General features: G+C 43.8%; 1 protein-coding gene across 2 annotated transcripts; it reads right to left on the bottom strand.

The window, feature by feature from the left end:
• Positions 1 to 31,948: 31,948 nt before the first annotated feature.
• Positions 31,949 to 480,966, bottom strand: ELAPOR2 (endosome-lysosome associated apoptosis and autophagy regulator family member 2). 2 transcript variants are annotated; one of them, XM_085652909.1, is made up of 22 exons: positions 480,608 to 480,966; positions 348,134 to 348,254; positions 293,525 to 293,720; positions 282,730 to 282,877; positions 278,240 to 278,326; positions 274,195 to 274,300; positions 252,990 to 253,142; positions 236,224 to 236,312; positions 233,237 to 233,417; positions 224,049 to 224,177; positions 223,194 to 223,284; positions 216,868 to 216,970; positions 202,274 to 202,411; positions 196,093 to 196,353; positions 188,437 to 188,610; positions 161,128 to 161,317; positions 159,925 to 160,018; positions 154,008 to 154,109; positions 140,388 to 140,514; positions 134,507 to 134,685; positions 60,701 to 60,866; positions 31,949 to 34,416 (listed from the first exon to the last, which is right to left on the bottom strand). In XM_085652909.1, exons 1-22 carry the CDS (start codon positions 480,746 to 480,748, stop codon positions 34,357 to 34,359), a joined length of 3,036 nt encoding a protein of 1,011 aa, XP_085509035.1. In that variant the 5' UTR covers positions 480,749 to 480,966; the 3' UTR covers positions 31,949 to 34,356. The 2 variants fall into 2 exon arrangements, with proteins under 2 accessions (XP_085509035.1, XP_085509036.1); XM_085652910.1 differs by lacking the exons at positions 31,949 to 34,416; positions 60,701 to 60,866; positions 134,507 to 134,685; positions 140,388 to 140,514 and having other exon boundaries at positions 154,004 to 154,109; positions 480,608 to 480,957.
• Positions 480,967 to 576,716: the final 95,750 nt, after the last annotated feature.

Here is a 576,716-nt window from a genome sequence, read left to right on the forward strand (position 1 = left end):
CCCCCGCTGCAGTACATGTTGATCTCCCCCCCTCCCCTTGACCCCACCTGTATTTACAACCCTAACCCCTACTCCCCCTACTGCCGCACAAGCGTAGGGAACAGTTTGTTTACTGGTCAAGTTCCCTGGCCGGACTCCTATCTTATCTCGGATAACGGACGATGGGCGCATCGTCTGGACTCCCCGAAGCGATACCCTGTTACACACACACTGCTCTCTGGCAGCAGAGATGCCATGACAAATGCGCCCTACTAGGGATGGGTGCGTCCAGTGCTCTCGGTGGGATCTCGGCGAGGGCGCATTGAGACGAATGCTGGACATATTCCCGATAACCAGCGGCTTCAGGGGTGTAGCGATGGGGGGACAGATGCGCGCCGCGCAGCCCGCACTTGGCCCCTCACTGTAAAGCTGTGGACTAGACTCGCCGAACTTCAGCGTTAGCTTCTATGCCTCAGTGAGCTGTACCGAAACACTACTGCCATGCTCCGGCAAGCATTGCGAACACGGCGCAGACACTCTACCGCCCGGGGGCCCCTATGCTGACGATTGACCGCGATGATTTGCGCAACACACCATAAGGGCCTGGGTGGCGACGGCAATGGCCACAATGCTAGCTGGAATACTGCGTTTTCTGTTTTCGACACTAAGATAAAGGAAAAGCGTAGACCTGTCGTTCTTAAGATAGTTACCTAATGTCTGTAACAATATCATCATGTGCAATGCCGCCGGACCCCCGGGTTACCGGCTGAATGGCTGTGTCATGCTCTCTGGAAATGTTAACTTCATGTCTACTCGATTAGGCACCATGGATGGCAATTGTATACTGTATGATGACACAGCTGTGCACAATAAAGGTCTTCAAAAAAAATATTTTAAAAAAAAAAAATGACCGCCATTGAGAAAGTCGCGCCCTTACAGACCTTCACCTCCCGCAGATCAAAACCGTCGGCCCCCTGGTTTACCCTGGAACTAAGGGAAAACAGAAGCAGATGTAAAAACCTGGAGCGCCTATGGCGTCGGACCTATGACCCTGCTTCTAAATCTCTTTACAGACAGGCCCTTAAAAAATTTCATAAACTTAAACGCAATACTATGAGCGTATACTTTGCAGAAACTATTGCTAACGCAAAAAACTCCTCTAAGGCCCTCTTTAACATTGTTAAAGATTTTACTAATCCCACTGCTCTGTCCGTCCCCGTCACCCCCTCTCAAACACTTAGTGAAGGCTTATCTGATTTTTTTGCGGAAAAAATTGCCAGTATTACGGCCACTATCCTTCAGAATCGTACAGAAATCATCTTAGATTTTGACTCCACTTGCCCCAAGACATTTACTACCTATAATCCACTCACCAAGGAGTACGCCCTGAATCTATTTTTAAAATGTAGATCAGGCTCACCACTGGACCCAGCCCCGGCTCTGATCCTGAATGAGATTGCCCCGCTAGTTATTAACCCTCTGCTTGAAATCTGGAATTCCTCCCTATACTCAGGAATTGTCCCTTCTGAATGGAAACACGCGTTGCTAATCCCCATTAAAAAAAAAGCCGGTGTCGATCCAACATGCCTGAGCAACTACCGACCGATTTCACTCTTACCCAAGCCAGCCAAAGTGCTTGAGAAGGCGGTACAGGAACAGCTGTCCAACTACCTTGAGTTAAATTCGCTGTTTCACGATTCTCAGTCAGGATTCAGGCCGAACTTCAGCACCGAATCAGCTCTACTAGAAGTGTCAGAGTCGATTCGTGAGTGTACGGATAGAGGAGAGGAGGCCATGCTGGTCCTCCTCGACCTATCCGCAGCATTCGACACCATCTCCCATGAAATACTACTCACTCATTTGCAAGAGGTGGGAGTTGGCGGGACCCCTCTTGCTTGGGTCAAATCATCTCTCACGGACAGATTCCAACAAGTGATGTTGGGCTCCTTTCTCTCCTCCAAGAAACCATTAACATGGGGGGTACCACAGGGATCTGCCCTTAGCCCGCTCCTGTTTAATGTATACTTGAAGCCTCTCGCAAAGGTGGTTGAATCATGGGGCGTCAGGGTGATCTTTTATGCTGATGACACTCAGCTGGTGTTCTCTTTCAAAGATCACTCTGAAAGCTCCTTGCTTAACTTCCGACATTGCATGGTGAATATCGCCACCTGGATGTCCTCTAACAATCTAAAACTGAATACAGATAAGACGGAAGTCTTATTCTTCAACCAGAAATCACCCATCTCTCCCAGCCTCTGGTGGCTGGCTAAATTAGATCCCCCCCCTGTACCTGTTCAAGCTGCCCGTAATCTGGGTTTCCAATTTGACACCGCCCTCTCCTGTAAAACCCAAATTAACAAAGTCACTGTGTCTTGTTTTGGAAAGCTACGTATGATTAAAAAAATCATCCCTTTCCTGCCTTTACACTCACGCAAGACAGTAGTCCACTCCCTTATAACCTCTCATTTGGACTACGCAAACAGTTTGTACGTTGGAGCTACGGCGTACCTCATAAATCGATTACAGACAGTACAGAATTCTGCGGCCAGACTGATCTGTAATGTCCCCTACCGCCATTCTATCTCACCTCATCTGATCAAACTCCATTGGCTCCCAGTGAGATTACGTATTCAGTTTAAATCCCTGACCCTTGCTTTTAGAGCTCTTAATGGCCGAGGCCCCACTTATCTGAGACACAGACTGAAGATCTCACAAGCATCCCGAAATCTCAGATCTAACCATCTTCGTTTTATGATCTGCCCCCGTTTTCATCTTCAGCGAACGGGAGGAAGAGCCTTCGCTGTAGTCACTTCCAGACTGTGGAATCTCCTTCCAACAGAACTGAGATTCCTGACTTCTGAGCCTCTGTTTCGGAAGAAACTCAAGACCTGGCTCTTTTCTTTTATCTAGCCCTTCTTTTCTTCCTGAACTCCTCTGAACCTCATGAGATATGGTCTTCAGCGCCGGGACACCTCCGTCGGAGGTAGCTGCGCGCTCTACAAACCTCTAAATAATAAATGAACCTATGCCCAGTAAATTAAATACTACTGGTGGGCCTCCAGCACTTATTGCGCCATGCACTGAAGCAGCCTTTTAAATCATGCCTCAGGCCTGCCACTGCAGCATGTGGTGCAGTTTTAAACTGTCATTTTGATCTGGCAAGACAAACCTTTTGCCAGTCCTAAACCTTTCCATGTAATACCTGTAAGGCAGTCCTAAGAAAGGCCCTAAAGTCTTATAGGGACAGTGCATTATATTCAACAGTATTACTTGTGTTTAATTTTTACATGTCCTGGCAGTGAAAAACTACTAAAGTCATTTTTCACTGTTGCAAGGCCTAGCTCTCCCATTGAATATTACTGGGTTATCTCATTACACTTAATACGTGATGACTTGGGTTTTGGAGGAGGAAGAAATATATTGTTTATGCTCAAATGAATTGTAATTTTAAATCCTGTTCAATGATGAAGCCAGATTGTAAATTACAGCTCTGAAAATGACACTGTTAGAAAGTTGCTATTTTCTTGTCCTAATAATTTGTGCTTTCTGCTAATGTACTGGGTTACATGTCTGGGAATAGCTCTGCTGTTGGGTTTTGCTTCCATATGGTAAAACAAAGGGGGATTAGGTGTGGGCAAAATGGGTCATCCAAGCACGATGACTGGGGAGGGGCTGTACCCAGCCACATTTACACTTCAAATACCTTTGCCTCTTGCACACACAAAGGAAACTGCCACAAGGCCTGCTCTGCCTTTTTTCACCACCAGATAGTTTTGGGCCTTGACAGGGGTAGGAGAAGAACTTTCCAGAACCAGAGATGTGTGTAGGACAGGGAGTTCTCCCACTCAAGCTGGCACCAGATGTACATTTTGGACCTCCAGAGCCACTGTTTAGAATACTCCCCAACCTGTGGAAGTTACAGAAGAAGGACTGCCCAGCTGCCAGTGAAATGCCTTATTGCTTGAAGGACTGCCTTGCTGTCTGAGAAGGAAGACTGGTCCTGCTTGCTTTCATCCAGGCTACCCAGAGTGACTTTATTCTAAACTTCATGGGCACAGCAAGCTTCAGAGGCCTCCCTTCAATGGCCCAGCTGGCCTGCTACAACTGGACCTGCCTGAGCCATGCTGGCCTCTGCTGGAGTGAGTCCCTCAAGTGAACACCTGACTTCATAGCAGCTCATTTTATTTAAGGCTGACATCTCTCGACATTCCATTAGTAACATCAGTATGTAATTCCATAGTTAGTACTAGGTAACGCCATCAGTTTTTAAGTAATTCCAAAATAGTGGCTATTTTCAATTAGAGAGCCATGGTGAGTCTAATATGTTGTTGCTGTAACTCCCTTCTGCTGAAGTAAGTGACGGAAAATACCTCCTGGCTTGTTCGAAAGAATTGCCTACTGATCGACCTGGCATCTTTTGGCGTCTTTCCCGTCTTTTTTGGTTTCTGACCTCCCGGTTATAACTTTGTTTTTGCTGGTTTAGTGTCTCTGCGCACTTTCTCACTGCTGTTCAGTGTTAAAGTGCAAGTACTCCTGTTGTAAATTGTGTTATGCATTGGTGTTATCATGATTAGCATATTTGATTTACTAGTAAGTCCCTAGTAAAGTGCATTGAGGGAGCCAGGGCCTGTAGATCAAATGCTGCTAGTGGACCTGCAGCACCAGTTGTGCCACCCACACAACCAGCCCTGTAAAGGGTTCTCAGACCTGCCACTGCAGTGTCTGCGTGCAGTTTCCAACTGCCATGTGGACCTGGCAAGTGCGCCCACTTGTTAGTCCCTAATTTTCCCTTTTCTTACATGTGAGTCACCCCTATGGTAGGCCCAAGGTACCCGTGAGGGCAAGATGCTGTGTATGTTAAAGGTAGGACATGTAAGATGATTTTTATGTTCTGTGTTTGAAAATAGCATTTTCTTACTTAGCCATCCTGTGTGTCTCTACTGGTTTGTGGATCAACTGTCTGGCTTTGGAAGTGACAGGGGCTGGGGGTGTGCATTCTCTTCAGACAGCCACTGGTGGGGTTGAGGTCCTTCGAGGTGTGTCCTGCCTTTCCTGGATGAGACAAGGCTGGGCTGAATAGACATTGGCTGCATTTAGAGTAGTGGAAGGAGATTTTCTTGCACCTGAATGGGCCAGGTCTGCTTTAGACAATGCTGTCTCTACCTAATGCCAGGAAGCTGGGCCAGAGAGGACCAAACTGGTTTGGTCTAGGTACAGACACTCTCTGCCTAAAAGAATAAAGAGAAACTGAGTATAAAGATGGGAGCCCAAACCCTAGAACTTGCTGGAATCAAGGAACCTGCCAAAAAGAAAGCTGGAAGAGCTGCCAGGAGGAGTACTGCCTCTTTGCTGTGTTGTTGCGTTGTTGGGTAGGACTGGACTGAACTTTCTTTACTTGTGCTGAGTATCTCCAAGGGCTTGTAGAGCTTGTCTCCTTTTCAGAAGTCTCAGGGACCGCAAAGACTTCACCAACCTCTGGGTACCGCCTCTGGAACCGTGGTTTAGGTTTCCACAGAGGGGGGAAAGCTGCTGACGGTCACTGACTTAGTCACTGGCTCCTTGTCCTGAAGGCACCGCAGAGGGCACCCGCACATCTTGCACCGCAAATCTGGTCTCACCAATGACGACGACCGACATCACTGCCACCCAGCCGCTGCCTGCACCATGAGCCATGGACACTGCACTTCACACCGCCTCACTTCACCACCCTGGGTTTTCCGACTCGGTCACTGCCTGCTGACTTCACCACCCGTAACTGCATTGTGGCTTGGGGGCACCCCTCGTACGTCTAACAATGCACTGCCCTTCCCACACTGTAGTCTGGACCAACCAACATCAGCTTCCCGCAATAGGCTCTGTCACCTGCACCGTGATCTGTCTGCACCGCATCGAGCACCGCCTTTACTCCACAAAACAGCCCTGGTCTCATTGACACCACTGGACGACCGTCACCGAGCCACTGCCTGCACCACGACTTGAGGGTACCTCACGCTGCACCATGCGGTTTGTATCGCAACCTCAACGGTTGCTATTACTGGCTTGCACCTATGTGTTGACCGCAACAAAAAGATACTGTTTATGAGTTTGTGGACACCCCAACCGACGTAGTCAAACTAAACTGTTGGGTTCTGTTCTCAGTATCACGGTAGCACCGGGCAGATCTACTGGCTCCAAGGAACTGCATGTTCAATGTTATTCTTGCAAAGTGCATATTTTTAAGTACTGTATGTTGGATTTTATTGTTCTGGTCTTGTTTTAAATATATAAAGTATTGGATATTTTTCTAAACTGGTGTGATGTCTGTTTGTAGCGCTTTCACTGGGTTACTGTTGGTCATGTGCAAATGCTTTACATACTGCCACGGAGATAAGCCTGCCTGATTGTGCCAAGCTACCAAGGGGTTGAGCAGGGGTTATTTTAGAAGTGTAACTCCCTTACCCTGACTAGGAAGAAGGGTCCGTACTTGGACAAAGGTGCAAACCATTGCCAATTAGAGACACCCATTTCTAACACCTACATTATGGGCACCATTGGCCAGAGTTGTACTTTATTTGTTCAATTTTCAAGACAAGTTTTTTTTTTTTGAATTAACATTTTGTGCAGGTACAAAACAGTACAACAAAATAACAGGCCAGTTTGTTGGTACATGAAATTCGAGTGTGGCTTAGTTACAGTGCATTCATTGTCTCATTATTATAATCATGGAATTCGTCTCGCTTTCACCGTAGATGCAAGAAAACACTAAGTACATGCATTAATCTACAGGCATTGGCATGGAAGAAAACTAAATTCCAAATTTTTAAAGAACCTCACACTATTCCGTGGTCTGCAGGTTCCCAGATCGCTCCCCATCAGCAGCTTTAGCCTGTCCCCTAACCCATGTCAGGAAGGGTTCCCAGATATCCTGAGGACGGGAAGAAGGGGGGGGCCAGCTCCCAGAAAACAGACAGCTGTGTGTGCCCGTAGGTCACGTCCGCTATCCAACCCTTGAGGGATGGTGTTCTCTTCCTACCCCAATGCACCGCAACCTGGCGTTTAGCATACAATAAAAGCAAAGCATGCAACTTACGCAATTTGGGCGGAGTGTCTTTAACATACCCCAATAACCCAAGGATCGGAGATGGAACCCCCGATCCTCCAACCATCTGGCTCACTGTGGCAAATACGTTGGTCCAATAATACGCTATCCCTGGACAATCCCATGCTACATGTAAGAAGGAAGCAGGTGAATAGTTACAACGCCAACAGCTGTCATCTTCCCTAAGCCTCATGCGGTGCAGGCTAATGAGCCTTCTATAGAACCTGTGTAAAAATTTGAAATGGATCAGTCTAAGTTTGTAATTGGGAGAAAGTTCTCTTAGCTGACTACAACAATATTCCCATTGTGCCTCAGTAAGAGGGGTGGACAGTTGTTCATTCCAATATTGAAGGGATTTAGGTCGTACCGCAAGGGCAGTGTCCTGCATGCGCGTGTATAGGCACGTAACAAGCTTGCGGGGAGAAGGAGACTTCAGCAGGTTTTCCAGCACAGGTAGGGTCGGAGGGGCAGCAGGGAAGTTCTCACAGAGGGCTCTGCAGGCCGTTCACAACTTATGGTATAGGAACAGCTCAGAGAAGGGCACCTCCCGGCCCTCGTCCGCAGTCGGAGCTGGTCTGAATTGGTCATCAGGGAACAAATCAGCAAAAGTGCGGAGTTGCATCTTCAGTGCTAACGTCTTACCAATTCCATCACCTACACAGGGCATCATTGGATTCTGAGCCAGCGGGATAGAGGGAGCATACAACCTGCGGATTTCCGCCCACCTACGCAGTTCCTCCCAAGCCAGCGCAGTGCTCCAGCAGAGTCTATATCACCACGTGGGCATCGCGCTGGGGCGTAGACAGCTACCTTGAGCGGTAGCGGTGCAACCGCATCAAGTTCCATGGCTACATGAGGCTGGAAGGGCGTCAGGTGCACCCAAAAATGCAAAAATTGAGCCGGAGCGCATTAAGGCACTTATCCAAAGCCCCCAGTCCCCCCTGTCTTAACGGAAGTGTTAGCATGTCCCAGGATTTTCTGGCTTGTCCACCCGCCCATGCTAGGGAGATAAGTTGCGCCTTGAGAGAGTTGAGAAAGTGCATTGTGAGTGGGATCGGGATATTTACAAACAGATACAAAAATTTGAGCAAGATGACCATTTTTATCAATGCGATCCTCCCAGCCAGCGACAGCGGCAATTTTGACCATATCTGAACCTTTTCTTCTAGTTTTCAAGACAGTTAACCAGTTTTGCTGTTGGCTGTCTTGGATGTCATGCATGCATGCAGACACTGTCTAGATGGTTGTAATTCAAGATATTTAGTAATACAAATCATGTTCATTACCAAATCTTCCCAGTTCCAGCTTTACCAAGTTAATTTTGCTAAAACAGAACATGATAATACCTACATCGTATGTATGAATTGTATCTACGAGTATTTCTGTCTGTACTGTCTTTTAGGTTTTCAAAGTTATAGAGAAAATTAGCAACTATTACTCTAAAACAAAGAAGAGCGAATGAGGTTGATGAAGATTGGTGAGTAATGTACTTACCTACAGTAGGCTATTTTTGATAATAGCCAACTTTGTTCTGGTCCTGAAGAAGGCTCACAGACCCGTGAGGGCTACCAAGGGCCGAAACATGTCAACCTTCCATGAACTATCACCAGGTGCCGTGAAAAGTAGCACTTTCACCATAGCAGCACACTACACTTTTTAATCTTGCCCCATTTTCAATAATTAAACATTCAAACTGAGGACAGGAGGTATTTTTAACTCACAATAGGCTAGAACACTCTGACACTTTTTATCAGAACTGTCAAAAAAACAGACGGTCTAACTCCAGGTTGGAAAAGGAGAACCCAGTGTTCAAGTGATAAAAGACCCAATGATAAGTCTATTCACATAGCCGACAAGGCGGAAAACCAAGCTATACCACACCACTTGCCACATGTGAATGAGTGTCTTCAATATACCAGAACCCTAGACCCTGGTAATAACAGATTTTGTGATTCATTGTCCTCTAATTTCTTCTATACCTAACGGAAGCCAAATGAATCTCTGCTTCTCCCTCCCTCCTTTGATTAAACGTGTAATTCAAGATCAGCATAAGGACAAGGATGTGATCCAAGGGGAGCTTACCCACTCAAAAGGGGTTACACCAGGTCTCTGTCCATGGCCCCACTTTTAGTTTAGTATCTGCTTGAACTCCTAGAGGTGGCAACTGATATATCTTTTTAAAAACACACACACTCATTCTAATGTTAACAGATGATAATCTTTGCACACAGCAGCTGGAAGTGAAATCAATTTGCTAGTTGACTGATTTTAATTTACCTTTGTCCTAATCAAAATTTGTCATTGAAAATCTAAAATCATGATCCAAGGTCATGGCTATACAATTTCATACATTTGTCTACAACATTGTCTTTGAGATTCCCTGTTTTGAATATCTGGAAAATAAGTTTACTATCCACATACAATCCCAAACAAGTATCAAAGGCTTCAATTGCTCTTTCCATGCAATGAAAGTATGTTGAATAAAAACAGCTAGTCTGTCCAAATTAGAACGGAACTATGAGGAATTTATAGTACAAACTATATAAAATGTGTTCCTGAAATATTTGTGGAATGTAGCCAACTTTATACAGAGGTAGTGTTGTCTTTTTATTATTGGGCCCTGCACAATTCAGTGACATTTGGATCAGTTCATGCTCCTGCATTAGATTAAACCTTAGTCCGTTCATATGATTGCTTATCCCACATCTGTGGCAAACAATGCTAATCTAGGGATGTCTTTTAAATGAGAAACTATGCCTCTAATTGTCTATGACATTTGTTGATCAACAGTTTGCAAAGAACAACTGTATTGTGCTGTCCCAACACCATAATGCCAATTCCCAACTAACACCACACAGAGAGCAATGCAAATACAATGGCACAAAAAGACAACAGAGGAGCCAGAAATCAGAAAGTAGCGATGGGAATAAAAAAAGAAAGCAGGAATCACCTATAAAGAAAATAAGATGCTCTTGTATTGCACTGACCATCCTAGTGGAAATCAGATTCAGGGCACAACTTTACCAATGGGTGAAAAGGATGTTGCTTTTGAACTGGGTCCTAAGCCAAGGGAGTATTTGATCATTCTGAAATGTAGTGATAGTCTCCAAGAGTAGTATCACAGCATGTTCATATCCTATAAATCTCTGAACTGCATATTGGAAGCAGGAGCAAGTTATGTAAGAATATTAGAGTATTATTTTGGGGGGGGGGGGGGAGAGAACTCACCCCAAATAATAATCACATGCCTTATCAGGTGAGTCATGAACTAAATCAACCTGTACTTAACCCTCTAGTAGTTTGGCCCAAAGCAGTCAGGCTTATCTTAGAGGGAATCTGTTAAACATTTATGCAGCACTCAAACAGTAAACACACCCCAAGAAAAACCTTTTAAGAAGGAACAGAGAAAAGATAAGAACATAGCTTTATCATCAGAACATTTTTGGGAAAACCTCAACTGAGAACCTATGTTTGAGCTTCATCTGCCAGTGACAAGGCAGGCATCATTTGAATCTCAGGAAGGGTCTGAGCAAAGCCTCCAGGCCATCCTGTTGAGGAAAGACTTCCTCTCCCTACAGCCAAGGCCTCTGTCCACTGCCTGGGAGCAATACACATCTCGCCAAAAGGGGTCAGGTGACACTGGGGCTCTAGCAGAAAAAGCCCTTTAGTTTTAGCCAGGAAAATTACAACTTTCTAAAAGTGTCACTTTCAATTAGTGATATAAATTCCTACCAAATCTGAGAACATTTATTAACTTTTTATGAGCGTCACACAGAGGTGCTTGATATGAGAAGGAGACACAACATACAACATTATCTATATAAATAATGTGCCTATAAAAGTATGTAAATATACCCAGTGATTCCTGCCAAACTAACTTTCACATTTTGTATTTTCAGACCATCCAGTCATAAAACCAACGTGGTGCTGTATGTATATATGTTATATTCTGTAGCATGCAGATTGAGTGCAGCTAAATGGTTTAGCAGGAGTGGTATCAGGGAGTAGATATCCTTGGTCCTGATGAAAAGCCATAGGGTATGGCTTGAAACATGCAGTCCCTTGGAAACTCAGGAACATCATTTCCTTGAGTCTTGTTTCTTCCCCGGTTTTAACCATGCTGACTAGAGGTCCGAATAAAGAATATTTTACGTACTAGGTAGGAATTTAAAATTCGCACAACCCCCCCGTACCCTCACTAATTTAGTGCACCTAGTATTCAGCTATCTATTTTTACACCTATAAGTGCTCCCATGTATCTCGTAGTTCGCAGCACACCCCGTTCCGTAGTGCAACGGGATGGACCCAATGATGAAGCATGAAACCAAGGGGAAACACTGGTGGGTGAGGGTTATCTAAAGAAAACATTTTATTTTCCAAATAGATGTGGAGGTCTTATCCATGATCAACAGACGGGCTCTTTTTGGTTCTTTGATAAATATTGACAGGAGGTCACTTATTAAAGGCAATAGTGTACATAAGTGTTAACTAATGGGAAAGCCAACCTTTCCACAGTGAAAAAAATAGCTACAGCAAGAGAGTGGTACTTCAAAAAGTCTTGAATATTTAATAACATGGTTACTTCCACATTATTATCAGTAATTTCCAGTAAAAGCATAGTACATTTTGTATATATTCACTGAAAAAACCAAAGGTTACAGAGACGTTATAGTTAGGGTCAAATTTCGCTCGTACAAAACCAGAGAAATTCAGCAGTTATAGTTACCTGAGCTAACTAGAACTTACGCACCCGCAATGCACTGCTTATGACCTCACATATGACATCACTGATTACATCACGGATGACATCTCAAATGACATCACTGATGACATCATCCAGAGAACCACACACACAGCTACTCACACCCCCATACAACCTCTCCTACACCCACTCACACACCTGTATAATCACTGACATACCCATTCACAGACCAATACCAGTACTCACACACCCACTCACTCCTCCATAGCACCACTCACACAGCCACTCACTCACTCATACAGCCACTCACAGTCCCACACAAAGGGATTGCTGAGACCTGGTACGAGGCCACACCCCATTTTTCCACCACTCTGCAAGCATACCTCCTGGTACACCACTAGTAGCGGGATGAGGTCCCCTTGGCTATTGAGGGTCCTTGGGTGCCACATACCCCTCCTGTTACCTCCCGCGGCCCTCCTCCAAAGGTCAATTTTGGCCCTGGGACCCCACCCCCCAGGCCTGGCCACTTCGTTGAGGACCGCCGGGTAACCTGAAGGACCCGCTGCCCCTGCTGGTTCCCCACTTCCTGCGGGAGCCGGCATTGCTTTGAGACCCAGGGAGCTGCTGACATGCAGCTCCCCGGAACTCAAAGCAATGTCTGTTTCCCTGTCGTTTGACAGCGGGCAAAGAAACAGACATGCTCTGCTTTCAGCAAGTGAGTGCATTTTCTGCTCTCATTTGCTGAAAGCAGTACACTTGTTTGTTGTGGCTTGGCAGGAGCGGTGCTCCTGCCTAGTCATAGCAAACTGCAATGTCCTGGGGGTGGGCACCCTGAGACATTGTTGGAGCTGGCCCTGGGGGGTGGCGGTCCCCAGAGCCATGTAGGGCTCCTAGAGGGAGCCGCGCAGCCCTGCTCCTTTGCTCCAATTTGCCGTGGGGAGGTAGTGGTCCCCAGAGCCAGGGGTCTGCAACAGACCCCCTTAATTATTGTATTTGTGCCCTGGGGAGGTGGCAATCTCTAGGGCAAGAGGGTTCGCGGGGCCCCCCCCCCATATTATTGAAATTAGACATGGGGAGGTGGCGGTCCCCAGGACAGGGTGGGTCCACGAGGACCCCCATATTATTTTAATTAGCCCTGGGGAGGTGGTGGTCCCCGGGGAAGGGGTGTCCATGAGGCCCCCCTACGTAATTGGAATTAGTCCCAGGGAGGTGGCGGTCTCCAAGGCTGTGCCTGCCCACATTTATAATTAAAAATGCGGGATGGTGGTCCCCGGGGATTTGAAAAGCCTTAGGAGGGGAGCCCTTGTGCCCCCCTCCTATATTTATCATACGCCCACGGGACTTGGCACACCCGGGGGTTATTCTAAAGCAAGCGTGGGAGGTAGTGGTTCCTGGAACTGGGGTTCCACAACGGACCCCCATATAATATTGATGCCCTGGGGATGCGGCAGTCCCCGGAGCATTGGAAGCAACCCTACGGCCTCCTCTGCATTACTTTTCTTGTCCCGGGGAGGTGGTGGTCCCCCGGGCAGGGGGGGGGGTTCGCGAGGCCCCTCCAAAATATTTGAATTAGCCCAGGGAACGTGGTGGTCCCCGGGGCAGGAGGGTCCTCGAGGCCCCACACACATTGGAATGAGTCCCAGGAGGTGGCAGTCCCCAAGGTTGCCAGCAGGCCCAGTGGACCCGCCACAATACATAATTCCAAATGCTGAGGGGATGTGGCAGTCCCCGGGGCTATGATAAGCCCTAGATGCAGGGCTCCATGTGTCCCCTCCTATATTTACCATATGCCCCCGAGACCTGGCCCACCTGGGGATTATTCTAAAGCAAGAGTGGGAGGTAGTGGTTCCCTGAGCCGGGGGTACGCAACGGACCCCCTTAATTAATGTATATGTGCCCTGGGGAGGCGATGGTCCCCAGGGTAGTCGAGATGGCCCTACGGCCTCCCCCAAATTACTTTTTAAAACAATAGTGCACCCCGAGAATGTGGTGGTCCCTGGGGCAGGGGGGTTCGCGAGACCCCCAATATTATTAATATTAGCCCCTGGGAGGTGGAGGTCTCCAGGGCAGGGGGGTCCGCAAGGCCCCCCATATTATTTGAATTCACCCTGGCAAGGTTGTGGTCCCCAAGGCAGGGGAGTCGATGAGCCCACCCACATAATTAGTCCCGGGAATTTAGTGGTCTCCGAGGCTGCGGGTGGGCCCAGTGGGACTGCCCGCATTCATATTTGCCATATGGTCCTGGGACCTTGCCCACTCAGGGGGTATTCTAAAGCAATCGCGGGAGACCACACTTTTCTAAAGAATATTGCCACGGATTTCTGGACCCACCTGCGAGTCCATGTCAAAATGTAAAAATAAAAAGCTTTTTACCCCGGGTGAGGTCCTTGAGTGACCCCCCCACCATATCTGGGAGTCAGGGTATTCCTACACTGCCCCCTTTTCTTTGTTTATAACTTTTTTCTGGGACTCGACTTTAAGTTCATGGTTCAGCCAATCAACTTTTAGTAGGATCCGCAAATCCACTGCAGGGACTTGTGTCCCCAGATACCTATATTTTTAGATCTCGCCTTGGCAGCGCGCTATTTCAGCGAGACATAAAGTAATCTGTATATTGGCTTCAACTCCGTGTAATTTCTCCTGCCCCTTGCGGTTTAAGTCTGGCATTGCTGTTGTTATCTTGCTTTCTGTTGGCTGTTGATCCCATACGTAACTTCTGTGTAGTCCGGAAGCAGCAGCGCCTGACAGTTTTCGTCCACAGTGCCGCTCTGCAGGACGCACAGGGGAACTTTCTTTTTAAGGCACCATCTGGCTTGTAAGGCGGGCGCGCTCTTCCTCCTCCAGGAGCGCGTGGAGATCAATCTGCTGCCCTTTACTTTTGCTTCCCCCGCCCCCTACTTAGTGCGAAGAGAATCACCCTGGGGGGAGTCCGAGGTGCCCATGGAGACCGCAGGTTCCCGAGGATCTATCAGCCGCCTGCACCGACATGCCGAAGGAAGGTGCACAGGTGAGTGTTGCATGTCCCTATGTGCAGTCTGGTGCCACACTAGACTGTCTGTGTGCCTTTTTATTTTATTCTCAGCACACGCGCACCACTTGGAGGGCACTGCATTAGCAGTGGCAGCCGCTTCCTTATAATATTTTCAGCCTTTTGCTCACCCCTCTGACATAAACATAGCATTTCCCAGCGTTTGCAATGGAAACGCCTCGATGATGGACACCAGATTTTTTTTACAAATCCGGGACATGTCCATCTAATGTATGCAGATTTATTTTTCTGCCCCCTCACATTTCATGGCAGAGAGCAAGCAAGGCAAGTCGTTTTCGATGTTGGCAACTAGATGAGCAGTGTTGTGTTTCCGCTGCTCTCCTTTGGGGTGACTTCTCTGTTTGGCTCCACTCCCCCCACCCGCAACGCCAGAGGCAGCCCTGCTGCTTTACTCGGCCAACAGGAGAGCAAGATAGCAGGCATTCCAACACAAGCATACAGCGGTATCTAGTTACGCTCCTAACTGCGAGGGCAAACAGGCTGCTTGGGTTTACTGCATAAATAAAAGGTACCTTTAATACATTTTCTTTGTGGCAATTTTGAAAAGCGTTAATATGAACGGCTGATGGTCTGTGTTATTTGCACTGTGTAAGTGTGCTTTCTGGCTGTTGTCACTGACGAGCTTTCACATTCGCACAAGTAAAATTATACTGGATATAGTTTAACATAAAAAATTGTGCTTTCAGACCCAAAGCCCTCTGAATCCTTCACCATTTGCCCTTAACAAACGTAGCGAAGGAAATCTCTTGGGGTGTTTTGCAGCTTCCGATACGGATGCAGCTGCATTTAACTTTTACAAAATCACAGTGAAAAAGGCCAGACAGTTATCATGGCTTCATCTGTGGTTAGCGGTTCCATTTCATATACAAACTTTTTGCTGCTTCATTACTCGGTGTATTCAGTGTGGCATTTTCTTTTCTGTAACTTAAAAATGTCGACATTAGTAGAAAGTACAGTAAAATAGCATCAAATCAAGAAAATGCAAAGAGGTTTGAAATGATGGATTGTGCTGGGATCCGTAGTAATTTGCGATTCATATGTGTAGGACACCTCAACTGTCAGTCATGCCTAAGTAAGGGGATCTGACAGCCTATCGAGTAATTTCGCTGCCCACTAATCCATTTAATTTGGCAGCTTAATTTATCAGACACTCACAATTGCCATCTTGTAGCTTCCAGGTTACACAAAAAGGGGTTCTAAAGCGTGCTCAGTAATGCCAAGTGTAACACGCTCCCTTAGTACTCTCCGTGCGGTTAGAAAACAAATGGTATTAAATCTTTGGAGTACTAGGCACCTAAAAAATGCATGCTAATGGTGCCCCATTTAATCCTTGCAATAAACCTTTGCATTTAATGTAAGAACGAACGTGCACATGACAATCTACACGTGCTGCTGCTCAAATATTTCTGTCAGTAACCCACAACATTTATTTAATACATTGGTTATCACTCTCTTGTTACATACTTTGGGGCCAATTAGGATGGCGGGCGAACTTTAGTCTGCCCGCCACCCTACCAGTGCAGGGACCGGCTGCCAGTGGTGCGGCGGTCCCGCACCTGCAATTAGAATGCCACCACCACTGTGGCGGTGGCATCCTCTATTCCCAGAATTGTGGCGGGCGGTGCCCACAGCACCGCCCGCCACAATACTGGGAATTCACTGTGTGCATTGTCATGCACAAGGTGACAGGCACCGTGAGGTGTCTGCCACCATGTCCATGACAATGCGAGGGGGTACCATAGGTACCCCCATGTGCACCCCCCACCCCTCCAATACCCTGGGGGCTCGCAACAGGTCCCCAAAAGCAGACTCCGCATGGCTGTCCATGCCCATGTTAATATGATGGTGGTGTCTAGCAGACACCGCCACCATATATAGCCCCTTTTCCACCCGGTCACCTGTGTGGGGTCCCCCACCATACTAATATGGCGGGGGGGAAATGGGTGGCAGGTGGGAAAGGATGTAGGATGGATCGCCACCACCATGGGGGCGCTGGCGATCCGCCCTACATCCTAATCGACCCCTTTGTATTGATGACCCACTATAATAATATATCAAAATTAATCACAGTTTATTCCCATGAAGGCTCCCCTTGTACATACATCATGGAAAATTTCTTGTTAAAACTAGTCCGCCCGTGGTGTAACTTTTCAGTCTAATTACATTTTTAAACAGCTTCGTTCATAAAGGTCTATTTCTGCTAAAATATGGCTCAGTCTGTTGAGCACAGTAATCCATTCCACAAGTGACTTTTAACCAAGGCCACTGGATTTATGCAATTCTGCGGCTGTGTCTTTTTCTGCATGATTATGGATTTGCCACATTTGTCACATAACCCATCATCTGCTGCATAATATGCAGTTTAAAAAAAAAAAATTTCAAACTCAAGTGGATCAAAAGTTTTTAAAAAATGCTGTCACAGATGTTTGCTGAAAGGTGGCAGGCAGGGCCGAACTCAATACCATCTAATTACTATTAACATAATTACTATTAACATAATTCCACTCCACAAATCCACTCCACACAAGCATTTGCAATGCAATAGGTCTCGCATTTACGCGAGTTCGAGCTATTGACATTGCAAATAACAATGCCTTTTATTTTTCTTTTCCATTTTAAAACATAAATAAAAGGCATTGTCAATTACAATGCCAATAGCTTGAACTTGCGTAAATGCGAGACCTATTGCATTGCAAATGCTTGTTTCAAGTTAGATATCTCAAAAACTACTGAATAGATTTACATAAAATCAAAAAAGCACACTTTCTGGACTAACATCTAGCTTTCTGCCAAATTTTGGGTAATTCTGCTCAGTATGTTGGGCTGCCGTCGTGTTAAAAAAATAACAAATTCCCATAGACTTAACATGGGGAAAATGTGTTTTGGGGCCCCCCTACATTTTTCTCTGCCCCCGCTTGACGGATCACCCCCAAAACTTTCAACACACCAGCTGAAAAAAGGGAAGTTTTGTAAACATTTCGTGGCAATTCGTCAAGCGGTGCCAAAGTTACTGGAAAAACAAAAAATGCTTTTCCTACTGAAAACTTTGGTACTAACTAGAACTAACTACTGGCAATTCCAATACATTATATATATGGGCAAGGATTATTGGGATGAATGCCTCTCACAATGGTAGAAATATATTTCACATCAACAAGAAAGCAGGGCCAAAATAGAGAGGTAGCTTGGTTTTTCACATAAATGGACTGGATGTCATTTCTCAGGTCTTTCCTCTTAAAGACATAAATTAAAGGGACTAAGGGGCTCATTACGATGGCGGAACTCGGTGGCGATCATTCCGCCATCGTCATGAGAGTTACACCCCACCATATTATGATGGCGGTGGGTATCGCGGCGGACGGAAAGTCCTTCCGCCGCTTTTCCACCGGTGGCAATCGTCACGATTGCCTGTTGGGCAGAGCAGGGGCACTATGATGGTGGCGGTGCCTAGCAGGCACCGTCCACCATATTAGGATGTAGAGTTTGAAAGGCCTTTCCATGGCGGCAACGCCACCATAGAAAGGCTGGTGGGGATTGGTTTTGGGGGCCCATTCCGATTTGGGGGAGGTGGGGTACACTTGGGGGGGTACCTATGGTACCCCCTACATTTCATTGCACCAAGTGGCAGGCACCACATGCGATTTTAATGTCGCAGCAGGTGCTGCTGTGAGCAGCACCCGCAGCAATGTTAAACTGCAGAATGCAACCGCTATGGTGGCGGTTGCATCCTAATTTGCATCCTAATTCATGGTGCGGGACCACCGCAAGTCTGGTGGCCGGACCCAACACCGCGGGGATGGCAGGCGGACTTAGGTCCGCCCGCCATCCTAATGAGCCCCTATGTTACATTGGACATACAGAACAAATCCTAATTAAATTAAGGACATGTGAACAAATATCATCTCATCCTGTGTTTCCATCCTTTTATTTAGCTTTTTTTAAGTCTATTGCTTGTTGGGAGCCAAACAGCGACAGGAAGCCGACATCGGGTGAAGCCCTTGCCTTTGCCGACACCGCCAAGAGTCAGCACAGCACATTACCGCGTCAGTGGGAGCCCCTGCCTAACACCGGCGCCGCCGCTACGGGACCACAAATCCCGAGGTCCTTTGCGGCGGCGCGACCGGCTGACGTCACGCCTGCGCCCGGAGGAGCGTTCAAGAAGCGCTGAGGCCGGCGGAGCGGGGGGAGCCAAACAGCGACAGGAAGCAGACATCGGGTGAAGCCCTTGCCTTTGCCGACACTGCCAAGAGTCAGCACAGCACATTACCGCGTCAGTGGGAGCCCCTGCCTAACACCGGCGCCGCCGCTACGGGACCACAAATCCCGAGGTCCTTTGCGGCGGCGCGACCGGCTGACGTCACGCCTGCGCCCGGAGGAGCGTTCAAGAAGCGCTGAGGCCGGCGGAGCGGGGGGAGCCAAACAGCGACAGGAAGCCGACATCGGGTGAAGCCCTTGCCTTTGCCGACACCCCCAAGAGTCAGCACAGCACATTACCGCGTCAGTGGGAGCCCCTGCCTAACACCGGCGCCGCCGCTACGAGACCACAAATCCCAAGGTCCTTTGCGGCGGCGCGACCGGCTGACGTCACGCCTGCGCCCGGAGGAGCGTTCAAGAAGCGCTGAGGCCCGCCTCGCGGGACGCACCGGGCTAAGCCCGGGCAAAGGGTGGGCCCTCTGTGGCCCTCAGTGGTCTACAGTGGTCGGGCGGGCCACTCCTCTTTCGACCCCAGGCTGCAAAGGTAATGATTCAAAACATGGGGATACGGACGACTAAGACTGCATCTGTAGACTCTGCTGTTCCCGTTGAGTTGCCCACATCGTTCGATACATTGTTGGCCAATGCCCTTACCATGGTCACTAACGAGATTGCCGATACCGAACGAAGATTGTCCTTTGGATTACCCACCATCACTTCGCTATGTTCCCAATCCCCAAAGGCTTCATCTAATCTGGGTCTCCCCCTCTCCCCTACAGTAACGGTTATTAAACCAACAGTTCAAGTTGACATTTTAACCCCTATTATTGAAGCCACTAGTTTGGCGACTATTCCTGTCACTGACTGTTTAGTGGAGCCTGAGTTAGATAAAATGCCACGTACCAACAAAACAACAAGGGAGAAACGTAAGAGAGGCCCAGTGAAATGTACTATAAATAAAAGGAAACAACCAAGTCGCTGTAGAAACCAACCTACCCCACAGAGCATGTGGAATAAAGATAAAGACTGCGAAATAGTTACATCAAGTGCCACCGAGGATTTACCATCTCCACTATTACTATTGGATGATGGGTCCGAGAGACACCCTGCTTCTACCTGTAGACCTCAGTTTCCAACCCTGGACAAAGGCATTTGTGGGGTCTCTATGTTGCACAATGAGAGTACTGATAATTCAGTCAGTACTCAGACTGAGTTTCCCGATCGAAATACCCAATCTAAACTCAATGGCAATTTGATTGAAACTATCGTAGACACTATTTTTAAACAAGTTGAAATTCAAATAGCTAAACAATTTAATACTATTTTTAAGACACTAGATAAAATTGAAAACCTTGTCAAAAAAGAGGAAACTAAAAGGAAAGGCATTATCAGCTTAGATGCCCTCCGGGGCGAGAAAATTATGAACAAACTAGAATCACTATGTAATGGTCTGAGGGAGGGGGGTTCGGCTGCTACCGCTGACCTTGGGCATAGTAACACCAAAGGCCCAACTATTGTTAAAATTGTTTCATCTAGCAGCAGCCTAGCCAATACCCCACCTGTACAGACCACGGGCCCAATTTATGATCCTTCTGGAGTAGCAGGAATAGCAACGACCAGAACTGTAAGTTCAGATGCTAAGGCTACTACTACCCCACTAGCTGCCTCAACAGATAGGACAGGTAACGCTTTGGATAGCGTAAGCATTAGTGGAGGTGTACTAGTAAGAAACAGACCCACTAATAATTTAGGGCCGTCACTCCACTTACCCCCAGAAGCCTGCCCATATGTTTTAGTATTAGCAGGCGTGCCTGCCCTTAAAGAAGGCCAAAGCGAGTCATGGGTACAATTACATAATAAATGTATCGATTGGCTGACTAAACACAAAGGGGCAAGATGGGACATCTCAAATGAGATTATATCAACTCGTCGGGTAAGTTGGGTGGGCCCACAACATAAAAACATTAGTGGGGACTGTATAGTGATTAATTTTAGACATCCGAACTCTGTAAGATTTTTCATGGATACACATAACACCCATGCCAGTCTGTCCACTGCAATAACCCTTCTCCCACTGGGTTATTTTTATAGGCCCCCTCATAGACTATTTCAAACGGTTTCTACCACCTTTCCTTTATCTAATAGATTTTCCGCCCTATCCGATTTAGGAAGCCTAGACTGACCACTATTAATATCTCCTATTACATCGGATAAGGACATCAGTATAGCGCCTCTGGAAATGGCAAATCCTATATGTATCCACAAACCATGTCCAGATAGATTAGTACCTCCACATGTAGTATGCCCTGACCCTCCCATTGCCCTCCCTTTTTCCCCCACTATCCCACCGACTGATACTCTAAGTATCATTAGCTGGAATATTGCTGGGCTTCCAGGTAAGATGAAAATCAAAGAATGGGTCACTTGGATAAGCAATTTTGATGTGGTAATGTTGCAAGAAACATGGTGTACATGCGCCCAACTATTGGAGGGTTTTTTCTGTCATAATCTTATTGTACCATCTCCTGTTATGGGGCGACCAAGTGGCGGTCTATCTATCTGGGCAAAAATTTCTAAGGACGTGAAAATTGAACCACTACATGTGGTCAGCAAACATCTGATAGCCGTGAAATATGCTGCAAGGTTAAAGATTTGTTTTATAAACTTTTTCAATAATGATTTCGTTAACCATCCCAATCCTACTTTTTTAGAACTGTTTAATTTTATTGACGAAGTTGCGAATGGAGAAAAGTTTGGCCAATTCGATGGTATTTGTGTTGGCGGAGACTTTAATGCCCATATTCATTCTATATCTCCGCCCTGTAGACGAGGATCTGAATTATTGGACCTATTATATAGTAGGGATCTAGACGATGTTATGGGCTATAGTGGAACCACTGAGGAAAAGGTACCGGCCCCCACTTATATTGGCCGCGGTAGTTCAACAACGATCGACTATATGTTTACCTCCTCTCTCCTTAGCGAAGTGTTACTTAAATCTGAGGTCGTCAGCAGTTCATATAGTGATCATCTGCCAATAGTAATCCACCTTAAATCCACTAAAAAATCTGTAGGCCCACATGAGGTTGGAGCCCAAAATATTACTGTATCTACAGATAGGCTCAGGATTGTATGGAGAGGGATTGACAATCAAGAGATCCTAGCTAATGTGATTAGGAATAACCCTTTATTGATTTCTAACTGCTTAACACTCGGTGGCCCTGATATAATTAAGTCCTTCTGTGACTTATGTACAGTTATAAAAAGGGCAATCTCCAGACCCTCAAAAGAACATAGTATAAACAATCATAGATGGTTTGATACCAATTGTTCGAGGGCTAATAGAGAACTTAGAAAGGCCTTGGAAGCCAAACCCCGAGACGTGTCCCTTGTCAGATTACTACGCTCCAAATATAAACATGCATTAAAAGTTAGAACTGAGGAGCTTTTAATAACCATTGGGACAATCTCACCAAAACTGCTGCCCTAAAAGACCCGACTGGGTTTTGGAGAGAAGTAAAGAACCTGAGAGCCCTGGGTAGTAATATTACCCCGATAAACTGCAATATCACAGGTGATTCATGGGTCACCCATTTTTCAAAGCTTTACGCTGCAGTTGGAGACCCAACTGAGGATATTTTCCCCGACAGTACCATAGTCATAACATTAGAGGAGGTGGAGGAAGCTATTGCCAACAGTGCTGGCAACAAGGCCCCTGGCCCGGATGGCCTGTCCATCGACCAGATAAAATCGAACACATGTTTTTGGGCCCCCCTACTCTGTAATCTTTTTAACAATTTGAGTAAGAAATCCATCCCCTCGACGTGGTCCAGTAGTACTATTGTACCCATTTTTAAAAAGGGAAATAGGATGGACCCGGGGTGTTATCGACCAATATCTTTGATCGATAACACCCTGAAGGTCCTTGGTAGGGTTTTGTTTGATAAAATTAGCACCTGGGCAGATGAAAACTATTATCCACCGTTGCCAGCTGGGCTTTAGGAGCAAACTTGGTACGGTGGAACAATGTTTGAACCTTAATCTCATAATGGCCAAATACACAAGAGCCAAACAATCCCCCCTGTATTTTGGTTTTATGGACTTAAGCTCGGCATTTGATTTTGTAAACCGTTCCCGCTTATGGTCCATTCTTTTAAATTATGGTTTAGATGAACCCTTAGTCCACTTTCTGGCCAATCTCCATCGCAATTTGAAAGCCCGAGTTCGAATAAATAACGAAGGCGAGGTTTCAAACGAGATTTTAATTGGCAAGGGGGTGAGACAGGGCTGCGTCTTGGCCCCCTTGCTTTTTATATTATACATCAATGAATTAACTAATTCTCTACGCAACCTGACAAAGGACGTTCCTATTATCAACAAGAAACCTATCCCGGCGTTACTCTACGCGGATGATGCGGTCCTTATGGGCCGCACTCCGAATGCTCTGCGTATTTTAATATCGGGATTCGTCAACTATATGTCTGATTTGGGTTTGTGCACTAATTTTAGTAAATCTTTTATAATGACTTGCGGCCCTAAAAATTATAAAATCTCAAAGATTGCGATAGGTCAAAACATCCTAAAAAGCACTTGCACTTTCCCTTATCTGGGTCTGCTATTTTCTAATAGCGGTTCGTGGCAACCCCACGTTGCAATGGGGAGAAATAAACTCTCTAAATCGATTAACTCTGTTACCTCTCTCCATCAACCACGTCAGGCTGATGTGGTTTCCAGCTTACTACAAATCTACCGGACTCAATGTCTTCCAACTGGAACATACGGTGCAGAAGTTTGGGGGTTCTCGAACTGTTTAGAACTACAGAGAGAAGAGAATAGGTTCTGTCGGAAGATCCTGGGGGGAGTTATTAGTGCATCGACCTTTGTATGTCACAATGAATTAAAATTGCATTATGTCGAGGACTTTATAAGAGCCAGACCTGCATTATTTTGGTTAAGGATTTGGCAAAACCCAGCAGCTTCCCTGTCCCGCGAGATTATTATGGATTGTTTGAAAAGTGAGAACGCCGGTTTAATCCCATGGATAAATGCGGTAGAAAGGAGCCTTGTGAGTGTCAATTATGGTCATCTTTTTACAGACCCCGACCAGATTGACGGCTCCCATAAAAACCTGGTGAGAAAGGCACTATCAATATTTTCATAATGAGAGGGAAAGAGTGGACTCTCTAAAACAATCTACAATAAGCTACTTAATAATCCGGGAACCATATATTGAATTTCCGATGCTACCCCAGCCCTATTTATGTAAAAAATTGGGCAGGTGGAATAGGATTCTATTATTTAGATTCAGGGATAGGAGCATCGTAAATCTTATCTGCTTTCCACTGGGTTACATTAAAAACTTGGAAAAATTACATTGCCCTTGTGACCATGGTGGAACCCAGAGTATGCTCCATTTTATTTTCGGCTGTGGTTTCTACAGGAAATATACAAAGCATTACCTAATCCCCTACTGCAGGAAATATGACTTGACTGACCACAACTATGCTTTTAGACACTTTTTAATGTTGGGATCAGATGAATTAATTTTCAGAGTTAGTGGCTTTCTTAACGCAATTGTACGCTCACGCAGGTCCTTGAAAATTGATTAATTTTGTTTAGACACGCATTCTGCACTTTAAAGCATGATTTGCACAAACTTAATGTATTGCATTTGTTTTGCCTTCATAAAATTAATAGTTATCTTTTTTGCACACCTTTATATATTGTATGTATGATGGTTTTATGCATAGCCTAGCAAGAAGGTATAACTGTGTTTTCATTGTTGTTCTTGTAAATTATATTTTATATGTTATAAATTGTGGCCCAAAATTGTAGTATCAAATGTGTATTTTAAATTGTTTTTGTGCTTTTATGGATGGTTTTTTGAAATCCGAATAAAGTCTATTTGAATTGAATTGAATTGCTTGTTGTACCCAACTGCTAAATAAAAGTACACTTTAGAAATCATTAATACTTACTGGTGCAACAATGGATTCATGTTACAAAAGTCTTCATTTTGGACCCAATTCACAAAGGTATGATTGCATTTTTAGACCCTGCTCTTACACCAAAGTGGAACTCCGAACTCTTTGCTGTTCTTCATTGCCAAGTGGTGCTTTACAGCAAGATGAATTTACAAGTGTAAAGGTACTATTTGTAATTTTCCACCTGTTTGTGGTGCCCACTAGGGCAAAGAACTCCCTTTACGAAAATATAGGGACATTGTAATTTTTTTTAATGAAAATAATAATAAAATGAATGTAATGTAAAATAAATATGTACATAAATATTAACCTAAACTACGTAAGGGAAATCAAAATACTACCTGTAAAAATGAACTTTGTATTGACCTGTAAACTAATTTAAATATATTATTTTTTAAACAATAATTTACAATTAAAATCACACACCCTTGCTTATTTTGCTAATTTGTAACAAAAGTGTTTATAAGTTATATTTTTAATTAATTATAATATGTTGTAGACTTTTTAAAATGGTTAATTTAAGGAGGCTTCTTAACTTAACACAAAGAGTGCTTACATTTGCAGAAAAAAGGAGATGATGAGAAATAGATGTGCACGTTGGACTGCGGTCTTGATCTAATATAGACTAGCCATTCAATGGTGTGCTCCAGGATGTGATAACAAGCACCTTGGTTAAGTATATGGGGGAATGGGCAATAGCTGAAGAAATTATAAATTGGTTAGGAAAGACAAGAACCTTCCAGATGACCTGGCTGAATGGGCAGAAAATCTACAGGCGCTTAACTATCCCCCAAATGCCAGACCTCAGCTAACACTAGTGTGAGTGATACAGAATAGCTCTACATGTCAATAAATGATAAACACACATAGCACTGGAAAGAAGACAGAAAGAGGGCACAGCATAGTAATGAACACAAACAAATATATGTGGGATCCAGCATTCAACAGATCTACTGATTTTGTTTGTGAGATTGTTCCTGTGAAATTATTTCGTAGTCAATGGCCTGAAGCTTGTCATGAGGATGAGGTCCTTCAAGGTGTTATGAAGCTTATCTGTGCTGGTTGGCGACATAAGGAACAAGGAGGTGCATGCTATAAGGAGTTTTGGGGTGTGAAGGACCAGTTATCCTCTAGTGAGGGCTTGCTGTGGAGAGGTCATATGTTAGTTTCTCCAGTTGCGTTAAGCAAGGAGATGCTGGACCTGGCACACAATTCCCATTTAGGTATTTCTAAAACTAAGGGGAGATTATGCTCCACTTACTGGTGGCCTGGAATGGATCTCCAGGTTGAGCGTTTGGTGAGAGAATGTGTACAATACTCGCTGAGTGAAAAGAGCATAAAAACTAGGACTCCGCCTATGGCAACTAGGACATGCCTGAGTGGTCCCTGGAAAGACATTGTTTTGGACATTCTGGGTCCTGTACATGGTGATGGCCAGGACACTTATGTCATTGTTGTGATGGATCTTCTCTACAGGGGGCCTGAAATTAGTTTTTCTAGGGGTGTGGACACAAAAACAGTAATTAACTTCTTTAAAGTGTTATTTAAAAGAGAAGGGTTGCCAGAAACTCTGTTGACTGACAATGGCGTACAGTTTGTCTAAGGAGATGGGGGATTTTCTCATGGGATGTGGGATTCTTCATAAAAAATGTGCCCTATATCATCCTGAGTCCAATGGAACCGTGGAAAGGTTCAACGGGGTCCTAAAAGAAACTATCTCATTGGCATAGAGCAACTGTCTCAATTGGAAGGAGGAGATTTCCAAGAGGGTCGGGGTGTACAGATTCTCTCCTCACACGACTACAGGAAAATCACAGTTTTTTCTGTGACATGGAAGGCATCCTTATACATTCTTGGAACCTCCGTAGATAATAAAAATCCTCTCTGATGAACATGTTGACACTGACATGCAAGATTGGAAAAAAAGGGAAGAAGAGAAGTTTAAGAATCGTAAAATGCATTATGACTTGAGGCATGCCGTCAAAAACATGAAGGTTGTTGTTGGGGAACTCTGTGGTGATTAAAAAACCTGGATGGTGAGTTACTGGATCTAAGTTTTCTAAACCCTTAAAGGTTATAAAAAATGTCACAGTGTCATCAAAACATCCGACCATATGGTGTGGAATCTCAGCAGAGATGTGTGCAGGGGGAGAAAGTTGGGGAGCCACCAGAGTGTTGATGGGAGTAGTGATGATGATGGAAACGAGCGCGATGTTGGTTTTCCTGAGGAAATTGAGAGAAACCCGCAATCCCCTTTACTTGGATGATTATGTTGTGTAAACCTGCACTCTCTTTTATTTTGGTCTTATTTACATTTACTGTCTTACACGCAATTTTTCCATGTTTTCATTTAGTTTTGTTCATAAATACTGTACTTATGTTTTGTATTAGTGAGGGAGATGTGTTGTAATGTGCTTCTGCGATGTCTCATCATTACATCATATGTGCAAGTTCTAGAATTGTTTACCATTCTTGGCTGGCTGAAGAATGTTCTTAGGGACTTGAACTAGAACTGTAGACAGAGCCAGTTGCGTGGCTGAGCTATCTTTCCTATCTACCATCAAATAAACTCCTCTCTTATGCCTACAAGGGCTCTTTTCATCTTTAAGGAAGAAACCACTTTTCAACACAGAGTCAAGGCAACAATCTGGGAAAACATCATACAAAAGATGGTCATTTCCAACATTCACTCACTGTGTAATTCAATGATGTAGGCCTTGAGATCGAAGTCTTCAATTTATTCCACTTTATATTCCACTCCAGTTACCCAATCCTACTTAGGATTTGAAGCACACTTTTCCCTGAATTCTGCTTCACTATCCCTCAATAAACTTGTGGTTAAGGCCTAAAGCAGCTGACTGTGTAAATTGGTATATCTTTTGGTAAAGGTTTAAGTCCTGCGGTGCAACTCAAATCTGGTAGTGGGTGTTCACTCAGAAAAGTATGCTAGAGTGCAGCAAGGAGACATACATTCTTTCATGGAAATATTTTGTGTCTTGAATGATTCATAACAAGGATGTCTTTTAGTTCATGCCCTTTTTCCTTTACACATTGCTGACATACAAAATAGTTTTGCTAATTATTCCCCTAGCCTTGGTAATTCAAAAGGTAAGGTTTTAATGTATGCAGATGACTCAATCATCCTGGACTTGGATCAGATAGGCTTATATTGTTAACTAGAGGTGATGAAAGACTACGCAACTTTGAATGAACTGAGTAAACATCACTAAAAGTAAAATAATGCTGTTTTGGATGCAGCATATCAGGATCTTTTGGAATCTTTACCAGAAATTTCAATATCTTGAATGGGTAAACAATTACAAGTATTTAGGTCTTAATTTTCTGTCTTTGCAAAAACATAGGTCAACAGCACTTCTCTTGAAGGCCTTGGTGTCTTTCATTATGCAACCAACCCCTATGATTACCATGTGAACCTAAAATCATTTCTATGGTCTTCTATGGTTGCCGCAAATTACTTTTACAAAAGCAAACAAAATTGAATCAAATATTTCTAAGAGGGTCTGCTAGTCCCACACAACCGAATTTCTGCAAATGATAAATTTGTACAATGATTTTTTCCAAAGCTCAACTATGCTCAATAAGGTATGACATTCTAAGAGAAATGGATAAGTTTGAAGGGTATCCTCTTTCCACTTCAGGTCACTCTTGAAGGATCCAGTAACGTTTGTAGATTGAAACAAAGAGGATTTGATAAAAGTAGCAACAAAAGGGCTCAAAAGGATAATTGAAAAATATTGATTATATAAAATCATTTAATGCGGACTTGAGGAATTTTTAACATTCGGGCTGAATCTACCCAATAACTTTGTTTCTGAATTAAGATGGGTGGTTTTCAATTTTACTGAACACCTCGTTTAGACGCCCAGGGGGGTAGACACATCAATTTTAAAACAGGTGATTTACTAATACATGGGGATAAAGGAGATTTGCATAAGGTACCTCAAAAGAAAAGACTTTGCACCTTTTTTTCATTAAAAAAAAGTTTGGACATGTTTTATGAGTGTGTCCAATTTTAAAGCAACTTTGTTGTTTTTTTATTAGCCCTCGATTTCAGAAAGGTTGCTTTTGAACAGTGGATGAAAAAGACCATGTTGTTTTTATATAAGGTAAAATCAGTGAATATTTCCTTTCATCTTGTTATGTGTTAAGGTATTACATTTAAAGGAATGAGTATTACAAAGGTTATGTAATTTAATTGTGATGCTTCTCTATGGAGACTTTAATGTATTCTTCTTTTTCAATAAATAGAAAAATAAACCTTACTGCTGCACCTTGCATTCTTTCAAACATCCCTGGACTGTTTTTAGGACTATCAAACGTGGTCATTTGTATTCAATACTGTATCCCATAGAACTCTCATCCTCTGCCCCTACAATGTAACTTACACTTCTCTGACTGCTGTTAGAAGGCATCTGCACAATAAAAGCAATGGCAAGTCTTGCTTGATTTCCTCTATAGCCCCATAGCACAGGTTTACTACAGCCAGAGCCACTGGTATTTTGTGATGGCTGCATTTTCCACATAATTTGCTGCACTTGCCATGTAATGGATTACCCACCTCATAATTTCCAAATTATAATAAAAAGTTACTAAAAATGCCACCATGTATGTTTCACTATACTGTAACAAGTTAACTGGTTGCCTTTCGATCACTGATTGCTGCAGTTCGATAGTAAACCAATAATAGCAAAGTGAAGCACTTGCCTAGACACTGTTCACATGTGTAAAAATGACCAACAATTGAGTAATACTGCCAAAAAATGATGCTCATTACACTGCACAATTTTCTCTTTCATTATATGGTCCTCTACTGCCGCATACATTCAGTGTCCCAGACTATAACTCTTGCTAACCTTGACTAGCAACGTCTGGAAATAACAATGACCGTGACAGTAGATTTAGTTTGCTAATTTAGTTCGGTAAACTTTCTGTAATCAGAAGTGTATAAATCTGTTTCTTCTGCTACTTCCTATTCACCACTGTTGAGCCCTAACTGAGCTGTCAGAATAAAGATTCTCTGTTGACACAGATAGCTCTCTCTCTCAAACATTCTAACAAATTCTCCAAATAACTGAAGCATTGCACAAATATTTTAGAAATTGTTTTTTCTCCGTTCACTTCTGGATAACCCTGGGCAATGAAGCTACAGGAGTTTGTGGAGATTTGTTAACTACACATTCCATGGAAATCAGGCAAACACTCTGTTCCTCCATGTAGGGGTGTCAGCTACTAAACTGCACCCACAAATGCTTTGATAAGGCAACTTTACATGCTAAAAAGCATATAACCAATTCACAAAAGTGAACTTTGAAAATGAAAAATATCAGGCAATAAGAGAGGTGATGATTTTGGGGTCCCCCCTAACCTAGGGGGAGTACCAAGCATATGCCTTTAACACAAAAAGCATATCATGATGAACAATTCAGTGGTGGTCCCATCCTCTTGGGACCACCCCAAGCACAGTTATGGGCAAAAATACAATCCCAACCAAAGGCCCTACAAAGCATTATGGGACGAGATTAGCAGTGGGCAGTAAATATTTTAGTATGCAATATCAAAACATTCCTCAAGGGGCAGCAGCTCTCTGGCCGAGCTGAGAGCTAATAATACTATAAATGCTATAAAGATCTGAAATTCAACTAGTCGTTGCTAGGTGTCCCTCAAGTCAAATGCTGCATTTGACTCATGAGGGACACCTAGCAACGACTAGTGGAACTGAAGCTTCATGAAAGGGTTTCAATGCTTTTGCATTTGACTCGTGAGGGACACCTAGTAACAACTAGTTGAACTGCAGCTCTTTGTAGAATTATTTTGATATTGGATACTAGAATATTCACTGCCCACTGCTAATCTCATCCCATAATGCTTTGCAGGGCCTTTGGTTGGGATTGTATTTTTGCCCATAAATGTGCTTGTGGTGGTCCTAAGAGGATGGGACCACCAATGAATCTTTCCACAAGATGTGCTCTTTGTTTTCATAGCATCTGCTTGGTTCTCTCCCTAGGTTAGGGAGGATCCCAAAATTATCACCTGTCTCACTGCTTGCTAAATTTTCATTTTCACCTTTGTGAAATGACTATATGCATTTTAGCATGTAAAGACAGAGATACTTGTTATTTTACCAAAATTATATGAGGTCTCTGTTTTATTAATTGGGAGTCAGATGGAGCGCAGTTGCGGAATTCACGGAATTTTTGTGCAAACGCCCACCCTACCTTCTGGATACCTTTGATGCCAAATTCATGCATAGCAAAACCTGTAAATTCAAACAAAGTAAAATATGGTTTCCAAACCTGCAACTAAATTGTGGGTCATGTGTCAATTTACAGATATGACATGAGCCTTTGAAAAGATAATAACCAGAGAAACAGTATCATGGTACTGATAGTAACTCATGCAATTCTTAATGAACAGCCTTGATAAATAGGCATACCATGAAACAGGTGTTCACAGGGTTGAAGCAGTTTGGGTGGCTGAATGAAATCATAAAGAAGGCTATTGGTCTTTAAGGGCAACATCCAAAGAGATGTTTTCTGACTGAAGAAAGATGAATTTGGAACAATACTGACAGTTTTGTGTTGGAACCAAAAAGGAGATTGTTTTACAATGAACTGTTGAAAGAAAGGCAAACACACTTTACTGACCATAAACAGAAGGGTTAATAAAGGGGAAGTGTTGGAAGACCATGTGTCTCGGGAGTGTTACATAACATGGTTTTGGTTTGGAAATTCCTTTTAGGAGTGCCTCCTGCTGTAAGAATATGTACTAAATGTTTAATACTAGAAACTAAAAACTAGTACTGTGTGCACATTCTTTTATAGTGGGCCAGGCTTTCTCTCCAAGAGCCTCAAATATAAAGCTATTACACTATTATTTGTCTACTCTGATCAAGGTACATTCCAAATATACTAAATGTTTTAATAAGTAAATAAGCCCAGAGCTTTAGGATGTTGGATTTATTTAAAACCACTTCATAAAATAACATCAATTTTTCAAAACTTTTTAACGTACTAAATATCACCAAAAAGAAGACCCTGTACCAAGGATAAGACTATGAAAAAGTCAATAAAGTGCAAAAACAAATGTGTAACGCAGTATATAAAATTGAAACACAACTAATGGTTTAAGAACACATTCGGTAATACCAAAAGACCCAGTCAACATCAATAATATTTTAACAACATGAGAAGTCATATTTTTGTACTTAGCTATAAATAACTTCCAACACAAATTACATTCTGAGCTTTAAAGTGAAAAACAAAGAATACAACATAAAACAAGGAAATATGTTTTAGCCTTGTTGAAATTGAATGAAATCTGAAGAAAAGAAAGCATTTGTAATGAAACAAATTAAATGACAGAAAACAGGGACTTGTGGGTTAATTGATTCCAGTTTTATAAAAATAACATTTCGCCAGGAATAAAAACGTGTCTTGATAAGTACGAATGACAGTTTTTTTTCAGTTTAAAACCAGGAAATCAAACTGTATTATATTAATCTTTTCATTAAGCAGCCAAAGGCTATTCAAATGCAGGAAAATATAACAGCAAAAGGTCACAATGTTCACATACATTAAAGGAATAGCAAGAATAGTAATAGGAAAATGGCAACTCTTGCTTAAAGAAGACACAACTTTGAAAGTAAACCAACAGCATATCAATTCAAAAACCAATCGGGTTAAATACAAATTAAAATTAAAATAATGACTTTTTTATACTGTGAACATGGCAAACCATGAACAAAGAGGTTTAACTCAAATGTCCATTGCATAAATTAAATAGAGAGACATGGAAACTGATTTTCTGAATTACATATTCTAAAGAGCTATTCAGTCTTGCTGCTCAATTAAGCTTAGGCATCGTTACAAAGTTTACCAACCATCATATCAATGAAGAACTATAGTGATGGTGCTTATGTGTGTTGCATGAGCCAATCAATAATTGGCCTGACTTGCCAATTCATTTTACTTGAGTCCTAAAACAAAAATTATCTTACCATGACTCAATATACTGAGCCATCTCTTCAGAATTCCAAAAACTAAGTAGTGGTTTTGTTCACCATATATAGCCCAACTATAGTTTCCAGGCACTTGTAAGCAAACATATGGAGTATATCAGTGGAATATAGAAATACAAATTATACACCAAGAGTGATCTATGAATCCACAAAACCATGTCTCTGAAGATTAATGTGCTGAGTATGAAAAGTAATAAAATAGTCATTAGATGGGAAGGAATTATAGAAAAATTATTTAAGAAATGTGGTCCCATCAAAACCCACTTGAAGGGCACATCCACACATTTGGAAAATGTTTAATAAACAAGATGGCAATTCTAAATTTAACAGATGACTGAGAAATTTATGAAAGTTGAACAAACAATGGTACAAGAAACACATGGCATAAACAGTGAAACCCTGTATCTGCAAAAATGGAGCAAATTATAGTAAAAAGCAAAAGAGTAATAAGTGTGAAAGGAAAACAAAATAAAACACTACCAAACAGATAAAATCAGATAAGAAAAGAAAAAACCATGAATAGAAAAATGAGACTTTAGTGAATAATGCAAAGTTTATCTTTAGAATGAAATCTCAACTTAATTTTCAAGAATTTCACACAGAATTGTGATGTAGTAGAACCTTTACTAGGAGAAAAATAACCCTCTTTCTGCCATTTCCATCAAACAAGGGTGATCATTTTATTTCATGCATGTTCACAGTTAAATTACTCTCAATGATAACTCCATTTCAGTACAACATAATTTTAATAGACGTTGAAAGTTCAAAGCTCTGAAATACGCTACATTTATTTTAAGCTAAAATTCAGTCCCTTCATAAGCAAAGGTTCAAAAAATCAGTTTTTCAAAATACAAAATATAATTTTACTTGATTTGATTGTGAACTCAAAATGTATTTTGCTGTACTTCAAGTAGTTTGAACAGGTTGTCTTTGGAAGAGAATGTTATACAAAGAGTTGAGTTCCTTGCAGAAACTACATTTTCTTATAAAACATCAGGTTTGCTCATGTGGAAGATGTGATGAAAACTTTAAGAGTACAATAGATATTATAACATGCATTAGCATTGCACAGTTGAACAAAACATTTGATTGTAATTGTACATCTCTTCCTGAGTTAAACACCATCACCAGCTGCAAATCCAGTACTTTTTGGCAAAAGACTCCATTCAAATAAGGCAACTTAAATTTTGCTTCATTTTGAAGGTGATCCTTGTTCTCCATCATTTGTCCTGCCATGTTATTGTAAGATGGTGTGTGCCAGGATATGTTTTAAAATATGTTCCTGAAAAAATAGACAATGTGTTTCTATTCTTTGAAAACCGTATCAAATCATCATATATTGTGGGATCTGGAAGATTTCAGTTGAACAGACTCAAAATTGTTCCCTTTTTCCTATAAAAACAAAACAAAAACAAAGAATTATCAGTTGTTCTGCAAATCTGATCATTTTTTTCATACAGTCTTTACCACCAATGCTAATGAGATTTCGTAACTTTTTCTAGCTGAACATGTGCAATGATGTTCTAGACTGGAGGAGAACACAAAATGTTCCCAAGTAGGTGGCGAGCACAGTGAATACCATCCCATTTATTAAACTGCGGCAAGATTGTTGCTTGGTATCAGCTAGCTGATAAGTAGACAATATATTCTAACAGTGGGTTCTGTTGAGGAATGTACAATTGCTTCAAAGAGTTTACATTCATCCTGCTCACCTAGGAGAACCAATCAATGGTACAAAATCAACATTGATTCCCACAAAGACAATTAGGAATTAGACTGACACTGAGAGCTCAAACTGTGAATGATATATTAGAATTCATATGTAGTGTAAAACAATATTTCTACTAATATCTTAAAGTCACAGGACTGTTCCACAACATATAAGATTACATACATAAGTGCCATATACAAGGTACATTACAAAAAACACAATTCAAATGATAAAACACTCAACATTATCAACAAACATAGAAAAAATGACTTCATTGGGCATCTGTATGTCCTTAGTTTATATATTGAAACATATGTCCTTATTCTTTGGACGTATATATGTCAGATACTGGAACGGAACACCTATTCTTTATGTTGATGTTTCAACCCTCAATGAAAAGTGTGTATCTACAAGACTTCACATTGGGTCTTCTTCAGGACTAAGAATTTATTTCAAGAACATCCTTCTTTAAAGGCTCTCATTTGCTACAGAAAAGTAGTGATCACAAAATCTCAGAAGTCTTAACTGTGGGCCTTAATAATCTGTTATCTTGTGCGCATCGTGGAGAAAGCCACGCATCTAAATCCTTTGTGCGTGCTGAAGTTAAACATAGGAACCGTATAACGCTTCCTGAACGTCAAAAACCAAGTTATTTCTTAATTATATGATATCTTGTGCAAATAAAGAAGAAAGCCACACATCCTAATCCTTAATGTGTGCTGGGGTTAGACACAGGAGCCGAATAATGCTTTCTGGACTTCAAAAAACAAGTAATTTCTTCAGTGACAGTGGACAGGGAATCAATCGCCCTTTCTCTGTGGTATGTCCTGGGTCTACTGATAAGTAGAGGGAGATCCCAGTTTACTTTATCACAAGGTGCAGATTGCCTGAAAAAGATTAGACTCTTGAGGCTGTAGTAATGTTGTCACTTCATACAGGCGTCACCAGAATTATTTTCTTACCTTAAGCAGTGGGCCACGTTTAATGATAGCTCTATCAACTTTTTCTATTTCGATTGGAGCAATGTGTTAGTCTGCTGTAGAATATAAATGTGATTTGTATGTAACTGGTGACGTACATTATGAATGACTTGGAACCGTTTGTAACACAAGATTGTGTTTGTAAAGGTGCTCTTGCAAACATATGCTTTCGTTAATACCTAGGGATTTAAGCACATTCTTCTTTCTAGACCTTCCCTGTAAATGTAGAGATAATCAACTCGAACACAGATTTTACTCTGTCTGGAGAATGTGGCACTTATGTTTCGGCAAAACGAAGAAATGTCATTAATGCATGTCGTTTTTTTAAATTAAAGAGTTTAGGGGCTTCAATGTCCCATATTTCTGTAGGAACCCGGGTGGGAGGCTCTTTCCTGAACAAATAACTCTGATCCCAAAAATATTACATTAAAAAGCATAGTTTGGATTTACTGAAATTCCGTTTATAGTCTGCCTCGGCAAGTGTTATAACTATCTTGTCTACATGTTGAAGGCATTTGCCTAGTTCATCCTCTGTGATGTATATATTATTGGCATAAGAGATCACATTCTTTCTGACCGAAAAACCCCTCGCCTATTTGCCCTTGAGGCAATTTCATAAAGTAGTACTGAGTTCTTCCAAATGAGAATTAGATTAAATAAAATGCTTCAGGGCCTGGACTCTCAAAAATTGATTCTCTATATCTATTGTGGTTTCTATTTTTTGTGTGTGAAATGCTTAATTTATTCAGAACTATGTGCATTTGAATAGCATAGTTTTACAATGTTGGTTCAAACTGTTATAGACCAATACTCATCTCTAAGATTTATTTGGCTTCAATAACAGGAAAATCAGGGTATACATATGTTATGAGAAGGGGATGAGGATTCGCGGATATTGCAACACATCCAAAATTAGTGTGTGGTCCCATTTGGCCTTTGGTTTCGTTAGATAGTGGTTTTGGATTTGCAGCTCATCTCGCAATGGGGGTACACACAACTGCATTTCTGTTCAAGCCAGCTTTACTTTTGTATAGCGCTGGAGCCATTTGTAATGCCTGTTTTGTAGTGTTATGAACCCCAATGTGCCCCAGTATAGGCCTAAGCAGTTCCACGACCTTTTACCTACATTTGTCCTACCTTGCTCTACATAACGGTTTTGGCACTGACCTTTTACCTAGTTAGGTGCCGAATAAATGTTGTGTGGGTTTTCTCCAAAAACTAGCCTAATTTATTATGCATGAGGATTCTTAGTATAACAGCAGGATTACCATCTTCTGCATGATAACTCTGTTCAAAAATCCCCGTTATCATCATCCTTGGCCAACATGCCACAGTACCATGGCAAATCTAGGTAGAACCCCTGAGGGTACCTTTCAGGTATATAAGTACCACATCTTCGCTGGGCACACCAGAGGAGAAACTTCCATGCTGACATGAGACGTTGAAGTCCCTGCACGCAGACACTCCAGCACGCAGTGATTCGACATCCCTCCTAGGGTGTCCGACTAGAGATCAAAACAGGGTCCTTCATTCTCTCCCATCAAGTACTGGGGTTGGCTCTTTCCTAGGGGGATTCTTAGCCTACATACATGCTAGGTACACTTAGCTAGTGTTAGCATCTTAGGAATAGGCATGATAACTGCCATATATCTATATACCTCCATATATTCACTGTTTTAGTACCATGGAAGAATTCTACCTTTCATTTACTCTGTTGGTGCTCGTAATAGTATATATCTGTTTCTGTCTAATGGTTGTTGCTGCACACATATTTGATACTATGATGATTCTGGTTCAATAATTATGTATTGAAAATGTTCCCACCATTTATTCTGTGTATCTCTCTGAGATAAAGTGAGCATGACTGACTAAGCGAAAAGTACTATACTATTTCCATGATCCCGGAGGGGTCAAGGTTGTCGTGTTCGAAGATTGCTAAAAACTATTTGCTTCTTGGTAAGGTTGTGGGGCTTAAAGTGGCACTGTGAGCTACCTGGTCTACAGACTAACATATCTGGTGGGGGTGTCTGGAATCAGTCTGGACACCAGTCCTTTAGTTTATGTTGTCTAAATGCGCAGATCCTATTTAGATTTATTGGAGCTACATGACAGTAGCATGTTGGTCCTTAACTAAATGGGGCACTAAAGAATAAAAGCTTCCATTACTAACTTCCTTCCCTAAAAGGAACACTGATTCCAGTTGGTAGGGTTTCATGGGCACCCAAAATGGGGTTTTATTTAGTTTAGTTGAGCAATGCCCCACAGTTTTATTTACAGTATGTGGAATACTGGTAATTGCTTTTGCGTGTGTAGGTATCTTAAGACAACCTGTGACCAATGTTTTTATAGGCCATATCCTTGATGACATATACTGCATTCATTTTGTGTGTTTGTTTCTTATTTATTTTTAATTTCAAATCGTGTTTATTGAATTTTCAAGAAATGAACAAATGAAGATAAACACGAAGTTAAAATGATGATAATGGGCACAAGAATGCTGACAAATAATAATGAGCAAAAATAAGCCACAAGAAATATAAAAGAAGTAGAAAGCAGTAAGTTACTCAAGTGCATTACCGTGGAGGTCACAGTGAAGCTCGGAGAGATACATGTGGTCTATTGAACACAGTTTTCGCATGTGTCATAATAAAGATACAAGACAATACAGGTGTACCAAGAGGACATAGCACTCTATAAGTAATACAATATAGGAGGTTGAGGTATTTTCACAGTGAGTCGTATGTGAAAGAAAAGGCATCAAGGGATCTCCATAATTTCCTGTTTGTTTTACGCCAGGGAGAGGCGTGGAGTGAGATGTTGTCAGCCCCTCTGAGGAAGGACAACCATTCTTGCCACATCCTAAAGGAGACTTCTTTGGATTTTTTCCACTTAGTGAGTACAATTTTGCAGGCCAAAGTGAGCATAAGATCTAACAAAAAACGATCATGCTAATCTGTGATCTTTGGGTCAAGAAAACCTAACAAGATATAGGAAAATTCACTTGGGGGTCTATATTGAATGTGGTGCTTATACAATCGTAAATTTTATCCTAGTATGTTTGAAGGATAGGGCAGTGGAAGAGCATGTGGGCAAGGTTGCCAACATGAGTATTACAATTCCAGCATGTAGGGCTCTGGCTGAGGTTAAGTTTAAAGATCCTCTCGGGGGTCCAGTATGTCCTGTTCATTAGCATAAGTTTTGTTTGGGATATTATTGGTGACATTTTGTTAGAGAAGGGAGTTACATGTATCTTGTCCCAGTTAAAAGGGATTTCACTTGAGTTAGGTTGGATCAGCATTTTACTTCACACTTCGTTTGGCATTTGCGAGGCTTAGGGGATAAGAGTTTGTATATCTTATTTTTTTTTAAAAGTTTTATTTACGATTTTCACAATGCATCACAAAATACATACCGACGATAATGCAATATAAGGACAATGTGGACAAATAAAGACTAATAAAAGGAATAATACCATCAAACATAACAACAAAAAGAAGAAAAAGGGCTGTATTAAATATGCATAGCTGGGTAGATTCCACTTGTTTCAGCATAGCTACCATAATAGTACATCATAGTCATTGACAACATCAGTAGTTATACAGTTTCCGTATCAGAGGCATCGTGTGCAGCAATGGAACGTAAATAAATCAATAGGGGTTCCCAAATAGCATTTAGCTGAGAGGCTATGGGTAGCTCTTCTGCATATAATACCAAATTCTCCCTACAGTATGCCAAGTCCTTAAGCCATTGCGCCTCTGTGGGGCTTTGTTTACTGTCCCATACCATTGCCACTCGCCTTTTTGAAATTAGCAATGCCACTATGCTAGTTTGCCTATAGCACCTTTCAAAAGGGGGAGCAGGCCCAATAAGCACACCTGGGGTGAACAAAACAAAGTAACAACAATGATTTTCGATAATGTAGTGGTCACTGTGGTCCAGTACTTCCTCACCTTGTTACAGGACCAGGCCAGGTGCCAAAAATCCACCCCAGAAGTACCGCATCGGGTACACCTATCAGACTCTGAGACCATATCTAAAAAGCCGGTGCGGTGTGTGATAGAAATGGTGGAGGAACTTGAAATGTATAATGCGGAGGTTCCCATTAGATGTGAGGGCCCCGGTTAATGCACAGCAATGTTCCCAATCTTCGTTAGAGAGTGGCAGGTCTAAGTTCTCATTCCATTTATTCAGACTCTTATCCTCAGGAAGTGTCCTATCCGCTCTGGCGGACCGATACAATTTAGTGACAAGCTTGTGCCTAATGGGGCTAATTAGCAAGGCTGTAAAGCCAAGGACGATGGAGGTTCTGCAGGAAATGTAGGAAAGAGAACCTGCGATGCCCCTCTCAATCTATGCAAAGAAAAAGTAAACAGTAGGGGTTTATGTTGGATATATTCCATATCCGCAGAGGTCAGAAACGAGCCGTTAGGATATAGATCCTGCATCTTTTCAATACCCGCCCAAGCCAAAACACGCTTGGGTCCCTCCTTATGCGTCACCGAGATGTCTGCATGATAAGCTATGGGGAGCAGTGGTGAATATAAGGATAATTTCCCGGCTAGGGGGCTCAGTGCCTGCTACGCTGCAATCATCGAGTTGACAGTATGTATTCGTCACGGGGGTGAGGCGGCGGCTATGTATAAGGATAGAGTTCAGAGGAATGGGATGTGCATCCCAGTGCTCCACCGCCACATGAGGAATGAAGTAACGAAGCAGCAGCAACCGCTATGTTTTAAAAAAAATGTTGAGAGAGGGGACTAGGCAAGTTATTGAAAAAGATATAAGAATTTGGATGGTACCACCATTTTTATAAGTGCAAGAGAGAGTGGAAGGCAAATCCATTTATTTATCTGGCACTCCAGCCATGTTATAGCCGGACCATAATTTTCCCGAAAGACTATATCAGGATCACGGTGCACCCAAATTCCTAGATACTTGACCGACTCCGACGCCCATACAAGGGGGAAGTCCAACTCATGCGGCTCTGTGCACATGGTCAGAGGCATTACCACAGATTTGGCCCAGTTTATAGACAGCCCGGAGAAACGCGCAAATCGGATATATTCGTGCAGTACCGGTGCTAGATGAATGTGTGGCTCACGGATGAAAAGCAGCATGTCGTCTGCATAGAGCAAAATAAGGGGCTGATGATGCAGATTTATGGTCGCTTGTTTTTGACATTGCCGAATAAGACAGGCCAGAGGCTCTAGTGTCAGGGCAAACAGCAGTGGGGAGAGCGGGCACTCTTGCCGAGTGCCTCTAGTGATGGTAATTGGGCTCGAGGTGTGACCCCCCACCCAAACCCGTGCCGTCGGTCGCATATACAGTAGCTTAACCCAATTGATAAAAAAGGGGGAGAAGCCCATTCGTTGCAGTATAAAGAATAAATAGCCCCATTCAATTGAATCAAATGCCTTGGCGGCGTCCAGCATAACAGCCACAGCTGGCAATTCAGGATAGAGTGTGCAAATAAAGTACGGAGGTTGTAAGATGTAGAACGCGTGGGACCTGATTGGTCTAGGAGGACCAAATTCTGCATCAGCGGTTGGAGGTGTGTGGCCACAATTTTTGCTATAATTTTTACATCAGTATTAATTAGTGATAGCGGCCTATAAGAGTCGCAGTGTTCAGGAGTTTTGTCTTTTTTTAATAGAGTGATAATTAAGGCCTCGCGAAGGGACGGAGGATACCCGAATCATAGGCTTCCGCATAAAGCTCCAGCAAAAATGGGCGAGCTCTTCTTCGTAAGCTTTGTAGAATTCAGAGGTGAAGCCGTCCGGGCCCGGGCCATTTTGTTAGGGAGAGAAACAATGGCCGTTCGGATATCCTCCACTGTGATAGGAAGACCCAAATAATCCCTCTGCCCCTTCTGACAGCCAGGCAATGGCCACCTGTGACAAATATGTATATAATTCCACCCGGTCAGTCTCGCCCTGAGATGTGTACAGTGTCTCATAGGTCTACCTAAACTGCTCCACAATGTCAGGAATGCTATAGTGATCCTGCCCCGATGCATCTGTTATCTTAGTAATGATGTCGTGGCTCAGGCGGTGTTTGATTTTTTGGGCTAGGTGATGGCCAGGGATTTGCCCTCACCATAAGAGCGAGCCACATAGCGCTTGGATATATATCGCATTTCTTCTTCTGCCAATTTCGCATGTTCGTGTATGGCTTCTTTAAGAGACGCCAGAGTCGATTCAGCAGGCGCACATTCGTAGTCGTGCTCAAGTCGAGTGAGCGTAGCTTCTACCTTGGCAATCTGACCCCAAATATCTTTTAATATACCAGCTGTTGTACTGATGCACGTGCCCTGAATGGTAGCCTTAAAACCCTACCATAATACTCCGGCACTATCTCCCCGCATTTTCAGCAAAGTAGTGTGTGATAGCTTCACGGATGGTTTCTAAATAGAGAGGATCTAACAGTGACTCAGAGCGGAAGCACCAAGTGAAGGGCCTTGCGGTTATCGTAGGAATGCATAGAGTGAGTTGGACAGGTCAGTGATCAGAAAGCATGCGCGGCAGATTTTCTACCTCCATTACCCAGACTGCCACCCTGTCCCCTACCAGCCAGTAGTCGACAAAAAAACAAGCTGGATGTGGCAAGGCACTGTGCGCAAAAATTCCTAATAATCCCTCCAATCAAAAATATCAATATCTACTCGTGTGCTCCAAGGAAGAGGGTAGCCACTCATACCCCCAAATATAAAACCAGAGAACTCAGGTCCAATAATGCAATTACAAATAATCCTGAGCTCTACAAGAAGTGTACTATGTAATTAAAGTCCAATCAGTTTTCTTTCATCTCCGTAGTTTTATTCTTGGAAACTTCTCAAACTGGTCATTATACTTCCATAAATTGCAATCTTCTCCAGGTAGCAACAATAGCCAACACGTGTTTCGTCAGATGCGATGCGTCCGCATCTCTGACTTCATCAGGGCTTACTAAATATCTCTTTGTTTCCAGTTGTATGTACTGTTAAACAATAATTCATATGTAACCATTTACATTCTAAAATCTTCCATCCAGGGTGTTCAGATGGTCATACAATCATCAGTCCAGAGCAGTGGAGAGTATTTCTTGCTCGGTATCTTGGCGTCTCGTTCGCCGAGATACCGAGTAAGGAGTAAGGAGTAGGAGGTGGCCGAGCTATCGCGATCTACCGGTCTCAAGTGCTGCAATTACATAACAACCTAGAACATGTAGAATAGCCATCCCAACACAATATAAACATAAAGGCCACTAGCCATCAAAAGATTTGCTGTCCCCAATTCCGGAGCCACCACCGCCCCCCAGAAGTCCCAGCAATCCGTACATAAAGCAACAACAAAGAGGAGAGGTCAGAAACAATGCACCCTTGCAGATCAGTTGTGTCAGAGTCCGCCTTGTTCAGCAGCTGCATCAACAGAATCCCCAGGGTCTGCACCTCCCGTGGATCTGGGGGATCGCTTGCGACGGGATACAGTCTTTGCAAAGTCTAGGGCCGATTTCGGGCAGGTGAAGATCTTGTATTTACCGTTGTCCTCCACACGTAACCTGGCAGGGTACAGCATAGCATACGGGATATGCGCAGCCAGGAGTAGTTTCTTTGCAGGCTGGTACTCCCGAGGGGCCTCCTGTACCGCCACTGTAAAATCGGAATAGAAAGCAAGGGTGTTTCCTTCATGCATGATGGTGCCCCTCTCCCTGGCAAGGCAAAGAATCACACCCCGATCTCTATAATTTAATAGGCGGGCAATTATGGGACGAGGCGGGGCACCTGGTGGGGGTTTTGCAGCCAACGAGCGATGGGCACGCTCGACGATGAAGACCTGCGATAACTGTTCCGGGCCAAAGATACCATGTATGAGCTTCTCCATGTAGGTCTCTAGGCACCCCGTGTTTGTGGACTCTGGCAGGCCCGTAATGTGTACGTTATTACGGCACGGTCTAGCTTCCAAATCCTCATTACGGGCCTGGATGACGGCAAGGACCTTCTCCGTAGAAGTCGTCTTCTGAGTAACCTGTTGCAGCCCATCTTCTGCATCTGAGATCTGCATCAGATGTTGCGCATGTTTGTCCAGCAGGGATGACATGTGATCCATATGGAGGTTAAGGTGGTCGATCTTGCCATCGACAGATTGAAGGCTGGCCTGTACCGCAATGAGTGTCTTGTCTATATTTGTCAAATGATCGGTGGGTGTGTCTGCCTCCAAGGCCGCATGCTGAGCTGCTCTTCCGGTCTTCCGGAGCTTGAATGTGAGGGGTGGTTGGCTTTTCCCCATAGTGCCCACCCAGAGTAGCGCACCCCGCAGGTTGGAGTGGCTAGACAGCCCAGGCCATCACAGTATCCAAAGTGTACTGTTGCCCCAGTAAGCGTTCGTGTTATAGCTACCGTAGTACCAAAGCATTGCAAGGAACCAGGGAGGTCGTATATGTAGCAGCGTAAGTGAAGCGTCTTATCCTCAACAGTCTAATTCACAGTGGTCCCCAAGTAACCCCAAGTGCCCAGCCAGCAGAGTAGCCATGCCGCAGCAGCGTGCAGGTGAGAAAGACATGAACCAATGATGATGGCAATATCGGAGCAAACGGTAAGCACTTCAGGCCAGTGCCATGCCTGAGGAAATGATAGAATACCAGGCAGCAAAATACAGCAGCGCCGGTCTGTATCCTTGAGCTGACGCCTCTATCCGTTGTGCAGGGGTGGGAGGCGGGCCCAGGCATGGAAGGATGTACACAGGCCGATATCGCGCCGTCCGGACAGCGCCGAGGAGGCAGACACAAAGTATTGAGCCGCAGGCAGGCACCACAGGATGACGTAGCTCGGTGGTGGTCTTCAGGGGGCGCACCGCGACCGGAGCTGACTCAGTGTGGCCGCCTGCTCAAGACAGCATGATATCCTCCACCGTTGCAGAATGCTCGGGGGCCAATGGCAGCAAGGAGGCCCACCAGCAGACTATAGGGCCGTGCGCAGTCCAAACTCAAGTGGCCCGGGGCACGAACCGGCTCACCGAGCTGCCCGCGGCAGGCCCCCGACACCATGCCGGTGGGCTGCGAAGTCCAGAGACGCGGCACAGATCAACGCTAGTCCTGTCACCAGCTGGCCGCGCAGTCAAGGCCCCCAAGGCAGCACAGTTCACCAGCACACAAGATGCAGGCAGCTGAGTGTCACTGCCCCCTCCGGAGTCGCCACACGGCACACCACAAGCCAGGCCAGAAATCCGCGCACAGCTCCGGCACTCCCAGCCCCCCCCCCCAGTGCCAGCCACGACCTACCTTAAGCGCCCAGCCCGAGCGCGCCCGGAGCCGCCATGCTATCCGCGCGGAGGTAGATGCCTCACTCGCCGATAAGTCTGCAAGGACGCCGCAATCTCTCCCAAAAGTCAGCCACAATAATCCGCCGCTGTCTAGGAGGCTGATACAGCAGGTTGAGGCAGATAACGGGCCAGGATTTCGAGGATTATTGCCGGATGTTGAGCTCGGCCGGCAGAGCAGCTCTACAGAGCGGCCATTTCGCAATGCGCCCTCTAGCGCCCCCAGAGTTTGTATATCTTAGAAACGGTGTGTCCCGACTTTAATATCTGAAGCATCCTTGAAAGGATTGAAGGCTCGGAAGGTTTTATAGAGCGTAGCATGAAGAGTGATTTTAGTTTTAGGAATTTATAAAAATCTATGGAGTTTAGTGTGTGTCGGATCTGGAACTCGGAGAAAGCCAAGGGGAGATTCCCTGTAAAAAGGTGTTTGACTATTTATGCCATTTTTTGACCATTGTTCCCAAAAGAGCGTCCTTCCGTTGGTCTTCAGACTCAGGTTGCGCCAGAGAGAGGTCAAGTTGGATTCGTTCATTTTTACCGCAGACATATGATCCAGTCGTAACAGGGCTCTTTTAGTGTTTAGAATAATATATTTTGAGTAGGGAATAGAAGATATATCCATAGTGAGAAGAGCAGGTAAAGGGATGTCGTTGATGATTGATCTTTCTATATCCAACCAGACCGGGACATAGTCGGCGTGGGGAAGTAGCCAGTTGGATCCTTGTTTACAAAGATGCGCAGTTTGATAGTTCCTAAAGTTCGGGAGGCCCAGACCACCTTTTTCTTTGGTTCTTTGGTTAATTGAAGCTTTTTTATGGATATTCTGGGTCTCTTTCCTTTCCAGAGGAACATATTAAAAAGTTTGTAGATCATGTTCAGGAAGTCATTTGAGAGCGTCATTGGTAGCATGCTGGCTAGATAGTTAACAAGTGGAGTAATCATCATTTTTAATGTCTCAGCTCTTCCCCACCAGGATAAAAATTTAGGGGACCAACCATCTAATAATGAAGAGATTTTCTTGATGAGATCATTTTCATTGGTCTGTAGGGTAATCAGATCTCTCGTGAAGTCTAAACCTAGTTATTTGAAGCTATTAGGTTGCCATAAAAGACCAGAGTTACCGATTATTTCCTTACCACCAAGGTTATTCAGGAGTTTTACTTCAGTCTTGTCCTTATTCAACTTATAACCAGATACTGCAGTGAATTCTTCTATTGAGTTCATGAGTTTTAATAACTGCATGGTCAAAGTAACAGCTTACGCTGACAAAGTGTTAGTTGTTTGTTCATTATTTCTGTCAGCATTGACCTACCCTTTGCTATGGAAAGTTGGCCCTGAATCAGATGTGCTATAGACATAGACATAGCTACTATTGTCCTTCTGCATCAGATTTGGTAGTCTCCCTTACAAAAGGATTATGTGTTCTATATAGGTTAAATGCACCTCAACAAACACATTTGGATCTTAGGATTGTGGAATGGAGGCTGTGGATGCGGAATGCCAATCTATGAATAGAATACTTCAGTAGCATAAATATGGTCTGCCATGACCACCAATGTAATATTGCCCCAATTTATTGGGAAGCCCTCTCCGTCAAAGGGAGGTAATTGCAGAGTGGATGTTTTCTGCTATTTCTACTGGTGCAAGCTCTACCTCCCTAACTCTCCTGCTACTGCTCATGGAGACTCAAATTGGTACTTATGATTTGGGCAGATCCTTTTATGGGCTCAACAAACCTCAGTTGGACAATTCTGCTTACTGTGGACAATTGTACAATACCTGCGAGTGTCTCATTAGGCTTGTGTATGTGACTTATTTCCGAGAATCTTAGACCCCTGGGCCCATGTCACAATTTTAGACATATACACGTTGTGATTCACATCGTGTGAAGTGAAGCGGTTTTTGTACTTTCCACACCATAGGGTATCCACGTGATCAGAGGTGTCTCCTATTTCTACACCCCTTCATGTTTGTTTTTGTTTTATGCGCCACAGAGTGGCTTTTTTTTGTTTTATATTTATTTTATGCTTTGTGTCCTTCCCAGCCCTGAAGAGTCACAATTGTACCACGTTGTGACGAAACACGTGTCGGCTGGTTTTTCTTTCTGTATTGATCTGGATTGATATAAAAATCCCCATTAAGATACTCCTGATGTCGACATTCATGATTTCTGCAAGAAAAGTTGTTTAATTTTGGTTTTCACACTAAAACCATCAACCTTATACGTGTGCACAGGACTTGGTTCCATCATACCTGTGCAACAGGTTTCCTGATGCATCACCCACAGACCAGAACTGTCTTGGATTTTGACGCATCACTTTCCCCTATAGTCCAAATTTGATGCAACACTTCTCCTTCGTGCAGCAGAACAGACGCATCGCCTCCCCAAGGAGTTGAGAACCGACACACCACTGTGTTTTCCAACGCTTCCCTCCTCCACAGCTGTTTTGCCTAGGCGATTATGATGCAGCTGAGATACTTTGAGTAAAATCACTGCATCCATCGAGTTCTATTGACAGAATTGCTTGAAACATTTTGAAAGTCATATTTTGACTTGTGTATGCTGGAATTTGGTTGTTTAGGTCTGGTTTAGTTTAGATAAAGGTACTAAACTGGTGTAGTGTCCCTTTGTAGTGTTGTAATTGTGTTACTGGGTGTTATGTATAAATACTTCACACATAGCCTCTGAGATAAGCCTGATTGCTCATGCCAAGCTACCAAGGGGTGAGCAGGGGTTGTATGGGTGTATAACTCCCTTCTCCTGACCGGAAGGAAGGGTCACTAATTGGACAGGGTGCATGCCACTGGCAACTAGAGACCTCATTTCTAACATTGCCCGTTATGAAAGAGTGAGCAGTGCTATGTGGTCACTTCTTAAAATGGCAGTTCGCACAACTGAGATCCTCTACCGACGGCAAGCTGCAGGAAATTTGTCACAGCATACAAACCAATAACTGTTTGAGTCACACTTGTCTACAGTCATAAAAAAAAATCCTCATTTGCATAGATGGCCCAATTCACAAAATATGTGCAAGGATTTATGAACATACAATTGCTTTTTTTCAATTCACAAACACCCAGGATTAATTACACCTGGAAAGCTATACGAGGAACAGCTACTGGGTATATTATGTGAAATGTCCCACAGACTCCTTGTGCTCCCTGTGTGGAAATATACATTGCACTACATTGCAGACTTATGCACAGGCTGAAGAAAGCCCACTGGACAAATGCATGCTTTCATTTATGTTCCTCTCCTGCAGGAAGGACCTTTTTCCCAATAAAGCATGCCTGCCCCTAGACCACACTTCGGTGTCTATTATCATGGTGGGCGGATCTTCACCAGCACACCTTAATACGTGAACCTGGACAACCAGTGTAATTTTAAGAATGCCTTCTTAAAATTACACTAGTTTCGTCTAGTTCCATGTTTTGTTCAAGTTTTATTTAAATATGAATCTATTCTCGTCAATTTCTGAACTCCTATCAACAGATCAAACAATCACAAAATCATCTAAAGCAAAGATAAGACAATTTTTGAAACAAAGGTTATACAAAATAAAGGGACCTAACCAAGAAGCAGAGGGAATGAGCAAGTCAAGATTTAATACAATTAAAATTAAAATGTATTTTGGATAGATAGTTGTGCAAGTGGAAAAGAGTTCCAGAATAGTGATTTGTCAATTGTATTCATGAAGTTAAGGTGTGTTTTTGGGCTATCAAACAGACTGTATATAGGTTGCATAGGTATATGTTCTCTGTAGAATACCATTAATAGGTTGATTTATACAGGTGCAGGCACCTGCCTGCGTGTTGTGTATTCACTGATTTTTATTTTGTACCACTGGAATCGCAACCTTGGATGCGTAATGAATGGTGCACCTTAGTTCTCCAGTAAAGCCCTTGCTATTGTGGGTTTGACCCGAGTAGCTATTATATTTTAAAGTAACAGTTCTTAATATTATTTAACACATTATTTCTATGGTCCTGAATGGTATAAAAAAAAGTGCATGAAAGTGGAATTTTAGTCGTTTTTTCTTTACAATAGCCAATGATTCTAAAGTTATGTAAGTACTGGGAGTTCATTCCACAAATTAGGTGCTAAGAACAACAAAGTATAAAAGCAAGAAAATGCACAAGAAGTGTAACATGCAAAGCACACAGTGAAGCTAAGCGAAGAGAAGTAGATAGAGTAAATATGGCAAGGTAGCATCAGAAATGCTAACAAATTAATACATTTAAATACAAAACACAATCATTAAAACCACAGAGTTGATACCAATAGGGGCAGGTATTTGACTGATACATTATAACCAACTGCAATCATATGCAGGAATTTTGAATGCCCACGAATGGGGCAATTACGTTTTTGAACAACAGTTAAGTAAGCGAGTCTCCAAGGTTCAATGAAATAACAATAGCATATTTATAATCTTGAAAATATAAATATTCATTGCAGAATTGAACAGAAAGCTATGAATATAGACAGAGGAGAGGAAAACAAATCAGATAAGAAATATAACAGGAGGAAGGGGAACATCAAATGAAGCAGAATCAAAAAGAACATCAGTTCAGTAAAAGCTCAAAGTGTAGTCCGTCATGCCTGTTGCATTTGGGTCACGCAGATAATTGCAATCTATATTTTTCTCTCCACAATTTAAATTATTGCGCCTTAAAACATTTTCCTACTGGATGTATTTCAATGCCTGCTCATATTGTTCAAATAGGTTCATCCATTCTATTAAGACTTGTGCTTCCTATAGACATCAAATTACACGTTTCATTTAGGAACACGGTCAAAGGGAGACACGGTAATGAATATAATGGTGAACTATGTATTGCTTACTGTTTTGAAAGATAATGGTGTTATTTGCATCCGAGGAACTCATGTGAAACTTTATACATATTAAGCATTTTCTTTTTTCTTTCATCCGAGTTCTTCGACTCTATGATTTTAAATTAAATAACTAAGATAGAAGATGTTAGATCGGTCAGCCTTAGGGTGGTCTTCCTCCTACATTTTGCCTTTACTCCTTCAGTTTTTGTTGGCCTTAGGATTCTGAGCATTTTACCACTGCTAACCAGTGCTATAGTACTTCCGTTCTCTCCTTTAAACATGGTAGATTTATCTTACAGGCAATTAGTATTATTTAATTTACTTTTGAATCTCTAGTAAAGTAGTACCACATGTACCATGGGGCTGTAACTTAGATTATATTAGTGGGCCTGCAGCACTGATTGTGCAACCTACCTAAGGAGTCCTTTAAACATGTCTCAGGCTACTGCCATTGCCTCCTGTGTGTGGATTTTAAACTGGAATTTCAACCGGGCAAAATAAACCTTTTGCCAGGCCGAAACCTCCTTTTTATTAATACAGATAAGTCTCCCTTAAGGTAGGCCCTACACCACCCAAAGGGCAGGATGCAGTGTATTTAAAAGGTTGGGCAAATACGTTTAAGTTTTACATGTATTGTAGTAAAAAACAACAAATACCTCTTAAATTCGTTTTTCACTACAGCAAGCACTACTTCTCGCATAGGATAACAGTGGGTTACCTTACTGCCTATAATAAGTAATAATTTTCAATTAGGAGCTGGTAAAATGGAAAAGTAGGATTTTAAGTCACAGTTCTGAGAGGTCTACTTTTAGAAAGTTGTGTCTATCCTGACAGGGAGTGATCCCGTTAAGGAGGTAGTGGGCAGGGTCCGTAAACATTCAATCTACAAAGTAAGACCCCCTATATCATCGACACGTTAATTAATTATAAAGGCTTCGTGATTATTTTGCGCCTATTCTTACCAACAAAAATCAAGATTCAAGCAGTTGTTTACAAGTGTCCTGACAGGTCTGTACCTGCAACCTTACATAGCATACATATGAACCAAAATGTACTATTAAGCATTGACTTGATTTACACACAAAACATTGAAAACATGAAGTGTTCTTTCTTGTAGGCATTTGATTTGGCCACAACATGTATTAACATTGATATATAATACGAAGTGACACTGATAATAGTTTTTGACTGAACAAATGACATGACTGTCCGACAAATACAGTTATATATTCACATAGTGCTTTTGTATTTGTATCAACAAAGATAAGTGTCCAACACGCATATTCACATATTTTTCTAAAAAAATTTTTTAAAAAAACTAAGTGCCCAACGTAAATTTACCATTACAGGGGATACATTATTATCTCCATAGTGTCTGCTCATGAGTATAACATGAGGCCCTACGGGCTTGGAGCAAAGAATTCCATCCACATTCATTTATCTGGGAGGTATGAATCCCCTTAGGGGCATATGTATGAAAAATACTGGTAGGCGTTCACCCAGTGGTCATATGGTAAATCTATTTTTATCTTAAGGAAAATAAAGGGGGTTAGGTTGAATTTGGACCCATTTTAATGTTTTTATATTTGTTTGTTCCACTCCTTGTTGCTTGTCCACTTCTCTTTTTGCAGGTCCGTTGATTATTGGTTCTCATACCCTGATGAATTTGCCTGCAAGTTTTTGTTTGTCAATTAAACATTCCAGCTGTTCACAACAAAATGGTCTAAACCAGTGGTTCCCAAACTGTGGTCCGCGGACCCCCAGGGGTCAGTGACACATTCCCAACGGATCCACATGCAGAAGTTGTAAAAGCACTGCAAAGTTCATTGTATAATCAACAGTTTTATGGCAACAATAAAAGTGTCAAGATAACTCCGGTGATTAATGTACTTTCTAGAGAGATGGGAGTTTTGTCCTGTGGCAGTTTTGAGTCATCTAACAAAGCACAGAGGGTGAATATGCCTGCTGCAAAGAACGTGTAACATGCATTTCCAAAACATTATTTTATGTGCATAGCTCAGTGGTTAACTGCTTTTGTCATTGAGATTCTGTTGGCACTGTGAAGGTAATAAGTTACAATCGTAATCTAGCATAGTGTGCTATGAAATGGCATCAAAGAGCTGCATGCAAACTGTATGGTACAGATTAGCAAGTTATGTTTTTTCCCAGTCCTTCATTATCATGATGCTGCTAAAAAAAGGTTTGTTTGGACATAAATACATTCTTATTATTAAAGTCAATGCTAAACACTGTTATGTTCTGAATACTGAGTTTGTGCTTCTCCAGACCAAGCACTCTTAAGGAAAGCCTACCAGTATGGGTGACATGTGAATCCTACACCTTGAAGCCCTCTTTATCTTATGTAACATTCTCTATACACGGATTTACACATGTATGATTCATTGTTTCTTTATGTATGTGGTGAAAAGTGCTAGGACACCCTACACTGGTGTGAGAGGTGCTAAGAAACAAAAGAAATACATTTGATAGAGTGGTTATGAAGAGATAAGAGGCACAGTTGGGGGGTGATAGTGAATGAATCATTGAAGAGCCCCAACAAAGATTGCCATATCCTGGTGCACAGTCAGTAATACAATTCAATATATAATGACAAATGCGTTGTAGAATGCACCTTTTTCCCTAATGTTCTTGGGGGAGAGGCCTCCGAAGCCCCCTTTGTAATGGTCCGTCTCACTCACTGCACTTGGTGTGCACCGTACGGGGACTCGTTTGACAACATTTACCAGGCCTGCTATGGGTTTCCAGTCCAGCCATGGCAGGAGTAGGAGCCTTATACATCATTAGTGTTGTTCATAGTCCACGGTCCTCCTATTAATTTAGGAAAGTTGCTGATGATGATACAGAGTCCAGTTGGTGAGCAACAGCCAACCGGCTCATGGTGGTTGCTCACGTGAGGCACTTCTTATACATTTTGATGTGTAGTCAGTGTAGGTCCCTAAGAACCGGTTTTTGAAAAGGAGCATACCTGGACACATGGTCTGATACTGAGTCGTTATTGGAGCATGAGTGGGTCAGCATTACCACTTTGTCCATGGCTACCCAAGAGGAGAGTCAAGAGAGCCTGGAGCCTGCAAGAATGGCCCAGGCTGCTGCAAAGAAGGGGAGGGGAAGGGCAGGGGATGTGCAAAACCACTGATAAAACTCAAGAGCCCCAGAGCAGACTAGAGAGGACATTGCCTCCCTAGGGGACCTACCTGTGCTTGTTAGATGGCAAGCTGAGGGTGGGCCATCCAGAGACGTCTTCTGCAAGGCACAGAGAGAGTGTCCAACCCTAGAGGGGCTAAGATGGCAGGCTAAGCCAAGGCAGCTGATGACACCTCTGGAGATCACTTTATCTACTGGGAGAAAAATCTCCTTTAAAGTGAGCCCAAGGTGCCTGTGCTTCAGCAGCAATTGTGCTGGCAGTCTCTAAATGTTGCAGGACCCTCCTACTGGGTTGGCTGATGAGATTCCCCGGACAGGACAAGATCTTTGCCAGGCCTGTCACCCACTTGTATTGTCCCTGGATGAAGACAACCGCAGCATTCTGTAGGACCCGTCTCACCTGGCAGGCCAGTGGGAAGACAAGGAAAAATAATTATGGTCCACTGACTAATGCCTGTTGTAGGCACCCCGTTTGAGAGAGTGGGCATCAACATTGTTGGGCCCTTGGAGCCCAAACCTCCCTGTGGCAACATGTTTGTCCTGGTTTTCATGGATCATGCCACAAGCGCCCAGAGGCCATCTGTAGGAAGCAGGCTCTTTATGTGATACATCAATAACTTGATATACCATGTGAAGAGTCCAGGGATTACCTTACTAGAGGACAGGGGCTTGCTATGCAATCCCAAAGTGCTCTATTAGGGGGTAGTGTGGTCGATCAGCCTTAGGCATAACACAGAGGAGTGCAAGACATTAAAAAAATACACACAATGGTCGATAAATCATAACACTACTCAAGAATTAGATCCTCACCATTTTTAATAATTGCAAGTATCTTTATATATGTTTAGGCCTCAGAGAAAACTCAGTCAGGTAAGTATGTTTTTAAATATAAATTTGTTTCACTTTAAAAAGTGGACACTGCAATTTCTGAGTTCTGCTATGTTATCCTATGGAAGGAAACAAAAGTTCTACAAACAGGTATAGTACATCAACTTAAAGGACCAATCTCCAGGAAGAGATAAGGTGTGTGGTGGGAAAGGTCCAAAGCAGTACCAACAGTATCCCACCAGCAGCATGAGGGTGGCTGGTGCAAAACAGTGTCGAGTGCCCAATGCGTTTCAATGGGGATCAGTCTCTGTAAAAAGAAGCTGCCTGCTCTGGCTAGGGAGCCAATCGGGCTGAACCAGTGAGTGGGCTTAGGTCTTGCGATGATCATGGAGAGGGGGACAACTTTGGTCCTCTTCTCCAAGGTCCAGGGGCATTGGGTGCAGAAGTGTCTTTAGGCGTCTGGTTTTTCCTTACAGGAGCAGTCGTGATAGAGAGGGCCTGCATGCAGAGGCAGCAGTCGACACTGGGGAGTCCAGGAGGGGTGACGCCACAATGGAATAGAGCTCTAGAGGGCTGGGTAACCTTGTTGGCACTGTTGGCCCACTTCAACTTGGGCCAGATGCTACGGGTGTAGTGGTAGTTTCAGGTATCGGATTTCAGTGATTCCGGAGGCTTCAGAATCTTCATTTTGGAGTTTTTGCTGAACAGGTCTGCTGTTCACAGGAGGTCTTGAGTCTGTTTCAAAGGCAGGCAGTCCTTCCTAGTTTCTGGAGTCACATCTGCAGGACAAGTTGACTTTGGCTCAGTTTTTGACGAGGGCTTCAGACAGGCGAGCGGGAATAGGGCCAAGTCAGGTGCTCTCTTCAGTGACCTCTCTTTTCTTAGGTCATCAAGATCTGGATATCTGTTGCCAGGAACTCACCTAAATACTGAATTAAGGGGCGTTAGAGGGAGTGCAAGGTAGCAGCCAATGGGCTAATTACCTTTAGGGTGACTGCACCCTCATACGACTACTTCCATTGAGAAGTGGGCATAACCCTGACCCTGGTTGGTTAATTCTCTCCAAGACAAGATGGAGGAATCTGAAGAGAGGGGTCCACATCACCTGCCCCATCCTCAGGGTGCTTCTGGCTGAATGTGGGCAGCCCTCCTAATCTAACTTATCCGCAGGTCATCCCATGGGAGGGGGTGGAAGACATCCCCTGCCAGAGATGGCTTGGTTTCTGGCCACCTGAGTGTGATGGCCCTCACCCTTGGGGGTGAAGAATTCATCTCTGGTGATAGGCTGGCTCCAACGAGTCAGTCAGCCCACCAGCAGTTGGTGCGGTTCAAAGGGCACTTCTGAGGTGTCCTTTGGGTGCATGTATTGATAGATTTAACAATGGAATCATGTGGGTTCATCAATACGAGATGTTTGATACCAAACATCCCTATTTTCAGTGAAGCCATAATGTAGCTCATGTTCAAAAGTGCTCAGCACATGTTATAAAAATGGTTTCTCTGTTCACTTGCACTGGCATTAATCAAACTCACCAGCACAGGGGCATATCTGCTCATGCAGGTTAGCCCTCACATATAATATTAAGCACCCTGCGCTAGGGCTGTCAGACCTGCTGACTTACAAATTTCATATGCAGTGGTAGGGAACATGGCACACAGGTATGGGTGACATGCCGTGTTTTCACTTTTGTCTGCACCAAGACATGCAGCCTGTAATGGCAGTCATGCACGTGCTTGGTGAGGAGTCCTTTAGGGTTGCGCAATTTGTGCTGCGGCCCTTAGGGACCCTCTTTAGCATCTCCGGCCCTAAGTACCAGGGTACCATTTAAAGGTTTTGACAATTGGGGGAACAATTGTACAGTTTTGGGGAACAGCTCAGGCTCTGGGGAGCTAGTTAGCAGGAACCCAGTGCTCTTTCAGTCAAAATCAAATCATGTTCCAGGCAAAAAGTGGAGGTGATCATGTCAAAAAGGACACTTTTCTACACCATCCCTCTGAAGACCCTAACTATAACTGCAGTAGCTAGGGCCCTGATGGGAATTTTTACATGAGTGGGCTTCCCCAAGGAAGTGGTGTGAGACAGGGACATCAAATTAATGTACAGGTTTTCACAACTTCCCATCTCCAGACCAATGGGCTTGTTGAAAGGTCTGACAAGACACTCAGGGGCATGATAATGGGCCTACCTGGAAGTGAGACGTCGTCCTGCCCTGCTTACTCTTTGCGTACTGGGAGGTACCGCAGAAAGGAGTGGGGTTCAGCCTTTTTGAGCTCATCTACAATCACCCTGTGAGGGGATTTCTCAGTTTGGTGAAGGAAGGGTGAGAGCAAGCTCCAGAGGAGGCCCCTTAGGATGTGGTTAGCCATATGCTAGCCCTCAGCAACCAAATGCAGAAGTTCTGTAAGAAGACTTCAGAGAACTTAGAACCCAGCCAGGAGGTAATGAAGTAATAGCATGACCAGAAGGCCACTCTGGTTGCATTTCAGCCTGGCCAGATGATGTGGGTAATAAAGCCAACTGAGCCCAGCACCCTCCAAGATTGTTGAATAGGGCCCTATGAGGTGATTGAGAGGAAGGGGGGGCACCTACCTGATGCACCTCAAGACCCCAGGAATCCCTTGCAGATCCACCTCAATTGCTGGTAGCCCCACTATGAGAGGTCTGAATTCGCCATATTGTTGATGACGGATGAATGATTAGAGGAGGTGATCTTCTTTCATCCAAGGAGAAAGATGGTTCAGTCAGTGGAGGATGTGAACCTCTTTCCTACTATGACCCCAAAGCAGCAGAGTGCCTGTTGCTAGATGTTGGGACAGTTTGCCTCTGTTCCACCTCACCACTGGGCTTACACACTTGTATATCCATTATATTGACACTGGTGATCGTCCCCCTATCAAAAACTGAATTTACAGACTGTCAGACAAGGTTAGGGCCAGTATCTAGGAGGAGGTCTCCAAGATGCTGTAGTTGGGATTGATTGAGCACTCCAGTAGTCCCTGGTCCAGCCCAGTGATGCTGGTTCCAAAGACTGCCCAACCGGGCACCACACCAGAACTCTGGTTCTGTGTGGACTACAGGGGGCTCAATTTAGTCACAAAGACTAATTCTCACCCCATCCCCCTAACTGATGAGCTCTTTAAACAGTTGGGGGCTGCCAAGTTCCCGAGTACCTTTGCCATGTCGTCAGGGTACTGACAGATTGCCCTAACTGTGGGGGCTAAGAAAGGTCAGACAGTTCCATGTAAGAGGGCCACTTCAAAATCAAGGTAATGCCCTTTAGCTTGAAAAATGGCCTTGCCACCTTCCGTGGCTAGAGAACTAGGCTTTGGCTGAAATGGGGTGCTGCTTACCTGGATGACATAGTGTTCTTCAGTAGTAGCTGGAAGGGCCACCTCTTTCACCTGCAGGAAGTGCCTTAAGTTCTTCAAAAGACAGGTGTTACTATCAATGCCAGTAGTTGTCAGATAGGGCAGGGGTCTGCGGAGTACTTGGGACATCTGGTGCATGGGGATAAGGTGCAGCCCCTCCATGCCAAGATAGAAATCATCATGGCCTGGTAATCCTTCAAGACTCATACAAAGTGGAGCCTTCCTAGGCCTCACAGGTTACTATAGGAGATTTGTCAAGGGGTATGGCCCCACTGTTACCCCCACTGTTACCCCCTTGATTGAGATGACTTCGAAGAAGAAGCCAAGGAAGGTGATCTGGACAGAGGCCTATCAGAAAGCCTTTGACTCTCTTAACAGGCCATGTGTACATCCCATGTACTCAAAGCCCCTGAATATTCCAAAGAATGTATCTAGCAAACAGATGCCTCCGAGTACAGCATATGGGGAATATTGTCACAGTTAAAAGAGAAGGGCATGAACCAACTTGTAGCCTTCATTAGAAGGAGGTTACTTTCTCGGGAAGAGAGGTGAAGCTCTTGCTGTGGTCTTGGCACTGAAGACGTTGAGACAATACCTGTTTGGCACTCACTTCTGGGTTCAGACAGACCACAGGCCGGTCAGATGGTTGATACAGGTGAGGGGTGAGCATCTCAAATTGTTGGTGGTCCATCTCCCTAATGGGAATGGACTTTATGGGGGAACATTGTCCAGGGTCAGCCCACACCACTGCTGATTGTCTCTTCAGGTTTCTCCACCTAAGTGATGATAACTCCTAGGAGGCTGGGTAGCGCTTCACACTTTCAGCTGGGGGAGGGGAGGTGCATGTGTTACACCTGCCAGCCCTATGGTGGTGTTCCCCAAACCTTCTGCCTTCATACCTCCTATTTTTGCTGGATTGCTTGTTGTTGGTCTTAGGACTGTACAAATTACCACTGCTAACCAGTGCTAAAGTGCTTGAACTCTTTCCTTTAAACATTGTAGAACTGGATTACATCCAACTGGCATATTTTATGTATTTACATGTAAGTTCGTAGTACAGTGTTACCACTTGAACCCAGGGTCTATAAATTAAATGCTACTACTGGGCCTGCAGCACAGACTGTGTCACCCACTTAAGAATCCCTTTAAACATGTCTCAGGCCTGTCACTGTTGCCCGTGTAAACCTTTTGCCAGACCTAAACCTTCCTTTTTAATACATGTAAGTCACCTCTAAGGTAGGCCTTACACAGCACAGATGGCAGGGTGCGGTGCATTTAAAAGGTTTCACATGTAGTTTTGAGTTTTACATGTCCTGGTTGTGAAAAACTATTAAATTTGTTTTTCACGACTGCAAGTGCTACCTCTCCCATAGGATAACACAGAGTTACCTTATTACAATTAATAAGTGATAACTTTCAAATGGGAGCAGGAAGACAGGTTGGGTTTGGTGTCTACAGAATTGGGAATTGAAGCGCTCTTTAATGGTAAAGTAAGATTTTAAATCACAATTCTGAGAGTGACCCGTTTAAAAAGTTGTCATTTTCTTGTTCTAACTGTTAGGTGTCTGCTGCCTGCATTCGGGTCACAGGACTAGGTTTAATTGGCTGTTGGTCTTCGTGTATTGCTCCCAGATAGTGAGACAAAGAGAAGCCAGGTGTTAGGAGGCTGGGCCACTCTGAGTTAGTGAGGTGGAGGAGCTGTCCCCTGCCACATTTTCACATCACAAAAGCTCTGCCACAACACTTTCAGGAAGGGGCTTGACACTAGTCTATAGGTATCCCAGACAATCTGGGGCCAGGGCAGGGAGGCAGGACATTCCAAGCTCAACTGAGGGGTGGAAACCTCTGGAGGCTTCCCCTACTTCAAAGTGGACACCAGGTATAAATATTGGAACTCAGACCCAAACTCTTCACTACAGACCTAGAACTGGGGAAGACTCAGAAGAAGGACTGTTGTACTGCTTGCTGCAAGAAGGACTGCCACTCTGCTGTCCTGCTGTGCTGCCCTCCCACCCTCTTGCCTGAGTGAGAAGGGCTGAACTGCAACTTAAATCCAGGACCACGAGCGCGACTCCATGGGCTAGTTGGCTGGCCTCTGATCAAAAGCCTCAGGGACATATCAGGCTTCCTCTACATTGGACTCAGCACCTGTGAGTACTACCATCACAGGTGGTGCCACCCCAATCCTGGATCCCTAGAGGTGGGCCAGAAGGTGTTCTGCCAGCCCCAACTGTGGTCCCAGCAGAACTGATACATCAGAGCCACTGTGCGATGCATCACCTCTCCAAACTCCAAATCGGAGTCACTGTGTGAACCATCTCTTTGCAGGACTTCACCTTGCAGCACGCAGCCTTCTACAAACCACCACTGTGTGACAGTATTCTTCACAATGCAGGACCTCGCATCGCAGCTCCTAGAAAATCCTTGACACAGGACTCCACATCTTTCCATAACCAGCTTTTAAGGTACTTTTGTTCAGATGGCCTAACTGGGCCCCTGAAGCTAGCCAGTGCTCTATTGTAATTGGCATGAACATGTGACTTTGTCCCGGTCCGGCATGGCCAGATATCCACAGGTGGCGCTGGGTGCTTTTTGGCTTTCGTTGTCTTTAAGTCTTTAAAATTGCTTATCTCTAGTTCTAGTGATTGGATTTTTGTCATTATGGTCTTAAATTACTTATTACATCCTATAGTATCTGTCTAGAATGGTGTGGGAGTTTTCTTGTGCTGTGTGTCACTTTATTTCTGTTTGAGGTGCTGCATAAATACTTTACACCTTGCCTCCATGTTGAGCCAGAGTGCAAGCTACCAGAGGGTGAAGCACAGCTTAATTAGGTGTTTGCTTGTGATTTCACCTGGACAAGGATTGTGGTTGATGCTTGAATAGGATTACAAACCTCTCAACCAGTAACCTAATTTCTCACCGAAAAAATGTCCAAATAGTTTAGATACAGCTCAGTTTCAATAATTTTCTCAATGTAGAGAACACAATTTGAGTCATATGGTAGAACTGATTTGAAGTAGCTTAAATTATACAAATAATTAAAAGAATTATCCTCTTCTGAAAAATATGTATTTCCTTTATTTGGAAGATTTAATGTGCTAAACAAAAAAAGAAAAAATCAGATTAAATTCAAATCGCATTTGTTCTGATTACAACCTTAAACACAAACATTTGGAACTCAATTGCACATAAACGGTGTGCCCCCACCAATTCTTGCTGTAATTAAAGATTAATCTCAAATGCTGCAGAGAGATCCTGAATAATCACTCAGCTGGAATCTCAAAGCTCTCCAAAGCCTCTCACCCACAAAAAAAGTATTACTTTGATAAGTCATTCAAAGTAAATCTTTTACTTGAATATTTGAAAAAACAGAAGGGGAATGTAACAAGAAATATGTTATCTACAAACACTGTATTTAGAACTTCTGCATTAAGAAGAGCAGGATACAACCATGTATTGCTGAGTGCAAAATAAGCTTTAAAACACTTACCTTTTTTGCGAGAGACTTTAGCTTTTCAAGTATTGACTGTTTATTAGAATATATAATCTCCTCTTCATTGTCCTCGCCTTCCATTATAGCACAGCTATCTGCAGCAGGTAACTCACATTCTTTTGTGTTGGCAGTCATTACTAATTTAGAATATTTGTATTCCAATCTAAAAGGTATAAAAATGCAAGTGTTAATGTCTAGTACTTAATCAGAATATATTTATGCATAGATGTTGCAATTCTAAGTGCTATGGGTACAATATGCACTTTCTAGAATGTTTTTCTTGTTTGAGAAAATACATAAATTCTGACAGGATCTAGTTCTGGTAGCTTATACACTGTAGTTTTCACTATGATGTTCTTATGGTTTTACAATACTTTTCAAGTTATATCTTTTTCAGATACTTTGATATTCACTGCGTTTCTATCATATATATATATATATATATATATATATATATATATATATATATATATATATATATATATATATATATATATATATTTTTTTTTTTTTTCACTGAAAAAAACATAGGTTTCAGGGGTGTTCTAGTTAGCTGGACTTTTCACTTGTACAAAACCATTGAAATTCCCCCGTTATAGTTAGTTCAGCTAACTATAACTCGGGCGCCCGCAATGCACTGCTGATGACGTCACATATTACATCACTCATGACATGGTCAGTGACATCACTCATGACATCACTGATGACATCTCAAATGACATCACTGATGACATCATCCAGTGAATGTGTGTTTTTCTGAAAATTAAATATGTTTTGTATATGTATATCTCAAGGTCGATGGAAGAATAAATGGGTATATAAGTGTCTAAATGGATGATTTGTTTTTGAAAAATTGATTGTGTAACTGACTGATTAACCCCTTCCCTGCTCATGACGGAACCGTTCCGTCATGAGCCACGGTTGGCGTGTGCTCATGACGGAACGGTTCCGTCATGACAATCCTGTTGGCGGCCGCTCCGCCTGCGCGGCGCTGTTTCCCCGCCTGTGCGAGGGGACAACGCAAATGGGCGGAGTCATGACGGAACCGTTCCGTCATGAGCACAGCTCAACTGTGGCTCATGACGGAGCGGCTCCGTCATGAGCACAGGCCCGCCGCGCTGCCCCCCTGCCCCCCCCAGCGCTGCAGCGGAATGTCCGCAGCAGCGAAGGGGTTAAGTGTATCATAGTGAATACATGGCTTAGTGAGTAATGTTTAAATATGTAAATATCTGTATCAGTCTCTCACTTTGTGTATAAGTGGCTGCATGGGTTGGTGAGTAGCTACATGGGTGTCTATATAGGTTATTAGTTGGTTTTTTGAGTATCAGTCTGAGTGTCTGCATGGTTCGGTGGGGGGTAGTGCATAGGTGCATGAATGAGTGACTCACTCTTTGTATGTGTTGAAGACAGCATGTGTGCAGGACTGTATGGGTGGATGAGTGTGTGTATGGGTGTGTTAGTGAGTGAATGACTGTCTCAATAGTGTCTTTGAGTAACTACATATGTTTTAAACTAGTATATGTGACTATTGGTGTATATAAGTGATTATATGTGAGAGTGAGAGATTTAAAGAGTTCCTGTATGAATAAGTATGTGTTTCTATAAGTGATTGTTTAAAAGACTAAGTATGTGTAAGTTTCCGTAGAAGTAAGTGTGGTGGTGTGTGTATAACTGTATATGCAAATAAATGTATGTTTGATTCTTTATTAGCATGAGTGACTATGTGTGTGAGTAACTCTATGGATGAGTGGCATTGTGTAACAGGATGTATAGGTGTATGAGTACATATGATGAGTGAATACATGTATGAGTGACTGTATAGGACTGTTGGTGAATGAGTGGATGTGTATGTGGATCTTAGAATTACTGAATAGGTTGTTGTAACTGGTATTGGTATGTCCATTGTTTTGAAAAGTTTAGTCTCTTTTTTTGAATGTGTGTATCAAAGGTTATATTAGGGTGAGAGGAGGTCTGCCACTCTATCACAAGGATGATGTCATCAGTGATGTCATCAGTGATGTCATTTGAGATGTCATCAGTGATGTCATCAGAGATGTCATTTGAGATGTCATCAGTGATGTCATGAGTGATGTCACTGACCATGTCATGAGTGATGTAATATGTGACGTCATCAGCAGTGCATTGCGGGCGCGCGAGTTATAGTTAGCTGAACTAACTATAACGGGGGAATTTCAATGGTTTTGTACAAGTGAAAAGTCCAGCTAACTATAACACCCCTGAAACCTATGGTTTTTTCAGTACATTTCTGAGGTTTTTTAAATGCTAATTCCTAACTATAACGTGCCTGAAACCTATGGTTTTTTCTGTGAATTTCAAAGGTTTTTTAAATGCTAATTTCTAACTATGCCTACAGAGATAGGACATGTGAAGAAAGAAGAAAAAATGCACAGAAAGAAAAAAAAGAAGTGCAGAAAGAAGCAACAGAAGTCCTCAAAGACGAAGAAAAGTGCAGGAAGAAGGATAACGTGCAGAAAGAACAAAAAGAAGAGCAGAAAGAAGCCTTGTTGCAAAATCATCCTGTACCCTCAACTTTTTCAGACGGATACTGGTGGTAACTGAGTCTGACTAATCAGCTGCTATCTCGGCCTGGAGGCCCACTCGGGCAGTTTATTGAATTTTTTGTGTCCCAGAGTAAATGGAACCCACGGAGGTAAAATAGTGCCTATTATCATAAACTACAAGCGCCAGCATGCTTTTCAAGAAGCCCACCTGGGAATAATTTAGCAGCGCATGCGTATAAGTGCTTGGGGCAGTGTTTCCATATTTACCTGTGACTTTCCTCCGAAGAAGGAGCTTTTTTGCTTTGAAACGCGTCAGGAATGTGAACTTTGACTCTGGACTGTGCAAGCAGTTGAAATAAACTCGTGGTGTAAACCAACCTGCAGCAGGCTCGTTCTCGCCTCAGGGCAACTTTTGGTTTGGATTTAAATGCGGCAGCCTGGCCGCAGAGAACTTGCTACTACTGGTGTGTGGGGCCTGTCGACTGAATGTATTTTCACGTTGGATTCAAGGCGCTGCAGGGCAGAAAGATGTAATCAGCTGCTATCTCGGCCTGGAGGCCCACTCGGGCAGTTTATTGAATTTTATGTGTCCCAGAGTAAATGGAACCCACGGAGGTAAAATAGTGCCTATTATCATAAACTACAAGCGCCAGCATGCTTTTCAAGAAGCCCACCTGGGAATAATTTAGCAGCGCATGCGTATAAGTGCTTGGGGCAGTGTTTCCATATTTACCTGTGACTTTCCTCCGAAGAAGGAGCTTTTATGCTTTGAAACGCGTCAGGAATGTGAACTTTGACTCTGGACTGTGCAAGCAGTTGAAATAAACTCGTGGTGTAAACCAACCTGCAGCAGGCTCGTTCTCGCCTCAGGGCAACTTTTGGTTTGGATTTAAATGCGGCAGCCTGGCCGCAGAGAACTTGCTACTACTGGTGTGTGGGGCCTGTCGACTGAATGTATTTTCACGTTGGATTCAAGGCGCTGCAGGGCAGAAAGATGTAATCAGCTGCTATCTCGGCCTGGAGGCCCACTCGGGCAGTTTATTGAATTTTATGTGTCCCAGAGTAAATGGAACCCACGGAGGTAAAATAGTGCCTATTATCATAAACTACAAGCGCCAGCATGCTTTTCAAGAAGCCCACCTGGGAATAATTTAGCAGCGCATGCGTATAAGTGCTTGGGGCAGTGTTTCCATATTTACCTGTGACTTTCCTCCGAAGAAGGAGCTTTTATGCTTTGAAACGCGTCAGGAATGTGAACTTTGACTCTGGACTGTGCAAGCAGTTGAAATAAACTCGTGGTGTAAACCAACCTGCAGCAGGCTCGTTCTCGCCTCAGGGCAACTTTTGGTTTGGATATATATATATATATATATATTTTCACTGAAAAAAACATAGGTTTCAGGGGTGTTCTAGTTAGCTGGACTTTTCACTTGTACAAAACCATTGAAATTCCCCCGTTATAGTTAGTTCAGCTAACTATAACTCGGGCGCCCGCAATGCACTGCTGATGACGTCACATATTACATCACTCATGACATGGTCAGTGACATCACTCATGACATCACTGATGACATCTCAAATGACATCACTGATGACATCATCCAGTGAATGTGTGTTTTTCTGAAAATTAAATATGTTTTGTATATGTATATCTCAAGGTCGATGGAAGAATAAATGGGTATATAAGTGTCTAAATGGATGATTTGTTTTTGAAAAATTGATTGTGTAACTGACTGATTAACCCCTTCCCTGCTCATGACGGAACCGTTCCGTCATGAGCCACGGTTGGCGTGTGCTCATGACGGAACGGTTCCGTCATGACAATCCTGTTGGCGGCCGCTCCGCCTGCGCGGCGCTGTTTCCCCGCCTGTGCGAGGGGACAACGCAAATGGGCGGAGTCATGACGGAACCGTTCCGTCATGAGCACAGCTCAACTGTGGCTCATGACGGAGCGGCTCCGTCATGAGCACAGGCCCGCCGCGCTGCCCCCCTGCCCCCCCCAGCGCTGCAGCGGAATGTCCGCAGCAGCGAAGGGGTTAAGTGTATCATAGTGAATACATGGCTTAGTGAGTAATGTTTAAATATGTAAATATCTGTATCAGTCTCTCACTTTGTGTATAAGTGGCTGCATGGGTTGGTGAGTAGCTACATGGGTGTCTATATAGGTTATTAGTTGGTTTTTTGAGTATCAGTCTGAGTGTCTGCATGGTTCGGTGGGGGGTAGTGCATAGGTGCATGAATGAGTGACTCACTCTTTGTATGTGTTGAAGACAGCATGTGTGCAGGACTGTATGGGTGGATGAGTGTGTGTATGGGTGTGTTAGTGAGTGAATGACTGTCTCAATAGTGTCTTTGAGTAACTACATATGTTTTAAACTAGTATATGTGACTATTGGTGTATATAAGTGATTATATGTGAGAGTGAGAGATTTAAAGAGTTCCTGTATGAATAAGTATGTGTTTCTATAAGTGATTGTTTAAAAGACTAAGTATGTGTAAGTTTCCGTAGAAGTAAGTGTGGTGGTGTGTGTATAACTGTATATGCAAATAAATGTATGTTTGATTCTTTATTAGCATGAGTGACTATGTGTGTGAGTAACTCTATGGATGAGTGGCATTGTGTAACAGGATGTATAGGTGTATGAGTACATATGATGAGTGAATACATGTATGAGTGACTGTATAGGACTGTTGGTGAATGAGTGGATGTGTATGTGGATCTTAGAATTACTGAATAGGTTGTTGTAACTGGTATTGGTATGTCCATTGTTTTGAAAAGTTTAGTCTCTTTTTTTGAATGTGTGTATCAAAGGTTATATTAGGGTGAGAGGAGGTCTGCCACTATCACAAGGATGATGTCATCAGTGATGTCATCAGTGATGTCATTTGAGATGTCATCAGTGATGTCATCAGAGATGTCATTTGAGATGTCATCAGTGATGTCATGAGTGATGTCACTGACCATGTCATGAGTGATGTAATATGTGACGTCATCAGCAGTGCATTGCGGGCGCGCGAGTTATAGTTAGCTGAACTAACTATAACGGGGGAATTTCAATGGTTTTGTACAAGTGAAAAGTCCAGCTAACTATAACACCCCTGAAACCTATGGTTTTTTCAGTACATTTCTGAGGTTTTTTAAATGCTAATTCCTAACTATAACGTGCCTGAAACCTATGGTTTTTTCTGTGAATTTCAAAGGTTTTTTAAATGCTAATTTCTAACTATGCCTACAGAGATAGGACATGTGAAGAAAGAAGAAAAAATGCACAGAAAGAAAAAAAAGAAGTGCAGAAAGAAGCAACAGAAGTCCTCAAAGACGAAGAAAAGTGCAGGAAGAAGGATAACGTGCAGAAAGAACAAAAAGAAGAGCAGAAAGAAGCCTTGTTGCAAAATCATCCTGTACCCTCAACTTTTTCAGACGGATACTGGTGGTAACTGAGTCTGACTAACCAGTCCTAGAGCCAGTGCTATGTTAAAAGACACTTAGAATACAGTGAAAACACCTACATACACTAGGGAACATTATGCGTTGGGGTGCCCCTGTGATTAGCATGACCTCCTCTGTAAGCCCCTAGTACATAATAGGGCAGGGGGATTAAAACTACCTCTTAAAACAGGCCACAGGGCGTTTTTGCACACGTTAACTCAGGCCCCGTCCCCTCCCTTCACCACTGTGTAAACACGCCCTGTGTCCATTTTTAGTTGGGAGATTAAGTGCATTTGAATCCTGAGGGTCCCTAGGGTCCAACTAGCCCACTAGGTACCTCCAGTAAGTGCCACAGAGCTGCGTTGCAGAGAGGTGTAAAAAGTGGCACGGCCTGGACCACCTCTCTGCAATGCAGCTCAGCACTTGGTGGGCTAGTTAGCCCCCAGGGGCCCTCAGTATTGAAGGAAAATTATATCCCCAATTTAAAACGTGCCATAGTGCGTGTTTGCACACGTCACCTCAGGCCCCGTCCCCTCCCTTCACCACTGTGTAAACGCGCCCTGTGGCTGTTCTAAGTTGAGAGATTAAGTCCCCTTGAATCCTAAGGGTTCCTAGAGTCAAACTAGACCACTAGGTACCTCCAGTAAGCGCCACAGAGCTGCGTTGCACAGAGGTGTAAAAAGGGGCTTGGCCTCAGAACACCTGTCTGCAGCGCAGCTCCCTGGTGCATACTGGAGATGCCTGTTGGGCTAGTTGGCCCTCAGGGACCCTCAGTATTGAAGAGGAATTAATTCCCCAACTTACAACTCGCCAGGGGGCGCGTTTGCAGAGTGCTGCAAGGAGGGGGCGTGGCCTCCGGCACGATGCCAGTCTTTTATTTATTTAAATTTTTTAAGAAGGGGGGCTGTGTGGTTCCCCTTCTTATTCTAATTTATTGGCCCTGATGACCCCATCCCCCAGGGCCTGTCTCCTAATTATATTTTTTAGACCCCAATCCCCAGGGCCGGCCACTGTTTTTCATTATTTTAAAAAAAAATATATTTATAGACACACCTAGGACATGCTGGACAAACCGTACATACCTATCACCATGACGATTTGCGTGATATTCATTAAAAGGCGACTATGCATACAATGAATCCACATGGAATGCATTTACACCACTAGTGAAGCCCTGACATGTCTGATGCCCTACCGTGCCTAATCCCGGTAGACACCCTTGTCGTTTATTTATACAAACATGGGTAGCTATTGACGGGCACATTTAATACACATGCACACCAAGCCATTCAAAGGGGATTCGACAAAAATTCGACAAAAACTATGCAAGAAACCCCCCTCACGGTTAATAAAACACACATCCACTGCCGGATGTGTAATACTTTATATTTTACTCTCTGGAAAGGGGACGAACATCACTTGAGACTCACAGCGCGCTCCTGGCAGAGCCCAATGCTGTGTTACACCCACCATTGCCTGCCGAGTGCCACACACCTCTGTGTTGTATTCCACTAGCTAGTGCATATGCTATGACACTCTCTAGCCCATGTGCACTGTAACACCACCCCGTGAATATGTCATGCCACACTTGCCTTCGCACGGGTTATATTGGCCCATCTAACGTGCCTTCCTCGATGCCTATGTTATAACGCACAGTGCTATGCCATACATATTACAATCTGGGATCCATATCTTTGTCACAGTGCATATGCAACGTTACACTCCCCAGCACATATTTTATATTACAACTTTAGAGACTAGTTAGGTTACACAACACTGCCCTGTGCATATTACACTCCAAGGCGCATATCGCATAGCACGCGGTAGTGCCTGTGCTATCTCGCGCTCTCCAATGAATCTGTCATTGCGCACAATGTATTGCATATTATATTTCACACCCTGTTCATCTTATATCACACTTTTTGGTGCATAGTTTATACCATCCACTATATCTAGTTTTCATTTTCAATCGTGCTCTCCGGACTATGTTCTATATAACACTGTGTTCACCTACCCTTTTCACGGGCATTACATTTTGCGATAGGGGGTGGAGGGTCAGGGGGTGTTTCTGCCAAGTGAGCCCGGAGTCATAGTCACAAACGTCCTCTTATAAAATAAAAGTGAGATTATGCTGCATACTTGTTCATATTTTAAGTAGTTCGCACAGACACACGTTTTAAAAACAATAAAGCTCCTAATACCCGCCTTCTCTGAACAGTTAGCTTGCTGCCCCATCCCCCTCCTCCCTATCCTCTATTGTGTGAATCCATGGACTAGCCTCCTCCCTCCTGCCATGCATGGTCTGATGTGCTGCCACTGCCCTCAATTTAGTATGATGTACCAGTCCACTCCTCCTGCCCTCCATTGCCCAATTCTATGCACCATCATTGACCTCCTGCTTAAACTCTGTGCTTAGCTTGCTGCCCCTATTCTCCTTCCCCCTGCCCTCCGATGTCTTTGTGTATGCCCCTGCTCCATCCTTTTTGCCCACCATGTTCCATGGACCTGCCACTCCTATCTACTCTGAGTGTTCTATTGAGCTGCCACTCCCCTCCCACCTGCCTAGCATTGTCAGATGACTGTAACCTGTCCCTGCCACCTCCACCCTGCCTGTCCACATGCCATGCCCCTATCCTCTTCCTCCTGTCCTACATGGTCCATTGTACTGCCACACCCTTCTGCCCTCCCTGGTCTGTTGTGCTGCAACTGCTCCTCCTGCCTGCCCCGTGTGGTCTGTTGTGAGGCCCCTTCCCCTCAACTTTCTTGTCTGTGCACAGGTCCTGACCCTCCCTTCTATCCTCCATCGTCCTTTGTGCATGCCCCTGCACCCTCCTTCTTGCCCATCATAGCCATTGTGCTACCACTAACCCTCCCACTTGAAATGCATGGTCTTCTGTGCTGCCATGGCCCCTCCCACCTTCCCTGTGTGGTCAGTTAGCTGCCCCTGAACCCCTCCCACCTTCCCTCCATGGTCTGTGTGTATGCCATCACAGTCTCACTGTTGCTCTTCATGGTGTGTCTTGCTTCTAGTGCCCATCCTGCCTGACCTCCATGGCTATCTTGCTGCTCCTGCCCTGCCCCCTTGCCCCCATCCCTCTGTTTACATGTGCAGACCCCTACTCCCTCCCTCCTGGCTTGTCTGTTCCATTGTAATGCCCCTGATCCATCCCTCCTGCCCTTTATGGTCTGTTATGCTGCAGCTTTCTCTCCTGTCTGTCCATTATGGTCCTGCCTCTTGCCCCTCTGTTCTCTGTTGTCCATGTGCATGGTCCTGTCCCCTCCCTCTTGCTTTATATGGATTGTTGTGCTGCACTCCCGTCCCGCATGCCCTGTGTGGTGTATTGTGCTGCTGCAAACCCTGATGCCTGCCCTGCAGGGTCAGTTTGGTGCACCTCTCCATGTCCCTCCTGTCCTCTGTAATCCAAGTCCATGTCCCTACCCCATTTCCTTCCATGATCCAATGTACCATACTTGCGCACATTTTGAACTTGATAAGAGGGAGATTTTGAAAAAAACTGGGGTATTGATTTTCCCCTTTGAGTTACATTGAAAAAGAGGAGATTGTAGACAGGAGACAGATAAAATAAAGCCCATTTGAGCTTAAAAACACTGGACGTTTCCTGGCTGAATCGGGTCTGTTGGCATGTATGGTTGTACTACCATTGCCTCTTCCTTCAGCCCACAATGGTCTATTACATTGCCACAGCCTCTCTTGCAAGTCCTGTATTGTTGGTTTGTTGCCCCTGCCCCCCTTTCCACTGCCCTCCATAGTCTGTTGTGCTGCCACGGCCCTTCCTGCCTGCTCAGTGTGGTTAAATTGTTGCCTTTGCACCCTCCTACCTGCCTTCAATTTTCAGAGTCCGTGCCCCTGGCCTCTGCCTCTCAACAGTATCCTAATGAACAACTAGATTGCTAACATTCTATATTTATTACAAAAGTGTGGAACGCCTGATGTCATCTTGATGTAATCAAAACTGTAATACCTAGAGCATTTCCTTTAGAAATTACATATATGAGAGGGTCTTATTGGCATCAAAATTATGGTTAGTGCTCTAAAAGACTAAAATAAGGACATATTTTCTGAGTTTTCAAATAGCGACAAAGCACTTTTAAATTATTTGTTACCTTTATGTTTTTTTATCCAGTTGACCACTTGATTAAATGTTGCACTTAGGGGAGAGGATGTGGTGTTACTTCCAGAACTGCAGACTTTGCAACTGGGGAACCAGGTTGGAGTTTCTGCTTCAGCTCGACATTCTGCGATTCTGGTCAAATCACTTAAGTCTCCCCATGTCTACAACCAAAATGAATTTGTTCTTGTGTGATGTAACCAATGCTCATGTAAAGCACTCAAATACCTGACAAGTCTGCACTATATAACACTGCAAAAACACAAAATAATAAGTGTTTTGCACACTTCTGTCATCGGGCTATATTTGGGCTACATCTGGGTGATTTTGGGCTACATTTGGGCTCTTTTGTCTCCGGTGGCCATCTTGGGAGATTTATTTGTTATGAAGTTTCCTAATTTCCTCATGTACTGCAGTCTCCTCAGTAGGAAATGCTTTCAGTTTTTTACTTTGATTCCATCATGAAGGTATTCAGATATGTCACACATTTGCCATAAATTCTGAATGTTAGCACTCTAGTTGCTCATTAGATCACTGTAGTAAAACTACTGTTCACCATGGAAGTCTGCTCCTGGTATTAAAAGTGCATGTTTCAGTCTGCATGTCAGAATTTTTTAATGAAATAGAAGAGGATTTGAGAAGTCACTCAAAATGTGCCCTCATTTTCTTTCTTCAGCATTAATCATAATTTCTATGGCAAAATGAACCCCCTCATTGTGTTCCTTTTTAAATTAAATGTTTTAAGTGTTACCAGTTTATTCCAATCAAGATGCCTTCAGGTGTGCCATACTTTTGTCATAATGAAGACAGTAAGCGCTCTAGTTGTTTTTAAGAACACTCTGGGACATTCTGTCATTGGGCTATACTTGGGCTACATCTGGGTGATATTTAGGCTACATTTGGGCTCTTTTGTCTCTGGTGGCCATCTTGGCAGACTTATTTGTTATGAAGTTTCCTAATTTCCTCATTTACTGCAGTCTCCTCAGTAGGAAATACTTTCAGTTTTCTACTTTGATTCCAAAGGCATTCAGATGTGTCACACATTTACCATAAATTCAGAATGTTAGCACTCTTTTCGCTCATTAGATCACTGTAGTAAAGCTACTGCTCACCAGGGAAAACTGCTGCTGGTATTGAAAGTGCATGTTTCAGTCTGCATGTCAGAATTTTTTAATGAAATAGAAGAGGATTTGAGAAGTCACTCAAAATGTGCCCTAATTTTTCTTTCTGCAGCACTAATCATACTTTTTATGGAAAAATGAACCCCTCATTTTGTTCCTTTTTAAATTAAATGTTTTAAGAGTTACCACTTTAATCCAAGCAAGATGGCTTCAGGTGTGCCATACGTTTATCATAAGTAGGACTGTTAGCGCTCTAGTTGTTCTTTGGAACACTCTGGGAAGCTGCAGTAGAACACAAAGGAATCAACTGACAGTCTCTGCCCTTGTTGGATGTACATGTTTTACTGAGAATGTCAGACTTCATTCTCACATGACTGAGAAAGATAATGTGAATTTACAGAAAATAAGCTCTCAGTTTAGCTTATAGATCACCTTCCAAACCTCTGTGGGAAAATCATGAGAAAATATTTTCCTCCTCAATCATGATATCCCAGCAGAAGGCTTTTTCACATGGTGAAATCGCCTTAGAACATACCACAATTCCTAAAATGAGTATGGTACCATCAGCAAATGATTTATAATGTAACTAAAGTCTTAAAACCTTCTATTAACTGCAATGCTTTTTAATGAGGTGCTATCATGTATATTGGTCCCAAGATGGCTGCCAACACTTCTTGGATGAAGTGCTGACAGCCAATCAGATCTCAGGATGAGATGTGTGGTTAGGCTCCGCCCACATATATATATGATTTTACTTTTGATTTTCTTAGGAACTACTGAACAGATTGACACCAGACATGCAAAAGGCACATCCCTGACCTGAGGACTACCTCTCTGCCAGATTTCAAGTAATTCTGTTCAGCGTTCGGGCTGTACCTTGGACTAAAGGTCCCTATGGAAAATTGCATGGGGAAAACGCGTTTTGGGACCCCCCTTTTTTCTCAGCCCCCGCTTGACGAATCCCCCCCCGAGACTTTCAGGGTAGGAGCGGAGCGGAGCGCCCCACTTATTTTGAAAATTTCGCGAGGATTCGTCAACCGGCGCCAAAATTATTCCAAATAGAATGTTGCGGATTTCCTATGGAAACACGTTCCTAACTATAACTATCTACTGGCGACCGCCAGTAGATTATATATATATATATGGATATATTGCACCTTAATCTGGTTTGTGTGCTACTTCGCAAGCGGCAGAAGGAGTGTGAAGCTGGTGGAGTTGGTTACCTTTGATATATATATATATATATTATCTACTGGCGGTCGCCAGTAGATAGTTATAGTTAGGACCGTGTTTCCATAGGAAATCCGCAACATTCTATTTGGAATAACTTTGGCGTCGGTTGACGAATCCTCGCAAATTTTTCAAAACTAATGGGGCGCTACGCTCCGCTCCTACCCTGAAAGTTTTGGGGGGATTCGTCAAGCGGGGGCTGAGAAAAAAGGGGGGTCCCAAAACGTGTTTTCCCAATGCATTTTTCCATAGGACCTTTAGTCCGAGCTACAGCCCGAACGGCTGAACAGAATTATGTGAAATTTGGCAGAGAGGTAGCCCTCAGGTCAGGGATGTGCCTTTTGCAGGTCTTGTGTAAATCTGTTCAGTATTTCCTGAGAAAATAGCATTTAAATCAATATATATATCTGTGGGCGCGCTCCGTGCGCTTACGGTAAGCTTACCGTACGCGCACGGTGCCGTGCGCGAGCGCGATTCTGATTGGTTGTTAGATCAAAGTAAACATTCGAATCGGTCGAAATCAGGAAGTGTCGGCCGCCATTTTGTCTCTCGCAGTCTGAGGGGGTGAAAAACAAAGGTGGATAACGTGAAAAGGGGGCAGGCTGGACAGTTCCTGACCCCCTAGCCTTTGTCAGGGGGTCTCAGAAGGACCCCCAAGGGCAAAAAATTAATTTAAATTTTTTTTTTTTAAAAATACAAAAAAATACAAAAAAAAAAAAAAAATCGCCGAATGCGCGCAGCGTACGCGCACGGCGTAAACAGAGAAATTCCGCGAGGAAAAATTCCGCGAAATTCGCGGAATTACGCGTACCGTGCGCGCACGGCAAAAAAAAAATTTCAAAAAGGAAAGCTTAAAAAAAAATAAAAAAATTGTGAGGTAAGGTTGGCTCTTAAAAGAGACGTTGGGTTCATAGAGGGATGGAGGAAAGAAAGAATGGGAATATTTTGAGCGTCTACAAACGTGCTGGTCTATCTTATTGTTAATAAGGGGAACACTGGTCTCCCCAAAAACAATAAGACCAGAACACGTTATACACCTCATTACAACCCTCCCAAATCGAGGGTTAACGTCCAGAGGAGCAGAAGAAGGTGATGCTCCCACCTCAGAGGAAGGGCTCAGCTGAGCTGCCGATGATGTACTCGGCTGAGCTTCTGAGGTTGGGCTCTGGTGACTTACTGAAGAGTTTTCTCCAGTATGTCGAGCAAAGGTCCTGGAATGTCTATCCCTAAGGTGTCTCATCATAGAGTGATTTCCAAAGGAATACTTTTTCCTTGGATTTCCTCTAGATAAAACACGGTCACAAAGTGTGCAAGTGACCAATGGAGCATTGACCTTTTTCTCCCCCTCTGGAAAAGTAAAATACTCCCATACAAAAGAATTCTTCTGTTTCCTCCTTCTCTGGATGATGGTGATGCTGCTAGCCTCACTCTCAGAAGAGGTCTGCTGTTCTGCCATTGTATCTCAATGTCAATTCAGCTCCTTCTCCTAAGGGATCTCAAGCAGTAATGAGGGGAATGGGTGTGGTGTGGGAAGTTTCTGGAACTGAAAGTAGTTTCAACCAATGAAAAGTGTTCTTTCAAGCAGTAATGAGGGGAATGGGTGTGGTGTGGGAAGTTTCTGGAACTGAAAGTAGTTTCAACCAATGAAAAGTGTTCTTTGTGGATCACATGACCTACCGTGCGCGCTCCGTAAGCTTACGGTACGCGCTCGTAAACAAGTACGCATGCGCAAACGTGACGCTTACGGAGCGCTTACGGAGCGCGTACGTAAGACGCACTCGCGCATGCGCATTACACGCCCCTGCGTAACCGCGACGTTGCTTCTGCGTGTACGCGTACGTCACGTACGTATCACGTAAGTGCGCTGTACTTATGACGTGCGGAGCGCGTAGCGTCAGCTTACCATACGCGCATCCTATCACGTACGCGCACCGTACTTATGACGTACGGAGCGCGTAGCATCAGCTTACCGTACGCGCACGGAAAAAAATGCATAAAAAAACCTTTCCATAATGCAGGATATAGTACATATATTATTTTATACATAGGTTTACAAAAAATCTCCAAAAAAAATTTGCATTTAAAAAACCGTACAAATTCACTGAAAAAACCATAGGTTTCACACATGTTATAGTTAGCTGTACATTTCACTCGTAAAAAACCAATGAAATTCCACGTTATAGTTAGATCAGGTAACTATAACTTGCGCGACCGCAATCCACAATGTGTCATTTCAGATGTCATCATTGATGTGATGAGTGATGTCACTGACCATGTCATGAGTGATGTAATATGTGACGTCATCAGCAGTTTATTGTGGGCGCGCAAGTTATAGTTACCTGATCTAACTATAACGTGGAATTTCATTGGTTTTTTACGAGCGAAATGTACAGCTAACTAAAACATGTGTGAAACCTATGGTTTTTTCAGTGAATATATATATATATATTCACTTAAAAAACCATAGGTTTCACACATGTTATAGTTAGCTGGGCATTTCCCTCGTAAAAAACCAATGAAATTCCCCGTTATAGTTAGTGCAGGCAACTATAACTCACGCGACCGCAATCCGCTGCTGATGACGTCAGATATTACATCACTGATGACATATGTGTCTTTCTGAAAAAAAAAAAAATTAAATATATGTATAGCTAAAGATGAATGGAAGAAGACATGGGTAAATAAGTGTCTAAATACAGTGATGTAATATCTGACGTCATCAGCAGCGGATTGCGGTCGCGTGAGTTATAGTTGCCTGCACCAACCATAACGGGGAATTTCATTGGTTTTTTACGAGGGAAATGTCCAGCTAACTATAACATGTGTGAAACCTATGGTTTTTTAAGTGAATTTGCAAGGTTTTTTAAATGCTAATTCCTAGCTATAACGTGTGTGAAACCTATGGTTTTTTCAGTGAATTTGTACGTTTTTTTAAATGCTAAGTTATGTATTTATTAATATATTTTTTTAAACAAAACTTTTTCTCGGGGCGCGCAGTGCGCTTCGCGCACCGTGCGCGCGCGGTGGGCACACGGTGCGCTTCGCACGCCGTGCGCACACTTTACGCAGTTCGTGCCGTGACGAATCACCCAGAGACTTTCAGGGTAGGAGCGGAGCGGAGCGCCCCATTAGTTTTGAAAATTTCGCGAGGATTCGTCAATCGGCGCCAAAGTTATTCAAAATAGAATTTTCAGATTTCCTATGGAAACTCGGTCCTAACTATAACTATCTACTGGCGACCGCCAGTAGATAATATATATAGATATATGAGTGAATTTGGAATTTTTTTATAATTCCATTTCCTGTAACCTTTGTTTTTTCAGTGATTATATATATATATATATATATATATATATATAAATATTACCTACTGGCGGTCGCCAGTAGGTAGTTATAGTTAGGACCCTGTTTCCATAGGAAATCCGCAACATTCTATTTTGAATAACTTTGGCGCCGGTCGACGAATCCTCGCGAATTTTTCAAAATAGGTGGGGCGCTACGCTCCGCTCCTTCCCTGAAAGTCTCGGGGGGATTCGTCAAGCGGGGGCTGAGATAAAAGGGGGGTCCCAAAACGCGTTTTTCCCATGCATTTTTCCATAGGACCTTTAGACAGGGCTACAGCCCGAACGGCTGAACAGAATTATTAGAAATTTGGCAGAGAGGTAGTCCTCAGGTCAAGGAAGTGCCTTTTGTAGGTTTGGTGTAAATCTGTTCAGTAGATTCTGAGAAAATAGCCTTTAAATCAATATATATATCTGAGCCAGCTTACGGTGCGCTTACGGTACGCTTACCGTACGCGTACGGTGGCGTGCGCGAGCGCGATTCGGATTGGTTGTTAGATCTTAGTAAACATTCGAATCGGTCGAAACCAGGAAGCGGCGGCCGCCATTTCGTGTGTTTCACTCAGAAAAAAAAGAGTGATAACAAGAGGGGCAAGGAGGAGAGTTACAGACCCCCTAACATTTGTAAGGGGGTCAAAGAAGGACAGAAAAGTACAAAGAAAACATTTATTGATTTTAAAAAAAATCACGGGGTACGCGTACGGTAAGCGTACGGTAAAAAAAAAAGAAAAAAAAGTAATGAAAATCAGATTTAAGTGTTTAGATATTAGGGGGCTCTAAAAAGAGCCGTTGTGTTTATGAAGTGATTTTTTTGTGGTACCTACAAGTAAGTACCGATGCAGAGTCTAAGGTTCAAGAGGAAGACTCTGTTCCCTTCATCATTGAAGTGTACACCATCTCCTCTATAAATGTCTTGCATGTCATAACGCAAGTTGTTGTGGTAAATGGAACCCATACCATAGTCACGGAGGTAAGCAGAAACAGATTTGTTGACGTGCTTTCTTGCTTTGTCAATCTGCGGACAGAAATGATTGGACCAGTTCCATTTTTGCCTTTGGCATATGTTAGAAAACACAAAGGCAGTTTTAGGGAAAAGTGAAAACAGTTGTGCAAAGGTCTCCTTCATAAGCATTTCCAGACCTACCCCAGTCAAAGTGCCTAGGTCATTGCCACCACAGTGCACTATTATGAGGTCAGGGTGTTGGATGTGCATGAAGGATTTCACCAATGGCATCAATTGGTGCCACTTTAACCCTCTCTGACCAATCCATTTAATGTCTACATTTGGCAAAGCAAGGTCTCTCACCATATCTGTTTTCTCTGCATACTTTTCACTCCAGAAGACATAGCTGTGCCCTACAATCCACACTGTGAACATCTTCAAAGGAGAACTGGATGCACTCAGGAGGTGTCTTTCAGTAGAATGGCAATATGAAAAGAAAGACAGTTTGGAAATGGAGGCATACATATTTTTTTTTTTTTAAAAGAACTGATTGGCTGTTTCATACCATTCTAGAATAAAAACTAGGCTGTATGTGTAAATTAATAGAAGCATGTTTTGTATTGGTACAGAAAAATGTGTTACCAAAGAACAGTACTATGGATTTGCTGTTAGGTTTGAAAAGTCAAGCACTCTTGCTCTGTGGAATTGAAACATTGTTTGGCGAACTTCTGACCTGACTCCACACAGCAGTGTTCCATGAGCTGTTGCTATGGTAGCAGGCAGAAGTCAAGTTGGGGGAAGGGTACTAGGCAGAAGTCAAGTTGGGGGCAGGGTACTTTTGGAAAAGGGTTGGTTTTCAACCAATAGAAATGTGTGATTACATTTGAAAAAAAGGGGCAAGCACTGAGATTTGAAACTAACATGTATATGTGTGGAAAAAGAGAGGGAAAGTTTGCCATTATCTGGTTCTGCTGAGAGGAGAGAGGTGTAGAGAACAGAGATCCTGGCTCTGATAATCTGCTGTTTGAGTGCCACATTTCTTTCACAACTAACTAATTTTAAAGGTGAGTTTAGAGTCTGAGAGGGGATGTATATGGTAAATTAAGAAATGAATAATAGAAATGCAATTCTTTTTGTTGAAGTTGTGTTTATTATTTTCTGTTTTGGGAGAAATTTAAATGTGAGGAACATGTAAAATAATATGGACTATGTTTTCACAATAAATTAAGGTGTACTGGTATAATAAAAGAATAGTTTAAGGGTTTGAGGTTGGACTCAGTAATGCAAATACATTCAGCATCACTAAGGCTGGTTGCCCTGGCTGGAGTGTAGGCAGACACCCAGGTTACAAATGATGCTGGTCTGAAAAAGCAGTTTGGACATGTGCTTTGTAAAAAATCTGAAAAGTGGATTCATAATGTGTCAGTCTGTAAAAGTGTTTATCACTTGCCAAAAAAAAGAGCAGTAAGTGTGCTTTCAAATTGGCAAAGAAATTTCGTTTTGTGACTAATGTGAAAACATGACTCTGTGTGCAAATAGGAATTACAGGCAGAGATTTATTGCGTATTGCTCTGGTGATTTCACAGTTGCATTAGATGGAAAGGGGGAGACATTTTTTGGTGCAGAAGCAGACTCTTAGCACACAGGTAGCTGCTTACCATGTGGAATCATGCACAGTATTCACAAGCGAGTGGGGTTTGAGGTTTCAGTCAGTAATGCAAATACATTCAGCATCACTAAGGCTGGTTGCCCTTGCTGGAGTGTAGGCAGACACCCAGGTTACAAATGATGCTGGTCTGAAAAAGCAGTTTGGACATGTGCTTTGTAAAAAATCTGAAAAGTGGATTCATAATGTGTCAGTCTGTAAAAGTGTTTATTACTTGCCAAAAAAAGAGCAGTAAGTGTGCTTTCAAATTGGCAAAGAAATTTCGTTTTGTGACTAATGTGAAAACATGACTCTGTGTGCAAATAGGAATTACAGGCAGAGATTTATTGCGTATTGCTCTGGTGATTTCACAGTTGCATTAGATGGAAAGGGGGAGACATTTTTTGGTGCAGAAGCAGACTCTTAGCACACAGGTAGCTGCTTACCATGTGGAATCATGCACAGTATTCACAAGCGAGTGGGGTTTGAGGTTTCAGTCAGTAATGCAAATACATTCAGCATCACTAAGGCTGGTTGCCCTTGCTGGAGTGTAGGCAGACACCCAGGTTACAAATGATGCTGGTCTGAAAAAGCAGTTTGGACATGTGCTTTGTAAAAAATCTGAAAAGTGGATTCATAATGTGTCAGTCTGTAAAAGTGTTTATTACTTGCCAAAAAAAGAGCAGTAAGTGTGCTTTCAAATTGGCAAAGAAATTTCGTTTTGTGACTAATGTGAAAACATGACTCTCTGTGCAAATAGGAATTACAGGCAGAGATTTATTGCGTATTGCTCTGGTGATTTCACAGTTGCATTAGAAGGAAAGGGGGAGCCTTTTTTTGGTGCAGAAGCTGACTCTTAGCACACAGGTAGCTGCTTACCATGTGGAATCATGCACAGTTTTCACAAGCGAGTGGGGTTTGAGGTTTTAGTCAGTAATGCAAATACATTCAGCATCACTAAGGCTGGTTGCCCTTGCGGGAGTGTAGGCAGACACCCAGGTTACAAATGATGCTGGTCTGAAAAAGCAGTTTGGACATGTGCTTTGTAAAAAATCTGAAAAGTGGATTCATAATGTGTCAGTCTGTAAAAGTGTTTATTACTTGCCAAAAAAAAGAGCAGTAAGTGTGCTTTCAAATTGGCAAAGAAATTTCGTTTTGTGACTAATGTGAAAACATGACTCTGTGTGCAAATAGGAATTACAGGCAGAGATTTATTGCGTATTGCTCTGGTGATTTCACAGTTGCATTAGATGGAAAGGGGGAGCCTTTTTTTGGTGCAGAAGCTGACTCTTAGCACACAGGTAGCTGCTTACCATGTGGAATCATGCACAGTATTCACAAGCGAGTGGGGTTTGAGGTTTCAGTCAGTAATGCAAATACATTCAGCATCACTACGGCTGGGTGCCCTTGCTGGAGTGTAGGCAGACACCCAGGTTACAAATGGTGCTGATCTGAAAAAGCAGCTTGGACATGTGCTTTGTAAAAAATCTGAAAAGTGGATTCATAATGTGTCAGTCTGTAAAAGTGTTTATTACTTGCCAAAAAAAAGAGCAGTAAGTGTGCTTTCAAATTGGCAACGAAATTTCGTTTTGTGACTAATGTGAAAACAAATGTAGTAATATATTTAAATAAAATAAAGGAATTTTTTTTTAGTTTTTTTCAGGTATTGCTGAAGAGCAGTGAACAAAATTTAAGATGCCTACAAAATCCAGAGTAAAAAAGAGCAGAAAAAACCTATATTTGAAGACAACTGGAGGACCTAAGTTAGTTGAAGATGCTCATGTTGGGAAGAAGAAAAAATCTTCTGGTAAGCAAACAAAAGATTTTCTAAGGAACATATTCAAAAAAAGGAAAAATGTACAAAATGTCTGTACTGGAAAGAATGATTTCAATCGAAAAGGACAGGAAAAAATTGAGAATTTAGTTAATGCAAATATACCTTCTGCAACTAAAAAGATAAACTTAAACAGAAAAACAGCGTTTAAAGAGATACGTAGAAAAATGTTTCAGAGGAGAGTTATGTCCAATTTGATAAAGGATGTGAAGAAATATAAGCAAAAGGCAAAGTTTTATAAGAGAAAAAAAGAAATTGAAGCCATTGCAGCAAAGGCATTAGAATTAAAAAGGAAACTATTCATTTTAATTTTGAATAGGATGCGTACATTAGATAAAATGGTTAATGTACTGAAATCACATAGCAAAAGGAAAAGAGTAGTGAACAGAACAAACTTTTGTAAAGTGTTTTTAGGAAAATGGATGCATAGTTCAAGTAGTGAACCGTTTTTTAATGAAGAGAGTTATTTTCAAAGTAATAGTTTGCTGCATGCAGTTGACACCAGAGGTCGTGCTTATGAAGTGAAAAATGGTTGCATAATGGAGAAGGAGATAATGGTTCCAAGAGATGAGGTACAAGTGATGGCGGATGAGGCTATGGGGAGACGTCCTAAAGCCCCAGTGTACACTTGGAATTGTAGTAGTATTTGCACTGTGCGTCAGGAATCTATTGATAAATTTCGTGAGTTTCTAAGAGAATATAGCAAAAAAAGTGTGAAACAGAAGATTAAGGTGCTTCAAAGTCTAGATCCATGCAGAGTGAGAGAGAATACTGGTTTGCAGGGTCATTCTCTGGCTTGTCTATCTAGAAAAGTGTGTAATAGTGTTTTCCATCATTTTAGGATGCTGGCCGTTCATCATACTGAAATGAGAAAGTTTGTGAGACAGTTGTATTTTGCTAAAAGTCCAGCAATAAAGTTAGATGAATTGAATAGGGCTCTGTTCCGTGGAACGGTATCAGATGTAGAGAAGGTTGTTGATGAAATTCAGTTTTGTTACTTTGGTCCTGAACAAAACAGTGCAGAGAAGGACACAGTAAATGAGGAAGAAGTGGAAGAGAATGTAGAACCCTCTGTAAGTAAGACATTTAATGATCACATAACAAAATTTGCAATAATCTCTAATGAAAGACCAAATATTACTTGTATTTGTTGCCGCAGAACTCATTATAGAAAACAAACCAGGTATGTTGATCTCTACAGAAAGAGTGAAAATGAAGATAATTATAAGTGGAAGGATTTTGCCACCTATATATTTCTTGAAAATTGTTTTGAATTGGGTGAAGTTCAGCGTATTTGTAAATACTGTTACAACAAGTTAGAGGAAAATAGAATGCCGACCAGAGCTGTACATAATAATTTAGAATTGGATGCTATTCCTGCAGAACTTTCTGAATTAAATACATATGAGTCTATACTCATTCAATGTGTTCATCCGTTCCAGACCATAGTACGTATGGAGCCCAAAACTGGTAAATTACCTCCTTCAGATTTACTGAGAGGTTTAAAAGGTAGAGTGGTGTATTTGCCCTTGGATTTGAAAAAAAATATGGAAACTATTGATGCGGATACTTTGGAAACTGAACCATTAATTATTCTGGTTAATGGTGTACCTACAAAGAATAAGAAGATTTGGCAGGAGCTGGTAGATGTACGGAAAGTACAAAGAGCAAATTTGTATTTGAAAAGGAATAACAAATGGTATGAATCAATTTATATAGAAGAAGAAGATTTACAAGAAGTCACAGAAACACCAACTGGACAAATTGAAAAAGTGGACAAGTCAAAGGAAGAAGAAATTTATGAACATTTTAGCATACATCCTCTTCATTCAAAAGAAGTTATGGGAGACAATATTGATCTATTTCAGATGAAGAAAGCAAAAGGAACTCCCGTGAGTGTATGGGAGGAGAGCTTGGAAGCTCGATGTTTTCCCCAGCTGTTTCCTAAAGGAAAAGGAGGACGATACGATGAACGTTCGGAACAGATTCCAGCTTCTGAGTATCGGACTACAAGACTATATGCTGAAGATCCCAGATTTCGACAAAGTATTCCTTATTTGTTCCATCTTTTATTTGAAAGCGACTTGTCTGCACTGTCTTATGCAGTAAATCACATTTTAAAAAGTGGAGTACATTTACAAAATGTGTCTGCTAAGGATTTTATGGAGAAAGTGCAGCACCGAGATGATCATTTGGAAACACAACTGATCAATCTGATGGCTTGTCAGCGTGGGACAAATGAATATTGGTACCGACGCCATGGTGAATTAAAATGCATGTTACGGAATTTAGGAACTCCAACATGGTTCCTTACCCTAAGCTGTGCCGAGTACGCTTGGGATGATTTACTGGATTTTCTACGAGAGGCAAATTCAAACATTAAAAACATCGAATACAAGACAGCAGGAGAACTGTGCTCATTGGATCCGGTTAATGTTTGCAGATATTTCAATCATAGATTTGAGGCTATGATGTCCTTCATCTGCAATAAAAAAAATCCACCTCTAGGAGAAGTAGTGGATTTCTTTTGGAGAAAAGAGTACCAGGCAAGAGGTGCTCCTCATATTCATATGCTGTTGTGGATCAAGGATGCCCCAAAGTTTGGAACAGATACTGATGAAGCAGTGTTATCTTACATTGAAGAATATGCAACATGTGCTATACCAAAAAGCACAGAAGAGAAAAAGTTAAAAGAGCAAGTTTTACGTTTCCAAAGTCATCGGTGTGGAAAATACTGTTGACGGAAATACAAGAGCAAAGATAAATACTACACTAAATGTCGATTTGGATTTCCTAGACCTGTTCTTTCAAATGGAAGAGTTAACAGTTTTATGTCAGCTGTGAGACATACTATCACAAGAAAATCACCTAAGAATACCTACAACCTTAAAAGAAAAGAAGAATCAAAAAATATAAATGACTACAACCCAGTGATTTTATCCATGTGGAACGCTAACATGGATATACAGTATGTAGCTGACAATTCAATTGCTGTTGCTCGATATGTAACGTCTTACATTACGAAATCAGAAAAAACAGAATTGAACGAAATGTGGGAAGAGATTTCTCACGAGAAAACTGTCAGTAAGAAGCTGTACAGTTTCAGTTTGAAGATGTTATCGCATCGAGAAATTGGATCCTACGAATGTTCAGATACGTTATCTTCTGCAAGTCTCTACTCGAAATCAAGAAGAATAATTTGGGCAAGTTTAGGCCTTGCAGCAATGAGAAATCGGGTACTGAAATCTGTTGGAGAAATTGAATATTTGGCCGAGAATGACCCAGAAAGTACAGATATTTTGAAATCAAACATGTTGGATACATATTACCCAAAGAGAAGTCATCATCTGGAGAACATGTGTCTCTATGAAGTGCTGCAGAACTCCATTTATTCACGGAAAGCCGCAGAAGACATCAACAATGGAAAATATAAAGTCATTGGTGAGGAAGGCTGTTTGGTGAAGCAAACAAAAGGAAGTTTGATAAATCACCGGAAGCTGAGTTGCGACACTACTGACAAAAAGGAATTTTACTACTTGGCTCTTTTACAGCTGTTTAAACCATGGCGTGCAGAGAATGAACTACTGGGAGAATTTCAAAGCTATGAAGATTCATTTAATGCTTGCAAAGACAGCATACAATGCAGAACATTCACAACTTATCTGCAAATGTTAAATGAAGAAATTGAACAGGAAACTACAATTGCAGCAGAAATAGCTAGAGACAGTTCTCAGGACAGCCAAAGTTCAGGAACACTCAGTCAAGATCCCCTAGGACAACCAATCGTTGAAAATGAAGTATCAATAGCCATGAATGAAGTGGAAACAGCTATGAATCAAGCTCAAGAAGAATTTATAGACTTACAAAATTTGGAAAGACAACTGAATCAAGAGCAGCAACAAATTTATGAAGAGATCAGAAACAAAATTGATCACGGATTTCTACATGAAAAAAAAGAGTGCTCATGCACATCATTTCATCCAATCAGGATGTATGTAAGCGGACAAGCTGGAACTGGAAAAAGTTTCCTAATAAAAGTCATCAGAAGCTACCTACAACAAAAAACGGATTCTACTTTGTCTTGTGTGGTTACTGCTCCAACTGGGTTAGCAGCATATAACATAAAAGGAATCACTTTACATCGTTTGCTAATGTTACCAGTGGAGCATGAGAACAAAATACAATACAACAAGCTAACTGGAGAAGCATGCTTGGAAGTTTCAAGAGTATTGAAGAAGATGCAAGTTCTCATTATTGATGAGGTGAGCATGGTATCGAACTTAATGCTTGCCTTTGTGCATTTAAGAATGCAGCAAATTCTGAAGTCAGACTATGACGTGTTATTTGGAGGAAAACACGTCATAGTTTTTGGAGATCTTTTGCAACTTACTCCAGTTAAAGGACAACCAGTGTTTAATACTGTGACACATGAAGACACGAAGAAGTCATTGGGAAGCATAGGTAATACAAATATTTGGTCCTTCTTTGAGTACAAGGAACTTACAACTAATATGAGGCAAGCAAACGATGAAGAATATGGAAGTATTCTGAAAGATATCAGGATTGGACTACTCACAGAAGCTGGCAAAAAAGCATTACAGACTCGGCTGCTACATAATTTATTTCCAAAGGAAGAAATAGTTGCAGAGAAGATATACAAGAACATTGCAGAAAACAAAAGTGTCATCTGCTTAATGCCAACTCTACGTGAATGCTCAATATTCAATGAGGAGCTTTTGAAATTGGAAAAGGAAGATATCAGGAAATTGGAAGCAGTGGACAAAATTGAGGATGGAAGAATTACTGTCACATTAACAGGCACACTGAAAAATAAATTGGATTCACTAGAGAAGAAGATTTCCAAAACAGCTGGATTAGAAAAAAATCTATATGTTTGCATGAACTGTAGAGTATTTTTAAGGAGAAATTTGGATGTTGAAAAAGGTTTAGTTAATGGAGCTATGGGAAGAGTTGTGGGTTTTATTAATTATCAGAAAAAAGATGGAATTGAATGTTTAAAAATAAAATTTGATCAGATAGAAGAAGTTAAAGATATTTGTCGTTGTACAGTTCGTTTCATGCTTGTGAAAGACTTATATGTACGTAGGAAGCAGTTTCCGTTTTCTCTAGCATATGCTGTAACTATTCACAAGTCTCAAGGATTGACTGTAGATTGTGCATTTGTGAACATTGGTTCAACTGTGTTCAAAGAAGGTATGGCATATGTTGCTTTGTCACGAGTGAAAACATTATCAGGTTTATTCATGATAGACTTTGATGATTCAAAAGTTAGTGCTGATACAAACTGTGTAAAGGAGTATAATAGATTAAGAAGAAGCTATGCTCCTCATTTAGGTCAGTATCCTGTGTTGGAGAAACGTGTAGTTTCTCGTAAAAGGAGAAATGAGAATATCTGTAATGAAGATGTAGAGAGGAGGAAAAAAAAGAGGAGTGATGTAATTGCAAGCAAAAAGAATAAGGAAAATGAAGAACAGGTTGTAGGATGTTATTTTAAAAATAGCTCTGGTGTCAACTGCTACGCTAATGTAGTGCTGAATGTTGCATTTTATCTGGAAAGTTTGCAAGAGCAGATAATAGTAAATCAGGGAAAAAGATTCTGTACTGTGCTGAGTCTCCTTTTTGAAAAGCTGAGTAATGATAAAACTCAAATAGAAAGTGCTACTGAAATTAGAAAAGTTTTAGATGTATGTTCAGGACGAACACAGTTTTCTCAAAATGTACAGCAAGACGCACAGGAATTCTTGATTTATTTTCTTCAGGTACTGGAAGAAGAAGGGGTCAATATTGAAAATGTATTTTGTCTCTCTTATAAATGGGAACATAGTTGTGAAAACTGTTATAATATATGTGGCTCTAATGTTGATTCTGAAAGGTTTATTTATTTAACATTGCCAGAGAGTAAAACAGTCACTTTTGCTAAATTAGTTAAAGATGCTAATCATAGCATGCAATGCAGTGAGTGTAAATCTGACATGTTTTCAACATTAATTTTAAAGGAATACAGACAGTATGTAATTTTAATGATGCAACGATGTAGAGCTGATGGTTCAAAATTGGATACTTTAATAAAGAAGTTTACAGGACAGCAATTATCAATTTCAGGAAAAACTTTTGTAACAGTTGCAATAATTTTCCATGATGGACCTACTGTAACTTCTGGTCATTACACAGTTTATCTTAAATGTGAAAAAGGCTGGACACTGTGTAATGCTTCCCAATTGATTTTTAAGCAACGTTTGCCTTTTGATTTAGCAAATTCCTATCTAATCTTCCTGAAACCTAAATTTTAGAGAGATTTGACAAAATCCGGAGAAAACAATTTTACCATTTTATTGGATTACCATTTGGAATTTACAAATAAAAAGATTTAACAAATTATCATTTGGCCTAATGGAAAGGTAACCAATTGTAATGTGGAATTTTTCCATTTTTTAAGGAAACTTTGGAAAACCAAAAATTTAGAAAAAAATTGGTAACATCTGCACAATTTAAATTTTGGAATGTTATTGGATTGCCATTGGAATTTTTTTCAAAAAAGATTTTTAAAATTACTATTTGGCCATGCGGAAAAGTAAACAATTCTATTGTGGACTTATTTAATTATTAATTAATCTTTCGGAAACCAAAATGTTACAGAGAAACGGTGACATCTGTACAATTTAAACTTTTGTTTTTTATTGGATTACCATTGGAAATTAAACAAAAAAAGAATTTTAAAATTACTATTTGGCCTAAAGGAAATGGAACCAGATGTATTGTGGAGTTATTTGACATATATTATTGTGATTATACTTCTGAAACAAAAATATCAGACGGTATTTTAAAGAAATAAGTATAGATATTAGATGATATTTTTTTAGAATATTATGCATTTCTTTAAAGTTATGTTTATGAAAAAAGAGATTCTGGGCTTTTTAAAAAACAATCTTTGAGATTGTTAATTTTTTTTTGCCTGCTGTTAAATGATGAATGCAATTGCTTTCACAATTTATAGTGAAATGCAATATTTTCTGAAAACAGCAAAAAAAAGGCAAAAATATTTTTGGAAAAATATGTAAATATGTGTACTGTATTATTAAATGTTTTATTAAATATTAATACTTTTTTCTTTTTTTTCAGATTGAGATAGAAAATTTTCGAAAACTATAACCATTTTAAAAGCAATTAAAAATAAATTAAATGAATAAATCTTTTTTTGAGTGGGTATGGTAAGTCAATAATGTCATGGTCCCTTTTTTCCACTTCTATACAATCACATTTTCAGTTTTTAATTGTAGTCTCTCAAGGACCTTGTAATGTGATAATTGATTTTTAGTGTTTTAAAAATAAAAAAATAAAAAAATTACGCGTACCGTACGGTAAAAAAAAAAAAAAAAGTTTTTAAAAAAATATATAAAAAATAGATGAAAGGTAAGGTTGGCTCTTAAAAGAGCCGTTGTGTTCATGCAGGGACAGAGGAAAGAAAGATTGGGAATATTAGACGGTACGACAAGTGTGCTGATCTATTTTACTGTTCACTAGGGAAACACTGGTCTCCCTATAAGTAATTAGATCGTGACAATGGGCGCACCGTACTTCAACCCTCGCAAACCGAGGGTTAATTTCCAGAGGACCAGAAAAAGGAGATGCTCCCCCCACAGATGAAGGGCTCACCTGACCTGCAGAAGAAGGATTCGGCTCTGCAGATGATGGTCCAGGCTGAGCTGCTGTGGATGTGCTTGGTTGATTTACTGAAGGGTTACCTTCAGTAAGTCGAGCATGTGTCCTTCTGTGTACATCCTTAAGGTGTCTCATCATGGTGTGATTCCCAAAGGAATACTTCCTGTCAGGATTACCTCTTGAAAGTACACGCTTACACAGCTTGCAAGTCACTAAGGGTGCATTTACCTTTTGCTGGCCTTCTGGAAAAGTAAAATAATCCCATACGTAAGAGGTCTTTTGTTTCCTCGCTCTCTGCCTCAAGGTAGTGCTGCTAGCCTCACTCTCAGAAGAGCTCTGCTGTTCTGCCATCGTATCACAAAGACAACCCAGCTCCTTCTCCTAAGGGATCACAAGCAGAAATGAGGGGAATGGGTGTGGTGTAGGAGAGTTCTACAACTGAAAGTAGTTTCAACCAATCAAAAGTTGTGTTTCTTGATCACATGACCTACCGTACGCTTACGGTACGCTTACGGCAAAAGTACGCATGCGCGTAAAAAAGACACGCGCTTGCGCGCATGCGCATAACAGTCACTCCCCGACACTTCCGCGTAACGTGCGCGTGTAGCGTACACGCGTACGCGCACCACGCGGAGTACGCGCGGCTACGCAAATTGCGTAACTATAGGCAAACAGCGTAGATAAATTACGGACATTGCGTAAACCGTACGCTTACCGTAAGCTTACGGTACGCGTACTAAAAAAAAATAAAAAAAAAAGGAAAAAATGTATTGCTAATAAATTTTACCTGTTTATTTTATAAAATATATTAAAAAAAACATATTATAGAATTTTAAAAATTTAACCATAGTCTTTAAAAAAGGATAGAAAATTAAAATAAAAATATGTAAAAAAAAATAGAAGAAAAAAAAAAATTAGCATTTAAAAAACCTTGCAAATTCACTGAAAAAACCATGGGTTTCACACACGTTATAGTTAGGAATTAGCATTTAAAAAACCTTTGAAATTCACTGAAAAAACCATGGGTTTCACACACGTTATAGTTAGGAATTAGCATTTAAAAAACCTTAGAAATTCAATAAAAAAACCAAAGGTTTCACACATGTTATAGTTAGCTGGACATTTCACTCGTAAAAAACCAAAGAAATTCCCCCGTTATAGTTAGTTCAGCTAACTATAACTCGCGCGCCCGCAATGCACTACTGATGACGTCACATATTACATCACTCATGACATGGTCAGTGACATCACTCATGACATCACTGATGACATCTCAAATGACATCACTGATGACATTATCCTTGTGACAGAGTGGTAGACCTCCTCTCACCCTAATATAACCTTTGATACAAACATTCAAAAATAGACACTAAAATGTTCAAAACAATGGACATACCAATAACAGTTACAACAACCTATTCAGTAATTCTAAGATCCACATACACATCCACTCATCCACCAACAATCCTATACAGTCACTCATACATGTACTCACACATCATATGTACTCATACACCTTAACATCCTGTAACACAATCCCACTCATCCATAGAGTTACTCACACACATAGTCACTCATGCTAATAAAGAAACAAACATCTATTTACTTGCATATACAGTTATACACACACCAGCACACTTACTTTTACAGAAACTTACACATACTTAGTCTTTTTAACAATCACTTATAGAAACACATACTTATTCATACAGGAACTCTTCCAATCTCTCACTCTCACATATACTCACTTATAAACAACAATAGTCACATATACTAGTTTAAAACATATGTAGTTACTCATAAAGACACTATTGAGACAGTCTATCACTCACTAACACACCCATGCACACACTCATCCACCCATACAGTCCTGCACACATGCTGTCTTCAACACATACAAACAGTGAGTCACTCATTCATGCATCTATGCACTACGTAATACCCCCCACCGCACCATGAAGACACTCAGACACTCATACTGATACTCAAAAAACCAACTATTAACCTATATAGACACTCATGTAGCTACTCACCAACCCATGCAGCCACTTATATACAAAGTGAGAGACTGATACAGGTATTTACACATTTAAACATTACTCACTAAGCCATGTATTCAAAAAGATACACTTAATCAGTCAGTTATACAATCAATTTTTCAGAAACAAATCATCAATTTAGACACTTATATACTCATGTATTCTTCCATCGACCTTGAGATATACATATATAAAACATATTTAATTTTCAGAAAAACACACATTCACTGGATGATGTCATCAGTGATGTCATTTGAGATGTCATCAGTGATGTCATGAGTGATGTCACTGACCATGTCATGAGTGATGTAATATGTGACGTCATCAGTAGTGCATTGCGGGCGCGCGAGTTATAGTTAGCTGAACTAACTATAACGGGGGAATTTCATTGGTTTTTTACGAGTGAAATGTCCAGCTAACTATAACATGTGTGAAACCTTTGTTTTTTTTATTGAATTTCTAAGGTTTTTTAAATGCTAATTCCTAACTATAACGTGTGTGAAACCCATGGTTTTTTCAGTGAATATATATATATATAGATATATATATATATATAGAGAGAGAGAGAGAGAGAGCGAGAGAGAGAGAGAGAGAGAGATATTCAGCAGTTATAGTTATAGCTGAGCTAAGTATAACTCGCACCCCCACAATGCACTGCTTATGACCTCACATATTACATCAGTCATGACATGATCAGTGACATCACTTGTGACATCATCTAGGGACTGTGACTGTTGTTAAAATGTTTATGAGTGTCAACTATATATACCAAGGTGTATTGCTGAATCAATAGGTGTATGAGTGCCAGTATGGATGATTCAGTGGGTGCATGACTGACTGTATAAGTGAGTGATTAGGTGTCTCAGTGAATGTATGGGTGAGTGAGTGGGTATGTGATTGGTTGTATGGGTGATTGGTTGTCTGAGTAGCTGTATGGGTATCTGGGTGTCTGTGTGGGTGGGTGAGCGTGTGTGTGACTGCTTGTATGGATGAGTGAATGGGTGAGTCAGTGGCTGTATGGCCTTAGTAAGTATGTGTGCCTGAGGTGCTAAATGGGTGAGTGAGTGTGTATGGCTCTGTGAGTGAGTAGATGTGTCAGTGGTATATGGGTGAGTAGCTGGGTATGTGAAAGACAGTCTAGGTGAGTGATAGGGTATATGAGTGACTGTATGTGTGAGTAAGTGGCTGTGTGATTGACTGTATGGGTGAGTGACTGGTTGTGTGAGTTGCACTATGGGTGACTGACTCAGTGTGTGAGTGTCTGTATGGGTGTAGGAGTGGATATGTCTGTGGCTGTATTAGTGAGTGAGTGGGTATACGAGTAGCTGTATGGGTGCATGAGTGGATGTGTGTGTGGATCTATGAATCAGTGAGTAGGTGTACAAGTACTGGTATGGGTCTGTGAATGGGTTTGTGAATGTTTGTGTGGGAGTGGGTGTATGAATGTTTCTACGAGGGTGTGAGTAGGTGGTGTGTCAGGGATTCTGTGGATGATGTCTTCAGTGATGTCATCAATAATATCATTTGAGATGTCATTACTGATGTCACTGACCAGGTAATGAGTGATGTAATATGTGAGGCCATAATTAGTGCATTGCAGGGGCACAAGTTATAGTTAGCTCAGCTAACAATAACTGCTGATTCATCTGTTTTGTACAAGTGAAATATCAGCCTAACTATAGCGTCCTTGTAACCTTCGCTTTTTCTAATTAATGTTTTAAGGTTTTTTTAATTCCATTTCTAACGATAACATCCCGGTAACCTTTGTTTTTTTTTTTTAGTATATTTCTATGGTTTTTCAAAATCCATTTCCTAACTATAATGTCCCTGGAACCTTTGTTTTTTTCAGTGAATTCCCAAGGTTTTTCAAAATTTATTTCCTAACTAAAACATCCCTGTAACCTTTGGCTTTTTCAGTGAACTTCTAAGTTTCTTAAAATTCCATTTCATAACAATAACGTCCTTTTATTTTTGTCTATAATTAGATATTGAACATTACATATGCACGGTGCACCACTTATTGTAGTAATTGTCATCTATTAATTTAAAAAGTACATTAATCATCTTATTTCAAGATATTTTTGGTTTCCGTGACAGTGTCACGATTGCTGAGGACACACATCGAATAAAGCATGTTTTTGACAAAGTGCAAAACACATATATAGACATATTTTACATAACGTTTGAGTCTAGCTGTTTAGTAAGATATTCATTTAAATTTCCCTTTTGTATTCTTTTTTTTAAAAACTGACATCAAAAATGCATATTCTTTGTTCGCTGCAACACTGGAGGTCACGCTGTTGTCAGTAGTCGCAAAAACCGCATGTTTCTGACAAAGTGTAAAACACATATATAGACATATTTACATAAAGTTTGACTTTGACTCAACCTAGAATATAACCAACACGCTAAAACATTACTATCTAAAAGAATCTATAATAGCATGCATACCTCCCTTAATCCCTCTATAACATAGTGTATAACTCTTTCAATGGAACCCGTGACTGCATACATCCCTGTATCAGTAAGCCTTTCATTCAATGTATAAGTATTTCAGTGGATCTGTGAGATGGTGCATCAGTCTATCAATGGTTCTGTAACAAACTGCTTGACTGTCTTAATGCATCTACGAGTAGGTGCATCAGTGTCTCAATGGGTCTGGGATTGGTTGTATGACTCTCTCAGTCCATCTGTGAGAAGGTGTACGAGTGCCTTTGTAAGTAAGTAAGTATATGACTGTCTGACTGGCTCTGTGAGTGGAAACAGGAGTGCCTAAGTGGGTGTTTTAGTGGGGGACTGAGTGCATGTCTGTGAGTAGGTCTGGGAGCGAGTGCATGACTGAGTAGGTCTGGGAGTGAGAACATGAGTCTCTGAGTGGGTCAATGACTAGGAGCGTGAGTATCTGAGTGGTTCTGTGAGTGGGTGCATGGGTCTCTGAGTGGGTCTGTGAGTGGGTGTATGAGTGACTGTATGGGTGTGTGAGTATCTAAGTGGATCTGTGAGTGAGTATATGAGTGCCTTAATGGGTCTGTGAGTGTGAGCATAAGTCTGAGTGGGTGAGTGAATGGGTGCATGGATGAGTGTCTGAGTGGGTCTGTGACTGGGAGGGCAAGTGTTTGGGTGGATCTGTGAGTGGATATGTGAGCCTTTGAGTAGGTGAGTGAGTTGGTGCATGTATATCTGAGTGAATCTGTGAGTCTCTAGGTATACAAGTGAGTGGCAGAGTGCATACGTCCCTAAGAGGATCTGTGACTGAGTGTGTGAGTGGGTGTATGAGTGTCAGAGTGGATCTAGGAGTGGGTGTTTGAGTATCTCAGTGGGTGTGTCAGTGGGTGTGTGAATGTCTTAGTGGGTCTGTGAGTGCATACATGGGTGGGTCTGTAAGTGGGTGTGTGAGTCTGAGTTGATCTGTGCATGAGTGCATGACTTTCCAAGTGAGTCTCTAAGTGGGTGCATGAGTATCTGAGTGGGTCTGTGATTGGGTGCATGTGTGCCCAGTGGGGTCTGTGAGTGGGTGTACGAGTCTCTAAGTGGGTATGAGACTGTGCGCATAAGTCTATGAGTGGGTTTCTTAGTAGGTGCCCGAGTCTCAATTTTGGACACATAACTTGTGTCACTAACACCCCCATTTCTGAAACATGGGATCAGAGTACCTCCACCCTGACACATTATGGTTGCTTTCACAGAAATTTTCGGCCCTTGGAACCGTTCCCAACCGATAAAATGGCGGCCAAAACTTTCTGTTCAGGTTGCGTCCAGCAAATCAGAGCATTCCCGCTGGTGCGGGCATTCGTGATTTCCCACAGAATCAATGCGGAATATCCTCAACCACCGCATTCGGTTTTAGTTGCTCACAAACTACTGAATAGATTTCCACCAAATAACAAAAAGCACAATCTGTGTAACATCTACCTTTTTGCCAAATTTGGTGTAATTCTGTCCAGCAGTTCGGTCTGTAGGTTCGACAACACCTTTCTATGGGAAGTAACATTGCAAAGGCACCCTTATTTTCCATCACTATTTCTCGGTCCTCACAGTACGGATCACCTCCAAACTTTCCATGATGCACAGAACTTACTTTGACACTTTTTTGGGAATATTTCATGCAGATTGATCAAATGACACCAAAGTTATAGGCCAGTCAAAAAATGCTTTTCCTGTGGAAACTAGGTCCTAACTATAACCACCTACTGCTAGTCGGTCTCTCTCTCTATATATTTTTTTCATATATATATATATATATATATATATATATATATATATATATATATATATATATATATATATATATATAAACAAAGGTTAAAGGGACACTATAGTTAGGCTCAGATTTCACTCATACAAACCCATAGAAATTCAGCAGTTATAGTTACCAGAGCTAACTATAACTTATGCCCCCACAAAACACTGCTTATTATCTCACATCGCTCATGACATAGCCAGTGATATCACCGATTACAATATTGGCGACCTCTCTAATGGTATCCCTGATGACATAATCCAGTGATTGTGAGTGTTTTCTAAAAGAGTGTTAAACATATATACTAAGGTACCACAAAAGTTACATTAGTATCCTCTCTGTACCAGTAATGAGTGATTTAATTGTTTAACATAGATTATGTGAGTGGCTGTGTGACTGTGTATCTGTATGTTAGTGGGTGTCTGAGTACCTGTATGGGTGTGTGAGTGGGTGCATACATGGATGTGTGAGTAGCTGTGTGGGTAACTTAGTGTGAGTGCCTGTATGAGTGAGTGACTGTATGAGTGAGTGACTGGGTGTGTACGTGGCTGTATGAGTGAGTGAGTGACTGTTTTAGTGGGTGTTTGGTTAAGTCAGTTAGCATGTGAGTGTCTGTGTGAGTGAGTGAATGAATGTGTCAGTGCTTGTTTGGATGTCTAAATTGGTATCTGGAATCCCGTAAAGTAAAGAGGCATAGAGTGAAGTGGTGTAGAATCATGGTAAAATGTATAATGGACTGGCGTACAGTGGCGTGGTATAGCAGCAAGGCAGATTATGGTGTGCAGAGTAACGCAAAACAGCAAACTGCTCTGCCTTGTGTTCTCTAGATTTACCAGTGAACGCAGTGCCATGCATAGTGGCCTTGTGTTGCTTTGTAAATCTGACTTAAGTATTGTGTTGCCTATGTGACACCACGTGTGATGCAAGGGTACTGCAATCCAGTAATACAGCTAGGTCTTAGCTATACCCTGGCCCAGGGTATACTGCTGTTATGTTATGTTATGTTAATTAAATTTATAAAAGCGCGCGATTACCCTGGGGTGTCCTGGCGCTGAGCTCTGCTTAGCCGATAATTAGAGAGGTTCAATGAGAAAAGAGCCAGGTTTTCAAACCCTTTCTAAAAGAAAGAAGGTCTACGGCATTTCTCAGATAGAACGGAAGCTCGTTCCATGCCTTGGACATACAGGTAATGAAGCTCCCGCCTCCCCAGCTGTTTTTTTTTAAAGGTGTGGGTTTGCACATGTTTTGCTCCTTTGGACAGCAGGGTCCAAGCGGGGGCATACCATTTGAACCTTTGCCTCAAATGGTCAGGGCCAATGTCATTGAGAGCCTTAAAGGCTATGCACAAAGCCTTAAAGCGAACCCTTTGTTTCACCGGGAGCCAATGTAGCCGAATCAACTCTCTTTTTACCGAGACAAATTTCGGTGCACCTGTTAACAGCCTGGCGGCTGCATTCTGAGCAATCTGAAGCCTATTGACATGTTGATTTTGGGCATTCAGATAAATGCTATTACAGTAGTCCAGGCGTGACAGAACGAGGACTAACTACCGTACTAAAATCAATTTCTGAGAGGTAGGGTTTATAATTTCCTCAAAAATCGCAAAATCACGAACATACTACTGAACTTATGTGGTCATTGAAGGTCAATCTATTGTCCACTATGACCCCTAAATTTTTTACTTTCAAAGTTGGGATAGGATGGTTTCACCAGTCCGGGGTCCAGATATGAGGATTGTTTCTGAATACAATCACCTCGGTCTTACTTGAGTTCAGTTTTAGACAGTTTATTGACATCCATCCTGCTATGGCTAGCATACAGTCATGAAAGTGAGCTCCGGTTTCTTTTTCCTGACCGTTTTTAAGGGAAAGAACAATTTGTGTATTGTCAGCATACGAGGTTAGCTGGAAACCGAAGGATCTAATCAGTACTGCCAACGATATCACAAACATTAAAAAGGGTGGGGCTCAGCGAGGACCCCTGGGGAACCCCGCAAGGAAGGCTAAAAGATTTTGATTTATGGTTATCCAGGTCGACAGTTTGGGTTCTATCGGATAGGAAGGATTGAAGGAGTTTCCAAGCAACCCCTCGAACCCCAACTCCCGACAACCGATCCATCAACACCTTGTGATGGACAGTGTCGAAGGCTGCCGACAAACCCAACCTTATCAACACAGCCTTCCCGCCACAGTCCAGAGCCTCCCTTATCTCTTTGCAAGATTTGATTAGGGCCAGTTCCGTACTGTGATCAGCTCTACAGCCATATTGAGTCTTATCAAAGACATTATTGTTATTGCAAAAGGTGCTAAGTTGAAAGTTCATGGCTTTTTCTATAATTTTTGCGGCCAGCAGAAGACGAGAAATTGGCCGATAGCTGCCGGGATCTAAAGGGCCTAGGGAAGGTTTTTTTAGAAGGGGAAGAATGGATACCTTTTTCCAATCTGTTGGAAAGATCCCGGTGGCAAAAATGTTGTTAATCAGTGGGTTTAAAACAGAGTATATGGTTTCCAGAATGGATTTAAGTATTGAGACTGGGCAGGGGTCAATGGGGGAACCTGAGCGAGCAGAGCTAAGACGCTTAACAGTTTCTTCTAGCCCAAGAGGTAAAACATTATCAAAGACTTGTCCGGACTCGGGGTATTCTTGGATTGTGCTCCCTGGAAGTAGACCTACTTCATCCGATTCCAGGAAAAAGTGGAGAAAATACCTTCCACTTTTTGAAGAAAAAAGGTAGCCAGAGTTTAACACAGTTCTAGACTGCTATCCTTTTTAATGATAATAGACAAGGCTAATTTTTTCACAGTTTTAAAAAGCTCTTTAGAATTTGATCTCGCAGGGAGGATTTTACTGGAGAAAAAACTCTTTTTTGTTTCCGTCAACATCTCTTTATAATATTTAAGGCTATGCTTGTAGATCACTTTGTCAGACATGTTGTATCCGCTTCTCCAGATTCGTTCTAGTTTTTTGCAGGCCAGTTTCTGAAGTTTGAGCTTGTCGGAGTACCACAGGGTCGAAGGATGAGCTCAGCTCACTTAGGAATCCATTTTATAATTGGAACCAATTTTTTGCAAGCTATATCAATCCAATCGGTATAGGCATTAGCAGCATTAGCAATCTCAAAAGAGGGAGGCGGTAAGGTACTCTTCAGCTCCTCCTCTAGTTGTGTTCCCTCTAAGTCTTTCCATGCCCTTTTTCCAACCTCATCAATGGAGCCCTGTTGGAAATTGGATCTAATGGCTTCTTCAGCTCACAAATTATAGCGCTGTTGTCACTCCAGGCCAGGGGGAATACCTCCGAGCAGGATATATGAGGGTTATTAGAGAATATCCCATCTAAGGTATGACCTTTGAGATGCGTGGGACCCACAACCAGCTGCTTGAGCTCCCCAGCGTCCATTATTCGATTCAGGCAGGAGGTATCTGGATCATTGAGGTCCTCAAGATAGAAATTAAAATCGCCAAGTTCCGTGAAAGAATTTACGCTCATACCTACTTCAAGAAGGGTACCTATCGATTCCAGGAACCCCGTTCTAGGGCCAGGCGGACGATAGAGAAGAACTCCTTTGAGGATACTATGACACTGAGCATTGATGTTAAAGGAAAGTGCTTCACAGAATGTACTGGATGCGGAATGGAATACTGCGTTCAAAGAATTGTGATAAATAACAGCTAGACCCCCCTTTCCTTAGGGGTCTATCTAAGGAGTAGCAGGAAAAACCAGGGGGAGTGATGTTCAAAAGGTCAGGCCCGGAGGCTTGGTCTGTCCAGGCTTCCGTGATAAATGCTAATTTGATATTGTGATCTTCTAAGAGAAGTGCACATTCTGTACTGTGTTTAACTAAGGACCTAGTGTTAAAAAGAACACACTTAATGGTGGATCTAGTATATTTAGCGAGGTTTAGCGGGGGCATATTATGAGGGCCACAGGCTGGTTGATTAATAAGAGTTGGCATCTGCAGACCACAGGTATCACACACCCCAACTGGCCACTTGACTTCTGAATCACCGGCGAGCCTGGGACAACTCAGTATACTCCCTCCTGGCATAAGCCCCAGGAGCTCCTGTTTGCTATATCTCCTTGTATCTGGGGACCCTCGGACAGGGGGACTGGCCCTGAGCCTGGTCCAAGCACGGACGGGCGCAGATGGGCTTGCCTTAGGCACGCCTTCGGCAGCATGTGTCTTTTATAGGCAGTATTCAACGACTGGACCGCAACCCTCCGCCTTCCCAAAATGGCCACCCCAGATGAAAGGTAAAGTGCAAAGTACCGAAATATTCCCCGTGCTACCAGAGCATATACAGATTTAAAACAACAGTTTTAGCTGTAACTTTGCAGTATACCGTGGTACATGGCAATTAAAAGGCAGTATATAATTGGGTAACTGTTTTTAAAGAATGAAAAGGCAGCCATATTTGTTTTCCTATACTTTGGCTGTGTTCAGTTTTAGGGCCTTAGAAGATATATGTAAGTAGTAGGTTCCTACCTATTACCACTTTAATAAATTGGTAATAGGTAGGGAAACGTATTTATATTTTATTTAACATATTTTTAAACAGGTTTACCACCATGTATCACTGCAGTTTCACAAAATGTTGTGAAATTCTGAGAAAGTACTGCCCTGACATATATCACGAAGTTTAAATTTTTTATAACTTAAAAAATACTTACCCTGCTTAACTGCAGTACCCAAAAAGCAGCATCTGTGCTCCATAATGCATAATCCTGCCCAATTTCATGTAAATCCATTTAGCCGTTTTTACGCAACATCAAGTACAATAGTCTATGGAAAATGCATTGGTGGAAAAACGTGCTGTAGGAGCCCCCCATTTATCCTTGCACTCCCTTAACAATTCACCACAAAAATAATTTACATCATCTCACAATGTAGAAAATGCTATAGGTCTGGAAAGTTTTGTGCTCATTGGTCAACCCGGTGTAAAGTTGTAAGGGAGCTAAAATTCAAGCAATTCCTCTCTCTGGGAATATTAACTATAACTATAGAGTGGCAATCCGATTTGATGCGATTTCTTTATTCTTATCAATTGTATTTGTTATGTATTTGTTTATTGGTTTACATAATCGTGATCATTAATGTGTCTTTAAGCTGTTCATGTAGTAATTCTGAAACTTTACATAAGCAGTCTAGTTTATTTTTTGTTTTCTAGCTACTTTTAGTAGCATTGTGCTACATATCAAGCCCAAGTGAATAAAAGGCAATCCTTGTTGTTGTTAGAAAAATTTAAATTATAATTTTTTCCTAGTAGCCAATTATCATGTCCTCCAAATAGTAGCTTGCGCAGCTCACTGCTAGGTCAGGGGTGCATAGGGAAGATGATTTTTTTTAGCTTGTTGGACACAGTTTTATTTTGTGAGTCAGAGTGCATGCAAAGAAAAATTATGTAGATTAATATCTTTTCTACTTGTTATGTATTTGTTTAAAGGTTTCCGCTAGCATGTGACCATAACTGAATCTTTCAGTTCATGTAGTTAATCTGAAACTTTAGGTAGGCAGTCTAGTTTATTTTTTGGGCTTCTTTGGTATATATATATATATATATATATATATATATATATATATATATATAAATACAAATTCACTTAAAAAACCATAGGTTTCACACATGTTATAGTTAGCTGTACATTTCACTCGTAAAAAACAATGAAATTCCACGTTATAGTTAGATCAGGTAACTATAACTTGCGCGCCCACAATAAACTGCTGATGACGTCACATATTACATCACTCATGACATGGTCAGTGACATCACTCTTCACATCAATGATGACATCTGAAATGACACATTGTGGATTGCGGTCGCGCAAGTTATAGTTACCTGATCTAACTATAACGTGGAATTTCATTGGTTTTTTACGAGTGAAATGTACAGCTAACTATAACATGTGTGAAACCTATGGTTTTTTAAGTGAATTTGCAAGGTTTTTTAAATGCTAATTCCTAACTATAACGTGTGTGAAACCTATGGTTTTTTCAGTGAATTTGTACGTTTTTTTAAATGCTAAGTTATGTATTTATTTTTTATTTTTTTTTCTGGTTTTTCACCCTGCGCACACCCTGCGCGCGCGCGCTTACAGATATATATATTGATTTAAATGCTATTTTCTCAGGACCTACTGAACAGATTTACACCAGACCTGCAAAAGGCACATCTCTGACCTGAGGACTACCTCTCTGCCAAATTTCAAGTAATTCTGTTCAGCCGTTCGGGCTGTAGCTCGGACTAAAGGTCCTATGGGAAAATGCATGGGGAAAATGCGTTTTGGGACCCCCTTTTTTCTCAGCCCCCGCTTGACGAATCCCCCTGAGACTTTCAGGGTAGGAGCGGAGCGGAGCGCCCCACCTATTTTGAAAATTTCGCGAGGATTCATCAACCGGCGCCAAAGTTATTCCAAATAGAATGTTGCGGATTTCCTATGGAAACACGGTCCTAACTATAACTATCTACTGGCGACCGCCAGTAGATAATATCCTTCAGGCAGCAATCGGAACTCCTTTTCCAGCATCCGCAGGCACAGAAAGATACAGCACCACCAAGGAGGTAGTTTTCAGAAAAGCTATAATTTGTTTATTTAGACATGCCAGCACCAAGGTGAAAATGGCCAAAAATATAAATATTTCCAACCTTCCTACTGGTGGCTGGCAGTAGGTAGTTATAGGATATAGTTTCCATAGGAAGAAAGTTTTTTCATTTGTCAATAACAGGCGTCATTTGCCGAATCTTCCTGAAGTTTTCAAAACTATCGGGGCAGTCATTTTAGCTGCTGCCCTGAAAGTTTGGGGTGATCCGTCAAGTGGGGGCCGGGAAAAAGAGTAGGTCCCAAAAACGCTTTTTCCCTATGTTAATTTCCATAGGCAACTTTAGACATGACTACAGCCCAAACTGCTGAACGGAATTACACAAAATTTGGCAGAAAGGGAGCTCTTGGTCCAGGAAGTGAACTTTTTGTTAAATGGTGCAACTCTATTCAGCAGTTGGTGAGAAATTTTAAGATTTCTCGGATATACAACTGAAGTAAAAGTGGATCTGTGAACCCTCCCAATCTAGTACCCGAGATCTGATTGGCTCCCAAAACTTCAAAGCAGGAAGTGTTAGCAGACATCTTATGACTCCCACCAAAAATGAAAAAAATGAAGCACGGGCTCCTGTGTTTCGTTTAATTAGGCCCCAAGGTGGGTCAGGTCCCAGTGGCCTTATGAAAATTATGATGGGGGCCCATATGGTCCCCCCATAGCCCCAGGGACCACCACCTTCCCAGGGCTTAATACAAAATAAATGTGGAGGCCAGGCAGCCACCTGGAGCCCCGAGGACCGCCACCTCCCCTGGGCTATATGAAATAATGCATGGGGGGCTCAAGCCCCCCACTCAGCACCAGGCACTGTCACCTCCCCGGGGCTAATTCAGAGAAATGTGGGGACCACACGGCCCCTGCAGACCCGGGTTCCACCACCTCCCCAGGGCTATATAAAATAATAATGTATTGGGGGTACGGCATCCCCAAGCAGCCCCAGGCCCGTCACCACACCGGGGCAAAAATACCATATTAAAAGGGGTCCGTTGGGGATCCCCGGCCGCGGGGACCACCACCTACCCGGGCCTTAATTCACAAAGGAGATGGGCTGTGTGGCCCACTCCAGGAGCCCTAGATGGCCCTAGGGACCGCAATGGCCGGCTCCAGCAATGCCCTAGGGTTCCCACCCCTGGGACATTGCAGTTTGCTATGGCTTGGCAGGAGCACCGTACTCGCCAAGCCATAGCAAACACAGCTATGCATCGTGGAAGCGAGCGCATTAAAAATGCTCTCGCTTCCACAAAGAGGAGCAGAATTGCTTTTGGACAGAGGGAGCTGCATGTTACCAGCATCCTCTGTCCAAAAGCAATGTCAGCTCCCACAGGAGGTAAGGAGCCCACGAGTTGGTCAAGCCCTGGGGGCTAGGGCCCCTGGGGCTGAAATAGGCCTGGAGAGAGGGTCCGCACAGCCCTCTCCCCTTTTTTGAAAACATAAATAAAGGCCTGACCCCTGGGGTTGGTGTACCCGGGGCCAAAATTGGCCTCATGAGCTGAGCCACACTGTCCCCCATCCTATGTAGAATTTCTTTTTAAAATAAAGGGCAGGCCCATGGAGATGGAGTCCCCGGGTACAAAATTGTCCCAGGGAAGGGGGGCCTCGGGCCACTCTTCCTTTTTTTCATAAAATTAAAAAATAGGAGTAGGCCAGGCCCCGGGGGATGGGGTCCTTCTGGAAGTAATCGGCCTGGATAGGAAGGCATGCGGCACCCCATCCCCATTTCATAATAGACTGGTCCCAGGAGATGAGGTCCCAGGGGCCGAAATTGGCCAAGGGGAAGGAGGTTATGCAGCCCTTTCCCTAAAAAAAATTTAATAAAAAGAAAAACTCGATCAAGTTGCCAGAGGCCGGGGGAGGAGCCTAGCGCGCAACCAAGATGGCCGCGTAGGTGCGAGGCTCCCGAGGACCACCACGACCTCCTGAATTAATCCTGGCTATATCATGTCCTTGTTGAGGGGACTGCATCGGTGAACCCGAGCTGAGGCGCCATCCGTTTTTCGTTTTCGAATCGGACCCCGGACACCGGTGGGAGCACCGATTGAAGGTTGCGGCCTTCTCCGCGCTGGCCCCCCGGATTGGAGTAGTGGGGCGATCCGGGGACAAAGCGAACAACAGCGGCGGGCAGGGCTGGGCGACTCGCGTATCCCGTGCTTTCACTTTCGCTTTTGCGCTCTCCTTGCCCTCAAGCGAGGTAGGGTTGCGGAGCGGGGTGCGGTGGTGTGGCCTTGTCCAGGTGCCCGGCTGACCCGCCGGCCGTGAGTCGTCCTGCGGCCCAGTGGTCGCCCTCCCCCCCCCGGAACCCGTGAACTGGTTTATCGGCCCTTTCGAGGAGATTGGCACGACGGTGGGAGAGCAGGCATGTCCACCAAACAAGATGGCGACCGGGCGAAGGTGAAGACGACCCGCCGCGGCCCGGCGCCTCAATCCAACAGTATGGACCGCTACACCCTCCAGAAGGGATCTCCGGAGACATCGCGCACATCCCCGGCGGGCCCGACGGAGGCATCTGCTCAACCGGTGGATCTGACCCTCCGGGACGTCATGGGCGCCATCGCAGAGATGAAGGCCTCGGTGGACCAGCGCTTCGACACCCTAGCGCAAAAGATAGACTCGGTCCTGGTGGATGTTAGCCTTGTGAGGGCTGACTTGTCCAAAACCAACGACCGGGTCGATTCCCTGGCCCACACCACAACGAGCCTCACGACGGACGTGGTGGCCCTCCAAAAGGAGGTGCGCCGGCTTGGCCAGGCGAGCGCCCTGATGGACCGGCGACTGGAGGATTCCGAGGGTCGGGCCCGGAGGAATAACGTTCGCATTGTGGGGGTGCCGGAGGGACGAGAGGCGGAGGCGGCAGATCTTTTTGTGGAAGAATTGATCCTTACCCATCTCCAGCCCCGGGGGCTGAGTAAGCTTTTTGCGGTGGAACGTGCTCACCGGGTCCCTGGGGGCAGACCTAAGGCCGGTGCCCCGCCGCGGCCTCTCATTGCCCGGATTTTTAATTTTCGGGACAGAGACGCTATCCTGCAGACCTCCAGGCAACAGGGACCGGTCAAGCTTGATAACATGGATGTGCATTTCTACCCGGACTTTACTCCGGCGGTCCAAAAACAGAGATTGAGTTTTCTCGGAGTTAAACGTCGCCTACGGGACCTGAACCTTAAGTACTCAATGCTTTTTCCAGCTAAGCTAAGGGTGGAGGTGGATGGGCGCACGCACTTTTTTGACCGACCCGAGGCGGCTGGGGACTGGTTGGACACTCTGCCTGGAGATCGGGGCCGAGGGGGTGGGGGGGTGCGGTTGGCGGGGAGGGCCCGCCGGATCAGAACTGAGGGGTGAAGAATAGGCCTTGCTCTGGACAACATTCCTTTACCATTTACGGATCGTTCATGTTCCCCTCCTATGGAGGTCGTGTGGGGTCTGTTGGGGGCTTCCCTCCTCCTCTGGGGGACTAGTTAGTTTTTCATCTATGGGGCGACGGGCACACTGCACTTTGGGGGGGCTGTCTGGGCTCATGCAGGGGTGCAGGGAGGGGGGAGTTCTGTTGGGATGGGGGGGTGGGGGGGATGTGTTGTTTGTTTGCACCGCAAGGCAAGCCCTTTACTGTATTGTTGCTCTCGAGATGCTCTGTGGGGGACGACTGATTGCTTCTACGTATGATGGGGGGTAGGGATTTGACTGTGTTGTCATGGAATGTTAACGGCCTGGGGGACAGGATTAAGCGTGGTGTGGTCCTGCAGTACCTGAAACGTATCTCACCAGATGTTATCTTCCTGCAGGAGACACACCTTATAGGTAACTCCTTTCATGCCATGAATCGGCGAGGCTATCGTTTGGTGGCCCACTCGGGCTTCACCTCGGGCTCGCGGGGGGTGGGTATCATGACTAAGAACTCGCTCCCGTTGGAGATTGATGAGGTGCGCCATGATGAGAGGGGACGCTACACTGTTCTGGTGGGTAGAATGGAGGGTAGAGTGTTTGTTTTTATATCAGTGTACGTCCCGCCTGGGTTACAATCTACTACATTTGCGGACTTGGGGCGCCTCCTCCTGGACCTCCCGGGTGGCCTGCTGGTGGTTGGGGGGGACTTTAATGCGGTAGTTTCTGGGTCTATGGATCGCCATCCCCCTAGGGACCTCCCCCGGGCACAGGCTTGGCTGTCCGGCCTTTTAGATACACTGGGCCTGGTGGATTGCTGGCGACTAAAGCATCCCGCACAGCGGCAATACACCTTCCACTCGGGTGCCCATGGTAGCCTCTCGCGGCTTGATTACATCCTTGTCCCGGCGGCCTATGCTGGGAGGGTGGGAGAGGTGTGCCATCTGGCGCGGGGCATTTTAGATCACTCCCCATTACTGTTACATTTCGATGTCTTCCCTAGGGGGGAGGGCAGGGTGGCTCCAATCAATGCTTGGTACTTGCGTGACCCCACTATTCGTGCCGACTTGATCAAATCCTTACAGCGATACTTTGATGAGAATGTGGGGTCTGTCCCTTCGGCCATCTCCCTGTGGGAGGCTTTTAAGGTAGTTCTCAGAGGGGAGGCCCTCTCCTTTATCTCCCATGCCCGGAGGCGCGAGCGGGAGGAGGTAACCCGGGTGGAGGCCGAAATTGCGGAACTAGAGGGGGACCTGGGGAGCGGGGTCACAGACGCCAAGTTGCATGTTCTGCACCTCAAGCAGGCGGCCTATAGGGCCCTCGTCACGGAGGCGGCCAGGGGCCTCAGTAGAGAGCAACAGGGGCGACTGTATGATGTGGGTGACAAGGCTGGTAAACTGATTGCGTGGTTGGACAAGAGGGAGAGAGCGAGTCGTGTGGTTCCTTTGATTGAGGGGATGGATGGTGTGCCTGTCACCGAGCCGGAAGCCATTGTCTCCTGCTTCGCGGATTACTTCCGCGAGGTGTACTCCCCGGTCTCTCCCTGCTCGGAGGAAGATTCCCATGCCCTGCTTCGGGATATCGCGCTGCCCTCCCTTACGGTGGAGGACAGGGATTTGCTGGACGCTCCTCCCACCTCGGACGAAATTGCCCTGGCTATTCGCTCGGTCGCATCCGGCAAGGCCATGGGCCCCAATGGTATCCCCATCGAGCTTTACAAGCTGCGACCGGATGTACTGGCGCCCCACCTGCGCGCGATGTTCCTGGCAGCCCACTCGCAGGGTTCCCTCCCGCCGGACCAGCGTCTGGCCACAATCGTGGTGATCCACAAGGAGGGGAGACCCCGTGAGCGGGTTACATCCTATAGGCCTATCTCGCTCTTGAACGCGGAGCCCAAAATCCTCGCCAAGGTACTGGCCAACCGGCTGGTTGGCGTGGTGGGCGATTTGGTCCACCAAGACCAATCTGGCTTTATACCCCATCGCAACACGGCTCTTAATCTGCGACGCTTGCACGGGGTGCTCGCGCGTGTCCCGTTTGTGCGGGAGCCGGCCATCTTGGCGTCCTTAGACGCCACCATGGCGTTTGACACGCTTGAATGGCCATACATCTGGGCGATGCTGGCGAAATTTGGATTTGGACCGGGATTCATTAGCTGGGTCAAATTGTTGTATTCGGGCCCATTGGCGCAGGTGGTGGTGAATGGGCGAGTCTCGGCCCCCTTCGCGCTGGGGCGGGGCACGCGTCAGGGTTGCCCCTTGTCACCGCTCCTGTTTGCATTGGCCTTGGAGCCCTTGGCGGAGTGGCTGCGGTGGCACCCCTCTATCCGTGGTCTCCGCTGGACCCCCGAGCATGAGGACCGCGTGTCCCTCTACGCCGATGATATCCTTTTGTATCTCGCCTCCCCGCGTAACTCGCTGATTGTCCTGGTTGATGTTTTGCGCTCCTTCGGTCGTAACTCAGGCCTTGTCATCAACTGGGCGAAATCCTGCGTGTATGTGCTTTCCGGGGAGGCTCCGGCCCTCCCACGGGACTGCCCGATCCAGATTGCCTCCCAGGGGTTCCGGTACCTGGGTATATATATTACTCTAGACCCGGAGGCCCGCTACGAGCGGAACTTGCTGCCCCCCCTCCAGCGCTTGCGGGAGGACGTTGCGCGTTGGCGGCGTCTTCCGCTTTCGCCGCTTGGCTGAGCGGCCTTGTTTAAGATGATGTCCTTGCCGCGCTTTCTGTATGCGCTTCAGAACACTATGGACTTGGTTCCGGCGCGCTACTTCCGTGAGGTGGAGAGCCTGCAGCGGCGCCTGTTCTGGGACGGGAGGCCGCGTATTGCTCTGGCTAAATTGACGCTCCCGTGGTACGATGGGGGAGTTGCCCTCCCGGACATTAAACGGTATTACTGGGCCTCCCAGCTAGCTGCGATTAATCATGGCCTTTACGGGCCCGCCCTGAACCCGGCATTTGAAATGGACAAGATGCTCCTGCCCGGTGGCGACTACAATCGAGCGCTCTACTCTGGCGTGCCCGACTTCCGTCTGACGGGACCGACGCGTGTCATGGTGCGTGTCTGGCACGCGGCTAATGCAGCTATGGGATGGAAGGACCGTTTGACCCGGGCGACACCGCTATATGCGTCTGAGAGGTTGGGCTCCCTGTGGACATCGAAGGGCTTCGAGAAGTGGGACACGATCGGAATCAGCACAGTGGGAGACCTCTGGACGAGGGGTGGATTCAAAACTTTTGAGACGCTGCAGACGGAATTTCAGCTGCAAGGCAGTGAGTACTTTCGGTACTTACAAGTCCGCCACGCGCTGGGCTCCGTCTTCCCTGATGTCGCGTCCATTCCGGAGTTTTCCCCCCTGGAGGACAGAGTGCTGGATGGCCATGTCCCAGACAGCACGATCTCCCTTATATATAAAAAACTGATCAACGACAGATCGTGCCTGCTGACTAGTCTCCGCGAGGCCTGGGTTGCCGACGGGCTGGAACTGGACGACGAGGACTGGATTTCCGCGGTGGCCTCTCCGAAGGAGGTGGCCATCCCGGTTCGCCTTCGCTTCGTCCAGCTTAAGATCCTCCACCGGGTTTACGTGACGGGGCCAAGGCTTCTACGTATGGGTTTTGTTGGTGACGGATTGTGTAAGCGTGGCTGTGGTGCCTTGGCAACTTTCATGCATATTCTGTGGGAATGCCCGCAGGTGGAGCGATTCTGGCGTGATGTGCATGAGGTCCTGCGTGTGGTGACGCGTGTTGCGCTTTTGCCTGAAGCGAGGAGATGCTTGCTGAATGTGTGGGAACCAAATGACTATTCGGTCCCGCAGACGCGGTGGGTGACTCTGGGATATATGATAGCTAAGCGTGACATTGCTCAATTGTGGGGATCCCAGAGGCCCCCAGCGGTGTTGGCCTGGAAAGAACATATGGATTGGTGTATGTTTCGTGAAAAGGTAGTGTATGTGGCGAGGGGTAAGCCTGGGGCGTGGGTGAAAATCTGGGGCCCCTGGAACGCCTATCGCGGGGGTATTTGTGAGCCGCCACTGCTACCGGCCGCCTCACCAGCTCCGTCCCCCTAGCCGACCCCCTCCCTCAGCCACGGGCATGTGGTTCCCCAGTCCCTGATCTATTCCCATTCCCCTCTTCAGAGTTTGGCTGCTGGTTGGGATCCCCCACTTAAGGAGCACGTGCCGTCACTTTGGATGGCGGGTTGCCTTGCGGGTGTGGTTTTTTGTGTTGTTTTGTTTTGAAAAAAGGAAACCGTATTGTGGGCTTGGAGTTATGTGGCCTGCGCTATTGATATCTCCTGATTTACCGATCTGCACCGCCAAGAGACTCTTACTGTAGGTATGTCATATGCTTCTGCCACTCTAGCGGCCGGCCGGATGGTTGTAGGCCCATACTTGTAACCTTTTTAAAATGTAATAAACGGTTTCAAAAAAAAAACAAAAAAAAGTTGCCAGAGGCCATGCCCCCTTCACCACCACTCTTCAAATATGCCTCCTAGCGTAGTGGTGGTTGAGGAATGAAATCCCTTTGAATGCTGAGGGTCTTTGGGGGTCAACAAGCCCTCTTGTCATCTCCAGTAAGTCCCAAACAGTGAGATTGCTGAGAAGACTTGAGGCCATGCCCCTTTTCTCCACCACTTTGCAAACATGCCTCCCGGCGCGCTCTGGTTGGGGAATAAATTCCACTTTACTTCTGAGGGGCTCAGGACTAAAGTTGACTACTTCCCCCAACCAGTAGTGCACCAGGAGGCACATTTGCAAGTTGTGGAGAAAGGGGGCATGGCCACTGTACACCTCTCAGCAGTCGTACTGTGTGGGACTTACTGGAGGTAACAGTAGGGGTAGTTGGCCCCCAAGGACTCTCTGGAGCCAAGGGGAGTTCATCCTCCTACTAGTAGTACACCAAGAGGGGCACAGTGGTAAAGAAAAGAGACATGGCCTCCAACAACCTCTCAGCAATCCTGCTGTGTGGGACTTACTGGATGTAACAGGTGGGTTAGTTGGACCCCAAGGACGTTAATTACCCCCTCCTGTTACCTCCAGTAAGTCCCACACAGTGGGATTACTAAACGGTCTTCGGAGGCCATGCCCCCTTTCTCCACTACTCTACAAACATGTCTCGTGGTGCACCACTGGTTGGGGGATAAAGTCCACTTTATTCCAAGAAGCCCTCCTGGTACCACCTGTAAGTCCTACTTAGCATATTTCTGAGAGCAAGTTCAAGGCCCAGCCCCCTTTCCCAACCACTCTGCAAATGTGTTTACTAGTTTAAAAAAAACACCAGTGTGGGTGTGTGGCTATATGGGTAAGTGTGCGCCTGTGTACATAGCTCTGTGGATGGGTGAGTAGGTGTGTAAGTGGCTTTGTGGGTCTGTGAGTGGCTGTGTGAGTGGCTCTGTAAGCGACTGTGTGGGCCTGTGAGTGGTTGTGTGGATGTGCAAGTGGTTTTCTGGGTCTGTGAGGGGCATGGGACTGGCTATATGGTTAAGTGGTTGTGAGAGTGGAAGTGTGAGCAACTGTGTGGGTCTGCAGATTCAGGTGGATCCATGTGTGCTAAATGTTTTTGGGCTATTGCTTGCCCACGAGAGGTCCCTAACAGATCCCTGCATCAGTCCTGTGGGTTCAGGGTATTGATACCCAGACCCTTGCTAGCACATTTACATTTTATTTTCTCCTCCGAGAACTGTGTCCAGATGCACAAAATGGTGGCCGCAACTTTCCAACCAGGTTGCGGCCAGCCAATCATGGCATTGCTGTTATTGCGTGGATCCACGGACCCACCACCGTGGATCCTTATCTTTAGATATACAGAAATCTTTTTATTTTAATATCTACAGAGCTACTGAACAGATTTACACCAAATTACAAAAAGTACTCTTTTGGGAACAAAATCTAGCTTTCTGATAAATTTGGTGTAATCCCATTCAGCGGTTTGGGCTGTAGTCGTGTCTAAAATCCCTATGGGAAAATGTATAGTGAAAATCTGTTTTGCGAGCCCCCCGTTTTCTCAGACCCCAATACACAGATGACCCAGAAAGTTTTCAGACAGCAACTGAAGTTACTGGCAAACTTGTTTGGAAAATGTCATGAAGATTCGTCAAACGGTACCAAAGTTATCAGCAAAACAAAAAATACTTTTCCTATGGAAACTAGGTCCTAACTATAACTACCTACTTGCAACCGGTTCCTAGAAGCTCTTTGTGGGCATGCATGGTTGAAAGGGTTTTGGCTGTCATTTCAACAAGATGGGAGCAGGTGTTTGCAATACAGTTTGCTAGAGCAGTGGGATGCATAAACTAGGAGCTTTGCAAAGATTGTAAGTATAGGCGTGGCCACAGCAGCAAGTAGTTGCTATCATTGACGAACAAAGGGGATCATTCAGGCCCTTGGAATAACATAACAGAGTAGTACCACGTGGTCTGTGCCCAAATGTGGAAAATGAACTCCTCGCCCCAATAATATACACTTGACTGTGACAGTGGGAGATTTGAAGCGGAAAAGGCCAGTAAGTGACACTTTACTGAGTCTCATAAGAGACTGACACCATTGGAGGCTAGATGCTCTAGAGGTGACAGCTGGGTATAAAAGAGGGGTGGATAATCTGTGGTGTTTCTCCATTCTCTCATTTACCTCATGCTTACTTCACCTTGTATCCACTAACTTTGCTTTATAATCACAGATGGTAGCAATAAAAATGTATGATATGCATCAGGCACAGTGCATACTGATGTGAGGTCACTGGCCACAAGCCACACTGCAGTGAAGTCATGAGGTACAAAGCACGCTGCAAGGCCTTGAATGCATAATATGCTATTCCCACAGTATATTTCAAAATGAATGTCCGTATTCACTACTAAGCATCTTTTTTATATTTTTTCCTCAAGATTTCTTAGTGAATAATCAAACTAGCCTAGTTTTGGGTTACCACAGATTAGATTTATTTCTACAGTTATAACACACAGGATTCTGCAATCCCTGTATAACAATCTGTCTCTAATGTCTTTAAAAAAAAAGGCTACTTGGGATGCACTCAGTCACAAATTATAAAACAAAAAAGCATTGGCAAAGCCAATAGGTCTGGGATACTTAGGATGTATGAGTTATTGTTGTAACAGAAGTCTGATCATTTAAATTAGCCTGGCAAAGCAGTATTAGTGATTAACATAACTTAGATGTAATGTATTCCCTTTTCAGTATTCGATATGCTATTGAAGAATACCACACAATTTAATGGTGTTCATTTGGGACCATTCAAATACTTTGCTTTCTCTTAACACCACCAGCACTTTCTTCAGGTCTTGAAAATGATTAAATAAATAGCTAACTATGGGATGTTGTCATCGGAGGGAAACTGCTCTGTCCAGAACTCAAATATTTAAAAGCAGCACTCTGTGGGCCCTGCTACCCCCAGCGATACACCCCTGGTGCTCTAATTACCCTACACCAGACCGCAGTAACCACCCAAACACCTGCATGACTGGATGACAACATGGTTGGCACACTGACATGCAGAGCATGTCTTAACAGATGAAGGTTTTTTCTACCCCGTCAGAATGATGGTCAGAACTGATGTGTTTGTGTCCAGATAAGACTCATTCCATGACCCCGACATCTAAAAGTTTAAGCAAACCATTCTCCTATGAATAGGGCTAAAGACTGAGAAGTGGGTTGACCAGCACATGGAGGTGATGGGAAATTAGGTAAGAACCTTGGTGCAGAATACATATTCAGAATGAAAAGGAAATGTCTCCTCCATGACCAGCATTTTCAAGGAATAACACTTCATCTGGACCTCAATTAACTAAAAGGGATGACCTGAAGAACCTGTCCACTGCCATCAATAAAAAGTGCAAAGTCAATGACCTGTAACTAAAGTCATCAATCGCGTCTCCAAAATGCTCAATTCAGAAAGCTTTTTTGTGCCTAAGTGCTATTGTTGAGTTCATAAGTAGCAAAAGCAAGAGTTGCTGTAAGCATTTTATAGAAGTATTAGGAGGCCAAGAAAATGATATGCAAATGACATGAATGTTCACACATTTATAACTTCATGGGTAGTCACAAATATTTGCAGTGCATTTGCAACACGTATCAACTCATATCAGCACTTCGAAGCTTATACACTAATGAATGAGAAAGAATTGACCGTACAGAGAACACTCACTTTTTCCATAGTGTATGTCAAGAAATATACGAGGGGATATGCATATGTTTTTTGATCCTGCACTCATCGCTTTCCTTACAGCAAACGGAGATTTGATATCATTGTGTTTTGGCCACATTTAATTATGTTGTTTTGCACCATGCTGAACATTACTAAACTGATACCCCAAAATTCTTGGCCCCCTCCATTTGATCACCAAGTACTAGGGTTAATTCTGATGTTATCACCTGTCTTTCTTTCTTTCCTATGCTTGAAGGACCTTGACTGCATTACATTTTGCATTGTATTTTAGTTGCATTTATATAGTGCTTCATAGCCCTGATAACTAAAACACCAGACCTTATTTTCAGAAGTGTAACACCTCTCTCGTCATGGATGAAATTGTGAGTGTCTGTTGAACTGCCTCTATTAGTAATGATTTGATGATGTGTGTGGCGACCTTAGCTCTGCTTTTAAGCTTGGTCACTGCAACTCGAAATGAAATGAAGCAAAGAATAGTGACAAACAGTTTAGTTTTCCACATGAATAGATACAAAGTGTGTCAGTGCAATGTGGGCTGTGGGGGAAAAAGCTTTTTTATTTTGTTTATATAGCAGGCACTGCTCAAACCGTGTTTCCCAGTGAGTCTAGCTGCACATAGGATACATAGTTATTTATTGTGTAGGAGAAAAGTGTGCGAATAGACCTGGTCATGCCAACAGGCACCTGACATCTTCAAGTCATTTGTTTCACACAATTTACACCACATTGAGTAAGGACCATAGGAAGTGAACAGAGGTGAAGGATGCTACCCACAGGGGGTGCCACCTTCATCTGATTAAAGTATGTGGAGTGGAGCTGAAACAGAAATGACAGCGAAGCAACTCTTAGGAAAGGGCATTATATAGCCATCCATAATATATTGTCTGAAGAGTCCACCTAGAACGGTAGGGAGGAACACATCATAATGGGCGTTGTACAGCCAGCCATAGTATATGTTCTGATGGGTTCACCATTGAATGACTGAGAAGCAATCAACAGTGTATGGCTAAGGAGGGCACCAATTGGCTGACAAGGAGCAACCCATAAGAATGGGCATCATATTACCAGCCAAGGTGTATGCCTGAGGTATCCGCCCAGGAGTGGTAAAGGCGCAACAAAATACAGGTTGGCCAACTGGGGTAAATTATATAGATTAAAATGAAAGGTGATTGTAGGAAGCTTTCTAAAACATCATACCGTTTCTCTGTAACCTCAGGGGAATCGAAACCAGTCAAAGACATTTTACAAAATTGTTAAAAATAAACACAGCAAATCACCTTTGTCTACAATCCTAGATAAGTAATTATTTCTGATGTTAAATGAGAAGGACCCTTGAAATGAAATTCTGTTTATATGTGCAAGGTTTAAATGTGGTGGTGCTTTGCGGTGTATTTCACCTTGTGGAACACATGGGAACCTCATTCACTATACTTACATACTGTCCCAGCAACACTGCTTATTGAGTGAGACAGTGAGTGAGTGGACATTAAGTGCCTCTGTTCTGGCAATGCTGCATTTCTTTTGTTGCAGCTCTTGAACTTTTCAGCTCTTTTCCAGTGCTTTTTAATCTGCCTTTGTTCTTTTCAAAATAGAACTATTTTCGCCTTTTTCCACCCACTAGGTAGAATCTCGGGTGCTTGGAATGCACTGCTTATGTGCATTGTGCATAGGATCACAAAGTGCATCAGAGTACAGTCAGACTGTGCCTAGGTGCCTATAAACTTGTATTTAGCTCAGGTAATAAACCTTAAAGTAAGGACTGAAGTGCCAGCTTGAAAGGAGATGATGAAAAACCTTATGATGAGTTATGCACTCAGGCTCATCCGGTGGAAGACCTGTGAATGTGTGACTGACCTTTAATAATGTTTGCCAATGGAGGTCTGTTTGTTTTGGTATGACATCACAGGAAGATCTGTTTATTTTAAGCATTGCATCTCATTTCAGACCTACCACTTGTAAAGTTCTGCATGGCACAGCATTGAGAAGTAATTACTGGAATGATAGCCAACATTTCCTTGCATTTACAGCGTGTTTTACTAGAACACTTTCAAATCAGAGTTTTTACAGATATGACCACATGCATTTGTGGGAGTTGTTTTCTTTTTCTCACTTTAAATGCATTCACACAGTTTACACAGTCCTCCATCTTGAATTACTGTCGTAGTATACCATGCGATGACTAGCAGTACTGTTTCTTGTTCTATATCAAGAAGTGCGAGTGTGCTGTAACAATTAAAAAACATTCTCAGAGACGTCTCCCATACCTAATCAAGGACATTTCAACTTTATCTGGACTACACCACTCCCGGTCCTAGCCATTGGCGTGCTTTCAGCATGATCATTAAAGACAGGTTAGCGTGCCGACAGTTGTGGTAGCAGAGGTGATATTTTCAATTGGATCCGACCAGTAATTGACAAACTAATTAGCTATAGAACTGCTTCTTCACGGTCCAGACGGTCCATGGGAGCAATAGTTATTGATGGTATTCTTTTTTTTTTTAATTTGACAAATGTATGAGCTGTTATACACATGGTACAGAGCTAAAGAGAGGTACCTCAAGTTACAGTTCTTAACTATTGAACTTGCCTGCTAAGGTGAGGTGTACTGTGGGGCACTGTCAGCTACACTAAGATAGCGATTTAATCTTTTCTTGCATGATTGTCGTCATTTAACCCTGTGTTTGTTCATTCCTTAGTGAAAGGGAACAAACGTGTTCAGTACATTGACTTTTGCAGGTTGAGGGTCTACAGTTGAGAGAAAGTTGGTAATATTCTCGCTATTGTAGAGATTTTGGTCTAGTGAAAGCAAGCAAATGGGGCGAATCACTGTGAAAAGTGGTTCTGGAAAATCTGGCAGTATTCAGGCATTGCATCATCAAAGTACAGCACAGGGATTGGCTGGCAGGTGCCGTAGTCATGCTGTGATAGGGTGACCTTTGATAGAGGCACACTGGTATTGGTGGACAGAATGTACCCCTTAGCAAAGAGTTAAGAGAGCAGTTGAAATGGAGAGTGACAGAGAGTTTGTCAGAATGGGAAATCCCATGTCAAAGAACGAAAAATACCTAAATAAGGAGGAGTAGGTTCCCCCAGAATACACATGCGCAAGGGAAATGGTGGCCAAGAAAGGATTACACAAGTGCATATAGCTTAGCCAATGGCACAAATACACATCCAAAGATGGAGAATTATGATTCCACTGAGCTGAACCTTCCAAATCCCTCAAATAGAGAATCTGAGCAGACAAATGTATGACTTAAAGCCGCAGCCTAGAACTACACAATTCGAAGCTTAAATTCTTGGAGAGCAAATTGCAAGTGAAAAGAGAAGAAAGAAATTTTAATTAAAAATCCACAATAGGGCTTACTCATGTAGAAACGTTCAGGGCGAGGATAGGTAGAGAAGGTGGAGGGAAGAAATCATTGAAACTGTTGGGACCTATCTCCTGATAGGTAGCAAAGTGGGGGAAAAGGAAAAACCCAAAAGGGAAACAAACACAGAGTGAGGAGGACGTCATCATAGATGAGCTCCTAACCATTTGACAACCTCCATACAATGCCGCAGCCATTCACCGAGTGTCACAGTCCCAGCAGTAACTGAGACTTGGACAGTCACAGGATCCCCTTCAGAAGCTTGCGCACCTCCATGCTATAAAGAAACTGCCACCTCATCCCCTGTTCAGATCCCTGAGCCTGTAGCAATAAGGGCACTACCCTTGTCAAGTACCGCAATTGCTTCCCCAGTTGAGGCACTTGTTAGTACTTGTGAGAAGTTGGCCTGGCATATGCTGGTCACTAGTTATAGTGGCCACCTTGCACCAGTCCAATTCGACTCTTATGGTAGATAGGTTTAAAACAACCTTTTAAAGAAAGCTATCCTAGTGGTAGCTGTGGAGAGCAGCCTTCAGGCTAAGTCTCAGAGGAATGTAAAGCAGCTTGTTTTACCTTATAATCTCTTGAATTACCAAATGAAAGGACATCACACAGGTATATATATCAAATATATATGTATTTATTTCTAGACACACTCTACCAATCTCTTTATGAGATTAGAAGCCAGGAACACATTCAAATATCAACGTTTCACAATAAGTTGAGCACAAATATGTCTGGGGCCCTAGGGGAGTACCAGACCATATACTAAAAAAGGGGTTTAGGAAAGTCGACTTGCAGAATGACAAGGCCTAGAGCCTGTAGAATCGCTGGGTCTTCACGAATGCAGCAAAAGCAGGTAAGTAAAAGACCCACGGGAGACGCATGCAGTGTGAGAACACAGCCGCGGGTTCCGTATTGATATCAATGGAGCAAGTCATGGTTTGATTTTTAAAGTTTAAGGGTACTTCGAGTAAGTCTACAAGCAAGCCACTTACAAGGTAAGTAGTTCGAGGGCCAACACACACTGGGGCACTGGAGTGCACGAGTTCCCTCACCCAGGGAAGCCGGGTGCATAGGTGTCTTTTGGTGTCGGGTCGTGTCGCTGTTTTCTATGGAGACCAAAGAAGATTTGCTGCTTGCGGAACCTGGAGAAATGTCAGGTGGAATCCAAGCCTGGATTCAAGATGCCGATGACCTGAAAATTGAAGGGACAGTGTTCACAGTCACTTGCCAGTGACCCGGGGCCAGGAAGATGGATGCCCACGGAAGTCGGGTGATTTCAGGTGATTAAGGGTGTTTTGACTCTTCACTCACGAGGACCAGGAGGCATCGACGATAGCCAGCAGCTGGATTCGGAGAGTCCCACAACGTCTGCAGCTTACTGAGGTGTCGGCAACCGGATTGGAGCCAACCGGCCTTGGCAACAGCAAGTCTTGTGGAAAGTGAATAAAGTCAGCGGTGCAGACTAGCAAGGTCTGAGGGACTCACCCAGTGAGGGTAAGTGAGGGCAGACCTGGAGCAACCAGGGGGGCCCTTTGGTTTGATCAGAAAGTCTTCGGGGGACCCACAAGCCAATGGGCAAGGGATCGCAAAGACGCCTTGTGAGGAAATGCTTCAGAGGAGCCCACGGTCACTCGAGATAGGGTAGGCCTCTGATTTTCTGTGCACAACCTGCTGGAGGCTTGGGCCACAAATGGTCCAAAGCACAAGTTTGTAGAATGTCGTGAAGGGGTTGCACTTGACAATAGTGCATGGTTCCCAGGTATTGCAGTTCCTTGTCACTCGTGGGGTCCACTCGCCTCAGCTCTGCTGGGGACTCACAATGGTCATTGAGAACTCAGGAAATCCACTTCTGGGGCTGCAGGGACTTCGGACTCCGGTGGGAGCAGGAAATTTTGCGACCATTGATTAGAGTTTTTGGTGCCTGCCAAGCAGGGGAGTCACTCCTTGACTCCAAGGGAGATTCTTCTGTCTTCCAAAGGTAGTGGAACGTCGAAGGGCCAGGATTCTTCTTGTAAAGCGTCGTCCAGGGATATCTAAGTTTCAATGGCAAGGTTTCCCGATCTTATACTGAAGGTAGGGGAGGGACTAGCTTTATGACCACTCCTCTAGGAGGGTCAGGGTAGTGGGTGGTTACACCCACTTCCCTTTGTCCAGTTTCGCGCCAGAGCAGGGGCAGGTAGCCCCTGAACCGGTTTGAGCTGGCATATGCAGAGAGGAGCCTACTGCTCCCCCAATTGCAGAACTTCAAAGCACTCTAGAAGTGCACCCACCCAGCCCCTATACACTAAATCCTGTCTGGAAGGTGGTGACACCTCCCTGTGACAGGATGCCTATTGTTGGGCCTCCTCCACTGCGAGTTTCAGTCAGCAGCAGGAGGGCAGTCCAGTGTCTGTACTGGTGGCATCCATTTTGTGATACAAGGGCTCTTTCAGATTTGTACCGTGTTACCACAGTAGGCACATGTCATCCCCTCTAGAAGGGTGGGATCATACTCCCACATCATGGACTGATGTGGGGGTATGATTCCAAGTTGTTTGACACCAAACACGACATGTTTTGATGCAGTCATTCCAAAGTTTGCACTTAAGAGTATATGGTTTAACCACATCCACAAACACAGAGAATAGACTCTGCCAGCTGCAGAGGGGTCCTGCTCATGCAGAGGCACCCCCTTACATTGTAAACCAAGCACCCTGCCCTCAGGATTGATAGGGCCTGCCATAGGGGTGGCTGATAGGTTTATATGTGTGTGTATGGTGAGATATAGGAACCTTTACCTCAGTGAGGAGTTCTAACACTACCTCACCCCGGCTGCAGTAGCAGGCCTGTGGTGTCAGATTGAGTCTGCTTCCCAGGCGTGGCATAATACATGCTTCAGCCCCATGTAGGCCTGTGAAGTAACTATGCCCTAGGTACCTAAAGTACCATATACTAGGGGCTCATAAGGTACCACAGTATCCAATCACTAGTGCATCTAATATGCACACCAAGTCGTTTAGAGAGAACAGAGAGACTGGGGCCCTGATTAGCAGGGACCCAGCCAGACTATAGCCAGTAACCAGTGTATACATCAGAAAAAAAGTGGGGGCAACATAAGTGCAGATCCTACTCTCCTACAGTACTCTACCGAGTCTACCTATCCCAAGTGTACCTCAGGACCCTCCATCAAGACCCAGTGTGATGCCATTAGGACCCCCGCAAGGAGAGAGTTTGGCCAGCAGTGAGATGGGAGGACAGACAACTTTTACAGCTTTGCCCGTTAACCTGACAGGTGCAGTAAAAACCCCACCCTGGCTTAACGTCGCCAAGCTGAAACCTGAATTTGTAACAATTAAAAGTGGAAATGTGGGCAATGGATTTCCTAGGGCATTACCATGAGAGTGAGTTGCTCTACATGAGCAAGGAAGCAGTGTGACTGGCAAGAGAGGTGTATGCGAGGATAGAAAAGGTGGTGGATGGGTGCAGAATTGAAATAACTCAGTTGCAGAAGAATGCTAGGATGCCAATGGGTGAAAAAGAGTTAAAACTGCTGAAGATGAGAGGGTTAGGAATCATGTAAGGGAATTGATCTAACATATTAGAGTGGAGTGAAACAAAACAATTTGAGGAGCTGTGGTCCAGGCAGGAGGAGGTCAAGGTAAAGCAAAAGAAAGAGTGCAAAGGAAAACAGGGAAGGAGCTATGGGGGAATGGTAAAGGAGTATCCTTTGAGAGAAGTGCAGAGAGGAGCATAGGTACATGTCCCATTGTCACAAAATCAGATCTTTTCTATTTTACAATTTCACTCCCAACACTTAGAGAGACTCCGGACAATTGGTACACACAGATGGATTAGATTGTGACCATTTCCAAAGTCTTGTGTGAAGATCTGAATGTGTTATTTGAGGTGGCATTCCCAAAGGACCTGTGGGCAGAATGTAAGAGAGAAGTTGTTTGGTCAACACAAGAGCCCCCTAGCTTGGTAGGGACAAATGCACCTTAACCCATAGTCAAAACTAAGAGACTAAAGATTTGGTGCATGCCTACTTTGAAAAATTGATGCAGGTGTATAGGAAGCACAGGGGAAGAACGATCTGCTGAGGGATAACATGGAAAGGTTGCTTGCCTCCTTTGTGCAGGGCCCAAGATAAGCAACCAGATTATCCAAATTGTCCTCTGCTGGCAGAGCAAATCAGTTGATGAGATCCTGCAATATGCAAGATACTATAGTGACATGTTGGAAGCCATGCGAAAAAGGCTTTAAGGAAAAGTATATGATAGCCCAACCCAGTTAGCACAAAGTGGAGGGACAAAGGGATTTAAAGTTCCACTTCAAGGAACTGAAGTAGATACCAGTTACAGGACGGCAATGCAAGGAGTTTACCTGATATATGGTGGAATGGGAAGAGAACAAGATAATATACCATGGACCAGAATAAATGCCCTAAAGAAGTTTACCCCTTGTCATATTTGCAAAAAGGCAGTTCATTGGAAGTGGGAGTTTCATTACAACCCAGATCAGATCATGGCTGACACCCAAGCCGCAAGCCTTGCGGAGCAGAGAGAGCTTCCCCAAGACCCCCTATGTCAGCCCCAAAGATCCCAAAGTCTGGAATGCTGCCAAATTACCTTAGAACACTGCAGATGCAGGTGGGGATTCCACATTCCCAACTGAGCTACCGGATAGCCAACAACCTGATAATGTCTCAAAATGGCCTAGCCCCTATGATATTGAAGACTTCAACAGATTTTAATAAGGAACAATAATCATGCCTGGGGGGGGGGGGGGGGAGGGGGGAGTGTGTAATTGGGGAAGTCCTGGAAGTGGAACAGGGACCGTATGTGAACGGAGCGGTTAACGGGCACCCCATATCTTTCTTAATAGACACAGGACCCACACATTCCACGGTTAAAACATTTGAGGTCCCTTACCTACCCGTCTTGGGAAAAGAAGTCCAAGTTGTAGGCATTACCAATCAGCAGTGTACTAACCTGATCACTGCCCCATTCCACTAAAACTAGGAGAGATCATAGAGCAACAGCAGTTGTGATTTGTGAGTCTAGTCCTGTAAACCAGTTAGGAAGATACCTTTGTTGTAAACTCAACTGCATCATTTATTGCACTCAGGACAGAGTTGGAATTTAGAACTCAAGCAGCTGATGCCCAGTTTCATTTACAATTGCTGGAATGTGTTGTTAAGTTGTATCCAGTCATTACAAAAAAGGACCTATGGTGGATCTGAGAGAGACAGTCAGACAGGATGTCTGGGATTTCACAGGGTGAGAAAATGGACTGATCAAAGGTGCCAGACCCCTAATGATCACTGCCGTTCTCCCTTAGACGCATCCTTACAAAATGACTCCAGACGCCATTGAGAGCATGATAAAACAGGGCATATTAAAAAGTTAGCAGGGGTCCATGTAACTTATCGATTATAGCCTTACAAAAAGCAAAATCATAGGGGAGGATAATTCAGGATCTCAGATAAATTACCCAAATTGTTGTTCCATTCTATCCTGTGGTGCCGAACCCTGCTGTTATTTTTCTCTAAATTCCCCCTGAGGCCGAGTGATTCACAGTCATTGACCTCTGCCAAGCCTTCTTCTCGGTTCCCTTACACAAAGAGAGACAGTTTCTCCTCAGGTTCCGGTTCCAAGAGAAATCCCTTGTGTGGTTGGCGCCCCAGAAAGGCATACTGAAAGCCATTCTTATGTCAACCAAATAAATAAAACGAATCTAGAGTATCTGCAGCTACTATGTAGTTCATCCCTAATGGAGTACATTGATGATCGATGAACAAGGAAGATTGTAAGCAAGACACGATTGCCCGGCTCAACCATTTGGCTGAGAAAGGGCACAAGGTTAAGCTCCCTGAATGTATTCTGTAGTAAAATGTTTCCTCTTTCTTGTTCCTTATTTGTGCACATCCTGAAAACCATGTACTTGTGTAAGAGATGCATTGAAGTCTTTGTCTAAAGTCCATTAAAAGGACGAGCATTTCTCTTTACCTCAAAACCCCCTCTTTCCCACCTCTAGGCAAATCAATGCTGGAATTCATGCAGAACTTTACTGGGTTCTTTATACTTATGAATTGTACGCTTTGCAGCTTTGATGGCATATTTCATATACTTTGAATAATAATTGTGTATATGACATTTTCAAACCATATCAGATGTCTGTCATTCTTATTAGAATACCTCAATACTGATTATTAAATTTGGTCTCAGATGTGTTTTTGACGGGTCTAATTGGGGAGCACCAAAGTCCATATCGGGACTACACTGCTCCCAGTCCTTGATGTGAGCGTGCTTTTGGAATTATCTTTTCAGATAGGCTAGTGCACCAACACACCACAGCTTTACAAAGTTAAGGTTCTTGGAAGATGTCTTTGGACATGACTGCTAATTTAAAAACTATTAAACCCTTCGCCGCGGCACGAATTTTGCCGCGGCGCTGGGGGGGTTTGGGGGCAGCGCGGCGCCCCCATGCTCGTGACGGAACCACTCTGTCATGAGCCACGGGCGCGCTGTGCTCATGACGGAGTGGTTCCGTCACGACTCCGCCCACTCGTGCTAATCGCCCGCACAGGCGGGGAATCAGCGCCGCGTGGGCGGAGCGGCTGCCAACGGCCGCAGCATGACGGAATCACTCCGTCATGAGCACACGGCGCCCGTGGCTCATGACGGAGTGGTTCCGTCATGAGCAGGGAAGGGGTTAAGAATCGTACTTGTTTGTCAATTTACATTGACTTCCAACATTTCATAACAAATGTGGCACCGTGCTATGAAACAGCAGCAATCATTCTTAAAAAGTATTAAATTAAAGCACGCAAAGCAAAACAAACTTAATTATACCTGTAATCAATTGAGCATTACAAGATACCCTATGCAAATACTCAGTGTATCTTGCAGGCTGAATTGCTATCAAGCAATCATCATTCAGTGTATCATAGAATGCGGTATGGCAGCTGTGTAACGACAGATGTATGCAAAGCTTTGATGATATGGCCCATGGTTTCCAGCAGAACTACCCCGGCATTACCAAGACCGAAAAACAAAAGAATGACTCTAAACTAAGTTGACTTGGTTCGTGGAGGTAAAATACGGAAGAGCTACTAGAACACCTTACATACACCAGCCGAACCCTTTGGGGACAATGTAATTACCATTTCGGTTTGGTATTAAACTCTGATCAATATTAGACGCTAAGCTTTAGAGAGGACTGTTTTTCCGTACTCTAACATTACTTGAAAAATCTTTAAAAAACAATTCACCTAACATTTACTGTCCCCTTTTAGAACCGGGCACAAAATCTTGGCAAAATTATTTACATTGTGATGCACAAACTATGGCTAGGCATCGTATGCCTTCGGGGCAACGAGTTCACATGCAACAGCATTAACGGTGTGACTCATTGCCCACAGAGTGCACAACAATATGTAAGTACCTTCTTGTGACCCTTGCATTGGGTTCAGTTAATAGAGTGTGCTATGAAGAAAGCTGTTGTGCCTGTAGAAGAAGTCCTTTATTGCCTCTCTTGCTATTTGTGTGGACGCGAGTGTGAAGGGACCAAATGGCACCAGTTTTCCTGATACTCTGATCGTCAAATGACCATCCTATGGGTTGATCCAAAAATGCGACTGACACACTCGATAAAGCAATAGCTAAAATGGGTTGACCCAGGCCCCACTCTCTATATACTACTTGTGGGAGGGCTCAATCTGTGAATGCCATTTCAAAATGAGCAATGGCTGAAAGGGGCTGAACAAACGGCCCTCTGTATGTATAAAATGTATAGTGTAAATTATTCATTTCATAAGCCTGGAGAGGCAGCTAACGCAGTCTCTACCCCAAACCTAAAAAACTGACATCTGTACACAACTTTAATAACTTATTACAGTTGAGTTCTGAGTCACAGATCAGGAGACGGAGCATAAGTATAACTAAAGCAACCATTTTTAGAAAAATGAAACGTTACTTTTCTTGCTTCTGATCTGTGAAAAGCAGAAAGGAGATATTTATGGCAACATGCTTATATTTCCACTCCTTCTGTAATTATAGAAAAGTTAGAATCTTTCTGCATGTTTCTGAACATTCTGAACTACCGAAGTTTTTTTCTTTAAAGAGACTTGTATTAAACAGATTCTAATACATTTTTGCAACAAATATTTTAGCAACAGCTTTTTGGATGTGTGTAACTCTGCACTAGAGTATACATTTTTATTCTTCATATTTGCAAACATGCCCTCTCTCTCACATGAAGGAGCTACGCAGCAAGGATCTAAGTGGTTTGTGGTAAAGGTGATGATGTGGGATAAAGTGCCCCTGCCGTGCATGAGAATGCTGCAAGTTGCCTTGAAATTCTGTAACCTTATACAACAAAAATCTGCCTTAGGACTCGTTTCTCTATATGGACATCTATTACGTCTGTGCATTGCAAATATCCTTATAATCTACTGAAGAGGGAACTTTCTCTCATATATATATATATCACTGAAAAAACCATAGGTTTCAGGGGTGTTATAGTTAGCTGGACTTTTCACTTGTACAAAACCATTGAAATTCCCCCGTTATAGTTAGTTCAGCTAACTATAACTCGCGCGCCCGCAATGCACTGCTGATGACGTCACATATTACATCACTCATGACATGGTCAGTGACATCACTCATGACATCACTGATGACATCTCAAATGACATCACTGATGACATCACTGATGACATCATCCAGTGAATGTGTGTTTTTCTGAAAATTAAATATGTTTTATATATGTATATCTCAAGGTCGATGGAAGAATAAATGGGTATATAAGTGTCTAAATGGATGATTTGTTTTTGAAAAATGGATTGTGTAACTGACTGATTAAGTGTATCATAGTGAATACATGGCTTAGTGAGTAATGTTTAAATATGTAAATATCTGTATCAGTCTCTCACTTTGTGTATAAGTGGCTGCATGGGTTGGTGAGTAGCTACATGGGTGTCTATATAGGTTATTAGTTGGTTTTTTGAGTATCAGTCTGAGTGTCTGCATGGTTCGGTGGGGGGTATTACGTAGTGCATAGGTGCATGAATGAGTGACTCACTGTTTGTATGTGTTGAACACAGCATGTGTGCAGGACTGTATGGGTGGATGAGTGTGTGTATGGGTGTGTTAGTGAGTGAATGACTGTCTCAATAGTGTCTTTATGAGTAACTACATATGTTTTAAACTAGTATATGTGACTATTGGTGTATATATGTGAGTATATGTGAGAGTGAGAGATTGAAAGAGTTCCTGTATGAATAAGTATGTGTTTCTATAAGTGATTGTTTAAAAGACTAAGTATGTGTAAGTTTCCGTAGAAGTAAGTGTGGTGGTGTGTGTATAACTGTATATGCAAGTAAATGTATGTTTGATTCTTTATTAGCATGAGTGACTATGTGTGTAAGTAACTCTATGGATGAGTGGCATTGTGTAACAGGATGTATAGGTGTATGAGTACATATGATGAGTGAGTACATGTATGAGTGACTGTATAGGACTGTTGGTGAATGAGTGGATGTGTATGTGGATCTTAGAATTACTGAAGAGGTTGTTGTAACTGGTATTGGTATGTCCATTGTTTTGAAAATTTTAGTCTCTATTTCTGAATGTGTGTATCAAAGGTTATATTAGGGTGAGAGGAGGTCTGCCACTCTATCACAAGGATGATGTCATCAGTGATGTCATCAGTGATGTCATTTGAGATGTCATCAGTGATGTCATGAGTGATGTCACTGACCATGTCATGAGTGATGTAATATGTGACGTCATCAGCAGTGCATTGCGGGCGCGCGAGTTATAGTTAGCTGAACTAACTATAACGGGGGAATTTCAATGGTTTTGTACAAGTGAAAAGTCCAGCTAACTATAACACCCCTGAAACCTATGGTTTTTTCAGTGAATTTCTGAGGTTTTTTAAATGCTAATTCCTAACTATGACGTGCCTGAAACCTATGGTTTTTTCTGTGAATTTCAAAGGTTTTTTAAATGCTAATTTCTAACTATGCCTACAGAGATAGGACATGTGAAGAAAGAAGAAAAAATGCACAGAAAGAAACAAAAGAAGTGCAGAAAGAAGCAACAGAAGTCCTCAAATACGAAGATAAGTGCAGGAAGAAGGATAACGTGCAGAAAGAACAAAAAGAAGAGCAGAAAGAAGCCTTGTTGCAAAATCATCCTGTACCCTCAACTTTTTCAGACGGATACTGGTGGTAACTGAGTCTGACTAACCAGTCCTAGAGCCAGTGCTATGTTAAAAGACACTTCGAATACAGTGAAAACACCTACATACACTAGGGAACATTATGCGTTGGGGTCCCCCTGTGATTAGCATGACCTCCTCTGTAAGCCCCTAGTATATAATAGGGCATGGGGATTAAAACTACCTCTTAAAACAGGCCACAGGGCGTTTTTGTACACGTTAACTCAGGCCCCGTCCCCTCCCTTCACCACTGTGTAAACACGCCCTGTGTCCAATTTTAGTTGGGAGATTAAGTTCATTTGAATCCTGAGGGTCCCTAGGGTCCAACTAGCCCACTAGGTACCTCCAGTAAGTGCCACAGAGCTGCGTTGCAGAGAGGTGTAAAAAGTGGCACGGCCTAGACCACCTCTCTGCAATGCAGCTCAGTGGCGCTTACTGGAAGCACTTGGTGGGCTAGTTAGCCCCCAGGGGCCCTCAGTATTGAAGGGAAATTATATCCCCAATTTAAAACGTGCCATAGTGCGTGTTTGCACACGTCACCTCAGGCCCCGTCCCCTCCCTTCACCACTGTGTAAACGCGCCCTGTGGCTGTTCTAAGTTGAGAGATTAAGTCCCCTTGAATCCTAAGGGTCCCTAGGGTCAAACTAGACCACTAGGTACCTCCAGTAAGCGCCACAGAGCTGCGTTGCAGAGAGGTGTAAATAGGGGCTTGGCCTCAGAACACCTGTCTGCAGCGCAGCTCCCTGGCGCATACTGGAGATGCCTATTGGGGGCGCGTTTGCAGAGTGCTGCACGGAGGGGGTATGGCCTCCGGCACAACGCCAGTCTTTTATTTATTTTAATTTTTTAAGAAGGGGGCCGTGTGGTTCCCCTTCTTATTCTAATTTATAGGCCCTGATGACCCCATCCCCCAGGGCCTGTCTCCTAATTATATTTTTTTGACCCCAATCCCCAGGGCCGGCCACTGTTTTTTATTATTTTTAAAAAATATATATTTATAGACACACCTAGGACATGCTGGACAAACCGTACGTACCGATCACCATGACGATTTGCGTGATATTCATTAAAAGGCGACTATGCATGCAATGAATCCCCGTGGAATGTATTTACACCACTAGTAAAGCTCTGACATGTCTGATGCCCTACCATGCCTAATGCCGGTAGACACCCTTGTCGTTTATTTATACAAACATGGGTAGCTATTGACGGGCACATTTAATACACATGCACACCAAGCCATTCAAAGAGGATTCGACAAAAATTCGACTAAAACTATGTAAGAAACCCCCCTCACGGTTAATAAAACACACATCCACTGCCGGATGTGTAATACTTTTTATTTTACTCTCTGGAAAGGGGATGAACATCACTTGAGAGTCACAGCGCGCTCCTGACAGAGCCCAATGCTGTGTTACACCCACCATTGCCTGCCGAGTGCCACACACCTCTGTGTTGTATTCCACTAGCTAGTGCATATGCTATGACACTCTCTAGCCCATGTGCACTGTAACACCACCCCGTGAATATGTCATGCCACACTTGTCTTCGCACGGGTTATATTGCCCCATCTAACGTGCCTTCCTCGATGCCTATGTTATAACGCACAGTGCTATGTCATACATATTATAATCTGGGATCCATATCTTTGTCACAGTGCATATGCAACGTTACACTCCCCAGCACATATTTTATATTACAACTTTAGAGACTAGTTAGGTTACACAACACTGCCCTGTGCATATTACGCTCCAAGGCGCATATCGCATAGCACGCGCTAGTGCCTGTGCTATCTCGCGCTCTCCAATGAATCTGTCATTGCGCACAATGTATTGCATATTATATTTCACGCCCGGTTCATCTTATATCACACTTTTTGGTGCATAGTTTATACCATACACTATATCTAGTTTTCATTTTCAATCGTGCTCTCAGGACTATGTTCTATATAACACTGTGTTCACCTACCCTTTTCACGGGCATTACATTTTGCGATAGGGGGTGGAGGGTCAGGGGGTGTTTCTGCCAAGTGAGCCCGGAGTCACAGTCACAAACGTCCTCTTCTTCCTGAATAAAAGTGAGATTATGCTGCATACTTGTTCATATTTTAAGTAGTTCGCACAGACACAATGTTTTAAAACCAATAAAGTTCCTAATACCCGCCTTCTCTGAACAGTTAGCTTGCTGCCCCATCCCCCTCCTCCCTATCCTCTGTTGTGTGAATCCATGAACTAGCCTCCTCCCTCCTGCCATGCATGGTCTGATGTGCTGCCACTGCCCTCAATTTAGTATGATGTACCAGTCCACTCCTCCTGCCCTCCATTGCCCAATTCTATGCCCCATCATTGACCTCCTGCTTAAACTCTGTGCTTAGCTTGCTGCCCCTATTCTCCTTCCCCCTGCCCTCCGATGTCTTTGTGCATGCCCCTGCTCCATCCTTTTTGCCCACCATGTTCCATGGACCTGCCACTCCTATCTACTCTGAGTGTTCTGTTGAGCTGCCACTCCCCTCCCACCTGCCTAGCATTGTCAGATGACTGTAACCTGTCCCTGCCACCTCCACCCTGCCTGTCCACATGCCATGCCCCTATCCTCTTCCTCCTGTCCTACATGGTCCATTGCACTGCCACACCCTTCTGCCCTCCCTGGTCTGTTGTGCTGCAACTGCTCCTCCTGCCTGCCCCGTGTGGTCTGTTGTGAGGTCCCTTCCCCTGAACTTTGTCTGTGCACAGGTCCTGACCCTCCCTTCTATCCTCCATCGTCCTTTGTGCATGCCCCTGCACCCTCCTTCTTGCCCATCATAGCCATTGTGCTGCCACTAACCCTCCCACTTGCCATGCATGGTCTTCTGTGCTGCCATGGCCCCTTCCACCTTCCCTGGGTGGTCAGTTAGCTGCCCCTGACCCCCTCCCACCTTCCCTCCATGGTCTGTGTGAATGCCATCACAGTCTCACTGTTGCTCTTCATGGTGTGTCTTGCTTCTAGTGCCCATCCTGCCTGACCTCCATGGCTATCTTGCTGCTCCTGCCCTGCCCCCTTGCCCCCAGCCCTCTGTTTACATGTGCAGACCCCTACTCCCTCCCTCCTGGCTTGTCTGTTCCATTGTAATGCCCCTGATCCGTCCCTCCTGCCCTTTATGTTCTGTTATGCTGCAGCTTTCTCTCCTGTCTGTCCATTATGGTCAGCTAGCTACCATTGCCTCTTGCCCCTCTGTTCTCTGTTGTCCATGTGCATGGTCCTGTCCCCTCCCTCTTGCTTTCTATGGATTGTTGTGCTGCACTCCCGTCCTGCATGCCCTGTGTGGTGTATTGTGCTGCTGCAAACCCTGATGCCTGCCCTGCAGGATCAGTATGGTGCACCTCTCCATGTCCCTCCTGTCCTCTGTTATCCAAGTCCATGTCCCTATCCCATTTCCTTCCATGATCCAATGTACCATACTTGCAAACATTTTGAACTTGGTAAGAGGGAGATTTTGAAAAAAATCTGGGGTATTGATTTTCCCCTTTGAGTTACATTGAAAAAGAGGATATTGTAGACAGGAGACAGTCAAATAAAGCCCATTTGAGCTTAAAAACATTGGACGTTTCCTGGCTGAATCGGGTCTGTTGGCATGTATGGTTGTACTACCATTGCCTCTTCCTTCTGCCCACAATGGTCTATTACATTGCCACAGCCTTGAAGGAGGGTAGATTTTGTATCACAGGGGGCCCCTGGCCCGTTCTGTCCACACCTGAAGTATGAGACCCTTGTCCTTGCCCTGCCAGCCGCATTTGTAGGCCGTATTAAATTGACCAGCGGGTCCTGTGTTGCTATATAATTATCCTGAGACATCCTTACCACTCAGCCAGCATAAAACCCCTGTGTAGGCCCTTCTGTTCAATATGTAGGCCTCTTTGTTAAATTGACCATAGCTCTGCAATTTTAGTGTATAGCAGTCTGAAGGCAGGTCAGCGAGGCCTTCTGCTCCAAACTAGTAGCCCCCACCCTACCCGAGTGCTCCGTGCTCGGTATCAAAGTTCAACATCCCCCTGAAGCTGTCGATATACAGTAGGCTGCATCCTGGACTGGTACTTGCTTCCTGGGCAGGTTTCCCGCTTTTAAGGAAGTGGCAACCGCAGAGCGTCAAGTTAGGAGAACTGAGAAGATTTTATACATGAATATATTGAATTCCCGTACAATACCCATTATTTTCTGCTTGCTCTATGGAACTTACGATAAGCGATTGGCCTGAGAGACTGACCTTTTCACCCAGTCCATTGTCAGCATTAAGTGGGTAAATGACGAAATGTCTGGTAAAATCTGCAGACGAAGCTTTTGGGAAGCATACGTAGGTAGATGTAGCGTGCAAAGGAGCCCACAAAATGATATAAAAAGGGAGCACCCACAGATATCGAGGGACTACCTCGCCGTCTGTATGTAGGTTAACAGGCTGTGCAGGTTTTCCCCAAGAGCTGGGAGCTCTTGTCTTCCTCTGCTTAAAATGTCTTGCTCCGCTTTGCTTGAAGTATCTTATTCTATTTTACCTATATGAAATGTCATGTTATGTTTAACCATTGTTCTCTTTACTTTTGCATTTAAAAGATTTTGTATTGTAATTGCAGGAATGCTTGCTCTAAGAGTAAACGTGAGTGTTCCTAGGTAACATTTTCCTTGGTGTAACTTGTTTCTCATGATGCATTTATAGATGTGTTTTCTCTCTCTCTCTGTCAGTACATTAATTGAGATACAGAGAATATCATGACAGCTGTATGATTATCTGGATTCTGTATTTTGTACTTTATGTCTCTATTCTGCGGTTTCTTTGAAGTTGCATCTTCTCATTAAACTGCCATTGTATTCTGCCTCTAATTCCATGTCTCATATGTCTGTTTTCTTCATTTTTGGAGCAAGCGTTCCTAGGCACCCCGGCTCAAATTAAGGTGCCCCTTTTGTCCCTGACTCACTCTCCTGCTCAGTTCTGTGGTGGCTCCCGGGGCTCTGGGGACTGCCCCTAGCTTCCTTGACCCGTAATAGATCTTCCCTCCAACAGCCTCTCTTGCAAGTCCTGTATTGTTGGTTTGTTGCCCCTGCCCCCCTTTCCACTGCCCTCCATAGTCTGTTGTGCTTCCACGGCCCTTCCTGCCTGCTCAGTGTGGTTAAATTGTTGCCTTTGCACCCTCCTACCTGCCTTCAATTTTCAGAGTCCGTGCCCCTGGCCTCTGCCTCTCAACAGTATCCTAATGAACAACTGGATTGCTAACATTCTATATTTATTACAAAAGTGTGGAACGCCTGACATCATCTTGATGTAATCAAAACTGTAATACCTAGAGCATTTCCTTTAGAAATTACATATATGAGAAGGTCTTATTGGCATCAAAATAATGGTTAGTGCTCTAAAAGACTAAAATAAGGACATATTTTCTGAGTTTTCAAATAGCGACAAAGCACTTTTAAATTATTTGTTATCTTTATGTTTTTTTATCCAGTTGACCACTTGATTAAATGTTGCACTTAGGGGAGGGGATGTGGTGTTACTTCCAGAACTGCAGACTTTGCAACTGGGGAACCAGGTTGATGTTTCTGCTTCAGCTCGACATTCTGTGATTCTGGTCAAATCACTTAGTTTCCCCATGTCTACAACCAAAATGAATTTGTTCTTGTGTGATGTAACCAATGCTCATGTAAAGCACTCCAATACCTGACAAGTCTGCACTATATAACACTGCAAAAACACAAAATAATAAGTGTTTTGCACACTTCTGTCATTGGGCTATATTTGGGCTACATCTGGTTGATTTTGGGCTACATTTGGGCTCTTTTGTCTCCGGTGGCCATCTTGGGAGATTTATTTGTTATGAAGTTTCCTAATTTCCTCATGTACTGCAGTCTCCTCAGTAGGAAATGCTTTCAGTTTTTTACTTTGAATCCATCATGAAGGTATTCAGATATGTCATACATTTGCCATACATTCTGAATGTTAGCACTCTAGTTGCTCATTAGATCACTGTAGTAAAACTACTGTTCACCATGGAAGACTGCTCCTGGTATTAAATGTGCATGTTTCAGTCTGCATGTCAGAACTTTTTAGTGAAATAGAAGAGGATTTGAGAAGTCACTCAAAATGTGCCCTCATTTTCTTTCTTCAGCATTAATCATAATTTCTATGGCAAAATGAACCCCCTCATTGTGTTCCTTTTTAAATTAAATGTTTTAAGTGTTACCAGTTTATTCCAATCAAGATGGCTTCAGGTGTGCCATACTTTTGTCATAATGAAGACAGTAAGCACTCTAGTTGTTTTTAAGAACATTCTGGGACATTCTGTCATTGGGCTATACTTGGGCTACATCTGGGTGATATTTGGGCTACATTTGGGCTCTTTTGTCTCTGGTGGCCATCTTGGGAGACTTCTTTGTTATGAAGTTTCCTAATTTCCTCATTTACTGCAGTCTCCTCAGTAGGAAATACTTTCAGTTTTTTACTTTGATTCCATCAAGAAGGCATTCAGATGTGTCACACATTTGCCATAAATTCAGAATGTTAGCACTCTTTTTGCTCATTAGATCACTGTAGTAAAGCTACTGCTCACCAGGGAAAACTGCTGCTGGTATTGAAAATGCATGTTTCAGTCTGCATGTCAGAATTTTTTAATGAAATAGAAGAGGATTTGAGAAGTCACTCAAAATGTGCCCTAATTTTTCTTTCTGCAGCACTAATCATACTTTTTATGGAAAAATGAACCCCCTCATTTTGTTCCTTTTTAAATTAAATGTTTTAAGAGTTACCACTTTAATCCAAGCAAGATGGCTTCAGGTGTGCCATACGTTTATCATAAGTAGGGCTGTTAGCGCTCTAGTAGTTCTTTGGAACACTCTGGGAAGCTGCAGTAGAACACAAAGGAATCAACTGACAGTCTCTGCCCTTGTTGGATGTACATGTTTTACTGAGAATGTCAGACTTCATTCTCACATGGCTGAGAAAGATAATGTGAATTTACAGAAAATAAGCTCTCAGTTTAGCTTATAGATCACCTTCCAAACCTCTGTGGTAAAAGCATGAGTAAATATTTTTCTCTCAATCATGATATCCCAGCAGAAGGCTTTTTCACATGGTGAAATCACCTTAGAACATACCACAATTCCTAAAATGAGTATGGTACCATCAACAAATGATTTATAATGTAACTAAAGTCTTAAAACCTTCTATTAACTGCAATGCTTTTTAATGAGGTGCTATCATGTATATTGGTCCCAAGATGGCTGCCAACACTTCTTGGATGAAGTGCTGACAGCCAATCAGATCTCAGGACGAGATGTGTGGTTAGGCTCCGGCCACATATATATATGCTTTTAAATGCTATTTTCTCAGGAAATACTGAACAGATTTACACCAGAAAGGCACTTCCTTGACCTTATGGCTACCTCTCTGCCAAATTTCAAGGAATTCTGTTCAGCCGTTCGGGCTGTAGCTGTGTCTAAAGGTCCTATGGAAAAATGCATGGGAAAAACGCGTTTTGGGACCCCCCTTTTATCTCAGCCCCCGCTTGACGAATCACCCCGAGACTTTCAGGGTAGGAGCGCAGCGCCCCACCTATTTTGAAAATTTTGCGAGGATTCGTCGACCGGCGCCAAAGTTATTCAAAATAGAATGTTGCGGTTTTCCTATGGAAACAGGGTCCTAACTATAACTACCTACTGGCGACCGCCAGTAGGTAATATATATATATATATCTCAGAGGACCTCACACCAATATAATCAGGGTAACTATGATTGTCAATTAATTATTCATATTAACACCTATGGAATTTGGAAATGAAAATATGCCAATAAACCGTTCTTTCTATTATTTTCAATGCAAGTGATTCTGTCAAAATATAGAAAGCCTACAAAATAAAGACCATACTAGCCTTACAAAATAATGTGAAATTAACTAGAAGTCTTACTTCTTATTTTTCTTCCAGAAGTAGCAGGTCAGGGCTACAAGCAAAAGCGCTATAAACGAACCAATGCCAGCTCCAGCTTTGAACCAAAAATCAATTGAGTCGCAGGTGGCAGTTGTTATTTTCGGTAAAGAGACACCTTTGATGCACTGTTTTGGGTCCTTCCACATGTACACTGTTTCCTGTTAAACAAAAACATCAGTAATCATTACTCGTTCACTCAACTATAAAAGAAAAATACATGCTCTGATGATAGAAGAAATGCAATTTTGGGATCCGATTAACAATGATATGCAAACTTCCAAAATACTGAATTATAATGATATAGTTATCATGTTCAATATTGAACTTGAACGGTTGTCTCAAAATGACTGACTAGTGCAAAATCCCGTACAAATGGAAACACAAAAGATTAAACAAAATGCGAGGAAGGAACTGGGAGGAAGAGGCTGTTGAAAATTGAATATCTGTATTGCAAGACCTATATGACTCTGTGATTATCATGATATATTCACAGAACAACAATGCTCATAGGGATTATCCACCTATGTGCCTGCAAAGTGTGTAAAGAATATCACACTGACAAGCGCCAAACAGCACAAACCACACTTGTGATCTTTGACCATCACAGATATCTTTAAGTTTACTATTAAGAATCAGGCGTCAGAGTCCTGGCTGCTGACTGTCATGGTTGCCTCCGCGTAAACCTTCTGAGGTCCACGGGGTGAACTATGGCCTATCTAGTGTTATCAGTGCACTTACTGAACCTTGATGTGGGATGTGGAATGCCCACAATGAGAGGAACACAGCGACACCTCAACGACCACTGTAGACCCACAGGTGGCACGCCGATAGATGATTGGGCCCACAGAGTAGGGCCAGATACACGAGTGATCTGAGGGACAATTTTGCACAGCAGGCCCGACTAATGCACAGGTGGCAGAAAACATGTGGTGAATGCCCCTGGCCACCAGGAGATCCCCCCCCCCCACATCCGCTCATGGCACATAAGATGACAGGGGTACCTGCCGGGCCCAACCTGATCCACAGATACCAAATTAGCAAGGCGACCGAGGCCGTAAGAGTCACTCTAAGTAGGCCAGACGAGACATCCTACTGTGAGTGATCTCTATGGGCCCCATTCCGTCCCACTGGCTGCTGCGAGCTGATAAAGGCTGTGTCAGTAACCACTGTAGCCCACTTAGCTCCTATTGACTTCAGGTATGTGATACTGAAGGATCCCTTTCCCCCCCTCTACATGTCAGGGCATTGCATCTCTTACTGGGAGTATGAGTATAGAAGATGGACAGACAGGCTGGCTTTCCCACTTAGATGCCCCTCCCTTGCTTGCCGCCTTCTTAGTAATCAATGGTGCACCACTAAGAACTTGGTACTTCCTCAACTAGTATGAGTTTCAAGGGGAGTAGGAAGAAGTTGTTTACGCCCCTCCTTTTCTGTTATTATAGGTGCTTGAGCAGGACCCTTACCGGCTAATGGATTAAATTGTCTGGTATTTGGCAACAGAAATCGCTACCACCTGAGGAGTGGATCCTTTTCCGCACAACCTAGAGCATTTTCTGCAACATCTGAGAGGGGTGCCCCGCTCCAGTCCCTCTGGGACTACCATAGACTGAGATCTGCTGCGGTAACATTCTGTGCCTACGGACCACGACGAGGGGACAGATAAGGGATACCCGCAAAATACCAGCTGAACATTTTTCCCTGTGCTCCACCTGAGAGGGTGAACTTCTTCCTCTCTCCTGGATACTTGCACCACGCTCCAAATGACAAACGTGGCCTGCAACAAATCTACACTGCAACCCCTTTTACCTAAAGAAGTAGTTTTGGGGGGTGCAAAATCACCAGACACCACAAGTAAGACCCAGTAGGAAGCCTTCATGGAGTTATCAGCAGTAGGAACACAATTAGGGGCCATGGATGAAAAAATGAAACAGAACAATGATGTGTGAAGCTTGCTGACAGACCTGATGCCACAACTACTTGGCCTGTCTTTCTCCCATCCTCCAACATTTTACTAAATGAATAGGCCTGCTTGGTCTTATCAGCTGTCCAGATCATGGCCTTTACAGCTTGGGTGGCCACAAAACCCAGATAGCGGCGGATTTCTCCATTGAAGCCAATGACAAATAGAAAGCCTTTCTGCAACTTAGGCTACAGCTCTGTAGGTGGAATATTAAGTAAGGCCTTTTCTTAAACAGCCACTATGCGGATCACAATTGATGGGAAATCGAGCCGGTGAGATCTGAGCCATTTTCTTGACAGTCTAGAAGAACAATGAATGTACTTTTCCCCACCATTGCCCCAGACCAGGGAACCCTCGACCAATTGATCCCCACAACACAAAAGCTTGCCAATTTACCATACCAGCAGCCTACACAATAGTCTTCCCAAGCTGAAAGGGACAGGGTCGTTCGTTGTGTGGAGGAGCTATCACGGGATACTACCTGGGACAAGTCGAGATCCCCTTTAAAGCTATCTCAATCAACTGACAGAGTCTGCATGGACTCCTTTCTATTAGTACTTGGCAGCGTTTGTACCTTGAGCAAATGTGATTTCCCTTTTTCCATAGGTATGCCAGTACCAAATTGTACGTTTCTGCCTCCACTAGTAATCTGCCACAAAAAGAATACCTACCCAATATGTCGCCCATTCCTGTCTCACTGCCACCTCTCCCAATGATGACGCTCTAGTCTTTTCGAACTGTCAACATGACGTGCCACAGCTTCTGCGCGCCTATTCTGACTCTGTATATACAGAGGTCTGCATCGACTACTCCTCACTCCCGACACGTCGAAGGAAGGGGTAGGTGCCGACCGTCTCAGCAAATGCTGTTAACTGTAAGTACTTTTTAGACTAGACTACTCGACTAGACATTTGTCCGCGGGGTCTCCTTTTATGGATCCAACCACTGCGCGAGTAGCCTTGCCATTATTTTAACTCTGTTGTACGTATTGCATTCCTTCACTTTTGTTATTCTTACAGGACGCCTTAATTTAGCGTCATCCCTCCACCGTTGACTCGAGGGAGCAAGCCATTTGCCTGTAATGGGTGAGTGTCATTGAGTCAGACTGATGAAATTTGGTAGTTTATATTCACCGCCTACATAATCTTGTTGGTTCTCCTCCACAAGTGTCACTGCGCCACATCACTCACTACTAGGCACTAGTGTGTTTCTTGCACATCACCACAGAATCAAGAAGAGGCTTCCCCAACATTGAATTATTGATGCCATTTTAATAATTTCTTTGCATTTTCATTTTTCTTCTTGGTTGGTATAATTTCTATTAGGGTACCTCACTGTTAGGTCATTAGATGTTGTTGGAACAACAACGTGATTTTACTAGTGGTCTAACTTTAGTGTAGATAGAACACTTCCTATTGGTCCTGAAGAACTGATGTGTGATCAGCCTGACACATACAGGCAAGAAACATGTTGACTGCATAGCCACTATTTAACATTATTTCTTATGTGGCCCTCATTATCTGTTTTTCTAAAAGGGACCAGTGGGCTCATCTGATTAAAAATGTTACTCTGGAGCACCACAGGCTACCATTTTTAATCCCCACAACTCTACCACATCTTATCTACACCACCTGGCCCCTCACCCACACTGCACCAAACGGCTTGGGACAAAAGATCTCCGACAAAGAGCCACTCATAGGGTGCCCGTCAGGCATTGCAGCGCTGGCCTGACGAGGAGCATGCCCTATGATGAAGCATGACACCCAGCCTGGGTGTGTGAGGGCCCCACTACCCAAACTGGGAGACACCCTGTCTCCACCTCTGGAACAAGGCATGACCTTCCTAGCTTCTACATTATACTATCTTCTCTGTTCAGGAACAGCACACTCCTTTTGATAAGACTGTCTCACAGGGGGCACATGTGCTGGACCTCTAACAAACACCCTCAGTCCCTCCTTTTGTTTATATAGAGTCTGTGGGATAACATGTTGTGGCTAATGGCTAAAGACAGATGAGTATACTTAGAGACTGCTGTTACTGCCATTGTTGCCCGTATTGCCTTTAGTAGTTTTAGCTTAACTTTCCACTCACACCTCAACAGTATAGTCACATTGAACACTTGAGACACATTACACTGTACTTGGGCCCCACTAACTATCTCTCACGACCATCCCCTTCTCATTACTGATTCACTTACCACCCATTATCAGCTTCAGTTGCAACATGGTCAGTGAGACCTGGTTATAGACTCTCTCTGGGGCTCCACCCCACCTCCCTCTCTTCCCCATGTCATCCTTAAATTGCAATTGCACTCTCTCCAAATCCTAGCCCTGATCTGGGGATTGAGACACCCCAATGAAAGACACACTCGCAAACTTTGGCATTTTATTGCCTTTAACAAACTCTCACACCTCTTTAGGTCATAGGTGTGATTGCACAGCTCGTTGATTAGAGCCGATTAACTCCAGCGACTGTTTTGCACCATACCACATCCAGTTCTACTCCTCTCCCCTACCTCTTTTCTCATAGCCCCACCTCCCCTGCGTGGTCCCCTGACACTCCATTCATTATTCCTTATTCTATGCATCTCTTCGCTTGGAAAAGCATGTAACCAACTATCTGACAAACAACAATCCCCCAAATCCTGTGGGTGGCTGCAAAAGCCACAATCATAACAGATTAGGAGAGGCTTGGCAATAGCCAATATGTGCAGGGCAGACCATCAGGAAACCTAGGAAAAAGATATCTAATGCCTGACATGATCCAACACGCACATCCAATTGAGCATTCTGGACGTAGACTCGAAAAGGCCAAAGTGGATCTCAATACCTTATATAGCACGAAGATCGCGTTCATGTTATACTGACTTAAGATTCACCATTATGAACAAGATGGAAAGCCATGCCATTTACTGGTGACACAATAAAAGAACGAAAGGGGCTAATGGTCATTTATGAGATCCGTTGTCCTAGAGGGCAACTTCTCACTAACCCACAGGTGATTGCTAAGGCATTTGCGGATAACTACAAGGAGCTATACAGCTCAGAGGTAGGGCATGATTACACGTTCTGCGACTGACTGACACTCCCTAGCTTCAATGAGAAAGGACAAACCGTACTAGCAGTGGATATTATGATCGAGGAAATAGGTCAAGCGATCTGCAGTCTCCTGTTTAATAAGACCCCGAGACAGATGGCTTTCTGGATGAATTCTTCCAGTGGGTAACATCTGAACCGGTTGATTTCCTCTATGAGCCTTATAAAGAAGCGGGGGAGATGGGCAGTTTATCCTCCCTCTCAAATACAGCTCTTATAATAGTCCTTCCAAAACATGGGAGGGACCGGCTTCAGTGCAGTAGCTACCAGCCAATCTCCCTCCTGAACCTGGATCCAAAAATTCTAGCATCAACCCTAGCTAAACACCTAAATCATTGGTACCCACAGTTGTGCATAATTCACAGGTATGATTCGTACCAGGCAGAACCTCCCATAATAATCTAGGTACCCTGGGCCACATAGTGTGGCTCTACAAATTAAGCACTGAATACAAAATACCTTTTAATGACAAAATGTTTGCCAATCCTTGTCAAACAGAACATCAACAAATTCATACAACTGGGAAAATATTGTTTTTTGTCTTCCATACCCTTTCATGGGAGTTCGCTTGAGAGGGGAACTTTTTCCCATGCTGTCTCTTAGTTTATTATAGATGTACGGACATTCTTAGAAACTACAATGACTATATAACTTACAATAATTCCTAGTTACAGACCACATTTCACAGCCTACTGCTTCAGGTTGTTTCAGTTTTTTGTAGGTAGCTATTCCCATTTCTTTAATTTTACAATAGATGGAAACCACTGTCCTCCAAAAACATTAGCAGCAGCCACAACCATGATACCTGAATCCCATCTTTGCAGGCCTTCTCAATCTCATGGTAGTCGCTGTGTGTGCACAAGGGACAGGCATCTGCATGTTCCCATAGGAAGAAGAAGGTGCAGCCATCACATGTTCCAGCTGGGCAGTTTCTGAAGAATAAAAACACACTTAGCACATGTGACACTGACATGGCAAACAAACTTTTGTATCTGTTGCTGAACAGCACATTTAACAAGTATTTACAAATATTTGAAACTCGGAGCCAAGATGCACTCCATTTTAATTAGTCAAATCCCCAACATGAGTTTGGTACTTCAACAAATGTTAGACCCGACAAACTTGGCGTTGTTTTATCAAAAACATTTTGCCTTTACTCCTTTACTTGCTGAATTCGTTTTTGTTTGCTCTAGGACTCTGTACACTTCACCTGTGCTAACCAATGCTTACTCCCCTAAACATGGTAAAATTGGCTTACACCTAATTAACATATTTAATTTACTGGTAAGTCCCTAGCAAAATGGTATACAATATACCCAGTGCTGGTAAATTAAAAGCTACTAGTGGGCCTGCAGAACTTATTGCTCTCTCCCATTTAAGTAGCCTTTTAAGACCTGTCTCTCGCCTGCCACCATAGCCTGCATGTGCAATTTTAAACTGCCATTATGACCTGACAAAATAAAACTTTTGCAAGGCGTAAACTTTCCCTTTTAATACATATAAGTCACCCCTACGGTAGGCCCTAAACAGCCCATATCGCACAGTGCAATCAGTGAATTTATTCAATTGGACATGTACTTTTAAGTTTTACGTCTTGGCAGTGAAAAATATTCACATTCGTTATTCACTATTGCAAAGCCTACCTCTCCCACTGGATAACATTGGGTTACCTTATTGCATTTAATTAGTGCTAACATTTGTATGGGAGTAGGTGGGAGGTCATGTTTGTTGTCTGTGGGATTGTGATTTAAAATCCTCTATAATGGTAAAGTTAAATTTTAAGTCACAATTCCGTAAATGGCACTTTTAGAAAGTTGTCACTTTATTGCCTCAACAATTTAGTGCTTTCACATGACAAGGTGTAGTTAGCAGTTTGTCTTTGTTTATTCTTACCAGACAGACACACAACAGAGGATCTGGGTGTTAGCAAGATGGGCCATCCTGACTTGAGGTAGGGCTGGGAGCGGGCTGTCACCTGTCACACTTGCACTGCAAAGACCCTGCCTCAGCTTACACACAAAGGACTTCACACTAGCCTATTGTGCCTACAAACAGACACAGATCAGGAGAGGGAGACCGGAAATTCCAGACACATATGCAGGGGAGGACTCCAGAAATGTCTTATTTTTCCTGTTACATTGACATCCATTTGCGATGCTCCTTGTGCTCCTTGCGGCCTCCTCCACTGTGAATGAGCATTTTCACACACAACTTAAGAAGGTAACTTTTTAAGCAAGACTAATTTTGTCCCTGCAATCGGGCCGCACTCTTTTGTGGTCGGCCTGAACTTGTGACTTTACCTGGTCTTGCACAACGGATAACCACGAGTGGCTCTTTGTGCTTTTAAGTGCCATACTTACCTTTAACCTTTGAAATTGCATTTCTCCAGTTCTACGGATTGGATTTTTGTCATTTTAGTGTAAAAAAACGATTACTTTTTTCCCGATTTTTCTAAATCCATGTGGGATTTTTCTTGTGTTGTGTTTTTGCTTGGTTACAGTTTGTGGGCTGCATAAATATTTTACAAAATAAGTTAAGCATAACTGCTTTGTGATGAGCGGAAAAAAAAGGTTTGAGCATAGGTGAATTTATGGACTTTTTGTAGTTCTCTCTGACAGGGATTGTGGTTGTTACTCGAGTATGGTTTCACCTCCCTCAAGCAACAATCCAGTTCCTCACAGTGTAGTATAGATTGTGGGTCCCTTGTCGACATCTGCTAAGTTAGCATGAGCTTTACTGCCATGAGGCTGCTCTTGCGCACGACACCACGTATTTATTTAGCAAGACTTTATTTGTGCTCTTTTCACATGAGAACTGTCTGCTTTTCGTGTTCTTTGCTGAGCTCTGAGGTTTAGTCTGCACACGATGTACAAGGTCGATAAACAATGCCCCTTGTTATTCTGTTCTGGTCAGTCCCTCGCACCTAGACATAACATGCAACACACAGCTGCACTACTGAAAATTGTATGCTTTAATATTGCAAGTTAAGCATGTTGGTCACACACTTGGAGAGACACCTTTCCAGAGAGAAGAGCTGTGCTTGTCCTGAGATGTAAACCTTTCATCTAGGCCTTGAGGTATGGGGTCTCCTGACAAAGCCCAGAGGTCTTCTTTTTTATAATAAACTATTTCTTACCACGGGGAGGGTGGTTAAATATTGTAGCCCTTTTCCACTGTCTTTATAAAATGATATCCCTATTTGTATTCTATGGAATTGTGACAATGCTGACTATATTGTGTTTATGCATTTTGCTGCTAGTAATGGCACGTGTACTGTACCATAAAGCGCATTAGTTAAAATAAACATTTTAAACTATACTGCAATTCTGATTACTCGCATTGTGGACAGGTATGAGTGAGTGAGCGAAAGAGTTGTCTTGCTCCCGCGATTCCTTAGAGAGTTTATAGTGTCGTGTTCTGGGTTGTCTAATCATTGGTAGCTTCGCTGTTAGTCAGAGAACGAATGAGACACTATTGCTAGTCGGTTTGGGATTTTGGTTATTAATGTGGTAGGTTGGTACACCCCTATTCACTGAGGTCATGTCTTCCTGCGGATAGTTCTGTATATGTGCAGATTACCTGCAACAACAGTAAGACACTGAAGTGCAAAATCTATCTGAAGTAGAAAGGGAGAACATGGCCCATGAGAGCAACATAAAGCACGAGAGCTATCAGTCCTTTGAAGTTGCTGGCATTACTGTGAAAACCCCTTCAAAATAGCTACGTATTGCATACCCCGTTGAATTCAATAAAGTTAGTCAAAAAACAACCGACCACCACTACACAGTGAATGTAGAGAAACTACATGTCCCACAATTCTCTACAGGGTTTTGTAGTCCTAGGCGCCCCCGTTGAGTCTTTATGGATGTGACGTAAAGAACATGCGCCACGTATTCCATATTTGAATCACGTGTGGACGCATTTTCTCCCCTTGAAATAGACTGCAATCTTACAAGACCGGCACGCCGGGAGTCGCAGTTAATGCCTCAAGGCCAGGATCCTTGATAACGTAAGTCAGGGGCTTGATACAGATTGCGGGAGAAGGGTCATGCTTTACGGGTTTTCCAGTAGGCTCACATGGTATACTCTGAATTTTCGCCCCTCTAGTGCGGGACTACAGGACTTCCCTTTGCCTGCACTAGTGAGAGGTGTGTGGTACGCCATAATTTGGTAAGAAACGAAGTAAAAGTGGCATGACTATCATATATTTTACACTATACACCTAGAGATAGGCCACATGGTAGGGTATGAAAATACGATCTGTATTTGTAATTTGGGTGGATAACCAAGTCAACTTTTAAATCTGGTTTTAAATTCATATACCCCGTGTTACGGGGGCCGCTTTTGCTTGTTGGGCAATATAGGATATGGTATGCAAGGGACTGGTTGATGGGGCCCGATATCCCTTGATAGAGGGGGTTTCACAAAAGATAGGGAATGTTGAATTTTACACTCCTCACAGTAAATGCGCTGGGCATTCACTCTTAGAAATTTAAAGAAGAGTAATGTGCTGCATACGAGAGGCAGAATGACACTGTCATACTGGTGATCAAGTACACAATTATTTTGTCTTCTTACAGGTTGGACATATGCTTGATTAAACGCCAAACTGAGGATAAGTATATCCATACAGCGTATTCTTGGATTAATTGATTTTAATGATTTGATTTCATTGTGTTTATTTTTCAAGGGAGGGAATTTGCACATTTGGTTTGCTCTGAAGAAAGCCATGGACCCATAGGGCCGCTCATTGGCTGAAACATGTTGGCAAGTACGTTAGGGATATAGGACCATTGTATCCTGGTAACATCCTTCTTTTGTTTTAAATAGCCACCCCCCCTCCGTATTAAAGGGATACCGGGAGTGTCTGGTGGTTTTTTAATCTTTAGCCCCCCTGGCCTGTTCCCATAAGCTCTCCCTGAAATACGGTTGAGCCCACCCTGGCCTTTAGGAGCCAGGGTGAACCAGATAATGAAGCATGACACTACTAGAGTGTGTGAGGGTTACTATACAAAGAGGTGCTGCTCCCAACAGTGGTAGTAGCAGTTAAGTTAGATCACCTTCTGATAGAGAAATGTGCCTACACCTTACTTATAAGTCTCTACTGAGCTGGATACGTTTACGCTACTGTATTACTGTGAAAATCCCACAAAGCGGCACAGCTAGGGCCGTAGGGAGCATCAGCCTAGGACATGCAAATATTGCGATCTGCCACTGTATATTTTGCTGCAGTCAGAAGCTGATCATCAGTGCCAGTAATCCTACCAGGTATTGGGCTTTGGAACAAACATGGACAGATGCCAACGTTCCAGAATTAATCTGACTTTCCTCAACATAGCAACAGTTTTACAATGCGCCTTCTGAAAAGTGGACCATTTCTCCACTTTGTAGGTAACATCATCGCCAGTAAAAATGTAGATATGGAACCTTGCAGACCCCTTTGCCTACAATGCCATAAGAGAGGATTAAACAATTATTTACATATCTCAAGAAAGATAATATCTATTGGAACGATAAGAACTTATGCAAGAAACGGTGTTTGTGTGCTTTGTAGTGTTCATAAATCTGCTGTTGTCTGCAACTTTATCACAAAGTAGACAGAAGTTCCCAATTCTGAATGTGGTTACTGCTTTTTATGCAAGTACTGTGCTTGAACTAATTCGTGCAACAGTGTATTTTCACTAGTTGAATAACTACAATGAGCACTCAAGGACTGTACCACTGCAATGAATCATGCAGCCACCCCCTCATGCCACAGTCGCAAGTAACTTTCATTAAATGCAGAATGGAATGTACTGGTCCCTCGCAGAAAGGATCACCTGTTAAGGTATGTGTTAGTAATCAGATTTCCTTCAGTGACTGAATCTATTATTTGTTATAGTTCGATAATTGGCACAGAGGTGAAGCATTTGCTTAACTACTCCTCTGCTCTGTCCATGCTTATGCCCGCCCACAGCCAGCAGCAGTCTACCATCAGTTCCATCTTCCATCTGTGCGTAGCATGTGCTGATGCCAAGCACTGCCCTCTGGCTTGGTGGCTCAGCTACTATCAGGGATTCCATGATACTCGGCAGGCTCTTGCTGCTCCCACTGCCAACTCAGCGCACCGGCGTTCTACATTTATCCCTCTTAGTACCTATGGACACCCTTTCCACTCCTCTCCCCTTGGGGAATCAAGAGCAAGGGGCGTGGGAAGGGGAATAGGGGAGCGGACAGCATCTGGAGGTTTGCGGAGGATCATGTGGGAGGAAGCTGGAGTAACGCTACGAGGGGTTGCTGCATGAAAGAATGCTCTCATACTTGAACAACTTAGTTTGTTCAATTGGCTGCGGGTGGAGATGGTGCTGTTGCAGAGAGGTAAGCTTGGTTCTGAAGGCCAGACTTTTGGTTACTCAGGGACTTCTGAATAACTTTGTCATTTTTATGCCTTTTATCCTTGCCCTTTTTGAGAAATGAGTCTTTGAAAGGTCCATTTAAGACCCATCTGGAGTAAGGAGGGAGTGACTGCCACCTTGTACCAGCTTGCATTATGAATGTCTACAACTTCTATAATTGTGAACTAACTTTTACAACGCACATAATGCTATCAGAGGTTACTGAGCTGGGAAGCCACAAGCGCATTGATCAGAAAGCACAGTATGAAAACAAGAGCCCAGTTGATGGCACAAACAGCTGTCACTATGGATAAGAATACACAAGAGTTATCACCAGATTGAACAGGCTACCTAAAGCTATACATTCCTCTAAGCCTCGGGGGTTGAAGGGTCTGAAATGCAAACAGTCAATTATGTCTTGCTTTGCAGCCATGCAGAAACTAGAAGCTTCGACAGATGCACAACCTGTTATATCCATAAACAATCTAACTGATAAAGCAGGTGTAAAACAAAACACATGATCTGTGAAAGTGCATATAAACCCTCTTACGAATACTCTGCTCCCAGACCATCCTGCATTAGCCTCGGCCATGGCAATGACTTAATATTGCAAACACAAGGAGATGATGGTCGGAGCACTGATACTTTTCGGACACTCTCCCCCAGTTACAGAGCTGGGTTGAATCCATAATTGTTTTTTAGCTCAATAGGCCACCCCAGTTCAGACGCAGCTATATGCAAATCAGTCTTGACCCTATATCTCATGGGAACAGTACAGCCTGAACTGCCAAGCCAGCTCTTCTCTGGACCGGAAACAAGCATCCTGGGACCGGCTTTGGGGTAACACCCCTCATCAGCCAGGCTATCTTGAATCCAGTGGCAAAGTGAGCAAGGGACCCACGTCCGGGCATTCCCTGCCAACTTAGGGTTGAACAAAGCAAACACAAAGGGATGATGGAGGGCACGCTGAAACGTTGCAGACACTCACCCCCAGTCACAGATCTGGGTTGAATCCATCATCGTTCTCTAGAAAATTAATTAATATTCCTCTGGCCAGTACTTAAATTCAACTTGTTTAAAGAGTAATCAGGTGGACACAGACAATTCCTTAGGTAACTCTTGGGATGATCAAGAGTTTACCTCTAAGAGAGGTTGCACAAGAGTCACTCTATGTGTCACCAAAATGGGATATTGTAAAACAAGCAGATCTAGGCCTTTATAAGGATGTGCCACATGTGTATCCAGTCCTTATGGCTATGAACTGAATGCAATAACAAACACTTTAGCCAAAAATTTCAGACTAGCTGATCTATCAAACGGCTGTTATGGATAGCCATGTTACAAGACTTTGCAAAAACTCTAGCAAATCTCAATGGGTTCAAATCTGGAATGACAAGTCAAGAAGCGCTGATGGACATATAAGCTCCCAGACTTAAACAGCTATTTATTATTCATGATATTGTAGACTTACTTCATCTGCTACCTCATAAATTGAAGGATCTTTCAGTGGCAAAAGGCCAGATACAGGATCTTATTTCCTGGAGAATGCAGTTCTGATACAACCCTCATGGAGGGAGGCAAATCAACTTCTCAGTCATGAACAAGCTCAAAGACGCTTGGCCTCTCTGGAAAAGCAAAATGCTTGTGGAAGCATTATAGAAATCATCGCCAACAAACCCTCAAGCATACCTTCTGGTCTGAATATGAGCAAAAGGACAAATACTGTTGTGGCCCCATCGCAAAAAACAGAGGCTCAGCTGAATAACTTCCATCAAAATATTAGTAAGAGGCATTTAAAAAAAACTGTGCAAGTTAGACAAAAAAGCTCCTAAATGTGGATCAGAGCTAGCTCGTTATTCACAGGTCTCCAACCAGAAGAATTATGTCATTTTTGATTCCAATATGCCTGCTACAACTAAATGTAAAAAACATCAGGAGCATGTTGGTGTACTTTTGTCAGAAACCCCACAGGAATGACCTGGAGTCACACAAGTTTCAAAACCACTGTCAGCTGTCGAGGATTGCAACCATAACTCTCAGACGTCAGAGAAGGGGACAGCTAAAAAAGGTCAAACCAACACCTCCAAACAACTAACAGGCTGGATCTTCACCTGTGGATGCTCAAAAGGCCTCCAGGAAACAAAATCGGCATATCACTATCCTCAGAAGAGAGGCTTTAGAGGATTATAAAGAAGAAATGAATCTCCTCATAAAAGCATCTGATAGTATATCTGAACTTGTGAAATCCTTGCTACATCGACCACAAAGGACTGATCTGGAATATGAGGGGCACAGCTACAATCAGATACTCCCTGCCGAGTTCAACAGGAGGTTAAACACCATTGCTTCCAAAAGAGGAGTGTTACATCCCCCCTAGATGATAAAAGAGCCAAGGTCAGGGCCAGTTCAACTTTTCTGATTGATTTTTGCCCTTCATCCATGTCAGAAGACCCATTTTACACCCTTAACCGAAATAACATAATGCAAACTTTGCACCAGTGCCATGAATTGGAACACATACATTCCAGCAACTTACTAAGTGTTAGCTTCATGATGGATAACCTTGCGCAGAGGAAAAACACTAGGACTAGCTGGGATAATGTATACAAAAATCCTAAGTAACTATCCCAGGTTGGAAGAATGGGGATAAATATGAAAGAAAAGGTGTCCGCACTAATGCACTTGTTGATATTTAAGGGCCTTGACCTGGATTTATTGAAGTCAATAATTTCTTCATTGCTGTTTCTAACCCTCACCATGGTATGAGGGAGGTTAACCAGGAGCTTAAGATAACATCACCAGAAAAAGGACGTTCTCCTGACAGAGGTAATGGTCTTCGTGATATGAACTGAGTAATGTTGAAAGTTTGCTCATGGAACATAGCAGGGCTGGGCTGACTGTCACATACATTAATAAAGGACTGAGATAGTAGTTTGGGGTTCTTTAACTCATAGCATATAGTTTGTTTGCAGGAGGCATGGAAAGTGTCAGACATCGTTTTTCTAAATGTTATGAATGTGGATGCCCCAGCAATGAAAGGGCAAAAAGGAAGACCAAGTAGCGGTCTGTCTGTACTGCTGAACTCTGCAATGGGAATTCATAGCTATGGCATTTTGTTGAAAACAAGACATCTTATTGCAGTTCAGGTAAAGTTTGACTTGACTCTGAATATCTAGATTAGTAAAATCTTCATTCCTCCGCCATTGACAAAGGATAGTAAAGAACTTCTATCATTACTGAATCATACTGAATTTGTAACCAGTTCAGTCAAACATATGATAATAGTAGTCACCGGCGATTTTAACAACGTTATTTCACACGCATAGCCCTAGAAGATGATGATGGTACAATTGATTTACTTTTGAGTTTCCTAAAGCTGTTTAAAAAAAAAAACACAGCAATTGGTCAGGACACCTGATCAGCTCGACTTTTTAACTTATTATGATCTCCGCTTGAGACACCTGAATGTGAGATACCCCATAAATCCACCAGCTCAAGCTACCTATAGGACGAGAGGCCAACAATCAAAAATTGACTACAACTTTGTTTATGTTGCAGACTTCAATATCATTAAGGGTTACTGCTCAATAGTAAGACCAGATAGAATTGTGACTCATCTAGCAAAGCCCACACAGAGCGTGTCTAGGTGAAAAGCCAAAAAAGGATTGTATGAAATTCTAATTTGACCACCAAGTTACAGCAGGTCTGGGTACAACCCTTCGTCACTAAAGGTACTGAAGCTGCTAGGAATGTGGAATGATTTCAGGTTATGGCCACTCTTAATTTCATCCTTATATAACTTAGTGGTACTAGCCCTTTTGGCCCAGAAAGCTTGCAAAAATAAGACCTAAAATCTTTTTGCATGCTTTAATTTTTCCATTGCCTTGGCAGTGTCAACAGATTGAACTTTGGTTTAAATTGAACATTTGGGGGATGGAGCAAGGCTTGCTAATGATACTTATTGCATTACATAGTCACACATTAATTAGTGTTCCACTATCAGAGGGGAAAGGGATGTACCCAAAATCCACACCTTTAATGGCCTAAAACAGGGATGCTTCTTGGACTCTTTATTATTCACTTTGCACATCTCTGATTTAACTGGGGTCTTATTGCAAGGTAAGGATGGTTTACCCACATTGGCAAACACATATGTTCCGTACTTAGCGTACGGAGACAACCTAGTATTTCTATTCACGACACTGATTGGCCTACAAACCCAAATAACTATGGTGCATTCCTTTATTACAGAAAATAACCTTCAGATTAATATTAACAAGACAGAGATCATGGCATTTGGCAGTCTCAATTTCAAAAATACAACTGGCCCATCAGTCCTAGTAAAATTGAGCTGGTGGCTAAATGCACATACACTTATCTAGGACTGATATTAGACAATAAATTAAGTTGGAAGGTCCATTTAAAGCACTTGCATAATAGAGCAGCAGTAATAACACAAGCAATAAAAAGGTTTTCTATAAAATGCAGAGGGAGAGAGATAGCTCCACATTCACGGTTGCCAATTCAAAAATACTTCCAGTACTCACGTATGGGTCTGTTTGTTGGACTTCAAAGCCAGAAAGGTGGCATTAAAAACTGCTCGACCTACTGCATGCAACTTCACAAAGCCAACTGAGACAAATTTGGTATTGCACCCCTGCATGCATGGGCAGTTTTCAACTGCATTAACTATTTTATGGATTGCCATTTAGCAGAAGACAGCACCCTAAAGAATTACATAATGAAAGAATTGTCTAAGACTGCCACTGATGCACGCTTGCAGGAAATTCTATCAAGGCTGAATTGGTTAACCTCCATCTACTGGCCTTAGTGGTCATTTGTAAAATGACCAATGCTGTCCAGAAGGCAATTTTAGTGGAGAAAATAAAATTAGCTAGTTGCATACTGGATATAGAGATGATAAGCAAATATAAGAACACAATGTACACATTTGTATCATACTCTCCACAGCAACAATCATATAAGAATTTGAATATGGGTATTAAAGAAAATAAACGTTACCTACACTCCAGGCTCTTTTATTTATCCTTTTATCAATTTAATGGGCAATGGGATAATACACAGTGAAGAGCTTACTGCTTGTGCGCGTTATAGAACATTAGATTGGAATCCTTGGAGCGTACTTTCTGTCTTTGTCCTGAACTTCCTAATCCCCACACAAGATATTTGCAATCTAATTTTTTCACAGCAAGGGAATTAGAACAATCAAGGTTGCAAATCTATTTTGCTTTAGGTGCTCTACACCAAATGTAGTCGGTCACTTATCTAAATTCTAGAAGGGAGCCTTTAAATGTTATAATATGCCTGTTTCTTGTGTAGTTTTTGAAGGAATGGTTTTAGTTTTAGGTTGTATGTTTTGTATGTATTTTACAAATCGAGTTTTTATGGTTAGGAATATAAGATATGGTTTTTTTTCTAAATCGAAACAGTAAAGTACTACTATTATTATTTGTTACAGTATGTAAGGTTAAAATGAATCCAGACAGGAAGAAGTCAATGGAACGACACAGGTTGCTGTGAAGAAATTACAAAGCAGCTAATGCAAACTAGCAACAGCATATCCTAGCCTGTTGCCACTATTGTTAAAGGGTGCACATCACTAGCAGCAAGAAGTGTTCCTGCTAGTGCAGAAGGAACAATAGAACATTAATCAGGAAGCACTCCGTATAATTTCAATGTTCAGAAGCATCACACAAAACAAACCAGTTGATTGGTTCTTTCTGTCTCCTTTAATAGTAAATCTCCATAAAAGATGTTACAGTCACAACCGAAAGGAACTTCTTCAGGTAATAAATATGTTTGTACATCCCAAGAGATGTCACCAGAACCGGTCAAAGACACTGAGAGAATATTTTGAACACATCGTCAGCCACAGATTCTAGTGGTGACATCTGAAATTGTGAAATATGGCTGTATGAAAAGACTCAACAGTGGATGATTTATATACATATGTACAATTAATCATGACCATGGATTGAATACGTTGGGGTATATAAACATATTGGTGCTGATCACACCTTATCAAGTAGCTCATCTGTGATGGCCGTAGCCAGACAAAAGTTGACTTTTTAAAAGTAGCTTTTATAAAATATTCATTACAAACCTGAAAAATTGGTCTGTGTACGTAATACCTATTTTAAGAAAATCATTAAGGAACTTTTTAGCTGGTTCGTAGGTGGAGATACACTATTTATTCGAATAAAAATTCATAGCTTCTGTGGCCTAGTCACAGTAGGACATGTTTTTTATTAAATGTTTACATGTCCTACTTTTAAATATCATGCACCTTGCATTATTGGGAATTAAGACTTACTTAGGGGGTAGCTTATTAATATTTAAAAGGAGGTGTTAGGCCTGCCACAAGGGTTCATTTTGATGGGTCAAATTGCAGTGTTTAAAATGCTACATTTAGGCTACAATGGTAGGCCTGAATCCATGTTAACTGTCACTGCAGTATTATTATTATTATTAATTAATGGCATTTATTAAGCGCATGGTTGCACAAGGAACAGTGCGTCCCCGCGCTGACAATCCCACTAACATCTCACGAGCATCGCTCACGGAGGTGGAGTACTTGGGCAGGAGAAACTATACTGAATTATGTCTTGGGGAAAAGATGGGTTTTCAGCCCTTGTCTAAACCTAATTTCGGACGGTTCCATCCTCAATTCGATGGGTAGGTCATTCCAGCCTTTACTGGCAAGGTGTCTGAAGGACCGTCCTCCCATCCTTGCTCTGTGAATCCGTGGAACTACTAATAACATGTTGCCCATCGATCTAAGAGGGCGTGAAGGTCGATAAACAGGAAGCAATTTCTGGAGATAAGAAGGTGCTTTTAAATGAGCAATGCGATGGGTAATGCACATCGTTTTGAATGTAATTTGTTCCATTATTGGGAGCCAATGCAGGGAACGCAAAGCATTTTTCCCAGAGGCCCTCCTAGGGAGGTTCAGGACGAGCCTAGCAGCTGCATTTTGGACGCGTTGCATCTGCATTAGACCTTTTTTACTGAGTCCGCATAGGAGGGAATTCCCATAGTCTAAATGGGAGGTAACCAAGGCATGTACCATTGTTTTTCTGGTGCTAGGCGGCAGTAGGTCCAGGACCTTCCTCAGGACCTTCAAAATGCCATAGCATTTACCAGCAACATTACCCACATGATTAGTGTAGGCTAGATTAGAATCGAGGAGTATGCCGAGGTTTTTGACTGTGTCTACCGGGACAGGGACAGAGCCCAGTTCTATGGGCCACCAGGCAGATGTCCAGATGGAAGGACAGGGGCCAACAATAAGAACTTCCGTCTTATTACCATTAAATGAAGTAGATGGCACAATAGGCGCTACAGTCCATCAGTAATATTTAACTTGCATGTTGTGGGTTTACTTTGTAGCATATGATAGGGGGTTATAGGCAAGTTAAATATAAATAAATGAAGTAATATATAGAGTGCACAGCTGTCCACAGATTGACCCTTCTGCAGTGAAACTGTAAAAGGCCACATACTGCTCACCATCGGCTCAAACAAAAAGGATATTTTGTTTTGTTCTGCACTAAATTGTAATTCTAAGTTTGAATAAAATGATATTGGAAACTTATTCCATGCTTAGCTAGCCAATACAGAGGACAGCCATCCAATTCTAGACAGGCGAAACCTCAGTAGATATGCCAATTAGGAGTACACCAATTTCATCATACTGAAAGGATGAGCACAGGCAATTTGCTACTAGTTAGCAGGGGTAAAGTGTACAAAGATCTACAACAAGCCATAACAGATAGGGCACACATCTAGGGATACAGCATGGAAAGGATGGTAATTTCCTACTGTAACATTTTAAACAAGCTAATAAATGATTCGATAACCTTGATCAAAGGAACAGATTCTAAATGTTATAGTTTAAAATACAAGTTTAGGTGTTTGTAAATTTCCAGATTGAATTGGATATGGTGGTATAAAACATTTTAGTCATTACAATAAAAGTGACTCTGGCCATTAAACTGTAGTACTAGTAATACAAATTCAAAATACATTACCTGGGCACAGAAAGCTCTCCTTCTCCAGTTTTCATAGGGTTGCACCTCATAGATATAACAGTGGCTCGCCCGTTGTCGCAGGAAGATGTAATTTCAGATGCCCTGTGACAGAGAAGACAAATTGCTTGACATTTATCTATACCTATGTATGGTACCACCTTCCAATGACATTCATTATGGCTTGTCACGATGCACCTGGATCATAAATAAAGCACTTCAAAACATTCCAATGGAAAAAATTCCAATTTCTTCCATGAAACTATGTAGTGACTGAATGTTAACTTTGTGCTTTTCAATAAAGTCTTTTCACGACCCTGGCTAAACCATAAAACATTTCACTGTCAATTATTTCATAGTCAATAAAACATTACTAACTCAGTTAAATGTGTGCATGAGTCTTTTTCCACTTTTAGTATGCTGTAATTGCAGCTTTAGGATCAATGAACAAGGGCCCACACTGCTAAGACTCGGTGCAAAAGCACTAACTCCAGAAGTGATTTAAACTACACTAAACCTTTCCCGGGGTTATCCATATATACCTCTAGGAGGCTTATGGCAACATTGCAGAAAAAGCTTTGGAGACACACTTCTGGGGGCTTCTGCACCTCTGGCAGCCCCCACGGCAGTTGATGACACATTGGTAGTGCCTCTGCCCTCTTCAAGATGCCACTAAAGCATTATGGAAAATATTTAACCTGTCACTTGGGCTAATAGGGCACTCATTACCGAGCGAAGCTTAAACACGTTTATAAGCGGCTTTGCCTTTAGTCCTCTTTATTTTTTTTAATGGTAGGTTTACGCAGTTTTGCTTTTTTTTGTTTTGTTTTTAAAGGGTATCCTGGTGCCACTGCGAGGTTATGGACCCCATTTGGAGAGTCAAAACCAGAGTGGCCTGGCCGCCCCTTCACCCGGCCAATCCTTCTCTGTGCAAGCATGGGAACTGACATTTGGATTCTCCTGACCATGTCTTTACACACAAGCGGTCATTGCGATGTGCACCTCGCTCCCAACAGATATGGGCACAGGGAGATGGGGAAGGCACACTACAGTACTTCTGGGGTCTAGCCTCCGTGGAAGCAAAACGCTGCAGGAGCGCATCAGTGCTCCGTTTTTTTTGTGCCAGGGAGATGGGGGCTCTCATACATTGTTGTTTGTGTTGGTCACTAATGAATGAGGTCCTTGGAGCCAAAAAGCTTTACTGTTGAGGGGGCTACTAGCATGCTCCAATCTTTTGGCTCTCCCTGGGAGTGATGAAGGAAATTGTCAATGAGTTCCATGTGTCCCCTGTGCAACTGCACCTCTCTGGTCCATTTCCCTGGCCCCATTTGATACATTCCTATGATCTTAGTGTCGTTTTACTCCTGGTGAAAAGCCCTAACTACTAGGAGCATTTGTTATTTTAGTGTTGGAGCTTGATTTTCCTTGACTGCGCTTCTGGCAGCTGACTTTGATGATGGGCTTACCATCCCGGCTGCATTCTCTAGGCTCCATTGCTTTGGCCATCTTGTAGGGCATTTGTGAGTCAGCAGTTGGTTAAGTGGCCCACTCCTGAGGAAGGTCACCCATCTGCAAAACCAGTCCACAGAAGATACAAGGGAACCCTCCAGGAGGGCAGAGTCTTCTCTCTACCGTCCCTTAGAGGGTTTAGGGAGTCATTGCCACTGTTCCTTGAGAAACACTCCTAGAGCCTGGATTTCAGTTAAAGTCTTAAAGTCTAACCTTGAAGTGGAATCAGGTGGCTTGTCCATCTGTGTAATCCTTTGGCATCATTGCTCCCAGGTCCAGAAAGTTATCAATAATCTCTCCCTTATGGAGGGGTTTTTAAGTAAGGGCAGAAAGTTCCATAAGGTAAGCACCTCTGTCCAATCTTAGGATGAGACATCATCATTTCACTCCTGTTTGAACCCTTTCTGGGATATTTCAACAAGGCAACTTGAAATGATCTTCTGAAAGACTTTGTCCGACCTTGACCACCAACTGCCACAGCTGCCTGACCCTTCCTTCTAAAACATCATATGAGAGACACACCTGTGGCTTGAGAAGTATGGCTGTCCACCTTTGTTTCTGTGAGAGTGAGCCTTCTCAGGGTCTGTGCATTGTGAAAGGTAACCAGCATTTGCCAATTCTGGCCCCACCCATTCCTTTTTGAAGAACAGTACCAAGCACTGCCACATGGCTCATCTGTGTGGGATGGCCTTTAATCCTCCTGCTGGCCAACCGAGTAATTAACATGGCCCAGTAAGCGGGACAAAGGCTTGGGAACTCATTATGAGCAGAGTCAGACAATTATGACAAATCCTCAAGTGCCAAAAGATATCTCAAAAGTGACATTGAATCTACACACTGGCTACATTTTAACTCTACAATTGGGACCTCATTTGAATCTCTAGAGTTAATGAGGTCGAAACTGTACTACAGGTGTACACTATGATTGCCCACTCAAATTCATAATCGTTGAAAGCCTACACCAGGTCAGCATCAAACCCTAAAGGGTCCCTTCCGTGACAAGCTACCTGTGCACAGATAATAGGCTGAGCTGAAGGGTAATCTCAAATGCACAGTTCGCACATGTGTGCACGTGTTCACATCACATGCGCATGTGCAGTGAACCCAGAGCCTCCACGCTAGCTGTGCAGCAGCAAGTCTTATTTCAAAAGGCAAAGCCTAGTGGTTAGCACTACCAATTTATTATAACAGAGTTTACATTGAGTGACAATCATTCACAGTGAAATTTACAAACAAGGTAGTCCAAAAGCAAACAATCCAGGGGGATTAAAGGGGTGGAACCCATTTGCTAAAGCTCTCATATATTCCACTAGCACTCATGGGTATGTAGCTGCTAAAGACCTAAGACCATCACTTACAATAGAATGAATATGTGCAATAAGCATGAGTAGAACAGGCACAGCCATAAGGTTGAGTTATTTAAGAGGACAGTTGAGTATGGTAAACGGAATATAAAGTCAAGCATTAGAAGTATAAAGAAGAGGGACCACCATGTCTTTAGTTGTTTCCTTAAATGGGCTGGGTTCTAATGCTAAATGGAAAAGAGCTCTAATTTGAGATCACCTCCCAAAGACCAAGTGATTCTAAGTCGATATCAGAACAGAAAGGTAGATTGAGTTGGACGTTCTTCTGCTTTGCTGAGAAGGCAATGGAGCAGAGTTTGAAGGACATCCTTGCATTTAAAAGGTAGCCGTGGAGTTCCCTGATAATGAGGCAAGAACTAGTCTCATTTTTTTATACGAGGTACTCTATATAACCGTAGAATGTAGAACGGCTTTGAGCAGCACCATGGATGACGGACAGCCTTTGCTAGAATCAATGTTACTGATGTTGTGTCTAGAGATCACAGGGCATGGACAATTTTCAAGTGCTCTTAACAAACAAGGTGCTTCAGTTTATTTTTATAGAGTAGTGCAGAAGGTGACTGATTTGAACACATTGTTGCATGGTGAGTTTAGTGTCAGGGAATGGTCCATGGTGAAAGAACCCTGAAAGTATGGGGGAGACCATCACGTTTCAGATGTTAGGAATTGTTTGTTTTGCTTGCATTTGTGTAAGGAAGACAAGTGAAGGAACTCTATTTTATCTGAGTTGAAAGTCTTTGAGCATATACATGTTTATGTTGAAACATGATCATAGCAACAAGATGTTCATGATAGTCTCTTTTTAAGGCAAATTTGAGTGTCATTGAGGAAGGGCACGTCCACATTTGCAAAGGCTAGACATAGGGGCTGTAAGCACAAGTTGTATTTTGCAGGTGGAAGGATCAAACCCTGGAGCACTTCACATGCATCTCTGCTTCCTAAGAGATATGGTTCACCAGTCCCATCATTTGGTTCCTGTTAGTGAGGAAGAATGAAAAACAACTCAACATTATGCACTAGGCCTTTGATTTCCATACAGTGTCCCAAGTTGTGATTTAGGCTTCTGTGGTCAATTGCACTGAAGCCTGACATTTGGTACAAAAGGATGAACAAACAGAAGTAAAATGTAGCCAATATGCGAAGAACATGATTAGGACCTTAAAACTTGCTGTTTTGATGCTGTGATCTGGACATAAACTTGATTGGTAGACAGATAGTCATTGCCATGTGATGATTAAATCAGTCAGTTGGCTTACAACACATCAATCTATTGCTTTTCCCAGGTAAAGAATATTTGCCACAGGGCAGTGTTATGAAGGTATTACTGAGTTAATGGACTATAGTATTCAAAAGAATGTTAGTTGGTATGTATTTAAAAAGTCTGGGAATGAGGCATTGTAAGGGCAGAGTATTGAATTTAATTAAAGATTGTGAAATTGTCATTAGGTAGAATATGGTGCACAGAGTATTTTTTGGGTTTGAACCATATTCACAATGGAAGCAACAGGGGGAACAAGAGCAGCAAGGACAAATCAGTTAATGGATTGTTAGTTGAACCACTTGGTAACCAGAGAGATATATCTTCAGCTTGGATTGGCGTGATGCCTTCCCACAAGTCAGAGTTTTTAGAGGTCATAGGGATTGTGTGAGAATACTATTTTATCTTTCTCTGATTTTATAAGGTCAGACAAACTGTGAAAATTCTAAAGAATTTTAACAAGTCAATGCAACAGTGTTGTATGGCTTATACTTTCCCGGGTAAAACTGTGCGTTTGTTGGATAATATAACCATCAGAACTGTGTGATACTAATTCCGCAACTACCATCCGGAAATATTAGCCGAAGGCCTGCTAGCTCACAGTGCACCATTTGTGCCTCTAAGCTTACAGGGTAGCAAATGGATGTACAACAGGACAAACCTGACTCCCCAAGGAAATTGTGGTAACAGATCTAGAACCCTTTCGGTTAGTTACCTATGCATACCAAAATAGATAAACAAGATATACACAGTAAAGCTTTTCAATATTTATTGAAGCATTATGATTCTTGAGTAAAATACCTGTGCTGCAATAATCAATAGGATTATGAAAACGCAGGCAAATCATCATTGATTATACAATGAACAATTCCTGAGATGATGGTTACAATGAAAATGGGTTAAATTGTCAGTGTTTCAGTCTTTGCTGTGATGACATCTATAAGACCATCTTCAGGACGGATCGTTCTTATGTGGACTAAAGATCCTAGAGAACTGGGAACGATTCAATGCAGGAATGAAGAATCAAATGTAGCATGGTCGCAGCCTTCTTATTGCAAGCGCACACTGCAAGACTATAAACATCTGTTTTTTATAGATACAGCAACGAGTAATGTTGCTCAAGGGCAGCTCTTATATTATTCAAGAGCTGCCATGGTCTGCCTGGCTTCTGAATACTCCACAAGACCACCTTGACAATTTAAACCATTTTTATTGTAACCATCATCTCAGGAATTGTTCATTGTATAATCAATAATGAAAGGTACATCAAAAGTGTACAGAAAGCTTGACATGTTACACAGTAACCAAATACTATTGGCTATATCAAATTTATATTTAAAAAAACTACTTTAAAAGTTCCAATTATAATGAAATTATGTACAACATAGAAGACACAATACAAACTAGAAAGACTGCTTTGAGTTCTACAGACATTTATACCGACTCAGGTACAAAGAAAGTCATTTTTCTATCTTCAGCAAAATAAATGACTTTCATGTTATAAATCTTCTGTGGCCTCATCTTACTTTAAAAGTATGTAGAAGATTGCAAAAAGCGATAAACTCTAGTACAAAGATGGTGGCAAGAAGGACAGTTGTTTGCTTGTCAATTAATTCACGTCCATGGAAGCGCTCGTATTCAAGTACTTTATGAATGACTATAAACAAGGTCAGAGTGCTTTAACAAGCGAATTCACAAAGACTTCTTGCTGCAGATATTTGATGGTTTTCATTGGTTATTAAAAAAAGATCATATAACATGTGTCGGTCAAATACAAATGTTCACTTACTTGTAAAAGAAATGCACATCAGGTATGGTCCCTCGACCTGGAAACAGATCATCTTTGACAGTGATATTGTTAAGAGTTGTATTAATGGTGACCCCTAAATAAAAAATAAAAATTCACATACAATTAAGATACATAATGAATGTACATTATGTTAAATAAGCACATAATGATCCATCAGGGAACAAGCAATTAAGAGTGGCTTTGAAGCCATCCAATGGTAAGTAATGTCTAGCCGATACCTAAAAAGGGATCTCAAATACTTTTGTTGCCATTGATTTTTGCTAATGGATTATTACACCCCATTAAGTTCTCTACTCATCTGTCAAAGCAATTACCAGCTTTCGGATGTATAAGTGATTATCATTAACATTTTAATTGTTGGTCAGAGCAAACGCATTTTAATTTTCCCTGCTTTTTTTCAAATAATATAATTTCGGTCATACCCCTTGTGGTTTTAGACTGCATTCTCATACAGTGGAGGTGCCAAGTTCCAAGTGACTGTAAAACTATTTACACTCAGTAAAATGATTAAGACCCAGAAATGTATGTTACCAATTACCAACAATACAACCACACACCGAACTGGAGCTGTGGCCTGCTGTTTATTTCATTTATCAATTTTTCAGCCTGGAAAGATATGGCTTGGTTACAATTTGGCTGACTGATTTTATGTTCACATTTTCTTGGAATTTACCTCTTTAGTCTAGGGAATCTGAGGTATACCAAAGGGCTCTATCAGGTGTCAGAGTAGACCACTGAATGAGAAATCTCTGAAAGAAATCCACCAGTGACTATTTCTGCAAGTACTTGTAGGTAATGTAACTCTATTCCCTAGTTGGTCTGGTTTTCCCATCATGTTTAGGGTGATACAAAACATTTTGTGGAAATTATACTTCTCTATCCCTGAAATTCCACTGGTCTTATATTGGGTTATTTCACATAGAGAGGGAGAGGGGTTGGTATACCTCCATTTCTGGCAGAGTTACCATTGTGATGTAGAATGTCGATGGCGGAAGGACGGTCTACAGTGGAATTTCTACCATTATCAGCACAATAGAAGTTATTTCAGTGGCAAAGTGTAACAATAAATGCGTTTCTTCTAGAATTACTCTGACCAACTTATTCTAGAAATGAAAGGATTTTATTTCTGTGAAACAGTGAATGGGCCTGAAGCAGTCACAAAACATTGCATGCAGTAAATACCTAGGAAAGTGTCCGCAAGGCTAATAGACTGGGATGAAAGCGCCATTCTGAAGCCTTTTCTGTCTGAGGGAATTATAGTAGATTGGCAAACAAAGGATTTCACAAAATGTGATGCGTCTTCGGGTACGTAATCCACAACTTTTGAGGTAACATCTGTAACGTTGTCCGTACAAACAGCATTTTTGTCCCCCTTAAAAAAAATGAAAATCAAGATGATATGTTAGTATTCTGCATTTCCAGATCTGTAACATATTATGTATGGTTACAGGAAGTTCATTCCAGACGTGTGAACACTTTTAAAACAAGCATTTGCAATGCAATAGGACTCGCATTTACGCAAGACCTATTGCATTGCAAACGGGAGTGCGGGTGGGCGGGTGGAAGGGGTACAAGAAAGCATGAACAATGGGAGTGGGAGGCAGGAGAGAAGGCACTCTCAGGCTCATGAAACACAAAGTAAAGGGGCCAGTAGCCATGGAAGGATACAAATGACGACATGGCCTTCATCAGGAGGGACTAGCAGCCTATAAACCAATCGGAAGACAGCATTTAGAAAAGATAAAGACACAAGCCAATGAAAAAGAGGATGGGGGAGTGGGCAGGGCTTCCCTCACGTAGTCAACTACCACACTGCGCACTGGCTCAGGGCTCAACCTAAAAAGAACCAATTCCCCCCAAAAATTGAAATATGCCATGCAGAGCTGCACTAGTGGCAGGTTTCCAGAACTACTCAAAGAAACCTTTTGTCAAATCCTACTTCACCAATGAATTTACATTTTTGCTTTCATTATTCTACAAATACTTCAATTAGGTCTGTTGGAATGTGAATGTCTTCATGCAATGGCACATTTTTAGGTCACAGCCTACCAGATAGGGCAGCTGTCTGGTTGTGAAAATACTTCTTGTGGGCATTCTGAAAGCTTCCCTGTGAATGCATTCTGTCCATTGCTTACCATTGGCTTTGTGGTTTGCAACTCACATTTTCTAGATTTCTATTTGCTGACTTTATATTGTTTTAGTCTGTCCAGCATGTCTTCATCTCTCTCATGAAGCATCGCCTGTTTACTGTACAAATCCGCTCTATTTTATGACACTTCACTCTACTCCACTCTATGCCAATCCACTCTACAACTCTACTACACGCTATGCCCGTCCACTCTATGCTAATTAACTTTACTCCCCGCCACTCAATGTACAATCATTCCACAAACACTCTACTCTTCACCCACACTACTCAATTATTTGCCACTCCACTCTAAGCAGCTAATTCTTAGCCATACTGATCATCAGACACGCTGGTGTACAACATGGCTACAACACATTGGTAAAAAGCCAAAAAGACTTGCATAGGTGTGACCCATTGGCTTTGCCAAGGCTTGTTACTTTATTTGTTTTTCATCCCTACAAGGAAAACAGCTTTCTGTATAGAGAAACCTCTCTGTAGCCCCATCAAGCAACCAGGTGCCAGGATGCCCCCCTATAATTAATACAGATGACCCAATTTCTCTATGAGGCAGTCAGCTAAATCTTGGTTGGCTAACAGTCAACAAAATCATTGCACCACCTCCAATTACAGTGTTCAGTTCCACACCAGTCAGACCTCTCGAGCAAGATTCAAATTTGGTTTGTCTAATTTTAAGAGCAAAATACTTCAACAATCTTTTGAAGTACTAATTCATATTTAAAAGCATTAGTTATCAACATCAGGTGAATATATAGATACTTAAACTGAGATGTGATTATCCACCTACCTTTAGAAGTTCTTCTCTTTTACACCTTTCATTCCAAGAACCAATCTATGGAATTAGTCCGTAATGATTTTGACAAGTACCTTTTTATATTGTTATTTTTACTATCTTTTCTTTCCCATCTTGAAGTCTGATCGGATTACTCTGTTAAGCTTTATATCCATATCATTCTTTTTTTTTTTTAGCATTTATTGCATCTAACCCCAAAATGCAGGCGTCACTATTTGGACTGACCCCACTCCCATATTTCCCTCAAAACCATTTTTTCCTGAGTTCCCAGTACTTTGCCATTTCATACAGCTGTCCTGACACTTTACATTTCAAAATTAATACAGACTTCTACAATCCCATAACCTTCAGGCACATGGATACCTCCTGCCACATTACCGTGCAGCAAGGAAAAATGGCTGCAGTTATTTGAGGGAATCAACATCACATTCAGTTTGTGGTCCATCTTTTCACCATCTTTGTGAGCTATGGTCTTCCCAAAATGTTGCTAATAATCAGTGATTTGCTTCATTAACTGCTTCTATTTATTCAATGGAGTAAAATCGTTGTTCAGCCGCATCAGGACTCGTTCGTTGGAGCCAGGTTCAAGAATGACCAAAGGTGTTGATTTTGTGTGGACAGAATCAACTCCTTTCAGAAGGCATACAGTAGCCATCCAGGGGAATCAGAAACCAGACAAGTTAATCATAGCACCACCACAACAACAGTAGCCCTGCTTGTTCATCTTCACACCTAACAGTTGATGGGCCACCTTCTAAGATAATGGAACATGTGGGTCTGCATTATGAGTCTTTCTGGGCACACTGAAGTGTGAGGGTTGCTATTTGCAGCTCACCTTGCGGGCAAGGCGCCTCAGTCTTCACTACTTCTGGCTGTTGCCTGGACAGACACCAGACACTGATTAAAAAGGACAGCCCTGGAAGATGTTATGTTCCAAACCATTGGACAAAGAGTAAGGTACATCAGTCCTAAGTATGGTGGCAGCTGGCAAGCGTTTACTGTCCTCTTTAGTCTTTCAAACCAGGTTTCTATTGTACATATGGGCAACCACATGTCCAATATGTTTACAAATCCCAAAAGGGCTACAAGGTTTCCAAGGCTGGTGGTGGTTTTACTTGTCATAGGCAGTTCTGAAGAGGCAAACATGATGGCCTTCACAGGGGCACACCTATTGGGAAAGAGAAGATGTCACTACATGCAGGCTAAACCGGGTTTCCTTGTTTTGTCGTCATATAATCAGCATCCTCAGGTTTTACAGGCATGGGTTAAGTGATTTGACCCTCTGCAAATGCTTTCCAATTGCCATATTTGGCAGAGATTCCATCTCTTTGGACAGAAACGGTGTTCCCTCTGCTCCCCATAGCTGAAGAAGAATTTATACTATTTACCTTCATTGTCACTTCTCTGAAAGGTGATGAGGGAGATTAAGGAAGTTTCATGGACAGAGATCATAGTAGACCCATACTGACCACTCGGTCATAGTTTCCTTTTTTTTTGTTAGAAGATAGCAGAGAAGCCTGCATGCCACCTCCCAAGTTTCAGCTCCCCTCTAATTTTATGTAGTTTCCTTTTACACCCTGAAATCACATTTACTTGATGGCATGAAGAGTGAACGTTGTGCAGCCAGCCCCTGGGTATCCCGACACAAATCAAAAAATGCTAAAGAATAACATGGGCATTGCACAAACAGTTTTTTGTGAATTATGTTGAATTCTGTAAATTAGCGTTGTTCACACTTTTGTAATACAACCTACGTTGTCACTGAACATATGTGCCTCTTGTCTTCTATCCCTGCAGGCATAGGTATCACCATAGACTTTGCGTTGCGCAGCCTCTGCATAAGGTCTGGGATAAGAAAGTTGGACTGACTAGGTGGCAAATGCCTCGGTTACATATCGGTGATCTTCATTGCTCTGAGTCAATGTCTTTCATATCACACCCGTGTTATTGTGTCAGTGGGGGGACATAGATTTATTTTAATATGTTCGGCATAAAAAAAAATTATATTTCTCTCAAATGGACATCAGAGTGCATGTCTCCAAAGTGAGAATTTAGCATCCAAGATGCTAAAGTGAGAATTTAGCATCCAAGAAAAAGAACTGCAATGTGATAAACTCTGGGTAACAAAGGTGATCATCAATTAATTGGTTCAATAACTACAGTGAACATTCTAGGCGAATACATAATTGGTCGGGGATGGGATTCCAGTCAAGAAGGTCCTAAAATGATCCTTAAAAAACCTGATGTGCTGTGTTTTTGACACTGAGCAAGTTCCTTTCAAGTAGGGAAGCTATGCACAGTTGTTAGTAACTAAAGGCATTCCAGAAAAACATAAGAGTCGCCTGACAAGGTTTACTGTATTCATTTTAAACAGATTTCATGTAGCCTTAAACGTCATAAATATAAGAAAGCCCACTATGAATTCTATTCGTTATTTTGACAATATTTTGAGTATTGTTGCATGTCCATCTGCTTGACAGGAGGAAAAATCAAGAAAAGCTTTCAAATCTCATGAGTAGGCAAGCTTAATATGTTATCTACTTTATATGTCTGGCCATTGTGTCCGCTTTAGCTATCTCACCAGACTACTGTTTAAAAAAGAATTGTGCATAATGTACATACATAGAGGGCTTTTTGTTGTGAAATCTGTTTTGTTTCTCGTGCTTAAATGTACTAGAAATCGAGCTTATGCTGACATAACCACTATTTTACTTCTTCCATTTTGAAATAACGTTGCAATGCACCACATGATCATTGCTATTGACTTGCTGTACTAAAGTTTGTGCTTTGCTCTAAGAGATTGAGGCTTTCCCAGCCACACTGAGTGACGTACTGATTCAAGGACAACCTGGCTGTCCCATGTTGCATTTCTTAATGTGTACCACCCCTTGTTACCTTAATAGACTCTGAGAACCTCTGAATCTAACATACCAATAATATGAGAGATTCTGGTGCAAAAACAAAATAAAAAAATAAAAAATATCAAATAACAAACTGCCCACGCTTTGAGGTGCACTCTCAATGAGGTTTACTGCCAAATGGACTTCTTTATTGCATGACAGTGAGCGGCAGACCACAATTGCCAACGCGTTTTGGTTCCTCAGAAGTCCATTTGGCAGTAAACCTCGTCGAGAGTGCACCTCAAAGCGTGGGCAGTTGATATATAGATATATATATATATATATATTCACTGAAAAAACCATAGGTTTCAGGGGCGTTATAGTTAGCTGGACATTTCCCTCATACAAAACCCTAGAAATTCCCCCGTTATAGTTAGTTCAGCTAACCATAACTCACGCCCCTGCAATGCACTGCTGATGACATCACAAATTACATCACTCATGACATGGTCAGTGACATCACTGATGACATCTCAAATGACATCACTGATGACATCACTGATGACGTCATCCAGCGAGTGTGTGTTTCTGTAAATTTAAAATATGTTTAATATATATATATATATAGAGAAAACCTATGGAAGAATGAGTGGGTATATAAGTGTGTGAATGGATGATTTAGTAGGTGCGTGACTGACTCTATAAGTGAGTCATTAAACGTATCTTACTGCGGACTAGTGACTAAACTGTGTGAATGTCTGTATCTGTCTGTATCTGTCTGTCTGTTGGTGTATAAGCGGCTGCAGGGTTTTTTGAATAGCTATACGAGTGTCTCTATGGGTTATTGATTGGTTGTCTGAGTATCTGTATGGGTGCCTGAGTGTTTGTGTGGGTGGGGTGTGTGTGACTCTGTGCCTACATATGAGAGTGGGTGATTCTATGGGTGCATGGTTGTAAGAGTGCATCTGTGATGGACTGTATGGTTGGGTGAGTGTATGTATGGGTGTGTTACGGATTGAATGTATATCTCAGTGGTACATGTGTGACTAACTACATATGAGAAAGGCAGTATATATGTGTGTAAGAGTATATAAGTGGGTATATGTGAGAGTGGCTGTATGGATGAGTGTGTGCGTGTATCAGTGATTGTATAAGAGCATAAGAATGTGGTACTATTTTTGTGAGTATGTGAACTTGTGTGTGTATAACTGCACAGGTGAGTAAATGGAAGTGTGATTAATTATTTGCATGACTGACTAGGTGTGAGAGTACCTCTATGGATGATTGGCGGTGTGTGAGTGTCTATGTAGGTATATAAAGGCATATGATAGTCCTGTACTGAGTGACTGTAAGTATGAGTGACTGTACAGGTGAGTGAGTGGATGTGTGTGTAGATCTAAGAGTCAATAAGTGGGTATGTAGTTATTGGTATTGGAGTATCTATGGTTTTGAGAATGGTCATCTGAAATTTTGATTGAGTATATCAAAGGGTGTGAGAAGATGCACTAATTTATCACATGGATGACGTCATCAGTGATGTCATCAGTGATGTCACTGACCTTGTCATGAGTGATGTAATATGCGATGTCATCAGCAGTGCATTGCGGGGGCGCGAGTTATAGTTAGGTGAACTAACTATAACGGGGAAATTTCTAGGGTTTTGTATGAGGGAAATGTCCAGCTAACTATAACGCCCCTGAAACCTATGGTTTTTTCAGTGAATTTCTAAGGTTTTTTAAATGCCAATTCCTAACTATAACGTGCATGAAACCTATGGTTTTTTCAGTGAATTTCAAAGGTTTTTAAATGCTAATTCCTATCTATAACTTATCTCTAAAGATATCATGTTTAATGATTTTCATTGGATTTCTATATTTTTCAATTTCAGTGTGTCAATTTCATTAATTATGTTTTTTTGAAATTCTTTTTTACCACTATTTTTTTTACCTATTTTTTCATTTAAATGTTTTCAAAATTAAAAAATGTTATTTGTTTTTATTGGGTTTTTCAAACATTTTTTTATATTTTTTGAAATATTTTTTAACTATATGTTCAAAACTTTATTTTATATATATTTTTTTCCATGTTTTTTGGATCCACTCACCCTATGCGCACCGTTCTCGATCCCTAGGCGATAGCATCTGCGCATGGTATCCGGTGGGTATGTGTTTAGTGCGCGATCGCAATGCGACCGGTACGCGACTCCCAGAATATACGCGACACGTTCGATATACATAACGCGAAGTTTATGCGCTTCCGCGATGCGTCATGTGCGTCTATGACGCGGTAGGTGCGCGGATCCAGCGAAATATTTAACATTTAAAAAAATATATATATGTATTTCATGTGAATATTAATTGAAGATAAACTCTAAACTAGTCTTAAAAGTAATATATTTTTACATCTAATCCTATAATTCTTTTTAATTCAATTTCGCGGATGCGCGCTGGGTGCATGCTGCGTAAGCGCAGGGTGGGCGGATCCCATGTGACCTGCAAAAAAAGAGATTTGATTGGTTCATTACACTTCCTGTTCTAACTATTGAAAGACCCCACCCATTTCAATCATTCTTCTTTCATCTTCTTTGGAGGAGCATCTCTTTGCAGAGAAGAAGATTTTTTAGACTAAGTTTACACTTAGCTCTAACTTTTTTCTCCTAAAAATGGCTTCAGGGCAGCAGGCATCACCTGCATCTCCTCATACATCTGAGGATGAATTTTTGGAGGAGCCAGCATGCACACCACGTTTTTCTTCAGTGGTGTGGAATTTTTTTACTTTTCCCAAGGGGCAAACGAAGACCAATGCCACCTTGGTCACGTGCAAGATTTGCAAAAGAGTGCTGTCTCGAGGGGATCCTAACAAGAAATACTCGAGCGGGATGGCTAGTATGATGAAGCACCTGAGGACCCTTCATCCTAACAATCTTGCACGAGAAGAATGCCGACGGATGAGAGACACTCTTGCTCCTGCGCCTTCCACCTCATCGCAGCTGAGCACTTCAAGAGTGCATCCGTCAGTCCAAAACATGGACATCCGTCCTCAATTTCAATTTTTAAAAGTGCTCTGCACTAAGTGCAATGCGACTTTGTGCTATGGAGAGCAGTCGATCGATCTGATTTGCCGGCGGCAAGAAAGTCACCATTGCTAGTTTTGGGGGTTTTTTTGTTCCCTGAAGTTCATTGTTTTGTTCCTCCTGTTTTGTTTTTTTTCCAGAAAAAAAAAAAAAAAATCACAAAATTCTTCTAAGAACTAACTTTTCTGGTTTAAAAAAAGAGCTAAATTTCTTTGTTAGTGTGTGAAAGTTTAGATGAATGTATGTGAAGTACGTAATTGACTGAATTAATGCATTAGTAGCGTATGGTGAATGTATAAGTGCAGAACTATGAGGAAGTGCTGCAGCATAACACAGTAACCTCTTTATCTGCAGTGTGCTGTAGTACTTCCGAAGCACAGGGATGCAACATATGTACATAACTATGTTGCAAATCTATGCTTCTCTCTGCACGGCTGCTTAAACTGCAGCCATGTGGTGACACAGGCACCCTTGCACCATAGTGCAAGGATATCTGTGTCATGTGCGGTTTGTTTTTCTGCAGGAAGACACACCTTCCTGCACAAAAACAATGAGAAAATGCATTTTTCTCCTTCAATGTATGCTGAACATTTTAGCATGCATTGAAGATATAAAAATGTGGAGAAATGAAAACAATTCTCCTTGTTGTGCTTTCCTACACCAATTTTAAAATGGTGCAGTATTCACACACATATCGAGATTTATAATTTCTGATAAATCTAGAGATGTGTCTTGTTCTATGAGTATTCAGTGCAATCATGCACAACAACACTTATAGAACACCCTTTCAACGCAAAGTGGTGTGCATGATGAGGTTGTATTTACATGGAGTAGAAAAAGTGCACAGAGTGCCTTTTCCTCTCTTTGTAAATATGAAAGAGTGTCTTGCGCAATAACTATGTTACAAAAAGTGACATATTTCCGGTTTTAAAATTCCTTGCGAATGATAGAAGGTAAGCACAGAGTTTTGTCTGCAAAGATGTTCAAAGAAGAATGATTGGAATGATTGCGGTCCTTCACTAGGTACAATGGGAAATATTATGAACCCCTCAAATCTCTTTCTTTGCAGGTCACATGATATCTGATTATGGTCAGATTTCAAAACTACATAGGTATAAACAGAGTGTTTTAGAAACGGGTTTCAACTTTGTAGCTTCTTGCAGACCTCCTCATTCTGCATATTGAGACTTAGTTAAACTTATCTTCACAGTAATAGGAATAAAAAATGGTATACATTTTTTTCAGATTTTCATTGTAATCTAAATTGATATAAATTGCTTATTTTAAAATGTGGATCTGTGAAAGAAAAAAAAAATTATAACATGTAATAATACACTTTTTACAACACAGCATAATTTCCACAAAGTAATTTGTTTGCCTTTCTTGCTGTTCTCAGACTATATTGAATTTCACTAGAAATAGTGATTTCAATCGTACTCCTCACTTAACAGCGGGCAAAAAAAAAACAATCAGAAAGATTGTTAAAAAAAAAACAACATGCTATTCTCAGTAAAATACCAGAAAATACAAATCACACATATATGAAATGCTTACGGCTTACAAAATTTTATAACTTTAACTTATAAAAACTGTAAATATTGCCGCTTTAAAATATTCACTGAATCAATGACCACTAAAAAGTCCATAATTGAAACATATACCTTTCTTTGAGGCCAAGTGGTATTTTTGCACTCCTTCTTTATATAAATTGTCCAATGGTAGTCCTATTAAATTATAATAATTAATTCCTCAGAGAATGAATTATCTTCCTAAAACTTTGACTTTAAAAATATTAGGTAGGAATTTTGTAATTCCCTAGGCAAATGTTGTTTAAAAACCAACTGGGAATCATTACAAAGTGTCCAGCCTTTGTCACATTTTAGATAGGCAGTGTAATGTCCAGAGGTGGTGGAAGGACCATCATGGAAAATTATTGCAATTGCTACAAAAGTCCTTCCTGATATTGATAGTTGTGCTGCTAAAAAATTGCTTTATTAAAGTATCCAATTTTCTTCCGTCAGCTGTACAATGTTGCATCATTAAAATGATGTATTTTCCGTATTTTGTTAAGAGTAATGTGGATAGCATTTCTGATTTACATTGGCTGCACTCCATGTTTTGATTTGCACCTTTAACTAATTTAGTGAAAGACACTGATTTACAGTCTGGTAATGTTAAATACAGAAATCTCTCAGTGTCTACATTGGTGCTACATGTATACATGCAATTTTCACAATGATGTTCCCATTTGTAAGAAAGGCCAAAAATATTTTCTATTTCTACACCTTCATTTTCAAAAATGGTAAGCATATACATTAAAAATTCCTGAGCATCTTGTTGGATATTTTGTGAAAATTGTGGAAAACCAGAACACACATCTAAAAGACTACGAACATCTGAAACAGATTGTATTTTACTTGTATCTGTTGTAAATTTTTCATAAACAGAATGCAACAGAGAACAAAATCCTTTTCCCAATTCTGCATAATTTGTTCTCGCAAACCTTCCAGATAAAAAACAACATTGACCACTACATTAGCATAGCAGTTGACACCAGAACTATTTTCAAACTGATAACCAACAATCTCTTCAACAGTGTCCAATTTCTTTTTACCTGCAATCAGAACATTATCTTGTTCTTTTCCCTTCTTGACACCTTCAGAACAGATATTCTCTAACCTTCTTTTTCGACCAACCACACGCTTTTCAAATACAGGATATTGACCTAAATTTGGAGCATACACCATTCTTAACCCATTATACTCTTTTACACAGTTTGCATCTGCAGTAACCTTCGTCTCATCAAAATCAATCAAAAACAAACCAGATAATGTTCTGACTCGCGACAAAGCAACATATGCCATACCCTCTTTAAATACGGTAAATCCAATGTTCACCAATGCACTGTCTACACTTAATCCTTGAGATTTATGAATAGTCACTGCGTATGCCAGAGAAAATGGAAACATACAAATCTTTAACAAGCAAAATACGAACTGAACAATGACCAATTTCTTTCACTTCATCAATCTGATCAAATTTAATTTTTAAAAATTAAATTCCTTCTTTTTTCTGATAATTCACAAAATGCACCACTTTACCCATTGCACCATTAACTAAACCTTTCTCTACATCCAAATTACGCCTTAAAATTACCCGACAGTTTACACACGCATATAGTGTCTTTTCTAAACTAGCAGTTTTAGATATTTTTTTTTCTAAACAATCCAGTTTTGATCTCAACTTTCCTGTGAAAATAATAGTGATTCCTTCATGTTGTATTTTATTGATGGCTTCCATTTTTAAAATTTCTTAATTTTCCAGTTTCAATAGTTCTTCGTTGAATATGGAACACTCGCGCAGTGTTGGCATTAAGCAAATCCCTGATTTATTTTTAGCAATTTCCACATACACTTTTGCAGGAACTGCATTTTCATTTGGAAAGACATTGCAAAGTAATAGACTCTCCAAAGCTTGTTTGCCTTGTTTTGAAAGAATTCCAATTCTTATATCTTGAAGAATACTTCAATATTCAGCATCATTTGCCTGTTGCATATTTGCTGTCAGTTCTTTGTATTCAAAATGAGTCCAAATGTTCACATTACCAACACTGCCAAGAGACTTTCTGGTATCTTTATGGGCAAGTGTTTTAAATATCGGTTGTCCTTTTACTGGAGTCATTTGCAGTAGATCTCCAAAAACTATTACGTGTTTTCCTCCAAATAACACGTCATACTCTGTTTTAAGAATTTGCTGCATTCTTAAATGCACAAAGGCAAGCATCAAGTTTGAGACCATGCTCACCTCATCAATAATGAGAAGATTCATTTTCTTCAGGACTCTTGAAACTTCACAACAAGCTTCTCCAGATAGCTTGTGGGATTCCTTTAATGTTATGTGCTGCCAACCCAGATGGAGCAGTGACAACACAAGACAAATGAAAAAACGATTGTTTTCTGCAGATAACTTGTAATTACTTTAATTAAGAAACTTTTTCCTGTTCCAGCTTGACCACTCACATACATTCGGATAGGTTGAAATGATGTACATGAGCACCCTCTCTTTTCATGAAGTAATCTATGGTCAATCTGCTCTTTCACTTGCTGATATATTTGTTTCTGTTCAACATTTAGTTGTTATTCAAAGTTTCATACCTGTATTGCATCTTCTTGAGCTTGATACATTGCTGTTTCCACCTCATTCATTGCAATTGCTGCTTTATTTTCAACAATTGGTTGTCCTAGTGGATCTTGACTCAGCAGAACTTTGACTGTCTTGAGAACTGTCTCTAGCAATCTCAGCTGCAATTGTAGCTTCTTGATCAATTTCATCATTCAACATTTTGACATAATTTGCGAAAGCACTGCATTGTATGCTATCTTTAGAAGCATTAAATGAATCTTCATAGCTGGGAAAATCTCCAAGTAATTCCAGTTCTGAACGCCATGGTTTGAACCTTTGCAAAAGGGCTAAATAGTAAAATTCCCTTTTGTCAGCAGTGTCGCAACTCAGTTTCCTGTGATTAATTAAATTTCCTTTTCTTTGTTTCACCAGACATCCTTCGGAACCAATCACTGTATATTTTCCATCGTTGATGTTCTCTGTAGTATTCCGTTTAAAAGTGTAGTCTGTACTTTCTGGTTCATTTTCTGCTAAATATTTAATTTCTTGAACAGATTTCAGTACCCGATTTCGCATTCCTGCGAGACCTAGACTCACCCAAATGATTCTTCTACTTTTGGAATATAGACTTGCGGATGATAACCGATCTGAACATTCATATGCTCCAATTTCACAATGCGATAACATCTTCAAACTGAAACTGTATAATTTTTTACTTAGAGTCTTCTCGTGAGAAATCTCTTCCCACATTTCTTTCAATTCAGTCTTTTCAGATTTAGTAATGTAAGACGTTACATATCGAGCAACAACAATGGAATTGTCTGCAACATACTGAATATCCATGTTAGCGTTCCACATGGATAAAATAAATGGATTGTAGTCATTTATGTAGTTCGATTCTTTGCTTCTTCTTAAGTTGTAGGTGTTTTTCGGAGACTTTTTTGTGGTGGTATGTCGCATAACTGTTCACTCTTCCTTTGGATAATACAGGACGTGGAAATCCAAAACGACATTTGGTATAGAACTTATCCTTTGACTTGTACTTTTGTCAACAGTATTTTCCACACCTGTGGCTTTGAAATCGTAAGACTTGTTTTAAGTTTTTATCTTCTCTGCTATTGGGAAGAGCACATGTAGCATAATCTTCAATGAAAGACAAAACAGTTTCATCTGAATCTGTTCAAAATTTGGGGGCGTCCTTGATCCATAACAACATATGTATGTGAGGAGCACCTCTTGCTTGATACTCCTTTCTCCAAAAGAAATCCACAACTTCTCCAAGAGGAGGATTATTTTTATTGCAGATGAAAGACATCATAGCTTCAAATCTATGATTGAAATATCTGCATACATTGACAGGATCCAAAGAGCACAATTCTCCAGGTGTCTTGTATTCAATATTTTTTATATTGGAATTTGCCTCTCGAAGAAATTCAAGAAAATCATCCCAAGCATACTCAGCACAGCTTAGTGTAATAAACCATGAAGGAGTTCCCAAGTTCCGTAGCATACATTTCAGTTCTCCAAGTCGACGGTACCAATATTCATTAGTCCCACGCTGACATGCCATCAGATTAATCAACTGAGATTCTAAATGATCATCTCTCTGATGCACTTTATCCATAAAATCCTTTGCAGTTACATTTTGCAGATGCATTCCTGTTTTTAAAATGTGATTTACTGCATATGAAAGTCCAGACAAGTCACTTTCAAACAGAAGATGAAACATATAAGGGATACATTGTTGAAATCTTGGATCTTTTGCATATAATCTTGTTGTCCGATATTCAGATGCAGGATTCTGTACAGGACGTTCATCATATCGTCCACCTTTTCCTGTTGGAAACAACTGCAGGAAACAACGAGCTTCCAAGCTCTCTTCCCATACACTCATGGGAATTCCTGTTGCTTTTTTCATTTGGAACAACTCAATCGTATTGCCCGTCACCTCTTTGGAATGAAGTGGATGTACAATGTAATGTTCATAGATTTCTTCACATCTGGACATGTTCACTTTTTCAATTTGTCCACTTAATGTTTCAGTATCTTCTGCTAAATCTATTTCTTCTTCTCCTACAAACACATTTCTATAGTACTCATTATTTTTTATCAGATACAATGATGCCTTTTGCACTTTTCTACTTTTCAAACATCCACTAACTCTTGCCAAATTTTCTTATTCTTAGTAGGAACACCATTAACTAGAATGACTAGTGGCTCATTTTCTGCATGGTCTACACCAATAGTTTCAATATTTTTCCTTAAATCGAACGGTAAATACACAACTCTTCCTTTCAATCCTCTTTGCAACACTGATGGAGGCAATTAACCTGTTTTGGGCTCCATACGAAAAATAGCCTGAAACGGGTGAACACATTGTATGAAAATAGACTCATACATATTTAAATCTATCAGCTCTGGTGGAATAGCAACCAACTCTAGATTATTATGAACAGCTCTAGCAGGCATTTTATTCTCATCTAATTTGTTATAACAATATTTGCAAATACGCTGCTCAGATCCCAAATCAAAACAATCCTCTACCAACAAATAAGTAGCAAATTCCATCCACTTATCATTATCTTCTATTTCACTTTTTAAATACAGATTGACACCCCTAGTCTGATTTTTATAGTGACTTCGCCGACAACAAATACAAGAAACATTTGGTCTTTCACCTGAAATTACCTTAAACTTTGTGATTTCATCCTCAAATTTTTCTGTAATTACGGGTTGTACATTGTCTTCAACATTTTGTTCTGCTAATGTGTCAGTTTCTTCACTCTCTTGCTGAGGACCAAAGTAACAAAACTCAATATCATCACAGACCTGCTTCACATCTGATACTGACCCACGCAAAAGAGCACTGTTCAACTCACTTAACTTTAGTGCTGGACTTTTTGCATAATAGAACCTTCTCACTAACTTCTGCATTTGAGTATGATGTACTGCCAGCATTCTGAAATGGTGAAAAACACTTTGACAAACTTTCCTAGAAAGACAAGCCAGAGAATGACCTTGCAAACCACTATGTTTTCTCACTCTGCAAGGGTCTAGTCCTTGCAACAGCTTAATCTTTTGTTTTACACTTTTTTTAGTATAGGCTCGTAAAAAACGACATCATTTTTCAATAGATTCCTGTCGTACACTGCAAATACTACTGCAATCCCAAGTGTACACAGGGTTTTTAGCACGTCTCCCTAAAACTTCATCAGCTATCACTTCTTCTGCATTTCTTTCAACCATTTTCTCTTTCTCAATTGGACAACCGTCGCTAACCTCATAACCTCTACCACTGGTGTCAACTGCATACAATAATTTTTCACTATATGAATAACTCTCTTCGTTAAAAAAAGGCTCTGAACTGGAACTGTGTTTCCATTCTCCCCAAAAAAAAAAATCACAATTTTTTTTTTATTAATAGCTCTTTTCCTCCTACTTTTGGCCTTACATGGATTGGTTTATCTAGTGATCGAATTCTGTTTAATACTAAAATAAACAGTTTCCTTTTTATTTCAAAAGCCTTTTCCACAATGTTTTCAATATGCTTCTTCTTTTTATAAAATAAAGCTCTCTATATTTTTTCACATCTTTCAGCAAATTATGCACTACTCTTGTAAAATATTTTTTTGCGTAATTCCTTATACTGATTTTGCCTTCTTTTACCATACTTTATCTCCTTTGACTGACCATTTGCTTTTCCTCTTATTTTGAATGTTTTTCTTACTTGAAGAATTCTCAGAAGTTCCAGTTATGTACATTCTGTTTGGTCCTACAAACATTTTTAATAAATTGCCTTGTGATCTTACCAGAAGATTTTTTCCTTTTAGCCACATTATCTTGTACATTCAATACTTGTGGTTGATGTTTCTTCAAGTAATCCTCCTGTCTCTGTTCTTTTTCTTTTTTTTTCTGACATGATTTCTCTATTTTAACATTGAAAAACAGTATCTGTAAAAAAGAATCACAAATAAATGTATATTAATAAATTAATTATTACCGTAGAAACACATTTTATATAAAAACTGGCTAAGAAATTATAGCCCTGAAGCACAAGTGTGACAATGGTTAAAACACTACATGCATAGTGCATACTACTTTGAAGCAGTTCATGCCCTAAAGCCTACCTCACTAAAAGACTACATGCTAACTGACTGAATGCTTACAGTACTATAAGGAGACACACTGGGTGAGTGACAGGGTGTTTGCTAGAAGTGCATGAATACTGACTGGGGAATTGAAGGTGTGAAACACAAGTGTGTAGGTGGTTAGAGGACTGCACGCATAGTGGATAGGCGTTTGAAGCAGTCCATGTGCTAAGGCCTGGCTCACTGCATGAGTACTTGGGTACTGACTGAATGATTAGAGTACTGCAAGGAGAGTGCATGGGTGAATTTATAAGTGTTTGGGTTTTGGCGCAGTGAATGGATTAGTACATGGTACTGAATGGGTCACTAGAGAAGTGCAAGTGGAGTGACAGGGTGTTTGCTGGAGTGTATGTATACTGACTGGGGAATTGAAGGTGTGAAAGACAATTGTGTTGGTAGTTAGAGGCCTCCATGCATAGTGGAAACACGTTTGAATCAATCTATGTGCAAAGGCCTGTCTCACTCCATTAGTACTTGGGTACTGACTGAATGATTATACTATTGCAAGAAGAGTGCCCGGGTGAATTTATAAGTGTTTCAGTTTTGGCGCACTGAATGCATTACTACATGGTGCTGAATGGGTCACTGGAACAGTGCAAGGGGAGTGACAAAATGTTTGCTGGAAGTACATGGATACTGACTGGGGAATTGAAGCTGTTAAAGACAAGTGTATAGTATGTTAGAAGACTGCATGCATACTGCACAGACATTTGAAGCAGTCTATGTGGTAATGCATGGTTCACAACATGATTACTTGGAAACTGTCTAAATCATCAGACTACTGCTAGGACAGTGCCTGGGTAAAAGTTTTAAATTTTCAGTTCTGGCGCAGTGAAGAGAATAGTACATGGTACTGAATCAGTCACTGGATGAGTGCAAGATGACTGACAAGATGTTTATTGAAATATATAGATACTGACTAGTTAATTAAAGAAGTGAAAGACAAATGTGTAGGTGACTAGAAGCCTGTATGCATACTGTATAGGGTTTAAAGCAGTCCATGTTAAAAGGCCTGGCTCACACCATGAGTACTTAGACACTGACTGAATGATCAAAGTACTGCAAAGAGAGTGCCTGGGAGAATTTATAAGTGTTTGGGTTTTTGCGCAGTGAATGGATTAGTACAGGGTGTTTGCTTGAAGTGTATGGATACTGACTGTGGAATTAAAGGTATGAAAGAGAACTATGTAGATGGTTAGAGAACTGCATGCATAGTAGATAAGCATTTGAATCAATGCATGTGCAAAGGCCTGCCTCACTCCATTACTACTTGAATATTAACTGAATGTTTACAGTATTGCAAGGACAGTTCCTCGGTGAATACATAAGGAATGACTACCTTTTAATTCTACCTAAACTTGAGAACAGTACATTTTTTAAGCAGTTATGCATATTCAAAGAAATGAACTACTCAAATGCTTCTCTCACAGTGGTTACACAAATGCACACAGACTCACAGTGTGATTCTAGACAAAAACCACTATCCCTAGCAGCTTACCAAAACTCATTCACTACTGTGCAAGGGTTAAGGGGACTACACACAATCTACATATTAAAGTACAGCACATTAGTGTCAAAGCATGACTCATTTTATCAAAGCATAAGCAAAAACTGCCTTCTAATGCTACTAAAACTTGACATGACAGGTTTTAAAAGAGTTATCTGTCAGAAAATACATGATGTTACCAAATGCTTCTCTCACAGCGGTTCCCAAAAGCACATACAATCACAGTGTGATTCTAGACAAGCACCACTATCCCTAGGAGTTTACCAAAACTCATTCACTACAGTGGAAGAGGTAAGATAACTGCACACAAACTACATATTTCAGAACTGCACTTTAGTGTCAAAGCCTGACTCATTTAATCAAAGCATAAGCAAAAACTGCCTTCTAATGCTACTGAAACTTGACAACAAGACAGGTTTTAAAACAGTTATCTGTCAGCAAATACACGATGTTACCAAATGCTGCTCTCACAGTGGTTCCTAAATGCACACAGACTCACTGTGTGATTCTAGACAAACAACACTATCCCTTGCACTATACCAAAACACATTTCTTCATCTAGAAGGAGTACTACATTTTAGTGTAGAAACATAACTCATTTCACAAATTCATAAACAATGACTGGTTTCCAATTCTACCAAAATATAAAAACAGCACAGTTATCTGTCAGCAAACACATGAAAAACACAAATGCTTATAACAGAATGGTTTCTACATGCACACAAACACTGTCAATAAGATTGTAGAGAAAAAAAGTACTCCCTACACTTTAGCAGGAGAAATACATTAGTCAGATTAAAATCAAAATATTCTACGTACATCCCCTCACAATTAAATAACTCACCTTTCAAGTTGTTTTGTAGATTAAGAAGTATATCAGTCACACACCAGATATCAGTCACACACCAGATTTTCTTATACAGAATCTCTGCACTGTGCACCTCTCAGCAAAACCAAAGAATGGCAAAGTTTCCCTCTCATTTTCCACACATATACATGTAAACATCAAATCACATTCCTTCCCACATAAATTCAAAAGAAAACACACATTTCTATTGGTTAAACATTTCAACCCTTTCCAAATGACATAAATTTGAACCCTTCCCCCAATCTGCCTTCTGCCTGTACTGAGCACACAGGTCACAAGTTCAGCACACACTGTTGCTAATCAAGACAGCAAGTGTGCTTGACTTTTCAACATATCAGCTTATCATATATAATGTTCCGTACAATCAGTTTTTGTTAACCAATAAGAATCATGCGTTTAAAAATCAGAAATATACACCCTACGTTTCAGTGTAGAAGGTTGTCAAACAACCAATGATTTCTTGTCTTTTTCAAAACTGCATCTTACTTTCCAAGCTGCCATTTCATTTACAGAGACCATCTGAGTGCATCCAGACCTCCTTTCAAGATGCTTAGAGTGTGGATTGTGGGACACAGCTATAGTTTCTGGAGCCAAAGGTATGCAGAAAACAAAAGCATTCACAAAGACCTAGGTTTGCCAAATGTAGAAATTAAATGGATTGGACAGAGAGGGTTAAAGTAGCACCAATTGATGCCATTGGTGAAATCCTTCATGTATATCCAACACCTGACCTCATAATAGTGCACTGTGGTGGCAATAACCTAGGCACTTTGACTGGGGTAGGTCTGGAAATGCTTATGAAGGACACCTTTGCAGAACTGATTTCACTTTTCCCCAAAACTGCCTTTGTGTATTCTAACATATGCCAAAGGCAGAAATGGAACTGGTCCGATAATTTTTGTCCACAAATTGAGAAAGCTAGGAAACATGTGAATAAATCTGATTCTGCTTTTCTCCGAGATTATAGAATGGGGTCCATTTTCAATAACAATCTGCGCTTTCATATGCAAGAGATATATAGGAGAGATGGAGTACACTTTACTAATGAAGGAAACAGAGTCTTCCTCAACAACTCTAGACTCTGTATAGGTACTTACTTATAAGTACCAAAAACTCTCAATGAACACAACGGCTCTTTTGATGTTTATCTCCCAAAATTTTCAGTTTTTTTTCCTTGGATCCATGCACCCAACGCGGTAGGATGCACGCACCCTGCGCGCATTCCGCTGTTTTATTTTCTTTTAAAAAATGGGGCTCCAGGGGGTCCTTCTGGGACCCCCCCTAAGCAGATCTAGAGGGTCAGAGTATTTCCACTCTACCCCTTTTATATGTTTTACACACTTATTCCCCTTGCTTCTTCAGCCTCGCTTCTACAGAGGCAGAAAATGGCCACCAACAGTTCCTGGTTTCGAATGTAGACAGCCAATTAGCATTCAGCGCGTGATCATCCGGGTGCGCGCTCGGTTCGGGGAGGGTGTGCTTACGGTGCGGGTAGGGTGCGCGGTTCCTCCCTGGCCATAGATAACACTAACTTTTTACCCTAATTTTCTCAGGAACTACTGAACAGATTCACACCATTTATGCAAAAGGCACGAGTCTGAACTGAGGACTACCTCTTTGCCAAATTTGGTGTAATTCCGTTCAGCAGTTCGGGCTGTAGCTGCGACAACAGATCCTATGGGAAATTGCATGGGGAAAATGCGTTTTGGGACCCCCCCTTTTTTCTCAGCCCCCGCTTTACGAATCATCACGAAACTTTCAGGGTTGGAGCGGAGCGGAGCTGGCCAAAAGTTTGGAAAATTTCGCGAAGATTCGTCAATCGGCGCCAGACTTATTGGGAATAGAATGTTGCGGATTTCCTATGGAAAATAGATACTAACTATAACTATATACTGGCGACCGCCAGTAAAAAAATAAGTATATATATATATATATATATATATATATATATATATATATTTTCTACTTGCTTATTCCCCAGTAGTGACTACCCTGTGAACCACGTATTCATGTATTGTATGTATGCAATCCTTTGTCTTGTTTCCTATAAAAGGACAAGCGTCTTCACTATTGCAGATGGCCCTTTTTCCCGTTACTTAGAAGGCAAATAAATGCTGGATTTTCTATTGTACGTACCAAGAACTTTATGCTTCTGATTTATATGCCTTGATGGTAACCTGACCGATAGGCCAGCTTATGTACTCTATTATTCTTAATATATACTCTTTAGCCCAGGTCGCTCATTCTTATTGAGTATGTTACAGTCTCATTTCTATGTGTAAATCCAAATGTATTAGGTCCAATCGGAGAGCACCAAATTCCCTTTAGGGACTACACTGCTCCCAGTCCGAGCCATTGGTATGCATTGGGTAAGCAAATGAGAGACAGATTTGCGTTATGGTAGCAGAGATTGGCACTGATTGGATCTACCTGAACAAGGTAAAATGTCTATAGAGCCAATTACTGTACCTTCATGGTTCAGGCAGCTTTGCCACAAGATTTAAACTGACCCAGTCCCAACACAATCCTGGTTCCTTAAGATGACACATTTGTTGCGAAAACCCAAAGCAGAACGATGTTTCAATAGAGAACTGGGCCCAAGTGAAGGGTGAATGGGAAGTGAGGAGCCAAGCGGTACATGTTGGAAATTGCAGTTTGAAGTATTGTGGTGGAATGCAGTGGACAGATTTTGAAGTCAAATTATTATGTGGTATTAACTCTTGGACTTGTGGGGATGGTAGTTATTTTTATCTTGGTGTTTTTTTCGATTTTTGAAGCAGATAAAGTGCCAACTGTTTATGTATATGGCATAAAGTTGAAGAGAGGTTCCTCAGTTAGATTGGTCAAACTGTTGAATTTGTCTGCTCACGTGTCTGTCATCAGTCACACCAAGATAAGGGCTTATTATTTCTATAGTGTGAATATACTAAACAAGCTAGATGGTCGTCCATTCCTTAGTGCACTGGACTGAGTACAGTGGGTACAGTAGATCGAGCAAGGAAGTAGAAAAGGAAAAGCCTAGCGATAAAAAGATACTTAAGGATGTCACTGAAATGGAGAGTGAGGAGGAAGACACTGATATAGATGAATAGATTGCTGTATAGACCACTCCATACAACACAGAACTGGCATCAGGCGTTACAGCTCAGGCAGTTGCAAAGAGCGGAGCAGAAACTGGTTTCACCGGAAGCCAGTGCACCTCGAAGTTATACCGAAACTACCTGTACAACCATCAACACTTGTGATATTGGGCAAGTCAGACTCATCAGAAACCCCAAGTATCTCTCCCAATATGACAATTGCTAGCACACCACAGATTCAGACCCTTCCAAGTGTTTTTCTGGACCCTGACAAATATCCAGTACATTAGCTTATACTACTCCACTGGGGGAGGAGACCTTGATGATTCCCGTGGCACGAGACAAAATGACCATTGAGACTCCACAAGTTACTCCACAGGTCCTAGGGATAAACCAGTCAGTGATACGATATTACCAAACTAAAAGCTGAATTTAAAGAGATTGTGAATGGCAACTTTGAAAAGGAATTCCTAGGACAATACCCTGAGAGTGAAATACCCTACTTGAGTAAGGAAGCTGCAACAGTGGTGCGTGAAGCATATGAGAAAATTAAAAAGTGGGAGATAAATGTGGATTTGATTTGACACAAAGAAACAAATTTCAAAAGAATGTCAGGATGATGATGGGAGACAAACAATTAAAGATGAAAAAATTGTGGGGATTAAAGATACGTGAGATAGTTGATCGTGCATATCAAGGAGTTGTCACAGAGGTTTTATCTTACTTAAGCAATTTCTCAGTCCCTGCCAAAATACACAAGAAATTCTTCATGCATATATGTAGCAATAGTATAATTTAATCGACAAGGTTTTTCTCTAGATATTGTAAGAAATAGAAAGAGGCACTGGATAAAAAAAAAACAGGCGTAGAGTTACCTACTAGATAAGACTAACATCTACAGAATTTGAAAAACTATTCCGGCAAATGAGCAAAGAAAAGCTAATGGAACTACTCTTAATCATATACTTTTCTAAAACTGACTCAAACTTCTTCAAATCTTCCTAGCACCCACTGTCACTATACAGTATCTTAAAAGCTTACACATTTTATTTATTCAATATTTAATAGTTCTTGGTCTTGTCTTCCTATGCCATAAAGCAATTATTTTGGTCATCATCAAAACACATAATGCAAACTCTACCCACTGTAACAAAAAGCAAAACAAGTTGTGTGATAATTTCTAATATTTGAAACAAATTAGCATCTTCCTCTAGGGAAAGGTAACACAAGCAGCAAAAACAATTCAATGAAATACTTCACCCCAAAATGTTCTCACCCTATTAAAATCCTGTAATGCAGGGACTACAGTGTCTATATTAGCATTAAATATGGGCAATTGGAGCAAAAGTGTGCCATTCCACATCTTCAGCATGGTCACCCCCGATTGTTCACCCTTTTCTGGACTTTATTTTTGGCTAGTATTAGAGGTTTCAGTGCCCTGTAGAAACCAGTATTCAGATCTACAGTGTGTGTGCCTGACCCTACAATGGTGCTGGAATCAATCTCACCAGTTTCTTTAAGTCCACAGTAGATAGCTCAGATAGTGCACCAGTAGTGTGAAAATAAAATGTGATATGTATACCTTCCACATATCATAAAAAATCGGCTGTCAGAAGCCTCACTGAGCTCTGGCTGCGCTACAGGTCAAGGTTAAATCTATTTATCAGCAGTCATAAAAGGACAAATGAGTCAACAAACTATATTGAATGTTGGAACATGATTTCCTAACAGAGGTACACCTTAGTTAACACAGACTAACAAGTCCACTATATCAAAGTTAAAATTGATTTAAAGTTCAAATATGCACTTGCAAAGTACATCAAGGTTAAGCAAACACTGTAGCTCAATAAGCTAGGAGGTAAGAAGAGAGAGAGGCAGGAAAAATATAAGAACAAAGAACGATTAAAACCCTCTATCCTCAATTCTGAGGACCTAATCACCAGGCCTGCAACGACTAGGAGGAATGTAGTTGCCCTTCCCTCAGCAGTGCTAAGCCTCTCTCTCCAATGCAGAACCCCATCACCCTATGCTATTGTCCAGACCCTCAATAAATATCTAGGCACACCCAACCTATGAGAACGGGAGCTTTTGTCCATTGTAGGCCATATTCAGTTTTACCGTTTGGTCAACTCATGTTTGCAAACCTCTCACACCTGGTCCTCCTTGAGGCCAAATATAGTCCTTTTTCTGGCTAGTGCCCTGGGATTCAAGTTTAGCAAAAATAACAGTATTTTTCTGCACAGCATCCTAAAGGATTCAAAGTCTTTTACTTCACCCATATTCTCTGTCATTGCAGTTTTCAATGAACTCATTCTCACCTCTGCCTCCAATCGCTCTACTCGGCCAGCCCCACTCTATTAGTCAAACTTGCCAACTGTTGCTCTATGCCATGGACTGCCGCAGTAATATTATCAGTTTTACCCCACAAATCTGTGCGAAGCACATGTAATGGGAGGGGAGTTGGCCTAACGGCTAGGGCACTCGACTTCAAACCGGGTTCGAGTCTCGGCAAGGACGCACAACATCCTGTGATTCTGGGGAAATCCCTTAATCTCCCTGTGCTTAACAAAAAAATGAATGTGTCCATATGCAACACAACTGGTGTCCGTGTAATGCGCTCTGATACCCGATACCTACAGGTCAAGTTCACGCTGTATAAAGCTCCCTAAACAAAAAAAACAAAAAAAGGATGAGCAAGGCCTATCGGGGGAAATATAAAACAATCCTGCCATACCGAACGAAGGTGGAACCATAGTTTATCAAGGTCCAAGTAGGCAGCCTCTCTCAAGGTGAGTGGGTGCCATTCACTGGGGTTCTCAAAGGAATCCACATGGGTTCATTCATAGGGCAGTCTACTCAGCACTGCTGCTTGAGGCCGCAATCCGGATGCCAATTTTGTGGCAAGCCAGCTGCCTCTCCCCAGCTCACCCCCAAATTCCCACATGGTGCCTATGTGCCAACAGCAAGTTGTGGCCCAAGTGTAACTGCAGCATCACCTCAAGGGTACAGCTATCAACAATGCGCCTCTTAACATCAAACAATGGACAGTGCTCTACCTCTCACCCAGTAAAATGCCTGTTGCGGGCCACCACTTTTATTGCTACCAACAGTGTCAATGTAAAAAATAATGCTGTGTCACACCATCATCAGGCTGGATTGAAGATGGATGCTGGGATAATGCACACCACCGGTACAACACTCTAGTTTTCACATCTATAAGACCCTATCTCCTTATGTCATGTCAAAGTGGTTCACTGGTGCCTGGGCGTTGGCCAAGCAGGGGCATAACATAGAGCACCAGAAGATCACAGCCAGCTTGGAGTCCCATCCCCTCAGAAGCAGATTGAAGTCACTGGATTCCCACACTGCAAGGCAAAGTGCATTTGCCATACAAGAAAACCTATTTTTATAATGTCGCCTTAAAGTGTGCTTTGTAAGCCCGCAGGGTGTCTAATATTTGATATTGGTGCGCTCTCAGTGACAAAGCCTAAAGGCCTGTGTAGGTATAGCTACATTTTCCAGAAGATATACTTAGATTTGATTAAAATTTTTATTTTACATCTTCTCTTTGGAAAATGCTGACAAAAGAATTCAAATGTATTTTCCACCTAATTTTCAATATCTGATTTAATGGCAAAATCTGATATGTGATACCTTTAGCACAAAAGTAACTCAATAAAAAAGATCCTCTGGCTGAGCGAGAAGCAGCATAAAACCAGTAATGCCACTCGTCACATATCCAGAGGCTCAAGCGCATTCTTGCCTGCAGTTGGTGATTCTGTCTGTGAGAGAACAATAGCCTGGACTCTGGACCCAGGAAGGCACAGGTGCACCAATAATTGGCCACATAACAGGAACTGGCTCTGTGTAATGGCTACAAGATAGCTGGCAGAATAAAGGATAGTCTAAACACTTCTTGCTGATACGAAGTGGACCTGACAGTTTCCACCCTCATTCAGATCTTGACAGAGGGGAAGAGTGTTCATCCAAATAAGGGTGTGAATAGACATTTGCATAGAGCTTCTCCAGAAGCAGGAAGAGCTCAGCCATCTTCAGTTAGGGTTTCTGGAACTTTTTACAGTAAAGAGATGAGGAAGTGCTGCAAAAGTAAATTCCTCCAATCACTGGTCAGTACACAGGATAAGACTAGCACCTTACCACTTACCTGCTCAGAACATTACTAAACCTCGGAATACTACACCTGCAGAAGATGTCCGACTTATGCTAGAGGGAGAGGACTTAAGAGCCTCTGCTCTCCAAGGTTAAAGTGGTTGCTTTCTGTTTGCCAACTCTAGGGGCACACAATGCGGAAGGACTCCTTACTCCATGAGGGCCCAATTGAAAAGTGGACTGTGCCCTGAAGGACTGATCCGGCGTTGAAAAGCCTGCCTTGAGGACCTAGAACCTGAAGATCTGACACGGAACACGTTTTCCAGAAACTGGAGAAAAGTAGGACTTAATCATTCGTCCACAGCAGCAATTTTATCCCAGTGATTAACCAACCTCTGCAGCTGCAAAAATAGGCTGTTGTGTTTTGAGCTTTTGGCACCAAAACCAATGGCTGCAGTGGGACCTCAATGATTACATTTATGACTTTGAAGGACCCCAACTCACCTCAGCTTTGGATCTTGCATGCTGAACTATTTTGACTTCTATTTCAGAGATTAAGGGCCTGATTACAAGTTTGGCGGTATAGCAGCAGGTCGCCATGCCATCCCCCGCTGCCCACCTCCAAACTCATATGCAAAGCTTCTGTCTAATTATGAGTTTACGCGTGGTCTGGCGGGCGGTGCTTTGGCGATCCCACGGCAGTGTCTTTTGAAGACTAATATCTGAGCCTTAGAAAGGCACTGCAATGGGAGTGCCAAAGCAAGTTCCTGCACAACATGGACTATACAGTGCAGGAACAGGGGTGCATACAGACAGGTGGGCCCACCATGTGCCCCACTGCATGCACCCTATGGCCTAGAGGCAACAGTGGCCCTGAAGGTCCCGCTTAGTTTTCTCACTGCTCCACTTTTTATGGCAGGTTCACCACCATGAAAACTGTGATGGTGAGGAAACTTGTAACATGCTTAGTGGTGCTGCAACAGCACCGCAAGCATATTGCGGCCTCAGACTGCTGCATGACTGCCGCAGGAATCATGGATACTCAGCGGTTGCAGCGGTCCTGTGGCAGTCCAACTGCCCAAGTCATAATCGGGCAGGTGGACCGCCAGTGTGGCAGTTGATGGACAGCCACCTCGGCTGTCGTCGCCATAATAAGGCCCACAGTCTGGAGGTAATAACTTTGACAGGAATGACCCACTTGGTGTATCCAACCTCTACTTCATTGCAGTCGGACTGAAATCACACCTAGTTTCTGGTCGACCATGAACTTATTTTTTTATTGGCACTTTACTTTTTGAAGGCACTTGTTGCATTAATAGATTAAAAAGCCATATCTCCTCAGCTCCTCCTATCCAATTTGAATGATGTTGGATTTTGTTTTTGCTCATTACGTTTTACTCTATATTTCTAAATCGGCTTGGGAATATTGTGTTGTGTTCTTTACTTTAAAACTATTAGTGCTGCTTAAACTTAACTCACACTTCTCTCGTAAATGCCCGCTGCTTGTGCCATATATGCCAAGGGTTCCGCAGAGCTTTTCTGAGAACTAACTAGGATGTGTTTTGTATGATCTAAAGTGCCCCACCTTCCCAAATTAATAAGTCACTTCCTGGCGCCAATTTATTAGTCTGTGTGTTATATGAAATCGGACAAGTAGAAAAGTGCAGGTGTTTCATTAACATTCATCTTGTGACCTTTTTCATGAGAAAGTAATTTCAAATATTGAGGATGACAGCATGCATTTATACAACACAAAATGAGAATAAACTGTTCAGCCCTATGCACATCGAAATGCAGCACTTACCACATTTCCACATAAACTGATATTAAAGTTGTGGAAGTATTTAGTTCCCCGTGAAGTGAAGCTTGGCCCATTTATCAATGACCTTGCATTACTTAGAGCACTAAAGTCGTATTGAAGACTCTTATTTTCATGAAAATATGACAGCTGACAGTCACTGAAGCAGGCCGTGTGATCCTATTAAAAATGAAAACAAATTGTTAACCAATTTAACATTAACGGAAATGAAATTACTTTCATCTTTAACAGCGTTTTATTTTGCTATTTTTACATACCATTCTTTCACTTGGAAATGACATATACACATTTCATGAGGGTGCATTTGCACCATATAGCAAACGAGTCCTCTCAGATTTAATACCTAAACAGCCACAAAAGAACCACTATTTGCGATCTCATCTGCTGTAACTAGAATATGTCATTTGGTAAAATGGCTTTAAAATTATTTGCTTTAGTTAAAACATATGTATTCAAAACAAATTAGCCAGGAGCAGGGTAAATATTTTTCAGATATTACTTTGTACTTGGATTGAAATAACTAAGATTCAACTGTAGCATGAGCCATGGCATAAACAAACGAAAATAAACTAGGACATATTTAGTTCCAGTGCCCGACTGAAATAAACAAGTATTGCCAAAGACAATACATTTTATAAATGTATTGTTTATTTTGAAAAATTAATACTGTTAGATTTGAGGGTCTCTAGTTGGCACAGGTATGCACTTGTGACAAATAGGGACCCTTGCCTTTAGTCAGGGTAAGGGGGTACACTCCTAAAATAACCCATGCTCACCCCCTTGGTAGCTTGGCACGAGCAGACAGGCTTATCTCAGAGGCAGTGTATAAAGCATTTGTGAACACAGTAATCAAGTGACAACACTACAGATGGACACCACACAAGTTTTATATCAAAAATAAGTATTCTTTATATAGATTTACCACAAGACCATAAACGACAAAAATCCACAATACAGTTACTTAAAAATTGTAGTTTTAGCTTAGTTCTCTTTAGTTCTTAAATGCTACACTTAGTTCAATGTACCTTTAGATGCGACACGCAGGGCAACGAAAGTGTTGCAAGGACGGTGATGCGTTGAAGATTTTGGTGCAAAGAAATAAAGACGTGAAGATCTTCCAGATGCGGCACGCTTCTCTGATGTTGCGAGAAGACTCGACTCGATGCGTCCGCTGCAGCGGTGACACCCTTGTCCAGTGATGCGACAGCAGCAGCTCCGACGGTGGCACGCTTCTCCGTGGATGCGAGGGGATTTTCTTGATGCGGTGCAATGCGACAGCTACAGCGGCGACATCCTTGTTCAGAGATGCGATGGCAGCGGCTGTGACGGCGACACACTTCTTTTGTGTTGCAAGACACTTCTCGTGATGCGGTGCAATGCTACAGCTCCAGCGGCGACACCCTTCTTCAGAGATGCGACGGCAGCGGCTGCAACGGTGACACGCTTCTTTTCCATGAGTCGCGCTTCCAGCTCCTTGCAACACGCAGTCCCTCAGAAGGCCCAAAACATCAGCAGGCACTTCCAAAGAACTCTAGGGAGCTGGGGGTTGAAGTCTGTTGTCCCTGAGACTTCAGCAGGAGGCAAGCTCTTTTCCAAGCCCTTGGAGATCCTTACACAAGTTGAATGAAAATGCACACAAAGTCCTTTCTCCTTTCTTTGGCAGTCAGGCAACCACTGCAGGCCAATCCCCCAAGCAGCACTTCAGCTTAGAGATAGTCTCTCCTCAGTTTCTTCTGGTTCCACTCCTCAGCAAAGGTTTCTTCTTGTTTCCCCAAAGTGATCTAAAATTTCTTGGGTTGGGGTCCCAATATTTATATTAAGTTTTCCTTTGTTCTCTGAAGGCAGAGAGGTCTTTGCCTAGTCCAAACCAGTTCTGGTCAGTCCTGGAGCACTTTGTTTACATGACTCCGTCTTTCCTTTCAGAGTGCAGGGCAGAGACATCAGATGCACCACAGGAGGCGGAGCCAGCATTGTGGAGGGAAGGCACAGCCCTATTCAGGTCCCAGGTGCAACTTCTCCCTCCCATCTTTATGCAGATCTCTCTATTCACCACTGGGCTGCCTCACCCTGTCTCCTGGAATTCCCCAGCCCTGTCACTCAAACTCCAAACAAGGAATACACAGCCTAGCAGAGGCAGGTTTGAATGGTTAGACAAGAAAATACCTACTTTCTAAAAGTGGTATTTTCAAACACAGAATGTTAAAACCAACTTCACTAAAAGGTGTATTTTATCATCCTGAGTTTAGGCATACTAAATTCGAATTTCTACCATGTTCCCTGAGTCAGTTAGGATTATAAAATGTAATAATCAAACTGCCCATTCTGGCCTATGGAGAAGAGATAGCCTTGCAATAGTAAAAAACGAAAATGGCTGTAATTCACCATTAGAACATGCCACACACACGTGCTACCTTATACTTACAATGCACCCTGCCCATGGGCCTACCATAGGTGTGTCTGATATGAAGAAAAGGGAAGGTTTAGGGACTGGCAAGTGGGTGCACTTGCCCAGTCAGCATGACAGTACCAGATTGCACGCAGGCTCTGCAATGGCAGACCTTAGACACACTTTTACAGGCTGCTTCTGTGGGTGGCACAATCAGTGCTGCAAGCCCACCAGCAGCATTTGGATTTACAAGCCCTGGGCACTCCTGGTGCACTGTACTAGGGTCTGACAGGTAAACCAAACCAACCAATCATGGAATCACTAATTCATACATCAATTTACAATAGGGAGCACTTGCACTGTGGCACTGGACAGCAGTGGCACAGTGCCCAAAGCATCTAACACCAGCAAAAACACGAGGCAACAGCAAAAAATGGAAGGGAGACCCACGCCCAGGTGCCAGGTCTAACAAATACAAAAAGAAAAAGTTGTTTACAATAGCTTACAATAGTTTAATAACGATCATTGTTCATATAGCTATAACATGTAATCATCAATTGAAAGTCTCCAGTATCTATACAGCATACACCATGTCATCATTACCCATCACTGACATACGTGCAGATTATTCATTCCCGTTGAGGAAAATTTACATTTAGTCCATGAGACCCCATTTTTGGGCCGATTCCCTACATTTTTTGATGCTTCCTAGGGCACCCCCTTGCCACAGAGATAGGCCTTTTCAACAGTCTTTATTTCATCAAGACCATGCTTCATTTCATAATGGTGGATGTGGCTGGAATACACCAATTTTCGTCTATGTCTCTTGTGGCCACTATCAGGCTTAGACCATTTCTGGTATCTCGTAAGGCCTAGAATGTCTAATATGTTTAATGCAGGTATTCGCGGTTGAACTAAATCTGTGTATCCATGACTTTGTTGCATGCGTCTTCTACTGTGCTCCAGAACCCCACAACTCCAGACAGTGAGCAACGAGTCCCCGTCTTCTATTTGGCATCTTAAACATTAGGGTGAAGAATCTTTTTTAATGCACCAGAGTTCGACAATTGTGTAGTGTTCTCAGTAAATATTTAAATTGTATCAGTCAAACTTTGAACACTATTGCTATCTCTCTGGGGGCTGCTAGCACCTCCTGCAATTCAGTGTATTGTAATTGCATTTATATGGTGCTTACTACCCCTAACAAGACGTTGACGCGCTTCTTCGGTGAGTAGCACGCTACTCGGGAACCCGAAAGGTCTTCCATTAAATGTACGTCTTTTTTCTCAGGCCACCTTAAGCTTGTCCAAAGGTGTCTTTTGTGTTGATCATTATAGATTTGTGCAGCTGTAAATCTGTTTCTTTTCTCCAAGGCCCTCTATTGTGAACTTGGCCTCCAACGGATAAAAGTCAGGTATTGAGTCCAATTGCTGTATAAATGGCAGTAGTGCAGGTCTGAGTTGTATAGATTTATAAAACTGTTTAGAACATTGGAATGTTGGCAGCTCCATTGAAAACAATGGAGTGCTCTGGGCTTATAACCGCTGGTATAAGCCTGGAGCTCCAACATTCCAATGTTTCTTTGTTCCAGAGCTGTGAACAAAGGCTTCAGGAAGCCTGAGGGGATTTCAATCCCCTCGCGCTCCCTGAAGGCTTTATTTGTTAGAACATTCAGCCCTCTAGTGGCAGAATGTTCTAATAGCCTTATAGCCATCGTAGCAGGGCTATACCAGCAATTAGAGTCCCACTGCTTTGTTAAAGTCCCTCGCCTTCGGTTCGGGCCTTTAACGCTGCAGCAGGCCTTTAATAGCCGGTATAGCCTGCTACGGCGGGCTATAAGGCTATAGTATTTACCAGGCAAAACTCTTATTGGAGTACTGAAAATTATTTGTGTGTATTATCTGTGAGGGTCACCCCCAAAGTGGAGATGCTCAAATTGTTTGTGCCTAATAATTTCAGTAGTGAGACTACCTGAGGAAGTAATGCACACACCCACAATGGGGTTTCTTTGGTTAGTCGTCCTTGGCAGCGTATGTCTTTCAAAGTGACAGCCCATGTTTTCAGGACTGTTCTGCCCGCTGGAGTAATGTCCCGAAAGCCAGTACATCTGACACTTGCACTCAAGTGCAGTAAAAAGCAATAAAACAAGCATTTACAATGCAATAGGTCTTGCAACTGCGAATTTTGGGGCTATTGGGATTGTAAATGGCAATGCCTTTTAAAAAATAAAAAGCCATTGTTATTTACAATACCAAAAGCAAAACCTATTGCATTATATGGCACGTGTCCGTTACTGACCATATCTCGTAAGTAGGCAAGACCTAAAAATTAATGTGTCCTTGTGTAACTGTAACTCGTGCTCATGTAAAGGCTCCAGTAACTTCGGGTTAGAGTTTGCTCTATATAAGTTCTGCATAAAAAAAAAAAAGAAAATGCAGTGTAAACTGTATCAACTGTTGCACTGAGGAGGGCTGCCTGCCCCACCCACCGTAGCGCCCAGTAACGGTTTTGCTTTATTTCACCCACCCCGGCTCCCAGTAATGTGCCGCACTTCTGAGGGGTCTCGCTTCGACACGAAGACTCCCTGTGCAACCAAAGTGCCCGGAAATAGAAAGCTGGGCGTTCATTAAGATGGAGGAAAGGGCGGACGTCACGGAAGCGGCACAGACTTCAGGGGCAGCGTGTAGGGCTCTGTATAACCAGACAGAAGTTTCTAGGAGGCTGGGTGAGGGGTCGCAGGCCCGTGTTTTGCTATTAGAGCATTGGGGCAGAGGGGTGGGGGTGTACGACCGGTGGCATAGATGAAAGCTTGCCTCATGCCTTGGGGCCAGTGCTGGGAATGAGACATTGGCAGCAGGAGGCAGGAATACCCATCAACATGTAACACTGCAGGTGTGAGGGTCTGTGATGAAGGGGAGCAAAGGTGGCCTGCGACTAGAGCTGGGTAACCAGGCAGACATCTCAGACTTGGCTCAACGCCCATTGACTCTGGCTAAAATCACGTGATCGTCCCATTCCTAAACATGTGTAACTGGCCTGGTTGCCTCACAAGGTGCCCTAATGCATTGGAGTGAAGTTCACTTTGTATGAAAGTGCAAAAAAAATATATATACATTATTGCAGGGTTTGCATAATATAATTTTCTGCAAGTGCCCCTGGGACAGGCAATGTAGGTACACAAGAAAGGAGAGCAGTCAGGTACAGCACAGCTCTTACAGAGCTTCACGTGTTCATGGCTCGGGGTCTTGCTTCTACTGAGTGTTTCCTGAGAGCCGTGCAGAGAGGCAGGACATGGGCCTGACGCTTATTGTGTGACACGTCACAGCAATGCACTGATCACTGGAAGGTTACATACTATGCTGAAGCAATGACGGGTGCCAGTATCGGGAGGGTGGGGCGTGGGGGTTACCTGTTGTGAAAAGCATTAGATAGGAGGGGTGCAGATGTCCCGGAGGAGGGAATTCCAGATGCAGGTGCCACTCTCACAGAAGCACCTGTCTCCCATGCCAGACTGACACCGACTGTTCGCTTGGTTCATCAGTGTGAGCAGAGGGTTGGCAATGTTGCCCTAGTGCCTGAAAGTGAGGGTCCTTCTTGAGCGAGGCATGGAATCATTAATGACATTCTGCATTGCAACAGTCAGTCAGTCCCAATTAGAGGATGCTTTCTAACTGCGAAATGATCGGACTTCCATATTTTGAGACTTTTGGAGCCTTTGTATTGAGGATGGAGAGGGCATTGCAGTATTACATGACTGCAGAGACCAGTAGGGGTGTGCAAAGTTTCTCCATGCAAGCATAGTCTCAGTTACTTTTTCCGGTGATTCCTTTCCCTAAGTATTTGTGCATTTTACTCTCAAAGCATTGGTTGGTGCTGGTAACTCACAAGTATTTTGTTTGCGAGCGCCTGCCATGTTTCCCTTTACGCTGGTAACTCAAGACCAGTGTGTGCTCGAGTGCACACCTCGCTCAGCTCAAATTAAACTCATATACAGAATACTCATGAAAGTTCGGATTGTCTGCGGATGTTCAACGCACATGAAACGTTACAACACCTCAAAGCTTTTATAACCTTAATTTATTTTTGAGAAGTATGACAAGCGCACAAATAAAAACAAACGGTTGCACGTCCTGAGTTTTTGTGCCTGGATGGTAGGTTTGTTTGGGGCATTTTAGTTGACAGAAGGCTCATTGCGGTGCTCATGTGATTTGGATTTTCAGGCTGACGTGCTACTCCTGGGCTAGGAGTTAGTAAAACACTGATGGCAAGAAAAGCAAGCTAGTGCCCCATTGAGGGGAGCGCTGCATTAGATGAGACGCAGCAGCGGGAGGGACTCCAAGCCCTGCACTGATCACTGGGCTGGAGCGGACCTGAGGCTCAGAGCTCACCACACACTACCTCCTCCCCAGGGGCCTCAGTTTGCAGGGTAGTGCCTGCAGACTTTCTTATCTTTAGGGGGGCCATCTGTTTCTAATTAGCATAGCCGCGCTAAGGCCATGCTAATTAGAAACAGATGGCCCCCCTAAAGATAAGAAACTGCTTCACAACAGCCGTGAAGCAGACGACCCAGTACGGATGGGCCGTCCAAAAGGAAGAAAGGGCAGTGACCAAAAGGCATCCTTTTCAATGGGAAGCCACCTTTTAGCATAAACGCTGACACCACCTAATGAAAATGATGGGTGGGGCTTGAAGTCCCCTTCTGAAATCTCCTCTCTCACTATATATCTCGCCAAGCGAGCAGCGCATGCGCTGCAACACTAGGCGAGACTTAAAAATGCCTTCTGCAGTGTACAACTGTTAAAAAAAGAACTGCTTTGTGCATACTGTACATAGACGAGATAAAGCATTAAATATGTCAAAGAGTGTGCTTTTCAGATGTAATATAGTCCCTGATATATTCCAGTGGAGAAGGACGGGGACACTAAAACAGCCAAAAGAAAGTAAGTGAAGCAAAAAAAGCTCCAATGGCCGATGGTAAGATGCAATTGACAATTTCTTAAGACAATGGCTGAAAATTCAGGAACCAATGAAGCCAATATCTGTAGGAGGATGAACCACGGCCCCTTAGATTATGTATAGAATACAATATGCTTGCCTTGAATGGTGCAAGCATCATTACATGTCAAACCTTAACATAATTGCTTCTTGTAGTAATAATTTGCTTTCAATTACTCACGCACATACAATGGACTTTCTTAAACACAATGGCATGTTAAAAATGAGAACCCCAAGAAAGAATCTCTATATGTCCTTACCTTATTGCTTTTACTTCCGGGCCCACATGGAATACATGCCGCTATGCCATATACTTGATGCCCAGACAGGTAGGTGTTGGGCGGACACTCCTTGCACTGATTGTTTTCTTTTTCAATGTAGTGCCCCCGGGGGCAAGGAACACATGATCCAGACTGCTCAGAGCCAAGAGCACACGCGCGGCATGTAGACGCAACCCCGTCCATAACATTAGTTGCAGTTATTGAATAAATCTTCACAATGTCATTTAAGAGGTTTCTTGACTGGGTTTACAAAAAAAGAATTTAAAGATACATTTTATTGAAGCAATTCTTACATTTTCACATGATAAACCTAGACATGTTTTGTCAAATTTCTAGGCGCAGGTCTATTTGTCATTTCTAAAAACGAATACAAAGAACGACGTTAACTTAATTAATTATACTGCTTTAAAACAAATACAAATGCATTTAATGGGAGTCTTGTTTTCAGGACCAGAAATCATAGGGCAAAGAAGTGAAATCTCTTCTGGGGCAGGGCTACTATGAGGATAGTGAGAGTCAAGCTGCTGTCACCACGGCGCATCTTCACCGCAGACCTTTTCCTCAAAGACCTACTTTAAGATGCCAAAAATCTACTTATGTAGGTTCTCTTATAAATTTCTGATTTTTCGAGGATTTACAAACATCCACAGAAATAATCCTATGACATAGATTTCCCTGAAGACAGACTTTTACTGGCCAATATAGGCTCATGTAGCTCCCTGGTTTATGCTAGGTGTAGATAACCATTAGCCCATTTCACTTTTTCCTTATTCTGTAAAGAAAATATTTTCCTTGTGGAGAAACCTTTTCCCTTACATGCCCATAATATTTAGTGCTGATCTAAAGCCATTCCCACCTGGGAAACGCAGTGAGCTCAAACTTATGGAAGCAACCCTGCAAGTGTTACCAGGGTGGGAATGGCCATGCAAAATGTGTGTGAATACTCACAGACCTACAGAGTTGTGGATGTCGTATGCATTTTACGAAGCAACTCCTGACGCTGTCCCATCGCTGCCTATCCCAATCCTCCAATGTTAGAACATTTTCCATACCGACAAGTGTTCCATGATTGTGTACGTTATTTCTTTATTATAATATTCCACTTATCCTGATTCTGGAATGAGGACCTGGAATTTAGTTTGCAGGTGCCTCGTTTTCCGGGCAAACAAGTCACCCGTTAGGACTAAGTATTACATAACTATGGTACATAAGTTTCGAAGTGCATGAATAAATATTCAAAAAATGTTTTTTTTGTTTCATTCGAATATTCATTTTACCAATATCACAGTGTTATTTAGACATCAGAATCTTACTATCATCCTACAAGGAGTGGGTCACAGAAGTGGGTCATAGATGAACAACAGACTTTTGCCATCATCCTACAAGAAGTGAGTCACAGGAGGGGGTCAGAGATGAACAACATAATCTTATTATCATCCTACAAGAAGTGGGTCACAGGAAGGGATGATAGATAGACGAGTTGAAGTGAGAACATGCTCGCAGTGCAGCAGACCTCCTAATACTATCTTGTTGGACAACATACAGTAGATCAGAAACAATGCTTTACAAATGCATAGTGTATTCCTAGTGCAGCTGTCTCTTCTGCCTACCAAGAGGCTGGGTGGGATTCAGTAAGAAATACAAGGGAACAACTTAGGCCATCTGCACGGCCTGACCAGTGCTTACTGTGTAAAAGAATGAGCGCTGGTGCCCAGAGCTCTGCTCAGAAACATGTGCCCAGTGTTAGTAAAGTGCTGAATACCCAGACTGCATAATCTTCAATCCACCTCATGCCTCTTTAATTTACTATCAGACACGCCCTGCCCCTTTGTCTTACTCTTGCAGGTTTCTCCTTTCTCCCTTTGAGGTTTTTTTCCCCGTTTTTCTCTTCCTCTTTTCCCCATTTGTGGGTATTTCCCACTCTTCTTTTGGGGAAATGTCTCATCAGGAAAAATAAGTGCCGGCCCCCAAAAATGAGTGTCGGGGACCCACACTGGCAACCACCGGCTCAATTGAAGCACTGAATGTAGCTGGTGGATAAAATGAGGACACTTTCCTGGTAGAGAATGTGTAGAATTTCCCTGGGCAGGTAACAGCCATGAATTTCCTCACATGTGCGCTAATATGCTTTTCATTAATTTTTGAAAGATTGTGTATAAGTGTGCAGTTTAAAACCCTGCTATTCTGCACAGCACAGACCGACACCCCAAAACCTCTCAATTCATCTAAACCAACGTGTATTGTGAGGATCGCCGAAATAGGCTTTTAATTGATGATACATTTAAACTCTATATTAAATATTCGTATAATAAAAACACCCTTGTTGGAACACATGCAACCACAACACGGCTCACTGGGCATATAGTTGGACATCCTGTGCACAGCCTCTGTTAACATTGCACCTCAGGTGAGAGGACAAGCACCGAGGAGTCAGTGCCGACTGATGCTGCGGGGCTCTGGATTGGAGACAACTCGACGGTAACCGTGAAGAGGGAGTGTCACAAGGACAGCAGGGGGGATCATGTAAAGAACAGTATATGATATTGGTCATTTAAATAGCACACAGCCCAAACTGAATACTCTTGACACTTAAATTACACGTGTGTTCATTGCAAAGTCTGTTACTAATTTTGTTGCCCTAAGCAGGATGAAAGACAGAGTCTATTTTACAAATACTCCTGCTGCTTAGAGAAGAAGCACAGATGGATCCACTCCGAGACTATTCCACTCTGTAAACGCTCCCGCAGATAACTGTCCCAAGCCAATACATGATACTCCGGCATTGGCATAGTGCCACGTCTCCGGTTGATATGGGTTTTCATGCCCATGTACTTGACATGCTTATGCTGTGCTCACTGGGTATGAGCACAGGACAATAGGGGCCTAGAAGAAAAGACGCAGGTATTCAAAGCCTGGGTGAAGCTAGAGCAGAGGTCTTCAAACTTTTGGATGCCGAGACCCCCTTGTCAACATTTTGAGGTGTAAGGACCCCCTCCTGACAAAAATGTCTAAACCTGTAGGCAGGGCTACTGGAATTATGAGGCAGGTGAGGACCAAATTACGCGACAGGCTTGACTAAATTGTGTGGGAAGAAAATGTAAATGATGTTATGTGATGCAGCGTATTTTGGGATAGCATTGCTTCATTATTATGAAATTAATTTTTTGCACACAGTAACACAGCGGAAAGATTCCACCCCATCAGTACCTGTTTATAACCAAAATACAGCAATTAACATCAGAAAGATTTCTAGTCAACCTTTGTGAAGGGGCTTCCACTCCGCAGGAATACGTGCTGCCACATTAGAAGCTCACCTGGCCCGGGCCGGGAGAAGCAGGGGTCCCTTAAAACCCTGGCGGTTTTGTGCAGAGTTAGGCAGTGTATCCATGAGGCTTTCCTCTCACTCACTCACTCCCTCCCTTCCATCCCTCTCTCCTCTCCCAAACCCAGATCCCTCTCTTACTTTGCAGGCCATTTTCTTTCACCCCTTTTTACATCTTCTGAACTCTCCCCAGTCAACCTCTCACTTCACCTTTAATCGCCTCTTGCCATTCTGTCTTTTCACTGCCCTCATCTCGAACAGTCTCTTGCATTTATCTCATGGCCTCTCTGGCCCCGTCACCTCCCGTGCCCCTCAGCACTTCTCATTCACCTCGTCTCTCCATTCAAATTTTTGTCTATTTGTATCTTACACCTCTCCAGTCCCCCCATTCATCTTTCACATCTATCCTTTGTTCTAACAGAAGCACTCACCTTTTTGCGTGTACACTTCTCTTCGGCACTTCACATTTCTCCTCATCCTTGACCTCTTCAATCTAACTCTCTCACTCCCTTGATGTCCTCTCTCATCGCTCCTCACCAAGCATACGGGTCAGGCCCGTATGCTCCTCTCGGCCTGTGCCAATCTGTATTTTGTTCCCTAATTCAAGAAGGCATGAGTTGTCTGTCACGCTGTTTAGGTGCAGGCCGCGCAGTTATGGAACTTGCACCCTCCTTTGCTTCGCTCCACCATGAATCTATTATCCTTTAGGAAGATATAAAAACCTGGCTCTTTGCTCTGTAGGTCTCCCCATTTGGCTGGTTCTCCTTCTCCTTCTCCTTCTGTGTGTTTCTCATTGTCCTTCCGGCAGCAGATGGTTATTAGCCGCAGGACATCTTTTGGTAACAGTAGCGCACTACAAATGTAAATAATAATAATAGGGAGAAGCAGGGGAGCCACTAGATCAGAACTTCGGGGGGTGGGGGCTAACACTCCCAGCCACGGCTGGCCCTAACACTGGTTACACACTGTGCAACAGTCTTTTTTGGTGCCCCACCCCCGTTTCCTTCTTCTACATGAATTCCCTCACTACCACTCACCAACAATGCACTTTATCTCTCTATAGCAGCTTTCTGAGAAACATTTTATTTTTTATAGCGCTACTCATACTGTAGTCACTCTAATTTCTGTGATCTGCATGGTACATATTCTTTGTAGCAGGCACATTAACCCTCTGCACTGTGTGGGTGACAAGAGTGCCCATGTGAGTGCACGGTGAGAGATGCAACAGTGTGAGAGTAAGGTGAGAGGAGTGACTGCAGGGTGAGTGAGGTGGCAGTACGAATTTGAGTGTGGATGCAAGTTCAGAATGGGACGAATGAATGTATGATTACTGATGGGCTTGTTTGAGTGAGTTGCATATTGAGCAGTGAGGGGGACAGGTGAGTGAAGTGTCACATGAGTGCAGGGTGAGTAGTGTGCTTGTGTGACTGCAGGGTGAGGTATAGGGTGAACAGTGCAAGTGCATTGTGAGTGCAAAGTGATCACTGTGAGTGCAGGGTGAGCAGGTGAATGGTGTGAGTGCATGGTAATCAGTGTGAGTGCATTGTGAATGCTGTGAGTGCAGGGTAAGCGTGAAAGAGAAGGGCGAGAATGATGAGTGAGTTGTCTAAATGCAGGGTTTATTCCCAGGCACTTGAAGTAACTCAGCATGTTATTGGAGGCAGCGTAGGGTTTAAGATCTAAGTTAAACTATTGCTATTATGGCATCAATCTGGGATCGAGGGTTGGAGGAAATAAATAATGTGCTGATCCTGCAACAAACTTCCAGTCCTATGGTTAGGGTAGCCAGTAGATTATTTTGATGGCCCAGTTGGTACAAAAATAAGCAATCACCTAAAACAGTATTTTAAGCACGTATCTGTGCATACTTTGAACAGCAAATATAAATAGAAAGCACTTTTAATTGTGTTCTAGTGCTGCCGCAATGATCCATGACTGATAATTGAAGAGAACAAAGACAGGAAAGTCACATAACGAATGAATACATACTTTTTTATTTATAAGTCTATTTGGTGTCAAGAGAAGGTCTTTGTAGGCTCTTTAAATAACACATGGCTCGCATTTTTCTTTTGGCAACCCTACTTTATATTCCTTTTTATTAAATGCATTCTCACACTACAGCAGTAAATCTAAAATACAAATGTAAGGAATAGGCAGAGTGAGGACCCAGGGGGTACTGGAAGGGGGGGGGGAGACACTAAGCCTTTGTAACCGGTTCACAAAGGCATGCAAATATGCAAATGGTCTTTAACCCCTTCCATGCGGCGCAAATTCCGCCGCGGTGCTGACAGTTTCTTGCGCGGGCGGGCTCATGACGGAACGGTTCCGTCATGAGCACAGCTCAACCGACGCTCATGACGGAACCGTTCCGTCATGAGCACCGAAGGGGTTAAAGACCTGTGAAAAACTCGGACGGGCGTGCCGGAGATAAGACTCCAGACACTGCCCAGCTGAGCCTCCAGCAGCTCGAGTTGCACTGCAGCAGCCCGGGCTGAGACACAGGATGGAGGAAGAGGGGGGCTGAATCCCTTGGGCCTCGGCAGAAGTGTGTTTGGGAATGCGCGACCCCCTTTGCATCGCTCCACGCCCCCCAGTTTGAAGACCCCTGAGCTAGAGGTTGGAGTGGCCCTCTAGAAAGCAAATAACACTTTTCTCATTTCTCATGGGTCAGATAAAACACAATGCAGCACACGTATAATGAAGGTTGGGCCTTAAGGGGTCATTGGCAGTATTGCTCATTCTCTTTACACGCTACTCGCTCAATACTGGACCATGACTACAACCATTCTATGGTGTGCCTATGAAGATTTACAAGACTATGGCATTCCTAATACTTACATCTTGTTGTAGGTTTGTTCTCTGGAAAGCCCATGTAAAGACATGCGTAGTATTTTTCAATACTGTGTATGTGTACGCTTGCTTGTCCCGGTTTCCTGCCCACGATTCCACTACAAATGTATTCTTTTTGTTAACATCCTAAAATATAAGAAGAGCAATGTTAGAAAATTCAGTATAAAAACCTCTTAGGAATCTCAAGAGCAGGCATGTATTATATAAAACACATAGCATACGAAAGAGGTGTAATCTGTGCGAACCTAGAACTGCCTACAGTTCTCTCAGCAGGTTTTAGGGCGAAGCATTCTCTGTTTACCTAAACACCATTTTTATGTCATTCCTCTGGATCTTACATGTGACGGAAGTGAGTTTTCAAACTAAAAGATGATGTCCCTTTATAGTAGTGGCGTAGCACCAAATGATGGGGCCCCCTTCAGAATGTGATGAGGAACCTTGGCGTCTGTCAGATCACACTGATATTTATTGGTATTGGGCTCAAAGAGCTCCCTGAAAAGTTGGGCCCCCGTACGTTGCAGGGGCCTGCTCGGGAAAGCAGTGTGGCTTTCCAGCGCAAATTATTTCTTATTCCATGCTATTGCACGCATTCTGCAAGGCATGGAATTGTTAAGGATGTGGATGAGGGGGCCCCAGCAAAACAAACAATCCTGCGGGCCCCCTCCACACTGCAGGGACTGTGGGGGCCTCAGTTATGCCCCTGCTTTGTATTAGGTTTTTTCCTGTGTCCTGCAGCAGCCGAAAGGAAGAAAATGATAGAGTCTAGTGGGAGGGAATGATGCTGAAATATGTCTGAAGAAAGTACCTAGGACTAGAAGCATGCACAGACATTAGGACCTTAGGAGCACTAAGGAAACATCGAGCGGGTTCATCAAGAGCCATGAGTATAGAACAGGAGCCTGCAGGGAGTGTGGGGCAGATGGTGCAGGATCCTGGTGAGAGCCAGTGGTATGTAGTCGATAAACCTGTAATGAGGGATGTTAGAAATTGGGTTTCTCTTTGGCAGAGGGATGCACCCTCTCCAAGCAGGAACGACAAACCCAATCAGGGTAAGTCAGATACACACCCTAAATTAACCTGCGCTCACCCTCTGGTAGCAGTCAGGCTTAACTTAAGAGGCAATGTGTAGAGTATTTGTGCAACACTTCAATCCGTAAAACAGTGTAAACACCACACAAAAAGATACCACACTTAGTTAAAAAAAATAGAGCTTATATTATTCAACAATACAAGACCAAAACCACAAAAATCCAATAGGTAGAACCAGAGCGAATTTTTAAAGATTAAACTGAAATATAGGGATTAAAAGCATAAAGCATCAACCTGGGTTATCTGGTTGAGCTAAACCGCGTCAAATTCCAAAGTTCAGGGCGACCACAATGGGGCGCGGGTCGGATACAGGGACCAGCCTGGGCGCGCTTAAACAGTACCGTGGACGAGATGCGAGGAGCAAAGGAGGCGATGCGTCTGCATTAATTCGTAGGATGTAGGCGATGCATCGGTTTCGAGCCTTGCAAAGTTGGAGATGCATTGAGAATGGAGATGATGCACTGCGCTGTCGGCCATGAGATGTCCTTCATCCTCGCAGTAGCGATAATGCTTCAATGGAGTTGTGGTGTCCTCCATCTTCGCAGCAGCTGTGATGTATCAATGGAAATGTGCCGGTTCTCGACCCTTGCAACAGCGGTGATGCGTGAGCATCAATGGGATGAGATGGTTCCGAGCAGCGCAATAGTGTTGATGCATGGATTTTGGCAGTTGCAGCACTTTATATCCAGTTCCAAGGACCCAGGACTGGATTGGCACCATTAGGCAGGGCAACAATATCAAATGGCAGAGTCCAGGTGCTTTAGGAAGATGGGTTGAAAGTCTTTGATGTCCTTGAGTGGAAGGTGTGTGGCGCAGTGGCCAGGGCAGCTGACTCCAGAACACCGGGCTCACGGTACGATCTCCGGCAACTGCGGCAGGTTAGCCCAGCACCATGTGACTCTGGGTAATAGCTCGCTTAATCTTCCCAACGGCCCCCAGCACCTTGACACCCTTAGGGGTAATTGTTTGCACTTTACAAATACCGGTATTTTATTTCATTTCATTTGAGACTTCAAACAGGAGGCAAACCAGCAAGCCTTTGGACTGACTTTTGTTCTGGGTTGGAGGGAAGCAGGTCCACTCCTTTTCACTCCCAGGCAAGGAGGGCAGCAGGTCAGTACAGCAGAACAGGAGTCCAGCAGATGGACAGCCATTTTAGCAGCACAGAAGTCCTTCTTCCTGGCAGAGTATCCATAGGTACAGAAGTGTCCTGGGTTTGTGGTGTATGAGATCCAGTACATAAACCCAGTTGTGCCTTTAAAGTGGGGGGGACTTCAAAGCGAGGCCTTTGAAGTGCACATAATCCCTGCCCTTCCTCCAGACTCACTACAGGGGTGTATGCAGCCCTTTGTGTGTGAAAGGACACAGCCTATTAAGGTGTGTCAGCTCCTCCCTCCCATCCTGCCCAGGATGGCCCATCAGGATGTGGAAGACCTATTAGTGAAACCTAAGTTCCCTTTGTGTGTGGCTCTCTTGAAGGAATGCACAAAGCCCAGCTGTCACCCACCCCAGATGTGTATTTAGAGGAAGACATAAGGCACCAAATAGCTAAAGTAAGTAGATGGCAACTTTCTAAAAAGGGTATTTTCAAAATTACAATTTAAAATCTAACTTCCCCATAAATTGTGAATTTAAATTGTGATCCCAGAGACACCAACCTTGGGGATCCAATCTCTTCCCAAATGGAAATTACACTTATAAAATGTAATAAACTAATACCAATATTATCCTATGGGGGAGAGAGGCCTTGCAGTAGTGAAAAAAACAAAATGTTTTTCACCACCAGGACATGTAAAAGTTAAAAGTACATGCACTATTTTTTTTAAATACACCGTACCCTGCCCATGGGCTGTCCAGGGCCTAGCTTAGGGGTGATATATTTATTAAAAAGGAAGGCTTGGTTCTAACAAGAGGGTTAACTTGCCAGGTTAACACAGCAGTTTAATACTGCACATCTGCAGTGGCAGGCCGGAGACATGTGTAAAAGGTTACTTAAGTTGGTAACACAATCAGTGTTGCAGGCCCACTAGTAGAATTTAATTTACAGGTTCTAGGCACATGTAGTGCACTTTACTAGGAACTTATAAGTAAATCAAAGCCAATTGTGAATAAGCCAATTCCTACCATGTTTTAATCAGAGGGCACGTGCACTTTAGCACTGGTTAGCAGTGGTAAAGTACTCCTAAAGCCAACAAAAATGAATTTAGCAAAAAGGGGACGAGGAAGGCAAACAGTTTGTGGGTGACCCTGTAGGAATGGCCATTTTCAAAAAGGGACGTGCTTCGTGAGCTTGAAGGGAGCTCTGTGGTCTGCACGAGCCTCCCTAATGGTTTAACAATACTACTTTCTTCACCATGTGAAGGAAAGGAAGAGTGCTACTAGCAGGACTGGTGTGCTGCCAAGGGCCTGCAGGGAATGTTGCCAGGGGACATGTGATGCAGACAGAGTTAGCCACCAAAGTCAATTACTCTTGAGACAACTCCTGCCAGGAAAATAATTTTGATGGGGCAAGTCCTGCTACTATTGGAAACTAATTTTAGGCTCAAGGTCATTGATAGTTTCAGCTGCTGGGGGAAGTTGTAAAAGAGCAACTCTTTCCTAAAATTAATTTATCAGAAGAGACAAACTTTTGCGTGGTAAATGTCGTGGCATGATTAGAAATATATTTTCATTGGATTTACAGGAAGAGTGAATCCATGGCACTGAAACGAGCCAGGCATCCGACTGCACCCGACTAAAAGCGTGCTGTTGAGTTGAACATAAATACGCACAACTGTCAGCATGTCGCTGCTCACCTGGGCACGGGCTGCGCTTTGAAATCTGGCCTGTCAGACACCTGCCCAAGCCGCTGTAGAAATCATATCAGAATTTCACCAGCTCGAAAGGCATATACATTCAAAACAAATTAAGATTTGCATATGGGAGGCGAGTTCCTCTTAAATGCGCTGCTAAAACATATATTTATTAAGTCCCTGTCATGTCTTCCTTAAAGACCCCTTAAATTTCAGTTTCTAAAGACAGGTAGAAAATCCCAAAATTGTACATAGAAACTCTTTAATTTGACCCTCTAGAATTTTGTTTTGAGGTTTCGTGATTTGGGGAAAAAAAATGGTATATTGAGACTTTTGTAAAAATTCTGCGAACTTTACAAAAGTTTGTACAAAATCTTTTTAAAACCCTACTTTTAGTGACCGTGTGCTGTTGCGCTGGATCAGTAAAAGGCAAGTGGGCAGGAGAGAGATGTTTTTCTTCCCTCTCCTCCTGTGCCTAGAGTGTGACAACAATACAAGCTTTCTGGAGGCAGAGCTGGCCTCCCAGAAGCTCAAAATCACCCTCACTCAGCAGCTTCCAACATTTCTGGATTTTAAATGCTTCTCACATCTACCCTCTTATGTGTGAATAACCATTTAGGAAATGAATAAAAAGTGGACCTATACTAAACAAAAACAATAAGTGACCAGGAAAGATAAAATATCAAAAATATATTATTTTATTCATTTTATTTATATATACATAAAAGTATTTAAATATTTTTTCTTTTTAATTAAAGAAAAAGGGGATAATGGAACATAACATCTACCCTCTCCTGCTGCCCTTTTGAAGCAAGCCTCTCCTCCTTTCTGTTATGACGTCCGTTGCGGCTCAATGGATTAGGGCCGTCTGACGGACCAACAAACTCAGACCACACGTGGTGGTTCGTGTGGGCCAGAAGACCACGAGCGATCTCCGTCTGTTTATTTATTACCTCTGGCCAGGTGATACATTGTATGTGAGCCCTCCTGTGCCATGACTCCAAGTTCTGGTCTTGCGGGACTCAGGTCATTACATCCCTTCCCAAATCGGTATCAAAACTCATTTTTAACAAGAAGTTCAACAAGCAAAGTCTCTAAGTCTTTGGCTGAGTGTTGGGTTCAGTCTTACGTTGTTGCCCTCTGGGTTGAGTTGGCACTTCATGCCAGAGTCCAGCAGGGGCCTCCCAGTCGTGTCCCTGTGCCCGTCGGACATGGATGAGGACAGTTCGACACTTCCTCCTGCCCTCGGTTCCGACAGGTGGATAGTTAAGTTTTCCTCAATTCAGGTTCTTCCTGCTTCATTGTCTACGGAAACAGTTGCTTACTGCTCTTGATAATTGATTTTATGGAACCATGACATGTTCCTGGTGACCACTTCGGTTCCACGCTAGGAAGTGATGGTGGTTCCATTTATGGCACGACTGTCCAGGTCCTTTGCTTATAGGTCGTTCTGAATTTCCCACCTGGGTGGCGGTTCCAGGTCAGCACGGAACTCCCAGGGGTGATGACCCGTGGTTTGGCACCCCTCTTAGAGTTGGCCCGTTTGTTGTTTTGGGCTCGTCGTGACTGAGCATCAGCTGGCTCATAAGGGGGTGAAGCCCAGGTTTCAGACACTGATGGTATCACGCTGGTGCCCAGCAAGCATCAAGGACCACGGGGACCTTTGGGTCATACAATGCGGGGTGCTGCGATACTCCTGCAGGAACCGTTGCAAGGCTACTTCCGGTTCGGTTCGCTCTGATGTTGCAATGCATAGGATTTTGTTTAGTGTATGCATAAAGCGCTCCGCTACCCCGTTTGCTTGTTGCCATTGGGGGGTAATTTGGTGGTGACGTATGCCAAGTGTTGCGAGCACATCTTTGAACACTCCTCCTTGAAACCCGGGGGGGGCGGGGGGGGGGGGCGGGCAATTGTCTGTTTTTAACCCGTGTTGTAGGCCAAAAAGTGCGAAAGTCTTTTCTAGCACCGGTGCAATGTGTGAGAATGAAGTATAGTTTAATACTTAAACTACCAGAGTAGCTGTTCAATGATTACTGCCGTCCCTCTCCCATCTGGGAAACTTACTCTTGACCAAGGTGTGGAGGCGGGTTCTTCTGTAATTATTGGTACTGGTTGTTCTTGGCTACTCGTGAGCTGGCAAGGGAGGCAGTTTTGTACCAGGGTGTCTATGGCTGCTTCTAGCCCCGGAAACCACATCTTCTCTTGCATGCGTGACTTCATCCACACTGTCCCTTGGTGGCCCTCATAGGCTAGTGCGGTTACTCTTTCCTGGAGGCTCAGTGGGATAGCGATTCAGGATCCCCATAGCACTAGGCCTTCCTCTGCAGTGCTCAACTCGTCTCACACTCTCCAAAACTTCCCGAGGCGTGACTTCTCGGATTCCCACCAGCCGTTGGTGTCCCGTAGGAAGTTTTCCCACGATCCTTTGTGTATAGATCCTATCAATTTGGTGAGAACTGGGTTGCTGATTTGATAACTTCGGTGGTAAGGGTGCATGGCACGCTCCTTGTGACACCATGACAACGTATGCCTCCGTTTTTATTTCGCTGCCAGTGTCCTCCTCTCATGGGTCTGGCGGGTGCTGAGAGAGGAAATCTGCTGGATTCTTTGCCCCTCGGCGATACCCCTGATCCATGTGGTAGTGCTGCAGTTGTATCACCCATCTCTCGATCCTTGGTGGTGGATGCGGGGGCGGTGCCGCAAAAGAGTGGGGTGAGTGGTTGATGGTCTGTGACTACCCGAAACGGGTGCCCGACGACAGAGGTGGAAGTGGTTGCATGCCCATTTAATTGCCAGCGCCTCATGTTCAATTTGTGAGTACCTCGCCTCTGTGGCCCTGAGAGCTTTACTTGCAAATGGAGGGAGCGCCCTCTTGCCTAGCTCTACTTCCTGCGTGAAGATGGCTCCGAGGCCTACCGGGTTTGCGCCGACCAGCAGCTCATGGGCTCTTGTTGCGTCGAAGTAAGGCATTCTGGTCTTGCTGAGCAGAGTCTCTTTGACTTTCTGAAAAGCTTCCTCTTCTTCTTGACTCCAGTTCCATGCTGCGTCTTCCTTGGGGAGAGCTCACAAGGGTTCGACTATGGGTGCCAGGTTGGGTATTAACCGCCCACAGTATGTGGCCATCCCCAAGAAGCTCCTCACTTCCGATACTGTGGTGGGCGCAGGTGCTTAGCGTATGGCATATGATTTCCACAGGTCCACTTGGATTCCGTCTTGACTGAAGACATATCCGAAGAATTCAATAGAATTCTGAAAGAACAGACACTTGTCTTTGTGCAGTGCTATGCCATAGTCTGACAGCTGCCGTACGGTTGCACGAAGGTGCCGGTGATGCTCATCAATGGTCGTGGAGTGGATCAGAATGTCGTCACTGACCTTTAGAACTCCTTGGAGAACAAACAAGACTTCCCGGACAGCATCATGGAATATTAGGCGGCCGACGAGATCCCAAAGTTTAGCCGTTGATATCGTCGCAGTCCAATATGAGTTCAGAAGGTTGTTATATATCGCCTTTCTTCGGCTAACTTCAGTTGGTGATACCCTGCAATCAAGTCTAACTTGGAGAACCAACAGGAACCATTCAAGTCGGCTATGATGTCATCGACTGTTGGTGTGATGTGTCGTTCTCGTTTGATTGCTTGATTGGGTAGGCGTATATCTATGCATAGTCTTATTTTGCCTGGCTTTTCTGATATAACCATTGGCGAGACCCAGGGCGTCAGGCCAGGACCTATAAATCACCCCTTGTTGTTCTAGATTGCATAGCTCTTGTTCTGCTAGAGGTCGAAAGTGGAAAGGGATACGTCTATGACGAAGCGCTACTGGTTTTATTGCTCTGTCAATGTGTAACTTGACTGGCGGTCTCTTCATGCATCCTAGTCCGGTGAAGAGATGCAGGAACATCTCAAGTATTTCTTCTGTCTGTAGGGCTTTGACTGTGCGGGCGAAGGTGACTAAGCTGAGATCTTCTGCAGTGTGACTCCCTACCAGGATGTCAGGTTCTCTGTCGACCACGTGGAATGTCATGGTAATCTCTTGGTTTGTGGACTTTACTCGGACAGTCATCCTGCCTTTCAGGGGTAGCGGTGTTTGGCTCCCATATGTAAGTATTTTGACGTGAGATGGAGTTAACTGGAGTCGTGGTCTTAATGGTTTGTACTATTGGTTGCCCATCACATTAACAGATGCGCTGGTATCAATTAGAGCCGTTACACAGGATCCTGCAATGTCTATGACGCATGTGGGTTGAAGCACAACCTGCATTTTAGGTCACGGGCGAATGATCTGAGTTAGCACTAATTTTCTTCCTCAGTGGAGTAGTCTTTCAAGTGGCCCCGTTGCCGTTGTTGTGTTTTGGCCGACCTGGAGTTCTCAGAGTCTTCGAGAGATAATTACCTCACTGACCTCGACGGTGGTCTTCTTCCTTTTGTTTCCCTGCTTCTTGGTCCACCTCTGCATGCGATGGCAAAATGGTTGGGGGGTACCACATTTTGAACACGTTCACCCTTGTGCTGGGCATTCCTCTAAGGGGTGCTCATCTCGGCCGCAGTATCCACACCGTGATCCTGGTGTGATCTTTGTCTGTTGTCTGCCTCTGTTCCCTCTGCCTTGCGTCCGAAGTGCATCTGCTCGTTCGGTTTTAATAGCGACTGGCTTCTCTGGTTTCTGGGTGATGGCAATATCCATCTTGCGATCGCGCCATGACGAGGATGTCTTCCAGCAGGATCTCGGGTTGGTGGAAGATGAGGGTCCTAAGTGTCTTGTTCCGGCACGCTTGTATGACTTGCGCTCTTACTTCTTTGTTCTGATCGTCAGCTATGCACGTGCTGGCTAGTTCCCTCAGACGTGCGTGAAATGCGTCCATAGACTTTCCTTCCCTTTGGCGGCCTTGTTGAAGTTTGAATCTTTCCTAATCTGGGTTTAATTGTGGGTCAAAGTGTGCGTCAAGAGCCCTGATGGTGGCATTAGAATCATTGACAGCCCCCGTGTTCGGCAGGTGTGCAAATTTTTGTATATTTCTTCACCCACAAAATGTAATAACAGGGACGTTTTTATGGTGTCATCTGTCTCTCGCGTTGCTGTGAAATAGTTATTCAGGCGACCATTCCAGATCTTCCACCTTGGGGAGGCAGTGTAAGGATCTACCAGCTTGATGAAGGGTGGTAGGGGGTTCATTTGTGTGTGCTGTGTGGCTGGATGTATGGGCGGGAAGCCACCTTGCTGAGCAGGCGACGGGTCCTGGTGTGGGCATGCTTGTTGCGTGTTGTCTGTCATATTTCAGTGCACCTGGGTTCTCTCTTTTGCAGGGGGGGGCCTGGTCTCCTTTCTGCTGTGGTAAGGTTGATTTCCCTCAAGACTGTGGCCGGACGCTTGTTTGTGGTTGGTTGACAGACTGTGTTTCTTGCTTGCGGTTGCAACACTGTTCCCCAGGGCCTGTCGCGCTGTGCTTGTCTGGTTTTGTGTTACTGAGCACTGAACGCTGAACGCTGGCTGAGAGAGTGTGTGTGTGCGAGCGCTCGGCCACGTGGGTGTAGCCGCTGTACTTACGTGGACTGCCGTGTGGTCATCATAAGGTAATCAGCTGTCGATGAGCCAGTTGTGCAGCAATTTCTGCACCGAGGGAGCAAGCAGATGCGCTCGTTGAAACGGGGCAGGAGTGGCAGTCGGAGCACCGTGCAGGAGGCGTGCCAGCAGGTATGGGGCATGCACCGTTGGTCCAGCGCTGGTGTCGGGACCGTGTCCGCAGTCGTCGGGAAATGCAGTGATGTTGGGCAGTGCCCTTGTCACCAGTGTTGCGACGTCCGCCATGGCTCAATGGATTAGGGCAGTCCAACAGGCCTACAGTCGGGAGGACCAACAAACTCAGACCACACGTGTTGGTTGGTGTGGGCCGGAAGACCACAAGCGATCTCCGCCATTTATTTATTACCTCTGGCCATGCCTGGCCAGAAGGCGATACATTGTATGTGAGCCCTTCCGGTCCATGACTCCGAGTTCTGCTCTTGTGGGACTCGGGTCATTACACTCTCCACCAGCCTCAGGCTCAGAGATCCGTGTGAAATACATGCTACAGTAGGGAGCTGTTATGTGACCCCCTCCACCCTCCTCCAAGTTTACGATAAATTGGGAGGAGGGTGGAGGGAACCACATTAGCAAATCTCTCCAGCAGCATGTATTTCACGCTGAGAAGAAACATTTCAGGATTGTTCCAGAGAGTCCAATTTTTAAATTGAAAGCTGCACTCTTTCTGGCATCAGATATCTCTTTTCAGCTTTGGATTGCTACACAGTGCTGGTTGTGCCACTGTATTTTTGTGACAGGCACATTTGTTTGGCCACAACTGTATTGTTTTGTAGCAGAAAAATTTGGCATACCAGTCCGCAATGTCTTTGGGGGTCTGTTGAATGCTCATAAGCCCATCCATTTGGAAAATAATTAACATTTTCTTCTGATCTAATACCTGTGACATTCAAAAGTAAGTAGGGCCAGATGAACAAAAGGATTTTACGATTGCCTACCCTGCGATCCATGAAATCACAAGGCCTGTGTCAGGATGCATGCAGAAGCACTTACCCTTTTGTGCTGTTTGTCACACCACGCTGAGGAGTTTGAATGTGTATGTCTTCAGAAGCAGAGTAGGATGGAAAGGTGCAGAAGATGGGGGAGCGATGCTTGGACAAAAGACTAGTGTCTCAGAAGGACCCATTTCATGAAACACCGGAGTAAAGCCAAGAAGAAGCACATCTCACAATGCTCTCACCAGAGTTGCTGATGATGCCTTGCGGTCCATAGTGTCCTTGCTAGGCTATCGTGATATCTAGTTGCTGCAAACAGGCCTTGTTGATTGAATACTGTCATGTGTTCTTCTATGAAATGAGCAAAAGACATCTGGAGCCAAACAAGTATCATGCGAGAGTACAGACTTTCACTTGTTTTCACAAAGAGCCATCCATTACGACTACGAACTCTATAGCACTTGTTTGTTTTCAGAAGAACTATTCCATTAGAATTATGGACTCTAGAGAACTTGTTTCCTGGTACTGATCTTAGCTCTTTTTAGCATTGTGACCCTGAATGAGATTCATAGTTATTATATCTAACTTAATTGTATATCAGTTGTGTACAAAGTTTGGGTTTCTAATTATAAGATTGGAAATAACAGAGAATGTCAACAGGCATAACGTAGACATTATCTTAAATGAGATATCCATATTTAAAAGATAATCATGCGAAAGAGTACCTTTAGCTTTGAGATATCAGTGTGCCTGTAGATCAGACTAAACCCCAGCTATGCAAAAAGGAGCAATGATACACGTCTCTGTTTCTCTCACCCCATTCCTCTTTCTCCAGACCCATTGAAATTCTCCACAAAATTGACAATAATAATGCAGGATTGACTGTGGTTTTGGCAAAACATGGACACTACCATCGCTCTCGCTGGATCCAGATTTCCACATTAGTTTATCTTGACAGCTTGCTTCGCCAACCAGGTGCATAGCTGCCAGTGGTGCAGTGACAAGGAGGCGCAGAGGGGTGAGAGAGCCCATCTTTATGTTTAAAAGCCAGGAAGCTCTGAGTTTCTTTTTATGCGCCAGTATTCATCTGTGGTATGGCTTTGTGTGTACTTTTGGGAGGGGTGATAAAGAAAAAGAGAGAGAAGAGAAAAAAAGGAAGAGAGTGAAAGACTAGAAGAGAAAAAGAAAGGTGAAGAGTGTCAAGAAAGATGAGGAAAAACAGGCAAGGAAATAAAGAGGGGCAGAATAAAAGAGGAGGATCAACTGAAGGGTTTAAGCAGCTAAAGGAGATACTTGAAGACGGATACAGTACTAACACGGAAGAGATTATGCATTTATTTTTTGGCAGAGCTATGATACCCTGTCACCTTTGAGTCACATCAGAGCACTTAGAATGACAATGTTGCAGCATATCACAACAAAGCCGTACTTCAGAACATGAGACCACCAATAGCAGACAGAGCACCATGCATCTGCGGGTTGGTAGTGACCATGATTAGTGTGATGGTGCACACTATGCTTTTGTTCACTCCTGATTTGCAGCATAGCAGAAATCACTCTATGGTCTGCTTATTTCCTCACTGGTTGCTGCACTAGGAACTCCTATCCAGGCTCCAGCCTCACTCGTCTGTTCAGCAGTGGATCTATCAGTTGTGCTGCAGGTTCAGTGGCATGGTGGCATAGCGATATGAAGGGCCCACTGACCCCTAATTATGACTTTCTTTAACCACTCTATCAATAATCCGTCTACAGGGCCTCCGAATGGGTGAGAGAAAGGTGTCAGCAATACCCAAGTGGCCTACCCCTACATATGGGAAGTTTGAGCAAACTTTCCCAGGTTGTGCCAATTCTCATCAACTATTCACTCATCAATTCTCCTATCAGTAGCGGATATTCGTAAAGGAGTTACATTTGTATGGTCAAATTACGCTGATCAGGCACTTCTGTTTCATGAAGAAACATTTTTCTAGTGCTCCTGTTTTGCTACACCTGAATATCTTACTCACATGTATTGTAAAAACAGATGCATCATCTCATGCTAGGGGAGGAGAGTTATCCCAGAGCAATCCTGCAACTAGACAGGTGCATCTCCAGCACCATAAAGTTGTACAATTTCAGACAAAAGCTATAGTAATAAAAGATATCTTTTGAGAAAAGTGGAGACAATATTTTTAGCAAGCCAAATAAACACAGAACTACATCGACCACAGAAATGTGAAGTTTCTGAATTCAACTCGGGCGTTAACTCCTAGAAAACTCCGGTGGAAACTTATTTTCTGATTATTATTTCTGATCAGTTATAAATGCTGTCCAAAAAAATGTGATAGCAGACATCGTCTATCAGCAGAATAAACCTGAACTTAAAAAGCAACCATTAAAGAGTCTCGCTTGATAATGCCTAGCAGAGCCCCAAATATTAATTACACAGCACGGATTCATGTGGATGTCATTTCAATTCCAAAGTTAAACTTGTAGTGTTTAAAAACCTTTGCATTTTAAATACTAATGCTCATGCTGTGAACCTGTCATTGGAAACTGATATTATTTTATCCATAACGGAGTCTTCGCATTTAGCGAAGAAGGCAGTTTGTTAGGCACAGACTCTTCTATGCACTGTTCTTCTAAAAATTCAATTTCTGAAGTGGATTGCCTTCACTCAGCCTAATAATCTGTTTTGGTTTTCGGTTAGAGTGTTACTCTTTCAAACAATAATGGGGATATTTTCATTTCACAAAAAGAACGGATTTGAACGAGTTATCAAATGTAGCAATTCTCAATTCACCAAGACTATTTTAATCTTGGTCCAGCATCCTACCTTTTTCTTTGCAGTGGTAGGAGTCCATAGATGATAAAGTGGCACAAATAACACCCCATTTGTGGGACAGGATCATTAACACATCTGAAGGCTACAAAATACCCACATGTACAAATTTGTGATTATGATCCAAAAAAGTAAATAACATCTAGACTTACTCCACAAGGCTGGGAGCTGATAATTACCCCTCTACTCTAGGTTCTAGATAGGTGAAGTTGTAAAATGGGGGCTTTTCTGGATCGTGAAAGAAGGGGATTCGCTGGCCACACGCGATTGAGGGGCCAAACCTGTTAGTAGAAAGATGGATTTTTTTCCCACCCAACATACCCTTTTAAAAAAAAATTCAGCATATCTTGTAAGTACCCCTTACCCTAAGTCACAAGGGCAAAGAAAAAATGCCACACGTCCTTTTCAGATGTGATTCTTCAATTAAATGTTGGTTCGGCAACCAATTCACAAACACCAACAATAAGATGATGCAGCATTTTTTATATTAGTTTTCTTTTTTAGTACCAAGAAAATGCCCAAGAGATTACATCAAACCATATCTAGAAACTAAGTTGACCAAAGAACAACCTTTGCCCAAGCTTGACATAAATGTATTCAGTGGCCTTTGCTGTGTGCTCGAGCAAACGTGTCTAATTAAATCTGAATTGGAAATGCACCTTTCTCTCCTCTCCGGAAATCTGCCCAAAAATGTAAAGAATCCACCAAGTTGAATGCATATTTTAGTTTTAAAGTGTCGCATATATTCAACAAAGAGGGTCAAACTTTATTAAAATTCAAAAAAGGAAATTAAGTTGATATACATTGCCTTGAGTTTTATATCCACATTATGATCTACCCTTTCATTTACGAAGCCGTAAAATGTCAAATTAGCGGTGCACTGTGTACAATTTAGGAATGCTTTGAGGAGCAAATAGAAGTAATTGAAGGCAATGAGTTGTCGTGTTGGAGGGGGATAGAAAGTCATTATCGTTTGGTGTTACCGTGTCATGGGAATACGCTGCTGTCGAGTTCTGCTTTTCCAATCATGCTCAGTTTTGTTCCTCTAGAAGTTGTTGCTGAATCATTTTAATTCTTTCTTGTTGTGCTATTGTGTTTTGCGTTGTGTTTAATTATGTGTTGTGCTGCTGTGAGGTGTTGATGATTTGTTGCTGATGCAATGTTTTTGTTCAGTGTTGTTGGATTAATGGCTTTTCGTGCGTGGCTGTTTGATGCCACTTACCCCACTATCCTATAAACACGAAGGGGTTATGTGACGATTAATCCATCATACACAGATCAGGCTTTGTATATTGTATAGGCTTTCATGAACATACATTTATCAAAATCTCTTACAGAAAACACATCAACAAATAAATAACTTACCACCATAAAGTATAAAACGCAATCTGCAGAACACACAGTCTCGAAAACGAATGTAATCATCCCTATATCAACCCCTGTTGCCCCAGTCACAGATGTTGGAGGTCTGCATGTCAAAAAGGAAGATGAAAAAATAATGTTTTATTACACCAGTCATAGGCTTTCCACAGTTCAAATAATCATAATTCAAATAAATATTGTTTTTACTGAAAAACCGCTGCAAACCTGCGACTATTTAACAAAACGTAATGCAACACATTTTTGACCTACAAATATATACATTGGTCATTCATTGTCTAAACAATGTGCAAAAAATAATGAGCACCAAGTCTTGGACCTCAGATGCCACAAGAATAGCTGCATCGCATCTCTCCGATCTACGGTAGGACTGTTTACCTGCTGCCACTTTGCCTGCAACTCAGGACCTCCCTCCCTCACAGGAACCCAGGCCACGACCACCTCAATGACCACGACCACCCCGGAACTAAACCACTGCCTCCTGCTCAACGCCCAATCATTTTGCAAACATTCCTCCTAAATCTAGGACTCAATCACCACCCTCACCCCGATGTTATCTTCATTACAGAGACCTGGCTCAACATCTCCTTGACATCTCCACTGCGACGCTCAATGGCTACAAGATTACACACCAGGACTGCACCAACAAAAACAGAGGAGGCATTTCCATCATCCACAAATAAACCATTTGGTGCACTACCACCGAAGACGACACCTCTGTGATCATGGAACACCTCAACTTCCAACTCCAAACTGACGGCAAAACTACCATCAGAGGCACCCTCACCTACAGACCTCCAGGACCACGCCCTGGCTTCTGCAACACCATCTCGCGATTTCACCGCCCGCTTGCCATTGACTCCATGCAATACATCTTCCTCTGGGACCTCAACTTCCACATTGTCGACCCCAAAGAGGCAAATTCTGCCAACCTCCTGGAAAGCATGAGAAACATCAGATTCACCCAACTTGTCACCAGCCCCACACACATCGTAGGACACATGCTGGGCCTGATCTTCGCTGTTAGTGACAGAGTCAAGTGCAGTTATGTCAAAGATCTCACTTGGACCAACCACGCAAATGTCCAATTCACCATTGCAGGATCCAGAACCTTACACAGACACCATCAACACCACCCACCCCAACTCCACTACTAACCATGAATTTCTCTACCTGGAACACCAACTGCACCAACAAGGTCGCCCCCTCTTCAAGCCAGCCAAGACCAGACAGCCACCAAACAAGCCAGCTGGTATATACCAGAACTCAAGACAATGAAACAACTGCAAACAGCTAGAAAGAAGATGGTGCATCAGCAGAGAACCCACAGACTGAGCCACCTTAAAGTCAGCCCTCAACAATTGCCACCAATGCCTCAAAGACACGAAAAAAGGTGCCCTGGCAGACCACATTGAAGAAAGCTCCAACCATAGTAAGGAACTCTTCAGCATCGTCAGAGTCCTCCTGCTCGTCAGCCACCAAGAACACAATCTACCCTTCCCAAGAACTCTGCAACACAATGAGAACTATTTTCACAACAAGATAACCACCATCTACAATAGATTTGAACCCCAGCCCACCGACCTCTACAACCTTCTCACACCAACTGACACCACTCACAACCTCCCGCTCACCACATGGGAACAGCTCACCACATAGAAAACCACAGCCATCAGGAACTGCATCCACTTTAGAGCACCCACGTACCCTTGTCCCCACCACTTCAACTCAGGAGCAAGGAAATCAGAGGCAAACTCACCTCCATACTCAGCACATACATCTCCACGACCACCTTCCTTGATGGATGGAAGCAGGCAGAGGTCAGACTCCTCCTCAAGAAACCCTCCGCTGACATCAGTGAACTCAAGAACCATCTTGCTGCTCCCCTTACCTGCCAAAGTCCTCAAGAAGGCCATCAACCACCAACTCACCAAACACCTGGAGAGAAACAACCTACTGGACACCTCCCAAACTGGTTTCCAGGCAACTACAGCACAGAGACTGCTCTGATCGCCGCCACAGATGACATCAGAACCCTCACCAAACATGGGGAAACAGTATTCCTGATCCTCATCGACCTCTCAGCAGTGTTCGATACCATTTTCCACCACACACTCATCAAGAGACTCCACCACATCGGGACCCTAGGACACGCCCTCAAATGGATCGCATCCTTCCTCACAGGATGAACCCAGAGAATCCACCTACCACTCTTCACTTCAGAACCCAAGAGTCCCACCTTAGGGTTCCCCCAAGGTTCATCCCTGAGCCCCACCCTGTTCAACATTTACACAATGCCCCTGGCTAACATCATCAGAACCAATGGCTTCAAAATGATATCCTACGCAGAGGACACCCAGATCATCCTCTCGCTCTCAGTAGACCCCTCCACCACTAGAATCAACTTCCATGACTGCACAACGAATGTCACCGACTGGATGAAGACTAACTGCCTAAAGCTCAACATGTACAAGACGCAAGTGCTGGTCTTAAGGAAAAACTACTCCCCATGGAACAACACATGGTGGCCCTCTGAACTCAGATCCACACCTATACCGATAGACCATGCCCGCAACCTTGCCATCATTCTGGACAGCAAACATCACCATGAAATGCCAGACTAATGCAGTCTCCTCTGCCTGATTCCACACCCTCCGCATGCTGTGAAAGATCTTCAGATGGATACTGGTCAGCATCAGGAAAAAGTCACTCAAGCTCTAGTCAAACACTGGCTAGACTACGGCAACGTACTCTACGCAAGAATCACCACCCAACTCCTGAAGAGACTACAGATGATACAGAACTCAGCTGCCAGACTCATCCTAGACCACCCCAAATGGATCTACTTCACCCCAACCTTGGGCACCTCCACTTGTTCCCCATCCAGAAAAGATGAAGATTCAAGATGCTGACACATGCCTACAAGACCCTCAATGACCAAAGACCGTAGCCTAACCTGAAATACAAAGTGAATGTTTTTAACTAGTACCTAATTCTAAAATGTATACCATTCTTATGTTTTCTATCGATCAATCAACTCGGATTTGCAGAGTTAGGCTAATCGCCCACAAGGAAATCCAGGCGCTAGGTTCATGCTGGCATCAGTTGAAGAGCCACTTCTTGTGTCCCTTTCTGAATTCCGTGGGGGGAGGATAAAGTTCATAGGTGAAGGGGGAGGTCATTCCAGTACTTGGTGGCGAGGTAGAAGAAGGATTGTCCTCGAATGTAACTTCGGCAGATGCGCAGAGGTGTGTGGAGGGTTGTTGGAAGTTCAGGTGGGGGTTGATGTACTGGAGTGTAAAATATTTTTGTTCAAACACTTTTTGTACATTTTGTGCCAAAAAAGATAACACAAATGATTCAATGACATTTTGCAGACTAACAAGGGGTATTTCCAAGTTAGGAATGAAAGATTAGCATAAAGCTCTAGTTTTAATGACTGCAATTTCAACAAGCATTGGAAAACCTAGTAAGTCTTGTATATCAAATGTGAGTGCACTGTATTGAATACAATGTTTTCAATAGTTTTTAAACAGGCGTGTTTATTTGCAAATCATTTCCACTCAGCGAACTTTGAGCAGATTTTAAAAAGAATATGGTTGTGTCCGAATGTAAAGTGAAAAGCTTGACAAGGTATAATTTGTTTTCCATAGGATTCACTTATTTAGTCTTCTACAGTACAGCCCAGCGAGAGATTTATGCGCCTCTATGAGAAGCATCATGCTAAATATTCCTTCTACCTCAGAGTCAGTTCAGTGAGTGCTGCAGATGGCCCTTCACCCAGTGTCATAAATACCTTTGTGTGCCAAAGTTTTTATTTTAATTCAATATGTGGAGAGCATGAGATAAAGCAAAAACACAACCCTTAAGTTGTGCTCTTCAGCCATACTCCAGAAAAAATATATGTTACTTGTTTTACAAAAAAGCTAGAAGGCATGGAGAGCAACATAGTGGTGGCGGGCAGGTATCTGAGGTAGGGAACCAGCATAAGAGGAAGATAGCTAGAAAACTCATGCACTCTCATGGACTGGTGAATGAAGATGAAATAAGTAGTTGCCTAAACAGGAGCAGTGGAACAGTAAAAGTCAGCAAATAAAAAATCGTAAAGAAGCTATGTGCCAAGAGGGGTACAAATACAAGAAAAGGAAGGCAAGTCATTAAATAAGAAGCAAGCAAACTAGAGTGACAATACAGCCAACCAATGAGAAGCAGTGGGCAGCCTCTAATCCTACTGTAAGTTCACAATAGGTCTTTCAAAACCAGACCGCTTATGCGATATGGTCATGAGATCTAAAAATACTTACAAATACAGTGTATGGAAGGGATTTAGGATGAGTAGCTGTGTTGCAGTCTTAGGTTTGACCTGGTGCCATATTACAATAGAGCACTGCATAGTATTTATTGAGTTGCGGACATTTCACCGTGGGACAAATACTGACACACTCTGAATGCTGGTCTTTGCCCCGGGGTGGTTGTTTCTTGTTTTTTGTGCCCCCCACCCCCCCCCCCCCCCCACTGCCCTAGCCACTGTGCCCACTGGCATTTCACTACTTGCAACTGGAGCACTGTTTAATTAATTGCTGCAGTGCAGGCAGAGAAATGTCTGTCATCATAATCTACGCGGACCAAAGTTCACATAACGCATTTATCACAATAGTTACATACATGTTTGATCTTGATTCATTGACTAATTCATTTACTGATCTGATCTTCAGTGCAATGTTTAACTTCTTCAAGTAAAGTGTCTAGACTTAGAAATTTGGACTGCCAGAGGATAGGTGCCCCTCAAAGTGACATCCAAGGCTCGCCTCTTCCTATTAGCGTTTTGTTTTGGCATATATTTCATTATGCCGTCACGGTGTTTAATTTGTCAAAAAGGGAAAAAAAGGAAAGGACCCAAATTGATTTTTGGAGCCCAGTGCTGTGCTGCCAAATGGCCGGATTGCGAATGACAAAGTTGTTCATTCTTGACTCCACCTCATGCCTATTTTAACCCCCACCCTATAATTCCTGAATTTTATGACAACTCTTGAAAACCCCTTTTCATCCCTCCTTTTCCCTTTGTCACTGTTTTTCTGTCATTCCCTTTCACATTCTTTTTCCGTTTCTGTCTCTTGCTCAAGGTAACAGTCTAATGGGGAAAAATATGTCCAGGTACCCAAAAACGAGCACAGGTACCCACCACATGCAAACACAGGCACAATGTAGACACTGGTCAGGAACTGTAGATATTGACCAACAAAATGGGGGAAGAACACTGCGACAATGTTCTACTAAAGCTATAGCAGCTCTTAAGGTTAAACTAGTTAGCAGTAAAACATGTAATTTGGCTATAAACATATATATGGAGGGATAATGGGGCAAAAAGGTGACTTGTGCTCTTAATTTATTAGTATGATGTTGTTTCTGCTCAACAGATGTGTTTACTAGTCCTTTAGCCTAGGAGCTAAGGTTTCTAATCAAACTGCTAATGCAGAAATGGAAACTAGGGTGCGTTTGTACTGCTCAAAATTGGATTTCTTTCTCCATAAGGACCCTTACAGTGACTGGACAAATTTTCCAAATGTGCACAATCATATTTCAGTACTCGTCCAAAATCACAATATTGTTACAAATGCTTCTTTTAAATGTGTCATGTATCCTCCTGACATCTCAACAGTCTTTCATTTTGTATGTGTGGCTCCTATCTGCATTTCCTGGCTGGAGGCACCTGAAAATCACCATAAAAGGGACAGTTGGGACAACACAGTGCAGCAATAGGAAAATGGAGATGTAAAGCAGTAACGTGTGTTTTCCAGTTCTCCAGAACAATTGCTGTTCAAAGGTCTTGCCAGTTCCTAGTGACCTGTGCCCAGTTATAGCAGTTCTAACATCACAAGGCCTTTCAATGCCTCTGAGGGAGCGCTCTTTATCCCTAGCAGGCACATAGTGCGTCTAGACGTCGGCGCAGCATTGTATTGCTCTTTTAACCGCCTTTTGGATACCAATGTCGGAGTGAGAGAAGAAATGATTTAGACTTGAATAAACATTTAGAAGAGGCTGGGGTGCTGGCTGCAGATTTTAGGAGAGAAATAGTATGTGGAATGGGGAATAATCAAAGAGGACAATGTTGGCTTAAGGAAGCACAGCTGAAACAGGACAGTGCACAGACGGACTGTCTGAATTCTTAGTGGTAGTAGTCAAGGAAACGCAACTTTTGATGTTCTCTGCTAGAAAATAATTTTAAAAAACTGCCTTGCAAAAAATTACACAATTCAGATTCTGTACCATGACAATGATGACTTAAACATTTGAAATAAATATGTTCTTACTTAAATCCTGCAATCTGCAAATTCAAAATGAGATAATCATTGTCAGAGGCCCCAGTGCCACTCCGGACATGATCTCCCGCCACTTCCCAACCTAAGAAAGGAGAACAAACTTTTATATTTAGAAGAAAAACAATGAATTAAAAAAAAAAATCACTGCATTATTTGTGATATCAAACATTGGTAATTCGTTTTTCACGATTTCTTAACAAATTTAAGGCCATATCATTATTCTGTTTTGCTCCCTTTCACAGAAAGTCCGTAGATAATATATGGATAAAAAAGTGTGGTTCAGCGGAAAGCCAAGATTGGCTGATACCAAAGTTGCTTAGTTCCAGTCCCTGAAATAAATGCCTGGCTCAACAGCGGCAACCACCTGTACGAATTAAACAATGCAGAAGTGAGCCAGGCACCTGTCTAAAATGAAATCAACCTACCTATGACTGTACGACTTGCAGGCACCACACAGGGGTATTGCTACTATAGTGTAGTAATTGCAGGAACACAGCTGCCTAATAGTCTTAGGGGAGCACTGAGCAATATTCACAGCTCTCTTTGCTAGCCAACCAGTGGCATGCAAGCAGCCCATTAGAACCCATTGCACTCTTGCTGCACAAACGATAGCTCAGATCAGAAACCCCGAGCTCTGCTTGCTGATAGATACAAGACAGGCTTATATTTTGAGCAAAAGGAGATCATAAAAATCAAAGGCATTCCAGAGTTTGACTACTGATGTTTAATCAACCAAATAAATTACAAGGGCACCCCAAAGGATCAATACAGGTTTTTTTTTTTAAAGCAGTTGTATGTACGAGTTTAACATTTCCTTAGTGTGTTAGAGATATAAATTGGACTCACCATTCATACCATCACACTTTGAGTTTGCGACATTAAAGCAAGACGTTTTCATATTGGAAGGCAGCACATTCCACCATTTGTATTCCAAACCCATCACTGGCTCGGTCCCAGCAGGACAGGGTTTGCATTCTGTGAAAAGAGATGAACAGGAACAAAAGGAAATACATAGTCAAAATGAATCATAAAGCTGATCTTAGTATTTTGTGTTTCTATATAATGTTTCTTAATGACAATACCATTATTTACAGTGTACATCTGAATATTATTTCCACATATAAGTTAAAGCTGTACTAAAACAGTAGGTTGATGCTGTCAGCAAGATAGAAAATACAATGTTTTAATCAGGTTCATTAAAGAGCGTGTGAGAAGTAAGGGGCAAGAGAGGGATAGATTAAATAAATCAACACAGAAAATTAAAGATAATTTGGACAGGAGAGAGACAGAAGCAGAGAAAGACAAAGAGCAATAGGGGGCTAACAATTATCAAAAAATACTCTGAGTCTCTTAAGAATTCTGAGGCATATTCACAGCTCTTAGTAAAGCCTATGAACTCTGGAGACCAATTAGTCAGTCCTGAAATGATAATGAAACACTACTGGCACCTGTTGTTTGCAATATGTGCTTCTACATGCTTGCTTTTCAGACTGAGGTGGGCTGAAAAGGCCTGTTGATACCATCTAGGAGTATGTCGAAGGTCATATGGCTAGGCGAAGGTCAAGGTGGGCACATCCGATGTATAGGCTATTCATATTTGCTCCTTGAATTCACAATTATTTCATCACAGAGCATACCTTCTAGGTGGATGCCTCTGATAACTAGCCACTCGTACATATATCAAACGACTCCCTGATGATGAAGGGCCTGTTGAGGCTAGAATTACCAATACCGCACACAATAATCCCTTTTAAGAACCTTATCATAACTTTAAAAAGATAGCAAAATTAGTACACAAGTCAATTTTCTTTTTCGGTCAAGTAATATGCATGCCTTTACAATAATGTGAGCAATACCTGTATGACCAGGTGTGCTACAACTCTCTCGAAATAAACCAATTTATTTGCTATGTTCCTACATCAAAAAGATAAAGTGTCTGCTCCCTTAAATATATTTGGGTATATTCTCAAGGGTAACTTATACTTCTGAGTTCATTACACATGTGAGTTTACTCTTACACTTTTGATTTTCATTTACCGCTTTCGGCTATTCACCATTTAAGAGTATAAAGTTACTCTTTATTTGTTTAGAATAAAGCCTTTATTGTTCAGTAAAATAAAACTCATAAAATTAAAAAAAGACAAGAGAAAAAAAAAGCTATACAAGAAACCCAGCTCCGTACATGACTCTGAGCATTCCTCGTTCCCTAGTTAAAATAATTTTTGCGCACCTAAAGCCCTTTACAAGAAAAATAGAGAACTGCATGGCTAATAGAGCATTAATTTTGAAAAAGAGAGAATTGCATGACTCATAGAACATTAATTTTGATAGTGCAAATATGCAGAAAAAAGTGCTTAGTGTTGGACACAGGCATCAAAGACATCGCATGGTATAAACTGAGCTAAAAAAGCCGGCTTCGGTACACAGTGCAAAGACACTAATGACTCCTAAGTATATAGTGCGGATTCACTGAGAAGTCATAAACCATAGCTTATAAATCGCTATTGCTTGATGGTGCAAAATGCGCAGGAAAAAAGCATAGTGCTTTAGCATAGATGTTAAGTTAACTGCATGGTAGGTACTGAGCCAAGAGGAGGCATCGAATCAGAGTGCAAAGGAACTGAAGAATCCACATCTCCAAGGGAAGTTACTCCTGTCAAGTCCAGGCGGTCCCAGGTTGGAACAAGCATTGGAATAGCCAATAGCTCTCGCCTTTGGGACCTTATAAGTGTTTAGCCATGCAACAGTTGATGCTGCTGCGCCAATGATATTGGGCTGCATAACTAAATACTTATTAGGTCACAAAGGCGAGACCTTTTGGCTATGCCAATGCTTGTCTAGGTAGTACCTAATGCGCTTCTGCTGCTTCTAAGATCTGTAAATGACTAATGCTGTTATTACCCAATAGCCATACTCAACTAACAGAAATTGGAAGGAGAGAAAGGTGAGTGGGCATTGATGGCATTTAAACTCCTGTCTTGCGGATCACTTCTTATCCACCAGACGTAAGTGTATTGGAAAGGGTAGTAACTCCTGTGACGAGGACGCCTTTTAGCCCCCCGCAGGCATTACCATCAATGCATCTCACAATCAGCCACAACGCTTTTCCTAGACTCAAAGGAGGATGGTCATCTACAGCTGATGATGGTGACCAATCACTGCCAAGATAAACAAATATCATATGTTGTTTGTATAAGCACGTAATACACTGATCTAAGGCAAGAAATAACGTCTGATGTGATAATTTCCAGTCATCCTCCACCCTGTAGTAAATACATCCCAGTTACTTTACATACTCAGTAGCCTGCCTCCCATGGGCACTGTCAGTGTCATGAAAAACAAAGCAAATCTGGCAAAATCCTCGAATAATTATATCAAAACACTCACGAGGACAATTCTAATACAAATGCACATTTTTAAAGCGAAGGCTTTCTAAGGGGAGTCATTTTTGGAGAGTTTGTCTACCCCTCCCAGCCCTAATTTATTCTCGTTCCCCAAGAGAGCAGATCTCAAAATACACCCTACCTTAACGTTTGGCAAAAATAAACTGCAATTGGAAAACATCTGTCGTGCCTTACAGTCACAAACAAGTACATATTTTATACTAGTAGAACGTTTCATGAAGAAATCAACATTACATTTTCAAGGCAAGGACTTGAATAATGTTAACCCCGATGGGAAGGTCAAGAGGGCAGAGAGGAAAACGTCACCGAGCTGACCTGGGACAGAACGGAATGTGTCTGAAATTCAACACTCTCACGGCACCTGTCACTGCAATAGTGGGGGTTAACGTTGACGTTTTGCAATAAAGCGGTAACCACACTTTTCAAGAGAGGCATGTGGGAAAAACAATCATCACAGAAGCCAATAGATTTGACGCTTGCACTCGAATGCTGACAAAAGCAGAAAATACCTAGTGTGGTGCCAAACAATAAAAATAAAAAAAAGACTTCTTTGTGTCTACCATGCATGAAAGTAGTATCAAATTTACTGTGTGGTAAACGAGTGCACTTTTCAGAAGTAAACTAGTCGTTCTTGCATTCTAAAGAAGGAAGGATACACCAAGCCTGTGGGATGAGCCAAGGTTTGACTGGCAGCATCTCAAGCCAATGACAAGCCTATGAGCCAAAGAATCCAATGGGTGAAGGAAGCTGAATGAATGAACCCTAAAGATTGCACGGAATACAATATGCTTAGCATGGATGACGCAAGTGACATTACACACAAACTTAAATAAGCATTGGCCGCGAAAGTGATCACGATCGCGGTGAAAAAAGCAAAAGTGATCACGATGACGCGCTAAAATACGCAAGGGATGCGCGCGCAAGCGCACATGCTTGTTGCGCGTTCTAGAAAGCTAGCTAACAAGCTGGGGGGAAAATGCTATCGCTGGTCACAGCTTGCGCGAGCCCGCGCACATGCACTGCAAGCTGTAGCCGGCGGTAGCATTTTTTGAAGCCCTCACTTACTAAAGTCTCTCCGAGCAGCGCATGCGCGCTGACTAAGCGAGACCTAAAAAGGAAGGCACTCGCTATAAAAGTAACTTAGTTTAAAATCAGTCGGGCTCATAAACTTAAGGTATTTCCAGCAGAGGATTAGGTCCTTTCTTTGGAGGCAGGCCATAAGTGCCTGCCGACACATGCAAATTCTAATCCTGAAGAAGCGCTGTCCCAGCAGACCTCTTCATTAAGAAATTAGAGCGGGGCAAGTTAAGACAATAGGACAAATGTCTTTCTTTTGATAACTGCGGAGCTGACATGTGATCACTGTGGAAATTCTCCTCCAAGCAGGAGAGTTGCATCATGTGGAGAATCCACTTTGCTGAAAGTGCAACAGCTTAAGTTTTGTCTTTAACCGAAGCAGATACCCAAGATATGGCTGAGGCTTTAAGAGGCCGTATGAGCCTATTGTCATACAGGCATGTGATCTTTTAGACAACATGGCTTTGTCATCGAGAGAGGAGACCTTTTCCCTGTAGAGTTTATGGCTCGGTTAAAAGTTGGTTGGGAGAGAGTTCAGGCCCAAAGTGCCTCTGCCTGAAAAGTCGTTAGGGCCAAGTTTAGATAGTCGTGAGCCTGGGAATTTCTTGGACCAGTTATGGCCTTCCACACAATGCTGCTTAATGCAGCTCCAGTCTCGGGTTTTAACTTGTAGCAGAACTTCAAGTAAGCACTCAAGGCAAATTTCGGCTGGTGAAGCATGGCGTGGGAGGTTAAATACCCAACAATATGTGCTCATTATGGCGTTGTCGGTTATTTTGTCTCCGAGGGCCTTTGCACTATACGTAAGAGGGGGGGGCGTGTTTGGTAGCCATAACTTGAAGTAGGAGTTGGAGAGACAGTCAATTTAAAGAGTTTCTTAAATTTCAAAAGGTAGACATTAGGGAGTTGTTTCTCATTTGTATCACACTTCACTGTTTGTTGAAAGTGGCTTTTGAGTCAAAAAATTACTCCTAGATATTTGTATTCTGTCACAGATTCCAAGGCTGAGGCATCGAGATGAAAGATTGGTGGGGGGCTTCTTGTTGCACTCACTAGAATTGTCTTTGTTTTGGAAAGATTAACCTAAAGTCTGTGATTTGCAGCGCACATAGCAGTTGTGTCAATTAGTCGTTGCAAGCTGACCCTAGTGTAGTTAGTTAAGACAACATCGTCGGCATACCGCATGACTGTCGTTGAATCTGGACAGCGTAGGTGAGTGGGAGCCAATGTTGTTAAGAGCAGTTCTCAGCTCAACTAGGTACAGATTATATAGGAACGGAGCCACTGTGTCCTTGTTTGAAGCTGTTACTCTTGGTTATTTTCCTCTAGACTGATGCAATTGCGCCCAGCCTTACCCTTGTCCACGTATTGGTGTAGAGCAGTTAAATGGCACTGGGGAGAGAAGGAGAAATTCCCCAGCTTTTCACCTTGGACCACAAGATGTTATGCTGTACTGCATCAAAGGCAGAGTGAAAATCTACAAAACACAAGTGTAGATTTAGGGAGCAAAGTCTAGCATTGTCTATTAGCAATGAGAGTGTTAAGATCTTAGTGGTGGTGCCAGTCTTTTTAGTGCATTCATTGATTATATTTAAATAACGTAGTTAATCAAAATTAAGTAATTAGTGCTGTGACATGTTCGCATTTTTTTCTGCATTCAAAATGAATACATAAAGTTAATTTGCATTCATAGTTAATCTAAAATTATTATTACAATTTTTTTCAAGTTTAATAAACTTTATTACTTTTCCTTACACTTTACCACAGGGAGATTTCTACCCCAGTGAAGGAGATCTCTCCATGAGAAAGTAGAGGGAAAGGTAAAAAAATAAATAAAACTCCTTCTCCAACATATGTAATTTGGCGCCTTCACAATAATCTGCAAGCTCCAACTATGAAGCCTCTTTTAAAAGATAAAAATTCAAAATTACTTCCATCCATTGATAATTGTTTGGCAGCCTTCACATGGTAATTCGACTTCTGACTAGACAGCAAACAATGTGCTTAGACACATTTTCCACCTATCAAATCCACCTTGAGACCCTCACGGGTGAGTGGGCACACTTTACAAACCCCGTTTGATTCATTGATTAAATTCAACTTGCTAGTCACAAATTAGGTTGGCATTTAAGATTTTACAGCCACCATTAAAGGTGATGTCGCAGTCTGGCTTGCTATTCATCAACGTGTCAAGCTAGTCTAGTAAGAACACTCTTAGAGCAGTTGTGTGGAAAGCATTTTCAGGACGACATTTTTCACACTCACCTTTGTTGGTATATTTACATAAGGTACTGAGTAGATTACAGCTAGAATCGTTATGGAAATGTTGACTATCTCAATCGCACTTAACATTAACCCCTTGTGTGCTTCGGACCGCCCCGGCCGTCTGACGTCACAGTGTGCGGAGGACGGCCGGGGGCTGTCCGAACTCAGCCCACTCAATAAAACGACCGCACAGCACGAAGATTCGCGCAGCACGGAACGGGTTAAAGTATACAAACAGGATAACGTCTTGTCTTCAACTAGGAACCTAGAATCTGCTAATAAGAAAATATGCTCAAGTTATACTTTGGGAAGCTATTCTGAAAAGAAATAGGCAAGTTATACAAAAATGTACAAGGCACTGCTTTATGTGAAATCCGCTTTTCATGTATTCCTTTATTGGTATTAAGACATAGCTTTGATACATAGGTTATATGAGTTGTTGTTTATGTTGCTCTGGGTCTGAGACATTATTTCATGTTCTATGCATGTTGCTGATTTTACAGTCAGAAATCCAAAAATGGCACAGGCCACTGTTTCTTCAGAAAGGCTGCGGCCAAGTAGCAGATTTGCATTAAGCGGCCAAGACCTACAAATGACTGCAAATTTTCGATGCAGCATTGAGTCATTTGAGCAGAGAATAAATTAAATCTGTTCTATTCTGCTGCTGAAATAGAGTTTTGAAAGATCTGGGTATAGAAACACTTTTTGTAAAAAATATTATATTGACTATTTTCATAATAGAATATACATTTAATTATCTGACATGGCTAGCTGATTTTACATTATTTAATTAATTGACTTTATGCTGCTATGTATATTTATATGTGACCACTTGCAATATTATTGTAGGGTTTTAATTATTCAACAGTACGTTTATTAAACTATACTGCATTATTAGTACACAGGTAAGTGCACAAAATTCTTTACTGGTCACAAAAATACTGGTTACATACTGCAGCCACTTTATTGCGACCGGTAGTTCAGAAATTTGGTCCTGAATTATTAGCTATAGGGCTACTAATATACAGTAGACAGATCATTACGAACGGCTTGCAATTTATGTATACCGGTGTATCATGATTATTTTCCTAAAGCAGCTATTTTTTATGGATCTATTTCCTTGATTGAAGTTTGGAAACAATGTTTGCATTTTAAATGATGCGATTGTGTTAGAATCTAAATGCTTGCTATTGGTATTAGTAGAAATTTCTACTTAGGAAAGAAATTAACTTAACTTCCTGCTCAATGGGGGGGAAGAACCAAACTCCCAGAATGCTTAAGGGTTCTACAACCTATCATTGGGAACCATGGCTGCTCAAATTGTACATGCCCTTAAATCTCCATGTTAGAGCCTTTTAAGTCACCAGAGGGCGGACCAGAATCAACCAAAAAGATGCAAACACAAAGATGCCTCAGATTAAAATATAGGTTTACAATCACAGGCTGTAGGACAACACTGGCAAAGACTGGTTAATGGAATAGAGTGCAAATATGTTAGATGTCTGGGTGGGCCATCGTGTTAGGAGAAGCACTCTCTGTAATTTGAGAGCATGTTAATTGAAAGTTCTGTTGAAATTAGAACTAGGAGAAGAGATAACTTTATTATTATGCTGACAGGTGTGTGAAGTTATCCATCTTCGGACATCTAGAGGAAGTGCAGAAAAAATCTCTGACTCTAAAAAAATACCAGAAGAATGTTAAATAATGCTAATATCTACTGTGGTCAATGGGGAAATTACAAATTGCCAATAACATCACACCATGTTGGAGGCCCCACTCTCCCTTCTAAGAATTTCGGTGCAACTTTTGAATCCACATCAATTTCACTTTATCCTCAACCAAATACATATTTCAGTCTTTGTAAAACAACTCCATTTGGTTAGGAAATGCTCACAGAAGAGAAGCCAACTAGTATATACTTGAAATAAAAAAGGTCTAAAGTTGTAGTTTGACAGGAAATTTCTTTTTGTAATGTAAATTGTCTGCTTGTGTTTTTTATCGTAATGTTGGTCATTTTTCTTTTTAATTGTATTACTTAATTTCTCTTTATCCTACTTTCAACTCTGATTTATTTTCTTTTTGGTTTATTCTTGTTGTATTGCTGTAGCTTTATTTTATAAATATGAAACAAATTGTATTAAACATCCTTGGATCATAAGTCCTGAAGAGTCCACACTAAGCTGCACCAGGCACAGATTTTCATTTGGACTTCTGGTGAAGTCATATAACACTGCTATCATATTCTACTTTTTTGCTTAGTTGAGTTCTCCATGGAGGGGAATTTAGAACGGGGGAAGATAACCTCCTGTGCAAACACACTTTTGTTTCTCCAAAGATAAAATATTTCCAGTGGAGAAACCCCTTCCCCTTCATCCCCACAAATCTGAGGGTGATTCATTCCCCTTCCCACCCTGGTAAGGGATTTACATCAGCACTGTACTCGAGTAAAAATCTATGCTTTTCAGGCACGAAAGGGCAATAAGAGACATTTGTGAATGTCCAAAAATGTATATGTTTGTAGGCATTCCCAAACTTTGAAGGCTAAGCACACACTGGAACACCTTGAACGCTCATATTCCTACCACTTAAATGATACTTACAGGGGTGGCAAGTCCTCATTCATGGTGGAGATCTCTACATCCATATCCGCAAATGGCCTAACACGTAAACAGAATTTTACAACCAAATTTACCTTTGTAAATAGCATCCAATATTAATGTCAGATGATATTCTGACAACATTATGCTGGTAACACACCATCTGATGCTCATGTTGGTTGATGGTCTTACCATACCAAATAAAATAAGACTCTCGAGTCCAAAATGGGAACAGCTGCACTCCTGTTACTATAAGGGAAATTAAGCCTTGTGCTGTAACCTGTACTGTATTTTTCAAATCAGAAAATTGAAGCTATGTATTGCATATAGACAGAAAGAAAATTTCTCCCAATCCCCTAAATTAACTTTCGGAATGGTCATGTCCGTAACCTATTCCTCTTATCTTTTAATACTTCCAATCACAACCTACATTTTTCTTCATTTCTCATCCAAAGTAAGTCTGTTATATAACTGTACAAGGTCTATAAATCTACAAAGCAGTAAAAAATTCTCTAGCTAGGCTATTTTTCCTGAATAACATATGGTTTTAAGAAGCGCTTTTTTAAATCAGGAATGTGAAGAAAATAGAAATTTAACATAAAAGCAACAGAGGTCAAATGAATGTACACTATTTGTTTCCAGTAATTAATTAAAATAATTAAAAAGATTTGTTAGATGAAAAACCTTATACCGTGAATGCCATCAGAGAATGATCCTTGTGGACAGGGAGAGCAAGATGAAGTCCTGTTGCTGTAAAAGCCAGGGTTGCAGGGTGGACAATCCGTCTTCTGCCCTGAGGGTGGGAGCTTTATTGCACTGGGAAGGTCTTCTCTGCAAAATTTTGGCTCTATCCATTTATATGTTATTTGAGTCTGTAAGAAACATAGCCAGCTATTAGGTTATATGATTAACTCCTTAGCAAATACATTTGCCCACACTCTACTTGTATACAGGGACACAGCTGACAATCCTTAAAAGCTGGTATTTAAAAGCGAGTTAGAGAAAGGTTGCAGTTCAAAGTTAACAAGATCCAAGTATAGGAAGCAAACACATGCGGTGATGCCTCTCGGATAGTGCTTTCTAAAACACCTATATGAGAGGAATTGTACAGGTCAGGTGATCTCAAATCTCTCCAGTCTATCAGTGTGGGATTACTATGAAGGCTGAAGGTTAAAATTCTACTACCTGTCCAGGAAATGAACAATGTCTTGTAATCAGCACTTTCAATCTATTCTTATAGAAGTGTACGGCAAATAAATTAACAGTGACTGGAAAAAAACAGGTTGAATGCATAGAAAGTCTTTACAAAGAGAAGTGCAATGGCCTTCATAGTAATAAAAAAAATATACGGTAATGAAATGCAAACACTTTGACAAAACCTAAAAAGCTAGAAAACAATAACCAAGAAGAGAATGATAAACGTCTTCCAGAAACAAAAGAGAGTGAAAAGGTAAATGAAATTTGGAATAGATAAAACCTATACCAAAGTTCATACAATCATGAAACATGGGTGAAAAGAGGATAGCCAGAAAATGAAGAGGATATTAGTAAACCTTATGCGGAGGGATTAGGGAGCTAGAGGCGTTATTAAACACAAAGGTTCCACATATTAAGTCATGGGCGAGATGCATGGAATGGAGAGGTAGATGTAATCCTACAAGCTCACACAGGAGTCCTTATAGTATAGATGTATTGGTATTTATTTAGCACAAACCTAGTTAGAAAGCAAAGGAGCGCTGTACATTACTTGGGGGATGGGAGACAACCTGCAAGATTGTGCACATTTAGTTGGGATTACACAAATACAATTTATAATTTACCATTTCACATTTTCTAGGCACTGGGAGGTGAAGTGATTTGCCCAGAATTACACATAGTGGTGTCAAATTCTGGGATAAAACCTGGATATCCAGGTTCTAAAGTCAGCAGCGATAATCACTAGGTCACATCTCCTCCCATAATATGATTAAATTCAGAGAAATATTTTAACTTCTTAGAATGTATTGATCCCAGAGAATTCTTCAGAAACATCTGGAACAGGTTTGAGTTTCAGTAACTGTTTAATAAGAACATCCAAATAAGATTTAGAGCTACAGTACTAATACATTTTTAGAAGACTTTTGACTGGAAAGGGGAACAAGGCAGGGTATTCCACTTCGAGTCCATAAGTATAAAGTTTGTAAGCACGAGAAAAGTCCAGTTGCTAGAAGCAGCAAACCTGTCAGGACAACGATTTGTGAGCAAATGGCATACCCCGGTGAGATAACCTTAAGTATAAGTATAATAAATTATAAAAACACTTGAAAGCACTTCTGAAGTTACAATTTATGAGATTAATTTGGAAAAGGTGTAAGTAAACCTGCTATGGAGAGAATGAGAAATTTAAATATGTAGGAGTGATAAATACACCTTGCCAAACAAACTAGTCCCCTGCTTCATTTAGATGTGGGCAAAAAGACTGATTGACCACAACTGGAGTTTGCCCTGGTAGCCAATCAAAGGCAGCAAAATCTCCCCACAGGGTTGCTGTCTTTCATGTATCTAAAGGTCAACTCTATTTAGGGTAGTCTTCCTGATGAATATTTTCCCTGCCTGGCTCGCAGGTAGTAAATAACTGTCCTCACGTGCAGGGAGAAAACTCTGCATACTAGGGCCATTTGTTTTTCTCAACTAAATACCCCCTTTGCCAGATTGTTTGCGAAAAATAATCAGTGACTGCAGAGCAAGCCAAAACATAGATCTGACTTTGCATTCATTGCTCACTTAAGTGCTGCCACTGTACTAACAGCAGTGGCTCCTCCTCAATGGCGTTGGAGCGTCGCCCCACTGCGTGGCTCAGAGCCAAGTGAAAAATAAAAGGATGTTGTAGCATCGTTTTATTTTTCATTGCTGGCTGTGAACCAGCACTTTAGGGAAGGATGGGGCTAAGGTAAGGGAGGGGGATGAGGAGTGCCATGTGCGCATATGTGTTTTGGTCAGCCGTCTCAGGCCGACCAAAACACACATGCGCACTTAGGTTTCACTAGCCCGGCTGCATTAAGCAGCCAGGCTGGAGAAACCCCACAGACTCCCCGACCTGAGCTTCTTTTCAGCCTGCTCAGGCCAATCTCCGCACTGCTCTCCTAGGAGAGCAGCGCAGTGATTGGATGGGAGTCTGTGACAGAGGCTGCCGGGAAGAGAAGAGGAAATGCGACGCAAGAGGCAAGTCGGCTGTCGGCTTCATGTAAGTTTGGTTTATTTTTTTAATATTTTACTACTAACCTCCCCTCGCAACGCAACCCCTCCCACATTCACTCTACCCGCCCCACTACCCTTTGTTGTGGTAGCTGACAATATGTACCAATATACTCAGATTTCTCTCTTGGCCAATTATAATTTTTTAAGCATACTTAAAGCAGGTTCCTATGTGTGTGCCAAATTATATTTCCTACTCTATATAAGCTATATCAAATGGTGTAGGAGACAACAAAAGCCATTATGTTTTATTTAAGACATGTTAAGTTCAAAGTGAACCTTCTCCACCTACGTGGACAGAATCTGTTTAGCATTTTTCCTTCACAATTATGTGCCTGCTTCCATACCGAAAGGGCTACAATCTGATACCAAGTGGTATCTGCAGGATAATATTTGTAATGTTTAAAAGGCATAAAAGAAGTGAGGGGCAGAACTTGACTGTACCTTTCCTTCAGTGTCACATATAGTATGGGTTTGGAAGTAATCCTCCTTTGTGCAAGGGGGACGATCCAAGCACTTCTCTGATCCTTCATCTGAAATTAAATTAGAGCATAAAGTAAGTTTTCTACTTATACCAAGCACTAAAATTAAAAAGCAAAACATTCTATCAAAAGAAATAAAGGAAACAGGGTGTATTCTTCAAAAGAAGATTATACTCCAGGGACTAGGCCCAGATGTACTAAAGCATTTTCTTATAGACACAGAATGAGGAAAACCTTTTGATACATCTGGTACTTATTTTACAAATTTGCCTCATTTACTGGGATTCAAGTGCAGAGACAAGGACCGGAAATGTATTTGACTGAAATACATTCACTCACAATAACCAAATTATCAGCCCATTGTACACTTGTGGGGTTTCCCAGGGGGTGTGTTAGAGGTATAGTTGTTGACCTTTTATAGAAATCCAAGTGTAAGTGCTCCTTAAAGTGTGCCTATTACTCCCAGAAACAAACTAGCATTGGCAACTCCAATGGTTTTCACCTATATAATATCTATTGGCTTTTCCAATGTTTTTTTAATAATGTTGCATGGCAGCGCGGTAGCTGTGCAACACAGCTGAAAGTAACAACAAAATTAGCTGTTAACACTTGCCATGGCATAGCGCTTTTTTTTTCTTACTTTTAGCAAAGTTGCAGAGTGGTCACACTGCTATGCAATATAGTTTAAAAATATTGACAAAGTCAATAGTTCTTGTATAGATGAGACTTATAGGCTTTGTTTACATTTCCTCCACCTCTCCCAGTCTTTTGAGGTGACTTTGTGAGGGCAAAAAACAATACACAGCATCATATAAACCTGTCCACACAATGCAAATATCTTCGAATCTCAGCAATGCAGGCAAAACTGGGTTATTTGAAATCTACAACTGAGGGTAACATGGCACTATTAATGAGACAGACAAGGTGCAACCAAATCAGGCCACTGCTAGTAGTCACGTGGTCCAGTTCAGCCCGGTTAGAAACTTCTCCATTTTATATGCTCACATTTCTGAAGTTGTCTTCTCTCTTAAACACGGTGCCATTTGAAAAACATATGCTTGCATGTCAGTGCAGGATAACATTCTCTGAAACTGCATTTCCACTTCATAGGAACACTATCACAACACCTTAAACATTCAGTACACAGAATAAAGTTCACTGCGCAAATGACATTGCTATTATTGTACATTAGGCGACAGAGGTTTCACATGAGAATACACAATTGTGGTCTGACTGAGACTCTGACATATATAAGAACCACTTCCTTGTTCCTAGATCAGAGGAGCACACTGCTGAGACTGCGAGGTCACTGCATGCCGGACTTCTAGCTCAGCTGATTCCTGTTTACCTCTACGAGGAATGTCCAATTCTACACCAAAACTGGCAGCCTGATGACACTTATCAGCAGGTAATGGGGAGTTAGACCACCCAATAGGGATTTGGCATATCCACTCCCCTTAGTCAAGCTAGAGTAGAATGCGCTAGGTAGGAGTTCACTATTTTACAGTACTTTTATGCAAGCATATAGTCTTTCTGTAATGGCTAAAATGGTTGAATTATTCATCTTCTTCACCATTCTAATAATGTTAATCACATTATTCGGTTTCCTTCTATTAATCATTGCTGCTCACATCTTTTACTCAAGAATCACAATGCTTGAATAAATATTGAAACTGCAAGGTTGTGTATTTCTTGTGTCTCTTTTTGTGTATGCATAAGTGACTGTGTGAAAGGGTTTTAGATTTGTTACCACGATTCCTTAGGGAGTCAGAGTTGTCATGTTCTGAGGCTGCACCTCCATTTGATACCCTGTAAGGTTTGGGGAACAGATGGTGCAATGTGAGCTAGCAGGACTATAGGGTGTGCGCAGAATCAGTCTGACACAATCCTGACGTTTATGTTGTCCAACAAACGCACAGTCTTTACTGGGAAAGTATAAAGCCATACAACATGGCGCCACCAACGTTCTAGCTTGGGTTCTTATTTAATGTTTCCTTTTGTATACCCAAAGAACCCTATTCACCAACTAACCAGAGATATCATCCTCATCCGAGTAGGTAACTCCTATGTATTAGCTGTAGGTTGTTCAAGCTTGAACCTTTCAAAGGGTAATCTCATATTGGTACACTCTCTAAATTCAGAATATTGTGATGGCCGCAGGAGCGGCACTAAACATACCTGAAAACTGCAGACATTCAGTTACTCATAAGCTGCTGCAACATGATCTCACACTTATGGGTAGGGACCTTACCTTTGTGGTTGAGGCTCACAAAGCATTTAGGACAGAGGTGTTCCATTTATTGGTTACATTCCCAGCAGTAAACGAATGTTCAAGATTGTTTCACACTGACGCTACAACTAATGTTCCAAATAACTATACAGTTTATAAAGCACTAGAAATGTCATTAACATACCAAAGACACCAAAATTGATTTGAAGGTGTCCTACCACATACTATAAATGAAGTTAGACTTGGTCCCCTTAGCAATTAATGAGCAACATGGCCAGCTACACACCACATCAAACATATCAAATATGACAGGTCCACAATTATGTTGATTGTACACAAGTCTAGTCAGAATATATAGAAATCTGGCACAGTTCTTTATGTGAACAATGACAATAAATCCTGCGAGGACTGTTTAAGATGCACAACCACAATTGGCCAAATCGGGCATCAGCCCACAAACGATAAATGCAGTTATGGGTAAAGCTCCTATCAGGCAGGAGAAAATTCAGTTATGTATTGCACAAAAAATCCGTGCACTTGAAGCAGTGTCTCCCCACACGGGACCCCTGGAAAAGCACAGGATTCTTACAACATGCTTGCCAATGACGATGGCTCCCCTGGTGGAAGAATGTGCCACTTAGGGCACAGTCTTTGCTGCATTATATACCAGAACTCATGGTACGCCCTCATTACATGTTTTGCCAGAAGTGCTGCAGTGCCATGTTGTAGAAATGATGTAAAAAAAAACAAAATACGAGGGCAGCAGACCAGATTTACAGAGGAGGATTCTAAGGGATAACTACTGTGATGAAAACGAATGTAAATTTATTGTAACACATTTTTACGATCTCGCTGGACTCTCACGGGATCGTGAATAGTAGAAATACTCTCTATTAGTAAAAATGTATATTGTGGTTGTTGTTTTTCAGAGAAGTGTGTAAGATACAAGTACTGTGGTGAGTAGAGGGTTAAATCTTATTTTTTTTCAATGTTATGATCTTGCGAGACTCTAGTGGGATTGTGAAAAGTTGAAAGGAGTTGGTGACCTTCGAATACACTGTAGTATATACACTTGCTTCTCTAGGAAGGAGTATTACTGGAAATGGTGTTTATCAGAGTCTACTATTTATGCCCATCGGCTTGGTAAGAGTTGTGAGTAGCGTTCAGTCTCTTCCCACACCCTACTATGCACGCCTATTATCAGAGAGAGGGGGTCAGTAGGGAGGACAGTCCCTCTCCATTCACAACAACACACACATGTCACTTGAAAGAGGGGTCTCAATGGAGAGGCCAGTCAGTCCCACTATACCCTACTACACACACTCTTCATCTGAGAGAGAGAGAGAGGTCTCAAAGGAGAGGCCAGTCCATCCACACACCCTACTATGCACATTCGTCATCTGGGAGAGAGGGTGAAAAGGACAGGGCAATCCCTCTCCACACCCTGCTACGCACACCCATCATCTGAGAAACAAGTCTGAAAGAAGAAGTCACTTCCTCATCGCACCATACTAAGCACACGTCATCTGAAAGAGAAGTCTGAAAGGAGAGGCCATTCCCTCTCTACATCACATTACGAACACCCATCATTACAGAGAGAAGTGTTAACAGAGAGGTCAGTCCCTCCCCAGAACCTATTAGGTATATCCATCATCTGAGAGAGAGATCTGAAAGAAGAGGTCAGTCCCTCCCCACACACTAGTATGCACACCCATCATTACAGAGATCGGTCTCCACAGAGAAACCGTTCATCCACACACTCTACTACACACACCCGTCATTTGAGAGGGAGGACTGAAAAGAGAGGCCAGTCCCTCTCCACTCACTACTATGCACACCTCCCATCTGAGAGAGAGGTCTCAAAGATGACAGTCCATACACACACTATACTACACACACCAGTCATGTGATAGAGAAGTCCAAAGGAGAGGACAGTTCATGCACACATCCTACTACACACACCCATCATTTGAGAGGGAGTACTAAAAGGAAAGGCCAGTCCCTCTCCACTCACTACTATGCACACCTACCATCTGGGAGAAAGGTCTCAAAGGAAAGGCCAGTCACTCCCCACACCATCCTACGCACACCCATCATTACAGAGAGAGATGTCAACATAGAAGCCAGTCCCTTCCCACATCTGACTAGGCATACCGGTCATCTGAGTACGAGGTCCTGAAAGGAGAGGCGAGTCCTTCCCCACACCCTACAATGTATACTCAACATCTAAGAGAGAGGTCTGATAGGAGAGGCCAGTCTATCCAGACATCCTACTACACACACCCTTCATCTGACAGAGAGGTCTGAAAGAAGAGACTAGCACAGGCACATATTTACTACGCACACCGATCATCTGACAGAGAGGTCGTGAAGAACAGGCCAGTCTATCCACACGCCATATGACAGGAGAGGTATGTCACTCCCCATACACCCTACTATGTACAGCTGTCATCTGAGAGAGAGGTCTGAAAGGAGAGGCCAGTCTATCCACACACCCTATGAAAGAGAGAGAGAGATAGATAGAGATCTCAAAGAAGTGGCTAGTCTATCCACACACCCTACTATGCACACCCATCATTTGAGAGAAAGGTGTGAAAGGAGATGCCAATCCCTCCCCACACCCTACTATGCACATCCGTCATCTGAAAGAGATCTGAAAGGAGAGACTAGTCCCTCACCATACACCCTGCTATGCACACCAGTCATCTGAGAGACCAGTACCACCGGAGAGGTCAGTCCATGCACACAGCCTTCTACATAAATCTGTCCTGTGAAAATGAGGTCTCAAAGGAGAGGACAGTGCATGCACACACACTACTATGCACACCTGTCATTTGAGAGAGACGTCTCAAAGGAGAAGCATGTTCCTCCTCACTCACTATTTCGCAAACCCATCATCTGAGAAAAAGGTCTCAATGGAAAGGCCAGTTGCTCTCCATACACCCTACTACGCACACCCATCATCTGAGAGAGAGGTCTGAAAGGAGAGGACAGTCCCTCCCCACACCCTACAACACAAACCCATCATTTCAGAGTGAGGTCTGTAGTGGAGAGGCCATTCCTTCCCCACACTCTACTACACATATCTGTCATCTGAGAGAGAGGTCTGAAAGGATTACTAGGGACACCCATCATCTAAGAGAGGGGTCTGGCAGGAGAGGCCAGTCACTCCCTACTTACTACTACACTCACCTGTCATCAGGGGTCTCAAAAGAAGAGACTAGTCACTACACAAACACCCTACTATGCACACCTGTCGTCATACAGTGAGATTTCAAAGCAGAGGCACACCTGTCATGTGAGAGAGAGGTCTGAAAGGAGAGGACAGTCCATACACACACTATACTACACACACCAGTCATGTGGGAGAAAGGTTTCCAAGGAGAGGTCAGTTCATGCACACACCCTACTACACACACCCATCATTTGAGAGAGAGATCTGAAAGGAGACGCCAGTCCATCCACCACCCTACCACGCACACCTGTCATCTGACAGAGAGGTTTCAAAATAGGGGCTAGTCCCTTTCCACATCCTAATACGCATATATGTGATCTGACGAACAGTTTTCAGCAGAGAGGGCAATCCCTCCCCACGCCCTACTATACACATCCGTCATCAAAGAGAGGGTCTTAGCGGAGACATCAGTCCTTTCACACACCCTACCATGGTCACCCATCATCTAAGAGAAGTCTCAGCAGAAAGGCCAGTCCCTCCCACACACTACTTTGCACACTGGTCACCCTGAGGAGAGGTGTCAGTGGAGAGGTCAGTCTACCCTTATACACTACTATACGCTCCTGTTATACTCTGGGCAGCTCTGACTGGACAGTCCACTTTCCCCACATACCCTGGTAGTGGGAATTATAAAGTATAAGCAGAGAGGGGTAGAGAAAATCTGTCTGAAGAGAGAGGTCTCCAGAGAGAGGCTTGTGTGTTTGTAAACTCTGCTACTCAGACCTAAGAATGTAGCACTGTTATCCATGAGATATATACTAAATGTTTGAGCTTGCGAGAGTTGGAGAAATATACAGGCATAGTCAGGCGTTTGGGTGTTCCTGCTACCACGAGAGTCTCATGGGTGCCAGTATCCTAAAGAAAAGGGAGCTTTAACATGAAATAATCACATAATCTATCAATAGGGTTGCTTTGACATTAACCTTTGTGTGTTTATAGTGAAAAGTGTTCAGTTACACATAGAACCAGATGCATTCATTGATGTTATTAAGGAAGATCCTGTTCCCTTCCGCAGTGAAGTACCACTCCATCTTGCCTATAGACACCTGGCATATCAAAACGGATATGGTTATGAGATATAGAGCCCATGCCATGGTCACGGAGAAATGCAATAACTGTTCTATTGACATGCTTCTGGGACTTCTCAATCTTAGGACAAAACTTATTTGATCATTGACATATTAGAATATACAAAGGCAGTGTGAGCAAAGAGAGACATCAATTGTGAAAAGGTCTCCTTCATTTGGATTTCAAGCGCAAACCTTGTGATTGCACCTAGTTAATTTCCACCACAGTGCACTATCATCAACTCTGGGTGTTAACAATCCAAAATGCTCTCAACCATTGGTAACAACTGATGCCACTTCATACCTTTATGGTCAATACAGGTAATGTTCAAGTTTTAAAATCCAAGGTTCTTGTTAAAACCACAATTAATAGCATACTCTCTAGCCCAATGGAAGAAGCTGTGCCCCAAAAGCCAGAGGTGAACCATGGCACAGTATGTAGATGTCAGTCACAAGAGAAGTGCTCAGCAGAATTAATAAGCTTCAGAAGAAATATGGACTTACCAGAGAAGAGAAACAATGGGAGGGAGGAAAAAATCTAAATGTAATTGATAGATTTTTGGCAGTTAGAAACCATAAAGCAAAATCAAAAAAGCAGAGGTTGGGAATGATATTAATTACGCTAAAATAAAGGCTTAGAAAGACAGATAAAGGAGATTATGGTACATGTAGAACATTCATTCTGGAACAGACACATTTGTTGTGTGAAGAATGCAAGAGTGAGGTTATATTATAATTGACATTGCCTCTACAAAATTCAAAAAAAGCTACAATGTGATTGTTTGCAAGGTTTGATGGTATCTGTTGCATAACCTCAGACATGTGTGATTGCTCTTGGTGATTTGGAACGGAAGGAAGTGTAATCTCTTTGACTTGTGCTCAGAAGAGGTCATTTGTTTTTTGAGTAAAGGAGAGTGGTTTATTCAACTACATTCAATATACAGCTTCATTTATAGGTGATTAAAATATACTGTAGTTAAAGTATGAAGTCTGCTACTAATATGTAAATAATATATTTAGAAACCAGTTTAAATATGTTTCTTCATTATAAAAGTAATAATAAGGATGTTTAAAATGCCAAATATAAATTAACAGTGCTTGTGCTGAACCTTAACTAATCCTAGCTTTACTATGTTGCTGAGTTTATAGGTGGCTATACAGATACTTTTGTTTTGAGATATAGGTGTCTCTCAGAAATGGTTGATGCATATTCCAACTATTGTCCTTACCATACATAATTTTGGAAATTGGGTCTCCTAGACATAGTCAGGAAAGCTTGTGCACTAATATACAAGGTGTTTGAAGGGGAGAGACGTTGTCGATGATGATTAGAGTACCTAGGTATGTGTCAGTAGAGAAGTGTCACCTAGGAGGATATATTGTCATAAAAATGAAGTATTCACCCCATGTACAGTACAATGTTAAGAACAACCTCATGTATGAAATTGTACCGCAGAGTTTGTATACTCTGTTATAATGGGAATAACAGGGTATAGTGGTTCTGTTATACAACCTACATAGAGTTTTACATTGTAGTGATGTGTTAGTGTTGCAGCTGTTTTTTCAAACGTCATCATTAATCGTGGTTTCTGAAAGTAAGGTGTGTGGAGAGAGCTTACTTGCTTAGCAACAGTTTTTAGACATATACAGGGGAATGTTTTCACACTAGAGAGGGTGCACTAATTGAATTGAATCATAAATACAGCTCACCCAAAGAAAATATGTTTGTATAAGGAATGAGTTCCTTACTAAACTGTATAACACTCAGATATAACCCTGTACAGAGGCGTTTTGTGAAAAGTGTATAGTGACAAACTAAGGCATTCATGCCATGCCCCCTTTTCTGGCTCTTGTGATTGTCTCACAATAGATTTTAAAAAGGGGAAAAAATGGACACATAGTGCAAACAACATAGATCATAAAAGTAGAGGAAGGCTTTGAAAAGAGACGTTTTTGTTAACAGTTTTCAACAACTATAAAAAAGTTTGATTTCAAACTTTTTTAATTTTGACATTTTAAATTCATTTCATTTCATTAGGCTTTATTCGAACATTAAGTAAGTTCATAAAAGCACACAATACAACAAAAAAAAATTGTAATAAATACAGAGGCAGAAAAATTCATCAAGATAAAAAACATTTAAAAAAGCATACTTTTCCTAGCATTAATGGATTTAAGAAGAAAAGTAGCCGTGTAAAAACATACTACCGGATGATGTAAATTAAAAAGTAAACACATACAGTCACGTATAGTTCTGACTTCAAATTTTAAAAACAGGGGTTTCAGATAAGCTATCCGGAAGTGTTTATACAATTGACAAAGCAGAAGAAAGTGCACAGTGCTTTGGGAAGTGGAGTTATCACATGGACATGGACCAACAGGATGTAAATTCATAATCGGGAAGGCAACAAGGTTGTGGACAACTCCCATTCTAAATCTGGTCAACACAAACCGATGTGCCTTCCAAGTTATTTGAGACAGATAGGGTTGAAAGCCCACAACTTCATTTAAATCATGATAAGAAGTATATGATGAAAGATTGGAGCTCTTCTGGTGTCTCTTGATAGCAGCCTGTTGTAAAAAACACTGCTTGAGATCAGTTTTAGACAACATATCTGCCCCGTGATGATCCGCTAGGATGTCGATGTTAAAGACCACCCGAAAGCTATCAATAACGTACTTCAACCACGGAATCCTTGTAAAATGGTCCAAAGTAAGACAGTCAGAAATGATAGCTCTACATAAGAAAGTCTCTTCTTTAATCCAAATGGAGCGCCATAGGAGCAACGGTCTAAGGGGGGTCAAATCGGAGAGATGGCAAATACCCAATTCGTTATGCACTAAGGTGTTCGAGACAGAGCTTGGCAGACACAAAAGTTTTTTCAAAAATACGTTCTCTTCAACCTGAAGAGAACCTGCCGGGGCATAGCCCCATATGCCTGCTCCGTACAAAGCAATTGAGACACACCGTGACTGATAAATTTTCAGCATGTCACTTATCCGCCTATCTCCTAATTTGGTAGCCATAGTAAAAATACCAAAGGCACTCCTGGCCATTTTAGACCGTACATTCTTAAGTTCAATTGCCCAGGTGTTTTTATTTGAAAAAGTAACCCCCAAATATGAAAAGTTATCAACAACCTGGACCTTTTGACCTTCTATGAAAAAAGAGGGTTGTTTCTTTCCAATCCTATGGCCACATTCCATAACATATGTTTTGGATTTGTTTAAAACTAGCTTTCTGCTTTTGATGAATTGCATGAAACCATCCAACAACAGTTGAAGACCGTATGGTGTACGTGAAATTAAAACCGCGTCATCCGCGTAGAGTAACACGGGAACATATTCATTATTAATTTTGGGAGCATCCACTGCCAGAGATTTAAGGAAGGATTCAATTTCATTGATGAAAAGAATGAAAAGCAATGGGGCTAGCACACAACCCTGACGAATTCCACGCCCAATCTTAAACATGGGTGTACATTCGCCTTGTGACCCAAAACGGACACAGGCTCTTAATTTAGAATATAGGCGTGCAAGAAAGAAGATAATACCCTCTGGGGACCCCATTTCTAACAGCTTTTCCCAGAGAATGTCGTGGTCCACCAGATCAAAGGCACTACTGAGATCCGCAAAGCAAAGGTAAATAGTGCCAGTCTTTGCCAGGGTATATTTACCAACCAGTAGTTCTAAATTTAAACATTGCTCTATCATTCCACGACCCTTCCTAAAGCCAAACTGGCTCTCAGCTAAGATGCCATTTTCTTCAGCCCATTCCTCCAATCTCACCATGAGCACTCGACTCATGACTTTAACAGAAGAGTCCAACAGGGAGATTGGTCGGTAATTCTTGGCTTCCCCACGATTGCCTTTCTTGAATATTGGAATTAAAATGGATTCTTCCCATGTCGGGGGCATCTTATTTCTGACAGCTGTGTTAAAAATATTAGTAAGCAGAGGCCCCCAAATTTCTGGGACCAATTTATACACATCAATTGGGACCCCGTCTGGGCCTTGTGCTTTCCCCCCCTTACTGTCCCGTATACTGTCTAAAACCTCTTGAACCGTAAAATTTAGTGGGATATGCGGCCATTGTTTCCCTGAAACTTGCGCTCCACCATCAGGCTGGAAAATTTTAGAAAAATGCGTAATCCAATCTGCCTGCATGACATAGGAGGTTAGTTCTGGAATTTTGTCGTCTTTAAGAAATGGGGAGTTGACAGTTTTCCAGAATAGGGAACAATTATTCAATTCAGCTGCCATGGACAAATTTTCCCAGGCCTCTTGCCGAAGTTCCACTTTCCTCTTTTTAAGGGTTTCGTTGTATCTGGCTCTTAGATCTATGACCAGTCCCTTATCTCTGGGTTTGACAGATAGAGCAGATTTCAGCTCCCTCAAGTCCGAGGTGCAAGCTGAATTAAACCAGCCCCGCGGTTGGTCCTCTTTATGTTTACGGGTATCTGTAAGTTTTAGGTTAATGGCCGCATTAATACTAATAAAATGTTCAATTGAGGAAGAAGTACATAAATTATCTTCGAGAATCGCGGTAATATGTAGCAGGGAACTGGTTATGATGGAATCAGACGTAATGTCTGCCTTATCCCCCTTCCACCTGAGTCTTGTACCATTAGGGCGCTCTGCCTCTATACTGTTAATAGTACGGCCGGGATACTAACATCATCCTTTTCCCACAACTTAGCCTTTACTACCAGGCAGTTGTGGTCACTTAATTGAATATCTATTACTTTTGGGGCCGTAAGCAAAACCTCCAGGCCCGTGGAAATGCAGATAAAATCTATTACAGAGTTCATACCCCGGCCTGAAAAGGTGGGACAAGTATCCCCTTGTGCATTTTTCTCGTTATCCATAATGTACATATTATATGAGGCGAGGAAATTTAGGGCATCTCCATAATAATAGTGTTTAAAATGGAGAATCCCATCCTCGTGAGCGTCCACTAATCCGCAAACATTAGCCTCAGAGAAAGGACAGTTGGTAATATTAAAATCCCCTACCAGGAACAAATCAAAGACTTCATTAGAGTCCTTATACAACTCTTCTAGTGCTTTGGAAAGATCTTTGACCGGCTGATCCCTGGAGTCATTAAAACAATTATTATAAAAATTGATTAAAAGAATATTCCTACCTCCTTTTATTTGCAGCCATAAAATCTGGGAATAAACCCCAACTTGTACATATTTGATAACTGATAAAGGGGCTTTAACTGAAATCAAAACAAGTAGACCTCCCTTGGCTCTACCTGAAACCGAGCCAATAGCAGGAAGCTGGTATCAGTTAAAACCACTATAGCCTTTAAAATCAGTACACCAAGTTTCCTGTAAACAAATAATGTCAAAAAGATCCAAGAATTCCATCCACCCCAGACTATCTGTTTTTGATCGAATCCCAGCAATATTCCAACTTACAATGTAACAATCAAATGAGGTGTGGGTACCTGTCCCCAAATTTATACCAATGCTATCCTGTTGAGAAGGGGCAACATTTAAAATCTCGTCTTCTGACACAGGGTTACCCGGTATATTTCCCATTATGGCTGGGGGCAGACAGACTACAGGGATTTCCGCCACCAACCCTGATAAACACATTTTCGGGCCAATTGTCAACAAGCCTAGGTTCCCTGGAGGTTCTTATGTAGGGCCTGAGGCGGCACCCTTCTCCTGTCAATCATTTTGGTCCAATCCACTCAGGCATTGATAACGGTTAGCAGTAGCTACCTCGGTGTTTATCAGACTAATGCCCTCGTCTCCCCTCATTATCCCTCCCCTCCGCTGCAATGGGAGGTGCTCAATATGTTGCCTATAGAAAAAGCCAAGGGGATGGAGTACGATACCCTGGTCAGTGCTGGGACGGGACGTAGCGCGAATCAGAGCTGTCGTTGCTTGGTGAGGGTTACTAAAATTTATGATAACACAATCACCAGGAATATTTTTGGGGGACATTCCAATCCAATTTGTTCTGGTGGTAACCAGGATCTGATCCGCCATAGCCGCAGGAAAACCGCATTCACGGTTGAGCCAAGCCACAGTTTTATTCTTAAGGGAATCATGGGATTCCACAGTACGATTAGGCCCGTCCTGTCTGATAGCTGGCACGTTGGTCAAAACTGCCACATAAGGTGCGTAGTCGGGTGGAAGATTAGGTTGGGGTAGGCGATTATCATTAAACCTCCCCCTTCTTGAAGTCCTATTCGTGTTCCCCGTATCATGAGTAATTATATTAGTTGGGGCACCGTTAGCTGGATTAGCACTAGATGTATCCCCGGGGGCGCATTGTGTGGCATTACCAGCAAACCCCCGCCGATCATTACTAGGAATAATCCCTTTAGTTGACTGAGTGGGAGAAATAGAACCCATGCATGTTTGTCCGGTACTTTTTAAGGTTTTAGATTGTTGCACATGTTGGCCCATTAAATCCCCGGTCTCCCCCACCACAACGATCGATGGGGAGCTATTATGGGATTTAAATCCCTGTTGCACCAGTTCACCCAATCTGTTCACTTCCCTGGATACAGCCTCGAGTTTATCTAAGAGCGGTATGATAATTTTGTCTAGCTTGCTATCAATCATACCGATTAACATGTCGAGCTGAGCTGGTGCTAGTATCATTTGGGTAGGGTTATCTCCATAGTCTGAACAGGTATGCTCAGGGGAGCCAGCATTAGCGACCGTGTTCTTTTTGCTTTTGCGGCCCCCCTTTTTGGGTTGAACATATCTGTTAACATGTAAACCTGATCTTAGCACTCTATGTGTTTTAGGGGGTAGAGGGGTTGAAACTACAGTGACATTAGGAGACTTGCTAATATCAGAATCCATGGGCAAGTCGATATTAGGCGAGGGAACCGGAGTAGACTCTGTTACACAAACACCCACCCTCGATGGGGAAACTGTAGATGCCAATGCTTGGCTGTCATCAAATGAATGGATTTCGACCGAAACTAATTGGCTTGTAGTCTCAGGACCACAATTGCTGGTCAAACCTAGGGATAGTCTGCGTTCCTTGTTGATTTTGTCTACGACTTTGACTAAATAATTATCAAGTGTAGACACAGTTGAACGAGGGGTCCCAGTCGTTTTAGACATGCTGCCCAAAGATGAAAATCATAATAATATAATAAAATTTCTAAAACAATAGCAACCGTTTAAAATAGCACTTACTATGAAATGATACCACCAATATAAAAATTGGGTACAAGTTAAAAGTTGTTATATACCGTGGTGAAATGCCTTGGAATTGAATGCTTATTAGCGGATACTATATTCCTAAGACCTTTATGTGCAGGGAACAAAGGCCAACTCCACACCACAGGAACACGTATATAACATATGCGGGCACAGACCTAAATAGCGTATCACAACACCTCAAAATCCACAACATACAGCGTGGTGTCGTTGAGCCACAAAAAATTAATTAAAGCACCCTGATTACTTCAGTGTATTTGGCGATGTCCAGATGTTCACAACTAAGGGGGATAGCCCTGCCCGGCCTCCTCCGGCCCCGGACGGCCACAGACGGTCCCGCCCTTGTCCCGGGCTTCTCCCGGCGCTACCCGCGCGCGGTCCTGCGACGCGGGAGCAGCGCCGAAGATTTGAACGCCTCCTGGCGCGCTCCTATTGGTCAGCTGAGTGTCTGCTGGGGCGTGTGGTCCCGTCTCCCCACTGCGGCCGCGATGATTGTCTACGCAGCGGCGGGAGATCGGGACAGCTGCAGGGAGTAGGGCAACAGGAGCAGGAAACGAAGTCCGCCGGTCCGGGACGCCAGGAAGGTAGGATATGCCACGCAGGTTCTGGAGAGTTGACCCGCTCTGCCGGAGCAGCACCGAAGATTAGAACGCCTCCTGGCGCGCTCCTATTGGTCAGCTGAGTGTCTGCTGGGGCTGCTGGGGCGTGTGGTCCCGTCTCCCAACTGCGGCCGCGATGATTGTCTACGCGGCAGCGGGAGATCGGGACAGCTGCAGGGAGCAGGGCAACAGGAGCAGGAAACGAAGTCCGCCGGTCCGGGACACCAGGAAGGTAGGATATGCCACGCAGGTTCTGGAGAGTTAAATTATTTTTAAAAGGCTACGACAAAAGCATACACTTTGAAGTGTTAAACACCAACAGCATCTCCTTAAAACCAAAAAAGAGAAAAACTTTTAAAAAAATGTTGGAAACAAAACAGCCTGTGGGGGCACTTGTGCTCTTGGAAAGCTTCTCCTGAGCAGACCTGATTCTCTCCAATGAAAAAATGATCTGCTTACACAAGCAGCAAAATAGAGTTTTATTAAAAAAGAAGGGTCATTGTCCGCTTGTCCATTTAGAACTTGCACAGGCATAGTATCGCCTGGAGCAAATGATGTTGAAGCCCCTGTACAGTAGTCTAGCTCCACAGCACGAGCCAACACTGCCCGTGCAAGCCTTTGCAGATGCATAGACTTCAGTTGGCTCCACATCCCTGTGGCACTCATGATATATTTTTTCATTTCTGCCCCCTAGGCTGAACTCTTTTCTGCGAAGTTTACAGGTAACGTACTTCACAGAAACTTTCAACAAAATCCAATAGTGAAATAAAGCAAAAAGGATGGAATCTTCTTCGTCTAAATAAAGACATCCTTATGAACCAAAAAGAATCCTTCCTTAGGGTGTACTTCCTCTGACGAGAGTAATGACACCTCAAAAACAGATCACTGGTGACATGTCTTGATATCAGAGTTAAAACAACTGAGCACATAAACAATTTCTACAGAATATTTATCTGTTTAATACTCACACACATTTTATAAAGATTTTGCAAACTGTGAACCATACCCTGTTTTCTTACAATAAAAGTTTGAACACAACCGATATTATAAAGTCATTCTACAATTCATACATTCATAAAAATAATTACTTTACTTTAAAAATAAAACCTAGAAGTTCACAAGGAAAAACAAAGGTTAAAGTAACATTACAGCTAGGTGAATTTCTCAGTGACAACGTTAATGTTTTAAACTAAATAAAACAAAGAAATTCAGCAGGTATAGTTAGTAACACCAACTATAATTTGCACCCCCGTCATGCGCTGCTTATGACTTTACATATAACATCACTCATGACATGTTCTATGGCATCATTTATGGCATCACTGATGGCATCTCAAATGACATGAAAAGAGTGTGTAACGAGGTGCGCTACTTATAATAATTTGAAGGTGGTGGATAAATTGTAAATGAAAGTTATAACTATAACTTTTGAATTTTTTACGTTTGTGTATATATTTATTTATTTATATTTTAGCTTACCTTAATTATACAAGGTAATGCATGGTAAAAGATTTGTGGTAAAGGCATGTGTTTTCATGTCATACAACCCTATCCTTCATGTTAAGACAGCATGTTGTTTCAAGTTACTCCTATACAGCGGAATTCCCTACGATTTTTCTGTGAGTAGCTGTGACATACTCCTTTCTTACTCCTGAAATTCAAACTGAACGAAAGTTGCACTTACTCTTGGAAAAAAACGATATGAATGGAACAGGAGTCCTCATTATGAGTGGGCCACTATAATCCCCATCATTTGCCCACCCCAGAAATACCTTTACCAGGGCCCTGGGTAAATCTACGGTGGGACAATACCAGGGATTACATGTTTGTGGGTAGTAACGTGATAATCTGTGTTCTCTCACTGATTCATGCATGTTTTCCCCTGGAGTTTCACACAGATTTCAGCAGCAGAAATGTCCCTGTTTAAAACAAAATGTATAATTCTCAAGGAGACGGTAACTCATACTCCAGTTGCTGGGCTCTTTAGAATTTACAAGCCACCAGTAATGAGGACCTACATCTTTCACATTTTACTTGCAACCCCATTTCCAGAACGTGGATGAAGACAAACTGATTTTTAAAAAAAAATGTTCTCTCTCTATCAACGTATAGGATTTTAATTTACTGTTTATATGACTTCAATTGCCTTGCTTAACAACACTGTATACATAACCATAACAATCCTGCTTTGGGATTTCTTGAAAATAATATAGCAAACAACGTTAGATGCAATTCTGCTCCCTAAAAGTAATAGCTTCATGCCTTCCAACCAATTAAAAACTTATCAATCATCTGTCAGTGCAGTGCATCGATAATTCGAAAACATACTGTCGATTTAGGTTGCTTTTTGAATGAAATTAGTGGTAATACTAGCTTTATTTTATTTTTTAAAGCTTACCTGCGTACTCTTTTACTTCATCGCACTTGGAACAATCGTTAGCTCCTTTGTCGGAATAAGTATTTCTGGGGCATATTTTACATCCGGGTGAACCTGGTTGTTCAGAGTATGTACCAGGTTTACAAGGAAAACATTCCGATGTGAAGGAAACTCCTGTAAAATAAACACAGATTCAATGTAACGATTTCTAATGAACAACATGAACTGCTTGCACACGTGAACTGCGGCAAGATGCAGAAATCTCAGGGCACGAGGGAGAGGTGGACCCAGTGTCCCCTCCTGTTTTTTTAGAGGGACAGGCTTTTCATGCTCAGTTCGAGGCCAGGGTAATCAAGCCAATGGGCAGGGTGGAGCCCGGAGCCTGCTTTGGCCCCAAGACGTGCCGAGCCCTTAAAATATTTGACACAGAAAACATTAAGTAAAAATATTATAAATACTTCAAAAATGTAAAAAAATGCCATTCTTAGATTTGGAAGTTTATTTAATTTAGCACATTATATGATATCACTGCATTGAATTACATTTATTTAAAGTGAAGTTTTTAAACATTAACTTCGAAACATCTATTAACAATCAAAAAACCAAACCCGAGAGATAGGTCCGTTGTCATGTGTCCCTTATATATGGCCAAAATTGTTTATCTAAATGCAGCAACATCATCATCCATTTTTAAAAAGGGGACTAAATATGGGGCTCTGAAATATATCAATCGACGTAAATGAGAAATTAGTGAAGTCACTTTGCTTCACTCTATTACACAAGTTGGTGTAGTGGGGAATGCGGAATATGAAGCCAGGCACCCTGGTTCACAGTGTGCAACTTTGATACTGCAATGATATTATCTTCTCTGGCTCGTTTAACACCAAAGGACTGTGATTCTGTTGACTTCTGTCAAGAGCTAAAGAGACACGGAGTCAAATACATAGACTGACAAGAGAGCAACCTGAAGAGCAGCTCAACAACTCGGTAAAAACAATTACGGACAACAGACAAAGAGGTGGTGAAGAGCCCACTAAGTTTCTACAAGTCTTCTGTGAGGCGCACTGATGTGCAGAGCTCAGATGCAGAGTTTCATGTACACGAGTTTGTACTAGTAAAGAAAGTTCACGAGGGAAAACACCGTTTTGAATGTTATGTTTGCAGTCATCAGTCCCGTGTTTAGCAGCATTTGTATTTTGCATACTTGTATTAAGCAGGGAAATGGGAAATGTGTGGAATGCCTGTCTGGCTTTTATTTTGACATGTCATACCCCGTGGTCAAAGGTCATGCCAAAGCCAGACATTTGACCTGGTCTTGCTCAAGCTTTCCTTGACTCACCCTCCCGTACCATTCACAAAGGCTGTACTTATAACAGATAGGTGAGAAGATTTCATATTAGTCGCAGATCATAACTGTGTTGATTGATGAACACAGTTATGACACAGCAATAACAACATTTCCTTTCCAACTATGGGTAAGAGTGGGGTTGGTTTACTCTATTTGAAGGTAGCACTCCATGCCAGATACAGGTGAGCTATGAGGTTTAACAATGCCAACCTTGGACTGAAAAACAAAATCAAAGAAGGCACGAAGAAGGTTTTGGTTTTCTTTAGAAGGGCGAGACTTCCAAGTGGCATGTATTCCTAGATAGTTGATTTCTGTATCTAGTTCAGATGTGCTTGAATTGTCAAATGAATATAGGAGAAGAGAAACAGACCAATCTGAAATTCTCTGTGCAGCTCTACTGTGTGAGTATCTTTGGTCTCCCCATAAATACCGAATATAGTCACACAATCCAACCCCCATAGACAGTGCGGCGTTTTCCATTGCTCTCACTCTGCGTGCTTTTTTAGCAACTTGTATATGCTCTATTTTCTCCTGTATGTCTCCTGGCATCCCATTCTACATGCCCTTTGATCCCCATGTGTGTTCTTTTAATTCTGAACCACCTCTTTTGCAGCCTCAGTTCAAACAGTTCCAGTTGTTTATTCCACACATTATATAAAAGACTCCACAGAGCCAATCCTTGCTCAATATTAGTTGGTTTTCATGTCAATCTCAGTTGCCTTGCTCCTATTGGTGGCTTTTCTCCCTTTCTGTGTTTCACATGTCCATGTGAGCATTTTGGTTTCACAGTCTGTAGATTCTTCATTTGTCCAACAAAGCATTTGTCCCCAAAGTGACATAAAAGGGCTTCTTATCGCTTGCATTTATTTATTTTATGTTTTGTTTTTTACTTGAAATTTCACCAAGCGTGCATGAAGTGTTTCTCCATAATGTTGAAAGAGCAAATTGGCCTCGAGTTTACATTGGGCAGGGAAGGAAGAAACCCTTTCATCCAAGACAGCCAAGGGGATCTCAGTGAGAGGCATTTGCTTCTGCTGGTCGGAGCCAAAGTGTTGCTATCAGCAGCTGTTAAGCTGCATAGGTAGCAGCTACAGTTCAAGAAATTCCTTGGTTCTCATCAGCAGCTTGGGGATGGAGGAATGGAGCATGGCAGAGCAATAGACCAGTAGCACCAAGAAGTCTGCACCTCTTTTACAAATCAGCCATGCCCAAGACTACTACACCGACACCAGACAGCAGCAAGTCGCATGCCTCAGTCTCTCTTCTATCTGCACATGGACAATATTTGTATATGAGCAGGGAAAACATAATTGGTAATGCCAACCAGTATCACGTGCCTACATACAGGTGAGACAGGTTGGAATTCCAATGCATGTTGCTCTCTGAATCTAATCTGCTGTTCTCTCTGATCTCTTTCTCTGTGTTCGTTGATCCCACTTCTATATGGTCTCTACCAGCTGCTCTCCTTGTAATCTATCTGTGGATTCTTTCTGCTCCCTTTTTCTGAACTTTCTGACCCATTTTCTTTGAAGTCCTCAGGAACCCTTCTTGTGTTTACCTTGAGGTCCTGGCTACTTACTAAATACTAATGTATAATTTAAACCCCAATTTCTTTTTACAAACTAATTATAGTTCCCGGTCTTTATTTATTCCAAGCTGTGAGCTGCCCCTTGTATGTGATTTTTTAGTTCAACCCAACAACCTCAAGGCCCCACATGGTTTTAATGGCACTCCTTTTGTTCCTTAAAATGCTCAATAGTAGTTGGCATTTATTTAGTTTCATCCAGGTCTCACTGTTCCCACTATGTTTCATGTTCAGCATGTTTGATTCGTGAGTCTGTAAACCGGTGTTGCAGGTCATGCCATACTGCCTCCTTTCTCTCTAGGGATGGAGCTCATCTACCAAACTGCTCTCTGCTTCAAAATTGGTATGCTCCAGTTGGCTGGTACATGGATATTAAATTCTCAGCACCTTCCTCTTCACACTATTCTGGACGCTGTTGAGTGATTCTTTCTTGTTACCCCACATGTACATTTCACTTCTTTCCTTTTCAACATTTTTTATTTTTAGGTTTCACCTGTCCAGCGCTTGCTCTGTGCTTGAAAAAATCTATTGTGTCTAATATAAACTTAAAAGGGACTTCGATCCCGCCTCCTCTCTTTCCTTGCTTCCCATTGGTTCCTTTGCTTGCTACTTACTTTTTCTCTATTTCTATTGACTGTAGCATATTTTCCTGCATTTACCAATGCTTTTTTCTCATCTGCTTCTCTTATCAGTTTCCAGTCGCCGAAATACTGTTAACATCCGCTTTGGTGGAACTATCTTTTCATACAGTTTTGCCTCTTTTCACTTTTTACTCTTGCTGCATATTTATATAACAATTTATCATCAGGGAGATTAAGTGATTTGCATAGGATCACAGAATGTTTCTGTCGTCGAGACTTGAACCAGGATCCCCAACTCTCAAGTTAGCAGCCCTGGCTGTTGTGCCACATCCTCTCCACTCCCATGTTATTTATCAGGGAGCTCTTTCCATCTCCCAGACGATAATTGATAAAAACAGTTATTTATTCACCACATAGGCAAAACCGATGAACTACCAATACTTGTTCAGCATCCATCCTTGTGTTTTCTTCTAACTTTTCCATACCAACATGGTGAAGTTTTCTACTATTCCATCTAACTCATGTGCACTGGCGTTTTTGCTGTATAACCAACTTCACACTAAGTTCCTTTGGCTTCTGTTGAATTTGCTTCGCACCCCAGTTTTTTTTTCTGTTGGCTCCTGCCCATTACACTGTATTGCCCACTCCTCTTGGCATGCCTGTTCTACAGCAGAAGCTTATTTCCATTTGATTTCCCCTGGTGGGCCTAGGCACATCTGCTGAGGTGTAGGCATTGGCACTGCCCCTCACTTGTGAGTGAAAGTGGTCTTTCCACTTCTCTCCGTGGTGGTCTTTGGTGACTATTCCTCAACTCTACCTGATCCTCTCCATTGAAGGTAAAACAGAATTCTAGAAGACTCTCCACCATTCCTCACACCAACAACAAACACCAACAGCTTTGGTTCTTTCTCAGTCTGAGTACTATATTTTTTATTGCACTACGCCCAACAGATCAATCTCGACTTCCATTTATAACACACTAATAGTGAATAAATCACCATTATTTGAAACTAGTGTAATAAAAATGGAGCGTGGAGCCATGACGCACACAAGGGCGAGTCACACCTTTGTTCTTTGGTGATCAGAATTAAAAATGTTATTGGATCCCTGGCCAGAAAACAACTTGTTGTAAGTTAACAGATTTTGCCGATTGTCATTGTAACAACTTTATTATACATTTAGTGTCACTTGGTGGGTTGAAAAATAATACTGAATCAAAGGTCAGAAAATTATAAATTGTAGGTTAAGATTTTCTAAACCAGATTTTGTTATAGTCTGGGATTAGAAATCAGAAATTAAAAATTAAATATTAGATTTAGCTCAGTAGATATTCCATACATAAAATATAAAGATGTATAAAACTGGTCAGATAGTAGACTGCAAAATATAAAGTGGTAGGTTTGAGACTTGACAACCATATTGCAAAATTTAAATATCTCTTTTTTACATTTAAATTAGGACTATTGACCAAAATACAAAATAATTCATAAATACTGATATCTCTTCTCCGTTCATCTTTTTTCACAAATGTACTTTGAAATATAGATAATTTGTGAATCAGGATAGGTTTCTGAAGGATAGTCTATTTTTGCTTTCCATACATTTTTTTCCGGAACCCTCTGCATGACAGGAAGCTTTGTAGGCTAAACACAAGAGTATAAACAGTAGGAACATGATGGTATCGGTTTGCTAACCACAATCTGACAGCTAAACCTGTAGTGTTGTGTGAGTTAGCAAGGACTGAACCCATTTGGCTCCTGATGCATTCCATAGAACTGTGACTTAAGTGTTAGAGTGTAGTGAAGTGAATGTAGGTTTAGAATGTTGAGTTAGCGGTTACACTCAGACAAATAAAGACATGTAACACCAAGCTCCGTGTGTGGTGAAAGCATTTGAAGATAATGATAGCCTCACTGAGAAGTCTCCACATCATTGATCAAGAACCTGCTGTTAAGGCCATAAATAGAGGTAACCTGCTACTACACAACAAAAATCTATACATTATACAGAGTGATAATGTTAGGGCAGATACAACCAGGTTTTGAAACACCCGCAAATAGTGACAGCAAATTGCAAGATAATGCTGCAATCAGAAGCGCTGTGAGGCAGAGGTCAACCAGGTGTCAGACAGTACAAAAAGACACCTAAAATCAAAGCGTTCAAACACAAGAAATGGTCATCTGCTTACCAGAACCCATTAAAGAGAGTCATCATTAGGTCTGGGGTTGAAATTAAGCTCCACTCAAGGAGTATGCATAGTTTGTTCCCACTCGGCTCTTCGCATACTATGCTGAGAGTTTTTTCCTCGCTCATGCTCACCAGTGAGGAAAATCTTACTCCTGACAACCTCCAGGCAAGATTTCTCAACGCGGGAGTTCGCGGATGGCCACAACTGTACCACCACTTGCATTGAGAAACCTTGCGTTCACATTGAGAAAGCTGCCTCTCGAGTAGAACATCTACTCGAGAGACAGAAAGAAGTAGAGCCCTCAAGCGCTGCGCATAGTGCGGTTTGCGCTAAAAATCAGTACCAACGGTGTGACCTAAAGCACTCTGCCGCTTGCGGAACTCGGCGCAGCAGACTTTTTTTGTCACACCGCGGAGTTCTGCATAGCAGAACTCCACAACCTTTGCCCAGGCCTAGTCATCATACCACAACATTGGGTAAAGTAGCCCGAGATGGAGTGCCCACAGTTCATCTTTCAGAGCCGTCCATACACAAAGTGGTCACCGCCAAAACTGCAGGGTGGAGGCTCAGAACAACTCCAATGGTCGCCAGGATAGTGAAGGGCTCCAATAGGGACCAAGAAAGAGGTCATGTTTCCCATAATAATCAAGGATGAGCCAGCACAGCACAGGGCCTTAGAGATTGCATGGAGGAAGTGGATCCTAGTGGACAGGGATAGAGAGAACTTCTCTGTAAGTCTCAGCTAATCCCATAAACTGGTATAATTCAGGTATGGATTTTCATTTACACACAAAGGTAAATGTCCCACCATTGGACAGATTTGGAGAGGCTGTGGGAAGGAGAACCATTCTGTAATGGTTTGTAAGGTGAAGGAAAAAGTAAATGCATCACAGTGCCAAGACAAAATGGCCACCTGAATGTTCTAGAAGAGACGTTCGACGCACATCCACAAGGTCAAGCAACAACACCAGCTGAGGTAAGTTGACACCAAACGAAGTCAATCACCATCTAAACCATTGTCAAAAAATTCCTCAGTATTAATATCAAGTAAAAGTGAAGAAGATGGTTGTGCAATATTGAGGTTTACCTCAGAAAAATGTGCACATGTGGGACTGACCGCATGTGAAGAAAAACACAGGTCAAAGAAAAGTCGACATGAAAAAGCACCAAAGTCATTAAAACATTGACTGAAGATTACACTGAAAGTAAACAATTGCTCAATACCTTTTATTAATGACAGTGGTGCATCAATAAACAATATGCCTGAGAAAAAATACAATGAACAATCTGCATTGCCCCAATTTACGCCACTGAAAACTAAAGTGTATAGATGGGCTGCATAGATGCTATTAAAAAGTCATGGTTCATTTGTGGCGATGATGAAACACACGAAAACAAAAGTACAAGCACCCATTCACGTACTTCAAGGTATGGCATCAAGTGCCTGTTTACCTAGCTTCAGCACAGGTGCTGATAGGGGACTAATATCAGTGAACTAGAACATGAATGCTCGCCATTAAATAATAATTCAGTTCCCTTCGTTGATTCATGGGTTTGGAAAACTCAAGACTATGAAAGTACAATTACACATGAATGAGGTCTTCCATCCTGTTGCTCAAAGACAAACAAATTGTATTTCATTTACAGGAAGCAGTTGAAAAAGAACTTGAATTATAACTCAAACATGATATCATTGACCGTTCCACTGATCCAATGCCATGGGTTTCTCCCATAGTGGAAGCACTCAAAAAGGACTGTGAAGGATCTGTGTTGACATGCGTCAAGTGAACAAGGCAATTGAAGAGAACGGTATCCAGGTCCGCACACTGCCGACATGCTAACAAAAATGAATGGTGCGAAGGTCTTCTCTGGCCTTGATCTGAATAAAGGATATCATTAGATGGAACTCGAGGAGCATTGCAAGCACCCTACAACCATTTCTACACATAGTGGTCTGTTCCGATATAAAAGAATGTGTTTTGGTAGGTCATCAGCTGCAAAGTTTTTTCCAAGATGTCATTTGACGTATCATACAGCTTTCAAATATAGCGATGACATATTGGTTTTCTGAGCTACACAGAAGGAGCATGATAAAGCTCGCACGCAAGTGTGTCATTTACTTGTTGATGCAGGTTTAACTTGAATACAGAGAAATGTAAGTTCCATTAGACAATACAAAACTTCTTTGGCCATAGCTATTCTGATTGGAGTATGACTCCTGATCCAGCTAAAGAGCAAGTGATGTCAACTGGCAGTCCCCCAAAAGATGTTTCCATGTTACGTTCATTCCTTGGCATGGCCAGCAACTGTTCTAGATACATACGAGACTTTGCTACTGTAAGTACTCTATTAAGAGGCTTGACAGTATACTAAGGAGACTGCCTTAACCAGCATTGGGTCCAGTAACAAGCGGAACTCCAAGGGTGAGGACTCCCTCAGGTATGTGGCACTGCAGTGCATGTCTCAGTTGTTGGTATCAGTAGTGCTCCCTGGCCCCCATGTTTTATTTGGTTTGGAGGTCTGCCAAAGACAGTGTGCCCCCCCTCAAAACGTCCCCAAGGCAGTCGATTCCTCTCAGTCCCCATCGAAGGAGGCCCCGTAATTTCTTTACCTCCTCAAGTTGATCACTGTCCCACAGTGGAGGTGTGGCGGTCAATTTACCTTCCCAGCTCAGATGCCTGTTGACTTAGTGCCATGTGCTAGCAATCATCTGCGTGCGGCTCTGCAACTCTATTCAGGCGTACCCTCACCATGGGGTCCCGGTATAGGAGTTGGACCCATGAGCAGAATTTGGGGCAGGAGCCTAACCCAGTCAGAACTGAGAACAGATATGGCCATCTATGCTATAAAAGGTTATTCTCGCTTCCAGGGAAAGCACTATGACCTCCTCCGATGCTGGAGCTGCCATCATGTGCAGAACACCATACAGACACCTTATATTAAGTTGGGTGCCCCGCGTGCGGCATGAACTGGGATTGGTACGGAGGTTAAGACCCTCACTAGTCTGTTAGCCAAAGCCTTGGCCAGTACCTTGGCCTTCAGGTTAAGTAATGATATGGGCCTGTAGGAGTTACAGGCCGTGGGGACAGACCCTTGTTAAGAAGAACTGCAATTGTGGCCATCCTTTGATTGATTGGAAGAGTCCCATCTTTCTTCGCCGTTTGAAACATGTTGAGCATGTGGGGCACGACTTTATCTGCCATGCATTTAAACAATTATACGGGCTGTCCTTTAGGTCCGCTGCCTTCCCTGACTGCAGCCCGCGAATATCTCCCTCAATTTCTTCCACCGTCAAGTCTTGTACTAGTGCCTCCCTGTCTTCTGTGTAAAGGACTCAGAGTGTAAGGTTCTTCAGGAGGTCCGCACACTAGTGTCAAGACCTAGAAGTCCTGGAGGAGTACATATTTGCAGAGTACTTTGTGATGGCTTCTACTATTTTGGCCCTGGTGGTGTGAACTCCGCCCTTATGATCCTGAATTTCGACGGCCCAGGTTCTGTCCATGTCTCACTTGTCCAGCCAGGCTATGAGTTTTCTATATCTTTATTTTATCACAGAAATCATACAACTGTCTCTGAGTGGCCAAGGCGTGCGCCTGACATCAATCCTTTCCCACTGTTTTAGTCGGAGGCGATGGACATGTCCTGCATCCGGCACATCACCCTTTGTTACCGCCCGCTCTACGGATGTGATCTCTTGCTACAGACTTAAGCCCTGGGCAGCCCGGGCCTCCATCTTAATCCCACTAAGGGCCAGGGTGTGTCCGCGCAGCACCGTTTTAAAAGCCTCCCACAAAGTGCAGGCTGAGTCGACTGACCCTGCATTAACCTGGAAGTGTTGATCAGTCCACTCATTTATCTGGTCTTGGTATTTTGGGTCTTTTAAATGCCAATATGCTAAACTGGGAGGCAATACTGTCTCCCTCACTGGACCCATCAGGGAGGCCATCACCGTGGAATGGTCAGAAATGCTGCGTGCCAGATGCGCTATATTATTGAAGGGGCTCACACTTTTGTGATGGGTAAAAATCTAGTCCAGTAGGGAAAGGCTTTTGTGTCTGGCTGAAAGGTGGGTGAACTGTTTTACATTCGGGTAATGTACCCGCCAAAGGTCTACCAATCCAATGGTATCTGCAAAGGATTGGAGCTGGCTCCCGCCCTACGCACCCCTCCTCTCTAGCCACATGTCCTGTCCTGGTGCCATCACATCATTCATTTTGCCCCCCCATAATCAGGATGCCTGTCGGCATGTCCAAAAGAGAAGTGCCAAGTGCTGAGAGAGTGTTCCCCTGTATTTTTGGCAGTGCATAAACAGAGCACAGCTTGAGCGTCTGGCCCTCCCAAATGCCCGTTTGCAGCACAATTCTACTTAGTGATTCATGCCATGTCCGACCAGGTGTGTATGGTGTTGAAGATTTCAGGAGGATGCCTGTGCCCCTGGATCCAGTTGTGAAGCCTGCGTGCGCTATCAGGGTGTAGCCCCAATGGTCCAGGGCCTTGCTATAATGTGTTAAATGGGTCTCCTGCAAGAGAACAAGGTTTGGGGCATGTCATCCGATAAATTGCACTACTAGGATGCATTTAACCTTGCAGCCCAGACTTTTCAAGTTCCAAGACAGGATCTTCAAATCTGTGCGAGCCTGTGCCACCAGGATGTGAGGTGTTAAAGGGCCTTCCCGCCTAGTGTGTTGACATGATCATCACCCTCCCTCCTCTCCATGGACGGACCACCTCCCCGCCATGTGACCACAAATATACTTGATGTACTGTGCAAAACGTTGAATGCAAAACAATAACATGAATTTCCAATGAACTCCCAATTCCATGCTCCCCTGCACCTTGGGTTTAAAAATGTCCACCACCCCGATTTGCAGAGTGCCTGTCACCCTAAACTGAACAACAAACCTTTCAAGTGTTGGCTGCTCCACCAATACGTTACCAACTGCTCAAGGCCCTCATAAACCCTTTGTAGGACAGATTGCACTGTCTTTTCATGTGTATTGCTCATAAATTGTTCATGCACACAGTCCCTCTGCACCCGTGTGCCCAACCGTGTGCATGAAGGTAAACACTTATCACTGCACTTCCCTGGAACCCAACCCGCCAAGCAAGAAAGTATATCTGCACCCCACACCCTCAGTGCAGGCCAGCAGGCTAGTGGAGGGATAAAAGTTTGAATGATGGCCCCCAGTAGGGGATCTCCCCCGCCAGTCAAGACATCAGTCCTAAAAAAAGCCTTTAATGCAATGTATATGTGTAGTCATCCCGCATCCAGAAGTGTAGCTCATAGAACCTCTTTCTCTGCGCCATCAGTTGTCTGGCTATCACCAAGTGCTACTGGGTTGTCTCCCTGCTAACACGAGGGGCGCCCTCTCCTGCCCCCATGAGCTGCTGCCTCTCCAAGGTACACCAGCCTTCCAGCCAGTCCCACGCCTCTGCTGGCGATGTAAATATCCATGATTTGCCCTCCACCATTACACATAGTTTGGCCAGAAAAAGATTGATATACTTCAATTCTTTAGCATGAAGTGCCCTCTTTACTTCCTCGAAGCTGCGGTGCTGGTGCTGTACTTGCAATGTAAAGTCCTGAAAAAGTGCATTGTTGCGTGTTCATATTTAAAAGCCCCCATTTGAGCGCGCTGCCTGGAGTATAGCATCCCTGTCTCGATAGTTGAAAATCCTGGCAATGATAGTTCATGGGGGAGCCCCCAGTTTTGGTGGTGGGATTGGCACCCTGTGCACCTGTTCAACCCAAAAAATGTTGAGAGGCACTTGGGGTGAAGGACATTGATTATCAGGTCTTCCATGAAGAGGCTGGTGCTAGGTCCCTCTTACCCCTCCGGATCCCACCCACTCCTTGCCCACCTGGTCCTCGAGTTTAGCTGCCATGATCTCTTGTTGTTTCATGAGGCTGAGAACATGGTCTTCCAACATCTTGGATGTAGATTGGAGGTTAAGGCTATTGGACTCAGCGGCCATTACTTTTTCAGACATTTGTTGATGGTCCGTCCACAGGAGGCCAACATCTATTGTGACAGCATCTATTCTATGTTCCAGCGAGGTCTTGAGGTCCTGAGTAGCTGCATATTAGCCCCCAAAGAGGGCTCCATCGGCTCCACCGACCTCCCAGGCGACCCAGCACCCTTCATGGACTGCTGGGAAACTGTATATATGTAAAAAAAAAAATTATTATGGCAAGAATTGTCCCTTTGGTGTCACCATGACACCCTAGAAACAACAACGGGTGGGACAGAATGGCAGAAGGAGCCGAGGTGCCCCACTATGTCCAATTTGTTGGGGTAGGGTCCCCCGTGGAAGGCATCACCAGTGCACGCCGCGTCAGGTCATCAGCAAGGCCTCCTTGCATCTCGCTCTCTAGTTGAGGCCCGTAATATGGAAAGGCAAAGCAGGGGCACCGCTCCAGGGGTCCAATCGTGGACAGTGCCCTCACTAGTGTGAGGAACAGCACCACAGGCTCCGTTCAGTGAAGGGAATGGAGAGGGCCCAGTGAGAACCCTCAGAGGATCCACCATAGTTCTAGTACCCAGGCGTCAAGCTCACTTCGGTGACGCTCCACCTCCATTCAATCCCTGGTTTCCAACGGGCCAGCGGGGCCCCTCTATCCTCCAGGAGAGGCCCATGCAGGTAAGAGCAGTGGGGCAGTGGGGTGTGGTGGGGGATATCTCGACAGACGAAGATGGGGGTAAATTAATTATTTATTTCATTTTCCCTCATCGTCATCTGTCGAGAACCCCCCATCCTGCCCCACCCCGTCCCAATCCCCACTGCTCCTACCTGTATGGGCCGCTCCTGCTATCCTCCCTGTGCCTCCTTTAGGCAGTGTAGTGGCTCTCACCTGCAAGTGCCCCTTCCATGTGGCCGCAGTTGTGTTCCTGGCCCAGATGCGAGGCTCATCCAGAGACATCACTGCCCCTCCAGTGAGCCGACGTGTTGGCCCTTATCAGGGGCTTCCCCTAGCCCTGGTCCAGCTTATGGGGCAGGGACTACCCAGGCACAGCAGAATTGTCCGTTGCGTCCGGCAGCACGCCAGGGCCCTCCCTTAACCATCGTCCTGTCCCGGTTGTCTACCCTCCTACGACTGGGACGGCTGATCGATATAGTGAGCGGTCTCCAGGCCATGGCTTTCCCACCACTAAATCAAGCCACCCAACCCCCACCTGCACATGCCACCAGCCTCTGGGAATCGCTGCATCATTATTCAGGCATCCTGGGAGCGGGGAACCACTCCACCCCTGTCGCTGTCCCCCAGGCTCCTACCGGCCCTGATACTCTGCCTCCGGCTCGGCACACTTCTGCCGCTGCATAGATGGCCAACTCGCTACAGGGCTCCGCAAGCCAGTTTCCTACAGATGGACGCTTGTGGAGCCAGCGGTCGCCCCGTGGGTTTAATTTACGGCGATGCAGTGCAGACTGGGCCGGATACTGTGTCAGATGGTAGGTTTAAGTTATCAGGCTCGCTAAGTTGCAGACATCTTGGCTAGAGCAAAGCCATGCCCCATTTCTGCAAATTTAAAGTCCGGCAATGGCCCACCTTTTAACAGTCAAATATTCAGAAACTTTTTCAGTCATCTTAATGTGAAGCATCAGATGAGCACACCTCTTTGGCCACAGGCCAATGGCCTTTTCTAATGTTTCACGAGTGCTCTTAAGAAAGCTGATCCACTTCAAGCTTACCGTTCGACGCCTCACTCAACCACACGCTAAAGGCCTGCAACCTTGACGTTTGGGAAAGCCATGATGACTTAGTTACTTCAATGGACCAACAGTAGATCAAGTACTGAGGAAGAGACCTGTATTAAAGACTTGTATCGTAAAAGGAAAATTAAGGCCTATGCAGACAAGCCCCGACATGCAAAGGGCATTCATTTTCTTAGAGGAGATCGAGTGGTTGTTCGTCAGTCTAGAAATCAAAAATCTGATGCTCCCTTCGATGTTTAGCCATTTTATATTCTGACCAGCAAAGGACACATGGTGGCTGCCCAACATCCTGGGAAGTCTATTATGCAAGATTCCTCGCATTTCCAACATGTGGGTCATTGCTCGTCAGGCACTGATGACAACGTAAAGACTAGATCTAAAAGGACAATTGAAAACCCCCTGACTGCTGTTATTCCTACATCGCCAACGCTGATCACGGACACTTCTACTGCCTGTCCCGTTTCTGAAGACACTATTGGGAAGTGTGATCAGGGTGCCACAAAGACCCACAGGCGGTCGCTCCTCTCCCCTGCTGCTGCCTACGCCTGCCGCTGCCTTACACCCACTGCAACCTCCGTTGGCGCCACTTACCTCCTTCCGCCGCTCACAGGTACCGGCCTCCGCTCGCTGACTGCTTGATTTTCTTTATTTTCGCCGTTTCCGCCGCCACTGCCCCGGTCACTCTTTCCCCTCCTCCCGCTTCCCTGTTCCGGTCCCCGCAGTCCCGCCTCCCCTCACTGCCCATTGGCTACCCAGCCTCCCGCCTCCCTGCTGACCCTCCCTCCGGGCTCCTACTTAGGGATCCTCACCGCGCTGGTCAGTGTGACCCCCCTGTGACCCACAGGCGGTCGCTCCTCTCCCCTGCTGCTGCCTACGCCTGCCGCTGCCTACGCCTGCCGCTGCCTTACACCCACTGCAACCTCCGTTGGCGCCACTTACCTCCTTCCGCCGCTCACAGGTACCGGCCTCCGCTCGCTGACTGCTTGATTTTCTTTATTTTCGCCATTTCCGCCGCCACTGCCCCGGTCACTCTTTCCCCTCCTCCCGCTTCCCTGTTCCGGTCCCCGCAGTCCCGCCTCCCCTCACTGCCCATTGGCTACCCAGCCTCCCGCCTCCCTGCTGACCCTCCCTCCGGGCTCCTACTTAGGGATCCTCACCGCGCTGGTCAGTGTGACCCCCCTGTGACCCACAGGCGGTCGCTCCTCTCCCCTGCTGCTGCCTACGCCTGCCGCTGCCTACGCCTGCCGCTGCCTTACACCCACTGCAACCTCCGTTGGCGCCACTTACCTCCTTCCGCCGCTCACAGGTACCGGCCTCCGCTCGCTGACTGCTTGATTTTCTTTATTTTCGCCATTTCCGCCGCCACTGCCCCGGTCACTCTTTCCCCTCCTCCCGCTTCCCTGTTCCGGTCCCCGCAGTCCCGCCTCCCCTCACTGCCCATTGGCTACCCAGCCTCCCGCCTCCCTGCTGACCCTCCCTCCGGGCTCCTACTTAGGGATCCTCACCGCGCTGGTCAGTGTGACCCCCCTGTGACCCACAGGCGGTCGCTCCTCTCCCCTGCTGCTGCCTACGCCTGCCGCTGCCTACGCCTGCCACTGCCTTACACCCACTGCAACCTCCGTTGGCGCCACTTACCTCCTTCCGCCGCTCACAGGTACCGGCCTCCGCTCGCTGACTGCTTGATTTTCTTTATTTTCGCCGTTTCCACCGCCACTGCCCCGGTCACTCTTTCCCCTCCTCCCGCTTCCCTGTTCCGGTCCCCGCAGTCCCGCCTCCCCTCACTGCCCATTGGCTACCCAGCCTCCCGCCTCCCTGCTGACCCTCCCTCCGGGCTCCTACTTAGGGATCCTCACCGCGCTGGTCAGTGTGACCCCCCTGTGACCCACAGGCGGTCGCTCCTCTCCCCTGCTGCTGCCTACGCCTGCCGCTGCCTATGCTTGCCGCTGCCTTACACCCACTGCAACCTCCGTTGGCACCACTTACCTCCTTCCGCCGCTCACAGGTACCGGCCTCCGCTCGCTGACTGCTTGATTTTCTTTATTTTCGCCGTTTCCGCCGCCACTGCCCCGGTCACTCTTTCCCCTCCTCCCGCTTCCCTGTTCCGGTCCCCGCAGTCCCGCCTCCCCTCACTGCCCATTGGCTACCCAGCCTCCCGCCTCCCTGCTGACCCTCCCTCCGGGCTCCTACTTATGACGCCCCCTCCGCGACCGCGCAGCGGACGCGCGCAGCGGGAGCGCCGACTGAGCGCCGAAGGTGCGCCAAAGGTAAGCCCATCCGCGCCAGGACCGCGGCCAGCGCCAGACCCCCTGGCCCCCGCGCCCGCCAGCCCCCCCGCAGGACCTACGACTTCGCCACGCTCATCGCACTCAACACCGCCCGAACCCCCGGATGCTACCGAGCGACCCCTCGACGCACCCATGGACCCTTCGTCTGCCGCTCCTGCAACTTCTCCTGCCTCCGATCCTGCACCGCACCCACCAGCAGCACCGGAAGCAGCAACCACCTGAAGTGCATCCTACTCAACACCCGCTCCGTCCACAGACACACCGTTGAGCTCTGGAACCTCCTCGACACCGCATCCCCAGACGTCGCCTTCCTCACGGAAACCTGGATGAACGCCTCCTCAGCCCCCGACATCGCCATAGCCATCCCGGACGGCTACAAGATCATCAGGAGAGACCGCATCAACCAGACCGGAGGAGGCATCGCCATCGTACACAAGAGCACCATTCGCATCTCGGCTGCATCCATCGACACATTCGGCGCTGCCGAATACCTCCACTTCCAGGTCCACATCGACCCCCAGACGACCCTCAGAGGCACCCTCATCTACCGACCCCCGGGACCGCGGGCACAGTTCTGCGATGACATCACGGACTTCATCAGCCCACACGCCCTCCACTCCACCGACTACATCCTCCTTGGGGACCTCAACTTCCACCTGGAGAACAACAACGACCGCAACTCCACCACCCTGCTGGACAACCTGGCCAACCTCGGTCTGAAGCAACTGGTCAACACCCACACGCACCAAACCGGACACACGCTCGATCCTATCTTCTCCTCCAGCAAGTACGTCTCCTTCAGTCGCTCCACCGCACTCCACTGGACCGACCACAGCTGCGTCCACTTCAGCTTCGCAAAGAACACGGCCCACCACCACCCTAAGCAGGTTCCACACAGAAACTGGAGCAAGATCACCGCCGACCAGCTCACCACCTCCCTCAGCCAGAACCCCCCCGGCAGGACACCGGACCCTAACACAGCAGCCTGCAACCTCACACAGTGGCTGTCCACTAGCGCCGACAACCTCGCCCCACTGAAGGACCCACTCATCAGGCCGAGAAGCAAGAAAGCCCCCTGGTTCACCGACGAACTCAAAGACTCCAAGAAGGCCTGCCGCACCCTGGAGAAGACCTGGCTCCTCGACAAGACTGCCGACAACATGACCGCCCTCAAACTCGCCACCCGCAGACACCACCCGCTCATCCGCACCACCAAGAAGAAATCTCTGAAGGAACGACTGGACAAGAACGCCCATGACAGCAAGGAGCTCTTCAACATCGTCAAGGAATTCTCCAACCCCATCACCGGCAACAACGACATCGCCCCCTCACAGGACCTCTGCGACTCCCTCGCTTCGTACTTCCACCACAAGGTCACCGACATCCACAACAGCTTCGGCGTTCACCCCCCGCACCCACCGATCGAACCCACGCACCCAGCCACCATCCTCCGGACATGGACCGAGGTGACCCCTGAAGACACGACTCGCATCATGAACACCATCCACTCCGGATCCCCGACCGACCCGTGCCCTCACCACGTCTTCAACAAAGTGGCCCCCACCATCGCACCCCACCTCCGAGACATCATCAACGCCTCCTTCAACACAGCAACCTTCCCGGAGAGCTGGAAGCACGCCGAACTCAGCGCCCTACTGAAGAAACCAACAGCGGACCCGACCGACCTCAAGAACTTCCGCCCCATCTCGCTCCTTCCCTTCCCGGCCAAAGTCATCGAAAAGGTCGTCAACAAGCAACTGGCCGCCTTCCTCGAGACGAAAGGATCCCTCGACCCGTCACAGACCGCTCTCATCGCAGCCACCGACGACATCCGTGCCCTGCTCGACAACGGCGAAACAGCAGCACTCATCCTCCTAGACCTCTCCGCAGCATTTGATACTGTCTGTCACCGCACCCTAGTACAACGCCTCCACGACACCGGCATCCAAGGGAAGGCCCTAGACTGGATCACCTCATACCTCTCCGGAAGAACACAGAGAGTACGTCTGCCTCCTTACCGCTCGGAGGCCACCACGATCATCTGCGGCGTCCCGCAAGGATCATCGCTCAGCCCTACGCTCTTCAACATCTACATGAAACCTCTAGCGGCCATCGCTCGCCAACACAACCTGAACATCATCTCCTACGCCGACGACACCCAGCTGATCCTCTCCCTCACCAGAGACCCCGACACCGCCAAAGCAAACCTCCGCGAAGGGATGAAAGACGTCGCCGAATGGATGAAAGACAGCCGCCTAAAGCTGAACACGGACAAGACAGAAGTCCTGATCCTGGGACCATCACCCTCCGCGTGGGACGACTCCTGGTGGCCCCCGGCCCTAGGCACCACACCCAAACCAACGGACCACGCACGCAACCTGGGCTTCATCCTGGACTCCACTCTTTCGATGACCAGACAAGTCAACGCCGTCTCCTCATCCTGTTTCCTCACACTCCGCATGCTCCGCAAGATCTTCCAATGGATTCCGACCGAGACGAGGAAAACAGTCACCCAGGCCCTCGTCACCAGCAGACTGGACTATGGAAACACCCTCTACGCCGGAACAACAGCCAAGCTACAGAAGAGACTCCAGCGCATCCAGAACACCTCCGCCCGACTCATCCTGGACATCCCTCGACGCAGCCACATCTCGAGCCACCTCAGAGACCTGCACTGGCTCCCGGTCAACAAAAGGATCACGTTCAGACTCCTCACCCACGCACACAAATCCCTCCACGACCTGGGCCCAAGGTACCTCAACGACCGCCTGACCTTCTACTCGCCCACCCGCCAGCTACGATCCGCGAACCTCGCCCTCGCCGTCGTCCCCCGCTTCCAGAGAGCCACCGCCGGAGGAAGATCCTTCTCTTACCAGGCGGCAAAGACATGGAACTCCCTACCGGTCCACCTGCGGCTGACCCGGGACCACCTCGCCTTCAGGAAACAGCTCAAGACCTGGCTGTTCGAGCAGTAGCAGACCCCCCCCCTCCCCAAGCGCCTTGAGACCCTTCCGGGTGAGTAGTGCGCGATATAAATGCCATGATTGATTGATTGATTGATTGATCGAAGAGCTATGATTATATATCCATTTGGAAAAAAATATATTATTTTATTTAACAGAGTGGGAGATGTAGTGCTTTGTGAGTTAGCAAAAACGGAACCCTTTTGGCTCCGGATGGACTCCGTACAACTGTGACTTAGGTGTTAGAGCGTAGTGATGTGAATGCAGGTTTAGAATGTTGAGTACACGGTTACAGACAGATGAATAAAGAAGTGTTCCATGTGAGGCATAGTCATTGGTGGGTGCCAAGACAGGGGAGGATCCTACAAAACCTATATTTTCCTGGAAAGTTAATAGACATTGGAGAATTTGTTTGCTTGTTAAACACTATACTCAAAATTAGAACTGTATTATTTTGGTTTTTACAATACACAGATACAAACTGTGGAGGAAAGAAAAAATTCACAGGACAGATACTCCGGGTAGAAAAATGTAAAAATAGAAACTACTATTACCACATAGTGAGTGTTCTTTAACCAACCAATGAATATGATAAGTTCTAGGGGTGTTGTGAGGAAATTTCATTTGGGTATGAAATTTAGTAGGTTATAGTAATATGGAGTTAATTTAAGGAGACCTAATGAAATCCCAATTCTTTGAACAATGGTGATTTCACAATACTTGAGATGGATAGTAATCAAATCCTGGTGATTTAATGAGAATCAATTTTTAATTGGACTAGAGTTAGGGCTTGATTTTCGATCATTAATTTTTGGTAGTGAGCAAGTTCCTATTGATCATTCTCATCGTACCTGTATTGATTCTGAACGGTTACAGCTCATGGGATTATATTCCTTATGAAGGCTTCTCACCGATGCATTTAACCCCACTCTTTAGAACAACAATGATTTATGATTATGAGTAAATCTTGACAAATGGGGAGATGATGTGGCCTAACGGCTAGGGCGGTTGATCTCGAAACTGGGAAACCGGGTTTGAGTTTCGGCAGGGAAGCTAAACATCCTGTGTTTCTGGCAAATCATGTTATCTCCCCTTGTCTAACAAAAATGAATGTGTCCGTCTCTAATGCAACTGGTGCTCATGTAAAGCACTCGCACATCTTTGGTTCTAGCTTGCGTTATATATAACTCCCAAAGAAAAAAACTTAAAGCGATTCTCCCTTGTAAGCTACAATTTGTACATATAGACAATGCTCTTTTTACTGTTCATTCTTTGTAGGTAGAAAGCACTTTATCCACTTTGTTTCGGAATATAAAATTCCCATAGGGTCATACATCAGATACCTTATGTGGGATAGTATCTGTGGGATTAATCGTATTAGGACAAATGACTACACAGTGATAAATTTGAATTAAATCTGTATGATCCTTGTATCCATGTATGAAAATGACTAGATTCTAAGCAAAGCTGGACATCATTGAATAAATAAGGAATTAGCGATGAAGTAACATTGAGGCGAGAATCACCCTTTAAAAGAACAGATATGTAATTTGTATATATATGTAACATGATACTGCATAGATAAGAGGATGCATTGTTACAAAGATTATTATGAACAATTTGTTGTCTGTTAAATCAATAAAGGTTTGTTTCTTCTCTGTGGGAAAAGGACCATACATCGGAAATTATTAAATAAGGTTCTAAATGATTTAAATTCTGTGGAGTTGTTAAAATTGTCCTGCAATAACTGATGAGTGGAGTCGTACGTCATAAGAAATGTATGATTTAATTCATTGAAATGGACTCATCGGAAGAAAATTTAAATCTCACTTTTGATATTAAGCTTTCCTTAAGAGGTCAAAATATCATTATTCACTAATAATCGGTGGTATTAGTGCGCATTTTTTTGTAATTTGTGTGATCTGTTTATTTTCAGAGATGTTTTGAATTCTTTTCAGCCTTGATAAAGAGGGTTACCTTGAAACACCTGTTGGCTGGTTTTGGGATTAAGTTTGTTTGGACATTGCATGGAATCAATATAACCAGAAAGGATGTGTGAATAAAGAAACTACTGTTCTTTAGTGAAACTTCATAGTATGACATCTTTGGTCTGGATGGATTACAACTACCGAATAGGATACTACACCTTTGATATTGGCACCAATTTTGCCACCTCAGCTGTCAGGGTAACAAGGGCAGTGGCAGGCATCACAGTTTCGACCCTTGATGACAACAAAATGATCCATGGAGGAAGCAATGTCTCATTTTCATTGTTTTATTTCCATTTAAACACATTTGTAAGGACTGTGCTGCACAGGCGAGTTGCACTGCATGTGTATTTGTGACAGGTGCAAGGTAAAGTATTAGGTAAAATAAAACATTTATTAGTCAGACATAGTCTTTAGGCATTCTGGTAAGAGTAGACTAAGTTTGCAATATTCTTCCTCAACATCAAACAAGGTGAATGAAAGTTAGGGATACAGTGAGAATTACATAAAATGGTAACATTTGGAGACAGCGACTCTCCAGTTAAAAACAATCCATTTAAATTGTACTTTACCTTCAATTGTGATGTTTTTCAGCAGGACAGGTTTCACCACTTGTGACCCCATAAGAATACCAGTTGTTCTCCAGTACAAAATGTTGGTCCCTGCTTTTAAAGGTACCTACAAAAGACACAAAAATACTGATAAACCACAACATTCTAAACCAAGAGGCTCTGTAGGTTCAATGCACAAATAAAGAGCCATAAAACATTTTTCTTATCTTACATCATACTGACCGCGTTTGTAGAGCTTTACAATTGCCCACTGTGTAGTTAGTAACCTCTTCGTGTATGCTAAAGCACAACCATGACATTAAAATAGCAATCACGGCCCACTGTTAGCTGAGGACAGTAGGAGAACCCCCACACATCTCTGAGCTTAGCCAGTGCAATTTGCTTAATCAACAGTCTCTTAATAAAAGCTGATCATTCTAATTGTAATGAGGCCCACTGTTTTTTCTGTCTTGCTGACAGTAGCTACTACAATTTCTTAGCTTTTTTAGCCAGAATGTGGTGTATAAAAAAGAAGAGACCGTTTTATCTGGAACTCTGTACATTAAGGACATAATTACTTGTATCTATTTTCTTTACTGCATTCAATCAAATTAGCAAAGTTCTGTCACTTGCTATTTTCAATAAATCTTTCTCAGTTGAAAAAACATTGTTTTCATCCTAACTGCACAAAAATAAATATGTATCACAAAAACAAAACATAACCAATAAGCTGTATAATACAATCCTATTCACCCATCTCAGAATGCTGCTAACATTCACAAATCCTCAGCCTTCAACCTTCTGATTTATATATTGATCACAAACAATTTGTATCCCATATATTGCCTAAAAAACCAAATGTTTAAAGTGAGTAAAAGTTGACCAATGTGTTAGCTGTGGTTTTGCCAGGAAAACTGAAGGGTCAAAGTTTATGAGTAGGGCTTTATGATTCTTTTTTTAACATTTCCGTCTTTATTTATCCATATTTATTTTTTGGCCATCTCATTGTTATTCATCCATATTTATTTTGAGTTTTCTGAACAAAGGAAGTTGTAACTTGTAAATGTCTATGTTTATTTAACTGATAAATGTACACAGATACCTTGACACCTTCATGGTTTTAGTACATAATAATGCAAAATATAATAAAATAGTACACTCAAATGAAACTATTAGCATTCTAAGAGAAACAAATGTTGCAATATGGAGTTATTTAAGGAATGGGCACCCTGTTTTAAGACTCTCTATACGGTCAATCTGCACAGCTGTTGGCCTGGAATTAATGAGTGATAGCATAAAAAGGCACTCAAAAGAAGCCACATTTTACAGACATGAAACCCTCGATTTTCTCTCTGTATTAACCTGGAAAAATCAGAAAAAATGGAACTGAAAGGCTTATTTGTGAGTTAAGGTACTATCTTCACCTCAAGTCACACAAACCCATGACATTAGGCCCACCTTAAATCCCTCCCCTAGTACTGCCTGAGAAAGCTTAAAATGAGATTTGTTTTAGGCACTCATTGATTGATATGGTAAAAATGTGTAAAAGGCTGTATGGATAGCATGTCTATTTTTTGGAGTAAACCTGAAAATCACTAGCAAAAATGTCCATTGTGTGTTTTCATATGATGGTAGGAGTTTAATGCTGCATGTGTGCATGTATGATGGTGGGTGGGAGTTTGTGCAATGGTAGGTGTGTTAGTGTATGGTGGTGACTGTGTGGGTGTATGATGTTTGTTGTATGGACTTGAAGGTGGATGTACAGACGTTTGATTGTGTGCTGGTGTAAGATGTTGGCTATGTCGATATATGATGGTAGCTGTGGTGACACATTGTGGGTGTGTACATATAGCATGGTGGGTGTGTTGGTGTAGGATGGTGGCTGTGTGGGCATATGAAATTGGCTGTGTGGACGATGGTGGCGAGTGTACAGGTGATGGGTGTGTGGATATATGATGGTGATTGTGTTAATGTATATTGGAGGGTGTGTGAATGTATGATGGGTGGTTTGGTATATGATATTGGTAGTGTGGACATGTGATGAAAGCTGTATAGGTGTATGATGATCAGTGTGTTGGGGTAATATACTGGTGCCTGGCCATATAAATTATGGTTTTGTTGACATATGGAAGCGCTGGCATAGGATTTTGGTTGAACAAATTTATGATGGTGAGTATTAGTGTATATTGGTTTGTGTATTTCCTATGATGGTTGTAGCGTGTATTAAATGCAGTTGATGTATTGGTATTTGAAGTGATTGTGTACATGTATTAAAGTTGGTGTGTGGTGTTGCTAGTCTTGCAAGACCTATTGGCTTTGCCATTGCTTGTAAAGGCACTTCCTTGAGTAAAGCTTTCTTTACATTTACAAGCCAAGTTTTGTGTAACTTCATTTAGCTGTTTTTTTCTGTATTGAGGAGCAAAGGAGCTTATCAGAGTTAAAATAGGAAATGTCACTTTTGGGACCCTCCCCACTATTTTTAGGACCCGCTTGATGGATCTGCACAAAACTAGCCATCAAAAAAAAAACAAAGTGAATGTACTTTTTTTATAAAGTTTTGTGCAGACTGGAACACTGTGAAAGGTATTATGATAAATAAATGCCTTGACACAGGAAAGTGTGACTTGACCATTACTACACTATCTACCCCAGGATCACCAAGCAACTTAATAGAAGACTACAAACTATTCAAAACTCAGCAGCCAGACTCACTCTCAACATTCCACACAAAACTCACATCACACCACACCACACCTCAGGGAACTACACTGGCTCCTATTAAATAAATGTACTTAATTCAAATCTCCTCACACACACATTCAAGGCACTACACAACTCAGGGCCCACGTACCTCAACAGTCAAATCCCCTTTCACCAACTACCCAGACATCTCAGCTCTGCAGGATGCATACTCGCACACATCTACAGACCAGATCACTAGGACCAGCGTTCTCTTACATTGCTACTAAAGCATGGTACAACCTCACACTCCACATCAGAACTTCCTCCTCTCTTCTTGAATTCAGAAAGAAGCTGTAGACCTGGCTTTTCAATTAACCAACCTGCCATAGGCAGGGTTAGGTGCACACACCTGCGAACTGCCTGGATCCCCTCGTGGGTGATTGTGCGCTTAACAAATTCACGTACCATATCTACAGAGGCAATATTCCCATCTCTATAATATATGTCTATTTATAACATTAATTATTAACCCCTTGAATTATGGGCCAGGGCCTACTTATAAAGTCATCAAACAAATCTGGACACATAATCAAATATCAGGTCAAAGGCTAAGTTGTTTGTGGGTGTAATCTGAATCCCGAGATGGCAATATAGAAGTATTTTATAGGTGTTATTTTGTATGTGTTTTTATACTACATTTTATTTGTAATGCAGTTTGCAGGCCACAATTGCGTTTTCCCCCTAACACCGGCATTTTACATGACTCTTTGGTTGTCTATGTTAAAAAGAAGAAAACAGTTGTATTACGGAGTTCTGACTGCATGGATACATGCTCTTGGTGTGAAAATACAAACAAGGAAGTACCAACTTCATAACTTCACTTTCTCGAAGCCAAAGCTAATAATGTCAAAGACCAATGCCAAAATGTTCAACAATTATTCCAAAGCTTTCCATTTAGCAACAAGCTGGCAAGCAAATTTTATTTTGCGTTCTCACTAAATGCATACGATTTTTGCCAAGAAAGAATTGACAAAAAAGCATACGATTACAAGGTGCTGTGCACGCGCTGACCAACTCGAACCATAGGACTCCCGAGTAATTTTAACTATCGTATTCTGAAACTGCGCGTTAAACATGTTCCGGCAAGAAAAAGACAAAGTTATTGGATTGGTATCGATGGTTAGACATGAAAAAGTGATTATACTCTCGAGGCCTCGTCAAGCCCTATCAAGCTCACTACATTATATTTAAGCTTGCAACAACATCATCCTACCGTGGAAAACATGCGCATGGGTCAAGGTTTCAACCGTTTATTAAAAAAATAAAAATAAGTGGTATAAGACGTAAAACAACAACCTGAAATTGCAAGTTGATGTGCACTTACCGAATGAACCGCCCATTCTCCGTGATCAGTTAGTTTAATCCACTTCTCATTCGAGGACTCCAGATCTTGGCACTGATCATTTTGAATCTGAGAATTGTAAACAGCAGCTATTATTAAATAAGTGTTTAGCAAATGTGCATAATAAAGAATGTCGTTATATTACTATCCTTGATAATACTGCAGTACTTTCCCCAATAGCGTGCCTACTTTATAGAATAGTTTTACTGCAACGCAACTGTCTCAGTCAATGTTCACTTCACAGGTGAACTAACATGACATAGGGTGGTTGGAGGATATTTTCGGGAATGTCATCTCGTCATTCTATGTGAGATATAAGGTATCTGGGTAGGCAACAATAATGGACTTAGAAAGTGGTAAATAGAGGCTGGCAAGGGCCTTGGGTTAAAAAGTGAAATCACCAATCTCTAGGAATACCCTTGCATTTTCTTGGTTCCTTTCCAGCAGGGGAATATGGAAGCCTTCTTGACCTATTGGTTTTGCCAGTGCTTTTTGTTATGCTTTGCAAAAAAAAAAAAAAGAGGCTGCAATGACACGACCGCTGCTGGCATTCACTTAATTCCATCAGCACATGCATGAATGTGGCATACAGTAGAGTGGTGTAGACTTACATTGAGTGGCCTAGAGTACAATGGAGTGATGTAGAGTGGAGTGGTGTAGAGTGGAGTGGTGTAGAGTGGAGTGGTGTAGAGTGGAGTGGTGTAGAGTGGAGTGGCATGTGAAGTGAACTTAAGTGGAATGGAGTGTAGTGGCGTAAAGTGGAGCAGACTGGCTAAGAGTGGCACAGAATGGAGTAGCATAGAAGAGTAACTTACAAGAGAGGAGTATATTAGAGTGGCATAGTGTGGAGTGGCGTAGAGCAGAGTGAATAAGAGCAGAGTGGTGTGGAGTTGACTGGCATACAGTGGAGTAGTTGTGGGCGCAGCTAACTAAAGCATCAATAGAGACGCAAGGTAGGAAGAAAGTAACATAAATAAGAAGCCATATGCCTGTGTTAACAGTAGGAAAGCACACTGCATGCTCAGGAAAAATACTGAAATGTTTATAAAATTAAAATAAAAAATAAGCTGCAAAAAGACAAGGTCCATGCTCCAGGAAGGAGCTAAAACAAGAAAAGAAGGTAAGTCTATGGGTGCTAAGCAATCGGAAGATTGCAAATGAGTAACAACAAAAACAGTTAATGGTATGCTGTGGGCAGGTTGTAAGGCTGATGAATTGTACATTTCTCACACCACAGCACATTTAATGTGCAGGGCAGACCTAAAAAGGAGTTCCCTAAGTGTGAGCATTGAATGAATACTAATCAGCCAATGAAAAGTAAGGTAAAGAGGCAATACTCCAAGGGAGACAATGTTCCAAGAGCAGCATTACAAGTAGAGGAATACAAGCCATTAAATAAGATGCATGGAAATAAAAGTGACAAAATGTCAACCAATAGTAAGGGCGGACTCTGAGACCACTGTAAATTTTTGGTATGGTTCAAAAGAGGTTTTTGCCTGTAGATAGCTAAAATCTGTCTTGTAGGGAGGAGCTAAGAACTGAATGAGTGTTCACAAGTAGAAGAGCATATTTGTATTCCATGGTACGTATAGGACATACCACTGCATGTTTTTGTACCACTGTGCTCCGTAGTAATTATTGAAACCACACTACCACTCTTTCAAACAGCAGCAAGGATCAGCAAGATCTGCTGTAATATACATTTTATATTTAGCAGTTTTGTACAGTGCTCATTCACCAAACAGTAATAGGGAATAGGGTGGTTCACGACATAACAGAAACCAGAAACACTATTGACCAATTACAGAGATCTAGGATTTTAAGGGTTGAGAGATTAGGTTGAAAGAATTAGTAGAACATTATTTAAAATAAGCCTGAAAAGGTGTTTTTTTTAATGGAATGTGAAAGGCAGGAGAGAAAGATTTGTCTTATGATCAGCAGAAAGATTCCTGACAATAGCTGCAGCTCATGTATAAGACTGATTTTGTGCTTAAAAAGTTCTAAATGTTGGTACTTTCAGTTTCCAGTCAGAGGCAACTTTGTTTCAGTCTGTGAGAAGGTTGGATAGGTAAGGAGGTTTATTCTGGTGCAAGGCATTATCTACACAAAAGCCAAAATGGAATCTAATGCTTGTTTCCAATATAAATGTGTAGTCAATTAAAATTGCTTCGGATTGGGTGATGTTATCCAACCTCTTTGAAGAAGAAATTAGTCTGCTTGCCTGCAAAATGTAATATGACCTTGAGTGGGACAAGCAAAGATTGAGGCTCCTGCATAGGCAAAGTCTAAGCAAAAATTGGAACATAAATTGGATAATTGAACTACTGATTGGAAAACATGTTTACTGTTTGCACAATTCCATTCCTAGCAAAATCATGGGTTATTTTTTTCCGAAATAAACCCCCAGGAGTTCACTGGGGTAAACAAGCACAAACAGTCCTAAACGTTAATCAGTGAAAGAAAAATTAGTGGCGGTCAATATATTCTTTACCAGTAGAAGCAGTAATCAAAGAAGATTGTATTCCATGTCCGTTTTAAGATATTATAAAAGGCACTTAATGGCCCTACTACTGGATAGCAGAATATGTATGCGTCTAAGCTCATCTTTTCCAGACTGTTAAATATCTTCCTGTACAGTGCTCAACTTGTTAATAAATAAACAAGAGCCAGCCCCCAATTATTTTTCCGGAGGAGGCCGTGTAAGCAGTAGGGGACACAGGCCTGCAGTGCCACTAAAGCCCAGAACCTCCAATCACCTGTTCCAGCTGCCCACATGTCGAGTGAACAGCTAGCCACAACAGGGATAGCAAGTAGAGTAACATGGGAGGGACCAATCAGCTACTTCTGTTTCCATTGAGGTTCATTTAAATAGGACTGCCAAAAAAGTAAAAAGGTGAAGGATCACTGTATTGCCTACCCTACTATTTCTATGTTGATAATATAAGGACTGGTCTGCTGCTCTGCTATGCAAAGGCAGCTGCAGACCCTGCTCTGTCTGCACTGCCCACGGCAGTGAGTGGCATAGAGTCACAGTACCCTGAAATACAGGCTGATGGCGCCGACCGGCAACCACCAGAACAAATTAAACTTTGCTCATGCTACTCATCTACTCAAATGCAAAAAGAACAATTGATGGAAAGACTGCAGAACAATGTCATACATTCACCCCAATACAGAGATCTGGGCCTCAATCCCTCGTTTTTTTGCTCACCATGCCATTCCAGTTTGAACCCAGCCATATGCAAATCAGTCTTGACCCTGTGCCTCATGGGAACAGTCCAGCCCGAACTGCCAGGCCAGGTCCTCCCTGGACTGGAAACAAGCATTCTAGGACCGGTTTCATGGTTTCACCCCTCATCAGCCAGGATAGCTTGACACCAGTGGCATGGAGAGTACGGGACCCACGTCTGGGCATATCCGTCCCACTCAGGGTGACAAATGCTAAAAGAACAATTGATGCACAGAATGCAGAACAATGTCAGGGAGGACCTGGCTTGGCAGTTCGGTCTGGACTGTTCCCATGAGGCACAGGGTCAAGACTGATTTGCATATGGCTGGGTCTAAACTGGGGTGGCATGGTGAACAAAAGAACAATGGATTTAACCCAGATCTCTTGACTGGGTGTGAATGTAGGATTTATTCAGCATTCCGTCCATCATTTGTTTACGTAGCACTTTTCAACCTAAGTGGAATCGATATGCCCAGACGTGGGTCCCTTGCTCACTGTGCCACTGGATTCAAGCTAGCCTGGCTGATGAAGGGTAATACCCAGAAACCGGTCCCTGGATGCTGGATTCCGGTCCAGACCTGGCTTGGCAGTTCGGTCTGGACTGTTCCCATGAGGCACAGGGTCAAGACTGATTTGCATACGGCTGGGTCTAAACTGGGGTGTCATGGTGAGCAAAAGAACGATGGGTTTAACCCAGATCTCTTGACTGGGGATGAATGTATGATTATTCTGCATTCCGTCCATCATTTGCTTGCGTAGCACTCATCTACTACAGGTAATCACCTCACACACTGCTACCAGTCACCTACATTATATCATACCATTGCTTGTACACCATCCCATTACACGATTACTTTGTTTGTTGCCCCACACCGCTCTCACTCCCATCTACTTCAAATCATTATACCCCCTCAGTTTATAACAGCTAGCTAACAGTATTTCTCGTGCTCAGATTTTTAAAGCATCCAGCGTGAAGTGTTTTGCAAACTCTTCTCTTCAAGTGCTAGATTGAAAACATATACAGATGTTACGAACCAAATTACACTTCTGATCATGGAAATGAGTTTCGCCAGCCAACCTTTCATTCTTTAGTATGTTAGGAATATTATAACTATAACAAAATTATATTACAGTAGAGAATAATGGTGTGGGATCCAAGGGTAAAACCACATGTAGGAATGCATTTTATTAATGCAATTCCTGAATGCTGTTATTTATGAAAAATAAACAAAAAAGTTCTTACAAAAAACTCGAATAAGATGTTGCTGTCGATGTATTGATATAGAAAGGATACCGAGCCAGTTTTCTTTAAATGCACCACGTAGACTAGCGACACTGTGCAGTCGTCCCTGTTGGATTCTATGTAGTTTCCCTGAGGAATCCAGGAAGAGCTGTGGAAACAAAACCATAGCATGTGTTTGGCTCAATACAATTTAGTGCAGTTTCCATTATTTGATAAGATTGAATGTCTAAAACGAGAAAACAAACATTGAACTTATTAGGATTTTAAAGAAAACCTACAGACAGGACTAATTATTTGTTGCAATAAGGTTACTTTAATTGCACTCTAATCCTGCACAGTGGGGGAATTTGTTCAGACCGTCACTTGCACAGGAGCGTGTTGTTTTGCAATATTACACATCTGTAGTAAACACTGAATGTGGCCAGTGTGCAACATAGGTTATATTTCTTCTACAGCCTTCAATGTGGTCAGCTATAAAGAATATGTGGTAGTCCAACATGAAATCCTCAGAGTGACTGTATGAAATATGGTTATTGTTTAGACGGGGGCTGGAAGCAACACTCAGGCAACAAACACAGTCCTTACACAAAAGTCACTAAATTAACCAGTGCTTATCCACTTATGGCACAAAAGCAGCCAGGTTTAACTCAGGGGCAATGTGTAAGGTATTAATGCAGCACACAAACAGTAATTGAGTGAAAACACAACACAAGAAAAATCCCAGACCGGTTGAGAAACAATAGAGAATTTGTAATAAATAAAATGAAACCAGAACAACAAAAATCCAATCAGTAAAATCAGAGATGTTAAATTTCTAGTGAAAATAGCACCTAACATCACAAAGTGCCACTCGCGGTCATTAGCTCTCACTAGACCGAAGGAAAGTCACATGTACAGGGTGACTGTGAAGGTTAAGGTTAATTGTAGACTGTCTAATAATTGTGGTGTAAACCACGCCCAAACATTTGGCAGTAGAGGATGGTTGCATGGTAAAGAGTACCATCTTTCTGCAGTAGGAGTCCCCTTTTGCCCAGTCCTTAGTGTTAGTGGATTTACCAGTGTGGATTTTTGCAGAGGACCTGACTTGCAGTGCTGTTCCTGAACGATTTGGATTTTAAGTATGAACAGGGCTGAATGAGTCTGGTGATTCATACTCCTTTTGGTGTGTTAATGAGGTGTTGAGTCTTGTTCTGAGTGATGGATTGCTTTGCTGTATGTGAGGCTTTCAGTTACGTGGTGATGATTTTGGGTTCAATCAGTTGTTTGAGCCCTGTTGTTTTGATGTATTATTTTTATTTGTGATTGCTAAAAAAACGTTTTTGGGGGTGTTAGACCTGGCACCTTGGCGTGGGTTTCCCTTCCATTTTTTTTGTTGCCTCATGTGTTTTTGCTGGTGTTAGTTGCTCAGAGCACTGTGCCACTACTGTCCAGTGCCACAGTGCAAGTGCTCCCTATTTTAAATTAATGTATGAATTTGTCATTCCATGATTGGTTGGTTTGGTTTACCTGTCAGACTCTAGTACAGTGCACCAGGAGTGCCCAGGGCTTGTAAATCCAAATGCTGCTAGGGGGCTTGCAGCACTGGTTGTGCCACCCACAGAAGCAGCCTGTAAAAGTGTGTCTAAGGTCTGCCATTGCAGACACTGCGTGCAGTCTGGTACTGTCATGCTGACTGGGCAAGTGCACCCACTTGAACGGCCCTAAACCTTCCCTTTTCTTCATATCAGACACCCCTATGGTAGGCCCAAGGGCAGGGTGCATTGTAAGGATAAGGTAGGACATGCCCTGGCGTGTGTGGCATGTTCTAATAGTGAATTACAGCCATTTTCATTTTTCATTATTGCAAGGCTACCTGTTCTCCATAGGCCAGAATGGGCAGTTTGGTTATTACATCTTATAATCCTAACTGACTCAGGGAACATGGTAGAAATTCGAATTTAGTATGCCTGAACTCAGAATGATAAAATACATCTTTTAGTGAAGTTGGTTTTAACATTCTGTGTTTGAAAATACCACTTTTAGAAAGTAGGTATTTTCTTGTCTAACCATTCAAACCTGCCTCTACTAGGCTGTGTATTCCTTGTCTGGAGTTTGAGTGACAGGGCTGGGGAATTCCAGGAGACAGGGTGAGGTGGCCCAGTGGTGAATAGAGAGCTCTGCATCTAGATGGGAGGGAGGAGCTGCACCTGGGACCTGAATAGGGCTGTGCCTTCCCTCCACAATGCTGGCTCCACCTCCTGTGGTACGTCTGAATTCTCTGCCCTGCACTCTGAAAGGAAAGGAGGAGTCAGGTAAACAAAGTGCTCCAGGACTGACCGCAACTGGTTTGAACAAGGCAAAGGCCCCTCTGCCCTCAGAGGACAAAGGATTTTGGGAACCTGATGCCAAGAATTTAGATCACTTTGGGAAAACAAGAAGAAATCTCTGCTGAGGAGAGGAACCAAGAAGAAGCTGAGGAGAAACTATACCTGAAACTGGGGTATTGGCCTGCAGTCGTTGCCTTACTGCCAAAGAGAGGAGAAAGGAACTGTGTGTGTACTTTTGCTCAACTTGTGAAGGATCTCCAAGGGCTTGGAAAAGAGCGTGCCTCCTGCTGAAGTCTCAGGAACAACAGACTTCAACCCCAGCTCCCCAGAGTTCTTTGGAAGAGCCTGCTGCTGTTTAGGGGCCTTCTGAGGGACTGCGTGTCGCAAGGAGCTGGAAGCGCGAGTCAAGAAGGAGAAGCATGCCGCCATCGGAGCTGTTGTCGTCGCATCGCGTAAAGGAGTGTCGCCGCTGCAGTTGTCGCATCGAGTGGAAGCGTCTCGCATCATCGAAGAAGTGTCTCGCAACGCCGAAGAAGCGTGTCGCCATCGCAGCCATCGTAGCGGACGCATTGCACCGCATCAAGAGAAGCGTCTCGCATCAAGGAAGAAGCGTGTTGCAGTCACAGCCGCTGCCGTCGCATCTTGGATGATGACGCTGTAGCTGTCGCATTGCACCACATCAAGAAATGCGCCTCGCATCCACGGAGAAGTGAGCCGCCGTCGGAGCTGTTGTCGTCGCATCGCATAAAGGGGTGTCGCCAATGCAGTTGTCGCATCGAGCGGAAGCGTCTCGCAACGTCAGACGAGTGCCGCCGCCAAAGCCGCTGTCGTCGCATCGCGTAAAGGGGTGTCGCCGCTGTAGCTGACGCATCGAGTCGAGTCGTCTCGCAATATCGGAGAAGCATGCCGCATCTGGAAGATCTTCACGTCTTTATTTCTTTGCACCAAAATCTTCAACGCATCAACATCGTTGCAACACTTTCGTTGCCCTGCGTGTCGCATCTAAAAGGTACATTGACTTAAAGTGTTGCATTTAAGAACTAAAGAGAACTAAGCTAAATTCTACCATCTTAAAGTAACAGTATTGTGGATTTTTGTCGTTTAATGGTCTTGTGGTAAATCTATATAAAGAATACTTATTTTTGATATAAAACTTGTGTGGTGTCCATCTGTAGTGCTGTCACTTGATTACTGTATGTGTTCACAAATGCTTTACACACTGCCTCTGAGATAAGCCTGTCTGCTCGTGCCAAGCTACCAAGGGGGTGAGCAGGGGTTATTTTAGGAGTGCACCCCTTTACCCTGAATAGAGGCGAGGGTCCCTATTTGTCACAAGTGCATAGATGTGCCAACTAGAGACCCCCAAGGCTAACAGGGGGTTTTGTGTTGATTAGTTTGCATATTGGATTTGACGAAATCCAAGATCTCGAGATGTTGTGGTTTCGCTTGACTGCAAAAGGAAGTGTGATTTGCAAGGCTCTCCATGCATACCCATCAACAAGTTTTCCTTTCTAGCAGTTTGTGTATCTAATCAAAGTTGGTGACTCTTGCTCCTAGGTGCACAGGAGTAAATACACTAACCAATGGTAGACTGCTGTAGAGCGATCGTCAGTTTAGTGTCATTTGGGTTTGACAAGTGTAGCAATGGTACTAGTCTGGTTTCTCTTTGTGAGATTCATCTATTTAACTTGCTAAATTTCTTCCTATTTAGGTTGAGCAGACAACATTTATTTTGGTTTATTTAATGTGCATTCATAAGAAATACTCTGCAATTTTCTTATTCAAAAAGAAGTTGCGCTGTGATTGGCTAGTCAGCTAAGGAGTTACGCTGGAATTGGTAAGACGTCACCAAAGAGTCACACTGTCATTGGTTGGTTACTGAGGGAGCCATGCTGTGAATGGGTGACCTGTGGCATAGCTGCACTGGGACTGGTTGTTGTTCGACAGTATATTTTATGTTTTTTTATTGTTGCGCATGAAAATAATGGGTGCTGTGTTGAAAAAGCCTAAAGCTCCTAGTTGCCTGCTGAGTGAACCCCTGCATATATGATGATGGGCACTGGTTTTTACATGTGTACCTGGATTCTGAAATGGTATAAATAAATAAACCTCTTCTGACAAGGACTTGCAGTTTCCCTTAGAGTGTACCGTTAACATTGGAAAGATAGATTTCCTGAGACAAACTATAAATGATAGAAAGCCATTACCTAGACCCACACAGTCTGTGGCATTGAACAAATGTGATTGAATAGCTACAGTGGGTTTATTTAGACAGTGGCTTGAGGGCACATGAGATCAACGAGAAAGAGGTTGGAGGAAGGATATGGTGGAGGGAGCAAGAGTTTTCCCTGCAATAGTCAAAGAGGCATCAGATGAAAAGAAAGCTGAAGAGGTAGTCAACCTATCAACCATATTCACAGTTAGGAGTGCATCAGCGAGTCCCCCGCTGAGAAATGCATTTACGGCTTTGCCCAGTGCTAGTTGAGATATTACAGTTGTTTTTCCAGTTCCAACTGACATGCATGTTACTACTACTGCTGTTAAAGAATACCCTAAACAGAGGGATATTAATATTGAGCTTTGAATTTAAGGAACTTTTACAAGGAACAAATGACCTGAACAGATTGCCATAAAATGTTGATGAAATGTGGTACTTGATCAATGAAGCAGCAAAATCTGCAAATGGGTCAAATGATAACTCAAAGAATTGGCTGATGAGTGTGAGGAAAAATAAAAAAAATGAGACAAAAAATATCAAATGGATCTGACAAATGATGAAATATAAGAATTAGGTTTAATAACAATAAAAACACATGTCAAGGTTCTGGTTGAAAAGACAAGGGAATGGAGGGATTTGAAGAAATACAGAGAAAGATTAAAGAAATGGGTTACTACTAAAAAGACACCTACAGAAACAGGAATGAAAATAAAGGGGACAGTTTGTGATTCCAAATTGAGAGCAGTTTCAGAATTTGCCCTACCAGTAGAACATTGAGGCAACTATGTGCATGTGCCTTGGACGAGAGGTTCATGCTTTTACAATTAATTTTGCAAATTATGAGAGGAACATGAGAAGTGGTACAAAGAGGTTCATAGGTAGAAAACAATTGAAAAAATGCTTTGCACCGACTTGAATTCACTGTTTGAGATTATAGTTCATAGTGACTTGTGGTCTGAGTGTAAAGTTGCTGAGATTAGCAAACTAAGAAACCAGCTAGGGTTATCTCTGATAAATCTCTTTTAGAAGTGGTTGCTGACAAATTCATGGAGTGATAGAGCATTTTTAAAAAAAAGGTGCCAGAGAAAGACCTTTAATAGGCAAAACGTTTGAGATCTTCACAAGAGCCGAAAGAGTCAGTGCATGCCTATTATGAGAGACTCATGCAGATTTTTTAGAAACACAATGGTGTCAAAGATCCAGAGATGGTGCTAGCGGTTTTGTTTTGGCTTTTGTTAAGGGTTTGCACCCTGAGCTTAGCGCATATATATATAGGAAAGTGCGATGTGCTGGCAAAGAAAGAGTAAAGATGAATTTTAAATATGCCAAGTACAATAGTGATTGCTTTGATGCGAAGAAGAAAAGGATCAAAGAGAAGCTGATAATTGCCCAGACAAAGCAGTTTGAGAGAAATAGTAGAAATCAGTTGATGGGTTCGGATTTGGGCTGTGTTCCATCTGACAATGCTGGAGTTAATGCAGGGGGTTGTGAACAATTCTGGAGTTAATGCAAATATTGACATGCTAAAGATGAGCACTGCTTATCCTTTCAATAGTGAATTCAGGCACTGGAAACGGGAACGTCGACAACATCCAGATCGAATTCAAGAGGATTTTGTTCTCCAGATTCAGCTTAATATAATTCAGATGTAGGCACAATCATTAGCCCAGCCCAGCTAGCTTCTGTGCCGCATAGTTTATGTTATGTTAGTAACACATATATAGTGCCTAATTACCAGCAGTCTCTTAGCACTTGTCTAAGGGTTAGCCACCTAGCACCAGCTAATACTTGACAAAGACATTCGATCAGACTCTAAAATGTCCAAAGGCCTGTTCATACAAACAAGTTTTAAATCTCTTCCTAAATAGAATATGCAAGATCAGAGAACATTTTGCATGAATATATCGCCATAACCCCAGTGTTGCAGCAAAATATGAAAAAAGAAACTGCCATGTATTCCAGGGTACCACCAGAATCCATTAATTCTAAGTAATGATTTTCCTCAGTTTTCTTCAGAAAATAATTCTCAATGATAATGTCTGAGGGGTAGGGTGTAGGAAGATTCTTACTTAGGGCAATCTTGGAGGTAGACCAGATTACCCATACATTGATAGTCAAGTCAATGGCCGCCCGTTTCTTTTTTATAGACTCGGGGCTACCACCTACAGTTCATTTTGTGGAGGTTCCAAACCTATCTCTATCAGGAAGAGAAGTCCAAGATATACGCATATGCAATTTAACAGATTGTTAATCAGGTAAAAGTAGATGTCATTGTTAAAATGGGCTCAATAGAGAATAATCATCAGTTTTTTGTGTGTGATTCATGTCTTGTATATTTTACTGGACAGACTCTTGCTTCGCAAGATGAACTGTGTTATTTATTGCACACTGGGTGGTGTCACAATTAAGATTGAAGATAAAAATTCAGTTTTTAAAATTAAGCCAAATGACTCAAGAGTTCTGCTGTTCCCAATTCGGACAAAAATTATTTACCTCTGGATTTAAGACATAACATCAAAGAAGAGGTATGGGATTTCTCTGGTAAAGAGAAAGGATTTATTAAAAGCACAAAGCCTGTTAGGATAAATGTGAAGCCAAATGCAATTTTTCCTAGCATTAAACAGTACAAACTCTAAAGAAGCAAAAGAAGAATGAGCCAGTCAGTGGAAAAAAAGGTTGAACCAGGGTATTCTTCAGAAAGTGCTTGTTAGTCCTTGAAACTCTCCTGTGTAGGGGATAAAAAACTAGCCCGCCCACAGACGCTGCAAGATTCCTCACTGATGGAGTGGATAAGACTGGTTATGGTCCTATCGGCCCCCAGGGGACTCGCTACTAGGAGTGCTGCTGCACTAAGGCACTTTAACAATTTTGCTAAGAGCTATAGTGGATCTTGAGTTAAGGCCTACTAGTGAACATTCCCTGGATGTGGCCATCTATGAATGGGTAATAACGCCTACCACATTACAAAGAGTGGGTGGGGCAGGGAATATCCAGCGAAAAACTAGAGCCCTGACCTCAAGGGGAAATGTATTATTGGTTATATATGTCATAGCAATGCTTTGAATGTGTAGAGTTAGAAATAAAATACTTCATAAAATAATAATAAATACTTGACCAGACATTGATTTATTGACACTGCTGTGCGATCTGAGTTATGAGTAGGCCTGGGAGGACTGACAAAAAAACTCTCCGCGGAGCTCCTCAAGTGGCAGAGTGAAGTAAGTCGAGCTGCTCGTGCTGATTTTTAGCACCAAGCATTTGTCCCACACTGTAAATTCAGCGCAAATGGCATCATGTGCAGTGCAACAGGGCACAGCTTCTTTCTGCTGCTCGAGTAGATGTTCTACTAGAGCGGCAGCTTCCTCAACGTAGGCTGCAAGTTTCTCAATGCAAGTAGTAGCAACCTGCCGTGACCACCCATGTTGGGAAATCTCGCCGGGAGGGATCTATCATTGGATTTTCTTCATTCATGATCGGCAACTAAATGTTAGCAAACCACGAGAAAGGAGGAACTCCACTACGTGGAGTGTTTTTTAACTTTTCGCTCTACGCGGAGCACAGAATGGGAAAAACTCCATGAATGGAGCGGAGTTTACTGCCCAGGCCTAATTATGAGTTGTGTTCACTAATCTGTATTCACACTGCAGTCCCTCAAGGGAATGTTTGACTGCTCGTCCACAGCTACCACCAAGAGTCAAGTGCAGAAGTGGTACCTGGGCCATTTGCTCAGGATCCACAGTTAGTAGAACCCGGGGGACAGCAGTAGTAAAAGGCCTCAACCACCACGGTTGGGCCCTGTAACCCATGTGTGCCCTGTGGGCCCTGACAACTAACTCCCATAAGGAACAGTCTCTAAATAGTTGAGTTATTTAAGGCAATGCAATAGCCAAAAGAGATTGGTTCAGTCAAGTGTGTGGCCCATAAGGCTGGGAAAGAAATGGCTACACTTGGTAATAGGTATGCAGACAGTGGCCAGATACTGTGGACATGAGAATGAATCTGTGATTTAAGGAGCAAAACAAGATAAAGCAAAAGATAAGTATGTGGTAAATACAGAAGACGCAAATTATTCCTATTAAATCCAATTCAGACTTCTTGAAGTGAAGTGGGACATATCCAGGAGGAAGTGACAGAGGATTAGAAAAGAAAATGGGACATGGTGGGTTTCAAGAAAAAATATCAGGGCATCTACATCACACCTGATTATAAGTATGTCTTGCCAGATGCAATGTTGAGATGCATGTATAGATATTCGTACAATGAGTCACTTGCAGGAGGAAATTCGATGGTACACACATTTAAGAAATATTGGGCGAAGCACAAAATGTAGAAATGTTGCAGAAGATTTATGTCACGTCAACATAACTATTGGTTTTGATTAAGAGAAAACACAAAAGTTAAACACAGTATTTGTTAGTTCTGCATAAATGCATTCATTAAAGCACATTACAAATCCAACATGTTATAATTGATGGCCTCTTCAAATTATTAAAACTATACATATAAATACATGATAAGAGACATAAAAAACTAGGGCAGTAGATCACCTTTTAACTTGTAAATTAAACCTACTCTCTCCAAATGGGGCATAATATTATAGAAATTCACAACCAAACGTGTGAACTCTTTTGTTATACTGAGACTGATCACCTTTGGCTCTGCCCACTAGGGATAAGCACCTGAATATATAAGGTCTGAAACCCATTTATGTATACACAATACATGTAGCTTACGTCTTCTGGAAGTAAATTATGGCAGTAAACCATTCTGGATTATGCAATTTACTTTTTATGGCAGCTATATTCCAGGATAACGAATGTATCTGAGAATTGTGCAGTGTTAATGTGGCATAAGGACACTTTACTGCTGAATGGGAAAGCTTAGTAACTCTATCTCCCCCAGTACAACCAGAAACACCAGAGTGCCCAAGAGAGAAACATTTGTGATTAGTAACAAGGCAACTTGCCTGCAGAGTAAGTTTGGGCTGAAAAAACCTATGTGTATTCATAAGATACTGATAGATTCACAAAATGAAAACTACCTGTATCAAATTGACAAATCTTTATTATGTCATCCTGTCGGGCAAGAGCGGTGAAACAAATTATAAGTGGAATAACAATGGCTCATCTCAAAGCCTCATGAGATGTTTTAGGACTGTCTTCCCATCTCTTGGAAACTATTCCCCCTGGATTATAGAAGTACCCTAATGGGAAGGCAATGATCTACCTATGTCCAGGTTCATTCAAACAAGATAATAACCATTTCACCAAAGTTGGAGACCTAGAATTGTGAATGATACAATCATCACTAATGGTTTGTTGCCCTCCAACCAATGGACTCTACACACTTGAATAAATCAGGCAAACGGATCTTAATATTCCCCACAGTTTTACCCAGCAAATGCAATGCTTTGTTTTTAAGCTCTACCCAGCTCTCACTATGGGCAGGCGCCAAGGTAGGTACATTCGCTAAAACCAATACATAAGGTGTTGCTTGTGAAGGGAGATCAGGAAAAGGCAAGTCATGCAGTGATGGATGAAGTTCATCATTCGGGTTCAAATTATGCAAATATTTTATGGCTTTATTCAAAGTCGGGTGAATCGACTGTCTCTCCACCACAAGTGAAGCTGCCTTGCTCTTACATTGACAGTACGCATTCTTAGGTGGAAAGCTATGAGGGAACTACTGTTTTGTTGCATTAATATCCATTTTTGTGGACTGGTCAAAAGGATTAAGGTCGCTGACAGCCTTTAAACAGTCAGCTACTGTAGCTTCCACCTCAGAGTCTGTTAGCAGAAGTTGGAAAGAATCTTTCACAAGCTCTTCGAGAGCGGATAACGCAGACTATAACTTGTCAGTGGCCTTATCCAGGGGCAATGTGGTTTAGGATTTGTGTGTGCATTTAAAGTTGGAATAAGGTCCCCCCGTGTGGAATAAGCCACAATAGGGGTGGTACTTTCCTAAACATCCTTCTTCTTTTTGCTGGGCGGAAGATGGTTATTTCTGTGGGGAAATGGATTTTGAAGTGGCCACTCCAAAATTACAAAAAGCTTTTTAGATAGACACAGTTTCTCCTCATTCTTGTTCAGTCACCTCCTTTCCTTGCTGTGCTCCGCCCCGGGGTAGTGACACATTGAGTGGCTCATGAAATCAGATGCTAAAGGATGCAGAGCATGGTCTCTGACCATGTGACACTGATTGGAATAAGACATCTAAGTTTTACTGAAAGCAATGAAAGGACACTCTTTCGTAAGAAAAACACAACTCTTACTTGTCACAGGTAACAGACGTATCAGGTAAAGAACCAGCAGGAGAGTCCATAAATGTTGCCAGATTGGAGAACCCTGGCGGAAGTTCATCCCATTCATCAAACTGGATACTAGTGCCCAAGGAATAGGTGCCTGCAGCACACTTGCTGCACAGCTGCTCCTTCATGTTTAGATATTCACCAGAAAGACAAGAAAAGGCTGTAAATACAAAGTGGAGTGCGTGTCACTTAGGGGGGGAAGTGTCTGCCAAATTGTCCTATAATAAACTCAATAGAAAATGATTACAATGCATGCTATTTATTGATGAAACGTAATGAATTATGGCTTACACTCAAGGTATAAAATTATCATTTTTGGGGTTGTCTTACCAGAGTATCCCAAACTTGAAAATGGTGCCCAGTTTTCTAAAGCACTTCTGGGCCATACAAAAAGCAACCGTGGCCTATACATATATTGGTAACGTAACTTAACAACACATCTCTGGGGCAACAAAAGATAGCATTCACATAATATCATCAAATTCGAGGCTAAACAGATACTTCCTTCAAATATGTAGCTAGACCATCCCCGGTCAGCAACAGTAAAAAAATATATATATATGAAATCACACCTGGAATTTTGCATTGTAAAAAGCATTGTGTAAGAAGCTAAGAGGTTAATAACAAGCCTTGCATGTCCGTAAACATAATGAACAGCACAACTTTGAACATTACTGCAAACATACTTTAATGTGAACATCTGATGGTATACAATGCCTCCAACTTCTCTTTGATTTGGAAGACATGATAAACGTGATTGCAGGGGTCTACCTTATTCCCTGCTAACAGCACCCCCTTCCCCAGCCCCCCGCCGGACGTGGCAGAAGTAGAGCCTCACTTTTCTCTGCTCCACCAGCTCTCCTTGTCCTAAACAGATTTAGTTTAAAGTGTCTGAGTAATTTGGTTGAACATCAAATGGTACCTGTGCTTTGGCCACAATATTTTAAACTTTCTGGGCCACTGCCTCCTAACAATCGTGAGTAGTAAGTTTGGTTTCTTAGTTTACAGTTTAATTAAAATATGTGTTTCACTCAAGCAATGCAACCTGTTGTGGGAGCCTTCTCTTTAACTTTATTTACGTTTCAAGGTCCTGTGTTTTTTTAAGTCAATGGTTAAGTACGGTTTCAGGTAAAGTTCAGAGTCACAATGTAATGAACACCAGGGCGTGTTAGTAGATACTATTTACTATCACTTTTTTCTCATCGAGTGGTCAAACCAGGGCACGAGTCCTAAAAAGAAAAGTGGGGGGACTAACCTTTTTAATCAGTATGCAAGTGACATCACAGCGCGTGACATCACAGCGTGTGACATCACAGGAGGAGACATCAGATCTTAAGCCTTCTCACATAAATGTTTAACGTGTCTATCATGAGTACATTGGAGCACATTTCGAGTATACAGGGAAACCCTCCTGATTTAGGCAGAAGATTCACACTTTTTCAAGCTTTACATAAAACAATGTTGCCTTTTGTCAGCGCAAACTTCCTCTACCAGTAGTGCTTTAAAAGAAAAAATAGTGGTATTTAAATTATTATAACACCTCCTCAGGGGTAATAAGCACTATATAAATGCTATTTATTTTGTGTAAATACTGTGTAAGACCAACACATTGGACATTCTTACTGTGCAAGTGTATCTTGTAAACAAGGACTGAACAAAGTGAAAAGCTGCCTCTTTAAAGTATTTTTGAAGTGCTAACAAGGTGTGAGCCTTTGTTTCCCCTCCACTGCATTTACTTCTAAGTGTGAGGCTCCTAGCTGCTCCCAGGCAGGAGTGGGCCCAGCAGGAGTACGAACTAGCAAAGCCCCCTCCCCGCCTGCACGTTGTTGAGGATGGAAAGCAGACAACAACGTGCATGCGCTGCTGACAGTGTCCCGGTGTTTGTAAATTGCACCGGGACGAGTTCAGCACATTTTTCAGTGGGGCCCAACTTCTTGGCAGGGTGGACAGCGTCCACCCTGTGAAAATAGTGGTTGGCGCCGTCCACCTGCGTGTACCCCGACTCATGCCGCAGGTAAAACTTGAGTAAAAACTGCAAATCACCTAAGCCTCCAAGCGCCACTCAGAAGCTACCTTCGATCAATCCAAGGTACTCCTTTTCCAAAGTAAACAAACAAAAAAACATCCTGATACAGCGAACTTTCAGCCTAGTGCCTAGCTGCAAGTTCCATGGAACTTTCTGGAACAATTCGCTCGTCAGCAGCTGAAGGCATTCATGTAGAAGATTATTCTCGGGCAGGGTCAAATGTGATGTGGGTAGTGGATAACTATAGCCTGGAGACAGAAGGCGGCCATTTTAGGGTGCCTTAACCCAGGGGAAATACGGAAATGCTGGAGAAAATAGGAGGAAATTATACTGTTGTGCTCCGCACTTTTCCCTTCTCTTTTGACTAACATCCTAATTTATACTTTTTCACCTCACCCACTCTTTTCCCTCGCATTAGTCGTTTCGTTCGGTCTTAACAATTCGACATGAGTGGAAATTGAGTTTGCGCACTATTTACTATTACTATTTACTATTTATTTTGCGCACACCTTTCGGTAAAGATGCGGTTTTCTTGCGTTTCGGGTGGCCGAAGTCGAATGCATCCATCCAGTCTTAGGATTGATTCCGTGACTCGTGATGAAACCAGGAAGCGCATATGCTCTCATTTTCTTTTCAGGGTAGAGCCAGCGAGGGCATGTGGTAACGCATGCATCTCGCTTGCAAGAAAGCCACCTACAGAAAAGCTGGCTTTGGTGTCACTTTTATTTGTAACCTTGTAATTGGCCGCTGCAGACCAAGTCTCACTTCTGTTCCTTTCTGTGGAGCAGGGGCCAAGCACTGTTTGATTCAACTTAATCAATGCCCGTCCACCGCTCCAGACATTGAGGTACCATTTCTTCTTCCTCCTCCCACTCCCCCGTACTGTCTGCTGCGCCCACCACGGCGCTTTTTTTCTGGTTTATTATATGCCACAACTTTACGACATCAGGTTCTGTCAGCCCTGTCATTCCAGTTAATACCTAAATATTCTAGTGACATGCACGCATGTTATCATATTTATGTATTTTTTTATTTGTTTCTCTTCAATGCTTGCTCGTGCTCCTGTTTAAAAAAAAAAAAAAAAAAAAAGTTTTGAGTCCAGGGACTTTCAGTACGTTGCAGCATTCAACACATGTTCATGTAGACAAAACCTTCTGTTATGCCTTTGTATGGTGCATGCTTTTTAGGTCTCGCCTAGTGACGCAGCGCCATGCGCTGCCCGCGTAGGGGAGATCTATTGTTGCCGACTTGCTTAGCGCTGCGGGACAGGATAGGTGCACGCGCTCAGCTGTAAATGCGTACCGCGGCGTTAGCTGAAGTGGCAGGACAGGACATGTGCACGCTGCAGCTTGCACCACGTTAACACGCCTCCTGCTTCCTTGCTGAACAAGTCAGAGGACTGCACGTTACCACGCAGAATAATGCAGGTTACAACATGGGCCTTAAAAGTTTCCTCTCTCGCCGAGCTCCTCGGAGGGGTTCACGATGCAGACAGCAGGAGGACTGCACATGTGCACGCACCAACTTGCAATGCGTTACCACCTTTCTCACATCGTCTGTTTGAGTTTTTTTTTTTAAACTAGCGCATGCAGCCCAGGACATGAGGCTGAGTCATAAAGCTCCCCAGCCCCGCGCTCAGTATCATAGCAGCCCTTCCATAAATAAGCACTGGCCAAAACAACTGCGCCTGCAGCCCACCCGTGCCCTCGCTCTTGAGACATCCTCACCTTGCATTCTCTCCAAAGCGACGTTAATCACCTCGCAGCCTGACGTCTATTTCGCGTCCCCGGGCTCCCTTCTCTGTTGCTTTGAACTCCATGCACAGACTTCCTCGCTCTGTAGTCAACGAGGGACGGATGGAGGCCCGCGGCTGCTGCACACAATGGCCTAAAAGCCCCTCTTGAGTAAAGTTTACTCGGCTAGGGGCACATGTACACCTAACAGCTTAGCTGTGCGCAAGCAGGCCAAAACATATGCACGCGCTCTGCTTCGCGCTCTGCTTTCGGTTTTAAGGACAAATTATATGCACGCGCTTCGCTTTTCTTGCCGCACGGCATTTACTTTCGCTTTTCTTGGGCACATGTACGTCTGTGTAACACCTTGCTTTTGTTGCGGCACAGGCGATTACACAGTTTAGCAGCAGGGCTTTCAAATGCTACGCTGATCCTCGCTGTCACTCCTGTCGAGGTCTCGCATTTACACGAGTTTGAGCTATTGGCATTGTAAATGCCAATGCCTTTTATTTATATTTTAATTATCAAAACAGATAAATAAAAGGCATTTTCATTTACAATGCCAATAGCTTAAACTCTTGCAAATGCGAGACCTATTGCATTGCAAATGCTTGTTATGTAGGAATGATTGCATTTGTTGCTTGTCCGTGTGTAATAGGTGTAGGTCCTGCTTGTTTGTGTTTCGTTGCAGACTGTATGTGTGCTTGCATATAAGCTCTGTTCTTGTGCGAGTCCTTTTAGTATATGCATGTCTGTTTACGATTGCATGACTGTGTGCATTTGTGTAATATGTGTGCGTTTTTGTGTGGTGTAGGACTGTCCATTTGTGTGTGCGTATATACATAATGTGTGCTTTTGATGCAGTTTTTCTTGTTTGCATTATCATGACAATATCTCCTGTGGTGACCTCTGCAATGGAGCCAGTTGCAAGTCATACTGAAGTGAGACACAAAAACGTACGTCCTGTAACTGATGGTTTCGCAGACTTTCAGGGATGCGCTAATAAGCTGCAAAGGCTTTATTTCCAGCACCATTTGAGGAAGAGAGGTGGAGCATTCACTGTTCTGAAAAATGCTTGCTGCAGGACACTGACAGCTTTGCGGCACTGTAAATATTTGCTGTCTAAATTACTACACTTAGATGCACACATTTTAACCCCAGAATAAACACCAATGCGCATCACAAACTGGGTTACGATTTGGGGTGCATATATATTTAGTTGACGTTGGAAGGATGAAAGGCGGATCAGTCCCTTCAGAGATTTGAGCCCTTTGATCTTCTGGTTACCCACACATGCACTGTGTGCAGCTCAAACCAGTTGAGTTATTTCATTGTGTAATATAGATAATCTGAAGTTTTATGTTCCAGGTGCATTTTATTACCAGGATTCGAACATGCAGCCTGCTAGTCTCCTTCTCCCTCTGGAACAGGCACCAACCTCATGATCCGAACCCAAACACCTGAGTCGGAGGTCATGAGGCTCAGTAATAGACATATGATCCTCACAGTCTTTGCGGAGTTTAAAAAAGTGTCAAAAATGTGACAACTTCCTAACAGAGTCATGTTGGTGCCAATGCCCACTGTCGACATGGGAGAGCTATCGAAAACGTTTTCATGTAAGCTGGCACCTGGGTATATTCAAACAGTGAGGGATCCGCAGGTAGATGTATCCATCAGAATGATGGCTTAAGTGTACTTGATTTCAAGCTCTTCAATTTTGTAATACTTTTACACTATTTTCGGTCTGATAAAATAACTATCCTGCCTAATGCTTTAAAATGGAAAATACTGTATACTCTGCTGGGGCTCTAGTGTGCTGGCTCTGGGTTGCTGGCCCAGACGAGGACGACCCAGTTATAAATATTGTTAAGATCTGAAACCAACTCCTCTGATGATACACCTTTCTGAAGCAATTCAAAGAAGATAGGGGTACTGATGCAGCCCTAAGCTATCAATTGATATACATAGAGGCAGATAACAAAAGCTGAATTACACCTGAATACTAAAACATGCAAGTGAGATAAACTTATTGTGAGTAGGGGTGGATCTAAAGGGGTGTAAGCCCACAAGAATGGTGACCATTAGCCAAACAATTGAATCACTTAGGTTTGCACGCGGGTGTGGTGGAGTTGCTAGTGGGCCAAGAGAAGCCATTGAGGGGCATGTTCGCCTCTCAGAGAGAGAAAGCCTTTAGAAAGTCTGATGGTTTATGCAAGCAGAGAAGGTACTCGAGTCCTCATTACATTTAAAACACATTTTTAGCTCCAAAACAACGATTCATTGGTGTAAATCGAGAATCTTGCCTGCAGCTTTCCAGCAATACAGTTAATGCTTGGCTGATTAACTAAAGGTGACACTCAAAACCTTGAGATGCTAGAGTTGCATTCTTCTGATTTCTGCTGCGGAATTTTCTCACTAGAGGTAAACAAGATTTAGCAAAGCCAATAGATCTCGCCTTTTCGACATTTATTGGCATGGTCAATTTGTTTTTAGCCATGTTGTACAGCAGCGTAGCACAAATAATGTGTACCATGGTTAAAAGTTAATAAAACAAAGTGGCTATGCCACGGTCAAAGCCGGCAGCCTGTTTTTTTCTTATTTTATTTTTTTTCAACCATGCAGCTGTACAACATAGCAAAGAAAACTTTGACAAAGCTCTGTTATTGACTTTCCAATATTTTGAATTCAAATAATGTTATTCGACCACTAGAGGGCAGAGTTGCTCTAAATAAAATACACAAACAATAAGTAGTACCACAATCACAGTGCTAGCACAGACATTAATAAAGATGTATCACGACATATCCAGCGTTTAATTTAAGACGTTTCAGCAACTCTGCACCAGCGGCTGGCAGGGACAATGGGTGGCGCAGGCCCCTTTACAAATTAAATGAATCTGTACCTGGTCCACCAAATGACGCCTGGGATACGCTGCTGAAATAGAAGGCAGAAAAGACGAGTGACAATGTGGATTATTAATGGTCAGCCTAAAAGCTCCTTTTTTAGAGTTTTTATTTTTTATTTTATGCCATGGCTCGTTGCAAAGCAATAGCGCATGCACATTGACTGCAGGCGAGACCTAAAAATGTGAGAGGAGGAGAGACAAGGGGCAACAATTGGCATGTTCACAAATTGCAACCTCTCCAATTGGTAGCATAACAAAGAAGCATTTGCAATGCAACAGGTCTCGCATTTACGCGAGTTTGAGCTATCGGCATTATAAATGACATTGCCTTTTATTTAGGTTTTGGTTTTTGAAGCATAAATGAAACACATTGTCATTTGCAATGCCAATAGCTCAAACTCACGTAAATGCGAGACCTATTGCACTGCAAATGCTTGTTATGTCTAAGGAAGGTCTGGATTCAAGGAATTTCTGCAGACCAGCTGATCAAGTCCCGTTTGAATATTTTGTATCTTAACTGGTGGCTCCATTACCATTAATAATCAAAAACGTATTTATGGAGGACTTGGATGACAAATCCTGAACTGAAGGTTTATTTAAGCCCCTGCAACGACCTGTTACTTTGAATACCCGCCAAATAATGTCCAAAACGTGTTTCTAGTACCTCATAGTAGATAGTAATTTTTATGTTTAGCCCCGTCAATAGTTAACGTGCAGAAAACGTTACTTTCGAGGTGGTATTTAAACTTGTGCAATAGTTTCCATTATAAACGTCTACTATATATGTACAGCTCTCCGACTCAGCCTCCTCGCCACTGTTGTTTCACAACCCTTAGTTTTATTTTTCATTCAACGAATGAATTTACACTCTTGGAACAGTATTCAAGAAAAGATCTAAAATGCGTTGTTCTCTGTGGCATTTTAGAGTGTTGTGTGTTTTTGTTTCAAAGCATTTTTCTCTGTCTTTTACCTCTGCACCTAGTGCTTGTGTGTACAAGACTTTAACATCTGCGCATGTCGTGCAAGTTTCAGGCGACATTCACAAGATGTAACTTGCTATATTTTGTAAAGGGAAGGCTTTTAAGAGTCGGTAACAGAAGTTACTACATTAGTTGAGCCCACTTGTTCTTTTCCGTCCATTGATGCGTTGCCACAAACCGTGTGCACTTGAATTGAGCACTGCAAACGTATTTAATCTGTCCTTGCTTCCTTGAAGACCTCGAGATTGGAGACTGAAATATTGTTTTTCAGGAGGCAAGTTCCTCTTGTGTTCAGTTTTCAAGATTTAACAATAGAACTAAATAGTATAGACTTTCAAGAGTAGAGGTTCTTGGAGACGTTTGAGAATACTTCTCTTGGTAAGGACTTGCAAAAATTCATGACACATGGAGCCCTTGAATCTTGTAACAAGGTATGAATGCTTTGGCTGAAGTTCGGCATATTTTCTTGAACTGAATAGCGTACCCTAACCCCTCTCACCAGTTGACACAGTGACACTGCTCACATCAATGACGTGTATTGGGCTGTGTACTTATCACCTCATGTTTATTAGAATATACTTTACTAGCAGACGAGCTACCATCACTCAGCCAGATCGTAACCCATTTTACCAGCCTGGCTCTGCTTGTTGACAATCCTCCTATGTGAATCAGTATTGAAAAGGTTATAGGCGCCTAGGCAAATCACATCTATGTGCTGCCTTTTAGCTGACCACCCATCCCATCCCATTGCAAAATATGCGACTATTAGCTCTTACACACAGTTACTTAAACAGTACCTTGTAATAAAGCTGTCACTGCCAATTGATTGTCAGCACTTCCTGTCAGTGGCGTAGCTAGGGGGGGCGGTGGGGGCGGTCCGCCCCAGGCGGCACTATTTTGGGGGCGGACAAAGGCATTCAGATAAAGCTCGGCTTGCTTTCGTGGACGTTCGGGGACGGGCAGAGAAGGAATAGGACTCGGGCAATGTCCTCTTCTTTTTTGTGCTGGCAGCTGTCCCCCCCCCCCCCACTCTCTTCCTATTATTCCCTCTCTTTCTGTCTTGCTCCTCACTTACTGAAAACCGTAACTTGAAAAAACGGTTCACAGCCTCTCTTTCCTTCTTTCATTTAGTTGCTTCCCTGTGAAATGGATCCAAAAAAGAAAAACACTCTTGTGGGAAATGCCCTTTTTCTCACATTTTTCTATACCAAAGTGCAGCGGGATAGAGAGAAATAGAAGGTTTTAAATATGAAAAATAAATACATAATTAAATATAGCAAGACAGAGTGGTTGCTTACGTTTTGTAAGGATATAAGCAATGGACATTGAAACGGTTCCCTTCGGGGCCCTGTAGTCGTGTCCTTAACTTTTCAGGTAAAACCACTCACTGATTTCTGAATAGTGAGTGAGAGATCGTTAAGGTAACCATGTTGTTTCTGCTTACATTTCACATGCTTTACTTAATCTTGCATTCCCTATGAGTGTTTGCTTTTACTTTTTTTTTAGGCAGCATATTACTCATATCAAGTGCATAATTTGAATTTGAACAAGTGTTTATAGCGGGCACAATTAGGTTGTAGCTGAAGGCAGTGCGAGTTTCTCTCAGTGGGGCAGTATGGTAATCAGTGGGGGAGAGGATGTGGCACTATGGCCGGAACTGTCGAATTTGGAACTGGGTTCAGCCTTCATGACCAGTCCACCAGACCACTCTACTGAGGGAGCATATTCCCATGCTAGACCTTACAAGGCCCCACTAGACCTTAGAAGGCTTGATGTCTTAGCACAAGCAGGTGTACCCTAGTGGTGTCAATTGTGAGTTAACCTTGAAGGCCTGTCCACCACAATCCATACTGAAGTTCATCTCCAGACTTGCGGGCAGGCCTACGAAGCAGCACACCCTAGAGTAACAGTGATCCAGTCACTGTGACTCTGTCACTGAGGTCACATGAACCTTGAGCAGGTTAGGGCAGTGCAAACGGTGTGACCGCACTGGGTACCTATTTCGGGTGGGTGCGTAATGTTTGCAAGTATATTATGGTTTAAAAAAAAACTTGCTGCCTCCTTCCTGGCCTCCACCAATTTCCAGAAACAATAAAAATGTCATGATAACTTCGGTGATTAATGTTCTTCCTAGAGAGAGATCCGAGTTCTGTCTAGTGGAAGGGTTCACTCCTGGAAAGGTAGCACAGAGGGTTAATGTGCCTGCTGCAAAGAACATGTACCATGCAGATCACAAAGTGCACTGCTTTAATGGGGGGACCATGATGAATGGTCATTTAATGTCAGCTGAAGATGATGGATCCCTGAACAGTGTCATGTATGTGCATGTTTGCATTGTGCTGAGGGTTTACCAGGTAATTGTTCACGCAGCTCTCTGGTGGATGTCACATGCGGTTTTTCGGAGTCCCCAGATAGATCATGCAGTCTGTGTGTTCTCTTTTGTACTTCCAGTCACCGGTGTATTCAACTGTGTAACCTTGGACCGAGTCAGGTATGTGCATGTAACTTGCATGATCGAGGTAACTATTAGCAGCGATACTACGTATCTCTCAGTCCTCTTTCAAGTGCTTGCCGTCCTTTTTCCCCAGCAACCCCCCCACCAGGGGCAGCAATCTGAGGGAAAGCCCCGGGCGCCACAAGCTCTAGCTGCGCCTCTGCTTCCTGTTGCCCATATATCACCATGTCACCTTCTAGGAAAGCAGGGAATGCATTCTTATTACTTGTACAATTGAGGGAACACCTGTTACAATCGTTCTCGTGCAAAATATAGAAATTGTGATGCCGTTAGAAAGTAGTGTTGCGCTTTAGTACTACCATATAAAAAGATCCAGGGCTACATTGAAAGCCTGTTTTTCTCTCATTAGTTCCAGCACCCTACCTTGCAGCCATAATCTACACCTAATCTTGCAGCTGTGTTCTCCCTGGTAAATAATCACTTGACCCTGCCCCTCACAACTCTGTTCATCGGTCAGTGCAAGTCTTGAATCGGGTGCCCATGTTTCGTGCATTGATTAAAGTCGAGAGCGACATTTGAGGCCTAATCAGAAAAAGTCAACAATCTTTCGTTTCGAGAAAATACTAGTGCATACCACTTATGAGACAAGCATTGGCCCCGCGCACGCCTCGCGCTCAGAGTTAGAAAAAAAAAAAACAAGCGAGGCAGGCTGCCGGCAGCAGGGGGAGAGGCGCACGCGCCTCGCGGGCAGCAGGGGGGGGCAGGGGGGCTGCGCGATTCCCTTGCGAGATCGATAATTGCTACCATATGGCAGCGCTCGCTCCCACAAGGCAATCGCCACACGTGCACGCGTTGCCATTGAAGGCAATGGAACGCGTGCACATTTTAGCCTGGAAAAGGCAATCGATGGCTACAGGTCCTCTTCCTAAGCTACGCATGCGCGCTGCGTAGGCGAGACCTAAAAATATGCAATGACTACCCCGTGCTTTGTAGTTGAAACTAAATATGTGCCAGCCATTTAACCAGGTCTAATGCAATTACACAGATCCAAAGTTTGACTTGGACGAGTATAATGTCAGGAACGTTCCGTGTTATGACCACCATTAAGTTATACAAAGCTGGGCTATTTGTGGGGTTCCAAAATGCAAGAAGGTAGCAAGCAATCAAATCAAACAGATTTTACAGACAGAGGTTGGTGTAAGCAATGACGTGGCCCCTGGGGGAAGTGAAGGTCGCAGACCCGTCTTCCCCGGGGGCAATTCACGCAATGGCCAGAAGGACAAGGTGGGGAGGGATTAGAAGGTTAAGGGAAGGGGCGGGAGTTGGGAGGGTATAAAGGTGTCAGGAGAGGAGGATCCGGCCTCTTCCTGAGACCTTAGCACCACCGGGAGGGCAGACAAAAAGTTAGTCCACCCACCCACTCTACAAGTTGTAGGTGGGGAACTGGGGGTGGATTGGTTTTAGCGTGCCAGTTTAGGGCAGGTTGCAGAGGAGCGTGGTTACGGTACTTTGGAGGGGTGGTGAGTTACATACGGGCGGATCCACCCCTCGGGGGGGGGAGAACGGTACACAGGTGACTGATAGCGGGGCGCGGGAGGCAATGAGCAACGAAGGAAATTCAACAGAGGATGCTTGGAGGGTAAGTGAAGGTGAGAATGGGGAGGGGAAGGAGGTCACCGAGTGAATGGGGAAGAGTCAAACAGGTGTGATGGTTTGGAGAAGGCTGAAGGGAGAATGAGTCGTTATGGGATGGGAAAAGTATATTGATGGCAATTATGTGCTGTTAATAAAGTCTAAATGATTGCAACCTTGTCCTAATAAAATGGCCTTTTACGCTTCAAGTAACAGCGTGGAGTGTAGTTATTGTGCGAACGCGAGTCTGCCTAATCTGTGTTATGTGTGCATCAACCAGTGTGGACACAAGGGGTCACTATCCGTGACTATTAAGTGCCACTGCATAAATGTCTACAAAGGACTAAAAAGTTTACCTAGTACAAAGTACTATGATTTATTCATTCTAAAATGTTGCGGGAACCATGTCATGAGGAAGTGCATAAAGTAGTACAAAATAAGCCCTGGATAAATCAAATGGAACTGTGCCTTGAGTGTTTTTTCGATGTAACAGAAGGATAAAACTGAAAGGTGTCCTATCGCATTTTCATACAGAGATATCGATTTCAATGTGATAAGTTAGTCTCTAATGGTCAGCGGTTTTCTTTGCTTTCCTACATTATGGAATTTAAATGATTTAGTGCTCAAATAGTTAAAATCAAATTAGAAATCTACAGCCTAATATATGTCTCAAAATATATTTTTCTAAAATAAGTATTATTTCCCTTTTCTATGGCAAGTAATTAATGTATTGATCTCCGTGACTCGGCAGTTGTGTACTTCAAGGCAAAACTGTGGGCTAAACCCGTGGTGCAGCGTTATGGAGTTAATTCAGTTGGCGGCCTTTACAACCACTGTAGGGAAGGACAGGAAAGCAACTGTGACCTGTCGACAAACATTATGGCTTTTTAATGAGCCGTCACCGTAGCCCTGCTACGTGACGCAAAGACGAGCACTCAAGGGGAAACAAACTATTAAGAAACAACAAACGGCCCAATGAGGCACCAACACCGATTGTTTGGGGAGTCCAGTTGGTGTTCCCAGTTCAGTGGCGATGAGCGCCATCTTGCCGGATTAGGATTCTTTTACGGCGGACAGAATTAAATGTACGCAGACAAAAAAGAAAATAGAAACTGCGGTGGGGAGAGCCCTCGTGAGCATTGCAAAGTCCATCCTCATGTTTCACCAGTATTCGAATAATCAATAGGTCAAGCTTTAATGTGTTAACATGTGCATGCCTGTGTTTGCAGGCAATACGCACATTAAAGCCAGACCAATTGATTTTCCCATAATTGTTAGTATGTGTCACGAGTAATGGAACAAAGGGCTGGATAGCATCTAGCCATGTAATTTCCTACTGCCGTGACAGCCAAACATGACATTGTTTACTGTGCTCAGCTTGCAGTAGTTTTTTAACAAATGTGCAATTTCGGATGAAAAATTATAAAATTTGAAGGTTTTAAATGATGCATAGAGTCTTAATTGATGAATTAATGATGTTGCGCCTGAAACGAGTTTACAGAGTAATTCTGGAATGCAATTAATGCTGTGAAGTAGCTATTCCACACGTTTCATTTGAGATGCCATTTATTTAATATGGATGCAGTTTTGGTCGTTCAGTTCATCTCGCTCCTGCCCATTACTCTCCCCAAACTCTGTAGCACTGTAAACCATCTTTCCTCTCCTTTCTGCGGAACACCAAGTGAATGAGGTCAAAGCTTCAAAATGAGCTATCTATTGTGTTAGGAAGTGTGTATTGTGAAATAGGCTATCAGGGCTTCCGCTGCAGGCGTGTTAAATTTATGAAGCACTGTTTGAGAGATTTTTCATTTTGTGCCGACCGTCTTCGGAGTGCATTTGCTGTGAGAGTAGGTGGAAGATTTTTCTTACCTTAAGAAATGGGTTAGTGATAACGATATTACGTTGCTGCTTCTGAATTGCCAATGTTATCCTAACCATGATCATTCCATGCTGAATTTGTTGAATCTATTCACATATTAATAGAATGTGTGATTTGTGTATAAAATCTCTTCAGCTTTAGTATTAGTGGGCTCATTCTGTGTTTTTAGGGGACTCATTCCATTAAACTAGGGGCTCATTCCATTTCACTGCTGCTGCGATGAATTTCTATTTTCCAGGTGAGACTCTGTCCATTTTAATTATGTTCTACTCATTATGAGTGTGACCCTTGAGGTTTTGTCTTAACTGGTTTAGTTGAGGTTATGTCTTATGATTATGTATTTCTATAGTGGAGTCTTCATGGCATTTTCATGCATTTTGTCTCTGTACCCCATTTATTGAAAATCCTGTAAGAAATCAATTTTTGATCTAGAATTCAGTGATTATGCTTCCTGATTTATTCTGTTTTACTCTGCTAAAATGTATATTTTTCCAAGAGGTGTGTAGTCAATAATCACACGCTCAATTAGAAATTCCAGAGCCAGATGAATTGGGAATGAATCAGGGATAGGAAAATAATGGAGTTTATATGAACATTTAGGAACAGCTCACAAAATATTTGGTAGAGACCTGCTCTCTCCCCTAGTAGCTCTGCTGTTGTTCTGCCTGCCGCTGACCCAGTTCACCTGTTGCTGGTAAGTGTTTGAGGCCCTCCTCCACCTGCAGGCTCCTGCCTGCGGCTCATCCCTGGTGGTCCAGTGGGAGAGCCTTACTCTTCTGTCTGTCCTTGTGTTTGTGCCTGCTTTCTGTCTTTGTATGTCTTTGCCTGGCTTTGTCTTTCTTTTATTGTGTAATTTTGTCCTTGTTCAGTTTTCTCTGTTTTCAGTTTTCCTGTTGTTGTGCCCTTGTTCAGTGCCCGTATCCGCGCCCTTCTTGCCCACCGCTGCTGCCCCCGCTGCCCCTCCCCCTGCCGGTTCCCGATCCCGCCTCCCAGCTGCACTTCCCTCCCCCTTCCCTATTTAATGGCAGCCGTACTGCTGGTGCGCCAAAGGCAAGCCCGTCTGTTGCCGTCCAAGACCCGACCAGCACCAGGCACCCTGGATCTCCGACCAACCACCACTAAAACTTAACTGCCCTCCTCACACTCAACCCTGGAAGGAACAACAACTGCTAGCTGCCCATGCCGAACACCGCCCACGAGCAGTTCTCCTGCTGCCTCTGCACACAAGAGCTCCCTCAGACTCTCCACCTCCATCACGAGCGGCTCCTCCGCAACCACCGAATACCTTCACTTCCAAATCCAGACCAGCCCTAAATCCACTATTTGCAGCACCCTTGCCTACAGACCCCCTGAATCCCGCTCATCGTTCGCCACTACTATTGCTGACCTTGTCGTATAGCGCGCCATCGCCTCCATGGACTACATACTCCTCGGAGAACTGAACTTACACCTCGACAACCTCGGTGACCCCAATTCCACCGCCCTCCTGGACAACCTCGCTAACATCGAACTGAAACAGCTCGTCACGACCCGCACCCACAAGGCAGGACACACCCTCTACCCCATCTTCGCAAGTGGGAACAACATCCACTTCAGTCACACCACGCAACCCCTCTGGATGGACCACCACTGCGTACACTTCTCTTTCAACACTGTCCCGGCTCTCAAACCCACTCCTCACCCTCTGCGAAGGAACTGGAGCAAGGTCATAGAAGAGCACCTCAAGTCCACCATCAGCCGTGACCCCCACCCCCACCCCTCCTTCACCGACGCCAACTCTTTAGCCAAGGTACTACACCACTGGATCACCAACTGCGCAGACAAGCTCGCACCCCTCCACACCATCGACAGACAATGCCCCCTGAAGGCCACTGGCTCACCACCGACCTCCAAGAAGCCACACGTTCCTCCAGACGTCTAAAAAAATGATGGAGAAACAGCAAAACCACAGAAGACCTGACCACCTACAAGAACGCTATGACAGACTACCCCCAACGCATGAGATCCACAAAGAAAACATTAATCCGGAACAAAATCCTCACCAACTCCAGCAACTCTAGGGAACTTTTCAAAATCATCCAGCAATTCACCAAGCCCCACAGCGAAGCCACAGATGTCCCTCCCTCCCAAGAACTCTGCAACAAGCTCGGCTCCTACTTCCACCTGAAAGGGATGGTCACTTCAGCCTCCTTCCATCAACCAATTCAGTAATCATCACTTTCTGAAGCCAAATGCACTGGTATAACTCAGTTATTTACGTTTTGGATGCAACAAAAGTTGACGGAAATGAGAAAAGTGAAGATCCTATGATGGAGAACGAGTTAACACCAGAAGCTTTAAGAAATTACATTGCTCGTACGATCAGGAAAGCTAGGTCAGATGAGCTCCTGGCCCTAACGGTCTTCCCCAGGCCCTGTTCAAATCGGACGTAGACCTGTGGTCAGAACATTTTGGCCCCCTTGTTTATATACTGCAGGCTTAACCACAACATCCCGGAGTCCTGCCAAGGCGCTATTATCCACCCAATTTATAAAAGTGGTAAGTGAAATGACCCCACAAACTACAGAATGATAGCTCTCCTTGATGTCGAATCTAAATACTATGCCAGTATTTTATTGGAAGAGCTGTTGACATGGGCTGATTCAACAAAGTGCCTCCCCTTTAACCAGATCGACTTTGTGGCTAATTTCGGAACAACCAGTAACTTACTTGCATTATCCGTTCTGATGGAGAAAGCGGCAGTTCCATCTAACCAACTACACTGCAGCTTTGTTGACTTGAAGACGGCCTTTGACCGGGTGCCACGGTCGTCTATGGCAAAAATTAGAGAGCTGGGGCATCCCCCCCCCCCACTCTTAAAAGCCATAATTCAACTCCACTCGAAAACCTGGATCAGAATAAAGTTGTGAGAGGTATTTCATGTCTCACGGAAGATTCAGACCAAAAGCGGTGTTAAAGAAGGCTGCGTGTTGGCTCCATTCCTCTTTAATTTGTTCATCTCGGATCTATCTCCCATGCTTGACAATGTCAATTCCCACCCCCCACAAATAGACGGTACCCGTATTAGCAATTTGTTATATGCCGATGACCTCATATTACGAAGCCACACAAAAGTAGGATTACAGAGGTTGCTCGATCAGCTGCTTCACTAAACATTAAATAACTCCCTCGAATTGAACTTGTCAAAAACAAAAACAATTTATTTTGGGAAGAGGAAGCAGCAGAGTGGAGGGTGGTTTTTCAATAATAAAAACATTGAAACGGTATCACATTATAAATATCTGGGAATCTTTCTGGACACCAGAGGCTCCTTTGTAAAGCAAAAAGAGGCAGTAAGGGCAAAAGCAGTGTCACTAGCGGTCACTTCAGTGAAACTATCGAAACAGTTACTAGGCCCAAGCCTATCTCCACTGCTAAAGGTGATGAAGGCCAAGATTACCAACTCAATAAGCACTCAGATAGGGCAACACTGTCCAGAAGGAAACATGCCTGGGCAGTCATCTCCGACTTCAAACCGGGGGGTGAATCATCATATTTATCAAGCACGTTTGTACTTTTTTATAAGTTAAAGTTTATGGCCCGAGGTTGGGAGAATGGCCTTTTTTTAGAGCATCTACCTTAATGGTGGCACCCTAGTATCAGCACCGAATGTGGCTGCCACTCTGAGCAATGGAGCATATAGCCTGTATATGTCCCACATTGCTCACCAACAGAAGGACTTTATTGCGGGACTAATGGGCTAAACGCGGAGCTGGCACATGTCGACAGGCCATAATAGCCGCCTTGTCCTCAGATAACCCACAGTTGAACATTCGGTTCACCAAATTCATCACCAGAGCGACCAAATTGTTGGGGAAAAACAGGGTCGCCAATCTCCCTTCCTCTGGCTGCACTGCTACGTTGCCCTATAATCAACTCACGATCTCCTGATTATCTAGAACCGCTCACACGAACATTGTCTCTTGCCTAAAACTTGCTGTTTAAATTTTTCTATATGGCTTCTTGTAAATGTATGTCTAGCGGTTCCCCTACAGCTTTTAAAAGCAACGCTACGATGGTCTTGTCAATTAAGGTTTTGTCTATTATAGGCAATTAATCAATAGTCGGTTATTTTAATCACACTCCATTTTTAGTAAGATTAGTGTACTTTTTCAGTACTAATTCTGCACCTTTTAATAATTTCGTTTTTTGTACACATGAATTACGTGTTTTTCTAAAAAATGGTTATGGTTTTAAGTAATCACATAATAAATTTGAAATTTGAGTTGCCCTCCACGTACCCAAAAGGAACCTCCGCTCCCCCGACCTCGACCTGGCAGAAACCTTGTGCATCTGCTGAACCAGAGCAGGTGGAAGAGCCTTCTCCTACATCGCAGCCAAAGTCTGGAACGAGCTCCCAGTCAATATCAGACACTCTGCACACCTTCAGGAAGAGCCTCAAGACCTGGCTTTTCGGCTGACCAGAGCTGCACCGCCCCCCACGCCTCGAGTAGCGTGCTCTAAACCCCCCCAATTGACTGATTGATTGATTAGCAGTGGATATTTTGCGCTAGAGCATCTCCTCTTCAAGGGGTCCCCTGGCTAGATTTTATGGTTTTTGATCATTTAGGCCTGATTGAAGGAGAAAGACATTTTTGGGGATTTCCCAACTTTCCAGTGCTGGGCAAATTCATAGGGTAATAAATCAATTAATTAATGACAGTGTCATATACAAAGTACAACTTTAATTATGGCATTAGGTTCATATAAATATTAATCTAGATCATAACTCCAGTCATACAGATAAATACATCCTGGCGTAAAAATATTTAAAATATTTTAACAAACTGCTGACGTGACAGGGAAAAATAATGTTCAAAACATGAATATCTTTTTAATAAAGTGGGAATGTGTCAAAAAGATAATTATTTTTACATTTAAATAAACAAGAATTCTTTTTTTAGCAGCTTAATACATAAGGCACCTCATTCCAGATTCCAGCCTCTGTCTATTTGTGGAACTATTTTACAAAGTGGTAAGCATAACCAAGGATAATTCACCTCATACATCTATGCTTAAGGCATTGGATTCATGCAGACCTTAGTCTAGATTGGTTTTGTCTTTTTTTTTCCTTTGTTTCTTCCTTCTCCTTCCTCTCTTTCCCTTCCTCCTGATGTACATTCATATGCATTCACCCAAAACATAACATAATTTTCTTTCTTTTCACAAAGTGCATCCGTACCTTAACTTAAAAAGACATACATTCTAATGATTTCAATAACCATATATTCAATACTTAAACAAAAAAATCAATTTTTCTTTTTCCCCTTTTCTCTTTACTTCCTTTAACCATGAAATAAAATGGATCCCTCCAGATTCCACTTTTTACCTGTTAATAAAAATCCTTTGGCATGCTACCTGAAATTGAATGCCATTTTAAATATTGTTATTTTTAAGGCAATCTTTAGTAAAATAAATAGTATGTAATTTTGTCAGAGCCTATATTACTGCATTTTCTATTACCTCCATGAACTTCCATGTTGCATTGAATCTTTTAGTACCCTCTATCCTTCTTGCAAAAGCTTCCTCAAAGTTCTTAGTTCGGCTCATCCTATTTTGCCACTCTGATAGGTTGGTACTCTAGTGGTCTTCCAATTTTGAAGTATGAAAGATCGAGCAACAAGAAAGGCGATTGCGATAAATGTTTCTACTCCCTTTATCGGATGGCAAATTCTGCCTCTGCCTAAGAAAGCCAAAAAGTACCACCCCGCCTCTGGATTAATCCTTCTTTGCAATCATAAACTTACAATCAAAAATATTTTTTCCCAGAACTGCTCAACCATTGGGAAGGTAAAAACATGTATGTGCCCTGTTGCCTCCCTCTGGCTGTTGGCAACAAAAACAATAATCCTCTACCTCTGGGTATATTCTATGGAGGTCCTTGGGAGTATAATATGCCATACATTTTCATAAAAAAGTACATTCTTTTAAAGTTTACGGCTTTCAAAGCCTTAATGCCCAATTGCGAGATTGTTGGGGAAAAACAGGGTCGCCAACCTCCCTCCCTCTGGCTGCACTGCTACGTTGCCCTACAATCAACTCACGATCTCCTGATTATCTAGAACAGCTCACACGAATATTGTCTCTTGCCTAATACTTGTTGTTTACACTTTTCTATATGGCTTCTTGAAAATGTATGTCTAGCGGTTCCCCTACAGCTTTTAAAAGCAACGCTACGATGGTCTTGTCAATTAAGGTTTTGTCTATTATAGGCAATTAATCAATAGTTGGTCATTTTAATCACACTCCATTTTTAGTAAGATTGGTGTACTTTTTCAGTACTAATTCTGCACCTTTTAATAATTTCGTTTTTTGTACACATGAATTATGTGTTTTTCTAAAAAATGGTTATGGTTTTAAGTAATCACACAATAAATTTGAAATTTGAGTTGCCTTCCACGTACCCAAAAGGAACCTCCGCTCCCCCGACCTGGCAGAAACCTTGTGCATCTGCTGAACCAGAGCGGGTGGAAGAGCCTTCTCCTACATCGCAGCCAAAGTATGGAACAAGCTCCCAGTCAATATCAGACACTCCCCTACTCTGCACACCTTCAGGAAGAGCCTCAAGACCTGGCTTTTCGGCTGACCAGAGCTGCACCGCCCCCCACGCCTCGCGTAGCGTGCTCTAAACCCCCTAATTGACTGATTGATTGATTAGCAGTGGATATTTTGCGCTAGAGCATCTCCTCTTCAAGGGGTCCCCTGGCTAGATTTTATGGTTTTTGATCATTTTGGCCTGATTGAAAGAGAAAGACATTTTTGGAGATTTCCCAACTTTCCAGTGCTGGGCAAATTCATAGGGTAATAAATCAATTACTTAATCACAGTGTCATCTACAAAGTACAACTTTAATTAAGGCATTAGGTTCATATAAATATTAATCTAGATCATAACTCCAGTCATACAGATAAATACATGCTGGCGAAAAAAATATTAAAAATATTTTAACAAACTGCTGACGTGACTGGGAAAAAAAATTGTTCCAATAAGCCTAGCAGCCATGCTGTACACATTTTTACAGCCATGCTGTACCCTCTATGAGAAGTGCAAAACATTAATATCTTTTTAATAAAGTGGGAATGTGTCAAAAAGATACTTATTTTCACATTTAAATAAACAAGAATTCTTTTTTTAGCAGCTTAATACATAAGGCACCTCATTCCAGATTCCAGTCTCTGTCTATTCGTGGAACTATTTTACAAAGTGGTAAGCATAGCCAAGGATAATTCACCTCATACATCTATGCTTAAGGCATTGGATTCATGCAGACCTTAGTCTAGATTGGTTTTGTCTTTTTTTTCCCTTTCTTTCTTCCTTCTCCTTCCTCTTTCCCTTCCTCCTGATGTACATTCATATGCATTCACCCACCCAAAACAGTAACAGAATTTTCTTTCTTTTCACAAAGTGCATCCGTACCTTAACTTAAAAAGACATACATTCTAATGATTTCAATAACCATATATTCAATACTTAAACAAAAAAATCCATTTTTCCTTTTCCCCTTTTCTCTTTACTTCCTTTAACCATGAAATAAAATGGATCCCTCCAGATTCCACTCTTTACCTGTTAATAAAAATCCTTTGGCATGCTACCTGAAATAGAATGCTATTTTAAATATTGGTATTTTTAAGGCAATCTTTAGTAAAAAAACTAGTATGTAATTTTGTCAGAGCCTATATTACTGCATTTTCTATTACCTCCATGAACTTCCATGTTGCATTGAATCTTTTAGTACCCTCTATCCTTCTTGCAAAAGCTTCCTCAAAGTTCTTAGTTCGGCTCATCCTATTTTGCACTCTGATAGGTTGGTACTCTAGTTGTCTTCCAATTTTGAAGTATGAAAGATCGAGCAATAAGAGAGGCGATTGTAATAAATGATTCTGCTCCCTTAATCGGATGGCAAATTCTGCCTCTGCCTAAGAAAGCCAAAAAGTACCACCCCGCCTCTGGATTAATCCTTCTTTGCAATCATAAACTTACAATCAAAAATATTTTTTCCCAAAACTGCTCAACCATTGGGAAGGTAAAAAAAAAAAGTATGTGCCCTATAATATGCCATACATTTTGATAAAAAAGTACATTCTTTTAAAGTTTACGGCTTTCAAAGGCTTAATGCCTAATTGCGAGATCGCCTGCCACTCAACCTCGGAAATAGTGCATTGTGTTGTGAAGGTGATCTTTTCTAGAAAAGTTTTCACCAGATGGCATTTCCCTTGGCACCGCAATAGTCTGTACCAATTACCAACCCCCCTTAGCTTACACCTAAATAGGGCGGCCGTTATGGGGAGAAAACTAAATTAGACCGAGAACACCATTTTTTCACAAAGTAGACAATCTGATGGTGTCCAAAAAAAAGAGCTTACACATATCCCCACACTTTGCTTGAAGGTGCCGCCAAGTTATACATTCCCCCCGGACCGAAAAATGCCCCAATTCTCTAAAGCCATTTGTGTTCCAATACCTTAACTGGCTATTTAGTATTTGTAAGCCCAGAACTTTGCGCTGCCTATGCTGCACATATTCATATCCTGCAGACTGAGCGTTTGGACAATAAAATGCTTTAAGTCTCCAGCAATATTCCTGCAGTGTTTTATACCTAGTCTTTTTAGGTATTTTGGCAGTATTTATAAATACCGGAAGTTGTGATCCGGCATCCTGCACCATCAACTCCAAAAAGAAAGAAACAAGAGACCCCATGGCATCTATTAACCGAACTAATATATCTATAAGGAAGGCTTCATAGTATGACGTATCTTTGAGGGAGTGTCAATCCACCCTGGTTAATATTTAACTGCAGCACTGAACTTTGAACTCTCAAGACCTATTTATTCCATATAAAAAGTCAGAAAGTGCCTCCAGTTCTTTAAAATAAGTCACTCTAATTTTAATCGGTACGTTAGAAAAATCAACAAGGGTAAAATACACATTTTTATCATAGCCACCCGCCATATTATGGTAAGAGGAAGAAGTATCCATCTATCAAATAAGTCTTTGATTTATTTCATCATCACTTCATAATTTATTTAATAAAGTTCTGCAAAGCAATTAGCAACTTGTATCACTAAATAACAAATTGGATTGGGATTAGAAGCCTGTAGCTGAAAATCTAAAGAAAGAATATTTAAAGAGGTAATAAATAAAAGCAATCGTGTTTTTTTATGATAACTTTTATGTCCACCAATCGATTGGATTGTTCAGATTCCACCAATATAGTTCTAATATTTTGTCTTCCTGACTTAAGGTAAAGTATTATGTTGTTGGCAAAAAGTTTTAGCTTAGACACTCCATCTATCGGTAGCACTATACCCAAGTTAGCCCTAATCCTCACCGCCAGGGGTTCAATAAAAATTTTAAATAGTATAGTAGACAAGGGACAGTCCTGTTGAGTTCCCCTATTTATTTTAACTGTTCATGCTAAGCTTGAACTTATAAATACCTTTGCGACGGCCTATTGATATATATTGCGAAGCATACTAACTAACTGGGACGAAAGCTAAATCTCCCAAGGCCATAAAAAAAGTGCATCCCTATTAACAAGGTCAAATACTTTCTCAGCATCTACCATCATAATCAGTGCAGGAGTCTGGTTTACATAAAAAAAAATATAGCGCATTAACTAGAAACCTCAGCCTACCCGCCATGAACACAGTTCGATCCGTAGGACTCGTCTGGGCTACCGGGGTGATGCAATTAGCCCAGACTTTCTTGAAAATTTTAATATCGGTATTTAATAAGCTAATTAGCCAATAAGAATTTACATCCGTAGGGTTTATCCCTTTCTTAACAAAGCTAACAATTGTTGATTCTTTGAAGATTAATGGAATCTCCCCCTCCTCCTTTACAAAATTAAAAAGCTCCACTAGAAAGGGCGATATTTCTTTTGAAAAGCTTTTGCAAAATTCTGTCGGAAGGCAGTCGTTTTCACAAGCTGTCCCGCAAGGCATTGAGACCAGAGCCTATTGGAGCTATGATGCTATAATAACCACTTCTAGTCCCTCTAATTGTGCATTTGCCAATTTAATGAACTGAAAATAATTATGTACGATCTCATTTGAAGCTGCATATTGAGTAGCATATAAGTTATTATAATGCTTCAAAAAAAATGCTGGCTATTTCATCCTTTCCAGATACTATTCTACCTGTTCCAGGTTTTTGCAACTCAGTCAGTAATGCGGCTTCCTGTCTGACCCTGGTTGACCACTTGTTAGAATTGGGGGTCTCTAGCTGGCAGAGGTAGGTACCTTTGTCCAAATAGGGACCCTTGCTTCTAGTCAGGGTAAGAGGGCTACACTCCTAAATCACCCCTGCTCACCCCCTTGTAGCTAGGCACGAGCAGGCAGGCTTACCTCTAAGGCAGTGTGTAAAGCATTAGTGAATACATACAGCAATACAGTGAAAACACTTCAAATGGACACCACACCAGTTTAGATATATAAGCAATCTTTACTAGACTTAACACAAGATCAAACGGCAAAAATCCACAATACTTTAATCAAAAATAAGTCTTTAAAATGGTAGACAATAGCTTAGTTCAATGTAGTTGGTAAATGCGACACTTTATTCTCAAAGTACCTTACATGCGTCACGCAATGCAAACAAAAGGGTCACAGGGAAGGTGATGCGTCTGTTCCTTGCTTCAGGAGAGGTGATGCGTCGGTTCCTTCCTGCAGCGCAGGGGAGGTGATGCGTCTGTTCCTTACCGGAGAGGAGGTGATGCGTTGGTTTCTTACTGCGTTTCGGTTACAATGCGACAAGATGGCGCCTCGATGCGATGCGACGATCCGGTGCGATGCGACAAAATGGCGTCCTTGATGCGATGCGACAACGTTGGATGCGATGCGAGCACACCCGACGGCCGTGTGGCCAACTCAGTAACTTCTGAGCCGCGACAGACCCTGCGACATGCTTCTCCGGTGATGCAACGGCGACCTCTGCGGCGGCGACATGCTTCTCCGGTGATGCGACACGCTTCGTCCGTGATACGACGGTGAACAGCTGTGGCGGCAGCACGCTTCTTCGGCGGTGCGATGGCAACTGATGTGGCAGCTACACGCTTCTCCTTGTTGCATCGTGCTTCCAGCTCCCAGCGACACAGCCTTCTCTGAAGGCCCAAACAACAGTAGGCACCTCTCTGCAGGTAGAATCCCCAGCAAGGGAATTCAGGGGAGCTGGTGGTGAAGTCTTGTATCCGTAAGACTTCAGGCAGGAGGCAAGAACACTTCAAACCCTTGGAGAGTCTTCTACAAGATGATGAAAAGTTCACAAAAGTCCTCTTCCCCTTTCCTTGGCAAATAAGTAACCACTGCAGACCAACCATAGAACTGGCACAGCACAGGGGCAGTCTTCTCCTTCAGCTTCTTTGGTTCTTCTCCTTGGCAAAGGTTTGTCTTGATTCCGAGAAGTGATCTAAAGTTCTGGGGTCTGGGCCCTAATATTTATACCGACAAATCCTGTGTCCTCTGAAAGCAGAGGACAAAACCAGTTCTGTGCAGCTTCCTGACAGGAGGTGGAGACAGCATTGAGAGCAGACCTAGCCCAGGTAGCTAAAAGGAAATCTCCTCCCTCTACTCTCTATTCAATGCAGGTCCTATTCAGCCCAGCCCTGACCCATCAGACTAGTGGAGCCAAGGCCCTCTCCAGCCCGTGTCACTCACAAACCAGACATGGAATAAACAAACCTTGCAGAGGCATGCTGGATGGTTAGGCAAGAAAATACCTACTTTCTAGAAGGGGTATTTTTAAACACAGAATGTAAAAATCACCTTTGCTAAAAGATGTATTTTAACATTCTGAGTTCAGACATACTAAACTCTAATTTCTACGCTGTTCCCTGGGTCAGTTAGGATTATAAGATGCTATAATCAAACTGCCCATTCTGGCCTATGGGAACAAATAGCCTTGCAATAGTGAAAAACGAAATTGGCTGCAATTCCTTACAGGACATGCCACACACATTAGGGCATGTCCTACCTTTCACATACAATGCACTCTGCCCATGGGGGTACCCTGGGCCTACCATAGTGGTGACCAACACGTAGAAATGGGAAGGTTTAGGGACTGGCAAGTGTGTGCACTTGCCAAGTCGACATGGCAGTCCCAGACTGCACACAGGCTCTGCAATGGCAGGCCAGAGCCATACTTTACAAGCTGCTTCTGTGGGTGGCACAATCAGTGCTGCAAACCCACCTGCAGCATTTGATTTACAGGCCCTGGGCACACATGGTGCACTGTACTAGGGGCTGACAAGTAAATCAAATAAGCCAATCATGGAGTCACTAATCCAATACAACACTTTACAATAGGGAGCCACTTGCACTTTGGCACTGAATAGCAGTGGCAAAGTGCCCAAAGCATCTATACCAGCAAAAACATAGCAAAAACACAGGAGGCTACAATGAAAAAATGGAAGGGAGACCCACGCCAATGGTGCCAGGTTTAACACGTGTCCCATCCAGCTGAAATGTGGGGAGAACTACCCACCCCTTAGGAGTTCTCTTTACTAAGGCGGGAAAATCTAGACAGACCATCAGCATTGGCGTGTTCTGTACCAGGGCGCTGTTCCACCATGAAGTTCATTCCCTGTAGGGAAATGGATCACCTCAACAGCTTTGGATTCTCCCCACTCATCTGCATCAACCATCTGAGGGGCCTGTGGTCTGTCTAAACCCGGAAGTGAGTCCCGAACAAGTATAGTCTCAACTTCTACAGTGTCCAGACCACAGCAAATGCCTCATGCTCAATTGCACTCTACCTCTGTTACTGTGGAAGTGCCCACCTACTGATGAAGGCTACAGGTTGGTCTAGGCGCTCCTCATTCATCTGTAAAAGTACAGCCCCTACACCATGCTCTGAAGCGTCTTGTCTGTACAATGAACTCTTTAGAGAAGTTGGGCACCAGAAGCACGGGCGCCGTGCACATGGCAGTCTTCAGGGCATCAAAAGCTTTCTGACAGGTGTCAGTCCAGTTCACTTTCTTGGGCTGCTTCCTGGAAGTCAGCTCTGTTAAGAGTGCAACAATACTGCCATACCCCTTCACAAACCTCCTGTAGTACCCAGTGAGTCCTAAAAAGGCTCTCACCTCTGTCTGGGTCTTGGGGAGTTCCCAAGCCAGGATGGTATCAATCTAGGGCTGTAGGGGCGCCACCTGGCCGCTCCCAACCTGGTATCCCAAGTACACCACAGAACCCTGCCCGATCTGGCACTTACACACCTTGATCATGAGGCCTGCTCTCCGCAGCGCCATCAACACTTCCCAGAGGTGGTGCAGATGTTCTTCCCGACTGGCGCTGAACACTGCAATGTCATCCAGGTAGGTGGCACTGAAATCTTCTAGTCCAGCCAACACCTGGTTGACCAACCTCTGAAAGGTGGCAGGGGCATTCTTCATCCCAAATGGCATAATCCGGAATTGGTAGTGCCCATCTGGTGTGGAGAATCCTGACCTCTCTTTTGCCACATCAGTTAAGGTGATCTGCAAGTACCCTGAAGTCAAATCAAACGTACTGAGTTACCGGGCAGCCCCTAACCGATCAATGAGCTCATCAGCTCTGGGGATGGGGTGCGCGTCAGTCCTGGTGACTGAATTGAGCCCTCGGTAGTCCGCACAGGACAGGAGTTCTGGTGTGGCACCCGTTGCGGCAGCCTTTGGGACCAAGACCACTGGGACTCAATCTAACCTAATGCAAGCATCTTGGAGACCTCCTCCTTGATGCAAGCTCTCACCCGGTCAGTCACTCTAAGTTTTGTGCTCAACAGGAGGACTGTCCCCAGTGTCCACATCATGGACACACCAATCAGTGACACTGGGAGTCAGGGAGAACAGATCAGAAAATTGTCCCAACAACTGGCGACAGTCACTCTGCTGCTCAGGGGTCAAGGTGGAAGAGAGGTTTACAACATCCACTGACCGATCTTGCTCTGTCAGGAAGAGGCTCAGTCTCCTCCTCCATTCCATCTCAGATCTCTCTAAGTGGGGTTTCAGGCGGTTGACATGCAGGACCCGCAAAGGGTTCCTGGGAGACCGTAAGTCAACCAAATAGGTGACATCACTCTTGCGGTCCACTTATCCTGGAGCGCACAGGGCTCCACGGGGGCCATGACACAAACTTTCTGACCAGGCTGAAGCTCAATCAGAGTAACATTCTGATCGTACGACCGCTGCATCTCCTCGTGGCTGGTTTCCAGATTTGCCTGAGCGAGTTGTCTGAAACGCCAGGTTTGGTTTCTTAAGGCCAGCATGTAGCTATATACAACCTGGGGAGGTTTCCTGGGAGCTTTCTCCCAGCCTTCCTTTACCAAACTCAGAGGTCCTCTTACAGGGTGACCATACAGCAGTTAAAAGGGGCTGAACCTGAAGGACTTCTGTGGCACCTCTCTGTAAGCAAAGAGAAGGCATGGCAAGAGGACGTCCCACTTATGCCTTATAAGTTCCTCAAGACCCATAATCATGCCTTTGAGGGTCCGGTTGAATCTCTCAACCAGCCCATTACCTTGGGGTTGGTAAGGAGTGGTGAACTTATAGGTTACAGCACACTCCTGCCCCAGGGACTTCATATACTTGGATATGAAATTGGTATCACGGTCTGACACCACCTCTCTGGGGAACCACACGCAGGAGAAAATCCCCATCCACGCACGACCAACCATGGGGGCCGTCACGGACCGGAGAGGGGTGGCTTCCGGGTACCGGGTGGCATGGTCCACCAAGACCAGGCTGAACCGGTTGCCCATGACTGTCTTGGGATCCAGAGGCCCCACAATGTCAATGCCCACCCTTTCAAAGGGGGTGCTGACCACAGGAAATGGCTGGAGAGGAGCTGTGTGCTTCCTCCCACTCTTTCCACTTGCTTGGCAAGTCAGACAGGTCCTGCAATGAGTATCTGAACTCTTGCACATTTGGGGCCAATAAAAGTGGGTGACAAGCCTTTCAAAGGTCTGGTCCTGCCCCAAATGTCCTGCTAAAGGTACATCATGAGCCAGCCCCAGTAGGAAGGCTCTGAAGCGCTGGGGTACCACCAGCACACTGGCTGATTCAGGCTCAGCAACCTTACTCTAGACCAGAAAAAACATAGCAAAAACACAGGAGTCAAGAGTAAAAAAATGAAAGGGAGACCCACGCCAATGGTGCCAGGTCTAATACCACTCCAGTAATTTTTCCTACCATCTGACTTTCTTTGCATGCCTGCTGTTTATAGCGCCGTGAGCTCTGTATTTCCTCTAAAATAAAAAATTCCCTTAGCTGTTCCTTCGCTTTAGACAACTCCATGCCTGCTGATATCAGTATCTTCTTACGCCAATTCTTCTTCTGCAGCGCTGTATCACTGCAGATTGAAGGTTGGCTATATGAGCCTGTTTGATTTTAGCTTGTGAGGCCTTAAATGCCACTATCTGGCCATGCATTGTTGCCTTTTAAGAACTACAAAACTGTGAATAAGGGTGCAGTACCCCTATTATTCTGAAAAAAACTCTCCTTTGAACTTCTTCATACTCATTACCCATTCCTGATTAGAAAGAAGTAGACAATCCATCTACCACCTGGAACTATCTCTACTCCTTATCTCCACCTCAGTTCCCACCAGTGAGTGATTCGAAAATAAATTCGCCCATATTTCTGAGCCTAGACAGTCAAGAGACCGGGAGATACAAAAGCAATCTATATGGGAAGCGGATTGAATCAATGGGAAAACAAGCATTGGCATAACCAATAGGTCTCGCCTCGGGACCTTATACGTGTTTTGCCAGAGGTGTTTGGAAGTTTGGTGGGAGTGACCAGTAAACAAAGAGGTTGCCCATTTGCATGCTTTCATTATTGAAAGCCACATGCAAAGGCCAATCCAATATGTGAGAGGAGTCAGACCCACAAGGCTTAGTTTAGAGCGATCACAAAACCCTCCCAAAAGGGCAGCACATGTGCGCTGCGCTAGGCTTGACCTAAAAACACTATATAAGGAAGGGATGCAAATTGGACACCCTGCCCTTTTTTGCAAACGAGTTACCACCCCAACTTGGGGATCAGTAACTCCTCAAAGGCTTACGACTGAAATCACGTGCCTCAAACCACTGATACATGTGATACCAAATAGCAATTTGGAAGTGATGCCCACACATGTACCTTTCAAATTGTGTTTAGTATCCAGTTACAGGCCCATTTTCTATTGACTCCTAAAAGGGGTTTGGTAAATATAGAAAAGCTTTTTAGTGGTTGCAAACCCCTTCATAGGTGAGGATAAGGGAGAGGATCGATGTGGGGTTATATCAGAGCTGCTGACTTTGGTACTGGGGAACCAGGATCGAATCTCGGTATCAGCTCAACAGCCTGTGATGCTGGGCAAATCCCTTAATCTCTCAATGCCTAAAAATAAAAAGTGAATGTGGCCTTGTGTAATGTAACTGGTACTCTTGCTAAGTGCTCCAAAACATTTTGGCCGAGTTCGTGCTTTATAAAGCTACAAAAAACTACGAAGCTTTAAAAATTAAGAAACAGAACTTCTTAATAATTTCCTTTCTGTGACTCTTGCACATTTTCTTACATTGCTACATTCGTGGAACTTGTTAGCTCCGTTTCTTTTCTGGTGTGAGTGCCTAACAGTGCTTACAAAGAACCACTTTGGGTGGACATCATCCGCACAGGGGTTGGGGGGCTACAACAAGCTTTTGACTTGTTTTCTCGAATCTCATAAACACAGAGTTTGGCAGCTGGATGAGACGGCTCTAACTTTCCAGCGCCATAGCCGGACCCCTGCCGCCTGTCATGGCGCTACACCACAAAGGTATGCCTCTGTCACAGTGCTAAGTGTGGCCAGAGTCCTGTTAAGAGGAGGGAGGGGGGCTTCCTTTGAAGGAAACGCCATATATTAACTGGAAGGGGTGAGGAGGTGTTACCTTTTATTATCCTCACACTGAAATGCCCCCCTCCCCCGGCCCCCATCTCTCAATGCATACAAGCGCAGAGCGGCAATCTGTTTTGCAGTAAAAGGACTACCCTTTCCAAATTTTATTGAGCAAGTACTTGGAAATGCGTTAAGATGGTGTCATTCATCAGATGCAGCGTGTTTGCCAGTTTGTGGGGAGCCGGCGGGCAATCCTGAGCATTCCCAGCCACCCTGAGGGAGACTCTTTCCTTTGACCTTCACTCGAGGGGAAGACGCCGATTTCAACAATGGCGCCGGGCAAAAATGCGTGTATAATTTAAGTGTGGGGAGGGTCGGGCAAAGAAGCGTATGTTCAGCAGTATAGGTGAAGTTTATCGCAAACGAGACCACAATCACGTCTTGTGGAAGTTAAAACCTCTATGCCAAAACTATGCCTCACAGGTCTCGACCCACTCCTCGGAACCTCTAATGCAATTTCTAGCCCCCCCACCCCTCATGCAGGCTCTGCAAAACACGAGAGGGGCTGCTGGAGGTGCATGGAGCGAAGAGGAGGCAGGGGCGTAACACAGGCCCCCTCAGCCCCCGCAGCCCCCACAGTGCGGGGGGAGGCCCCAAGCTCCAGGGGGTCCCCTCAGCACAATATTTCGGCCGGAGAGCTCCTAATTGAGCTCGGAGGGGGCCCCTCAGCATACTTTGCAGCGGATCCCCCTCAAAATTTGTTGCGCCACTGAGAGGAGGGTGGGAAGGGAGGTGGGGAGGGAAGAAGGAAGGCTCGAGGCAGTAATGGAAAGAGAAACAAGGAGGCACTGCTCGCTCCCGCAGGCAAAACGCCGTAGGATGTGAGGAATGCAGCTGACAGCCTGCGCGACCCTGCTCGCTCCCAACAGCAAAACGCCGTGGGAGTGACCAGTAAACAAAGAGAAGGGACATGGCAAGTGGAGAATAGTACAAGACCTCTGAACAATTTTAAAAATTGTGTTACTTTTTTGTCCAGTGGTACCAAATCCAGCAGTAATATTGTTTAAAATTCTGACAGAGGCAGAATGGTGCACAGTCACTGATTTGGGCTAAGCATTCCTGGCAATACCATTGCATGATGATTCTCAGTTCCTGTTTGCATTTAAATCTTTGAATACGTGTTAGACCTGGCACCTTGGCGTGAGTCTCCCTTCCTCTTTTTGTCGATGTGCCTCATGTGATTTTATGGTGTTGGCCGCTCAGAGCGCTGTGCCACTGCCAACCAGTGTCGCGGTGCGAGTGCTCCCTTGTAAATTGTATATGTTGGTTGGATTCCATGATTGGATTGTTTGATTTACTATCAGACCCCAGTAAAGTGCGCCAGGAGCGCCAGGGCATGTAAATGCAAACACCGCTGGTGGGCTTGCAGCACGGGTTGTGCCACCCACAGAAGCGGCCGGTAAAATACGTCTAAGGTCTGCCATCGCAGAACCTGCGTGCAGTCTGGTACTGACATGCTGACTGGCAGGTGCCCACACTTGCCGGTCCCTAAAACCTTCCCTTAGCTGCATGTTAGTCACCCCTCTGGTAGGCCCACGGGCAGGGTGCGTTGTAAGCCTAAGGTAGGACAAGCCTGGATGCGTGGCATGTCCTAGTAGTGAATGACCGCCATCTTGTTGTTCACTACTGCAAGGCTACCCTGCTCTCATAGGCCAGTATGGGCGGCCTGGATTGTTACACCCTATGATCCTAACCGACCCAGGGAACATGGTAGAATATCGAGTTTAGTATGCCTGAACTCGGAATAATAAGGTACATCTTTTCGCAAGGTTTATTTTAATATTCCGGGTTTGCAAATGCCGCTTTTAGAAAGCTGGCCTTTGCTTGCCTAAACATTTCAGCCCGCCTCTGCGTAATGTGTATCTGATGTCTGGCTGGTGTGAGTGACAGGGCTGGGGGAACCCAGATGGGCAGGGCTAGGTAGCCTGGTGGTGAATAGGACGATCGACAGGTAGATGGGTGGGAGGAGTGCTCCTAGGCTCTGAATAGGACAGTGCTCTGCCACCTCAATGCCGGCTCCGCCCCCTGTGGAGCGTCTGAGGACTCTGCCCTGCACTCTGAAAGAAGAAGCCTGCATCGCGTAAACAAAGTGCTCAGAAACCGGCCTGAACTAGGCAAGGGCCCCCCTGGCCTGGGAGAACAAAAGATTTGCTGTATAAATGGAGGAGCCCTGCTCCTAAGAAACTAGATCCGCTTTTGACCAAGAAGAATCTCTGCCTGAGGAGGAGGCACCGGGAAAGCTGTAGGAGGAAGACTGTCCCTATCCTGGGGGATTGGCCTGCAGTGGTGACCTTGCTGCCAAAGGGGAGAAGAGAAACTGTTGCTGAAGACTTTGCTTTATTTTTACTCTCAAGACTTGTGCTTTTCCAAAACGATCTCCAAGGGCTTGGAACTGAGCTTGCCCCCTGAACTGAGCCCCAGGACCATTGGGCTCTACCTGATCTTCACTCGCCTGCCGCTGGACTGTGGTGTCCTTTCCCTCGCCGGAGCTGTGACCCTCGTGCCCCAGTCCCTCCCTGAGCCGTGACCAGGACTGCTTAGCCGCCCCCGCCTTGGGAAGAGCCTCGCTCGATCGGAGTCGCTCCCCCTACGCTGTGCTGGGCTGCCCCTGTCACCTCGCTCGTTGGAGGCTCGCTGTGCACCTTCACCCTCCCGCCGGAATCGGCGTTGTGAGCATCTCCAAGCCTCGGACGGCCCGGACGTATCTGCGTGCCCGGCTGCCCCGCTTTGTTCACCCGCCACCTGCAACACCCCGCTCTTGTCGTGAGCCTGAAGATCAGACCCCCATCGTGAAGGGTGGGAGCCCCGGACGCCGCCTCACCCTTCTGCGGAAGAGCCGCTGAAATCCGCACCCGCCTTCACGTCAAGAAACAAGGTACTGTACTTACGAACTCGACCGCGAGCTCGCATCGGATCCAGGGTCCGCAACGTTCTGATTTCCCTGTCATCTGCCGCGTGCTTCCCGGGCGCCGCCTCAGCACGAAGAGCGCTGAGGCCTACAGTTACCTTGTGCCCGCCTAAAGAACTTTCCGTAACAAAGAGAACTTTACCGTATTCCTGAGAATTGTGGCCCGTTACTGGGCCTTGTATTTGAATCTGCTGAATCTACATAAAAGCTTATTTTTATATACCTCCTGATTGGTGTCCATTTGTGGTGCATGCAAGGGGTTTACTGTATGTGTAATTGCATTTGCTTAACCGTGTACGCCTGAGACTTAGCCTAGACTGCTCGCGCCACGCACCTAGAGGGTGAGCAGGGGTTATTCTGGGGAGTCATCCTTCGCCCTGACAAGAAGTAAAGGGTCCCTGCTTGTTGTGGGTTCACACCTGCGTCAACCAGAGCCCCCTCATTTCTAACAATACAGTTCTTGTGTAGTGTAAGATCCCAAAGAAGGATTTGGAAATTTACAATTGTCATGTAGCTCAACTCTAGTCTAATATATTAGATGATGTTATAGTAGCATCCAGGACATTTGGCTGAAAATGAACCTAAAGTATGCCCAGTAAAAACGCCTGATTGTAAAAAGGAGCTTGTTTATCTAGGACACCACTGTAGGAAAGTGGCTCTGTAAATACTGTTCCCAAATAGGTACAGTGTGTACATAGTCCACAGTCCACAGAGGTTTGGCAGAGGCTAAAGTTAGATATAACCTTACTCTCTAAAGTGGTAGCTTGGTCGAGCAGTAAGGCAGTATCAGAGGACAGTGTAAAGCATGTGTTGTACACACTCAGCAAATGGTCTCACACACTCAAGAACTGAACTCTAGGCCAATGGTTTGTATGTAAAATTATATGGTTGTTTTATTTTAGAACCAACAATAGGTATCGAAATATACTTTCTCAGAATGAAATGCTTTAGTTAAATACTTTTCAATAGGCAATAGTCTTTTGAATGCAATAGTTACAGTTTGTTGCAATTGGCAACACAATTCAAACACAATTATACATTGAGCTCAATAGGAAATTCTAAGTAAATGCAATTGATTACTTTTAGGATTACTACTCTTACTCCAGGACTAGATCCTAGATACAGTCTTGGGACAGTTTCTCAAAACAGGTGAGTAAATACGTTTTAGTTACTGTTGTGATTTTTAAGCAATATTTTGGTATTTTAAAAGTTGACTCTTAGAAACTTTTTTTAATAAAATCACCAATGTTATCCTATGGGAGGAAATTCACTTAGCAGGTAAGTGGGGTTATTGTTACTTTTTCTAGCTCAGTGTTGGATCCCGGATCCAGCACTAGTGTACCACCTGTAAGCAGTTGAGAGAATGCTCTACAGGCGATTTTTTACGAATATTTGTAAGTTTACAAAATCGACACTTAGAAACTTTTTTAGCAACAACCAGGCAATGTTATCCTATGGAAGGAAATTCAAGTTGCAAGTAAAGTATGTTCTCATTACTTTTGTAATCCAGTGCTGGGGTCCTAGGCTCAGTACTGGGACATCTATCTAAAAGAGGTAAGTAATTACGTTTTCACAGTTGGTACGATTTTTAAAGAATATTTGTAGTTTGCAGAAAAACAGTCAATGGTTTCCTATCGAAGAAAATTGAGTTAGCGGTAAGTATGGTTGTAATTACTTTTCAGGGTGAGTGCTGAGCACCAAGATACAGCACTGGGATCTCCCCTAATAGCAGGTGAATATTTTCGATTTCGTTACTCGGTTGATTTTAGGTGAATATTTTAAAGTTTAGAAACTCGGCTTTTGGGTAAGTACTCGACTGGCAGAGTTAAGGTGCTGGGCATAGACTCAGGGTCAGATAAGAACAGTTGTTACACCCTTAGCGGCACAGGGGCAGCCGGGTGCAGAGTGAGGTAGGCCCAATGTTATCCTATGGGAGGCAGGGGGCCCATGGTTGGTGGCTGCTAGCTAGCAGGCCACGCGGCTGTGGGAGCTGGGCTCCTGGTCACTTGCTCAGGGCAAATGGGGAAGTAGGTTAGAGCAGAAGTTGCACCGCCAGGGCCACTCGGGCGGCTGGGTGCAGGGTGCTTTTGAGCCGTCGGGCGCTCAATGGATTGCAATGGAGAAGCTCAAGAACGAACAAAGGCTGCAAGCTCAGGGACGAAGATTCTTCAGGTGCGACCACCACTTCGAGAGGTAAGTCGGGTAGTTGGAGGATAGGTAGGTACCCAGGAGTTGGGCACAGGGGGCCGAAGGGCACCGGGTGCAGGGGTGCCTTTTGGTGTCAGGAAATCTTACCCTCTGTTGATCGCGGTTGGGGGTGGTCCCTGGTTCTGAGGCTGCAGGCGTCGTCAGGAGCGTCGAGGTGGGTCCTTAGGTGCCGGATTCAGGGTCACAGTCACCGGGGGGACGTCCTCGTGGTCTTTGTCCACTCCCGCACAGGCCAGGCTTGGCGTGTGCAGAGTGTGCAGGGTTCGCGGTTCCTGGCTGCTGCCAGGGGTCAGTTACTTGCTTTGAGCAGTACCACTGCTCATGGGAGTCCCAGGTGCTCAGAGTCACAAGGTAGCCAGGTCCTCCAGGGTTTGTGAGGTTGCTGGCCATGGGAGATACCGGGATTGAGCAGGAGCAGGTTCAAGGGTTGACAGGTCGGTAGGGCTGGGGCCAAAGCAGTCGGTGTCTTCCTCTTGTTAGCAGCTGCACGGCAGGTCTTCTTGCTTCTTGATCTTCTTTGCTGGTTCGGAATCTGGATCTAATGAAGGAAGGTTCAGGGTGGCCCTAAATACTAAATGTAGGGGCGATACAGGTAGGTAAAGGGCAGGGACCATTGGGTCCCTGCCCTGGGGTGGGTACACCCCCTATCCTGCCACTCTCCTGTGGGAGGGGGGCAGTGGCCTAGTCCTGATTGGGCAGGGCTCCCCATCTTCAATATGGCGAGAGCCCGGAGATGTGCTTCACCTCGCCTCCCCCACCTGAGGGGTGGGGTTGGCATAGGCTGGCACACCCCCTGTCCTTCCTTGGGGTTTCCGGCCAGTCTTCCCGCCAGAGTGGGGGTTTAGAATGGGTAGGGGCCAGTTGCTGAGTACAGCAAGTGGCCTGGAGAAGCTTACAAAGGCGGCATGCCTTTGAAGGTTCCCCTGCCCATCCTGGGGGAGGAGAACTAGCACCTCGCCCAGGATGTGCATTGTTGCAGGCCCAGGAGAGTGGATGGCTCTCCACCCAGTGGGTCCAGCAACATGTCTGCTGTGTGGCAGCCTAGGCAGCCCCTCAGACAAGACGTGGATTGTAGGTTAGTTTGAGGGGGCATCTCTAAGATGCCCTCTGTCGTGCATTGTACATTAAATCCTGCACTGGCATCAGTGTGGGTTTAATGTGCTGAGAAGTTTGATACCAAGCTTCTCAGTCTTCAGTGGAGCCATCATGGTGCTGTGGAGTTCGTGTTGACGATCTCCCAGCACCATATACTCTTAAATGGCAGCACTGCACTTACAGTGGCCTGGAATAGACCTGGGTACTGTAGGGGCACAGGGCTCATGCTCCTGTACCCACACCACTGGCATAGGGCACCCAGCTAGAGGGGTGGCTGATGTATGCCAGGGCAGTGTGTGTTGTGGGCATGGCACACAGGGATGTGTGCCATGTCGACTCTGTTTTGTTCTATACCCAGACACTCAGCCTGCAAGGGCAGTGTGTTTGTGTCAGGGTACAGGGCCTCTAAGGGTGGCACAATAAGTGCTGCAGCCCTTAGGGGCCTTCCCTGGTCACAAGGCCCTGGGTACCTAGTGTACCATTTACCAGGGGCTGACATGTGGCCAGGGTTTGCCAATTTGGGTTTTAGGTTTCAGCACTGTTTTTAGGATAGGAACATAGGCCCTGGGCACCTGACTGGCAGGAGCCAAGGGCACACTCAGTCAAAGTACATTCAGCAAAAAGTGGGGGCATACCATGCAAGAAAGATGGCACTTTCTCACAACCACATTGAAAAAGATGTGCAAAAAAAGTCTCAAAAAGAGGACTTCCAGCAATTCTGAAAATAAATTTCCAGAAGAACCTTAAAAACAAAAACAATAACTCTGCCCTAAGATCCAAGGATACAAAAAGAGGACTATGCCTTAACCCAACCACAGAGTTCCACCTAGTGGCCAAACTACCAATTGGCTTCATTCACAGTAAAACCTTCAAGAACAATTAAATTGCAAACTTCTGAACTGTCTTATGGTGTTTAGCACCTCCTATTCACGATCATCATATTAAAAATGTGCTATTTTGCAATGTCTGGTGAAAATTATTTCTGAAATGTGATGATTTTAAATGATACATAGAGTTGTAATTGATGAATTAATGATGTTGCACCTGATCTGGGTTTACTGAGTCACTTTTTGAATGTAAATAATGCTGTGAAGTAGCAATGCCACATTGTTCATATGAGATGCCATTTATTTAATATGGATGCAATTTTGGGCATTCAGTCCATCACACTCCTGCTCATTCTCACTCCCAATCCATGGCCCGCTTCAAATCATCTTTCCTCTTGTTTCTGCGGGTGCAAGTGAATGATTTCAAAGCTTTCAAATGAACCATTGTGTTAGGAAGTGGGTAAGAATCTGGGCGATCATGATATTAGGGTTCATATAATTATTGGGGTCAGCTCCCACAAGTTCTCAAACATTTTCATCAGTCTGCATTGATATTTCTCTACAACAAAGAGGGTATGGTGCAAAGAAACATTGCATAGGAACTGCACATGATAATGACATCTTACTAATGCACTTCAAAACTGATGATCTGTTTCAGTCAGATAAAGCAGTGCTATACACACAGACAGCAGTCAATAGTTTTTATAGTACTTATGCAGTTCGGTACTAACCTCCATTTTATATAGTCTCTGTGTAATATTTTCTATAGAGAGACCACAGAGGCTTTGCAGATTTTGGTTTCTCTCGTGTCTCTTATTTTTAAATCTAGGTTTCACCCCAAGGTTAATAGAGATGTCGGTCATTCATGTAAAACATTACAACATATCTCAAGCGGCTACAATCTCTCTGACCTTTGTCCTAGTACATCTTCTGTCTACAGTCCATGGAAGATACCTTAATTAATGGATCTGTAGTGCTGGAACCAAACTCATTAAGCATCACCTAAAATTGTACTGGGGTTTCAAATCCACTGAATTAGAGTGCTAGTTAATGGTAGAAAAAACTTAACAATCTCTCCATTCAAAGGGCAGTCTGAATGTGGGAGTGTCTGTGATCTGGTGTTTGCATTTATGTGGAGAGTGGTGCTGTACACTGTTCAAGGAATTAGTTGGGACTCGCATTGATCCTAATCCAAATTCGGAGTACAAAGATAGTTTTAGAGGCAAGTATCTCAGAACTAACTAACTGAGCATGATTTCCAATGTCACAATACAAGTAGCACTCATTGAAGAGGGTAGAAACCCCATAGAACAAAAGAACCACGTTCAGGTTAGGTAACTCCAAACTATTAACTGTGATAACTGAGGGACTGTAAGCAATAAAAGGATGGTCCCAAAAATGTTTAAACTCAGCAAAATTTGGCTTACTCAGTTATCCTCTGTGAAACTGTCAAACCATGGTGCTGAGGTGATATGGATCCTCAAAACTGTAGAAGTGGTCATAGCAATGTTCTTAAGGCAGCACTACCTTGTCCATCTCTTGATCATAATCTGAGCCACTCATTATGAGACTGCTGTGCAGTTTACATGTGCAGGTTGATATGGCAGTGTAGGTTCAGAAGCAGCACCAGCCTTTGGAGTCAACAGCACTTACTCAACTCTTCTAATGTAGGTGGTGACCTAGGTTCTCGGGTTCAGTCCAAGACACCACGGCTGCAGACACTAATGATGTCTGGGCTGGTTACCTCTTATAGTCAGCTCTCCAGGCATGCCTTAGTCAGTGGGGCCTTGGATCGGTCTCCTGCAGTTAGAGGTACCCTTCACCCAAAAGGTAGACTCGCTCTTCCACCAAGCATGAGCAATATCAATATTCTCTTCTGATCTTAGGCTAACTCCCAGCTTTTAGAGGAACCAGGGTGCCAAGACTCATTCATGTTGTCTGCTTAGTCATTACTGCAGAAATTGTTGACATATACTATTATGACCTTCAGAGATCCACTACATATGGGACTGAGTGAACTGACTTTTAGTTGGGGCCTTAACACAAGGTGCCCCACCTTTGAATGTACAGTTCCCAGCAAACCAGAACAAGGGATATGGCATCCCAAGTGGGGCCAGGCTATTGTGTACTAGAACAAGGCCGTCCTCTACTGAAGTAGCCAAACAGGTTTTATTAGTTATTGGATCAGATTGCCATTGGTGAGGGTTTGGATTGTCAAAAAGGGATGTTGTATGATGGGATATTGTGGGTGGTGGCTTTCCTTTGGTATGCATTGGTGATGGGAATGTTTTTCAGATCATCTCAATTTTGTTTATGAAAAAAGCTGTTGATGTTGACACATTTCTTAACTAAGATAGTGTCTTGGTTTTGTTTGTGGCTTACTGAACATTTTAGCAACATGGCTGAACTTGGCAGTGAGGATGCCAATTATCTGAGCACAGCACGTGGTTTCAAGGACATGTACATCATCTAGCAATTTAGGGGAGCACTACATTTCATTTTCTAAGGATTAAAGTTCTTGGGAGCACCACAGAATTAAGGATTTGTCTGCTTGGTGCAGAGGTGTCTGCCAAAGTGCCGAGTATAGACTGAGTTTGTCAAAGAGAATGTCTATATAATATGAAGAATTAAAGTAGAGGTTATAGAGAGTCTGCTGTGGTGCTTTCATAAGGAAATTTTTGAAGGATTTGGAATTGGGGATGAAAGGTTTGGGCCTTCTTTTGTGGAGAGGTTTTGTGAAGAGGAGGTGGAAGAGTAGTGGGGGATAGCAGAAAGCATTAGCTTGAACACGTTGCCAGCTTTTGGATTGGTAGACTGATGCAGAGGTGAGGTAACATGAGGCACAATGATTTTGAAAGTCTTTCATGTTCTCAAAATCTGTGCTCCTGGGAAGATGAAGTCACCAAGAAAACTATTGTTAGAAAGTGGAGATTGAGCTTGTGTTGAACAGATTGGAGAAGTGTTGATGAAATGTTTATCTTAAATAGGGGGGCAATGGTGGCATGTCATGAGTGGCACAAAGATAGGGAACAAAGGTGGCACATTGCAAGAATTGGGGGTGAGACACGCTGAGGGGCACTAGTGGTGTGGGCCAGAACCAAAGTGGAGGATTTATGAATTCGAACTGGTCTGGGAATAGATATTCTGTTGCAAATGTAATAAGGACCTGCAGCATGTATAGCTCAGTTAGAGTGTCATAGGAGTTTAAATATGGATCACTTATGTACAGGTAACCAAGTCAGAGACTTTAGGATTGGGTTGAGGTGAAGCATGTGGGCAAGTTAAGCACCAGACGAGCTGAAACATTCTGAATGGTTTGCAAGCTTTTTAATAGAGATATAGCAATGCCCATGTAAAAAGCATTGCCATATTCCAACCAACTAGTTAGAAGTGCTCGAATAACAGTTTTGTGACAGTCCAAAGGAAGCCATTGAAAGATTTTGAGCAACTTGCACAGGATCCCATGGCAGGTACAGCAGACTGTTGTAACTTGCTTTTTCATGGAAAGGGAATTCTCATTGAAAATCCCCAGGTGCCTATCCATGTTAGTCCTTAAGCTGAACTGAGTGATATCTTAAGATTGCTACACTCTAGATAGGAATCACCTTGACATTATTATGTTTTTCCAAGACTTTAAACGGTAGGCAAGGAGTGGTATAGGCTGGTAGTTACAAAGAATGGAGGTATTGGCAGGTCTGTTCCGTAAGGGGAGAACTTTAACATGTTTGCACTCGGGTTTGCAGCAGAAAGGGACCTGTTAAACAGGTCTGCTAAAGGGGCACTGGTCACACTGTTGCGAGTGGAAATTATATGTGTGAGGCTGGGATCGTTGGGTAAACCCGATTTCCTCACACAAATCACAGTTTCCACCTTTGACATACTAAACTGCTGCAACCTAGAAAGGAAACTACTTTTAATTGGTATGAGGGACATATGGAGGTGGGAGAGAGAAGGAAGTGAAGGTTTGTTAGGGAAATCCATGTAGATTTATTCGATTTCATCATGGAAGAAAGCAAATAGAGTGCTACACAGTGCTTGCAATGCAGGGAGGACTTGGGAGGAGAAAGTAGTATTGGTCCATTTTTAGAGTGTGCTGTGAGATAGCTCCTGCATGACACACAAATATCCTTGTATTAGGTACAAAAGCTGTTTTGTCAGACTCACGCTTGTGCTAACGCCAGGTATGTTCCTATTGCTTGCAGGGTCTTTTTTTCCCCCTTAATTCTGGGATATACCATTTAACCGCAGTAGATATCGTACTGGATCTACACGGTTTCATAGAAGCTATAGAGAGTCTAGGGCCTAAGTAATGGCAGCATTAAATTGAGCGGTCACCATGTTGATATTATTTGCTGGTCCACATGGTGGTGAGAGAGTTAGCCAAATTAGTATTACTTATGAAATTCCAGGACCCGGATCAAGTAATTGGAGGTTTAAGAGAAGCTTTAAGGCATCCGTGACTCAGAGCAAGTAGGACATTGAGACGGTAGTGGTCTGACCAGGTAAGTGCCAGGGTAGTAGTGGCTGGGCAAGCTCACCAGAGCCACAGTCTGGAATTCAACAGAAAAGTGCTACATTTAGAGGAAATCCTGGTCTATAAGAATTTTTATGATATTTGATACTGTCAAGATCAAATGGCAAATATTAAAATCCCATAAAGGACTCTTATTTAATGCAGATTCCTGATACTGCTGATACTTGAACATGAAATACCTTGAAAAAACAAGAGACAAGAGGTGTTTGGCTAAACAGGAACAGTTTGTTCAATTAAACAGCGCATCTGGGAGAACAGTTAGAGGAATAGGGTTTGAGGACTGTCTCAACTTACAATTGATCAGACATGGGTTTCTATGCAATTAATTGAATGCAATAAAATAGTTCTGGCGATCTGGTAAGGAATCGGAACCGCTGTCTTTGGAACTATAAATTAATGTATTAGATGAGGAATCTGGGTGGGCATCGACCTTGAGTGAACACAATGGGGCCAGTGGATAACGTGTCCAGATGTCCGGCATGGGGAGCATGTGATCGCTGCGTATACTATGTGTGCTTTGTGCTGATTGGCTATGTGTTCCTAACTTCATATGGCATCTGACATTATGGTGTTTTGGGAAAGTACTTACCCCTCTGGCCATGTGAGCTTAATTGGGGGCCTAATCTCCTTGGACCATTGTGGTGTCAATGCGCCTATCTGTGGGATTGATTGGGGGTTTCCTGTAGGAGCGTTTGTCTGCCGGCTACATGCCACCCCACCTGTGACCTGTCAATCAGTGACCTCTGGCCTGGATTTCAGAGCCTACCCAACTACATATTTCTGAGTCGGGTAGACATGGATTTTATAAAGTGTAAATTCATCAATAAAGATGTGGCTTCATTTTTATACATGAATGTATCATTATTCCTATTGATTTTGACTTTCTCAATATTAACACTGCATTGGATTAACATGTGGAAGACGTTTATAGACTAAACCATCTCAAGACACACTAAATAGTTAAAGGAAAACAAACAGTATACCTTCTGCTCTTGACACAGAGGAGATATTTCTCTAAAATATGAAGCTGTTAGTGTAGTACTCATACTGGACAAGTGTTTTAACCTTTTAAAATTCACAGGTTCCTGGTAGTGAAAATGGAGCAACTTGTTTTCCCAATGAGGTTAGATACTGTAGCTCAATCTTAAATTTAATTGTGCAAAACATATTCCATAAGACAGTCACTTCTTCATTAACAAAAAAAGTATCCACAAGTTTAGCAGCATACAAAACGTTTAAAACGTAACCTTTAATGAAATATGAATTCTACATAAATTTAACGGAACCTAAAACTAAGATCACAGGGAGGCTAAGCGGTAGTTTAGAATGTTGCTTTTACAACTTAGTTTGTCTTCATAATGAGTAAAAATATTTCTCAATGATTTTTTGATAGAATAGTTAATTCAACTATTTAATGTTTTCTGGATTGCCTTGACTAATTCATCCCAATGGTTACTTATAATTAATTGCAAAATATCAGGATATGAATTCCAATTATATATTGCAGCAGAAAAAAATGTTACCAACTTAATAAAATGCCTTAGGCTTAATGGCCTGACAACGTGCTTGTTTTTGCTGCATACTTCATTGTTAAGGTGTGCACATTATGTAGCTTGAAATACCACTGCAAAGTTCTTTTTGAACTTAGTTTTATTTGTATAGCACACAAAGCGAAAATGAACGCCTCTAAGCCTATGTGAGAAATCAGGGTGTAACTTTTTACTGCTCATTAAAGGTGTCACATTGACAGACAGTAGTGATACCTCAAGCTACGATTCTCAAGCAGTCCTGTTCAACTGCACAGGGAAGTAGATTGGACTCTATACTCAGAGCGGAAGCCAACGTCTTCAGAGCTGGTTTGAACTGAACTGTGCACCAAATGTGCACCTCATACAGACTTAACGGCGCTGGCAAGCGCACCCACCCGGCCTCAATATACTAAGTCCTGTGTGGGAGGTGGTCATACCTCCCTGTGACAGTATACCTATTGTTCTGCCTTCCACTGCTCGAGCTTGGCTCAGCAGCAGGAGGGCAGAATCATGTCTCTGGTCGGCAGCAGCCATGTTGTGCTGTCCGGGTCTAGAAGACTGGTACCGGGAGCACTGAGAGCTTAACGGAGGGCTCTTCCAGTGGTTGGAATCATACTAGCTTGAATCCAGGGGCAAAGTGAGCAAAGGACCCACGTCTGGGCATACCCTGCCAACTTCGGGTGAACAAAGCAAACCCAAGGAGATGGTGGATGGAGCGCTGAAACTTTTCAGACACTCACCCCCAGTCACAGATCTGGGTTGTGTTTGCTTTGTTCGCCCTAAGTTAGCAGGGTATGCCCAGACGTGGGTCCCGTGCTCACTTTGCCACTGGATTCAAGCTAGCCTGGCTGATGGAGGGTGTTACCCAGAAACCGGTCCCAGGATGCTTGTTTCCGTTTCAGGGATGACCTGGCTTAGGAGTTCGGGCTGGACTGTTCAGGCACAGGGTCAAGACTGATTGCAAATAGCTGGGTCTGAACTGAGGTGGCGAATGAGCTTAAGAATGATGATGGATTCAGCCCTGATCTGTGACTGGGGGTGAGTGTCTGAAAGATTTGAGGCCTCGGTCCATCATCTCCTTGTGTTTGCTTCGATCTCAAAAGGTGTGTCATGTTCAGAGATAGAGCAGCATTGAGATACATCAACCTGTCCCTAGTCAGGTGTGAGTAGGCCACCAAACTCTTACTTTTCTTTATTACATTTTGCCTAAGAACTTGCAGACTGAATGATCATGCCCTTCCCTCACTCCCAGCCTCAGTTGTTCCCCTGCAGTTCGGAGGTGGTACAGTGTAAAGAAAGGGTAGGCCAGGCCCCTCCAGTGCTGAGGCACGTTCATAGGATGTGGGAGCACTGGGATTGGAGGCACAGTACACGAGTGCTCCAGTGGAAAGTGAGGGCAGAGTATATTCTCTTTGTGTCAACTCTTTCACGTCTTCCAATTCCAAGGAATACCTTAAGAGAACTTGGCTTTTCCCCAGCGAGTGCTTTCAATGAATTGATTATGTGGACACAAAGCTACTAGGAGCAGAACCTTGCAGCAGGCTATGCAAAGCTATCCCTCAGGATGTGGCTTTAAACAGCAAAGCTATCCTTCAGGAGGATATAGAATGTCCAGTTTTATACTAAAGATCACAGAGGCTTGTATCTATTGGCCAAGAGCGAAGTGATTCATTAGATTACACAGAACCTTGCAAATCCTCGAAAACTGAGAGAATAGCTGTCATAGCATTGCAGACATGGGGTCTCAGAGAGCTGATCTGCCCCTCAAATGACTCCGATTCTACAAGCTCAAGCCTTAGACAAGATATGTATGTCACAGGCTGACGCTTCAGACAACAGAGCCAATGTGTTTCATGACATATCCACTCCCTTCTCTGATGGATGCTGCATCAGGAATGTTTTATATTCAGAGTTCGCTTGGGGTATATTTAATACCTGTATTCAGTAATGCAGCAGATTTAGTTCTTGCACACTGCATTACAGTTATGTCCACTGAAAGGCCAAATTAAGTGACAAGGTTAAAAAAAATGTGTGGCAAGAAATTATGAGGCAAGAAAAAATATATTATGTGGCATATTATGCAATTAAAAGCAAGTTATGCACCACTTTCGGTGGCCTCATTATCTAGATATTTTAGCAGTTTAACCCACATTGATAAAAAAAAGATCCCAGTGCTATAATATACATAGATTTCTTAAGAAACAAAACTATATACATTTGTCAGGTTCTAAGAAATTATTATTAACAAATGAAGAAGTTTATTTTGCATTGAAGAACAAAACATTTTGTAGTAATACCAAACTACCTTCTAGGGTAAATAAGGATTGTATAAAACATATACATCATGTTGCATTCAGCAGAAAACAAGTCTGCAAGTACACACCCCTCGTAATAAAACATCCACCTCATTATGGTCTAGCTTAACAGCACATCTGTCACGAGACAATTATGTGAGAATAACAAGGAGGGGGGCTTTGGCTCCACCTACATGCCAGAGGTACATGTTTTGATAGGGCAGACGTTGTGTGCGTCCACAAAAAGGTGCATACCCTTCACACAGCTGTGATCATTTTGTTATTTATCCAGCGCCTGAGTTTGAACTTTCAGGGACACACACATGACATTGTGATGCTATGAAAAGGCCTTACATAACTAGATAATTTATGGAACTTTTCTCTGGCAGCAGCACAGATGGGAGAAGGAAAGTCTGTAACCTACCTGGATTTTTAGGCCTGGTTTAACAAAGCAACTGTCACCTGACCATTTAACCTATTCCAATATTATTCTACGTTATTTTCTTCCACAAAAATGCATACCCATCCCCAGGTTATTTTCTTGTGATTCTTCACATTACCATACAACATAACTATAGAAAAGTGCTCCATTTTGCATGGTTATCCCCTAACATTCCGCCAGATAACTGATGCTACCTTGACTGAGTGTGCCCTTTGTTCCTGCCACTCAGGTTCACAGGGCCTGTGTTCTTTCCCACAACTGTACCTTTGTTTCCACAGCTGTCCCACCTCTGGGCCACATGTAAGTCCGTTGTAAAAGGTGCCCCAGGTACCAGAGGGCCTTGTGACCAGAGATGGCATATGCGGGCTGCAGCATGTACTATGCCACCCTCAGAGACCCCTCACCTTAACAAACACACACTACCACTGCAGGCTTTGTGTTTGGGGCAGACCAAAGTGAAGAGTCGACATGGCACACATCCCTATGTGCCATGCCCCCCAACACTGCCAGTGGCATGGGGAAGTCACCCCTCTAGCAGGCCTTACAGCCCCAAGGCCACAGATGAGGGCATAGCTGCACAAGCAATATGCCCCTACAGTGTCTGTGTCATTCACAGATACTGTAAGTGCAGTGAAGCCATTTTGAGTACATAGGTTGGGAGTTTGTCACCACAAACCCCAAAGCTCCATGATGGCTTTACTGAAGACTGAGAAGTTTGGTATTAAACTTCTCAGCATAATACACTGATACTGATGCCAGTGATGGATTTATTATAAAATGCACTTAGAGGACATCTTAGAGATGCCCCTGAAAAACGACCGACCTCTTGTGTATTGGCTGACTGGCCCCCGCCAGCCACCCACCACCAGACAGGTTTCTGACCTCATGGGTGAGAGCCTTTGTGTTCTCCGAGGTCAGAAACAAAGCCTGCTCTAGGTCGAGGTGCTCAACACCTCCCCCTGGCAGAAACAGCAACACTTGGTGGTGAGCCTTGAGATGTGCTGATTTGGGCAGCTCCAACTAATGGATATGCCCCCCCCCCTGTCCAGACCCCACTTTTGGTGGCAGGACAGGTGGGAACGTTAGTAAGCAGAGTAGGAGTGTCCACCTTAGTCTGGCACACCCCTAGGGTCACCAGGAGCTGAGGTAAACACATCTCTTAGAAATTCTCCATCTTGAATTGGTGAATTGGGTCCAATAGAAACAGGGATGTGCCCTTCTCTCCAAAGGGAGGGGCACCTACAGGGTGTAGTTACACTAGAGGAGAGTAGCCATCGGCTACTGCCTCCCGACCTTAGTAACGCCCGTAGATTTAGTAGGATTTCACCTTGTTTCTCAGATTCAACGGACCAACGAAGGCGGAAGAAGACCGCTGGTGGACATGGAACTTAACAGCTGCAGACAGAAATCGGCAGAATCTGTCAACTTCTGTCAAAGCGACTCTGCCCTGCCAGAAGAAAGCACCATAGCTGGATGTCTTAGAGGGATCCTCTTGGCCCAACAACCCAAGCTGTCCACAGCTCCATTCCCGAGAGCCTGTACTCTCCTGCAAGGCCCAACAGCGGCAGAACTCCTCCATGCCCTGCACATCTCCATACTCACGATGTGACAGGTGGGCTGGTTGTGCCTTGCTATGACCTACAGTGACCACAACGGTCCCAGTGTTAGCGAACTACTAAATCTCATTCACCTCCATTGCGCTCCACTGACTGCAACAGCAACCATCATTGCCGGTATCAACCGCAGTGGCTACCACTAAATTAAAAGTTAGGTATTATCTACTTTACCCTCTGCCATACCTTTGGGGGCCTCCCTGTACTTGATGCACAATAGACCTATTTTTGGTATAGTATATACAGAGCCAGCTTCCTATGATTACTTTAAAGCCAGATGTAATTAATGGCATTGCCAATGCTTGTTTTGGTTATTTATCTAGTTTCCTGAGCATGAACTTTCAGGGTTAAACACAGACATTGTAATGCTATTAAAGAGTCTTAGATAACTAGATGATTTATGTTATTTTCCTCTAGCAACAGCTAGAGGAGGCAGTCATTAGCTTACATGGATTTTTAGGCCTGGCTTGAGAGTGCAACTGTCACCTGACCATTTAACCTACACCAATATCATTCTACAGCTCTTTGCAGCCATGATCAGCAGTACTGTACATTTCATATATATATATATGTGTCTCACTAGGAAGCACTTTAGGATTCAAGATATTGGACTTTAGACAGTGGCGTAGCTTGACCTTTTGCCGCCTGTGGCTGTCCCTGCAATTGCCGCCCCGCAACGGCTACAGGTAAGAGTGGGGGTTTGGGGTTGCTGCCCCAAAACTCGTGCCACCCGGGACAGAGCGCTCCCCCCTCTCCGCCCCCCCTTGTTACGCCACTGACTTTAGAGAGAACTGCAACATGTTGTGGAATCTTCCCAAGTCTGAACACCCCTTGAAATGGCTGCTACTTTGAAAATATTGTCTGTGAAATAAACATTAATTTGTGTGAATACTCAAACAAAACATTTTTCTGACAACACAGGGATTCCTTTTTCCAACCTTTCAACATATTGTATCCTGTTGCAGACAAAGTTTCTTCCCACCTTCAATCAATTTGGATGAGTACACTTTTTGGGCAAGGTTACCACCTCTTTAAATGTCTGAGCACCCCAATGAACCTCAGAAAGGTGACAACTGAAAGGCAACCAATTAATTTTGGCAATAATGGCTTGCAATAGATACTTTGCAGTGCCCCTAATTAACGCTAAGCCCTCATAGAAATATGCCCCCCTCTTTTCTTTTCCATATCTCTCTCTTACTATCTGCCACTCTCTTTTCCTCTGTCTCTTTTTTAGGTCTCGCTAGAGACAGCGCTTTAGCGCTGCTCTGGCGAGACTTATAGTAAGCGAGTTTTGGAAGTGCAAACGAGTGCTTTCAGGCCTCCAAATACAGTGCATGTGCGCCGGGCGCGCGCACCATTTGGCAGCCTGAAAGCACTCGTTTTCTTTCACTTTCGCGGCCGCTTTGATGTTTGATCGCGTCGCGATCACTTTCACTATTAAAAGGCAAGACATGTTTTCAGATCACTCTGTCTTTCGTATTTGCACTTTATTCATCTTTTTAAATATAGATCATTCGTCTCTCTCGCTAGCTGTTTATCAGCGCCTTTGCCTGTTTCCCGCTTCCCCAAGTGTGTATCTTTTTATTTTGTGCTTGTGTCTCTCTTCGTCTCCCCCTCCTCCACTGCAGGCTCAGCATAAGATAATGCGCCGCACTGCCCGGCTGCGCTGTGCCAGTTCCAGCTCCCCCCAACACACCCCCTCCACCGCACCCGCCCCCTTACAGCAGCCGCTCTCACTGACGCGGTGCAAGCTGTGATGGTATTCTTGATCTCGCGCTCCTCTCATTAGCACCCTTAAAATGGCGGACAACCCTCTGTGAATAGCAAAATCACAGTTCTGAACAGTTTCCTCTCCCGTACTATGGAAACTGCAGTTTAATGGTAAATTGCAGGGATGTATGTGTGCCCTAGTTAATGACTGTAAACATTTTGTAACTATCAGCGCAGCGCTCGTTTCACAAACGCCACGCTTTGTTTTACCCAACTGTATCATATTTTCTTCAGGCGCTGCATCTTCCTGTGAAGTGCCCGCTCTGGCCAGGGAAAGCTGTCGCATTTAGCCCCCCCCCCCCCCCTGCCTCCTCCCTGGCTCCACGATCGCTCACACTGCTGGTCGTGCTCTGACACAGAGGATATTTCCCCATAAACAGGCCCGTAAACTCTTTCTTGTAATTGTTGGATTTTATAAGTAGCCGCACCTTTCTTTTGTTCAACACGGCGCCGCTCTCCCAGCTCTAATGTTAATAGCTGTAAACATATTTTAACTATTTGCACAGCACCATAACATAACCACTCTTCATATGCTTGACGTTTCAGCTTATATTTGACACTCTAAAAGCGGAACTATAAGTCCCAGAGTGCAGCGTGCTGTTGGTGAAATCTGGGACTGATATCAAGTGCCACGCATGACTTTCCATCCACCTGGCAGCTCTCGCCAGAGTGAACCGGTGCGGTGGTCAGTTAGAAGAGTCTCTGCTTGAATGGCTTTAGGCTTCTCTACTTTCCATTTACTCCTAGGGTTCAATTTTTTCGTTTCCTGGTGGACCGGATCCTACTTATTGAATATTTTTATTACTTCTGTGTTTCCAGGCGTTTTTATAATGATGAGGTGTTCAGGGAGTCATGTGACTTGATTCTTTCGTGTCACATAGCACCTGTCTGAGCCGCAAATAAGGGATACATTTCAGTAGGGCTCGTGCCCAGGGGCATCCGTGTACTATGAACCTCAGGCGTCTACCACTATTCCAAAAACGCAGTGACAGCCGATGCTTCGGCTGCTTATTTTACAGCCCCTCAAAAAACAATTAGATTGTCTAGCCAGCTGCTGCCTATAGTATTCCGCAGCACAAACACTGCCACTAGGCTCATCTGCTTTAATGCTTGCATTAGGAAAGCACTTTATCAAGCAGCTATCTTGCCACGGCCACACCCCACACACGTCTTTTAGGTACAAGTCCTTCAGGCATTGTCCTCTCTGGACAAGCAGGCCACGCTAATCTCTGCCATATTCACTGGCAGATATATATGCCTTACATAGTGTTATGCATGCGTGCATCCTGCTCTGAGTCTAACGCACATTAGAATGCAAGCGTACGACGCCGAAAAGTTCTCAAAAAATGAAAGACTATTACACCCCACCCAACTCCATCGCCATTGTTACTGCTAGCAATCCTAAATTGCTGTGTACGTTCGTTTCCCAAAAGTATGTGTGTGATTAGCAGCCGAGGGACTCTGATTTCCGTTTTGAGTCAGAAGTGAAATTTAAACCAGTCTTTTTCTACACGACATAGACGCAATAGTTTGGTTGCTCACTGCTTCTGTCTAGTTTTAGGAAGCAGAGATTCTAGAAGGAACTCATTCGATGCTCATGCAGTGATGAACCACACCTGATTGGAAGTGGGGCCACTTCTGCTGAGGCCTTCTGTTCAATCTGCATACGTTAATGGGCGAGCTCAGTGAGAGGGCAGGAATCACCCCTCTTCCCCCCACCCCCCCAAATAGAAACCCATCTGCCTGGGAAAGGCCGCCCAGCCCCCCACTGGGCCATTGGCGGCATCTGAGACAGCCCAAATCGGCCACCACTCTGGCCAAAAGGCAATTTAGGGCTGCATCTCCGATACACACCCATTGCCCGAGTGCCCGCCTTAACAATCGCTCCTGTTTTGCAAGTGAGCTGTGGGCCAATTTTTTTTTTTTTTTTTTTACAACCGGTGGTGCTTTTTAACCAAAATGGCAATGAAGAAATGTAAACAAAGTATGTGCTTTACAAGGCATGGGAGACGGCATTGTGCAGGCAATGTTTGTTGTAAGATTCGGGGAATCCACAGTAAAACCCGGCCCACTCGCCCACAAACAGTCAGACAAGCATTTGCAATGCAATAGGTTTCGCATTTATACGAGTTTGAGCTATTAGCATTGTAAATGACAATGCTTTTTATTTAAGTTTGTTTTTTTTAAAACATAAATAAAAGGCACTGTCATTTACAATGCCAATAGCTCAAACTCGTATAAATGCGAGACCTATTGCATTGCAAATGCTTGTTTAACTACTCTCTGTCACTACCTTTCTCACTCATCCTAGCACTGTACTGTAAAAGAGGGTTTCTTTAAAATGCATGTAACCCTAGACCGTGGGCTCTCCCACGAGCTATTCATGCATTTTTTTTATCCCCTACCTAGACTGCCCTACAGTCTGCAAAAAAGGGTGAACTACATACATCATGTGTACATCTGTAGCCTATTTGACTAATTCTCCAGTGCCAAGGTTAGGAAAGCACCAGTCTACATTCCATCTTTACACATATTGCCCAGTTGCAACCACATAACCTCCTGGACCTCACACAATGTACAGTGTAATTGCCTATGGCTACCAGCTATCACTCTCTGCCACTGCCCCAACATTCACACCTCCTTCTGATCAACAACAGTGGAGATTGTGGTCCAGTGTTTCAACTACTAGTCACGTGACAGCAGGGCCGGTACTAGGATTTTTGGGGGCCCGGGCGAAGGGGAATGTGCGAGGCCCCTCTAATTTACATAAGTGAGACCTTCAGGGCTCCGGAAGCTGCTTTATTCAGACTCCTCCTGGGCTGCAGCTCCCCTCTGCCACCTACAGCCATCTCTTTCACAGCTCATATCAGCCAAAGGTGTGAGACTAGCTTGGGGGCTGAGAGTGCAGACTGTAAAGGGCTGACAATGGGTGTCCCGCAGTGTCTCTCAAAGGGCAGCCAGGCAGGAGGCCTAATTGCAGAACAAAATGCGTTTCCTTGCAATTGGCACAAGATGAAGTGTCCCCTCCTCTAGACCTCCGCACATCATCCCTGAGAGGCCCAGGAAGGGGGCCCCCTCCTGCAAGTCCAATTGCAAACAGACACCTTTCTTCAATGGGATCGGCAGGGGCACAAACGGTATGGTGGTGTGATGCACTGGTGTGGGGCCCCATGGTGGTGTGCTGAGAGCGAGGCCCTGGGCAGCTGCCCATACTGCCCATGCCTAGCACCGGCCCTGCGTGACAGGGTAAGTACTAGCATGCAATAAACACAGAAGGAAAGGTGTATAAGTAGTCGAGATTCCAGTGGAAAGAGAAAAGAAAGCAAATAGGGGTGGTGTTGGGAAAGAAAGAGAGATGAGACAATGTTAAGAGACGATCAATGAGCAGAAGTGGGAAGAGAGATACTGACACTAAGCAAAACCAAATTCTGTCACTGTATGTTGTCAATTTTAAGGAGTTATTAGCCCTATAAATGTACTCCTAGTCTGTGTAGAATGAAAGCACAAAAGATCGATATATTTCTTTTTCAGCTAAAAACTAGTTTAGCATAGTTGTTAAACACACGGCAAGTGGTTAGTGTGGAATATAAATCCGACCAATTAGTAAAGAGGAATTAGCATAAAAAGCTGAAGTCAGCGTTTCAAACGACACATTTTATTTCATGATGCAGTGGAATCTAATAATCTGCTACTAGTGCATTTTTTAAAACTATTAAACCGACAGTCTTCAGCACAGCCATGCGGTTAAGTAGGGTGTTTTCATAACATATATGTGCCACTATCACAAAAGAAGTAGCCAGATAATTAAAATAGCCCCCCACTGGAAATATGCCTCCAAGAGCGCGGAGCATGCAAACTGAGCAAGCACAACCCTCCTTACGAGAATGCTTTTCACTCTTTAATCTTCCTTCCATGATCCACCTATCCATCCATCCATTCACCTTTCATCTAATAGCCAATCTATCTGTCCATCTCTTCACCTTTCCATCCACCCATCCTCAACATCTATCCACCAATGCATCTATAAATCCATCCTTTCACCCACTCACCTTTCAATATATTCATGTATCCATCCATCTGCCCTTTGACCCATCCACCTTTCTCCAACTGTCCAATTACGCTTTCTTCTGTCAAACCTTTCTCTCTTTTATTCAGCCTTTCACTCATCCATCTATTCCATTCTTTCACCCTTCCATCTATTCACTCTTCCCCCTCCACCCTTTCTTCTTTCCTCTCACGTTTTCTTCATTCCTGCAACCTTTCCTTCCTCCTCCCTTTCTTAATCTTTTCTATATAACCATCTTTTATGTCTCATCCTTACTTATTCTTTCTTACCTTTCTCGCTAATGCCAATTTATTCGAATCAACCCTCTCTCTCTGTTTTTCCACTATTTTACTTTTTTTTTTTTTTTACTGTTCACTTCTCTGTGCATGCCAGCCCAAGGCCTAAAATCCAATTTTATATATTCCCTAACAGTGTGTTTTTTAAGCATTTTATCCGCCTACCTGCAGACAGAACGAATCCATAAATAACCAATGTACCAGCCCATCTGGTAAGCGGCATCCCCTGCTTCAGCTGCTAAAGTAGGGATTCCCTACACCTCTGACTATCACCTCCACGGACCTCCATTCCTACCACCTAGATTTGGTTGCAGGGATCTGAATTATTTCTTGGTTAAGTTGGCCACGATTCAAGGCTGACAAAAAGTTACCCAACTCTCAGGATAATGGGGCACAGTCCTACACAACACCACATGCAGAGGTAAAATAGTTAAGTACTTTTTTCCTCAAACAATTAAAAAAAACAATACATACTGCATTCCTTTCCCCTAACAGGGTCCGGTAATCCGCTGCAGGCTGAGCCTGTATCCGGTACAGCAACCCGCCACCTGGATCCAAAGCTGTCGCATTCTGTATATTCATAGTGGTAATTTGCCTGTGAAAGACAACATCATACACATGACTACCACGAAGACCAACATTAATAACACTGTCAATATTCACATCATTATTGAAGCCATCTTTAACTATTTGAGGCATTCTTGATAGTTTGTGGGTTTTATTGAAAATGAACAAGCAGAGTAGCACTTATCTCATCCACTTACAGCCGTACTATGGAGTCTTTAAACCATAGACTTCAGATGGAACCACACCGAATACAAGCAATGTAACAGTTGTCTGATGGTCTACAACAGTACCCAATTCAATAAGTCTGCAAAAGGTGGTTCAATGTGCTCGATACAAAGGCTTTCCTCAATTTTATTATTTTTATCCAGCCCCGCAGTATTTTGTCTTTACCATACGTTTGACTGGAAAATGTGTCTTGTTCCTTTGATTACAGCAGGGAACTACTTTTTTAATTTCTGCTTACCACTCCATGGGATCACGTCTTTGGCAGTTTTACTACATCTGCCGCTCCCCACTTGATTTTTTTTTTTTAATTTGCGAGGGCCCAACATCTGCACACTGCTAATGGGTCACATGTGCCTCACCTTTTCTCTTCCATCACCCGGTAGCTGCACACTGCTGCTGGGCCGCTCGTTCCACGCCATTGCATCCCACCTCTCGTTAGGAAGCAGGGTGTTCTGGATTTGACAGGAAAGTCATGGTTTTTCAAGATCTGTCCTGGAAAACTTCAGTAAATTTAGCTGTCTATTGAATACAGAAGGCGGTGAGGTTTCATATGCTCCAGTCCAGAATTAATTAAAAGCCTCCAGTCAAAAATTAGTTACCGCAGATGATACAGTGTGCAACAGTTGCATTTCATTTCCATTAGTGCCTCATTCTATATGTTTTCTAGGTATCTGAGCATTGGAAATTATGCATTCTGTATCCCGTGGTTGATGCTAAACTGTAGTCCTACTTCTACGTTTGTGGAATGTCCCTTTATTGTTTTTTTAATTGGCGACCCCCTCTTTATTTTATGTTATGAGGGCACACCAGCTGCACGCTGTAACCAGGGTACACTCTCCTCACCTTTGCTCTCCCTTCCCTCACTGCTTTTTAGGTCAAGCTAGCTTTCTCTTTGAGACCTGCTGTAATCAGTAGGTGTGCATCACGTCCATCCCCTTTTTTGCCATTTGTCTATGTCAGTTTCCTTTAAACATCCTTACTTGCTAGTGGTCAGTCCGGTCTCTTTGTCCCTCCTTTCTCTCTTCTGTTCCTCCCACAGAGCAGAAGCTTAGTACTGTCTCATTCCGCTGTGGTTCTCTTTTTTTCTTGGTTTCTTGGTTTCCTGCTCTGTTACTGTTTGTCTGTGTTTAGCTTCATAGCCCTAGCTGCCTACGTTTCAATATAGCATTCTTCCTCCCACCTCCTCTTAACGCCACAGTTGTGTTATTGCTGCCTACCCTACCCTGCCTCCCCCTGGGTTGCTTGTTATTAATAATTGTTGACACCATCTATCAGCACTGTGCCCCTTTTAGGAGGTGGTTTCATTTTTATTGTGGTTTACTTCCTGGCTCCTCCGTCCCACTTTCTCTTCTCGCCCTACCCCACCCCCTACCAATTAATCACAGGGCTCCAGTCTGGCTGGTCTGCTTCACAGCAGAGCAGGGGTGCCACAAATGCACACAGTCTGCAAGCCCCTTCCCTCAAAATTTCCCAGTGGCCTGTCTTCTTTATGCAAGCCTCAATAGTAACACAGCTCCGTGCATCCCCCTCACAATCCCTCCACCCCCCCTAACATTACACCATATATGGTTGATTCGACAGAACACAGTTTTGTTTTTTACCTTGGGAGCTGCCTGCTGGGATCATGCCAGATCTCTTTGATCGGATACAGCAGGAGAAGAAAAATACACAAAAGACTGTGCCCCTCTTCTATCTTTACCACTGCCCACGCCTCTTTGTACATTGTCAGTGTCGAGCCCGGTGAATCGAGCCTCAGTGACAGCCATCACTTGCAAGTAAGTGTTTCACTTTCTGTTTTATATTTGGACCGTTCCTCCGGTGCCCCTTGTTTAACATTATATCTGTTTAACTGCAGGGCATGCCATTTCATTTTGTGTGCCGGCTGTTTGGCCGATGCTCTAATAATAATATATTACACTACTAAGTTAGTACTTTTAGATCTCGCTTCTTCATTCAGAAACAAGACATGTTGGTTTTACCAGTGCTTGTTTGCTTCCTTAGGCTACAGAGCACGGCCCATCCGGTGTCTCCGTCACCCTAATCCTCCCACAGACCTTCATTGCAGTGCAGGGCCCATCCTGCAGCTCTGTCACCATAGCACACCCACAGGCCATGACTGCAGCACAGGGTCTGTCGCTCTGTCACCCTATGCCACCCACCCGCCTTGACTACAGCGTAGGGCCCATCCTGAAGCTCTCGCAATATAACCAACTCCCAGTGCTGAAATGCAGTGCAGATCGAAACTGATGCTGTGTAACCCTATCTCATCCCACAGTACGGAGCTGCAATGCAAGGCCCATCATGGAGCTGTGTCACCTTGCCACATTGTTGAACTGCAGTAAAATGCACATCTTGTAGGTTTTGTCATCATAATTCAACCAGAGCAGTGTGGCACTGCAAGGTGCCATGTAGCTCAGGCAGCAGAATCAATTTCCACGTTGCTGGACTCAAGTTCAGTACTTATCACTGCAGCTGTCTTACTGTAACTTACTCACAAAGCCAAACTGCAGTGCAGACCTATCCTGAAGCTTTGTAACAGTAACCCATCCCACACTGGGGGGCTGCTCGTCAAGGGCCACCCTGCAACCAAGCCCCCTTAGGCCATTTCACACTGCTGAGCTGCAGTGCAAGGCCTACCCTTAGCTTTATGTTCATAATCAACCCACAGTGCTGAACTGCAGTGCGGACCCATAATGTAGTTTTGGCACATTAAACCTTCTGATGTGCTGAGGTGCAGTGCATGGCTCATCCTCCATCTCTATCGCTGTATCGCACACACAGTTGTGGGCTGCAGTGCAAAGCCCATCCTTCAGTTTTTCACCTTAACACATCCACAGTGAAGGGCTGCAGTGCGATGCCCATTTTGCAGCTTTGTAGCTCTGTTTTCAAGTCTTTGTCTACAGATAAGTCGTACCAGGACCAATGTAGCACAAAGCCTGACTTAATGCTCACTTAAAAACCCAGTCAAACTATTTTTGTAATGTTCTTACGACAGATACTTAAGAAACAAATCAAAATAAACATGCAGCCTTCCCTGGTATGGCAATGGTTCCTCTTTTACCCTCAAATGGGTTTAAATGAAAGAAAGCAATTGTGTTAACTCCAATTTCTTTGTCTTTTTGTGCACATGCGCACGAGGGAAGGCTGAACTCAGTTATTCATTCTAATTAATCTTAAAAACCAGTAGTGCTCTATACGATGGTAACACAGTGAGTCTGCACATTATCTGCTTTTTTGTTTCTTTTGGTTGGCTATCTCTAGCTATCTGATGCCTCCTCGCTCGCAGACGCACCAGGGCCGGACTGGGTACCAAAACCGGCCCTGGCAAAGTGTTCGGCCGGCCTCCCAGGGGGGTTGGGGGTGTCGCCGAACTCTTTGCCAGGGCCGGTTTTCGTCCGATTTTGTTACAGGGCCGATTTTTATGCTGCAAAAACGGCCCTGTAACAAAAACGGCCCCCAGGGTCCCAAAACCGGCCCCCACTCGTGCGGCGCACCGGGGGATTGCCCAGTGCCCGATAGGGCCAGTCCAGCCCTGAGACGCACCCTCTCCCTCCCATTATGGTGGCTGTTCTTCCTGTTTTCCTTTGCAGTGCTTACTTACTTTTGAAGCAATCGCTGCATGCTGCGCTTTAGTTTAAGCATCTTAAGCTAAAACACTGCGTGTCACGATTGCTACAAAAGTACATAAATTTAAAAAGATATGTTGTGCGCACAATTTTCTTTTTATTTATTGACTTTTGTGGCAATGACGCCACGCCGCTCTTTAGTGTTTAACATCTAAAGATAAAACGCGACATGCTGTCATTGCTACAAAAAATAAATAAAAACAAGGGTGAATGTCGTATTTCTTTTCCATTATTTAATTTTGTAGCAATCGTGGCAGACCATGCTTTACTTTTAAACATTTTAAGATAAATCGCATCGTGGTGCGATTGGAACAAAAGTAAATTAATAGAAAAAAGACGCCGGCCGCACAACTTTTTTTTTTACTATTGATTGGCTTTTATGGCAATGTCAGGACGCCGCGCTTTATCTATTAACACCTAAAGCTAAGTGCGGCATGCCACCACGCCGCACTTAGCCAATAAATAGAAAAACAAAGGTGGGTGGATGCCACATTTCTTTTCCATTTATTTACTTTTACAGCAATCGTGCTACGCCGATCTTTACTTTCAAACATATTAAGCTTAAGCGCAGCATGCGGTGATTGCTACAATAGTAAAAAAAATATTAAATAATACGGCGGCCACACAACTTTTTTTTCTATATATTGACTTTTGCAGCAATAGCTGCACACCGTGCTTTAGCTTTAAACTCTAAAGCTAAAGTGCAGCTTGTCGCCATTGCCACAAAAGTCAATAAATAGAGAAACAAATGCAGGTGGACGCCGCATTTCTTTTCCGTTTGCAAAGCCAATAGCTCTCCATTTAACTAATGCGAGACCTATTGATTTGCAAATGCTTGTTTTACCTTCTTATATATCTGTCTTAACAATAACATCTTCGTACTTGGAAAACAGATGGCTCAGGCAACTCTCAAGAATGACCCCCATAAGTACCTGCTTAACTCCAGCTATGCAAATCTGTTCATGGGCAAGTGGGAGGAGCAGGTGGAATGAACCACAGAAAATGAAGACATGACCAAACACATAATCTTGACACAATACATAAATTACTTATTCTTCTGGAATGGGAGCAGTAGAGAAGCCAAAAGTTTAAATCTCAAATTCATCTTAACTATAACCTGCACCACAGTTGAATTTTTGGACTTTAAACATCCAAGTCCATAACAGGAGTCTGATAATTACACCAGAAATATTCTCAAACAATATTGTAAATGACGCAAACAACTTTGAGAGATAGATTATTGTATACACCCTCAAAAAGTAAAGAGAAGGCCCCATTCAAGTTTGATTTTTAACCATCTTCAATGCTGAATCCAACAGATTCAGCCAAATTAGATCCAGACATTGGCATATCATCAAGGCAGACACAGTAATAGAAAAATCCATCAGTCCACATGTTTCAATTAGATACCACAAACTTCGATCAAGACATGTTGGTACATATTTATCTCACAAAAGTAATAAATAAGTATGTGAACTGTCAGGAAGGTTTTTTTTCCCCCACTATTGGCATTGTGAAGCATGTCAAACATATTAGAAAACAAAGAACAGATTTTTTTCCTGCAATTACAGAGAGGAAAATAAACAAACCTATCACCCGTGCACCTGACTTATGCATTTACTACAATCAACAGGCGGTCTTGAAGTATTTTGGATACACCATCCTCCTGGTAAGAAAAGGATCTTAGAACATTTGAGAGTGATTCAAAATGGTGATCAATTCTATACTATTACAAGGCAATTTCAGTATACCCAAAATCAGTATATTAATCTATTGTATTTGCACCAACAGGATTGAATACAGGGGGGACGTGATCCTGAAAGAAAGCTAAGAAAATATATGAATCAAACGGAGCATGATATACCCTCATGGAATGAATAGTGAAGGAGAAAGGTTTGCATATATTGGATAACTTGTGGTTGCATAATCAGGTTTTTAGTTGAGAAAATACAATTGGAAGATGGACGCTATGTCATGTTCATATTTTAGAAGGATTTCTTGGCGGGCACAAAATGCGCATCTGATCGCTGGCCTGCCTTTTTTTTCTACCTGCGACTGATTGTGCGCCATGGGGAGATCACTGCCATTCCTGGATGTTACTCGGTCTTGCCTGGCAGCATGACAGAGTGTTGGTGTTTGTACCAGGGTGTTGTTGTTTTGCGCTATAAAGCACACCGAAGACACTGCAGTGTCAAATTTCCACTGTTATTATCTCGGTCGCTACATTCTACTGTTACAGGATTGAAATATGTTCACACTGGTCACATCCACAGACCCCCAAGCACAGTGCACCAAACAGTACCATTTAATCATGGTTTCATTAAACAAGGAAATAGCATTTGCCTGTTTAATGCAACAATATACTTGCTCCAAACGCCCCACTCCGCCTAGTCGCAAAATTCCACAGAATCCTGCTGACTTTTTATGTAATTTTGCAGGATTCCATAGAATTCAATTCCACCCACCCCTGGTCACAACAGCAGTACCCTCTCTGCCCAAAATTATGCCAGCCAAATTACAAGCGGACTCCAGGTTTAAACCAACAAAGTAGAATCTATTCCACTGGTGTCAACCTTTCTCTGATAATATGAGCTATCAGAGGTAAGCCATCCAACCGCCTGCTCTATTTACAGCAGGCAGTCATTGACTTTTATTTAATCTTTGTCACCACCAAGAATATCCTTTTCTCAAGGTCACCTATTCGATTCTTCCTTACAGCAGAGTGGTGGTGCACTGTTATTTCCTTTTGATATTACCATGCTGAAAACGTATTTACTCATTTATTTATTAGATTTACGGAATGATGAAATGTCACTGTGGGATCTGGGAGTCAAAACTTTGTGGAAAATGAAAATGCAGAGGCAGCATGGGTAGACAGAGTTCAGCCAAAGCACACTTTCAGGTTTTACTCAGTAAATCCCCATTTTCTCCCCAGTGTTCAATGGAACTGCCTAAAGAGTTCTTTTTGCAGGAGTTTTTTGAACCAGAAGCAGTTAGGCTTTGCTCTGAGGCTGGCAAATAGCAAATCCTAGTCTGGTTCACCCAGAGATCTGCCTCCATGTTTTTACCATTGAAGATCCATTGATTAATAAAGTGCTGGTTGGCTGAACAACGGTTCCTAGCTGGGATAAGTAGAATCCATGTATTTAAGTAATCTTTTTTTTTTTTTTATTACTATCTGACAGTTAGTTTAACTGAGTGAGAAATGGCCAACAGGAAGGTCTTTAGTCTACTTACATCACATTCAAATTTTACATATTCTTTCAGCCCTCCCAGCTCCTTCCTTTGATCACAGAGGTCCCGGTGTGATCTTCTATTATGTCACGCCTTGAGGTCAGACACCTTAGTGGTTGTGATTTCAGTAAGCTAAATGCTGAAAATGGGAAACTTTACCACATCAGCCATATGCTCGATTCAGGGGCCATCTCTGTTCTTGGATTCTGTGATTTCAGCTGCAGTATAAAGGGAGTACAAACTAAATTTATATGTGCAACCAAAACATGAATTGGATTTCTTTCATGTGGACGTGAACATATGCATAAAAACGAGGAATTTGGTAGCGGACAAGCAATTATTTTGGCTGCAATCACCGAGATCCATTTTGGAAATAAATTTGTGCCTGCATCGATTTCTCAACTACTTTATTCTTATGGGTATATCGTGGTAAATGGGCCTACAAAAATAATCTAATCTAAAATGATATATTTTATATATGCAAGAATGTGATTTACTAATATCAAAAGTCTAAATCATAACACAGTTGAGAACAAAAAAAAGAGTTAAAATTATTTCAGCACTGACATGCTGTATTTGGCATGGGAGTCCAAATGCACAAAAGTATCGAATGTCAGCTAATTCAAATCAATACTCTACATAGTGTTACTAAATGGATTATTTATGAGAATGCTAAATGCTATCAAATTCCAAACTGAAAAAAAAATCAGCTGACGTGAACTGGAGTTTGTAAGAGTTTTCAGACGACCATTAGATAGGCCCTAGTTTCCAAACATCAGTGGATGCGAAGATAGTTGAAAACATATCAGGGTAATAGCCAACATTTGTTAACTCTTTTGTCAAAACTTGCAAATGATATGACACTCAAATAGACAGCATTTTACAGTTCTAGCTGTATCTTCACAATGCGTGACAAATTATATAGTGTTTTATCATTAGATTGCTTATTTATTAGCAGATATTTTACTGTGTGTGTATACCCACACACTGGTCTTGACGATTTATATTGCTTATTTTGCTATATTCAACAGTTCTTTTCAGTTCCAGCACAATACAATTCTTAATATCCAGCTGTTTGAGTGCCCCCTGCCCTGTCCCTGGTCTCATTCGGGACTCCAAGGATTTCAGCTAAATAAACTGCTCCCAGCAGGAGAGCAAAAGACAGAAGGACACGTCAGCCCATGCATCTTGGTAAACCATTACAAAGCCTTAGGATTTTTTTTTTTTTTTTTTAATGCAGTCCATGGCAACAAAAGCATCTCAATTATCTAAAAGGATATAGAGCTTAATATTGCCTCTTGAGCCATGTTCCTCTCATAAGGCTTTATTTCGCTGATAAATTTGCCAGCACAATGTCCACAAAGACCCGGGGTCAGCTTTAGGGCGGTGCCACAAGTGCTGTCACACCTGGCTCCAAGCTCAGGGGGCGTTGTTTTCTAAATGTCTTATGGGTTTGAATGCACCGGCTTCAGAGTTCTTTGTGTGTCCAGTAATCTCAGGCTATAATAAACATGTCGAGATAACACTGGTGATTAGTGTACCTGCTAGAGAGAGCCAAGTTTTTTTCATAGCAGTTTAGACTCGAAGTAGTGCAGAGGGTTAAAATGCCTGCTGCAAACAATGCTTTGTTTAACATGTAAACCACATAATTATATTTTATGTAGCCAACTCAGTAGGTTACTGCTTTTGCCACAGAGATATGTTTGTTATTTGCAGTTCATAAATTATAAACCTTCTATTATATCACAGCGACCAATGAACTGGCATCAAAGCGCTGCATGAAAACAATATAGCATAGCTTTAGAACCTTGATTTTTCCACTCCATCTTTCACTATCATAAGGTTGCCGAAAAAGGGTTTAGGTAGAAATACATTCTCATTAGTAAAGCCAATGCCAGCCTCTGATTTATTTTTTAAGCTAAGGTTCTACATCTCCAGACCAGGCACTCTTGAAATATACTATCTACTGATATAGATGGCATGTGACCCCTACACCTCGTAGTCCTCATTGTCTTATGTAACATTTCCTACACATTGAATTACACATTTGTATGATTAATTGTCTGATATAAAATTAAGCAAACACATGGAGATGATGGACGGAGTGCTGAAACTTTTCAAACACTCACCCCCAGTCACAGATCTGGGTTGAATCCATCATCATTCTTTAGCTCACTTTGCCACCCCAGTTCAGACATAGCTATATGCAAATCAGTCTTGACCCTGTGCCTCATGGGAACAGTCCAGCCAGAACTGCCAAGCCATGTCGTCCCTGGACTGGAATGAAGCATCCTGGGACCGGTTTCGGGCTAACAGACCTCATCAGCCAGGCTAGCTTGAATCCAGTGGCAAAGTGAGCAAGGGACCCACGTCTGGGCATGCCCTGCCAACTTAGGGCGAACAAAGCAAACACAAGGAGATGATGGACAGAGTGCTGAAACTTTTCAAACTCTCACCCCCAGTCACAGATCTGGGTGAAACCCCGAAACCGGTCCTAGAATGCTTGTTTCCAGTCCAGGGAGTACCTGGCTTGGCAGTTCGGGCTGGACTGTTCCCATGAGGCACAGGGTCAAGACTGAATGCTCTGATACTGAACATTGGTTTGAGTAGCACTATTCAAGAAATTAAATACATTTGAGAGGAGCTATGGAGAGATGAAGGGCATCCGTGGAGGGTGGTTGTGAGGAGAACTGTGGTAAAGTAGGTCATTGGGGGGTGCCAATAAAGATTGTCGCTCAGAGTGCAACCGGCTCTTAAGCAGGCCCTGCATAGATATATAACTGGCTTTGTAAGTCTCATTAAGAGAACATCAAGTAATGAATTTAGCAACATTTTACATTCCTGTTATAGGTAAATTTGTGCACTCATTTTCAGAACTGCCGTTTTAATTCAATCAGGTTATTCCCTACCTGCTTGATACAGCCTGTGTACTTGGTCTTACTAACCACTAATGCTGGGAAGGTGTTTTGTGCATTTTTTAACCTTCGATAGGCAGGATTTTCTGATGCTGCTCCTGAGTCTACTAAGCGTCAACACTGTAGATCAGTTTCTAGTTCTAGGTGCCCTCCTCACACCTTCATTCCCTTTAAACTGTACAGTTTAACTCTTGAGCCCTGTCTTACGGGGTCATACAAATCATTCGTAATATTAGCCATTTTCTTCAATGTTTTCAGTCCGCCTTTATCCTTTAGAATATGTGGTCACAGTTTACCACACATGCCATGTAGAATGAACCCTAAATTAATTTTCGATTTGGTGATCTTTATAACATGATGCCCAGTTGTCAAGATCTGTGTTCCAAGTACAACTTTCAACTTGGCTGCATGAACTTAACCCCCAGACCACTATAATAAATGTATTTTAAAAAAAAAATCCTCATTGTTGCCACTCGACTAATAGTGCCAATTGTTTGAGAGACCTTACTGTAATCAATAACAAGCATTTGCAATGCAATCGGTCTCGCCTTTGGGACCTTATATGTATTTAGCTATGCAGCACATTAGCCTGGGTGCTGAAACATCTACTGTTCTTTAACATGCAGGGAAAGTAAGCACCGAACTGCGTGACACGCCAGGTATGGGATTGGGAACACATGGAGAGAAATATTGCCTTTCAGAGGGAAATGGTATGGTCCAAAGCTCTGTTTTTAATATAAAATCAGGGCCTTCTGTGGTCACATCACTGAAAATACAAGAGTTGAAAAAAACTATTATTGTCTAAGGGTGCTCGTGGAAGACAATTTTTATGGGCTGGAATCTAGAGCATGCTAAAGTGGACCAAGAAGTACCTTTTTCTGTTGGCAGAATCAACAAGGCCAGGTGTCGGACAGAGCCGGGTCTTGCTTTATCCAGTAGCTCCAGGTCCGAAAAAAAAGTGCCACCCTCGCTGTAAAATGAGACAGCAGCCCCTTTTTACATAACAGTCACTGACTGGCTACATCACAGCAGTGACTTGCCTCTGAACACACATCTGGTTCCCCCACATACACTCCTCTCTCCCCAGCTCAACTGAATCACTCACGGTGTAGTTTGGCCAGGCTTGTCCCAAGTGGTGTGTTGGATTGGGGAAGGAGTGTTGATGTGTTTTGGAAGGGGGTTCGAGATACATGGGAGGGCAAGGTAGGGGGCTGATAAGGTGCTAAAACAGAGGCAGTGGCACACTAAAAAGATTGGAAGCACTTTAAAGAAAATCACTGGTGCCAAGGTAGAGGGGCATTGCTGTTTGCAGGACCCTTATGCAGGCAGGGTTTTTTTTGCCCTGCTGTATATTAGAGCCCGGGGCCCAGCCCACTCATGCCAAAGCCGACCCTGCACAGCAGAAACATTTTAAGGCATGGGCAAAGTGGGCTCTGGCCCAGGGCCCCAGCCTGTCAGGGGGTCCCCTGATAGAGCCAGCTCTGCTCTGGGGAGAGTCTTTCCCTGATGACCGTGAATAATTCCTTAACAGATGGTTTTAAATAGTGTTTTCCTTTCATTTATTTTTAATGTATGTGATGTGTGAGCGTCCAGGACAGATATTTTGCAGACAAATGTTGTGTTTATGTTCATACAACATCCATAACAAAGTTTCTTCTAGATCAAAACAGGGCCTCATATATGAGAAATGGGAGGGTGTCACAGAGATTATTTGCAGTAATGTTAATGAGCTGCTGCAATGTTAAAAATACATATCACTATCCATGAAAAAAAGATGTCAAGACATTTAGAATTTGGACAAGTGTTCCTGCGCACGGTCAGTGACCTGTTCAAAGAGGGCTTGAAAGAGCTGAACTGGATCAAAAATTCAAAGCTGTTCCGAACAGGGGCCCCCAAAATCCTTACAATGTCCCTGCTTCTCAGACAGGTAAATAGAAAGACTTGCAGCACCGTAAGCAGACCATCTCATCGCCTTTGAATCCCATCTACCGCGAGCTTCCCCCCTTATTGGTGAACAGTCTGCTTTCAACCACCAATAGTCCAAATACATATAACCACATACAATCCACACGGGGAGGCGGGCAATGTGCCAACTGCTCCTCGATGAACTATAAGTGAGGCACAGGTTTGTGAGCAGCCTGCAGGAAGGGGAACCCTGCTCTGCCCTATCTGTGGGTCCACGCAGGCCTTGCAGCAGCAAAGCTCTGCAAAGAGCCAACTCGGATCAGGAAGCGTGATAAGCGCCAGGGCATCACAAAGAGAAAACAAACTAGAACAGCCTGTACCGGAGGTGTGGGTCTCTGCTCAGAGATAAGCGGCACAAAGATGCACAGCACAGTCCATCATGGCGGCCTTCAGGTGTACAAAAAGAGCTGCAGGTCAACACAAACTTCCATCTGCGCACCAATCTGGGCTGTATGAGTGCAGTGATGGCATCACTTGCCTTTACCCAAGGAGTGGCGCAGATACCCACCCCGTGAAGAACATGCATGGTACCTGCTTTGACTTTCATCACCAACAAAATATTATAGTGACAAGAGAGCAGTAAAGAAGTGAAATGTTGTGCTGGTCCTTTTAGATAAACTCACACATGCACAGTTCTGGCCTGGAGTCCATCCAGCAAGATAAGGGTGCAGTGGAAGCCAAGACAGAGCTGGAGACTTGGTAGAGACTATGGTGTCCTAGCAGATGGGAGAGACTACACTAAGTATACCTGTCAGCCCGTATCTGTTCTGAATATCTGTGTGTTGCTCAATAAACGTGTACAATTTATTGCAGAGTCTGCACAATAACAGAAAGATTTCTCCACAAAAGTAAGAATCTTTGCTAGACAGAACCTTCCAACATAGGACTCTGTGTCAATGTGGCCACCATTTCACAATCCTAGTCCTTACTTTTACAAACCATTGCAAAGGAGGAGTATTTGGTTCAGCTGACGTGAAGCAGGACTACAACTCCCAGAATACACCAGTGTAGCCCAAGTCTATTCTCGTGATCCTACAAGAGGACCACAATCATAGACCTGTGCCAACAGGATGGCTGGAAGCAGGTGGTTAGGGCAGGGAGGGGGTGGCATAGAGGTTCCCCAGGGGAGGACACATCTGTGTCAGTCTCAGACGGAGCGTGTGTTTACAGACTCCGAGAGGGCGCACACACTCTGTACTCAGACTCCAGCATGAACAGCAGTATGAAGCTACTAAAACACAGAACGCGTCTTAAGATATACCTGTTTGTCTACAATTCCAACCATGACCCACTCTTGAATCTCCCCGCTGCACTCTTTTATGTACCAGACACCATACAAGGCAAAAACCTTCTTTGGACACTTTAATATTAAACATAATGTACACAGTCGTGCATCCTCACGCTGACTCATCGCACAGCGAAGTGCTGTGCTTAAAGTACACAAACATAGTGTGAGTGTGCAGAGCCCTCTTCCCAGTTAGTGTAGTGCACACACGCCAGTCCTGATTTCATTCATCCGAAGTAGCACCGTGCCGCCCTTCACTGAACAAGGCGTCTCGCAGGCACTTTTTCAAAACAAGGTACATAAAGAGCAGCCCGCCTGTGAGGACTACTGCCTTTGCTTAGTCAACCTCCTATAGTGACAGCCCTGGACCCTTCCTTTCCGTTGCCTCCATCGCCGGGAGCGACGACTGTGCCCCAACCGCTACTCACCTGAAGCCCAGACCCTTCAGTCTGCTGCAGCTCTCCTGGCCCGGCAACGTCCTGCTCGTTTCCTCCAAGTGTTGAGGTATATTCTTCCTACCCAGCTAAAACCCAGGCCACAGAGCTCTACGGTTGGCGAGTCTAAACCTAGGGGGCGCTGCGGGCTTTACCACTGATTAAGGCAATGTCAGTCTCAACCCGTGAGCCGACGTCTGACTACACATGCTTTTGCACTCTACCTCTTGTGCCAGCTCTCGGACGATGTAAAAATACAAGCATTTGCAATGCAATAGGACTCGCATTTATGCGAGACCTATTGCATTGCAGACAAGAGAGTGCGGGTGGGCGACTAGGTACGAAGTTGGGGGTAGGGGAGAAGGCATCAGACTGTGGGAGGGGGGCAAGGGAAGAAAGTAGTCTGTGCAGTACAGGGGCCAGTAGCCATGGAGGGGCACTAAAGACCACATGGCCGTCATAAGGAGGGACTAACAAACCTACAACCAATCGGAAGGCAGGATTTAAGACACGCCAATAAAAAAATGGGCAGAGAGTGGGCAGAGCTTCCACGAAGCTTCCAGGCTATACTGAATACTGCATGCTTCGCAAAGCGTCAGCGCATGCGCTGCAACGCTAGGCGAGACCTAAAACAGCCTCCTCTGCCTATCAGCTCCTATGTGATGCAATGTATGGGTACATTGAAGAGTGCTCCACTGAGAATGGATTCTTGAGGACCCAAGCACTTTCTGCCGTGCAGCACTCAGTCAATACTGAACTCTATTTACAAACCTGGTTTCAATTCCAAGCTAGCTTGACTTGATTGGATATCATCCTTAAGGCCTTTACCGAACACTTTAATATACAATATATACAGACAAAACCTATTGCCATACATTTATTTCTCACCTTCCCCACTCAAGGGAAGTGGACAAAAACATTTTGCAGCATTGGCTACAATACTAAACCTGCATCTTGAAGGAATTACAAGAAATTCAAGGAACTGTCAAGCTACAGCAAGTACAGGTTTTATTTCATAAACATTCCAAAACAATGCAAAACGTGTCTGAACTGAAACACAAGCATCACTTTTGATGCACATCAAACCCATTCGAGTTTCCGAATAGTAGGAAAATTACATCTAGAATTTCCAATCTCTGCCCCCAAAAATTAAGTATTACTGTAAAATCAATAACTATATGAGGTTCACTCTGTTGAGTTTATTAAGTCAGGACTCCATTTCTGAATAGTATTCCGTTTTTTGAGAGGCATATGTCACAATTAGAGGAACAAGAAGAGGGTTGCAAACACGAGCCCCTTGATTTCTGTGTACTAATTGTCCAAACTGTGCAATGCAGGCTTGCGGGCACAACATTACTATGCTTTTATAATTTCAGCATTGCTTTTGGGGGACAGTCTCTCAAAAAGAAAGCGTCGACTCCATCATAACTCAACCTGTTCTCTTCACGATGTCCCTGTTAATGCATATAGGTTTTTTTCTAGCCTTGTTAAATGTTCTCTCAACACCATTTTATTTGTTCATTAATTGCTCAGGCTGCACTGTTATTTTTCCTTGGCCTTCTCAAATATCAATCTTGGTCTCCCAGGATGTCCATCTGAGAGATTTTTACATTTTACTCTGCCCGACGATCTGAATTCCAGTGTTTGATGTGCTCACATTGAACTCTGTCTCCAAACGTGCTTAACGCCTAATGTGCTACATTGAACTGACCTATTTCTGAATATGTCTACCTTCAATATATCTTTTATAGTGGTTTCCGTGCTCAGAATGCTATATTTGTTTCAACTTGCTCTAAATTATTTCCCATTATGGTCTGGTGTAAAAGAACCCCCTGATGAATGAAATGTACATTTATATTGCGCTACTGTTGTACAGTGCTCTGACAGCCATGTGCCAGGGTTTGTGCTTTGCAAAACTATGTAAACAAAACGAACACAAAAAGCTACTGTGAGGCGTGTACATCATGAGTTTATATTTTTATGAGAACATTAGACTGCAGTGAATAGAGATCAGAAGAAAAATGTATAATGTTTCTAATTGATGCGATTTTTTACAACGACTATAAAAATGAACAGAAAAGGTTTTGATACAATTTAAAAAACAGTTTATGTTTGAAAACAAACTAAAGGCTTTAAACAGTTTCATCGTGAACTGCCAAAATATACTTTATTGTTTAGGCTACATCTCAGTATCTGACACTTTAGAGACTAATATATAAAATAGATTTGTGAAGAGCCCGGCTAGTCAGAGAAACGGATTAGGCAGCGGCAAGACATTACAAGGAGATGATTAAAGTCAAGGGCAGTGCAATCACAGAAATAAAACACCTTGGCAAACGCCGGAACAAATACACGTGCAGTATTTGTGGCAGCAAGAGAGACGCATCACACACACTTCATCTCTCATGTTTGGCAGCCTTAAAAATGTTGAAATGAAGCAACTAGCGAAAACAAATCAAGAGTTTATAGAGTAAGATAATTAGTGGGCCATAACAAATGATGTGAGCCTCTAAACAGAATAGCGTTGAAGAATAATCCAAACATCAAGGAGACAGAAGGCAACTAAATGTTTCATAAAGGAGCCAGGATTATGCCCTGATGAACTCTATGGGCCTGATTCTGATGTCAGTGGGCGGCGGTCCCACTGACAGACAGACCGCCCTTCAGTCCGACTACTGCATTATGATGCAGACGGTCGGATCGAAACCATCGGGGGTATGTACGCCATGTCTGACAGGATCTATGATACTGTTGAGGTGGCGGTCAGAATCGTATACCTTGAATAGCAGCGGTGCAGAGGTAGGCAACGCCGTCAGGATTACAATGTCCCTTTCAGATAGCATTTTCATGGCGGTACAACTGCCATGAAAAGGCTAACCGAAAGGAACTTTGGAGGCCTCATACAAGGTCCCCGTCCCTTGTAGGCCACATGTAGTGCCGCCAAGCACATCTATGCACCACATGGTGCATGCCACACGGTGCATGGGCGTGCACAAAGTGCTCGTTTACACCGTGGCGTGTGTTGCGGCCCTTTTTTGGTGCTGCAGTACAAGCTGCCATGTTAAAGATCACTTTTCCGACCACCAGCACATCGGTCGCATCTTAATTCAGCGATTGGACTGCCGACTGCTTCTAGGGTGGTCTCCTATCCGCCAAGATATCAGGCGGCGGTCCGACTTTTCTTTTTACTCTGACCTAAAGGACTGATCCTTCGAATTTCTCAAGGAGATTCGTTATTCAGCTGGACTCACACATCACCAGTGGAGATTGAAGACACTGCTGTAGGTTCAAATCACACTGGGAGAATTGGGGAGGTCCTGATTATCTTTGAAGGACCCAAACATCTTCAAGTCCAGTGGGTAGGCATGCCCAGCTTTATAAAACTGCCTGGAACTTCCGGAGTCTTCCTAAGTTGTGCCAGGCTTCCGGAGAGGCATACCGGGCAGCTTCATGCTTCAAAGAGAGAAGCTGCTTTTAAGTAACCCTAACAGACACAAAGAAACTTGTTTGAATTCATTTTCTTTGTTTCAATTTAGATTTCACACTCCTTAATTTAATTTTTCTTTTTTTCTTTTGCGTTTACTTTAGTTATTCGTTTTCTTTAGTTGCCTTCCAGGTTTTGTTGATTTTTTTGTTGTTGTAAGTTTTTATATTGATTCATATTTTGTAAAGGTTCAAGGCCTTTTCGGTCATCCCATTGCCGAGGGGTGTAATAGTTATTGTTATTGACACTGGCTATTGGGGAAACTCATACCAAATGACCAAGTTTTACTTTTTGGCACTTCACTCTTTCTGTATAGTATGGTTAAGCAGCCATTGCCCTCTCCAAAAGGTGGTGAGGGGTCAGAAACTCAAAAACAGTGCAACACTTTCGATAACACTTAGCAATTAGAATGTTCTTTATTTGTGAAAATGACTTTTCTTACACGTTAGTAAAAGGCTGTTCAAACTAAAGAGACACAAAAAGAAAAACACAATTGCCCAGCTTCTTAGGGTCAAGTGAATAGCTTCTTATGGCTAGAAAGACCTCCCCAAATGTGCTTTAAATGCTGATTAGTGGTAGGTGCTATATTATAGTTAAACAATGAACGCTATGACCAAATTTATTCTATGGGGTTCATTATGCGGAGGTCTGGGATTTTATTAAGGATTTCATTAAGGCAGTGCAAGATATCATCAGAATGGCATGAACAGCTAAGGGTTTATGTGGCACTTGTTGGGAGTGGCAAATTCAGTTTGTACTCACAATCCCCTGTGGCTTTTGTTATTGAGCCCAGTTGTACCCTACCACTCTTTATCACTACCCACCCATCAACTATATATGGTTGATGGGTGGATAGTGATAAAAGGTGGTAAGGGTAATTTTTTGGGGTTTAGTGGTGGACGGTGGTAAACGGTGGCAAGGGTAATTTTAGGGTTTATTGGTGGGTAGTGGTAAACGGTGGTATGGGTAATTTGAGGGTTAGGGGTTGGTAGTGTTAAACAAAGGCTATGGGTACATTTTAAAAAAAAGGGAGATTTGGGGATTCCCCCCCCAAAATAAAATTATAGATCTAGATATATAGGTAGATCTATACAAGTTGCACTTGAGAAAGGCATTTGCATTGTATTGTCATACATCCAGAGGAGAAAGCAGGGTAGTGCATACATTCGCAGACTTTCAAAGAGACATAGTATAACTCTATGCTGGATTTCTAAGTAGTGTCTTGAATTCCAAACTTGCACTGTTGATTTGACATCTTACATTACAGCAGAATTGGATATTTAATTCAGCTATAAAGGGGGCTGGGGACTAGGATGTGAATGGCGCATACTACTTTATTCATTGCTTTATACCTAAAACTCACCTCCCCCACTCCGTCCTTGCATAAAAAGTAAACAATGGATGAATGGGGACTGTATGGTTCGGGGTGCATTGGTGGTGGTAGAACGGGTGGGACTGCTGTGAAGTATCGCGGGATTGCTGTTGAAAAGATATTTTTCAGAGTTCTGCGTTTCGCCTTCATTTTACAACTCTTACCCGTGGTGCTGAAACGAGGGGTGCGGGAGGTGCTGCAGCCCACCCATAAAATTCTAAAGAGTTTAGATGGAGAAAGACCTACAAAGGGGCCCTTCAAAGGTTTTTCTTCTGGCAGCCTTTTTTGTGCTTTAAAAGAAAAAGCTTCTAATATCCCCTATGCCTTTCGTGAGGTGGCGTTACTGAACAGCAGCCCCAGTCCAGCACCACCGACTCTTACAGCTTGTGAAAGGTGAGTTACGCTTTATGCATGTCAATTTATTTTAGGCCTGGGGCTCTTGAACAGAAAAGGAATACTTATTTACGATGACACATCGTTTTGGTACCTGTAAAACTGTGGTGATGTGATTTTTTCAAAATATCAAATAATGCTGCTGCCCTTTGAAACTGTGCAGTCGAGCTAGGTGGTTTCCTTTCAAGCTCAAGTGTGTCCCGAGTGCCCATGCCCTGAAAGCTAAACATTGCTTGTCTTCATTTTTAACAATTCAGAGCCCTGTCGAACTATAGAATTTGGGGTCAGACGGGATTCTCTATTTTATATTATACAGAATTGTGTTTATAAAAACATACAGATACAAAAACATGGAATATTTATGAACTCCTCCGTTTATTTAAAGAAATATATATTTAGAATGACAAAAACACTCCAGGTCATGTGCAATGGGCACTTGTTGTCACAAATTCCTGCCAATCAAATTACAGATATTACAGTTTCACATGACTTGGCACTTCAGTGTAGGGTCGGGCCAAATTTTTGTTATGCCAGCATAATCTCATGTAATTTTCACATTTCACTTTACGCTTGTTGCGCAAAATGCCAGAAATGACGCCAATATGACATGTCATTCAATTTTTTCTCCATTTGGGGAAAAATTCTATTGTGGGAGCATAATGAATTAAAAAATCTTGAGCAGTTGTTGCTCACATCACCTGCGATTTGGAGCTATGTTTTGTGGCAAAATGCTAATTCCATCCAAAATTGTTGCCATGATGCAATTTGTACTAAAAGTTTAAACCAGATTTTGACCCTCCCACTGCTACCTATTTCATGAAATCTATTTCTTCATAACTGTACACAGCCATGGCATACAATGGCACTGTAGAACAGCCATTTACGCCTGGCCGGTATTCTTCTGGGGATAACAGTCAGATACAAATGCAGCTGGGTCTAAAAGTACATTACTAGCAACAAAAGGAAAGGAAGGACATGTGGCACTGGGAGAGGAAACTGACAAACCCAAAATGCACAAAGGGCCAAAACATATGATTGAAATTACTATGGGCTGCACTGATAGCAGAGTATAACACTGCCTTTAAAACATTTCTAGGGGGAAAAGAAAATGTAAGAAGAAATAAACATTTCAGCATAAATAGACCAATAAAATAAATGGAACGCTGGAATGTTAAAGTCCGTGGTTGCAGGAAGTTTCTGTAAAATAGGAGTTTGATGCCAGGATAATCTCAACTGCAAAAGAGAGGCCAAGGGCTTGAGTCACAAACTAAAGATGACTTGACCATCTTTTGCATGATGCCCCCTAGATTGCTGCTCTATTTGTTTTACTGGCTTTAGTAAAGTATGTGCACTCCCCTCTAAAATTGAATTGGCATACTCATTATTGGCATATTTACCTTGCCTATAGGTCCCTAGTATATGGTACAAATGTAACCATGGCCTAGAGGTTAAATGCCACTAGTGGACAACGGCACCTATTGTGCCACCCACTATAGTGGCAGTGCAAGCATGGCTTTAGGCCTACCGCTGTAGCCTTATCGTAATTGTGTAAAACATGCACTGTGACCTGTGAAAATAGACTCATTTTGGCAAGTAAAAACCTTTCTTTTAAATAACAATGTGTCATCCTTGTGAAAGCCTTATAGCCCACAAGTCAGGTTACGTAGTATTTAAAATTAAGACAAGTAGAAATTTAAAGTTAACGTCCTTACAGTGGCTAACACCCAACAGCTATTTTCACAGCAGGGAGACTGGCAGGTCCCTGGAGAAATGCTGGCCTGCATTATTAATTCCACTATATAAGAGTAGGGACTAGCTAGAGAAATAACTAGACCATTATTTTAATATTCATTAGAAAACCAACTTAATGGTGAAGTCAGATTTTTAATAAATATGAAGAAGTAACTATTAGAAAGTTACCTTTTTCCCTGTCAAACTCCTGAAGACTAATTACAGGAGTCTTTCATCTGTGGGGAAACTGCTGAAAAGCAAAGACCTGGGTGTAGGGAGGGGCTTTTCTATCTCCACAAAAAAAACTAGTTGTGCTATGCCCGGGAACCTAATTAACTTCAGATGGGACTCTCCTGTTACAAGCGGATGTCAGATGACACTGGAGAGGCCCCTTTGTCCCCTCAGCCAGGCACCAAATTCAGTGGAGGGAGAACTGCCCCTTTAGTTCTTATTACTCTGGCCACTGCTCTAGGTGGGCACGCAGGCTCTGCACAAGGGAAAAAGAGTATCACCATTTTCGATTTTAGGAGCAATATGCACTGTGGAATTGTTTGCAGTATGGCAGACAGGAAATGCTACAAAATTCGATAGGGTTACCCCTGGGAACCTTTACCTCATTGGTAAGGGAGGAGCCAGGAGTCACACCAATGCACAAACTAGTGCCAGGTAAAAATGTGGCATCCCCGGAAACCCCCTTCAGAACACTTTGCGGACCTGCGAAAGAACAGAAGAGGACTGCTGGCTGTAGTCTGAGAGGATCCCTGAAGTACTGCTTCTGCTCCTCGTCTACCCAGGGCAATGACGTGGACTCCAAGGCTCAGTTGGCTAACATCCTGTGTGGCTAAAAGCTGCAAGAGGCCTTTTCCTGACGTTCCCAGCTGAACAATACAAGCTGAACCTGATCTGAGTCTTGACCCCAAAGTGCTCTTCCTGAGGTACTGAGATTGTTGGCTGTGTCTAAGTGGGTTTCTCCTACCTCCCTTGAAAACCTGGGATTTAGAAACGTTTTGGACTTCCAGACCTCAGGAGGACCGGCAACAACCATCCCAGCCTATCCGACCAATGTGCCACCATCCTGAGCTAAGAAATCAGGTTTCTCTGGCGCAGAGCTTCTCCATGTAGCAAATCCAGTTTAGCAGGCACTAAGCTAGAAGGTATCTGTATCATGGAACTCAACATGATTTACAGCAGCTTTGGACTACTAAAGGATTTCAAGCTAAGAGACTAAGTCGAAAGTAAAAATATTGACCAGGCAAAAGTGCTAAATGTACCAGACCAGTGAGTTGATATACTCACGCTCAAAATTTGAAGTTCTCCTCCTCGGGACTCTTCCTGCAAAAACCAGCGTCTTCAGCTGCACCTCGCCCAACGCCTATATAGCTTTATGAAGAATACCTGGGATACCTCCTGCTGTCTTTTCCCTCTGAAAGATTTTGACTTCCAGAAAAAAGGCTAAGTCCCAAAATAAAACCATTGACTGGGCAAAACCTGGTTAGTGTATACAACCAAGGCTCTATCTCAGTTGGCCTGAAATCACACCTAAGTTCCAGTCTTTCTCGACCATTGACTACCCTGGCCACGTTGCACTTTTTGATGTTATTTTCACTTAAAACTTTAGACATATGTATGTCGGATTGGATTTGGATTTTTAGTGCTTAGTGTTTTGACTTTTTTACAGTTTTTCGAAGGCTAAAATACTTTACACATTGCCCTATGTTAAGCATGTCTGCTCGGTGTAACAGATGTGATCATTCTTTTGAGGTGGGTAGTCACCCACCCCCAATAATAATCCAATTTCTTACATAAATGGTAAGAGAAGCTTTCATGGGAAGCAGCTCAATAATCAGCCACTTGTTGGGAGATATGTGACTCCTTACTCCAACCTTGCCACAGTGCTGTAAATTCTAAACAAGTAATAAAAATGTTACTTTCAATTGTAGAAACCGGGGGGGTGGAGCTTGCCTGGCATGAAGATGGCCGCCTTGTAATAGAGCTCCGCCACACACCGTCTCTATCTGGCAAAATGTGAGGCTTCATCGGGTCCAATCCTCCGTGGGGGACGATGGATCTATAGCCCTGATCTGCTGAGGCTGGGGCTGAGCCTAAACCTGCTGATTCCTGGAGCCGGGCTGACAATTTGGCCGGAGAGGATTGAGGCGCGGTGAGGCCTATTTGCCGTGCTGCCATGGGTGGAGCCTGGCGCGGGCGCTGCTGCCCGCGGCCGGAGCACCGAACCTAGTGGGCACCCTAACGTGTCTCAATGCGGCTGTGAGCCCCCGGCGCTGACTTGTGGGCTGCTGTGGTGCCTAGACGCCGCGGTCTCTGCGGTGGGCCCCTGCTGCTGATGAAGCCTGGATCCGCGAGGAGAGCGGCTGTGCCAACGGTGGTGTGGGGCCACAGCCGCTGGTGACGTGGCGGAGCCGGCGGATTCCCTGTCGGTCCTGGCCCTGGCCGTGGGCTTTCGGCGCTGCAGATGATCTGGTGAGCCCTACTGCCTGTGTAGTCTTGGGACAGGTGAGACGCAGCTGTGCCGGGTTGTGGGAAGGCAGAGGCCGCGGTTACGTCCCTGGGGTCTGCGTGGCCTTTCTTGTGGTCCGGCCCGGCTGCTGGATCCTGGCGCTACATCTCGGTCGGGGGAGCCCTACTTCATGGTCCCCGCTCCCGGAGGCATTGCGTAGCGTGTGCGGCGGGCACGAGCCCGGTAAGATGAGGGGCTGTGGGCTGCGCCGCGCCGCTTGAGGACTGTTCTTGGCCTCACTGACCTGAGACTCTGTGGCTTGACTCACTACCCCCTGACTAAAGAGTACTACCTGCAGGTGCTGCCTGGCGCAATCCTGCGGTCACCATCCTCCCTGAGCTGTTAGACACACTGGGTGGCCCCCCCCTTGGAAGTTTGGACAACGGGTGGGCTGCTCGCGGCCTGGATGGAATAGTGGCCATCTGCCTTCTGCGGAGTTTGCCCACTTTTGCTGCCACAGCCCATACATACTGGTTCCTCTCACCGCTTTCTGAACTCCCCCAACTAGACCCAGAGAGCGTGTTCCTGTGGGGTCCGTGGTGCTGTGGTCATTGTGATGGGGAAGCCTGACAAATCTTAACCCAAGCTCAACTTTGAGCAGCGCAAGTCCCAGTGCTGTGAAGAAGCGGTGGACAACACGCTGTCCGAGTCGGATACAACTTCTGAAGACCCGGTAGGTGACATCAAACAGATTATTGCATCCATGCAGAAGGGTCTGACTGCCATCCATTCGAAAATAGACACGCTTGCCTACAGGATGGATAGGATGTCAGAGAGAGTTGATAAGCACTCCGAGCGTATAGATATGGCAGAGTGCCACATCACAGAGGTTGAAGAGACCCAGTCCGATTCCGGCAGTACCCATAAACGGGTAGAACGCGCATTAACTACTTTGCAGGACAGAGCCGAGGACTTGGAGGCCAGGTCATGGTGCAGTAACCTCCGTATTACGGGCCTGGCAGAGTCTACTGCCACGGGTAATATGGAGTGCTTTATAGAACAACTGCTCACGACTCTGTTAGGTGCTGACACTTTCTCTCCTCTGTTTGTCGTGGAGTGGGCGCATCGCTCACTTGGTCCTCGCCCTCAACCTGGAGCCCCGCCTCGGCCAATAATTGCTAAACTCTTAAACTACCGGGACAGGGATTCTGTGCTGCGTAAGGCAAGAGAACTGGACACCTTAAAATATGAGGGGGGCCTCCCTCTCTCGGTTCCCGGACTTCACCCTGAAAGTGCAGGAGGCCAGACGGCAGTTTCTTCCCCTAAAACATGCACAGCATGAGCAGCAGATAGAGTATGCTATGTAATACCCGGCATGACTCAAGGTCATGTTTGATGGCAAACCTAGGATTTACTCTGACCCCCAGTCCCTACAGAAAGTGTTTAAAGATTGGGAAAGAGCTGGCAAGTGTGGGAAAGGGAAGAGCGACACCCCTGCTGCAGCTGGTGGGGCTGGAGGATTTGATGACAATGATTGAGGGGGTGTGCAATTATAACAAATGGGTTGCTGATTTGATTTACTCTTTGCAGTTGTTTTCTACTGATATAGGGGGACATGCATGATGTCATGATGGTTGGTGGGTTGGGTTGGCTGCGGTATTGTGTATTTGCACTGGGCATGCTTCTTCTCCTCTGTTTCCCCCCCCCCCTCCTACCCTTGGTCTGGGGGTGGGGTTGAATGGATACATATGGGGGACGAGCCCTTGTAGCTCTCTGGTGTCAAAATGGCACATCTGCAGCTGCTGCTTAGTTTTTCCTCACTGATACGAGCCACTTTTTGTGAAGCTTTATGACTAGTATGCAGTGGTGTGGCAGCAGGCTGGATTAGTTTGTATCGTTGGGTAACATCCGCCCCATTGCGTTACCCGCTGTGTTTCCTCTTTTGCTAGGGGTTCATTTTAGTATTCATGATGTGTGTGCATAATGGTTGTTTGTTTTTGTATTATTTAGGAGGGTCGATACTCGCCTTTGCAAAGTTGGGGTGTGCAGGGCGTGGGTGGGGGTGGGAATGCTATTCATGTTTAAATTTTTTTCTTCCACAGATCACATGTCATTTTCTATCTATGGTGGGCGGGGTGGGATGATGGGCTCCGGAGGGAGGCCACACTACTTGCACTTTTGGATTACATGACAGAATTCGCTACCGGCAGAGGCCAGGTTAAACGACTGAACCTCATGACATGGAATGTTTGGGGCTTAAATGACCACCGTAAGGTGCTGAAAATAATTGCCTACCTGAAACGTAAGGAGATTGACGTGGCCTTACTTCAGGAGACGCACCTACACCCTGGGTGCGCACTCCTCACAGGTAGCAGGTTAACTGGTGCCTGTCACGCCGCTTGCTTCACTGCTCATTCTAGAGGGGTGCTGACATGGCTCAACCCTAAAGCAGGCCTCAAATTGGAACAATTTGAAACGGATCCGGCGGGTAGATATGTTATGTCTAGGTGTTACAGTCCTGAGTGGGACTTTTTGATCGTCAACTCCTATGGCCCGAACTATGACGATCCGGGGTTTTATCAGTCCCTTTTTTCATTACTCAAGGCTTGCCAATCCCTGACGGTGTTCTGTGGGGGGAGGGGGATTTTAATTGTGTATTGGACATGTCTCTCGACCGCTCAAAGGGTCTTACTCGCCCCATGTCCGCCTCGGCGAAGGCAATAACAGATATCGCTTTGCAGCTGCGATTGGCTGATGTATGGAGATCCCGCTCTAGCATATGTGGCGGTTGCACACCCTATTCGGCGCAACATGATACACATGCACACATAGATTATTGGTTCATCTCACAGACTTTGTTACCTAAAATTCAGTACTGTTCGATCCTGGCCCGTTCATTCTCCGATCATTCGCCTATTGCGGTAACTATTTCGGTGCCCCTGCGTTCTCCTCCCCCATTTTTGTGGCAATTTCCCCCTTATTCATTGTTGGATTCAGTCTTTAACTCTGAGTTGCACGATGCGATCTTGGAGTTCTTGGATATTAATGTGGGATCGGTGGACTCCTTTGCCACAGTGTGGGAGGCATTTAAAGTTTACATAAGAGGAGTTGCCATTAGCAAACACGCAGGTGTTCTCCGGTCAATTTGAGGTCGCCTCGCTCTACTGGAGACCCGTCTGACTGAACTGGAGGCTCAACTGTCTCTCAGAACCAACCCTGATCTGCGCGAGCAACTCAAGGTCACGTAGGCTGACTATCATGAGGAAGCTGACAATGAGGTCAAGCATATGGCAAAGTATGCTTCAGCCAGACTTTACAGAGAGGCTGACCGGCCGGGTTCGGTGCTGGTGGCATTGGCTCGCCACCATATGGACTCTGGGTGCATTACAGAATTGATTGACGATCAGGGCGCGGTCCTGACGGAACAAACAAAAATTAACGAACATTTCGCACCTATTATCGGGAGCTTTATAGCTCCAAGCTTTCCCCAGTGATGATGACATAGCACACTACCTAGAGTATATTCAACTTCCCTGGCTACAGAATTGGCAACACAAATTCTTGATGCATCCCATTGAGGTCTCAGAGGTTTGGCGAGCTCTATGCTCGATGTGTGAGGGCAGTGCCCCCGGGATGGATGGTCTCACAGTTACCTTCTATAAGGGTTTCAGTGATCTTCTGATCCCGCAGCTGGTAACATTATTTCACGAGATAGCTGCGGATGGGATAATGCCTCCCTCCATGCACGAGGCGCTGATCATCACTCTGTTGAAACCGGATAAGGACCCTCGTAGGTGCCCCTCTTATCGCCCGCTCTCACTACTCAACATAGACACCAAAATCTATGCAAAAGTTCTAGCTAATCGTCTTTCCCCGCTTCTTCCTCAACTGATTGGTCCTAAGCAAGCTGGTTTTATACCAAGACGTATGCTCTCGTATAATCTCCGCACGGTGTTTGGTGCCCTGAAGCATGTTCAGCCAGAGGTTAAGGCAGCTGCGGTCTTTTTAGATGCCGAAAAAGCCTTTGATTCGATTGAATGGAAGTTCATGCATGCGGTCTTTCTGCAATTGATCTCGGTACTATATAACTCGCCAATGGCTCGAGTACGTACGGGTGACGCGATCTCAGTCCCATTTCACATCTCCAGAGGCACCCGACAGGGGTGCCCTTTATCCCCGCTATTATATGCAGTGGCTGCTGAACCCTTGCTGCGGGCTTTACGCGAATATCACGCCCATAGAGGGCTTCATTTTCCTCACTACAATCTAATCACTTCAGCCTATGCTGATGACACACTCTTATATGTTCGCGATCCCAAAATCCATCTGGCTCCTGTTATACGCGAGGTACTGTGCTTTGGGGGGCTGTCTGGCCTTAAGATTAACTGGGATAAGTCCCTAATATTCCCATTGACCACTGCTACGGCGCAGTTCTCACTTGACTTCCCTCTACAATGGATGTCCGACCCGGTGCGCTATCTGGGCATCCAAGTGCACTCAGATGCAGATTTGGTAATTAAGGCTAATTACGGTAGGGTGATTGACCAGCTCGGTGATGAATAGATAGATGGATTCGGCTCCCATTGTCCTTGGCCGGTAGGGTTTCTTTAATGAAGATGGTAGTGCTCCCTCGCCTGCGCTTTCTTTTTGTCAATATTCCTATAGTGGTGCCCCAGCACCTGTTTCGTGAACTCCGTGTACTTCGATCTCTGCTGACTCAGCTTGCGTGGGCGGGTAAGTCTTCTAGAGTCACCTTGGATACTCTCATGCTGCCGTATGCAGCAGGGGGTCTGGGTGCTCCGAATCTCGAACTTTATTACAGGGTTGCGCAGGCTTCTCACGCATACAGTTGGGTGCATGGTCCACATGATTTGCCTCCCCTCCAGATAGAAAGGGTTGCTGCTGCCCCATACACATTGCCTCACTTTCTAACTTAGGCGCCTACGAGACGATGCAGGATACATGACTCGGTCAACTCCACTGTTTATGCGTGGAATGCACTTCTTAAAATGCACATTTGTATTCGCCTCGGTTGCGGGTGGAGTGGTGCCAATGGTTTGCAGTCACCTCGGAGAGGGGGACCCTAAACTCCCTGCACAGTTTGCAAATAAATACAATTGATGATCTGTTTAAACACGGGGAGGTGGGCCCATAGGAAGAGGTGGCTGGTGATGATAGTTCGCAATCGCCGCTGACGAAATTCCATTTTTTTTTTTAGAACCTGGCATGCTATGCGAGCTGTTCTTGGGGACAAGCTCCTAGAACCAATGGATATCCCACCCCTGACTGTACTTTTGAGCTTGCAAACTCCTGGTAAGCTGATCTCTAGACTTTATGCTTCGGCCCTAGCCACTAAGACTTCCACTCTCAGTAAGGTTAGGCAGGCTTGGCAGTCGGATATAGGCGTCCCAATTACGAACGAAGTATGGTCTCTTTGCTGCAAAGTCACTCGCAAGATTTCCATAAATGGTCGTCATAGATTGGCACATTTCACATTTTTAAATAGAGTTGATTATTCCCCACTGCGCCTCTTTAGATTTGGCTTACGTGTTTCGGATAATTGAGAGTGCTGTGATATGCCGGGGGCTGGATTCTTTCACCTGGCCTAGCAATACCCCCAAGTGGAAGCCTATTGGGATACGATCTTTCAGATGTTGAATGACATAATTGGGCTCACCCTTGCTCTGGATCCCTTGCTGGCGCTCCCAAGTTACACCAAGCATCTCAGGAAAAATTAGCAAAAGCTTGTGGCGTTGGGCCTCCGGTCAGCTAAACGTAGACTAGCGCTGCGGTGGATGAGTGGTCCTGTACCTACTATTGCAGAATGGGAAAGGGATATGATCTACTGTAACACCCAATCAGATGTTTATAACAAAATGCTCCCGCCTTGTAACCACCCGAAACGTTTTTGGGGTCTGCTTGCACAATATCACCTGGTCCAGCAAAATTCTGAAGACATGCAAGACTGTTAAAGCATTATTGACGTCATTATTTTATGTTTAATGCCCTAGTGTATTCTTGCAGTTAATTTAGCACAGTCATGTGATTTATGTACATTTGTTTACAATGCTCATTATTGTCTAATGTTCTGTGTGTAATTGAATCATCCTGCAATGGTTTCATTCATGCTTTTCCCCTTCCCCCCGCTTGCCACTACACTATGTATCGATACTTTGGGTTTCAAACCTGACTTTGGTCTATGTGATCTGTATCTTCAACTTTTTGTATTTTCGTTTGTGATTTTTTGATTTAAAATGCAATAAATGTTTTTGGTTTTTTTAAATTGTAGAAAACCATAGAAAGGATGTTGCTTGGTACTGATGCCAAACAAAAATAAGAAGGGTGGCCTAGAAAATAGGAATTAAAGAACCAGAAGCAGTAGTTATGGTTCAGTGTGCAATTTCCCAAGGATTGCCAAAGCTTTTTAGAAACAATTACTAAACTGGTGGTCAGTACTCCTTGTCGGGCCAGGTGTGGCAGGGACAGCGAGACAGGACAACTGCAGGGGTATCTGGTATGGCGGCACACTCGTCTATTCTTGTGAATCCCTACTTCAGAATGAGAAGGAGAAGCACGTGACCAGAGAACAACATGTGAAGTCTATAGATCATGAGGTGAGAAAATGAAACCACAATCACCTGTATATTGACAGGGAGCTGAAGTAAACACTTGAGGCCCAAAGCTTCCTGAATGTTAGGACTCACTCAGTGTAAGAGGTATATTGATGTACATGAGGGTGAGATATCCACCATTTATCTTGGCAAGTTCAACAAGGTGAGATAATAAAATTTGAAATAGGCACACATCTTAAAGGTGTAGAGGGAAGCGGGACGTGCCCATCTTGAATGTAGTACCACGGAGTACTTTTGAAATTACTCTGCAGTTAAGGAAAAATGGCAGGTCAACAACTTTGGAGAAAAGGTGAGTGTTACGCACCGTAACACAGAGAAACCTCGAAAGACTCAGCTAGAGCTGGTGAATGGAGGAACAGAATTTAAAAAGGACACCTAGAAATATTAGAGTAAAGTAATAGATTATATCACTACAGCAAAACCAGTTATGGTAAAGACTTCACCTGCACACTGTCTGCCCCAAATGTCTGAAAAGTGCTCACTCTTTGGGTCAGCCGAAAAAACCCAATTTAATCAATACATACAACTACACAAATTGAGGAGCACAAAGTTTATAAAGTCAAGAGAAATATTTTCAGAGTTTATACATTATTCATAACAAAACATATGACAGCACAACCACTACTTAAAGTGCAATAACTAAATTCTTCTACATTCAGTTTTATTTTCATCGTCTTTATTCACAAAATCTTCAAGTGTTTGGATAAAACAGGATGGCATGTCCAAAACAAACAGCCTACGCGTTTCGTCCCGATTCAGTGGCCCCAATCAGTGGCTTTCAGAATATAAGGAAAGCGCAAGAGCAAATACGACACGCAAACGAAATTGATGACGTCTTTGACTTGGCTAATATGTGCTAAATTCATAGAGGAAGGACATGAGATTACAACAGCTGACACAAACTCCACTCAGAGTGCTTAATATGCACTTGATTTTTAAGGTTAGAATTTCTGCAGCAGTAAGTGCTACAATGAAGAAGTCCCATGTGAATCGGGACAAAACGCGTAGGCTGTTTGTTTTGGACATGTCATCCTGTTTTATCCAAACACTTGAAGACTTTGTGAATAAAGACGATGAAAAAACAACCTGAATGTGGAAGAATTTGGTTATTGCACTTTAAGTAGTGGTTTTGCTGTTGTATGTTTTGTTGTGAATAATGTATAAACTCCGAACAAATTTCTCTTGACTTTATAAACTTTGTGCTCCTCAATTTGTGTAGTTGTATGTAAAGTAAAAGGTTAATTAGCCCCACTATTCAGAATGGAAATTGGCACATATGGTAGCAAACATTAGCATTTGGAAAGAAGTTAGCTGATGAGGAAAGTGCCTGATTTGAACATCATAGTGTTGAGCCCACTATCCAGGGGCTGTTCCTGGCAATACGCTTAGGGAGAGACCACTTAAATGTAAAGATAGGAAATTGTATGGACATGAATGTTCCACAGGTCTGAAAAGAACTCTGACTGTATAATCTACGGGTAACTATAGCAGAATAAGTGTCAAAGAACCTGGTCTTGATGGTAAATGTTAATGAGAGTCCCTACATGAAGAATGAGAGGAGTTTAGAAGAACAACTATTAATAGCAAGCTCCCTTGACATATCAGAAATACTCAGATTTCTTCCATGCATGACATGTCAGGCTGTGCTCAAGAGAGAAGTTGCAAAGGAAAAAAGGCTGACATCCACTTCCATAAAGAATCCTGGTTCCTTTGATACAAGGACAGCGTGAGATAAGATACCAGCACCCTGCATGGAGTATACTTAAAATTCTACAAAGCTGCACACAATGGGAGTTAGAATAATGGGAGCTATTTCAGACTATACAATGAGAGCTAAAACTCTAGAAACGAATACAAAATACAACAAGCACTTGCAATGCAATAGGTCTCGCATTTGCGAGAGTTTTAGCAATTGGCATTGTAAATGACAATGCCTTCTATTTATGTGTTAGTTTTTAAAACATAGATAAAAGGCATTGTTATTAGCAATGCCAATAGCTTAAACTCTCGCACATGCGAGACCTATTGCAGTGCACATGCTTTTTTTTCTATGGCCCATACAAACAGTGTGACATTTACAGTGCGGTCCGGCAATGATCACATGCATTTTACGTAACAGTCCTTATTTTAATAGACTTCACTGCTTGCGATTTTATCTTTTTTTTCTAGCGCACTTTGTTTAAATAATTTAAAGGAGTTTCTTATGTAGATTATTTTAGATTTGTTTGCACTTAAATGCATTAACTGGCACTATTTTACCCTGAAAATTAATGAATTTTTTGTAATTATTTTATGGTATTAGAAGAAATGGTTTTAATTAACTGTAATAAACATGAACAATGTGCGAGGGAAGCAAAGGTTAAATGAGGCGGTCAAAACCAATACCTAAAAAGCCACAAACCTCACTTGCAGGAAGTGGATAGTGAGAGGCAGTTATAAATAACAAGAGAGGGGTATCAGATATGGACGTGCTTGGCCAGTGCACCCACTGACGCGTTGAACTAGGACCGGAGGGGGCACTGAGGTGACAGGTGAATGCCTCAGAATAACCACTGCCCAACCGGGTAATCGTGCTCTATGACCCTTAACTTTCAAACTACGTCCTAACTATGACGGAAGAAAGGTGACGGGTGCGGCCGGCAGCCCTGAGGACTTGTGTCGTCCATCCTTGGAGGTGACGACTGCAGTATTGTTCTGTAACAATCCAGGCACTGAGGCCTCATGAGGGATGACTGGGATAGTCCATCCAGGCATGAAGTGGTCTGCTGCCCTCCTTCAAGTTCGTGTTTTCTCCTCTCCAAGGGACAAAGAGGAAAGGGAGTCAGAAAGTGTCGTGGAGAGGTGGATCGGGGAGCAGTAAGAAATGTGGGCAGAGCGACGGTAGAGGAGGCAAACAAGAAGAGCTGTGGAAAGCTTTGGAGAGAGGGACGAGAGGAGAGTGGAAGCAGGGAGAGCTGTGGAGAGAGGGACAAGAGGAGAGTGGAAGCAGGCAGAGCTGTGGAGATGGGCGAGAGGAGAGTGGAAGCAGGGAGAGCTGTGAAGAGGGGCGAGAGGAGAGTGAAAGCAGGGAGAGCTGTGGAGAGACGGGATAGAGTAGAGTGGAAGCAGGGAGTGCTGTGGAGAGAGGAACAAAGGAGGAGATGCCGAGCAAGAACACCTGTAGAGTAGGACCATAACAGCAAGGAAGAGCTGAGAAGGTGGAGAAGAGTGGGATGATAAAGGTCAGGGAGAGCAGGAAGAGCTGTGGACAGAGGGACTATCATCAGAACCACTGGAATTGTGCAATCCTGCGGTTTTGGCGTTTCCCACATAATTATGGATGTGCCACAATTTCACCAAAATCCATCATCTGCAGCATAATAAGCAGATTTTAATAAAAAAATAGTTTTTAGCCCAAGTGGATGGCAAGTTGCTAAAAACTTAGAGACCGCTTTTGCGCAGCGGAAGGCCGTTCGCAAAGGCTGACCGCCAGCATTCTATTGCTTAGTGCTGTATTTGGGTGCCATACGGACAATGATGAGGTGAAACATCATGTGTAAAACTGACAAACAAGTGAAGTGATACCATCCCCCCAAAAAGCTGCCTACACACACATATAACGTTATTATCCAAACGCCGCCAGGTTTGCATCTGCAGCAAGGGGCTGACTATGTTTACACCCAAACTGAAGGGCTTTTAGGCACTTAGGAGCATTCAGGGTAAGGTTTGGAGTCAGAATAGGAGAAGTGGGGTCTTTCCATGCTGGCCACTGAGGTGCTCGCGTAGGGTCAGGCGGCTGATTGGAGAGCTTAGATTCCATGCCTATTCCGTTATTGATCTCTCAGCTTTGACCATCAGCAGGTGCCCCGACTTTACTCACAATGGTGCCAACGATGGTGGTTCTCTGGGGGCTAGGGGGACAATTCAAATGAGAAAGTGGAAGCTTGCAAGAGGGAGTGGCATGGGGGCTGCTGAAGGTGACAGTAATGTCCACAGGTGGAAACTAAAATCCTACATTCAGGCAAATTGTGAGCTGAACACATCTGAGTTTGTTTTCTTTAGTACTTTTTGCCTTATAGAAATGTTGGCAATAAACTTGTTTTTTCAGTCGTTGGTATGTAACTAAGGGTCAGAAAAGCAAACTGTGTGTGGTACTCCTTTTCAAGTGTTTTATCCCTTAGCATTCCAATATTAAAGATAGGATCACTTCTTGATTAATATTGTCCAAAAAAGGTGCTTAGAACACGCCATTAAAAAAAGGACAAAAAATGCTTACTGCTAAGAAGCCTACACTACTAAATCAATACCATCTTCCTGCAAGTATCAATGCTTCCCACATTTCAGTACTTCACAATTACAATCAATAGCGTGGAAATCCAATCCTTCTCCCTGGATACGCTCCCGTACTGCCAGGGGTTCAAAGCAAAAAGAAGAACATTTATGGACAACGGGAGCTTTTACTTAAAATATTCAGTTACAGGAATCAGTTCATCTTGCGTGCGAGAAGACCGCAGAATATTACCCCCCTCTCCAGACTTCTCAGAAAAAGGTTTTGCTTTCTAGACATGAACACATAAAAACACAAGCATGCTACATAAAACAAACCTTTAGATATAAACATATGTATTTACACACACATTCATAAATGACACAATGGCTGCATATTAGTAACCTACAGATATCTTCATAAGACTGACAAAATGATTGCGTATCGGAGCATTACTGTTTGGTAATTCGGAAATTCAGTCTTTCAGACAGTGGCAACCTCGAAGGGACATATGAAATGAGATTTAAAAGGGAGTTCATTCTCTTCAGTGACATCATGTGCATGTGCCTTTTGTTCTCAAGACCTCAATGCTCATCTGGAGAGTGAAAGCAGTGAGACTTTAGATTTCATTACACTTAGGGCTGTATAAATAAAACAAAATGGCTTCAGCTCTACTGTACAAATTACCTCATTGTTTAACCTAAAGCAATTGCATGTTCCAGAGATTACTGTTTAGAGTGAATAATAGAGACATACATATTTAATTACATTCTGCCTGGCTCGGGTGGCGCGAGCAAACAGGCCTGAATGACTTACGGGTTTACAGCCAAACACGGTGCCTTTACAGACCTCATTTTAACGCCTGTGCCATAACCCCTCCCAGGGGAGAGTCATCCTCACCCCCTCTGCCCCATGACTGCGTCCCTTTCACCTTTTAATTACTCCACTGACAACGTGATTTGGTGCCTTAAAAGGTCACAGTTTATTCAAACATACCATGGTTGTACATTTTGCAAATCATATGGTCATTCATAAACATCCATGTTATCGCATCCTTTTCATTGATTGTCTTTGTACATTCATTGTTATGGTTCGTTCAAAGACAGTATATTTTGCGAGGTGCCCCTTGTGCTGGGCCTTTTTGTCTGCAGTTCCAGGCTTCACCTTGCTACCGAATTTTGTGGGCGTCCATCAAGACCTGCACGAGCTGCAATGGCCGTTCTGCTTGCCCTGAACCCTTTGTTGGCCACTCGCCTGCTGCTCAGGGCCCCTGCCATGTGGCATCCCAAGGACCCTGTAGAGCATTTCATCTACTCTGCCTGTGGCTGTCTCATTCTTGCTCGCTGTATGGACCCAGACTCCTCAATTTCCAGGGAAGGGAGGGGCCCCTTGTCTGGGCTTCCGATTCACGGGTCTAGGCTTCAACTTGCTACCTACTTGGAGGGTGTCCGTCAGGACCTGCCCAGGCTGCAAGGGCCGTCCCGCTCGCCCTGGACCCTTTCACGGGCCCTCCCTGCTCCCAGGGGTCCTGCAGTGTGGCATCCCAAGGACCTTGCTTGAGCATCTACTCTAGCCTTCCTGAGGCTGAGTCCTTTCATTTGGCTCGCTCGGTACCCCTGCCGTGAGGCATCCGAAGGGTCCTGCGGGAGCATCACATCTACTCTCTTCTATGGCGGCACGCCGCCCTTGGCTCCCTCAGTGCCCCTGCCGTAAGGCATCCCAAGGACACTGTGTGAGCCTTCCATCTACCTCTAGTAATCTTTCTCTCTTTTGTGTATCTTTCCTAGGTTTCTTCCACCTCACCTCTGACTTGCGGCTGCGACGCCCGCTTTCTCTTGGTGTGGGTCGGTGGGATTCCGTGTTCCTCTTCTAGAGGGGGTTGTGTGTTATCTCTGGGCCATGCACCCCTAGTTAACCCCCTCCCAGCTGCTTTCTGCCTCGCCCCCTGATTGGGGGGGGGGGGGCCGTCGGCTACCCCGGGGCGACCAATCCTGGTCACCCCCTTTTTCGCAGGCTTCTGTGACGGGGGGAGGGCTTCCTGCCTCCGGGCAGCGTTTGTCCCGGGCCCTGGCCAGGGTTTCGTCTCCAGCATGTTTAGTGTCACTGATTCACGCATCCCACCAGCACAATCCGATTCCTAGACACACTGACTGCGTGCACAGCCAGCCCAGTCCACTCCCGTGGAATCTGTGATTGCAGATGGAGGAAGCAGTTAAAGGGCCCCCGGGTCCATCCCCCACCCAAACTGGCCCTCCGGAGCACAATAAATATTTGTGATTTGCAGACATATTTATTAATTTGTATCATAAGTTCGTTTTAACGCAAACCATACACTTTTCAAACAAAAACATGGTTATTAAAACTGTAAGTTAAATATTGCATTGAATTGTTTGGTTGTGGTAGCAAAAGGGAACAAAATGTATTAAATCGTCAGAAGATGGGCTCTTACTGGAGGCTTTTTGTGTAGGAAGCACACTTTCTCTGTATAAGTGAGGGGTTATCTAAGCTGTTGTTTTCAACGTTAAACCTAAAAGGGTCTCTGATGGAACATTATATTAAGGTACTGTAGGACTATGGAGAAAGTGCTTAATAAATCAGGGTAATGAATAAGGTAAGGCGTGTTTGATATTTTCATGATCTTCTGGCATGGTTTTGTTCATAAAATATTTAACCGTTGAGATGGAAAGCGGAATGAAGGGCTGTTTTTCTAGGGCAATGGATTGCATTTGAGATGCAGTTCCATGACATATGCAAATGAATTCACGGGCAAGATCTAGTTTCCCAAGGTTTCTCTTGTAGTTATATTTCACCTAACAAAATGTTTTTTCTCAGTTTTCCTCAACTTTTGTCATGTTAGATGTACCCTCATGATTCACCCTAGGTGTAATTATTTTCTTAAACTGTTAACATAGTTTGAAGGCAGTGGCCGCAATAAATGTAAATATTATACTGTTTGATTGTTCTGCTATAATTTCACTGTGTAGCATAATGAGGAAATTAGCTAGTTAGTTTTGGGGTTGAAATTGTGCATGCATGCATGTATTTATTTGATTTTCAAAGCGTGGACCTTGATGCAGGGCATAAAGGCACTGTGCGTGAATTAAAAGTGGTATGTTTTTGAAACCTAGTATCTCGTTCAGTTTCCTAAGTCGCAAATACTACAGGTCAGATGTCTCAATTTTACTCACTGGCCTGAAAGTAGTGCTTCTATATATTTAAGACCTGTGTTTGCAAAAGGCACTAATCCAGGGCTGGTGTCCGTGCAATATACTATTAGGGAAAGGCTATGTTACATGCAAACAGCTTTTGGGGTCTCTTGGATAACAGAGGATGGGCGGATTGCCACAAAATGTAATTTTACTGAAAGTAGGACAATCCCTTCCACTGGCTTTCCACAAATAGAAACATAATCTGCAAGTGCACACACAGTTTTCACAGTTGAGGGTCTCAACACAGCGATTTGATGCAAGGTAGTTATAAGCATATGTGTTTATGGCTATGAACCGGAGAATTTGTTATGATACAAGTACTCTACGTGAGTCTAGGAGGCTGGATTGGTGCCAGTATTCCAGGTGGCCACCCAAGATATATTTACAATAAATCTAAATGGAGCACAAATACATAATCATGGATTCGCCTGAAAATCTAGCCTGGATCTGCCAGTTCTGGACCTATACCAGTTATAAGTGGTATGTGGCATGCCTCTGTCTTTCAGGTTGTGAGGTTCTTTTTCTTAATATGTATGTGGTTGTTCTGTGTACCACTGCTACTGTGGCTGCGCTTTACCATTAATGCTAAATGGCAAGCAGTGCTAAACATTAGCTGGTGGTGGCCACCTTCACTAATTTTTGGGGAACAGTACTAATGTTTGCTCATCAGACATTTAGGAATGAACAGGTAATGATGATTCAGTGTGGGTGTGCTTCAGGGAAGGCAGAGGAGCTTACCTAATTTGCATTGGGGAATGATGATTGAACTGTCCTTGCCTCTGGGCATTGTCTCACTGCTGTGAGATATTAGTGAAACAAATCCCCCTTGGAGACATTAGTGAAAAACTTGGCTATGCCAATTTTTTGATTCCTCACTATTAGCTATCTGGTTATGTGATAAGATCAAGGGTCAGGACTGATTTGCATACCATTGGATCCAAACTGAGGTGGCATATTCTTCAAAGAAAAATGGGTTGGAATGCTACCCCAGCCACTTCCAATGGTATGACTAATTGTAAACATCCCTACCATCACATTTCATATGTTTGATTTAACACACCAAGCGACCAAGCATATGCCCAGACGTTGGGCCCTTGCTTACTGTGCCACTGGAACCAAACAGCTCCCGACAGCGAAGCTCCAATCAGGGCAAAACCGGTCTTGGAAGGCCGGTCTTCTAGTTAAGTAAGGACCCAGGCTGACAGTTCAGGCTAGACAGTTCCTAAAAGAGTAGAGTCAGGACTGGTTTGCATGTGGCTGGGTCCTAACTGAGGTGTCACAGTGGTCAAAAGAACGATAGGTTGGAATGCTATCCTCAAGTGATTGCCAGTGGTTAGACTTCTTGCAAGCATTCCTCCCATGACCTTTTGTGTGTTTGCAGAAGGAACTAGACATCAGCTAGAATACAAGTCTTGTTTGAGACTTTCAGACAGGTTCTTTTTGTCTGAGTCACTGTTGCAGTTTCCTTTGATATGGTCTGAAAAGTTTTCAACATGATTTGAAACATGCAAGGCAGTTAAAGATGTAGGACACATCAATTAAATGTGAGCATTAAGATGAAGTGTAAATAAACATTTCAATAAAGAAGCAGAAGAGAGAATTTGAAAGCAAAGAAAGAAGACTCGAAAATAGACAATAGCCTTACTCGTGCCGCCTTTTTCAAACAAAAATTGATCATTATTAATAAATGATTAACAAGGCGGCCATTTGTCAACATTGTACTGCGCCTAACAATTGCTAGAAATTCAGTGGTATTGCTAGCATAGAACTAGGTGAAGGGTATGACTAATACAATAATGTATTCGGAGGGCACTACAAGCTGGGGTATTTTATGCAAATCACAATCTAAATCCATGTCCTCTAAGCACCCAGAGAAGGAGCTTGTCGTGGGTTTATGCCAGTGTTTAGAGGTTTTACTTCTTTGTCATGTCCTGAACATACCGAAATCATGGATACTGGTGGAAGGGAATGGTGAGAGTCAATGTTGTTCTCCCGGTGCTCTTTGTGCATGGCCAATGGGCGAGTTCAGGTTAAGTACACACTCAAAAACAAACTCAAACATCTTTTACTGCTATTGGTCTCTCAAAAATATTGTTCTTCACAAGTGTCTTTAAGTATATTGCACGATGCAGGGAGTGTGGAAGGTCACAACGGGGTAACCTAGACAAAGGTTTGCACTTGGAGGAAATTAAGGTTGCATAGTCATGGCCTGTGCTCAGTGGATTTTATTAGAAGTGATAAATATTAAGTTCCCGCCCCCCAAGATAATGCCATGAGTGAAACAAGAGGAGTCAGTTGTTAAATGCTTCCGGTATGTGGCAAAGATTCTTATTACATGGAGCAACATTATATTTTATTAAATCAAAGACAAGAGTTTTTTGTACAGCACAAATCCTGAGCTAACAGATTCATTTGAAGGAGCTCTCGTGTGTGATAAAGAAGAAAATTGAGGCACGATTCAATAAAATTGCCTAGGATGACAAAATTTGATGAAGCTGGGTAGCCAGGATTGATCCCATGTTATGTGGTTCTAAATTATGCAACTCAGCCACTAGATGGGCATCTATTTTTATTATTGGTGCATGAGTTTATGGCGTTTGTGGGCGGCAGAAGCCTCATGAAAGCTCGGCTCGTTTTGGGCTTCACACTTTTTTTTTTTTGCATATTTATTTAGCGCAAACTCAACCCGAAGGTATTGGTGGGCTTTACATGAGCACCATATTTACATTACACATTCAGGCACGGGGAGATTAAGTGATTTGCCCAGAATCACAGGATGTGGACGCGACCTAGAGGCTCGAACTCTGGTTTCCAGCACCAAAGTCGACAGTTTAGCCGACGTAGCGGCGTCACTATGGGGGTGCGGGGGGTGCGGACCGCACCAGGTGACACCCTCACATAGGGTGACACCAACAGGGCCGGTGTGTGCGCAGAGCAACCTAACCTTTCAGGAGGAGGAGGTGCCTGTGCGCAGTGCACACTGTCTCCTCCTCCGCCGCGTCTGCGCGCCTCTCTAGGTTCGAGTGCAGGCGTCATTCCCGCATGCGCATTGGGCCCTAAAAGTGCGTGTGACTGGCCTGCAGCAGCACGAGTGACGAGGAGCAGAGGCACTGTCTTGACCACTGGTTTCTGGGCCGCCCGCCAACGTAGCCCCCCAGTCTGCCACCAACACAGCAGGTGTGTCTCTCCCGCATCAATTGATTAATGATTGTGAGTGGTCAAGCGGTTATGCTGCCTGTGCTGTGTGAGTTGTGAGTGGGTGACGTCTTGAGCAGGGTGCAGGGCGGAGGGCGGAGGCAGTGCGGAGAGAGGTTGCCTGCCTCTGATCACCGAGTTGTGGGCCCTTCTTTTGAGCTGTCGGGAGGCCTACGAAGAAGACTTTCAGACACAGCAGCTCTGTGTACATGCTGAGGCCTCTCGCCTGCTAGCCCAGCAGTTCTTCTCTTACTGAAAACAGTGGCTGCAAGACGGGGTTCTCACTCTTTCCTCTCCTTTCTTTTATTTGCTTCCCTGTGAAATGGATCCAAAAAAGAAAATCACTTTTGCTGGGAAATCAATTACGTATTTTTCTGACATTTAATTCCAAAGTGCAGCATCGGGAATAAAAGTTTAAAAATATGAAAAAGAAATAACTAAATAAAGTAAGACAGAGTGGTAGCAAACTGGCCAGATTGATTTTATTCACACCCAAACACATTAGCGCCACTTTTACAGAGTTTGCCAGTGAAGCGCTATTTTTGTTGTCTTGGCTTTGTTTTCCCTGGGCTTGGAACTAGTGCACCAATCCTGGAGGTACTGCAATGTGAGGATTGAAAAACAAAATTTGTACTGCTGCTCCGCATCTAGGGATGATGTCTTTTTTTTTACCATACTGCTTACATTTTGTAAGGATATAAGCAATGGCCATTGAAATGGGTCCATTCAGGGCCCTGTTGTCATGTCCTTAACTCTTCTGGCAAAAGCACTCACTGATTTCTGAACAGTGAGTGTAAAAGCGTTAAGGTAACCATGTTGTTCCTGCTTACATTTCACATGGTTTGCAAAATTTTGCATTCCCTATGATGGTTTGCTTTTTCCAGGATACTGTCACTTTTTTCTTGTAGGCCACATATTGCTCTTGCCCAGTGTGTAATTTAAATTAAGCCGCATCCAAGTGTTTATAGCTTGCAACAATTGGGTTGTAGTTGAAGGCAGTCTGAGTTTTTCCTCAGTGGGGCAGTATGGTGTTCAGTGGGGAAGAGGATGTGGCACAATGGCCAGAGCTGCTGAATTTGGAACTGGGGAACCAGGTTCAGCCTTAATAACCAGTCCACCAGACCACTCTCCTGAGAGAGCACTATCTCATGCTAGATTTTAGAAGGCTTCGCAAGACATTAGAAGCCCCAGTGTCGTAGCACCAGCAGGTGGACCCTACCATGACAAGTGTAGGTTAACCTTCAAGGCTTGTCCACCACTATTCATACTGAAGTTCACCTACAGTCTTGCAGGCAGGCCTATGAAGCAGCACACCCTAGAACAACTGCTTATAACCTTAAATAATCATGTGTATCCATTGGTTGATAAAACTGGGCAGTGAAACCAATCAAGGACAAAAAATTGCGATGTTTGCGCATTCTGGTCACACCTCTGGCTCTGCCCGCTGATCCAATCCTTGGGTTATTCTCGCCCTCTGGTTCTCCGCCCACAGTTCCCCCTACTTTTTTCCCCCCACTTCGACCACTGATATATCGTGTTGCTGGATAGTGGGGACACCACACCAGTACAAAGTACCATACCTATGATATTATAAATTCCAATAAACTGTTGACTAGCAGGTAGCCCACTGTACAACCTGATTAATGAGTCATTATCACACTGTTGTTAACAGGCACATTTTGTAAATATAGGACCTACATTTACAAACGTTACTAAGGATTCTGTATGGTCCCGTTATTTGCCAACTGTGTCCACTGGCGGACTCGGAGCGGAGGAGGTCCATGCAGTAAGTCGTGAGGGGGTGACACCATGAGTTACCCGCACCGGGTGACACCAACCCTAGTGATGCCACTGAGCCGACGGACCACATCCTCTCCTAAGGAGGGTGCAAGAAGACCTCTGAGCCAGGCATGATCTAGCTCGGTTTTTCGGTGGCTCGAACATCTCTAGTAAAGCATAATAAATTCCATTGCGTTACTGTACATAAAGATGTTCGTAGTAAAAATACTGAAAGCTTTATACGGAAGACGCCATTTTGAAACGCGTTATTATGATTTGTTACCCACGCCGACACTTGCACCTTTGTCATTGTAAATGAGCTGGCACGCGCAGGGTTGGGAGCGGTATGTAATCTGTAGCCATGTGAACACTCCCCTGTGGGACATGGCTCTGTTAACCCGCTCAGTAACAGATGTAACAGGTACAAATCCTATAATCTCCGTCTGAGATTTGGTGCAGTTGACGGGGGCACGCAGACGCTCCTCTCTCTACTAGATGAATATCGTAATACTAGATGGATATTCTAAGAAGAAGGAACTAAAAAATGTTCAGGAATAAAAACAAACGCGTAGCACTGAAACCACGCAGGAAGGAGGGGGTGGGGGTGCCTTGGAGGATTTATGTTTTCCTTAAAACCCGTTGTTAGTAACACTCACAGGTGCACTGGTAAAGAAAGGTACGCATAATGGGTATTTTTCTAGAAATCTTGTGAAGTTAGGACGAGCCTGTATCTGGCGTTGAGCGATGCACGCAGCTGTAATTCGTTTATTTCACAGAGGAATAATGCTGTGTGTCAGTCCAAGCTCGAGCAGTCTCATTGACCGGTCAGTGTGTGAAATTCAGTGACCCGCGTTCTGTGCAGGTCAGCACGTGCTGGCTGGTATCTATTATCGCGGGTATTCCGGAGGGCACGCTTAAAGTAGTCAAAAGGCCAATGCGCTGGGTGTTTGCAATGGAACCACGACGAGATTAGGCACAGCGTTGACGTGTGTGTGAAGTGCATTGTGCTTTAGTCCTCCCTGTCACTGGCTCACAAGGGGGAGGATGCGAGACAAAGTGGATGAATCTTGAGCCTTTTCGGGAGCCATCGGTTTGAAAGCTTCATGTTAGAGTGGTTGAGTGGCCGAAGAGTCAGATAGGCAATTTCAAAATTAAAAAGCAGGGCAACTGGATTTTTGCGGTAGGGGAGGGCCAAATTATGCAGCAAGAAACGGCATATAATACGGTTTGATGAGGCACATTTGTGACAGTCTTACTTCGGTATTTTTTAATCTTCAAATGTGTTAACACTGTCAGGGCAAAGGTTTCACCTCATCAATACCGGTTTAACACTGTAAATACAGCAATAAGCAAAAGTAAGGGAACTAGTTAACCTTTGCGAAGTTTCTCCCACTGGCAACACTGTCACAGTTTTTTGTAATTTTTGATCTGTTTGAGCTAGAAACAAAGTTTTATTTTTGTAAAATCTGCCGTTTTTGCATGATGGACGTCAATATTGATGTTGAAGTACACAATGATACGTGTATGTGCAAAAACGAAATTGAATCACTGTTGTCGAAATCTCCTGATATGACCTGTCCATCAACCAAAAGTCAAGAATACGTGGTCAGGCAGACCATGCACCCGAGGCCTAAGGATACCGATTGACAGATCGCAGGTGGGGTAACCAGCATGAAAAATGCACGAACAGCAAAAACCCGGATTAGTTTCACAGATGGGCAGCTACACCATAATGTTCGGGGAGACTGGCCCTAATTAAACACACATAGCCAGAGGGGCACTCAGTCCCAAAACACCATCAAGTTAGATACCACATGAAGTTAGGAACACTCAGTTAATCAGAACGCCGCACACACAGCACATGTAGTGATCACGTGCTTCCCATGCTGGACACGTTACCCAGTGGCCCTCGTGTCCACACCAAGTTGAGACCCACCTGCCTTTGTCATCAGGTGGGAGTAATTTATGGCTCCATAACTAGGAATACATTCCTCCCCTAGAACAGGATCAATGAATTGTTTCATGGTGCTTCAAGAAATGGAGATAAAGACGCACAAAACTATCGTACTTTGAGTCAGCCCTCAGACCTGTCTCTGTATGCTGTTCTCCAGGCCGCAGTGTTTAATTAAACCAACTGTTCCCGACAAACACCTGTCTTTGTTTTTTCAAGGTAAATTCATATTCAGGCAACATTTACTATATGATAAATGTGGAAAATCTATGATTATGCGGAAGACACAGCAATAATTCCAGTGGCTTAGAAGGGAGGGGAATCTGAACTATCAATAGTAAGATTAAGAGACAGAAGTGTACATTCAGATCATATTCAGAAAGGATACTCCATCTACAAAGATTCTGGAAATTACTCAAAGGCCTTCTCATTTTTGCTAATGCAGGTATTCACAAATGTCTGTGCAGCCACTTGTAGAGTGTTATTAATGGTGATACAGATAATCATTCAGCCCTAGCCACAGGGGTGCTGAAAAAAATATTTTTTAAAGATTTGGCTACTTTTACAAGAAAGTATCTTGACTAGCAATCTTTAAACTATATGTATCGCTTTAAGTCCACACAATGGGCTTTTTCATGTTGCTCTTTATATTTTATTTCCTACATAGCAAATTAAACTGTAAATTACTTCATTCAAAGTCTAGAGAAAGTCTATTTAGCTGCATTACAGACCCTGTACAATGTGCACAAACAGAGGCATTGAGCTTAGCCACTCCTCCACCACTGGTTGTTGTGAGCGTCATTCATCTAATTCCCCATCCATTGGTTGATTGCAGCTGTCATTCATGACATTTTATAAGACTGCTTTTGTCTAAAGGTCCAACGTTATCGACATTACAGTAAGGTATAAATGTCACTGTTGAATGCCATTGAAATCTATTACGGTTTGCTGTTGGGACCAGCTAGTACCCTCGGCTTTACTTATCTGTTCCCCAATCCTGCCTGTAATACCCTGCTCTCATGTGCCACATAGGCATGTGCAGGAATCTGCTCACAGAACCAAACTTGCCACTCCTTGCATTTCCAGGATCCTAGCAGCAAATGTGTGTCTTTTGAGGAGCTGAGAGTGAGACAGCAGCCAATTCTTTGATGTAATGAGTAGAGGTGGACAAGGCAACAAATAAACAGGCGGAAATGAGCTAAGACTAAGCCAGGGTTCTGGCTTGGCTCTAAGAACCCATGCAGGAGCCGAGCCATGAAAATGTTAGACTGGTAAATCATGCAGAAATCATCATGTAAAAATATGATAAACTCTCTTCAAAATTAAATTAAGTGTATTTCTTAACACGCAGAAGAGTTTCACTTTACTGCATCTGGTTATATTTTTGTATGGAGAGGTGTTTATTGAAAGTGTTCATTTTTAAACAACATGAACGTAGAAACAATCCTGTCCTGAAGACAATGCAATTAGTGAACTAAGAGACAAGTCCGTTGTAATGTGAACCCTATATGTGTCCTATATTCTTACTTTACACTAAACAACTTTTCAGTCTATTAAAACAAACACACCCTGCACAGGCTCACATATTTCAATGTGCTCTTATACGCAATAATGAAGAAGGAGGCACGGTAAATATAATATTTGCCTATGATCACAAATTTCGGTCAATTGAGGAAACCGGGATTGAAACCTGGTTTTCTGGTTTCACATTTTGCAATTCAGCCTCTTGATGGGTGGCTCTCTCTCTCTCTCCTGTTTTACATCAAAGGTCAAGGCTTTGTCTTTCATTCATGACACATGAGAATAGAGCATGGTGGCAGGCAGAAGCCACATGAAGGCTCGACTGTTTTGCGCTCGAGGGTCCAAGAGGGCATTGAGTTGAGCCAGAATCAGGTATCACGCTCCAGCCTTCAGTGGCTTGCCCCACTCTAGTAATTTATGGTTAAAGAGTGTATGATGTCACGTCTGCTACCGCTGGCACTTTGTAGCATCGATGTCTATGTCCAACGTCTTCACAAGCAGGCATAGTCCCTTTAAAACATCCTCCCAGGACCAACATATAGAACATAGGTTTACAGAAGGGACAGAGGAGCAGCACAGCCCACTGTGCTCACATTGCTACAGAGATTCTGCAACAGCACACATTGCTCCTTTTACCTATTTAGAGCAGGCTCTCTGACAAATTGTTCAAGAGTGGATTCCATCCACAAACAGCTTCAAGCCCAGCCTTCTGTATCAGATACAGGGCATGCCTTGGAATTCCACAAAAGTGTCAATGGCTTTGGCATTATGCAACAGCATACCTTTGGGTGGAGCTTAACTTGGATCTGGACGAGAAATGCATGGGTAGTTCAGCCTGCAGCGTAAGTATCTAGAAGCAAGCATGTCAAAGAACCCCCACAGACGAGTGCGCTCAAGAGAGTCTCATGTCTCGGGGGGAGTGCAGCTTAGAATGTATTGGCTCCACTAAAACACAGATGTAAGAAGGTTCTTCAGCAGCATTTAAATTAAGACACTGAAAGTCGCGGAAACTTGATGATAAAGAAACACTGACTTTGCTATGAATGGCAGCAAGATATCACAGGGCGTCATATTAAATCTCACTGGCTTATTATGCTTCACTGACATTTTAAAGAAAGAGGGGTTTGAGGTAGTAACATCTGAAATAACAGGTCACAGAACTGTATTAGTGCAAATGTAGGTTTGACTCGATCGCAGCACTTACTCACCTCCAGAGTAAACTAGACCAAAGCACTCAACATAACACAAATTGAGTTTGGATAATCACTCAACCATGCATCACACTTGAGCAATCACCAAACCAGGCAACATGCCAGAGCACTCACTCAACCACACATCACTACAGAACACTTATACACATCACATTAGGGTACTCCAGCTGCCACCATCGGCCTCTCCAGTGGGGGGTACACAAAGGGCCCAAAATTAACTGGGGGCCACCCAGAACTGGTAATCTTTCCGATTGTGGCATGGAGATTGTGCATGTGTTTTTTTAAATAAAAGAAAAAATAAGATATATATATATATATATATATATATGTGTTTAAACAAGTTACCCCTAAAGTGGTCGGCACACCCAGGATTACTCCACTATATATATATATATATATACACACACACACACAGACACACACACACAATTATGGTGATGAAGGCAAACGCATCTGTCCGGTGCTATCGTGTTGGCAATAAAGAATTAATTCAGATACTCCTGGTGATCACCATAGCTGTTTGTGGTCACGATGAGATGGAACCATAATTGTGTAGTGCGTACGTGTTAGATGACATATTCAGTAACAATGTAACATTTTACACTCTAAAATCCACAGAAGTTAAATTTATCTTAAGTAAATGTAACTCGTGCCCTAAGGTAGTTATAACTCACGCCCCAGCCATGCACAGGTTTCTCAGCAATAATTTAATTGCAAATGTTGCATTGATACCATCAATGATGCCATCGAAAATTGTATGAGTGATGTAATATATGCAGTAATTAGCAGTGTATGGTGAGGGTGTGAGTTATAGTTACCTTAGGGCACGAGTTATAGTCCCCTAACTAGAACGCTACTTTAACCATTGTTTATTTTAATACATTTCTAGGTTACGAAATGTAATATTTGATTACCATACATAAAGCCAACCTCCCGCCACGCATGTCCTTTAGTCGTGCAAGGGGGGATTGGCCACAGACCTTGGCCACAGCTAACCTCCACAGGCAGCCAAACCGCCCTCTTCCCTCCTTTCCCCTCCACACCAAACACCCATCACCCACCCTATATATAACACCTTATATATAAAGCAGATCTATCATCTTTCTCCAAAAATTACCAATCATTTGAACCAATTCTATATTCTATTAATGACTTAAAAAATAGTTAATAAAGTTCTATTGAACTACATGTCTGTGAATTTTTATATAGTTTTTATTATTTTTATTATTACGTTTTGAGGTGAAAAATGTGAAAATAAATAGAGATATATTATTTTATAAATAAAACAAATATTGTTCTACCTTTTCCCTAGGAGCCACATCAATCCTAGCTTTAGAGCAAAAAGCTCCAGCATGGGAAATGCTTAAATAAAATGGTGAGCTCTCTTGGGGGCAAGATTTTAATGACCCAGGAGACTTATGTTTATTTTTCCAAGTGCTGCTGGGGGGCTGCAGACCTCCCTTCAGCCCCTCCACAACATAAAAAAAATGGTGCTATCCCAAGCCCCTTCTAAGGAAATCACCAAAAACAAAATATTCGTATGTAGCCCTCCCAGGGCATTATGGGGCACTCCTTGAAGGAGCAGTGAATAATAAGTGAGCTGCTGTGGCTGCTCATTTATTAATAACTTTTGGCATTTAAAAAAAAAATAATAATCTGGGTGTCCCGGTCCCACCCAGGACACAGACTTTAAAAATGTTTTTTATAAGGGGCCGTGGGGGAAGCCCCAGTGTCCCGCAACCCCTCTGGCACCCTGCAAGCTGCTCCATTTCATGGGAACCGGCATTTGTTTTTATCTAAGGGGTGCCCTGATGCGCACCCGGGGCACGCCACACCATTAATATGTTTTGAGGGTGCAAGGGTTGCCCCAGGGCCCCCGCTGCCCTGCCTGCATTTTCTTTTTTTTTTATATAATAGAGTGGCATAGTCCTGGGCCCACCCAAGGCATGCCACAACCAGTCAATTATGTTTTATGTGGGGTGCCCTGCAGTCCTGCAGGGTCCCCTGCTCGCACGCAGCACAGGTGCAGCGGGAGCCTGCATGCTCCGACCTCGTGAGAACAGCTTTCTTTTGCTCCCCCAGGGTGGGAGCAATCAAAGCATTTCCCTGCCATAGAGCGGTGGAAGAGAAATGCTTTGTTCTCCCACTGGGTGAGAGTAGCTTTGTGCTCATGCCCAGTGGAAGAACTTTACATTTTCTCTGCCCACAATCACGGGTAGGAAAATAGCCAGTGTCCATAGAGTTGAGGACCCCGGGATACCATCACTGAGCCAGCCCCAGGGGATGGGGTCTCGGGGCCATTGTATGACTCAGTCAGCGTGGCCCGCCACCCCTTTATTAAATTATCAGGCCTCGAGGAGGGGGTCCACGGGGCAGTGTGGAGGCTTCAGGATGGGGGCATGCACCCCTCTCCCTTAAATAATTGCCACACCCACCCTGGTTTATGTTTTGTCCAAAAATGTGCGGCTCCACAAATTAAACGGCAAATTTTTGTAAAAACTTCCCCCTCCCAGGCAGGGTCCCAGAGGGGCCCCACCACCAGGCCTAGGGGGTCAGGGTACATCTACCCTACCATCTTAAGTCTCTTTTTTGCATTTCTTTTAGAACTCAGGACCGAGTCGCGAGTCCCGAGTCCTAAGATGGCTGCCACCATTTCCTGGTTGAAGTGGTGGGAGCCAATAAGATCTCACTTTGAGGTCTGTTGGCTCTGGGGATCCTCCACTGTGTAATATACACAATTATTTTTGTAACCTTAATTTTTCCAAAACTACTGAACGGATTTACACCAAAACACAAAAAGCACTCTTTCTGGACCAATATCATGCTTTCTGCCAAATTTGGTGTACATTCATTCAACGGTTTGGGCTGTAGCTGTGTCTAAAGATCCTGATGAAAAATGAATGAGGGAAACATGTTTTGGGATCCTCCCTTTATTTTGGCCCCTGTTTGACAGATCACCCCGAAACTTTCCATGCACAAACTAGTAAAACAGTAGCACTTTTTTGAAAAGTTTAGTTGAAATTCATCAAACAGCACCAAACGTATTAGCAACATAAAAAAGGCCTTTCCCATGGAAACACAATCCTAACTTTAAATTCCCAGTGTCGACTGCCACTTGGTTAAATAGATATATATATATATATATATATATATATATATATATATATATATATATATATATATAAAACTTGATCGCTGATTTCCAACTACCCCACGGGCGATGAAAAGATACAGCACGAACTCCTCTTTGTTGGAATGACAAGGTATTTATTTCTCACATCTTCAATATGTCATTACGCGTTTCGACTGACAGAGCAGCCTTGATCACATAAGGAAATGCGTTAACCATTGCTTTTTAAATACCACCTACTAGTGTCACGTGATCCCAATATATATCTCCAATTGGGGAGAACAGTTTTTTGCACAAAGACCCGTAAAGCACCCACTTTGGAAAAGTTACGGACTACCTGACCCAGAAAGCATTGCTGCATGAAATCCCATGAGGGTGGGGCAGAATAGTATTTAGTCCACACAGCTGTTGGGACTTTGAGCACAGCCAGTGATCAAGGGCATGGAGCCCGAAATGCGTATGGCGCTTCTGTTGAAGGGGTAAATGTGCTGTGTCTGCTGCCCTCAATAAATGAAGGAGAATTTCCATCTGTGTTGGCGTTTCTATGCAGGGCAACCTGGTGTTTTGGACATTATATATATATATATATATATATATATATATATATATATATATATATGTTACCATCAAAGTCCAAAGAACGAGGTCGCACTCTGCAGAAGATTCCTCCAAAATGAAGCTTTATTGTTCACGCGTAGAACTGGCCTTGACATCCAGATTGTTCAGAACGCCCGACGCGTTTCGAGCCACACGGCTCTTGTTCACAGGCACAGAAGAGGAGTCGCAGCACCAGCCTCTAAAACACCACATTGTCTGCATGTCCCTGTTAAATAAACCCCGCTAGTGAGGCCTCTCAGGTGAGTGTGATTTCGCTTGGCATGCTGGGATATGTAGTGCGATAGCGCTTACTTTTTACCCTCCAGTGGGTGTGCTCGATTTCCTTCTCTTCAAAATGTTAAATATTGTGTAAAGCCCTCCAGTGGGCCTCCGGGTGTTTAAGCCAGTTCCTGTACTTCTGCAGCTGCCTCGAGGCTTGAAAGATTCGGTGCCTCTGCAGCTCCAATAGCATTTCCATGGCGGTGCGTGCCTCACGGCGGGACAGCCGTATTTATGTTACCATCAAAGTCCAAAGAACGAGGTCGCACTCTGCAGAAGATTCCTCCAAAATGAAGCTTTATTGTTCACGCGTAGAACTGGCCTTGACATCCAGATTGTTCAGAACGCCCGACGCGTTTCGAGCCACACGGCTCTTGTTCACAGGCACAGAAGAGGAGTCGCAGCACCAGCCTCTAAAACAGCACATTGTCTGCATGTCCCTGTTAAATAAACCCCGCTAGTGAGGCCTCTCAGGTGAGTGTGATTTCGCTTGGCATGCTGGGATATGTAGTGCGATAGCGCTTACTTTTTACCCTCCAGTGGGTGTGCTCGATTTCCTTCTCTTCAAAATGTTAAATATTGTGTAAAGCCCTCCAGTGGGCCTCCGGGTGTTTAAGCCAGTTCCTGTACTTCTGCAGCTGCCTCGAGGCTTGAAGGATTCGGTGCCTCTGCAGCTCCAATAGCATTTCCATGGCGGTGCGTGCCTCACGGCGGGACAGCCGTATTTATGTTACCATCAAAGTCCAAAGAACGAGGTCGCACTCTGCAGAAGATTCCTCCAAAATGAAGCTTTATTGTTCACGTGTAGAACTGGCCTTGACATCCAGATTGTTCAGAACGCCCGACGCGTTTCGAGCCACACGGCTCTTGTTCACAGGCACAGAAGAGGAGTCGCAGCCAGTGATCAAGGGCATGGAGCCCGAAATGCGTATGGCGCTTCTGTTGAAGGGGTAAATGTGCTGTGTCTGCTGCCCTCAATAAATGAAGGAGAATTTCCATCTGTGTTGGCGTTTCTATGCAGGGCAACCTGGTGTTTTGGACATTATATATATATATATATATATATATATATATATATATATATATATATATATATATATATATATATATATATATATATATATATACATACATACATATACATATACATATACATATACACACACACACACACACACATATATAAACACATATACACACGTATACACACACACAAAGTAATTTAAACTTTTTAAGCAGATTGTGAATTAAACATTATTATCATCTGTGTAAGGGGCAAGGTCTTCAGAGTATCTCAATCACTCCCATTCCCCTTGTCACACTCTTCGTTAGACTTTAACCTTTTTTTTTGCCTTATACCTTTCTGAAGCACTCAACCTGCATCTCTCACACTTCATCTGTTTCTTCTTCAGCACACTATTTTTATGCCCTCCTGCATGTACTCCTTTGTATCTCCTTCCCCTCACCAATGACCCCACACACAATATGCCCACTCACCTGTACGCACTGCATTTCCTTGAACTTTCACCCAGTAATTATTTTGACAGCTGTGTACCTCCTTCGCAAATCTTTGTATATAATCACAATTATAATTGGCACACCTGACCACTGCTCTTTGCCGAGTCTCCAAGGATTGGATGAGCATGTACTCCGAACCCCTTTATGGCCTACTGAAAGGAACTGTGAAAAATTCACACTAAGTTTGGCATGATCTCCACAGCTCACGGTTGTGGCCCACCCACAACCTGAACTCACACAACTACATAGAAGCAACTGTTTTCACACTAAGCATTATCAATGAGAAATATGTTTAATAAAAAAAACACGGAAACATACCATCCTGGATAAAGCAAATACTATTGGAGAACGCAACACTATGTAAAACATTAAGGTGCCGATTCGGATCCTGGAGAAACCGGGTACGAACCGTCGGTCGGAGTGTTTTCTCCGTCCGACTCGTACCCGGGGAAAAAAAATTACAAACATGCAAGTACGATTCGCACGGAAACACCATTTCCGTACGAACCATAAAAAACACCGACCAACGAAAATATCCATACAAATGTGATCCGGGAAAGCGCCGACGTGACGTCGGGACGCATTCCGGCTGCGTTTCACGGACCAGGAAGTACGATTCGAACCGACAGCAGTCCGGACGGCAATATTTTTACGGCACCCAAAAAGTGCCGGAAAAGCTAAGTAAGCCGCGTTGCAAGCGGAATAGGGGGCCCGGTACGCCCCGAACCCCCCCCAGCCCCCGCATGTACGTGCCGTACCCCCCCCCAGCTCCCGCATGTACGCGCCGTACCCCCCCAGCCCCCGCATGTACGCACCGTACCCCTCCCAGTCCCCGCATGTACGCACCGTACCCCTCCCAGTCCCCGCATGTACGCACCATACCCCCACCCGTGTATGTACACCCGTGTACGTACGCACCGTACCCCCACCCGTGTATGTACGGCGCGAAGAACATACACGGGTGGGGGTACGGTGCGTACCTACACTGGTGTACATACACAGGTGGGGGTACGGTGCGTACGTACACGGGTGTACATACACGGGTGGGGGTACGGTGCGTACCTACACTGGTGTACATACACGGGTGGGGGTACGGTGCGTACGTACACGGGTGTACATACACGGGTGGGGGTACGGTGCGTACATTCGGGGGGCTGGGGGGGTACGGCGCGTACATGCAGGGGCTGGGGGGGGTACGGCGAGTACATGCGGGGGGTGGGGGGGGGGTTCGGCGCGTATGCGGGCACATGTCTTCATGGTTGCTATGGGAGTTCGGACCGGACGGTGTTTCTTCCATACGGTTGTAAAATCGAAAGGACGGGACTGATCGTACTTGCGCGGTCGGACTTCATTTTTCCGAATCGTACGGTAAATCGTCCGGGGATGTGTCGGACACTTTTCCCGACCCGAGGACGTGTGCGGAAATTGTCTCAATGCGATACGTATGGACTTTTCCCCATGCGAATCGTACTTGCCAGTTTGAACGGTACTTGTACGATTCGTACGAAAAAAAATCCGGATACGATTCGTACGGGGGAAATTTTTCCAGGATCGGAATCGGCACCTAAATGTAAATAGTACCCACATCGCTCTTCCCAGGTTGAGAGCGCAGTGGCTGTTTTTTCTGGCTTTCACTGGTGGAAGGGGGCTGGGCATTTGCTGATGGGGCACCAGCCCTACAAGGCACCCCTTCCTTAATGGATGCCACTAGCATCCACACATGATGCCAGGGGACTCATACATCCACATAGCACAATGAGTGTCACCAAACCATGCTTCAAACTAGGACACATATCCAACTACACATCACACCTAGGCACTCACATATTTGTATTTATATTTGTAAGGAGATTTATATAGCGCATGTATACCGACAGGTCTCTTAGCGCTGACAGAAGGAGATTTGCAAAGTTAGCCCGATAAAGACAGTCCTGGTCATAGGGAACTTAGAAGCTGTCTCTAAAAAGCAGCGTTTTCAGTATCTTTCGAAAGGGGAGTAAGCCTGGTTCTTTCCGTACGACGTCCGGCAGTTGATTTCAAAGGCGAGGCAAGATCACCGAGAAAGCTCGCCCGCCCTTGGAGGCCAAGTTGCTTCGGGGACAGACCAGATGAAAAGCGTCTGTAGAACGAAGTAGGCGTCCCGGAATATACCTGGCCAAACGATCCCTAATATAGCTGGGAGCGTGACCATAGAGGGACTTTTGGGCGATACATAGGGCCTTGAATTCAGCGCGTTGTCTAACGGGCAGCCAGTGCAGCTTTAGAAGCAGAGGTGATGCATGAGACCTTCGAGGAAGGCTAAAGACTAACCTAGCAGCATCGTTCTGTGCCACCTGGAGCCGGTTAGTGAGTTTCTGCGGGAGACCTAGGTACAGCGCATTTCCATAGTCAAGGCGAGATAGAATAGTAGCCGAGACTATGGTTTTCATGGTAGAAGTGGACAGAATGGGGGCCAGTTTCCTCAATTGCCTCATAATACCCGAGCAAGTGCCCATCACAGAGGAGACTTGATGGCTTAGTGAGAGTTCTGCATCAATCTTGATTCCCAAGCTTTTCACAACTGGGGATGGGCATGGAGGAGTCCCAAGTTCTTTGGGCCAGAACAGGCCACCCCAGGAGTTGTTAATAGTTGGGATGACGAGGACCTCCGTTTTATCCGGGTTAATTTTCAGAGAGTTAGCAGTCATCCAGCTAGTTGTGAATCTTGAAATGTTTTGAGCCGTCTCCTGGGCCTGAGCTGAATTGTCGATCCTCAAAATGAGCTGTGTGTCGTCAGCATAATTAAAAACACGACAGTCAAGATTGGATAAGGCGGCCACTAAAGGTTGCAGATAGATGTTGAAGAGCAGCGGGGATAGCGCAGAGCCCTGTGGAACGCCGCATGGAATGATACCTTTCTTAGAGGAACGGTCGCCAAGCTGCACCCTTTGCGAGCGACCCGAGAGGAAAGATTTTAACCAGTCAAGGGCCGAGCCCCTGAGTCCCAGGTCCAACAGACGGCTCAGCAGGATGGAATGACTGACCGTATCAAATGCTGCAGAGAGGTCCAATAGCACAAGTGCGCTCAGCTCTCTCTTATCAGCATTCAATCTAAGGTCGTCGAGGACGGACAGCATGACTAACTCCGTACTATGGTATGCTCTAAAACCTGCCTGACGAGGATGTAGAAGCTTAAATGTGTCCAAAAAGCCAGAAAGGTGTTGCTCCATGACTTTAGCAAGAAAGGGGAGCTGTGAAATAGGCCTATAATTTTTCAAATCAGCCTTATCAGCTCCTGGCTTTTTCAATAGAGGGATAACTCGAGCCTCCTTCAGATTACTTGGCACCTGACCCGTGGCTAGGGAGAAGTTAATATATCACACATAAAACAGGGCACCCTCCTAACAACACACCAGAGCATTTACCCAACCACATGCCATACCTTATAGATGGTCTTGAATGAGAATCTTTCAAATCAAAGCATGATTTGACTTTCAGGAATATGCAAACATCAGCAAGCTGGTAACATACACATATTTCAAATTAAGGGAACAAGTTCCTAGAAGCGCGCAGAGGCGTCATTTACATTTTAAATCACAATATAAAGGTTTGTTCAGTAGTTAAGCTGCCGACTTGCAACCTGGAGTCCTGGACCCAAATTCCAGACTCACCACTTGCCTAAAAAGATGTGTGAATCTGGGTGAATCACTTGAATCCCTGCAATTATGTGTAAACTGTTGCCATTGTGTATTTAAAAGATATATATCTATATTGATGTACACAATACCCAAAGCATCCTGCAATGTACAGTAGTCCCTTGATCCTCCACTATGTTCTCACTGTAGAATTACAAAGAGTTCCAACCATTCTTGTCAAACATTTAAGCTTACCCTATCCTTAGAAGATGACAGTCTTCAGGTTTATGCTTAAAACCATTGAAACCGACAACTTTGTGCTGCACTATAAACAATATTATAGCCCAATTATTGCTTGCTCCTCAATTCTAGATGAAATCCCCCCATAAAGGGGATCACTGAGTAATATATGGATGGGCCTAGAGGAAGTTTATTTTTATACTGCGTGCAACAGAGGGTATTCTTTACAGCCAATAACATCGAAATGTTAAGATATAGAAATAATTAGACTCCCAAAAAAATGTGGACCCTATATAGAGTTGTCTTCAGATTCAACCATTGTCTTAAATGTATTGATTATAAATCTTTAGTTATTCTGCACCATACCTTAAACACTTCTTGCATGTATAATACAGTCTTATAAGTTTGGGAAAAGGTAATGTAGCAACAACATAGGGGTCAAAAATAAGTTTTGGCCATACGTAATAATCCCTCCGGGGTCAAGCCTGCTTCATTGTATTGCATTAGTACTGTAAAGGTAAATAAAACCAAGTCTATTTTGGGGGTCTCTGGCTTGAGGATTTCACCGCTATTGCTCTCAGAAGGCATCCCCACCTCTATATCTTTGCACCACACATGCAAACCTTTCTTTCAAGCATCATAATTGAAACCAAGTAGATTCTCTCAGTGTGCCACTTATACCCACAGATATTCTGAGAAGTAGAGCACCCTGGTTCTTGAACTGCCTTGTGTAAAAGTTCAAGTTCAAATACAGACTGTCCATTTCAGGAAGCCAACAAAGGAAACTGCTATCCAGAGAGTTAGCCGATTCAATTTCAAATGCAATAGTTGTTGATAAAGTGGCACAAATAAATCAAGCAAGGCTCCTTTTATGCAAAGAAGTGACAAACAACAATATCCTCTCGAAATATTACAACGGAAAATCACTTCTGGAAGAAGCAGTCACCTTGATCTCCTTGTAAGAGGAATACCACTGCATTACTGATTTCCTACTTTCTTGCTGTTGGAACATCAAATTCCAAGATGACAAACCGTCTAGTAGCCGTGGAGTCCAAGAAGAGCTGCGACTAAAAAGAACGACAATAGACATTCCTTGAATCTGGGATTTTGGATGCTCTAGTGTACAGAAGAGCAGTACTATTCCCATGAACTGCTAGAGCATGGGGCCTACTAGTCCCATCATATGAGCTTGCTCTAGCATAAGGTGACTAGCTTGGATGGAGGAAGAAAGGTTTGTAAAACCTCAACTACAAAATTACTGTGAACTGGGTTCCTCATCAACAGATAAAGATGATATCACCGGGAGTACTATCTCCAGCTGGGAAAGCAAAGATCGCCTTATCATTTGGATTCACTTTTCCCCATATCACATCAATAAGGGAGAGTAGAGGTAAGAGGAGAAGGACTCATACTTCAGAATTCAATCAAAATAACCAAGAAAAGAGTCCTTCCTGCTTGAGAAGGAAAGAGGGGGGGTCTCGGGTGAGCAAGTCAGGTTTCCCAGCGAGGGAGTAGCCTTAAACAAGGTTTGAATACAGATGTCCCTTCAGTTCCTCGCTGGACTCATGAGGCCCATTCATGGTCTCATAACATGATTTTTGCGATTGAAACAGACCAATTAGGTGCTGTATAACTTTTATTTTCTGCACTTTTGTTTATTATAATAATAAGTTAATAGAACTTTAAAGGGGGAAACAATTGCTCCCACTCCTAAGGTCCTGAAAGAAAAGCCTTGGGTGAGGGCTTGAAACTAGTCGACCAGTGAAAAGGTAGGTAGTTTTCCCCACTAGTTTGGTATTTTTAACCTTTTATCATATAGATAACCCACTCCACTTTTTCCAAGCCACATAGGTGTATAGGAACACCCTTTTTACAAAGTGCTCACGCGTCTCCGTAGGTAGTAGCACGCCCCTGTCGTTAAGACGACAGGGATGAACCCTATGATGAAGCATGCCACCATGGGGCAACCCTGGTGGGTGAGGGTTATTTAAAAGAAACTTTTCTTTTCCCCATCCTACTTAGACTTCACTTTTCCCCACTCACAAATATTTTCATAGCCACAAAGCTCAGTATCACAAGGTAGAAGCAAGGCCTTGCAGCCTTTTCTGGCCTTACACCTCATTCTCTGTCAGCCAGCAAGAGAAAAGCTACACAAACTCTTCAAAAGCAAGAGTCAAACGAGAGAACTTGACTAGTATATTTGACTATCTTGTATTTCAGCAGAGGCAATCAAGGGATGCCTTCTCCCACCAAGTGTTCTATGAAGCCTTGATACTCACTATGGTGGTGAATACTGAGCTGAATAAATGTGACTATGCGCTAAGTCAGTCATCTCGCACATGCCCGGAAAATTGCGTAACTTTGGTCCTGATCCAGCAATCATGATCAGCACAGAAATCTATTCATTTTCTACCTTTTCGATAGCATAAGACTGGTTTCTGTATAGATCCTTAGTAAAAGTTGTCCTATTTAATTTCACTGAAATTATTAAAGCTTCTTATCAATAGTCTTTTAACTTTTTATATTAGCTAATTGATGTGTATGTTCTGAATATAGACATGGCATGCTTTACTCTTTGTAATGTATTGGTTGTTTGAGTCAATCCTTGCACTTCCAGAACCTTCCACATGGTAAATCCTGAGTTTACCCAAGCCTACCCAAGGGAAACGAAATTTTACTTTGGAGAGACAATCTATGGTTTGCCTCTATGTAGAGCTAGCTAGTGCACCTTTCAAAGACCTTACCCACCATACACCCTACCCTATCAGGGAGATTTTTCAAATAAAAAGTCTAATTTGTTTAACCTAGGTCTGTAACGGTCAGGTAGGTAACTGGGGAATTAAAACAATTACACTGTTGGGTGCATTTGTTGATACAGAAAGCATTGCAAAAACTAAAAATTAAACTAAGAAGATGTTGAAAGGGATTTTCTTTGGTGCAATGGGATTGGTATAGTTTAACAACAAGTTGGTGCCCAGTCCCCATTCTTTGCTTGACACTGGCACCTTTACCTAATTTCTTCACATTGTGGCATGGAGTTAAACAGGGCAGTGCTCAGAAACCAGGCAACTTCAAAACAGTTTTCTGAAACATATGGCAAAATCACAGGTTTACTACTGGATTTCGAAACCATGCTGAACAACGTATGTTCTGCCTGCCAGCAGGTCTTCCTTTCTGCCAGTATGCTCAGGTATGTATATAATATTTTTATAGTGTGAACCTAGCCAAAAGTCAGAGGAACACTCTAGTTGCAGGTGGTCAGATCTGGAACTAATTTTGGGGACTAGGACTTATTTTTCATCATCAAACTTTCACCAGAAACAAGGCAGAGTAAGGGAGAGAAAGGGAGACAAGGATGAGGAGGAAGAAGAGAAACAGAAAGACAAAAACTGTGACATAGAGGGAAAACAGATATGAAAAGAAACATTGAAGACAGATAAAGAAACAGGAAGTATAGGGAGGTAAAAGGAAAGCCTTCAGGTAGAATCAAGATTAGGGGGCCTGGCTTAGCGGCGAACCGAGATGGCCGCTTCGTTCCGCAGCTCCGTGATCCTAGCTCCCTCCACGTCTATCCACCGCTCTAATCCGTTTCCCCGAGGGGTGAAATCACACCAGAGATCCTTTGGAGTGGGTTCCCGACGGCTCTGGTCCCGCCTGATGCCTACGGACGGGTTTACCGGGATAGACAGCCTAAGGCCTGTGTGGCGTCCTGAAGCCGGGTCCCACAGTGTGAAGCGGCACTGCAGCTGACGAGAGGTGGGCCGGACTGAATCCTGTGAGCACCCGGAGCCTGAAGGCTGGGCCCTCGGGGTTGCTCGTCAACTGGTGCGAAGGCAACAGGGGCCAGATACCTGCAGCGGAGCCTGAGGGGTGAGGCCCGACTCAGTCCGGAATCGGAATGGCAGCAAAGTGCGCATTGACGGGCCGAGACGCCATCGCTCCGTGGTGCCAGTCTGTTGACCTGTGCTGAGACCCGGGAAGAGTGGTGGGGCACCGGCGGGTGCCGGAATTATAGCGGGGCTCCTATCGGACCGAAGGAGCTGCCCTGCAGGAGGTGGTGGGCTCATCCCTAGCACATTGGCGGCCCGCATTATCGGCCCTGGACCGTCTAAAAACCGTACATTGAAGCTCCTGGCCCAACGGGCCGGGGTGGTGGGCGTGTTAGCCTGCCCTCTGCCCTGCAACAGCGAATACCCAGAGTCATCTGTATCTGGCCTTGACTCCTGCTGGAACCGGTCAGCTGATAGACACCGCTTCTTGCGCTGAAGATTGGGTGCCGGTGAGTTGTAGGGGCGCACTCGCCCACCGTCCCTTGTCTTCTTGCTCCCTGGGCCATTGGCCACCCCCCTGTTGGTCTGGGAAGGAAACGGCGCAGCTCCCTCACATCTCCCCCACGCTAGCCAGATCTTGGTAATACTGTAAACCTGCTAAGTAAAAAATGGCTACATCAGAGAGAATAAGCCCTCAGGCACCAGAGGGCCAAAAGTAGCACATACTAACAAACTTGACCGCTACACTGTTGCCCAAAGACGTGATACAGAGCCACCAGTCTAGAGGTGCATCCCTGGGAGGTGACGAGGAACAAGAACTTTCATTGAAAGATGTTATAGACGCTATTACCAGTGTTAAAACCTCCCTCGAGCACAAGATGGACACTATAGCTATCAACGTCAATCTGATCAGAGCGGATCTTATCAAACTAAATGAGAAAGTCAAGCAGGCCAAAATTGTTATGACCAGTCTGATGGGGGATGTCACACAGCTTCAAGGGGAAGTCGTAGACCTACAGAACTTTCCCAAACTCACGGAAATGAAACTAGACGATTACGATGGATACCTTCGGCGCACCAACTTACGTATTTTGGGGGTCCTGGAACGGGCGGAGGGACAGTCACCTGACCTCTTTGTCGAAGACTTGATCCGAAAGCACTTCCAACCTAGTGGCTGAGCGAATTCTTTGTCATAGAGCGTGCCCACAGAGTACCGGGGGGTCGTCCTAATCCGGGGGGTCGTCCTAATCCCGGGACCCCTCCGCTACCGATACTAGCGATTTCCAGGACAGAGATGTTATTCTTCAAAATGCTAGGGCGGGGGCCCCACTCCGATTCGAAAATGCAGACATCTCCTTTTTCCCGGACTTCACGCAGAGGGTGCAAAAGCAAAGACGTACGTTCCTAGCAGTTAAGAGAGACCTTAGGGAAAGAGGCCTGAAGTATTCTATGCTGTTTCCTGCGCGTCTTCGGGTTGAGGCAAAAGGGAGATCCTGGTTCTTCGAACATCCTGAGGAAGCGGCAGACTGGATCGAGAACAGGAGGGCCCGGAGCTCACAGGATCAACGCCCCAGGAACGGTGAAGTGTTGCAGCCCACAGGATGAACCCTCGTGAACAGCAAGAAGATGCTAAGCCTGGCTTGGTGGCCCAGGGGGGACCTGTGTGAGGTATCGGGTGGGCATAACGTCACTGACTTGAGAGTAACATCTCCATGACGGATGGAAACCAAGACTTTGTGGTGTGTTTTTCCTTTGGGATTCTATCATCTGCTTTGGGATAGGGAGGTGGGAGAATGGTGAGCTGCACCCCACTCCCTCTTTCTTCTTCTTTTAGTTTTTTGCCAGGGCGACAGGCACTCTGCAAGTTTAATATGGGCAGTTTCGAGCCCAGAGTGCAGGACAGAAGGGCGGGGGGTTATTGAGGGGGGAACTTTTGCTTGTTTGTTGTTGTAATTGTTACATAGGTGCGCAATATGGGCTCACCCACGGAAGGGGTGCTGAATATATAGCTATGGAGGATTGCGGGATTTACGAACTGAACTGCAAGTGTGATGGGGGATAAAAACGTTAAAATTTTGAGTTGGAATGTCAATGGGTTGGGGAACAAAATCAAACAGTGTTGTTCGCCAATATATTAAGAGGCAGGTACCAGATATCGTTCTGCTCCAGGAGACACACCTGGTCGGGAATCTATGTGGGTCAATGCACAGAGGGGGATACAAGATGGTTGCACATTCTGGATTCACCTCTGGCCCCAGGGGTGTGGGTATCATGGTGAAAAATACGCTCCCCCTTGCAAAAAGCTCCACCTTGCCATAAGCTCCACATGGGTGGATGATCGAGGCAAATATGTTGGTATGTCCGGGATGTGGGAGGGCCGTCTCATCACCTTTATGTCCATATACATTCCCCCAGGCCTGCAGGGCACTACGTTCGCTGACTTAGGTGCGGTACTGCTCACTATTCCAGATGTCTGTTAGTTCTAGGGGGCGACTTTAATGCAGTGGTCTCTAGCACGTTAGATAGATACCCCCCTCGGGATTTGGGGCCATCGGCCCATTGGCTGCCAGATTTTCTTGAAACTATGTGACTGGTTGATGGATGGAGAGTCTACCATCTGGACCAGATACAGCACACCTTTCATTCTGGGGCACATCACAGCCTCTCCCGACTAGACTATTGTCTCAAACCTGCTGCACAAGTCGCCTACATAAACGAAATCAAACACCTGGCTAGAGGCATCTCCGATCACTCGCTTGTCTGGGTTCTCATAGTCCTTAGTCCGAGTAAAGTGGGGAGGTTAGCCCCAATTAACACTTGGTACCTTCGCAACCCTAAAATCCGTAAAGATCTCATTAGAGCCATAGACTAGTATTTCGCCGACAATCTGGGGTCAGTATCCTCTTCCCAGACCCTATGGGAAGCATTCAAGACTGTTATTCAGGGACAAGCCCTGTCACTGATATCTGGCTCCAAGAAAGATAAACAGAACTCGAATCTGACATTTATAGACTGGAGAGGGACCTAGAATCTGGGGTGACGCCAGAGAAACTTCATCTACTGAGCCTAATGCAACGTGATTACAAAACCCTGGTCTCAGATAGGGCCAAGACCCTGAGCAGGGAACAACAGGGTAGGATCTACGATTTGGGAGACAAAGCAGGGAAACTCATAGCGTGGCTGGACAGGAGGGAGTGGGCGAGCCGGCTGGTGCCGGAGCTTGAGGGAGACATCTCGATTACGGAGCCGCAGGAAATAGTGGACAGGTTCGCTGGGCATTTCCAGACTGTTTATACAACAGTAACTTCACACACAGAGGTGGATTCACGGGAATTACTGCGTGACATTATGCTCCCCTGCATCTCCCTTGAAGACCGAGACTACATGGATAGCCCTTTGACAACGGATGAGATAGCGCAAGCGATTCGCTCATTAAATTCCGGGAAAGCACTGGGCCCCAATGGCCTCCCTATTGAGCTATACAAACTGAGACCGTATAAACTTGCTCCTTATTTGAAATCTATGCTTGAAGAATCCAGGGAAGTAGGAATATTGCCCAAGGAGCAGAGAACAGCCACAATTGTCACTATTCATAAACAAGGAAAGCCCAAAACAGACTGTGCCTCGTACAGGCCTATCTCTCTCCTAAACGCCGAGCCAAAATATTGGCCAAACTTTTAGCTAACCGCTTAGTAAAAGTGATCAGTGGCTTAGTGCATCCAGATCAATCCGGCTTTATGCCTCAAAGGAACACGGCCTTGAACATACGCAGAGTCCATGGGGTGCTAGAGAGGGCCCACACACTTCGAGATCCAGCTGTGATTGTATCCCCAGATGAGACCATGGCCTTCGATACCATTGAATGGCCATACCTCTGGGCATTTTTGGCAAAGTTGGGATTCGGTCCGGAATACATCCAATGGGTGCGTCTTTTATATTCTGAACCACTGGCTCAAGTGGTGGTAAATAACAGATTATCTGCTACATTTCTGCTTAGTTGGAGAACTCGTCAAGGTTGCTCGCTGTCCCTACTCCTTTTCTACTTGGGTCTGGAACCTCTGGCAGCCTAGATCAGTTGGGATCCAATGATAAGGGGGCTGCTGTGGTCCCCCGGCTGGGAGGACCGCATCTCACTTTATGCGGACGACATATTACTTTATTTGGCCTCCCCAAAGAAGTCTCTTACAGTAGTACTAGACATTCTCGCAGTTTTTGGCAGATACTCTGGATTCTCCGTCAATTGGGGAAAATCCTTGTTATTTGTTTTGAGGGGAGAACCACCCAACCCTCCGAGAAACTGCCAAATACAAATAAACACGGTAGTGTTTAAATATTTGGGGATTTTTGTCTCACTTGACCCTTTGGTCCGTTATGCTCAAAAACTCCTTCCCCCTCTCAGCAAACTCAAAAGTGATATTGCCAGGTGGAAGACGCTACCCCTCTCCCTCCTGGGCAGAACCGTCCTGTTCAAAATGAGGTCCATACCACGGTTCCTTTACGTCCTGCAAAACTCTTGACCCATTTCCGACACGCTATTTCAAGGAGATTGAGGGCCTGCAGAGGGATCTACTATGGGACGGCAAACCTCGAATTGCCCTGAGTAAATTAACGCTGAATTGGTAGGACAGAGGCTTTAGCCTCCCATATATCAAGAAATACTATTGGGCATTCCATCTTACAGCCATCAACCATTGCACATATGGTCGTGCTGATGATCCCGGATACGCCATGGATAGATGGCTCCTTCCGGGTGGCAACTACAATAGAGCATTGTATTCCCGACCTAGGCGATTTATGTTGACAGGCCCTACTAAACACTCCGTTCAAATCTGGCATGACGCCACTAATTCTCTTTGTTGGAGACATAAATTAACATTGGCCACCCCTCTTTGGGACTCTGAGAAACTGGGTGATTTGTGGAAAACGAAGGGGCTCGATAGATGGGACCTTATTTGGATTTCGTATATTAAGGATGTTTGGGGAGGTGGAGGGATTAAGTCCTTCAGTACGTTACAGAGTGAATATGAACTGGCAGGAACAGAACACTTTTGCTACATACAGGTCCTGCACTCTCTTCAGTCTTCCTTAACTAAAGGGACTGTTCCTCCGGAGGCCTCTCCCCTGGAGGACAGAATATTAGACGGTCATCTCCCCGACAAAACTATCTCCTTAATATACAAGAAGTTAATGAATCACATGGTGGACCCCCACCAGACGCTACGGGATAGGTGGGTACACAATAGGATAGAGTTAGACGACGAGGATTGGCAAGTGGCAGTATCTTCCCCCAGGGTTGTGGCTATCCCGGCGCGCCTACGGTTGGTGCAGCTCAAGATCCTTCATAGGATTTACATTACGGGGCCCCGGTTAATATGCATGGGGTGGTCAGACACTGGAGAATGCAGGAGGCGCTGCGGCCTTATGGGAACATTCATACACAATATCTGGGAATGTGCACATATTAGCTCTTACTGGCTGCAGATACACGACACGATCAATGAAGTGTTACGGGTCTGTCTCCGTCCAGAGGCAAGACGATGCCTCCTAAACATCTGGGAGCCCACGGATTTGAACACTCATCAGACACAATGGGCCACCATAGGGTTCATGTTGGCAAAAAGGAACATCGCCCAGCTATGGGGGGTCAACGCAACCACCCACACTAGAAGCCTGGGAAAGGAATCTTGACTGGTGCATGTTTAGAGAGAAGACAGTATGCTTAGCAAGGGGATGCCCTAAAAAGTGGTCCCGTGTATGGGGCCCGTGGAATGCTTATAGAGGAAAAATTTGTACACCACCTCGAGGTATCGAACAAGATGACCCACCCTCCCCATGATGTTCCCTTATTATGTAATGAAGGTTTATCCTTCCATCCGTACTTCTTGCACTGTATAAGTGATTTGGTCCGCTGTATTGTGCTATCTAAACCGATGTCTGTTCAATAAACAGATTTATTAAAAAAAAAAAAAGATTAGTCAGATTAGGTATTGGACAACCTGGCATTCTGCAGTGCCAAAAGGGGACTCCTAAGACAAACTTCGGGTAAGTGCATTTGTTTTTTTATAAATATAAATTAAGCACTGGTTCCCATACAAGGTGTGTAATCGACATTTCTCTTCTTTTAAGAATGTGTCAGACTGAGGACAAACGACATCAATGTGAGTGGGTGTCTGACCCTATACACCAAGAACTAAGGGTTTTGCAGGTTTCACTTTTTTTTTTTTTTTTTAACATGAACTCCATCCACAGCCTAACATAATTCTCATACCAGTCCAGCAGTGTGGGCATTTAATGATGGGAAAACAGCTGTGGACAAGGGAAACAATAGCAAAAGCAACACAATGTGAAATGGATTGCTTGATACCTTTTTTTTTTTTTAAAGTAAAAAAAAATAACTACGCTAGAGAAGCAGGTGCAAAAACAAAACCTCATGCTAATCGTATGGACAATTAATCAGTACATTGATTCTTAAATAATGAGTCATTCAGTGATTAACCTTCATGAACAACTGAAGATTAAACGAGACATATTTCACTTGGCACTAACATTCTTTTACCATCGATAGTAACAACCACTTGATTATCTCACTTCTGGCTGTGTACTATATTTAAATGTGTTCTCGTCGCTGTGCTGACACCTTGGTGAAGCATAATGAGGTAAACAGGATTGTCGCCTTATCATACCAAGCATTTGCAATGCAATAGGTCTCGAATTTGCGAGAGTTTGAGCTATTGGTGGAGTAAATGGCAATGTCTTTTACCTATGTGCGTTGCTTTACAGTGCAGTGGCCTTTAGGACCTTATAAGTGTTTTGCAATGCAGTATTTTATCCTGGGTGCTGTGCCGCCAGGGATTGAATAGTAATACAATTACTATACGCTGGGTCATGCAGTCGGATTCAGGAATATACCCTTGCCCCCGGAAACATTTATGAACACATTCCAAAGCTTGGGGGACCGATGATGTCTAACTGAAATGTGACTCGTATGTCTCCCTCCGGGCTGTAGAGGCCATAAAACAATAAATTATACATTTGCCTTTTCCTGTACTGTCTAGCAAACACCATAAAAGGAGGCCATCTTCTGAAAGTGCTTCTGCTCACTCAAGCTCCAAACTGGGGGCTATAAATACCTATGCTTTTACAGAAGGACAAAAAATAGTGCACTATTGCAAAATAATGAAATGCACACAAAGCATTGTTATTTGAGAGTAAAGAAAGTAGGAGAAAATGATCTTTTGTGAAATTTAAATATTTTACATATATTGGGAAGCAATCAGGGGTAGCTCCTCCATCTGAGCGGAAGAGGGACACCCCACTAAGCTCTAACCCAGCTGTCTGAAGACAGCTGAGTTAGAGTAAGTGCAGGGCTCTCGTGACCTCAGGAGCAGCGAAAGAGGCCGTTCCCTCCAATCCTGGTGCTGCTCTCAAGCAGCATGAGAGCAGCGCCAGGATTGGTTAGGGGAGTTGTTGAGGGCCCCATGCTAGAGAAGAAGACGAGAAGTTGAAAACCAGAGAGGGGCGCAGAGGACGTTCATGCAGGTAATTGTGTTTTTATTACTTTTCTTTATTTAATGTGTCCCTGTTAGAAATGGGGATCTCTAGTTGGCAGCGGCTGGCGCCGATGTCCAAATAGGGATCCTTCTTCCTAAGTCAGAGTAAGGGGCTAGAACTTCCCATAGACCTCTGGATGATGCTTTCCATGGGGAGTATTGCACCGCCAGGTTATCTGCTCCCCTGAGGAGGATGACCCAGTTGAGCCAGCCCTTGTAGGAGGTTTTTGAGGTGTCTTACAAGTTCGTTAGCACCAGTTTGACCGCTGCTGTCAAGAGTAGGTCCAATAGTTCTCTCTCTCCCTCTGTGGGGAGGTCTGTTCGAATGAACGCCGTGGTGAGTGAGGCAAAGTTTCTTGTAATCTTGCACTTAAAGACATTGTCTATGAAGTCAAACACCCTATCCCAGAAGTTTTTGAGTGATGGGCATTGGAAGACCAGGTGTTCCAGCTCCCTCTTCCCCATGATGCAGTTCCAGCAGAGTGGGCTATCTCTGAGGCCTAGTGTATGTAGGCGGGGTGGAGTCCAGAATGTTTTGTGTAGCAGCCATAGTTTGGTTTGGGCTAGGACTGGAATGATCTTATTTCGGGTGGCTGAGGCCCACATCCTTTCCCACTCCTGTTCGTTTAGCGGGGGGTGTATAAGTTTATCCCAGTATCCCTTTGTTTATTGTTGAGTTTGGACTTGAGGGGTCGTAGTGTTTTGTATAGTTTTGATGTTTGGTGGCCTAATTTATTTATGTTTGCAACGTATTGGAAGATCGAGAGCACGGTGTCTACTATTTTTGATTTTGTTAGGGCTGTCTTTATCTTTAGAAATCTGTACAGATCTAGGTCTACTAGTTGGTGGGATGTCAGTTCAGAGAATGTAATTGGTGTTGCTTTTTTTTCTAGTTGGTATGGGTGTGAGATGCCCTTTACTATCCATGTGTCAAATCTGAGGGTTTTCCCCTTGTATTTAATATTGTTATTCATCCATAATGCTTCTGATTTGGAGCCTTTGATGCTGACCTTCATTTTTTTGTCAAGTTTTAAGAGCGCTTTCTTGGTATTCCTCAGTATTGGATTGTTCGCGTATGGGTATGCGTTTATTGTTAGTTGGGCTAGTGGGTTAAGTTGTTCAGAATGGCCTTTTCCACCCGTAACCACACCAGTGTGTATTACCCCCAGGTCCCTCCGTCCTCGTCCCATTCCTTACAAAGTGGAGATTACTATCTCCGCGACAGAAAAAAAGAACAGGAGCATGCTGGGATACCTAACCCACTCCCTCCCGCTGGGAGTACATAAGCGGTACCAGCCCAGCATGCAGCCTGTTCTTTTTTTCTGTCTTCCGACAGATTAGGACGTGCTGATCTTACCTGTGATTTCTTCGTTGGATGTCTCATGGGGCTGCTGGGCTGTCCTCGACATCCTCTTCCGCGTCTCCTGGCCTGCTGGGCTTGCTGGGAGTCGCGTTGATTGGCGCCCGGCCCTTTGCGGCTGGGGCGCCGGAGGTCCGGATTCCTTCCGGGTTACCGCGCGCGTCCTCCTACGGCTTGGCCTGGCTGGAAGACGCGCTGCTGTGGATGAGATGGGAGCCCAGGGGCTGCGCCGGGCGGTGCTCCTGGTCTCCCTTGGTGTGCTGCTCGCCTCCTTTCCTACCAGTGCCCCTGCTGTTCCTGAGGTTGGTGCAGGGATGATGCTTGATGGGGGTCAATGTCTGATCGGTGGCTGCAGCTCTCTTCCTCGCCCGGCGCTGGTGTCTTGGAGGGCGCCTGGGCTGGGTCTTGGGGGCAGGGCGCTTTTGGGGTGCTCTTCCTGCCCCTGTGGTGAGTACCGCATAGCGGTTCCGATTTCTTCCATGCTTGTTCCTCTGTCTCTGTGCTTTGCCTGCTGGGTCTGGCTGTGCACGGTGGGCTGCTTCGGCGGTCTTGGCTGGGGGTCTTGCTTGGCTGCTTCGGGGGTATTCTCGCCGTGCTTGCTGCCTGGCGATTTTTTACTCTGGGGCCTGGCGTCCTCTGGTCTCACCGTTTGCTGGTTGATTCCTGTTGGGGTTTGTCCGTGCTGGCTTCTGGCGCTCCCTGTTCCTGCTTGCTGGGTTGGGGGCGTTGCGTGGCTTTCTGCGCTGTGTCCCTGCCTTGCTTCCCGATGCTGCGGGGGGGGGGGGGTGCTTCCTCCTCCGGTTCTGGGTTCCCTGTCATCAGGAGCTATAGCTCAATGGTGAATCTTGTGCCTACGGTTGTAAAGGGTCTCGCAGGACAAGGGTTCGAGTCCCGCACACTCTGTCAGAGTGGCATAAGGTGGCAAAGTTTCTCACTCATCTTTAAAGCTCCTTGTTTCCGCTTGCTCGACGCTTGTTGCTGAATGGCGTCTGGGCGGAGGGGTTGGGGGACGGTCTCTGTTTTATGGGGTTGGCCTGTCCCCCTGGTGGGTGCCGTTTTTCTTTCTTCCTTGTGCTGCACTCTTCTGCTGTGCTGGCCTGCGGCCTTGGCTCCCTGTTTTCCACTGCTGGGGGTGTGCCGGGGCGGGCGGGTGCTGTGGCTGTCCCCCGTTCCCCTGTGCTCGCTTCTGCTCCCCTGGGCTATTTTCATTTCTGGTGAGGTTCGTCCTGGTTCGTTCCTCTGTCCTGTGGGCTTCCTGCCTTCCTGCCCTGCGTGCTTCTGTTTCCCCCTGGTTGGTGCTTGGTTGTCTGTTCGCACGGATTCTTCAGCCTGCTGCCTGTCCGCCCTGTTGGTTCCTGCTGTTCTTTTATGGCCAGCCCTGGTGCGTGCCTGTCTGGGTGCCTGCCTGCGGCTCAGGCTGCTGGGCGCTTCTTGCGTCCTTCCAGGGGTGTTGGTGTGGCCCGTGCTCGGGGTGCCTTGTTTTTTTCTGCCCCCCTGTGCCTGTCCGGTGCTTTGAGCTTCAACGTGTGGGGTTTCCTGGCCTATGGCCTTCCCTCCCTGCTGGCGCCTGCTCCTGTCTTGGTGTTGCGGCTGGGCACGCCGGTGCCCTTGCGTCCGCTCTCTCCTGTCCTCCGGCGTATCTTCCTGCCTGGGTTGGTGGGCTCCTTCCCCGGCAGGTTCCCTGTGGGTGTACTTCGTGCTGGTTGTGGTCGGGGGGAGTGGGCCTGTGGCCCCCGGTGTTCCCCCGTCTGAGGATCCTCCACTTTGCGCTTGGCCTCTGCTTGTGTTTGGCTGGGTTGCTTCTTGCATCCTGCATCTGGGTCCTTGTTGCTTCCGGACTCCCTGTTTCTTGGGTTCTCGGGGGGGGGGGGGGGACGGGGCTGTTGTGCCTTCCCTCTGTTCCGGTGGGTCTTGGCCTTGGTTGGCTGTTGACTCCGGGGCTTTCCTGGTGGGCTTTCTGGCTGGTGTTGCTGCTTGCTTCTTCCCTCTTGCCTGGTGCTGTGTTGTGGTGTGCTGGGTTGACTGATGGGGTTTGGTTTCCTGTTGTGGTTTCCTTTCCCCTCGTGTCTCTTCTTTGTGGCTTGCGGTCGTTTGCCTCTCGCTGCCGCTCCTTTGCCTCCTGTGGTGGCTGGGGGTTGTGGGTCTTCCTTGGCTTCTGCCTGGGTGGTTCCTTGTTTCTTGGGTGCACTGCTTCTGGGCCTCTCCCTGTTTATGGGTTCGGGTTGCCCTGTGCCCTTCTTTCATGCTTTGGGTGCCGCTCCCGATGTCCTCCTCGCCGTGCCTTATCTTGGGCTTGGCCTGTGGTTTTGTTGGTGGGTCTGCCGGTTGTGGTCTAGCCTCCCGTAGTGTGTGGGCCACGTTGCTACGTCCCCGCTCCTCTTTTCGGCCTTGTGCTGGTGGTTGGCTTTGCCTGGGTCCTGGGGCTCTGGTTTTCCCCTTGTGGGCCTTTTCCTTGGGCTTGGGGGTTTCTCTCTCCCGTACGGCCTGCTTTCGGCCTGTGGTGTCTCTGGCCGTTGCTCTTGCTGGCTCTGCGTGCTTTGTTCTTCCCTTTTTGGGTGTGTGCCCGCTCCCCCCGGGGGTTGTGCGCCTTTGGTTTCTCCGGGCTCCTCTCCTTTGGTTTGGGGGTGCCGGGGGTGTTCCGGGGTGCTGATGTGTTTCCCCCCTCCGGTCCTTGTTTTTGGGCCTGCCTTTGCGGGCTCCCTGCCTGGGTCCCTGCCTGGGTTCTTCCCTGGCCGCTCGTTCTCTGTTGCTTTGGGCCTCTTTTTGGCCTCTTGCTGGCCGGTGGTTCTGGCCCTGTTGGTCTGGGTGCCGGGTTGGTCCTGTGTTCTTTCCTGAGCTGCTCCTTTGCGCCTGGCTGGTGTGCTGTGACCTCTGTGTTGGTTGCCAGTTGTGGCTTGCCGGTCTCCCTCTCTGTTCCCCGGCTGCTTCTCCTCTCTTGGTGGCTTGGCTTGCCTTGGTGCCGGTCCCTGGTCCCTTCTTGTTTGGGGTTTTTGGGTTTGGGTCGGTTGACCCTTTGCCTCTCCTTTCGGGTTCTGCTGCTCCGGGCTGGCTGGCTTGTCCGGTTGGCTTCTTGGGTCTTCTGGGCTGCCTACGTTGTTGGGCTGTTGGCCTCCTTGTTGGTCGTTCCGGTTTCACCCCTTTTTGGGGTACGCCTTAGGAGGTTCCTTGGTGTCCTCCTGACCTATGGGTCGGCTCTTGGTTGGTGGGGGTTTCTCCTTTCCGGTTCTGGGGTTTATTTCCCCGATTCTGTGTTCGGCCCTTGGTTGTTCTCTCCTGGCTGTTCGCTGACCGTGTGTGGAGTCTGCTTTGGGTGGCGCTTGTTGCTCTCCCTGGCCTTGCTTAGGTGGGTTCCTGGGTTCGTGTCCCTGTGTCTCCTGCCTTTGGTTGCCTCGGTCCTGGCCTTTTGACTGGTTCCTGTGACCGGGTTTTTTTTCTCCCGACGTGGCGGCCTTGGCTGCGGCCTTCCGGTGTCTCTGCTGGGGTTGACGGCTTGTCTTCCTGCCTTTGGCCTGGGCCTTCTTTCCTTTCCTCTTCGGTCTTTGAGGCTCTGCGGGTGTCTTCCCCTGATGTGTTGGGGTTGGTCCTGTGAATGGTCGCGCTCGGTGTTTTCCGAGTTTGACGTGCCTCTTCGTTCTCCTCTTCATTCCCCTCGCCTCTTGGTGTGGTGTTTGTGGATTGGTCCGGCTGTGGGTCACCTTCTTCTCTGTTCTGGGGGGGTTCGCTCTCTGGCTTGCCCTACTATGTTCCTTCCTGGGTCTTTGGCGTGTCTCCCTGTGCGTCATGCTCTCGGGTGCTCTGCGTTGGGCCTGGTTGTGCTGTTTTGTCCCATTTGCTGCAGCTGCTTGGTGCTGCCTGGGGCTGTGGGCTTCTCCCTTGGTGGTTTTTCTCCCGGGTTGTTTGTCCTTCCTGGTTGGATTTCTCCTTTGGGGCGCTTCCGCTTCTCCGGGGTTCCCTTTCCCTGGTGGTTAGGGGTGGTGGTTTCTCTTTCTGCCCCTCTGGGGGTTTCCTTGGGTCTTGCTTCTGAGTGCGGGGCCTCCTTCGGGCTTTCCTGGGGGGTCTTGTGTTCGTTTGCGGTCCTTTCTTGCTAGTCCCCTGCTTCTTTTGGGGTCTGGGTTCTTTTCGGCTTGGTTGGAGGCATGGCTGGTTGTGTTCTCCTGCCTGCTTTTCTTGTGGGCTCCCTATTGCTTCTGTTGGGGTCCGTTTTTCTCGGTCTGGTGGCCCTGGCTTTGGTGGGGTTCCGGTAGGCCGGGTTCTCTGCTTTGGTATTCTCCACTTTGTAAGGAATGGGACGAGGACGGAGGGACCTGGGGGTAATGTCCCATTACTTACCGGTAATCTTCATTACTCCTGGTCCCGTAGTCCTCGTCCCATTCCTTACTTCCCTCCCTCCCTCCCTGGCGGCCGGCCTTCCGGTTGTTGGCTTGGTATTTTCAGGCTGCATGCTGGGCTGGTACCGCTTATGTACTCCCAGCGGGAGGGAGTGGGTTAGGTATCCCAGCATGCTCCTGTTCTTTTTTTCTGTCGCGGAGATAGTAATCTCCACTTTGTAAGGAATGGGACGAGGACTACGGGACCAGGAGTAATGAAGATTACCGGTAAGTAATAGGACATTCTGGTGTCTGATCTACCCACTGTATGCCACAGGAAAGCTAGTTGGAATAGCTTGAAATCTGCTAGGTTCACCCCCCCTTGCATTTTTGGTGATCTTAGTTTTTTTATACTAATCCTTGCTTTCTTGTCGCGTCAAAGGAATTTGGTGCACATTTTATCTATCTTTTGGTGGAAGTCCTCTGTTAGGAAGATGGGGAGCATGCCAGACAGATAGTTTATCAGAGGCGTGATCATCATTTTTAATGTTTCGATTTGCCCCCACCATGTCATAAATTTAGGTGACCAGGCTTCTAATTGTTTCTTTATCTTTACCAATAGGAGTTTCTCATTGTGTCGTATTGTGGTTATTAGGTCACTGCCGAATAATATCCCTAAGTATTTGATGTGGTTTGTCTGCCAGGTCAATCCTGAGTCTCCCAACACTTCCCTAGATCAGTAGATATTTAATGGCTTGCACTCAGATTTTTCATTGTTAAGCTTGTACCCTGAGAGTTCTGAGTATTCTTTTATCGTGGATATTAGTGCTTTTATTGAAACCTTGAGCGGCTCTGTCATTATCAGGATGTCGTCCGCGTAGGCTGCCAGTTTTATAACCACTCCCTTAAAGTTGATCCCTCTTATGTTTTCGTTCAATTTTATGCCTTTAATTAGGGGTTCAAGAGCCAGGAGGAAGAGTGACGGTGAGAGCGGGCACCCTTGTCTGGTTCCCTGTTGGAGCTTGAAAGTGTCAGAGAGTGAACCATTTACCATGATGCGTGCCGTGGGGGTCTGGTACAGGGCCATTGTCATTCTGATGTAGTCATCTCCTAAGTTGAAGCTGTGCATGCATGCTCGAGTTCTAACTGTTTTATATCTTCCTCTAGCTAGGTCAACCGAAGGTTCGCTTTCTTGTTTATTCTTGCCTTGATGATGTTGATTACTTTACCCCTGATGGTTGCTTTTAGCGCCTCCCAAAGGGTATTAGTGCTAACCTCTCGGTTGTCATTGTTGGCTATGTATTCCTCTATGGCTTCCTTAATTTCCTTTTTGTTGCCCGGGTCTAGGATGGTGTCATTCCTAAAGCGCCACCGTATAGGAATTGCTTCATTGTGGGTGCCACTTAGTTTTAGGTTAATGGCTGAGTGGTCAGAGACTAGCCTTGGTTCGATCGCAGATTCTTCGATCATATGTGTGTGATTCCCTGATATTAGGATGTAATCAATCCTCGTGTATGTCTTATGAGGGTTGGAGTAGAAGGTGTAGTCCCTCATGGCGGGGTGTTGTAGCCTCCATGCATCCTTGAGATTCAATTTAGAGCACATGTTCTGTAGTACTGCGTGGGAGTTGGTGGGGTGGTATTTGCAGGGGGATTGTCTGTCTATTAGGGGGTCTAGTGGAATGTTGAAGCCCCCAGCAACGACAATGAGTTCATCTAGCGGGATTTTGTCTAATGAGCCGTATACCTCTGCCCAGAAAGTAGGGTCGTCTGTGTTGGGGCCATATATGTTTGCTACGTGAACCCTTTCTTCCCCTCTGGAGAGGTTTGTTAAAAGCAGTCTGCCATCCTTTTCGTGTATATGTGAGTCTATTCTTAGCTTCGATCTCTTGGAGACTAGGGTCAGCACTCCCCTCTTTTTGTCTGCAGGTGAACTTGCTATCTGCGCTATCCATTTGGCTCTCACTAGTTTGGTGTCCTCCTCGTCTAGTTTTGTTTCCTGTAGCAGGACTATGTCACTTTTGGACTTTGCTAGGTAGTCAACTATCTTCCTGCGTTTAATGGGGTGGTTTAGGCCCTTGACATTGAGAGATGTTATTTTGAGATCTGCAACCAGTGGGAGAGTTTTGCTACCAGCCATTTGCTTTGCTGAGGTATGGCAGTTCCATATGCCCAACACTCAAGGTTCTGCGCAGGTGCCCGTATCTCTGGTAATGAAGCCTCCAGTCTACATACGTCTGAACTAGTAAGCAGACATTTGAATTGGTATATAAAGTTTGGAGGAAGAAAAGAATGGAAAAAGGATAGAATGAGTACCTGAGATATACTAACATTGCCCTCCCCCCCCACCGGAAACCCCCCACCCTCCCCTCCCTCTTCTTCATTAGGATACAGAAGGTGCTGATAGAGCATCACGTTATTCTGAAATTTGTAGGGGTGCATCATATTCACTGTTAGTCAGCACCCACATATTAATCGATGTAGGTTAAGTGTGCCATAGAAATGTATCACTAGAATTGTTTAACATAGATGTGATTAGAAATGTAACCATGATTATTCATAAACAGTAATGCTGCAGATCATTGCAAATTTATTTTAGTAAACGCATAATGTTTGATTTTCACGTAATGCAATGTGTTAGTTTAAACGTGTCCCATGTTGAAGTTACACGTACAAGTTTGCTTATTCAGAAGAGTGATGAAACTAATGCTTAGAGTGTGATTTAGTAATGTGTTTAACAGGCCTGATAGCATATACGTTTAAAGAGAAGGCCTGTTCATTTTCTTATGTTAGCTAAACGTTGTAGGCCGAAAAGGGATTTCCCTTGGTAAAGGCTTTGGGTTACAGGATGATAGAAAATCTTAGAGAAGAGAAAAGTTTTTCGTTCCCATGTTTCTGTTGCAGGTGCAAGGACATTTAGCTTGTTAGTGAGGCTAGGTCTTTGTTTTAGGAGTTAGGATGGTATGAGGAGCCAACAGGGGAGTACATTGGAATGTACGGATGATACTTTCAGCGGAGAAGGTGCCTGGGACCCAAGGTCAAGCTAACCGTCGTTGGATGAATTACAAGTTTCACTGGCAAAGTACTGGAAGAAGACCTGGCTGAAGAGGTGTGCCGAAGGGCGTGTTCTACGTTTTTGGGTTTTTGTATTAGGGACAGTGCCCCGTGGGTTGAGCAGTTGAGGTTTAGATGGGAAGCTAGAAGCTTAGAACAAGCTCTGACTAAGTGAATGTACTTCTTAGGAAGTCTTCACTTCTGACACCTTCTATTCTCTTGCCTGGGGATGGGAAATGCTAAGTAGGGATGTCACCTTAGAGCTAGAGTAGGGAAAGACTAACTGATTTCTTTTTAGGCTAATGATTCCTAAGGTAGACATTGGACTGACCATTGCATTTCTTATGCTTCTAGAGCTTGTTATCCTTTTTTTTCTGAATCGTATGAGACTCTTACGTAGACTTGTGTTTGTTTTAGTGCCCATTTATCTTCTTCACCTTGTGCTAAGGTGCCTGTATGTGCAGTTATTTTTGGTTGTAATAAAATCCTATAAAATTTTAGATTCGGAGTCAGTGGTCCTTCCTAAATGAGATTCGATTCTGGCGATTATATATTGAGATTTGAATTTTCTACCCTCTACACTATTTAGCAGATAAAAAGATCCTGGTGACCTGAGAGAATTCTTAGAGATAATCAGGTAGGCAAGAATCCGGACCTATCAGTTGGTAGCAGAGTAGGATGGTTATCTCCGATAGTGAGGGGAGATCTAGATTAAGATAAGAGATTCTAGAGGCCCACAGAAGTCGAGCGATGGGGACTCATCGGATGGCGAGCAGCGGACGACGGCGGTCGATGGAGATTGATGGAGAGTAGCGGTGCGGCGGAAAGCAGCAGTTCGTGGACGAGTGAGTATGAATAGGGTGAGATGTTTGTAGATTGCGGTGTTGATTTGATTGTGTGATGTCTTGCGGAGTTGAAGTGAGTGTTGAGTGATTGTGAGATCAGGTTGTGAGCGCGTGCAACCTGGCAAAATCTTAGGCTCCACGAGTAGCTTAAGTGATTGTGGTGTAGAACACACCCGCGGTAGATTTTGTTGACCACCGAAAGGGGATCGTGAGACGTCATCGATTACCCGGACCGAGATAGGGGGTGCAAATGTGTGAGTGCATGACTAACCGATGCTGGTCGTGGGTTGTTGTACATGGAATTTGAGCGCTTTAAACCTATCAGTTGAGGCGATTGTCCGGTCGTTACACGGACAGACAGTTGCCAGTTGAGGTCGACAACTTCGAGAGACTGTGGACAGACAGTCAGAGAAGTAACTTGTTTGGGACAAACGGTTATTTCAGCGTGTGAATGGGATGAATGCAAGGGTGAGACGTGAACTGTGAAGGAGGGGAACTGCTGCGAGCGGAGGAAAAGTGACGTCAGAAGGTGTCGCGCTGCGATAGGTCAGTTGGTGTGAGTCACGCTGTTATTGGTGGATTGACATCAGGAAGTGAACGAAAACATTGTGCGCGAGCGAAAATTTGTTCATCATGAAATGTTTTAAGATTTTCCAAGAATTATGTAGAGGTGACAAACATGTGGTTACTCGAGAGGGAGAAGAAGCCCCTCCTGAGGATACTCCGGCGCATTATATGGCAAGAAATGTGGGGTTGCATACTATAATTTGGCGTGAAAATTGGCATAAAATGACCCAAGGCGAGGGAGAATTAGCTTTCCCACGATATGGCTCCTTCAGGTTGGAAGTGTTGTATCAGTTGAAATCTGTAATGTCTTCGTTACGACCTTTGCCGAGACCAACTCAGTTTGAGGCATTGCATGCATGAATTAGAGCAGCACATGACAGTTAAAGAGATCGAAGTCAAGAAAGGGTAAAGAAGGCATTCCAGAATGCGAGGTGGGATGCACAAGAGAAGAGGTGGAGAGTAGAAACGATAGAGGGAGACAGGTTGTACCCGCTACTCGAAAAGACAGACAGTGACAAGTCAAAGAGTGTGGATGACGATAACAGTGATACAGATGACAGTCTAGTAGAGAGGTTGTTGTCTGAGAGACCACCTCCATACAATCCAGATTTCTTTTGAAGGTGAGAGTTGAAGAGAAAATTTCGACAGGAACTGAGGGCATGAAAAATCAGTCTGTAGCAAGCACGGAGGTTGGGAGAGGTGTGAGGTTACCGGATGCTCTAAAGGTACCGGTTACCATTTGGCATATTGTTTCAGTTTACGACCCTGATCAAGAGAAGGTTGGTAGTCTAGCACAGTCAGCTGTAGGATCGAGGAATGTGGTAGATTGAAATGGATCAGTGAGGGAGATGGAGCAGACTCCGGATGTGGGCACCGCCGGTGAGGAATCAAAATCAGAGTGAGAGAACTGTAGAAAGTGAGCAAGGCAATTTAGGAAATCGCTCTGTTTCTAGGAGCATGACAGAAGGGATTAGACCTCAAGAACAGGAATGTGAATATGATGAACGGAATGGGGCAGCAAATCGAGAAGTACTGAAGGAAGCCTTGAAAGGGAGAATGTTAGATGTTGTAAGGTTGAAAGCAGAAGTAGATGAGATAATAAGTGGAAATTTGCCACTTGAAAGAACGTACATGTACAAGCAAGATGAGTTACTTTTGTAGCGAAGGATGTGACTCGCAAGGCAAGAACAGCACATGAGAAGTTGTCAGAATTGACTAAGAAGTAGGACGTGGATCTATCTAAAACAAAGTCATTGCAGGGGAGCCATAGATTGCAGTATAGCGACCAAGATTTTAGCAATGCGTGCATGGATCATGCTTGATAGATGGGAAGAAAGGTGGTCCAAGAAGAAGAGTTCTAAAAAGGACGATAGGAGAGATGCCACCTCCAGGTGGGGGGATGGTGGATGTAGGAAATTGCCCTTTACGAGAGGTACAGAATGGAGGATATGTGCACGTGCCTTGGAGTAGGGGTGATTTGGCTGCATTTACAAACCATTTCCCTCGCTTGAGGGAGAAGCCTGTCGAGTGGTATAAGCAGGTTGATCGGTTTGTCAAGATCTCGAAGGTGTTGTGGATTGATTTGAATACGCTGTTTGACAATGTGGTTCCGAGCGATTTATGGTCGGCATGTAAGATCGCTGTTGAATGGCCAACTTCAGAGCCCGAAAGGGAACCTGTTTCCAATGGTCTGTCACCCATAGTCATGAAGAAGTTCGAACAAGTGATCACGTGGCTGAAGTCGAAAATTTCACCTCAGGATAATGATTGGGTCAAAATAGATCAGACAGTGCAGGAGCCAAAAAGAGACGGTGCGTGAGTTTTATGAAAGACTCTTGCAGGCTTTTAAGCAGAATAGTGGATTAGATGTATTGGATACAAAGGACATGGGACAGTTTGTTTCGAAGTTTGTGTTGGGATTGAGGCCAGAGGTTAGTCTCATGATACAGCAACATTTGATTTGTTGGCAGAATAAGCCGGTGGACGAGATTTTGCGGTATGCCAGGTACTGTAGTGATGAGATAGAATCGAAGCACAGGAAGTTGAAGGACAACTTAATGCTTGTTCAGATGCAAACGGCTCAGGGACAGCCTAGTGGAGGGACGTTAGGAAGGAAGCAGGGAAACATATGTTTGCTGCATGCCCCGCCTTGGATTTGTTTAAGAACTCAATAGAGCAATTTTTGGATAGAGCACTAGGGATCAAAATTACTATAACTAGCGAAGTCATGGTTCTGGGGGTAACTAGGGATGGAGTAGAAATACCCCAATTTGAGTTTATATATATAGCGATGATTCTGAGTCGACTTTGTGTCGCAACAATGTGGAAAGATCCAAATCCGCCAACGTTCCAACAATGGCTATCACGATTATTAGCGGTATATGCATTAGAAAAAGCCTTGTACGATAAAAAAGGATGGAAGACAAGACAAATGGGGAATCGGATATGGGCCCCTATTGCCAACTGGAAAGAGAGGCTTGAAAAAGATTAAAATATTGGCACTCTCCGTTTTTGATTGGGGGCAATTGGCTAGCCCTCCATACTTTCTTTCTTGTCATGTTTTGTTTTTCTTACTTTTAATTTTTTGTGTTTTTATTTTCTTCTTTTTGATGAAACTGCATAATGAAATGTATCATTAAATAAATATAATTCTTGATGATGATGAATAAAAAAAAAGGAAGGAAGCAGGGAAACAATCAAGGAGGGAATCAGAATGTCCAAGGTCAGGGAAGGCCAAAGTCGGTTGATCCCAAGACAGGGGTGGATGTGGAGACATTTAAAAAGACCCCTGCGTGTCATCTTTGTCACCAGGTTGGACACTGGAAACGCGAGTGTCCCTTGAATTCAATGAATCAGGTGCAGGAAGAAGTAGAGCTAGTTCAGGTACCTGTACCTGAAGTAGTTCCCACTGTGACTAGACCTAGGATGGTGCAAGGGTGGACTAGTAGTCTGCAGGTGCAAGTTCCTCAGCCACCTAGGGTCCAAAATGTTCAGCAAGGAGTCCGAACTTATCAACAGATGCCCTAGTTCGAAGAGAGTGAGGAGTTCAGTCCAGACCCGTTGGCATGACGGTGCCTGAGAGGGGAGGAAGACTGCACGCTTGGAGCAGTCTTGGCGGTAGACCACAGGGGACCATTTGTAGAAGCAGATATTGATGGTCACCCTACCACCTTTCTGGTTGACACTGGTACTACCCGGTCTACTGCAAGATCAGCAGTAGTCCCTAACCTACCCCTCTCGGGACAATCGATCCAAATTGTTGGTGTAGCAAATAAGAAATTGACTAGCCCATTGACCGAGCCAATTCCTGTGAGAATAGGAACATTCAGAGATCGAAACCAGTTCGTGGTGTGTGACTCAAGTCCAGTTTGCCTGTTGGGAAGAGATCTGTTGTGCAAGCTGAAATGCACCATTTATTTCACACCGAAGGGAGTTGAAGTGCAAATAAAGGATGATGATGCGACCTTCAAGGTTGCAAATCAGCGCGTGTGTATAGAAATGTACCTGGTTCTGACAGTGGAGGAGCTTCCACTTGACTTAAGGGATTCTGTGTCAATTGATGTGTGGGCCCTCAGTGGAGAGGAGATCGGATTGGTCAAAGGAGTAGAGCCAGTGAAGATTCAGGTCAAGCCGAATGTAGAATTTCCTAGGACGCCCCAATACAAGTTGTCACCTGAGACGATTGCAGGGATCAAACCTGTAATTGAGTCTATGATCAAGCAGGGAATTCTGAAAGAGATCATGGGTAGCCCATGTAATTCACCTATCATGGCAATATAGAAACTGAGTGGGAAATTCAGGATTGTGCAAGACCTGCGAAAAATCAATGAGATAGTTGTTCCATGTTGTCCGGTGGTACCGAATCCATCTGTGATGCGGTTTCAAATTCCATGTGAAGCGGAGGGATTTTCAGTGATTGATCTGTGTCGAGCATTCTTCTCGATACCGCTCCATGAAGAAAGCCAATTTCTTTTTGCTTTCCGGCTGGAGAACCGTGTGTTAATGTGGTGTTGTATCCCACAGGGGTACACAGAGAGTCCATCGATCTTTAATCAGATCCTGAAGAAGAATCTTGAAAGTCTTGAGTTGCCGCAGAACTACGTTCTGGTGCAATACATTGATGATTTGCTCGTTGCTTCAGAAACTAAAGACGCTTGCAGAATTGATGCAATTGCTTCACTGAATCATTTGGCAGAGAACGGACATAAGGTGTCCCCGAATAAATTGCAGTACTGTCTGAGTGAAGTACAGTATTTGGGTCACAGAATTGAGAAGGGCAGGAGAAAGGTGTCACCAGATCGTATTGAGGCTATTATGAATATGCCTGTGCCCACCACTCAGAGAGAAGTCAGAATGTTCTTGGGGATGGTTGGCTATTGTCGCCAATGGATTCCCAACTTCTCCTTTGAAGTGAAGCCTTTGCAACGGCTGACGCACAAGGATGTGAGTGATCCGGTACCATGGGAAAATGATTGTTTGATGTCATTTTTGAGGGTGAGAGAAGCCCTGTGTTGCGCTCCAGCTTTGGGGATGCCCGATTACAACAAGGCATTCACATTGTTCTGTTGCAAGAGAGAAGGTTGTGCATTGTCAGTCCTGACTCAGAATCATGGAGGTGTCCGTAGACCAGTTGCCTACTTTTCAGCTACTTTAGATCCAGTAGCTTCTGCGTTGCCCGGATGTCTTAAATCCGTTGCTGCAACAGGTGTCAGTATTGAAAGATGCGAGAGTATTGTAATGGGACATCCACTTACAGTTTATGTGCCACACTCTGTTGAACTGTTGATGACAAGGACTAAAACACAGCACCTCACAAATAACAGGTTGACACGTTATGAGCAAGTTATAGTTGCTGCAGAAAATGTGACTTTGAAGAGGTGTTCTGTTTTAAATCCGGCAAATTGATGCCTATTCCAAATGCAGATGGTGACGATTGTGAGGATCACGATGGTCTCGATGTGACTAAACTATGCACCAAACCGAGACCAGACATTGTTGATGAACCGCTCCCTGACCCTGATGAAATTTTCTTTGTGGACAGTTCATATTTAAGAGAGGATGTTGGTTGATTGAGAGCAGCGTTTGCTGTATGTACCATCACAGGAGTGGTTGAAGCTGCTTGTTTAGAGGGAGTACACTCTGCACAGGTAGCTGAGATCATTGCTTTTACCCGTGCCTGTTTGGCTGCTGATCAGATTCAGGTAACGATTTACATTGACAGTCAGTACGGGTTTGGTGTTGACATGACTTCAGACAGTTATGGTCACAGAGAGGATTCATGACATCTTCAGGTTCGCCCATTAGAAATGGGGAATATGTGAGACAGTTGTTGGAAGCATTACAATGTCCGAAAGAGATTGCAGTTGTCAAATGTTCTGCCCATTCCAAAGGGAGTGATTTCGTGTCTTTAGAAAATAATTATGCGGATGAGGTTGCCCGGTTCTGTGCAGAGCAAGGATGCATATTTACTGGAGGATACACTGGAGAAAGCCAAGAAAGAACCGATCTCAGCATGATATTAGCCATGGCCGATACTTGGGAGGAACTAAAATGATTGCAGGATGAGGTTCCTGATCAAGAACGAGATAGCTGGATACGAGCCGGATGTGAGAAGGGAGATGTGGATGTGTGGGTTTCGAGTGATGGACGAGCTGTGTTACCGGAATGTCTGTTGAATCCAATGGCAAGATTGATACATGGTGCAGTACATCTTGGCAGAGATGCAATGGTGCGAGTGTTCAGACGGACATGGTACAATCCGAAGTTTCGTGCAGTTGCTGAAGCTGTGTGTCAGAGGTGTGTTACATGTCAGCAGATGAATGCAGAAAAGACTGCTGTAACTTTGAGTCACATTGGGAGGTCAGGAGGGCCTTTCAATAGGATGCAGTTGGACTTTATCGAGATGCCGAAGTGTAATGGGTTGAGGTACATCTTAGTTGTGGTATGTGTCTTTTCAACATGGATGGAGGCTTACCCAACACGTAGGTGTGACACACTCACTGTAGCTAAGCTGTTGTTGAGGGAACTTATCCCTAGGTTCGGTTTTCCGACCTCTTTGGAGTCGGACAGAGGGACACACTTCCATAGTGAGATCATGAAATTGCTCTGTGCTGCCTTGAATGTGGATCAGAGGTTGCATTGCAGTTATCGACCAGAGGCTTCTGGGATTGTTAATGGGACTTTGAAAGCACGGATGGCGAAAGTGTGTTCTTCGACATTCCTGAAATGGCCTGACGCACTGCCCTTGGTCCTTATGAGCCTTCGTAGTGTTCCTGATAGGAGAACGGGGTTGTCACCACACGAGATCCTGATGGGGAGGGCAATGCGACTACCAGCGATACCTGCTACTGCTTTGATTACCATCACAGATGACTTGATTCTCGACTACTGTAAGGGACTGGCTGACGTAGTCCATTCTGTGTCCCAGCAGGTGCAAGCAGCAACTGTTCTAGCCACAAGTGAGCTGTGCCACGACTTGTGCCCGGGAGACTGGGTGCTTGTGCATAAACACGTGAGGAAGAGTTGCCTGGATGTTCGTTGGCGTGGTCCGTACCAGGTAATACTGGTCATGAACACGGCAGTGAAGTGTGGGGGGACTTCCGAACTGGGTGCATGCCTCCCATACCTGCAGAGTTCCAGCACCCTTGGAACATACAGCCCCTCTCATAAATGAAAATCCAGCTGAGGTGGCAAGGCCATCTGAGAGGGCAAGCCAAGCTGTGAGGGTTGCTGATGCAGTTGGTTGTGCACTAGATCGAGCTGAAAGGGGTTGTGCAAATCGAAGTCCTGAATTTGACTCAGACGGAGAAAGTGTTGCTGTGGGAGGAGGAGTCAAATTCTGCTGAAGGAGGAAGTAGTGCACAGGGTACCCAAAGGAAGATCAGAAGTGCCACAGAAGCAGAAAGAGTTTGGCCCATGAGTCAGAGACAGCTGAACTTGAGATTGGCACCTGAAAGAGATCTTGCCCCAATTTCTGAAACATCTTAATCTGAACAAAGTGACGAAGAGCAAGCTCGAAGTAGGTTTAGAAGATCCAGGAGAACAAGAGTTCCGTGTCAAAGGTATGCCTCACAAGAGTGGACATACGCTGTGACTGATGCCAGGAGTATTGAGCACGGGGAGGCTGAGGTCCTTGACGCTGGTCAGCGATTCTCCGAATCTGAAAATAGACGTGCTGTTGTTGGTTCCAAGGGTGGACATCGAAGGAAAACGGACTCTCAATATTCCGAATCCACCACTTCTGAGCAAGATTTGTGAATTGATTCTGGAGACGCTGGTTTTCCCAACTTTTGATTTTGCACCACCGCATCAAGAATTAGTGGTGCTTCGTCTTGAACTTTCACAACGTGTTTTAGAAATCTTGGGAGCTGATCTTATTTTGGACTGAAGGTGAACTTTGTTGTATATAAAAGTCTAAAAGAAGATAACCTAGGCCCGAGTGGAAGAAGAATGAATTTAGGGACTTCCCGTCAAAGACGACGAAAGAGGGCTAGGGAAGTCTTTTTGTGGACTGGGTAAATAAGAAACTGAAAGTTGCAAGGGGATTTTCAGCTTTTGAAGTGTCGTTTGAACTGGTTGACAAGTGATATCTGGAGGAGAAAGAGACTCTTAATTGTTGCTGTCGAGGCAAGAACTTTGAGAACTTCGAAAGATGGCAGATGCTGGAAATACTCACCTTAGGGCTAAGTTAGTGATAGGTACACTTATAGGGTTGGTGATAGTATCTATAGTCGTAATAGTTGTAGCCTCATATATCGCTTCACATGAGCAGGAGGGGGAGGTACAGGGAACACCTACCACTTCTAGCCAAAAGGAGGTCACTATAGGAGCTAAAAGAGCTTTACTAATCGAAGAGAGTTGCAGGTTTCACATAGATATATCTAGAAGTGATTTTAAGCTTAATACGTATGCAAAGCTGCTGTACGAATATGTGGATGCTATGGATGCGAAAGATTGCTATGTGTGCAGCATGCAGTTACCTTCTTCTGTAGATAAGGGTATTAGATACCATCATCTTCCACTGACGTATGGAATTTCATGTAATTTGTTGCTTAGTATCTTTTACGAAAGAGGTCAGTTTGAGTATTTCTTTTCCAATTACGATGCAATACTTCCTGAAGTTCCAGCTTTCAAGTATATGAATAAATAAGATTATTACAAGTCAGAGGAAAGACTTCGGAAGTATTTCATACCGTCTTTGGAACTGAATACGGCTTATGCTCACCGATATAATTTGACATGTTCATTGTCAGATACAGAGAAGAAGTTTGTAGTTCAAGTAGAAGATAGATATAGAAAACTAACACAGACACGAAATACAGGAGATAGTCCAGTAGATTGGACTGATGAGGAGAGATTATACAGATCTAAGGGGAGTTATGGTCCCATAGCATTGGACCAGGTGCAAAAGGGGAAGTTGTGTGTGAGACGTCCTTAGACCTACTATGAAAAGGTGTCGGTAGGACAAAGTACGTGTGATCATATCTTTACAATGGAAGATTCTGCTAAGAACTTTTTGCAAGGCTCAGTGCAAGTGATTCCAACTGTTTATTATGTGTGTAGAAGGAATGCTTATGTGAGGTTGCCTGCGAATTGGTATGGTACATGTTATTTGGCTATTATTTTTCCGATAATCTATCATGCGGAAGACTTGGAGCTTTTGGAAACTGGACATCACTCTAGAGTAAAGAGAGCTGAGAGTGCAGGAGCAGTGATTGGTGATGTCTTTGGAGCAATAATACCGAGTTTGGGTGTGGTTTTGAATGATGTGAAGATCAGAAGGCTGGGGACTGTGGTTGATGAGTTGTAAATGAATACAGCAAGGTCTTTGATATTGGTGGATGGAGAGATGTTATCGATAAGGACGATGGTTTTGCAGAATCGCCTTGCTTTAGATGTGTTGTTGGCAAAAGAGGGCGGAGTCTGTAAATTATTGAAGGTTCAGGAATGTTGTATGTATATTCTAGACAATAGCAAGGATCTAGAGACATATATAGACAACATTACCACGATACATCAAGAGATTGACTGAAGAAGGTGTGTGGGAAAAGATTCGTAAAGGATTTGATCATGTGGGAAGTTGGTTTGCAAATTTGGGAAAGAGGTTCCTTGGGTTTGTGCTAAAACCCCTTATTATTGTTGTGGTTTGTGTGATCTGCTTGTGGGGTCTCAGAGCTTACAAGTGGTACAGAGGAAACAGAATTGAAAGAGCTCTCAGAGCGAGTGAAATGCGAATGGCTAGACTGCAGGACAGTCAATATCAGAATATCAAGAATATGGAGAGGTTCCGATGGGGGAGTATGGCAACAAGTACTGTTTAGGTCGGTTTTTTCTCCAAGGGAATTAATTGTGTGATGGCATTTGTCATCAAAGGGGGGAAACTGATAGAGCGTCACGTTATTCTGAAATTTGTAGGGGTGCATCATATTCACTGTTAGTCAGCACCCACATATTAATAGAAATGTAACCATGATTATTCATAAAGAGTAATGCTGCAGATCATTGCTAATGTATTTTAGTAAACGCATAATGTTTGATTTTCACATAATGCAATGTGTTAGTTTAAAGGTGTGCCATGTTGAAGTTACACGTGCAAGTTTGCTTATTCACGTATATAAGAGTGATGAAACTAATGCTTAGAGTGTGATTTAGTAATGTGTTTAACACTGTAAAGGCCTGATCGCATATACGTTTAAAGAGAAGGCCTATTCATTTTCTTATGTTAGCTAAACGTTGTAGGACGAAAAATGATTTCCCTTGGAAAAGGCTTTGGGTTACAGGATGATGGAAAATCTTAGAGAAGAGAAAAGTTTTTCGTTCCCATGTTTCTGTTGCAGGTGCAAGGACATTTAGCTCGTTAGTGAGACTAGGTCTTTGTTTTAGGAGTTAGGATGGTACGAGGAGCCAACAGGGGAGTACATTGGAATGTACGGATGATACTTTCAGCGGAGAAGGTGCCTGGGACCCAAGATCAAGCTAACCGTCGTTGGATGAATTACAATTTTCACTGGCAAAGTACTGGAAGAAGACCTGGCTGAAGAGGTATGCCGAAGGGTGTGTTCTACGTTTTTGGGATTTTGTATTAGGAACAGTGCCACGTGGGTTGAGCAGTTGAGGTTTAGATGGGAAGCTAGAAGCTTAGAACAAGCTCTGACTAAGTGAATGTACTTCTTAGGAAGTCTTCACTTCTGACACCTTCTATTGTCTTGCCTGGGGATGGGAAATGCTAAGTAGGGATGTCACCTTAGAGCTAGAGTAGGGAAAGACTAACTGATTTCTTTTTAGGCTAATGATTCCTAATGTAGACATTGGACTGACCATTGCATTTCTTATGCTTCTAGAGCTTGTTATCCTTTTTGCTCTGAGTCGTATGAGACTCTTACGTAGAATTGCGTTTGTTTTAGTGCCCATTTATCTTCTTCACCTTGTGCTAGGGCGCCTGTATGTGCAGTTATTTTTGGTTGTAATAAAATCCTATAAATTTTAGATTCAGAGTCAGTGGTCCTTCCTAAATGAGATTCGATTCCGGTGATTATATATTGAGATTTGAATTTTCTCCCCTCTACACTATTTAGCAGATAAAAAGATCCTGGTGACCTGAGAGGATTCTTGGAGATAATCAAGTAGGCAAGAATCCGGACCTATCAGTGCGACGGCTGGATCACCATTCCGCCTCCCGGAGCTTTTTGTTTTAGAACTTCGGTTGTTCCTGGTGTTACAGTGGTTCTACCCAGATCCCCAACCGAAAGAAAGGATACTTGTAGGCCCTGAGTTTTACTGTGGTCTGGTTTTCCTTGTTCTCCAGTCTCTTTTTCCTAATTCGTGAGGTAGCTGTTGGTGGTTATTTGAGGTAGTGGTGTTGAGTAGGTTCCCTGTTTAAAAAAATGTTTTTACCCCGTACCTCCTTCATTATTAAGCTCTGGCAAGGGGCCTCTTTTCGCTGTTCCGTGAAGCGAGGTGTCCATGAATTGTGTCTGTGGTCCCTCTAGGTATCTGTGTGGATCGTGAGGGTCCGTGAAGAAGTGGTTTTTTCCCTTGTCTATTATTTTGAATTTCGCAGGGGCCACAAACAAGAATTGTATGTTCCTGTTTTTGAGTTTCTGGTCGAAGAGCGAGGAATACTTTCCTTGTGTCCACAGTGGGCTTCGAATAGTCTTGAGTTAAAATAATTTTGTGTCTTTTCCAGTTGATCTGGTGGTTCCTCCGCACGTAGTTTACAAAATCTCCTCCGCGTGTTGTGATCTCAAGGGCTTGCATATGATGGGTCTTGCATATTGGGATGCAATGATCATACGTTTCTGGAGCTTACAGAAGCTAGAAAATACAAGGGATGACGGTGACTTTTGAGCTAGCACACAAGTCAAAAAGGTCTCAGCTGCGATAACTAAAAAAAATCCTTAGAATTAACTTGGTGCATCACAGCGAGATTAACAAGTTTGTGCTTCCAAACCTGAATAACGCTAGGTCTGGGGAATGACCAATTTGCAAAACAGTCATTAAAGAAATACATTGCAAAAATACCTCATAGATATAGGGCCACATGTATCAACCAAATTTGCGTATCCAAACGGGCCGATTCACAGAATTGGCCTATTTGCGAATGCAAAAAAGGTTTTTTACATGTATCAAGACCCATTTTGTGAAAGTAGGTTTGCGATTCGGTATTTGGAAGAGGCGTGTTTAGGGGTTGCTTCCAAACAGTGAATCCTGAGGGTATGTATGAATGTTTTGTGACTTTGAATGCATCGCAAAACATTTGCAAAACGGTTTCTTAATGCATTGGCCCATAGTACTAAATACTGGATCCTGGAGTCAAAAGTAAAAAATTTAATAAATAAAAAAAGAACAATGTGCCACAATTCTTTAACGACTGAAAAAAGAGTGAAGCTTCAGAAAAGAGGAAGAGGGAAAGTCGAACAGAGAACAAATGCTTCTAAATAAATGTGAGAAAACTAATTAAAATTAATAAAAGAGTCAAAACGAAGAAACAGTAGGATAATATATACTGGTGGAGTATGTGGAGGGGAAGAGTCAGTTAGAAAAAAATAAGAAAAGCATGAAAAACATGAGCAGATACATAAGTATTTATCAGCCAAAATAACATGTTTGTAAACATTTTATTAATTAATTGTGCCTGCAATTAATCTGATATTTTTAGAACTATGTCCTTCCTCATACAGAAGATTACATTTATTATATGTCCAGTTAATACAGTTTTTATTTTCAAGTACTTCAGCAAATTCATTATTATGTGTTTAAAATTACAGTCAGGGTTCACATAATTTCATTTAGTTGAACACATTTTACTAACGATATGTTGCTTCTCCCAAGAGCTAACCCTCAATCTCGACCACGGCACTGCAGTTTAAGAGAACATGTTCAGGACGTTTTGAATGTTAGAAGTGTGCTGTACAAATATTGGTACCTTAGAATTCCATTCTCACTCACACAGGAGGCAGAAAATGTGAAAATCCTTCAGACCAATTTCTGACCTCAGGTGACCTTCAAACCCACTGAGCCCTCTAGAACAATCAGCCGAAGAAAAAAAAACATCAAGCATGTACCAGAATAACTTAATAAAAACACAATAAGAATTCGAATAACATATGTTCAAGTCTCAGTTTTTCACTGTATTATTTTTAGGTGTTTTTGTAGCCCTGGCTCTGCTCCTTGCTGAGCGCACAATCACACTCCACTGGCACTCTCCCACAGCCTCTCCTGTAGAGGCTAGAGATGGGTGATACTCAAATGGGGGACAGCAGAGGAGGATGCCCTCCATTAGCAAGTGATCCGTCAGATACGCTGGCGACCCATATCTCAACGATGGGCAACCATGCTCAAACACTTCTGTTTAGTGACAGGAAACGAGGACATGCCTTTATGAACACACCGCTCCATCTCCACTGGCATGTGACCCTCCCCCCCCCCTTTGGGGAGGCCTCTAAAGATAATATCCACACATCAGAAGCTAGGGGCACGCTCCATCCACCTTGTAGCAAGCTGTACATTTAACCCTGCCTGCCAACCCCCACTGAACTCCCAATTCACCACAGTTCATTCCAAGTTATGATCAGGCAGCATTCACATACATGGAATACACATGAACCACATCCACACATACAGCAGTGCTTCTTTCAATAATTTTATCGAATATGCTTATGCTTGCAAGTACTGACATTGCTCTTTTCAAATGTAATGATGCCATTAATTGAAAGCGGCCATGTGTTATTATGGTCTTTAAATGCAAAACCCCAATAAAAAGATGAGAACGGAGCTAAAAAAGTGTCTCAAGATAGAATATCTGCCATATTGTAAACTAATCCTTCCAAAACACAGAGAAACGTCACAATGTTCCTGAGAATGGTAGTGTAAGAAATTGGGATTACTGGTTGAGGGGGTGAACCCCTTCTCAATCGCCTACCACAACTCTCCTCGGGGTGAAGTCACAAGCAAACTCTAAATTAACTAGTGCTCAACCCTCAGGTAGCTTGGCACAGAGCAGCCAGGCTTAATTCTGAGGCAATGTGTAAAGTATTTGCGCAACACTCCAAACAGTAACACAGGGAAAACACCACACAAAAAGATCCCACACCAAGTCAGAAGATTAGAGCAAAATGTAATAAATAAAAAAAGACCAAAAGGAGAACAATCCAATCAGCAAAACTGGAGATATGCAGTTTAAAGATTTTGGTGAAAATAACATCAAAAAGGGTAAAGCTCCAACTGTTGATATCTGGTCGTGCCAGACTGAGACAAAGTCACAAGTTCAGGCCGACAGCGATGGAGCGCGGCCCAGCTACAGGGACCCAGTGAAGTCCGCTGAACAAAGTACCTTCAATCCTGGTTTGCCTAGCTTTGCAGGAATCAGTATCCAAGATGTGTCGTGCAACAGAAGCGATGCATTGGTTCCGAGATGCAGTCAGGCTGCGGTGCAAGGTCTGGTTGCATCATCGAACATTCCGTTGACAAGGGCTTGCGATGTGAAGTCCGGAGTCACGATGCATCACACAGTCTGAGCGATGTGGGTTTGACGTCGTCATCAAGGCTGTCGTTGACGCAGGAAGAGAGGGCCTGCGCAGAGGATGTGCTGCACAGCAGCAGTTAAGATGCAGTGACAGGCTGTGATGAGGGGCTTGGTGGGCACACTAATCCATGCAGCAACAGCGATGCGATGGTTCTGCTCAGGGCTGTGCCACACAACAGGTGAGATGCATCGGTTTCTCTGGGAACACAGAGGCTGGCAGAGCACCTTTGGCCCACTTCCAAGGGTCCAGGACAGGGGTGGCAACACTTGGCAGGGTAGACTCACAGATGCAGAGTCCAGATGCAAGGTTGTTGGAGCCTTCTGTCCCTGAGGCTGAAGTCAGGAGGACAGCCAACTAGCCCTTTGAGTCACTAGGGTTCTTGGTTCAAGAGATGCAGGCCCTGTCCTTCTTACCCAGGCAGGAGGGCAGCAGGTGGGCACAGTAAAACAGCAGCACAGCAAGGCAGTAGACCAGCAGAGGGCAGTACAGCAGTCCTTCCTAGCAGAAATCCTTAGCTCCAGGTGGTCTGAGGTCCAGTGTTTATACCTAGTTGTGCCTTTGAAGTGGGGGGAGAAGCTTCTAGAGGTTTCCCTTTGAAGTCCTTAGACCTCCTGCGTTCCCTGTCCTGGCTCCAGACTAACTCCAGAGGGTATGCAGCCCTTTGTATGCAAAGCCAGTGAGTCTTGCCTACAAGAGCTACTGACTTTGTCAATGTTTTGTAGGCTTGTTGTACAGCAAGTCTGCTGTGTAGCTTGGCTAAAGATGATTTTAAACAAGCATTGGCATAGCCAATAGGTCTCGCTTTTGGGACCTTATAAGTTTTTAGTTATGCAGCACAATATCCTTGGTGCAATAACATCAACTGTTGCATGGCTAAAAACTTATAAGGTCCCAAAGGCGAGACCTATTGGCTATGCCAATGCTTGTTTTTAGAAGCCTGGTACGCAGTTTTAAATGTAGGCGGGTAAGAAAGGTGTCAACCCGAAGGACAAGGTCTAGAGAGAAATAAGATAGGAAGAGAGGCGAGTTATAATGAGATAGCACAAATAGAAAGGTGAAGCACAGAATGACAGGTCAGGTAAACAAAGTAGCGAGGCAGAGAGGCAGGTAAAGCCTGATAGATAGTGTATGAGAAGTGGGGAAGAGAGAGATGAGGCAGTGAGTTGTGAGGCAGAGAGAGAAATGAAAGAGAGAATGGTGAGGTAGAAAGAGGCATGCGAGAGGTAGAGAAAGGTAAGGTATAGATGGCAAAAATGATAGAAAGGGTAAGATAAAGAGAGATGAAATTAAGAGGGAGGTGAAGTAAATGGAAGAGAAATGAAGGGGGATGAGATGCAAACAGAGCAGCAAGATGGAGGAGAGAGAAAGCAGAGAGAAAGCAGAGAGAAAGCAGAGAGAAAGCAGAGAGACAGAGAGAGGTGGTTTATTGAAAGCGAGTTGTGACGTGAAGAGCGAGTTTAAAAGGTAGAGCAATAGTGTGGTAGGTACGTAGCCATGTATAAATAGACAGCTAAAAAGGGAGTGTTTGGGTAAAGGAATGAGACATGGGACAGAAAGGTGTGACAGAGAAAGAAATGTATTGGATGGTATAGAGAAGTGACAGCTACTCACAGTGTGTGGTATGTAGAGAAGTAAGTTAGAGATAAGGGCAGGGATTTAGTCTCTGGTCAGGTAAAGAGAGTTAACTTACAACAAGAGAGGAAGAGGGAGAGGGAGAGATGAAGGAGGGAAATGTGAGTAGAGGTGGGAGGTACAGAGGCGCGTCGTTTGTGTATTGTATGCATTTGCCTCAGAAGAGGGTGTAACTTGTCACGCAGCTAAAGTACAGTGCTATTGAATCAGCTGAATAGAGATTAAAATTGATAAGAGAAAGGGAGGAGCATTATAAGAGAATGAACTGAAGAGCACCTTGTAAAGACGAGTCACCGAATAAACAGTATTATTTGTGGCCATGGCATCACATTTGGCAGGCATGTGGGACGCCCCCGTGGATATGGTGGCCTTTGTAACCAACAAGGGAAGGAAGAATGGGAGATAGCTAATGCCCCCGAGTACTAACTCGCACTGTGATATCCACAGTATGCACTTGTAGTGGTGGGGCAGCTAGTCAGAGGAGATTTGGTCCAAGGGAGTTCCCAGGTGCAAGCCCCTTTCTGTCGTGGAAGGTCTGGGTCACCTGTGAAGCAATGGATAGCAAGGTGAGGGTGCTGTGTAGATTGCCAAAGGGCCCATTCCATGGACAAGTCTGGTGAAGCTGTGCAGTATAAGGCCGGTCACCCCACAAACCAGAAAGCAGGGGTGGTGTCCCAGGGGACCAGGAATCAATGAGTAATCAGCCCCATCATAGGCTGATACTCTTCTAGTCAGTCCCAGATAGCGCTGGTGGTGGAGGTGGGGTCTCCAGTGTCCGAAGAGCTTGAGGGGGCAACAGACTATCATGGATGTTAGCATGGGGCTGTGAAACCGAAGATTCCCAGAGACAGATGCTCCTTACCTCTGGCATATGCCCAAGATTCATTGTGCCTTCTAAAGCCCCACCCCACAGGCCACCACTGTGGGAGGAGCATTGAGAGTCGAAGGCGTTAAAGCACGGAGGGCCCTCTGCTATCATTCCTCTGCTCCCGCTGTGTCTTTAAATGTCGGGTAGAGCACACCAAGCCTCAAGGGTTTGCTGGAGTCTCCTGAAGTAGCATGCACCGCGCAGGGTGTACAGCACCCGCGGAATCTGAGACCGGATGACCCAGAGCAAACCAGTTCCTCCAAAAGCAGATTGGGCGAATAGAAAAAGGAAGCCCTGCATGCCGCCATGCTATGATGACGAGAAGCGCTAAGGCTGCAGGTGAAGTGGCGGTGGGGAGAAGGACCCTGGGAGCCACCACAATCATTGTGTGACAAAAAAAGGGAAAGTTAAAAAAACAAGCCTGGGAGTTGTGTGCGCGCGCGCTAAAAGAAATAAAAGGACGCGAGTGGTGCAGGCGCGCTCGACGGGAAAAGTGAAAGCAGGCTGGCGAGTGGTGGGCGATGTGCACGCATCATGATGAGAGAGAAAAGCCAGATGGCGCCTCTGCTCGTCATTGTGCTCGTAACCGCACGCTCTATGCCACCAGGTCGGACTTTTGAAAGCCCACTCACTAAATGTCTCACCAGAGCAGCGCATGCAGTGGCTCAGGCGAGACCTAAAAGGCACTATAAGGTGTCCAGCACTGGACAGATCATATAGCTTTTTTTTCCATTGCTCCCATGAGGCAACGCGGAAGAATGGATGGATAAGAGCAGGAGACAAGGACATAGGTGGGGAAGAAATTTAAAAAATAACGCTATTAAGCGGCCTAACTTTTGCTGTGTCACAGTGCTTTTTATTGCTCCCCTGAGGCAACACTGAGGGTGAGGAGGGAGGTAGGCAACACAGAGGGAGAAAGGGGGTCATGAAGCCGCACCTATGGAGGCAAGCAAATGGACAACAAGAGGGTGGGAGGGGCTTGGGCAAGTAGACAGGCAATAGAGTAACACGGAGATTGAAGACATACACAAGGGAGGCAGCTAAAAAACAAGCAATCTTGTAGAGTGCTTAAACAAAAATAAGAAAAGTAGCACCTGAAAATATGTGCAATGCAAAGACCCAAAGAATGCATCCATGCTCCAAAGGAGGGACAAACATATAACGATGAAGCCTACAGAAGCTGAATAATTAGCAAGTCAATGAGTAACAATGAAGCCAACCAATGGTAAACAATGGGGGGCCTCCAAGCCCCCTGTAAAATAAAAAAAAGGTTTTGTAAGAGACAGAGCATCAAGTGTTTTAAGCAAGACCTACAAATTAGTAACTTAACACAATTGTGTGAAACTAAATGCACAATGTATTGTCGGGTAAAGTCCCATAAGATGTTACTGTTCTTAATCGCACTCACTATTTGTAATGTGTTTCAAACAAGTACACAGTGTTGAACTACGTACTGCATCTCAGGTCAAAGATGCTCTTCCTGACATTAAAACAATCTGTGTTGAGTACTTACCTAGTGCGTTGAGTTTAGCTCTGGGTACATTATATAGCCAGTACAAAAAAACCACACACACCACATACACACACAGATATATGTGAGAAACATGCATTAACCCCCTAAGCTTTTGTACTGCAATTTAAAACTGATCTGTTGGTTAAACACAGATGACTGCAGTAATCCCTCGCCACCCCATCCTCTTAATCTGTTTTATTCAGGTGGGAGTCTACAATGTGCAGGCAGTACATTTTCCATTGTATGTGCAAAATTTACCAAAGTAGGATCCGATTTACCAAGATTCCAGTTGCAAAATGTGGTCACAAATTGCACACCAACTTTTTAACAAATGGAATCTACTTTTGCAAACCGACCTATGTACTATTAGGTCAGTTCACAGAATCACCATTCCCAAGGGGTCGCAGTACGTCCTGCCCAACTAAAATCAGGTCACAATTTGCAATCCCTTATGATTGGTTACAAACATAGGAATAGTGGCCTTCATCCTGGTGTCTGCCTTACAAAACGATAAACTTTTTTTTTTTTTTTTTTTAAAGCACCCCACGTTCCTTAACAGAACCGGGCGGCTTTTAATAAATAGAAGTAAGAAAACTTCAGAAGGAGCAGACAGTGGTCCCATTGACCACTGCCTACTCCACCCATAACTAGCAACCGAATTCCCAAAAGGGAAGGGGCCCCTTTGCGAATCAGTTACCATCTTCTTTGAGGAGTTGGTAATTGGTCTATGGTTTGCGACAGGAATTGTAGTTGCAAACCATTGACACATAGGTTACCAAATTGCAATTTTAAAGATGGGATGTAAAACGGGTTTGTACACGACAAAAATGGAATTTGCTGTCCTAAAACCAGTAATTTTGCAAATTGCAGGATTTGCAATCTCAAAATCCTATAGTATATCTGGTCCTTATTTATTGCTGGTTTTTTTCAAGCTTTTTTTTTTTTTTTTTTTAAAGGTAACGCTCCTGAAAGTCAATAGATAACTTGAAGGCGTCCATGAATGTTGTTTACCTTCCAAAATATTGTACGCCCTCCCCTTAAGACTCAACTTAGGCAATACAGGTTTAGGCACTTCGTAGTCTTTGCATGAGACCAGAGCTAAAAACACATGCTTGGGGCTAAATGTAGCCTTGGTTTAAATTTACTGAAACTCCTTAGGAAATTTGACTTCAAAATACCGTTTTATTTACCCGAGTAACATTGTTAGGCATTGAAAACAGCATATTGAATGAAATAAAGCAATGATTTTAATGACCCTCCAACATTAATGATATGAATAAAACGATATTTTTACTTCATGTTCAGTTTGTGTACAGATCCACACTCTAGCACAAGTTTTAATCACACTCACATTACAGTCATATAATATCACAGTCTAGAGACGTTATGTGTATCTGTGCACCGTACAAAACATTAATTCATCGACTGTAAGAGCAAAGGCAGGCACAAAGAGTCTTTCATGCCACCTACATTTGTGATCTAAGTAGACACCACACTTGTGACTATGAAACTAATCATTTTTGTACAATGGACAAAGTAGGACTGTACTTCTACCGGAAAAAATTTGAGCACTTATGAATCCTTCAAAATGTTCCCACGTGTTCACCAATAAAATGTTTATGCAACTCAGGGCCGGCTTTAGGGCGGTGCGACCGGTGCCACCGCACCGGGTGCTGGCTTCCTAGGGGCGCCGTGCTTGAAAGTTTATTATGCTTTTGAAGCACCTGCTGCAGCGTTTCTTTCCGCCGGCAATTACCAGGCCTCACATAAATGTCAAGATAACTCGTGTGATTAATTATCTTCCTGGATAGAGAGCAGCATTTTGTATAGTTGAGGTTTTGATTTAGGTGAAGTTAGTGCAGAGGGTTAATATGCCTGCTGCAAAGAACGTGTACCAAGTAGATTACAGAGTGTGTATGATGTAAACAGATCAGCAGGTTACTTGCAATTTATAACTTAAAAGTCCTAATATAGAATAGTGAGCTATCAACTTTCTTCCTAGAACTGCATACACACTGCAAAGTATACATTATTAGAACATTGATTAATGTTGCAAAAAGGGTTAATTTGGCTAGAAATCGATTCTTATCATTAAAGAAAACTCCCAACTATTCTGTTTCTCTTTCGACTCTGAGTTTGTGCTTCTCCACACCAAGCACTCTTAAACTATATTGCCTACCAGTATGGATGACATGTGACTCCTACACTTTTAGTCCTTTGGCTTATGTAACATTTCCTATACACTGATTTACACACGTATGATTGATTGTCTCTGTGTAATGTGCGTGTGATGCAAAGTGCTCGGACACCCTACACTGGTATGAGTGGCGCTATATAACTAATTCAATGCATCTGAGAGAGTGTGGTTATGGAGACTAGGTCACTGTTAAAGGGTGTTAGTGAGAGAATCCGTGGTGGAGGTGGTCATTGGGCGGGGGCGCCAACAAACATTGTCGCACAGGGCGCTACCAGCGCTAAAGCCGGCCCTGATGCAACTGCAGTTAAAGCTTTTACGTGGCTATTTACTATGCCAAAGGTGTCCTGGTAAAAATTCTCAGCATGTGAAAATCAGAACAATGAGTACGTAAACACTGATAAGAGACTGCGACTCTGCGAGAGAGAGTTCAATTGCACAGCATCAGGACGAAAATGGATTCGTTTACTGCACTTCCTCGCCAGTTACGGACACGTTGTCCATGAGTAAGTTTTGGAAAAAGAATAAAGATGTATCACCTTCTCCCCATACTTCAAGAGGTGCGGGGGAGGGGTGCCCTGGAGGTTAACTATGTTTTTTATGTAAAATAATATATATATTTATTATATAGTAATAATAGATAGATTAGATTTGGGGCATTTCTTAAATATCTTAACCCTGCAACGGCTATACTAACACCATGCAGATAATCTATAGTTGTAGGATTAGGTGACACATGTAAGCCATGAAAGTTACCAATGTCGTAACTTTGCCTGGAATACACCATAGTTCTTTGTGAAGATGTTTTAGGGTAATAAACCTGAGAAAAAACAGGCATTTATCTAATCTTGCTGAGGTTTGAGAATTCATTGTAAATCAGGCCCTTCATCAATAGTGAAGTGTTTCCTTAAATTAATCCAAGTAGGCCCTGAAAATGTGCTCTTAGTTTCAGAAACGTGGTAGTTAAACTACGAAAACCCCACTAGTATTTAAGGGAAAGGAACTAAGAAAAATAATCCTTGGTGCAACATGCTTTCAGTCCCCGAGACATGGTGCGCTACTCTCCGCAAGTCAATTGAAGTGTGTTAATAGGATTCTACGCCCTTACGCACACTATGATGCCATGCTTCATCACAGGGTCCTAACTAGTGCCAATAGGATTGCACACCAGTGGGATCAACCTCAAAGTGAGGGAGCACTTGTGGCTGGGATGAGATGGTTGTGAAAAAAGCATTATCACTAGGACTGCCCCGTATCTCAGAGGTGTGAGGGATCAAAAGCTTAAAACGTAATTTACCGAATGGCTAGTCATAGATTTTATTGTGGTAGCCAAACAGTAACATTAAAAAAAAAAAAGGGGGGGATTTTTGTACTCGGTGCATCAGGCCAACATGGCTCGACCCCTAATGTCTAGCACTGACAATTCAGAGGCTTCCATCAGGATAAGAGTCCCTCCATGTATGCACAATCCAGGTCCCTCCGACGCCCGGGACCTCATCTGAAGAGTTCCACAAGTGTCCTCCCTGGCCCCATCCTCTTCAAAGCATACATGATCCCTAAAACCTGTATCTTTCTCTCTCACAACATCAACGTCCTCTCCTATGCCAACAACATACAGCTCATTCTCTCCCTCATGGGAAAAACATCCAGTACCCGGATCAAGTTAAATGTCTGCAAGACTGTAACCATCTACTGCATAAGATCAACTGTCTAAAGCTGAACCCCGATAAGGCCAAATCGTGATGTTTGGGATGAGCACTTCAGCAGAGCACTTCAACATGGGACTCCACCTCGTGGCCAACAGAGCTAGGACCGACATCCATCCAGACCACCCATGCCAAAAACCTCAGGATTGTCATTTAAAGGAAACTTGACATAACCGCCCAGTTAACATCTTCACCACCTCATTCTTCTATACCCTGAAAATGCTGAGGAAGCTTTTCAAATGGCTCCCATTCAGCCACCGGAAAACAGTCGTGCATGCCCTGGTCACAATCAAGCTGGACTACAGAAACACCCTCTATGAGGATGAGGAGGGGGGGGGGGGAGGAGAGGGTTCAACATGAAACTAAATAAAATTCACCAGAAGGGTGCAGACTAATCAGAACTTGGCAGCCAGAATAACTCTCAACCTCCCATGTTGCACTGACATCACCTGAAGGAGGTCCACTAGCTCCCCATACACAAACTAGCACAATTCAAGCTCCTCACCAATATTTTCAAGCACTACAAAACACTTGCCCAGCATACCTCAACAATTGCATCTGCTTTCACAAACCTTCTACACACCTCTTCTCATCTGGACACCTACCTGCACACATCTCATGCATAACCAGATCTGGAGGTCAAGCCTTCTCATAGCCCCTCTAAAGCGTGGCATGACCTCCCCCCTTCTCCTTTTTGAATTTCACAAGAAGCTGAAGGCCTGGCTTGTCGATTAGTTCCCCCAAGGCTCTACGTTTGGCTAGGCTCACACTTGCTCAGCGCCAGGATACCCGCCAGTTGATAGTATGCTGTACAAATCTGCATAACATAACAACCCTCACTGCCCATTTGCAGAGCACCTAGGTCATTGGCCATCCTTCTGGTGATACGTTCATCAGGACCAGGGTACCCCATGAGGTCCATCCCTCTACAATCCTCTAAAGGGGGTGTAAAGGAGCCAGTCCACTGGCCCTGGGGAAACAAGCCTTAGTCCCTCCTCCTACTGAATATTCCTCTGGCGTCACTTTCCCCAGATCCAGACTGTTCTCTAAAGTATTTCTCTTGTGCAGGGGTGTTAAAGTGGGTGTGGTAAGTTCTAGAAGGTAGGCATTCCTGCCCAATCCTAGGGTGGCATATCATCCCTACACCCCTGCCTCAACCCTCCTGCACAGCATTTTGAAACATTCCAAAAAGGCAGTTTGAAGTAGTCTGTTGAAAGACCTCCAAGAGCCTGAAACCATGCCTCTAACTGCTTCAGCTGCAGCTGCATGGTTACTTCACCCCAAAACCTCAAAGACGAGCCTCTACTTTGTTTGGCTCCAAAGGTCGGCTGTGCTTGGTTTCTGTGGAAGTGAGCCTCCCCAGGTCACGTGCAGTGTGAAAGGTAATTAGCACATGCTGATTCCACCCCACACTCTTGTCTGCTGGGAGCAGGCATAATTACCGCTAAATGGCCCTATTTGTGGGGAGGCTATTGATCCTCAAGCCAGCCAGCAGAGTAATTAACTTTGCCCATCGGGAGAACAAAGGCCTAAAATATCATTCGAAGCTGAATCAGAGAAATATGAGAAATCCTTAAGCACCAGAAGTAAAGCAGCTTTGGCAAAAGGGAGTTGGATCTGTATTTCATGTTCCTATTTACCATTTGATCAGTGCGTCACATTGGTTCCTTTGGCCTCTCAATGGCGAAACTATAGTTTGGTGCAGATTTCACCAATGGTGTATAATACAGTGAAGCACACACTTTCAATAATGTCTACAGATGTAGACTTGGATACAAGTCTTAAATCAGGTTTGCACCTATTCCTGAAGATTCCCTTCTACACTAGGCTTCTTATGCACAGATAACAGGTTGAGCTATACTGTAGTCTCATACACTTAAGTCTGCACATATGTGCACTAGCATGTGCATACGTGTTGGCGTGCATCCTGCCCAGAACCTCTTTCTCTAACGGTGCAGCAGCAGACCTTATCATATAAGACAGACACTGGTGATTAGGACTCCCAATTTATTATAATAGAATGTACTGCGAGTGAGACTCAAGTAGTGAAACTCACTTTTGGTAGAAGTTCATAAACTAGGAAGTCTAAAAAGTGAAAAGTCCAGGGGGTTGAAATGGGCATGTGTACGGCTTGGCACTTTGGGAAGTCGAACGCTCTAGGGTAGATTACGAGCCTCATATGTCTCCTTAGGGCTCTTCTTTACTGTGGCTGTACACATTCATTGAGAAAGGGGCCCTCCTTAGTCTCAACTCACACCCCCCTCCCTTTCTGCACTACTTGCCAGACAGGTTCCTATACACCTGCCAGGAATACAAGCAGACTAAAGGTCTAAAATGGACCACAGGGCCATTCCAGTGAGGTTACACAAACCTAACTATAGGGTTTTTAACTTGCTGTGACTTCATTGTGTAATTTGTAGTGAATATCAGATGTAGAGTCAAATACAGAAATAGGAAGATTTTCTATTGTTAACATGAAACTCGCATTCTACATTCTAACTGCAGTGATACAAAAAAAATCTGATTGTGTTCCTCATTTTCACTGCATCAAGTCTACATTTTGACTCGTTTATCAAAGATTTGTATTCAGTGTTGTCGAGTTAGGCGGAAAGGTTGGTGCACAAGGACGCAAACATCACTAGAAGAGAAATTAGATTTTTTACTGCAGATCAAATTTCAAAATCCTTAAGTAATGTTTTATGTCACAAGACGTGTAACTTTTATTATTTGCATTTGAATGACTAAGAGATCTTCTGTTTTTGGCTGACAAAGTCATGCTTACAATGACACTTAACTCATGCTGCTCATTTTTGGCATAACACAACATTCGCCAATTACTTGGTTGTTTTTACCTGTGGCAGCTTTCCTAAGTAAATATTGGATTTGAAAATTGAAGCACATTCTATATGCTTTGATTGTCTTTCTGACTTTCATCTGGTCCCTACTGATGCATGTTATATGTGTTTGAATGTTGTGCATACTCTCAGTGGCAGATGCTCCAACTGGGGACAGGGTAAGGGTTCGGCTGCAGGTCGTGCGTATTTTGACAAATAGGCACTCAAATTGTGAGATGCTCTCCGGTGGTCTGTCCTGTGCGCATATGGTAGGTATGTTGCAGATCGTCCCAATGAGGACTACCCCAGAGGGTGTGTGGGGGTGATCAGTGAAAATAGTTTGTGCACGTGTGTGGTTTAATTAAGAGAAAGACTGATCTGCACGTTTGCTTGTGTCTCACTTTTTGTTGCAAGGTATCTTCTAATCCATGTTGGTTTTATTGAGGAGCATGTCGAGTGTGAGTACTCCAGAGATGGGTAATCTGAGGATGTCAGTCAAATGACTAAGCACGTTGGGCCTTACAAGAGCTATGGAAAGTGCCTAATAAAAAAAACAATACAATACCAACGATTGCATCTGTGCCAGAGTTCTTTGTTTCATCCACTCGGGAGCCGCTCGCTGAACTGACACTGTCATCGGGATACTCTGGAGCTGGTGTTTGACCTAGTGTTTGACCTACTACTGTCCATCGACCGGAGGGGAAGCTGCGCTGCCTGTGGAAGGGCCGACGCTGAGCCGGAGAAGCCGGGACTGCGAGGACCAGGGTGCTCTTTGATTCACTAACTTGGCACACCTGGAGACTCTTCCCGGCCCCGCCCCCATCATCTACATTACCTCTCGCGGCCCCCGCTTCGCGGGTGCCGCTCACTGAACTGACACTGTCATCGGGATACTCTGGAGCTGGTGTTTGATCTACTACTGTCCATCGACCGGAGGGGAAGCTGCGCTGCCTGTGGAAGGGCCGAGGCTGAGCCGGAGAAGCCGGGACTGCGAGGACCAGGGTGCTCTTTGATTCACTAACTTGGCACACCTGGAGACTCTTCCCGGCCCCGCCCCCATCATCTACATTACCTCTCGCGGCCCCCGCTTCGCGGGAGCCGCTCGCTGAACTGACACTGTCATCGGGATACTCTGGAGCTGGTGTTTGATCTACTACTGTCCATCGACCGGAGGGGAAGCTGCGCTGCCTGTGGAAGGGCCGACGCTGAGCCGGAGAAGCCGGGACTGCGAGGACCAGGGTGCTCTTTGATTCACTAACTTGGCACCCCTGGAGACTCTTCCCGGCCCCGCCCCCATCTTGGACACCTCCTGTAGTATAAACTCTTCGCTCACACGCGCCAGCGGAACGCGCCCGGGACGTAGCCCGGGGCGAAGACCGGGCAAAGAGCGGGCCATTTGAGGCCGTTCGAGAACGGGCGAGCCAGGCCCAGGGCCCCACTATTGTTATTTATTGTGGTAGTCTAAGGGCCTCTTGAGGTTCTGTGCTCGAATTCATTCATGTCTGCCAGGGAAACTAGAAGTAAATCTGCGCTTGCTGCTGGAGCTGCCTCTGGCACTTTGGATTTGTATTTCGCCAAGGCTGGCTCTTTGCTGATTGATGAGATTACTGTCCTGGAAAGACGCATCTCCCAGGAGATTGACTGGGTCAGAAGATCCTCTTTGGGTCCCCTTGCACAGGCTACCTCCCCAGCTTGTGCACAGGAAACCATGGAAGCTACTGTTGCCTCTGATTCCACCATACCTGAATATGTCACCCTGACTACTTCTGACATTGATTCCGTTATTCCGGCCGCAACCGAATTTAGCATTTTTTCCCTTCCACCACCAAGGCCAACCCCCGCTCAACCCAATCTTATTCTTTTAACCGCTGACCAGACTAACTCTTCTCGTAGTAATTCTCCAACTAAACTACCCAGTCAGGGGGAGCGGGAGGGTGCAATCTCGAAGAGAAAAAGAAAGGCACAAACAACTAAAGGGCAAAAGCCCAAGATTCCTAAGCCCAACCCGAGGAGTGCATTCAATCACCCAAGACCAACTGAAACAGGGCTAGATCCTATAGACCTACCTGCCCACTCTTTCCAGAGCCATAACTCAACACCATGTGCGGTCGGTTATTCCCTTCAGGATTTAAGTTCTCTCCTGAAGAACTCACTCTCGCCACTACTGGACCGTCTGATTCTAGTAGAAACATCCTTAGTGAATCTCCAGAAGGGAATCCAAGCACTTTTAGAAGCGCCTAGACCTGATAGGCAACATGTAACTACTTCCCAAACTCCCCCTGCAAAGGAAGTCCGCTCTCCGCCTAAATCCTTACAGCCATGTATTCAAACTGCACCCATTCCCCACATATCTGAACTTCTGCCTGCACCTTGCCCCACTGATTTTAACTCCCACGGGAAGACACCTGAACCCTTATCAGGGACACAAGGCATCGATCCTGGATACAGGTCAATTCACTTGCCCCCGGAAGCTGCCCCATATACCGTCATCCTAACTGGCATCCCTGAACTTCGTCCCTTTGCCAAAGAGCCAGTCGATGCCTTAAAAAATAAGTTATCCACTGGCTCTCTTTAAACAGACCCCTACCTCAGGGTATTCATAGCGAGGTCCTTATGGTGAGGAGGGTTCCGTGGCTAGGGTCCACCAGCAAACTTATCAAGGGAGACTGTGTACTGATTAACTTCCGAGATCCCCGGACGGTGGCACATATATGTAGGTGGCCCCAAAACACCCAGGGTTCTTCTATCCAACCCCAACCACTTACATTCTTCTATCCGGATATATTGCCTGCCCAGGAGCAAGAACGCTGGACATTGGTAGGCAGGAGAGGGAATTGGGTTGGCCAAGGGCTTAGCAGGGACCCCCGTCCCTTGGTTCCTCCTTGCTTTGACTATCTCCCCACATATAATAGGTTCAGTTCCTTAGATATGGTGGATTGACCACCCACTCGGGGGGGTGGCGTAGCCCTCAACCAAACCCTTCCTTGCATCCCCCCTCTGCTTTCTGACACTTCGATTGCGCAGGAGCATTATTCTACTTATCTAAATATAGACGGTCCTGTGGGGACTACCTGCCCTTTGCCCATCTTGGCTATGGTCAGCAATGCCCAGATTTCTATTCTCCCTTCTAATCCGCACTTGGAGCCATGTTCTGGTCCGGCCTGTAGCCCAGTTTCACAACCCACGACGGCTGCTTTGTCTCCCCTCAAGATTTTATCTTGGAATGTCGCGTGCCTAGCCACCAAATGGATCAACCCGGCCTGGAGCTCCTTTATTGGGGGCAAAGATATTTGCCTCCTTCAGGAGACCTGGGCAAGGGAAGATGTTTTCCATACTGGCTTCGCCACATTCTCAGCACATGCGACATGGGGGGAAAAAGGTCGCCCGTCCGGAGGATTAGCCATATGGGTGGCTATTGACTTGGGGTGCAAGGCCTCTATTTTTCCAACTGACTCAGAAGATATTTTAGCTGTATTGTTGGAATGGCCCAACCTTCACAATCTCCTTCTGGTCAATATCTATGCACGGCCAGTGAACACAGCACTGGAATCGTCCACCATCGCGAAGCTAGTGACGGTCCTGGAAGCAATTCCCGAGGACACCTCATTCATTATTGGTGGCAATCTAAATTGCCAGTATGAGCCCCTCCCAGGTATACTGGAGGGGCTGACCTCGGACGAAGATCTCCTGTGGTCCATTCCCCCCCCCACACGCCCCGGCCGTTAGAGCATGCTCCCCCCTAGTTTTACAAATCACCTCCTTGTCCTTGAAATTTGGTCTTCGAGCCTGTAACGGAAGGCTAAAGTCAGACATCCCCTCTAGGTGCACATTTAATCGAAAGGGCAGCGAATCCCGTATAGACTATGTCATGGTTCCTTTGTCTTCATGGATATGTCTAAGGGATTTTAGTGTTATTGCCAGGGAGGACAGTGATCATAACGCCCTTGAACTAGTTTATGACCATCCTGGGCTGGAGGCCAGAGGTACTCCAGGGACTCCTGTGGAGAACTATTTGGACATTGCTAATAATAGGCGCAGACTAAAATGGGAACACTTAGCCTCACACCAAGAGAAGCTCCCCTTACTATACGCACAGGTCATTCCTATTTTTGAAAAGCTTGAGGCACTTAAAATAGAGGAAGCTTCCCAGAATACTTTCATGCAATTGGGTCAGATCCATGAAGACCTGGTTAAACACCTTTTTGAATGCCTAACTCAAAAATCAAATAGGCTAGGCAGGAAAAGTCCCCTTCCCCTATGGTATAATAACACTTGCCGGAAGGCAAAAACCGAACTCTTGCTTTCTATTAAAGAGGGAAAGGACAAAGATGAAATCAGGGCAAGAAGAGCAGCCTATAAAATTCTGATTACTAATGCCAAGGGGGAATGGGAGCACGATAAGTGGGAAAGACTGACTACTTTTCTGGCCAGAGAAGACTCTCGCAAATTTTGGTGTTGTGTCAACTCCGGCCTAGAGGAGCTGGCTCCGGCCACGCTTTCAAACATATCACCAAAGGTCTGGCAAGACCATTTCCAGTCCCTTTATAAATCTCTACAGGACGCCCACAATAGTACGACTCCCACTTTTCACCAAGGGGGGACGATGGAACTTTTTAAGGTCGGCGAGGTGCGTGCGGTTGTAGTTGGCCTGGCATCTGGGAAGGCTCCGGGGCTGGATGGCATCCCCGGTAACCTACTTAAACAGGAGCCGGATGTTTGGGCGCCCTATCTCACGATCCTTTTTAATGCTATCCTTGAAGGCATGGCTGTTCCTGGTAGTTGGCTGGGCGCAGAGATTGTCCCAATCTTTAAGAAGGGCTTCCCTCTGCTCCCGGCCAACTACAGACCTATTAGCCTTATTGATGTCCCCCAAAAGATCTTTGGCAGACTCATGTTAAACCGCCTCCAGGATTGGATCGAAGACAACGAGATTATGAGCCCGTACCAGGCAGGGTTCCAAAGGGGGATTTCGACTACTGACCAAATTTTTCGCCTGCACCTCATTTACTGGAAAACGGTTCTCTTCGAGGGCGGCAGTCTTTACACGATTTTCGTGGATCTGCGGGCCGCCTTCGATCTGGTCCCAAGAGACAAACTGTGGGCAGTCCTAGCGGACCTGTGGGTCCCGCCTGACATATTAACAACTTTGAAGAGACTGCACCAGGGGAATTTTGCCAGGGTAAGGTGTGGCAGGGACGGCTCCCTGTCTGAGGCCTTCCCCGTTGACAGGGGGGTACGCCAGGGGTGCGTTCTCGCACCTACCCTCTTTTGCCTCTTTGTCAACGGGGTTATAAGCTTCCTAAATGAGCTGAACAACACCGATGCCCCTAAGTTAGATGGCAGCAGGGTTCCAGCAATTATGTTTGCGGATGATACCCTGCTGCTTTCTAAATCTCCCATGGGTCTGCAGAGAGTTCTAGATGGGTTTTTGTGTTTCTGTGCGGACCGTGGATTGGAGATCAATGCCGCAAAAATGAAATACATGATCTTCAATCCACCCCCCAGGACCCGAGCACCCCCCTTTATAGGGACAGTTAGGCTAGAACGGGTATATACGTTCGAATACCTGGGGGTGGTATTAAATCAGTCCATGTCATGGGACCCCCACTTAACCAAGATGAACATGAAACTTTCCCAGCTTGTGGGGGGCATTGCAAGAATGGCGAAGGGACTAACGTACAGGCCGTTTGCGCCTCGCTTGCAAATTTACAAAACACAAGCAAGAGCATCAGTGACATATGGAGCTGAGCTATGGGGTCATACCATGGGCCAGAAACTCCAAATCACAGAGAATGACTTTCTCAGACGTCTGACTGCTTTACCGAATAGCACCCCACTCATGCCGCTTAGATTGGATTTGGGCCTAAGACCAATTTCAGAGGTCCTCGGTCTTAAACCCTTGACCTCCTGGTGCAAACTTTGGTCGTCTCAGGATCTCCTGAAATACAGAGCTGAGCTGATGGAGATCTTACGGTTGTGCAAAAGTACTCAAATTCCATGGCTCAGCTATATCAAACGAATTTGTGAGGCACTCGGCAGACCGGAGCTATGGTCTGATCCGGCAACGGCCTGTCTCAAAGTTTCCCGCAGGTCTATCTCCAAAGATTACTATGACTACCACCTGAGTGTTGCCACTACAAGTGCCCGAGTGGGCTCTCAAACAGCATATTTCCTAGGCTTTAAAGACTTTTTCCAACTAGAGCTTATTTACGACGATATGGGCCCGCCCTTAACGAGGAAACTCTTTATGCAATGGCGTTACAACACACTGCCATTAAGGGCCTACACAATCCGGTGGGCACATTCAAACCACACTGCTCATTGCCCCATGTGTTTACTCCCTGAGGAAACGGATCTCCATATCATATTTTTCTGTCCGACCTATCGCAGAGCAAGGAGTTACTGGCTCAGGCCCCTCCTCAGCAATATGGGTTTTAGACAGTATGCCCCCGCTTTCAGAATATTAAAAACAGACCTTCCCCCCCAATAGTACTTGCGGTGGCAACATTTTTAACTTCCATGTGGTTTACTCACATGCGCTATATCAAGTCTTTGCAAACGAGCTAATTGCCTGATGCTCTTAAAAATTTGCTGTTCATGGAATTTTATTGTTTTTTATTGTATTGTAATGTTGTACTTTGTTATCTTTTATGGCCCTGGTGGCCGAAATAAAGATTTGATGATGATGATGCTTCATCCACCACTTTTTCTATATGGTAGGTTGGTATGTTATTATCTATGTTTTAACCAGTGCTCTTACTTACCAAAACTAGCACACTCTACTAATCAGGTACCCAGAGACCTAAGCATCTCCCAGATAGTACTTCATACAGGCAACGTCAGAAGTATCGGATAAACGTGCCTTTTCTGCATGGACCCTATTTTTGCGGATGTTTTTTTTTTTTTTAACTCTGTGAACTTTACCCCTGCTAAACAAGAGTAAAATGCCTGTGCTCCCCCTTTAAAACATTGTTAAACTGCTATAGTCCTAATTGGGATACTTAACTTTCTTGTAAGGCCTTAATGTATGGTACAGGCCTACACCATTGGCATGGAAAGTTAAATGGCACTTGTAGAATGGAGCACTGATTGTGCAATTCACTACACTAACAGAGAAAACATGGCTTCAGGCCTACCCTGCTTAGCCTGACTGCAGCAGCGCAAAGTCTGCTGTACATACCTGTCAAATTAACCCTTTTTGACAGGCAGAATTCCCGGTTTCTAAATATTAGTAAGTCACACCTAAATACACCTTGTCACCCACAAGGTAGGGTGCACAATATCTTAAAGTGGAACATGTGAGCAAATAAAATAGGCATGTACCTCCAGTGACTGGGTCTCAAAATCTATTTTCACTGGCAAGACTGTAGTTGAATCCTAGAAAATGTCAAAGCACAGATTAGTCTTTTTTCTATAACTTCTGACAGGCAACAACTATAAAAGTCTTTCAAAGACCATTTTTAATATTCAGTTCAAATCTAATTTAACAGTAAAGTCGGGTTTTTAAAAAATATCAAGAAAAGGTATTTTTCTTTTTTAGAAAGTTGCCTTTTCCCTGCCTGAAGCTGTAGTAGGCCATATATAACAATTAGAGGGGCATTTTAGTTAGGTGTAGGAATGAGACACAAGCTAACATTCAAGAACACCAAAACCACTAAAATAAATTACACAAAGTAGTGAAATGTTCAGGACTGGTGCACTTGAGGAATCTTTCACCCCCTCTGTCACCAAAACCTGCCTCCACCACTGAGAAGCTCTGCCGACTACAAAAGTTAAAAAGCTGCTGAGACTATTCTTCTCCAGTTCCAGAGAAGCTGAGCAGGTTTTACAAGTAGACACTACTGGCACGTCATTGTTCTGGATTGAAACTAATTTGCTTTTCATTTTCTTTATAGAATACACAGAGACCAAAGTTCTTTTTTTCATCAATTCTTTGTTAACAGTCTAATATTTATGACTAATTAATTTAACCTGTTTGTGGCTAACTTTATTATCAGGTTACCACAAAATTCCATCTGAAGAGATTTTAAAATCTGTTAAAAATCAGCTTTATGTAAAGACATTGTTCTCCAAGACGAATGTATTGAATCCACAAAAACAGTAAGCTGATAAGAAGTAATTTAACCACACAGCCAGAGAGTGCTGCTGAAAGTCACCTCACCACTCAGCTGAGTTATGGCTATGATAAACAAGCATTGGCATAGCCAATAGGTCTCACCTTTGGAACATTATAAGTGTTTAGCCATGCAACAGTAGAGGTTGCACCAAGGATATTGTGCTGCAGAATTAAATACTTCTAAGGTCCCAAAGGCGAGACCTATTGGCTATGCCAATGCTTGTTTTTATTATGGGCAAATGCCTTTCTCCCCCTGTGTCACTGCTTGTGTTTCTGCAAAAAGGAGGAGGGCTCACTATAAACCAGGCATAGGCAAACAAAAAGAGAGGCGTTTGATCGGCATTTTAAATATAGCACATCAACTCGGGTGTCTTACATACCGTTTTTTGCCTTCGAGGCAAGTATTGATTTTGTAGCACCTGCTTTAAAGATATAACACAGTTGTGACGACCGAGGCCAAAGAATATGTTTATCTGCGGGGTGTGGAGCCACTTGATGTTGTTTTTTCAGTGTCCGGACAGGATTAAGATCAGCTTTTTTTTCTTTTTGCTGCAGTTAAATCTGTGTCTCAATGTCTTAGTTTTACAAGCATTAAAAGGCACAGGGTGACCGGTCTATGACCCGGAAGCTAGAACCGACAATTTATGTTAAGAAATTACACTCATTTTATGGACCTCTGAAAAAGGAAAGGCTCCTCCAGCACACCAGAGTTCGCACAGGTGGACTTCAGGTAGCTCATACATCGCTGTCAACTCATCTCATGCCTCGAGGGTGACGTGCAGCCAATCTTAGTTTGTCAGCCAACCGAACCTAATCACCTATGTGATAAGTGAAAAGGAACGTCCTAGCATGTGTAGCACTGATGCGAGAAAAAAACACAAGACTGTCGAATAGTAAATGACAACCCTGCAGCACATTGTGGGAGCTAGTGCAGTGAATCCAGACTACCTCTAAGACAACTTGTCCTCCTAGGCTAGAAGATCTCTGGGCAGCCTCTGGGCTCAAGTTACCACTAATTCAGGGCATTTTGGGGGAAGTGACATTGTTTCACAATAAATCAATCAAATTAAAGTACCAGATTTGAGTAGTTTGTGAGAGGAAAGCTCAGGATTGGAGTATACTTTCCTGTCGTAAAGTAATTTGACCCCAAGGTACATTGTGCTTGCCATGTAGGGGTAGAGAGGTATTTGTAACAACGAGGGGTTAAGGGGGGGCTTGGGAGAGGAGACTAAGTGCACTATTTAATCTTGGGTGTCGAACAAAGTTCGAAGCAGGCAGAAAATATATGAGAAGGGTCATTCACATCTGCCATCTTACATTCAACTCTGAACGCAGAGTTTTAATAAAGGGGCAATAGTTCTACTGTTGGGACAGAAAACAAGCAGGAAGTGGGACAAGGGAGGGGGGGTAGGCGGTGAGAGGCACGCAGGCTGGCAAATGGTGTGCACTTCCGCGGCCGCTTTGATGTTCTCAGTGGCAGCGCGGCTCACTGAGAACATCAAAGCGGCCGCGAAAGTGATCACGCAGGCTGTAATTCACTATTAGGACATGCCACACACACCAGGGCATGTCCTACCTTATACTTACAAAGCACCCTGCCCTTGGGCCTACCATAGGGGTGTCTGATATGAAGATAAGGGAAGGTTTACGGACGGGCAAGTGGGTGCACTTGCCAAGTCGACATGGCAGTACCAGACTGCACATAGGCTCTGCAATGGCAGGCCTGAGGCACACTTTACAAGCTGCTTCTGTGGGTGGCACAACCAGTGCTGCAAGCTCAACAGCAGCATTTGATTTACAAGCCCTGGGCACACATGGTGCACTGTACTAGGGTCTGACAAGTAAATCAAATAACCCAATGATGGAGTCACTAATCAGTACATCAATTTAACATAGTGAGCACTTGCACTGTGGCACTGAATGGCAGTGGCACAGTGCCCAAAGCATCTAAACCAGCAAAACATATTAAAAACAGAGGAGGCAATCAGGAAGGGAGACCCACGCCAATGGTACCAGGTCTAACACTCGGCTTGTTAGGACTACAATGGCACCACTTAGCAGTACATCTGCAAGGCGGTCAGGGAGCATAGCCCTGATCTCTCAACTTGACAAAGCAATTACTGCCTTGGCTTGATGCAACTAAACTTGCCAAGTGAAAGTCACATAATTCCCTCAGCATCACCATTCTCACTTAACAGCCTCGCAGTTCCTCAAAGTGAAGTAACATCATTGATTTTAATCAAAGGACCGCCCTACGGCAGGTACTTCTGGGCAAGATCCTAGAATAGGTGATGGGCTCCCTTTGCACAGTAAAGGACTTCAACCCAAGGATAGGCAATACAGCAGAGGCTTGTACAGCAGCATCCTCCATGAAACTTTACCTAGCCACGAATCAAGAAACTAGAGAAAAAGGAAAGGTTTAAGGTAAATAACATTTATCTAAAAATATTACACAAAGCCTATTGCATTGAAGACAAGGCGAGATAGTATACCCCTTATATGGGGAAATGGTATTTTTATTTTTTTGAAGGACAAGAAGTTTCTAATTCAAAGTAGCCTGTCTTTGGAGGGGTATACCTCAAACATTTACGTAGGGGGATGAGGAAGAGGGATGGAGTGGTAATAATAATTGCACATGGCTAGTCTCTTTCTAAAGCTGCACAGTGAGTGAAAAACAACAGACTGCAATGTGGCCCTGAGTGACTGATCGCCAGATGCTGAGAAGAGTTTTCTTATATTTTTCCATAGCTTTGTTGTTTGATGTTGTAGATGTCCTAAGTGTGAAGGGTACCAGGTATGGTACCATATATAGTGCGTACCAGGAAGCAAGCAAGTTGGTACACCGAAGAACTAAAAGCGACCAAACACTGCAAACAACTGGAGAGAAGATGGAGAACTAACCACATAGAAACAGACACAGTCACATTAAAAGCGGCACAGACACTACCACAGGCAGATCAGAGAAACTAAAATGAAAGTCCTAGCAGAAAACATAAAAAATAGCACTAATATATACAAAGACATCTCTGTGATCATCAAAGACCACTGAATCAGCTTCCATAACAAACATCACCCTCTTGCAAGATTTATGCAACAAACTATCAGAATTCTTCAGCAACAAAATCAAAACCCTCTACAACAATTACGACCCACAGCCGGACCCCACCAACCTCACTGCCAGACTACCCATCGAAGACTAGGGATGGGTGATAATTCCGCTCCGCCAGCGGAGTTCGCAGATTTCTGCCCACTCCACATTCCCCTTGGAATGTGGCGTTGCAGCAAAACTCTGCCAACCGCCTCTTGTTGGAGTTTTTTCTCGTGTGAAGCTCACCAACATTAAGTTGACGAGTAAGAATTTGCATCTTCAGTGCAATTTTCAGGCGCTAGAATGCCCCCCAGCGAGATTTCTAACACAGGCGTTTGCAGCAGTTCGCTACCGTTCACTATTAGAAAGCTGCCAGTTGAGTCACAAATCTACTCAAGCGGTAGAAAGAAGCAGCACCCTATGGCACGCTGCTGGTGCTGTTTGAGCTGATTTTACTGCGAGGAACAAGCTCCCGGCAAAAAAAGAAAAATCAGCACAAGAAGCGTGCCGTGAGGAATTACGCCTGCTTGCAGAACTCCACAGAATCTAACAGAGTTTTTATGTACCTCTACAGAGTGGAAGTCAGTGAGTTCTGCCTACCTTAACCGGAGACCTCAGAAACACCCAGACAGCATGGAAAACTGTCACCTTAGAAGAGACAGCCAACATCAATTGCACTATCAACTCTAAGGCCCCGACAGACCCCTGCCTCCACCACATCTTTAATATAGGCCACTCCCCAATCAGCTTAATACTCACCCACATCCTCAACTCTCCCACAACCACAACAAAGTTCCTGAAGACCTGAAAACACACAGAGGTAAACATACTACTGAAGAAACCTTCAGCAGACCCCACCTAGCTAGAAAGCTACCATCCAATCCCCCTTCTTCCCCACCCAGCCACGGTAATGGAAAAGCAACTCACCCACCACCTCATCACAAACCAACTTCTAGACTCCACTCAATCAGGCTTCAGACCCAACCACAGCATAGAAACTGCCTTCACTGCAGCAATTGACAACATCAGGATGATCTTTAACCGAGGAGAAACACTAGTCATCATCCAGTTCAACCTCTCCACAGCTTTCAAAACGGTCTCCCACTCCACCCTCATCTGACGACTACATGAAGCGGGCATCCAAGGACCTGCCCTCAACTGGATCTGCTCTTTTCTTACAGGAACGACACAAAGAGTCTGCCTGACACTCTACAAGTCAGAAACCAAGAACCTCATCTATGGAGTCCTCCAAGGATCATCTCCCATCCTGACCTTGTTATGTTAATATATATCATGTCATGTGATCAAGGCTCTGCTGAGCCGAAACGTTATGACGACAGCCTCACAAATTAATTAAAACAAGCACTTTAACGAAGGTCCGTGTCCGCGAGTGTTCTTGGAGCAACTGATGTCAATCACGTCTTCCACGCACCAGCGGTAACTGGAGATATACGTGATATATATATATATATATATATATATATATATATATATATATATATATATATCACGTATTTCTAAAGCGCAGCGGTTACTCCAATTTGTCCTGGCGCTAGCTACTGTCCTCTGAACAGTGAGCGTTGTAGACAAGTTTACATTGCAAAGAGCCATGTTTTTAATCCTTTTCTGAATGTCAGGAGGTCGGTGGAATTCCTCAGATGGAAAGGAAGGTCATTCCAGGCCTTTGCAGCGCAGGCAGGAAAGCTTCTCCCTCCCCACATTGTTTTTTTAGTGGGTGGTGCTGTCACTAATTTGGCTCCAAGAGAGCGAAGAGTTCTTTTGGGCATATGCCACTGAAATTGTTGCTTCAGATGGGCAGGTCCTGTTCCTTGTAGGGCCTTGTAAATGGTGCAGAGAGATTTAAAATGCACCCAATTCCCAACAGGTAACCAGTGCAGTCTTTTGATTTCCATGGAAATTGATGCAAATTTAGATGTGTCGGTAAGCAGTCTAGCGGCCGCGTTTTGCAACATTTGAAGTTTGTTCAAAAAACGCTCTTGAATATTTAAGTAGACTGTTACAGTAGTCCAGACGTGACAGGTTAAGTGCTGTAACTACTGTCCGCCAACTGTCAGCTGGCAAAATCTGCAGTATTTTCTTGATCGTTCTGAGGGTGTATGAGATGGCAGATGCCACTGAATTAACTTGGTCACCAAAGTTGAGCTTATCATCCACTATGACTAGTAAATTTCTAATTTTCCTGGTAGGAGTAGCAAGAGTGCCCAGTGTTTCTGGCCACCAATTTGGGGTCCAGAAGTTGGCATTGTTTCCAAAAAGGATGACCTCCGTTTTGCCCGAATTGAGCTTCAGGCAATTTTGTGACATCCACCTCCCGGCCGCTTCATTGAACCATTTGCCTATTCCCACTTCCTGTCCTGGCAGCAGAGACACGACAATTTGTTTGTCATATGAGGTAAGGCAAAAGTCAAAGGAGCTGATCAGGGAGGCCTAAGACGATACATACACATTAAAAAGTGTGGGGCTTGGAGACGACCCCTGGGGATCTCCACAAGGCAGGAAGAAAGGTTTGGAGTAGAATTCGCCCAATGACAAGATTTGTGATCGGTCCATTAGGAAGGACTTAAAAAGCTTCCACGCTTTACCCTGGACCCAGCATGCCATCAAACGATCCATCAACAGATCATGATGGACTGTATCAAAGGCCGCAGATAGATCCAGCATAATTAGAGCGACCTTGCCTTCCCGATCCAAGGCTTCCCTAATCTCTTCTGTGGATTTTATGAGAGCGGAGTCAGTACTGTGTCCTTCTCTGAAACCATATTGAGTGGGGTCCAGAGCTTAAGTTTCACGTAGAAAGGCACCGAGTTGCACATTCATTGTTTTCTCAACCAGTTTTGCTGGGAGCTGGAGGCGTGAGATTGGTCAAAGATTGTTAGGATCCTTGGGGTCCGAACTGGGCTTCTTTAGCAGTGGCAGTATCGAGGCTACCTTCCAGAGTTTGGGGAAGTGCCCTGCTTCAAACATTGCACCGAATAGTGAGGTGAGTGAAAGGGCAACAGGTCCCGGGGCAAGTTTGATCACAGAGACTAGACAGGGATCGTAAAGAGAGCCTGATCTTGCTGACATGAGGAGCCTTTGACTGTCAAATGTAGATAACGGCGCAAACTTGTCAAGGGTAGGGAGGGGGCCAGATGCTGGCTTATGTCCCTCTGTTAGGACGACTGTCCCCACTGCACTTGAACAGTTAAACGCCAAAAAGATGAACTCCACTTTATTCAGAAAGAACCTGGCTATGTCCTCGCATAATTCCTGGCTCGTCTGAATTTTAGCTGGGCAGGGGGACGCCAAACTAGATACAGTTTTGAAGAGCTTGTTAGCAGAATTTTTTGCTAAGTTAATTCGATTAGCAAAGAAAAATGTGTTTGCAGTGAATAAGTTGTTTATAAATCACAAGGCTTTGTTTGTATATCTTTTTCTCTGTTTCCTTGTATTCTTTCCTCCAATTCCGCTCAAAACGTTGGCATATCAGTTTTTGATTTCCTAAGTTCCTCCGTTTACCATGGGGCGGAGGGTTGTGATCTTTTAGGAAACTGGATTTCTACTAGGGCTAGATTTTTACAGGCTGACTCCACCAAATCATTATATCGGGTGGTAGCCTCCTCCACTCCTGAAGGCATTTTGCCAGCAGTTGTGGTAAGCATTTCTTCTAAGTCTGTGGCCTCAATTTTGTTCCAGGTTCTAATTCTCATCTGCCTCTTAGGGCCTCCTCCAATAGAACAATGATCCAGAAGGGCCAGCTCAAATTGTACGGCTGCATGCTCTGTCCAGACGAGAGCCAACAAACCAGTGAACAAGAGATGTGGGTGGTGGAAAAAATACCATCCAGAGTGTGCCCTGCCACATGGGTGGGGCCAGTTACGTGCTGCCTACGGTCAGCACTGTTCATCATATCAATGAGGGTCACTGTATCTGGTTCCGTAAGTCCTTCCAGATAGTAGTTAAAATCTCACATGATAGTTAAGGAGTCAGTGCAGAGCCCCTCTTCCAACAGATTTCCAATTGAGGTTATAAACGTGCTCCTAGGTCTCGGTGGTCTATATATTAGGATGCCCTTAAAAGTGTGGTGATGGGATAAGCTGAGGCTAAAGGACAGTGCCTCGCAGGCTGGGTTCGAGAAGGTCTGAAAGACAGCTTAAATCGAATTGTAGTAAATTACTGTTGATCCCCCCTTTCCTAGTGGCCTGTTTAGAGTGCAGCATTGGAACCCAGGTGGGGTGGCGATGACTAGATCTGGGCCTGAAGCTTTGTCTGTCCATGCTTCTGTAACGAATGCCAGCTTTGTATCCTCTCCCACTAGAAGTGTCGCACACTCAGGATTGTGCTTCACCAGGGATCTGGCATTAAGCAGTATGAATTTTAATACACGTTTTTCACACTCAACTGTTATTGTCGTTTTGTTTTTAATGGGCTTGATGGTCTGGTATAAGAGATTAGGCAAAGCAATGTTGCAGTTGTGGCAGATGACTAAAGGAGATGAAGGCCTTGTGTTAAAGGCGAGACACATGCAACCAATAGCCTTACCAGTCGTGTTCAGCCCCAGAAGTTGTGTTCTAGAGTACTTCAAGATTATAGGCTTATCTGGTTTCAAATGGGCAGGTGTGCTGGCGCTGAGCGTGGGCCAAGCGAGGACGGGGGCAGACGGACTTGCCTTTGGCGTGCCTGTGGCACGCCCGCTGCGCGCTTGCGTCAGCATGTCTTAAACTAGAGTCAGGGGAAAAGGACTAGCCCGCTGACCGGAATACCCCCAAGATGGCAGCCCCGCTCTAACTAGCAATCGTTCCCGGTTGTGCAACAAAGATTCAAGGCAACATACAGCTTAAAGGTATTTTTACAAGTATTTAAAATCAAATAGTATGCAGGAATTAAAAAGTCAGTTGTGCAAAGTACGCAATATCAGTTGTGCAAAACACGCAAAATCATTTCCCGGCTCAAGCCTCAGGAGGACGTAACGCTGTGCACTCTGGTCAGCGTGTCTTAATAGAGAGTCAGGGGAAAAGAACTAGCCCGCTGACCGGAATACCCCCAAGATGGCAGCCCAGCTCTAACTAGCATGGTCCGTCAGCTTCTGCTCGTTCCCGGCTGTGCAACACAGATTCAAGGCAACATACAGCTTAAAGATATTTTTTTAAGTATTTAAAACCAAAGAGTATGCAGGAATTAAAAAGTCAGTTGTGCAAAGTATGCAATATCAGTTGTACAAAACACACAAAATCATCTCCCGGCTCAAGCCTCAGGAGGAAGTAATGCTCATCTACATGACCCCACCGCCAGGCCTCATCAGTTTGCACGGCATCAACATTCTTTCATATACAGATGACACTCAATTGATACTCTCCCTGACAGAGACGACCCCCACAGCAAAACACAACTTCACCACCTGCATGCCTGCTGTGGCCACCTGGATGAGACAAGTTTAAAGTGCTTATCTTCGGAAGGAAGACTTCAGTTTGGAACTCCACCTGGTGGCCAGCAGACCCTTGCCCTATACCAGTCCCCACTGCCCATGCCAGAAACCTAGGAATCATTTTCGATGACAAACTCGACATGTTAGCCCAGGAAAAGTGCAGTGACCTTCGCCTGCTTCATCATCATTAGGATGCTATGGAAAATGTTCAAGTGGCTAGCAGAGAACACCAGGAAAACAGTAGCACCGGCATTTATTACCAGCAGACTCAACTACGGCAGCACACTCTATGCAGGACTCATCTAACAGCTCCTAAACAGGCTCCAAACCATCCAGAATGCTACAAAAAGACTTGCCCTCAACCTACCCTGCCATACTCCCATTTATCCACCACTCAAAGAACTTCACTGACTCTCCTTACACAAGCATATTCAATTCAAATTACTCACATACATACAAAGCATTACACAACAGAGGCCCCGCTTTCCACAATAGCCACATACACTTCCACCACCCCTCCAGACACCTCCGATCTGCTGGACTCTCACTACTACAGATACCCCATGTACACAAGAACAAAACTAGAGGTTGTACCTTCTCTCACATCTCCCCCAAAGCCTGGAACATCCTACCACAGCACATCAGAGCCTCCTCATCACTTCTTGAGTTCTGCAAGAAGCTGAAGACTTGGCTTTTAGAGTTATTCCCCTTTCCTTCGGGAACTCAGCCTACATGCCTGTGAATCACCTGGATACCCTCACAGGTGATTAGTGTGCTATACAAATAAGCAGAACAGAATTATGCTCACTGTGGCATAGCACTCAAGCTGCAGCTCACGGATGAGGTCCAAGGAGTCTAAAACCAGACTTGGGTTGCTTGAATTAAAACCTGGCAGTTTGGCCTGAACTGTTTTTACTAAGGCAGGGCAAGACTGATTTGCATTTGGCTACTCTCTCTTGCGCTCTCTAGAGTGACACAACCAGCAAAAAACTATGAACTGGAATGTCGCCCTGAGCGATCGGCAGTGGTTGACATGAATTCATACATTCCTTTCATCACTTTTTTTTGTACTGTAACATTATACCAGGGTGTAATACATTCCTAGGACTACACTCTCAGTGTGGCTTGTGTCATACTCCAGGCGTTGGCATACCTGCTAATGATAACAAAAGAAGTGGGGGTTACATGTTTAGTGGCAACTTCTTCCACACCCACATCTCTGACCACTTTATAGCTTGTGTGAGGAGTTCAAACATGCATTAGCAGTTAAATCAAATAAGGATAGCGCCTAGGAGACGCTTTTCACATACTTTCGATGTATAATGTGCTTAACTCGCAAATTATTTCCACATCGGCAGCAACCCCCTTCCATTGTGGTTTTCTTTTCAGTCAGCGATGTCAAAGACATTTGGATTATCCAACTATTGTTTCCATGTAACCACCCCACAGAATGTCTGACAAAGCTAATCCAACCCGAAGAACCCTGACCAAGCTCTATACCTTCATAGTTTCATACACTCACATGATCAATTCTACTCTACTGTCGTCGGGAGCATGGTATAAATAGTTTCTTGGCTTCTGTTTTGAAGCCCATGATAAATTCTGCTTTACTTTAACGGACGTAATGTTAGTCAAAAGACAAACGTTTAGATGTTTTAAGGAGTAAATAATTCATGTTTGTTTATGTGCTTATGTGCTATGTTGGAATAACTGTGGGTGGGTTTTGGTACTTTTAAATATATTTTGGATAGGGCCATTAAAAGACTACCTTTCGGGGTTAATGCACCTTTTATTAACATCTCCTGACGCTGCAGCTCAGCTGTGCAACTGATAGAAACCCTCCGACACACGTCATCTTTCTCCTGCTTCTACAGAATCATCCGGACGTAGTTGGGGAGACCTGCGCAGGAGGTAACTAGGAAACGCGACATCATCCAGGCACCCTCTATTCTCTGTTCATTTCCCTCCTCTCTTACTCAACAACACTCAGGCCCCGATTACAAATGGCCCATTAAATTGCCATCCCTACACAAAACCATGTTTGCACAGGGTGGGTGAAGTTTACCGCGCACCTGTAAAAACGAAGTTCAAAAGGGCTGGTATTTATCAGGAGATGCGGATGTTGGTGCATGGAGCGCCACAATCTGCAAGTTATTCCCCAAAAAGTTGAAACAGGTGAAAAGTCCGAGCATTTGTGTCGGATTTTATCGGATGCCATAATTATCACATTGTAATCGTGCTCCCGGCCACTCGCCTGTGCCGGTACATTCTGCCTTCTGTTATTCATGATTGGGGTAGGGAGAGGTTAGCCTTGGTCTCCCCCCTCCCCCCCCCCCCCCCCCCCCCCACACACACACACAAAACTATAAATTGCTTATGCGATACGGGCGAATGTATACTATCCCATCTTTAAAACCAAATAAAGAGACTCGAATGTAAATATATTTTACATTAAGGTTTCCCGAAATTCACTCATCTCGACCGGTTGAAAATGCACGCACAGATCCTTTTGCATGTTGGCTGTCCTTCCGCTCCACATCTCTGCTGCAAGTTCCCTCCTTACAATCCACTCCAGAAGAAAGCAGCCAGCATTATTCAAGGAGAGTAAAACCGAGGGGCAGTATACATTCCGGAAAATGCAGATATTTAGGTTCCGCCCACAGATTCCTGCCTACATTTCTAGAAAGAGTGAGAAATTGAAAAAGCACCAAGAAAGAAATGAGTAGCGGCCGAAGAGCCTGCGCCGTTGAGGCAGTTATCACCAAAAGTTACAAGATTGCGCTGAAGGGGGTTCTACTTTATTGTAATGGCAGCTCCGGTGAGTACAGTAAGAAGATTGAACAGTGGGCACCTGTTTAGCGAGTCTTTTCAGGTTAGCCACAGAACTGGTTTCTCTGAGTCACCCAGGCTAAGGCAGTGTTCTGTCAAGCACCCGGTGCTCTTACGGGCACAAACACACAACATGGATGTGAAGCAAGGTGTGGGAGAGTGCAGCATCTAACCCCGGCTTCTCCAACGGGCAGTCCTGAGCGACTGGTAGCTATCCAGCCATCTACGAGTAGCACTCCTGTGTACCCCCAGACTACTAAATTATAAGCTTTCGCTTGGTTGAATTTCTATATGTATACAAAATTTGAAAAGAATGTATCGGAGACGATAATCTGTGTATTCACATAACTAATAAACTGATATTTTGGAAGTAAATGGTTGCGTTTGCAACATATATATATAAAGCTATTTTATTGAAAAATCATGTGACACTGGGGAGACCGGCTATTAATAGAATTACCTTGTTGCCAGGGGTATTTCAACCATGGCTATTATGTACTACGAATGTAGAGGCTTTCCACATTGACATGGTCTTTTCTGCATTACTACTGGCAACCATGCCTGAGGTGATCACCGCTGGTAATCTTGTATACTGTGGCAACTGATGTAGTCTCGTCTCGTGTGGTTACTATTACGATGCTGATATTAGTAGCTCGGGATGACTTTCACTGATCCGAAGTAGCTATTAATACAGAAAAGGTTGGAGACCCCTAGACACAGTGAGGCTGACAAGAAGCGTGTGAGCAGGACAGAGATCCTTATGGCAAGAGCACAGTGCAGGGCTGCGGAGAGTTCTCCCCCCATGGAACAGGCACCGCTCCTCTACTTCAATCAGAATGATATATGGACATTCAAGAAAGTTGGCAATCAATCAATTAAGCAAACACATCTTAAAGTAGACTGCTACATTAGTTTCGGCCAAAAATGTAGGTTTTCCCCAAAAACGTTACTGCTTCCCCACAGAAACAAAGAAGATCCTAGATTTTCACATATTTGACACAAATTGTACCTATTCCGGTTATGCTTACTCAGCCTCATGAAGGACACAACTCGCGTATTTATTTGGAAGAGGGTGCACCATGGTTTGTAGAAGGGGCGTCCATCACATAAATCAAGGACCCCTGCCTGGCTGATGAACGTTTCCATCAGGGAACATGCACTAAGCAGAAGCACAATTCGAGGGAAGTGAATAGAGGCCTCCTAGGAGGGACTCTGTATAGATGTTGCACATGCCATCACCTGAAGGGCCAATTGAAGCGCATGTGACATGCCACATGGACGGGACCACCTGGTCCCTTGCAAGGGAGGGGGGTGGCAGGAGGTCACAGTTTCAGACAGTATTCTGGCTTCCTTTTACATCAGTTCTCTATTCCTGAAATGGAAGTGGGTGATGCTGTTAGAGTCATCCTGCCTGACACAGCACAAGAGAACCCTGTATCTGCTCAAAGACTGGGGCTCTGAGTGCCCCAACTTTTAAGTCAAAGACTACACCCACCCTCGTGGGAACCAACGGGTTCATCCTGGACTGTTGTGGGTGTCATCAGCACACCCTGCATAATAGCAGCCAAACCATTTTTGCAATAGGATGGACCGCGAGTTCAGTTGAGTAGTAGCATTCAATAGACCAGTGGTGATGTCCCAGGTTCATGTAATTAAATACACCCCCTAAACCTAGCCTGTTGGGTGGTGACTCGGGGGTAACACTTATAACAATATACATGAGAGCTTTAATGATTTAAGGAGGCGCCATGTCTCCTGAATCCAGTAGGGCAATCTGTTCTGGGTCCAAATTCACAGAGGAGGTATTCATTTAGATATTTGTTAATGTGTGGTCATTTGATACAGTTAGAACTGTGGCTAGGGGTGTCCAATGCTGAAGTTGCCCTGTGCTTCTGTAGACCGCTGAGAAGACTGGCATGTTTGAAATCTTTTCACAAACTTATTCGCAATTTAATATCTATTCAATCCTTAACTGGTGATGCTTCATTTTGCTTTTTTCACACATTTTTTATGGTGTCATAACAAAGTGAATATAATAGCACAGGCAATATAATGACCAGTTCTTATATTAAACTCAATTAAGTAGAGTCTCCTGGATAAAAATGCACTACCTGAAGACAACTTGCATTTAAATAATGACGTAGTCATATAAAAATGAACAGTAATAAATTTCGGTCCAAGTTCGATAGAATGCATAAGAAATTGATATAAAACATTAACATATTAGAGAGTTATGGGGCAGAAATTCTTAAAAAGTTATTCTTAATTTACTCATTTTGACAAAGACGCATTGATGCCAAGCCAGGCCTCCTTCAATAAACCACCTTTCCCCGGATTATTCATTTTAATTGCTATCCAACTTCTTACATAAAACTTCTCTCCATTCCGCTATTCCCTTCATCTCTGCTCATCTATTTTCATAGGTCAGTGATCTTTACTTTTGTTAGCGATCAGCCTACGTGAAGCTCGAGTTCCGAAAAGAGTAGGTTGTGTACAAGAGACTACTTGGATTGTTGGATTTATGAAAGTCCAATGAGAGCATTCTTGACACTTGAAGTAATATTTACCTCAGTAAAGTCTCTCAGTTGGATCTGTGCTTAAACCCAGAAGTTCTGTAGGTCAGGACATTCTACAAACATATGGTCCCATGCATCCATCTCTTTTTCACACGTTGGGAAATTGGGGTTTGCAATGACATACCAGGATTTAATTTTAGATAAAGTCAAATACAGCCACAAAAATATGAAATAAAGTTTATGTTAAATACTAGAATCTCTAAATATTTAGTGCATTTATTCACAATTACAGTAAGCCTGTTGCTGTTAACCCGGCTCTTGCCCATTGAGCTTGGCTGCTCTTCTGAGGTTCAATTTCACTTTGCGATTAAGTAGATTAGTGTAACCATGGAGGATATTCTGTTTTTATGTAGGTGAACCAACCCTACAGGGCCCAACACATTATTAACTAACATTAAACGCTATGAAAATCCGTTTCTGAGTTGAAAGTATTTAAATATGTATATACCTCTAGATGGTAACTTAAAGTTGTCCTGAAACTGGACTAGACTTTTGAGCGAGCCATTGCTATTTAAGACCCTAATCGCAAAAATTCTCTTCATGGCTCCTGCCTCTACTCTCCTCATAAATTTTCTTAGGGATTAATGGATTCTCGTATAATGGACTCATCTTGTGGTGATTGGATTTTTGGGAAGCGAGAAGCGTTTCTATTTTGTTCCCGCCCTATCTCCGTTGCCTAAAAGTAACTGCAGTACCGAGCTGCTCTTCAGCAAAACATACCTTGATTTCTTCTCAGATCCTATTGGCATAACAGCAGCTTTAGATAACAGTTGTAGTGGTCCATCAAGATACGGTCTCCACTTGGATACTTCTGAAGCTTCCCAAAAAGTACATAAGCCCTGCAGCACTTCTGTAAAACAGACTCATATGACTAGCATGTATGCACTCCTCTGATTTCTTGTGAAGTTAATATGTATCTATACTGGTAATGTTATCTGTCAATTTCAGTATTTCTAATATGGTGCCTTCAATTCTCCTATGACATCAACAACATCTGCTGTGAGACGTGAATATCAGTCGCCACCAGAGTATGCATGATGGATGACAGGACAGTTACCAGAGAGAAGTGCTGCTTTGAGCTTCACCTCAGTCACATGCACCTAGGGTCGACAGGTGGGAGGAAACTCGAAACCAGTGGAAGTTGAAAACCTGGCCCTGTTGTGAGTAGAAGGTTGAATATGCGGATGCTGAACATGCGAATGGTCTTTCAGAGTATGCCCTACCATTCATTTGTGTAGTACTTCAGTAACCATTTTCCTAGACATTTTAGTCCGATTTCGCTTGCCAGATTAATCTAAATGTGTCATAGTGATTTTAATCCCCATGGAATACAATCCACGAAGGATCAGGTGTGAGCAGAATTTTTAAATAAATCGATGCCGCCGACTCATCTGATGTTGGAATTAGCACCCGGGGCTCACCTGATACATGTACTCCTGCAACAAGCCATCTGCCCTTCGAACCACTCTCGTATCTTATGATTTGTGGATCTTGCAGCCCTGGAAAATGATGTCTATGTCACGATGATGTTTAATGTTTATCAGATGGAAAGTGGTGTGTTCGTAAATGTGGCACAAATGCGCACTTGTAAATTGTATCTAGCTTGTTTTGTATATCCTTTTCTCCTAAGGAAACCACTTTTCGGATGGAGTACACCCATCCCCACCGCTCCCCCCACACACACCCTCATTTACCTAGAGTGCTCCCTCCCCATTCGCACCATAGAAACACGCTAAATAGCTTTCCACAACAATAAATAGTGTGTTTCCAGGGCAGGGCCCAGCGTGATTACTATGCTACATAGGGACAGAAGTAAATGCATACATTGTTAAAACGTTTGTGCGTACATTCGACCCACCCTTTCCTCTGCTTGCACATGTGCCACCTACCTTTGCTTTGTAGACTGTGTTCGAACCGAGCATTATCTATACACACCCCTGACTTTTGTTTCATTCCATTAAGCACTGCGAAAGTTAGGGGCTCTTCAGTAATTTTGCTCACCGCGTTCCAATTTCCAGAAACTTTAATCCGGCTCTATCCGAAGAGCTGCTAATACAGTGCTGTGGGCAATGTTTTGTGGGCCGCCTGAGCCTAGATTTTCAGAAGCTACAAGTAAGAGGTGAAGAACAGCAGCAGGTGTCTGTGGAGGAACCGGACATCCACCAAACTAGCCCCATTCCCTGCGTCCGCCTTACAGAGAGCCCTTGATTGCCTAGTTATAGAGCGTCCGAGGTGTGTGGGTCCAATAGGTAAAGTGTGACAAGGCCGCTTTTTTTGTTTTAAAAACGTACTAATGAATGAATGTGTGTTAATCGAAGGGGCCGCTTAATATCGACCACAGGGTGGGACCGATCGATTGATTGCTGGAGACGGCCATTGTCCCCGCCTGTTCATTCAGCTGGTATAACTGTTTAACAGGAAACGCTGGCGCCGTAAAAACACTAATAATGCATTTCCTCTAATCTAAACGCACAGCTGTTAGAACGTCAACAGTCTCCGGCCCAACAGATAAAAAACATATACCAACCCCAGATAGCATAAGTACAGGGCAAAAAAGAGGATACTGTGATGTATTTAATTTAGGACAAAAGAGGATACTGTGAGGTATTTAAATTAGGACTAGCAGCTCCGGTCAGGCAGCTCAGTGGGCTAACGCTCCTCGTGCAGTTTTCTCTTTTGTGGTTTTAGGGCAGTTGATGTTGATAAAATGGTCGCCATCAAGCGACTTAGAGAAAAGCTCTAAAAACCTGTGCGCACCTTTATAGTTCAATGACACAAATGTTACAGTCCTTTAGAACGTGTTGGGTAGGGAGCGCCCTGCAGCTGCATTGGAACATGGTCTGTCTACAGTGTAGACACGATGTTTTTGATTTTTAATAAATGCCAGGGCTTTAAGTGGGCTGGGTCCTGCCGATGCTCAGCACCGCCATTTCTAACAAGCATTGGCATAGCCAATAGGTCTCGCCTTTGGGACATTATAAGTGTTACGCCATGCAACAGTTGATGTTGCACCAAGGATATTGTGCTGCAAAATTAAATACTTATAAGGTCCCAAAGGCGAGACCTATTGGCTATGCCAATGCTTGGTTTTTTTTGTTAATCGGCCAGCAGGTCCTCTGATGCAGCAAATACACCTGAGAAAGTGCAATAAGCACAGACATTAAACAAACGTTTTCCTCAGTACTTCTTAGTAATGTTTCATGGAACCTCAACCCTGAAATGTGAAGTGGACAAGAAATTGCGCAAGTAATTCTTCAAACCGTTGTGTGTTTCAAAACACTGCTGCCTTGCAGGTAATGAGTCCGACTCCCGCTTCCAACCACCCCAAGGTCAGTAAATGAAATACAGTAAATTTGCTAACAGTAACCTCTGGTATTTACAGCTCGGGGTAGGACATTTGTCGCCACGGGTGCTGTCTGCTTATTAACGGTGCCACCCACACTACCGCAAATGACCCCTCCACACACTACTCCGCCGGCCATAACGACCCACTGGCGCCTTCTCTGACATGGCTTTTTACTAAGCTTTTTCCCGGAAAAAAACTCAACAGCCGATGAAGTTCATACCTTTTATTTCAACTACTCAGTAAGCGGGGGCTCTCACTATGAGATGTCAACAGGTGACTCTACCAGCACAAACCAACATCTCCATCACATCTGAGAGCAGCGTGCGCACGGGCACCAGAGGCGTACGGAGCCCAATATTGTTTGAATCACACATGTTCTGGACAATTACCTGGTACTCATGTCATGTAATTGGCACAAAATGAGAACGATGTTGGCCAGAGCTGTCGGTCCCCGCCTGGCGAAGGAGTCTCTGAGACAGAAAGCAGGAAGAGGGTGAGAAGTCCCATTCACACCCGGGCTCCGGAGTCCACTTGGGGCAACTTCCAAGTACCAGCGCCCGGTCTGCAGTGCGGCTGGCTCCAGCTCCTGCAGAGACTGCATGCTGCTACCTTCTGTCAGACTCACGGCTCAGCCGGGGGTTGTCGAGCCACGCAGCAGCCCAGGGAGCTCGGGAACACTAACTGGCGCTGCCTGCAGCGGGCATTGGCAGGTTCTGCTGGAGGCAATTGTAGTATCCCGTCCTTCTACAGCCTCTCCCCCAGCAAGCGGTGCGCCTTCTTCCCCGGAGCTCAGCTGTGTACCAGCTCCCGGATGCACTCCATGGTGGGTCACTACCTCCAGGGGAGAGGGGGCATGGCGAGGGCTCTGCTCTCTCCCTCCCCCCTGCATCGGGCATGTGCCCTTTGACCATGCCCGAACCAGACCCCTCCGGCGGAGCCTCGAAGAGTGGCAACCTCGAGTGCGCCAGAGCAGCCGTGTGTGAATTCTAGAAGTAAACAAGCACTAAATAAATACCAGTGCGTTTTCCAGGACAGCCACTGCGTGGATTGCAACTCGGGACATGTGTTGATGAAAAAGTATGGGAATAGGTGGTTTCCGCGTGCACCGTAGAAGATTAACCTCGAATATAAAGCTGCCCTATGCATGCACGCGAGTTCAGGCAGATAACACTAGGCTTGTATGAGGAAGTAGCCAGGGCAGTAATGGCAGCAGTTTCCCATGTAAAAAATGCAACCTGACGGGCAGACTATGCTTTTATATGTGATGAGGCAGGAGGCATAAGGGGCGCTTGCTTTTAAGTATTCAGGCCCACTGCCAGTCACACCCCTCAGTGCTCATCTGCCCTGAAGTTTCTCAAGTAGCCCTGGTGGTTGCTTTCCATGTAAAGACAATAATAAAATGAACAAGCGCGGCGACCGCGAACGCGCTAATAATGCGCATGCGCCCACTACAAGGGCAAACCAACACGACCAGCCCTGACCGCCATTTGTGTCCAATTAAGATAATTGGTTACAGATGGCAGTGCTGCTCGCCCCCGCGGACCCTAGGCCAAGGCAGAGAGAAGGCGGGCCATACACCCGCCTTTGGCCAATTGCGTGCTGTCTTTCTTAGAAAGACGCATGCAAAGGCCAATAGGTTTGATTTTTAAAAAAAAAAAGCACACGCACGAGCGTGTGTTTAAAGTTAAAAAGCCCTTACTTAAAGTCTCGCAGTGCAGCGCATGCGCGCCTGCTCAGGCGAGACCTAAAAAGCAGGTGCCGAGACAGGCCCCTATTGGGCTCCCCAATGTTGCCCTCACCCTCAGAGTGAAAAAACAAATATTTGTAAGCAATAGGTCTCGCATTTAAATTGAGTTTAAGCAATGGGCATTGTAAATGACAATGCCTTTTATTTATCTATTTTGATAATTAACACATAAATAAAAGGCATTGCCATTTACAATGATAATAGCTCAAACTCTTGTAAATGCAAGACCTATTTCACTTCAAAGAAGCGGCCGCCATTATCCCGGGCTGCTTGGAAATAGAAAGCACGCATGGAGCCCCGAATGTTGGAGGATAACATATTGTGCCTGCAGTAGGAGAAACTCATTAAAGAAGATAGTGCTTACAGACTAAATAAGACATACCGTAACACAACAAAAGGAAATGAGCCAGTCCTCATGGGAGGTTACAGGTGAAGACAAGGCGGTACTAAGGAGGGATTAACAAGCCTATTAACGAATCAGAAGCCAGCATTTACAAAGGACAATGACAAAAGTCAATGAAAAATATGGGCAGAGAGTGGGCGGAGCTTCACGTCCATACTCCAATACAGCATGCCTGGCAGTGCCGCATGCACTGCCCAGGCTTGACCTAAAAATCTGAACTCTGCATAGTACCACTGCTCAGAGCCTTTGATGTTACTTCAAAGAGACTCGTTTTAGTTCTTTCACAGTCTCATTTCAGAACTGAAGCATTTTCAATATTATATACAACAAAGCCATAGTTGTTGCTTATTTATTTTTTTGCAACTAACAACCACTGACAAAGCCAACAGCCCTGGCTTGTTGTTTGTGTAATGTTACTTGTATTATATGTGTGGATACAATGATAGAAACAGCAAAATACCAGTCGGGCAGCCCACTATGCTAAACACAGATTGTTAGCTTACTGTTTTTTAAGCCACGTCCTTAATTGCATCGGGCACGCTGCTTTGAAAGACCCCACCCCCAGTTTCCTCATCCCACTTAAAGTCCTGAAAAAAGTCATCATTCACACCTGAATAAAACGATAAAAGTTCTCTCTTTAGCGGGCAGCTAAATCTTCCTGGAAACCTAAACCATGTATGAGCCATAAGGAGGAAGGACACGTTCTACTGGCCTGGGGTGACCAGTTACCAACATGGCTCGTACTAATGGAAAGCATGTTTCCAGACCCGTACTTTCCTTTTGCAAGCCACCGAATTATAGAACAGACAGTCTGATTAGTTTTAGTATGCAAACATTACTACAACTCCCAGAATGCACTGATGTGTTGAATCCAGTGGAACCATGCGTTGGCGACACGAAGTCACGTAGTCAGCGCACAGATGGCGTGACATGACACTAATGCTAGGACGAGCCCTTGGTTACACACGATAACAAGCGTCTCCCTGCGCCCAGTGCTGCACGCTGTGGCACACGAGGCAGCCTGAGCTCTTGAAGCTTCCGGTCAGGTCTAAGTAACTCGACCAGATACCATTAGAGTCGCAGTACACTAATGACGAGTTAAAAAAAAAAATAAGTCGGAAAAATGTGCGCCCTGTTTGGTGAAGCCGCCTGCCCAAGTCCCTGGGGCTGTATGGCACTCTAAGCTTCGACAGCGGCGACACGGGTTAGTTCTGTCGGTGTAGTTTTAGTACATTACTCCTTTTCCCTTAACTGTTGTACGACGTTAGAGGTTGTACTAAATGTATCTCAGCTCAGTCACCGCATAACCTCGGGGGCGTTAGAGGGCTTACGTTAGCCTGCATCATTCGTAGCAGCACTGTCCCGAGACACCTGACGAATGTCAGTGGGGGGAGATTTCAAACATTGGGAGTAAAGTGGACCTAATTAAAAGGACACGCCTGCTGTTTCCAGTAGGACACTGATAATTAAAGAAGCACCCCCTTTAGTGAGAAATTCACCACTGTACCTGCATAGTTTTTAAAAATGTTACAATATGGCATGGCTCAGGTTTATAGAACCGGGGCATATCAACATCACGTACTAAAGGGCCTTTTATGGGTTGATTGCGAGCACAGAGTGTAGCCACTGCTTGCATCCTACTTCAGTAGCCACTTCAGGGTCTGAGTGGCTGCAGTGCAATCGGGAAGTGCCTGAAAGGTTGGTATGACAGGTCAGTGTATAGGCCGTTTTTTTGTGCTATTTGCGGTCATGTTTTATGGTATGCAGGGCAGGTTTTTATTGTTGCTTTTTCCTGATATTAAAACAAACGCTGCATGCAGCAAGCACAAATCAACGCAGTCCTCCGTACGTTGCACAACACTTATTCAGCTAGTCTTTACAAGTTCAAAATGACCCACTTTGTAAACAAGGGACCCGTTTTGTGGTTTCCTCATTCACTAATGTGGGACGCCTTTATTTTGGTGCCAAGGCCTCTTTTCTGTCTCAGTCCGATCTTGGTTACACAGCCAAAATAAATGACAAGTCGTTAAGGTGGGTTTGAACATGCAGCTCTGCAGGTGCACTAACCTGCTGAACTGTTTTACAAATCATCACCAACTTGACATGAGAAGGGGAGCAATTCAGCGTTTGGGGTTCGGGCACATGTATCAGTATGCTGTTAGGAGTCCACAACATAAGCTGTTTTAAGACAAACAATAGTGTGGCAGGTAATGCTGCCGGCGGTTTGTTCTATGGTCAGGATTAAGAGAACGTGCAAATATTACACACCTACATGGTGATGTCCACGCGATGCGAATCAGACGCAGGGACCAGAGTGCCGCAGATTGAATTATTGAGAAAGTGCACACTCATCCGCGATAATGAGCCGCACCGGACCGACTCACCTCTGTGCAGCGGGGAGGCTGCTCGGCCGCTCCCAGCAGGGCGATCCGAAAGAGCAGCAGGCAGCAGACCAGAGCCCACGACGGGGGCTGGGTGAAACGGCAGCAGCTTCTCGAGGCTCGCCTCCTGCTCTCCGCTTCCATCCTGGAGCTCGCCCCTGCGGGCGTGGATAGCACAGCGCCGCTGCTCCAACGCCGGGCAGCCAGAGATGCGCTTAATCCGTGCCCACGCTTCTAACGTTTATTTAGGGTCTGGAGCTTTGTTTCTGCTGACCCTTTGCCCTTCTTTCCGAAGACCCTTCCCAGCGCTCCTGCTCTAACCTACACCGGCTCGGGCTGAGCAGGGATGGAGCAGCAGTGACACAGCCGGCCTCGTGACGTCACCAGACGGAGGAGGCGGTGAATGGGCGCGCGCACCTCGCTTCCCCTGCCGGGAAGGATGGGGCGCGCGCCCTGGGGCTGCCGTGCACAGGCACTGCGTGTCGCCTCCATCTACAGAAGGATGGTCAGTCTTTGTTCATCCCGGAGTGAATGGCGGTGCTGTCACCTGTCAGTGATTCACTGGGCTGCCCGAGTCCTGCCATGAATACCACGCTCCTGGAGATTACGCATGTGTCGCTCTGCCCTGTCACAATCACCATGTCTTCAACCCACATGCATCTTTATTTTCCATGCATATTTACGTTTAGTGTGGTTTAACATAACACCCTAATTGCAATTAATTTAAATGTACATTTATGACTACTCAAAAATAGGATGGGTCTCTCTAACCATTTTCCCTAATAGTTTTAAAATCATGAATCCTGTTGCAGAGCTTAAAGGGGTTGTCCAGTATAGAGAAAAACATCTCTTTACCCAGTCCTGTATCTAACAATCACTAACACTGAGCGTTCTACAATGTTTCTTGGTTTGATGATGTCTGCTGGATTTTGCAATATATAGGGTTGTATTTACCTCTTCCTTTGTTCTCGCCCTCTTTTCTCCTTTTACATCTTCCCTTGGATTTCTCTATTGAGAACGTTGGGTTATGAAGGTTTGGAGGTGGGTGGTAGGTAAGTCAATTAGACGAGGCTCTCTGTATGAACTGTACTGAAACTTGTTAAAACTGTAATTACCTAACTTAGTGTTATTCTTGCAGTGGAGTACCTTTCATTTGGCAAAGAAGATGGGATTGCAGTATTTCTGTTTGCAGATCACTGTTCTGATGTCTTTGCTCCTGCGTCTTGTTGTAGAGATCCTACTACTCGTTGTGCCTTGAATGTGCATGTCACCAACCTGCATATTGTATGTTCTGGATTTGGTTCTCCCTTGGAATGCGATCACCCTTTCCTTTGCCACACAGAGGGAACGGGAGGCTCTCCCTTACATCTCCACTCACTGCTACCCATGTATACCCCTATAAGATTGACTGCACCTACTACAGACTATGTCCTGCTGTGCTCCTCCCAGATACACTGGATATTTCCAATGAGGTTGGTTGGTTGGTAGTGAGATGGACAAGATCCAGGGAGTGGTACTTGGATACACACTTGAAGTGTTTTGCATGAAGCATTTAACCCCAGGGGCACCAGCACTCCAAGTCTCATTTTCACACAGGTGCTATCTGGTCTCTTCAATTGACTTTTATGGACACTTTGCATTCTACGGCAGCTTTTAGTCCATGCGGTTTCACCACAGCTCAGCACCTGCCTGACATGGGGCAATGTTTTCATTACATGTCCAGATGAATGTTGCTTTAGTTTAGACTCTCTGCCCCTCTTTCATTGCTTTAGAACAGCCTTGTTGAAAAACTCTTTCTGGAGAACACTTACCTTTGAGAGTGTTCGGGTGCACTCTGCCAGCATTTCGTCCATTTAGTATATATTTTCCAAATTGTTCTCAAACGCTTGTGTTTGCCTCGTTCCTGCTTCATGCTATTATTGTGCATTTAACCATGCTGTATAGTTTTATACAATGCAATTTGATCTACCCCCAAAATTCCTTTAATGCAAGGGAGAACCACAAATCTCCTGGAAGAGGTGAAAGGTGGAATTTTTGACTCCCCTGATCGCAATATTTGATTGACAATAAAAAAGTTAAACTCCTGTACTGTTTAGGATCAGAGGGAGAGAAGACCTTTATACCCCTTCGTAAAGTTGAACCTCCTAAAGGTGATGATGACTACAGTGGACACGGGGAAGCTATGACCCGCTTAGAAAATTACTTTAAACCCACCACCAGTATCACATTGGAAAAGTACATTTTTTAGACCCATAGACAGCGGGATGGTGAGTAATTCAATAAATCTCTGACTGTTTGAGGGGACATTCCATTACCTCCAACTTTGACACGGCAACTGACAAGATGCCACAGGATGGTCAACACTAATAACAAGCATATACAAGAAAGGCAATGGTTCATGGGGGATCCAGATCTTGAAGAAGTTGTTAAATCAGCCAATGTCATAGAGTAATCAGCATCTTGGGTAAAAAAGAAAAATGAAGGCAGACATGACAGGAAAAAAATGGTCACACATGCAGCGTAAACAGCAAATATATAAAAAATGATAATTGCCGAAATTGGAAAGTGTAAAAAATAGTTTCTCACGTGGCATCATTTAGAGGTTATTCAGCATTGAATCAGTGTTGTAGTTTGTGTGGTTGGACAGAACATTTGGCTAAAGTTTTCAAGGACGGCAAATTAATCACTAAATCCAGGATATCCCAAGTATGAGACGAAAGTGTGACAAGTAACAAACCAAGAGATGATCATATATTGGATAATAGTAGCATGGTGGTGTTAGCCACGGGTGTTAATAGTATTGAAATTCTTAATTAAGATACATCTCCCAAATGTGGATTGAAGGTGCTAGGAAATAAACTTTTGGTGATGATTAATTCTTCTCCCCAGACTTGTTACTTGCTCTTGAGAAATACAATATCTTCAAAACAACCGGTTGGCTATTTCAGGCATTCCATTTCAGTTCAAGGAATAGTACCAAAAGAATCCTTAGTAGATGTCATAAAAGTGTTTGACAAAATCTAGCGTGTTTAGTATCGTGATACAAGAATATTGTTGCAGGCATGTTGGGATGCAGGAAATATCATCAACAAATATGGCATGTAAGCATATTATTTTTAGGTAAGTTGTTGTTAACAAATTCGTTTTGATCAGTATTTTTGTTATTTTCTAAGTGTATTTCTTTGTTTTTTTATATTTGAATGCTAAAAAATGTGTTTTCGATGTATTTTATACTATGTGATTTCTCAAATATTTTTTACATTCATGTTAAAAAAATGTAACGAAAAAAATTAAGGTAATATGTTTTTAGTAGTGAGATGGTGGAAAATGGTAGGGAGATTTATAAAACGACATTTTAAACATTTAGTTTTGCATTTTAGAAATGTCAATATTTTATTTGAAATGTTATATTTTACAGAGTTTATAATGTATTAATTGAAGTATTTGTTTAATAGTTTAACATTTTTAATGTTTAATACAATGTTAATTGAAAAATATTTATGTTTACATTTTGTTAAAGTATTAGAAATACATTTAAATAGAACATGTTATTTTCTACATATTTAATAATAAACATGCTGAGGGGAGAGAGACTACACCCACCTCCTCCCCAGCATTCATGGCATGTCCTGAATCAGCGCCATCTTCCACTGACAAAGAACCAGGGTGACCGCTCAGCCCTCCACAGGGCTTGGTTGCCCCACTCACTGCTGCCGCTCCTGCCTGCCTTTGCCGCCTCCTGCCTGCAGATTCCTTCGCTCGCTGCCCGCTGCTCCTGGGAATTTCCCGCTGCTCCTGGGAATTTCCCGCTGCTTCTTGGAATTTCCCGCCGCTGCCTCCCTGCGGCCCGCCCTCCTGTGATTCCATTCGCTGCCCCGCTCCCGCCACCCAGCTGCTCCTCCCTCCCGGCTCCTTACTTACGACGCCCCCAGAGCGACCGCGCAGCGGACGCGCGCAGCGGGAGCGCCGATTGAGCACTGAAGGTGTGCCAAAGGTAAGCCCGTCTGCGCCCGTCCGCGCCTGGACCGCGCCTGGACCGCGCCCAGCGCCAGTCCCCCTGGTCCTCGCCCTCACCAGCACACCCTGCACATCTACGATGCCAAAACCCTCCACGCACTCAACGCCGGCCGAAACACCGCCTGCTACCGAGCCACCCCGAGACGCACCCACGGACCCTTCACCTGCCTGACCTGCCGCTTCACCGGCCTCCGACCCAACACCGCACCTGCTAAACCGAGCCCCAGCAACAAACACCTGATGTGCATCCTGCTCAACACCCGCTCCGTTCACAGGCATGCCGTCGAACTCTGGAACCTCCTCGACTCGACAGCACCAGACATCGCCTTCCTGACGGAAACCTGGATGAACGCCTCCTCAGCGCCCGACGTCGCCATCGCCGTCCCAGAAGGCTACAAAATCACCAGGAAGGACCGTGTCAACCAGACAGGAGGAGGCATCGCCATCATCCACAAGAACACCATCCGCATCACGACCAACTCCGATGACACCTTCACCTCCGCCGAACACCTCCACTTCCAGATACACACCGACCCCAAGACCACGCTCAGAGGCACCCTCGTCTACAGACCACTGGGACCACGCACACAGTTCAGCGAAGACATCACAGACTTCGTCAGCCCGCACGCCATCAATTCCACCGACTACATCCTCCTGGGGGACCTCAACTTCCACCTGGAGGACAACAAGGACCGCAACACCACTGCTCTGCTGGACTACCTGGCCAACCTCGGACTCAAGCAACTGGTAACCACCCCCACCCACTACGCCGGCCACACGCTTGACCCAGTCTTCTCATCCAGCAAATACGTCACCTTCAGCCACTCCACCAATCTCCAGTGGACTGACCACAGCTGCGTCCACTTCAGCTTCAGTAAAACAACGACCCACCACCACCCTCAACAAGCCCCCTGCAGGAGCTGGAACAAGATCACCGGCGACCAGCTCACCACCTTCCTCAGCCAGAACCCCCCCACCAGCTCAACGGACCCCAACGAAGCCGCCAACAACCTCACACAGTGGATCACAAACTGCGCAGACGCCCTCGCACAACTGAAGAAGAACCCCCCCCAGCAGACGCGGCAGCAAGAAAGCCTCCTGGTTCACCGACGAGCTCATCACCTCCAAGAAGAACTGCCGCTCCCTGGAGAACACCTGGCGCACCAACCAGACCACAGACAACATGACGGCCCTCAAACACGCCACCCGCAAACACCACCAACTGATACGCGCCACAAAGAAGACAGCCTTCAAGGAACGACTGGACAACACCCACAACAGCAAGGAACTCTTCAGCATCGTCAAAGAGCTCTCCAACCCCGACGCCGGAAACAATGACATCACTCCCTCGCAAGACTTCTGCGACTCCCTCGCAGCCTTCTTCCACAACAAGATCACCAACATTCAGAACAGTTTCGGCCCACCAACCACGAACCCCACCACAGAACCGATGCCCCCCACCGCCACCCTCCGCACCTGGACCCCAGTCAGCACCGAAGACACAACACGCACAATGAACACCATCCACTCCGGATCCCCTACGGACCCCTGCCCACACCACATCTTCAACACGGCCGACCACATCATCGCACCCCACCTCCGCGACATCATCAACGCCTCCTTCAACACCGCCACCTTCCCGGAGTGCTGGAAACACGCCGAGATCAATGCCCTGCTGAAGAAACCAACTGCAGACCCCTCCGACCTCAAGAACTACCGCCCCATCTCGCTCCTCCCGTTTCCTGCCAAAGTCATCGAGAAGACCGTCAACAGACAGCTAGCCGCCTTCCTCGAGACCAACGGATCCCTCGACCACTCGCAATCCGGCTTCCGAGCCAACCACAGCACGGAGACCGCCCTCATCGCAGCCACAGACGACATCAGATCCCTAATGGACAACGGGGAAACTGCGGCCCTCATCCTCCTGGACCTCTCCGCAGCGTTCGACACTGTCTGCCACCGCACCCTGGTACAGCGCCTGAACAACACCGGCATCCAGGAGAAGGCCCTGGAGTGGATCACCTCATTCCTCGCCGGAAGAACCCAGAGAGTCCGCCTCCCCCCGTTCCGGTCAGCGGCCACCGAAGTCATCTGCGGCGTTCCACAAGGGTCATTGCTCAGCCCGACCCTCTTCAACGTCTACATGAGCCCCCTCGCAACCATCACACGTCAACACAACCTCAAGATCATCACCTACGCCGACGACACCCAGCTGATCCTCTCCCTCACCAGCGACCCGGACGCCGCCAGAGCCAGCCTACACGAAGGGATGAAAGACGTCACCGAATGGATGAAGAACAGCCGCCTGAAACTGAACTCAGACAAGACGGAGGTTCTCATCCTGGGATCATCACCCTCCACCTGGGACGACTCCTGGTGGCCCCCTGCCCTGGGAGCCACCCCCAAGCCAACGGACCACGCACGCAACCTTGGCTTCATCCTAGACTCCTCCCTCTCGATGACCAGACAAGTCAACGCCGTCTCGTCTTCATGCTTCAACACCCTGCGCATGCTTCGAAAGATCTTCCGGTGGATCCCCACCGAGACCAGGAAGACGGTCACCCAGGTCCTCGTCACCAGTCGGCTGGACTACGGGAACGCCCTCTACGCCGGCACCGCCGCCAAACTCCAGAAGAAACTCCAACGGATCCAGAACGCCTCAGCACGACTCATCCTGGACATCCCCCGACACAGCCACATCTCCGGACACCTGAGAGACCTGCACTGGCTCCCCGTCAACAAAAGAATCACGTTCCGACTCCTCACCCATGCACACAAGGCCCTCCACGACCTGGGCCCCAAGTTCCTCAACAGCCGCCTGACCTTCCACAAGCCCACCCGCCAACTCCGCTCCGCCAGCCTCGCTCTCGCCACCGTCCCCCGCATCCGCAGAGCCACCGCCGGAGGAAGATCCTTCTCCTACTTGGCAGCCAAGACATGGAACTCCCTCCCCATCCACCTCCGGACAACGCAAGACCATCTCGCCTTCAGGAAGCAACTCAAGACCTGGCTGTTCGAGCAGTAGCGTTCCCCCCCTCCCCCCAGCGCCTTGAGACCCTCCGGGTGAGCAGTGCGCTATACAAATGCCTATGATTGATTGATTGATACAGTGGGCTCTCGGATCCAAACTCCTCTGTTTCCCTTTTCCTAGTTTATACCTAACTATGAGTGGGCAGGTTTCACTCTGGCCCCTTTCAAGTTAATTAATTTCCTGAACTCTGCCCAGCTGTCCTTCTGGAGATAGGACGAGTCACATTCCTCAAACTGAGGTCTTCCTTCCAAAAGACCCAAGCTATTGTCTTTGCTCTGGGAGCAGTTTTAACACATGAAGAAAGGGAATTCATGGGGAGGCCAGCTGCAGGCAAATACATCTACTGGGACATCAGGCAGAAAAAAAAAACCTTTATAAAAGATGGTTTTTGCCAGGTTAAAAGATTTATCAAAAATTCAACTTCACCATTGAAATGAGTTTTAAATAAATATTACAAACAGTGGTTGAATAAACTCTGCAGGTTATTTTTAACCCAATTGACAAAAATAGCATTTTAATTATACTTTTGTTACATTGAACTAAACAGTGAAATAGTTCTGTGAGGCTAGTTGTTGTAGGAACATGTCAACCTTAAATTCAGACATGTTCCACTCTTAAATACTAGAGACAGCACCCTGTGGTCTGCAAGGTCCATGTAGGGGTGATTTACTAGTCTGCATAGTGGATGCCACAATATGTGTTTCAGTTCACGGGTGACATTTAACTTTTCATGCCAGTGGTGTATTTCCTGCATTATATACTGTGGAAATGTGTAATATTTTACTTAGCATAAGCGACAGCCATTTTTGCAGTGGTGTCCATTTAGTTTCCTTCGTAATTCTTCCGTCCTCTGCTGCTCGTCTTTTTCACTCTGCTTGTGTTATCTATTTTAGTTGACTTCTTGACTCAGCTAAAGCATTGTACGTGCTGGGGGTTTGTAGCTGCCAGTGCACCTGGTCTCAGATGTTAACTGTCGACCACTTACTGCTGCCATGAGCATTTCCTGCTCCCCCTCCCACTTTGCTGACCAAGTGGTTATTCATCTGCCCTTGTTTGCTGATTGCTATTTCTAAAACTGTTCTTTTCATTTATGTTCACATGCCTACACTGCAACAAAATGGTATAAAAGGGACATGGTTTGTTAATTCAGTGTACTACCTCCTTCAGCACTTGAGAGTGTTGTGTGGACGTAGTCCCACTCATGAGTGATTAATAAACTTGCTATTTATTCCAACTCCAGTGCCGATCTCTATTCTGTTGGTCTTTGGACCCGTGGGCAAGAGGTTGACCATGCACCAGTGTGCCCACTTTTAGGCACATTTCCACAGTTGGCGCCCACACGTCGGGCCCCATCGGAGACGCAGCCGTCCGAAGGAGTGGTCTTGCCAGAGGATCGAAATATTACTGAGGATTAGCCGCGGCCCGTGGAGGGAGTTCTGTGGGGCGGTAAGGCGGGGCGGGGGAGGGGAGGGGCAGGGTGGGGGGTTCTAAAAACCGGAATATGGATAATTGCAGGTAAGTAAACAATTAAATAAATAAAACGAATTTCGTAGCGCGCGCTGCATCGTCCATATTCCGGTTTTTAGAACCCCCCACTTTGCCCCTCCCCTGCCCGCCTTACCGCCCCACGGAACTCCCTCCACGGGCCGCGGCTGCTGAGGATGCGCACTGCATGAGGAGACCCTTGTCTTTGCAGGCCGACATGACTTTTGCGATTTTCCCGATTTTGACCCTCCAGGTGGTGGCCAGTCTCGACTGGGGTTTTCTTTGGCGTCATTTTGCAGTGACCATTGGGTCGACCAGGGATCGGCAGGTGGGAGTTGGAGACTTCTGTTTGGTAAGGTTGCGGAAACGGCACTCTTGATTTTTTGGGCCTAGGTCTTTTGGTTTGGATTTGTTATTCACTTTTTGAAATAATTGACGGCAGGTAATGTGGAGATTTTTCTCCTATTTGTTTGGAGTAGTAATATTTTACATATATTTGTAGAACATACCTGTTCTCAGAACACTCCGTAAGTGGTGTTGCTGCTCTTGTGGTACCAAGATTAGTTTTGAATAATGTCATCTGGCCCCTCCAGAAGGGACCCCTTACAGGGAGATGTATAGTAAATATGGTATTTCTCCCCTAATTTACGGTTCATTGTGGAACAAATACACAAAGAAAGAACTTGACTAACAGTGGCCATTAGATGTAGCGTTAAGAATTTTGAGTCCATAGTTAGATTATAAACACTTCCATTCACATTACTGTGGTAGTCGATATGCTAGCTAGGATATTTTTGTTGGATTCTATTTTTGTGCACGACTGACATACATCTGGGTGCTTGTGCACATTGTCTGTGTGCTTAGGTGCTTGTATGTGTATGTTCTGTGTGAGTATAAAAGCCTGTATTTGTCTTGCTTTGTGTACATCGGTGCATTTGACCCTTCTTGTTATTGGCCTCTCTCTCTGTGTACTATACAAAATTGAAACCCATTAGCTTTGTTGCTACTTGGGCTGACTGCTGCCTATTAGGACAGGCTGTGCCTAAGTATGCCCGTCATGTTCTCCTCTGGATACATGGTAGCACTTGAATAATAATAACTTGTTGAGTGTACTTTTGTCTTTGCTAAGCCCTGCGATGGGTGTTACTATTACCTGATTTAATGGTACTCAGTTTTAAATTTGGAAGGATGATAGTTGCGTTCTCCAGGCAGATAAACTTCAGTAGATTTACGTAACTGTTCTCTTTTGTTACCTGCACTATGCCCAGTGATAGAAGCAAGGCTTGCTTAGTATTATGTGTGGTACATGCTCCATAGTGTTACATTCAAGCAGCGTGAGATGTATTAATACTCTGCACTTTACGTCCTCAGCATTGCCAGTAATTATAGTCATTTACATAGTAGGTGTCTTAGGCGCTCAACAGGAAGCATGATTTGAACACTGGTGGAAAATGCAAAATGCTGCTTGTTTTAAAATACCACCCATCTCATAAGTGAACTTCCCTTGCTGCCCCCCAAAAAAACAACAACGCTCCACTGTATTAAAACCAGCAGTAAATACATTACTATCAGTCTGACCACAGCATTAAAATTAGACCGTCTAAAACGACAGTATGAAGAATCCAAAATAAGTTAAGCTCTGAGCAAATCTTAAACTGGGTAAATCCGTAACACAACGCCTATACCTGAAGAGTGGTCTAGGTATGGTAAAAACACACTCTAGTGATAACAAATGTTGCCACAATTCATTCCTGTCACTGCGCTTTTAATTGCTACTGTTTATTGTTAGCCTGTGGCATTTTCTGCTGCAGCAAAAAGTTACGACAAAGGTAAATATATATATATAGATGCACACGGAACTGCCCAGTTCCCTCGCCCTCCACAGTGCGGGTGCGCAGATTGCGTGGACGGTATCGCAGTTAATATTCCAAATCACCACGTCCCCATTGAAGAAAACACGCTGCACACTCCAGCTCGATCAAAAAAATCGTTTTAATTCTGTTTCTAAAGCAAAAACTAACACACGCATTCTGGCACCCTGGCCTTCGTCAGTGTATATATAAATCACCAAAGGTCCTTCGTCTGCTCGTAGCGTTATCAGCGCTTCTTCCACCACAAAGGATTTACGAACCACCAAAACTGCAGGCAAATCAAATTTTTATTGCTGTTTTCTGGTTACGCGTTTCGGGCACCACTTGCCCTTGTTCACACAACCAGAGAGTAAGAAACACCATTTTTTATACAATGCTTTCACCACGTGATAGAACACCATCAATAGATATAGAAAAAAATATATATATATACACGATTATATGAACACACAGTCTTTCTTTTATATCTTGTGTCTTTTCTCCCTTTTTCATTTATATTATTTCTTTTTCTTTTCAATTTTTCTTTTCTTAATCACTGTTGTGTCCATATCAGATATATATACTGTGATCCTCATCAATTTCATAGTCCATGTATAGGTGATAGGTCTCAGATAATATCTTTTTTAGCCATTTAAATACATTGTTTCACTCGATGATTCCATTTTCATCTAAAATACTGGAGAGTATAAATACAATATAAATACACAGATAAATAGTTAAATATGTAAATATATTAAAATATAATAATCAATTCATTGTTGTATGTGCAAAATATCGCCAATACAATGCATAATCTACCAGCATTTGTGATTATATACACATTCCTCAAAAAATTTATATTGATTTGAAACCCTCCACTAAATGTAAAAGGACCGTTATTGATCTTCTATAATAATTGTTCAATCCTGCTTGCATGCAGTATTATTTACGACCACTCCTAGAACCTACTCCAACCCTCCTCCTAATTGATGGGGGACACCACAGTATCATCCATCAGAATACGCCTAAAATGCAACCAAAGTGTCGAGTGCATATTAAAGTGCAAATCAATTAAAGTGCCAATGCCAAAAGGTGTTCTAACCTTAACAAATCCTAAAACATGTTAAAAACGTTCTCAATATATAGGCCACAGATAATAGAGTGCACACAAAACGGAATAAAATCCAATCCTGACTGCACCTACATACTGTAGACCGCTATTCAGATAAATGCCTATTTACAAACAGGCACAGAGATAATAGAGTGGATTCCAGTGGGCCATGGATTGTATCTAGTCATGTTGGAATCCAACTATTTATCTATAAAAAGTTGTGCAGATCTTCTGTGTTATACAAACCATATGGAAATTTGGTGTCAAGCTCTAAAATCATTCTTGATTCCAACTGTCTCAGGGCTTTTTCACGATCACCTCCACGTCGTAGTTTTGGAATGGCAGCTGCCACAAAATAACTCCAACAACTAAGGTCATTATTGTGTGTTTGTTTGAAATGGCGAGCTACCAGATACGTGGGGTCGTTGTTTACTATGGCACGCAAGTGTTGCAATATCCTGACATGCACCTGCAGCTTGGTACTACCCACATATCTTAGTCCGCAGGTGCATGTCAGGATATATACCGCAAACTCCGTTCTACATGAGAAATTACCCCTGATGCTATGTCATTTGGGCTGAACATTGAAGAATAATGTGTAGTGTTCTTCCCAAACTTGCAAGCTCTACATGTGCTACATTTCGTAAAGCCATTCTTTGGTTGCAGCCACGTTCAGCAGCTGCCAATTCTGAGAAAACTTTCCCCATCTGCGTGCGCATTGAAATGCCCTTTCTGTAAGTAACAGTGGGATGAGATGGTAATCTAGCAGACAACACACCATCTGTCAGGACAATTGGCCAATGACGTTTGACAATAGCACATACCTTTCTCTCTTGTGTACTGAAGCTAGTAATCAATCTCGGGGCAGAATTATCATTGTCTGGTTTATCTGCACTGTTTGTGAGTAAGGACTCCCTAGATCGCTCCTTGGTTTTATTTATGGCAGCCTTAAGGGTCTTCTCACTATTGCCCCTTTGTCTAAATCTGTAATACGCCTCCTCTGTGCATCTGTTCAGATTCTCATTATTGTTACATATCCTTTTAAGACGTAAGAATTCACCATAGGGGATATTATCAATCATGTGTTTAGGATGAACACTGCTGGCATGTAACGTTAAATTGCCAGCAGTTTCCTTTCTATATAAGGTGATACACAGTTTCCCTTCATTTTGGTAAACCTTAACGTCCAAAAATTCAATACTGCTCATACTGATGTTGGAAGTAAATCTAAGATTTACAGTATTGATATTGATCTGTTTGATAAATTCAGATGCACTTGATTTGCTGCCTTGCCATACAATAAAAACGTCATCAATGTCCCGTAACCAATACAAAACATGTTCCTTAAAAACAGTAGCATATATAACTTTGAGGACCTGCTCCTCCCACCAGCCTACATGCAAGCATGCATAGCTGGGGGAGAAGCAAGCCCCCATCGCAACACTTCTTTTCTGTAAGTAAATATCATTGCCAAATAAAAAATAATTATTGTGCAGACACCATGAGGTCCGACTTAAAAGCATCTTGTTATGCTGATAAAACTCAATTGGTCTGGAATCTAAAAAATACTGAATAGCCCTTAGACCAGTAGAATGCTCTATACTGGTGTACAAGTATTCAATGTCCAACGTGATAAAAAGTAAATTATCTGACCATGTAATACCTTGTTCCTTTCTTAAAAAGTCACCAGTATCCTTCACATAACTAGGCAATGTTTTGCTAAAGTCTTGAAGGAAAAAATCCACATATTGTGTAACAGCTTCGCCTACACTGTTAATGGCCAATATTATGGGCCTGCCGGGAACCGGTGTAGTTTTTTGTGGACTTTAGGGATGAAATAAAGTTTAGCTACCACTGGATGTTCTATATTCATAAATTTAAATTCTTCCATTGATATCACCCCTTCTCTTTTCCAGGCCATCAGTTCCTTGTTTAGATTCTGTCTTGCCACATTGTATTTAGTATGCGAGGACTTCTCATAGCATTCTTTATCTTACAAATGTCTATTGGCTTCTAAAATGTAATCTTTCTGGGGCCAGATGACCATATTGCCCCCTTTATCTGATTTGGTCACAATGATCTCATGTTTGCTGCCCAATTTTTTGATCAACTTGGCATAATCCATTTCTTTCTTGCTCTTATATCCCTTTCTATGTTTCGTATGGTGGTACAATTTTTTAATGTCTTCAACAACTACCTCATGATAAATGTCTATTGCGCCCTTGGGCATAATGGGTATGAATTTGGATTTCGATTTAAAAGGACTAATCCCGGCTCCCAATTGGGTAATATTCTCAATACGCAGCCCTTCCTGCGTGGAGCACAACTCTCCTTCTAATTCAATCCCCATATTGTCCTCCTTATTCAGATGTTGCAAGTCTCGCAATATAGTTGCATCTGAGGCGTCTAACTCAATGGTGGGCCCACTTCCACTGACACGACTTTCAACATTAATAGTCTGCATATCTTTCAGCCCCTCCTTGATTGCAAAAAACGTCTTTAATTTTAACTTCCTTATAAAACAGAAGACGTCCACCCTGGTTTGAGAACAATTAAAATCGCTTACCGGGCAAAAAGATAGTCCCAAACTAAGTAGTTGTTCTTCCGCTTGCGATAATGTAAAGGTAGAGAGGTTGATAATAGTATTCTCACTGTTGTTCATTTTTTGCGCCAATATGGTTTTTTCAATGGCGCTATTTCGTTTCTTGCGCCGCTCTCTTCTCCGTGCGTTTTTCCTTGCTCTGGTTTGTTGTTTGGATTCCACGGCCTCAGGGTTTGGCGCCGGTTGAACGCTAAAAAATCGACCTCCTCTTCTAAATTCAAGATTTTCTTTTGCCCGCTAACTCCCATGTTGACAGTACCGTCGCTATCCGACAAAATCTCGCTGGTCAGGGAGTCACTATCCAGTGTCGCACTTCCTGTCGTCATGCCCCCTGTCGCTTGAGGAGATTTAGCGCCATGGGGCCCTTCTCAAATATGGCTTTTTTTGCATTTTCTTATTTGCGGGCAAAAGTAAAAATGCGACCTTTCTCGTAGTCGCTTTTGTCCCTCAAAAATGTATGCACTTTTCGAATTTTAATTTTCTCTTCTTGCTTTGCTAATATATCTTGAATATCTTGCTTTGACTTGGCAATGAAATCACTCGGTTCCAGTTTCGCTAGGGATTCATTAATTTGTGCAATCTCTTCTAGCAGAGCTTGCCGATCTATCTCGGCATATTTTACCAAAATATGCACCAAATTCATCAATGCGGCCAAATTGCTCTCCCCCATTCTCTCAGAATACTGGGGTTTGGGCTCTCAAAGCTCGGGGCTAAGAGGATTCGTAAACCCCTCGGAATGCGACCCACTTCAATATATTTTGTACGGGATTTATGATCCCATCATTTGGTGGTTTCCGACTTCATACATTCTTCAAGTCTCTTTCACAAGATTCTTGCATCCACTTCTTTGCTAGTGCCTGTGCTCTTCATACCTTCCCGTTCCGTTGTTTTAGTAGGCAAATCATTAAATACTTCTTCGGCAGCAGCTTCTCTTATCCGGACCACCTCCGCTGACATTTTCAAGGAAAACAGCCGTAATGTTGTTGCAATCCTGCGGCGCAAGCCAAATCCGCCCGCCGCTAACTGACTTTTACTCCTCCCCACCTGTGCAATCACTGATACGCTCGTTGCCTTTCCGGAACTAATTGTTCCACCGGTACCTTGCCCACGTTCCGACCGGCGATATCGAGCCTATCGAGTATATATATATACTTCTTTTACTGCAGAACATTTGAATTTTTGCTGTGATATTTCTACCACTAACAGTAATAGCATACTACCGGTTGTAAGAAATACCAATTACTCCAAAATTGCCACCATGTTTAGTGGTAATCTCTGAGGAGTAATCATTTAACACTTGTAGCATTCCCACAGACTAAGGCCCCTGGTAGCTAATACATGTAGGACGTATATTTTTTTTCAGGCCCTTGAAAATGAATTTACCCATCACATGCAGGAGAGCAGTACTGAAATAGTGCATGTGTGTTGTTTAGCAGTGGTAATGCTTCATTTGCTATTTTTGGTGTTGCATGACTGTGGTTTGTGTTTATATGCCTTGAGAGCATCGAATCGCTTGGAAAAATGATGTTGTCACAGGTCTCAAGGATAGTCATTTCACTACTGTGAAAGTGTAAAATACTGTTACTGGGGAGATGTTAATTGAGGCACAGGTGGTGAGGCGAAAAAAACTCATTGGCAAATGACCGCTCGGGATGGGGCAGGGCAAAGCCCGGAGATCAGAGAACAGACATGGCTGGAGGCTTTGCTCCTATACATAAATATACACTAAACACTGTCAAAGACACTTCATAGGGTGGGCTCCTGCACAATGTTACACAAAAACTTAGGAAAGAGGCCTTGCATCCTTAGTGGAAAGACATGCTTGGTGTCTGGGTTGATTTAGTGCTTTGAAGCCATGGACCAAAGATTCAGACACCCTTTCTGAAAGGGCAGTCGATGAATCGGCCTCACGCTGTCACTAACCAGAAAGGTCGGCAAACGGGACATGTTTGATCGGATTTTGAAGAGAGGTGGGCTGGTCAATAGTTAATACAGCTGGGCTTTGCACTTTTGAAGCACGAGTGTCAGGGCAGCTCAAGCCAGCGACGCTAAGAACATAGGATGGTAGTGGTCGTTATTGCACATATTGGAATTTTCAGTACCACTTTAGTTACTGCTCGCCATGCAATTTTCCCCCGGTAAATGTTGTTATGGTCAAACCTGCCATAATTTGCTTTGTGAAAATGTTCAATAAATGCATGCACGTGAAATTCGGTGTTGTGAGCATCAAGTTCTACATGTCATGCCCCATTTTCCAATTAAAAGCTGCTAACAGGATGTATTTACCACAACTGGTAAAAATACCTCACTCCCATCCGACTCATTTGTAATCAGGGGATAAGTAAGTCTTTTTATGCTTGGGGCTCTGATAAAATTGCAGTTCTACTTCTATGTTCATACTATCTCTCATTTGTTGCTTTACTCCAGACTTCAGAGGAGTTTAATTTATAGTAGCTAGTTCGGGATTATTACTATTTCTGGTGTAGTTGAATAGACTTCTGCGACCAGATACTCCTGAGCAATAAGAAGAAGGTACCTTGTTATTGTTATCATTTCTTGCATCACATAATCACAAAGTCTCTAGAAGGAAATTGCAATTTTGTACACAGCAGGTTACCTATTTAGGTCACCTCCTGTCTAAGGAGGGACGTGAACTCGCATCAGATCGCATTCAGACTATTTTAGATATTCCTGTGCCCCTTACTCAGAAGGATGTCCGTGCACTGATTGGCCTTACTACTTTTTGTAGGCAGTGGATCCCCAGTTTTTCGCACATTATTAAACCTTTGTTGGCCCTTTTGACTAAAGACACTCTAATGCCTTTCCCATGGACTACTGAATGTCAGAATGCCTTCCAACAGTCACGCCAAGCTCTTTGTTCTTCACCAGTATTAGGAACTCCAGACTACACTCACTAACAAGAGCATGTGAGCTTAGTACAGACTTGCTTGTCAATATTTTTACCGACAGCCAGTATGCATTCGGGGTGACACTCCATTTTAGTCGCTTGTGGAAAAAAAGGGGTTCCCTCACCTCAAATGGGACACAGATGGTGCATGGAGAATTAGTGCATAATCTTCTTACAGGCCTAACCTATCCTAAGAAAGTGGCAATGGTTAAATGTAGTGCACACAAGAAAGTGACTGATAAAATAGGAGCAGGTAATGCATTTGCGGATCACACAGCCTGTGAGACCGCAATGCAGCGAAGTACCACATCCATGTATGTGGTGAAGTCACAAGCTGAACGTTGGCATGATGCCAGGCAGGAAGTGCTGGACATGCAACAATCTGCCTCTGCTGATATACTAGATCAATGGTCTAAGGAGGGAACACTGGATGATGAGGGCTGTGGGAGGAATAAAGATATGACCAAATGGAAGTTACCCACAGCCTACTTATATCCCTTGTTTCACATGGCACATGGGCCGGCACATGTTGGTGCATTCTCAATAGCAAAACAACTCATGCAAGTTTGGGATCATCCTGATATTGCTAGTACTGCTCAATACCACATACACGATCTGGCCTTACGCAGCATGAAATAGATTTTGGTAGGCCCATAAATATTCGGGGGTTCCCTAAGCCTTGCCATATACATGATGTTCTCCACGTGTTGATGAGTGACTATTTGTCCCAGTTAACTGACAGCTTGTCTTCTATTTATCACCAGGTACGGGAAGCTCTTCCAGACAGGTCGCAAGGTGATGGACACAATTTGCGCCCTGGTGACCAGGTGATGATCAGCGGGTGAATTGCTTGGAACCTCGCTGGCGTGGCCCAGAGCAGGTCCTCCTTGCTATCAGAACTGAAGTGCGAGTGACCAACAGGAAGAACTGGGTGCATGTTACACACTGCAAGAAAGTTCTGTTCGCCTTGGTGGAACCTACTGCGCTGAAAGATCACCGCAACATTCTGATTACCGTGAAAGGGCGAGCTGCGTCACCTGACGGACCTGAGGAAATCTTCTCGGACCACACGATCCCTGGTACATCTAGATATCTGCTTCGATCCAGGAAGAAAGACATTTCATCGCAAAAAGAGACTGTTTGAGCCACTGTCCTGGGTGGTTAATGACTGACTACAAAGGGGGGTAGCCTTTTAGAGACTACTTGTCTCAACGTTAGTGAAGAAACCAACGACTGCCCAGGACCTTAGGGCACCATCTGTTTTGTTGCTTGCCGATGAAATTAACATGTCTGAGGAGAAATCGAATGCTGAAAAAATCTGTAGCAAATACACAATGTTTGTTACTGGAATAACTTTGACTGTTGTTATCATTACTGTGATAATGTAGGTTGTGGAGGAAGTAGCTCCGGCTCGAAAACTTACTGACTGCTACTACTCCTGTCCCCACCGAACATTATTATTTCACTCTTCCTTATCATGAAACGAAGCACCGAATGCCATATCTCAATAACACTTTCATACAAATATTGCATCATACTCATAATGCTACAAACACTACTAACTGCTGGGTATGTGGAATGATGCCAGCTCATCAGAAGAAGGGAGGAACGCCTTTCATTCCCTTGCCAATCTTGCATACTAGCTCCTGTAGAACCTGGTTTGCACTGTTGTGGCCCTCTGAAATTGCTAATATTACTCTAGCTGATCGTGGTGGAGCATGTCGCATTATCGGTAGTAGCTGCTGCGTGTTTATACCTGACCACAACCCTTTTGTTTATGATACTATTTCCAAAATGCATAAAATAGCTACTGAGATACATCAAGACTCAGTAACATGGACTTAGGCTGGAAGGTTTTGGAACATATTTTCTGCATGGGGTCTGAAAATATTGTCGGCTTTATTTATAATTATTGCAATTCTCTTCTCTTGTTGTTTATGTATCCAAAACGGGCCAATGCTTTGTTCCCTCTGTATTTCCACTTGTACTACTTGTTACCATCTAAAATGAATGTCCAAAATGTAAATGCCCATTCAGCAATAGAACGAGAGAATCTCTGAGATTATATGATATACATGATGTTTATTGCACCCCTTTAAAAGCATAAGAAAATGTCTCAGCTTATGCTAAAAGGGTCATCTGTGGAAATGTGTAATATTTTACTTAGCATAAGCGACAGCCATTTTGGCTGTGGTGTTCATTTAGTGTCCTTCGTAATTCTTCCGTCCTCTGCTGCTCGTCTTTTTCACTCTGCTTGTGTTATCTATTTTAGTTGACTTCCTGACTCAGCTAAAGCAATGCATGTGCTGGAGGTTTGTAGCTGCCAGTGCACCTGGTCTCAGATGTTAACTGTCGACCTTTTAGGGCTGCCATAGGCATTTTCTGCTCCCCCTACCACTTTGCTGACCAAGTGGTTATTCATCTGTTCTACTAACTACAACAATGAGGGTTAATACTTTGTGTGCACCGATGAGTGTATTAAATATAATTATTGCAATGTTATCAGTCTGTAGACTCTGCCACTCTACCTCCAGTGGCCCACCGTTCAAGCCACTAATGTCCCAAAGATATGTATATCAAGAATGGAAGGAGCAAAATAGTAATAGCTATGCAACAATTAAATATTGTAGTCCAAAAAGCTGCAATCCAGAAAGTCACTTCCAGTTAACTTCTTTATTTTTCAAGAATTTTCATATAGCGTGTTCCAAAAAGTTATGTCGATTTGTACAGTCTTATATAGCCAATCAGTTGATTTATACAATCTTAAACAGCCAACGCGTTTCGTCCCCCTTGGGACATCAACAGGGCTGTAAAAATGAAAAAAAAACATAATATCACTATCCAGTACATTGTGAACTTTTACAAGTAAAATAATACTCAAAATAACACCATTATATTCGGAATCCTGCCTATTTAACAATCTAAAAAATGAAAGAATTACCCCTGGTTAATTACATCGCATTGCATTAACATAGCCCATGGAATCATATATTTCACATATTTTGTCATGATTCAAATACTGTGAGTATTGCCTGAAAAATCCAAAAACGTCTGTTGACCATTTATATTCACCTAATTAATATTTTGAACAAATTTAATCGCCGTTCTGAAGATCATTGTTATTCAATGCTGGCATTAAAAGTTATTGATTTATATTTTAATTGAAAGCAGGTATTGCAGCCCCTCCAGTGGGACTGCAGGGAATGTTAAACCATTTTGTGGGGTTCAGCAAGTACAGGGGGTTGGAGATCAGTGCAGGGAAGTCCAAGTTCATGGCCACAAATCCCCACTGTACATTCAGGAATAAAATGACTTTGGATGGAGCAATTATAGATCAGATCTGGAGCTTTAATGATTGGGAGTCGGTTATTTGATAAGCTTTCCTGGGACCTTCAGCTGTCAAAAAGTAACTCTATACTGCCACATAGATCAGCGGCTATTGTTAGAAAATAGAAAGCATTGACTTTTACGGCAGTGTCCCCAGCTGTTGAGGGTTATAGAGCTGTGGCCCTGGGAGGCGCACTGTATGGGGCAGAAATCTGGGGCTCTGAGGACATCTTGCAATTGAATATTACAGAAAATAAATTTGCGATATCACTGCTAAATGTCCCAGATAGTACACCATTATTATCTCTATGGTGGGATTTAAATCTCAAAAGGATTGACGACATTACCTACCTTAAAACTTTGACTTAGTGGGTCAGAATTTAAACAACTCAGAATCTGGTCCCATATAAAGCTGCACTGCAAGAGCTAACCTCCTAGACAAGTGTTGTACTACACCCTGGCGGAAATCAATGAAAGGTTTGCATAGCCAGCTGAAACTAGAGGTGGTGTGGGAAGACCCTAGTAAGTTGAGGAATAACTCAGCCAAGTGGATTAAGGATATCTACTGGGGGCATATCCTCCAGAAGGTATGGCGCGAGGTGAGGTTTGATGGCCTGAAGGATATATTCTTAAACTTAAATGCAGCTCACAATTTGAATTATTCTTTGACTGAATTATGCCATCTGAGGTAAAGACCTTCTACAACCCCTTTAAAGTTAGTACATTGCCACTTAGGGTTTTTACATCAAAGTGGGAACATGGGGAGTGGAGAGCTGCATGGGATTGCCCTTTCTGTCTCAACAGTCTGAAAACTGAGGTACAATTTCTATTAATTTGCCACAAGTACAAAATCCCAAGATCTAGGTGAATCCTTCCTCTATGCCGTATCCTAGGCGTGAAGCAGTGCACAGTGGCCTCGTACCTACTAAAATCTGACACATCAGAGCCAATTTTATTTGCTCTTTGAAGATTTCAAAAGTGGGCCTGGTCAGTCAGACCAACCGTGATGTTGGCTCGGGCCAGAGCCGTTTTTCTCCTCATGTTTCCTCATATGGCTCCCTGTAAGTCGATTTGTTCGACATTTCCTGCATTTTTCATGCTTTTTCTTTGAATAACTTTATTCAACCGTGGAGGTTTTTACTATTTGTCAATTTTGCTGGTTTTTTTATGAGGTAATTTATCCATTCTCCTGTATGATGCTAGTTCTTTCCTGTGCCTCATTTAATACTACATGGGTGGGAGCAAACGCCTTCTTCACCACACCAGAAAATTGAAGTTGAACGCTCCTGCTACTTGCGGCACCAACGTTACTCCCCCTAACAAAATCTCATACCTACCTGAGATACCGTCACACGGGGACTGTTCTACTAGCACACAGAATTTCACAATTATGGCATCTAAAACACAGTGACCTCCGACTACCAGCAAGAGACTTAAACAAGATCTTCCCTCTCCTCCTAAGTCCATCTCTCCGGTTTCCTTAGACATTGATTTGGAGGAGATGTGTGCCCTCTGACCCCTCATTGAGGAAACCAACGCTCGTCTTCAAACACTGGACAATAAATGGTCGACTATGGAGTCCCGCCTCACTGTAGAGAAGGAACACCTTACAGAAGTTCAGGATTCATTTTCTAAGATTTCCTCTTTGGAGAAGGAAGTCTTACAACTAAGAAGAGCGACTGAAGACTTGGAAAATAGAAATCGCCGTAATAATTTACGCATGTATGGTCTTCCTGAGGGACATGAAGGTTATGACCCGATTGCGTACTTTACTTCTTTCTTGCCGTAGTTTTTGGGTCTCCCTCCTGCAACCAAACTGAATATACAACAAGCACATAGACTGGGTCCTCGTCTGTCTTCCTCAGGTGCTCCATCTAAACCTTGTGGTATAATTCTTTTATTCCTATAATTCACTGACCGTCTGCTGGTACTGAATGCTGCTAAATCCAAAAAGCATCTATCCTGGCATGGTACAAAAGTGTTTATTTCCCAGGATATTTCTTCAACGACTGCCAAATGGCAAAAATAATTTCTAGATCTTCATCCGGCTCTTCGCTCCTTGGGTGCAAGATATGGTTTGTTCCATCCTTGCCTCTTCAAGGTCACCTACCTCAACAAGACCTCCACCTATGAGGATCCGACTGATCTCAGAAGATATATTCATTCTCACTCTACTACCTCGATGGAGACGGCTCCTCCTTCTTCTGGATCTTGACTGAAGTGTTCCTTTTGTTATACTACTGCATTGAATTTGATGTTATAGCCTATACTATTTGGACTCCACTGTTCTTTTTTGTTTTATTTGCATAACTCTTTGTTTCCTTTTACAGGTTCATTGAAAATGTACTATGCTCCTCTCCATGTTCTCGCTCCTGCTCTTCTTTATTTGATGTCCTGGTGTGGTGTGTTGCCCTTTGCTTTGTGTGCTGTTTCCGTTGTCCCTTGCCGCCTCTCATACTTTCCCTTTCTTCCCCGTAAGTCACGTATTACAGTCGTCATCTTGACATGTACTGTCTCCTCTTGTTCTTATTCTCTCTTCCCTTCCTTTTTTTCCCTCTTTTTCATATCTATCCTCTTTTTTCCTTTAATTGGCTTACATTCTTCTTCATCTTGCTGGTTTCTCTATTTTCTCCCCTTTCTTTCCCTTTATATCTTACTTCATTTTTTTTTAATACTGCATATTTTGTTCTTTATGTATTATTGATGTTTTTACATTCAGGGTCATTTCCTGGAATGTGAAAGGTTTTATTAACCCAATCAAGAGACAGAGAATACTATCACATCTAGCCTCTTATAACCCTGATTTGGTTCTTTTACAAGAGACCCACCTCACAGAAGCTGAGGCATTAAAATGAAAAAAAGATTGGGTGGGTACAGTTTTATTCTCTCCTACTTCTAATAAGAAAAACGGTGGTATAAATGTATGTCACAAGAAATTGAACTGTACAGTTATATCACAAGAAATTGATACAGAAGGAATATGGTTGTTAGCTAAGTTAATAACATTTCTTTGACTGTTTTTAATGTTTATGGCCCTACTCATCCTGATTGTTCCTTTTGGCCTCTGATTACACAGAAGTGTATTCAGTTTAGGGATGAGAATTTTATACTAGGAGGTGATTGCAATCAAGTTGTTGACCCCTTTCTCGACTGCCAATCTCAGGTACGCTTCACTCCTCACAAAAACCATAAACATTTTCTCGACACTATCAACCAAACACACCTCGTTGACTCTTGGAGACTTTCTCACCCCAATACTCTTGACTTCTCTTTCTTCTCTCCTCCTCACAATTCCCTCTCCCATTTAGATTATATTTTTCTCTCTCAATCTTTATCTCAAAATCTGTTATCCTCCTCTATTGAACCTATCATCATCTCTGACCATGCCCCAATTATAACTGACCTTGACTTGCTCCCTCCACATCCCAGGTCCTCTCGTTGGCGTTTTAATAATTCTCTTCTTCTTGACCCTCATTTCTCTTCCTCTTTCATCACTTTTGCTACCAAATTTTTCGACCTCACCAGTGACCCCACTTCCTCCCAATATATACCATGGGACTCCTTTAAGGCTACCACAAGAGGTTTCATCGTAGACTTTGTTTTTTAAAAAAAGAAACGCTTTCATCAACAACATAAAGCTACCCTGGCACATATTAAGGCCTTAGAACATAAGTTCTATACTTCACCGGCAGACTCGGTCTTACCAGCTCTGATACATGCCAAATTAGCATTTAAAAAACTACGACTGACAATGCGTCTTCCATACTTCTCCATAGTAGTGCTCGCTACTACAGTGGTCGAAATAAAGTAGTAGAACTTTTAGCGAACTATCTCAAAACTGTAAAGATCTTAATCTGCTTGACTCTATTTACTATTCAAATGGTTCTCTCTTTCACAAAAATCAGGACATTCTTAATAAATGTAAACTTTTTTACTAAGACCTTTACACCCCAGAATCTCCTCCTTCCAGTTCCCTTATCCAATCTTATCTTAATAATCTTCCAACCCCGTCTAATTCTCAGCCTTGTCAAGGCTTCCCTCTTTCCCCCCTTCTCTTAATCTTAGCTCTCGAACCCTTCTCATCCTCAATCCGTAATAATAATTCTATATCTGTTTTTTCTTATGGTGACCAACATTTAAAACTTTCCGCTTACGCGGATGACATCCTACTTTTTATTTCTGCTCCCGAAATCTCTATTCCCCCTTTATTACATGAATTCACTTCCTTCTCCCTTGTCTCTGGTTATAAAATCAATTCAGATAAAACAGAAATTCTCCCTCTCACTAAATTTTGTCTTTCACATTCCATTTCTTCCACTGGTTTTGCATGGAATGGTTCTAAAATCAAATATTTAGGTATGTGGTTCTCCAACTCCATTGCCTCTTTTATTAAATTAAATATGTATCTACGGTCGTATCTTGGATTGACTACTTTCCTCTTGGAATCCTCTCTTTCTTTTGTGGTGGGGTCGGTTAGACTTGAATAAAAGATGATGATTACCCCTATTTTGATTTATGCTCTTTCCATGCTTCCCATCCATATTCCTGCCTGTTATTTAAAAAAAAAAATGATTCTCACCTCTCTAAATTTCTTTGGAACAACAAAAAAGCCAGGATTTCTTTATCTTTTCTTTGCAAGACAAAATCTAACGAGGGTGTGAACTTCCCTGATTTTCGCCTATATCATAAATCATTCTGTCTTTGCCAAGCTTCAAAATAGCTTCTTTCCAAACCTTCCCCTTTCACTCCCCTTTGGCTTTCCATTGAACGAGCCTTATTATTACCCTTCTCTTTAAAGGAAGTTCTAGTCTTTTCTGCCAAAACCCCTCATACCTCTCTCCCCTTGTTTAAACACACTTGTTCCTTATTGAAGCCTTTGATCCAACCAAAATCTATTCCTAGAGAATCCTTTTTAGATTCTCCTATTTGGCATAACTCCCATATTTCTATCAATAGCAGAACCATCTTTTGGAAATCCTGGAGATTAAAGGGTATCATCCGGGTTAAAAACCTTTTTGATGGCCTATCTCCATGCTCCTTTCCACACCTTCAAGCTACATTTCATTGTCCCCGCTCCTTCCTACAGAAATTCACTATTCTAATGGCGGTCATTCTTGATACTTTCTACTCTCTTCCCTCTTCCCTTCTTCCCTCTGTTCAAAATTCTCTTCTCAAGATTCTTCTCTTTCTACCCAAAGCTTCTCTTATCTATAAACACTTCTCAGCTCCTAAACCAGAGCGTACTAAATCTAAATTGGAACTTTCATGGGAATCTGACCTGGGATGTGAAAGGACCTTCATCTTCTATGACAAACTTTGGTCACGTTCTCTCAAAATCTCTCGTTCTGCTTCTCTCACCCAATCTATGTTTTTCCTCTACCATAGACTTTATCTTACCCCTACCTCGATAGCTAGATTTTCCCATTCTACTGATACAAACTGTTGGACCTGTGGATATTCTAATGCTGACTTTCTACACCTTCTCTTCCTTTGCCCTTCGGTTTCCAACTTTTGGGGCAAAATCTGGTCCTATATTTCTCGCCTGTTTTATATTTCATTTCTTATTCCATTCCTCTTCTTTTCTCTGGGAGTCTATTCGATTCCTTAGATCTTCCCTCCCATAAACATGGTCTCTTTGACCTTATGCTTGCTTTACCTTTCCCAGATTTCTGTACTGGGGTGAATGTATGACATTGTTCTGCATTCTGTCCATCAATTGTTGTTTTTGCATTTGTCACCCCGAGTGGGACGGGTATGCCCAGATGTGGGTCCCGTGCTCTCCATGCCACTGGAATCAAGCTATCCTGGCTGAAGAGGGGTGAAACCCTGAAACCGGTTCTAGGATGCTTGTTTCCAGTCCAGGGAGGACCTGGCTTGGCAGTTCAGGCTGGACTGTTCCCATGAGGCACAAGGTCAAGACTGATTTGCATATGTCTGGGTTCAAACTGGAATGGCATGGTGAGCAACAAAACGATGGATTTAGGCCCAGATCTCTGTACTGGGATGAATATATGACATTGTTCTGCATTCTGTCCGTCAACTGTTGTTTTTGCATTTGTCACCCCGAGTGGGACGGGTATGCCCAGACGTAGGTCCCGTGCTCTCCATGCCACTGGAATCAAGCTATCCTGGCTGAAGAGGGGTGAAACCCCGAAACCGGTCCTAGGATGCTTGTTTCCAGTCCAGGGAGGACCTGGCTTGGCAGTTCGGGCTGTACAGTTCCCATGAGGCACAGGGTCTAGACTGATTTGCATATGGCTGGGTTCAAACTGGAATGGCATGGTGAGCAAAAAAACGCTGGATTTAGGCCCATATCTCTGTACTGGGGTGAATGTATGACATTGTTCTGCATTCTGTCCATCAACTGTTGTTTTTGCATTTGCTTTAGCTTTCCAACACATCACTCTCAACTGGAAAACGATTACAAAACTTTCTATCCAACACTGGTGGAATAGTCTTTGCCATTTTCATCGACTTGATACTGCTTTTGCCTCCTCCTGCCAGCCAATGGTTAATAGAGATCTCTTTTGGTTACCTCTGACTACTTATTTAGACAAACTAGCGTTAATAGATAATTCTCGTTTAAATGCTGAAATATTTAAACCTCCTTGAATGTTTATCTTTTCTGTTTCTTGCTTTCTACCTTTGTTGGCTTTTTGTATTTATTAATTTTATTAGAATTGTCTATCACATTGCTTTGTAAATATGCATTATGTCATTCTATCAATATGTAAGAGTTTCCACTTCCCCTCCTCCTTTCTCTCCCCTCCCTTCCCCTTCCCTCCCCTTATTTCCTTATAAAATTTAAACAGCTTTCTTTTCTGTTTTTTTTTCCTAGCCATTTTTTTTCATGATGTTTCTATTTTAATATGCGTTACTCTGTATTGCTGGACTTCTGTATTTCTTGTTATTATTCAAAGAAGCTTTTGAACTAAAAAGGAAAGAAAAAATGGCTAAAAATGTGAATGAGGCAACAATATGCCAGTGGATAAAGCCCCAACAACTATCTTATATAAATTTAAATGTAATAAAACCAAAAGGTCTTTGCTAAGGCCAGATCTAAAAAAGAGATTTCTTCAATCAAAATTCCATGGCTCACCCATGAAACACATTGGCAAACGTTCCACAAACAAATAAAAATGCATCCTCCGTCATCTCTATATAAACTGCTGTGATCAGGATTCACTCAACTACATCATAAAACCAACCGATACCTTTTTTAACTACAAAGTCTATGCTGTTAGCTGTTGTAATAATTAGAATGAGTGAAAGTTCAACCACCAGAGTTTGTATTAGAAAAATATTGTACATTCATTACCAACTGTTCTGCTGATTCATAAACTGTTTTTAACACTTTCTCTAGCCCTACTTCTATTAAATGAAACAACTATTCCTTTTGAGAGCCCATGATCCTTTTAGAACCCGGCCCTCAAAAATCCCTAATAAAACATTTGCAGAATAAAACATATGCACCATTTCATCCCAAGCATATAACATGCCCAAAATAAAATGTGGGTCCTCAGTAAACCACGGAGCAAGATCCATGATCTGTTATTTGAGAAAGTGCTTATACTTCTTTTTTTTTTTTAGAGAGTTGACCTACAAAGTCTTTACTATCTGATATGTGATTTTATCCCCACATTTAATATTTTAGTGTATTTTACAATACATGTTCAACATAATTTTCCTTACGGGGACTAGACAACTCGTAGGCAACCACTAATGTGATTCTCCAAAATATGTTTATTCTTCCTTACATGAGTCTTTCGTACACAGCTCATTGAATAATGCATTGCTTATGTCTAGATTGTAAGGATGATAAATCTTCATATAGACGTGGATTATCTTTCCATAGATATTTCCTCAGAAACTGATTGGCATCAAAGGTTTTCTCAATTAACATTCCAGCACTAACCACTCCCTGAATGTCATCTGGTAATGATCTGTAGTAACGCTTTTATCACAGAATTAAAACACATTGTTGTGATTCGAGAAAACAAGGTGAACTTGAACACACAGTGGTAGACACAGATCTCAGTCTGTTCTGGCCTTAATCTGTTACTTTATCTCCCAGGCAGCAAATAACATAACAGTATCAGACACCAACTCTTGTTCTATCTAATCAACACAACGAACACGGATTGCCATACATCCAAAGCCAAAGACACCAATCTGATCCCCGTGGTGCCCTTTTTACCCTTATCTCACACCCACGTTATCAGATGCAGTTGACAAACTTACCTGGTGCAACACTTAGAAAATGAATCAATAAGTCACAGCTGTAAATATATATGTTGGTAACCCCTTCTCATGTGAATTAGAAATAACAAAAACCTTGTGTGGGAAAAACAAAATACACGTAAACAAGGGAATATTAAGGATTTGGTTGAGAAATATAGTCATGTGGTAAATGTTAATCATATATAATATATTTCCTCCATTTTCTCACTCTCTCTTCCCTTGCTCCCTGGTCTCATTTCCTTTAGTGGAGAAAAGAGACATAATTATTGTTTCTAACTGTGCAATGTGCCTGTTATGTAAAATTATATAATGATGAGCTCTTGAACTTGGATTCTTACAATGTATGTGGCTCATGATGTAAACATACAAGTTAAGGAGAAAACAAAAAACATTCTGTATGACAAAATGGGAAAGAAATATTCAAAGTAAATGTATGGTGTCAGGCCCCATTCAGTAGGGCCACAGGGGGGCAAACAGGGGCTTTCTTGGGTTCATCCTACTACAGCTCTGAAAAGTGGGCCAAATACAACCTTTTCTGCACTTGATTCTCATGGTTTATGAAAAAATAAAGTACTTCAATGGAACAACAAAACTGCATACTGCACAACACGATGACAGAGCAATACAGGGTTGTAATCAGTTTCATCTAACAGTGGAGTGCTACACTCCTCTTCTTCCAAGCATCCCTCTCCTTCCTGCTATGGTTGAGTTTCAGTCTTTACAGTTCGTAACACTTTATAGAGAAGGCAAGGATTAGATACAGGTGCAGATAACTCAAAGCAGTCTCCATCGCCAGTGAAGAAAATTGGTTCAATGTCTTTTTCAACCCTTGGTTAAAGCATCTTAAGTGGCTCTGCTGTCCTGCCCATGCACATCAGTCTATTTTCCTGTATGCAACCTGTAAACAGCCTTTATGGCAGTTGCAGGCTAGTGATTGCATGCCGGAAATGCGGCCTCCCAGATGAGTTTCTTCACAATGATGTCTCTGTAGCATGTGTGGCCTCCTAGCTAATTCTAGTGTCAGAAATTGTTTGTTGGTTGACTGGGGTGTGAGCCCTGGTCAAGCAATAGCCACAATCTCTTGCAAGATGAACCACAAAAGTCCATAAATTAACCTGTGCTTCACCCTGGCTAGCATGGCACAAAAAGCAGTCAGGCTTAAATTAACTTAGAGGCATTGTGTGACATACGTATGTAGCACACAAACAGCAATAAAGTGAGAACACAACACAAGAAAAATCCCAAACCAATTTAGAAACATAGAGTACATATTTAGAAAGTATTTGACACCAAAACAACAAAATTCCAAATCAGAAGAACCGAAGTTATGAATTTTTAAAGAATAAACTGAAAAATAGCTGCTAAAAGCAAAAAGCGGCAACCACAGCTATCTGGTTGCACTGGACCAGGTCAAAGTCAGAAGTTCAGGCAGACCACGAATGAAGCGCGGGTCGGATACAGTCCCAGATTAGACCCGCTGAAGTTTTGTCTTCTCATGTTTTGTGCCAAGAGTCCTGTTTGCATTGGAGAGGGTCACGAGGAGCAAGGAGAGCGTTGCAGGTGTCAGTCAGCATAATTCAAAGCGTAGGCTTGGTGTTGCACCAGAGCCGCAACTAGGACCCCATTCACCTTGACCTGATGGATGTGATGGCCTCCACCCTCGGGGATCACCAGTATACCCTCTCTCTCTCTATTCTCAAATTAAGGTAAACTGGGGCATATTCTTCTACCTGGCCCTGGGGACTACCTTCCCCTAAGGCCACATGGGCATCTCCTGGAAGAGAGGACTAGGTCCAATACCTGGCTACCCAGTTGAGTAGTGATGCAACTTTAATTTCTCGATCTGCAGCAACATTCCCAATATTTCAAGTCTGTGTTTGACTGCTAGGTGAGACAGGAATCTTCGCTCTGGTGCTATTGTGATACAGTTTTCTTACAAACTGTGCAGAGAAGCTGGGGAACCCCTTTGTATCATTTGTCACCCCCGGTTCACTCTCTATGTTTATCAGCTTTGTCTTTACACTCCCAATACCAGGTACATAATGGGTATCTCCTCCTGAACAATCTATCCTCCTGCAGGCAGGCAAACTTCTTCCCTATCTATGCAGGCAGGCAGGCATGCTCCTAGGCTCTGTAGGCAGATACTCAACTCAGTGCAGACTTCAGGTGATGTACCCTCACCTCTGAGAGACCGGCTTCCACGCAAACACCAGTCCTGGTAACACACCACCTCTTCGAGTAGTCTGCAGAGCACTTCATTTATTAGCCAAGAAGAATGTGGTACAAGAACAAAGGGAGGTGGTTTGGATCTCACTTTTAGGCTTTACACTATGCCGAGTGATGGTTCTCCCAACAGCTAGCAATGGAGCTAACTACAAGCAGGACTATGAAAAACTGGTGCACAATGAATTGTGAGATCATTACACCTACATCAGCCTTCCTAAAGCCGTAATCACGGACAGATCAAAGGGAAACCCTCCTAGAAACTCCCTCACCTTGAGTAACAGAAACTGCAGCCTCACCCATACCATTTTACCAAATGGCAGTGGTCATAAAGAACTAACCAGCAATCTTTTGCTAATAGGGACCTCCTGGAATTTCTAAAGGTAGCCCTTTCTCGATTCTACTCACTTCAGCGACTGGTTCTCCACCCTTCAGCCACAAGTATTTAAGCAATCCCTACCACTGTTTGGAAAAGGTGAGCTCCTTCCCCACTTTCTGCCTTACTAAACCACGGGCATCTAAAATGGATCCCACTGGCCCCAGTAGTCAAACTCCCACAATCTCACAGAAATTCCTAATCCCATGCATGTGTTACACACTCACAACACACACACACACACATACACACACACTCTCTCTCACTCTCTCTCCCCTTTTTAACATGGTCACCCCCATGTTTTGCCTGGTATTTGATGGGATTTCGACTGAACGTGCACTGGGTTTCAACTAGCCAGATCCCCAGTGCGAGAGCTCTTTACCAAAACTATGCAATCGTTTACCCCATTTGGCAATACCTTTTGTACCCTATGTAAGTCTCTAGTGAATGGTACCCCAGGTACCTAGGGCCTGAGGCACTAAAGAGGGTCCCCAAGGGCTGTGGAACGAATTGTGCCACCCTAAAGGACCCCCTCACAAAGCTCATGCAAACGTCCATGGCAGGCTGCGTGTCTTAGTGAAGACAACATTGAAAACACAACATGACACACATCTCTGTGTGCCATGCCTCATAACACTGCATGTAATATTTGTGAGTCACCCCTACAGCAGGCCTTACAGCTCTAAGGCAAGGTGCCTTATATTACATGCGAGGGCATATCTGCATGAGCAGATATGCCCCTGTGCTTGTCAGTTTCATTACTGCCAGTACAAGTGAACAGGGAAGCCATTTTAAAATATGTGCTGGACACAGGTGAAAACGAGTTTTCCAGCTACACGATGTCTTCTTCTGAAAAGACGGGTGTTTAGTACCAAACATATTGTATTAATAAACCCACACCAATGGCAGTGTCGATGTAGTAATACATTCACCCAGAGGGTACTTTAGATGTGCCCCCTGAAAACCTATCAGCCCTGGTGCTGACTGACTGGCTTTCGTCAGCCCGCCACCAGAGCCAAATGTCTGACCTCCCAAGGGTGAGGGCCTTTGCTCTTGGGAGACCAGAAAACAGGCCTGCTTGGGCAGGGGGTGTTTTCACCTCCTCCCACAAGATGACCTGCAGATCATCATTCCAAGGCAGGGGAGCTTCAAAGTGCCTACCGCCTTTGGTATGTGAATCTGGTTTCTCTCACCGTAGAAGAAGCTGACCCCCTTTGTCCAAAACCATTTGGCACCTGGACAGACAGGATAATTATCTAATCAGAAAGGCCTGTCCACTCTCAGGCTAGTGCAACCCCTACGGTGGGCTGCCTAAAGTGGTGGCAACTTTTCAGCCATATTGGTGATGGCTAAATCCAGAATTCTGGGACAAGGTTATGACCACTTCCCCAGGAAGCAGTCATATAGAGGGCATAGTGACCCAAAGGGTGGGTAGCCTATTGGCTACTACCCTACACTCCTCCAACACCCCTAAATTCATAATTATGGGTGCCCTGGCACCAGAATCAGATCCTGCCGACTGAAAGAAGAAGGACCGAAGAGTTGCGAAAAGCAAGAACTGTGGAAGAAACAACTGTTGTAGCGCCAACCCTGTCGGCCTGTCTACTGTTCCTGACTACTGAGCCAAAGTTGACTCAACCTCCAAGCTGCTGTGCCTCCAAAAGCCTGGGAGGACTACTAGCACTTCTGCAAGACTCGGGAACTCCAGTGGAGCAGGGGAGTTGGTTTCCTGTATCCTACAGGCACCACAAGAGACCTGAGAAGACTCCAGATCACCAAAACCTGACACCAGACATCACCACTGCACTCGTGCTACCCAGCCCAAGCTGAAGTGGTCCGATACTGCCAGCATGGTCCCCCGGCCCTTCAGACCCTGGTCTTGCCCACTGTGGACTTCTTGACGCTGCTGCAACCTCTGTTTGCAGGCCCTCTCTACCATGAGAAAATGATTGTCCATACTATGTGGGCGGAACAATGGAGCAGAGCAGCCGGGTTTACAGCATCCACAGAGCTGCTCCACGCTGAGCCGAGCCTGCTCTGAGCACAGGAGTTTGCACGGGGTCAGTGGCTTGGAGACAACTGGCAACCAGCAGCAGGTGCAGCCACTGTGCGCTACACACCTGGCATTTTGCACGCCCATTCACTGATCACTCCCCATCCTGCAGCCGAGCGCACCGCTGAGCACATTGCTACACCCAGTGCTCATACCCTGTCCCAGAGAGGGGCGCCTCTGGTTGCCTTGCTCTGCCCTCTCCGTTCTGGGCACTTTGATTGGCTGCATGGCTATATGACTGGCTCCCCTCAGCAGATTCTAACAGACGCCATGTACATTGGGAAAACAGGAGTCTTAGAGTTGAGGGGCCGCAGGATTGTGCCAGATGTACATGCCAAGAGTCAGTCCGAAACATATGTTGCATTCTAGATGAATCAATCGCCCTCAGGCTGGCCAACACAACAGGGATGAAGAGTGCTGTGCATCATGATTGATCGATTGTCGGACACATGGATTGGGCTGCCCTCCAGCCATAGCCTGCGCCGGACACCTTTTCTGCCTGTTTGCTGGGGTGGGACTCGGTCCCTCAGTGTGCCCTTCATGTGAGGAGGTCGGGTTACCACCCTTATGCTTTAACAGCGCCTGGGGACCCCGGCAGCGTGGGATGCACAAACTGGGCTGCCGCCCTGCTGTAGCCTGCACCAGACACCTTTTCTGCCCATTTGCATAGGTAGGACTCAGTTCCCCAGCGTGCCCTTTGTGTGAGGAGGAGGGCTGCGATCCTGGCGCTTTAATAGCACCTGGGGACTCCCGCCCAATGGGGCCAGGCTTACCCTCTTGGTTCCTGCTGATTCTGCCGGTATTTTGGTGTGGGCTCATTTTGGATAATTGACCCACTGACTGACATCTACTAAGAAAGTGGGCCTTTTTTTATGGAGTGTGCCTTCCTACTTTCTGGTATTGCACCGCTATGGGTAAATGTAGACTTGGTGGTGTTAAGACACCTATTGATGCAAACATCAATCCCAAGCATCATTGAGTATGGCTGGGCTAAGTGGGGCTGATGACCACGTGGTGCACACTGAGACCTCAGAATTTGGAATTGGTAATGATCAGGAGGCTCATAGTGGCTGTGTTACGGAAGCTCTGGACGGTACCAAAACCCATCAACCAATCACAGTGTCTGGGCCTGTGATAGTTTTGTCTTTGCATCCTTCATCGGCCTCTACATCCCCAGCATGTCCACCTGCAGCAAAGCATAAAAAGAAGGCACAGAAGGATGTAGTGACTGTTTCCAGCCCCAATGATCCCTTTGCTTACCATGGGGCTGTTGATCACATACCTACTGATGACCCCCTATGGGCTCCTTTTTGGAGTAAATTAACTGTCTTTATTAATGGCTTATTGATGCCTCTTAGAACAAAGTTGGATAGGTTGGATGGTGAACTGTGTAATGAAACATATTTTTGTCAGAAAGTTTCCACCGAGAACAGTTTTGTTGTTAGTATTGCTGAGCCAGCCTTATTAAAATCTTGGCAGGATAACTCTGTTAGTAATCTAGCTCCTTTTGGTTAGAGTGATGAGGTCCTACCTGGAGCTAGTATTGCACCAAGGCACACTTTATTGAGTGCTGAGGGCAGAGGTGCACAGGAGGTGAGCCATGTACCTCCAGCGCAGGTAACCATTATCGGTAACTTGAACCGGAGCAAATCCACCATCCCTAGCTCTCAGGCTCAATCAGGGACAGATAAGCACACTTACTCCAACATCACATTGCCTAGTCATAACCTAGTTACGATCAATCTTCCTTCTGCAAGTTGTTCCCATGTGATGGTTTTGGTCAAAGTACCCCCCTTGAAACCAGGTGTTAGTGAGACCACTGAATCACTGAAGAACAAGGTAGTTAATTGGCTTAGTTCTAATCATATTTTTCCACACCAAACTTTATTTACTAGGAGAGTGGGATGGATAGGACCCCTAAAGAAAAACCTTAAGGGGGATTGTTTAGTTATTAATTTTGAACACACTAGCCTTGTCGGTGAAATCTTTGCTAGGGTAGTGCTGCCATCTCTTTCCACTCAGAACATGGCTTTACTCACACTGGGTTTCTTCTGTCGTCATCTACAGAGCACAGACCACACCATTAATGCTGCATGGAACTCAAGGAGAGTGCCAATGCCCCAATCTCCTTTTTTGCTTTGATCTAGCTGTGTCTAATAAATATCAGGTATTGAGTTCATTAGAAGGCAATGACTGACTTAACTGTGGGGGACAGATCGATATGGGTGCCGGAGCTGATAACCCTGGGGAACTTGTTTTGGTTTGTGATCCCAACCTGTCTTGCAATGTTTCTACAGGTATCGGAGGGATGGAATTGGGTTGTACAATGGGAAACCATGACCCTACCATCAATAAGTCTGATGATAACACTAAAGTAAGATGTCTCTATACCCACACCATAACACAGGATGAAATTAGTAACACCAAGAAGGGGAATTATACATCTTCAACCTGGAATGCTTCCTTGGCTAAAGAATAAATTAGGAAACATCAATTGGGCCAATACCATATCCAAGTTTGATGTCATCTGTATACAAGAAACTTGGTGTGTGACTCCGACATTTTTAGAGGGGCTTTCTTCACACATCCCGGGTGCCATACCCTCTCAATCCGGGTGGGCAAAAGGGGGCCTACAGATTCTTATCTCTACAAAACTCTGTAAATGTTAACAAGAGTACATCGGTAGGCCCACATTCTCAACTATTGTGGATTGATAGAAAAGGGTGAGGAGATCTGGTATTGGTGAATCTTTACAATAATGTATTCAATGCTACTCCCAGTAGAGTGGCTACAGCACTTGACCACGGCCTTGAGGTCATTCCATTCACTCTAACTTTGTGATATTATGGGCAGGCGATTTAACATACAGGCTTGTGCTCTGTCAGCTACAAGTGTTTTTGGTTTTTCCAACCAGGTAGGGATGGGGTGTGCTCACTTTTGACATAACAAATATGGGTGATATTAAACTCCATTGTTTTCAAATATGATTTACAGTTACTGAGATGTGGCTGCAATGCTAATGGGGTGTTTGTTTCAGGGAACAATGGTCCCTAACAAGAAGGTTATTAGTTCGCAACATGGAGAAAACGGGGATGGTGCACCAGGATGAAGTCAAGAAGCTCTGTGTATATTCCAAAATAGACTTCTTTATTGTTTTTGCAGTAAAATCGTGAACACCAGCCAACGCGTTTCGTTCCAAAGGGAACTTCGTCAGGGCTGCAACAATACATGAATAAAAACAAACTAAGCACAACTGCCACATAAAACAATAACATACGTAACTAATATGAACATATAGATAACATATAAATACCACATATTCATATATAAATATCACGTACACATGACATAAAAATATACATTTAGATTATATAAAGACTACATAAAAAATACATGGGAGAAATACATATAAAGAGCGACAAAGCAAGCCAACACTTATTAAAACACATAGCAAATCCCAAAAATATAAACATATAATAAAGTAAGTAGGAAACATATAAGATTGAAAACGGGGGGGGTGGGTCGGAAAGTTGAAAAAGAGGGAAGGGCAAGCAAGAAAACACACTACCAAACTGCGGTTAATATAAAATACAACAACATATTAATAATCTAAGGAAAAATATATTATGAGACATAATAAAAGAAAACAAAAGCTAAACAAAAAATATTGTCGAAGGAAAATATATAGAAAAAGTAAAAAAGAGAGATTATGAAAGAACAATAAAGGAATTCCAAATCCCCTGATAAATATAGTGTCGTAGAGAGTATATAGTGCCACAATAGATATATATGTTAAAAAATGAAGGACATCTCATTAGACCAACAAATAGTCTCACCAGAAATATCTTTATCTTTGTCCAAAGGTCGAGTAAGAACAAATAAGTACAAGATTATTAAGGGTCCGAGTTCATGGAATATATATGGGTAGAGTACTCATCAAAAATCCAACTTTACCCTAATAGAAAAAACGTACAACAGACAATCCCATAAGATATACAATGACTTACGGATGGCATAAATTAACTAAACATCCATAATAACTCATGGTTCTCAAAATTGCCAGAGATAAGTAGAGGCATATCTTACCTCCATGAATATTTTGGCTCATTACTTCAAATAAAAGCATAACCAAAGGCCCAGGTAGTGGCCAGAAATCCTAATAAAGAGAAATAGGACAATATCTTTTTAATTATTATAATATTTTTATATTCCAATCAGTCAACGATTGATCGATAATAAGCAATCATAATGTGAGACCTGACCTTTGCAGATGAGTCAACTAAAGACAAGGGTGACAATAACATAAAAAATATATAAAATATTGTACACTATATAATAATCTTCCAATATCACCTCCAAGCTACATTATACTAGCAAATGAATAAAGCCAGTATATCAAGAGATAAGGATAAATGCTATACAAGAATTTTATAAAACAAGAGGCAATTAACAGCTGACAACACAGGGCCTCATCCACTAACTTAAATATGCCAATACGTGAAAACTTCACTACATTATTTGATTTGTGTCGAGTGATATAATAAGTCAAAGACTTAACCCCTAACTGTTTTACACTCGTAGCCCATTGAGACTAATGCGCCAGGAGTTTAAAAAGTATGGTAACCAATTTAATCACTCAAATATACAAAAACCATATAAGATTTAAAGAGAATATCCACTCGTTACGCACTCATTATATGGCGTTACAGCGCCCTCCCTTGGATCATTCATAAAATCCCCAATAAGTATTATCTATATTTTATAGTCAGACCAACAGAAAAAAACCGGGTGATGTTATAGTATGCATAGCAAGGATCGGTAAAATGTAAGAATAAAAGAGCCACAATAATTAGTGCATAATCAAATCTAGCCTGATCTCGTATCTAATATCACAACCCCAAATCGGAAATTAGAGTCTAAATATTACTCCCCACCCTCGTAACTTTTTGGCCTCTACCATGTAATGATAGCCGAAAGGGTCCCGTAATCTTACCTGATATGTCTTAAAGTCACGGTTCAAGTACCAGATCCTTGTTTGCAGGTTCAAACGAGCCCACTAAGTTTGTGGCATTTTAATACCGACGACGAATCATGTGATCCGGATCGCCCCAGCTGCGGATGGTTTGACAGGTCACGTGTGATTATTTGCGCAAACACAGACGCCATCTTTGGCTGGCTAAGGCGCACATTGCCCCGCATAGCCATTGAAGAAATGTACGAATATATTTTCAAGAACCGACACTATATGTGTTGAGTTTGCGAATGAGACTGAGTTTGTGGCATTTTAATACCGAGGACGAGTCATATGATCCAGATCTCCCCAGCTACGAATGGTTTGGCAAGTCACGTGTAATTATATGCGCAAGCACAGGCGCCATCATAGGCTGGATAAGGCACACATTGCCCAGCATAGCCATTGAAACAATATACGAATATAGTTTCAAGAACCGACAATATATGTGTTAAGTTTACAAATGAAACACTATCATGTTACACTAATATGATAACCCTGATCGTAAATATATTAAAATCCAAGTTTAAATCCTATAGTAAGTATAGACTATCGAAAAATGAAAGATCACGTGTTTATATACGAGAATGGCAGCGCCATATTTGAATGGCAAAATATGCCTAGTCCGTTATAAAAAAGAAAAATATAAAATACAAATATTTGAATAACAAAATATGCCCTATCAAGTATAAAACATATCCTCTAAAGTCAGCAGAATATATATTAGATTGTCAAATGCGACACCGTCATATTGATTCAGTACGGTGCCCCTGATCACATATATATGATCTCCATTCAATAGTCAGAATAATAATCGTAATTATATCGAAATCCGCCTGAGGCACCAATCGTTAATGGCTACTCTAATTTAAATACATTCGGTATATATAGCTTTATTTTATCACTATTAATTTCAAAATAGGCAAGTACAGTACACAATGCCAACCACGAACTTCATTCACAATGTAATCAAACCCAACAAACCTAATAAATAAAAATACCACTGCCAATGCGGTGGCCATAACCCGATGGGGCAACATCTATAAAGAAGCTCATACAACTAAATACAGCCAAACTAGAAAGAATTCAAGCTCCTGCAAAAGTTGGCTCCTAGGAAGTCCACATACGTGGTCATATCAGAGAGAGACCGAAGAAACGACCAACATATTGTTCCGCAGAACATATACATCCACGAGTTTTGCCACAGTCAGCAAACAGAACCACAGCTGGACCACAATCAGGAATCCCCAAGGAAAATGTACCTTATAAGTAGAAAAGAAAATCAAAAAAATTACAATAGTCAGTGGTATATAAGATAACATGACAAACGAGGGGACAGACGAGCTATAGTTCTCAAAAAGGAGCAGAGAAATGAATCAGGGCAGCAGTAGTGTTAATGTTAAACCTACAAAGAGATAAACAATATGTCTGGTACACATGATGTTATGTATGTGTGTATATATCATGATTTACATTAACATTCCACTATCTTAACTGTCCCCTATTTCTAAAGAAAGTAATGCATTTCCCCATCGGTATTATGCCCCCATTGGGTCGCTTTCAGACGGCAAATCCATTTTGCCTCCATCTGCCTCAATAATAGGTCCCTATTACCTCCTCTTGTTTGAGCCGGTACATGGTCTATTGCATGGAACCAAAAGGTTAAATCGTCCGGATGTTCACAGGAAAAATGATTTGTAATAGGATACCGGTTGTCCTTAGATTTGATTGCTCGACGGTGCTCTTGAATCCTTGTTTTTAGGCAGCGGATAGTACTGCCGACATATATGATGTCACATTTACACCCCAAGATATACACAACATGTGTCGTGTTGCAATTCAAAAAATGACCTATATTGAATTTTTTAGATGTATTAAAGTTAAATGTAACGGTCTTATTTCTACCAAAAGGGCACACATTACACATCCCACAAACGTAAAAACCTTTTGGTTTGGGCGGAAGCCATGAGTGTGTTGTTTTAGGGGTCGTTACATAACTGGGACAGAGAGAATTCTTTAACGATATTCCCTTCCTGTAAGTAATGGATGGTCTCATTCCAATTGAATCCTTCAAACCCGGTATTTCTGTCAGTAGGTGCCAGTGTTTACGAAAAATATTAAATATGGCACCACTGTGTGTCGTGTATTGTGTTATGAATCTTGCCCTCAAATTAGTTTTATCAGCACGGGGCTTTTCTGTCAGTGTGTCGTCCCTATTCAGGTTGTAGGCCCTAGCTTCCGCTTTATCGAGGATTCCCTGTGTATATCCCCTCCTGGCGAATCTGGTTCTCACATCCCTGATATTGGCTTGAAAAGTCATTTCCTCGCTACACGTTCTGCGTATCCGTACCATTTCTCCAAATGGTATGTTAGTTCGCAACATATATAAATAGCAATACAATAAGGACTATTTTTTATGTCCTATTGAACATGAAATTTTAATGTAAGATTAAACAAACAAAAAATATACAAGTGGGAGCATAATCATGACAGGGATTTCAGGCAACCAAGAGCTGTGGACAAACCAATTCAACATTTAAGCCACTACAGAATATATTTGCGCATCCTCGCACATATTGATACAAATATTGTTATGTCAAGGTGCGAGAAAACGGCGACGTTTCGAGCACTCTACAAGAATGCAGAGATCATCTTCATGACAAAGGAATAGGGGCCTGAGGCAATTGCCTTGAGAATCTCTTGTATGAACAAGGAATCAAAGAATTAAGGTGTCGGCGTGAAGGCTCGTTGAGGATGGACTGTAGGCTGAAGGAGGTTTCCTCAATCTTGTTGGTGGATAATTTTAAACATATTATTAGTGGCATCAAAACTCTTTTGATGCGTCCCATGAATAATATATGGAAATCCAACAGAGGATGGTTTGACCATACCTGTACCAAGGTTTCACGGCTATTAAGGCAGGCTTTATGTCACTCCCCACAGGATTTTGTGGTTGTTAAATCTCTTCATCAACCATATAAACAGGCCCTGGCTGCTAGGAAGAAAATACTCCAGGTTGAAGTGTGGAACAAATTAGCTCACGTTGCAGAAACTAAGGCTATTAAGGTGTTTTGGGAAATGGTGAACGCACCATTTTCTTAAAATGAAAATATTCCAGAGCTTTGTTCCCCTGTATCCTGTGACGCATGGGTGGCACACTTCACTGAAATTTTTAGACAGAATGTTAATGATGCCAAAACTGAAGTTAGCTAAATTATTCACCCATTGGAAATTACTAACGAAGAGGTTAGTTCAGCTCTATAGGCTAGTGTCGGGGGATGGGCCCCTGGACCTGATGGGGTACCGGTGGATGTAAATCTGCTACCGAACTCTGGGGGTCTATCCTCAGAAGAGTGTTTGATGAAGCTGCTTCAACAACATTCCACCCTCTTGGGGAGTTTCAATAATTGTACCCATTTATAAAAAAGGGTGACAAAGTAGATTCCAAAAATGATCGTCCTATGTCTCTCCTGGACTCTTCAGTGAAAGTGATGAGTACACTGTTGTTTTTCAGGTTGAAGGAATGGGCTCAAGAACAATCTATCTTATCCCGAACGCAGTATGGTTTTAGTAAGCAGATGGGGACTATTGAACATTGAATAAATCTGGAGCTGCTAATCGGGAAATATACTGGAGCCAAGTTGGGATCGTTATATCTTTGTTTTGCTGATTTAAGCCGTGCTTTGAATATGGTTGACCATAATCTTCTTTGGTCAGCATGGATTTCTCTAGGTGCACAGAGGCCATTTATGGGGTTTCTCTCTCGTTTGTATGATAATTTATCTAGTAAAGTTTGCTTAGGGCGAGTGCACACCTACGTTTAAAGTAGGGCGAGGCATTCGTCAAGGTTGTGTGTTAGCCTCCCTACTATTCTCTCTATTTTTTAATGGGGTGGATATCCACTTACAGGCCTTGCAAGCTGATTCCCCCAGGGCTGCCGGGCGTCCTATTCCAATATTGTTATATGCTGATGATCCTTTCTTGTTATGCAGGGCCCCGGTTGGCTTACAAAGAATAATGAATGCTTTTGGAGAGTATATGTCATCTACGAAAATGGTGGTTAATGAATCCTAAACATTTACCATGGTGTGTGTGCCCAAGTATAAACAACATAGAACTTTTAATATTGATACTACCACAATTACTTTAGTAAATTCATTCTGTTATCTATGTGTTTTATTTAAAGGTAACTGATCCTGGGGCCAACACATTTTAAACACAAAAGCTAAAATGAGCAGGGTCTCGCAAGGGACTTTTACATTTTCGTCTAAATTCGGTAGCCGTTTCGTCAAAGAAATGGTTGAAATTTACAAGGCTAGAGGAGTGTCCACTGCCAATATGGGGCCGGTCTCTGGGGCTATGCCAATTGTACTGCCTTACAAGTTGAGGAAAACACTTTTTAAAATGGTTACTTTGTTTAGCTACTTCTATCTCAACTTTGATTGTCAATCAGGAGGTTGGTCTGCAGTATCTAGAAGGTATACTTTTGATAAGACCTCTTCTACTACAGCCTTGGGTATCCCATGGCTATCGTATATTAGCTTCTACTTTAGTATGCTGTTTAATTTGCCCATATTGTCAGACCCTGTACAGGTGTTATCATTAAACTAAGAGGATGATCAAGGATACTGTTTTCCAGTATAGATCTGGACGATTAGCTGTTAATTCAAAATCCTCAGTCATTCTGTACATGGCATATGAGATAGAGGAAGGTAGATATAACTATCTATTTGGTGTAACAAGTATGCAACACCGTTTTGTCTTGGTAAGACTGAGATGTGGCATTGTGCACCACCTAGTGGCTTTCCCAGCTATGAAGTCTTGTCCTTTTGATCATAGCCCATGTCCATAAGTCGCTGACTGTACCTGAATGCTGTACTTATTTTTCCTCCTATAGGATTGCAGTGCAGCTTCTGAAAAATACATTGTGTCGACATTTTAAATGCAAAAGGATTCCTCTTGAAAAACATACTTACCTGATCATATTGAATCTGGTGCAACTTTGTAACTGCTTGGCAGTTTCGGGCAAGCCCAGGAAATTCTCTTCCTATAACCTGTATTTTATTAAAAGATCCTCTCAACAACTGGTAGCTGAGCAGATGTTCACTATTGCAGTAATGATAAAATAATAATTCCACATTTGTAAAGCGCAAACTTATCGCCCCTAAGGGTATCCAGGCACTGGGGGGTGCATCAGGGAGATGAAGTGATCTATTACCTAGAGTCACATGATGCTGAGCTGAGCTGCAGATGGTTTCTAGGATTAAACCGTGAGCCCTGCACTCCAGAGTCAACTGCTCTGGCTGCTGCGCCACACCTCTTCCCTGCATCTGTATGAGCTCATTTGTTTTCTCACCAGCTCAACGTGGATAATTGCCAGAAATGGTCTTTACAACACGGGCTGAACCACACATCTGTCTTAACCATGCATATGCATGGGTAAGGCAGTCAGCGGTCTAGATGTTGATGTGGGCGGGGAGAGGAGAGAAGCAGACAGGATTGGGAGAGGAAGCTCTGGGACATGCCCTGATAATTGGGGCTGGGTTTTGGGGGATGGGGTAGTTTTTAGGGCTGGGACTGCTTTTAGATCTCGGGTGGGGGGTCAGGGTAAAATTTAGGCCTGGGTCCAGGTTTTAGGCCTAAGGGAAGGGGAGAAAGAGCAGGTTTTAGGGGTGGGGTCAGTTTTAGGGCTCAGGGTAGGGGGCTAGAGTGGTCGGGGTAATTGTTTGGCCTGGGTCCAGGTTTTAGGCCTAAGGGAAGGGGAGAAAGAGCAGGTTTTAGGGGTGGGGTCAGGTTTAGGGCTCAGGGCAGGGGGCTAGGGGGGTCGGGGTAATTTTTTGGCAGGGGGCAGGGTTTTAGGGCTCAGGCCAAGGGTGTTGTGTAGTTTGTAGGGCTAGGGCCGAGATTTAGGGTTCAGGGCTGGGAGGTAGGGGCAGTTTTCAGTGCTAGGGGTCAGTTTTATGGATCAGGGAGGGGAGCTGGGGTCGGGGTAGTTTTTTGGGCAGAGGACGGGGTTTAGGGCTCAGGGTGGGGAGTCAGGGTTGTTTTAAGGGCTGGGGAAGTGGGGAGTGGATTGCAGGGCTGGGGTATTGGGTGTTAGGGCGCAGGGTGGGGGGCTGGTGTGTGCACTTGACCACGCATATCCCTTTATCAATCATGTCTTTACAACAAAATTAGTTGCAAAGGCATGCTTGGTAAAGGCATGCGTGGTAAAGAAGCAGTTGTGGTTCAGCCCATGTTGTTTAGGCATGCGTGGTTTAGACATGCATGGGTGTATCATACTTCCGATAATTGCTGCCTACTATTCCCCCTTAAATGACAGAGTTCCAAATATAACACTTCCTTTTACTTTTTAATAAAACAAATTTGCTTATCTTTTCTTTGCATTCAAAATCAGCATAGTCCAATTATTGTATGCAGCCACTTTGATATGGGTAACTGCCACCCAACTTGAGGCTAATTTGTGATCAAATTCAAAATGCTTTCAAAGAGATGCAGGTTGCATCCAGACTGAAAACCTTATTTTGAGGACAGTATATAGGCAGCGTGGACAACTGCCCTCCTTCCCTGCAATACTTCCATGAAATGATTGCGATTGTAAAGGTGAAGGGTTACATTAAAATCACTTTATGAGGCTCACCCAATCCTCCATGTCTTCCATACTCGAAATATCCAGCCTTTGTTGAGCATCCTCCTTGGTCAAAACAATTTTCATATTTGAGTTTCTAAAAACAATCAATGCAACTCAATTATTTTCTTGTTTAGTTAGTGTAGAATGTAACAGCTATGCAGGAAGGACTGCATTATCCCTGCTTCTTTAGAGTCTAAGGAGCTGGTTTAGAAGAGGTCAATAATACCATAGAATCTTAGAAATCTCATTCACCCTCCGCTGTGTTACTACTGTACAGGAAGGCTCACACTCTCAATGTCGAACACTTTCCAAGCTCCAGCATCACCTCCAGAGATGTTGGCAGTAGTGCCACCTGATATGATGTTGGAGGCTGCCCAGTTTAGAATGGTCAGTTTGCCATCGTTTTCGGCAATGTAACCTCCAAGGGAGACCACCATGTAAACCACTGCAGTCTACAATTCTAGCCAAAATCTCTTTTTAACTTAGAGACACTTGTAATGAAAGGATTGCATTTAGTGCTTTCACTGTAGGTGTACATTTCCAGTATCCACACTGTCCTCAATTCCACCATGGCACACAAGCATAGCGAAGGCACCCCCACCTGGTCGCCCCACCCGGATCCCACAAACTTAGACCACACCAATTTCACGTTATGGCAGAATTTATGCCGCAGTTTGTTAGGCAGTTTAAACTTACAAGCGATCCTTCAACATGCATTACTTAAATTTATTTGGAAGCCTGTGACCTCTGTACCATAGCCAGAAGCACTGTGCTCTACATTCAGTGCCGACCATGATTTACTTCCACTGTGGGCAAGATTCTGCTTTCAACCCCCCCACCGGGTGACCTTTCACTTCCGGTGCAATCACTCGTTTCGTTCTGGGTAAGCGTCTGCTTCCAACCCGACTGGGTGACCTTTCACTTCCGGTGCCCCACACATTCTATTCCGGGTAAGCTTCTGCTTCCAATCCCACTGGGTGACCTTTCACTTCCGGTGCCCCCCACATTCTATTCCGGGTAAGCTTCTGCTTCCAACCCGACCTGGTGACCTTTCACTTCCGGTGCAACCACACATTTCCTTCCGGGTAAGCATCTGCTTCCAACCCGACCGGGTGACCTTTCACTTCCGGTACCACCATGCCTTTCATTCCGGGTAAGCGTCTGCTTCCAACCCGACTGGGTGACCTTACACTCCCGGATCATCACACCTCCCAACTTCTTCCGGGCCACAGCCTCCGCCCTTGCCTATTTTCTTCCGGTTTAACCCCCAAGGCCATTACGGTAGCCTGCCAGTACCCCCTGGGTCCTGACTGTTACCTGTTTGTGGCCTGTATCCCGTTCGGCAAATGCTAAGTTTAAGTAGGATCACTTTGTAAGTACCGCCAAGCCTTACTGGAAGCTTTCGCTGCCAGGAAGGACACCCCCCCCCCCGCCCCCCCCGCAATAGCTGCACCTCAATTTGGAATATACCTACAACACTTTGCCTTAAATATTGCCTATATGTTCTGTAGAAGATTTGGCATGAGGTTGCCAGGGACCTCCAGGAAATAATCTAAGAGTATCCCACTTTGTGTCATACATGCTCCTGGCCACGTTCTGAGGTATTCCTTTATACTGAGAAAGAAGTTGCCACTTCCTATAGTTGGGAAGTTGTTTCCCACCGAAGTCAATGATCACAACATTAGCATTTGTTTACCGGGTGCGGCACATTTGAATCTTTAAGCAGTGCACCCTTGAACGTTGAAAGAGGAATGCTGAATTCCCCTGTTATTGCTGCCAGCTCTGTCTGTAGCCCTCAAAAGGTAACGGTGTTCGGTCACCCACACCGCTCTGCACTCTGTGAAGTAGAACACAAACACAGTAATGGTGAACAATAATATCTTAGTAATGATTTTAATATACTGTTTAAGCATTACATTTATTCCATGACTTTTTGCATCGATGTCCACACAAAGTTCCCCCTGAACTTCTGGCATCCCATATTTGTGGGTGACGATGTATCCTAGTGATTGACTCCTGCAGGAGCCTAACTGGGCAATAAGGGCTGTCCAACTGTATGCTATAAATGAAGAGAACAACGACCCCCTGAACAATTGATAAGACAATTCCTAGGACAGGGTAAATATATGTAGGAAAAAGAGCTCCTAGGCAACTGAACAGTTTAACAAAACACAATAAATGTATCTATATAGAACGCAACAGATCAAGAAATGTTAGGATATATTTCAAATTATTTAATAATCAATTCTTAAAAAATCACCATTTTACAAAAAATACACATTATTCCAAACATGATTTCTTTTTATGAAAACACATTAAAAACCAAAACCCAAACGTGGCAATGATTTAGGTCTGTGACGCGCGTTTCGGCGTACACAACGCCTTCGTCAGGAGTAGCCGCAACCTTATTGTTAGTCGTTCGACTGATAGCGTTACGTTGGATAATATTGCTGTACCTCTTTTCTTAATTCTGTGAGCCAACCAATCAATATTTGGATTCACTACTGATTATCAGATTATCAGATTTTACATCTCACAATTAATAAAAGAGGTTCAGCAATATTATTTTTTTTTAAAAGGGGAGGGGGCTGTTGCTTTTGTCATCTTTGCCTGTTGATACCCGCACCATACCCCGGAAATCCCAATTTTTGGTCTTAATTCACATGAGGCCACTCCCGGAAAACAAATTATTTCATTTTTGGTATTGTACCATTGAGCTTTACATTGTATACTACTGCCCGCAGATCTTTTGAGACTGAGGACCTATATTTACTTGCAACCTTGGCCCACCACAAAGTGTTGCCCCGCACAACAAACTCCTTAAAATTGCCTGTTGAAATTGAAACTCTAGCTGTAATATACACGAAAGTCTGTACACGCCAGTGCTGCAACTTGTTTCGACTGCTACAACCTTCCCAAGAGAAAGAGGGTATTGCGACCCATGCTTGTGTTTAAATACCCCACCACCCCCAGCCAAATTCCATGCTTAATTTTATGGCTGGGCTGAACCCAGTGCCCTAATCTGCTGCCCAGCAAGTTCCCTGCCTACGCTCCCCTTAACCCCACTCTTTCCAGCCCGGGTTCTGCTCCTGGGGGGTGGCCTCCTCTAAGGCCCCCGGTCCTGCCACACCTCCCCCCCCTTTGGGGGGGGGGGGCCGAACCAAGGAGCATAACAGAATTACAGTCAAATAATGTTTCACCAAAGTTGTCTCTCAACATGGCAGCTGATGTCACCTTTGGCAAAAAAGCCCTGCCTCTGTGACGAACATTTGTATGTTGTTTAGTCCTCCCTCTGCTGCACAGTCACCCCTTGCTCGCATAGCGCCCGGGTGTGATATATAGTTTGCCTCACCTCCGGCGAGGGAGACACATGCAGTCTCATCAAGGCTGACATTTTCAGTACAAACATGTTATCGTTCAAGTTTTGTCCCATGCTCAGTGGCAGAACGGCAACTGCGGGTCTCCCGGCCACAGCTCAGTTGCAGCGGAGATCTGCAGGGGTCGGACGTCCCCGGTTGTGGGTGCCTTCTACTTTGTGAATAAACCACCTTAAACTTACCTTGCCTGCCTCAGATTCACTCACTTCATCTTGGCGGTGATTCTTTAGGCTCCTATGCACCGACCGACCCACCTTTCAGCAATTTCTTTTTCTTGCATCCCGGACATGGCCACCCTTTCATCGCCAGCTCATCAGACCTTCACAGCCTCCTTCCTCATCCCGAGCCTGCTACACCCAGAAGACCTCCCTTCCTGGGGAGTCCGGTTTGCTTCTTCTTTGCGACGTGAGACCCCTCAGCACTCCTCAGTGCCTGTCTACGCATCGCAGATCACGCAAGGGTGCGTGCGCTAACGGCAGGACGTGTCTCGTCAGCACATGCCCCTCGCACTTCCTTCGTTTCTCAAGTGAGAGCTGCTGTATTCTTCAGTGCTCCACCTACACCTACATTACTTGGGGGTGTGCACGCATTCAGCTAAGCGTGTAAAGTTTGCATGCGCCCCTCTCCCTCCAGGCAAGTACAGCGCAGCCTGCTGGTGCTCTCTTCAACTGCAAACTGCCAATACCGCAGTGCGCACGGGCTTGTCTAGCACCTCCAACCTTCACTTCTCGCAGCAGCTTGGCAGCTGTTAACCACAAGATTATTTCTCAAGGCATACAGGTACTGTTACTTATTTATTGATTTATTTAATATTCTTTTCCTTGATTTGTTGTTTCTGTTGAACTGCCATTCTGAAGCTTTCGGGGATAAAAGACAGTGCACAGTGTTCCTGTGGAGTATTTTGTCTCTCTTCCTTTCTTCTCCATCAGTTGAACATATATCTGACATTGTTGCCATTCAGGATTACATCTCATTATCTTCAAGTGTAATTAGTAATTACCCTAGTTATGGCCTCTACACAACAAATGACAGCTCCACAACCCTTTCTACAATCTCCTGGCAAACCAATTATTAAGGGTAAGAATTTTTGAGAACTACCAAGTAGCAGTTGATGCTACACGTTTTTCTACTGCATGCAAAGCGGCAGTCCTCTACAGCTGCATTGGTCTGGCAGCCCAGCAAGTTTTTGACAATTTACCCCGCTTTATACCTCAAGGAGGATCCGGTGATGATTGGGATCCCTACAAGGAAGCATTGGCACGTATGGGAAAATAATATGATGAAGAACCAAGCCTTATGCTTGAACGTCACAATTTCATTAAAAGGAAACAAAGTGTTGATGAAACTGTTGAGGAATATGTAGCAGCACTAAGGACAATGGCCTCAACTTGTGAGTTTGGAGCAAACATGGATAGCTCTATCAGAGATCAATTTGTTTTTGCATGTTATTCTCCAAAAATTCAAGAAAGACTTCTAAGTTGTAGAAACCCCACTTTATCTGAAACTATTGACCTGGTCAAAGGAATAGAATGTTCAATGATTTGTCTAGAGCAGAGGTCTTCAAACGTTTTGATGCCGAGACCCCACTGTCAAAATCTTTTTGGGGCAAGGACCCCCTCCTAACAAACATTTCTGGAACTTGGTACTCCTCATCATTGACAACAATCGACAACCATAAAAGCCCCCAAATTCCCATAACAAATCATTTTTGCAGTGAAAGAGGAATATTAAACAGTGTTTAGCAAAGCAAAGGTCAGTGATCATGAGGGTGTGGTCAAAGGTGTGGCTAAAAAGAAAGGGCCTCATTTATGAGGAATTTGCGTAGGGCAGCACTGCAAGTCTTCTTGCTGCTCTGCCCTATGCCAATGAAAGGGCAGGAATGCACCTTATTTATGAAATATGGTTCATTCCTGTCCTTTCCGCCTGTGTTGGCGCACAAATTGCTGCCTAGTGCCAACATAGGTCGGATTCTTTTAGTGCAGGAAGGGGCACCTTCCTTCACAAAAACAATCCAGAGAGTGGTTTTCCTCTTTCTATGTGTGCTACAGAACGCAGCACACATGGAAAGTGGAAATAATGAGGAGAAATGAAAACATTTCTCCCTGTTATTCCTGCTGTGTGCAGGCATAAGGTTTGGAGCTGCCCCATGTCTACATGTTTTTTTAATCTGGGACAGCTTCAAAATCCATGGGCGTTGTCTGGGAACACTGCCCATGGAACGCCTACTTGACACTGAGTAAGGCAACCCAGCGACTTGCACTGCTTTGTCTTACTCCATATCTATGAGGCCATGCAAAGCCACGCTGGGTGACTTTGCGTCGCCACATAGATATAATTGAGACGCTTGCGCTACTGGAGCTTCAAAAAAAGTGACGCTCCAGCGGCACAAGCGTCTCATAAATAAGTCCCAAAATAATTTTGTCATTTTTTAGAACTTTCACAATTAGGTAGCTGCATATAAAATAACGGGTAGCTTAAATGAAAATACATTTTAAAAAGATGTTACTCAGTGGGAAATGCACTGTAGTACATTATGATATCTCTATTAGTTAATGCACTGCAGAGGTCTGTGTCTGTAACCAGAGAGCCACAGATTTACATTTGGTTGGTGCAGTGGAGAACAGCGACGTGTGTAATTTTCTGTGCTACAAGGTCACAGCCTGTGACAGAAACACTATGAATGCGTAAGTCATTATTTTATAATATTTTAGGATAAAATGGAGCTTCCAAAGTGTATATTCTAGTAATACCTGTACATAAGTAATGCATTTTTTGTTTGGCATAACTGTCCCTTCAACCCTCTTCAGGGGTACTAAGTGCTGTGTAAATACAGTTACAATTAAAAGCACAACTTCACAGCCCAGGTATTAACTCTTCCTACTACCACTGAAAAAAAACCAAATCTTTGCAATCACAATGCTTGGAGTTATTACCGCTCCCAAGCACCCTTTACATTTGCAGATTAACTCATAGCTGCATTTGCATTTCATTCAGCCAAGCAGCCAAGCAGGCACCCTGGTGTGAAGGATTGTTTTACCTGTCTGCCAGGCCTATTTTTTCACAGCACAGGAGACTCAATTAACTGCAGCAATTAACTTTAGCAGAAGCATTTTACCGATCAGAATAAAGCGTCCCGGAAGGTTGTCTTTTTCCAAAAGAATAAGCACATTTTGGATTCCAGGCAGAAGTGAGGCCTGGAAATGTGCGACACCCTTTCCATGACTCCTGGGCCCCCCTGGGGGTCACGCCCCACAGACTGAAGACCTCTGGTCTAGAGCCATCCATGAAGAACAATCTCTCAACTCAGTTAACGTACAAGGGGTAGACATCATCAGCTCTATATCCACTGGTAACAATCCTGGAAAGGCTCCATTTAAGAAAACTCTGATGTGCTATAGATGTGGATCAAAATCTCACATTGGCAACTCTCCGAATTGTCCAGCCAGTGGTAAAAAATAGGTCACTTCCAAGCCGTTTGTAAGAGTACTAAAAGGTCAATGAAGATCAGCAGCATTGACGTTACTGAAGATGCTCACGCATTTACTGAAAAACGTAGTAATGTAGGGTTAACAATTGAATGTAACACAATAAGTAGAGCATTCAAAGCTAAAGGTTCATGGTGTGATGCCATGAATGGGGGTATACCACTTCAAGTCATGGCTGACTCTGGTTCACCAATCACACTTTTATCTGATATTACATTTCAGGAAAATTGGAATTGTACGGTAATACTTTCTCAATCTGATGTAAATCCCAAAGCTTTTGGGAAAACAGATTAACATGCTTGGTTATTTCAGGTCAAAAATAGTATGTCTAGGCAGACATACCATCACTAAAGTGTAGTTAAAGGGCGAAATATTTCAGGCTGGTTAGATCTAGCGAAAATGGGAATTTACATGAAACCGGGTTTGAAATTCCTGATGTGCTTGATCTGCCAGTAGGTAATATAGAAGATGATATGTGTAATGTAGATGTTAAAATAGATGCTAACAAACCTTCTTATCCAGGTACTTCTCCAGATATTTAAACCATCATTATTTGCCACAGATGTTTCTGACAAGATAGGTACTGTACTAAGTTTTGAGTGCCAAATTAGATTAAATTCAAATGTGCAACCTGTAGTACATAAGGTTCGGCCTTTCCCCTGAGTGTTAAGGGATGATTTAAAAAAAGTTCTGAACAATCTTTGTACAGAAGGAATCATTGTTCCATGCGATTCTTCATCTTGGGTTTCTCCCATTGTAGTGGTCCCAAAAAAATCTGGGGAGGTGAGACTTTGTGCTGACTTGTGCTCGTTAAATAGCAACATTATCGTAGACTGTCATTTCCTCCGCAGAATTCATGACCTTTTGGGTGGTCTGGGGGGCTCCAAGTTTTTTTTTTCTCTAATACATTTGCTTTGCGCCCATTTCCAAATTCCCCTTTGTTTTGAGTCTCAGGAACTTACCACCTTTGTGACGCCGTTTGGTGCATTCAAGTACCTCAGACTGCCATTTGGTTTGGCCTCCACTGCTAGCATTTTCCAAATGCTTATGGACACCCATTTTTGAAGAACTTCCTGGAGTCCAAGCTTACCAGGATGACATTTTGGTGCACGCTAGCAGTCATGAGACCCACAATGGCACATTGTCCAAAGTTCTCTCTAAATTAAGCAAGGCGGGCATGAGAAATGTACGTTTGCTGTTCATTAACTTGATTATTTAGGACACATATTATCCCCAGAAGGTATCAAACCTAAATTGTCTTTCATCAAGGCTATATATGAGGCTTCTCCACCTAAAGATAGGGATGCTTTACGTTCATTCTTCAGGTTGGCTGAACATTATGCTCATTTTGTGCACGGGTATGCTCAAATTGTAGAACCTTTGAGAGCATTACTTAGAAAGGGTGCTAAATTCATGTGGAGTGAAGAATTACAAATCACTTTCAATAAGATCAAACAACATTGAGCAAGCGCCTGCATTACAACCTTTTCAGGATGAATATAAGTGCTTTTTGAATGTAGATGCAAGCTTGTCAGGACTTGGTGCTGTGCTTGGGCAATGGGTTGGCGGCAAGGAACACACCATTGCATTTGCTTCCAGAGCATTACAACCTGCAGAAACAGGATACAGAGAGAGAAAGACGTGCATGTATCTGGGCAATGCACAAGTTCAGATCATACAATTGGGGTCGTGGGTCTGATGTATTTACAGATCGCAAACCACTAAAGTACATCCTCAATGGTGGCGGAACTAATAGGGCGTCCACCAGGTTAGTACATTTACTCTCAACATTACAAGAGTATCATTTTGTCATCAAACATCTGCCTGGTGGGAAGAACTTTAGAGCAGACTGTTTATCCCGTTGTCTCTGGAGTGTGAAGAAAATGATACAGAAGATACTGAATGTATTGTTGTAGCAGTGGATGCTGTAATGGAGTGTGCCCCTATTTCTGAATGAACATGTAGAGAGGAGAATGTCAAAGATCACAACCTCAATAAAATCAAAGAATTTATTGTTAAAGGGTGGCCAGAGATTAGAACTCTTTCTGGTGAAATTAAAACATTTCTCTTTTGTGGCGCCTGAACATTCTGTTGTTGAGGAGATGGTATTGCATCATGACCTGTTCATTCCTCTAGAAAGTTTGCACAAGGAAATTATTCAAACAGCTCATCATGGTCACTTGGGTGTCACCAAAACATGTCAGCGCCTTTAAACAATATTATTGGTGGCTTTCTCTGGAGAGTCAGAGACTGACAGAGAGAGAGAGACTGACTGATTGAGAGAGAGAGAGACTGACTGACTGACTGACAGAGAGAGAGAGAAGAGAGACTGACTGACTGAGAGAGACTGACTGGCAGAGAGAGAGAGGCTGACTGAGAGAGAGACTGACAGAGAGGGAGACTGGCTGACAGAGAGAGAGGGAGACTGACTGACAGAGAGAGACTGGCTGAGAGGGAGACTGACTGGCTGAGAAAGAGACTTACAGAGAGAGAGAGAGACTGACTGATTGAGAGAGAGACTGACTGATTGAGAGAGAGACTGACTGACAGAGAGAGAGAGACTGACTGACTGACAGAGAGAGAGAGAGAGACTGACTGACAGAGAGAGACTGACTGACAGAGAGAGAGACTGGCTGACTGACAGAGAGAGAGACTGACTGACTGACAGAGAGAGAATGACTGACAGAGAGAGAGAGAGACTGGCTGACTGACAGAGAGAGACTGACTGACAGAGCGAGAGAGACTTACTGAGAGAGAGTGAGACTGACTGAGAGGGAGACTGACTGACAGAGAGAGACTGACAGAGAGAGAGAGACTGACTGACAGAGAGAGACTGACTGAGAGAGAGACTCACTGACAGAGAGAGAGCGAGAGAGAGAGAGACTGTGATGAATTGGGGTCAAAGTGTGTATGAAGCTATGCAATGCCTCTTAAGATTGCTATTGTCTGCTAATAAAAGTGTATTATCAAAATGTACTTTCTGTAGTTGCATCTGCTTTTGAAGTACAGCATTGTCGCATTGTCTGTTTTGAAACAGGTTTGATTTTTTTTTTTACTCTAGCCCCACTCCACTCCCCACCCCCCACTGACCCCACCCCTACCGGTGCGGCCCACGGCCACAAACCACACTGTAATTTTGGCCCCTGACAGAAAGTTTGTGAGTACCCATGCTCAAGGAATTCACCCTGCAAACTCAAAGATTATATACTGGAATAACTGTGTAAACTTACTTTGTATACTGCAAGACAATAGTTTGTGACTCTTACATTTTCATTGTTGTACGGTGCAAATTTCTGTATTGCATGACAAGTTATCTTATTTATTATAATTTCTTTTGTTTGATGAAGGGGGAAATGTTGTGATATATTGCTTGCCTCACCTCCCGCGAGGGAGGCGCAAGCAGTCTCCTTGAGGCGGACATTTTCAGTTCAAACATGTTATCGTTTAAGTATTGTTCCACGCTCAGTGGCGGAATGGCAACTGCGGGTCTACCGGCAACAGCTCAGTTGCGGTGGAGATCTGCAAGAGTCGGACGTCTCCAGTCGTGGGTGCTTTCTACTTTGTGAATAAGCCACCTTAAACTTATCTTGTCTGCCTCAGGTTCACTTACATCACCGGAGAAGACAGATACGTAGCGCCCTCACTGCAGAAAAAAATGAGGCGGGGTGTCGTGTGCTAAAAATAGCAGTGACCGGCCTCTGAACACCAACACCTTCACTCCCCCGCCCCTAACTCACCTGAATCACCCACATATGTGCTCCCATCATGCTGATGCCACATAATTTGTTGGGGGAAAGGGAATGAGGTGGCAGGCGGTGAGAGGGAGATGGGAGGGCAAGGAAGAGCTGAGACTGTCAGTGTTAAAGCACCATATGCGCCATGTTAATTATAACTGGAGATATGTGAGATTGGTGCTGCCGTTTGCATGACCCTAATGAAGGCAGCTCTTAGCGCCCCTCTAAAGATCAGCGCCCTGGGCTTGGGCCCACCTCGCAGATGCCAAAAGCTGGCCCTGACCTACTGGTATAGCGAAGTGCTTCCTCAATTGTGGATTGAGAATCTACAATTTTAAACTATAAATGAGGCACACAGTGTGTCAATGCTTTCTATTATAGTTGCCTAATTGTGCAGTATGTAACATAAGATATCTTCCATTTATGTTTCAGATTTTTATATCACGTTCCGGTCCGCCATTATCCTAGCCTTCTAATTTTAATAATCATTTAAAAATATTTTTTTTTGCATTTTTTGACTCAGTGTTAGGAAAAATCTCCACAAAATGTGTAAACCTATTGTAGAGGGGGACTTTTGGTGGTTTCACACCATTATGCCCCTTAGGTACCGGTACTTGACTCTCAAATTCCAAAACCACATATCCATGATTGTGCCTCATACTTGTCTTGCAGGCACACTCAAAAAAACAACATCACCGACACCTTTATTTTCAATATTCCTCCTCCATATATTTAGGAAAGCCTCCGTGGCATCTGTCTCTAAAATGGACAGTATGTTTCTCCGCATAATACAGAAAATTACGTATTTAGTGTTGCGTTTTCATCATTTCATTTCTCCAACTTGTACTTACTTTCTGCTGCCAGGATTGTTGAGGGGCTGCACTACATCACTTCGGTCTTGAAGAAACGCCATTGATTGCCTTTGCAAGTTCTTTTTTTGTTCGGAGTCGGTTGTTCGCATTGCTCATTTTTGCAGTCACATGTGTTAGTTTTGTTGTATACACACACCCCACAGAAAAGTGAGATTTGTTTACCTTGCACATATTTTCTTGTGAATGCACAGACATGCAATTAAGACAAACGAGTTGCTTAAAATAGGCTATACCGAACAAGACAAAGATTACAACAATGTTAATATGAAAGGTTTGTAGAAAAAGCCATGTGAACCATAATTAAAGGTTGCAATAGGAAAAGCTAAGCCTTCGTACGTCGGTGGTCATTAAGTGCGCACTGTGACAAATGCGTTTTGGCTGCATTCACAGCTGGGGGGAGCACTTGAAACAGCAGGTAAACAAGGACTGCTGTTTTGCTGTGAACTACTCCGTCTTGGTTGTTAAAATGGACTTAAATTGATCAAACAAACAGTTCAGCCCAAAGACCACAGGCAACGGAAGGGTGGGGAAGTGGAACTATGTTGCTGGAGCTTGGTGGAGGTGGGAGTGGCGGCCTCCACCTCACAGAACCCGGGGGCCAGAGTTCTCTGCTTCCAGTTTACATCTCCCGTGAAGTCATCGAAATGGTTTTGTTTGTAAATGTTCAGGAATGGCGTCTCGAGCACACCACAGTCAGAGCTCAGATTTGAGTTTGTAGCTATCTAAACTCTATATGAAATAAAAAAAACATTAGATTATTGCTAATTCGGCAGCTCCATTGCAGAAGGTGCAGTGCCAGAGTGCTAATAGTCACTGGTGTGTGCCATCTGCCCCAACATTCCAATATATATCTTTTTGTTCCTTGCTTTTTTTTTTAGAATAGTCCACGTGTGTTCTAACAGCAGGGGGGCGGGCCTGGGCAGCCAGCTATCAAGCTTTAATAACTAGGGATCCAGCCGGAGGATGCACCAAGGCTCTCGATGTCTAATGTGGGGGGCTGCAGAGCACAGGGCAAAGACTAGAATTTGCGGATGACCATCAAACCTCCAGGGAAGGTTCACAGGAGTAAGGTGAGCCTGGTAAGGGAAGAAGGCGAGGGGACGATGATCATCCATTTAACTCAAACCAAAAGAGAGGCATCTGCACCCCTCACCAGAAGAACCTGAAGCAAAGGCGGTGAAGCTCGAACTACTGTGGAGTCAGGCCTAGTGCCCAGTACTGAGGAAAAGGACAACGTAGGCATATTGTGCGGATTCTACCGCTCAAACTAATTTCATATTTCCCTGTACTAAATCACCTCTAATCCTTTTTGGGCTCTGGAGTAGCATGCTACTCGCCAAAAAAGCGGTTCGACGCCTCGCCAGGGGTAGTAAGCTATAAATGTAATTACAATTCTCTATACCACAAGTGTTCAGAGAAGAGGTGCTGGCACCACCCTTAGGCACATAGCACAAATAAATGGACATTTAGAAAGGAGTACAAAACAAAACGCAAACTTCGACAAAGCACATATGTTGGGACTGCTTCATGATGTACAAGCCAGCCCTACTAGTTTTGTCAACATTTAGTCACACTAGGTTGGAGCCACTGGGCGTGAGTACCGCAGCAGCCCTGCAGCAGGATGAAAGAATGTGACTGGTGGCTGGTGCTCTTCTATTTGCTCGTTTTCAAACGTTCTGCTATTGATTAAAGTTTTCTGTATCTTGCTACTCTTCGTTGGCTCATTTTTTCTTGTTCAAACAAAATCCTGTGATCTTTGCACTGCCATGAAATCTATCCATTGCATTGCTCCTTCCTGTTTCTCTTGTCTTATTCGTTTTTAAGATCAAACTCAGAACCTTCACTCAGTAACTCAGTTTATTCTTTTTGTCCACTTGCACTAATGTGCAAAATCTTGTTTTCATTCTTTCTCTTCTTGCTCCAAAGCTCTGTAATTCCCTTTATAGAAATTTAACCTCTTGCAGCTTTTCTCTTTTTCTGGGTATCCTGTTGTCCATGTATAATTTTCTATGTTCCCTAAATAGTGCACTGTTAGCTAATGTTTTGAATGGTGCTGTGTCTGCTATGGGCAATCTGTTTGCCTCCTGGGCTCCCCTTAATTTTACAAGCTGTCACTTGGGGAGGCGTGATTCTCAAATTGCTGCCGGCCACTGTTTATTTTCCAGGTCAATGGGAGTCAAGTGGCAAGAGCTGGACCTTTGGGGAGTCGATCTCTCGTAAGGAACATCCCAACATTTATTTTCAGTGGGCGACGTTTCTGGGAACTTGTCCTAAAGATATCTCGTACAGGAAATTCTGCCTTCACCTCAGTGGCGGCTCCTCCATAGGGGCGTGGGGGTGTCGCCTCCCTGCTTTATCGTAGTGCGAGAAGAAGAAACATAAAATGGTAAAACTACCATTTTATGTTTCTGCTTCAGTGCTTCTCGCACAGTGAGAACGCAGAAGTGCCTGGTTGTGGGCTGGCGGGTGGACGGTCCTGCTCGAGGGCAGGAGGGAGTGGCTTTCCCACTGTTGTGGAAACTGACTGCTTTGGTCGGCCTGGGGCTGACCAAAGCAGTCATGCGCACTCTCCCTTTTCTCTATGTAGGCTGCATGCAGCCTACATAGAGAAAAGGGCCTCCCATTATGCGCCCGGCTGGGGTGCTGAGCACCTGCACTGCACCAATCACAACGCTGCCATTGCAGCGTTGTGATTGGCGGAGGTGAGGGAGGCTGCCTATGGGTGGCTTTCCTGATGAGAGCTGCAGGAAAACGCGGGAGCGGGACCCGGCCAGGACAGCTGAGGCGACGCGGGACGGTGAGTTTTATTATATTTTAATTATTTAAACCCCTCCCACCTCCCCCCCGTGATGACTCCATTTCTACCCCCGGTATTCCAGCCCACACCCGCCCGTCATGCCAGCTGCCAATATATGTACATTTACTCCCGGAAAGCTACATAAAAACACTAAATAACTAATTCTATAAAAAAATATGCATTTAACTTTGACTGCATTCCTGCTCACCTTCACTGCTAGGCAGTGCCCTGTGAGTCGGCACATGTCGAATACTTAAAAAAAAAAAAATAACTATTCATTTGGGCTAACACTCCAGTTGCAACTGGCCCTGTGGTTGGCCCTTCATTGGGGGGCTGTTGAGCCCAAAGCTGGCTGCCTTGTCCAAGCCTCAGCGTGATCTGACTCCCGTGGTGATGTCATTTCACGATGCAAGATGCAGAAATAACCCGGTCTCCTCATCAGCAGACTGATCCTGAGTGAGGGCGGCAGTCTTGAAATGGGCGCAGACTAGGCAGCCGCGGTGCCAGACAGGGGCCCCCGGGCACGGCGCAGCATATGGCTCTCTCTGCCGTAGGCCGCGTGAGCGTCACTGGGCAGAGACCTAGGTGCTATAATGAGCTATATATCTACATACCAGCATCAAAAAAGGGACGGGTAGCATGATGGGTGCCATGTTCAATATGGCGCCCAATTGAAGGGACACATTAAATGAAAATAAATGATACATTCCGGGGCTCGTATTGCCAATTATCTTGCTACCCCCTCCCCCCAGGGATGTTTAAACAATGGCCTCAAGTTCAGGGTCACTGCGGCTACAACATGACCCATGCATGCTTTGGAAGCAGCATTACGAAGTATTGCCATCTCCTCTTTAATTGTCAGGTCTCAGAATTGTTTTAAAAAGTTGAGCTAAAAGGGCTGTAGGTAGTCCCAGAGGAATGGTATGGCACTGCTTTTAGTCTTAGCTGAGAGGCCAAGAATCGATAGAGCACGGCTTACGATTTAATGATCTGCACATTAATCTAGCGCCCTGAGCTCGTAAAAACATACTCAGCTTGGTCTCCTTTTTCCAAAGCAAAGGCCATATTCATTATTTACCCTATTTAACCTGCTGACTTTTCCACAGGCAAGGAGGAGCTTGCCACTTTGTATATATCTGTCATCGATAGTGGCTGGTTAGAACACCTGTTTGCTGATGCTTGTTTGAATGAGAGCGCACCCTTCTGTTCGCTTCTGATGCTGAGGTGCGGGGCAGTGGTGGTGGCAGTAGAGGCCACGGCCGAATGTCCCCATGTAAGTGTTGAAAATCTGTTCATCGGAGAACAGTGCAAAGGGTAGAGACCCCTCAGAAACTGTCCTTCAAAATGTTGACGCTAAACAGATATACTTTTAGCTAGGAGTGGAGTGAGTTCAGTGTTGGTTTATGCAGTGCCTGGGCCCGTCTTGTGACAAACCACCGGCCAGCATCTGTGAAGTGGTTTCTTTTGGACTTCCCCCTCCTCGTCTAGGCTCCAGAGAAGATGGCGTGCGGATGAGAGGGTGGGAGCCTAGGAGAACATGGCATAATCTGTTTTGCCTTTTTTTCTACCTTTGTTGCCCTTGTAGAGCAACACAGGTAATTAATTGGTATCTCGTATTAGAAAATGTTAATTGAGCTTTTCTCTGCCTCAGTACTGCACATTTCTTTGTTTAATGCCTCTTTGACAGAAATTCACACAGTGAAATCTCGGCATCTTTGCATCTCTCTGACACGCGGTTCCATGGGTCCAGGTTGAGTCTGGCCGCAGTCTTCTGTGATTCTGGACAAGTCTTGAAAATGCACCATTTGCTTGAAAAATAAAAAATTGCACCAAAAATGAAAATGCATCATTTGCATGAAAAATGCACCATTTGTTTGAAAATGCACCATTTGTCCACTCTTTTTTCGAAATTTTCTCGGGGGGAGAACCCACCGGAATCCCCAGTAGGTTGTTCGGGCATGCTCGCTGCGCTTGCGCGCTCGCCACAATGCAGTACCACAATTATTTTACACCTTACCACTTTCAAATGTCACAAGCCACCACTGCCTCTTTCTAAAATAAAAATGTCAGCCATGATTTGAACTGGAACACAGCTTGACATGCAGGTCAGCAAGCTGGTTTTTAACCATGTGTTTGACTTTTGTAGAGCTCTTTGTTGCAGATGAGCATGACTGGCTAATGATACCCCCAAGACATATTCAATTGTGAAGAACCAAATGAGAAGAATCACCAACTAACAGAGGCTATCCCCCTCAGGAAAGCCAACAACATGGCGGGGTGCCGGGGGCCATGCAGGGGACAGGGGCTTGTTTGCCCTAGGTCTCAATGGTTGGGTAGGGACAGCGGTGATTGGGCCGGTCGGGCGCTGACCCGGAAGCCTTAATGTGCTTCCAGTGTAGCGTGTCCCAAACCCCGCCTCTATTTAAAGGCTTATAATGAACAACAGGAGCAAAGACCCTTAAACCATGTTGAGATTAGGGTAATTTATGCAAAAAACAACAAAAATCCCAACTGGTATCATTTAGCAAAGACAGTTAAAGATGCATGTACGAGACATTACAATCAAGAAAAGGCAGACTCTCAAGTAATACGTTTTAGAAAAAGTTTTCAGAGAACATTTTGTATTAAATACATTTAGTACAAAAGATGATAAAACAACATAATTTGAACAAGATAATGTTACAGTTATAGCAGCACTGCAAACAAAATCAATTAACATAAGAACAACCCGAGTTTGTACTTGGTGCTCAAAGTGTACGTGACACAACCGAATAGCGACGCAAGTGACAAAGTGAGGTCAGCACGGGACGGCGCAAAGTGAGGTGAAGGTGAATAATTATACAATGAAAAAGGTTCTGGTTTCAATTTTAAGCAATAAAAATAATTTGATTATTTAATAGAACCATAAAACAGAACTGTGCCACCAATTAGGCTGACAGGTCGACGGCGTTTCGATCCGATTTAGTTCGGATCATCATCAGGACCGGGTTGCAATATTTCAATACACGGACCTTGACTGACTAAGATGCCCCTCCGCAGACCCTCTATTCATTAGATTTCTTGATTCATCGCACGTTGTCTGCATCCTGGAATATGAACTTTATTTTCATTCCTTCAAGATTTCCTGACGTTTAACTGCTTGCCTGTACCTTGGACTCCGAACCTTAATTCATTTATCTTGAGATCCTGACCGTGTTCATTCGAATACTGATGTACTGACTCCTCTAAATTGTCGGCTATATAATTAAGCACTGCTTGAAATATTGCAACCCGGTCCTGATGATGATCCGAACTAAATCGGATCGAAACGCCGTCGACCTGTCAGCCTAATTGGTGGCACAGTTCTTCCTGATGGTCTAGAGGCATCTTTGTGGATTTTTGGGAGCGTATAGAGGCAAGGGAAGCGAGGCTTTACAATCCTCAAATAGACAAGTTCGTCATCATTAAGCAAACCCTTGGTATGCCATTTGGTGAGTTCTGAGTTGACTAATCGTGTTACATCAAAAACCGGATTAGTGTTTAATTTAACATAACATAACTCATTAGAAAGTTGGTTCACTATTTCAGCCTCGTAGTCAGATCTTTCCATAACAACCATGTTACCACCTTTATCGGCCTCTCTAATTATGATTTTATCATTAGAACGTAGCAATTTGAGAGCCAACTGTTCACCTTTAGTGAGATTATTGATGGTGGATTGGCTATTATTTTTATTCCTCATAGTATCCTCATATTTATTCAGCTCACCAATAACAATTCTATGGAAAACTTCAATGTTGTTACCACTAGGAAGTTGCGGTGTCCATCTAGATTTGGGTTTCAGGCCACTGTCAACACTAGTGTCAGTACTGTATTCTAGTTCTTCCAATACCTGACCCAATGTCACAGGATCATGTTCATTCTCCGTGATTGATAATAGTAACACAGTGTCTCTAATGTTTTGGATAGATTGATTACCCACACTCAATATTCTGTTTGCTTCGTTGGATTTATTAGCGGAATCTTTACCAAAAAACTTTTTCAATTTTAAGTTGCGAACAAACCTATACAAGTCTATTTTGACATTTGTCATATCACATTTAGGGGTAGGGCAAAAACACATCCCCTTACCCAAGACAGACACCATATCCTGTGACAAGCTTGAGTTAGACAAATTAATCACTTGAATACCTGGATTTGGTGTAGGGGTTGCTACTTGCCCCTGTTCCATGACCGAGTGTGCATACCTTCTCTCATTCTTGGACCTGATTCCCCCCCTGGACTCTCTCTTAGTCCTCGACGTTCCTCTCTGGGTAGAATATTTGGTTCTTTGTTGCCCATCCTTATTCTTTGGATTTCGCGTAAAAAAGAACCACCCTGGCTCTCCCCAGTTGCTCCTTCATTTTGAACTTCATCACTCACACTAGAGACAGTGCCAGACGAAGCAACACTTGTGTTACTCAAAAGTGAGGTTTTACTGCCAACTCTCTGTAGATCTTGTTTGACCAGATTATCAAATTTTTTGGCAAAAGTGAATACCCGACCATTGATATAATCCTTTTCATCCCTTTTTAGTTTATGGGCTTTACGTGCTTTGATTATCTTCCTCATATTTCCCCAAAACCTCTTCCAAAATTGCATAGTTCTTTTTAGCTACTTCCTCCATTTTAAGATCTGAGATCTCCTTTTCAAGGTTATCCACCTCTTCAGCTGTTTTCATAACTTTTCTATCTGCGTTCTCAATCAGGATGTTCATTAAACGCATTGAGTTACCTATCAATTCCTTTTCCCAAAGGGTAAGGAGGTCATCTTCAAGGTCGTCATATGTTGGGAAAATTTGTGCACGTAACCCTCTAGGGATTCTTTCTAGCCTTATGTATTCTTTCAGTGTTGCCCCGTCCCACCATTTAGAAATCTCGGTCTTCCTTAGTCTTTCTAACCTTATAAATTTCGCTTTCAAACCCTCATTTGGTTTGTTGCCTGAAATAATTGCTTTGTTGACTGAAACACCTGCATGAAGGTTCTTAAACAAGTCTTCCGCTACTTTGCTCCTTTCATTTCTAGAACACATTTTCTCAAATATTACACACCCAAGTGGGAAACCACTAAAGTTGCAGCAACCTCCAATTAATATAAGTTTAAGACAGGCAGTGAGGTATATCCTGCGCAAACATATAGTGATTTAAACAGTGAAAAAGAGGGCAGAAATATCACAGGGTTTGCATCCAAGGGAACAAAACAGCCACCACCCAACGCTGTTAACTACAATTGGTAACAATTGTAAACGTACAAAAAAGGATTATAGTTCCCTGAGCAAACTGAATATATATGAAACTTCAATTATAGTTCATAGAGGTTATTTCTGAATCACAAGTTAGTGTGTTTATAGATGAAAGTCATATCCGATCTTCATCTTCCTTTGTAGTCTCTGATTACGGCTTTGACATTGTCCTTAGGAGACTTGTTTAAACAGAAGGCGCCTTATTATCCGGACGAAAAGTAATCCAAGTCCATTTATGACTTTTTTAGAACAAAAGGTTTATTTCATTAGGTCATAGAAAGAACAGCCAACACGTGTTTCGTCTATGGTTGATATTCCACAAGACTTCCTCAGGGCTGTAATAAACAGATATACAGCACAATTACTAATTATATCCCTCTCAAAATTAACAAGTTATAGGTCGACCGGATTATAAGGCGCCTTCTGTTTAAACAAGTCTCCTAAGGACAATGTCAAAGACGTAATCAGAGACTACAAAGGAAGATGAAGATCGCCTATGACTTTCATCTATAAACACACTAACTTGTGATTCAGAAATAACCTCTATGAACTATAATTGAAGTTTCATATATATTCAGTTTGCTCAGGGAACTATAATCCTTTTTTGCACGTTTACAATTGTTTCCAATTGTAGTTAACAGCGTTGGGTGGTGGCTGTTTTGTTCCCTTGGATGCAAACCCTGTGATATTTCTGCCATCTTTTTCACTGTTTAAATCACTATATGTTTGCGCAGGATATACCTCACTGCCTATCTTTAACTTCCAATAAATGAAAGTCCTATGGGTGCACCGGAAGCAACCGAAAGGCGGATTCTATATCGGATTTTGCCACAAGGTCCCAGGTCTCAGCTCCTGGAGCATTGCAATTGCCTGATCTAGTGACACATACTTAACTGAGCACAATGTTCCATCAATAGCCTCATTGACTGACTGACCCCTAGGTGCTGACAGGTTGTGTATCAGACGGTATTCCCCCGGCTCTTTTTTGGGAGCCACTCCCAAAGGGGAACATACAAAAATCTCAAAAGGGATGGATTCAAAATGACCTGACACCCTCCTCAAATTCTTCTCTTTCATAATCTTGTTTCTGGCAAAGCTTGGATATGCCCTTAAGGACTGCTGGCTTCTGCAATAATTCACTCCTACATAGACCTCAGCCGGGATCCTGAAGCCGTTTTGTAATCCCTCATACAAAACTTGTGCTGCCATTGCGTTGCTGTAAATGTTTCACCATGACACAATTGCTTCCCAGTTACCCGGGGAGGGGGCCTTGAGCAATAATGGGTGCTCATTCATGCTTTTTGGTGCCCCTATCATTTGTCTTTTTGAAACACTTGGGATAAAAGGGTAGGCCACAGAAAGAACAACAGTGCTTAAACATGCATGTCTCTGGTATAGGAGGGCCCATGGAAAAGATATCTGAATTTGTAGACTTATTTTTGCAACCATATGTTTTGAATTTGGCCCCCTATATCAGAGATACAAAACACATTCTTAATGTGCTAATGGATCTTACATGGGATGCCTCTATGATATTAGTAACTCTAGACGTGGTGTCTTTGTATACAAATATCCAACATAAACAGGGGTTACAGGCACTGGAATACTTTTTATACAAACGCCCAGTGGAATTATTGGAACATTCGGATATGCTGATTCATATGTCACGATTGATTTTGGAACACAATGTTTTTTTGTTTAACAATGAATGGTACAGACAGAAGTGCGGAGTAGCAATTAGTTCAAAATTTGCGCCGTCCCTGCCATGTCTGTTTATGGGGATGTTTGAAATGTTACACCTCTGGGGTCCCAATGGTGCCAAATGGCAGGAATTCATAATCTACTATGGCAGGTATATAGACGATTGTCTGATCGTATGGACTGGCAATGAGTCACAGTTGCAGGACTTCTTTGAATTCATGAATATGAACTCATTTAACATGTCCTTCACTATGTCATCGAGTCGGGAAAAGATAGTCTTCTTAGACACTGAGCTCTTTGTGGCAGATGAAAGAATCAATAGCAGACTGTACAGAAAAAGTACCTCCTGTAACTCTACTCTATTTGCCACCAGTGCGCACCCTAAAGCCCAAGTAAACGCCATACCCTATGGTGAAATGTTCAGGGCATGGAGAAATAACAGTAGGGAGGATGATTTCCTTAGCTGTGTTAATGATATGGAACAACGATTTCTGGAAAGAGGCTATAATAAGGATATTATCATTCAAGCTAAACAAAGATCATTGAAACTTTGTAGAAAAGATACCTTGAAACAGAAAACTAAAGTTAGGGCTAATAAGACACAACAACTCAAGTTGGTAACGGATTATCATCCCAAGTCTCTTAGATCTACAATATTCTTAAAAAACACTGGCACCTACTAACCTCTGACCCCACACTAGGTGTTCACTTGAGCAGTAAACCTAGCATTGTTTACAGGAGAGGTACGACCATTCGCAATTTGATCAGTCCAAGTTATCCCAGAAGCATTAAATCTGAACATTCCTGGTTGTACAAACGAAACATAGGGTCCTTTAAGTGTGGACACTGTAGCATGTGCAGGTTCTCAGTCCACAATATTAAGGAATTTGAATATAATGGTTCAGCCAAATATAAAATCTTTCAACACATAGACTGTTCAACTAAATTTGTGGTATACGCTATCCGTTGTAAGTGCCTAAAAATATACATTGGGAGCACCATTAAATGTCTTAAAGAAAGGGTGTCTGAACATTTTAGAGCCCTTAAGAATGTTGACCTCAGGTATCCCCTGGCAAACCATGCAAAAGATTGCTTAAGCCAAAAAGGGAGCTCTTCCTTCTCTTTTTCTTTTCAGGGTATTGAAAACCTGTTGCCTGATAATCGTGGGGGTAACAGAGAACTCAGATTCCGCCAATGTGAGGCAAAATGGATTCTAAAATTACGGGCTGTTGAACTGGGGCTCAACGTGGATTCAGAGCTACAATACTTCTTGGGTTGTTAGGCTGTCGGATTGTATTACCTCAATTGTATTATTAACTTATTGGATGTGCTGTAGTTTGAAATGAAATTACCAATAGGAATGTTATGGGATTTCATGTCTATTACTGACGGTTTAAGGAATTGTGTGTTATTCTGTTTTTCCAACTGTACTGTCACGGGGTACATGGGGAACAACCCCGCGTTGAGGGAGACTGGTGGGCACACCACGACATGACAAAGCCTGTGATTTGTACTCCCCAGGACGATCCGTGGACTGCATCCGACACCGGACCTTCCCAGGAGGACGCCTGTTGCATTAACTGGGAAACCCTCCCAGTTACTACCGCCCTCTGTGCAGACCTAGGCAGCCCGCAGCCAATAAATATCCCGGAGACAAGGAGCCGGGTGTGTGACGACACCGGAGGAAGTCGAGAGAGCGAGAGCCAAGGTGGAAGAGAGCGACGGCCAGACGACGGGAGAACGGAGGAACCAGCGAGGAGCAGAAGCGATTCAGAGGAAGGAAAGCCGGAGCAAGGAGGTCTCCGCAACTACGCTCCGCCGAGCCACGCTCAAGGGAGAGTGTGGCTATCCCAGGTACGGGATCGTTTCTCGGGCTGGGTCGGGAGGCGGGAGAAGGGAGGGCGGCTCTAAACGCCACCACTCGCCGCCGTGTACATAGTGTGTAAACCCTCTCCTCACAAATCACCCCCCCCCCCACGAGACACGGACTGGGTCACCGTTGCACTAGTGTGTGTATTCCCTCACTTCCCTTCGTTCACGATTGTGCCCGAACGAGGCCTGAGACTAACGATAGTCTTCTCTTTTCCTTTTGCACCGGCACCGGAGCTCCTCCAGTCAGCTGTAAACCACGCCCCACCCACAAGCAAGACTCGGACCTCGGAAGATCAGACGACCGTCCCGCCAGGGAAACCGGACTTGCTTCCCTCCTACCTACCTACCCTCTATACGACAATAAAACCATTCTATACAGCAGCCCACGCTCTAGCGTCCTCCTTCGAACCCGCTTACATGTACCTATAACCAATATGACTGTCATGGCTGTTACCAATTATATAATGTGTAACGCTATTGTTACCCCGTATAGATTCTGCACTGTTTATGAAAATTTTCATTGAGTTGCCTTGGGTAAACCTTGAGCTAGTAATCTAGCATCTCTCTATACTCTTTTGCTTACCTCTCCTCCCGTCTTCCTCCTCATTACCCTCGTAATTTTAATTTACTCTTTACTATATATCTTACTATGCTTACGCTCATCATCGAACCAGTATGTTTAGATTTGCACATAGCATTAAAATCGAACTTCATGTTTCTTCTTGCTTAGTACAAAATTCGGGAATCTAAATGGGTTAACGGTGAGCCGTTATGGGATAGACTATTTTAAATAAATGAAATAGATAGCATAGGTTGCTATTGATAACTTTGAGACGCGTGACTTTATCCCGTTAATTAGCGGGTTGGCTCATTTTGGACTTAATATTGTTCCTTTTTCAAATATAGAGTTGTAATACGATGGTGTTAGAGATCAGTTTATTACTGATGCTGTTCCCGTAACCCATTCCAAGATGGAGCTGGCTTAGGTTATTATTGGAGAGACCAATATTCTTGTTAGTCCCTCTTTTACTTTGGAGAGCACTCGCTTTTTATAAATACATGGAAAAAACATGGCGTGCTTGCAAGACGCCAATTGAGTATGGCAAGATACTCCCTTACTCTGTGCCTCGCATTTGGAGGTAAGATATGCATTTTAGTTATTAGGTATCGGTATATGCCTTTCGGTTTTAATTGTATGATAAGGTTGGATACGGTACTGTCGAGGTGTCCAATGGCTTTTTTATTAAATGTGACTAAGATGATATACGAATATTGTCGACATTGTACCTCTCTGACTAATGCTGTTGCTGTTGCAAGTTGGACGATTAGGAATTTATTGGTTCTCATAAAAAAAATTTTTAAGCACACACATATGCTTCTCTTTTTGTCTTAGGCAACGGAAGACTTTGTTAAAGAACTATCTTGTTGGGTTGGCTGGTACAATTGTGGCCACCCGAATCATTATTTCCAGTTAAAGCTAATGGTATTTTGGAACTAGGGTGAGTGCTCTAGGGTATTATGAACTAGATACTATTGTACGGTTCTTTTTTGACACACGGTGTAGTTTCTAGGTTAGTTGCTTGGCGGTTTTGTAATTTTGGATGATTGTTTTTATTTATCACTGACATCAGACTTGGTGCTTTTTCTCTTTTGTCTTCTTCTGTTTTGGTTAATCGAGTGTTACTGTGGTGGCTTGGGTGACCTGATCACATTTCTTGTCACACTTTGGTGCTTATTTCTTTGGTCTTCCTGATGCTTTCACGAACACGGGTTTTTTTCCCTGCTAGGTGGAGACCTATAACTTGTTAATTTTGAGAGGGATATTATTAGTAATTGTGCTGTATATCTGTTTATTACAGCCCTGAGGAAGTCTTGTGGAATATCAACCATAGACGAAACACGTGTTGGCTGTTCTTACTATGACCTAATGAAATAAACCTTTTGTTCTAAAAAAGTCATAAATGGACTTGGATTACTTTTCGTCCGGATAATAAGGTGCCTTCTGTTTAAACAAGTCTCCTAAGGACAATGTCAAAGACGTAATCAGAGACTACAAAGGAAGTTGAAGATCGGATATGGCTTTCATCTATAAACACACTAACTTGTGATTCAGAAATAACCTCTATGAACTATAATTGAAGTTTCATATATATTCAGTTTGCTCAGGGAACTATAATCCTTTCATTTATTGGGATTCCAATTTGAGGGTGCCTTCTACTTTGACATATGTATGCCCATGGGCTTTTCAGTCTCCTGTGCTTACTTTGAGAGGTTTAGTACCTTATTCTTGGAATGGGTATTTAGCCAGAGATCAGGACACCAATGGGCACTGCATTATTTGGATGACTTCTTATTTCTGGGCGTGCCTGGAACAGAATTTGTGGGAGGGCTTGCAATGCTTCCAGAAATTGATGGATGAATTCAGGGGACCACTTGCGCAAGCAAAGACCTGTGGACCAGCCACCACAATTGAATTCCTGGGGATAGAATTGGATTCCAGGGCAGGTGTATCCAGGCTCCCCTAGGAGAAGGTCAGGGCTTTTACAAAGGCTTTGGAAGAATGCCTAGGAGTCCAAAGGTGACACTACATCAGTTACTGGTGGAAGTGGGGCAGTTGAATTTTGCTCTCCTCATTATACCTATGGGCCACCCATTTTCCATGTCTATAGCTCAGGTCTGAAGTTGAGACACCATCATGATAGGTTGACAAATGAGGTCCGCCAGGACATGAGAATATGGGAAGCATTTTTTAAGGACTTTAATGAGACTGTGGTATGGCCAAGCCCTGCCAAGAGCAATAAAGAATTGGGTCTCTTTAGAGATGCTGCAGGCAGCACAGAATTTGGTGCCATTTTGAGGACAGCTTGGTATGCACAGCGATGGCCAGGAGACTGGGTAGAATCTGGGTTGGTGGTGAACATTAGTTACCCAGAGCTCTTTCCCATTTTGGTTGCCGTCACGATATGGACAGAACAGTTCTGCAATCAATTGGTGGTATTCTGGTCAGATAATATGACAGTGATGGAATGCATTAATTAATAAGCTGCCAAGTGTAAAATGATCTTGTGATTAGTGAAAGAAATCATACTGCTATGCTCGAGATTACATGTTGTCTTCAGATCAAAACATGTGTCTGGTGTATTGAACAATGCAGCGGATGCTTTATCTCGTTTTAAGATGCAGGCTTTAAGGTATCACTACCCAGAAGCAACAGAGTTCCCATCACCGTTCCCGGAGCAACTATGGCGGTTTGTTGCCCCAGTTTTCCAGATCTCATGATGGCTAGTTTTGCACCCAGGACAAGGTGTGCCTATGATAGGGCATACTGCACATATCACAGGTTTCAGGAAGTAAAAGGGGTGGAGAGATGGTTTTCACCTGAGTCGGTTACTGCATTCCTAGGGTACCTGAGAGGGGAAGGGAGTTTCATTTTTTGCAAAGATGCTGGGCTACATGGATGAGACAAAAGCCTTTCTGATGCAAAGGGCACTATAGGGCGGACAGCACTTAGAGGGGTGTAGGCAAGACTCCAGGTGCCCAATAGACACAGCGAAACTGGCAAATATCATGGCCAGTCTTGCAGGGTATGTAGATCATCAGATGAAGGTCGCCTTTTTAGAGCATCATTTTCCCTGGCATTTTACGGGGCATTAAGGGTGGGTGAGCTGGTAGCGAAGAACAAAAAAGACATGAGGGCTGGTTTGCAGCGAACAGATATTTAATGGCCAAATGGCTCCCTGGCAGTCACCTTTACCTGTTCTAAGACCGATTAAGTTGGTAGAGGGGATCACATACTGCTGCACTCAGCCCCAGGGAATGACTGCTGTCTGCAAGGGAATCTGGAAGCCTTTATGACCAACCGGGTACAAGGGACGGTAGGCCCCCTTTTTGTACATGAGGATGGGACGCCACTTACAAGGTTCTAATTTGCCAGGGTGCTCAGCTAGCTCAACAGGTTAGGATACGGCAGACTATAGTTCCCATTCATTTTGGATTGGTGCAGCATCCACTGCGGCAAATATGGGAGTGGCTGGACAAGCAGTACAAAGGATAGGCAGATTGAAGTCTGATTGCTACAAGCGCTATGTGAGATTGAACATGTTGTGAGTGTCCCATTGCTTCTTATGTGATGATCTCATTCCTTACCATATACTCCTGTCAACACAGGTGATGGAGATGTTTAAGCGATGCAACTGCTGGATACTTCATTGCCTCCCGTCTACGCTGGAGGAAGAGGCATTACCGATGTGCTGGTTTTGGGCCACTCCTATGTGAGGCGCGCACAGCTTTATTCTACAGGTGACTACGCATCATGAGCAGAGAAAGATGGATATCAGCTGACTTTCTGTGGACAAGGGGGTCTGTGTTTGGCCCATTGGAGAACTGCATTGGAGAAAATGTTGCTCTGGAGGCTTAAGCTTCCAGGGGTGATAATTGTGCATCTGGGAGCAATGATTTGACGGATCTAAGTCAGAAAGACTTGTTTGAGTTGATTGTCTCTAAAATGTGTTGGCTCTCAAAGAAGTTCCCAGATGCCATAATTGCGTGGTCCAATATTGTCCAAAGGTTGAGTTGGAGAGGTGGTAAGTCAGTCAGAGCTATCTATAAGTCAGTGAAACAGTTGAACCGAAAGGTGGGTAAGTTGTTCAGGACAGCTCCTTTGTCAGACATACTTAATGGGTGCATCAAGGGTGAGCATTTTTATATTACAGGATGGAGTGCACCTGTCAAAAGAAGGCAATGCAATGTTTCTTGAAAATCTGCTAGCCTGGCTAGGCCAATGTACACTGTGCATGGGAGGGCAGATAGTCAGTAAACTATGCTGGCCTGTGGCGGGTGAGGTCAAGATTGGGTGGCCTTTATGGCATCCTTTTTATACCAAAACTTAACATCAGCATCCCTGGACCCTCCAAGGGGTGCTGCCATCAGGTTGAAAGGAGGTTGTAGGAGTGAGGCGGTTCTGGTCAGTCGCTGACAAGTGGTCCTTATCTATCAATGACCCGCGCACTGGCATTTGGGCACAACCTAGCACTGGCCCTTAGAGGACAAGGAACCTGGGTGTTGGGGTGCCCACAGTAGGTATCTTAAGGGCTGCCGGGCCCCCTGCATAAGAACGTCCAACGCGGGAGAGCTCCCAGTATGGAAGAGGGAAGGTGGGGCCCTCCCATAAGCAGGGCCCCCATCGTTTGGGATGGAGATGGTGGAAAAGGAAGGGGCACAGAGACAGTCTTGATCTCACTCGGCCCTTTGTGGCTAACGTTCCTTCAACTTCTTGCCTTCCTCCTAGACCTTTTTCTGACATTATGTTGCCGACTTAGATTCACTGCTAATTATTGTCAAAGTGCAAGTACTCCCTGTATAAAGTGTTATGTTAATTGGTTGTCCATAATTGGTATGTTTGCCTTACTAGTAAAGTCCCTAGTAAAGTGCACTATGTGTGCCGGGACTGGTAATGCAAATGCTACTAATGGGCCTGCAGCACTAATTGTGCCACGCACACAAGTAGCCCTTAAGAGAGAACTCAGGTCTGCCACTGCAGTGCCTACACGCAGTTTGCTAAATGCCATGTTGTCCTGACAAGTGCACCCAATTGCTAGGCCTTACCCTTCCCTTTCCCTGTACATCAGACACCCCATATAGTAGGCTCAATGTACCCCACTGTGCAGGGTGCAGTGTCTGTGAAAGGTAGGGCATGTACTGAGGTGTGTACCATGTCCTAACAGTGAAATACTCACCATTTTGTTTTTCACTGTTGTAAGGTCATCTTGCCCATAGGACAGAATGGGGAAGGCTCTGCAATATGTTTCCAGTCTATCTTCCCATAGGCTTAAGATGGAGAGGTGAAGTTTAGTGTGCCTGAACTTACAATTTAATAAAACATCTTTTTGAAGGTGGTATTTGCATTGTGTGTTTAGAAACCACGCTTTTAGAAGTTGCTGGTTTTTTTGTTCTAACAATTCTGTGTGTCTCTGCCAGGTTGTGGATTGACAGTCTGGATTTGAATGTGATAGGATCTGGGAAATGTCTTGACCCAGGAGAGGAGTAGGTGAGACAGCAAGAAGCTGACCTGTATCTGGAGTGTAGGGGGGAGGAGTAGCCCCCTGGAGGTGAAGAGGTCTGGGCTGCTGCCATAAAAAAAATGGCTCCCCTCCTGCTGAGTGGTTGAGTAACCAGACCCCCACCATCAAAGGATGAAGGTGACACTGGCAGGGAGACACCCAGAACTGGTTTGGACAGGGGTCAGTGCCCCCTGAACACAAAGACTTCAAAGACATTTAGGGGTATAACTATGAGAGCTGAAACCCCTGAACGTTGGACTGATCAAGACTGAAAAAGATTGAAACTACTTCATGGTCAAGAGGAACCTCTGCCAAGGAAGAAAAGCTGAAGAGACTGAAGAGAAGGACTGACCCTTGCTGTGTATTCTGGGGCTGGACTGTAGTATGCTTATTTAACTAAGGAGAGTCCAAGGGACTTTGCTGTGTGATGTTTCCCCCTGCTTGAAACGACTTTGCTGTGTGCTGTGTCCCGAAGTAACTTGTCTCCAAAGGCCCGAGGAGAGCTGGCTCCCTGTTGTGGAAATTCAGGAACATCAAAGTTTCCAAGTGTGTCTCAGCGGCACTGTGTGCATGTGCTTTTTTGCAGCCTGAGACCTTCGTAAGCATTGCCCGGGACTGTGTGGCCCGAAACTCAACCGAGTCTCAGAGTCGCTTTGTGCATGTGCAGCCTGAGACTGCTGTAGGGTCCGTGGTGCTGGTTGGAAAGTGCCCTGTGCCTGCAGTGCCCCGCAGCGTGAATCATCGTCCACGCTGCTTTGTAGCTGTTTGTGGCCCGAGCCGTCATCGTAATGGAGGCAGAGGATCAAGATCGCCGCCACCGGCCCAAGCCGCAATGTGCTGAAGGATTTCATAAAGCTAAGGAAGTTGTGAGGTAATCGTGATTGTTGTTCAGAAGAGGAATCTGCCCAAGATCATCAGCAACGGAGAAGGCAGCACCGTAACCTGTCCGGCTACAGCATCGCCTTGCATTGGAGCTGCATCATCATCGGGAGCGCCCAGCAGGACATCCGACGAGCGGGGAGAGAGAGAGCGAGGCAGCACAAGCCCCTGGTAAGGCTTGGAATCCGGTCGGGAGCCGCAAGCGTGTGTGGCCTGGGGAGGCGCAGGAGGAGTATAGGAGTGCTCCCATCTCTCTCCCACTGCATCGTATTAGACACACTGAGTCCTCGAGCAGCACAGACCTGACCGGCTGGACCGGGGCCGCCATTGGAAGTTCAGGACTATTGTCTGTAGTTGGGGCCTAGTGGTGCCCACGCTAATCGCGTCGATTGGCCTGGGATTATGCCTGCCTTACGAACTGCCTTATTACTTGCATTAGGAATTGTATTATTCCTGCATTACGAACTGCCTGATTACCTGCATTGAGTATTGAATTATTCTCGCATTACGAACTGCCGTATTATTTGCATTAAGGAGTGCGTTATACTTGAATTACGAACTGCCTGATGACATGCATTGAGGATTGCATTGTTCTTGCATGACAAACTGCCTGATTACGTGCATTGAGGATTGAATTATTCTCGCATTACGAACTGCCTGATTACTTGCATTAAGGAGTGTGTTATACTTGCATTACGAACTGCCTGATTACTTCCATTGAAGATTGCATTATTCTTGCATTACGAACTGCATTAGTCTGACGATACAATCTGCATTACGAACTGCATAGCATTGCATTAGGACTGCATTTGAACATCGTGAACTGCTCATTAATTCCCGCAAGAACCTACAAGTGTTTGTTGGCCTAATAACTGGCAAAATGAAATATTACGAATACGCATATGTTGGATTCGTATCGTTTGATCTTACCATATTTTTCTCCTTGATAAAGATACCGCTATTTTCATACATCAGTGTGGTGTCCATTTGTGGTGTTATCACTGTGTCACTGGGAGTGTGCTTGCAAATACTTTACACATTGCCTTGAAGATAAGCCTGGCTGCTCGTGCCAAGATACCAGGGGGTGAGCAGGGGTTATCCAAGAGGGTGTCCCTCCATTCCCTGACTAGAAGCAAGAGTCCCTGTTAGACCTGGCATCATTGGCGTGGGTCTCAATAGTGACTTACCTTCCATTTCACTGTCGCTACTGCGAAACGATCCATTCTCATAGGCCAGGATGGGCCGGTTCAAGATTGCTTTCTATCATCCTATCGGGCCCTAGGAACTTGATAGGAACTTGTTGGACCCTCGAGTTTGATATGTATATGCTCAGGACATTGAGGGGCACCTTTTAGTAAGGGCCGTTTATATATTGCATGTGTTGAAATACCTTTCGTGAAAACGTGGTAGTTTCTTACCTAAGCTTTACTGTAGGCTGTTGCACGTATGTGTATTGTCCGTCTGGTTTTGGAGCAGCAGGGCCAGCTGGGTCAGACCAGGCTGGAGAGAGAGATCGGGATTCCGAGCATGGGTAGGGGTGACTCTTTGATCCGAGCAGGGACGTGGCTGCCAAAATGAATGATGGCTCCACCTCCCACTGGGTGTCTGATAGCAGACCCCCTCTTTCTGAAAGGGCAGGATGTTGCCTCGTAAACCAAGTGCTCCCTGACCCCACCGAACTGGTTCTGACCGGAGTCAGTGATGTGCAACCTTGGAGAACAAAGACTTTTTTAGGTATAAAATGCTGTGCTGGAACTTTGGCCAAGTGTGTTCCTTCTGGATGTCAAGACGAAACTCTGTCCGAATGAACAGAGGAAAGGACTTTGCAACTTTCATCAAGCTTGCCGAAGAAACTACCCAAGGGCCTAAATCGAGAGTGCCTCCTGCAGAAGTCTAAGGGACATTAGACTTCACCCCGTCCGCCATTGGAATTCCTGTGCGAGGAGTTCTGCTTGCAGGTGAGGCCTCCGTCGAGTAATCCGGAGCCTCTAGTCCTACTGTGAGGACCGCAGATTGGGCGCTTCTGAACTTTTGCTAAACCTGTGTGGGCCGCTGCAGCTAAGAGAGTGCTGCTGCCGCTGAGAGCCCACCTGAATCGGAATTGAGACTTTCTAAACTTTTGCTTAACCTGTGCGGGCCGCTGCAGCTAAGGCAGAGCTGCCGCCGCTGAGTGCCCGCCTGACACTGAACCTTTGAATCTTCTTGCTAAACCTTTGTGGGCCACTTCAGCTAAGAGAGAGCCGCCGCCGCTGAGAGCCCACCTAAATCTTTATCTTCAAACCTTTAGCTGGATCCGTGTGGGCCGCTGCAGCTAAGAGAGAGCTGCCGCCGCTGAGAGCCTGCCTGAATCGGAACCTTCGGACCTTCCGCTGAATCTGCGTGGACGACTGCAGTCAAGAGAGCGCTGTGGCTGCTGAGTGTCCACCGTGGTGCCCGCCTGGTCGAGACCCTAAATCGTCCCGTGGGCCGCTGCAGCTAAGAGAGAGCTGCTGCCCGTGAGTGCCCACACCCTTTGCTACGGTGCACCATCGTGATTCGTCCCGTGGGCCGCCGCACCCAAGAGAGAGCTGCTACCGCTGAGTGCCCGCACCCTTTGCTACTGTGCACCATCGTGATTCGTCCCGTGGGCCGCCGCAGCCAAGAGAGAGCTGCTGCCGCTGAGTGCCCACACCCTTTGCTACGGTGCACCTTCGTGATCTGTCCCGTGGGCCGCCGCAGCCAAGAGAGAGTTGCTGCAGCTGAGTGCTCACACCCTTTGCTACTGTGCACCATCGTGATTCGTCCCGTGGGCCGCTGCAGCCAAGAGAGAACTGCTGCCACTGAGTGCCCGCACCCTTTGCTACTGTGCACCATCTTGATTTGTCCTGTGGGCCGCCGCAGCCAAGAGAGAGCTGCTGCCGCTGAGTTCCCATACCCTTTGCTACTGTGCACCATCATGATTTGTGCTGTGGGCCGCCGCAGCCAGGAGAGAGCTGTAGCAGCTGAGTGCCCACCCCTTGTGCTATTGTTCATCCTCGTAATTTGCCCCACGGGCTGCCGCAGCTAAGAGAGAGCTGTGGCCGCTGAGAGCTGTGGCCGCTGAGCGCCTGCACCATTGACAACTTTGTATCCTCAGGATTTGTTCTGTGGGCCGCCGCAGCTAAGAGAGAGCTGTGGCCGCTGAGTGCCCACACCATTGACAACTTTCCATCCTTGGGATTTGTTCTGTGGGCCGCCACAGCTAAGAGACAGCTGCTGCTGCTGTGAGCCCACCACGGAGCTGCATGACGAGAGTCATCGCCACCACCAGCCCGGGCTGCCGCAGCCACACACTGCAGCCACTGAGCGCCCACCTGCCCCGAGTGCCCGAACCACTGTGAGTGCACGCTGCGGACCTCAGCCTCCAAGACCTGTGGTCGCTGGCAGTCTGCCTGTCACCGTCTTTGCGTCTTCCAGAAGCTGCGGGCTGTAGTCCCTTCCAACTACAGGTACCTGGTGCACAACTGGCCGCGTAGGCCCCGGCCCTGAACTCAGTCCGTGTCCCGCTTTGGGTGGATACGTTGTTCTCTTTTAGTCCCTACAGGTTGACGTGAATTATAGTTGTTGAAACGCTTTGAGAGTCTTTGAGTTAAACTGTTGGATAAAGATTTTATTTTTCTATATCTACACGAGTTGTGTCCTTTTGTGGTGTCATTACTGCCTTATTGTACGTGACCATAAACGCTTCACACACTGCCTCTGAGATAGGCCTAACTGCTCGTGCTATATTACCACAGGGTTGAGCAGGGGTTATCAAAGGGATTAGCCCACTTGCCCTGACTTAGGAAGAAGGGTCCCTATTTGGACATTGGCGCCAGCCATTGCCAACTAGAGACCCCCATTTCTAACAGTTCCTATTTGGAGTAAGGTAACTGCCTCAGCCAACTAGAGATCCCCAGTTCTAACACACAGGAACAGACTAGTCATGGTTAGATGATTCCCATGTACTAGAGTCTCTGTTAAGGCTAGGTCTCACTTGTAAACAAGATGTAAATAATGTGGTTACTGTGAAAAATGTTTTGAAAATGTTTTTTGTGTGAAAAATAATGAATGCAGCCAGGGGTCTTACGACCCCTAACCAAAAGAAAATAAGAATTGGGCTAATGACCCTGTTTTTGACATTGATGTTGGTGAGGTAATGGTAGGTTCATGTGACACCGGCAAATCCCTGGCCATATTAAGGCCAATCACCTACAGCCCAGCTTTTACTTAATCCGCATCAGAATTTTGAGCTGCAACTTTTTTTTGTCCACAACTTAGCGCTACGGTACTACACCCCCTGGAACTCAAATCTGAAACCACGTTCAGAGTAGCCACAATTCTACCACTATATTTTTTCTAGGTGTGAAGATAAAAATCTCCACCATATCCTCCACTGGGTCAGCCAAAGGGAGTGCTCTGTACTGGTCAACCTTTTTGAGGATGCTTCAAATCTTTTGTCTTCAAAACCCCCTTGCTATCTAATTAAGTTCTAGTTACCAAAGACAGTATATGCAAGCCACCAGCCAGACAGATTTAGAAAGGAAGAATGTAGAACCCAATGTAATAAACCGAAATGAAAACTCTTTCGAGGGACTGATAAGAGACTATGCAGTAGAAAAATATTTATGAAACAGGACTAAATGTTGTTGATCTTTTTAGTGGTGCAAACTTCAAGGTGCCATTTGACAAGATATGGAGGTTTGCCCCACTGAATAAAGATATTTCACAATCAAAAGCCTTTTCAGATTTCATTTTACTAAAACGAGAGCAGGTACAAAGTGAGGAAGCTGTGTCCAATTAAGGTGCCCAGTTAAGATGCCTTGAAACAGAGTCAACACGGCAATTTCTTCTTGTCAGATCTTCTGGTAATAAATGTATAGAACAAAATTATCGTAGTTTATAGTAGCTGTTTAATGAAGTTTCAATGTTGGTTAATACTCTCAACAGGAGCTTAAAGTGAAGATGCCCGTTAATGATAAAAATGCTCTTTATCAATACAGTGGTCAATCTCAATCAGTTCTTTTTGGGGCACTGAAGATTAATAAAAAAGATACAGTGTAGAAAAACGATATACACTGCAGAACAAGAATACAGGGCAACATGAACGGGCGGGAAAGCAAAGTGAAGGGGAAATATTCAGAAGATGAAGAGCAGAAGGCTAGCAGCAGGCTAAAAGAACAACTGAGATGCTTTGATTGCTCATTTTTCACTTCTGCTGCCTACTGCCCAGATGAAAATCACACATAATGTTTGCACTGCATGGAGGATGGTGTTGTCTTTGGCTTCAGAAATGTGAAAAACAATAATCTTCATGTACTTTCTCTGTATTTCAGTTGTTAAGCATACGCTCATCGTAGTTTTTTTAATGTCCTCCTGAAGTGGACTTACTTCATGACTCCATTTCTTGTAAAAGCAGAGTCTCCTCTGTAGGAATATCTGACAAACCTCTGATTGATGCGAGCAAATTTGCTATTGGTGACCAAAGCATAAATAATGCAAGTACTTATGAACACCAACATAAAAGGAGTATCACCATGCCATGGCACTAAAAGACAAAGCAGAGATAATCTCCACCACACATGCAGAATTTCAACACAATGCAGCTGTATACTCTAAGCCTAAGGCAAGGGCACCTTGATCCCATCCTTCACCAAACAATCAATGTACTTACCCCAAAACATGCTCTCAACAGCACCTCAAAATACACCTGAAATCATTCGGCATGTTTTGCGGTGATATTTCTTCTGGTCTCAAACACCCATCTGCAATTTTCTTTGATGGAATCAAAAAAACTATAACAGTGTAGTTCCTCCCTGAAATGCTAAATATCGGGAAAGTACATTTCCTAAAAGACTCCTTACAAGCTTTGTAAATAAACATATAAAAACATTTTAAATGACCATATTAAAATGCTGTGCTTGTCAGTGCACCCAGTCTAGAAATGTTTCTTGATTGATTTAATGTAAAGAAAATGTGTGACTAATGTCTTCTCTGGAGTAGACAAACTGGAGATGCACAAGGGATAATCCTTTCATCTTGATGGATAGTAGGTAATGACGAGCCAGCTTATTTGTCTTTAAATATTTATGTCTATGTTTAGAAGCTAATAGGACATAACTGAGTTTCTGTGCATACTACGTATGCAAAACACTGTGTGTATATTTGATACTTGGAGTTCCTACTAAGAGCAGTAGGTATATTGGAAAACTTGCAGTGAATTTCATGTACCAAGTTCAATGCTGAGACAATAAGGGAGGGAGTTCAATGGAAAGGAACTTTGAATGTGAATAGACCTCTCGTATCTCATCTTCTGATCTGAATAGGTTGCATGAGGATGATCTTAGGTGACTGATATACTGTTCAGGTTGTAATAATCTCTTGAGGAAGTTAGGAATTCATGTTCTTTAACAACAGCCACAGTAATAATATTGTAGTCATGGAGACATGCTCCGAGTGCTTCATGCTGAATTTGAAACAGGTGTAAAAGATTGTAAGTCTAGAAATTGTTTTCCTACTAATCTCATCTAAGTAGCCCCCACTGCGCATGGCCAACTAGGCCATGTTACAATATAAAGGGTGTCATTTTATGTAAGGCAGACATACTGGCTTTGTTAAAGTGTCAGACCATCAAAATACAAAAAGTGGGCCTATTGCTTTCATCAAAGGGTCAGCAAATCAACATACAAAGCAGAGTTATTTGCTTTGTCAAATAGTCACCAATAGCTATAATTAAATGTGTCACAACTCAGTCCGGGACACTGGCATGTGTCAGGGACTCTGGCAATGACTGGTGCCAGGGAGGATAAAGTAGGCAGAATACTGGGTACAGAGCTTCCCATGATCGCACAGTGAGTCACAGAAGAAAGGGAATCCAAAGAGGAAGCTCTGTTCAAGAGAATATGAGAATTAAGGCTCAGAAAGGACAGGCCCTCAAGAGGTGATTTAGCATTCAGAAAAACTACACACAGGACGAATGTGCAAGACATATATATGAAACAACATTAAAAATAAAGGGAGTGTGGGGTAAAGCACTCAGGAGCTCCACACTGTAAGACTGAAGCTCAGTAAGTTTCTCATCCACAATTGTTATTACAGATACTGACTGCAAATACCCACATATAGGATATTCATGCAAAGGCAGGGTTGCGGAGCTGATGCCTATGGTGATGTTATAAATGTAACTCAAAGACAATACTCACAGTGAACAAGAAACACCACCTATGTTGTTAGCTGTGCCCACAGATCCTGGAGCTCAAACAGGAACACGCAAGGCATTAACAGCAAGGGGGTAGAATTGAATACAAGCACACTAGACAAGGAGCTAGGAAGGAGTGCTTAACAGAAAAGGAAGGAAATCACAGTGCACACTTGGCAGAAAGCAAGTAACAAACATACAAGGTAATAGAAGCAAGACAGCAGGAATAGAAAGACAGCAAACTAGGAACTGGAACCAACGAAATGGGAAGAAAGGCAGGGACTGGAAAAGGATAACCAGAAGGGGAGGCTACAAGGGTATGCTAGAATAGTGCAGGTACAGGAATCAAGAAAACAAAGTAGCATTGAAGGCAGTGCTGAAGCAGGAACAAGAATTGAGCCAAGGCTCAGGAGTCAAGATAGCACTGCAGGCAGTGCTAGTTCTGGAACAGGGAATTACTAAAGCTCAGGAGTCAAGGTAGCACTGCAGGCAGTGCTAGTTCAGAAAAAGATAATTACTAAAGCTTCAGGAGTCAAGGTAGCACTGCAGGAAGTGCTAGTTCTGGAACAGGGAATTACTAAAGCTGAGGAGTCAAGGTAGCACTGCAGGCAGTGCTAGTTCAGAAAAAGAGAATTACTAAAGCTTCAGGAGTCAAGGTAGCACTGCAGGCAGTGCTAGTTCAGAAAAAGAGAATTACTAAAGCTTCAGGAGTCAAGGTAGCACTGCAGGCAGTGCTAGTTCAGGAACAGGGAATTATTAAAGCTCAGGAGTCAAGGTAGCACTGCAGACATTGATAATTCAGGAACAAGGATAGCTATAGTTCAGGAATGAAGAAATAACTAAAGCATAGGAAACACTGGAAACAAGTATATCAAAAAGCTCAGGAAAAACTGGAAACAAGGGTTGGTCTCATCGGTACACAGCTACAATGACCAACCTTGGCCTGCAGGGAGCTGGGACTTAAAAGAGCTCCCAGTAATCACATGCATCAGGTGTGAGCAGGCTAGCGGCAGCCAGCCACAGGTGAGCTGAATTCATCCACCCATCCTTGGCCTGCAGGGGTGGAGACGTAACAGTGAGCAGGAAATTCTAGGTAACAGAGTGTCAAACATTAGCAGGCTGGCTTCAAGCATGAGCAGGCTGGCTTTCACAAAACCCGGCATGGATTGGGAATGGATGTCAATTCCCAAATAGTGACCAAATGGATGAAAGTCAGGATATGCATGTAGGGGGGTATCTGGAAGCTAATTGGAACACAGAAGTCACACTATACACCCCTCTGGTGGTGGGCACGAGAGTGCAGGGAGCGAATCATGACATAATGTATATTTCATAAATTCACAAGTTGCAATGTTTAAAATTATAATTGTCATGATGTTTTCAATAAAGCATGTTTTTTTTAAATTCACATGTATTTGAGTGGTCTTTTTTCTTCACATTTTTCAGGCCACATGGCACAGCAATGGAACCAACCACAGCCTGGAGTGCTTTAAGAAAACAATTATGGTAACGTGTCCTGGGTCATGGATTCAATGACCTAGGAGACTAACTGTGATTTTTTTAAGTGGCTGGAAGGTTTTAATTTGGTACAACTCGTTAAGGAAACTACTGATGGAGCGCGATGATGCTCTAAAATAATTTTAGAGGTGCATCATAATCATAAATAGTTCCTTTGTAGTATTAACATGTGGTTATTAGAAAACGTGTTGTAATAATGATGTGATGTTGAATTGATAGAAAAGGTATTTGTGCCGTGCAAGAGAAATGAAATGACATCTATGTTCAGAAAGATTAACCTTTAATAAATTGCATTTGCCTAAATAAAAGCTCATGTGTAATGTAGTGCATTTCGATTTAAACGTGCACCATGATGAAAATTGCACGTGGAGATGACGAATTGTGCTAAATGTGTAATAATTTTAGGTGTTTGCAAGGCAAAGCATCATTAACATGTGTGTATAATTTGATGTGTAAAGGCCTAAATGAAATGTTCACGTTGTGTATCTGAAAGGCCTATTCATTTATTCTAATGTTGGCCGGTTGTGTAGGTCTGAAAATGTAATTTCCCTGGTAAGCTCTCACATTTGGAGGTAGTCAGCGAATCTCATGGGCATGCAAGGATGTTCTGTTCTCACTTTTCAGTTGCAGGTGGAAGAAGCTGCCTTTGTTAGTTAGAACTAATGCTCTTTGTTTTAGGAGTTATGCATGGAGGAGAAAAGAAACAAAGTAAAAGGAATGTCGATAATTGGGACTCGGTGTTCTTTCTCACCACGAAGGCCTGGGAATCAAGGCTGAACATTGGAAGAAGGGTGGAAGACGGTGGATAATTACCTAGGAGAGGTGTCCGTTGAGCTGAGGTGATCTGTGGGCGTGTTTTATGTCTTAGAATTTTGTATTAGGGACAGAGTCCCGAGGGAGGAAAGGTATAAGGAGATAGGATGAGCTAAGAGAGGGGATGAGGAGATCGATCTGGAAGGAGCTTTTAGAACAAGCTCTGTAGCTTTGGCTACTTGACCCAACAGCGTGAGTTTACTTCTTAGGAAGTCTTCACGCGCTGACACCTTTAACTGATCGGGATAGTCTAATGCTTTTCACTTTTCAGACACAGATGAAGTCTGACTTAAATATTGGAGCAGTCCTTGCTTGTGTTTTGTTCCTAGAACTTTTCATTCTTTACATGATTCATCAGATTAAGCTCACTCGTAGATATGGTTTTGTATTAGTTCCTATGTACTTTTACAATCTCGTCTTGAGGTGCTTGTATATTCAGTTGTTTTTGGCTTTGTAATAAACCCACTAACTTGGAGTTCGGAGTCTGTGATCTTTTGAGCCATAGTTACTACGACGGTTGAATTGCCTAAAATGAGTTATTTCTCTCCTTTACACTTTCCAGCAGGTAATAAAGATACATCGACCTAGGGTTCCTAGTTAAATTTTGGTAGCTGAACTTGGCCTTGTCAGTTGGTAGCAAGAGGACGGTTACCTCTGTAGTAAGGGGAGAAGTTAGGGAAGAGCTAGTTACAAACCCCATAGAGCCCAAGAGATGGTTGCCCAGAGGATTGAGACAGAAGACGATGGCGCTTGGCGGAGACCGACGGAGAGTGACGGTGCGGCGGAAACAGCAGTTAGCGATTGTGGTTCCATTTTGTCCTGTGGTACCGAATCCATCAGTGATACTGTTCCAGATCCCATGCAAAGCTGAATGGTTCACTGTAATTGATTTGTGGCAGGCATTCTTTTTGATACCGTTACATGAGGAGAGCCAATTTGTATTTGCTTTCCGTCTGGAACACCGTGTGTTAACATGGTGTTGCATCCCACAGAGAGCCCGTCGATCTTTAACCAGCTTTTGAAAAAGAATCTTGAGAGTCTCGTACTGCCACAGAATTCAGTTCTCATGCAGTACATTGATGACTTCTTGATTGCATCAAAGACGCAGGATGCTTGCAGGATCGATACTTTTGCTTTACTGAATCACTTAGCAGAGAATGGACACAGGGTATCCCCAAACAAGTTGCAGTATTGTTTGACTGAAGTTCAGTATTTGGGTCACCGAATTGAGAAAGGCAAAAGGCAAAAGCAAGGTGTCACCAGATCGAATTGAGGCGATTATGAATATGACTGTGCCTACCACTCAGAAGGAAGTCCAGATGTTTCTGGGGATGGTCGGGTGCTGTCGCCAATGGATCCCCAACTTTTCCTTGAAGGCGAAGCCTCTGCACAAGGATGTGAGTGATATGGTGCCGTGAGATCATGATTGCTTTCCTGGAGTCGATAGAGGGCTTGTGTCATGCTCCAGCTCTAGGGATGCCAGATTACAACAAATCCTTTTCACTGTTTTGCCATGAGAGGAAATGTTGTGCCTTATCAGTTCTAACTCAAAGTCATGGAGGTGTCAGTAGACCAGTTGTCTACTTTTCAGCTACTTTAGATCCAGTAGCTTCAGCGTTGCCCAGATGTCTCAAATCCGTTGCTGCAACCGGTGTCAGCATTAAAAGATGTGAGAGCCTTGTTGTAGGTCATCCACTTACTGTTTTTGTTCTGCATTCAGTTGAGCTCCTGATGATGAGGACTAAGAAAAAACACCTGATGAACAACAGACTCACACGCTATGAACAAGTTATACTTGCCTCGGAGAATGTGACTCTGAAAAGGTGTTTGGTTCCAAACCCTGCTATCTTGATGTCTTTGCCAAATGTTGATGATGGAGATTGCGAGGACCATGACTGTTTCGATGTGAATGAACTTTGCACCAAAGCGAGGCCTGACATTGTTGATGAACCTCTACCTGAGTCTGATGAAATCTTTTTTGTAGATGGTTCATGCTTAAGAGACAATGTGGGTCACCTGATAGCAGCATTTGCTGTATGTACTATTTCTGAAGCTGTGGAAGCTGCTTTTTACAGGGAGTATTCTCCGCACAAGTAGCCAAAATCATTGCTTTGACTCGTGCTTGTTTAGTTGCTGATCAAATTCGAGTCAACATCTACACAGACAGCCAGTATGGGTTCGGTGTGGTTCATGACTTTGGACATTAATGGTCATCAGGATCTCCCATTAGAAACGGGGAATATGTGAGACAATCGTTGGAAGCTTAGCAACGTCCACGAGAAATAGTTGCGGTAAAATGTGCAGCTCATGGGAGGGGAAATGACTGTGTCTCTCTGGAAAATAGATATGCGGACAATGTTGCACGTTTTTACACTGAACAAGGGTGCATTTTCATGGGAGATTATACTGGAGAGAGCCCTGAAAGAACCGAGCTCAGCATGATGTTAGCCATGGTAGACACCTGGGATGAGCTCAAGCGTCTGCAGGGAAAGGTTTCAGAAGACGAAGAGGCTGTATGGATTAGAGCAGGATGTGAGAAAAGAGATGATGGAATTTGGGTTTCAAGTGATGGTCGAGCAGTGTTACCTGATGATTCATGGAGCAGTGCACCTTGGAAGGAATGCTATGGTGTGAGTGTTCAGACAAACATGGTACAATCCATGGTTTGGTGCATTTGCTGAAGCAGTGTGTCATAGGTGTGTTATGTGTCAACAAATGAATGCCGGAAAGAAAACTGTCGTTGTATTGAGTCACATTGGGAGGTCAGGAGGGCCTTTCAATCAAATTCAGCTTGATTTTATAGATATACCTAGGTGCAATGGTACATTCTGGTTGTGGTGTGTGTTTTCTCATGGTGGGTGGAAGCGTACCCAACGAGAAGATGTGATAGCCTTACAGTAGCAAAATTGTTGCTTAGGGAATTGATTCCGCGGTTTGGTTTTCCAACTTCATTGGAGTCGGATAGAGGAACACACTTCCACAGTGAAATCATGAATTTACTTCGTGCTGCCTTACATGTTGATTAAAGACTGCATTGTAGCTATCAACCAGAGGCTTCTGTTATCGTGGAATAGATTAATGGGGCTCTGAAAATGAGGATGGCAAAAGTGTGTTTGTCTACGCCTTTGAAATGGCCGGATGCATTGCCACTGGTGTTGATGATTGTTCGTAGTATCCCCAATAGGAGAAATGGCCTTTCACCACATGAAAACCTAATGGGGAGGGCGATGCGGTTACCAGCAGTGCCATCCACAGCCTTGATAAACATCACAGATGATTTGATCCTTGACTATTGCAAGGGACTAGCTGACATGGTCCGTTCTGTGTCTCACCAGGTGGAAGCTGCAACTGCCCCGACCTCGAGGAACCTTTGCCATAACCTGTGTCTGGGTGATTGGGTGCTAGTTTGCAAGCACATGAGGAAGAATTGCCTTGATGCCCGTTGGAGAGGCCCTTATCAAGTGATTTTGGTGATGAATACAGCGGTGAAGTGTGGAGGCTTGCCGAACTGGATTAATGCCTCACATACTTACAGAGTTTCAGAACCCTTGGAAGAAACAGCTCCTCTCGTAGAAGAAAATCCAGTTGTGGCAGCAGGGCCACTTGAGAGGTCAAGCCAAGCTGTGGGGTTTGCTGACGAAGCTGGTTGCCCACCAGAGCAAGCTGAGGGGGTCACGATACACAAGACCCAGGTATTGACTATGAGGGAGAAGGTAACGTTGCGAATGGTATAGAGTCAGACTCAGCTGAAGGAACTGGTGCGCAAGGTGGTCGGGGGCAGAGAAGAAAAGCTAATACTGCAGAAGAATCGTGGCCTTGGAGACAAAGAAGACTAAATCTAAGATTAGCTCCTGAAAGAGATTTTGCTCCTGTGCCGGAGACATCTGAATCAGAACTGAGTGATGTAGAGCAAGCTCGAGAAGGCCCAAGAAGATCGAGGAGAGTAAGAGTGCCTTGCCAAAGATACGCTGCCCCGGAGTGGACATATATGGTCACTGATGCTGGGAGACTGAGGTCTTCACAGGTGATCAGCAGAACGCCTGAGCTGAAAATCGATGTGAGATTGATAGTTCCTGGACTGGAAATAGAAGGAGTGCTGACAATAACTGTTCTGAGACCTCCAATATTGAGCAAAGTGCGGACTCTGATCCTTCAGGAATTGTCCTTTCCGACTTTTGGATGTCAGCCACCAGCTCAGGAGATTGCAGCTGTTCGTCTTGAAATTTTGCAGCCTGTATTAATTGGAATTGGTTCTGAGCTTATAAGAGACTGTGAGTGAACTGTGAACTGTAAATAAATGTTTCAAAGAAGATAACCTAGGTCCGAGTGGAAGAAGAATACATTTAGGGATTTCCTCCGTAGAAGAAGAAAGAGGGTTAAGGAAGTCTTTTGAACTGTGTAAATAATGTTTTTAGCTACGAACTGTGAAAGAATTTCCAGCACTACCATGAACTGTGTTTGAACTGTTTGAACAGCAATCTGAGGTGAAGAAAAGAGACTTTTAGTGTATCCTCTTGCTGAACTAAACGGACAAGCTGAAAATGGAGTCTGGAAATTCGAGCCATAGGTCTAAATGTGTGAGAGGTACACTCATAGTAGGTTTGATAGTTGTAATAGCAGTAGTTATTATGTGTCTGTAAAAGTTTCACATGATGCAGAAGTTGAGGAAGTGGGAGTACAAGGGACATCCACACCTACTACTTCTAGCACAAAAGAGGATATCGTAGGAGCTGAAAAAGCTATGCTAGATCAAACTAGTCGTATGTTGCATATAGATTTGCCTAGGGATGATTATACGCTTAATGCATATGCAAAGCAGCTATACGAATATGTGAGTGAGATGGATGTGAGAGACTGTTATGTGTGTATGCAATTGCCTGCGTCTGTAGAGGAAGGTATTCGTTATCATCATCTCCCTTTGACATATGGTATTACGTGTATTCTTTTGCTTAGTATGTTTTACGATAAGGGTTATTATGAGTATTATTTTTCCAATTATGATGTAGTGCTTTCAGAAGTTCCAGCTTATAAGTATTTGAGCAAGTATGATTTTTATAAGTAGGAAGATAGAGTAGGAAAGTATTTCATACCAACTGTAACCTTAGATACAGCTTATGCACATTGTCACAAACTAACATGTTCATTAACAGATGTAGAGAAGAGGTCTATAGATCAAGTAGAAGATAGGCATAGACAATTAACAGGAAATCGTTACAACAAGAAAGGCAAAGTTGAGCGGACCAAAGAAGAGTTAGCGCATAAAGCAAAAGGGAGTAGTGGTCCAATTGCATTGGATTTTGAGCAGAGAGGGAAGTTGTGTGTGAGACAAGTTCAAACATATTAAGATAAGGTCTCTGTGGGAGAGAGTGCGTGCAATCATACTTTCACCATTGTGGCTACAGCGAATAAGTTTATACAAGATGCAGTACAAGTGGTGCCAAACGTGTATTTTGTGTGTGGGAAAAATGCCTATGTGCGATTGCCATTGAATTGGTATGGTACGTGCTAAGTGGCAATAGTGTTTCCCAAGATTTATCATGTGGAGGATTTTGACCATTTGGAAGGTGGATTACATCCTAGAGGGAAACGAGGTGCAAGTGCAGGAGAAATTGTAGGAGATGTTTTTGGAGCGTTGATACCAAGTTTGGGAGTGGTGTTGAATGATATCAAGATTTGAAAGTTTTCAACGATTGTGGACACATTGTCGGCAAACACAGCTCAATCGTTGTTGCTTGTAGATGGAGAGATGGTATCGATAAGAGCTCTGGTGATACAGAACCGTCTTGCTTTAGATGTTTTCCTGGCAAAAGAGGGCGGAGTCTGTAAAATGTTGAAAGTCCAACAGTGCTGCACTTAAATATCGAAGAGGTATATAAGTAATATCACTGAGATCCATCATGAAGTGCATGATTTAGCCATAGAAGGAATTTGGGATAAGGTGGGAAACGGATTTGGTAAAGTAGGAAGTTGGTTTTCATCCCTTGGAAAGGGAATTCTCAGTTACATCTTGAAGCCTATCACAATAGTGGTGGTTTGTGTGATTATTTTGTGGAGACTAGAAAGGATTTATAAGTGGCACAAGGCAAATCAAGTTGAAAGATCTCTTAGAGAGCAGGAGCGAAGGATGGAAAGACTACAGGACAGTCATTATGAGAATATTTAAAGCCTAGAGAAGTTCCGACAGGGAAGGATGGCTACAAGCTCTCTTTAGGTTGGTTCTTTCTCCAGGGAGTGTGATTGTTGCAATGACACTTGTCATCAGAGGGGGAAACTGATGGAGCGCGATGATGTTCTAAAATTTTAGGGGTGCATCATAATCATGAATAGTTTGCACCCACATATTCCTGTGTTGTATTAACATGTTTATTAGAAAACGTGTTGCAATAATGATGTGATGTTAAATCGATAGAAAAGGTATTTGTGCCATGCAAGAGAAATGAAATGACATCTATGTTCAGAAAGAATAACCTTTGCTAAATTACATTTGCCTAAATAAAAGCTCATGTGAAATGTAGCGCATTTCGATTTAAACGTGCACCATGATGAAGATCGCACATGGAGATGACGAGTTGTGCTTAATGTGTAATAATTGTTGGTGTTTGCAAGGCAAAGCATCAATAACATGTGTGTATAATTTGATGTCTAAAGGCCTAAATGAAATGTTCACGTTGTGTATCTGAATGGCCTATTCGTTTACTCTTATGTTGACCGGTTTGTGTAGGCCTGAAAATGTAATTTCCCTGGTAAGCTCTCACTTTTGGAAGTAGTCAGCGAATATCTTGTGCATGCAAGGATGTTCTGTTCTCACGTTTCAGTTGCAGGTGGAAGAAGCTGCCTTTGTTAGTTAGAACTAACGCTCTTTGTTTTAGGAGTTAGGCATGGAGGAGAAAAGAAACAAAGTAAATGGAATGTCGATAATTGGGAGCCGGTGTTCTTTCTCACCAAGAAGGCCTGGGAATCAAGGTCATCGTGCTGAATATTGGAAGGAGTGTGGAAGATGGTGGAAAATTACCTAGGAGAAGTGTCCATTGAGATGAGGTAATCTGTGGGCGTGTTTTACGTCTTTGCATTTTGTATTAGGGACAGTGTCCCAAGGGTGGAGAGGTAGAAGGAGATAGGATGAGCTAAGAGAGGGGATGAGGAGATCGATCTGGAAGGAGCTTTTAGAACAAGCTCTGTAGCTTTGGCTACTTGACCCAACCGCGTGAGTTTACTTCTTAGGAAGTCTTCACCAGCTGACACCTTTAAGTGATCTTGTCTAGGAAATGTTAAGTAGGGATTTCACCTTAGAGATAGTGTAGGGATAGTCTAATGCTTTTATCTTTTCAGCCACAGGTGAAGTCTGACTTAAATTTTGGAGCAGTCCTTGCTTGAGTTTTTTTCCAGGACTTTTCATTCTTTACATGATTCATCAGATTAAGCTCACTCGTAGATATGGTTTTGTATTAGTTCCTATGTACTTTTACAACCTCGTCTTGAGGTACTTGTATATTCAGTTGTTTTTGGCTTGGTAATAAACCCATTAACTTGGAGTTCGTAGTCTGTGATCTTTTGAGCCACAGTTACTCTGACGGTTGAAATGCCTAAAATTAGTTATTTCTCCCCTTTACACTTCTCAGCAGGTAATAAAGATACATCGACCAAGGGTTCCTAGTTAAATTTTGGTAGCGGAACCCGGCCTTGTCACTACCTATACAGTTGCCCATACCCTGGTACCTAATTTGGCTGACCCCTCTTGATCGAAGTACTCCCTGTTGTTAATCTAACAACGGATCATGTCTTAATTCCTTTTGAGATTTTAAGTCCCACTCCGTAATGTCCAGACCATGGCATAAAGTTAATGACCTTCTTTTGGCTGATGCCCTACAATCTGTCCCTGTTGATCAGACTGGAGTGTCAGAGCAAGATGCAGCGCTCTTTAATGTTTGAGTAGAGAAGGCTATAGACACTAATGCTCCTAAGAAAATACATTCTGCTAAGCCTTCATTCCCTTGGTTTTCCGACTCTTTAAAGATTCTCAAAACCAGCTATAAGAAGCTGGAAAGATTATGGAGAACTAATTATGATGTAGAGGCCATGGCAACTTATCATGAGGCTCTTAAGAAATACCATAAAGCCATATACATGGGTCGTAAAGCTGTTATTGCTCAGTCAATCTCTGTTATGTTATGTTATTTTAATCTTATAAGGCGCACAGCTACCCAAGGGTTTCCCGGCGCCGCCTGATAGGAACAAAATGATAAAGAAAGTGCTCTACATATTAAACAACCAGGTTTTTAAACACTTACGAAAATTCTCATAGTTTCAGTCCAAAGTGACATAGGGAGGGAGTTCCATAGAGAGGGACCTAGACAAGAGAAGGACCGGCTGCCCATACGTGACAATCTGGTCCTAGGCACCGTATATTTTGCCTGAGTGGTGGAACGTAAGAGACGTGGGGGAAGGTAAGGATGAACTAAAGCATTTAAGTATTGGGGTGCCTTACCAACTTTGATTTTGAACATGTAGCTCAGGGCTTTGAATTTAATACGATTCTCAACCCTGAGCCAACTCTGAAGTAGATAAACTCTCCCAAAGATTTCTTTAAGATGGTTAACGCCTTTCTCTCACCATTGGCGACAAAATATATGTTAACTCCTTCAATGGAAGTCTGTGCAGAACTTTCTGATTTGTTTGATAATAAAATTCAGGTCATTTACGACTCTTTTCCTCATTCTTCCACAACCTCTTTAGGTCTTGTCGCTCCTTCCTCTGTTGCACTTTTATCCTGTTTTTCTCCTATTTCCCTTGAAACATTGGCCACTGATCTTGCCAATTGTAAATAGGGATCCTCACTTGATCCATGTCCCCCAACTATTCTTAAAAAGGCTATATCAGTGATTAGCCCCTGGGTGAACAAATTGCTCAATGAGTCTCTTGTCCAGACAATGATTTCCTCTGGATGGAAGCAGACCTTGCTTCTCCCCTTACTTAAGAAGCCTTCTGCCGATTCTAAGATTTTGAGGAACTTCAGGCCTAATTCTCTTGTGCCTAACATGGCAAAGTTGGTAGAAATAAATGTCAATGGGCAGCTCACTTTTTTTTTTAAGGAAAAACCTTCTGCTACATGACTCGCAATCTTGTTTTCCACACGGTTACAGTACTGAGACCGCTCTTCTCGAGGTTTCTGAGCATATTAAAATTAATCTTAACCAAAATTCCCCAGTTATGTTAATGCTGCTGGATCTCTTGGCGGCTTTCGACACAGTCTCTCATGCTATCTTGCTTGATAGACTGGAAGGTATGAATAGTACCGATTATGCCCTCTCTTGGTTTAGGCCGTTTATCTGTAACCACAATAGTCAGTCTTTCTCCCACCTTTTACATCTGCAGCTAAGCCTTAAAATTGTCAAGTCAAGTCAAAAAGCTTTATTTCGATAAAAGAATTATCATAAAAGCATGTACATACAAACATATAAAAACAAACAGACAATTCATCAAGGGAGCAATATTTACAAAAAGTCACAATATTTATGAAAGTACTCTCCACCTTGATAGCTTCATGACTAGTTATATAAATTCATAAAAATGTTAAAATCGTTAAAAAGGTTAAAACAGGGGATAAAAGTGCTATAAACAGGAATCATCTACTGGAGCTAGTCAATTTACTTCTGATGATCCAAAACCAGCCCAAAAATTTGGCCACTGCACAAACTAACATCAGTCTTGTGTCAGATTGTAGAATGCGCAAGGCAACACGGTAGTTTGTAGTGCCCAGGAGACGATAGGCAGGGCCTAGCCATTTCCTTCTTGGATTACTGTACACTGGGCATTCAAACATAATATGGGCAATGCTTTCGACCTTCTCCACACAAATCGGACATGTGTCGGGTGTCTGGTGGGGAGGCTTCCATTTGCTAGTGAACTCTCGAGTTGGAAGAATCTCCAGTCTGAACTGGAGATACAAAGATCTATCCCTTGGCTTTTGTACAAACTCGAGATAAGGTTCAAAGCAGATGGACTGCTTGTGAATGTAGAAAGCTTCAGTCAGCCTGCCAGCATTAGAATTACTGAGGTCCTCATTATCAATCCTGGCCCAATATGCTCTTTTAAGGTCCACCTTACTCACGGGGGCACCATGTTCCCAGGCATCATTTAGATCTAGTTGCTTTAGGGATTTTTTGATGTTACGAAGCAAGCTTATTTTATGGGAGCCTGGAGTGTTCATAATTTCTCTCAGGCCCTCAGAGTATTTTTCTAGCTCCGGAGTGCGCCAAAGGCGAGCCCAAAATAACAAAGGACGCAACCTAGCAATATCTTTGATGGAACGCCTACCCAGATCGCTAAAGAGCGATTTCAGAGGGGTTCCCCTAGGCATTGAGAGTAGATCTCTCATAAATTTGTTCTCGGACAAGGTGATATCTTCAAGGTTGTCAAAACCACATAGTTCGGCACCGTATAGGGCTGTACCAACTGCTTTGGCCTGATAGATCTCCAATGCGGGAGCGATTGGCTTACTCCTAGAGGATCGATGTTCTTTGGCAATCACTCCCGTGGCTCGTTTAAAATTTAGTAGCATCTTGGTAATATGGGGTCTCCAGCTCAAGGTGTCGGAAACTCTAATTCCTAGATAGTCAAATAATTTGACATATTCTATGTAATGGTTCGCAGGATCTTCTGCAGGAGCGTCAGGAATCAGAAGAGTAAGTCTCCGTCCTCCCCTACGGCCTTCCGTCTCTATCAAACCCTAGAGAACCGGATGGCACGCCAGGGAAAAACAGGGTAACAAAACAAGGGAAGGAGGGTGTGACTTCAGAGGTGTGGCTGGGTTGGTACCAATGACGTAGTTCTTCTCTGTGCGCGCTGCAATAGAAAATTCTACTTACTACTACATATCACCTCATGCATTTCACAACCATAAACATGTCCCTAACCCACCTACCACTGGGGTCTTGTTTTAGCATAAGAAGGTGTCACCTCCACTGGATCTGTAAGGGACCAAGGACGGGGGCAGGCGTGGAGCAAACCAACTTCTAATTCTTATACCCTATAAGATAAACAATTCGGTGAATGGTCTTCCTGTAACATTAAATTTGGTACACAATTCTTATCGGCCTCTTACTCACTAGGATGATATACAAATGCGTCCCTCTATTTCCACATGGAAGGTAATAACGAAAGGCTTTTTGAGTATAGGATAACTCCTAGGGAGAAAGACAAAACAATAGCAATTATATTCGCCCACCCAGTGCTGAATTCCTAAGTGCAAGTAAAAAGAGTAGCGCACAGCGCTGTTACCGTGCTTCAGAAGAACTCTGGTCACTATGGCGTGGTCCACGCTAGCGTCCCCTATGGATAAGTCGATCTTCTGTCTCAGGGGAAGACCAGCACCACTGAAGAGAGGTAGGTGAAGGGCTGAACCGGTGCGAAGAGGGGTAGGACGTGTGTGGACTCAGCTGAGGATACGATACAACTTGGGCGTAATGATCAGTAGAGGAGGACGCTACTGATCAGTGTAATAAACAAAGGACATGTACTTGTGAGAGGAGTCCGGGAACCCTTAACCTCAGAGAGGGGATCAGAGGGCAAGGTGAGTGGGATATACACGTGTCAACACCCAACCACCACCCAGGAGTGAGCACCCCCACGACACAGCAGCCCTGGGGAAGGTAGATGACTGGCACTCACTCTGTACTCCGCCGCAA

Source organism: Triturus cristatus, chromosome 4_1 (genome assembly GCF_964204655.1).
Source record: "Triturus cristatus chromosome 4_1, aTriCri1.1, whole genome shotgun sequence".
NCBI classification, from domain to species: domain Eukaryota; kingdom Metazoa; phylum Chordata; class Amphibia; order Caudata; family Salamandridae; genus Triturus; species Triturus cristatus.

What these genes read in the sequence shown, in the direction of transcription:
- ELAPOR2 (XM_085652909.1), bottom strand. Translation starts at nt 480,748, where the DNA reads ATGGAAGCGGAGAGCAGGAGGCGAGCCTCGAGAAGCTGCTGCCGTTTC. An exon ending in TGTTAGGGGAAAGGAATGCA is followed by an intron (nt 293,721 to 348,133) that starts GTATGTATTGTT and finishes TTGTATTTACAG; the next exon opens with CCTTTTCTTGTCTTTCTGGT. An exon ending in GAACAAACCTACAACAAGAT is followed by an intron (nt 196,354 to 202,273) that starts GTAAGTATTAGG and finishes TTGTAAACCCAG; the next exon opens with TCAAGAAACCTCTTAAATGA.